At 42.8% G+C, this 554528-nt stretch overlaps 9 protein-coding genes across 27 annotated transcripts; 5 read left to right on the plus strand and 4 right to left on the minus strand.

Annotated features, from left to right (window-relative positions):
• Positions 1 to 10500: 10500 nt before the first annotated feature.
• On the plus strand, positions 10501 to 146426 carry cdc27 (cell division cycle 27). Of its 5 annotated transcripts, none has more exons than XR_009508936.1 (20): positions 10502 to 10671; positions 34856 to 34931; positions 38220 to 38367; positions 40329 to 40454; positions 41607 to 41704; positions 41788 to 41945; positions 48977 to 49194; positions 54316 to 54427; positions 54572 to 54687; positions 66642 to 66738; positions 73661 to 73865; positions 82908 to 83080; positions 86365 to 86517; positions 92049 to 92257; positions 94150 to 94267; positions 99731 to 99859; positions 99954 to 100028; positions 106592 to 106772; positions 109101 to 109269; positions 144997 to 146425. XR_009508936.1 is itself a non-coding variant. In XM_059955806.1 (19 exons), the coding sequence occupies exons 1-19, from the start codon at positions 10642 to 10644 to the stop codon at positions 145005 to 145007; spliced, it is 2433 nt and encodes an 810-aa protein (XP_059811789.1). In that variant the 5' UTR covers positions 10501 to 10641; the 3' UTR covers positions 145008 to 146426. The 5 variants fall into 5 exon arrangements, 3 of the variants coding, with proteins under 3 accessions (XP_059811789.1, XP_059811788.1, XP_059811787.1); XR_009508935.1 differs by lacking the exon at positions 144997 to 146425 and adding an exon at positions 135398 to 137409; XM_059955806.1 differs by lacking the exon at positions 109101 to 109269 and having other exon boundaries at positions 10501 to 10671; positions 144997 to 146426.
• Positions 123914 to 128611, minus strand: ndufa3 (NADH:ubiquinone oxidoreductase subunit A3). The gene is made up of 4 exons (XM_059955809.1): positions 128535 to 128611; positions 128228 to 128302; positions 127889 to 127966; positions 123914 to 124075 (listed from the first exon to the last, which is right to left on the minus strand). Exons 1-4 carry the CDS (start codon positions 128548 to 128550, stop codon positions 123984 to 123986), a joined length of 261 nt encoding a protein of 86 aa, XP_059811792.1. The 5' UTR covers positions 128551 to 128611; the 3' UTR covers positions 123914 to 123983.
• rnf113a (ring finger protein 113A) lies at positions 143416 to 164776 on the minus strand. Of its 2 annotated transcripts, none has more exons than XM_059955808.1 (10): positions 164619 to 164776; positions 163109 to 163188; positions 156283 to 156375; positions 154991 to 155098; positions 153388 to 153497; positions 148590 to 148696; positions 147809 to 147898; positions 146690 to 146783; positions 146458 to 146564; positions 143416 to 143575 (listed from the first exon to the last, which is right to left on the minus strand). In XM_059955808.1, exons 1-10 carry the CDS (start codon positions 164713 to 164715, stop codon positions 143490 to 143492), a joined length of 972 nt encoding a protein of 323 aa, XP_059811791.1. In that variant the 5' UTR covers positions 164716 to 164776; the 3' UTR covers positions 143416 to 143489. The 2 variants fall into 2 exon arrangements, with proteins under 2 accessions (XP_059811791.1, XP_059811790.1); XM_059955807.1 differs by having other exon boundaries at positions 146446 to 146564.
• Positions 164777 to 169817: 5041 nt separating this feature from the next.
• Positions 169818 to 273844, minus strand: LOC132384594 (1-phosphatidylinositol 4,5-bisphosphate phosphodiesterase delta-3-like). 3 transcript variants are annotated; one of them, XM_059955817.1, is made up of 15 exons: positions 273655 to 273839; positions 256450 to 256605; positions 253235 to 253463; positions 252814 to 252943; positions 240933 to 241158; positions 223692 to 223893; positions 217274 to 217418; positions 208575 to 208727; positions 204702 to 204827; positions 191959 to 192115; positions 190797 to 190913; positions 188375 to 188553; positions 184904 to 185039; positions 173653 to 173802; positions 169818 to 170422 (listed from the first exon to the last, which is right to left on the minus strand). In XM_059955817.1, exons 1-15 carry the CDS (start codon positions 273737 to 273739, stop codon positions 170334 to 170336), a joined length of 2280 nt encoding a protein of 759 aa, XP_059811800.1. In that variant the 5' UTR covers positions 273740 to 273839; the 3' UTR covers positions 169818 to 170333. The 3 variants fall into 3 exon arrangements, with proteins under 3 accessions (XP_059811800.1, XP_059811798.1, XP_059811799.1); XM_059955815.1 differs by lacking the exons at positions 169818 to 170422; positions 173653 to 173802 and adding an exon at positions 183182 to 183678 and having other exon boundaries at positions 273655 to 273844; XM_059955816.1 differs by lacking the exons at positions 169818 to 170422; positions 173653 to 173802 and adding an exon at positions 183182 to 183678 and having other exon boundaries at positions 273659 to 273797.
• Positions 272557 to 348341, plus strand: LOC132384595 (soluble guanylate cyclase 88E-like). 4 transcript variants are annotated; one of them, XR_009508938.1, is made up of 20 exons: positions 272557 to 273451; positions 278050 to 278213; positions 279727 to 280139; positions 282609 to 282749; positions 285324 to 285463; positions 286969 to 287103; positions 291486 to 291609; positions 292536 to 292655; positions 293354 to 293438; positions 294483 to 294569; positions 303583 to 303700; positions 304136 to 304265; positions 304616 to 304762; positions 308797 to 308943; positions 332602 to 332758; positions 337173 to 337282; positions 339305 to 339394; positions 340019 to 340162; positions 342041 to 342224; positions 347944 to 348079. XR_009508938.1 is itself a non-coding variant. In XM_059955819.1 (20 exons), exons 3-20 carry the CDS (start codon positions 280017 to 280019, stop codon positions 348103 to 348105), a joined length of 2295 nt encoding a protein of 764 aa, XP_059811802.1. In that variant the 5' UTR covers positions 272557 to 273459; positions 278050 to 278213; positions 279727 to 280016; the 3' UTR covers positions 348106 to 348341. The 4 variants fall into 4 exon arrangements, 3 of the variants coding, with proteins under 3 accessions (XP_059811802.1, XP_059811801.1, XP_059811803.1); XM_059955819.1 differs by having other exon boundaries at positions 272557 to 273459; positions 342090 to 342224; positions 347944 to 348341; XM_059955818.1 differs by having other exon boundaries at positions 342090 to 342224; positions 347944 to 348341.
• A 1217-nt stretch (positions 348342 to 349558) lies between these two features.
• Positions 349559 to 379972, minus strand: ssbp1 (single-stranded DNA binding protein 1). Of its 5 annotated transcripts, XM_059955826.1 has the most exons (8): positions 379767 to 379869; positions 379001 to 379046; positions 376750 to 376810; positions 370922 to 371062; positions 369642 to 369729; positions 367440 to 367528; positions 352218 to 352298; positions 349559 to 349882 (listed from the first exon to the last, which is right to left on the minus strand). In XM_059955826.1, exons 2-8 carry the CDS (start codon positions 379022 to 379024, stop codon positions 349875 to 349877), a joined length of 492 nt encoding a protein of 163 aa, XP_059811809.1. In that variant the 5' UTR covers positions 379025 to 379046; positions 379767 to 379869; the 3' UTR covers positions 349559 to 349874. The 5 variants fall into 5 exon arrangements, with proteins under 5 accessions (XP_059811809.1, XP_059811810.1, XP_059811812.1 ...); XM_059955827.1 differs by having other exon boundaries at positions 349559 to 352298; positions 379848 to 379972; XM_059955829.1 differs by lacking the exon at positions 379767 to 379869 and adding an exon at positions 379735 to 379762 and having other exon boundaries at positions 349559 to 352298.
• A 4004-nt stretch (positions 379973 to 383976) lies between these two features.
• On the plus strand, positions 383977 to 410688 carry prim1 (DNA primase subunit 1). 2 transcript variants are annotated; one of them, XM_059955821.1, is made up of 13 exons: positions 383977 to 384155; positions 387896 to 388053; positions 388814 to 388920; positions 389828 to 389901; positions 391643 to 391779; positions 391872 to 391930; positions 401229 to 401338; positions 403216 to 403292; positions 404765 to 404888; positions 405851 to 405920; positions 407793 to 407890; positions 408722 to 408820; positions 410362 to 410688. In XM_059955821.1, exons 1-13 carry the CDS (start codon positions 384041 to 384043, stop codon positions 410397 to 410399), a joined length of 1266 nt encoding a protein of 421 aa, XP_059811804.1. In that variant the 5' UTR covers positions 383977 to 384040; the 3' UTR covers positions 410400 to 410688. The 2 variants fall into 2 exon arrangements, with proteins under 2 accessions (XP_059811804.1, XP_059811805.1); XM_059955822.1 differs by having other exon boundaries at positions 383979 to 384155; positions 410358 to 410666.
• Positions 410689 to 424054: 13366 nt separating this feature from the next.
• naca (nascent polypeptide associated complex subunit alpha) lies at positions 424055 to 443282 on the plus strand. Of its 3 annotated transcripts, XM_059955811.1 has the most exons (10): positions 424055 to 424196; positions 425922 to 425993; positions 431940 to 432038; positions 434327 to 436321; positions 437434 to 437519; positions 439854 to 439931; positions 440212 to 440358; positions 440651 to 440779; positions 442861 to 442983; positions 443165 to 443282. In XM_059955811.1, exons 2-10 carry the CDS (start codon positions 425924 to 425926, stop codon positions 443177 to 443179), a joined length of 2742 nt encoding a protein of 913 aa, XP_059811794.1. In that variant the 5' UTR covers positions 424055 to 424196; positions 425922 to 425923; the 3' UTR covers positions 443180 to 443282. The 3 variants fall into 3 exon arrangements, with proteins under 3 accessions (XP_059811794.1, XP_059811795.1, XP_059811796.1); XM_059955812.1 differs by lacking the exon at positions 434327 to 436321; XM_059955813.1 differs by lacking the exons at positions 431940 to 432038; positions 434327 to 436321.
• Positions 443283 to 458440: 15158 nt separating this feature from the next.
• On the plus strand, positions 458441 to 475551 carry LOC132384599 (prostaglandin E synthase 3-like). Of its 2 annotated transcripts, XM_059955831.1 has the most exons (8): positions 458442 to 458592; positions 466760 to 466873; positions 471218 to 471287; positions 471617 to 471715; positions 472189 to 472281; positions 473183 to 473242; positions 474709 to 474736; positions 474820 to 475551. In XM_059955831.1, coding segments are annotated over exons 1-8 (486 nt in total). In that variant the 5' UTR covers positions 458442 to 458590; the 3' UTR covers positions 474840 to 475551. The 2 variants fall into 2 exon arrangements, with proteins under 2 accessions (XP_059811815.1, XP_059811814.1); XM_059955832.1 differs by lacking the exon at positions 473183 to 473242 and having other exon boundaries at positions 458441 to 458592.
• The last annotated feature ends 78977 nt before the right edge of the window (positions 475552 to 554528 follow it).

Below are 554528 nucleotides of genomic sequence, written 5' to 3' on the forward strand. Positions count from 1 at the left end.
GAAGACTGTAAGAGAGTGATGAGAGATAGACAGATACTTTATTGATCCCAAAGGAAATAACAATGTCACAGTAGCATTTCAAGTTCACAGGTATACAAGGATAAATAAAAAAATAAGTTACTACAAACAGTCTAACAGGAGGAGGGTCATCACTTCCCCGGCTATAAGTTGACTCATTATAGAGCCTAATGACAGAGGGTAAAGCGCTCTTTGGAGCAGCGCAGTTGTCTTAGTCTATTACTAAAAGTGCTCCTCTGTTCACCCAAGGTGGCATGCAGAGGGTGAGAAACATTGTCCAGAATTGCCAGGATTTTCCGTAGGGTCCTTTGTTCTACCACAGCCTCCAGTTTGGCTCCTATAACAGAACCAGCCTTTCTGATCAGTTTATTGAGCCCACGTTAATACCATTGCCCCAGCACACCACTGCATAGAAGACTGTGTTGGCAACAACAGACTGGTAGAACACATGAAGGAGAGGCCTGCACACTCCAAAGAACTGCAGTCTCAGGAAGTGGAGGTGATCTGGCCCTTCTTGTACAGTCTCTGTGTTGGTGCTCCACTCAAGTCTGTCATCCAGGTGCACCCCCAGGTACTTGTAGATCCTTACCACATCCACGTCCTCACCATCAATAGTAACAGGGAGCAATGCAGAGTAAGAGAGATGCAGTGTAAAATAGGAAGTGAGAAAGAGGAGAGTGAACTATTGAGTGAAGAAGGGAGAGAGGCAGTGTGTGAAATAGAGAGAGGGAGGTTATGTAACAGAACAGGTAGTCTTTTACAGAGTGAAAATGTCAAATATGGGGGTAGCTTTAAGGTGTTACATACTCACAGTTTGATCATGACCATGGGGTGATGTTATGTCACGTGATGGCATGTTCCAAACAGTATTTAAACAAAGCCCGCAGTTTGTGATGCAGTTCTCATTTTTATTTTTGATGCAACGTTGTTGTTTCTGGTCAGAGGTTTGGAGGCTCCACCGGTTTTGTTTGTTGCACGTTTATTTTTCCCTTACAGTCCAGTATTGGAGAGTGAAGGCATTACCGGAGTTATCCGAGTTCAAAGGATTGGATAAAGTTAATGTCGTTCAGCGTCTTGGGAATGATGGACCTTTTGTTTTGAATTCATTCAGGAATTGTGGCATGCACATTTGAGTTAAACCCCTGCAAGGTGGGGAAGGTTTGTGCAGTGACCACCCTGCAGTCATAGGTCAGTTCCTTTTAATTTCCTTGTGATTTCTTCGAACAAGGCATTTCCCAGCTGTGGGATCATCAGATCCTTCATTACTTTGAAGGAATCATTGTTTTGGGGAAGTCTCTCCTTAATGACTGTATAAATCACATGGACTTTTGAATTTACCACTTTAAGTCTGTGCTTGGATGAGAACTCATTAAGAACAGTTTCTAAGTTTGACTGTTTGTTAGGTATTGCCGCCTAACTGTTCACTTCTGGTTAAGTTAGTCGTTTGTTTACTTTTCTAAGTTTTGAGCAGAGGTTAATAAATCTTGGGATTTGTTTATAAATCCTGTCTCAGTTTCATATCCATTGCTGCTCATTTGTAACAAAGGTGACAGGAAAGTTCAAAGGAGATGTACAGTTGTAAGGAAAGTGTAAAATATAACTCCTCCTTAGAATATTGTGAAATGTGTTACACAAAATGGAAGTTTGTAAGACAAAATTGTCTTAGTCTGAGATGTGGGAATGTTTTGAGAAAGTATAAGGGAACCAGTCGACAGCAATGATTTGAAAACTTTGTGTGAGTACCAGTCTACAGCTTTGAGAAACATGGTGAAAAAATATGCTTGTCTGGAAATGGTAGATAATATTTATCTATCCTAATATTTGATAGATAAATCTATCGAATTTGTAAGTGTTATGATAGATTTTTGAAGGGATCTTGAAGGGTATTAAAAGAGGCAATTTCTTTGTGCAAATAGGATTCTTCTCTAAGGCTGGATTGCTGAATCAGAAAAGAACAAGGAATGGATCTTAAAATATTTTCATTTAACTGCACAAGTTTTTTTACATAGAGAGAGGTGGGTGCCTGAAACAGGCTGCCAGGTGTAGTGGTGGACTGATGAATGCACAGAGAATGGAGGGATATGGATCATGGGCAATTTGATGGGATTGGTTTAATTTGGCATCATGATGGGCCAATGGGCTGTTCTTGTGCTGTACTGTTCAATGTTATATGAGCCAGAGAGTGTAAAACACCAGGCTTAGGAGAGAGAAGGAGTGTGAAGTACAGTATATACACAGAGGGAATGTGGAACACAGAGTAAGAGAGGGGGATCAATTGTGAATGTGGGCAACTTTTAACTGCCCTCCAAAGGGACCTTGCTGGACATTCTGTCAGCATAAACCGCTAGAAACTGATAAAGAAATAAAATGGAGCAGATCATCCAGAAATGATAACAGCCAAACCAGTCCTGTTGACTGTATCAAAACTGGGAGAGCAGTCTCAGAGTCTAGACAAGAAAAGCCAGACAAAGACATCCTTATGGAATCATATTGTACCTTTCAGTCTATGCCCCTAGATAAGTCTTGTCTCACCAGCAGTACAAACCTAGTAGAGGCAGTAGTACAATGTTCTACACATGGGAGGGAACTTGTCCTGAGAGTCCTCAACATTGACTCTGGGTCCCATGAAATCTCATGGCATCAAGTTAAACTCGGGTAAAGAAACTTTCTACTGTTTACCATCGCACAGCTGATGAATCAGTGCCACTCCACGTGGAACCCCACTTGGAGGAAGCAGAGAGAGTAGCAAAGGTACAGAATGTCCTCAACAACCATCACCAAGAGAGGCTCAGTCGCACAAATACTTACCGAGCTGGCCAACTGCTGAATGACATTCCTGCCAGTTTGGGTCTACAGCAGGTGGTGGGGGAACCAACAAGAGGGAGAAACCTCTGGTCTCATCCTCATCAATCCACTAGTCAAAAATGTATTGGCTCATGATGGTTTAATTGGCACTGCCCACTGCACAGTCCACAGTCCACCAGGGTTCAATGAAGAGCACAGGAGAGCTTATCTGAGAATGAGGAATCGGCCTGGTAAAGGTATAAAGAAGAACTAACTGCATTGTCAAACACCATAAACAGCATGCAACAGACAGTGCTGAGTGATCCCATGATAATCAACTCAGATCTAAGCTCTGAAGTTCTGCCACATCCAGTTGTGAAGGGTGGTAGACAATGAAACAACTTACTGGAGAAGGCACCACAGACATCCCCATTTTCAGTGATGGAGGAACCCAGCACACCAGTGCAGAAGAGAAAGCTGAAATATTTGCAAAGATCTTCAGGCAGAAGTGCTGAGAGAATGGTCCACCATTCACTTCTTCTAGTGGTCCACAGTATGACAGGTGCCAGTCTTCAGCCAATTTGATTCACCCTGGGTGATATCAAGAAAGGGCAAAAGAAATTGGATACAGCAAAGGCTCTGGGTCTTGACAACATTTCAGCAATAGTACTGAAGATGTACTTCCACAATAGCCATGTCATTTTCTAAATTGTGCGAGGCAATTACACAACAGCTACCTGACCCTGTGGGAAATTGCCCATGTATGTCCTGTTCACAAGCAGGACCAATCCAACCCAGCCAATTACCATAGTCTACAGTAGCAAAGTGATGGAAGGGATAATCAATGGTGCTACGGTCTAAACATGGAGAGAAGAACTGAACTCTAGGGCTGAAGTGAAAGTAAGTTCCCTTGACGTCAGGGCAGATTTTGATCCAGCGTGACATCAGAATCAGGTTTATTATCACTGCCGTATGTCATGAAATTTGTTGTTATGCAGCAGCAGTCCAGTGAAATAGATAAAATCACTAAGTAATAATAATATGTAAAAAATCGTGCAAAAAGAGGGAAAAATAGTGAGGTAGTTTTCATGGGTTCATGGACCATTTAGAAATCTGATGGCAACCACTTATGATTATTAGTTTTGCCTTGTAGGAAATAATGCCTGCAAACACTGCCAGAGCTGACGTGCATCCGATTTTTTTTTCTCTATCTTTACACAGAATTGTCTTTTCACTCTTAAGATAGCCATTGATTCTATTTTGGTTATTATTCTATGATGCACTTATTGAGTATGTCTGCAAGAAAATGAATCTCAGAGTTGTATATGGTAACATATATTTAGTTTAAAAATAAATTTACTTTGAACATCAGCAGGTCACACTTGGACTTCATGTGGAGTTCTGGTTCAGGAGTTTTAAATGCCACAGATCTAGCCTTCAGCAGACTGCAAATCTTCTTTCATCTACAGCTTCTGGTTGGGTATGTCTGATATGTTCTCGAAGGCACACACTCATCCACATAGGTCTTGATAAAGTCAGTGACAGCTGTGGGGTATTCATTCAGATCCAAAAATGAATCCCTGAATATAGTCCAGTCCGCTGATTCAAAGTGCTCCTCTGCCTCCCTTGACCATACCTTTATCAATTTCATCCACACTGGATCAAGGAGCCTGATGCCTTCGAGAACATATCACTCACCTTACCACTGATTGAGACCCCTTTCTTCTCATCCATCATTTCTATTACATGTTACAATACAAATGGGGAGATCAGCACTTCTTTAGTTACTGAACATCAACGGCTCCTCGGTAGAGATTGTTAAGAGCACCAAATTTCTTGGTGTTCACCTGGTGGAGAATCTCACCTGGTCCCTCAACACCAACTCCATAGCAAAGAAAGCCAAACAGCGTCTCTATTTTCTGCGAAGGCTGAGAAAAGTCCATCTCCCACCCCCTATCCTCATCACATTCTACAGGGGTTGTATTGAGAGCATCCTGAGCAGCTGCATCACTGCCTGGTTCGGAAGTTGCACTATCTCGGATCGCAAGACCATGCAGCGGATAGTGAGATCAGCTGAGAAGATCATCGGGGTCTCTCTTCCCGCCATTACGGACATTTACACTACACGCTGCATCCGCAAAGCAAACAGCATTATGACGGACCCCACGCATCCTCATACAAACTCTTCTCCTTCCTGCCGTCTGGGAAAAGGCACCAAAGCATTCGGGCTCTCACAACCAGACTATGTAACAGTTTCTTCCCCCAAGTCATCAGACTCCTCAATACCCAGAGCCTGGACTGACACCAACTTACTGCCCTCTACTGTGCCTATTGTGTTTATTATTTATTGTAATGCCTGCACTGTTTTGTGCACTTTATGCAGTCCTGGGTAGGTCTGTAGTCTAGTGTAGTTTTTTTCTGTGTTGTTTTTCCGTAATTCAGTCTAGTTTTTGTACTGTTTCATGTAGCACCATGGTCCTGAAAAACGTTGTCTCGTTTTTACTGTGTACTGTACCAGCAGTTATGGTCAAAATGACAATAAAAATTGACTTGACTTGACTTGACTAGTACCATCAGCATCTTGGAAACATAAGGAAAAACAATTGCATTCCTAATTTGACTACTAATCTTCACAACACAATTATTGGCTTTGCAGCTATCTATTTGGTAGTCATACTCACCAGTTCTTTTTACATTCCCACACAGCAAGCTAATCTGTCTCCAATGTTGGAGACTTGTACTGTGTCCCTTATGTAATTATTCTCTTCATTTATCCTGAGTCTTGAATAATTACTGTTCCAATCAAGACAGACTCTCTACTGTCAACTCTCTCATCAATATTGTGAAATTCATGTTCCATTAATGTCTTTCCCACCACAATCTGCCAAATTATGTCCAACATACCTCCAAGTTCTGTGCTATTGGCTTTCATTAAGCTCAGCTGAGTCACTTTCCAGATACCTTTGCCTTAATTAATTTACTGTTCAAGATTCCCATTTCTTAGAGTTAAATTGTTGACCTTTCCTATACTGGTTGATCTTAATTTAAGTATATTAAATAATGCTTTAGAAACAAATTGTCAAGCTAGCCAAATTCCCATCCCACTGTTTCAGTAGACTGCTGTCAGCTTGACCGGAGCTCATCTTCACTTCTTGGTCACTGGGGATGGAAGGATTGATGGATTCACTTCATTAAACTTTAACCTTACAGGTGTGTTGGATGTGGTGATGTCATATTTTTCATCTAATAAACAGTAATGACCCGCAATTCATTGTCCACAAGCATATAGAAGCCAATTCAACCATCACTTACAAAAAAATTAACTTGGCAAAAAATTTGAAATGACTGTTGAGAACCTAATTTGATCACTCTTGCAAAGTCAGTGAGGGTAAGAATAGGATAATTTAGCAAATGAATGCGTGGCTAAGGAATTGATGCAGGCGACAGGGTTTCAGATTTCAGGATCATTGGGAAGGTACGACCTGTACAAAAAGGTTACACCTGAACCCAAGGGGGGACCAGTATCCTTGTGAGCAGGTTTGCTGGAGCTGTTTGGGAGGGTTTAGGCTAATTTGGCAGGGGGCGGGAACTGGAGTGATAGAGCTGAGGATGGGATAGTTGGTATATAGGTAGATGCAGAGTTAGTGAGACTGTGAGGAAGGACAGGCAGATGATGGGGCAAAATTGCAATCAGTGGGATGAGCTGAAGTGTAACACAGGGGCAAAACCGAAAAGGGTGATGAATACAGGACTGAAGATGTTATATCTGAATGCACACATTATACTGAATCAGGTAGATGATCGTGTAGTGCAGTTAGAGATTTAGAGGTATGACGTTATGGGTATCACTGAATTGTGGCTGAAAGAAGATTATAGTTGGGAGCTTAACATGCAAGAATACACATTGTATTGAAAGGATAGACAGGTAGGCAGAGTGGGTGGGATGGCTCTGTTGGTACAAAATGAAATCATGTCCTTAGAAAAGATGACGTAGGATCAGAAGATCTAGAGCCCTTGTGGGTAGAGTTAAGAAACTGCAAGGGTAAAAAGATCCTTATGGGAGTTATAGACAGGTCTCCAAACAGTAGCCAGGATGTGGGGTATAAATTACATAAGGAGTTAGAAAAGGGCAATGTTACGATGTCATGGGGAATTTCAATATGCAGATAGACTGGGAAAATCCAGAGAGAAGGAATTTATATAATGCCCACAAGATGACTTTGTAGAGCAGCTTGTGGTTGATCCCACTAGGGAAAAGGAAATCTGGATTGGGTATTGTGTAATAAACCAGATTTGATTTGGGAGTTTCAGGTAAAGGAATCCTATGATCACAGTATGATAGAATTCATCCAGCAGTTTGAAAGGAGGAAGATAAAGTCAGAAGTACTAGTATTACAATGGAGTATAGAGAATTACAGTAGTATGAGAGAGGAGCTGGCCTAAGTTGATTGGAAGGGACATTAACAGGCATGATGGCAGAAAAACAATGCTGGGAGCAATTCAGAAGGCACTGAATAAATACATCCCAAACAAGTTTTCTAAAGGGAAGATGATGGCTGACCAGGGAAGTCAAAGACAGCATAAAAGCAATAGAGAGGGCACAAGATAGAGCAAATGTTAGTGGGAAGTTAGAGGATTAGGAAGGCAACTAAAAAACAATAAGGAGAGAAAATATGAAATGTGAAGCTAGCCAATAATATAAAAGAGGATAACAAAAGTTTTTTTCAGATATATAAAGAGTAAAAGAGAGGTGAGAGTGGATATCAGACCACTGGAAAACGATGCTTTAGAGGAAATAATGGGGGAGAAAGAAATAGCAGATTAACTTAAGTAGTTTGAATCAGTCTTCATTGTGGAAGTCACCGGCAGTATGCCAAAAATTCAAGAGTGTCAGAGGGCAGAAGTGAGTGTAGTTGCTATTACTAAGAGGAAGGTGCTTGGGAAGCTGAAATGTCAGAAGGTGGACAAGTCACCTGGACCAGATGGACTGCTATCCGGGGTTCTGAAAGAGGTAGCTGAAGAGATTGTGAAGGCATTTAGTTATGGTCTTTCAAGAATCACTCAATTTTGGAATGGTTCTGGAGGACTAGAGAAATGCAAATGTCACTCCACTCTTTAGGGAGGGAGGGAGAAGAAAGTAAATTATAGGCCAGTTAGCCAGACCTCAGTGATTCGGAAGATGTTGGAGTCCGTTATTAAGGATGAGCTTTCAGGGTGCTTGGAGACACATGATCAAATAGGCCAAAGTCAGCATGGTTTCCTTAAGGGTAAATTTTGCCTTACAAATCTGTTGAAATTCTTTGAAGAACTAACAAAAGAGAGCCAGTGGAACAACACACACAAAATGCTGGAGGAACTCGGCAGGCCAGGCAGCATCTAGGAAAAGAGTACAGTCGACATTTTGGGCCGAGACCCTTCAGCAGGACTGAAGAAAAAAAGCTGAGTAGATTTAAAAGGTGGGGAGTGGGTAATGGGGGAAGAGAAAGAAACACAAGTTGATAGGTGAAACCTGAATGTGGGGGTGGGGGGGGATGAAGTAAAGAGCTAGTAAGTAAATTGGTGAGAGACATAAGTCCATGGAAGAAAGAAAAGGGGGAGGAGCACCAGAGGGAGGCAATGGGCGGGCAAGGAGTTAAGTTGAGGGAGACAAATGTGGATGTGAAATGGTGAAGGAGAGAGGGTGTGGGGACATTACCGGATGTTTGAAAAATTGATGTTCATGCTATCAGGTTTGAGGCTACCCAAATGGACTATAAGGTGTTGTTCCTCTAACCTAAGTGTGGTCTCATCAAAACAGTGGAGGAGGCCATGGATAGACATACCAGAATGGGAATGGAAAGCAGAATTAAAATGGGTGGCCTCTGGGAGCTCTTTCTGGTGGATGGAGCTAAGGTGCTTGGCAAAGCAGTTTCTCAATCTACGTTGGGTCTCACCAATATACAGGAGGCCACACTAGGAGCACTGGACACAGTATATGACTGCAACAGACTAACAGGTGAAGTGTCACCTCACCTGGAAGGACTGTTTAGGGCCCTGAATGGAAGTGAGGGATGTTGCTTACTTGGATTTTCAGACGGCCTCTGACAAGGTGCAACACACAAGGCTGCTAAACAAGAGCCCATGGTTTTTACAGGAAAGATACTATTATTGATAGGAGATTGGCTAACTGGCACAAAGTGGGGAAAAAGGGTGCCTTTTCTGGTTGGCTGCAGGTGACTAGTGCTGCTCTGTAGGGGTCAATGTTAGGATTGCTTCTTTTTACATTATATGTCAATAATTTGGATGACAGTTGATGGCTTTGTGGCTGGTTCTTGATTAGTCAGGGCATCGAAGGTTACGGGGAGAAGGCAGGATAATGGAGTTGAGTGGTATAATAAGTTAGCCATGCAGAGCAGACTCGATGAGCCAAATGGTCTACATTTCAGTCTGTAACAGTGGTGTGATTCAATTGTCTATGAGAGGAAACAACATCTCTACATGACATAGATGAGCCCTTTTAAGATTCCACACATCTGTCAGGTCTTGCCTTTTCTTTACTGGAGGAAAGAATTTCTGTCTGATGATTTTTTATTGTGTGGCTGGTTTGCCTCTTTTACAGATTTTTCCAGTGTCATTCTCCAATTATTTCGATCTCTTTGAATATTCAAATCAAATTGGAAAGAATGAGTGAGAGATTCTGACTGGGATTGACAAACTAGATTACAAGAGGTGGGTTCCTCAGTTTGGAAAAACTTGAATGAGGAATAAGGCATCAGGATGATGGACCAAGTAATTCAACCTGGGATAAGAAACCTGAAAGAGATCTGTAAGTTCTTGTATTGCTGAGCTTGTCTATTTCAACCCAAAGTCAAGGGCGAAAATGCCAAGATACCAAGAGACACACACAAAATGCTGGAGGAACTCAGCAGGCCAGGCAGCATCTGTGGAAAAGAGTACAGTCGATGTTTTGTGCTTGGATTTCCAACATCTTCAGATTTTCTCGTTTGTGTAAGGCACCAAGGAAACTGAATTTTGGAAGATTCCTGATCTTTTATGGGCATATAATGATCGTGCTTCTCCAACATATATACTAGTATATGAACATTAGGGCCAGTAACATCATGAAAGATCCCACCCACCCTGCTTGTGAACTGTTTGCCCTACTCCCATCAGGGTGGAGGCTCCATAACAACTACACTATAACCATCAAACTCTAAAATAGTTACTTTCCCAAAGCAATAAGACTGATCAACACCTCCACCCACTAATCCACCACCAATACTTTATCATTTCCCGACAGATACCTTATGCCTGTAAGCTATTTTATGTATTTATTGTGGGGTTTTTTGTGCTGCATCAGATCCGAAGTAGCAATTATTGCGTTTTCCTCGACACTTATGTACTGGAAATGACATTGAATAATCTTGAATCGTGGAAGCTTCTTCAGTCGCCCATCGTCTGGTTCCTGTTGCCATCCCCGGGCCTCACTTACCATATAATTATGCCACCATGTCACAAGACCTCTTCCTCCCTCTATGCCTGCACATACGCTCTACTCTTAGAGGTGAGAGCGATCACGACTGCTGCCAAACAGGCTTGAGTACTTTAACTTCTTCCCATCATTTGAACAACCGCAGAGAACAGAGGCAAAGCACATTCCAACTGCAGCGCTCGGCAATTTCCGGCTATACTCGGTAACTTTCGACTACGTTCGGCTATTTCCGGCCACGCTCGGGTTCGGTCGCTGTCGTGTTGCCGGCCGTTGGGCTCCGGCAGCTGTTTAAATTTGAACCGACTCCGGCCTGCGTTGTGTGGGATGACAAAGTGTGTTGCTGGTTCTGTGTTCATTGAAAGTCGTTGATGATGACGGTGTTGCAGGAACCTGTTCAGGTAAAGTTTGTTGGGGCCTTCGCCGTGGTACTGTGACCGGTGGTGGTTGCCCGCCTTGTCGGTTCCTTTTCTCCTCACAGGCCGCGGCTCTTCGCACACTGGTTCCCGGCCCATTTGCCGATACCAGCACTGGCATAGCGGTGAGGTGGCGGCCCAGTACTGCTGTCCGCCTGAGTACCAGAGCAGGACCGCGAAGGCCGCAGATGTGACACCAAGGAGGGGTACAGAATTGTGACTTCTGCTCCCCGGGAGGGGTTAGGAAGGTGGGAATGTGAGCCTCTACGGTATGGTGGGGAATGTCAGATCCCACTTCCCCCGCCCACCTCATTGACCCCAGTATCACAAATCACAGTTTAGGCAAGAAAATGACCCTCGTTCTGCGTTCTGCGTTTTTCTCAATGATGCATTAGGGGAAACGAGGAGCATTCTAAGATGAGTTACGGCAACTGTGCAATGCAGTCTTGCCTTTTTGGAAAAGACCCTACTGCCTTTCATAAATGGGTGATTCACTGTGTTGTGGAAAAGGGTCGTGTATTTGTTCCATAAATGGCTCAAGAAATTAAGTTCTGACCTAATTCTGTTGAAGTATATAAAATTAATAATTTTACCTGACAATCTTTGTGTGGTTTTGAGTAAGTGTAATATTTGTGCCTTTCTTGCCATCAGTTTAGCGTTGTTACTTTGAAAAGTTGTGCATTCAATCTGCACCCAGTCTTGGGCACAATCTGGTCTTTGGGAAGACTGTAAATTGCATGCCTTTTCTTGATGTGCTTGTTTAGTTTAGCACAATATGTGGGTTGAAGGGCCTTTTCCTGTGCTGTACTTTTTTATAATCACTTATTGGACATTGGTGTGGCCACAACTGAAGTTTTGTGTCTTAAGTTCTGGATATCAACTGGAGAAAGGGTGTTAAGTTTTTCAAAAGGGTGTGAAAGGGGTTTATATGGATAGACTTGGAGGGGGGGAAGAAAAGTTTGAAATTGAATATGTTGAGAGGAGGTCTGAAAATGGACAGTAGAAAGAGTAAAATATATTCCCAATGGCAGAGATCAAGAATTTGAGAGGAATGGAGGTAATTGCCACAAGAAGCAAAAGTGGCATGGGGATCTGCTATTTTGAATGGTCGGGGTGTGGAATGTACTTCCAGTCATCCTAACAGATCAAGTTCAAGTTTATCATCATTCAACTGTACATGCGTACTGCCACATGAGACATGGTTCCTCTGGATCAATGTGCATATAATATAATACTGTATCTAATGGGAACACTTGAGAATTTGGGTGATCAAAGAAAATGGATAGAGATATTAGTGAGTGCTGTTAAAAGAGCTGTAGAGAAATATGATCCATCATAGAATTTACCAAAAAATACATGTATTGAAGAGTGTATTGCACTGCAAATGGGATAAGTCATATTAGTATGAAAAACTGTAACATTGAGCCTGAAAATAAATGATCGATGTCCCTAAACTTTGGAGGGGGTAGCTTTAGGCAGGTCCTATGGTTATCACCTTCATAACTTCTAATGGAAAATGTAACTTTACCATTTCAGAAGGAAGAGGAAGCAACAGGAAGCTGCCATCCTGTTAGCCTGGAATATGCTGGAGTCTTTCATTTAAAAAAAAATGAGATTGAGACTCCTTGAAAATAGTCATACATGATGAGCAGAGTCAACATGGATTTTTGTTGAACTAGTTTAGTAAAGCCACTGCCTCTTGGTGCCAGAGACATGGGTTCAATCCTGACAGCAGCTGACAAAAATAATGTGGCATTTGCATGTTTTCTCTGAGAGTGTGTATGTTTTTTCTTGCTTTGGTTTTCTCCCATCTCCTAAATATGTGCAGATTGGTAGGTCATTTGGCTACATTGCCCTTTGTGTTAGTGAATGGTAGATGTGACTGGGGGAAGAATGGCAAAAAGAGGGATTAAGGTTGGAGGTGGGCAGTTGATAGTTGGCATGGAATGCTTTGTTTCTGTGGGGTATCTTTGCAAAACTGAGGATTTTTCTAGTGTAGTAGTTGAGGGAGAGCCAGTAGATGTGCTTTTGCTTTTTGTTTTGAATGCTTTCAATGTAGTCTAACATAAGGGTTGATGAACAAGGTTAGAGAATGTGGAATATTGGGGGGTAACTTACTGTATGGACAAGAATAGGAATAAATAAATCTTTATTGGTTGACTGTTCCCTATGAAACCTCTGTGGTGGCTACACTGAGGACCAACAGGCTTTGGGCAGATCAAAGTGTGCCATTTACAAAGTTTTTGATATGTCCAAATCAGTTTGTTTGTTTGTTTTGGTATGCATCCTTGCAGACAGCCCATGGATCAAGTGTTCTGTTATGCAGCAGTTGGGGATGACAATTACCATTGTGTCTTTTTCCAGACCTTGGCATATTGTCCACAGTGAGGTGGACGATCATCTCACCTGCACCATGTCCAGCTTATGGACAGTGTGCATTGGGAGCAAGACTTGTCTGCACAGGTCAGCTCTTGATTGGGATGGTCCTATTCACTGTCAGTTAAGTGAGTTCTGGTGGTGAGGTTTTGCTGAATGTTTTGGACAATCTGCTTAGCAAACCACCCCATGAGATTCCGTGTGTCCTTCAGGGCCTACAGAATCTGAATGGTGGTCAGAAGTGTTTCTCTGCAGAAACTTTTTTTTATGAAGGATAGTACAGAAATGTCTAATTGAATAGAACATTGTGTGACAGCAAGACTTAGCCCATCCTTTGCAACACAAGTGACAGGTAGAACCTAAGCACGTAAGTGATACATGGTGTTTCTGGAGATGGCTTGATGCAGCAACACAAAAAGGTGGTTATTATAATGAGGTCTATATTGAGTATTAAATTTTCTTCTCGAGACTTGTCTATGATGTCCTGTTGGATAGGCATCATGTTGGATTTCCAGTCTAAAAGATGATGCAGACTACAGTCCAGAAATACATTACTGGTCGCATTTGCATCACATACAGTAACGTCAAGAGCATCTTGCATCTGGTGTATGGAAAGAGAGCAACATCCCTTTTTTCCTCTGTCCATTCCAGACACTTCACGCCAGCTCCTCTGAGCGACATTTCCAGCAGCTTCAAGTAAGTAGTCAGATGACATGGTAAAGAGCCATTTGCTTGAGCACAAGGGTGAAATCTTCCTGTGGTTAATTCTGGCTCCTGTTGCTATCTCAAAATGGTTGCAGGTGCTCATGAATCTGTGACCCAACCATTCGTCTGAGCAGAAAGTGGTGAATTTGTCGATGTGACTTGCACTACTGCCCCACTTATGGCCACATTCTTCCTGATGGATTCAGCAAAATATTCTATAAAACACAAAATGGAAATTAACTGACTGAAGATCTAATAGCAGAATTTCTGTTCCTCATGCTTTAATTTGGACTGCATTTCTGAAGTCTGTGTAGAGTGTTTGTATTTAATTCCTCATTCTCTCTATAAAGCATATTTTTGGATAGTATATCTTGTGACACTGTGGGAAACAATGGGAGGAATTGCTGTTGACCTAGCAAAAATCTTTGTATTTTTCTTGGCCTGTGAGTTGATGGAAGGTGGTTATGCCCTTTTATTTAAAAAATGGCTGCAGTGACAAAACCAGAGATCTCCTAGCTGGTTAGCCAAACATCAATGGTGGTTAAGTTGCTGAAGTGAACACTGTAAGATGGGATCTACCAGAATTCAGCAATTCACCTGAGGGATAGTGGGCATAGCTTTGTCTGTGCTGAATATTTCACAAATTGGACTGATTTCTTTAAAGAGGTGACAAAGAGGATTGATGGGGACTGGGCAGTAGAGATTGTATGGACTTTAGCAAGGCTTCTAACAAAGTTTCACATCGTAGGCTGGTCCAGAAAGTAAGATCACATGGGATCCAGGGTGAGCTGCCCAATTGAATTGGAGATCAAGAATCAGGGGTGGTAATGGATGGTTGTTTTTCAGACGAGACCTGTGACCAGTGGTGTGCCTCGGGGATTGCTGTTGTGTCCTCTGTTTGTCACGTATGTTCTCATCTATATAGTGAATGCAATTGGCATGTTTAGCAAGAGTGAATGACATGAAATTGATAGCACAATGGACAGTAAAGAATTACATAAAATACTGGTGAAACTCAGCAGTCCAGGCAGCATCTATGGAGAAGAGTAAACAGTCAACATTTTGGGCTGAGACCGTTCATCAGGATTTGAAAGGAAGAGAAGGTTAGAGTAAGAAGATGAGGGGAGCAAGAAGTACAAGGTGAGGGGTGAAGTAAAGAGCTGGGAAGTTGATTGGTGAAAGAGATGAAGGGCTGAAGAAAGGGGAAATCTGATCGGAAAGGACAGAAGACCATGCAAGAAAGGAAAGGAGGAGCAACACCAGTGGAAGGTGATGGGCAGGTAAGGAGATAAGGTGAGAGGGGAATAGGGAATAGTGAGGGAAAGGGGTTGGGGGGGGGGGGTGCATTACTGGAAGTTTGAGAAATCAATGTTCATGCCATCAGGTTGGAGGCTACCTAGACAGAAAGTAAGGTATTGTTCTCTGATCTGAGTGTGGCCTCAGTAGTAGAGGAGGCCATGGACTAACATGTTGGAATGGGAAGTGGAATTAAAATGGGTGGCTACTGGGAGATCCCACTTTTTCTGTCGAGCGAAGTGAGAGTGCTCGGCAAAGTGGTTTCCCAGCCTACGTCAGGTCTCACTGATGTATAGGAGGCTGCACCAGACACAGTAGAAGACCCCAGCAGACTCACGGGTGAAGTGTTCTTTCATCTGGAAGGACTGTTTGGGGCCCTGAGTGCTCATGAGGGAGGAGGTGTAAGGGCAGGTGTGGTACTTGTTCTGCTTGCAAAGGTAGGTGTCTAAGGCAGCCTTTCTCAACCTTTTTGCCCTGGAGAAACCCTTGAAATAATTTTCAGGTCTCTGGGAACGCCTGCATTAAAAATTATCATATCTAGAGCTCTTGGTATGTTAGATTGATCAGTAAGTTGTAGATATAATCAAAAATAATTCTCAATGTTCTTTTGAGTAGAGAATGAATTTTAGCCAACCTTTCTTGAAAAAAACAGGTAGTTAAACTGAGCTTGCCTTTCTCAAAATTAATCTTTTGCAATATGATTTTGCCAAAGATTGTTTCCTTTTAAATTCAAGAATCTTGCCATTGAAGTCAAAACATTTTCTCCAGGGTCTTGCAGAGACCTGTTCAATTGGTTCATGTGATTGAAAAATAGCTGTTAAGTAGACTAATTTCTGCAGCCATTCTTCATCTTCAAAGCACTCAGCAAAATCTGGCATACTTTTTTTTAAAAAAAGTACTCCTGTAATTCACCTTTCAGTTCAAACACTCTGTTGAGAACTCTTCCATCGGATTTCTCCTTTCACGTCAAAGCCTGAGAATGAACTCAACCAAATAAATACAGTCCTACTGCGTACTGCCATACTGGGCTGAGAGACCTCTAATGAAAGATTGTTAACAGAGCTGCTCAGTCACTGCCCATCACTGTGAGTGTTTGCATGCACATTGTTCGAAGTTTGAAGAACAATGTTTTTTAAGCCATGATTTTTGAAGGAATCCCAGTTGAGAAGCCCTGATCTAAAGTTATACCAGGATTCAGATCAACTGTGGAAATTGGTCAAGAGTAGCAGATGGAATTAAACTCAGACATGTATTAAGTGATGCATATGAAGAAATTAAATCAGGGAAGGATTCATACAATGAATGACAGGGCTTTTGGGAGTGTTGTAGAACAGAAACCTCAGGGTATAGGTGCAGTCACCACACTTCAGAAATGATGTGATTAAGCTAGAAGATGCACAAGGGCTGGAGTTGCAGGAGAGACTACTGAGTTTTTCAGACCTCGGAGTATTGTGAGCATTTTTGGGCCCCTTATCTAAGAAAGGATGTGCTGACATCAGAGAGGGTTCAGAGGAGGTGCACACGAATGATTCTGGGAATGAAGTATGGGGAGCAATTGATGGCTCTGGACCTTTACTCACAGGAATTTAGTAGAATGGAGGTGGAATCTCATTGAAACCTATCAGATGTTGAAAGGCCTTGATAGAGTGGATGTGGAGAGGATGTTTCCAATGGTGGGGGAGTCGAGGACTTGAGGGTGCAGCCTCAAAGTAGAATGGAGATGAAGAGTTTCTTTACCCAGAAGGTGGTGAATTTATGGAGTTTGCTGCCGTAGGCAGCTGTGGAAGCCAATTCATTGAGTATATTTTAGGCAGAGGTTGATGGGCTCTTGATTAGTCAGGGTGTGAAAGGTTACGGGGAGAATGCAGGAAATTGGATTTCAGAGAGAAATAGATCAGCCATGATGAAATGGCGGAGCAGACTATGGGCCAAATGGCCTAATTCTGCTCCTATGTCTTGTGGCCTTTTGTTTTCCCTGAAGTAGGCAAGGCTGGAGGAGTAACCTTAGAAAGGTTTATAAAATCATGGGAGGTATAGATAAGATGGATGGTCACCATTTTGTCCCCCAGATCTTAAAACCAGCAGGTATGGGTTTAAGGTGGGAGACCTGAGGGACAAGTTTTCCACACAGTCATGGTTAAATGGAACAAGTCACCACAGGATGTGGTAGTGGCAAGTTCAATTACAGTGTTTGAACATTATTTAGAAAGGAATATGGAAAGAAATGGTTGAGAGGGATATGGGCAAATGTAGAACTAGCTCAATGTCGATAATTGATGCCATATGGCCTGCTTCTTGTGCTGTATAACTTTTAACTATGTCTGGTTTAAGATGTGCTGGTGAACCTCAGCAACTACTTGCTGGCAGGAAACAAAACAAAGAATATTAATAACTACTTTATTAATCTCATTTTGTTTTTCTCTGGTAAATGATTAACTGCAATTGATAGCCTGCAACTTTTTTTGTGGAGTTGAGTTTTTGAATTGCCTGTACAACCTGGCATTTTTGTAGTGTGAGCTGAAGTCTCAAAGATGCAGGACAGTTGCGGTGAAGTGTGTATGGTTTGAATCAAGGGGGCTGGGCCTGTGAGTGAGGAACAGCCTGAGGTTTGGCCATAGTTGGAGCAGACATGGAGGTGATTCGATGTGGCAGAGTCAAGATAGCAGGGCCAGAGAGTGAAGAAAAAAAACGAGGTTTGATCGATTTAAGTGCTGGACCGAATTGGGAAGGTTGGATGATGGGGCCAGGCCCAAGAGCATTTCAAAGCAGCAGCGCTCAGGTCCGAGAGCATGGCATGGCCCGAGGTTTGGTTGATTAGAATGCCTGGCCAGATTGAAAGGTCAGGGTGTTGGGACCAGAGGTAAGGTACAGGCCAGTAAAGTTTGCTGCTTCATGAGGTTTACTTGTCTCTGCACTGACCTAAGACTACAGTGACTGATTTTGTGGCTATAGGTACACTTTTGTGAACTTCAGTTGTTAGCTTGCTTTTGATGGTTGCACCATTTGTTCTTTTTCTGTACATTGGGTCATTTTTTTTTATGGTTCTATTGGATTTCTTTGTTTTGTGACTGCCTGTAAGATGAATCTCAAGTTTGTATGAAGTATACATTCAGACCCTGCTTAACACTGAGGATATGTTCCTCTGAGATGGAGCACTGTGTAAATCAGAGCTATGTGGGGTCATTATAATATTATGTAAATAGATATGTGTGCCTAATTTTAAAAAAATCAAACCTGTGATGTATTATCTTTTGTATGCACAGTAATGCGTGAAGTAACAAACATGCAAATTGGCCTAACCCAGGGGTCGGCAACCTGCGGCTCCCCGTGGTTTGTTAGTTTTTGAAATGTAATTCGAAATTTGAAGATTATGGTGATCTTGTACAATCTAAAAATGTTGTGGAGACCCCATTTCCTGGCACATCCGAACCGGCTCACAATTAGCCACCGATCCGGCTAAGGGAGATGGCTTACGGGGGTTTGTGAGTACGTGTCTTTTGGAGCATCCGCGCCCACGGGGACGGGTTGAGGGAGGCTTTAAAGCAAGGCTGTTTAGTTCGAATAAAGTTACCTTTGACTGCAGTGTCTTTATTTTAGCGCTGCGTGTAGCACACCGCTACAACGTGTTTTTTATCGCTATTAATATACATCACTACTGCCAATGCCTGACACCCGCCAGTGTGCGCTTTCTTTTAATTCTTCGATCCAAGGTAGGCTAACTATGGAGTAACCTTCAACCCAACGTCTTTTTTTCGGAGTTCAAAATGTTTTTGTTGCATGCAGAAATGTAATTTCGTTTTCTCTGCAGGAGTTCATCAATTTCATAAATGCAACACACATAGCATAAAGGCAAAAAAAACCGTTGTATGCAGTGTTATTTCATTTTAAATGTCAAACGGGTTTTGTGGCTCCCAGTGTTTTCTTTTCTGTGGGAAATGGGTCCATATTCCTCTTTCAGTGGTAAACGTTGCCGACCCCTGGCTTAACCTGAACATCAGTGGAGCAGCAACACATCATAGCAGCAGTGGAGGGAAGTGGATGGTGGTTACATCTCAGAAGAGAGACCAGGCTCTGAGTCCTCTAACTTTGGCTTCTTTAAGTAGGCATTGAGATTTGACTGCCTCTTCTTAAGTTTCCTCTCATGAAGCAGTTCTTGGTATCAGGAAATCATGTCAAGGTCACCTCTCTTTGCCTTATTGCTTTGCTCCCTATCAGGGTCATTATTGATGAACTGGTCCATGATTTTTGTGATTGTAGTGATGCTAGTGCTGAGGAATTTTGTGCTTGAGGTTTCTTGCTGGTGTTCCCTCTTTTCCATCCGTTCTGTTCTTATGTATTGACCAGTATAAAAATATTTGCAGATCCTTAATAGGACCAGCTGCTGAGTCATGCTTTGGATCATAGAGCTCTCCAGTGAAAGAAGTGTGTGAAAGTGTCCCATTCTGCTCCACAAAGCATTTTGTTCATTCTCTCAGGTCCTCCCTTTTAGAATTGTTATTCCTGGGATTGTTGCTGATTCCATTGCTGAGTCTGTTGAAGCTGTTAGAAGTTATGAGCTTCCACAAACATCCCTGCATGCATTATTGTCCCTTTTCTTAGGGACATTGCTGTCACAGACTCCATCCTTATTAATTTCCAAGGTTATGAATACATCCTTGTCTCCTTTTTCCCTGGTCCTGACTGCTGGTTAGAAAGAAAAGATCCTTTCAAATGGTCTTGACTGCATTCTCTCATTTCTCTAGCCCACAGCCCAACCAAGTCATCACAGTCCCACTTTATGCACCTTCAGGCAGAGTCAGCTATGATGACATCTTAACTTTCCCCTTTATTGTTTGCAGCCTTTAAGGTTGGGCTTAAACAATAGGTGATTGATCGTGGTCGTTTATTCATAATGGAAAAAGGCAAAAGCAGACCAAACAAAAAGTATAGACAGTGTGGTGTGGAGTATCTGAAATATGGATCTATACTAGCACCAAGCAACCAATGTGTATGTTGTGTGAAAGAGCTTTTTCAAACGAGGCAATGGAACCATCCAGGCTCCTTGAACATTTGAAGAGAGTGCACATTGGTAAAGCAAATCCAAGAACCTGTCTTATTTTCAGTCAATTTGTGAAAACTTTCAGAAGTCACCAGTCTAAATAATTAAAGCAATTCGGCTCAGTGACAACCCTGTTCAAAAATGAATAGGTGAAGTGTCTGAGAATGTGGAAGACACATTGTACAACATACTTTGGACAACAGAATTTGCACTGCAGTTGGATGAGTCAACTTTGCCAGGCAACGAATCTTTACTTCTTGGTTACGTTTGCTTCATAAGAGATGAAAGCATGTTTCAAGAATTGTTATTTGCAAAGGAACTAGAAACAGGCACGAAGGGGGAGTCAATATTTCAGGTTGTTGGGTCATCAGGCTTGTGAACCAGAGGAGATTACTTCATTTGGCCCAACACTGAACTCTTCCCACAACCTATGGGCTCACTTTCATGGACTCTTCATCTCATGTTATTAATATTTATTGGTTATTATTATTTTTCTCTTTATTTTAACAGTTTGTCTATTGCACATTGGTTGTGTTTGTTGGGTGTGGTTTTTGTATTTACTGCGAATGGTTGCAAGAAAATGAATCTCGGGGTTTTATATGCTGACACGTATGTACTTTGATAATAAATTTATTAAATTTTTTTCAACCAGAAGGATAGTCTGCTCACCAACATTCTTGCTTGTGCAACAAATGTGACACCATCAATGACGGGACTCCACCATGTGGTGATTACTTTCTTGAAAAAAGTTATACCTATCATATTTACTGTGTTCTGTGTAATTCACAGATAACATCTTGTTGCAAAAAAAACCCTAAATGATTGGCTGCACAAACAATTAAATACTGTTATCATATCAGTAAGTAACTTCAAGTTCCATGCTCTCAATTCTCGACTATTTTGAGTGCTCTGAATTGAGAATGATGAACAGTTTGAATGTTTGCTGTCGCACACAGAAGTCAGATGGCTCTCAAAACCCTGAGATGCTTTTATGTGCTTTTTGAAACGATGATTAAGTTCTTTGAAGACTTGAATGCTTCATTCATTAATCAACTCAAGAATATGCGGCATAACATTGCTTATTTGTCAGAATTGTTCACAAAGTTTAATGAAATCAGTCTTCAACTGCAAGGAATTGATGTGAATCTTCTTAAAACCAAATCAGTCATCTCCACTTTTCTGTTTAAATTAACCCTATTTAAGTTCACTGTTGTCTGTCGTGACCTTTTTCAATTTCCAAGTCACTCTGAGTTGGAAAAGAACACAACTGATGATGACCTTCAGGTAGACTATGCCCACCTGACTGAGCCACATAAAGACATGGGAGAGAGATTTCAGAATTTTCTCTCGATAGCCAATCTGGAATTTGTAATAAATCCATTCCTGAACACTTGCAATGAGGAATTAACAGAGTAGATGGAAGAAGAACCGATCTTGCTCCAAAACAATTGAGCTGAAGCTAAGGTTCAAAAAATCATATCAAGACTTTTGTTTGCAGAATGAAATATCTGAATGCTATCCTGCACTGTGGGGGAAAAACTTCAAGGTGTCTTTTATTGCCTTTCCAACATTGTATTTGGTGAAGCACAGTTTCATTGCAGTCGCCCAACATCTTTCAAAGCAGTGAAACACACTGAGATTATTGAACCTGGGGTTCTGAGACTCTTGAGGTACATTGAGCCTGATGATGAGAAGCTGATATCACTGCACCAAGCCCATCCAACTCACTGAAGGGTGAAAAAGCAATAAACTAGTGAACAGTTGGACTACTAATTTGTCACTGCTTTGAATTTGTAGATCCTATTTTTTTTTTCACTATGCATCATGAATTGAAATACTTGATAGTTTTTATGTAATAACTGCATAAAGGGGGGATGCCTGGCATATGGTCTGTGAGCCAAACGTGATGAACCTTAAAACTTTCTGGCCCAAAGGGGTGTGGATATTAATTCATTGTTAATTTAGAGCAGTGATTCCTAGGTTTCTGGGTGCATAAGGAATCAAGGTATAGAATTTAATGCAGGAAAATGGTGCTGAGATAGAAGTTCTTTTTTGATGTTCTTGGTTAAAGGAAAAGTAGCCTTATGGGTTTTATTTTGTTCTGCTGAAGCATTCTGTTGCATTGGTTTTTTTTGGAATTGGAGTCAAAAAGTCAAAGTTGTTGAGCTTCACTGCAAATATGGGGGTCTAAACCTCCTCCAAATTGTAAAATTCTTCAACTTTGAATATACTGTTAAACTTGGACATTATGGACGTGGACAGATAAACCTTCTGAATCTGTCACTTTATTCTCTTGCTGGATTTTGCCCTCCTGTTAGGATGCTACACCAGTTTGATTTCATTTGGTTCATCGGGTTGTGAATTGGGAGGTGGAGAAAAGAAATATTCTTTTTAGTGGAATGTTTTCAGTGAAAATTTGTTACTTCAGATTTCCTTGTGTGTGTCAGAGAAAATATATTAAAATACTTGCAGTTTTTGCTGCTGGCAAAGCTGGAATTGCAATTGATTTATTATTGGCATGTATTCCAAGATACAGTGGAAAACTTGTATTGCATACTGTTCATACAAATCAGTGCATTGAAGTTGAGCAAGGTTTTAAAAAAAAATGTATAATCAAGTGTAATAGCTGCAGAGACAGTAGTGCAGGTAAACAGTAAGGTGCAAGATCATAATGAGGTAGATTGTGAGGTCAAGCATCTAAGTTTTCATACTATGGAACAATTTAATAGTTTCATAGCAGTTATAGAAGCTGTTTTTGAGCATGGTGGTCTATGATTTCAGGCTTTTGTACCTTCTGCCTAATGGAAGAAGAGGGATAAGAAAGGGGGTGGAGTCTTTGATCATATGCTGGTTGCTTTACTTGTGCACTGAGAAGTAGGCAGATTCCATGGAGGGAAGACTGGTTTCTGACATGTGCTGAGTTGTGTCCACAACTCTACAATTTCTTGTGCTCCCATATAGAGCTGTTGCCATTCTAAACCATGATGCATTTAGGTAGAATGCTTTCTGTGGTGCACCAATAATGATGATAAGGCTTGACCGCAACATACTGAATTTCTTTAGCCTCCTGAGTATGTAGAAGTGACAGTGAGCTTTCCTGGCCATTACCTCTATTTGGTTGGACCAGGACAATCTATTGGTGATGTTGACTCCCAGAAAATTGAACCTTTCTATGTTATCAATCTCGGCATCATTTTATATAGATGGGAGCAGGTGCTGTGCACCCCTTCCTGCAGTCAATGACCTGCTCTTTCCCTGACTTGAGGGAAAGGTTGTTGTCATGACACCATGCTACCAAGCTCTTTATCTCCTTCCTGTACTGTGACTCATTATTTGAGATTCAGTCCACTACAGTGGTGTCACCTGTAAACGTGTAGACTGATTTGGAGCAGAATCTGGCCATGCAGTCATGAGTGTACAGGGTGCGGGTGCATTTTTGTAAAGCAACAGAGTAATTGTGGCAGCTATGTTGCTACCTATCCTTATTGTGGTCTGTTGGTCAGAAAGTCAAGAATCTCGTTGCAGAGCAAGCATTGACTCCCAGTGTCCAGAGTTTAATAAATTTGGTTGGCATTCTAATATTGCAGGTAGAGCTGTAGTCAATAAATAATCATGTGACATGCGTGTCTTTATTGTCCAGGTGAATGTGGGGCCAGGCTGGGGGGGGTGGGGGGGATGGTGTTCACCATTCACCTGTTTCAGCAGTAAGCAAATTGCAGTGGCAGGACTTCAGTTCTAAATATTTTTTTGGAATGGCATCTTTTTGTTGCTTGCCATTTCTTATCTTGCAGTGCTCAGACTGGGTTGTTTTGGGGCAGTGAATCTGAATCCTGGTCAAATAAGTACTTGTGTGGGAGGGAAGGGGATGCAGTTATGGCTATGATTCAGAGTGCAGAGAACTGGGCCAGCAAGATGTAAACCATTATTACTCTTGTCTCACACTGAAGATAATTTGAATGGCATATGTTTGTTGAATTGAAGTCACGGATAAGGACTAAACTTTCCACATAATGACTTCAAGATGGTCCCCTTTAAATGAAAAGTTAATTCCAATTCAACAGGATAACTCCATCTTTTCTTTTTCTTTTTACAATATTTTTATTCAGAAGAGAAAAAAAACAAGATTTACAGAGTGCAACACATAGATACATCTCAGCATGTGTACATTCATATATTGTAATAAAATTGATCAAAATGTTATAGCATGACACATAAAGGTATACCATTCTGTAATCAAAAATTTAAAGATAAGTCATTCATCATAAAATAACTTTTTTTATAAAAAAAAGTCAACCCCCTACCAACTACCAAAGAAAAAAGCTGATGGATGATAATGGATAATCAGAAAAAAAATTTGCTTAAGAAAAGATAAATATACATAAAAGTTTGTGCACTGTTAAACTTTATAAATTGGAAAAGTAATTTAGGAAAGGTCCCCAGATATCATAAAAAGGTTGTTTCGAATTCAAGACTGAGCAGCGGATCTTTACTAAATTTAAATAAGACATAATATCATGTAGCCATTGAAGATGTGTAGGAGGGATAGGTAGACTCCTTCCATTTAAGCAAGATTGCTCTGCTTGCTAAAAGAGAGGTAAAAACTAAAACCTGTAGGTTAGGAGTATTTAAAGTTATATCTTCATTTGCAATAATACCAAACAAGGCAGTGAGGGGATTTGGGTCAAATTGGACCCTAAAAAGTTGTGAGAAGGTATGAAATACTTCCCGCCAAAACTTTTCAATTTTAGGGCAAAACCAAAACATATGAATTAAAGAGGCATCAGCAGAGTTGCATTTATTTACAAAATGGAGAAACATTTGGGTAAAAACTGGACAGCTTCTGTTTAGAAATGTAAGCTCTATGAACCTCTTTAAATTGTAGAAGAGAATGATGAGCACAGAAAGATGATTTATTAACCCGTTTAAGAATTTTATTCCATCTATCATCAGAAATCTGACAATTTAGGTCATCCTTCCAAGCTTTTTTTATTTTATCTAAAAAGTCTTGTCTAGAATCAATCAACAAGTTATAGATGCCAGCAATAGAACCATTAACAAAAGGTTTTAAATTTAAAAGATCGTCCAGTAAATTTTTATCAGGACCTACAGGAAAAGTAGTTAATTGGAAACTCTATCTTAAAGTTTTAATTGCTTATCTTTCAAATTTTCATTTCATTTCACTTTTTGTTGATCTCTTTTATTTAACTGAATTTGATATTAAATCTACTTGCTATGAGTTGCACTTAATTCTTGATAGCTGACAATTGATTTGTGATTAGAAACATAGAAAACTTACAGCACAATACAGGCCCTTCAGCCCACAATGCTGTGCTGAACTTGTACTTTAGAAATTACCTAAGGTTACCCATAGCCCTCTATTTTTCTAAGCTCCATGTACCTATCCAGGAGTCTTTTAAAAGACCCTATTATATCCACCTCCACCACTGTCGCCGGCAGCCCATTCCACGCACCACTCTCTGCATTTATATAAAAAAAACCTTACCCCTGACATCTCCTCTGTAACTACTTCCAAGCACCTTCAAACTGTGTCCTCTCATGTTAGCCATTTCAGCCCTGGGGAAAAAGCCTTTGACTGTCCACATGATCAATGCCTCTCATCACCTCATACACCTCTATCAGGTCACCTCTCATCCTCCGCCGCTCCAAGGAGAAAAGGCTGAGTTCGCTCAGCCTATTCTCATAAGGCATGCTCCCCAATCCAGGCAACATCCTTGTAAATCTCCTCTGCGCCCTTTCTATGGCTTCCACATCCTTCCTGTAGTGAGGTGACCAGAACTGAGTACAGTGCTCCAAGTGGGGTCTGACCAGGGTCCTATGCAGCTGTAATATTACCTCTGATCAGGAAAATGCCTCTTTTGAAGCACAAGGTTCATATTTTTTCCTTTTCAGCTATCCTATCTAAATATGTTTTCCCTTTGTGCCTCCAAAAAGTCTGTCTTGAGCATTTCGAGCAAAAACACAATGCTACTAGATTATCCTCTGCAGTGGGCTAGATTGTCCTTTGTCTCATTTGCTTTCTCCACCTGTTTTGTTGTCTTTGCCAACCTTTGTGGACCCCATGAGACTGTTGGAGCTCTAGACATTGTCATCATCCTACTGAGTGGTCTCTATGGACAACCAGTTCTCAGGGGACTGATCTGGCGACCTTGCCCTGTTCGCCCTAATGGTCATTTCACAACTTGTGGTACCAGCAAAAATGAAAAATTTAAAAGCACTCAGCAGGTTGAATGCTCTCCCTGGGGAGAGAAACAGAATCATTAATTAGAACTGGAAAATTGATATCGCAATTGTGTTTTTAGTGGTGGAGAAAGAAGATGGAGCATGTTTATACATGCTTCTGAGATTATTTCAAAATAAATTTGGAAGCTCCTTTAATCATTAAATAATCTTAAATGCAACTTCCTGAAAAGATCAGAGGTGGTACTCAAATCAATGCTGGGTTTAAAACTGAGGTGTGAAATATGAAGTGTATTTGCCCCACGATTCAGTAAGGCTGAGCTCTGCCTTAGCCTCAGTGCTGAGTTTAGTGTTATTGCAATGTTAAGGGTGATTTTTGTCAGGAATGCACTAATCCACCAAGCTGACCTTACTAACAGGGCTCCTCTCATTGTCCACTGAAAGGAAATAGCCCTTTGAATAGTTTACTGTTTCATTTCTTCACTGATTAAATAAAATTTATACAATTTAATTATGTGTGCATGTATCTAATATAGTTATATACTGTATAATTCTTTTGATAACTTCGCTCTTTATTCTGTGCAGTCCTTCAACATATTCTAGCCACTTCCAGTATTAAGTAGAAACACAAATCTTTTAAAGTTATCAAAATAATTCACATTGAATACTTTTCCTTACTACCCCCTCCAGTCTCTCCTTTTTTTTTGTGCTGAACTTAATAATTATGGTTCATGTACTTATTAAAATTCCCTTTTAATTTCTGTATTTCTCTATAATCAATCTTGCACTGCATTCTGAGGTGGATTGCTTGCATATTGTCCCCTGTGACTTTATTCATGCCCAGGAACATTAAATATTGATTTCCTTCCTTAAATCATAGATTTAGAAGAATGCAGCTTGCATGTTACTCTGTTTGATTTATAATGACTGGCCATGTTAGAATTAAACAGGAAGAGATGTTAGATGCCTTGAAGCAAATAAAGGTTGTTAAATCTGCAGGGCATGATTAAGTATACGTTGCCCAAAGTGAAATCCCAGGCTGCTGTGGGAGCCAGTGGAGATTACTGGGACCCTGATGGATTTTTTGTTGTGCATTATGTAAGGAGCCAAATGAACAAATGTGGTTTCTTTATTCAAAACAAACAGCAGGGGTAAGCTAAGTAATTATAGGCCAGTGAAACTTTAACTGTGTTTGGAAAATTATTGTGAAAATAATTCTCATGACAGATTTATTTAAGCTTAGAAAGACAGAGCTTGATTAGGGGTAGTAAGCATGCCTTTGTCGATGGGATACCCTGTTTCACAAATTTATTTGAGCTTAGAAGTAATAAAATAAGTTGGTAGTTTAGCAGTTGTCATCTAATGAATTTCATTAGATGACATCCATAATAGCATGGATATCAATGTAGAAAATCACATGAAAGTTTGTGGTGTTTTGGATTGGGAGGATGGTATTCTTGCACTCCAGTGTAACATTCATCAACCTGGAAATTGAGCAGAGGAATGGCAGGTGGAATTTAATTCTGACAGATGTGACATGTTGCATTTTTGAGCGTCAAGTGAGGATAAGTCATGCACAGAAAACATTACATTCTTTGGAAGACTGGGCAGAAGAAGAAAACCAACCTACAAATCCACAGCTCCCTGAAAGTAGCAGAAGAGCTACAGAAACTGAAGGGAAAAGGGTATGAGATCCTTGCCTTCATCATGGTGGCATAAACTTTATGAAAGATTGGTTTGGCTGCATCTGAAATGGTGTGTGCAGTTCTGGTCACCACACCGTAGGAAGTCCATAATTCTGCTGGGAAAGGTGTAGAGGGGATTCATTGCAATATTGTATGGATTGATACATTTCAGTTTTAGGAAATATTGGATAGGCTAGGATTCTCCTTGAAACAGGTGTGATCTTGCAGAGATGTACAGGATGGTTAGAGTAAGCTGTAGAATTTTTTTTTAGCAACACATACAACATGCTGGAGGAACTCAGTAGGTCGGGCAGCATCCATGGAAATGAGCAGTCAATGTTTCGGGCTGAGACCCTTCATCAGGAATTTTTTAATCCTTTGGTAGCAGAGTCTAAAACAAGAAAATGGAGACATCTCTTTGTCCCTTCTTAAGGAAAGAGAAAACCTGCATGTTGAATACCAGGTGAAACATAAAGTCTCTGGGCTAATTGCAAATCTGTGTCTTTGCTATTGCTTTGCTCACGCTTGAGTGCTCAGTGGCGGTGCTGATGCTTTCTTTTTGCCAGTGGGGGGGAAGGGAGATTGTTGCTCGCTGCCACTTACACATGGTGGGGGGGGGAGTTGGAGGGAACTTTGGGGTTTTAACATTTAACTGACGTTCATTCTTTGGGGACTCCTGTTTTCGTGGATGGTTGTGAAGAAAAAGAACTTCAGGATGCATATTGTATACATTTATCTGACATTAAATTGTACCTTTTGAAGAAGTCATCGGTGAAGAGGAGGTTCAGAGAGGATGCAAGGGGTGTGGAAAATTATTTGTGCAGTGGTTAGTGATGCACCATCAATAACTCACTCTGAGACGGAAGGTGAGATATCGGCTTTTATTGACTGGAAGAAGGAACCAGGAGTGAGTGACCATCATACTACGTCCTGGAGACTGAGGCCGAGCACCAGGCCTCAGATCGCCTTTATACAGGGGCCTGTGGGAGGAACCACAGGAGCAATCAGCAGGGGGCGTGTCCAGACAGGCTCACGTAGTTCACCACATTCACCCACCCTTTGTTTAAAAGAGTCCCCATGTGGCGAAGTTTCTTACAAGTCAAGTCTATCAGGCGGTCGAATCTGTCGCTGTGATCTACGTAGCACCGGCTGTGATTGCACAGAAGCCGGTGACATTGGTGATTGCACAGGAGACGGAGGTTGTGCTTGTTCCAGCCCACTAGGCGCCAGTGATCCCTCACACATGTGCAAGGCGCCTGGTATATGTGTGTACGAAACGCCCGGTATATAAGTGTCGTGAGGAGTCTGTGTAGGGCCTGGTGAGCACAGTGTCACCTCAGGTGCAGGGTTCATAGTTACCGGAGAGACTTCAGGGTAGTGGTCTGCTGCACCTGCGGGTGCCAGGTCGCAGATGGAGACCGTGTCCTCCCGCCCATCAGGTAAGACCACGTAGGCATACTGGGGGTTCACATGTAGAAGGTGAACCCTCTCGACCAGCGGGGAGTATTTATTACTCCTCACATGTTTCCGGAGCAGCACTGGCCCCGGGGACGTCAGCCAAACTGGTAGGGTGGTCCCAGTGACAGACTTCCTGGGAAAAGAGAATAGGCGTTTGTGAGGGGTGGCATTGGTGGACGTACATAACAGAGAGTGGATAGAGTGGAGTGCCTCAGGGAGGACCTCCTGCCATCGAGAGACCAGCAACCCTTTTGACTTAAGGGCTAAAAGTGTGGCCTTCCACACCGTGGCATTCTCCCGCTCCACCTGTCCATTACCCCGTGGATTATAACTCGTGGTCCGACCAGTAGCAATGCCCCTAGCTAGCAGGTACTAGCGCAGCTCGTCACTCGTAAAGGAGGACCCTCTATCACTGTGGATATAGCAGGGATACCCGAACAGAGTGAAGAGCTGGCGCAGGGCTTTTATGACGGACGTGGCAGTGGTGTCGGGACAGGGAATGGCAAAGGGGAACCGTAAGTACTCGTCGATAACATTGAGAAAATAAACATTGCGGTCAGTGGAGGGAAAGGGGCCCTTAAAGTCAACACTCAGTCGCTCAAAAGGGCGGGTGGCCTTGACAAGTTGCGCCATGTCAGGATGGTAGAAGTGCGGTTTGCACTCAGCGCAAATTTGGCACTCCCTGGTCATCGTCCTGATGTCCTCCAGGGAGTACAGCAGGTTCCGAGCTTTCACAAAATGGTAAAATCGGGTGACCCCTGGATGGCAAAGTTGTGCATGAAGGGCGTACAGCTGGTCAAGCTGTGTGCTAGCACATGTTCCCCGGGATAGGGCATCAGGGGGCTCATTGAGTCTGCCAGGCCGGTACAGGATATCATAGTTGTAGGTGGAGCATTCTATTCTCCACTGCAAAATCTTATCATTTTTGATTTTGCCCCGCTGTTGGTTGCTGAACATGAACGCAACCGAGCACTGGTCGGTCAGCAAGGTGAACCTTTTGCCAGCAAGATAGTGCCTCCAGTGCCTAACAGCCTCCACTATGGCCTGGTCTTCTTTCTCCACCGCGGAGTGCTGAATTTCAGAGCCTTGGAGGGTGCGAGAAAAGAATGCTACTGGCCTGTCTTCCTGATTGAGGGTAGCAGCCAGAGTGAAATCGGAGGTGTCACACTCCACTTGGAAGGGAACGGTCTCGTCCACCGCATGCATCGTAGCTTTGGCAATGTCCTCTTTATTGCAGCTGAAGGCCGCGCAGGCCTCAGCAGAGAGGGGAAACGTGGTAGACTTGACCAGGGGGCGGACCTTGTCTGCGTAATGGGGGACCCATTGGGCGTAATAGGAAAAAAAACCCAGGCACCGTCTGAGGGCTTTGAGAGTGGTGGGAAGAGGGAGTTCTAACAGGGGGCGCATACGGTCGGGATCAGGGCCAATGACCCCGTTTTCCATGACATACCCAAGGATAGCAAGGCGGGTGGTTCCGAACACACACTTGTCCCTGTTATAAGTAAGGTTCAGAGCTGCGGCCACTTGGAGAAATCGTTGGAGGTTGGTGTTGTGATCTGGCCAATCGTGACCACAGATGGTGATGTTATCCAGATAGGGAAATGTGGCCTGCAGCTGGTACTGGTCCACTATCCGGTCCATTTCCCTCTGGAAGACAGAGACACCATTCGTGACACCGAAAGGGACGTGCAGGAAGTGATAGAGCCTGCCGCCTGCCTCGAAGGCGGTGTAGGGGCGATCTTCTGGGCGGATGGGGAGCAGGTGATAATCGGATTTCAGATCTGTTGTCGAGTACACCTTGTACTGAGCTATCTGGTTGACCATATCCGCGATGCGGGGTAAGGGGTACGCGTCAAGCTGCGTGAACCTATTGATGGTTTGACTATAGTCCACCACCATCCTATTTTTCTGCCCAGTCCGAACAACAACCACCTGGGCCCTCCCAAGGGCTTGAGTTTGGCTCAATGATCCCCTCCCTGAGCAGCCGCTGCACCTCTGACTGAATGAAGGCCCTGTCCCCCGAGCTGTACCTCCTGCTTTTAGTTGCCACAGGTTTACAGTCAGGGGTCAGGTTGGCGAACAGCGGTGGGGGAGGGACTTTGAGGGTAGAGAGACTGCAAGTGGTGTCGGTAGCGCAGCTGTCGGCATGGTGCTGGATGGGACGTGTGGGCCCGTGTGTGTGTGTGGTCAGTAGTGATGAAGTCCCACAAAACTGAGGATTCCGGACAGTGAGTGGTGGGAGGGGCCCGTCATATACCATAGTCACACATTCGAGATGGCTCTGGAAGTCCAGCCCCAATAGCACAGGTGCGCACAGTTTAGGCATGACCAGTAGCGCAAAGTTCCGATATTCTGTGCCTTGAACCACCAATGTTGCTACACAACCCGCCCAGATGTCTGCGGAATGCGACCCAGAAGCCAAATTGATCCTCCGACTGACCGGCCGTGTTGCGAGTCCGCAGCGTTGCACTGTGTCCGGGTGAATAAAACTCTCAGTGCTGCCCGTGTCAAACAGGCATCTAGTCCTGTGCCCCTCCACCAGGATGTCCATCATGGACCTTGCAAGCTGGTGTGGGGTGCTTTGGTCGAGGGTTACAGTGGCCAGAGTTGAGCTGTTGGGGTACCCGGTAAGCATCGGAGGGTCGGGGGCGGAGCATGCTGACGCCGACAAAGATGGCCGCCCACATCCGGGCATGCAAGATGGCGGCCCCCACGTCTCACCCGCAGCGCTGCACTCCGCTCGCAGTTTAGACTTACAGACCTCGGCAAAATGGCCCCGCTTTCCGCAGCTGGAGCAGGTCGCTTCTTGCGCTGGGCAGCGTTGTCGGGGGTGCCTTTTGAGTCCGCAGAAAGAACAAAGCACGGGCTTCTGACGGGCCGCAGCTGTGGTCAGGTTCGGGGAGCTCGTGGAATCGCGACTGGCAGCGGCGTTGGCAAATTCGCTCCCGGGAGCCGTCGGTGGCGGGGTTTGAGGTGTCCACAGAATCGGCGGGGAATCACGTGGCTGGACTGCGTCAGCGTTGTGCAGAGCAGCTTCTAGAGCGTTGGCCGTCTCGATCGCCGAGTGTAAGGTCAGATCGGCTTTTTCCAGCAGCCACTGGCGCATGTACACTGTACACGTCACAAAGGCGTCTCGCACTAGCAGCTCTGCATGCTGTTCTGCCGTGAGTGTCTTGCAGTCACAAGTTCGGACGAGTGTCTGTAGTGCTCGGAGAAACTCAGCGCTCGATTCGCCAGGCCGCTGTCACCGGGTAGCTAAACGATGTCTTGCGTAGACGGTGTTCACTGGCCGCAGGTACTGTCTTTTGAGGGCGTCCAGTGCCCCATCGTAGGTCGGCAGGTCCCGGATAATGGAGTAAACTTTTGGGGTGACCCTCGAGAGGAGAATTCTGTGCATAACGGCAGGGTCAATCGCACGAACCTCCTCCAAGTATGATTGGAAGCATGCAAGCCAGAGTTCAAAAGCAAGAGCTGCTTCAGGGTCTTGAGGGTCCAAATCCAACCAGTCCGGACGCAAAACGGTTTCCATGTTTTAAAACTTCCAGTCAATAAAATTGATGCATCATCAATAACTCACTCTGAGACGTAAGGCGAGATATCGGCTTTTATTGACTGGAAGAAGGAACCAGGAGTGAGTGACCATCATACTACGTCCTGGAGACTGAGGCCGAGCACCAGGCCTCAGATCACCTTTATACAGGGAGGGGCCTGTGGGTGGAGCCACAGGAGCAGTCAGCAGGGGGCATGTCCAGACAGGCACACGTAGTTCACCACAGTTAGAATGTGCAGTATGCTGCCTGTTGAGGTACTGGAGCCAGGTACTTGCATTTAAGACTACAGAGCAGTTTTGAGTAAACGTGCAGTTGCAAGAAAAACTTGGTGAACCCTTTGCAATTACCTGATTTTCTGCATTAATCACTCATAAAATGTGGTCTGATCGTCATCTAAATCACTGTAATAGATGAACATAATCTGCCTAAACTAATAACACGCGAACAATTGTACTATTTCTCATCAATACGGAGTACACTATTTAAGTAATCAGTCCAGGTTCAAAAAAAAGTGTATATAGACCTCTGGGATAATGCCTTTTCCAAAAATTATTTGGAATCGGGTGCTGCAATCAATGAGGTGAGATTGGAGCTGTGGGTTGTAGAGGAGCCCTGCCCTAAAAAAGGCGCACACTTTTACCAACAGGTTACTGGCAGAGCCTGCTCTTCAAGAATGATCTATTTTTATGCCTCGATCAGAACAAATTTCAGCAGGACCTTAGAAGAATTGTAGAGGTGTATGAAGCTGGAAAAGACTACAAAAGCATTTCTAAAGACCTGAGTGTTCCATCAGTCCACAGTAAGTCAAATTGTCTGGAAATTGATGAAATTCAGTACTGTAGCTACTCTCCCTAAGAGTGGGCATCCTGCAAAGATCACACCAAGAGCACAATGTGCAATGCTGAAGGAGGTGGAAAAAGAACCCAAGGGTCATGGCAAAAGACCTGCAGAAATCTCTAGAACTTGCTAAAGTCTCTGCTCACGTGTCCTCTATAAGAAAAGCACTGAACAAGAATGGTGTTCATGGAGGGACACCTTAGAGGAAACCACTGCTCTCCAAAAACATTGCTATACATCTCAAGTTTGCAAAAGACCACCTGGATGTTCTACAATGCTCTGGGACAATGTTCTGTGGACAGATGAGACAAAAGTTGAACTTTTTGGTAGAAATGCACATTGCTATGTTTGGAGGAAGAAGGGCACTGCATACCAACACCAAAACCTCATCCCAACTGTGAAGCACGATGGAAGGAGCTTCGTGGTTTGGGGCTGCTTTGCTGCACTAGGGCCTGGACAACTTGCAATTGTCAAGGAAACAATGAATTCAAAATTGTATCAAGACATTTTACAGGAGAATGTCAGGGTAGTGGTCCGTCATCTGAAGCTTAATGGAAGTTAGATGATGCAATAATGATCCGAAACACAAGAATAAATCTCCAACAGAATTTTTTTTAAAAGGGTTCACATACTTTGTCCAGCCTGGACTGTGAATAATTAAACCGTGTGTTCAATAAAGACATGAAAAGTACATTTGGTTGTGTGTTATTAATTTAGGCAGATTGTGTTCATCTATTATTGTGACTTGGATGAAGATCAAACTACATTTTGAGTAATTGCAGAAGGTTCACAAACTTTTTCTTGCAACTGTACTTGTCTGTAGCAGTGGTGTGGTGGGCTAAAGGGATTGGTTCTGTTACATGACTGAGTCTTGAATTGCTTTCCTACTAGCACAGTCAGTTCTTTGTTTCATTTTGGCATTTTATTGAGCTGTAAATCTTGAACATAGTTAAATCTCAGTAATGTTTATCTTTTTGAAAATTTGATACATTTGTTAAAGATTTCTCTTTTTTTTCTTTCTGCAGGCTGCTATTTGGCATGCACTTAACCACTATGCTTATCGGGATGCGGTCTTCCTTGCAGAAAGACTCTATGCTGAAGGTATGTAGGAACAGCCATGATGTGATGGCATGAATGGTACCACCTGAGAGTGAATGAGCAATTGAATGTTAAGCTAACATGATTATGATGTGCTTTCTGCCTGCTGTCTTTCAGAGGAGACTCAGAATTTCAGATAGTTGTTTTGCGAAGAACCAGTGGGAAGTTTGCGGGTGATGGGCAGATGGAGTGGGTGGAGGAGGTTAAAGGAATGCAGGTGGGGGACTGGAGTGGGTGTAGGAGGAAATGGATAAATCAGAGAGGAAACAGATGAGGGAGGAGTTCAACAGAAGTTGGCGAATTCAATGTTCATGTCATTTGTAGAATACCCAGGTGGAATGTGAGAGGTATTGTTCTTGTTTGCTTACCCTCATCTGTGCAGTGGTGGAGGCTGAGAAGAATCAAGTTTGAGAGGTAGAGGGGAAGAGAATTAAAATGGCTAGCAACTGAGAGATTGAGGTGGTCATGGTAGAGGAAGTGCAGGTGTTCAGCAATGCAGTCACTTAGTTTATGCCTGGTCACACCGATGTAGAGATCATATTAGAACCACTGGGAAAAAATAAACTATTTCCAAACAGATGCACCTGGATGGGCCTGTTGGGCCCTGGGTGGTGGTGAGAGAGGAAGTGTAGAGACAGTTAGTATCCTTCCTGATGACAGGGGTATGTGCTTGGGGAGGGGAGATGTGAATGAGTGATCTTTGCAGAAAGGTTTAAGAAGGGAACAACGTAGATGGTGGTGGAATCACATTGTTGCTGGTGGAAGTTGTGAATGGTGTGCTGGGTGCTTGGGCTGGTGTGGTGATGTGTAAGAACCAAAGAAACTATTCCAGTGTTGCCTTGTGGTGTGTACAGAAGTGTTCAAAATAAATGAAATGTGAGGGAGGCATTATTTACTGAGAAGAGGATATCTTGGATGTTATGGACAGGAAAGCCTCACCAAACAAATGTAGCAAAGATGGAGAAATTGAGGAAAAGGAAATGCATCCTTTCAAGAGCAGGTGGGAGAAGGCAAAGTCTGGATTGCTGTGGGGTTGGTGGAGATGGAAAAAGGAAGGGGAAGTGTTAGAGATAGACCGAGTGAACTTGGGGACGGCGTAGAAATTGTTTGTGACACTGATGAAATTATGAACTCCATATAGGTGTAAGAGGCAGCAGCCTAGTGTTAATGTCATGGAGAAATGTTTGGGTAGTGGTGCCTGAATAGATTTAGAAAATAGCTACATTAGGAGCAGTCCAATGAAAAATCAGGTGGGGCAGGAGTGTGATAGTTTGATACCTATAGAATCAAAATACATCACCAAACAAGGTCCTGGCTTTACTCCAGTTGGTCACATTTCTGCTTTGAAAGTGCAGACTATGTTAACTTTTCTCCATGTTTTTGAGAACTCTTGGAGAATGTAAGTAAAAATATGAGCATGTTGCGATTTCATGGTCTCCAGACATTTTAAGTCTCTGGAATACCAGTTGAGTACAGGTTTCCCCCCACTATCTGAAGGTAGAGCGTTCCTATGAATGGTTCATAAGCCGGAATGTCGTAAAGTGAATAAGCAATTACCATTTATTTATATGGGAAAAATTTGTGAGTGTTCCCAGACCCAAAAAATAACCTGCAATATCATGCCAAGTAACACAAAACCTAAAATAACAGTAATGTATAGTAAAAGCAGGAATGATATAATAAATACACAGCCTATATAAAGTAGAAATACTTTTCTGCAATCATTGCAGTACTGTGGCATAGCAAAAATCACACTATGTATAATCTCACTATGTAGTGGAAGCAGTCTCTCCAGTGACCTTTTAAGCTATGAAGCTGCAAAATCATATCAAATAACACAAAAATACACAGCCTATATAAAGTAGAAATAATGTATGTACAGTGTAGTTTCACTTACTGGAAACGGGAAGGCAGCGAGCACGCTGTTGGTGTGTAAGGCTGTCGTCGGAGGTTGGGATGCTCGGCAATTTTTTCCAATAAATTGCAGTTTCGTCACAGTTAAATACTTATACAAATAACCACCTTCTGTAATTATTTTCTTCAGTTCTGCTGGAAACTATTCTGCAGCTTCAGTATCAGCTGAAGCACTCTCTCCAGTAAACTTTAAGCTATGAAGCTGCCCTCGCCTCAGAAACCGATCAAACCACCCATGACTACCTTTAAATTCTACTTTTGCAACACTTTCATCACCATTGTCCAGTGCTTTCTGTTTCAGCTTATTTAAAACTACTGACTGATTTCTCCTAAAGTAAAAGATAACTTAATGGACCACCACGCTTTGTCTACCCATCAATCCACTCAAGCAACAGACTTCCAGTTTTATCCATTATTGGATGCCAACTAAGAGAGACCACTTTGCTATGAGCAGAACCAATGGCAGCTTTCAAGATTCTTTCTCTCTGTGTATAAATAGAGCGAATGGTTCAATGTGCGGACAATGTCCTTTGTTCACCACGATTGAAATGCTCAATTATGTCTAGCTTACTGCTTGTGAGCTCTCGTAGGCTTTTCTGATACCTTAGAACTCATCTTGCTAACAGATGCACAAAATAAATCAACATAAAGCACATGTTTAAGCTATGGTGGCTAGAATGCAGTTCCGGGGGAGGAGCTTGGCTGCTTGGGCCGCGCGCTGCTTTTTTTTGTAACAGTGAAGAACGCCTGTTTGCGAAAGCATGTAACTAATGTAGGTCTTTTGTAACAGTGAGATACTGTAAAGTGAACTTTAGAAAAATGGGGGTCACCTGTAATCCTCTGAGTTAATCTGTTTAGAAATTCTTGATTACATCATAATGAATATTTTAATTGATAATACTGCCAGCTTTATTGTTAGTGATCATTAAATTACAGTGGTTGAAAGAATATTTTCTGAATTGAACTGAGTTGTCCGTTATGTTTCGTTGGTTGCATTTGGTATTGTTATTTTGTTTTCTGCTAAATCTTTAATTTGAAAGGCAATGAATGGTTTTTAAAACCCACCCATTGTTGGGGGAATGTTAGTTCTGAAAAACAGTTTTGAGCCCACCCATAAATTCAAATTGCCATTCATTTAATGAAATGGAACCTTGTCCAGACCATCGGACATACCAGTGATTCTGTTGTTAATCTGTGAACTTCCTCAAGCAATGAAGTGCGATCATGTTTGCTTTGTCCAGGTAGGAATTAAGGGAGGGAAAATGCATAAAGCTCTTCTAGGGTTTTTAAATGGTGTTCACAGCAAGTAAAATATTATTTTGGCTTTCAGAAAATACGTATAGTGTTTATGAAAAATGCTTTCATTTTATTCTGCAGTTTGTTCTGAAGAAGCTCTATTTCTCTTGGCAACCTGTTACTATCGCTCAGGGAAAGCATACAAAGCCTACCGGCTTTTGAAAACTCATAGCTGTACTACTCCTCAGTGCAAGTACCTTCTTGCCAGATGTTGTATGGATATCAGCAAGTAAGTAAATGGAAGTTTGAAGATCATAACCTCAGTTTCTCTTAAAGCAGTGAATGTACAGTCCAATTATTGGTAATCTGTTTCTGTTGAGGTGGAAATGATTACTTAGGTTTTTGCTTGGTTCCCTGTTTCTTTTCTAATTTCTACTATTAGAGAACAAGCATTTCAGGTGACAGGGAGAAAGTTCTGAGGAGATATGTTGGGCAATCTTTTTACAGAGTGGTGGGTGCTTGGAATGTGGCGGGAGTGGAGGCAGATATCAGAGGTGTTGAAGAGGTATAAGAATATGTTGAGAGTGATGTGATATGGACATAGTATATGCAGAAGAGTTGGTTTTAGTTTGTCATTTAATTAGTTTATCGCAGCATCATGGGCTGGAGTGTCTTTTTCTATGCTGTAATATTCTATATCATGTTTCTCAAAAGTGTTGAAATATATTAAAAATTAATTTGTCCTTTTGTCAGTTTGCTTAATGGGGAAACTAGATTTTCAGAATCAGGTTTATCATCGCTGGCATGTGATATGAAATTTGTTAACTTAGCAGCAGCAGTTCAATGTAATACATAATCTAGCAGAGAAAAAAATAAATATAATAAGTAAATCAATTACAGTATGCATTGAATAGATTAAAAACATGCAAAAACAGATACTGTATATTGTTTAAAAAGTGAGGTAGTGTCCAAAGATTCAATATCCATTTAGGAATCAGATGGCAGAGGAGAAGAAGCTGTTCCTGAATCGCTGAGTGTGTGCCTTCAGGCTTCTGTACCTCCTTCCTGATAGTGAGAAAAGTGCATGTCTGGGTGCTGGAAATCCTTAATAATGGATACCGCCTTTCTGAGACACCACTCCCTGAAGATGCCCTGGGTACTTTGTTGGCTAGTACCCAAGATGGAGCTGACCAGATTTACAACCCTCTGCAGCTTCTTTTGGTCCTGTGCAGTAACCCCCCACACAAGTACCAGACAGTGATGCAGCCTGTCAGAATGCTCTCCACTGTACATATATAGAAGTTTTTGAGTGTATTTGTTAACATGCCAAATCTCTTCAAACTCCTAATGAAGTATAGTCGTATAGTGGCTGTCTTGCCTTCTTTATAACTACATTGATATGTTGGGACCAGGTTAGATTCTCAGAGACCTTGACACCCAGGAACTTGAAATTGTTCCCTCTCTCCACTTCTGATCCCTCTATGAGGATTGGTATGTGTTCCTTCATCTTACCCTTCCTGAAGTCCACAATCAGCTCTTTCGTCTTACTGACATTAAGTGCCAGGTTGCTTTTGCTATTTAATTTGGTTCTTTCACTAAACTGTCTTGATTGCTTCATGTGGACCTGGCTTGTGAAGTTGAATTGTCTTGGAGATGGGGGTTTTTTTTGTCCCTGTCAATGTTATAATTAATGATGGTACAATCACCAACGTAATTATGTTTTGTTCTTGAAGGATGACTTCAATGATCTTGGAATGGGGAGCTTGTCTACCTTTAGATGATTCTTGCTCCAATTTTGTTTTGTCCTCAACCTTGTGTCATTCTGTAGTTGAACTGTTACAGGCAGAAGCTGTTCATATCAATTTTGTTTAGTGTGGTAGAGGTGATTGATCTGTTAATTTGGATTCAGTATGTTTTAGTCGTGGAACCAAACATCAAAAAGAAATTCTCCTGAAATAAAGGTGAGTTTATCATTAATGTTTTTACTTTTTAGCCTAAATTACTGAGGGAGATTGAATGTTTTTGTTGTGCTTGAACTGAGGTGTTGGCTTATTTTGTCTATGCCATAAATGAAATCACTTGATCTCATCCAAGTGGGTTGCTGTTTCTTGACTAGTTTCTCAATATATGGTAGGAAGTCAAATAGTCACTACTGATCAGAAATCCATAAAGAAAATATTTTTAAACTGCTTTTTATATCCAAGGACAGCTTTGGTCCCAGAAAATAATTCCTTCTGCTTATTTCTCTAGACCAGCAGAGGGAGAACAGATTTTAGCTGGTGGAATACTGAACAAACAGAAAAGCCATGATGATATTATTACGGAGTTTGGAGATTCAGCTTGTTTTACATTGTCTTTATTAGGACATATATACTGGTAAGTTCATGTGTATTAGATTGTAAATATTTACTGGCTTTGATACTGAAGTCAGGTACTGGTTAAAAATCCAGAGAGTCCTACAGAAGAGGTGCATTAATCTCACGAGTAATATCATGCAAGGTTATGATAGTATAATACAATGTTTGCTGTATTTGCAGTCAAAATTGTAAAATGCTAAGCTGGATGTGTGTTCAAATTTGACCATTTGTAGCTTGGCTGGGGAATTTGCAGCTTGGTGGGGGGGGGAAGGTGCTGATTTTTCTGCTTGAGACATGCATCTGAATAGAATGTAGGAACAGTGCAAGGAAGTGATGCTGAGATTGACCATCAAATAGTGGAGTGGGTCAAGAGGTTGAATGGCCCACTTCAATTTCTTGCATTCTTATGCTCTTGGTAAAGTACCTGATGACAAGACTAAGTAAATGTTATTTAATTAACTAGCCATGTTGTAGTTTTAAACTTTAGTTCATTATTTTAACAAAGTCATGGATCTTGGTAAATACTGAACTCTTAATTCAAATAAGAGGCTAATTTGCAGGTACCACCAACATGTATTTCTCATAATGGGTGTTGACATTTATTCCCCCCCCCCCAATGATTTTGATGGTAGAGGCATCAATAGTTTGTTTCAGATAATTTGCCTTGATGATAGTAGCCTTAATGCATTCAAGCTCAACCTAGAATTTCACTCAGTGAACACAGTATACCTTAGCTCATGAGTGAAGGAGAGGGTATTTTCTACTGATCAATGCTGTATTGTAAACTGCCTATTAAAACATCTAATGAGATGACTTTAAAATGTTCACATGTTAAAAGAGTTGGTATCGAAGAAGCTGATACAAGTTTACCCAAGAAATGGCAGGTGCTGGAATGTGGAGCAAAAAGCAAATTGCTATAGAAACTTAGTCCACTATTGCTGAATTTGTCCAAATTACTTCACTACTTTTAGTCTAGTGTGCAAAAATCGCCCTCTGTTCCTGTGATAAGAATTGTGCAAATCCAACCTGGATGCTGCAGTTAATCACGGTACAAGTGTTGACTGAAATTGTGATAATTTGGAACAAGAAAATCTATGCAAAACAAATGAACTTGGCTATAATATCTTTATGACCTGTTTTTGTGTACTCATAATTGTTTGTTTCCTTGCAGTAAAACAGATCGAATGGCCAAAGGAGCAGACTGTTACCAAAAAAGCCTTAGTCTAAATCCCTTTCTTTGGTCCCCTTTCGAATCGTTATGTGAAATAGGTATGCTGATAATTTTTTTTTAATTAAAGTTTTACTTAAAAAGAAGTTGAAGCTAAATACTGTTTCCATCCCTCCCCTTTTAGGTGAAAAACCAGATCCTGATCAGACATTTAAATTGACATCTCTCCAGAATTTTAGTAGTTATCAGCCAAGTTTATGTATGCCTTTGTCTTTGAATCATGGTGTCCAACATAACAGGCAACCTGACACTGTCCTGATGGAAACACCACAAGACACTATTGTGAGTTCAATTTAATTATTTTTGCCAAATTGCTGCAACTTCATCACCTGTTTTGAAATTTTTGATGTTCCTCTGTATGTATGTTACAGGTGAGTAAATGGCACAATTTAGTGAGGTTTTTTAATCATAGTCTGGTCCTAAAATATCATGCAGTTTAGAAGACCTAACTTTATTTAGCCCAACAGGCTTTTTTTTTTATATAAACTTCATAAATGTAACTGCTTTTATCTGAAGATTTCTTTTTGAAATAAAAAGACATATCAAGAGATCATTAGCTGGTGAAAAAGTAGTGTGTAGTCAAAACAAATGAGAAAATCTGCAGATGCTGGAAATCTAAGTAACACATAAAATGCTGGAGGAACTCAGCAAGCCAGGCAGCATCTATCGAAAAGAGTACGGTTGACGTTTCAGGTTGAGACTTGTTGAAGGGTCTTGGCCTGAAATGTCGACTGTACTCTTTTACCATTAAATGCTGCCTGGCCTGCTGAGTTCCTCCAGAATTTTGTGTGTATTGTAGTCATAACAACTTGGGTTTTTGATCTTTGAAATTGTTAAAAGTCTATCATGCCAGTCCTGAATCCATGACTGAATGCAACTTTCTTGGAGACCACCCTACATACAACAGTTCTGTAGATAGCAACAGCAAAGTCATCTCAAACTTTGAGCTGCAATCCCAGGTAGCACAGTTACGAAGCCAGTAAAGCTGCTCCTTCACAATTTAGTCTTGACTTCCAGCACTTTGTGTGGAGTTGGCATGTACTCCCTGTGACTACATAGGTTTCTTTCAGATACTCATGGATATGTGGATGGTAGGTGAATTGGATAATGTATTAATGCCTGCAGTGTTAGTGGGTAGTAGAATTGATGGGAATTTTGGGAGCAAAGTTTGCAGGGAAAATTAATGGTGTGGTGGAACTGTTCTGTGAACTGGCATAGACTTCATGGACTAAAATTGCCACTTCATGTGTCAGCAGGAAGTATCAAAATTATCCTGATTTTCGAGTTCAAACAACAAGCAGTGAATCTTCTAGAATATTCCTATGTGCTGGGGTGTTGATATTCATCTTGCCTGGGAAGTCATAGATTCCAGAAAGAGTGTTACTCTGTAACAGTGCTCCCAGATCTAATTTAGAACTTGATGATTTCAAGTAAAATTCCAGAGGCTTTGGCACATATCCTTGTCAAATGTTTTATTATGAGAGAATACTGGTGTTGTTTGCAATGATCTCTGAAATGAATTGTCAAATCTTGTGTAACCTTTTGAAGAACATTGTTAAGCCAGGTTTCTTGGTTGAACATTACATTGACATTTGTGGTGATTTACTATATGCAGTTTTGTATATTACATTAGTATTGCATTTGCTAAGTTCTTTTTAATGTTGAGCAATGAAGGAAAATTAGATTAGTATTGAAAACTGGTGCTTGGGTGTCATTTGATTTCAGTGAATGGTGGTATGAGGGCTAAATGGCTTATTCCTGCTATTTGCTATTGTGTACACTTAAATTGTGATCAATATTTCAGATTTGATGGAACACTTGTGTTTTTTGCACTTTTATGCTGACTCTAGTAAACTAAATACTGATACTGTATGCTTTTATAATTGCTTTCTGGGTTTTTTTGCAAAATTGCACATTATAGTTGACTTTTTCTACTCTGCATGTATTGTTTTTTTAATCATTCTTATCAAAATGAATAAATTATGCCTTCTCTACATGAAATTTTGTCTTTACATTCCGCCATGGCCTTCAATGCCTTTTGACTTTTGGGAATGGAGGAAAGCAGTGATTGAGTACATATAAAAGTAGTTACGTGAGTTTGCAAAGTCACTAAAAATAACCACGCACTAGTTTTTAATGATTGGAAGCATGGAGTTGAAGATCAGAAGTTGTGTTAAAGCTGTATCATGCCTTGCTTGGAACCTGGTGTGCAGTAGAAGTCACAATATTCTAAATAGAATGTCAAGACAGTGAGAGATCCCACACAAGATTCACAAAGGGGATTTCAGTTTCTCTTCTCTTCCTCTCTTCTCTCCCCCCCCCCCCCCACCTCAATCTTTTGAGGATTTGGTCATTGTTAACTAAGGGCAGCATTTATTGACCATCCCAAATTCACCATGAAAAGGTGATGGCAATCGGCCTTGAGTGCTGCTGTTTTTCTGGTAAAGGCTCTTCAGCAACATTTTGTGGTAAGAGAGTGAAGACACTGATAAATTTCTAATTCAAGTTTGTGTGTGGCTTGGAGGGGAGCCTGCAAGTGATGGTGTTCCAATGTTCTTAACATTCCCAAATATATCTTGCTGGTAGAGATCATGGCTTTAGGAGTAATGTAGGTAAGTAACAGGAATGTTTTTTTTTTAAAAATGGTACATACTACAGCCACTGTAAGCTGGTGGTAGAAATATATTCTTAGGGTACTGGTTGGAGAATCTTTAGGCTGGTTTATTCTGAATGGTATAAAGCTTAAGAGTTGCTGGAACTGGGCTCATCCAGGCAAATGCGGCAAGTCCATTGTACTTCTGATCAGTGTCTTTTAAAAATCATTTGGCTGAGCTTGGTCTACTTTTGTAGCCATAATATGTATGTAGCTGGTCTGGTTGAAATTTGGGTGATTAGTGACTTCCAGGAAGTAGCTGGTGGGGTATTTGAAATTTAACAGCATGTCTTGGGGAGGTGGTTAGTCTCTCTTATTTTGAAGATGGTTATGTTTGACCACGTGCCACTTGTTACCATTTATCAGTCCATAGCAGTATATTCTCTTGTTTTGCTGCTTGTAGGTATAGGCGTCTTCTTTTGCTGGGGAGGCGTGAAGTAAATCAAATGTTGTTATACAAAGAGCAAACATCTCTGCCTGTGACCTGGGGGTAGAAGTAAGGGAGTTGATGAACCAACAGAAGATCCTTGAGCCAAGGACAGTATGCTGAACAATTCCTGCAGTGAAATCCTGAGACTGATGATTGATCTCTCATAACTACAGGCATATTTCTTTGAGAGGTGTGACTCGAACTGTGGAATTGTTATCTCCCCCTGATACCCATTGAGTAAAATTTTACCTGGACTCCTGGATTCTCAATTGATCAAATGCTGCCTTGCTGTTAGGACCGATCAGTCCCATCACACTGCAAATTACCTACAAAGTACCTGCAAAGGTACTTTGTGGTATGGACATTAAAGTACATAACTGGAAAACATTTTGTGCCTTTACAATGTTTGGTACTACTTCAAAAGATTGGATTTAATTCTTTTTGTCTCAATGAAATGCAATGGAATAGTAAAATATTTTGGTTATTTAAGACTCCTTGAGAAGTTAACTGCTTTGGGTATGGAGGTAAATAGAGGCCAACATGGCAGATTTCAGTTCCTTTCTGGTTGTACTTATTCATTAGTTGTATTTTTCCCCAAATTCCAGGTTGATTCCGCTGCTTCCTTGCTAGGAATTAAACTTGTCTCTGTATCCAGTGCCTTGTAGAAGTATTCAGACCACACAACTATTTTCACATTTTACTGTCTCATATTCTAAATTTAAAATGTATTGAAGTAGGATTTTGAGTTGATCTACAAAACATTATGTCATGTCAAATCAAAAGAAAAGTTCCAAAACTGGTCAACAATTTGCTAAAAATTAAAACCAAACTTGAGGCAGTTTGTAATTACCCACACTAATTTTCATTAGATGCAATGTACTGTATATTACCTAACCAGCTCACTCAATTTGGTGTAGAAAATTGGAAGGTCACCTGTTTTCAATGAATTCCTAAGAATAAATATCCCCTCCTCTCTGTCAGATCTAACAGTATGGAAGATTTTCAACAGACCAAACCAAAATGAAGACAAAAGAGGATTTGAGACAAACCAATGAAATTATAGTAGATAAGCACTACTGTGGGGATGGGTGCAAGGCCATCTCAAAGGCACTGAACATGCCTCTGTGCAATCACTTGTTAACTAAATAAGAGTGGAAAAATATGAAACCACAGCCACAATGCCTAGGTCCCTCTAAACCCCGATCCACAGGCCCCTTGTTTGATAGCACTGGCCCATAGTGTAAAATAGGTTGGGAATCCCTGCTCTGAACTTAATCTCTGGAGAAGAATAGCACTTGTAAGAGAGGCTACTGTGACACCAACAGTCACTCTGAGTGAGATACAGAAGTCAGTGGTTTCAACTGGAGATGAAGCTCATGGCTACACAATCTCTAAGGCCTTGCACAAAAAGGGTATTTATGGAAGAGTGGCAAGGAAGAAGCCCTAGCTAAAAACAAAAGTACATCCTTGCCTGTAAAGACTTTGTAAACATTGCTTAGAAGATGTAAAGATGTGGAAGAAGGTCTTGTGGTTGGATGAGACTAAAGTGAAATTTTTAGCGTCAACACTAAATGGTACATGTGGCATAAACCTAATGCATTACATAGGCCAAGTAACACCATCCCTACTATAATGTATGTTGGGGGGTGGGGTGCATTTGTGTGTCCCGTTAGTCATGGTCGACCATGAGTACTGTGCCTCTAGTAGTCACTGGGGAGTGGCCTCTCCAGGGCAGAGTTGATATGGAGATCCATCTGTTGCCTATGCAGTGGAGCCGCCTTCTCCATCCTGATGCATGGTCCAAAGGGACGACGAGAGTCGATAGAGTTTGGTGCCAGCAGCATCGCAGGAGTTGCCGTGCCGGTGCTGGGTACAGCAGTCAGCCGCCTTCGGGACTCCGACTCCGGATTTTTCCTCGGGGTTTACTCCCAAAGCCTTTCCTGTGAGCGGGTATAGCTGCAAGGCAGTGGAGGTTTGAAATCGGAGTTTTCCCTCTCCTAGGTGAGCTACCATCCATGGTTAATGAGCCCCATCTTCCCGGAGAAACTGGTTTTAAGGTACCTTTGCCCCTTCTGTCAGTGAGAACAGCTCCACTGGGCATAAGAACTATGCCACACATGAAGGCCAGGAGTTGGACTTGGTTGTTAGAGACTGTTTGAGACGCACGCCATGAAGAGCATTTGTTTAGCAGTGGGAGCTCGTCCTCACCACCACCCTTTGGCTATGACTACCTTTGGAGGAGGTAGCATCATGCTATGGGGATGCTTTTCAGTAATAGGGACTGGAAACCTGGTCAGGAATTTTGATGGGAAGATGAGTGCTGCCAAATACAGAGAGATCATGGATTAAAAACCTGCCAGAAAGCTGAAACTAAGGAAGAAGTTCATCTTCCAGCAGGACAATGGCCCAGAGCAACTATGAGGTGGTTTCAAGTGTAGAAAATTAGTGTCCTTGAATAGCCCAGTTCAAGTCCTAATTTTAACTGATCAAACATCTCTGGAAAGATTTCAAGGTTGCTGTCCACCATCACTCCCTAACTTATCTGGCACAGCTTGAGCAATTTTGCAATGAGGAATGAGCAAATATTGCTCCATCATATTGTGCAAAGCTAATAAAGACTTGTCCAAAAAGACTACTGGCTGTAATAGCTGCAAGAAGTGGCTCAACTAAGTACTGAGCAAAGGCGGACAAATAATTTAGAACTGCTAATGTTTCTGTTTTTGAATTTTTCATGCTTTATAATTTTCCTTGTTTTTAGAGCTTTACTGTGAAAAAAGGACTGTGATTTACAAATAAAAATAATCAAGTTAAATTTATCAAAATCCCTAGTTGTGACACTCATTTATGTGAACAAAGGGTTGTGGGCTCAGTACTTTTTCAAGGCACTGCAGTTAGTCCAACCATCTGGATTACTGGTCCAGTTATTTAAGCATTATGCCACTATTGGGTATATATCAGGGAAAGAAAGCATTGGTTCTCCATTCTCTTTTTCTCTTGTTAAAAGATGAGAGGTGATTAACTTAAAAAAAAATATCAAAATTGAAATGTTTTGATAGAATTGATACAGAGAGAATGCCTCCTTATGAGGAATAAGAGGAATGTTTGAGTCCATCAATATGCAATGTTTGTTACTGCAGAATGATTGACGATATTACTGTAGATATTTCAGAGCTGAAGAGGGAACAAAAGGTTGGGTGGAAGGGGAAGACACCAGGCTTGGCTGGAGCAAAGTACAAGCTTGCACAGCTTAAGCCAGAAGCATCTATTAATACAATTTATCCTATGTAATTGTGCAAATCTACCTCTCCATTACTTTTGACTGCATTTTACCATCTGCTTTTAACTACATATTGTGGATGGCATAATATGTTACATGTCCAGTTTATTGTTGCATGAATCTCAGACGGTCTTGTTTTCATTGTTATCTTTCCATTGTGTTTCTTGACAGACTGCTGGACTTGTTTTCTGTGATGTGACAGATGATCAGCACCTGTATATTTGCTCACTCTGCTTGTTGTTCATTTGCTTCAGTTACATTTTTCAAATTATCTCCGGTCTGATGATTTCTAACTATTTGCAATTATTATGGAGTATTGCTTTCATTGAGCTTCCATTCTTTATTTGATTGTTGCACACAGTGTGTTCCGTATTGCAGCACTATATCGAAACATCTCTTTGGCCAACCAGTGTATGTGGGCAATTGTCCTCCATTTAAGCAAATAGTGTGTCTCACTTTGTCTGCTCTATTGAAGTTGCCTACAAATTTGTTCCATAAATGTAACCATGTAGAGTTAAAACAAATCACCAGAAATTTGTGTGATCTGGCAAATTGTCTTTCTAGAACTCAATGTATTTGGCAGATCTCTTGTGCCTTTTGGTATCTTGACACTTCCAATGTGTTTTCATGATTTTACCATTTATCTTTTTAGCTCCTTTCTGCTGCTTTACAATGAAAACTGCTTCAACTGTTGGCAGGCTTCACAGGAACTGAGCACCAATTAACCATCACTTAATATCTTGGTTTGAAATTAAGTTTGGTGGCTTAGTAACATGTGAATAAATGGTGAAGTCAGCAATGAGCTATTGTTGGAGCATTTTATTGGTGTGCTGAAGCATGTAGTTTAGCCCAATCAGTTGAGTAGGTTTACTTGCTAATGGGGGAGAAAGATGCATTTCAAATAAGGCCATCGCAGCAATTGTACTACTTAAAACAAAAACTTTCTTTTGTAGGAGTTAAACAGATTAAATCTTGAATCTTCAGCCAACTCAAAATATTCCTCAATGATGACTGATTCTTCAGCATCATTAATTGACACATCTGTGATTTCTCCTGATGCTCTACCACTTGGTTCTGGAACATCAGTTTTATCCAAACAACAAGTAAACAAGCCAAAGTCTGGAAGGAGCTTGCTTGGTGGTCCTGGAACTCTAAGCCCCTTAACACCAAGGTAAAGGTTCTTTTCAACTGTCTCAAAACCAAACTGTTTTTGTGTGCATGTTTTCTGTCTTATTGCCTTATTCCAGATTTCTGGATCTTATTGAATTCCAGGGATAAATGCAGCTTTTATGACCGCCATTTAGCTTCTTGGTTGAAGAAATCCTTTTGCCTTGCTTGTTTTTGCTGAACATGTGGCTGATTGTGAACCTTCCAGTTTCTTATTTTGCTTGATACTATGTTACTTAGTGGTTAGTAGAGAATAATTCAGCAATAATGGTTGGATTTTGCCTTTCCTGGAAACTTGTACGAAAAAATTAAAATATACTATAGGCTTTGCCAGTCTTTCCTTGGAGACACTTGTGTATTCTGGGTTTGCTCTTTCTCATTTTAAATTTTCCTAAATCCAAAAATAAATTTGAGGAAGATCCCATTAGATTTAAAGATACCAGATTTAGAATGTTGATTCTAAAAAGGGAGACTTAAGCATAACTCCTGTCCAAGGAAAATGTTATAAACTGTTGTTTAAAATATTATGGGATTTTCTGAAAAAGATGAAGGCTGAAACAGAGTTAAGATTTTGCAAAAATTAAGTTGATCAATTTATTGGATTTGTTTTTATGTGCTGTGGATAATGAGCAACCTATGGATATACTAAGACTTCTAGTGGCCACATGTTAGGCTGTGTCGAGGGTCATTGTAGAAAATGAAATCTCAATGTGCAGATGAAAGGTTAACTATTGAAAGTAGGAAAGATTGGGTCTTTGCTGTAGTTTGCAAAATACAATAACTGGTGTGCTGCAAAGGTCCGTGTTGGTGTTCAGCATTGTCCATTTTTATATGAATGATTTGGTTGAAGACACGAGATTTTTGTTGCTAAACTGACTGATGATACAAGGATAGGAAAGCAAATTGTGAAGTTGATGCAAGCACATTACAATGCAATATGGATCAATTAAGTGCGGAGCCAAAGATGGGACAAATGGAGTATAATATGGGAGAATATGAAATCACATTATTGCAAGAAATTTGAAAATGCATATTATCTAATTAGAGATTGCTAAGCCTAGAGGTTCAGAAGGAACTGAGTTTACAAGTGCTTGATTTGTGCAAAGTGAGTATGTGACCACTACAAGTAATTAGGAAGCCTGACAATAATGAGGTTCTATTTCAGTCATAAATGTTATTGCTAAGACCAGTCTGGAGGAACTCAGCATGTCAGATCTGCCTCCAAATCCCACTCTGTCCCCACCTCTGCTGTGGCTGCTTCCGGTCTCATTTATCTCTGTTTGCCTATCCAAATTCTCTATATAACTGGAATAATTGAATCCGAGTAAGATCTTCTCTGTCCTCTCCAGTGTGATCACATCCTTCAGATAGTGTGACAATTGGAACTGCACACTTTACTGTGGGTGTACCTTAACCAATGTTATTACATAAAATCCCTTGTACTCTTTGCCATGGCTGATGAAGGTAAGCACCCTATAAGCTTTAAGCTCTGTGTGCCACTTTTTTTGGTGATGTATGGACGAGTCCCTCTGTTTAACAATACTACCACGGGACCTACTACTTTGCAGGCCCTACACTTGTTTGACCTTCCAAAATCCATCTCTTAACACTTGTCAGGAGTAAATTCCACCTGCCATTGCTCTGCACAACTTTCCAAGTGATCGATACCAGATTCAGATTATTTATCGGACGTACATCAAAATGTGCAGTGAAATGCATTGTTTGCGTTAACAGCCAACTCAACCAAAGGATGTGCAAGTGTTGCCACACATTGTAGGCATGCTGTGTTGGTGCCAAAATGTTTAGCAGAACAAAACCAACAGCAAAACAAACTCCTTTTTTTCCCTTCCCATTCACCCACTCACCTGTGTACACAAACAGTTATCCCCAGGACAGGCTGTTTCCAACCCTCCAGCCTCCACTGGACTTGCAGACACCAGGCCTGCAACTTCCCTGGTGGACTCACAGGCCCAGGGCTTTGGCCATCGGGTGTCAACTTCCAGAAGTTGGATCGAATGACTTTCTTGTCGTCGAAGACTGAACTCCTTTCTCTCCACAGATAGCACAATTTTTCTTATCCATAATTTATTATACTTCCCACATTCACTTGCAAACCACTAACAGATAGTTATCATCTTTGCCAGCACCAATCCTTGATGTATACCGCTAGTCACAGACTTCCAATTAGAAAAGCAATTTTCCATTGTCACTCCTCACCCTCTTAGTAAGCTAGTTCAATGGTTCCTTTTAATATCAGTGAACATGTACAATATACAACCTGAAATTCTTGCTCCTTGCAGACATCCATGAAAACGCAAGTGCCCCAAAGAATGAATAACAGTGAAAATTTTAGAACCCCAAAGCTCCCTTTTCCCCTCCCATGCATAAACAGCAGCAAAACATTGATGAAGTCAAGAATGAAAGAGCTGACAACCGATATACTTTGACACCAAAGTTACAAAGTTCGATGCGAAGAGACGTGGAGGTTGAATCCAGGATGGCAAATTCCATGAGAAACGTGCGTTCTCAGTCATATAGGCGCCAACGTACTTCTCCAGCCCGCATGCCGCTTGCAGCAGATCCCACGCTGCAGTATTTAGCACGACGGGATCTCAACCCTCGCCCTCTTCCCCACTCCCCATTAATTTCAGTAAAATGCATCAGCATTCACCGCCCACCAAGCAAGCAATAGCAAAGCCCCCAAGAGAGACAATGATCTGCAGTACAAAAACCTAATCATTCACATGACAATTCAACATGCCACAAGCTCTCCTTCTCCCAATAAAGGGGCAGAGAGGAGTCACTCAACGAGAGAAGAAACAAAAAACAAAACAACTCGCTGATTACGGTGTTGTAAGTCTGCCGTGTCACTTTTTCTTCCCCCCCCCCCCCCCACTCGAGTTTTCCAACTCGAGATTCAGCAGCAAACTATCCCACCAACAAGAGAGCAATTCATCAAGTACCAAGTCCTTCAGTAGCTGATCTGCTGTTCCTGATATTCAGTGTTTTCCTGCAACACTTTGGTCAGCGACACTGGCTGGAAGTTGATTTGTCCACAGGACTGCAAAGCCTCTGATCCCTGAAGGTATGCTTGTCTTCTCAGCCATGCCTTTGGGATATTGAAAAATAGCTGGTTGGTGAGCCCTGGGAGTGGATCTGATCGGGGGAAGAAACACTTGAAGGTAGAAGTTGAGCTGTTTCTGCAGATGATTTCAAAGCCACTCTGCCTAATGGATATAGTTTGCCTTGATTCTGTGGTTCTAACCTTTGTTGACCAGCCTGTCAGGCAGGAACTTGTCTACTGGGACTTCAGAAAGTCTTGTGATATTTACTGCCCTGAAGTTGAAGATCTAACTTAGTTACATCTTCAGGAAATACAGGAAAAAAAATGGTGAGACAGGATTTCCTGCATGTAAATTATGCGCTTTCCACTAAATTGCCCACCACCAATTTAAGGCTGACTGTCCTGTTATTGCATAGTTTATCCCTGATGACCTTCTTGAATCAAAGAACCACATTTTCTATGGTCCAGTTATCTGGTACCTCACCTGTGACCCATTTGTGCATGTCATAGCTGCCCCAGTAGTAATTGTCCATAAATTGAAAGCACTCCCTCCTGAACTGTTCTTCTTGCCACACCTTTTCCTTGGCTATTGTCATACCTCTATACTCACATTGATACAGATTATAATCTAGAGATTTGAACATTCTGCTACTACATTCCTCAAGTCATGAATCTCATTCCTCTTGCTATCTTGGTTATTAGCAACTGGTATCATAACCTCTTGCTGATCACATTCCTCTTTTAAGAATGTTCTGCAGCTACTCTAAAACATCCCTGATCCTGGCACTGGGGAGGGAACATGCTATCAAAGAGCAACTAACAATATGCAGAATCAGAGTAATACAGCATGGAAACAGACCTGCATCCTCTCTGCTCATCCCAGTTGCCTACATTCGACACATAACCCTTCAAGCACTTCCCCTCCATAAACCTGTCCAAATGCCTCTTGACTGTTGTGATTGTATCCACCTCAACCACTTCCTCTGGCAGCTCGTTCCAGGTACTCGCTACTTCTGTGTTAAGTTACCTCTTGGGTCTCTTTAAACCTCTCCCTCTTATCTGCTATTTGTGCTCTCTAGTTTTGGATTCTCCAGCCCTGGGGAAAAGACTATGACCATCCTTTATTAATACCTCCTCATAATTTTATGAATTTCTATGAAGTTGCACCCCCATTCTCCTGTGCTCCAAGGAATAGATATCTAACATGACCAACTGCTCCCTGTAACCTGGCTCAAGTCCAGGCAGCATCCTCATTAAATTTCTTCTGCACCCCCTGGAGCTTAATAACACCTTTCCAAAAACAGGGTCACCAAAACTACACAGTACTCCAAAAGTGTGGTTTCACCAACAGTTTATATAATTGCAACATAATGTCCCTATTCCTAAAGCTAATACCCTGATTTGATGAAGGCCGGTATGCTTAACTGCTTTCTTGACTACCCTGTCTACTTGTATGGCCACTTTCAGTGATTTGTGCACTCATATCCTAGGTCCCTCTATTCTGCAATGCTCATCAGTGTCCCGCCATTCACTGTATGTCCTACCCTAGTTTTAACTGTTCAAAATGTACTACCTCAAACTTATCTTGTTGAACTCAATTTCCTTTTCCTCACCCCATCTCCTTAACTGATAAAGATCTCTTTGCAGTTAATTAATCTGAGGGAATTTGATAGGAGATCAGACAGAGCCCTTTTGTGCCCCTCCTCCTTCCTTTCTCCTGTGGTCCATCCTCCCCTTTTTTTCAGATTCCTCCTCCTTCAGCCTCTTCTGCTTCTTATTTCATTCTCCTCCCCTCACCTGGTTTCACCTGTCCCTTATGAGCTTGGACAACTGCCCCTTCCCTCAGCCTTATTCTGCCACCTTCTCTCCCCCCCCCCCCCCCCCCAGTTGTGATGAAGGGGCTCGGCCTGAAATGTCAATTCTTTATTCCTGTCCAGAGGTGCTGCTTGGCCTGCTGAGTTCCTCCAACACTTTGTGTTTGTTATGCTTTGACTGTGACAGGCAAAGACAGAGATAGCCTTTGTATGATCTCATAGTCTTTTTTTTAATATATAATTTCAGCTTTGGAGTTTTGCCCTTGGATACCCCAAGCCCAGGTGATGGGTCCTTTTTGCCAAACTATACAAATTCTTCTGTAATTGATTCATCCTCCACAGTGGCTCCCACAAAAAAGGTGAAGTTTTTAAAAAAAAAATTAAATCATTCCTAGATGAAATAAGGAAGCAATTTTAAATGGTTTGTTTTGCTTGCAATGTATGTTACTTGTATTGGTAGATACTACTGAAATTTAATTGTCTATCTCTTTTCATAACTGAAGTCTGTAGCCAGAATAATGCAAGGTGGAACCAAGTCTGTATTTGCACAGAGTGGAAACAGCCGTGATGTAACTCCAATTCCTCTGACTCAGACGCAGACTTCAGGCCCACAGACCAGGTTGGCATGCAGCTATGTATTGACATGTCTTACTTAGTTTTTAATTTCATACTGTAACTATGGATTGTGAAAGCAAAGGAAAAAGCAGCTGTAATAAGCCAAACAGCCTTTCAAGCTGGTTCTACCATTCATTGATGTAGCTGATTTTCTGTCCAGTGGTGCTTCTCTTGCACTGTTTCCATCCCCCACTTTTTTTTTATTAATCTTGATATCCAGAAGTCATATCGATCTGCTTTGAGTGACAGCAGTGATTTGGTTTCCACAGACCTCTGGGTAGAAAATTTCAAGTATTCATCATTATTTGTGTGAAGAATTTTCTGTGCAGCTTTATACAAGATGGTCTACCCCTTGTTACGTATTCAGGCAACAATAAATATATGAGTTCGGCAAGGGTTTCTTATAACAAACAACACGTTTATTAAACACAGAAAACAAACCCCCCAAAAGTAAACAAACACTACCGTAACCGGAAACAGCTGCTGAGTGGCAGCCCAAACAGTTTTTAAAGTGATATTCCAAAAACAGTACTTAAAAGTGGCATTGCCAAAAACAGTTCTTAAAAGTGGTATTGCCAAGAGTTCGATATGCTCACAGTCCATTTAAAAGGAGAGACTTTATAGGACGATTTAGGTTCTCTTTCACGTTACTTGCTTCGATCCCCGACGTCGAACTTCCCACGAAGAATTCACGAAACAGAACAGCTTAAAGGCACTGACTTTTCCTTCTCCACTACCTTCAATCCTTTCTAGTTAAACCTAGGGATTAACACGAAGATAGTCAACGAAATCCTTCCAAATAAGGATCAAACAAAGGTCGCCCCCGTTTCACCATAGAAAGCAATTCTCCTCGATCTTTAACTTCCGAACTTCCAATCTTCACTCTCCACTAATTTCGAACTAACAGGATCGTAAAGAACCTGCTGGCAATGACCTCTTAAACTTTAGGCATTAAATAAAAACTTCATCCTTCAACTAAACTGCGTCATCACTTAAAACACGCAGTGGCATGAAGTCAACCTAGCAAATCCAGCCACGAACTGCCCCTCCTCACAGGGTGGGTTCTACCTTTTATAACCTGTGTAAAAAAATAAATAAATAAATAAATAAATAAATAAATAGAAAGATAATAATAATAATAATAATAATAATAATAAAAAACATCACATGATCTCTACTGGTGGGAAAATGATGTCACCACCATCACAAGACCATCACCTCAAGACCAGTACAGCTTCAACCCCAGTCACATGACAAGGGCACCACTGTCATGTGTCACAAGTACGTAACACCCTATTCTGAGATTGTGAACAGAAGTTTTTAAACTTCCCAGACGGAAAAGATTGTTGAAGCATTTAATGATATCTCCTTCCCTTCCTCTAAATTCTAGAGATTGTAGGCTTGGTCTACTTGATCATCATCTTGGAAAGAAACAAATGTTCAGTCAATTGAGTTTGTTCCGCATCTGAGAGGAGCAGTGGCATTAATCTGTTTCTCCATTTCCTTCTGTCCCTGCAACTTATTCTCACTCTGACATCCATCAAGTGCCCTTTGATTATTTTAGTCATTTACTGCCCATGAGAGAGAATTTGCAATTATCCTCTAACCTACAAACTGGCCTTTATCAGATGCGGGAGGAAGCACAAGCACTAAAAAGACCATAGGGTTGTGGCAAGTGTATGCACACTACATAAGAGAATGCAAAGTCAGGATTAAAACTGGGTTGCTGGTGTTATGAGGGAGTGGCACTGATTGTGGCACCACTCTGTGACTTCTTGTGTAACACAGCCACCATCCTGGAGTAAACCTTTACTTCACTCTCTGTAAGACGTACAGTTGCCAAAAAAAAATTTGTGAATCCTTTGCAATTACCCAGTTTTCTGCATCATTTACTCATAAAATGTGGTTGGATCGTCATCTAAGTCACAATAATAAACAAACACAATCTGCCTAAACTAATTACACACAAACAAGAGAAAAATCTGTAGATGCTGGAAATCTAAGCAAAACACAGAAAATGCTGGAGCGACTCAGCAGTCCAGGCAACATCAGTGGAAAAGAGTAGTGTTGATGTTTCAAACTGAGACACTTCATCAGAACTGGAGAGGGAAAAAAAGAGTAAGAGGAGTTAGAAGGTGAAGGGGAGGAAGAAATACAAGATGATGATAGCTGAAATGGAGGGAGGGATAAAGTGAAAACCTGGGAAGTTGGTGGGTGAAAAGAAATGGAGAAGGGGGAATCTGATGGAAGAGAGCAGAAGGCCATGGAAATAAAAAGGTGGAGGAGCACCAGATGGAGGTGATGGGCAGGGAAGGATATAGGAGAGTGTGGGGAAATTGGAATTGTGAGTTGGGGGGAAGGGGCATTACAGTAAGTTTGGAAAATCATTGTTTATGCCATCCAGTTGGAGGCTGTCCAGACAAAATATAAGGTGTTGCTTCTCCCACCTGAATGTGGCCTCATCACGACAGAGGAGGCCATGGACTGGCATGTCAGAATGGGAGCTAGAATTAAAATGGGCAGCCACTGGGAGATCCTGCTTTGTATGGCTGATGGAGCGTAGGTACTCGGCGAAACGGCCTCCCGATCTCTATAAAGTGATCAAGTCTCACTGATATACAGGAGGCCACACTGGGAGCACCAACAGATCCCATATGATCCCAACAGACTCACCGGTGAAGTGTCACCTCACCTGGAAGGACTGTTTGGGGCCCTGAGCGAGAGTGAGAGAGGAGGAGGTGTGGTGGCAGATGTAGCATTGTACCACTTGCAAGGATGAGTACCAGGACGGAGATCAATGAGGGATGAGTCATGAAGGGAGCAATCCCTGAGAATAGCAGAAATTGGGAGGGGGGAGTGAGTGGGAGGGAAGAGTGCTTGGTGGTGGGATGTCGTTGGAGACGGTGGAAGTTGCAGAGAATTATGTGCTGGACGGGTGGTAGGTGAGAACAAGAAGAACTCTATCTCTGGTGGGGTGGCAGGAGGGTGGGGTGCGGGCAGATGTGTGTGAAATGGAAGAGTTGCAGTTGAGGGCAGCATTGATGGTGGAGGAAGGATGATGACAACTCCTTTGTTCTGGAATGAAACACATCCTAAGAGCAGATGTGGCAGAGATGGAGGAATTGAGAGAAAGGATGGCATTTTTACAAGTAACTAGGTGGGAAGAGGTATAGTCCAGGTAGCTGTGAGAGTTGGTGGGTTTATAACAGACATTAGTAAATGTAGTGTCTATAAAAAAGTATTCACCCACTTCCGCCAGAAGTTTTTGTGTTTTATCACAGTGGATTTAGTTCACTTTTTCGTGTCAAAGTGAAAACAGATCTCTATAAAGTGATCTAAATTACAAATAAAACACAAAATAATTGATTGCACAAGTGTTCACCCCTTCTAGTCAGTCTTTAGTAGATGCACCTTTGGCAGCAATTACAGCTTTGAGTCTGTGAGGATAGGTCTCTATCAGTTTTGCACATCTAGACACTGCAATTTATCCCCATTTTTTACAAAACTGCTCAAGCTCTGTCAGATTGCATGGGGATTGTGAGTGAGCAGCCCTTTTCAAGTTCAGCCACAAATTCTCAATTGGATTGAGGTCTGGATTCTGACATGGCCACTCCAGGACATTAACTTTGTTGTTTTTAAGCCATCCCTGTGTAGCTTTGGCTTTATGCTTGGGGTCATTGTCTTGCCAGAAAACAAATCTTCTCCCAATTCACAGTTCTCTTGCAGATTGCATCAGGTTTCCCTCCAGAATTTCCCTGTATTTTGCTGCATTCACTTTACCCTTTACCTTAACAACCCTTCCAGTACTTACTGCAGTGAAGCATCCCCTCACATATTGCAACCACTACTGTGCTTTATACCAAACATAGCATTCAGTCTATGTTTGGCATAAAAGCTCAATTTTGGGTTCATAAGGCCATAGAACCACCTTCTAGCTGACTTCAGAGTCTCCCACAAGCCTTCTGGCATATTCTAGCTGAGATTTAAAGTGAGTTTTTTTTTCCCCAACAGTGGCTTTCTCTTTGTCACTCTCCCATAAAGCTGTGACTGGTGAAGCACCTGGGTAACAGTTGTTTGCGTAGTCTCTCCCATCTCAGCCACTGAAGCTTGTAACTCCTCCAGAGCTGTCATGGGTTTCCTGGTGGCCTCCCTCACTGATCCCCTTCTTGCATGGTCACTCAGTTTTTGAGGACAACCTGCCTGAGGCATATTCACAGCTGTGACGTATTCTTTCCCTTTCTTGATGATTGACTTAATTGTACTCCAAGTGATATTCAGTGACTTGGAAATTTTCTTGTATTCATCCCTGGTTTGTGTTCTTCAATAACCTTTTTGTAGAGTTGTTTGGAGGGTTCTTTTGGCTTCATGGTGTTTTTGCCAGGGTACTGACTCAATAGTTGGACCTTCCAGATACAGGTGTATTTTTTTTCACTACAATCAATTGAAACACCTTGACTGCACATAGATCTCCAAAAACAGATCTCTGTTTAACTAATTAGGTGACTTCTGAAACCAGTTGGCTGCACCAGTGATGATTTGGTGTGTCATATTAAAGGGGGGGGGGGGTGAATATTGATGTAATCAATTATTTTGTGTTTATAATTAAATTAGATCACTTTGTAGAGATCTGTTTTCACTTTGACATGAGAGTCGTCTTCTGTTGATCAGTGTAAAAAAAAAAGCGCCAAATTAATCCACTGTGATTCAGTGCTGTAAAACAATAAAGCATGAATACTTCCGGGGGGTGGGTGAATACTTTTTATCAGCACTGTAAGCTGTCTCCAGAGTTTGATTAAAAGGGAGGGAGGTGTGGGAAATGGACCAGGGAAATTTGAGGGCAGGGTGGAAGTTGGAAGCAAAGTTGATTTTTATAAGCTTGGCGTGGGTGCAGGATGCAGCGCCAATGCAGTTGTCAATGTAGTGAAGGAAAAGTTGGGGAGTGGCACCAGTGTAGGCTTGGAACATGAACTGTTCTACGTAGCTAACAAAAAGGCATGTGTAGCTGGGACCCATGCGAGGACCCATAGATACACCTTTGAAGGAAGTGGGAGGAGCCAAAGGAGAAATTATAGAGAGTGAGGACAAGTTCTGCCAGACAGAAGAGAGTGGTGGTGGAGGGGAGCTGTTTGGATCTGGTGTCCAGAAAGAAACAACTTTGAGGCCTTCCTGGTGAGGGATGGAGGTGTATAGGGATCCATTGTGAAAATAAGATTCTTGGGACCAAGGAACTTGAAATCATTGAAAAGATCAAGAGTGTGTGAAGTGACACATATGTAGGTAGGGAGGGACTGAACTGGGGGGATAAAAGTGAGTTGAGGTATGCAGATATGAGTTTAGTGGGGCAGGAACAAGCAGAAGCAATGTGTCTGCCTGTCCGGGTCTTCTATTTCACTGAGGACCTTGGGAAAACTGCCAGAAAAAGTGGAATCTTGGTGGCCAACCGTCTTAATTTCATATCTCATTTCCATTCCAACATGTCGGTCCATGGCCGCCTCTACTGTCGCAATGAGACTAGACTCAGGTTGCAACATCTTGTATTTTGTCTGGTTAGCCTCCAACCTGATGGCATGAGCATTGGTTTCTCAAATTTGGATAATGCTGCCACCCCCCCCCCCCACCCCACCATTTCTCATTTCCTTCTCACCTTATCTCCTTACCTGCCCATCACCTCTCTCTGGTGATCAAAAGACATAGGAGCAGCATTGGGCCATTCAGCCCATTGAGTCTGCTCCACTATACCATCATGGCTGATCCCGGATTCCACTTAACCCCATGCACTTGCCTTCTTGCCATATCCTTTGATGCCCTGACCAAGCAGGAAACTTATCAGCTTCTGCCTCAAATATTCCCATTGACTTGGTCTCCACTGCATTCTAAGGGAGGCAGTGTATTCCACAGATTTGCCACTCTGGCTTAAAAAAAATCCTCCTTGCCTCCATTCTAAAAGATCACCCCTCCATTTTGAGGCAGTGCCCTCCAATTGTGAATACCCCCACCATAGGCAACTTCCTCTCCACATTCACCCTCTCTAGTCATTTCAACATTTGGTTGGTTTCACTGAGATCTCTCCCACATTATTCTAAATTCCAGTGAGTACAGCCCCAAAGCTGCCAACACTCCTCATGTTAACCCCTTCATTCCCAGAATCATCTTCATGAAACCTCCTGGATTCTCTCCCAATGACAATACAGCTTTTCTGAGCTATGAGACCCAAAACTGTTGACAATACTCCAAGTGCAGCCTGACTAGTGTCTTAAAGGCTCAGCATTATCTCCTTGCTTTTGTATTCTATTCCTCTTGAAAGATATGCCAACATTGCATTTGCCACCTTTACCACAGGAGTCCTCATGAAAGACTCCCAGAAGTTTAACTTGCAGGTTAAACCTAAGTCTCTCTGCACCTCTAATGTTTAAAATTAATGTTTAGATAATAGTCTGCACTGTTGTTCCTTTTATCAAAATGCATTATCATACATTTCCCAACACTGTATTGTATGTAGCTCCTCCCCTTTTTATGGCCTGCTGTCCTTTCCTATCACATTCCTCGTTTCTCCAGAACTGTATCTCTTTCACCAATCAACTTCTAAGCTCTACTTCATCCCTCGCTCCTCTCCTGGTTTCACCTATAACCATGTGTTTCGTCGTCTTCTAACTCTGACGTCTCATCATTTTTCTCCAGTCCTGCTGAAGGGTATCGGCCTGAAATGTCAATTGTACTCTTGGCCATACATGCTGCCTGGCCTGCAGAACACACAACCAAATGTACTTTTCATGTCTTTAATTAAACAATGTGTTCAATATTCACAGTCCAGACTGGACAAAGTATGTGAACCCCTGTATTTAATAACTGGTAGCACCTCCTTGGCAGCAATAACCTCCACCAAATGTTTCCTGTAACTGCTAATCAAGCATGCACAATGGCAAGGAGGAATTTTAGACCATTCCTCCATATAAAACTGTTCGAGTTCATCATTATTTCTGGGATACCTTGCATGAACAGCTTGCTTGAGGTCATGCCGCTACACCTCAATTGGGTTTGAGGTCTCGACTCTTGACTTGGCCATTCCAAAACACAAGTTTTCTTTTTATATAAAAAAAAACGAAAGAAAGAAATATTCTGTTGGAGGTTTATTCTTGTGTTTCGGATCATTGTTGCATCATCTAACTTCCATTAAGCTTCAGGTGACGGACCACTACCCTGACATTCTCCTGTAAAATGTCTTGATACAATTTTGAATTCATTGTTCTCTTGACAATTGCAAGTTGTCCAGGCCCTAGTGCAGCAAAGCAGCCCCAAACCATGAAGCTCCTTCCATCGTGCTTCACAGTTGGGATGAGGTTTTGGTGTTGGTATGCAGTGCCCTTCTTCCTCCAAACATAGCAATGTGCATTTCTACCAAAAAGTTCAACTTTTGTCTCATCTGTCCACAGAACATTGTCCCAGAGCATTGTAGAACATCCAGGTGGTCTTTTGCAAACTTGAGATGTATAGCAATGTTTTTGGAGAGCAGTGGTTTCCTCTAAGGTGTCCCTCCATGAACACCATTCTTGTTCAGTGCTTTTCTTATAGAGGACACGTGAGCAGAGACTTCAGCAAGTTCTAGAGATTTCTGCAGGTCTTTTGCCGTTACCCTTGGGTTCTTTTTCCACCTCCTTCAGCATTGCACATTGTGCTCTTGGTGTGATCTTTGCAGGATGCCCACTCTTAGGGAGAGTAGCTACAGTACTGAATTTCATCAATTTCCAGACAATTTGACTTACTGTGGACTGATGGAACACTCAGGTCTTTAGAAATGCTTTTGTAGTCTTTTCCAGCTTCATACACCTCTACAATTCTTCTAAGGTCCTGCTGAAATTTGTTCTGATCGAGGCATAAAAACAGATCATTCTTGAAGAGCAGGTTCTGCCAGTAACCTGTTGATAAAAGTGTGCGCCTTTTTTAGGGCAGGGCTCCTCTACAACCCACAGCTCCAATCTCACCTCATTGATTGCAGCACCCGATTCCAAATAATTTTTGGAAAAGGCATTATCCCAGAGGTCTATATACACTTTTTTTTTGAAGCTGGACTGATTACTTAAATAGTGTACTCCGTATTGATGAGAAATAGTACAATTGTTCGTGTGTTATTAGTTTAGGCAGATTATGTTTGTCTATTACTGTGATTTAGATGAAGATCAAACCACATTTTATGAGTGATTAATGCAGAAAATCAGGTAATTGCAAAGGGTTCACAGACCTTTTTCTTGCAACTGTTTCTTCTTTCTTGGTAAGGAGTCATACATGATGGGAAAAGGAACTAGGGCGCCAAGCTTCTGTGATCTCACAGAGCGGTGCAAGGGATTTGAGTGGCATGTACTGTGCATGTATAAAAATAATTTCTTATTGACATAAAGTATATTACAAACATAATGAGTGTAGCTTGCTGTTCCACACTTGGGTTTAACCTGACATTGTTAATGTATTGCAGTCATTTAAAATTTGCACGTTAAACTCTGGTCTTGGCCAATTTGATTGAAGCAGCATTAACAGGAATAAAATAGACAAATTCTAAGCATTCCCTTGGAGCCATCAATTTAATACCACTGCTAAAATTTGTTCATAGGTAAGCATTGTATGGCATGCTCATGCCATCTTTGTAGTAAGTAGTGAATAACAGTCACTTATGCACAGATTTCAAACCTTTGGACTTGTTGGTTGTTGAGGAGAATGAATATTGACCTGTCAAGCACTGAGAGCCTAAGTTAGGTTTTCAATGTTTTGTACCGTCTAGTATTTGTTTCGTATTATCCATGAACGAAGATGCAGTGAAAAATATTTCTTTGCATGTCATTCAGGAATATGCTATACATAAAGTCCATCAATACAAATTTTAAAAAATAAAAATTGGAGAAAGTGTAGTTCAGGTATTCAAGATGCAAAGACCACCATAAGGTAGATTTGTTTGTCAAGTGTTCATCCATTCACTGATATGGGTATGACGAACATTTTTGAGAGTGTGCCCAAATTGGTGGTGACCTTCTATGTACAAAAAAAATTCTCTCACATGCCATTATGATTTTGATCAAAAATTGATCAATGTGTCTTTGTATCTGATATTCTGAACGAACTGAAAAGGGTAAATACTATTTCAAAATATTTCATCGATAAACCTAAATATGTTTTGTACTGGTATAAATAAAAAATAAAGATCAGCTTTATTTGTCACATGTATATGGAAACAGAGTGAAATACATTAAATCAGTGAGGTTTGTGTTGGGTAGCCTGCAAGTGTTGGCAGACCTCCTGCACAAACGTAGCATGCCCAGAGCTCATTAACCCTAACCATAACTGGAGCACCTGGAGAAAACCCACATGGTCACAGGTAGTATGTGCAAACTCCTTACAGACAGCGGCAGAATGCAACCTGGCATTGGAGGTGCTAAGCTACATACAGTAATTAATGTTATTATCACATTGAATATCCAGTGTTCATTCACAAATGGCAGAAGAAAATATTTAGGCAGAGCAAAGCCAATGCCAACTCACCCAACTGTTTCACTCTTCAAATAGTGTGTGTGCACGTATACCACGTGTGCAAGGATTTCAAACGTCACGTGTTTTCACAACCGCCTGGTTGGTACCAAGTCGGTGTGCAATACTTCCTGTGAAAACTTCTCAATGTTGTTGGCTTAAAAAAGGTCATTTGCTACTTCATTTGGCAGTAAATATTATACAGTGACATGCGTAAGTTTGGGCAGCCCTGGTCAAAATTTCTGTTACTATGAATAGTTAAATGAGTAGAAGATGAACTGATCTCCAAAAGTCATTAAGTTAAAGATGAAACATTCTTTTCAACATTTTAAGCAAGATTAGTGTATTAGTTTTGTTTTGTACAATTTTAGAGTGAAAAAAGAAAAGGAGCACCATGCAAAAGTTTTGGCAACCCAAGAGATTTGAGCTCTCATAACTTTTACCAAGGTCTCAGACCTTAATTAGCTTGTTAGGGCTATGGCTTGTTCACAGTCTTCGTTAGGAAAGGCCAGGTGATGCAAATTTCAAAGCTTTTCCATACCCTGACTCCTCAAACCTTGTCCCAACAATCAGCAGCCATGGGTTTCTCTGACCAGCTGCCTAGCACTCTGAAAATTAAAATAAATGATGCCCACAAAGCAGGAGAAGGCTTATAAGAAGATGGCAAAGCATTTTCAGGTAGCTGTTTACTCAGTTTGTAATGTAATTAAGAAATGGCAGTTAACAGGAATGGTGGAGGTCAAGTTGAGGTCTGGAAGACCAAGAAAATTTTCCGAGAGAACTGCTCGTAGGATTGCTAGAAAGGCAAATCCAGTTTGACTGCAAAAGACCTTCAGGAAGACTTAGCAGACTCTGGAGTGTTGATGCACTGCATATGACCTACATGGAAGAGTCATCAAAAGAAAACCTTTCCTGCATCCTCACCACAAAATTTAGCATCAGAAGTTTGCAAAGGAACATCCAAACAAGCCTAATGCGTTTTGGAAACAAGTCCTGTGGACTGATGAAGTTAAAATAGAACTTTTTGGCTGCAATGAGCAAAGATATGCAGAATTTCATGAAAAGAACACCTCTCCAACTGTTAAGCACGGGAGTGGATGGATCATGCTTTGGGCTTGTGTTGCAGCCAGTGGTATGGGGAATATTTCACTGGTAGAGGGAAGAATGAATTCAATTAAATACCAGCAAATATCACACCGCCTGATTGTTTAAAAAAAATGCTGAGGGTGAAAAGAGGATGGCTTCTGCAACTGGATAATAATCCTAAACACACCTCAAAAAGCACAGTGGATGACCTCAAGAGGCGCAAGCTGAAGGATTTGGCAAGGCCCTCACAGTCCCCCGACCTAAACATCATCGAAAATCTGTGGATAGAGCTCAAAAGAGCAGTGCATGCAAGATGGCCCAAGAATCTGACAGAACTGGAAGCCTTTTGCATGGAAGAATGGGTGAAAATCCCCCAAACAGGAATTGAAAGACTCTTAGCTGACTACAGAAAGTGTTTACAATACAAGCTGTAATACTTGCCAAAGTGTGTGTTACTAAGTACTGACCATGCAGGATGCCTAATCTTTTGCTTTGGGCCCTTTTCCTTTTTTTTTTATTTTGAAACTGTAAAAGATGGAAATAAAGAAGTAATCTTGCTTGAAATATTAAAGAAATGTGTCATCTTTAACTTTATGCCTTCTGGAAATCAGGTAATCTTTTACTCGCTTAGCTATTCACAGTAACAGAAATTTTGACCGGGGTGCCCAAACTTTTGTGTGCCACTGTAGTTGTGTATCTTTTTATTATAGGGGGAGTATAAAGAATCAAGGGGGAAGTCCTGCATGCTAACAAAAAATTTTTTAAGTAAAGGTTTTGGCATGCATGCCTTAAGTTTGCCATCTCTGGGTCTGAAGCGCTCCTTGAGTTTGATGGTACATGTTCTTAAGCTTTAGTGTGATACGCAGAAGGGAGAATGACTAGTGTTGGAGGAATCCTCTATTATCAAGTCAAGTCACTTTTATTGTCATTTCGACCATAACTACGAGTACAGTACATAGTAAAAATGAGACAACGTTTTTCAGGACCATGGTGTTACATGACACAGTACAAAAACTAGACTGAACTACATTTTTTAAAAAAAACAACAATAACAACACAGAAAGCTACACTAGACTACAGACCTACACAGGACTACATAAAGTGCAGAAAAACAGTGCAGGCATTACAATAAATAATAAACAGGACAATAGGGCAAGGTGTCAGTCCAGGCTTCGGGTATTGAGGAGTCTGATAGCTTGGGGGAAGAAACTGTTGGCTGTTTATGTTGGCTGTTTGCCTGAGGCAAAGGGAAATACAGATGGAATCAATGGAGGGAGGATGATTGTGTGTTGGGCTTGGCTGTTTAAGCTTGAGGGAGCTTGTGCACTGCTGAACAGTTGTTATTCTCTTGATCTTGTTCAGTGCAGCGCAGGTACTATTTCCAACAAGCACAGCCCCTACAAATGCACCACCCCGCCGAAGTTCCAGGCTCTTTACAAGTGCCAGTTCAACTACAAAGGTAAGAAACTCCTCCAAGAATTAAATTCCAATTAATAGCTGTTTCACTGTCTCATTTGTTCCTGAAGTACTTGTATTTCTTTATGTTAGGATCCAATTGTACATTCAATGGATAGTTAACATCTGATGTAGAAGGATATTAGAAAACCTCTTACCAAATATTAATAGGGAGGAGATGAAGCTAATGCTTCATACTTTTAGGCTGCTTTCTTTCTGTTTGGTTTTCCAGTGGTTCCACTTTAATTCAGATACCCTTTTCCTTTTTGTATATCCACAGAAGCTGCTGGTTGTTTCTTGGTGTAACTTTACATTGTACTTTTTTAATTCCGTTTTCGCTTTCATTAGTTTTTGGGTTCTCTGCTGCTAGTTTCTGATTTAAAAGTTTCCTTGACCTCCATTTTTTTTTTGATTATTGGTTCATCTTTCTCATTGTGCCATTCCAAATTGAGAAGAATTTCTGCTGAGTACAGTTGGCCCTCCTTATCCGTTGGTTAAGGAGTTTGCTGATTGGTTCTGGGACACCCCCCACGGATACCAAAATTTGCGGATGCTCAAGTCCCTTAACATGTATCAGTCCGGTGGTCTTTAGGACCTAGTGGAACCCCAGACTTTATTTAACATGTCTCCATGCGGTGGACATTAGAATCTGGCGACGCAGCTCTGAATCCACAGTGCTTCTGTTCACGAAAATAATTGCGATTGAAAATAAGGTGGAAGTAATAACGCGGTCGGAAAGAGGTGAAACGCCATCGGTCATCGGAAAAGCGTTGGGCTACAGTCGGTCAACGATTGGAACAATTTTAATGGAGAATTTGAAAGGCCCTGCCCTGATGAAAGCTACAATTATTACTAAGCAACGCAGTGGTTAAATTACTGAAATGCGTATGCTTAAGTGTTTTACATGCATATAGAAAGGTAAAATATGTACTATAGACTAAGAAAAATGTTTGACTAACTGATGCTAAATAATACCGGATGTACCTGTTCCAACTTCAAATATGACTTAAAGACGGACTCAGGAATGGAACTTGTTCATAACCCGGGGACTGCCTGTACTTCTAAGTCATTTCTCAATTACTTATAATTCCTAATACAATGTAAATAGTTGTTATACTATATTGTTTAGGGAATAATGACAAGAAAAAATGGTCTGTACATGCTGAAGTAACGAGTGCTAGAGAGAGAACTTACGGGTTTTCCCGATCCGCGGTTGGTTGAATCCACGCATACGGAATCCGCGGTTAAGGAGGGCCGACTGTATAAAGAATCAGCTCCTTAATTATCTTCTCATCTATTGACCTTTCCCTTTATTCTGTTTACCCAGTCCACCAGACTGCTCTTCCTTCTGATTTTTAAAATTGCTTTTATTTAAGTTGAGGGAGCTAGTTTTTGGACTCAACGTGTTTGCCTGCAAACTCTGAAATATTGTGATCATGATTTCCTAGAGGATTCTTAGTTCTCATATTTCTTACGAATTCTAACTTGTTATGCATGACCAAAGTAGTGTCCTCCGGGGTCGGCTCTGTCATGTATTGCGACAAGGATCAATACTTGAGGCTTTGCACAAAAAAAGAAGTTTTCCTTGAATTGAAGAATGCTGGTGGGGTACCTTTCTTGAGGTGTCAAAAATTGAACACTGGCAGAACTGTGTATAACAAGTTGTGTTTAAAGGGAGCAGATGTGGAGAGGACTTAAGATTTCATCTTCTGTCATGGGGTGATTGAAATCAGGAATGGGCTGCCTGAGAGAGCTGTGAGGATACCTACTCTTGCAATATTTTAAGGAATCTTCAGATGGGAACTAAACAACCAGGCTTGGAAAGGGTGGGCAAGGGGAGAGGAGTTGATGTAATGTTGTTTGAGGAAATGAATGCAAGAGTAAGAAGATATTAGCTCAGAATCTGTCTGGCTAGAGCAGAGAAACACCAAGGGCAAAAAGAGTTTGTAGGACATTATCAACATGAGATTCTGCAGATGCTAGAAATCTAGAACATTGCATGCAAATTGCTGGAGGAACTCAGCAAGTCAGACAGCATCTGTGGAAAAGAATAAACAATCAACGTTATGGGCTGAGACCCTTCATCAGACTTTTTTCACACTTAAAATGCCTTCCCGTCAGTTGTACCTGGACTACTTGTATAGTTCTGGATCACCGATCTTGAATGCCACAGAATCAGAATCAGGTGTATTATCACTGGCATGTGACATGAAATTTGTTAACTTCACAGCAGCAGTTTAATGCAATACATAATCAAGCAGAGAGAGAAAAAAATAATAAAACCTAATAAGTAAATCAATTGCGTCTATTGAATAGATTTTTTTTAAACGTGCAAAAACAGAAATACTGCGTTATTTTTTTTTTTAAATAGTGAGGTAATGTCCAAGGGTTCAATGTTCTTTTAGGAATTGGATGGCAAAGCGCAAGAAGCTGTTCCTGAATTGCTGAGTGTGTGCCTTCAGGCTTCTGTACCTTCTACCTGATGGTAACAGTGAGAAAAGGGCATGCCCTGGGTGCTGGAGGTCCTTAATAATGGACACTGCCTTTCTGAGACACTGCTCCCTGAAGATGTCCTGGGTACTTTGTAGGCTTGTACCCAAGATGGAGCTGACTTGATTTACAACCCTCTGCAGCTTCTTTTGGTCCTGTGTAGTAGCCCCTCCATACTAGACAGATGCAGCCTGTCGGAATACTCTCTACGGTACATCGATAAAAGATTTTGAGTGTATTTGTTGACATACCAAATCTCTTCAGACTCCTATGAAGTATAGTTGCTGTCTTGCCTTTATAACTGCATCGTTATGTTGCAACCAGGTAAGATCCTCAGAGATCTTGACACCCAGGAACTTGAAGCTGCTCACTCTCTCCACTTCTGATCCCTTTGAGGATTGATGGATGTTCCTCCATCTTACCCTTCCTGAAGTCCATAATCAACTCTTTCGTCTTACTGATGTTGAGTGCCAAGTTATTGCTGTGGCACCACTCCACTAGTTGGCATATCTCACTCCTGTATGCCCTGTCGTCACCACCTGAGATTCTACCAACAATGGTTGTGTCGTCAGCAAATTTATAGATGGTATTTGAGCTATGCTTAGCCACACAGTCATGAGTATGTAGAGAGTAGAGCAGTGGGCTAAGCACACACCCCTGAGGTGCACCAGCGTTGATCGCCGGAGAGGAGGAGATGTTGTCACCATTCTGCACAGATTGTGATCTTCCGGTTAGGGAGTCGAGGATCCAGTTGCAGAGGGAGGTACAGAGACCCAGGTTCTGCAACTTGGCAGTCAGGATTGTTGGAATGATGGTATTAAATGCTGATCTGGATCTCAACAGACTGTGAACCACCTGGTTCATTGGCTTTTGCTTTGGGTATATTCTTGAAGGTACAAACTCATCCACACGGGTCTTGATTAAGTTGGTGATATCTGTGGTGTATTCATTAAGATTTGAAAATGAATCTCTGAATATTGTCCAGTCCACTGACTCAAAGCAGTTCTGTAAGCAGATCAGGGCAGAGTGGGAGGCCCTTCCATTTGGTGGAAGTATTGAGGACCAGCGATCACGGGTATGAAATGGACCAAGAGTTGAGTGGCATTAAGACCAAAAACTTCTGCACACCATGTGTTTGGCATCTGGAATGTATTGTTTGCGGATGTGATGGAGACTAATCCTAATGACTTTGAAGAAAAAAATTGAATAAATACATTAATGTGCAAAACTCTGAGGCACACATATAGCTAGGGTGCCTAAGACTTTTGTGCAGTACTGTATTTGTCAGCATGAAATTGAGTGAGTTTGTAGATCTGGTGGCAGCAAAGGATGTTGGGAATGGTGAAGGTGGAGTGCAGTGGGAGGAACATGGGACAGGTGGCAAAGGAGAAGTGCCAGGGGTGGGAGGTTGGCACAGATGCAGACACACCCAGCCCTGAGACACCAGGCAAGGTCATTTGATTCTAAACAACTCATTTATCGATCATTGCAGAATGTCTCTCTGGTGCTTCCTGCTCCCTCCTCCTTTTCCCAACCATGATTCCTCTCTCCCTGCCCTCTTCCCACTCTCAGTCCACAATAGAGACCCATATCAGAATCTGGTTTATCATCACTCACATATGTCACTGTGCAAAAATTTCGGGCATCCTAGCTATATATACTCCCAAGATTTTTGCACAGTACTGTATATGGTGAGGAAATATTTGCTGTGCTTATAGACCATGAGTTCGTGGGTGAGCTACACCATAGATAGGTTTTGGTAGAGAGCTATATAGACAAATGAACTGGGTGTTTTCCTTTTTGTGCCATATTTATTTTGACTCTGCTCCAAATACATTGGAGTTCAGCCTCTGAATTTTGCGCATGTGCTGTTATCTGCATTTTGCAGTTTGACAACAGCAATGGGGTAAATCTTGTTCTGGATTAGAGGCGATGTTGTTTCTCCTCTTGTTCTGTAGATGAGCTTCACTCCAGCAGTAAGCTTTTCAGAGGTGATGCACATTAATGTAGCAAGCAAGATTGGAAAAACAAGTATTGGGCATCTGTTAGGAACCTGCACTATTGGGACAAGAAAATTAACGTTGTAATATTATTCGGGGGATTTTGCAAAGACTTACTTCACACAACACATTACAAATTTCCTGACAATCCCCAACGAAGAGGAGTCTCTGTGCGAGGCACCCAGAATTTTCTGAAGTAATTCATGGATTTCCCACCAGAAAACAACAGGAGGGTTATAGGCTGAGTGCGGGTCAGTGGGATTAGGTGAGAGTAAGTGTTCGGCACGGACTAGAAGGGCCGAGATGGCCTGTTTCCGTGCTGTAATTGTTATATGGACTATTTCATGAGAATGAAGATCCAAGATCAAATTACCCACAAGTACAGAATGTTTTTGGATTGGAAACTTTACTTCAGGTAGCTGAAGGCTGAGGTCTAACAGAAAGCCCAAGGCCCAAAGTAAAAGCGGCAGGTATGGAATTTCAGTCTCAGTTGCAATTTCATTTCATTGCAATTTCAGGCAGTGAAGAAAGCTAATGGCATGCTGGCTTTTATAACAACAAGAGGAATTGAGTATAGGAGTAAAGAGGTCCTTCTGCAGCTGTACAGGGCCCTGGTGAGACCACACCTGGAGTATTGTGTGCAGTTTTGGCCTCCAAATTTGAGGAAAGACATTCTTGCTATTGAGGGAGTGCAGCGTAGGTTCACAGGGTTAATTCCCAGAATGTTGGGACTGTCATGTGTTGAAAGATTGGAGTGACTGGGCTTGTATACACTGGAATTTAGAAGGATGAGAGGGAATCTGATTGAAACATATAAAATTATTAAGGGATTGGACACACTGGAGGCAGGAAGCATGTTCCCACTGATAGGTGAGTCCAGAACCAGAGGCCACAGTTTAAGAATAAGGGGTAGGCCATTTAGAACAGAGATGCAGAAAAACTTTTTCACCCAGAGAGTGGTGGATATGTGGAATGCTCTGCCCCAGAAGGCAGTGGAGGCCATGTCTCTGGATGCATTCAAGAGAGAGTTAGATAGAGCTCTTATAGATAGCGGGGTCAAGGGATATGGGGAGAGGGCAGGAACGGGGTACTGATTGTATGATCAGCCATGATCACAGTGAATGGCGGTGCTGGCTAGAAGGGCCGAAGGGCCTACTCCTGCACCTACTGTCTATTGTCTATTTCACATATCTGGAAAGTAATAAATGTTGCAGATCTTTTGGGACTCTAATTTTGGCATATTCAAGCAGGGAGCCAAACAGAGATGTGGTCACTCTTGAGATATCTCTCTGCTATTCACCACAGGCATGGTATTGCCAAGTTCCTGCTATGGTGCTTCTTTTCCACAGGTAAACCATTAACGCTGCAGTTCAGTTCTGATGAAGGATCCTAGAGTTGAAAAAAATCTGTTTTTCTTTCCACAGATGCTGCCTGATCTGTGGAATATCTCTTGCATTTTGATTTACAGTATCTGCAGTTTCTTGTTTTTAAATATTTGGTTGGATCTCTTTTCCAATGACATTCCTTATTCGTACTGTATAAGGCCATTCAACCCATGGTTTATAAAAGCTCTGCAGAGAATTTCCATGAGTCCTATCCCTTGTTTAATATTCTTGTTCTCCTCATGCCCATCAATCCCAACCCACACCAACCAACTCTCCTGCCATTTACACCTGCAAATACACCAACATATCTTTGAGATCTGAACAAAGGTAGAGTACCTGGTTACCAGGAGAATGGACAGTCTCCAACAGACAGCATCTGAGGTCAGGAAAAAAGACTGTGCAGCAGCAGTAATTTTTGTGAAACTTTGTCATCCATACAAATTGTGAAATGTTTCAATCTATCACTCTACACACTAACAAATCATTTTGATATAATCCCCTTTGGTAACTTGCTCCTTCCTGAAATGTCTCTCCCCATTATGATGTAAAATATTCTGTACTGTACTCCAGTTGGATTCACAACAGATTGGACCTAATACTCATTTTGCTCCCACCTTTACTAATTTGTGCCCTGTTGATGTGAAAGTTCAGGTCTCCCATACTTATTGTGTCACCTTTATGTTGCAAATGCTTTTCTTGTTCTCTCAAATAATATAGCTAATCATAGGGGATCCATAATATATTCCCAGTAGTGTTTTCAATCCTTTCTCATTTTGTATTCCACCCTTCTCCAAACCGATTCTGCTTTCTTCCCAAAGTTGAGATCTATTTCTTACTGCTGCCCTCTTTCTATCTTTATCGTGAGATCTGCCTCTCACCACATTACCCCTCCTTACCCAAGACTTTGTATACAGGCTGTCTTTTCCTATTCATTTTCAGCTTTCATCACCTTGCAATTCCAGTTAGAGCAGTGCTATTAGACATCTGTTCATTCATATGTGGGTTTCAAGTACCTACATGCACACTCAGATATGTATTTGTTTTAAAACAGGAGAATAGTAAAAAGCTGAAGATGAAGTTTCCAACTAAAATTCCCAACAGAAAGCCAAAAAACAAAACCAGTAAAGGAGGTATAACACAGCCAAACCTCAACGACAGCTTGGAAATCAGTAAGCTTGACTCGGTGATCCCTGAAGGCAAAATCTCCTCAGTCACACCTCAAATGCAGGCCTTCAATATACAAAAAGCAGCTGCAGGTAAGCTTGCATCTGATACATTACAAATAGATTGGTTCAGTTTATTTTTACAGATTCATTGCATTGCTGGTGATGAATACCTCCTGGTAACACTCACAAAATGCTGCTGGAACGCAGCAGGCCAGGCAGCATCTATAGGAAGAAGTACAATCGACGTTTTGGGTTGAGACCCTTCGTCAGGACTAACTGAAAGAAAAGATAGTAAGAGATTTGAGAGGGGGAAATCCGAAATGATAGGAGAAGACAGGAGGGGGAGGGATAAAGCTTAGAGCTGAAAAGTTGATTGGCAAAAGGGATACACAGCTGAAGAAAGGAAAGGATCATGGGATGGGAGGTCTGGGGAGAAAGGGGGAGGGGAGCACCAGAGGGAGATGGAGAACAGGCAAGGAGTGATTGTGAGAGGGGCAGAGAGAAAAAGGGGGGGGGAGAATAATAAATAAGGGTTGGGGTAAGAAGGGGAAGAGGGGCATTAACAGAAGTTAGAGAAATCATTGTTCATGCCATCAGGTTGGAGGCTACCCAGGCGAAATATCAGGTGTTCCTCCAACCTGAGTGTGGCTTCATCTGGCCAGCTGTGTTGCACCAGCATTTTGGGTGTGTTGCTTGAATTTCCAGTATCTGCAGATTTCCTCGTGTTTGCGTTTTTAAATACCTCCTGGTGTTGGTTGATTTGATTCTGAGAATGTAAGAGAATTGGTACTAGAGAAAGAAATGAGAGAATAGGGTTCATTTAAAAGCTGGCATACAGTGACATGCAAAAGTTTGGGCAGCCCTGGTCAAAATTTCTGTTACTGTGAATAGTTAAGTGAGTAGAAGATGAACTGATCTCCAAAAGTCATTAAGTTAAAGATGAAACATTCTTTTCAACATTTTAAGCAAAATTAGTGTATTAGTTTTGTTTTGTACAATTTTAGAGTGAAAAAAGAAAAGGAGCACCATGCAAAAGTTTTGGCAACCCAAGAGATTTGAACTCTCATAACTTTTACCAAGGTCTCAGACCTTAATTAGCTTGTTAGGGCTATGGCTTGTTCACAGTCTTCGTTAGGAAAGGCCAGGTGATGCAAATTTCAAAGCTTTTCCATACCCTGACTCCTCAAACCTTGTCCCAACAATCAGCAGCCATGGGTTTCTCTGACCAGCTGCCTAGCACTCTGAAAATTAAAATAAATGATGCCCACAAAGCAGGAGAAGGCTTATAAGAAGATGGCAAAGCATTTTCAGGTAGCTGTTTACTCAGTTTGTAATGTAATTAAGAAATGGCAATTAACAGGAATGGTGGAGGTCAAGTTGAGGTCTGGAAGACCAAGAAAATTTTCCGAGAGAACTGCTCGTAGGATTGCTAGAAAGGCAAATCCAGTTTGACTGCAAAAGACCTTCAGGAAGACTTAGCAGACTCTGGAGTGTTGATGCACTGCATATGACCTTCATGGAAGAGTCATCAAAAGAAAACCTTTCCTGCATCCTCACCACAAAATTTAGCATCAGAAGTTTGCAAAGGAACATCCAAACAAGCCTAAAGCGTTTTGGAAACAAGTCCTGTGGACTGATGAAGTTAAAATAGAACTTTTTGGCTGCAATGAGCAAAGATATGCAGAATTTCATGAAAAGAACACCTCTCCAACTGTTAAGCATGGGAGTGGATGGATCATGCTTTGGGCTTGTGTTGCAGCCAGTGGTATGGGGAATATTTCACTGGTAGAGGGAAGAATGAATTCAATTAAATACCAGCAAATATCACACCGCCTGATTGTTTAAAAAAAAAATGCTGAGGGTGAAGAGGATGGCTTCTGCAACTGGATAATAATCCTAAACACACCTCAAAAAGCACAGTGGATGACCTCAAGAGGCGCAAGCTGAAGGATTTGGCAAGGCCCTCACAGTCCCCCGACCTAAACATCATCGAAAATCTGTGGATAGAGCTCAGAAGAGCAGTGCATGCAAGATGGCCCAAGAATCTGACAGAACTAGAAGCCTTTTGCATGGAAGAATGGGTGAAAATCCCCCAAACAGGAATTGAAAGACTCTTGAGGCTGATTTATACTTGTGTGTACGGGCTATGCCGTAGCCCTAGTTTGCACTTCTGTGTTGCTCTCCGCCTTAGCGAGCATGCGTTGCTGTGCACCAAAATACCAGTTGGCGGTGGGATTTCTATGCCACTCTGACTTTCTTCATAGGAGAAATGGACAAGGAAATGCATTTCAAACGTTTTTGCATGTCGGCAGGTAGATTTGATGATTTGGTTCATTTATTTCGCATCGGTGTACAGACATGGCGGAGAAGAAACAACTGGAAGTGTGTAGGAGGAAATGCGACGCTACCAAGCGGTCCAATCACAATTGTTGCGGTCTGCGTCGCCGCGATGTGTGAGAGGGTTTTTTGGGGAGGTGCATGTCACCCTTCGGCGTAGGGTACGCAGTGCCTACAGCGTAGATGCAACACACAAGTATAAATCAGCCTTTAGCCCGCTACAAAAAGCATTTACAAGCTGTGATACTTGCCAAAGGGGGTGTTACTAAGTACTGACTCAGCAGGGTGCCCAAACTTTTGCTTCGGGCCCTTTTCCATTCTTGTTATTTTGAAACTGTAAAAGATGGAAATAAAAAAAGTAATCTTGCTTAAACCATAGAACCGTAGAACACTACAGTACAGTACAGGCCCTTCAGCCCTCCATGTTGTGCTGACCCATATTATCCTTAATAAAAAGAGTCCTAAACCCACACTACCCCATAACCTTCCATTTTTCTTTCATTCATGTGCCTGTCCAAGAGGCTCTTAAGTACCCCTAATGTTTTAGCTTCCACCACCATCCCTGGCAAGTCATTTCAGGCACTCACAACCCTCTGTGTTTTTTTTAAAAAAAAAGCTTACCCCTGATGTCTCCCCTAAACCTCCCTCCCTTAATTTTGTACATGTGCCCTCTAGTATTTGCTATTGGTGTCTTGGGAAACAGGTACTGGCTACCCACCCTACCTATGCCTCTCATAATCTTGTAGACCTCTATCAAGTCCCCTCTCATCCTTCTATGCTCTAAAGAGAAAAGTCCCAGCTCTGCTAACCTTGCCTCATAAGACTTGTTTGCCAATCCAGGCAACATCCTAGTAAATCTCCTCTGCACCCTCTCCATATCTTCCACATCCTTCCTATAATGAGGTGACCAGAACTGAACACAATACTCTAAGTGTGGTCTCACCAGAGATTTGTAGAGTTGCAACATGACCTCTCTACTCTTGAACTCAATCCCCGTGTTAATGAAGCCTAGCATCCCATAGGCCTTCTTAACTACCCTATCAACCTATGCAGTGACCTTGAGGGATGTATGGATTTGAACCCCAAGGTCCCTTTGTTCATCCACACTGACCATTAATCCTGTACTCAGTCTTCTGGTTTGTCCTTCCAAAATGCATCACCTCACACTTATCTGGATTGAACTCCATCTGCCCAACTCTGCAGCCTGTCTTCCTCTTGTAACCTTCAACAAGCTACAGCTCCATCCACAACTCCTCCAATCTTCGTGCCATTAAAATATTAAAGATCTGTATCTTTAATTTTATGCCTTTTGGAAATCAGGTAATCTTTTACTTGCTTAGCTATTCACAGAAACAGAGACTTTGACTAGGGGAGCCCAAACTTTTGCATGCCACTGTACATATTATGGGTCAAATGGCCTCCTATGTGACAGGAATGTAGTGACTCTAGTGTTTTATTTTGCGTAAGTGCAATAGAATGGTTTTCATTTTAAATGTGTGCTACCTTTCACCAAATGAGTATTGAAATCATTTAGTCTGTTAACATGAACACCACTTTTTCTTTGCACAATATTGTCCATATTTATGACTTTTGGCTGAAGGCTTCAAACGAATAGGTTTTTGGATAGTTTTTGGATACTCAGAGGATAGAGACAGAGGACTTGAAGGGTTTTGGCAGTTGGAGGCACAACTGTCAGAGGTGATGCGATTGAGATCAAATTTTATGCTACCATCGAAACCTTGCTGATCTACAGAGGAGTGAAAATCAATGTCAACTGTCCATATCATCTAAAGCAACCAAGACATCAAAATAGATTTGAATTAATCCTCACAAGTGAATATTCTATCTTGTTCTTATCCAAATTTTCAAACACTTTGCATCGCGGGTGATCTGCCAGTAAACTGAGAGTGTCTTGCACTGCATCATGGTCACCTGTGTACCAGGCATATGTGATGGCATAAATATGGCAGATGGGTGCAGCTGTTAGTGCCGCTTCCTCGGAGCTCCAGGAACCTAGGTTCTGTTGGGACTTTGAATGCTTTCTATGCACATTCTCTTCCAGGTGGTACTTGTGTTCCAAGAGCATGCTATAAGATAATTAGCTATTATAACTTATTTATTAAGTGGCTAATAAAAAAAATCAAGAGGATAGTTATTGGCAAAAAGAATTGGAAAGGCTACAAGGAAATAAAGAGAGGTGAATGAGATTAATGGGGCTGTTCTGCTTTGAATAGCCTTGAACTAATGAGCTGTTTAGCTTCTTTCCACATTATGATAACGTTCCTGTCTTGAATAAATGTTGTCTTTTGGCAGTAAGCAAACAGATAGACAAGAGTCAGTGAATGGTCTTTACTTGGATTTTCAGAAGGCTTTTGACAAGGTGCTGTTCATACAGCTTTAAACAAGATCGGACTTCATGGTCTTGCAGGAAAGGTACTAACATGGGTGAAAGTTTGGCTGACTGGCAAGAGGCAAATGGTGGGGCCTTTTCTGGTTGGCTGCCAGTGACTTGTGGTGTGTTGCAAGGGTCAGCATTGGGTCCATTACTTTTCATGTTATATGTTAATGATCTGAATGATGGAATTGATGGCTTTGTGGCCAAGTTTTAGGATGATATAAAGATGGCTAGAGGGGCAGGTAGTGTTGAGGAAGTGAGAAATTTTTAGAAGGACTTTGACAGGTTGGGAGATTGGGTAAAGAAGCAGCAGATGGAATACAGCATATGGAACTGAATAGTCATGTACTGTTTTCTAAATGGGGAAAGAATTCAGAAATTAGAGGTGCAAAAGAGCTTGGGACTGCTAGTGCAGGATTCCCTAAAAGTTAACTTGCAAGTTGAGTTGGTAGTAAGGGAGGCAAATTCATCATTGATCCAATGCTGAGGTTTATAAGGAGTTGTTCAAGCTGCACTTGGACTGTTGAGAGCAGATTTGGGTCTAATATCAAAGGAATGATGTGCTGGCCGTAGAGAGTGTCCAGAGGATGTTTACAAGAATGATCCTGTGGATGAAAGGGTTAATGTACTGTATGAGGAGCATTTGATGGCTCGGTCTGTACCTGCTGGAGTTTAGAATGGTGAAGGGTGATCTATTCGAAATCTACCGAGTACTGTAAGGCCTGGAGAGAGAAGATGTTTTCAGAGGATGAGGGCACAGCCTCAGAATACAAGGATGTCTCTTTAGACCAGAGATGAAGAGAAATTTCGTTATCCAGAATCCATGGAATTCATTGCCGCAGATAGCGGTGGAGCCCAGGTCTTTTGGTATATTTAAAACCGAGGCTATGTGGAAGAGGCAAGAGAATGGGGTTGAGAGGTAAAAATAAATCAGCCAAGATCAAATGGCAGTGCAGACTCTGAGCGAAATGGCCTAAATCTGTCTTATGGGCATAAGTGAATATGAATTGTGTCCCTCGGGCTCAAGGGTACGTGTGTGACTAGTGACTGGGAGTCCCTTGGACAACCCCAGCTTCTTGAAAGATCCTGAAAGTGCTATTGTCCAACAGAACCACAGGAGCTGGGAGAAGAGTGAGAAAGACTTGAGTCTTTTCCTCCAATTCACTTGTGGGTCAGTTTTGATTTTGGCTTAGTTTTTCAACACTTCTCAAGTCATCCAAGAGTGCCAAAACAACTGTTCCTGAGCAAAGGAATCTTATTAGTAGTAGCTTTTTTAAAATTAATTAGGATAGAGTTAATTGTTTATCTTCAATGGCCACTGCTTAAAACAAGCCATTACCCATAAAATATAGATTCTCAAAGTCTTAAAATAATTAATAACCATTCAAATTCTTCATCCAGAGAGCAGTGAATCTTTGGAATTCAATGCCCCAAATAACTGTGGAGGCTCGATCACTGGTATACTCAAGATACAGGTATATAGATTTTTTAGAGATTAAGGAAGTTGAGGGATGTTGTGGTACAACAGAAAAGCGATGCTGAAGGTAAAAGATCAGCCATATTAGTGAGTAATAGAGCAGGCATAGAGGGCTGATACTCTACCTTTTTATTTTGGGTTATGCTGACAAAACACTAGTGGCAATAAAAGATTTTCTTATAAATACAAGCAACACACACAAAATGATGGTGGAGCACAGCAGGCCAGGCAGTATCTATAGGAAGAAGTACAGTTGACATTCCACCAGCATTTTGTGTGTGTTGCTTGAATTTCCAGCATCTTCAGATTTCCTCGTGTTTGCCTAAATACCGTAAATTCCGGACTATAAGCCGCTACTTTTTTCCTGCGCTTTGAACACTGCGGCAACACTGCGGCCTATACTACGGTGTGGCTAATGCATGTTTTTTTTTCATGCCACCAAAAACATTTTGCCTCGTAACAGTAGACCAATAAAATTGATGAGTAGTTCAGAGGTCCAATGAAATTGTACGATAAATCAAGCGCACTTTCACAATTAAATTATTGTAAATCAGTCATTTGTACTCACCCTCATCAACATGGAAAACACTCGAAGAAAAGCATATAATGCAGCTTTTAAGTTAAAGGCGATCAATCTGGCGGTTGAAGAAGGAAATCGAGCTGCTGCACGTAATCTTGGCATAAATGAATCGATGTTGAGACAGTGGAGACGCCAGCGTGAAGAACTGAGTCAATGCAAAAAGACGACAAAAGCTTTCAGAGGTAATCATAGCAGATGGCCCGAATTTAAAAACTTTCTTGAAGACTGAGTTAACACACAGAGAGCAGGCGGCCGCGGTGTTTCCATCGTGCAGATCAGACTGAAGGCTAAAACAATGGCCACCAAAATGAAAATCGAAGATTTTAGAGGTGGGCCATCATGGTGTTTTAGATTTATGAGGCGAAAAGGCCTGTCCGTCAGGGTACGCATGACTCTGTGTCAGCAGCTCCCTCCCGACCACGAGGAAAAGCTTGCTAACTTCCGCACATTCACTCAAACAAAGACAGCGGAGAATTCCATCGGGCCAGATGATATCATAAATATGGATGAAGTACCTTTGACGTTTGACCTGCCTCTCACTCGGACTGTTAATAAAAAAGGTGACTCGTCCATCACACTGAAAACAAGTGGCCATGAGAGAATGCATTTTACTTGTGTTCTGAGCTGCACAGCATCCGGACTAAAGCTTCCACCGATGGTGATTTTTAAGCGGCTGACAATGAAAGTTCAGTGAAAGCTGCCATCAAAAGTACAAACTCAATTCCAGCTGTGATTCCTGGGGGCACCACGAAGTATTTGCAGCCACTGGACATCAGCGTGAACTGGGCATTTAAAGTGGCGCTGCGCGTTGAGTGGGAGGCTTAGATGACGAGCGGCGAGAAATCCTTTACCAAAACAGGACGCATGCGAAGAGCATCTTTAACTCAAGTCTGCCAGTGGATCCTAAATGCGTGGAGCCGTGTCACAACATCCACCATCACCAACGGGTTTCGAAAGGCTGGACTGCTGCGTAATGAAGAGGACCGCGTGCGCTCAAGTGAGAGCGACAACAAAGAGACTGAAGTGAGTGATGAGATCCTGAGGTTGTTCAATTCGGACACTGAAGAAGAGGACTTTGGTTTTAGTGCGCAGGAGGAAGATGAAGAAGGCGATCAATAACTTTTCCTGGTAGGCTGCAGTATATATATATTTTTTTTACCAGTCGTTAGGAGATATTGGAATGTTGTTCATGCACTGTTCAGTAAAAAAGTATACACAACGTAATTTGTGTGTTACCGATATGTATGTATATTTAAAAGTAGCTGTGTTACAGGCACTGTTTAAAAAAAAAGCATTTGCAATATATATTTGTTTATGTTACCATACGGATTTAATTAAAAGTTAAAAAATCCTCGCGTGTAATATCGTTCTGTGTAAATATTTCATATTACAACGTGGGACACCTGTGGCTTAAAATCCGGTGCGGCCTGTACAAGTACGAAATTGATTTTCTTTCTAAAATTAGAGCGTGCGGCTTTTAATCAGGTGCGCTCTGTAGTCCGGAATCTACGGTACATCTGATTCTATTGTCCAGATCCCATTCCATTGGTTTTTTTTCTGTTTAATGTTTTGCCTTGGAAATTCAGCCACATGGATTTTTGTTTATCAGCACCTTTTGTTCTTATCAAAGTTCATTGAAAGCTCATGCAATGATGTTGCACTTCACGTTGCATAAGCTGCACGTTACGAAATAATATTCATTTAGCTTCTCTCCAGTTTTGTTCGCTAAATGATTCATTCAGGACTTGAAGTCAATTTCAATTTTGAAATTGTGTGATGCTGCACAGATCTCTCTGGAAGCTAATTGTCTTTACATTTGAAGCATTTTGTTCTGTTTAGCTAGGTTATTCTGATATTAGGAAACCTGTAATCAGTAGAACACTCAAAATGCTGGAGGATCTCAGCAGCTCAGGCAACAGCTATGGAAAAGATGTTTCAGGCTGAGATGCTTCATTCAAGACCCATCCCAATGAAGAGTCTCGGCCCAAAATGTTGCCTCTTTATTCTTTTCTATAGATGCTGCCTGACCTGAGTTCCTCCAGAACTTTGTGGTGTGATACTCTGGATTTCCAGCATCTGCAGAATCTCTTGTGTTACCAGTAGTGCACGCAGTGTAATACAAAATTATCCTCATGGCTGACCATGGTGGAACTAAATTGGATAATAGAACACTGTTTGGAAATTCTCTGCATCAATATCAAATCCATTCAGGTTTTTGCTGAAGTTTCGCTTTTGTTGTAAGAGTTATGTTCTAATGTTTTTTCTAAACTGCAGTGCCACTGGCAACTTCTAGTCAACCAATAAAACTCATTTATTTTTTTTTCTGAATTCTGACAATGCCAGATGGACTGATGAACCTTCTGCGTGAGATGGGGAAAGGATATTTGGCACTTTGTTCTTACAGCTGTAAGGAAGCAATTGGTATCCTGAGTCAGTTGCCTTCACATCACTACAACACTGGTTGGGTACTGTGTCAAATAGGAAGAGCACATTTTGAGCTGGCTGAATACATGCAGGTAAGTTTCTGGCTGAATTAACTTACTGATGGAAAGTGAATGATGGCTGAGAAAGCATAAAACTGCCTGCCCACAGACCAAAAGGGAGTTTTCCAGTATTAACAGGAAATATCAGATTTGAAAACATTCAAGGAAGAAGGAACTAAAGAAAAATGGTCTCAACAAAAGATTATTTAAGCTCAGCTACTGTGAATAAAGAAACTGGCATCAACCAAGCCATCCAAAAGACTGAACAAGTTCTGATAGATAATACTTTATTGATCCCAAAGGAAATTAATGTCACAGTAGCATTATAAGCGCACAGATAAAAGAAGTAAGAAAGAATAAAAAAGTTACCTTTAAAAATAAGAAATGCAAGATTTCCAAGTTCATGCTGATAAGATGGTAGTACAAGAATTGCTGTAATATTGTACAGTAATGGGTGCACATTCACACAGCCCAGATAAGAAGTGATGGTAGTATTGCATGGGGTGTCTGTAGTAGCAGGGTGTGGTAAACCTGGCTTAAACAGAGGTTAACAGCAGTCTAACAGGAGGGGGGTCATCACTTCCCCGACTAAAGGTCGACTCATGGAGCCTAATGGCCGAGGGAAAGAATGACCTCATATAGCGCACTTTGAAGCAGTGCAGTTGTCTTAGTCTATTACTAAAAATGCTCCTCTGTTCAGCCAAGGTGGCAGGCAGAGGGTGAGAAACATTGATGAAGGGTGTCATCTCAAAATGTTGATTGTATACTGTTTCCAAAGATGGTGCTTGTCCTGCTGAGTTCCTCCAACATTTTGTGTGTTGCATGGCCACATCTGTAGATTTTCTCATGTTTGTGATTGAACAACTTTCTATTTAGTTCTGTAGAACAGTACACAATATTTAATCAAATAGGTACTTTGTTCTAAATTAGATGGGGAAGGGGATTTTACAAGAATCTTAATCTTGATTGCTACTTCTCCACTGTCCCGTCTGCATCCCATTTTTTCGTCTCCACTCGCTTTAAACAGACCTGTATTTTCTATCCTCTTTTATTCCCTTACCCAGAAGTACATTACTGATTGTTTTGTGGTGAACTACTTTTTTAATGGCACCATGCAATGCTGGAGGACTTGTTCTATCAAGCATCAGGTGAACATGAGTTTTTTTGTGTAAACTTTAGAGAGGGGTGGTAGAACTCCTTCAATATCCAGATGAGATGGCCCTTAAGAAGCTACCTGGTCATTTATCAACTCTTGATGTTTGAAAGACCTAAAGATTGGTGTATTCTAACGAGCAAATGACTAACGCAGAAACACTTTGAACTATGTAAAGACTCTTCCCACAATCCCTCATTCTATCAGTTGGAATGCTATACCATAAGATGTTGATTAACTCTTGGCACGGCACAGTGGGCACCAAATTTTCATGTTTTCTCAGTTTCTGCCTTTGCCCAAGCCTGGGCAAAAAGGCTGAACTTCAGATGTAACCTGAGAGCTGATTGTTCAAGACAGCTTCTGAATGAGGCCTGAAGGAGACTTGAACAAATGGGAATCAAGGTGGAAACTCTACACCAAATATCAACAAGAATAATTGTGATAGTTGTCAGTCACCTTTGATACAACTCATCATTGTGGGAGTTCTTTTATGGGTATTCTAAGGCAAGCAGTTTTTTTTTCATTTAACATCATAAAATTAGTGAAGATCTCACCTTAAGTTATGATGCTCCTCCTATGATTGCAGAAAATTAACAATCAAGGTATATACTGATAACTGACAAGTTAAATTAGTGCTGTATGAGAGAACAGTAGAATCTAACTTCTTAATGTTTAATATTTTTTTTCTTTGGATTCCAATCCTAATGACATCCTAGCAGAATTGCTATTGATATAAGAACTCATCAGTACCAGCCATAAAAATTAGTGCAGCAGCAACAGTCGGCCAAAGATCGAGTACTTTGAGGGTCCTGCCTTCTGTCCACCACATTCTCTCTTGTCCTCTCTCTCTCAAGGCTTTTCCACCATGCATATGTTGGAAATGTGATGGAATGCCTTCCATTTGCTTGGATGAATGCAGCTGCAGCCAGACTCGAGAGGTTTGACACCACACAGTGCAAATTGAAACACTTGGTTAGTACACTTGTTCGTGTACTAGATTTGATGGTAGAGGGAGTGATATTTAACAAGGTGTGTTGGATGATATAACTGGTTTGTGCATCATCCACAAAATATACTGCAGTTACTTGCCATGCTAATGTGACAGACTTCATAGATAAGCAACATATTGCTGTTACGGAGGTCTATTGATTAATGGGAACCAAACCATGTGTATGATCCCCTCCAACTAATTTTGCTTTGGCAATGTATTGCTGTTCCTTTAAAAGTCATTAGTCCATTTTATGGAACTGCTTGCTCAGAAAGACTGCAACTCGCCAAAAAAAAAGCAGCTTGTCCCTAACTTTCCAACTATGCTTTAAAAAAAAAATTAACTGAGTTTTAAAAACGCACACAAAAATGGAATGTACCACATTAGCAAAGTGGAATTTAATGCGTTTAATTGTTGATTACATTTCATGCTGAAACTTAAGAGCATCAACAAGTAAAATAGTAATCGACAATTTCCATTGCAAAAGTTTGCATACAATCTTTAAGAGCCTCTGTGTATTCATGGGTATTTGTGTGAAAAGATTTCTTCCTATGTTTGCACTATTCATCTGGAAACTGTCTTCTGAGCTTGGATATGGAGAAACTTTCTGCAAAACTGTCTACAAAGCTGTTGATCACACATGAAGACAATCCTTGGTGTTGGTGCGCAGTTGTAATTTTTATCTCATCTCATTACAATTTAACTGCTGAATATCTAATTGAATTCATTGACTTGAGTAGCAGTGATTTATCCTGTCTTTAAGTAATGTTCTTGGGGTAAATAAATTCCTTTTTTTTTTCTACCAGATAAGCTCAATGTGTTTAAAGTATCTTAGTCAAGCAACTGAAAGTATCCTACAGCTTGAAATTTTAATTTAACAAATGCAAATTGAGGCTTCGACAAAAGTGAGGCATGGCTTAACAAACATTCAACAGTGACGGTGTAATTTCAATGTTGCTGTTACATTTAACAGCCAGTGAACATACCATGTTATTGGTTCGCCAGTAAGAGCTGCTCATTGTCAATCAGATAGCAAATAACAGCTCCTCCTGAGCCAAACTTCCACAGTCCTTATCACGTCTCAAGTCTTGGCCTTCTGACGACCGACCCTCTTTTGATTCAAGCTATTCTTTGCTTACTGGTTCCATTCTATATCAAAAATATTTCTTGTTCTAGGCAGAGAGGATATTTTCAGAAGTGAGGCGTATTGAAAGCTATCGAGTGGAAGGTATGGAGATTTATTCCACCACATTGTGGCACCTGCAGAAGGATGTCTCGCTTTCCCTTCTTTCCAAGGATCTCACAGAAATGGATAAAAATACACCAGAGGTGAGTTATTTTACAATTTCTTCATACCTTTCCTTTTTGAAGTTCTTTTCAGAATTAACATGGGAAAAGTTGATCAATAAAATACAGTAGATCACCAGAGCAGAAGAAATGTCTCAAGCCTGCATATTGTAGAATATGATCATTGTTGATCTCCATCTGAAGTTTACATTCCTGTTTGATCCCAATATCATGATCAATATTTTGATGTCATCCTTGAATACTCTGGTAAAGAATTCCAATACTTCAGGTGCACTCTTATCAAAACCTAATGTCCTGCAGTCATGGTTAGCCTACTAATTATTTGTTTTTTGTGTTTCATCCTAATTGTTTTTGTGTTTTGGGCCAAGACTCTTCATCAGGGCTGGAGAGGAAGGGGAAGAAGCTAGAATAAGAAGGGGGGGGAGAGTACAAGTGATGGGTGAAACCAGGTGAGGGGCAGGGGAGATGAACTAAGAAGCTGGGAGGTGATAAATAGAAGTAAGGGGCCGGTAGCATCCAGTTTGAGGTGGCAAACATGATGGAGAATGATGTGCTGGATACGGAGGTTCATGGGGTGGTAGATTATGGCAAGGGAACCCCTGTCCCTGTTACCATCGTGGGTGCCTGGGGTTAGGGCAGATACACAAGAAGTGGAGGAGATGTAGGTAAGGGCAGCATCAGTGATGGAGGAGAAGCCCCATTTTAGTGTGGGGGGGGGGTAGGAAGAGGACGTTTTAGGTGTTGCAGAATAAAATGTTGCTGAGAATAGATGTGCCAAAGACAGAAAATGAGATAAGGTGCATATTTACATGTGGTGGTGATGGATAGAACTATAGTCAAGTTGACAGCTGGTATCTTTTCCACTAGGTCAAAATGTCTAGTAGCAGAGGCTTTGATTTGAGGTGAGGGGAGAGATCAAAGTGGATATATAGAGCAAGTTTGCAGGCAATGTGGTGGGTGCCAGAAATGATCATATGAAGTATTTGAGAGTCTCTTAGGCACATGAATGTGCAGAGAATTGAAAGATATGAACATTGTGTAGGTAGAAAGGATTTGGTTTTATTAAGCATTTAACTTAATGTAGGTTGACCAACATTGTAGGTTGAAGGGCTTTTTCCTGTACGGTGTGGTTCTGTGTTCTAACTTCTGAAGCCATACTTGTTTGTCCATTTTCTTTTAAGTAACCTTTTAATTGGAGGGGGCTACTGCACAGGACCAAAAGAAGCTGCAGAAGGTCGTAAATTTAGTCGGCTCTATCTTGGGTACTAGGCTACAAAGTACCCTGGACATCTTCAAGGAGATGTGTCTCAGAAAGGACCTCCAGCACCCAGGACATGCCCTTTTCTCACTGTTACTATCAGTTAGGAGGAACAGAAGCCTGAAGGCACACACTCAGCGATTCAGGAACAGCTTCTTCCCCTCTGCCATTCGATTCCTAAATGGACATTGAATCTTTGGACACTACCTCACTTTTTAAAAATGTATTACTTGATTTTGTATGGTTTTTAAAATCTATTCATTATATATACTGTAGTGATTTATTTATTTTCTATATTCTGTATTGCATTGAACTGCTGCTGCTGTTAACAAATTTCATGACACATGCCAGCGATAATAAACCTGATTATGATTCTAATCTAATTCCCCATTTTCTTAGCTTTTCGTAACACTCAATTGGCTTTCAGTTCAAGTCAAACATGTGGCCTTGTGTATCATGTTAAAGAATAGTGGTGGTGCATTTTTAGGGAAAAAGAATAGAAATGGAAACCAAGTGCATCTTTGGACTATAAATGCACTAGACCAGGGATTATTTTAATTTGAGTGACAGTGATTAGAAAAGATATAAATACATTTTAATTAATGAATTACAACTAGTTATAACAAGTTTAGGTTTCCTTTTGTGTATTTCTCTATTCTGATGCTCATTTGAACATGTTAACTGAACAAAAGTAATCAAAATTCATTCTCCTTAAAGAGAAGAATTTGATTTCTATTTTGTGAAAATAAAAAAGAAAATTTGTAAGGGTGTTATTCCTTAGTCATTCAAGTTTTGAACTTGGTGCCTCTGTTTTCCTAAGGATCTATGAATGGGGTTTCCCTTCCTCTACCATTGATGCTGCCTTCACCCCATCTTCCTGATGCCTTAACAAGGATAGTTTCTCTTGTCCTCACTTACTGCCCATGAGCCTCCACACCAGCACATCATTCTGTGCAATTTCTGCCATCTTCAGTGGAACCCTGCCTTCTGATTCATTTCTCCATTTGTCCCTCCCCACTAATCTTCCTCCTGGCACTTACTCCTGCAAGCAGAAAAGCTACACCTGCCCATTCACCTCCATTCAGGGCCCCAAACAGTCCTTCCAGGTGAGGCAACACTTCACCTGCAAATCTATTGGGACCATCTACTGTGTGTGGCAATCCCGATGCGGCCTCCTCTACATTGGTGAGACCCAATGTAGTTTGGGGGAGCACCTTTGTTCCATCTGCAAAAAGTAGGATTTCCTGATGGCTAAAGATTTTATTTCCTATCCCCATTCCCATTCTGACATGTTAATCCATGGCCTCAACTTCTGTCATGATGAGGTCACTCAAGTTGGAGGAGCAACAACAATAATTTTTCCCCCCTCCCACTTCTCCCTTCTTTAATTCCCCACTCTGGCCTCCTGCCTCTTCTCCTCACCTTCCCTCCCTTTCTCCCATGGTCCACTCTCCTCTCCCATCAGATTCCTTCTCCAATCTTTTACCTTTTCCACCCATCACCTCCCAGCTTCTTGCTTTATCGCCCCAGGCTTTTAGCTTGTCCTATTTCTTCTTTTTCTCCCCCCCCCCCACCTTATTCTGGCTTCTTCCCCTTTCCTGTCTAGCCCTGGAAAGGGTCTCAGCCCAAAACATTGTTTATTTCCATGCTGCCTAACTTGCTGAATTCCTCCTGCATTTTGTGTGTGCCTCTCTCTCTCTGTTTTGTTTTGTTTTGCTTTGGCTACTTTAAGAATTTCTACAATTTTGATTGCTCTCTGTCTTGTCTCCTTTCTAGTTCCTTTAACCTCTGTCCATATCCTCCTAATTATATGCTGATATTGTGTCCTTTGTCTCATTGTAAACATATTTCCAGAGGTCATAAATGAAACCTTTCTCCTATACAGTATCTGGATTTGGGGAAATCTGTCCCTCATCACTTCCCATCCTAGCTTTCTAAAGATTTGCATTAAATTAAAGCTGCATACTTTGTTCCAATTTGTAGATCTGTTATTCTGGATGAATAGCAGAGTCTAATTACATTTGGTCCCTTGCATGCTATCCTTGAGTTACTGATGTGTTCTCTGACACTTGCACTGTTTCCTTTCTACCTGATTAAAGTTTATTTGTAACATCTGTGACTTCCCTTTATCCTTTCAGAGCTTCCAAATTTCATTTCATTCTCATTTACTTTCTCTGCTGTTAAAGAATAGTATCAAATCAATAGAAAGATGTGATGTAAGATTGGAAGATGTTGAATCCTTATGGGTTGATTTAAGAAACTGCAAGGGTAATAGCAGTTATATACAGGCCCCCCAACAGTAGCTAGGATGTGGACCACAGATTACAACAGGAAATAGAAAGGGTGTGCCAAAAGGGCAATGTTATGATGGTCATGGGAGATTTCAGCATGCACATCAGTTGGGGAATATCAGGTTGGAAATGGATCCCTAGAGTGAGCTTGTTGAAGGCCTACCAGATAACTTTTTAGAGCAATTTGTCTTTGAGTCTTCTAGGGGATCAGCTATACTGGATTGGGTGTTCTGTAATAAACCTGAGGTGATTAGAGTGCTTAAGGTAATTGTTAAGGATGAGGTGATTGAGTATTTGGTGACACAGGACATGATAGGATAAAGTCAGCATGGTTTCCTTAAGGGGAAAATCTTGCCTGATGAGCCTGTTGGTATTCTTTGAGGAGATTAAAAGTAGGGTAAATAAAGTGGATGTGGTAGATGTATATTTGGACTTTCAGAAGGTCTTTAGCAAGGTGCCACACATGAGGCTGCTTGCCAAGTTAGCCTATGGTATTACAGGAAAGTTACTGGGGTGGTTAGAGCATTGACTGATTGGTAGGAGGCAGTGAGTGGAAATAAAAGGATCTTTCTCTGGTTGGCTGCCGGTGACTAGCGGTGGTCTGCAGGGTCAGTGTTGGGACTGCTTTTTATGCTGTATATAAATGATTTAGATGATGGAATAGATGGCTCTGTGTCCAAGTTTGCAGATAATGTGAAGATTGTTGGAGGGGCAAGTAGAGTTGAGGAAATGGGTAGCCTGCAGAAGAACTTGGACAGGTTAGGAGAATAAGCAAGAGAGTTGCAAATGAAATCCAATGTTGAAAAATGTTGACAGTAGAAATAATGTGCGAATTATTTTCTAAATGGGGAGAAAATACAAAAATCTTAGGTGCAAAGTGACTTGGAAGCCCTTGTGCAGAACACCCAATTGGTTAACTGGCAGGTCACGTCAGTAGTGAGGAAGGCAAATGCAATGTCAGTGTTCATTTCAAGAGGTTTAAAATACAAGAGCAGGGATATGATGTGAACAGTTTTGGGCTCCTCATCTAAGAAAAGATGTGCTGGCATTGGAGAGGGTGCAGAGGAGGTTCACAAGGATGATTCTGGGAATGAACGGGTTATCATATGAGGAACGTTTGATGGCTCGGGGTCTGTACTCGTTGGAATTCAGAAGGATGAGGGGTGATCGAATGTTGAAAGGCCTAGATAGAGTAGGTGTGGAAATGATGTTTCCCATGGTGGGGGAGTCCAGGGCAAGGGGGCACAACCTCAGGATAGAGGCTGTCCATTTCAAACAGATGCAGAGAAATTTCTTTAGCCAGAAGGTGGTGAACTTGTAACTACAGGCAGCTGTAGAGGGCAGGTCGTTGGGTGTATTTAAGGCAGAGTATGATAAGTTCTTGATTGGACATGATACCAAAGGTAATGGGGAGAATGGCGGGAAGTGGGACTGAGGAGGGGAAAAAAGATCAGCCATGATTGAATGGTGGAGTGGAGTCGATGGGCCAAATGGCCTAATTTCTACTCCTATGTCTTGTGGTCCTCTGCTTCCATTAACATTAATTTGCCAATTTTGTTTTTTTTTCTTCTTCTTCCTTCTTAGCCCTGACCTTCCTGTTTCCATTTTTTTTTATTGGGGTGGTGGTGGGGAACTTGTTGGCCTGCTATGATTTAACTAATGCACCCTTTGTACATGGGCAGTGATGAAAACAGCTTAAATGAAGTGCATCGCTGTTGCAATGCCAGCTCTGAAGTTGATACAGGAAATCTACCTGAAGACAATAATCTTGTGTTAGGTTGTATGCAGTAGGTGTCTTGAGTGTATAATATATAATTGTACAAGATAATGAAGTGAAGTTGAATTGAATGTTTTCAGACGTTGAGTAATTTACATTTTAATAGAAGATCCAAATTTTTGTAAACTTTGGTATCTTTGTGATTGTTGGTTTCGTGTCCTTGTATTTTATACCTCTGGAATACTTACTGCCATTACGACTGTGGATTCTTTCCTCCTCTTAACAGGCTTGGTGTGCAGCAGGGAACTGCTTCAGCTTGCAGCGAGAGCATGATATAGCAATCAAGTTCTTCCAGAGAGCCATTCAAGTAGATCCAAACTTTGCTTATGCATACACTTTGCTTGGTCACGAGTTTGTATTAACAGAAGAGTTGGACAAAGCTTTGGCCTGTTTTCGAAATGCAATTCGTGTAAACTCTCAGCACTATAATGCCTGGTAAGCACAGATTATTAATGTCTGTAAGTAACTTCTCATGGAATGTTTCTGTTAAGAGTTTTGGTGGCACTGTGGTGTATTTAGTCTTTGGAGAATGTTCTCTATATACTGGATGAAGCACCAAGTGTTCCTGTCTTGGATAGAACTTCTGTTTCTTATCCTGACTAACTCTGAGGTAACCTCTGTGGCATGTTTCATGGTATTTAAATGAGTATTTGGAAGTTTTGCTTAAGAAGACAGTGAATTAAACAGAAAACTGAATAAATATTTTAGTGTATTGAAACTCTACTAAATGAAAAGTAAGAAATTGTCAAAATTCAGCTTTCAGGTGGGTCTGATTAATTAGATTGGTTGTAAAGTACCACTTTAATCAAAATTTTAACCACCTTTGTACTTGCAGTGAATATATGGTATTTAGTTAATTAAAGCAGCAGCAAATTGTATTATAAACAGGAGAAAGGGGAAAGCAGCTGGTGATGGTGGAGAATATGGGAAGAGTCATTTTAAAAGGAAATTGGAGCAAATAATAACTTAAGTTTGAGGTACAGTAAAAAATGGACCTGGTTCACGAGGTTCAGGTTTCCATGTTGTGTAAGTCTGATTCTATGACTCTAATTTCTTTTATTTCTAATCTGAGGTCAGAGGCAGCAATGTTTGCTGTTTATACAACATTTAACTTTATTTGTGACTGCTCAGCAAGTGATCAGAAGGCCCAGAGACCATACTGGCAATGATAACATTCCTACTACGGAAATACCAGACAATGATCATCTCCAACACAAGTCCGCTACCAGAAATATCCTGGCATTCTGCTGACTCAATCCACTTGGACTAGCCATGCACATACTGTGGTTGTTATCAGAGGTCAGAGGTGGATGACTCGCCTGACACTATTCCACTATCTAAAAAGCACGTCAATGGAATACTTTCCACTTGCATGAATAAGGCCATATTCAACATTACTTGAGAAGCTTGATGCCATCGAAAGCAAAGTATTCTACTAGAATTATTTATCCATTGGCCTAAATATTCATTCCCTACACATCTGGTACTAGGTGCCTGCAGTGTGTGTCATCTGCAAAATGCATTTACAGCTACTCTTGAGAGCATCCACTCCTGGCAGTTCATTCCAGTCACATACCACTTCGTGGTTTGTATACAAAGTGCTTTTCTTTTTAGAGGGTGATGAGTGCCTGCAATGTGCTTCCAGGAGTGCTGTTGGAGGCTTTGATCATGGAGTAGGTTAAAATGTTGATACAATATTGTGGGCTGAAGATGTACTGTTCTATGTTAAAACAGTTTGCCCCACATGTCTTTTAAACTACCCGCCCCCTCCAGGTGAGTATTTGTCTCCTTAGCTTTGGGTTATTTCATCTGCTGAATGGGGAAAAATAATGTAGATTTCTCTTCACACTACAATCCTGCTTTGGTTTAAAGAACTTTGAAGTGCTAATCATGTGGAGAGATTTTTCTTGTACTCACTAGTAAATGATGAAAGCAGCATGTTCCCTTTATAAAGTGCTACTAGACTGATACTGACCTTGGAATATGCAATTACTATAATGACTCAGAGAAAGAGCATAAGAAGGCCCTGTAGTAATAATAATACTAACAGAACTCACAAAGTTGAAGTTTTATTTGGTTGTTGAGGTGCTTGATTGGTGTGTACCATTCACAAGTGAAATTGGAGATGTTTTTTCATTTGTTGTCTATGTCCAGATGTGCATAAGTTTTAGATGGTGCTCGGGTGATGTGTTTCAAATACCGTGTGCCTTGTTTACAATGGTAACAATGGACTCTAATGGAAAGAAATAAACAACAAACCCAAAAGCTGTTGCCCAAATGTGTTTTTAAAAAATGAGATTATTGTACCCTGTTTTTTTTCCCTGCAGGTATGGTTTGGGGATGATCTACTATAAGCAAGAGAAGTTCAATCTAGCAGAAATTCATTTCCGAAAGGCTCTCAATATCAACCCCCAAAGTTCTGTGTTACTATGCCACATTGGTGTGGTAAGTAAACTTAAAACAAAGGGTATTTCTTGTTCCCTTTACAATTGTTCTGCCTCTCTGCTATTTTGAAGCAGATATAATTTCTTACAATATTGATATTTTTCTTTGAATGTTTGCAACTCAGTCCAAGTGACCATTGTTTTAGTCATGTGTATTGTCATTGAGTGTGGTCTGTGCAATGACACCATTAAACATTTCCTCAGTTTCTTGTCCTCTGATTTGCACTTGTCACAGTTGGTGTGTGTAATCATGATTGCAGTGAGATGGATCAAATTATTTGGGGCACAGTTGGTTATTGCAAGGAATTCAGACATAAATGAACTAAGGCTTTATAACTTGGACTGCAAGAGAGGACGTAAGGGTGAGAATGGGCAGACAAGAAACAAACGAAACTGGAATGTAGAGAACTGGTGAAGTGATGGATTTTGATACAGCAAAAGGGACAACATACAGTAAGCCACGTGGTGCACTTCTGAAATGTGCACACTGTATAGTTTGAAAGTGATGGGGATCTGTTAGGGGAGAAATTTTTGTAATAAAATAGTGAGATTTTGAAATAGTTACAAAAACAGTGAGTTTGACTTGAATCTTGGGTTCCACTGATGAAGAATTTCAGCTGTAAGATTAGCTTAGAGAAAAAGATTAAGGGTTGTATCGCATCATGCAGAGCAGTTTGCTTTTATGGATGGCTCTTGATTTGAGGTGGTAAACAAAAGCCATGGGGTGGAGGGAAAAGCTTTCCTGAGGCAGTGATTATGACCTTGAACTCAACATCTCTCTGGGTGGGTATTGGAAAGAGTTGACTTTTGCTTTCAGAAGAAATTAAATGGCATTTAAGAGAATTTTTGGGAAGAGCGCAATGGCTTAACGAGTAGAACAGCTGCCTCAGCTGGGTTGAATCCAAACTTTGGGAGAAGTTTATCTGGAGTTTGCACACTGTCTGTAACCCTATGGATTTCCTTTGGTTCCTCTGGTTTCCTCATTGATCTCCAGATGTGCAGTTGGCCACTGTAAATTGCCATTAGTGTACACGTTAGTGGTAGAATCGGAGGAGAGTGAGAATATGGGGAGAAAAGAAATGGGATCAGTGACTGAAAGCTTGATGGTCTGTACAGTCTGCTGAAGTGGCTTGTTCTATGCTCTGTGCCTCTAGCATTATATTAGGAGTGAACAAAGTGCCCAAGTGGTCTTGGTGTCCACTTCCAGTACAATAATCATTTTAAAAAGTAAAACTCTGCACCAATTCATTTTAATGAGCAGAACCAACAGATGTTCTGTGGCTAAGAGCGAGACTCCAAAATAGTCTGTTGCCTCTAATGTCAGAATCAGGGATGTTTTCGATCAGGTACACAACATAATGAGGAGGAAGAACAACCGGAGGTCTTAGTACATGTTGATACAAATGAAATAGGTAGAAAAGGGGGATGAGGTCCTACAGTGAGAATTTGGGGAATTTGGCAGAAGGTTAAAAAGTAGGACCTCTAGGCCTATACTCTTGGAATTACTCTCTGTACTATTGAGAGTAGAAATAGGAGGATAAGAGAGATGAATGTACAGTTGAAGAGCTGATGCAAGATGGAATACTTTTGGTATTTCGATCATTGGGGTTATTTCTAGGTCAGGTAGGACCTGTAACTTGTTGTCTTGTACACCCTATCCTCATTATTTGCGGGGGATACGTTCCTCATAGTCGACACGTAATGTGAATAATTATTTAAATGGAGAAAATAGGGATGCGTTCCAGAAGGCTTCCTAAATATGTTTTATCTGTAATTTATTCACATTTTCATACCAATACGACACAAAAGCAGTACCACAAGGCAACATTCATATTATATTTAATCAATTTAAAGTAATATTCAATGTAATAAATCATAGAAAGTTAACATACTAGGGTGTACAGTACTCAACAACAGTGGCAGGTGTGTTCACTCCGGGAGATGAGTGGTTGTTGTGGTGTCGGGATCATATCAAGCACAGCAAGGGGTGAAGGAAGACTCACAGAACTTAGAACTGCCAGCAGCCGGAGATGACACCGGTTTGAAGAAAGTGGTGAGGGTTGATGGCAGGGAACAACTGAAATGCTGACTCTGTTCTAAACTTGGGTCCATGTCCATCGCCATTTGTGCCAAGTGTTCCAGCTTCCACCATTCCCTGACCGTTGATAAACTCCCAGGATTTTCAAAATTGTCTGTTGCTTGCAGCATCTGAGAGATGGTTCACTGTATATAAAAAAAAAACGCCTTGAATGTGGATCACACCTTGGTGGAGTGGTTGAATCAGCGATGTTGTATTAGGTGGCAGGAAACGCACTGTTATGTTAGGATGAATGCTGTCCAAATGTTTAGGATGGGCTGGCACATTGTTAAGCAACAAAAGAACTTTAAGGGCAAGATTTTGTTCCCGGCAGTAGTGTCCTAGAGCTGTGTTACCTTCACCTGATGCAGCACTGTTTTATAATTTCCAACTTTTTTTCAAGTATTAAAGTGGTCCTCTGCCGCTCGGCTGATGGCCCAGGACATGACATCGGACGCTTAGGAGGCATAGTTAAATATTTCAAGCACAAAATTGCTGCACCGTAGGTAAAACCAACAAAAGTTTAAGAGCGCAAGATCACACATCCACTCCATGCCAAAACCAATGCGAGACTGGCGGGAGTGAGATTGTGAGGCATGCACACCTGACTTGTATTGGTGGGAAAGCGGTGCTTCTCATCCCAACAGTGAGAATGTGAGGCGTGCGCAAGTGACGTGTTGGCGGGAAGGCAGTGCTCCTCGCATAACTGAGTTTTGGATGCATATAAGGAGATGTTGGTAAAAATAGGTTCCTCGCATAACTGTGAATCTGCATAGTCTGAAGGTGCATGTAATGAGGATAGGGTGTATATCTAAATTAGAAGAGGACCTACATTCTTTCAGTAACATTTGCTCGTGTCATGCAGGAGAACTTTAACTAATTTGGAGGCGGGGGATGTTTGTGGGTGTGGGAAGGATGGGAAACTGATTCGATTGAATGCAGTGAATAAATTATGCAAGACCAGACAGTGGGCAAAGCAGACAGGAGTTGGGGAGCACAGGGAGGTTGATAATATCAGTGCAAGATCCTCTTGGGTATGTTGAATGTGTTTGGGGCAGCACATCAAATTAAAGATATCAATGTGGTCATGGGAATGTGATTACATGAAAGACAGGACTGGAAACTTGATATTCCAAGGTATAAAGTTTCAGAAGTGATAAAGGGAGAGCAGGAGTTGCATCACTGATTTGGGAGAGCATCACTGCAGTGCATTCAGGGGATACCTTTGGAGGGATTGTCCATCAAGGCCAGGTGGGTAGCACTAGGAGTAAGGGAGGGACGATCATTTTGCTGTGGTTATGCTACGAGTCTCCCAAAAGTGAGCAGGAATTAGAAGAATTGATATGTAAGCAAATTGCAGAAGGTTATAAGAGCAAAAAGGATTACAACACCGGGGGTATTTACCTTTGCTCATATTAACTGGATATCCTTAGTGTAAGGGGCTTTTGGAGCAGTATTTTTTTTTAATACATACAAGATTTTTTCAGATGCTTTGTAGCCCTACTAGAGAAGAGATTGTACTTCATCTTAAGAAATGAAATTGGGAAATAATTTGGAAACAGTGATCATAATTCTCAAGTTTCAAAGTGGTTATGGTTGGTGCTTAAGTTAAGGTCCAAAATTTTGGGGATGGGGCTAGGGAAAACTTCCATGCAAGAGAGGAGTGAAGCGGGATTGGGAACAGGTGCCTGCAGGTAGAACAACACCTAACAAGTGGGAATCTTTTAAAAAGAATTGGCAGTAGTTCAGCATCTTTGAAATGGTGAAAGGCGAAGATAACAAGATGAGGGAACCTTGGATGACCAAGATATTAAAAGTTTGATTGAAGATTGGGGGGGGGGGGCAAAAAAAGGAAGCGTATGAATTATAGGAAACTTGCAATTGAGTGAGTCCCTTTAGAAATGTAGAAGACACGTAGGTGAGTATGCAAGAAGGATGTTTTGAGAGCAAAAAAAGTACCATGAAATATCTGTGGCAGATTTGCTATGGAAAATCTCAAGCCTTTCTGCAGGAACATTAGAAGCAAGAGGGTAATAAGAAAGATGAAAGGGCTATTCTAGGGATATGGGAGAATTTCTAAATAATTACTTACCTATGTTCACCAGTGAGAAGGACTAAGAAGATGTGAGTTCAGGGGATGGAAAGACTATGATTGCCCATGTCATACAGCATGGCACATAAGAAGGCAGCATCTCTCTTATTTTCCAAATAGCACACATTCTACATTAGCAAACAAACTTAATTTCTACATTTGTCCTCTGCTGACAGCAATCTCTCCATCAGCCAGCTGACTATATAATTAAGTGTTGGGGGCGGGGGGGGGGGGGGGAGATAAAACCTTGGCAGCATTAACCGGCACTGTAAATGTAACTACAAAAAAAGAGCAGGTCGGGCTTAATCTTGGACTTTGAATTCCAAATTCTCCTCATTCTCTCGAGTCCCAGCTAGAAGGGAATGTTACTGCATCTGATAAGATGGGGCTATGATCTACAGGGAAAATAAATGAAATGTCAAAGAAACCCACACTTTGGGAGAACATTTCTACTCATGAGCACCAGCTTTGAGTGCAAGCAAGAAAGGTGTCACTGTAGATGTAAAACAAAGCAAACACTGCCTGTGACAATGCAAAATTGAAAATGTACATTTAAAATATTTTTTGAAATATGATTTCAGCAAACAAAGCTGTCTAATGGGATACCCACTTGCAATCTATCCATGGGCTAATCTCTGATATTGATCAGTACATCAGACGATGATGGTGGCAGATAGGCTCCTTTACAGCTCATTAGTTATGTGCAGTGTCATATGACATGGATGATCATGGCCTATCCATGATCATGATTGTTCTTGACAAATTTTTCTACAATAGTGTTTTGCCGTTGACTCCTGGGCAGTGCCTTTCCAAGACAGGTGACCCCAGCCGTTATCAATACTGTTCAGAGATTGGCTGCTTGGTGTCAGTGGTCACATAACCAGGACTTGTAATGTGCACCAGCTGCTCATATGACCATCCACCACCTGCTCCCATGGCTTCACATGACCCTGATTGGGTGGCTAAGCAGGTACTACACCTTGCCCAAGGGTGACTGAAAGCTAGTGAGAGAAGGAGTGCCTTACACTTCCTTTGATAGAGACGCATCTTCACCCTGCCACCCTATCCTTTACAGTAGATGAAGTTAATAGCTAGTTTAGTTATGGTCAGAATACGGAAAGCCTCCCTTTTCTTTAATGAAAGGCACTGGACACTTGGTTGGATGTTAATGAGGGTTGAAAAGGGATTATTGATGTACCCTGGTCTTCAATATAAATACATAGAATTCTGAAGCTGATTTGTTCCTGGTGATTGGATTACGAAGCTAACTGATAGTTGTGTGGTTTATTTTCTAGGTCCAGCATGCGTTAAAGAAATCAGAGAGTGCACTTGAAACACTAAATAAAGCCATAAGTATAGATCCCAAAAATCCCCTATGCAAATTCCACCGAGCCTCCATTTTGTTTGCAAATGAGAAGTACAAGGTAAGTGTGCTGGTGGGTTTTGTACAGGGCTCTCTTGGGTACATGTACTTATGATTTCAACATCAAATGATGTCTCTACTCCTGTTCTCATTAGGCAGCTTTGCAGGAGCTTGAAGAACTGAAGCAAATTGTTCCCAAAGAGTCACTTGTATACTTTCTAATAGGAAAGGTAAGAGATTTGATATCTCCCAACATTCAGAAGCACTTTAAACATACTTTTCTTAAATCTGCATGCAGAGTTGCTGATGATTTTTGAGAAACAATTTCTAATCTTTGATGGAATATTTGCTATTATCACTATGTCTCAGATTAACATCTAGCCAGTCATGGAAGAACTTGAATATTACTTCCTGGTGATGAGACAGGGTTTGATGAAAAGTTCAAAAATGAAAGTGCAAAGAAATAATCATGAGGCTACTGTAGTGTTTTTCATTTCATTAAGGTGTCATGGCAACCAAAAAGAAACTAACAGCAATCCTGCATGGTTTCTGATATCGAGCAGAAAAGAACTCTGAAGCAGGTTAAATAATCAATGGCTTTGTTTTCTTCCTTCTACAAACATTTGGACATTAGGCCCTCAGTTGTATTCAACGTGCCCTCATCCTTTCTTCCAGCCTGGTAAAGTCACCCTTCTGGAACAAACCAGAACACTAGTTAAACTCAACATCTGTGCAGGCAAAAGTTAATTTGTTTTGTGCTGTGTGAGATGTATGTATTGTGGGTGCACAGAGGTCCAGATGAATGTTGTTTCATTTGGTTGTGTATATTTACAATCAAGTGACCATGAACATGAAGTTGCTGTTTCAGATCAAGACTGAGAGGAAGGATTGCCAGAGTGGAGTGGTATGGGTGGGCAGGGGGTTCGACAGAGGCTGTTTGTGATGGGTGGAACTGGGTGAGGAGGAATTGCTCCCCAAAACCTTGTGTAGATGCACTTTTTGCTTCAACAGATGCTGTTTGACCCATTAAGATTTTCCAGAGTTCTGTTTTTTTTTGTTCTAGATTCCAGCGTGTGGAGTTTGTTGCCACCTTTCAATCTGAATGTCAGATTGGTCTCTTGTGCAAATATTGGCTTTGACTCAATGGTAGTGTTATGGATGTAGAGTGGCAGATAGGTGACTTTGGGCTTGTATGGGAGGATGAGGAAATAATCAATTAGAGTTACAGGGAAGGAGTCACCCCTGAGTTGCAGGAGGTGAGTAGCTGGGTGATTGTCAGGAAAAATAGAAATGTGAGCAGGCAGTTAGAGCAGAGCAGCCCTGTGACTATTCCTTTCAATAAGTATACCATTTTGGGTACTGTTATGAGGGATGACCTCCCAGAGAAATGCTACAGAGACCAGGTTACTGGCACTGAGCATGGGTCGGTGGTGCAGAAGGGAAAGAGGAAGAAGAGGAAAGCGGTAGTAATAAGGGACTCGATAGGCGAACAGACAGGAGATTCTGTGGACATGAATGGGACACCCAAATAGTATGTTGCCTCCCAGATGTCTCTGATTGCATTCACAGCATTTTGGAGGGGGAGGGAGAGCAACCAGATGTCTTGGTACATATTGGTACCAATGACATAGGAAGGAAAAGCAATGAGGTCTTGAAAAGGGAATTTAGAGGGCTAGGCAGAAAGCTGAGAAGCAGGACCCCCAGGGTGGTAATTTCTGGATTACTGCCTGGTCCATGTGGCAGTGAGGGTAGAAACAGGATGATTTGGTAGGTTGGTTAATGTGTGGCTGAGAAGCTGGTGCAGGGGTCAGGGCTTCAGGTTCTTGGATCATCGTGATCTCTTTTGGGGGAGGTATGTCCTGTTCAAAAGTGATGGGTTGCACCTGAACCCAAGGGGGATCAATATTCTTGCAGGCAGGTTTGTTAGAGCTGCTGTGGAGGGTTTAAACTAATTTGGCAGGGATTGGGAACTGGATTGAAGGGATCAGTCTGAATGTATGCTATCTTTGCTTTTTTTACCATCCGTTCTATCCTGACAGGAAGAGTAGGCAGATTATAGGATGAAATTGTAGCCAGGAGGGTTAGTATCAGTAAATTAAGGATACAGAATCAAAAAAGGTAGGAAATACAGTACTCAAAGTGTTTTATCTCAATACATAGGGTATAAGAAATAAAGTGGATGATCCTGTTGCACTATTACAGATTGTCAGGTACAACGTTGTAGCCATCACTGAATCATGGCTGAAGGATGGTTGTAGTTGGGAGCTGAATGTCCAAGGTTACACATTGTATTGGAGGGATTGGAAGTGGGGAGGAGGGTGGCGTGGCTAGTAAAGAATGCCATCAAATTAGTAGAAAAATGTGATACAGTTTCATAACTCAACCCACAAGGATTCAACATCTTCTGATCCTACAAGGGTTAAAGGACCCTGATGGCAGTTATATACGGGCCTCCCAACGGTAGTTGGGATGTGGACCACAGATTACAACAGGAAATAGAAAAGGTGTGTTAAAAGGGCAATGTTATGATGGTCATGGGAGATTTCAGCATGCACGTTGATTGGGGAAAATCAAGTTGGAAATTGATCCCAAGAGAGTGAGTTTGTTGAATGCCTACGAGATAGCTTTTTAGAGCAGTTTGTCATTGAGCCTGCTAGGGGATCAGCTATACTGGATTGGCTGTTCTGTAATGAACCTGAGGTGACGAGGGTGCTTAAGGTAAAAGAACCCTTAGGAGGCAGTGATCACAATATGATTGGGTTCAACTTGAAATTTGACAAGGAGAAAGTAAAGTCTGATTATAGAAGTATTTCAGTGGAGTAAAGGAAATTGCAGTGGTATGAGAGAGGAGTTGGCCAAAGTAAATTGGAAGGGAAGTCAAAGCTAATGTAAAAGCAAAAAGAGGGCATACAACAAAGCAAAAACTAGTAGGAGACAGAGGACTGGAAAGGCTTTGAAACCTTACAGAGAGCAACTAACAGAATCATTAGGAGGGAAAAGATGAATTATAAAAGGTAGCTAGCAAACTATATCAAAGTGGATAGTAAAAACTTCAAGTATGTTTTTTTTAAAAAAAAAAGATGAGAGTGTATATAGGACCATGAGAAAATGAGGCTGGAGAAATAATAATGGGGGGCAAGGAGATGGCAGATGAACTAAATTGGTATTTTACATCAGTCTTCACTGTGGAAGTGTCTGGCAGTGTGCCAGATTTTGAAGGATGTGAGGGAAGAGAAGTGAGTGCAGTTACTATTACAAGGAAGAAGGTGCTCAAAATGTTGAAAGACCTAGGAATACACAAGTCATTCGGACCAGATGAATTGTATCCTAGGGTTCTGAAAGAGTAGCGGTAGAGATTGTGGAGGCATTAGTAATGATCTTTCAAAAATGATTGGGCTCTTGCAATTTTCCAGTCACTCCGCTCTTAAAGAAAGGAGGAAGGCAGCAGTAATGATGAGGTTATGGAGTACTTGGTGACACAGGACATGATAGGACAAAGTCAACATGGTTTCCTTCAGGGAAAATCCTGCCTGACGAACCTGTTGGAATTCTTTGAGGAGATTACAAGTAGAATAGATAAAGAGGATGCAGTGGATGTTTGGACTTTCAGAAGGCCTTTGATAAGGTGCCACACAAGGCTGCTTACCAAGTTAAGAGCTCATGATATTACAGGAAAGTTACTGGGGTGCTTGGATTGGTAGGAGGCAGCAAGTTGGAATTAAAGGATCCTCCTCTGGTTGGCTGCCAGTGACTAGTGTTCCGCAGGGGTCAGTGTTGGAGCTGCTTTTTATGCTGTATATAAGTGATTTAGATGATGGAACAGATGGTTCTGTTGCCAAGTTTGCAGATGATGTGAAGATTAGTGGAGGAGCAAGTAGTGTTCAGGAAATGGGTAGCCTGCAGAAGAACTTGGACAGGTTAGGAGAATGAGCAAGAGAGTTGCAAGTGAAATATGCTGTTGTAAAGTGCATGGTCATGCACTTTGGTAGTAGAAATAAATGTGCGTGCTATTTTCTAAATGGGGAGAAAATCCAAAAATCTTCGGTGCAGGGACTTGGAAGCCCTTGTGCAAAACACCTAAAGGTCGCGTCAGTAGTGACAAAGGCAAATGTAATGTCAGTGTTCATTTCAAGAGATCCAGAATACAAGAGCAGGGATGTGATGTGAACAGTTTTGGGCTCCTCATCTAAGAAAAGATGTGCTGGCATTGGAGAGGGTTCAGAGGAGGTTCATAAGGATGATTCTGGGAATGAAAGGGTTATCATATGAGGAATGTTTGATGGCTCTGGGTCTGTACTTGTTGGAATTCAGAAGGATGAGGGGTGATCTCATTGAAACCTTTCAAATGTTGAGATGACTAGACAGGAGATGTGGGAAGGTGTTTCCCATGGTGGGGGGAGTCTAGGACGAGAGGACACAGCCTCAGGATAGAGGGGCGTCCATTTAAAACAGATGCAGAGACATTTCTTTAGCCAGAGGGTGGTGAATTTGTGGAATGTTACCACAGGCAGCTGTGGAGGGCAGGTCATTGTGTGTATTTAAGGCAGAGCTTGATAGGTTCTTGATTGGATGCAGCATCAAAAATTACAGGGAGAAGGCTGGGGAGGGGAAAAAAGATCAGCCATGATTGAATGGCAGAAGAGACTCGTTGGGCCAAATGCCCTAATTCTGCTCCTGTGTATTATGGTCTTAATCTAAAAGTCACAAATTGTTTCACATCCCATTGCAGAGGCTTGAACCTTCATTCCAGGGTAATATTCCATGCATTGTAAAATGAGTATTGCATAATCACAAATGTGTCTGCTCAAATGACTACTTTGGATGTTGTGGATCTGATGGAACAGTTGGGGGGCAAGGGGAAAGTGGAGAAATGCCTGGCTGAAAATATATCCTGGATAAACGTCAGTAAAATGGATTGTGTTCACGTCATTTGTTATCATCTAGGGAATCTTGTGCAGAAATGGAGATATTGTTTGATTTTAGCTATACAATGCTTAAGAATTGAGGGAAATTTTTCAGGTAATTTCATGTCAATATTGCTTTTGGCAACATCATTTCTTCATATAATTATGAATTATAGTTCCATCCTGATGGGAATGTATATGGAAGCTTTAGAGAGGACGCAAAGGAGGTTTACCAGATTGCTACTTGGTTTGGGGAGTGTGTGCTGTGAGGAGTGTTTGAATAAACTGGGTCTGTTTTTCTTTCTTCTTGAGTGGGGGAGGCTAAGGGGAGGTTTGATAATGATTTAAAAAATTATGCAAGGCACTTTTATTTAAACAAAAAAATCCCACTTTGTGGATGTGGATGTACCTTCATGTCTCTGCTCCTGTTTATATTTTTTCAGTCCTTGTCTAAAGATGCTGAAATGGAAATTTCCCCTAATTCAGATGCTTAATTTCAGGACTATCCATATTCCTTTCCATGTCTATTTTGAAACTTAACACATTATGATCATTCTTTGCAAGTTGGTTTGCCGATGACATTTCATCCACCTTTCTGGCTTACTGGGATTGTCCATTACCCATGCCTAGTAAGACTGTCTATGTATCGACACAGAAAGCTCTCTGAAATGTACTTAAAATATACCATCCCATCAAATCCTTTCAGGCTATGGTGACTGAGTTTAATGGGGATGTTGAAGTAAGACCATAAGACACAGGAGCAGAATTAGGCCATTCAGCCCATCAAGTCTGCTCTGCCATTCCATGGCTGATCCTGGATCCCACTCAACCCCATACACCTGCCTTCTCACCATCCTGTGCTACAACCCTATTCTCATGCATCTCCATGATTTGCCTTTGTATCTGCTCTTGCTTCCTGCTGACTGTCAAGCAGGTCTGTAGTATAATCACAACAAAGTGATCACTTCAGAATTTCAGGGCATTATCCATATGGCCTTGCTTGAAGAAGCTTCTTAGTATATAAAGTTATAAGGGATATAGAAACTGCAGGGAACTTTTTCCTTATCAGAGGTAAATAAACTTAAGGACATAGATTTTGAGTGAGGGGGTAAGAGATTTGGAGGTGATCTGAGGGGCCCATTTGCCCAGAGAGTGGTGAGAGCAGAGTCACTGAGCACCTGAGATGTGGCCTAAGTGCTAGAAGATACCATTAATTTGGGTGAGTTCCCAGCAGTGCCTAGCATGAATGTGATGGGCTGAATGGCCTGCTTACATGCTGTATGACTGATGTCTGCCTTCATTGTACAGTGATGGTTGCCTTGAACAGTCTTGCAGTGTTCCCTCTTTTATCTTTCCCCACCCCACTGCCTACCTCCTATCATGACAGTAACTTTGACACCCCGCAATATTGATTTGCCAGTCTTAGCTCTGTCACCCATGTCTCAGAGACTGCATAGGTTCTCTGCTTTCTTGCCAGTACTGGGCTATTTAGTGGTTCCTCATGTTGAATGACTTGCTTGCTGGGTTGGAAGAAGTCTAAATAAGCTTAACTCTTTCTCTCCCCTTCCCCCCCCCCCCCAACACATAACTGTGGATAATTGAAATCCATTGTTTTTAAATAAAAAGCTATGTAAAGTATTTGCAGGAATTCTTTTCCTGATGCAGTACCACTGTTAACCCCGCAATGTGACTGATCTCTGCTGTTCTTTATCTTAATTCAGATGGATTTTCTCTTCCATAGCTGTTTTCTCCCCCCCCCCATTGTTATTGTTATTTCTGTTTAACATCACTAAGATGAAAGTGGACCAGTGTATCTTTTTACAAGAGTTTTGAATGATTGTAACATTTTTTTCTGATTTTGAAAGCAGAACTGTTATTTTTCTCCTCAGGTTTATAAGAAATTAGGGCAGACGCACTTGGCTCTGATGAATTTCTCCTGGGCCATGGACCTTGATCCAAAAGGAGCCAACAACCAGATCAAAGAGGCTATTGACAAACGTTACTTACCAGATGATGAGGAGCCTGTAACAAATGATGGGCAACATAGTGAGGGTTATCAGTATGACACAGGTTAGTATTGGTGACTGATTGCAATACTATGAAAGAGGTTTCACTGCAGACATTCTTAGGTTCCAGGCTAGTGATACAGTCTACAAGTCCATAATCATGGGCATATAAAATCTAAACTTTTTTTTTAAAAAGCAGTAAAATTCTGCATTGCAGTATTGATTGTAGTCGCTACTGCAAGATGATTTGCTGTGTCCAGAGGGCCATGTGTCTCATCTTTGGCTGTCTTAGTACAGAGAGTGCAGTAATAGACCGTGCAACTTCTCTCCACAATTACAAGCTTCAATTCTTAAGCTGACTGTACTTGATATTCTACTGTGGCTTAATGTTGGAATTCTTGTCAAACTGCTTTGGGTCTGTACGAGTTCTCTCTTATTCTGGGGAAACTCAGTGCAGTTAAAGGAGAAGTTGTTCAATGTGAGAATGTTAATTCGGGTGAATGTGTGTGGGTGGAGGGGAACTGGGTGAGCCTCTTCCAAGGAAGAAATGAAGGGCTCTCAGACCTGTGTGATATGGGATGTACTTGTAGAAGGATCTTGCATCCATAGTAAAAATAAGCCAGTTGGGATGAGGCAATTTTTTAAAAACTTGAAGTGGCAAACAGTATCCAAAGTGTAATGGATATAAATGGGAAGGGACTAGATCAGGGAAAAATGGAATCTGTGAAGGAAGAAATGAGATACATGGGGTAAGAATGTTCTCCTTTGTTACAGGGGAAGTAGAATTCCAAAGGTAAGAGGATATGCTTCAATTACAAGAAGCATTTGTGAGATCACATCTGGAGTACTGTGTGCATTGATTGGTCTTATTTAAGGATAGTTGCTCATTTGGAGAAGGCCCACCAATACGTGAAGTGGGTGGGTTATCCACAAAGTGGTTTTGGAGAGGATGTTTCATCTTGAAAGAGAATATAAGACATTGTAATTAGTTTGGCACAACATTGTGGGCTGAAGGGTCTGTTTGCATGTTGTGTGTTTGTAATTAAGGGGTCTTCCATTTAACAGATAAAGTGATTTTTTTTTTCTTTTTTTGGATTGAGAATCTTTGCAACAGTTTTCCTTAGGACAAAGGAAGCAGAGGCTTTTGATATTTTTAAGGAACAATTAGATGGATTCTTAAGCAGTGAAAAGTCACTGGGAATGGGTGGGACTGTAGAGTTGAAGTTGCAGTCACATCAGCTATGGTCTAATTAAATGGTGGAAGGTAGGGTACTGTCACCCGAAGCTTGACCTCAAGATAATGTTATGTTTATATACCATGTAACATTGCTCATTCAAGAATTTGAGAGTAGAATGGACCATTTCATGAATGTTCATCTTTGCTTTGTTGCCTTTTCTGATCTGTTTAATGGAAAACGTATTCAACGGCCAGAAAAGTGTCAGTTGGAAAGCCACAAGCTATCGTAAGTCAAGGGTACCATTTAAGTCTGCTTAAGTTCTAGATCCACTGAATTCAAAAGGGAGTAATGGCATTCATTGTTGCTTACATTTCAGAATTGGCTCCCTTGCATATAGTCTTGTGGACTCCTTTCGGTTAAACTACCAATATACCGATGAACTTTAGAAATCTTTGGTGTGAAAATTAGCCAGATTAATGTAAAGTGGGTATATAGGCAAATGACATAAAAAGATGAGTGGGAGAGTTTTGCTGCATTATAGATGAGCTGAACAACTGTCTTTCTGTGATTAGCTTGATGTAACTAGTACAGAGATGTAACCTCATGCTGAGCATGAGTAGGAGCTAAATATTCTATGTTGTAGGATCTTTGGAAAACCAGGAAACTAGGATGGAAATCTGGAATAGCAGCATGAAGCACTTCTTGAAGCATAGGATTAAAGAATGAGCACTGGAATTTTAATAAAGGTGAAAGGAAATGTGAATGACCCAAGATGGCTGCATACCTGCTACCAAATGGGACAGGAGATTTGATGTTTAAGTTGTGGTGAGGGAAACCTGAGGCAATGCTTGATATCCTGACTGGTTAACTTCCAGAAAGACTGACCATGCCAGTAGCTAGCTGCTTCCAGCAACTTGGCCTCATGTTGGTGCAACATCACCTGTTTCCTTTATTGTTTTCCCCAAATCATGGGGATTATTCTTAAAGCAAGGAATTGCCTATTTAAGATAAATAAGCCGAAGATTGTTCTCCATCTTGTTTGAGTGACTTTGGCTCTCCCTGAGAGAGTTCCAGGGTCTTTGCATATTTTTTAAGGCAGATATGGGAATGTGGACATGGACGACTCCTCCCAGCTCTCAATCCATGTTTGTTCATGTTTGCAGAGTTTCTAATTAACATACTGAAAACCAGCACTAATTGTGATGTTTTTACAGCTGGAACTGATGAGTCCCAGGAAAGCAGCATGACTGATGCTGATGACACCCAGTTACATGCGGCGGAAAGTGATGAGAGCTTCAATCTGTAAATGCTAACCCAACCAAAACATGGCTCCAGAGCAAGAGCTGCTACTCCCTGGCCATTCCCTTTCTTCTCTCTCACTAGGTTTGTACTTCTGCTTTGAGCATTTTGTCTGATGCAGTTTGCCAACATTATGAGCATAGGCTGGAGAGACCAGTCATTGGGTTACGAGGAAGCCCATAACCAACAACTTTTAATTTTCAGCCTCAACAATATTTGTGTTGAACAGGGGGCTTTGTTTTTAAATGTAATTGTTAAAAATGATTTGAATGTGAACTTGCATAACTCCCCTCTCCCTCTGCTACTTCTGCTCATACAAAACTTGACCTTCACAAAGATCACAATTATGCTGCTGTTTTCAACATCTTAAAAGGGGGTAAGGGGAGACGGGGTGAAAATCCAGCGGCTGGTGTTACCTCAGTGATTAACCAGCAGAAGGTACAGGTGGTCAAAATGGCAGCCATTTTTGAGCAGCACTTTGTTCGTAATGGCTAATGTACTGCCTTTGGTCATTTAGTTGCTGTGAATGGAGCTTTTCTCTCATCTCACCCATCTCCTGTCTTTATTTCACCATAGAGTGCAGTGCAGCCTTTTCTGCAAAATGCACATGCTGATTGCATACAATGGTGGTACCCTTTTATGGTCTTCCTGACACCAGGAGCCTTTGTGCAACCAGAAGTGTTAACGGATGGAAAATGCAACGTGTGTCTGTACGTGTGGATGTGTACGCGCATGGATGTGTGAAATCTGGTCTATTTTTTTAATTTCATTTTTCATTTAAAACTGTAACTTGCTGTCTTAAGTGGATGTTTTTCTGTTGCTTATCCCTTTTAATTTCAGATATTTGTACAGTCTTAGAAAAAGTCTTTTTGTTAATATATTTGCAACTCAGTTTAATGATGTGACAAAAAATTCCAAAATAAAATACTTTGAAAACCTTTTAGCAGCTGGATGTTGATCGTTGCTATACACTCTTTAATGATTGGAAATCATAGTTATTCCAACAGGTACCAATTAGCCCATCAAGTCTGCCATTATGTTGATAATGTACATGTCAGTGTGAGGAACAAAGACTGCAACCCTGCAAAGATAAATTTCACATCAGTTTAATGCATATTCTTGTGATCAGTACCCATGTTACAAAGGATGCATACATCACATGGATTTTCCCCCCTCCAATTAATTCATTCCTTCTATCTCATAATCACATTACTCTTTTAAGCTTGATTTATGGCCACTATCAATGTCTGCTTGCACATGGGTGTAGTGTGTGGAGTCAATGTGTGTGCTGTTCCTTTATGCGTCCCAGCTGTAAAACATAGAAAATAAATCCTCAGCCTGGTTTTTACACTGCTGTGAAGACACCTTGTGTTTGCTGCCATCTTCAGACTAGCATGCCTTCATTTCATACTTTGCTTTCTGCTTTGGCCAAAGCAACAAGAAGTATGGGTTGCAAGGCCTCTAACATTAGTAGCTGTGCTTTTTGCTACCTTGGTCCAAGCATGAGAATTGCTCCTCCAACTCTTTATCTTTCTCTCCCTCTGCCTATGGATAGTCTTGACACCTGCCCTAAGAGGAGTGCTTCATGCCTTTTTGGGCCTTGGCATTAAATTCCTGTTAATTTGAACCCAAGAAGGCGAGCAGATAGGAATATTGAAACAGAGGGCTGCAGTAGTGCAGGGTTGCAGAGCCATTTCTGATTGGCTGATTGTGAAGTATGTACATCAGCCAATAAAGGGCAGGTAGTGAGAGTGGCCAGTGTTTGAGTGGTCAGCAGAGGCTTTGGCTCATCAAGCTTTGGTGAGAAAAGGCTGACCATATCCCTCCATTCTCTGCATATTCATGTGCCTATCTAAGAGTCCTTTAAACACCTTTATTGACCAGTTGTCTGTCTATGCCTCTCAGATATTAAATTTCTAACAGGTATCCCCTCAGCCTCTGCCGCTCTGGAGAAAACAACCTAAGCCGGTCTTGACTCTCCCCATACATATCATCAAATTCAAGCAACATCTTGGTAAATTTCTTATGAACCCTCCCCAGAGCCTCCACGCCCTTTAACAGGGCAACCAGAATTTAATACAATGATGCAGACGGACCAAAGTTTTATAAAGCTGCAATGTAAAATCCTGGGGGTGGGGGGGGGGGGGTGAGTGCTGACTGCCCATTCAATCATCTGTGAACTTACCAACACACCCATCCACCTTTTCATCCAGGTCATTTGTATAAATCACAGCAGCAGAAGCTCTAGGAACACCACTCATCACAAACTTCGAGCCAGGATAAGACTCAACACCGAAGGATAAGACTCTCTGTCTACTATGGGCAATCCAATTTTGAAACCAAGTGGCCAAATCTCTCTGAATCTGCAGATGAGCCTAAAGCCAAGCGGACTGTCCCAAAAACAAGGGCATGTTTTCCCTTCGAAATGCTCAAATTCTATCCCATAGAATCCTCTCCGATAGCTTCCTTCCCACTGACATGAGACTCACCAGCCAATAATTTCCATGATGAATCCTGTTTCCCTTCTTGGATAAAAGAACAACATTAGCTATCTGCCAATCCTCTAACTGGAGAGGACAAAAAATTTTGGTCAAAGCCCCAGCAATCTCATCTTGGCCACCTATCTCTTTATTTCAAAGTACCCGAGCATATTAACATCCACTACACTGATCTTGGTATCCTCCATATCCTTCTCCTTTGTGATGCTAATGCAAAGTACTCATTTAGGACCCTGCATGCATCCCCTGCTTCCAAACAGATGTTCACTCATTTATCCTTGAGTGGTCCAACCTTCCTATTTATCTTGATATATGTATAGAATACCTTGGGTTTCTCTTTACTCCTGCTTGCCAAAGATTATTAATGGCCCCTCAAGGCTTTTCTAATTCCCTTCTTCAGCTCCTTAAAAGTATTATTTGTTATTTTAGCGATACAGTGCACAATAGGCTCTTTGAGGCACGTTGCCTGCAGCAACCTTTGACAACCCAGTTAGTTGAAACCTAATTATAGGACAATTTACAATGACCAATTACCCAACCCAGTACATCTTTGGACTGCAAGGAAACCGAAGGACTTGGGGAGGATGTATAGAGATTCCTTACAGAACGGCACTGGAATTGAACTCTGGAATGCCACAGGCTGCAATAGTGTCGCACTAACCGCTATGCCACTGATAAGCCCACATTTAGCTTTATTATTATTTTTTAAATAGTTGTGGAAAGAGACAGAATTGGTCCACAGGTTCAAGTTCAAAATTGGAGCAGGAGCTTTCAAAGGTTGATTGGAGTAGGTTGTTTGTGGGCAAAGAGATCTCTGGCAAGTGAAAGGCACTTAAAATTGAGATAGCAAGAACTTATTCCTGTTGGTGTGAAGGGCAATGCTGGCAGGAGTAGGGAACCCTGGTTGAGAGAGATTAGAACACCGTGGGAGGCTAGAGAAGAAATTGCAGGAGCCCTAGCTTGACATGTATGCATCATTAGTGGTGGATGAAGTGCTGGAAGAGTGGACAGTAGCTGATGTTGCCCTTAAGGGCTGCAAAGAAAAACTGGCAAGAAAAGATCAATAAGCCTAATGTCTGTGGTAGTAAGTTGTTAGAGAGGGTTCAAAGTACGTATACGATATACAATCCTGAGATTGTTCTTTCTGCAGGCAGGCACAAAACAAAGAACACCATGGAATCCGTTCAAAGAAAGCATCAAGCACCCAATGCGCAAAAAAGAACAAATTGCGCAAATGGCAAAAAGCAAGCAAATTTCAAACATCTAAATATCAAACAGTCTGAGTATTCAGTTTGGTTTAGTGGTGTGTTGATTGTTGACTGCAGGCCGCAGAGCTAGTCCGCGCCAAGGCGCCCCAATCAAACCGCGCAAACAGCAAAAAAAAGCAACCAGAAACACATGCGACGTGAACCATGGAATTTTCCAAAATGAGTCCAAAGCCACAGACAGAACATCAAACTGCAAAGTCCTCTGAAAAAGAGTCCCACAGCTACAAGCTCTGCCAGTCATTCCTTGCAGCATGGACCCAAGACTCCTGCATCTTCCTCCAGCAGCAGCGAATGAGAGGGAGACCAGTTAAATGCAGGCAGCTGGTATGAACTCTCGCTCACCTTCCACTCTCATCCTCATGGATTTCAATCTTGCTCAATGCTTTAATCGGCAATGAGTAATGGAGCAGATCATGAGTTTGTGTTCCGCCATTAGGCTGCACACTCCGCTGTCAACCTCGTTGAACTTCCCCGGAGATGACAGATCATCCAGCCAGCTCAAGAACACAACATCAAAATGTAAACTACAAGCTCCAATTGCAGGCAGTTCAGTAGAAGAAGCACATTTAAAAGTAGTAGATGTTTCACGAAGTGTGTAGAGGACATCGCCGTTGGTTGCTGGCGCCATCTGAATCTGAAGGATAAGATTTGCATGTATCGGAAAAGGCAAGGCTTGATTAGGGATAATCAGTGTGACTTTGTGCATGGGAGATCGGGTCCAATGAACTTGATTTGAATCTTTTGATGAAGTGGCTAAGAAGGTCGATGAGGACAAGATGGTAGAAGTGATCTATGTGGACATCAGTGAGGCCTGTTGTGACTGTGACTAAGTCACTGGACAAGCTGATGTATATGAAAGTCTTTACTTATCATGAGAAATAGACATTTTCTTGAAGGCCCCCATACTCAGTATATTAAGATTTTTGTACTCTTGAGGACAATATAACAGTAGGAAATTCAATGCAATTTCAGAAGTTATAATAGCATTAGTTGCAATTTTGTTTACTTAAATATTCTGTCTGACATGATTCCATTGAAGTTTGTATTTACAGTGGAAGTACATTATAAATGTTAAAGCACCTCCTGAAGGTTCAAGCATCTTTGTGGGACAGACTAATTCATCCTGATGTTCAGTTACATGGTTCCCTGAAAATGGATAAGGTGGTGTAGAAGACTTTTAGCATAATGAACTTAATCAGTCAGGACATGGAATATAGAAGTTGGAAGGTTATGATGCAGCTGTACAAGATTCAATTCACTTCATTGACCTTCATTTCAAGGTGAATAGAATATAAAAGCAAGGCAATAATGTTGAGGCTTTATAAGACAATTGTTAGGCCACACTTGGAATATTGACAAGTTTTGGGTCTCATATTTCAGAAAGGATGCATTATCATTGGAGAAAGTCTGGAGGAGGTTCACGAGGATGATTCCAGGAACGAAGGGGTTAAGATGTGAGGAGCATTTGGCAGCTTTGGGCCTGTACTCACTGGAATTTAGAAAAATGCAGAAGATCTCATTGAGATCTATTGAATGTTAAAAGGACTAGATAAGGTGGATGTGGAGAGTATGTTTCCTATTGAGGGGGTGTCCAGAAGTAGAGGACACAGGTGGACCTTTAGAACAGAGGTAAGGAGGAATTTATTTTAGCCAGAGAGTAGTGAATCTGTGGAGTGCTCTGCCAAAGACGGCTGTGGAGGCCAAGACCGTGTGTATGTTTAAGGTAGAAGTTGATAGTTTTCTGATTGGTCAGGGCATCAAAAGATATGGAAAGAAGGAAAGTGTATGGGGTTGAGTGGGATCTGGGATTAGCCATGATGGAATGGTGGAGCAGACTCGATGGGCTGAATGGCCTAATTCTGCTCCATGTCTTTTGCTGGTGAGGCTACACTTCGAGCTTTGATCACTGGGCTATAGGAAAGATGTTATTAAATTGAAAGAGTGCAGAAAAATTTTAAAAGGATTTTGCCAGTACTGGAGACACTAGGAGGGGTTGGACAGGCTAGGACTTGTTTTCACTGAAATGCGAGACTGAGAGGTGATCTTATCAAAGTGTATAAAATTATAGGGGCATTAGATCAGGTGAATACACTCAGCCTTTTTTCCCCAAAGTTGGGGAATTGAGAACTATAAGGTATAGGCATACGGTAAAATGGGAAATATTTAATAGGAGCTTGAATGACAACTTCTTTATACAGAGGTTGGTATGTACATGAGATGAGCTGCCAGAGGAAGAGGATGAGGCAGGTACAATATCAACTCTCAAAAGGCAAATTGGACAGGTGCATAGATTGGAAAGGTTTAGAAGGATGTAGGTCAAATGCAGAAAATGCTAGCTTGGATGGACATCTTGGTCTGTATAAACCAGTTGGGCCAAAGTAGCAGTTTCCATGCTGTAGTCAATATGCCTTCAGATGCCTTCAAAGTAAACTCCCAAGTTCTTGTTGATGTACCAAGCAAACAGCAGATGGCAGTGTAAGTCCAATATTTTGATCTTGTGTTCTTCAATATTTATTGAAGTTGTTTCTGTTCTGCGTTACAAAGGTTGAAATCTGAAACGAGGAAAAGTGGGTGCTGTGTAATTGTTATATATGAGCCATGTGCCTTCTCTCCAAAGTTAAATAAGGTCAGAGGAGCAGCACAGAGTAATGTATTCTCTACCTTAGGTAGTTGTGGAGTTGTGATTTCCAAATGTTAAAGGAACTGGAAAAGCAATACTTGGGGGACTGATGCATTGCTGGAGGAGAACCACATTATCTAAAGGGAAATGCTGGGTGACAAAGTACTGTCAGAGAGGCAGCACAAGGAACACCATTGTACCAGAGGAGAGCACTGAGTGATCACTGGTCTAGGGTATGGGCATCTTTACAACACTACTGTTGGATGATGCTGTCCTTCTCGTGACCTCAAACTATAGCTTTCCACTACCATCCTGCCACTTTTTGGAAGAGCAACACTCTTTCCTCTAAAACAGATAGGGGACTTAAATCATTGAGCTTTCTGCTGTCTGTTTTCAATACCTAAACATCCACAGGCAAATCTCCTTGGCCTTCCCCTTATTTTGAGACTGATCCATCAGTCTTAATTCCTTAACCAAAACAATAATCTCCCAACATCTGCTCAAGCCAAGTAAATATCTGGTATCTTTCAATTGGGTCACCTCCCATTTTCTTAACTTTGAGCAAACTTGGACTCTCCAATATCCTAGCAACCAAACTGGTAAATCTCCATTTTGCTTCAATGCAATAAACCTTTTGAGATCCTCCATAATATAGTAAGACAACTAAAATTCTTCCATTCAAATTATAGAACCATAGAACATTACAGCACAGAAACAGGCCTTTTGGCTCTTCTCGGCTGTGCCGAACCATTGTTTTGTTTAGTCCCACTGACCTGCACCTGGGCTATATCCCTCCATACACCTCTCATCCATGTACCTGTCCAAGTTTTTAAATGTTAAAAGTGAGTCCACATTTACCACTTCATCTGGCAGCTCATTCCACACTCCCACTACTCTGTGTGAAGAAGCCCCTCCTAATGTTCCCTTTAAACTTTCCCCCTTAACCCATGTCCTCTGGGTTTTTGTCTCCCCTAGCCTCAGTGGAAAAAGCCTGCTTGCGTTCACTCTATCTATACCCATCATAATTTTATACCCCTCATTCTTCTACGCTCCAGGGAATAGGGTCCTAACCTATTCAACCTTTCTCTGTAACTCAGTTTCTCAAGTCCCGGCAACATCCTTGTAAACCTTCTCTACACTCTTTCAACTTTATTAATATCCTTCCTGCAATTCGGTGACCAAAACTGCACACAATACTCCAAATTCGGCTTCACCAATGCCTTATACAACCTCACCATAGCATTCCAACTCTTACACTACATACTTTAATTTATAAAGGTCAATGTACCAAAAGCTCTCTTTACTACCATATCTACCTGTGACGCCACTTTCAGGGAATTTTGAATCTGTATTCCCAGATTCCTCTTCTACTGCACTCCTCAGTGCCCTACCAAATTCCTTGTATGTTCTACCTTGGTTTGTCCTTCCAAAGCGCAATACCTCACACTTGTCTGTATTTAAACTCCATCTACCATTTTTCAGCCCATTTTTCCAGTTGGTCCAAATCTCTCTGCAAGCTTTGAAAACCTTCTTCACTGTCCACTACACCTCCAATCTTTGTATCAGCAAATTTGCTGATCCAATTTACCACATTATCATCCAGATCATCGATATAGATGACAAATAACAATGGACCCAGCACTGATCCCTGTGGCACACCACTAGTCACAGGCCTCCACTCAGAGAAGCAATCCTCCACTACCACTCTCTGGCTTCTCCCATTAAGCCAATGTCTTATCCAATTTACTACCTCACCACATATACCTAGTGACTGAATCTTCCTAACTAATCTTCCTAACTAACCTCCCATGCGGGACCTTGTCAAGGGCCTTACTGAAGTCCATGTAGGCAACATCCACTGCCTTCCCTTCATCCACCTTCCTGGTAACCTCCCCAAAAAAACTCTAATAAATTTGTTAAACATGACCTACAGTGCACAAAGCTGTGTTGACTCTCCCTAATATGTCCCTGTCTATCTAAATACTTGTAGATCCTATCTCTTAGTACTCCTTCCAATAATTTACCTACTACCTACAGTAAGTCAAACTTACTGGCCTATAGTTTCTTGGATTACTTTTAGCCTTTTTAAAACAACGGAACAATATGAGCTATCCTCCAAACCTCCGGCACCTCACCCGTAGATACTGACATTTTAAATATATATATCTGCCAGGGCCCCTGCAAGGTCTGAGGGAATACCCTGTCAGGTCCTAGGGATTTATCTGCTCTGATTTGCCTCAAGATAGCAAGCACCTCCTCTTCAATCTGTATAGGTTCCATAACCTCACTATTTGTTTGCCTTATTTCCGTTGACTCCATGCCAGTTTCCTTAGTAAATACAGATGCAAAAAACCCATTTAAGATCTCCCCCATTTCTTTTGGTTCCATATATAGCCGACCACTCTGATTTTCAAGAGGACCAATTTTATCCCTTACTATCCTTTTGCTCTTAATATACTTGAAGAAGCTCTTTGGATTATCCTTCACCTTGACTGCCAAAACTACCTCACGTCTTCTTTTAGCCTTCATGATTTCTTTCTTAATTTTTTTTTGCACTTTTTATACTCTTCAAGCACCTTATTTGCTCCCTGTTTCCTAACATCTCTCTTTTCTTTATCAGAGTTCCAATATCCCTAGAGAACCAAGATTTCTTATTCTTATTCACTTTGCTTTTAATCCTGACAGGAACATACAACCTCTGCACTCTTAAAATTTCTCCTCTGAAGGCCTCTCACTTACCAATAACATCCTTGCCAGAGAACAACCTGTCCCAATCCACTCTTTTTAGATCCTTTCTCATTTCTTCAAATTTGGCCTTTTTCCAGTTTAGAACTTCAACCCGAGGACCAGATCTATCTTTATTCATGATCAAGTTGAAACTAATGGTGTTATGATCACTGGAACCAAAGTGTTCCCCTACACATAATTCCGTCACCTGTCCTAACTCGTTTCCTAATAGGAGATCTAATATTGCATCCTCTCTAGTTGGTACCTCTATATATTGATTTAGAAAACTTTCCTGAACACATTTTACAAACTCTAACCTGTCTAGACCTTTAACAGTATGGGAGTCCCAATCAATACATGGAAAATTAAAATCCCCTACTATCACAACTTTGTTTCCTGCAGTTGTCTGCTATCTCTCTGCAGATTTGCTCCTTCAATTCTCACTGACTATTGGGTGGTCTATAATACAACCCCATTAATGTGATCATACCTTTCCTGTTTCTCAGCTGCACCCATATGGCCTCAGTAGACAAGCCCTTTAATCTGTCCTACCTGAGCACTGCTGTAACATTTTCCCTGACTAGCAATTTTCCCCCACCCTTCATCCCTCTGCCTCTGTCACGTCTGCTGTTCTTGCGTGCTGTTTCTCTGTGAGTTCTAAAGGACACCCAAGTCTTTTTGAACATCAACGTTCTCTAGTCACAGTTGAAATGATAGAAACATAGAAAACCTACAGCACAGTACAGGCCCTTTGGCTCACAATGCTGGGCTGAGCATGTACTTACTTTAGAAATTACCTCAGGTTACCCAAAGCCCTCTATTTTCTAAGCTCTGTGTACCTATCAGGAGTCTCTTAAAAGACCCTATTTTATCTGCCTCCACGACCATTGCTGGCAGCCCATTCCATGCACTCACCACTATCTGCATCGATTTTTTTTTTAAAAAAGCTTACCCCGACATCCCCTCTGTACCTACTTCCAACCACCTTAAAACTGTGCCCTCACATGTTAGGCATTTCAGCCTGAGAAAAAGCCTCTGACTATCCACACGATCAATGCCTCTCATCATCTTATACACATCTACCTGGTCACCTCTCATTGTCTATCGCTCCAAGGAAAAAAGGCTGAGTTCACTCAACCTATTCTCATAAGGCATGCTCCCCATTCCAGGCAACATCCTTGTAAATCTCCTCTGCACCCTTTCTATAGTTTCCACATCCTTCCTGTAGTGAGGCAACCAGAACTGAGCACAGTACTCCAAGTGGGGTCTCACCAGGGTCCTATATAGCTGTAACATAACCTCTTGGCTCTTGAATTCAATCCCACGATTGATGAAGCCAAATGCACTGTATGCCTTCTTACCGCACAGTCAACCTGCACAGCAGCTTTGAGTGTCCTGTGGACTTGAACACCAAAATCCCTCTGATCCTCCACACTGCCAAGAGTCTTACCATTAATACTATATTCTGCCATCATATTTGACCTACCAAAATGAACCACTTCACACTTATCTGGGTTGAACTCCATCTGCCACTTCTCAGCCCATTTTGCATCCTATCAATATCCCGCTGTAACCTCTGACAGTTCTCCACGCTATCCATAGCACCTACAACCTTTGTATCATCAGAAAACTGACTAACCCATCCCTCCACTTCCTCATCCAGGTCATTTATAAACATCACAACGAGTAAGTGTCCCAGAACAGATCCCTGAGGCACTCCACTGGTGACTGACCTCCATGCAGAATATGACCCGTCTACAACCACTCTTTGCCTTTTGTGAGCAAGCCAGTTCTGGATCTACAAAGCAATGTCCCCTTGGATCCCATGCCTCCTTATTTTCTCAATAAGCTTTGCATGGGGTACCTTATTAAATACCTTGCTGAAATCCATATACACTACATCCACTGCTCTTCCTTCATCAATGTGTTTAGTCACAACCTCAAAAATTTCAATCAGGCTTGTAAGGCATGACCTGCCCTTGACAAAGCCATGCTGACTATTCTTGTTCGTATTATGCATCTCCAAATGTTCGTAAATTCTGCCTCTCAGGATCTTCTCCATCAACTTACCAACCACTGAAGTAAGGCTCACTGGTTTATAATTTCCTTGGCTATCTCTACTCCCTTTCATGAATAAGGGAACAACATCTGCAGCGCTCCAATCTTCACCATTGATGATGCAAAGATCATTGCCAGAAACTCAGGAATCTCCTTGCTTGCTTTCCACAGTAGCCTGGGGTATATCCTGGCCAGTCACGGTGACCTATCCAACTTGATACTTTTCAAAAGGTCCAGCACAATCATCCTTAATCTATATATGTTCAGGCTTTTCCGTCTGCTATAAATCATCCCTACAATCACCAAGGTCCTATTCTGCAGTGAATACTGAAGCAGAGTATTCATTAAGTACCTCCAATACCTCCTCTGTTCCATGATGCACTTTTTTGGTCCTATTCTCTCGCATCTTATCCTCTTGCTCTTCACATACTTGTAGATTCAGGGGTTTTCCTTAATCCTGCTCACCAAGGCCTTCTCTTGGCCCCTTCTGGCTCTCCTAATTTCATTCTTAAACTCCTTCCTGCTAGCCTCATAATTTTCTAGATCTCTATCATTACCCAGATTTTTGAACCTTTCGTAAGCTTTTCTATTCTTCCTGACTAGATTTACAACAGTATTTGTACACCACGGTTCCTGTACCCTACTGTCCTTTCCCTGTCTCATTGGAACATACTTATGCAGAGCGCCACACAAATATCCCCTGAACATTTCCCACATTTCTGCCATACATTTCCCTGAGAATATCTGTTCCCAATTTATGCTTCCAAGTTCCTGCCCGATAGCTTCATAATTCCCCTTACTCCAGTTAAACACTTTCCTAACTTGTCTTTTCCTATCCCTCTCCAATGCTATGGTAAAGGAGATAGAATTGTGATCACTTTCTCCAAAATGCTCTCCCAAAGAGAGACCTGACACCTGACCAGGTTCATTTCCCATGTCCAGATCAAGTACAGTCTCTCCTCTTGTAGGCTTATCTACATATTGTGTCAGGAAACCTTCCTGAACACACCTAACAAACTCAACCCCATCTAAACCCCTCACTCTTGGAAGATTCCAATCAATATTGAGGAAATCAAAATCTCCGATCATGACAACCCTGTTATTATTGCACCAGAATCTGTCTCCCTATCTGCTCCTCAATGTCCCTGTTACTATTGGGTGGTCATATTTTATTTATTTATTTATTTAGAAGATGCCCAGTAGAGTTATTGACCCCATGCTCAGTGGACAATCCCTCAGGACTTCCTCCTTTTCTGCAGCTGTGACACTATCTCTGATCAGCAGTGCCACGTCCCCACATCTTTTGCTCCCTCCCTGTCCTTTCTGAAACATCTAAAGCTTGACACTCTTAAGTAACCAACCCTGCCCCTAAGCCATCCAAGTCTCTGTAACAACATCATAGCTCCAAGTACTGATCCGTGCTCTAAGTTCATGATACTCCTTGCATTAAAGTAGACACATCTCAAACCATCAGTCTGAGCGTATCCCTTCTCTATCATCTGCCTGTCCTCCCTCTTGCACTGTCTCCTAACTTATTTATTTTTGAGCCAACCGCTTCTTCCTCTGCCTCTTCAGTTTGGTTCTCACCCCCCCCCCCCCGGCATTTCTAGTTTAAACTCTCCCCAATAGCCTTAGCAAACTTCCCCACCAGGATATTGGTCACCCGAGATTCAAGTGCAACCCATCCTTTTTGTACAGGTCATGCCTGCCCCAAAAGTGGTCCCAATGATACAGCAATCTGAATCCCTGCCCCCTGCTCCAATCCGAGCCACACAATTATCCTCTACCTCACTCTGTTCTTATACTCAGTCCCGTGGCACAGGCAGCAATCCCAAGATTACTACCTTTTAGTTCCTGCTTCTCAACTTCCTTCCAAACTCCCTGTAGTCTGTTTTCAGGACCTCCTCCCTTTCCCTACTGATATTGTTGATACCAATATGTACCACAACCTCTGGCTGTTCTCCTTCCCACTTCAGGATGTTGTGGACATGATCAGAAACATCCCAGACCCTGGCACTTGGGAGGCAAACTACCATTCGCATTTCTTTCCTGCATCTGCAGAATTGCCTGTTTGACCCCCTAATTATAGAGTCCACTGTGCCCCAGTGTGACGACATCCCTATAGTTCCCATCTATCACCTCCTCACTCTCCCTGACCAGATGAAGGTTGTCAAGCTGCATCTCCAGTTCCCTAATGCTGTCACTAAGGAGCTGCAGCTCAATGCACCTGGTGCAGATGTGCAAGGCAGGGAGTCTCCTGGACTTCCCACATCTGACATCCAGTACAATAATGTGCATTTATGAAATGATAACTCATTTTTCCACCTCATACACAATCTGCCACATTGTTGCCACTCATTTATCTATATTCCCTGAAGTATGCTGCATCCTCACCATGACTTAATTACTCCCACTAAGTTGCATCATTTCCAGATTTTTTATGTTAATTTAGTTTCCTCAAATAAATCATTGATCTAGATTGTGATGCTCTGGCACTGATCTCTGCTATGTCATAAATCACAGTCTGCCAATCGGAGCAGGACCCAATCATTCCTACTTTTTTTTTCTTGTCTGCTCAACAGCTAAAATGCCCTTGTCAATTACACATAATTCCATGTTCTCAAACTTTCTAATTCTTGTGTAACCTTTTCAAATGCATTCTGAATAATCCAAACTTTGCTTCTTTCTCCTCAGTTGGTCAACTCAGTATTATTTGTCCATTCTTAAATGCATGTTTAATCTGCACAATCCTATAAATTTATCTGTGGTTTGAGATCACATCTTTTATGGAAGATTCTAGCAAATCTAGTTTTCTTCCTTATTGGGGGGGGGGTCACATTCACTACTAGAACATTTGGAAAATATTAAATAGGGTTTCATCATCCCTGGAGTCACCTTTTTTAATTCTTAGTTATTAAACTCTGGGTCAGAACCAATCTGTAAGTGGAAAAGAATCTGTAGATTTTTTGGGTTGAATCTCTGCACCAGGCCCTAATGCAGGGTTTCATCTCAAAACAGCCACAATTCCTTTCCTCCTATTGATGCTATCTGACCCATGAATTCCTCCTTCAGATTGTTTTTCCCTCCATTCAAGCATCTGCAACCTTCATTTCTGGATTATTTCCTCATTAGACACAACCTTGCACAAACAACAAAAACTGTCATATTTTATACAAGTAACTATCCACTGAAAATCTACTTCACAGTCATTAGGTAATGCAAAATGTTTATTTTGTTTATTCATTGAGATGCAGCCTGGAACAGGCCCTTAGAACCACGCCACAACAACCCCTGATTTAATCCCAGCCTAATCATGGGAGAATTTATGACCATTAACCTACCAACTGGTACATCTTTGAACTGTGGGAGGAAACCGGAGCACCTGGAGGAAACCACACTGTCACGTGGAGAACATACAAACTCCTAACAGAACTGAACCTGGGTTATTAGTGTCGTAAAGCTATGCTACCATGGTGCTTGTTATAGGATTACACATTTCTGGCCTCTGATTTCCTGGTACAAACAGAAACTCTGAAAGTGTAAAAAGAAACTCAAAAGCATTTTGAACATGACTTTTATTTTTGCACTTTGTTTCTCAGTCACACACAAACTAATTCCATCCACATCTCAAAGCTTCTTCATCCATTCGAGGGAGGGTCCAATTTTCTCACTGGGGTGGGATGGAATATCGGGCATATTCCCATCATCCCGTACAGGAACTGCATAAAACAAAGAAAGCAGTGACTGAAAGGAGAGAATTAAACATAAACAACAAATTGGCTCAGAGCAATTTTGGAAGATTGAATTCTACTGAGTTATATGTTTCACATCAGTGTCACAGTGAGCATGTGGGGAGTATCAGTGTCACAGTGAAAGCTGTCAGCTAAATTAATGTTAAGAGTCATAGAAAAGTACAGCACAGAAACAGGCCCTTTGGTCCATCTAGTCAATGCCAAACTATTATTTTGCCTACTCCCATCAACATAACCAAACTTCCCTGAAACATTGAAAGCAAACCCGCATCCACCACTTCCACTGGCAGTTCATTTCACATTCTCACCACCCTTAGAGTGAAGAAGTTTTCCCTTGAGTTACCCTTAAACATTTCACCTTTCACCCATAACATCAAGTTCTAGTTTCACCCAACCTTTTTGTACCCCCAGAGATTAGAGATCAGTTACCATTGTTTAGTGAAAAGAAAATTAATTTTGACCAATCTACTGCTGTTCTTTGAAAAGGTAAATTGCAATGGATAAAGGGAATGTACTACACAATCAAACAAACTGTTGATTAAGTCGCTTTTGGAGTATTATATATAACCCTCATTGCTATACCATTTTTTAAGTAATTAAGTTGGAGAAGGTCCACAAAAAGTTCATCAGGATGTTTGTGACTAGAGGTCTTGCGTTATGAGGAGACTGGATAGGCTGGAACTGTAAGGTTTTGGGGGGGGTGGAGGGGAGAGAGATTTATAAAATCATGAAGGGCATAGATAGATAGGGTGGTGGATGGTCAAAGTATTTTCTCAAGGTAGGATTATCTAAAATGAGGGTAAAAATTCAGAAGGGATCTGAGAGAAAACATTTTCACAGAGAGGACTGTGGGTATACAAGCTGCCAGGGTAGCTGTAGAGATGCTTAAAATTACAACGCAACCATAGACAGGTATGTGGATAGAAAGTTTAGACTAGAGGCCAAACACAGGCAAATGCAACTGGCTTGGATAGACATCTTAGTTGGCAGGAAGGGCCCATTTATGTGCAGTATAACACTGACTCTTGGATTTCAGGAGATATTTCATAGAGGCACAAAGTTATTAATGAAAATAAACAATCATGGTGTAAAAGATCAGTAATAGATACAAAATTGACCAGCTAACAGGAAATGGAGTAAGCAGAATGGATTATTTTATATTAGGCACGGTTTGAGTGGTGTGGCATAGTGGGGTCTAGACCTTTCATGATTTATAAATGCATTGGATGAAGAGATCGAAGGTAAAATTTGTGGATGAACAAAGGCAGGTAAGTTGTGAAGTGGACTGTAATGCTGATACAGGGACAGCAACTGGTTTTGTGAATGGACAAAGACTTGGGAAGTGGAGTACAGTATGTCCACGGTGAGCAACTGCAGCTGTCTACCAGCAGAGAGGGATCTGGGACTGTCAGTGATTATGTGCAGACTAGGATGTGGCTGCCCCAAGTAACAAAAAGCTAACACAATGTTATGTTTACTGCTGGGGGAACTGAGCACACAAGCAGGAGGTCAAGTTTCAGCTACACAAGGCAATGGGAGCACTGTGTACAGCCTGTTTCCTGATTAAAGAAAGGGCATCAATGAATTTGAAGTGTTTCAAATGAGGTTTACTTGACCAAAATCTATAACAGATGGGTAAGCCTTAAGAAGGAAGGTGGGGCAGGCTAGGCTGGGTTGAGAAGAGTAGGAGGGGGTTTGATTGAAACACAAGATCCTGGGAAGTGTTGGCAGGATGTGGAGAGGATAGTCTGAGTCATAGAAAAATACAGCACAGAAGCCTATCTTGCCCATGCAAATCATTAAAATTGCCTACTCCCATCAACATGCCACAGCCCCCCATAACCTAAACTTCCCTTAAATGTTGAAATAGAGCTTGCCTGTACCACTTGCACTGAGAGCTCACTCCACACACTACCTTATAAGTGAAGAAGTTTCCCCTCGTATTCCCCTTAAACTTTTCACCGTTAATCTATGACCTCCAGTTGTACTCCCACCCAACCTCAGTGGGAAAAAGCCTGCATTTATCCTACCTATTCACCTCAATTTTGTATACCTCTATCAAACCTCCCCTCAATCTTCTATGTTCCAAGGAATATAGTCTTAACCTATTAAATCTTTCCTTATAACACAGGTCCCCCAGTTTACGACCCTCTCTACCTGTGACACCACTTTCAAAGAGTTATGAACCTGTATTCCCAGATCCCTTTGTTCTACTACACTCCTCAGTCCCCTACCATTCACTGTGTAAGACTAACCCTGGTTGGTCCTACTGATCTGCAACACCTCTCACTTGTCTGCATTAAATTCCAACTGCCATTTTTCAGCCCATTTTTCCAGCTGGTCCAGATCCCAGTACAAGCTTTGATGGCCTTCCTCGCTGTCCACTACACTCCCAATATTGGTGTTAACTGCAAATTTGCTGATTTACCACATCATCCAGATCACTAATATAGAAGACAAACAACAATGGACCCAACACTGCACTAGTCACAGGCCTCCAGTCAGAGAGGCAACCATCTACTACCGCTTTCTGCCTTCTCCCACAAAGCCAATGTCTTAGTCCAATTTACTCCTGAAACTCCTTGACCAACCTTCCTCACCTTGTCAAATGCCCTGCTGAAGCCCGTGTGGACAACATCCACTGCCTTGCCTTCATCAACTTTCCTGGTAACTTCCTCGAAAAACTCTAAAGATTAGTTGGACACTACCTGCCATGCTGACTATCCCTAATCACTTCATGTCTATCCAAATACTCGTATCCGGTCCCTTAGAATACTTTCCACAACTGATTCATTGGCCTATAATTTCCTGGTTTAGCTTTATAGCCTTTCTTGAACAGCAGAACAACATTAGCTATCCTCCAATCCTCTGGTACCTCACCCGTTGCTGAGGATGATTTAAATATCTATGCTAGGGCTCCTACAATTTCTGCAATTACCTCCCAGTGTCTGAGGGAACACCCTATCTGGCCCTGGGGATTTATTCACCCTAATGTGCCTTAAGACAGCAAATGCCACCTCATTTGTAATCTGTATGGGGTCTATTACCTCACTGCTCCTTTGCCTCCCTTCTATAGATTCTGTGTCTGTCTCTTCCAGTAAATACAATTGCAAAAAAAATCTATTTAAGATATTCCCCATATCTTAGATCACCATCCTGATCTTCCAGAAGACCACTTTTGTCCTTTGCAATCTTTTGCTCTCAACATATCTGTGGAATCCCCGATTCACCTTGTCTGCCAGGGCAGCATCACACCTTCTTGTAGCTCTCCTAATTTCTTTAAATGTTCTTGTACATTTCTTGTACTCCATAAGCATCTCATTTGTTCCTACCTGCCTATACCAGCTATGTACCTCCCATTTTTTTTTATATATCTTAACCAAGGCCTCAATATCTCTTGACAATCAAGATTCCCTACACCTGTTAGCTGGAAGAACTAAGAACTATGTTCACTGCTTAACAATAGGGAGCTGCCCAGTTAAAACAGAGATAAGACAAGATAGCTTCTCTCTATGAATCTTTGGAACTTTTCTTGAAAGGAATGCAGAAGTATGTCAATTCTTAAAAAAACAAGGGGTGCAAGTATACTATAGACTGACAGGAATGTGGAATTCACAGTTGCATTTATCATGGTACTAATTGGTGTAGCAGGTTTGAAGAGATAAATGTGTTTAACTGTGTCTAATCCACTTGTCTGTTGTGGGGTGGACAAAAGGGTCACTGTGTGTGGTGTGGGGAAAATATCCCACAAAGAGTACAAATGATTGGGAGCAGTTCTACCTGGGTACTGGAAAGGTACAGCACGATTCAGCAGAGTCTGGTATTTGGCAATGGGGCTCACCAGTGGCGCCAGTAAAGCTGAAACCAGAACACACGGACGTTAGCCACTGATCACCTTCCCCTCCTCACTCGCTGCCCCATCCACCCCCCACCCTCCATCCCCTACCCCCACTCTCTAACCCAACCTTGACCCCTACCCCCAAAACCACTCAACCCCACCCCTCTACCCACTAACCCCCACTCCCCATCCCAACCTCTATCCCCCTACTCCATCCGAACCTCTATCCTCTACCCCTCCATATCCCATCCCAACCTCTACCCCCTATCCACTCCACTCACCAGCCATGCCGATTGCGAACGAGGTGACGATTATCGGCTCCTTTGCCCATGCCTTCTTCAGCAGAGCGGCGATATCTGTATAAAGGAATAGAGGGTCGGGTAAGGGTTAGGAGGAGAGGTCAGAGGATTAGGGAACGGAATCAGACCTCACGACCCCCCCCCCCTCCCTTACCCCTGGCTGAAGACCGACCTGCTGCATTCACGGTATACCGAGGGCCCCCTACCACACCCCCACCTCCACAAGATTCCTCTCTCTCCCTCCCTACCAATCTCGGACTTCACGGTGACCCACAACCCGCTCACTCACTGCGCACCACCGCCATCTTTCTTCCTCGTCACCGCGTAAGACCCACCTTGTTCATGATGTCATGGATGACGAGTCACTCTACGATGTCTCCGGACAGACCCCGCCTCATCCTGTGACTTTTATGCGCCGTCGTGTTAAATGTCGTGATAGGGGACCTGTGCCAGAGACAGTGGTTCCGCGCATGGTACCGAGTGCAGCCGGTCCTTTGTGTGTACAGAATGTTCACATCCCTACATTCACTGCATAGTCAACTTCCCAGCTCAGAGTCCCCTGAACGAATATTATCTGTCGTCACCAGGCACTCAGTTTAAAAAAAAGACTTGCCCCACACACCTTTGAACTTAACTGCTCTCACATGAAGTCATGCCGTCAGGTATTAGACATTTCGACTCCGAGAAAAAGATACCGACTGTCTACTCTATCTGTGCCTCTCATGATATTATACATTTCTATCCCATCTCCCTTCAGCCTCTAGAACTCCAGAGGAGGAAGGAAAAAAATAAGTTTGTCCAATCTTATGCATTTCCTATAAAAAGTATTTATCTCCTAACCCTTTGTTCACATAAATGAGTATTACAACCAGGGATTTTGATCAATTTAACTGAAAATGTTTATTTAAATATCACATGCGCCATTTCCCCCCACAAAAAATGGAAAATTGTAAAGCATGAAAGACTTGCTCAAACTGCCAGCTTAGTTAAGGAGCAGCAGTGAAGAGCAATCTCAAGATCTTCCCAGAAATGTTTGATTGGGTTATGGTCACTCAATGACATCAATTTTCTTCATTTGAACCCACTTCGTGCTTGCTCTGGCGGCATGCTTTGGGTTGTTGTCCTGTGGAAAGACCAACTTCTTCCTTAGTTTAAGCTTTCTGACAGGTTCTTATCCATGATCTCTCTGTATTTGGCAGCATTCATCTTCCCATCAAAAATCCTGACCAGATTTCCAGTCCCTACTGCTGAAAAGCATCCCCATAGCATGATGCTACCTCCACCATACATTATAGTAGGGATGGTGTTACTTGGCCTATGTGATGCATTAGGTTTATGCCACATGTACCATTTAGTGTTGACGCTAAAAATTCCACTTTAGCCTCATCCGACCACAAGACCTTCTTCCACATCTTTACAGTATCTTCTAAGCAATGTTTACAAAGTCTTTACAGGCAAGGATGTACTTTTGTTTTTAGCTAGGGCTTCTTCCTTGCCACTCTTCCATAAATACCCTTTTTGTGCAAGGCCTTAGAGATTGTGTAGCCATGAGCTTCATCTCCAGTTGAAACCACTGACTTCTGTATCTCACTCAGAGTGACTGTTGGTGTCACAGTAGCCTCTCTTACAAGTGCTATTCTTCTCCAGAGATTAAGTTCAGAGCAGGGATTCCCAACCTATTTTACACTATGGGCCAGTGCTATCAAACAAGGGGCCTGTGGATCGGGGTTTAGAGGGACCTAGGCATTGTGGCTGTGGTTTCATATTTTTCCACTCTTATTTAGTTAACAATTGATTGCACAGAGGTATGTTCAGTGCCTTTGAGATGGCCTTGCACCCATCCCCACAGTAGTGCTTATCTACTATAATTTCATTGGTTTGTCTCAAATCCTCTTTTGTCTTCATTTTGGTTTGGTCTGTTGAAAATCTTCCATACTGTTAGATCTGACAGAGAGGAGGGGATATTTATTCTTAGGAATTCATTGAAAACAGGTGACCTTCCAATTTTCTACATCAAATTGAGTGAGCTGGTTAGGTAATATACAGTACATTGCATCTGATGAAAATTAGTGTGGGTAATTACAAACTGCCTCAAGTTTGGTTTTAATTTTTAGCAAATTGTTGACCAGTTTTGGAACTTTTCTTTTGATTTGACATGACGTAATGTTTTGTAGATCAACTCAAAATCCTACTTCAATACATTTTAGAAAATGAGAGTAAAACGTGAAAATAGTTGTAAAATACATTTACAAGGCAGTGCAGACCATAAGATGTAGGAGCAGAAGTAGGTCATTCGGCCCATTGAGTCTGCTCTGCCATTCAATCATTGGCTGATCCAATTCTTCCAGTCATCCCCACTCCCCTGCCTTCTCCCCATACCCTTTGATGCCCTGGCTAATCAAGAACATATCTATCTCTGCCTTAAATGCACCCAATGACTTGGCCTCCACAGCCGCTCGTGGCAACAAATTCACAGATCTGACTAAAAGTAATTTCTCCACATCTCTGTTCTAAAAGGATGTCCTTCAATCCTGAAGTCATGCCCTCTTGTCTTAGAATCCCCTACCATGGGAAATAACTTTGCCATACCTACTCTGTTCAGGCCTTTTAACATTCAGAATGATTCTATGAGATCCCCCCTCATTCTCCTGAACTACAGGGAATACAGCCCAAGAGCTGCCAGACGTTCCTCATATGGTAACCTGTTCATTCCAGGAATCATCCTTGTGAATCTTCTATGAACCCACTACAATGTCAGTATATCCTTTCTAAAATAAGGAGCCCAAAACTGCACACAATACTCCAAGTGTGGTCTCTTGAGTGCCTTATAGACCCTCAACATCACATCCCTGCTCCTATATTCTATACCTCTAGAAACGAATGGCAACGTTGCATTTGCCTTCTTCACCACCGATTCAACCTGATTAACCTTTAGGGTATCTTGTACAAGGACTCCCAAGTCTCTTTGCATGTTTGCATTTTGAATTCTCTCCCCATCTAAATAATAATCTGCCTGTTTATTTCTTCCACCAAAGTGCATGACCCTACACTTTCCAACATTGTATTTCATTTGCCACTTCTTTGCCCATTCCCCTAAACTATCTAAGTCTCTCTGCAGGCTCTCTGTTTCCTCAGCACTACCCGCTCCTCCACCTATCTTTGTATCATCGTCAAATTTAGCCACACATCCATTAATCCCATAGTCCAGATCATTGAAGTACATCGTAAAAAGTAGCGGTCCCAACACTGACCCCTGTGGAATTCCACTGGTAACTGGCATCCAGCTAGAACAGGATCCCTTTATTCCCACTCTCTGTTTTCTGCCGACCAGCCAATGCTCCATCCATGCTAGTAACTTCCCTGTAAATTCCATGGGTTCTTATCTTGCTAAGCAGCCTCATGTGTGACACCTTGTCAAAGGCCTTCTGAAAATCCAAGTACACCACATCTACTGCATCTCCTTTGTCTACCCTAATCCAGGTAACATCCTGGTAAATCTCTTCTGCACCCTCTCCAATCCCTTCACATCCTTTCTATAGCTGCACAACACTCTAATTATGTGGCCTAACCAAAGTTTTATACAACTGCAATATGATTTGCCAACTTTTGTACTCACTAGCCCAACCAATAAAGGCAATATGCTTTTTATCTTCTTTATCACCCTTTCTACTTGTGTTGGCATTTTCAGAGGCCCTAGCCACATTTTTTCTATCTCCATAAGACATTGGAGCAGAGTTAAGTAAGTCAGCCCATTGAGTTTGCTGTGCCATTTCATCATGGTTGATCCATTTCCCTCTCAACCCCATTCTCCTGCCAATTCCCTGTAACCTTTCACTCCCTGACTAATCAAGAACTTGTCTATCTCCACCTTAAGTATACCCATTGACCTGGCCTCCACAGCCGCCTGTGTCAAAGAATTCCATAGAATCACCACTGTCTGGCTAAAGAACTTTTTTCCTCATCTCCATTCCAAATGGACATCCCTGTATTCTCAGGCTGTGGTCTTAGACTCTCCCACCACCATCCTCTCCACATCCACTAGGCCTTTCAACATTCAATAGGTTTCAATGAGATTTCACCGCCCCTGCTTATTTTACTAAATACAAGTGAATAAAGGCCCAGAATTATCAAACACTCCTCATAAAATAAGCCTTTCATTTGCCAGAATCAATATTGTGAACCTCCTCTGAACCCTCTTCAATGTCAACACACCCTTTCTTAGATAAAGGACCCAAAACTGCTCACAATACTCCACAAGGCCTCGCCAGTGCTTTATACATCACAATCATGTCGTCTTGAGCAATATCTATAAAGTTCTATTCTATAAAGCCTCAAGATTATATCCTTTATCTTGTATTCCAGTCCTCTCAAAATGAATGCTAACATTGCATTTGCCTTCCTCGCCACTGACTCACCTACAAGTTAACCTTTAGGGAATCATGCATGAGGACTTGCAAATCCCTTTGCACCTTGGATTTTTGAATTTTCTCCCTGTTTAGATACTAGTCTGTTTTTATTCTTTCTATCAAAGTGCATGACCATATACTTCCCGACACTGTATTCCATTTGCCACTTCTTTGCACATTCTCCTCATCTGTCCAAGCCCTTCTGCAGACTCCCTGCTTCCTCAACACTACCTACCCTTCCATCTATCTTCTTATTGTCTACAAATCTGACCACAAAGCCATCTCTGCCTTCTGCCAATCTGCCACTGCTCTATCCATGCTAGTATCTTTCCTGTAATACCATGGGCTCTTGTTAAGTAGCCTCATGTGTGGCACCTTGTCACAGTCCTTCTGAAAATCCAAGTACACAACATCCACCAATTCTCCTTTGTCTATCCTGCTTGTTATTTTCCTCAAAAAATTCCAACAGATTTGTCAGGCAAGATTTTCCCTTAAGGAAACCATGCTGGCTTTAGCCGCTTTTATCATTTGCCTCCAAGTACCCTGAAACCACATTCTTAACAATCAACTCCAACATCTTCCCAACCACTGAGGTGAAGTTAACTGGCCTATAATTTCCTTTCTTCTGCCTCTTTCCCTTCTTGAAGAGTGGAGTGACATTTGCAATTTTCTAGTCTGCCAGAAGCATTCCAAAATCTAGTGATTATTGAAAGATCATTATTGATGCCTCCACTATCTCTGGGGTGTACACCATCCAGACCAGGTGACTTATCTACCTTCAGTCCTTTCAGTTTCCCAAGAACCTTCTCCTTAGTAATAGCAATTGTACTCACTTCTATCCCCTGACACTCTCAAACCTCTGGCATACTGCTGGTGTCTTCCACAGTGAAGACTGATGCAAAATGCTTATTAAGTTCATCTGCCAGTTCTCCATTACTATCTCTCCAGTGTTATTTTCCAGTGGTCTGATTATATGCCCTCTCTTTTGCTCTTATGTTGGCCTTGACTTCCTTTGTCAACCACAGCTGCAAGATTCTACCTTTAGAATACTTCATCTTTGGAATCTATCTATTCTGCACTTTCTGAATTGCTCCCAGAAACTCCAGCCATTGATGCTCTGCTGTCACCTCTGCTAGTGTCCCCTTCCAACCAATTGTGGTCAACTCCTCCCTCGTGTCTCTAGTTCCCTTTAATGTAATAGTGATAGATCTGAGTTTATCTTCTCCCCCTCAAGCTGTTGGGTGAATTCTATCATATTGTGATCACTGCTTCCTAAGGGTTGATTTACCTTAAGCTCCCTAATCAAATCTGGTTCATTACACAACACCCATTCCAGAATTGTTGTTCCCCTAGTGGGCTCAACCACAAGCTGCTCCAAATCCTGCAGGCATTCTACAAATTCCTTCTCTTGGGCTCCAGCGTCAACCTGATTTTCCCAATCTACCTGTATATTGAAATCCCCATGACTATTGTAACATTGCTCTTTTGACACATATTTTCTATCTCCAGTTGTAATTTGTATCCCACATCATAGCTACTATTCAGAGGTCTGTATATAACTTCCATCAGTGTCTTTTTACCCCTGCTGTTTCTTAACTCTGTCTTTTGATCCTATGTCACCTCTTTCTAGGAATTTGATTTCATTTTTTACAAACAGAGCCATCCCACCCACTCTGCCTACCTGCCTGTCCTTTTAATACAAGGTGTATCCTTGGATGTTAAGCTCCCAACTATGATCTTCTTTCAGCCAAAACACAGTGATGCCCACAATGTCATACCTGCCAATCTCTAACTACACTACAAGATCATGTACCTTATTCAGTATACTGTGTGCATTCAAATATAACATCTTCAGTCACGTATTTATCACCCTTTTTGATTTTGTCCCTCTTTTACACTGCAACTCATTCCCATTGACTGCAATTTTGCTCAGTCATCTGCCTGTCCTTATGACAGTTTCACTACTACTGCCTCTATTTGTAAACCAGCTATCCCATCCTCAGCCCTATCACTCCGGTTCCCCTTCCCCTGCCTAATTAGTTTAAACTCCCCTCAACTGCCCTAGCAAACTGCCCACAATGATACTGGTCTCCCTCGGGTTCAGGTGTAATCTGTCCTTTTTGTACACGTCATACCTTCCTTAGAGATCACAATGATTCTGAAATCTGAAACCTTGCCTCTGCACCAGTTCCTCAGCCACACACTCATCTGCTAAATCATCCTGTTCTTACTTTCACTGTCACAGGGCATAGGCAGCAATCCAGAGATTGCACCCTGGAAGTTCTATTTTTCACTTTTCTACTTAGTTCCCTAAAATCTCTCTTCAAGACCTCCTTGCTTTTCCAACCTATGTCATTGATGCCAGTATGTACCAGGACTTCTGGCTGCCCCCCCCCCCCACCTAATGCTGTGAACCAGATCTGAGATGTCCCTGACCCTGGCACCTGGGGGGGGGGGGCAACATACATACATTTGTGTCCACAGTATCTTGTGTTTACTCCTCTAACTATGGAATCTCTTATCCTTTTCTCGCCCCTTCCCTACTGAGCCACAGTGCCTGACTCAATGCCAGAGACCCAGTCACTGCAAGGTCTCCTTCACCAATGCTTTCATCCCTGTCGTAGGCCTTCATCTTCCACCACGTCAGCCCCTTCCTTGATCACCTAATCCTTCACAATTTATGCCAGCTGCATCAAGATCCTACCACTAAACACGTTACCCATCCTTTTCCTTTAATCAATGTCAGCAAGACCAAGGAGCTGATTATTGTCTTCAGGAGGAGGAAACCAAAGGTCCATGAGCCAGTCTTCATCAGAGGATCAGAGATGGAGAGGATCAGCAACTTTAAATTCCTCGGTGTTATCATTTCAGAGGACCTGTCCTGGGCCCAGCACACAAGTGAAACTATGAAGAAAGCACAGCAGCACCTCTAATTCCTAGGGAATTTGTGAAGATTCAGCATGTCATCTAAAACTTTGACAAACTTCTATAGATATGTGGAAGAGAGTATATTGATTGGCTGCATCACAACCTGGTATGGAAACACCAATACCCTTGAACAGAAAATCTTGCAAAAAGCAATGGTTATGGCTCAGTTATTACGGGTAAAGGCCTCCCCATTATTGAGCACATCTACATGAAGCATTGTCACAGAAAAGCAGCATCTATCATCAGGAACTCCCCACCATCCAGGCCAGGCTCTCTTCTTGCTGCTGCCATCAGGAAAGTGGTACAGGAGCCTGAGGACTCACCACCAGGTTCAGGAACAGTTATTACCCCTCAACCATCAGGCTCTTGAACCAGAGGAAATAACTTCACTCAACTTTACTTGCCTCATCACTGAACTGTTCCCACAATGTGTGGGCACACTTTCAAGGACTCATCTCGTGTTCTCAAAATGTATTGCTTATTTATTTATTATTATTGTTTCTTTCTTTTTGTATTTGCAGTTTATTGTCTTTTGCAGATTGATTGATTGTATGCCTGTTGGTGTGGTCTTTCATTGATTCTATTATGGTTAATTGGATTTGTTGAGCAAGAAAAGAATCGCAGGGTTGTATATGGTGTCATATATGTACTAATAAATTTGCATTGAATCTTGAACTTAAAGTTTCAAAGGGATCTTCATGTTTCCCAAGTCTGCTATTTTGTCCCCACCACTTCTCATCTTCTGACACCTTTCCCTGAAACTGCAGAAGATGCAGTACCTCTTCCCTTCCTGGTGTACTGCTAATGTGTTTAGTGTGGTCTCCTCAGCATCGGAGAAACCAAACATAGAATGGGTAGTTGTGGAGCACATATGCGGGCTGCAGGGGTGTCTCAGAGCCATTTTAATATTCTGTCCCACTCCCACTTTGTCTGTGGTGTCCTACTCTGCTACAAGAGGCACAATGTAAACTTGAGGACTATTGTCTGTCTGGGCTGCAGATTTAGTTATTGAACTGATGGAGCTCACATACTCAAACTTTCTCCAGCTGCATCAGTCCTACCATTACTGCCATAAGTCACTGCTTTTATCTGACTTTTACTTTCCTCATTAGCACAGCCTCGCTTGTCCAGAATGTCCTACAGCCCTGCACTTCACAACCAGGCTGGTTTGCACTGTCATGCTTTGATTGTCCTCAGTGGCCAAGGGAAACTCCGCAATTCAACCCAACAATAACCCTGATGTTGTCTGATCAGAAATGTTTCCTCCATCCCATTCATTCCTTGTCACTTTCCCACTTCTGATTAAGTTCGGTTAGTTCAGTTTTTCACTCTCTCTCTCTCCTTTCCATCTCTCCCAGATGCCGCTTGTCTTACTGTGTGCTTCTGGTATACCCTCTTTTAATTCCATAGTTTGGGCACCTGCATTGTTTTTAAATTTTCTCAGTAATAGCCTCTGGACTCAGCTCTAGGTTCAGGAACACTTAATACCCCTGAAGCACCAGGCTCTTGAACAAAAGGGGATAACTTCACTCAACTTCACTTGCCCCATCACTGGCATGTTCCCACACTCTATGAACTTGCTTTCAAAGGCTAGTCTCATGTTCTCAATATTTATTGCTTATTTATTTCTTGTTGTTATTTCTTTCTTTTTGTATTTGCTCAATTTGTTGTCTTTTGCGTTCTGTTTGAATGCTCAAGTTGGTGTGGTCTTTTGTAATTTTATGATGGTTATTATTCTATTATGAATTTATTGAGTATGTCCACAAGAAAATGAATCTCAGGGTTATATATGGTGGCGTATATGTACTTTGATAATAAATTTACTTTGAACTTTTGTAAACTCTGTTTAAAACAGTGATTATTTTTATAACTAGTATCCCAGCAGAAGGCAAAGGCAAACCACTGCTGTAACCTGCCAAGTACATGATTTCCCAATATGTCAATCTCAATAAAGGATCAAAACAACGATGTTAACAAGTGTCGGGACAGAGCGGTGTAGAGGGAAATCATCCGCCAACTGGAAATTCCAGATGCAACCTAACAACAATGAGTATCCAATACAGACCTTCAGGAAACTCTTGCACCAAATGTGTGATTTATTGACCTGACACCCTTATCTCTGTGACATTCATCCCAAATCCTTGGATCTGTAATCTGATCCTGACCCACATTCCTAACACCAATCTTTAGCCTAGCTGCTGTTGCTTGTAAGGCCCACCCATCCTCATCCGTCAGCCCTTTTATTCTAGATCCCAATTCCATTTCCATCTGTCACTACACTATGTATCCTGAGCACTGACCTTCATTAACAGCCATTCCCAGTTTTTGGACTCTCACATTGCAAGCACAACCCCATCCCAAAGGCACACAGTCAATCCCCAGTCCTCGAGTCCTGGAACCCAAGCTGCAGCCAGCAACTTCTTCCAGCCTTGACCTCAAGCCACAGTCTACCTGTCGGATTTCCAGGTCTTCTGTGACCCAGACTCTAATTCCCAACCTTTTCACTGATCACAATTCTGATCCTGACCTCAGATCTGATCCCTGTACTCTACCCCATCCACAGTTCTCAAGTCACAGCCCCATCCGTGACCTATTCACCCTCCATCCTGCATTTCTAGTACTATCCTCAATGCATCATTATTCTCAGGCTACCTCCATCTCCTTCACCCGCATCAGCTCCAGGCTTCAGAATACTTATCACATTCCTGACTTGTTCCTGGTGAAATGTACTTTGGGTGGTCAGGTGAGTTACCTTCCTTAGGATAACTGGGCATCAAAGGGGTAATCCATGTGCAGTGCCAGGGGATGTTGATAAATTGGTTTATTATTGCACACATACTGAAGTACAGTGGAAAATTTTATTTTACATGCCATCCATACAGATCATTCATCTATCAGTGCACTGAGGTAGTACAAGGTAAAACAGTAACAATGCTGAATGCTGTTACAATTGCAGAGGGAGTGCAGTACACATAGGCAAAAAGGCCTGAGGTCATGATAAGGTAGATTGTAAGGTCAAAAGTCCATGTTATCCAATTAGCATAGAAGCTGTCCTTCAGCCTGGTGGTGTGTGCTTTCAGGCTTTTGCATCTTCTGCCTGATGGGAGAGAGAAGAAAGAATATCTGGCATGGATGGGAGGCTTTGATTTTACTATCAGTTTTACTAAGGCAGTGAGAAATGCAGAGTTAGAAGAATATTTCTCTTCTATTTTCACCCAGGAATTCAGAGTAGGTTGGTATTAACGAGTCAAGGTTAAAATCAAAGACACATGCACATGCATAAGGTGCAACGGAATATGTGCTGTACAGGCACATAGCATCATACACGCAGCATTCACATGAAAACAAATTATACACAATTTTTATAAGAAAGAACATAATTAGAACAAAAAGGTCCATTATGGTGGAAAGTGATCAAAGTAGCCATAATAGGGATTTGGGTTGTGCTGATTGGTTCAAGAACTGAATGGTTGAAAGAGTGTAGCTATTCTTGAAGCTGGTGGTGTGGGACTTCAGGCTTTTGTACCTTCTGCCAGATTCTAGCTGTGAGAAGAGGATTTGAATGTTGAAAGGCATGGACAAGTGGATGTGGCAAAGTTGTTTCCCATGGTGGGGGAGTCTAGTACGAGAGGACATGACTTGAGGATTGCAGGGCGCCCATTCAGAACAGAGATGCGAAAAAAAATTTTTAGCCAGAGGGTGGTGAATCTGTGGAATCTGTTGCCACGAGCGGCAGTGGAGGCCGGGTCATTGGGTGTATTTGAGGCAGAGATTGATAGGTATCTGGGTAGTCAGGGCATCAAAGGTTATGGTGAGAAGGCAGGGGGAATGGGACTAAAGGGGAGATTGGATCACCTCATGATGAAATGGCGGGGCAGACTCAATGGGCCGAATGGCCAACTTATGCTCCTTTGTCTTATGGTCTCCTTGATGAAGGATGTTACCTCGAGACAACACCTCCTGGTGAAGAGGGATGCACCTGCGAAGTATTTGGCTGAGTCCACTACTCCGCGGTTTCTTATGAGCCTGCACTTTCAAGCTGCAATACTAAAGAATGCAGCTAATCTCAATTTGTTAGTGCTCAGTAACAAACCAAGCCTCTTAAGAAAGTAATGACACTGGTGTGTCTTCCTTAGGATTGTGTCTATATGCTGGGCCCAGGACAGGTATTCTGACTCTCTCCACTGTCAGTCCTCCAATATAGCATGTTCACCCTCCCTTCCCATTCCTGAAGTCAACAATCAGCTCTGTAGTTTTGCTGACATTGAGTGTGAGTTTGTTAATGTCAACACTGAATCAGGTGTCTTATCTCCATAAGACATAGGAGTGGAATTTCATCATGTCTGATTCAATTTTTCTTTCAGCCCCAATCTCCTGCCTTCTACCTGTATCCCTTCAAGCCCTGACCAATCAAGAATCTATCAAATCTGCCTTAAATATACATAAAGACTTGGCCTCCAGAGCTACAGGTGGCAAAGAATTCCACAAATTCACCACTCTCTGGCTAAAGAAATTCTTCATCTCCATTCTAAAAGGACGCCCCTCTATTCAGAGGCTCCAATCCTGGAATTATTCTCATGAACCTCCATTGAACCCTCTCCAGTTTCAGCACATCCTTTCTAAGGGGCCCAAACCTGCTCACAATACTCCAAGTGAAGCCTCACCAGTACTTTATAAAGTTTCAACATGACACCCTTGCTTTTATATTCTAGACTTCTTGAAATGAAAGCTAACTTTGCATTTGCCCTCCTTACCATAGACTCAACCTGCACAAGGACTGCATCTGCCATTTCTTTGCCCATTCTCCTAATCTAAGTTCTTCTGTAGCCTCTCTACTTCCTTAAAACTACCTGCCCCTCCACCTATCTTCATAACATCTGCAAACTTTGCAATGAAGCCATTAATTCCATCATACAAATCATTGACATACAATGCAAAAACAAACAGTACCAACACAGACCTTTGTGGAACACCACTAGTCACAGTCAGAAAATACTTCCTTTATTCCCACAATGTGGTTCCATTGTTTAAAAAGGGTTCTAGAAGTAAGCCTAGCAATTATAGACGTGTCAGTTTGATATCAGTGGTGGGTAAATTAATGGAAAGTATTCTTAGAGATAGTATTAATAATTATCTGGATAGACAGGATCTGATTAGGAGTAGCCAGCATGGATTTGTGCGTGGAAGGTCATGTTTGACAAACATTATTGAATCTTTTGAAGAAGTTACGAGGAATGTTGACGAGGGTAAGGCAGTGGATGTAGTCTATATGGACTTCAGCAAAGCCTTTGACAAAGTTCCACATGGAAGGTTAGTTAAGAAGGTTCAGTCGTTAGGTATTAATGCTGGAGTAATAAAATGGATTCAACAGTGGCTAGATGGGAGATGCCAGAGAGTAGTGGTGGATAATCGTTTATCAGGATGGAGGCCGGTGACTAGCGCGGTGCCTCAGGGATCTGTTTTGGGCCCAATGTTGTTTGTAATATACATAAATGATCTGGATGATGGGGTGGTAAATTGCATTAGTAAGTATGCCGATGATACTAAGGTAGGAGGTGTTGTGGATAATGAGGTGGGTTTTCAAAGCTTGCAGGGAGATTTATGCCAGTTAGAAGAATGGGCTGAATGTTGGCAGATGGAGTTTAATGCAGAGAAGTGTGAGGTTCTATATTTTGGCAAGAATAATCCAAATAGAACATACAGGGTAAATGGTAGGGCATTGAGGAATGCAGAGGAACAGAGAGATCTAGGAATAACACTGCATAGTTCCCTGAAGGTGGAGTCTCATGTAGATAGGGTGGTGAAGAAGGCTTTTGGAACACTGGCCTTTATAAATCAAAGCATTGAGTACAGAAGTTGGGATGTAATGTTAACATTATACAAGGCATTGGTAAGGCCAAATTTGGAATATTGTGTGCAGTTCTGGTCACCGAATTATAGGAAAGATATCAATAAATTAGAGAGAGTGCAGAGACGATTTACTAGGATGTTACCTGGGTTTCAGCACTTAAGTTACAGAGAAAGGTTGAACAAGTTAGGTCTCTATTCATTGGAGCGTAGAAGGTTGAGGGGGGATTTGATCGAGGTATTTAAAATTTTGAGAGGGATAGATAGAGTTGACGTGAATAGGCTGTTTCCATTGAGAGTAGGGGAGATTCAAACGAGAGGACATGATTTGAGAGTTAGGGGGCAGAAGTTTAAGGGAAACACGAGGGGGTATTTCTTTACTCAGAGAGTGATAGCTGTGTGGAATGAGCTTCCTGTAGAAGTAGTAGAGGCCAGTTCAGTTGTGTCATTTAAGGTAAAATTGGATAGGTATATGGACAGGAAAGGAGTGGAGGGTTATGGGCTGAGTGCGGGTAGGTGGGACTAGGTGAGATTAAGAGTTCGGCACGGACTAGGAGGGCCGAGATAGCCTGTTTCCGTGCTGTGATTGTAATATGGTTATATTTGATCCCTGTCAATCAGCCACACTTAATCGATGCTAGAATCTTTACTGTAATACCATGGGCACATAGCTTGTTATGCAGCCACATGTGGCACCTTGTCAAAGGTCTTCTGAAAATCTAAGTACATCTCAACTGATTCTCCTTTGTCTATCCTGCTTATTATTTCTTCAAAGACTCCCAACAGATTTGTCAGGCAAGTTTCCCTTGAGGAATCTACACTAACTACGGCCTATTTTATCATGTGTCTCTAAGTACCTTGAGACCTCATCCTTAATAATTGACTCCAACATCTTCCCAACCACTGAGGTCAGACTAACTGGCCTTAGTTTCCTTTCTTCTGCCTCTCTCCCTTCTTGAAGAGTGAAGTGACTTCTGCAATTTTCCAGTCTTCCGGAACCATTCCAGAATCTAGTGATTCTTGAAAGATCATTCCTAATGCCTCCACAATCTCTTCAGCTACCTCTTTTAGAACCCTGGTCCAGGAGGCTGATACACCTTCAGGCCTTTATGTTTCCCAACAACCATCTCTCTAGTAATGGTAACTTCACGACCCAACACCTGGAACTTCCACCATACTGCTAGTGTCTTCCACAGTGAAGATTGACGCAAAATACTTAAGTCAGTTCATCCGTTATTTCGTTGCCCCCATTACTACCTCTCCAGCATTATTTTTCAGCGTCTGTGATATCCACTCTCACCTCTCTTTTACACTTTGTGTATCTGAAGAAGTATCTTGATCCGGTAAGCTAACTCACCTCCACCCAACAAGTGGTGTTTACCAGTGAATTGGTATATGGCATTGGAGCTGTGCTTAGGCACACAGTCATGTGTAAAAAGAGTAGAGCAGGGGACAGCTGTGGGAGTTGGTCAGGTTATACTTGATGTCAGTAGATAACGTGTCTCCTGAGATGGGGACATATCAAGAAAGGAGATGTATCAGAGAAGGACCAAATTAATTTGAGGGCAGGGTGGAAGTCATTTAAAAGGCAATTGTACAGGTACATGGATGGGAAAGGTTTAGGGCACAAGTTCCTAACCTTTTTTATGCCATGGACCCCTTCCATTAACCAACAGGTCTATGGACTCCAGTTTGGGAACCTCTGATTTAGAGGAATATGGGCCAGATATGTGCAAATAGGGCTAGTACAGGTAGGCATCTTGGTTGGCATGGACCAGTTGAGCTGAAGAGCCTGCTTCTGTGCCGGAACGTCATGACTGAGAAGCTGGTCTGAGCCAACAGTCTGGGAGCACCTTTCTTCTAGGACTCCTGTTAACAAGAGGTAATCATCTTGCTCAGCTCTTCACATAGCTCTAAATACACTAAAACGGTTTTAAAAAATACTTAGTGAAGGTTAAGACTAATTGCAGTAATTAAAGAACTAACAACTACAAGGAAACACACAAATTTATTTTGAAAACAAGTTAATTTTGCTAAAACAGAAGTGAGGGTGGGCAAGGATATCACCCTGTCTGCTCCAGTTCCCCCGCTGCATCCAATTGATCTGACTGGTTCTCTGCTTTGTTCTTATTTATCTTTGCCATAAGCTCTGAAATAGAGAATAACAATGCATGAAACACTCCCAAGTCATTATTGCAAGTCTATCACCACAAGAAATGATGGAAGCATCGGATCTGATCCTCCAATCATCAGAATTACAGAGTCAGTTACACAGCACAAAAACAAGCCTTTCGGCACAACTGGTCCCATGCTGACCAAGGTGGCTTCCTGAGCTAGTCCTATTGCCTTTGTTAGACCCACATCCCTCCAGAGCAGGGGTTCCCAATCTTTTTTATGCCGTGGACTCCTACCATTAACCGAGGGGTCCGTGGACCCAAGTTGGGAACCCCTGCTCTAAGCCTTACCTGTCCAAATCTTTTAAACTGTATTGTACCTGCCTCTACAGCTTTGCCTTGCAGCTTGTTCTAGATACCCACCACCCTCAATGTGAAAAACATACCCCCTCTCACTTTAAACCTATGCCTTCTAGTTTTAGACTCTCCTACTCTGTGGAAAAGACTGATCATCCACCTTTTCAATTCCTGCCATGATTATAAAAAACCTCTGTAGGTCACCCCTCAGCCCCCTTTGCTCCATGGAAAACAGTCCCAGGCTACCCAGTCTCTCATAGAGCCGGAGGTCATAAAGCACATAGATAGGCCCTTTGGCCCAACTAGTCTGTGCTGACCAAGATCCCCCAATAAGATAGTTAGCTAGTTCCATTTGCCCATTTCTCCTCATATCTCGTGCTCCGGTCCCGGTAACATCCATGTGAAACTTTTCTGCGCGTTTCCCAAGTTAATGACATCCTTCCAAAAATCAGGGCGACCAGAACTGCACACAGTACTCCAAGTGCAATCTTACCAATGACTTGTACATTTGCAACATGATGTCCATACAACTGACTGATGAAGGCAAAGGTGGCAAATGTCTTCTTCACCACCCTGCCTGCCTCTGACATTGTTTTCAGTAAACTATATACCTGAGCTCCCAAGTCTCTGTTTCACAACACTTGATGAGGCATGACCATTCACTGTACAAGTCCTACCCTGGTTTACTTCCCAAAATGCAGCACCTCACACTTAACTGAATCAAAAGCAATTTGCTGATCCTCAGTCCACTTATAACCAGTGTTATCCTCAACCCAATTATCCCACAATAACTTCTGATAACCTGTTTAGAGACCACCTAAAACTAAAAGTTAAATTTCTTATCTGAGTTAAAGTCCACCTGCCATGCCTTCCCAGTTAATCTAGATCCTATCGTAACTTCACTCTTAACCAGACCACCAGCTGTGACCTCCTCTCTCTCTCTCCTAGCATTTCCCTGCCCCATTTCACCTAAGTTGGATGAGACACCTGAGGCAACTAATTTGGATAAGAGGTCACTGACATCAAATGGTTACTGTTTCTCTCACCATAGATGCTGCCTGACCAGCTGAGTGTTTCCAATATTTTGTTTTTATTTCAGATTTCCAGTGACCCGGAGACCTAGCTCATACCCTGAAGACCTGGAATGAGTCTAGTAGCCCTTCTCTGAACTCCCTCATAGAATACAGAGACCAAAATCGTACACAGTACTCAGGGTGTGGCCTCACTGCACTAAGTGCATCTATATAGCCAACATTGTATTAACCTTCCTAATCGCTTTTGTGCATTGTCTAGATATTGATAGTGATGAGTCTACTAGGATGCCCAAACCTTTCTCATATGGTATACTTTCTAACTCAATAACCACCCTGACTGCATATTTATAATGTTGCAAAAACAAAGGAGCTGGTTGTGGACTGCAGAAGGAATGGAGACAGGTTCGCCCCTATTGACATCAATGGATCTGGAGTTGAGAGGGTAAACAGCTTTAAATTTTTCTGCACCCACATCACCGGGGACCTCACGTGGTCTGTACACACCGGTTGTGTGGTGAAAAAGGCACAACAGCACCTTTTTCACCTCAGACAGTTGAGGAAGTTTGGTATGGGTCCCTAAATCCTTAGAAGCTTCTATAGGGGCACGATTGAGAGCATCCTGACTGGCTGCATCACTGCCTGGTATGAGAGTTGAACTTCCCTTAATCACAGGACCCTGCAGAGAGTGATGCAGACAGCCAGCACATCGGTAGAAGTGAACTTCCCACTATTCAGGGTATTTACAGAGACAGGTGTGTAAAAAGGGCCCAAAGGATCTTTGGTGACCCGAGACACCCCAATCACAAACCGTTCCAGCTGCTACCATTCCGGAAATCGTACCATAGCACAAAAGCCGGGACCAGCAGGCTCCAGGATAGCTTCTTCCACCAGGCCATCAGACTGACTAATTCATGCTGACTCAACTGTATTTCTATGTTATATTGACTATCCTGTTTTACATAATATTTATTGTAAATACTATAAATTGCACATTTAGACGGAGACATAATGTAAAGATTTTTACTCATGTATCTGAAGGATGTAGGTAATAAAGTCAATTCATTTCAATTAATATTTCTAATTCCTATACATAATACTTACATTAAATTTCATCCACATTTATCTGCCCACATCAGAATTTTGTTTAGAGCTAACTATTGATTCTGCTGCCTGTTATCAGTCTGGCCCCCTAATTCTGTATCATCAGCAAACTTTACTAGTTTATTTGTTATGTGCTTATCTAAATCATTAATGTAAATTAAAAACAGCAGCAGCCCCAAAATCGATCCCTATAGAACCCACTTTTAACATCTTCTCGGTGTGAATAGGATCCCTTCACCATAACTCATTTGTTCTTGAGCCAATTCTGCACCCATTTGCACACCTTACCCTGAATCCCTACCTGCTGTAACTTGAGTATTTACCTCTTGTGTGGTACCTTGTCAAAAGCCTTCTGAACATCCAAATAAATGATATCAACTGCTCTACTGTTATCTTAAATTTTAATTACCTACCAAGGCACGTACCTTTGGCTGGATTGAAAACCCCATTGGTCTGCTCATTACACACATAACAGCGTTGAGATTTACGGTAATGCTGCAAGGCACAGCTTTCACAGAAATAGTGCTTACACCTGTGGAAGAAAATGCAACTGGTTAAATATCAGGGAGATGCAAAGTTTTTTTTATGTGATAGTCACCAAATTTCTGGATAAATAAAGTGAAGAACTTGTGGCCTTTATTTGACAAACTGACTCACTTTGTCATCACTGGGTTGGTAAAGGAAGACCGGCAGATAAAACATTTAAAGGGCATGTCTTCATCATCGCTGCTCACTTCATAGTTCTCGTCATCTGCAAGTGAAAGCACACAAATGTGAGAAGCTACCCAATTCTGTTGAAATTCACCCAGAAATGTTGAAATGTGCTATGATTAACTGGGAGTGGGACATTCCCAAACATAGTAGCAGCTACTTAACCAAACAGTCCGTTAAGTGACATTTGATTTTGATCAACTCTTCAATTAACCAAGAGCTATTTCCCTATCGACCTGATATACAGGAGCCTGAAGACACACGCACAATATTTCAGGAACAGCTAACTTCCTCTTTGCCATCTGATTTCTGAATGGACAATGAACCCATGAATACTATCTCACTATTTTTCCCATTTCTCATTTTGCACTACTTATTTAACAAGTAATAAGTGCACATATCTACTGTATAGTTTTATTATATATTGCAATGTCCTGCTGTCACAAAACAACAAATTTCACAACATATGCCAGTGATGTTAAACCTGATTCTGACTGACCATTAGATTAAGACCGCTACAAGAAAAATTGGATAGATATGACAAAAATCAATCAACTCAGAATCAGGTTTATTCTTATGAATATTGACAGATTTGCCTAATCTTGAACCCAAACCCAAGATTGGTTTTATGATTTTTGAAGAGGATAAATCTGTTCTTCTGTTATGCATTTATCTATCACCATGTAGTTCTCCTTCGTTCAGTTCACAGAGGCAAATACTCATGAGTGGATATGATGCTGTGATTACAAAGACATGGTTGTAGAATGGACAGGGTTGGAAAAAGAACATCCAAGGGCTTTCAGTGTTCAAGGACAGGTTAAAAGGGAAAGGAGATGGAATAGTTTTGTTAGTAAAAAGAGGGAACCAATATGATTGTGGGTTCTGAGATTGCCTTATTTAGAACTAAAGCACACAGCTCTTAAGGGCAAGACGTTTAGAGGGGATGCAAGCACTTTCTCATCCAGAGGGTTGGAATCTGGAATACATTGCCTGAGGGGATGTTGGAGTCAGAAATGCTCACAATTAATTATCAGATATAATCGAGCTCACTATTACAACACTCACCATTTACATTGTAACGGCCTTCATCCAGCTCCCGTTCTATCTGCCAGCCATGCTTGTAGTCTGAGCGGTCATGTAGAAACTTACAGCTGTCTGCAAGGAGAAGAAAATCCTATTGAAGGCTGAGAATCAGAGTAAACCCTGCAAATACTGTATACATCTGGAATATTAAGCCCAATTTTCCTCTCTCCTCTGACATTGCTGGATTTGCTAGGCACCTTCCACAGCTTTGACATTTTCCCTCTACCTTCATTAATCTACCAACTAGCTGGCTTAATTGACAGCTTATCACCATGGCAACCCTGTACCCACCCTACCCAGTGACATTTTGTTGTCCTTTTAGCCCATTCCTCAATCTTGTAGTATTTTGATTTTCAGACTAGACTTGTCTTCTGTCCCTTTCTTTTCCATTTTGTTTTCTGCTCTCCTCGATGCTAAGCTAAGTCAGATGTGTCTCCTTCACTCCCAGGTTCTTGTCCAGACATGCAGATGTCAGATTTGGTTCCAGGTGCATCAAACTTATGATTAATCCTTAATCAACTCTCTATATGTGGTAGTACCAGAACTTTTGAAGAATTTAAATCTCCCTGAAAATGAATCTTACTGTACCAAAATAAAGATTGATCACAATCAGCTGAGGCAGCATACAGTAAGGATCAAAGCCTTAGTTCAGGGGTAACGACAAAATGATGGAGGAGTGTGGAGAACTGTGGGAACATCTGCAAATCACTAGCCCCACACATCAATCTCTGACCAAATGGAACACAAGAAAAGATAAACTTGCCTCCAAACCCACAGAAGCCAGTCTCTTTGTAATCCTTACAGATGTCAGGCTGATAATCCCACCGTACTGTTGCTCGGAGATTTTCATGTGCTCGGATTGGCCCTTTCCTGACACACAATAAGCATAATGTTGACACCAATGACAACAGCCCCATTGTCAAAACTCAGACAGCATCAGGAATGGCTTAACTAGGGTCAGTTTGGGTTGCAGGCTCAGCATTAGCCTAGGCCAGGAGGACAGGATTACGGAAGAGCAATCACCAAGCAGAGCAAAGTGGCAGGTGTAGCAATTATTTGGAAGCAGGGTGACTTTGGCGCGGGTGATCCCCAAAACATTCACTGCCAGTGAGGAACTGTCAGAAATGGTAATTGGATTTTTAAACAACTGAAGAATGAACTTGTTGGATTAGAAGCTTAATCAAAATCTAAACACATACTCTTCCAAGGAGAACAAACATAGCTTCTCCAGTCTATTCACACAACTAAATAATCCTAACGCAAATCCTGTCAGTAAATCCCCTCTGCACCCTCTTCAAAGCCTTCACACCTTCCCTAAAGTGTGAGAACCAGACTGGGCACATCACTCCAAGTTTTGGCTAGAGTAGTCTTTTATGAATTACATCATGATCTCCATGGTTTCTTTTTATGAAGTCCAGGATCTTTCTTTTTCTTAAACCTTCTTTTCAACCTGGCCTGGTAGTTTCAATATACAATATAGCCCAGTACCTTTCTATCCCTGTACACTTTTTATAACTATATGCTCCAATTTCTTGTCCTGCTCATGCGTTTTATGAAAATATAATTGTAGTTATCAGCATTACATTTGACTTGCCATCCAGGTGCCCCTGGATATATCAGCATATCTCCCTTAAGTGTCTATCATCTCACCTTTCCTCCTTACAGTTCACTGTACCTCTGAGCTTTGTGCCTTCAGAAATTGTGCCTACACACTCAAGTCCAAATAATTAATACATACAAAGGGAAGCCTTAGAGTACTGATCTTTGGGGATTGTCACTGTACACTAAACTCGAGGCTGAAAAATAACTCTGTTTTTACTACTCTGCTTCCTGTCACTCACTCAATTTTCTATCCAAAACTCTATAGGCCTTTTAATTCCAATGCCTTCAATCATTTCAAAACTGATGATGCAGTTTCCTCATCAAAAACCTCTATGAAGCTACTGGAAGTCCCAAAAGATTCCTGATTTTTGACACCATTATCTAATGACCACAAGTGTCTGTAGATCAAGCTTTGCTGGGTCTAGCTGAAGTGCAGATAAAGGACCAAGGATGTTCCCTCCTGTCTCATGTTTATCACTCAACCAATATTTAAAAAAAGGATCACCTCCAAATTATTGCCTTTGTTAGGACATTTATTGTGCGCAATTAATAGCAATTCTTAGAGTGAAGGTTTTACCAAGATACAGTTGGACACCGATTAGCTGGAAAATTGGGCGCAGCAGCGTCAGATGGAAATTAACCCACACAAATATGAGGTAATGCAATTTGCGAGGTCAAATTTTGGTAAGACACAAGAACATAAACATAAGAAATAGGAGCAGAAGTGGGCCATCTGGTCCATCAAGCCTGCTCCGCTATTCAATAAGATCTGTCCATGGACTGTAAGACCACAAGATATAGGAGGAGGAGGAGAACATTTGGCCCATCAAGTCTGCTCCACCATTCAATCATGGGCTGATCCATTTCTTCCCCATACCCTTTGATGCCCTGGCTAATCAAGAACCTATCTATCTGCCTTAAATGCACCCAATGACTTGACCTCCACAGTCGCTCGTGGCAACAAATTCCACAGATTTACCACCCTCTGACTAAAGTAATTTCTCTGCATCTCTGTTCTAAATGGACGTCCTTCAATCCTGAAGTTGTGCCCTCTTGTCCTGGACTCCCCTACCATGGGAAATAACTGTGCCATATCTAATCTGTTCAGGCCTTTTAACATTTGGAATGTTTCAATGCGATCCCCCCTCATTCTCCTGAACTCCAGGGAATACAGCCCAAGAGCTGCCAGATGTTCCTCATACGGTAACCCTTTCATTCCTGGAATCAGTTTTGTGAATCTTCTGTGAATCCTCTCCAATGTCAGTATATCCTTTTTAAAATAAGGAGCCCAAAACTGCACACAACACTAGAAGTGCGATCTCATGAGTGCCTTATAGACCCTCAACATCACATCCCTGCTCTTATATTCTATACCTCTAGAAAGCCAACTTTGCATTTGCCTTCTTCACCACCGACTCAACCTGGAAGTTAATCTTTAGGGTATCCTGCACATGGACTCCCAAGTCCCTTTGCATCTCTGTATTTTGAATTCTCTCCCCATCTAAATAATAGTCTGCCTGTTTATTTCTTCCATCAAAGTGCATGACCATACACTTTCCAACATTGTATTTCATTTGCCACTTCTTTGCCCATTCCCCTAAACTAACTAAGTCTCTCTGCAGGTTCTCTGTTTCCTCAACACTACCCGCTCCTCCACCTATCTTTGTATCATTGGCAAATTTAGCCACAAATCCATTAATCCTATAGTCCAAATTATTGACATACATTGTAAAAAGCAGCGGTCCCAACACTGACCCCGATGGAACTCCACTGGCAACTGGCAGCCAGCTAGAATACGATCCCTTTATTCCCACTCTCAGTTTCCTGCTGATCAGCCAATGCTCCACCCATGCTAGTAACTTCCCTGTAATTCCATGTACTTGCTCAGCAGCCTCATGTGTGGCACCTTGTCAAATGCCTTCTGAAAATCCAAGTACACCACATGTCCTTTGTCTACCCTGCTTGTAACTTACTCAAAAAACTGCAGTAGATTAGTCAGGCAGGATTCTCCTTTCAGGAAACCATGCTGGATTTGGCCTATCTTGTCATGTGCTTCCAGGTACTCCATCATCTCATCCCTAACAGTTGATTCCAACAACTTCCCAACCACTGATGTAGGGCTAACAGGTCTATAGTTTCCTTTCTGCTGCCACCCACCCTTCTTAATAGCAGAGTAACATTTGCAACTTTCTAGTCATCCGGTACAATGCAAGAGTCTATTGATTCCTGAAAGATCATTGTTAATACCTCTGCAATCTCTCTAGCTACTTCCTTCAGAACTCAAGGGTGCATTCCATCAGGTCCAGGAGATTTATCCACCTTCAGACCATTAAGCTTCCTGAGCACCTTCTCAGTCATAATTTTCACTGTACATACTTCACTTCCCTGATATTCCTGAATGCCCAGTATACTGCAGATGTCTTCCACTGTGAAGACTGATGGAAAATATACATTCAGTTCCTCTGCCATCACTGCATTTCTCATTACAATATCTCCAGCGTCATTTTCTATTGGTCCTATATCTACCCTCGACTCTCTTTTACCCTTTATATATTTAAAAAAGCTTTTAGTATCTTCTTTGATATTAGTTGCCAGTTTCCTGTCATAATTCATCTTTTCCTTCCTAATGACCTTCTTAGTTTCCTTCTGCAACTTTTTAAAAGCTTCCCAATAGCTTTGGCTTCCTTGCTCTCTTTTGCTTTTACTTTGGCTCTGACTTCACTTGTCAGCCACAGTAGTGTCCTTCTTCCATTCGAAAATTTATTTGGAATCTACAGGGCTTGCACTCCCCTCATTTTTCACAGAAACTCCAGCCATTGCTGCTCTGCTGTCCTTCCTGTTAGTGTCCCTTTCCAGTCAAATGTGGCCAGTTCCCCTCACACGACTTTGTAATTTCCTTTATTCCACTGAAATACCGACACATTGGAATTTAGTTTCTCCTTCTAAATTTCAAAATGAACTTGATCATATTGTGATCACTGTTCCCTAAGGGTTCCTTAACCTTAAGCTCTCTTATCACCTCCATATCTCATCTCCATCTACCTGCCTTTCCCCATAACCCTTAATTCCCCTACTATGCAAAAATCTAACCAACCTCGTCTTAAAATACGAGGGGCATTTATAGGATAGATAGCCAGGGTACTTTCCTAGACTAACACTAGAGGACATTGGTTTAATGTGAGAGGGGAGTAATTTAAAGAGGATCTGAAGGTAATTTTTTCACATAGAAGGTGAATATCTAGAATGAGAAGTGGTAGATGCAGATACGATGATGTTTAAAAGGCCATTGAAGAAGTACTTGGATAGGAAAGGTGTGGAAAGATCTGGGCCCAAAGCAGGTATAGAATTATTAAAGACAGCCATCATAGTTTGCATGGACAAGGTGGGCAAAAAGGGTCCATTTCTGTACTGTACAATTTTATAATTCTTCAAAAACTTTGGAATCCCAGGAAGGATTGGAGGACATCAATAAGCTAGACACAAGATTGACAAGGATGCTGCCAGGACTGGAAGGCATGAATTATGAGGAGGAACTGGATAGGCTGGGACTGTTTTCCCTGGAGCAAAGGAGGCCGAGGAGTGACCTTATAGAGGTTTGTAAAATCATGAGGCACATCAAGAGGGCAAATGGTCACAGTCTTCTTCCTAGGAGTCTAAAACTAGAGAGCACAGATTTAAAGTGAAAGGGGGAAGATTTAGAAGGGATCCAAAAAGCAACTTTTTTTTAAAATACACAGAACACGGTGACATGGTGGGTATATGGAACAACGTGCCAGAAGAAGATATAGAGGTGCAAATGATTACAATGTTTAAAATAAATTTGGACAGGTACATAGATAGAAAAGGCCCAGAGGGATATGAGCAAAACACAGACAAATGGGACTAGGACTTGGTCAGCATTGACGGACAGTTTTCATGCTGTATAACTCAATGAATCTAAGAGCTGTTGTTTCACTTACCTTACCATTCCTGAAGATGCATTTGCCATGGGTGTGTCCTTGGGTTTGATATATTTAATGTAGTTGTTTATACCTCGATAGATTTTCTCATCATCTTTCCCTTTCAGTTCCTGTAAATACAAAGCCTCCCTGATCACACTTGATGCAGAAGAAATGGTAATATTGAAAAAAACTGCACCTTTGATTTAAAAACTCAAGATGCAATCTATGCAGAACTTTAGAGCACTTCTTGGACTGGAGAAGTATTCACAGGTGGGTCTCATTACTAAACTGCACAAAGTATCTGATACGATTCAGCTATACACCAGGTCCACAATCCTCACTGGAGAAAGGAGAGCAAACAGGTCCAAGGTTGGGTCAGTATTGTTATCTATTTTTCTGTATTTGCTTATATTTTTCCATCAGTGCAATACTCAGTTCTCCACCTGCTTCCATCCATCTTTTTCATCCATGTTCCCTTTCTTCCTTCACTTCTTAGGTAGTCCCTTGGGTTCTACAGGAATTGCTTGCTCCAGTTTTCTAGGGTGTATGATGACTGACAGGGCCAGTATATGAACTTCACACTGTACTCTATCCTGCTTACAGAACATGCTGCTGATCCTCCCTGTATTTACTACATTAAGCTTTTTCTCTTTGCCCTGACTTTATTCAACCTAATGATCTATATTCTGACAACAGTGCTCAAGGCTTCTCTCTGCTCTAGCTTAATTTCTAAGCTGCAGATCAAGCAGGTAAGAAATCGAGCTTGTCTTAGCAGCAAGCGAACTTTACTTGTTTTATTTTATTGAGATTATCAAGAATGCAGTAAATGATATGTTTAGTCACTGAGCAGATGCAGAAAGAGAGATGAATGACCCATAGGAGGGGTAGTCAGGACAGGCAGGTCACACAGGAGTCCCAAGTGGTCAGTCTCTTCAATAACTAGTATACCCCCTTCTTTCCATGGCACTGAGACTGTGCCAGGTGCTGTGCTTAACGGCAATTTCCCCTGCTAAAATCATGAACCGAGACTGAGGTTTTGGACCTCTCAAGGTTGTATGATTTATACATTCTTTGATAATAAGTGTACTTAAATCTCTTGAATCTTGAATTCCCAGCTGGGTATTGTTGAGCTACCTGACCTCCCAGGGAGAACAGTAGCAGCAGCAACAGCCCAGTGGGTGCTGCTGTACAGAAGGGAGAAAAAAAAGTTGGGAGAGCAATAATAGCAGAGATTCTATCGTAAGGGGACAGATAGATGTTTCTGTGGCTGCAAAAGAGTCTCCAGGTTGGTACGTTTGGGTAGGACAGGACTACTTCCCTCAGCAAAGTGAGCTTGGAACAAAGTAATTGCTAAAAGGACTGGAGGTGAGATGAGGTCATAGATTTTAACTACTCATTGGATGGTAGGGAAGTCTCCTGGTAAGTGTGTGTGTGGATGGATCACATGCGCTTGTGAATATAATTAGGTTCTAGGCTAATCATTGGTTGGGGAATTGCTAAATAATCTGCTCCCTGTATGGCTCTTGAGCATAAGTTGCTTTTTAAATTCTGTTTATCTGATCGTTCCCAAATTATGAAAGAGAGAGGACTAAAGGAGCAGTGTAGTAACAATACAGCTCACCTCTTGGATCTTCTGGCTTCGTTCGAAGATAGCTTGCATATCTTTATCTTTCTCGGTATCCAACTGATAGACAGCAGTTGCACCCATGTCTTCTGGCCCCACAGGTTTCTAGGAAACAACAATTGTGTATTTACTGCAGATAAGACTTCCAAAAAGGTCATATCACAACTAAAGTACAGCATACAGGGTGGCACAGACACTGCATCTTGCTTCCAGAGACCTGGGTTCAGCTCTGATTTTGTGCACATTCTCTAGAGGCAACACACATTCTCCCCTAGACTGTACGAGTTTTTCTGGGTTAATCGGCTGGCCACTGTAAATTGTCTCTAGTGTCTAGGTGAATGGTAGAATACGGGGGACATTAATGAGAATGTGGGGATACCTTACACCGGTAGAACGTCCACTAAGCAAAGGAGAGGATGAGAAGAGACTTGCTAAGACCATAAAATATAGGAACAGAATTAGGCCATTTGCCCCATTAACTCTACCCCACCATTTCATGATGGCTGATCCATTTTTCCTCTCAGCCCCAATCTCCTGCCTTCTCCCTGTATCCCTTCATGCCCTCATTAACCAAGAATCTATTGCCTCTGCTATATATATATATATATATATATATATTATGGCTTCGCCTCTACATCTAGTGCCCCCTGGTCTTAGACACTCCCACCATAGGATACATCCTCTCCACATCCACTCTATCAAGGCCTTTCACCATTTGATAGGTTTCAATTAGGTCACCCCTCATTCTTCTGAATTCCAGTGCATACTGGAAGATGTTTAAGAGGCATAGATAGAGTGGGCAACCTTTTTCACAAGGTGATAATGCTTAAAACAAAAGGGTATACCTTTAAGATGATTGGGAAAATATAAGAGCTGTCACTCTTCATACATGGAGAGTAGTGGGTGGTGGTAGAGGCAGATCCATTAGGGACATTTAAGATTATCTTAGGCACATGGATGAAAAAAAATGGAGAGTTACCTAGGCAAGAAAGAGGGGGCCGGACTGCAACTTCAATGGGCAGTGAGTGTCAACAAATTATTTCCCTGCAGGAAAACAATAATGACTGCACCAATCCAAGCTCCCTTCAACATTTCTCAGGAGTACTCTCCTCTGAACAGTGATCAGAGTTAAGAACCTGTCGAATTTGCTACTCCCAACTCAACAAAATGCAAGCTCATGTTGGTAGCATTCGAAAATTCTGATGACATACTGAAGAACTCTGCAGCTTTGAGTATCTAGCGACCATCCAGATACCAGAGCTGCCAACAATCTGTCATCTTCAACTTACCGCTGATCGCGTGGATTTGTAGGAGACAGTGATTTCCTCTGGTCCATCACTGTCAGTGTCACTATACTGCTCTTTCGGTTTTGTTTTCGCAGTCTGGAAATGAGCAGATAAGCAGAATTTAAAAAGCAGCAACTTGGGTCCAAGAACCATACCAGCTGGAGAATTGCTGACCAATCAAGTCAGTGACCAAGTTTAACACAAACAATATTCTCCACATCTATTGCAGAGACCCATCAAAACATAGCTACTGGATTACCCATGACCCCTCCTGACAGCATAGAAAGACAGAAAACCTACAGCACAATACAGGCCCTTCGGCCCACAAAGTTGTGCCAAACATATCCCTACTTTAGAAATTACTAGGGTTACCCATAGCCCTCTATTTTTCTAAGCTCCATGTACCTATCCAGGAGTCTCTTAAAAGACCCTATCGTATCCACCTCCACCACCGTTGCCAACAGCCCATTCCACACACTCACCACTCTGCATAAAAAACTTACCCGACATCTCCTCCGTACCTACTTCCCAGCACCTTAAACCTGTGCCCTCTTGTGGCAGCCATTTCAGCCCTGGGAAAAAGCCTTTGACTGTCCACACAATCAGTGCCTCTCATCATCTTATACACCTCTATCAGGTCACCTCTCATCCTCCATTGCTCCAAGGAAAAAAGGCCAAGTTCACTCAACCTATTCTCATAAGGCATGCTCCCCAATCCAGGCAACATCCTTGTAAATCTCCTCTGCACCCTTTCTATAGTTTCTACATCCTTCCTATAGTGAGGCAACCAGAACTGAGCACAGTACTCCAAGTGGGGTCTGACCAAGGATCTATATAGCTGCAACATTATCTCCTTGCTCCTAAATTCAATTCCACTATTGATGAAGGCTAATACACCATATGCCTTCTTAACCACAGAGTCAATCTGCACAGCAGCTTTGAGCGTCCTATGGACTCAGACCCCAAGATCCCTCTGATCCTCCACACTGCCAAGAGTTTTACCATTAATACGATATTCTGCCATCATATTTGACCTACCAAAATGAACCACTTCACACTTATCTGGGTTGAACTCCATCTGCCACTTCTCAGCCCAGTTTCGCATCCTATCAATGTCCCGCTGTAACCTCTGACAGCCCTCCACGCTATCCACAACACCCCCAAACTTTGTGTCATCAGCAAACTTACTAAACCATCCCTCCACTTCCTCATCCAGGTCATTTATAAAAATCACAAAGAGAAGGGGCCCCAGAACAGATCCCTGAGGCACACCACTGGTCACTGGCCTCCATGCAGAATATGACCCGCCTACAACCACTCTTTGTCTTCTGTGGGCAAGCCAGTTCTGGATCCACAAAGCAACGTCCCCTTGGATCCCATGCCTCCTTACTTTCTCAGTAAGCCTGGCATGGGGTGGTACCTTATCAAATGCCTTGCTGAAATCCATATACATTACATCAACTACTCTACCTTCATCAATGTGTTAAGTCACAACCTCAAAAATTTCAATCAGGCTTGTAAGGCATGACCTGGCCTTGACAAAGCCATGTTGACTATTCCTAATCATATTATACCTCTCCAAATGTTCATAAATCCTGCCTCTCAGGATCTTCTCCATCAACTTACCAATCACTGAAGTAAGACTCACTGGTCTATAATTTCCTGGGCTATCTCTACTCCCTTTCTTGAATAAGGGAACAACACCTGCAACCCTCCAATCCTCCGGAACCTCTCCCATCCACATTGGTGATGCAAAGATCATCGCCAGAGGCTCAGCAATCTCCTCCCTCGCCTCCCACAGCAGCCTGGGGTACATCTCATCCCGTCCTGGAGACTTATCCAACTTCATGCTTTACAAAAGCTCCAGCACATTCTCTTTCTTAATATCTACATGCTCAAGCATTTCAGTCTGCTGCAAGTCATCACTACAATCAACAAGATCCTTTTCCATAATGAATACTGAAGTAAAGTATTCATTAATTACCTCTGCTATTTCATTCAGTCCCATACACACTTTTCCACTGTCACACTTGATAGGTCCTATTCTCTAACGTCTTATCCTCTTATTCTTCACATACTTGTAGAATGCCTTGGGGTTTTCCTTAATCCTGCCCACCAAGGCCTTCTCATGGCCCCTTCTGGCTCTCCTAATTTCCTTCTAAGCTCCTTCCTGTTAGCCTTATAATCTTCTAGATCTCTAACATTACCTCGTTCTCTGAACCTTTTGTAAACTTTTCTTTTCTTCTTGACTAGATTTATTACAGCCTTTGTACACCACCACTCCTGTACCCTACCATAACTTCCCTGTCTCATTGGAATGTACCTATGCGGAACTCCACACAAATATCCCCTGAACATTTGCCACATTTCTTCCGTACTTTTCCCTAAGAACATCTGTTCCCAATTTAAGCTTCCAATTTCCTGCCTGATAGCCTCATAAATCTCCCACTGAGAGATCTGACACCTGACCAGGTTCATTTCCCAATACCAAATCAAGTACAGTCTCTCCTCTTGTAGATTTATCTACATACTGTGTCAAGAAACCTTCCTGAACACACCTAACAAACTCCACCCCATCTAAACCCCTTGCTCTTGGGAGATGCCAATCGATATCTGGGAAATTAAAGTCTCCCAGCACGGCAACTCAACTCTTATTATTACACCTTTCCAGGATCTGTTTCCCTACCTGCTCCTCGATATCCCTGTTACTATTGAGCGGCCTATAAAAAAACACAGTAGAGTTATTGACCCCTTCCTGCTCCTAACCTCCACCCACAGAGACTCTGTAGATAACCCCTCCACGACGTCCACCTTTTCTGCAGCCATGACACTATCTCTGATCAATAGTGCCACGTCCCCACTTCTTTTACCTCCCTCCCTGTCCTTTCTGAAACATCTAAAGCCTGGCACTTGAAGTAACCATTCCTGTCACTGAGCCATCTAGGTCTCTGTAATGGCCGCCACATAATAGATCCAAGTACTGATCCACGCTCTAAGCTCATCCGCTTTGTTCACAACACTCCTTGCGTCAAAGTAGACACATCTCAAACCGTCGGTATGAGCGTGTCCCTTCTCTATCACCTGCCTATCCTCCCTCATACACTGTCTCCAAGCTTTCTCTATTGATTCCTTCAATCTGAGGTATCACACAAGCTATTCTCCTATTCCTACTACATGAGTGATTGGGGCTATTTGGTTAGTTTGTGAACTATTGAACTCAACACAAAGACAGTAACTGCCAAATGCTTGGTTTTTTTTTGGTACAGCAGAGGAATGAAGTAATGAGCAAAGGAGTGAATCCTTATTGGACTGGTATAGGTATCAAATTCTATTAAGGACATTAGGCCTTGGAAAGAGAGAGAAAGTTATCAGAATGTGCAAAATACATGGAAGGACCACAGCAGTCAGAATCGCTTGCCTAGGACCAAGAGATGTCCAGAATTGTGAGGAGCTTTGCCAATAAAGGGTCTTACAAATGGCGCAACCAGAAACAGGCTATTCTGTCCCTTGCCCTTCTCAGGCAATTTAATGAGATCAAAGCTGATCTTTTACCTTAATATCTCTACCTACCACTAACCCTTGACTCCTTCTGTTAATCTATCTGCTTTGAATATTCTCATCAACCAGGCCTCCAAACCTTCTTCCATGGAGAAATACAAAGATTTACTACCTCCCGGATAAAGAAATTTCTCCAAACATTGTCATAAATGGTTGACCCTAATGTTGAATGCATGGTCCCTGGTTCCAGTCTTCCCAGCAAGAGGATCATCCTCCCTGTAATCTACCCTACTGTAGATGGCAGGACCCTTAAAAGCTGTGATATACAGAGGGATCACAGGCTGAAATAAGGCTATATAAGGAAACAACTAGATATAGATCATTTGGAAAATTTGGTGGAGTGGTTACAGATGGAATTTAATCCAGACAAGTGTAAAGTAACATATTTTGGGATGTCAAATACCAACGGGACAGATACAGAAAATGGTAATGACTTCAGAATTGTTGGTTTATAAAGGAATCCTGGGGTGAAAGTCACAGGTCCTTAAAAATGACAACATAGGTACATAGAGTGGTGAAGAAGGCATGCAAATAATAGAGGCAACATTTGCATGCCTGCCTTCATTAGCTACTTAATTTCTCCTCCTTCCTGACCCCTATGCTTAGCCAGTGATCCTACATCTAAATCTACATCCACCCTATCAAGTGTCTTCAAGAGCTTATACGCCTGTCTGACCTTTTCTCAGAATACAATTTACCTTTTCTTCTGCACAAATCTCGAATAGTTGGCAGGCAGATGGAGCAATTCGGTAAGATGGAAAATAGCATAATATGCCTTTGTAGCAAAGTTTTGTTTCCCTTACCCACAAAAGGATCTAGTGGCACTGGAGGTTCTGATGGAGATTACTAGGATAACTCCTGGGATGAGAATTTATCCTGTCAAATGGTTGGGACCGCATTCCTTGGAGTTTAGAAGAATGAGGGTGATCTTGAATCATCCTCAGAATCCTAAGGGAACACTGACAGTGTTTTTACTGGTGGGAGTCTTGACTGGGGCGGGGGGTGGGGGGGGGAGATACACAATTGTTTCATAAGGGGCTGGTCATTTACAACTCAGGTATGTAGAACTTATTTCTCAGAAGGTGATGAAAATCTGGAATTCTCTACTCCAGAGAGTTGGAGACACTAATTAATTTAAAGTGGAGATAGATAATTTTGTTTTTAAATCAGCCAAATGAGGGCTTTGAGAGTCTGGTACAGAGGAAGAGTTCAATAGAATCACTTTATTGTTAGTATGTGAACCATACCAGAATTGGTGCTAAGCTTAAAACATAGGACAATACCATAACAGACAACACAATAGCAACCAACAATTCACAAGACAATAGTGCCAACAGCCATGAGCAATCAACAATCAACATGAGCAGAACTCAAACATCAATAATCAAACTTAAATAAATGTGAAGACAGGAACAGACTCGATAATTTTCAACAGAACAAGGAGAGCAGGAAAGAACATTTAATAAATGTTGTGCAGGGACAGTTAGAGTATTACACCTGAGTGAGTTTTGTTGAGAAGCTGGATAGCTACAGGAAAGAAGCTTCGGAGATGATGTGTAGTTCTGGTGGTGATAGACTTGAGGTGATGGCAATTTGGTGAATAGGTGACTGCGAGTGTGAGTGGAGTCAGCAGTAATTTTTTTTCAGCTCTTTTCTTCACTCTGGCGATAAACAGGTCTTTTAATGTCGGTAGCTGACAGCCAATGATCTTCTCTGCTGAGTGGACCACTTGCTACAACCTGAACTTGGAGAAGGAGGAAGCAGCAGGAAACTGAACAGTGATAGAGGTGGTCACAACACTCTCACGCCTGGGATATTTCAGCCATGATCAGATTTAATGATGGGGTAGACTAGAGGGGCTGTATGGTCTACCCCTGCTCTTACTTCCTTGCCTTCTTATGCCTGGTCATCATCAGTCCAGTAAACCATCATTGAACTACATCGGTACTCCAGATGTGACATCACCAACTTGCTGAATAAACAATCTCACTACTCATATTCAGTTCCCCTAGCAAAGAATATACTACATTAGCTTTCCCCAATTACTTACTGTACCTGTACAGTAGCCTTTTGTGAATCATGTACTAGGACATATAGATTTCTTGGCATCTCAAAGCTTTGCCATCTCTCACCATTCAGATAATTTTTTTTTTAAATTCTGCCAGAATGCTCAATGTCACATTTCCTTATACAGCAGATTCTGGTTAAATTGGGGCAGTAGTTATTTGGGACAACTGTTAAAGAACAAAAAAAAAATTGAAAAAAATTTTCTTTTGTTTATTTGGGACACTATGCCACTTAATTGGGACAAGAGACTGGTGCCAAACAGTTTGTAACTAGCATCCGTCACATATACTTGTGTGGCCATTGGAGACTACACCATGCTTAGTGAACAGTTTTTAAATAGCATCAGTTGTGTGTGCTTTTGTTAGCCAAGTGGGCCAACAGACACTGATTCAAAAAGCTATGAAGACTTGGAGGATGCAATCATCAAAAGCATTGTATCAAAACAACAAGGTGGGAAATATTAAACTGAGGAAAGTGATGAAGATGAACTTGAGCCAGTGACAACACAGGATTCCAGGAATTTTATCATTGGATTGCAACACTACTTCATGCAGGAAGGCTATGAAGGCAGTTCATTAACTGCATTAGGTGTCTGTGCTTATTGTTTATTTACAGTCAATCAAAAGAACATGGCAGTGCACACTGGATGAACTCCTTTGTCGATTACTATGAGGAACTGATGCAGTTTTATAGTACTGCAGTAGCATTGGCAGTGCTCTAATTTTTTCTGTACTTCATTTAAGTACATAATTTCCTACTCAGTTAAATCATAGTGTGTCCTATTTTATATACCTTTTTTGACTAATTCCATGAAATTTCAGCTAATTGGGCCAAAATGTACTTAGAAACATAGAAAACCTACAGCACAACACAGGGCCTTCAGCCCACAAAGTTGTGCCAAACATATCCCTACCTTAAAGCTACCTAGGCTTTACCCATAGCCCTCTATTTTTCTAAGCTCCATGTCCAGGAGTCTCTTAAAAGACCCTATTGTTTCTGCCTCCACCACCACCATTGCCGCCGGCAGCCCATTCCACGCACTCACCACTCTCTGCACAAAAAACTTAACCCTGACATCTCCTCTGTACCTACTTCCCAGCACCTCTCATGCTCCAATGTGTCCCAATTTCCTAGAATCCACCGTATTTCTATGGCAACTTACTTTCCTATCAATCTGAGCCTTTCAATCAGACTCAGCACTCACCTTTTGAATCATGGGATTTGGCATAGTCTTTCTCTTTTCTCTCCGTACCACAGTGTTTCCATCATCATCTCCACTGCTATCTGTGAAATAGAGGGGCAGTGAAACATTCAGTACAGCACTGCTCATAGCAAGAGGCAAACTCTGTCTTGACAAAAATCCTGAGTTTTACTCAGTACAAGAGGAACTCTTCAGGATCCAGAGCACAGCCTCCAGATTCTAATCAGACCCATCAATATTATGTACTCATTGGAGTCTGGGGTCTCACAGAAACAGGCCTTTGGCTCATCCTGTCCATACTGAACATTAAGTACCTGTTTACACTAATTCTAACATTAGCAATTGGTCTGCAGCCTTCAATTTAAATGCCCACCTAGATAGCACTGGACAGACCATTCAACCCACAGTGCTGTGCTAATCATGATAATTTATACTAAATGTCCTCCTGTGTATCCATTGCCTTCTTATTCATGTGTCCATCTTAAACTATACAAAAATTTGTTTCCACTACTACCCCAGTAAGTTTTTCCAGGCACCTGCCACTCTGTGTACTGCTGTGTACATTCTCCCTTATCTGTAATGTAACCCCTCCACTTTTTAAAACCCAGTCTCTAGCACATATAAAACAATGAAACTTAGGAATGTTGAGCTGCCAGCCCTGTCCCTCACACAACCAGGTCTCTGTATTGCTGTGCTTCCTATCCCCTACCACTCTAAACTGCCCTGAGTAGCACTAACAAAGCTCCCACCAAAGATATTAATTGTTCTCCAGATCAAGTGCAAATCATCTTTTTGGTATATGTCCCACCTGTCCTGCCAGAGAGCTAAAGACCCATAAAACCCATTTCCCATCATCCTAAATCCACACCAGGTATTGAACTAACCTTAAATTTATGAGTTTCTGTCTCTACCACCCCCTTAAGTAGTGTATTTTGGATTCCAACCATCCTCTAGGCAAAAAAAAATCTTCCTTAATCCCTCCCGAACGGTTCTGCCCCTTCTCTTACACCTATAGTTAGAAGCAACAAACTATCAGGTCAACCTCAGCCTCTCATACTTCCAAGGAAAACAAATCCCAGCTTGTCCAATCTCCCTTAATAACTGAAACGCTACATCCCAGGCAACATTGTGGTGAGTCTCCTCTGCACCCCACCAGTACAGTCACATCTTCTCTACTGTTGTGACTAGAACTGTGCTATGTGTTTAAAATTGTTCCACATCCTCCCTGCTCTTACATTCTAAGGACTGGTTTATGAAGGCAACAATCTCAAGTCTCCTCCCGCTGTTGCAAGACCCCTGGAATTGTCAACTAAGACCCCCGTACCCCTGAACCCAGGTTGACCCCCCCCCCCCCCCGGTTCCCCAGAGCCCAGGAGGGTGCCACCCTCTTCTCCCAGTGAACCCGAGACCATCCCCCCGCCACAGGATATCACCGCACAGTTATCACTGAAAGCTGAGGGAGTCGCAGTCTGGGCGTCTGAAGGGGTCAAGGAAAAAGAACATGGACCATTACCTTTCTCACCACCGGACACTCTCCGTTTCCTCCCAGCGAAACGCTTCCCGGACTTTTTAAACACAAACCCACAGACCGGAGCTCCCGATTCCGCCATCTTGTCCTCAGCTCGGCGCGCTGGGTCAGTGCGAGAGCAGCGACGCCCAGCGGCGGAGGGAGGCAGTACCTGCAGGAAACGTGTGGGCGGGGACGGGGGACATAGTGAGATCAGATGGGAGGTGTTGAGTGTGGGAGAGTGCATGGAGGGAGGGAGGGAGAGATGGGTAGGGGATAGGGTTAGAAGGTTGGGTTGAGGGGAGAGTGATGGGCAGTGAGGGGGAGATCCAGACATGGGTTAACAGCCACTGAAAGCTGGTGAAGGATATACACAATTGGAGCTGAAAGCCTCTTGGCCACTGTGGATCAATACAACCATGCACACTCTGATAGCAGTGTCACCTCCTTTTTCCTGTAACCTTTGACAACCTTTCACAATAAGAATCCATTCATCTCTCCTATTCCTTTTTGAAGACAAGAGTTCTAAAGACTACAATTCTCTGAGAGGAAAAAAAACCTCATCCCTATGATGGGAAGCCACTTATTCTGAAACTGTGAACACAGGAAAATAGGAGCATTGCCCCTTGAAGATGACCAGTGAATTCAGTTTGATCACAGCGGATCTATGATGACCTCAACTTCTCTCGTGTCAATTCCACACAACCCTTGATTCTCTAATCTTTCAAATATTTTTCTATCTCCACATTAAGTATATCTAATGATTCTGGCCTTCACCACACTCAGAGTTCCAGAGGTTCATCACCTTCTGAGACAAGTTTCTACACACCTTTATTTTAAATAACTGGAGTTATCCCCTTTACCCATGATCGGCAAGTCCTGGGTGAAGTCTGAAGTTGGAAGCCCAATGTTGGTGAGTCTGAGAATCCAAGGACAAGGAATGGAATCGTGGATGTGGTCTGTCCTGGGTTGGAGACCTGTTTGTGTGTGTGTGTGTGAGGGACAGAGAGGGGTGGGAAAGGGACTTGTGCTGTTGTTGACTAGTTTGGTTGTTGCTGTTTGTGTTGTTCTGCCGAGCATTGTGGACAAACTATGCTGGCGCTGGAATGTGTGGCAACTCTTGCAGGCTGCCCCTAGCAGATCATCAGACTGTGTTGGTTGTTAATGCAAATGATGCATTTCACTGTAAATAAATGAATCTGAATCTGAACCCTCTCCTCCCCCCACCTAGCTCCATCTTCCTCCCGTTCTTTTGTCTGCCTCTATCTATCATCTTGAACAAGTTAGGTCTTTATTCTTTGGAGCATAGAAGGTTGAGGAGGGACTTGATAGAGGTATTTAAAATTATGAGGGGGATAGATAGAGTTGACGTGGACAGGCTTTTTCCATTGAGAGTAGGGGAGATTCAAACAGGAGGACATGAGTTGAGAGTTAGGGGGCAAAAGTTTAGGGGTAACATGAGGGGGAACTTCTTTACTCAGAGAGTGGTAGCTGTGTGGAACGAGCTTCCAGTAGAAGTGGTAGAGGCAGGTTCAGTATTGTCATTTAAAGTAAAATTGGATAGGTATATGGACAGGAAAGGAATGGAGGGTTATGGGCTGAATGCAGGTCGGTGGGACTAGGTGAGAGTAAGCGTTCGGCACGGACTGGAAGGGCCGAGATGGCCTGTTTCTGTGCTGTAATTGTTATATCTACCCATCTCCGTCTCCCAACTCTACCACTCAATTATCTGATTCACCTTTCTCAGTCCACCTCTGGTGCCTGTCTCACCCTCCCCCTTTCCTCTTTATACTTGCTACCTCCTCTTTCCACTCTATGTCCTGATGCAGGGTCTTGACTCAAAATGTTGATAATTCCTCAACCCCGCCCCTCTCTCTCTCAGACACACACATGCTGCTGAACCCACTGAATTCTCACAGCAAATTATATGATTCCAGTCTTTGGTGTCTCTATTTATTCCCAATGTTTTCTGTTAGTTAGCTCATCCTCTACCCCCACTAATACACCCCAGAGACAGGAGCTTTTACCTGGTGCAGAAGCCTTTTATATGGCACCTTCTAGGCATCCAAGAACACCCGATCTGCTGGTTCCCCTTTACCACGCTGATTGTAACGTCCCTCTCATGAACCCACATTGATACTGCTTAGTTTTATTACACCCAGCTGCAGCTTTCCAAATAAACGACTCCATCACTCTCACGTGGACAGAGGTCAGTCTGACTGCCACTTCCTGCTTTCTGCTTCTCTACTTTCCTGAAACGGGTGTTATATTTACGACTGTCCAACCCACAAGGACCTTTCCAGAATCTAACAGTTTTTGTAAGATCACAAAAAATGTATCCACCACCTCTACAACCTCTTCTCCCTAGACCTCAACATGCAGGTGAGCACAGTCCTTAACGCTCTCCGCTTCTTTCTCAACTACCCCACCTCTGCCTGGCAGAACTATTCCTCAGGATCAACTATTTTTTTTCAGCTACTCCCACTTTCTCCAAACTCAAGGTGTAGCCATGGGCACCCATGTGGGATTTCCCAGTGGCCAACCATTTTAATTCCAATCCCAATTGGAATAGACACATTGATCCATGGCCTCCTCTTCTGCCATGATGAGACCGCTCTCAGGGTGGAGGAGCAGCGCCTTGTATTCTGTACCCTCCAACCTGATGGCATTAACCTCAATTTATCCAACTTCCATTCATTTTACCACCTCCCCCTTCCCTCTTCTTTAATTCCCCACTCTGGCCTCTTACTTCTTCTCCTCATCTGCCTATCACCTCCCCCTGGATCCCCTCCTCCTTCCCTTTCTCCTATAGTCCACTCTCCTCTCCTATTGGATTCCTTCTTCTCCAGCCCTTTATCTTTCCTCTCCATTTGGCTTCACCTATCACCTTCTAGCTATCCTCCTTCCCCTCTCCACCCCCCCCCCCCCATCTTTTTATTCTGACATCTTCACCCTTCCTTTCCAGTCCTGAAAAAGGGTCTTGGCCTGAAACGTCGACTGTTTATTCATTTCCATATGTAGATCCTGCCTGGCCTGCGTAGTTCCTCCAGCATTTTGTGTGTTCTGCCAAAACACTTGGCAGCCTTAGCACCATGAGTTCTAACCATTTTCCTCCAATGATTATGGTTGTTTTAAATTCCCCTCTCTCTTCATCTAGTACAAGACCCACTGCTATTATTGGGATGACTTTTACATGAAGAGAGATTCAAAATCACTGTAGTTCCTTTTTTTCTTTATGGGGCCATAATTTCATGTGGCCAGCTTTTTGTTATACAGACATGCAGTGTCAGGGAGAGATGTGTCATTGTTGACGTTTCTTTCAGCAGAGTGCTGAACCACTAGAGGAGCAGTTTCCTGAGTGAGCTCGAGCAGCGCTGAAGGGCAGCCCAGCAGAGGGAGTGCTGCACCCAGGGAGGACTGAAATGGACAGGTTCACAGTTTATATTCAATTTGCCAGATACTTGCCAACATAAAACCTTCTTTTCCACAACTTACTTTCCTGCATCTTTCTCCTCAGCCAATCCAGTAACTGGGCCCTGATTGTGTCAGTGTTGGAGGACAGCCCTTGGCTACTGCTGCATGACTGATGGAGGAGAGCGGCGACCTTAAGGGAATGTTGCGCAAGTTACAGGAACTCGTTAGAGTGATCTGGTGCCCAAGGAGCACGACTCCATTTGAAGTGTATTGCTGAGTGCAAAGGGATTTCTGTGTCAAAGTGGCACTGAGGAAATGATGCAGGCCAGGAACTCCATGTTTAATCTGCAGTCTTGCCTGCTCTTTCTGATGAGTGCAATAGATCCCACAGAGTTCATTGTGCTGGGTAATGTGCAATCAATAACCTACATTATGATAATCAATCTTGTGGCTGCTACATCAGCCAAGCTCCCTGAGACTTGGCTGCCTGTGCCCCAAGTACTTTGTTTCTTGAACAACCGACTAAATGTTGGAGGAACTCAGCAGAAGTGTTATTCCTTTTTACAAGTCGCTTCATATTTCCAGCATCTGAAGTCCTTCTTGTGTCTCTACTTTGTTTCTTGATTACCTCATCTCCTGTGACTGAAAATGTAATCATTTTGAAAAATGGGATTGGAAGCCCAGTTTTGTTGGAGTGGAAGGGTGGTTTCCTTGCACCGAGGGCAGGACTGACTTTTGGTCACTGTCAGCGATTTCAAATTAAAGATGCTGAAATGACGCCAACATTGGCTGTGTGGTTGATAGTGAAGAGTGAAAAGGAAGCTGTTGACGGTAGGGTAGGTGGATATGTTAAAAGCAGAGTTTGATAGGTTCTTGATTAGTAAGGGTGCCAAAGATTACAAGGAGAAGGCAAGAGAATGGGGTTGAGAGTGAAAATAAACCAGCCATGATGGTATGGTGGAGCAGACTTGATGGGCTGAATGGCCTAATTCTGTTCCTATGTCTTATGGTCTTACACAAGTGGCAAAGCAACAAGTGGGTGCAGGAGATGAACAAGGTGATGGTGATTGAACAGTGTAGGAGGAGGAAGCTCATAATTAAGCTCCCTGAGACCAAGTAAAGAGGCTGCTTTGGCATAGACTCTGTTCCTGGTTGAATCACAGAGTACTGACGCAGGAAATGTATAATCACAGTTAGAGCACTCTGTTCAATGTAGCTCACCCAAAAAGAGACAGGTAATAGGGGTCCAGGTGATAGGTGCAAGGTCTGGGTGATGGACAACAGGGTGAAGGGTTATCCCAATCCCACTGTGTCTGTCAGTATGCCAATGTGCATTGAATGATTTTCAAGTGAAGTTTTGTGTGCAGTGGTTCAGTGAGTAATCCTGACCTCAGGTGTCAGTTTCAGAGTTTCTATGTTTTCCATGTGATTATTTGGATTTCCCTTGGGTGCTCCGACTTCCTCCCACATTTCCAAAAATGTGAAAGTTTATGGGTATGTAGCAGAGTGGTGGAAGAATCAGAGGAGGAGTAGTTGGACATGTGAGAGAGAAGTCACTGGGAGTAGGGAAACAAGCTGATGGGGAATGGGATAGACAGGATTTATGTGTTAGTATCAATTTGAGTTGACGGGCCAAATAGATCCTTCTATGTGGTAGGAAGTGAATAAATGTGGTCTTTCAAAATAGTTTCTGGGGAGTTGTGTTCCTCAAAATTAGATGTTAGTCATGCATACTGGGTGGGCAGAATCGGAGGAGTCATGACCTCTGTGGTTTTACAAAACACCAAACAAAACACTTTGTAAAATATGTAGCTTATTTAATATATAAGTACATCTGGAGGAAGCACCCCCATACTTGCTATAACAAGCAGTGTTATACAGCTGGGGTGGGACCTTTGTATGAACCCACAACACAGCAGGAGTTGAAGAGCCCAGACCCCAGCCTGGGGAAGAAGTTTCACTTCTCTCGTTTGTGAATTTTCCTGGATTTAACGAGCGAGTTTTAGATTTAGTTCACTTTTAGGCAGGATCTTCACTGAAGATGAGAGAGATTTGTCTCCCACAGCTGTCTGTGGTCAGACTGGGGCTGTCAACTATGCAGAGGAAGCTGACTGAGCTCCTGGTGAAAGCAGCAGAGCTTTGTGCTACAGTGTTATCTGTGTCATGGTGTGGCATTGTTAAATGTGCAAAGTTAGCCAACATCATAGGCTCCCTGCACCCCAACCTGCTGTCACCAGCACGGAGCAGGGGAACGGGCGGTGCATCAACACCTCCACTTTTGCCTTCTCACTGTCAGCCCGCTCCACATTACACACTCTTAATCCTGATCCGAACAAAGAGAGTGGCGGGTGAGAGGGGCCTGGAGTCCTTGGTCAGCAGGTGGATGTGGCGGTAACCTGTAGAGGAAAACAGAAACACCATCAGGATTCATTGGCACTGTGACCTCTGTTGTTAGTGATATACAGAAATAATTTGGAAAAAAATGAAGATGAGCAAGTCTGCAAATGACACAAACTGGTGGATAGTGACAAAGGTTGTCAACGCATATGGTGGGTTATAGTTTAGCTGGAGATATAGAAGGAATGAATAGAGAAAGCTTGGAGAGTGTATGAGGGAGGATAGGCAGGTGATAGAGAAGGGACACGCTCATACCGACGGTTTGAGATGTCTCTACTTTGACGCAAGGAGTGTTGTGAACAAAGCGGATGAGTTTACAGCGTGGATCAGTACTTGGAGATATGATGTGGTGGCCATTACAGAGACTTGGATGGCTCAAGGACAGGCATGGTTACTTCAAGTGTCGGGTTTTAGATGTTTCAGAAAGGACAGGGAGGGAGGCAAGAGAGGTGGGGGCGTGGCACTGTTGATCAGAGATAGTGTCACTGCTATAGAAAAGGAGGATGCCATGGAGGGATTGTCTATGTGGGTGGAGATTAGGATTGGGAAGGGGTCAATAACTTTACTGGGTGTTTTTTTATAGGCCACCCAATATTAATAGGGATATCAAGGAGCAGATAGGGAAACAGATCCTGGAAAGGTGTAAGAGTTGTTGTGGTGGGAGATTTTAATTTCCCAAATATCGATTGCCATCTCCCAAGAGCAAGGGGTTCAGATGGGGTGGAGTTTGTTAGGTGTGTTCAGGAAGGTTTCTTGACACAATATGTAGATAAGCCTACAGGAGGAGAGACTGTACTTAATTTGGTATTGGGAAATGAACCTGGTCAGGTGTCAGATCTCTCAGTGGGAGAGCATTTTGGAGATAGTGATCATAATTCTATCTCCTTTACAATAGCATTGGAGAGGGATAGGAACAGACAAGTTGGAAAAGCGTTTAATTGGAGTAGGGGACTTATGAGGCTATCAGGCAGGAACTTGGAAGCTTAAATTGGGAACAGATGTTCTCAGGGAAAAGTACAGAAGAAATGTGGCAAATGTTCAGGGGACATTTGTGTGGAGTTCTGCACAGGTACGTTCCAATGAGACAGGGAAGTTATGGTAGGTACAGGAACTGTGGTTTACAAAGGCTGTAATAAATCTAGTCAAGAAGAAAAGAAAAGCTTACAAAAGGTTCAGAGAGCGAGGTAATGTAGAGATCTAGAAGATTATAAGGCTAACAGGAAGGAGCTTAAAAAGGAAATTAGGAGAGCCAGAAGGGGCCATGAGAAGGCCTTGGCGGGCAGGATTAAGGAAAACCCCAAGGCACTCTACAAGTATGTGAAGATCAAGGGGATAAGACTTGAAAGAATAGGACCTATCAAGTGTGACAGTGGGAAAGTATGTATGGAACCAGCGGAAATAGCAGAGGTAATTAATGAATACTTTACTTCAGTATTCACTATGGAAAAGGATCTTGGTGATTGTAGTGATGACTTGCAGCAGACTGAAAAGCTTGAGCATGTAGACATTAAGAAAGAGGATGTGCTGAAGCTTTTGGAAAGCATCAAGTTGGATAAGTCACCGGGACTGGATGAGATGTACCCCAGACTACTGTGGGAGGCGAGGGAGGAGATTGCTGAGCCTCTGGCGATGATTTTTACATCATCAATGGGGACGGGAGAGGTTCCGGAGGATTGGAGGGTTGTGGATGTTGTTCCTTTATTCAAGAAAGAGAGTAGCGATAGCCCAGGAAATTACAGGCCAGTGAGTCTTACTTCAGTGATTGGTAAGTTGATGGAGAAGATCCTGAGAGGCAGAATTTATGAACATTTGGAGAGGTATAGTAATAGTCAGCACGGCTTTGTCAAGGGCAGGTCGTGTCTTACAAGCCTGATTGAATTTTTTGAGGATGTGACTAAACACATTGATGAAGGTAGAGCAGTAGATGTAGTGTATATGGATTTCAGCAAGGCATTTGATAAGGTACCCCATGCAAGGCTTCCTGTGAAAGTAAGGAGGCATGGGATCCAAGGGGACATTGCTTTGTGGATCCAGAACTGGCTTGCCCACAGAAGGCAAAGAGTGGTTGTAGATGAGTCATATTCTGCATGGAGGTCGGTCACTAGTGGAGTGCCTCAGGGATCTGTTCTGGGACCCTTACTCTTCGTGATTTTTATAAATGACCTGGATGAAGAAGTGTAGGGATGGGTTAGTAAGTTTGCTGATGACACAAAGGTTGGGAGGTGTTGTGGATAGTGTGGAGGGCTGACAGAGGTTACAACAGGACATTGATAGGATGCAAAACTGGGCTGAGAAGTGGCAGATGGAGTTCAACCCAGATAAGTGTGAAGTGTTTCATTTTGGTAGGTCAAATATGATGGCAGAATATAGTATTAATGGTAAAACTCTTGGCAGTGTGGAGAATCAGAGGGATCTTGGGGTCTGAGTCCATAGGACGCTCAAAGCAGCTGCGCAGATTGACTCTGTGGTTAAGAAGGTGTATGGTGTATTGACCACCATCAACTGTAGGATTGAGTTTAGGAGCTGAGAGGTAATGTTGCAGCTATATAGGGCCCTGGTCAGATCCCACTTGGAGTACTGTGCTCAGTTCTGGTCGCCTCACTACAGAAAGGATGTGGAAGCCATAGAAAGAGTGCAGAGGAAACTTACAAGGATGTTGCCTGGATTGGGGAGCATCCCTTATGAGAATCGGTTGAGTGAACTTGGCCTTCTCTCCTTGGAGCGAAGGAGGATGAGAGGTGACCTGATAGAGGTGTATAAGATGATGAGAGGCATTGATCGTTTGGAGAGTCAGAGGCTTTTTCCCAGGGCTGAAATGGTTGTCACAAGAGGACACAGGTTTAAGGTGCTTGGGAGTAGGTACAGAGGAGATGTCAGGGGTAAGCTTTTTATTCAGAGAGTGGTGAGTGCGTGGAATGGGCTGCCAGCAACAGCGGTGGAGGCGGATACGATAAGGTCTTTTAAGAGGCTTTTAGATAGGTACATGTAGCTTAGAAAAATAGAGGGCTATGGGTAAGCCTAGTAATTTCTAAGGTGTGGACGCGTTCGGTACAGCATTGTGGGCCAAAGGGCCTGTATTGTGCTGTAGGTTTTTTATGTTTCTATGTTTCTAATTTGAGGTCAAGGGCGAGGGTGGGGTCTGGGATCAAGGGCTAGGGTGGGGATTGGGGTTCGAGGGTGGGGAGAGTGGGTGTGTCAGTGTCTGCAGGAACAGCAGACCACTGTTTACCTTCTTTCATGCTGGTGAACGGGAGGGTGAACTGCCCAATGAAATCGTTGCTGGACGATGAGTCGTAATCCTCAACCAGGAAGCGGATCAACGCCAACTCGGGAACGTTGATTGTAAACCGGAGCGCTTCATTCCACACCGGGTTAAAACCTGCAATGCCACAAAGGACACAGAGGCTGTTTACTGTCTCTTTTTTTTTTAATTTTGTTGAATTTTCAAATAGGTTACAGAAAGAAAAAAAAAATTATCAACCCTTCCCCCCCTCCCCCTTAACACATCCCTATAGAAAAAAAAGAAAGAAAGAATGCCTGGATATCAGAAGTTCCCCACATGGTCCACGGAATTCATAATAGCTTTGATATGTATATTTATTTCTTTCCCCAGATAACCAATAATTTTATCTTCGGAGCACCTATATATTTAATCGTATTTTTTGTAAATAAGGGTGCCAAATTTTTAGAAATATTTCATATTTATATCTTAAATTATAAGTAATTTTTTCAAGTGGAATGCAGCTAAAAATTTCATTCTTCCAATGATCCACACTTAAGTATGAATCCGATTTCCAAGTAACTGCAAAAGCCTTTTTGGCTACTGCCAATGCAATTTTTATGAATTCTTTCTGAAATTTATTTAATTTGGATTTTGATTTTATCACTTCAATATCACCTAGTAAAAATAATATTGGATTATGTGGAAGTTGTATTCCAATAATTTGTTCCAGTAAAACTCTTAAATTTGTCCAAAAAGGTTGAATTTTAAAACAAGACCAAGTAGAGTGTAAAAAAATACCAATTTCTTGATTACATCGAAAACATTGATCAGAGAAATTTGAGTTAAATCTATTTCTTTTTTGTGGTGTAATATATATTTGATGTAAAAAGTTATGTTGTACTAATCTTAGTTGAACATTTATTGTATTTGTCATACTGTCAAGACATAATCTTGACCAACTTGTTTCATCAATTTTAATATTCAAATCAATTTCCCATTTTTGTCTTGACTTATGAATTCCTTGTTTAATTGCCTGATTTTGAATCAAATTATACATACCAGAAATAATGTTTTTAATTTTTCCTTTATGAATTAAAGTTTCTATTTCATTAGGTTTTGGCAATAACATTGTTTGACCCAGTTTATCTCTTAAATAAGCCCTTAATTGGAAATAACAGAAAAGAGAGTTATTTGATATTTTATATTTATTCTTGAATTGGTCAAATGACATTAATATACCTCTTTCAAAACAGTCTCCTATATATCTAATCCCTTTGTGAAACCAGTTATATAAAAGTTGATTATCCATTGTGAAAGGGGTAAGTTTATTTTGAATTAAAGGTCTCTTTGCTAATAAAGATTTCTTTATCTCTTCATCAACATTTATCTTATTCCATAAATCAATCAAATGTTTTAGTATAGGAGATACTTTCTTTTCCTGTATCCATTTAGATTCCCATTTATATATAAAATCTTCTGGTATATTTTCTCCTATTTTGTCTAATTCTATTCTAATCCATGCCGGTTTATCTTCATCAAAAAAAGATGCAATAAATCTAAGTGGATTTGCTTTGTAATAATTCTTAAAATTTGGTAATTGTAACCCTCCTAGGTCAAATTTCCATGTCAATTTTTCCAACGATATTCTTGACATCTTATTTTTCCAGAGGAATTTCCTCACACATTTATTTAACTCTTGAAAAAATTTCTGCGGTAATTGTATTGGTAATGTTTGGAATAAATATTGTAATCTAGGGAATATATTCATTTTTACAGCATTGACTCTACCTATTAATGTTATTGGTAACATCATCCATTTATCAAGATCCTCTTGAATTTTTTTCAATAATGGCAAATAAATTAATTTATATAAATTCTTTATATCGTTATATTCTTTAAGCTTCGTTTTTTAAGCCGGGCGCAGAGTGTAGGGCTTGGGCTCAGAGGGCTTAGGCGGAAGAGGGCACAGTAGGCTTATCTTTTAGTTCTTGTATTTTCAGTTATTTGGGAGGTATGAGTGTGAGGGCAGCTTGTTGTTCTCGGTGTCGGATGTGGGAGATCCTGGAGTCTCCGAGCCTCCCGGACGTCCACATCTGCGCCAGGTGCGCCGAACTGCAGCTTCTGAGGGACCGAGTTAGGGAACTGGAGCTGCAGCTCGATGACCTTCGCCTGGTCAGGGAGAGTGAGGAGGTGATAGAGAGGAGTTACAGGCAGGTGGTCACTCCGGGACCACGGGAGGCAGATAGGTGGGTTACAGTCAGGAAGGGGAAGAGGCAGGTACTAGAGAGTACCCCAGTGGCTGTACCCCTTGACAATAAGTACGCATGTTTGAGTACTGTTGGGGGGGACAGCCTACCTGGTGGGAGTGACAGTGGCCGAGCCTCTGGCACAGAGGACGGCCCTGTAGCTCAGAAGGGTAGGGTTAGACAAAAGAGGTCCATAGTAATAGGGGACTCAATAGTCAAGGGCTCAGACAGGCATTTCTGTGGAGGTGACCAGGAGTCCCGGATGGTAATTTGCCTCCCTGGTGCCAGGGTTCGGGACGTTTCTGATCGCGTCCAAGATATCCTGAAGTGGGAGGGTGAAGAGCCAGAGGTCGTGGTACATGTAGGTACCAATGACATAGGAAGGAAAGGGGAAGAGGTCCTGAAACGAGAGTATAGGGAGTTAGGAAGGCAGTTAAGAAGAAGGACCGCAAAGGTAGTAATCTCGGGATTACTGCCTGTGCCACGCGACAGTGAGAGTAGGAATAGAATTAGGTGGAGGATGAATGCGTGGCTGTGGGATTGGAGCAGGGGGCAGGGATTCAAGTTTCTGGATCATTGGGACCTCTTCTGGGGCAGGAGTGACCTGTTCAAGAAGGACGGGTTACACTTGAATCGTGGGGGGACCAATATCCTAGCGGGGAGGTTTGCTAGGGCTACAGGGCGGACTTTAAACTAGTAAGATGGGGGGGGCGGGAGACTATTTGAGGAGACTATGGGAGAGGAGGTTAGTTCACCAGTGGAGCAAGTAAATAGACAGTGTGTGAGGGAGGAAAGGCAGGTGATGGAGAAGGGATGCGCTCAGCCCGAAGATGTAGGGGAGAAGAAAGAAAAGGATAATAAATTTGAATGCATTGTTAGGGATGGAAAGAGAGGAGGAGATGGAGAGTATCTTAAATGTATCTATTTTAATGCAAGGAGCATTGTAAGAAAGGTGGATGAGCTTAAAGCGTGGATTGATACCTGGAATTATGATGTTGTAGCTATTAGTGAAACATGGTTGCAGGAAGGGTGTGATTGGCAACTAAATATTCCTGGATTTAGTTGCTTCAGGTGTGATAGAGTAGGAGGGGCCAGAGGAGGAGGTGTTGCATTGCTTGTCCGAGAAAATATTATGGCGGTGCTTTGGAAGGATAGATTAGAGAGCTCCTCTAGGGAGGCCATTTGGGTGGAATTGAAGAATGGGAAAGGTGCAGTAACACTGATAGGAGTGTATTATAGGCCACCTAATGGGGCGCGTGAGTTGGAAGAGCAAATGTGTAAGGAGATAGCAGATATTTGTAGTAAACACAAGGTGGTGATTGTGGGAGATTTTAATTTTCCACACGTAGACTGGGAAGCTCATTCTGTAAAAGGGCTGGATGGTTTAGAGTTTGTGAAATGTGTGCAGGATAGTTTTTTGCAACAATACATAGAAGTACCGACTAGAGATGGGGCAGTGTTGGATCTCCTGTTAGGGAATGCAATAGGTCAGCTGACAGATGTATGTGTTGGGGAGCACTTCGGGTCCAGTGATCACAATAGCATTAGCTTCAATATAATTATGGAGAAGGACAGGACTGGACCTAGAGTTGAGATTTTTGATTGGAGAAAGGCTAACTTTGAGGGGATGCGAAGGGATTTAGAGAGAGTGGATTGGGTCAAGTTGTTTTATGGGAAGGATGTAATAGAGAAATTGAGGTCATTTAAGGGTGAAATTATGAGGGTACAGAATTTTTATGTTCCTGTTAGGGTGAAAGTAAAGGTTAAAGGTTTGAGAGCACCATGGTTTTCAAGGGATATTAGAAATTTGGTTCAGAAAAAGAGGGATGTCTACAATAGATATAGGCAGCATGGAGTAAAGGAATTGCTCGAGGAATATAAAGAATGTAAAAGGAATCTTAAGAAAGAGATTAGAAAAGCTAAAAGAAGATACGAGGTTGGTTTGGCAAATAAGGTGAAAGTAAATCCGAAAGGTTTCTACAGTTATATTAAAAGCAAGAGGATAGTGAGGGATAAAATTGGCCCCTTAGAGAATCAGAGTGGTCAGCTATGTGTGGAACCGAAGGAGATGGGAGAGATTTTGAATGATTTCTTCTCTTCGGTATTCACTAAGGAGAAGGATATTGAATTGTCTAAGGTGTGGGAAACAAGTAAGGAAGTTATGGAACCTATGACAATTAAAGAGGTGGAGGTACTGGCGCTTTTAAGAAATTTAAAAGTGGATAAATCTCCGGGTCCTGACAGGATATTCCCCAGGACCTTGAGGGAAGTTTGTGTAGAAATAGCAGGAGCTCTGACGGAGATCTTTAATATGTCATTAGAAACGGGGATTGTGCCGGAGGATTGGCGTATTGCTCATGTGGTTCCATTGTTTAAAAAGGGTTCTAGAAGGAAGCCTAGCAATTATAGACCTGTCAGTTTGACATCAATTAATGGAAAAGTATTCTTAGAGATAGTATTTATAATTATCTGGATAGACGGGATCTGATTAGAAGTAGCCAGCATGGATTTGTGCGTGGAAGGTCATGTTTGACAAACCTTATTGAATTTTTTGAAGAAGTTAGGAGGAATGTTGATGAGGGTAAGGCAGTGGATGTAGTCTATATGGACTTCAGCAAAGCCTTTGACAAAGTTCCACATGGAAGGTTAGTTAAGAAGGTTCAGTCGTTAGGTATTAATGCTGGAGTAATAAAATGGATTCAACAGTGGCTAGATGGGAGATGCCAGAGAGTAGTGGTGGATAATTGTTTATCGGGATGGAGGCTGGTGACTAGCGGGGTGCCTCAGGGATCTGTTTTGGGCCCAATGTTGTTTGTAATATACATAAATGATCTGGATGATGGGGTGGTAAATTGGATTAGTAAGTATGCCGATGATACTAAGGTAGGAGGTGTTGTGGATAATGAGGTGGATTTTCAAAGCTTGCAGGGAGATTTATGCCGGTTAGAAGAATGGGCTGAACGTTGGCAGATGGAGTTTAATGCTGAGAAGTGTGAGGTTCTACATTTTGGCAGGAATAATCCAAATAGAACATACAGAGTAAATGGTAGGGCATTGAGGAATGCAGAGGAACAGAGAGATCTAGGAATAACTGTGCATAGTTCCCTGAAAGTGGAGTCTCATGTAGATAGGGTGGTAAAGAGGGCTTTATAAATCAAAGCATTGAGTACAGAAGTTGGGATGTAATGCTAAAGTTGTACAAGGCATTGGTAAGGCCAAATTTGGAATATTGTGTGCAGTTCTGGTCACCGAATTATAGGAAAGATATCAATAAATTAGAGAGAGTGCAGAGACGATTTACTAGGATGTTACCTGGGTTTCAGCAATTAAGTTACAGAGAAAGGTTGAACAAGTTAGGTCTCTATTCATTGGAGCATAGAAGGATGAGGGGGGATTTGATCGAAGTATTTAAAATTTTGAGAGGGATAGATAGAGTTGACGTGAACAGGCTGTTTCCATTGAGAGTAGGGGAGATTCAAACTAGAGGACATGATTTGAGAGTTGGGGGCAGAAGTTTAAGGGAAACACGAGGGGGTATTTCTTTACTCAAAGAGTGATAGCTGTGTGGAATGAGCTTCCTGTAGAAGTAGTAGAGGCCAGTTCAGTTGTGTCATTTAAGGTAAAATTGTATAGGTATATGGACAGGAAAGGAGTGGAGGGTTATGGGCTGAGTGCGGGTAGGTGGGACTAGGTGAGATTAAGGGTTCGGCACGGACTAGGAGGGCCAAGATGGCCTGTTTCCGTGCTGTGATTGTTATATGGTTATATGTTATATGGTTATATCGTTATCAACTCTTATACCTAAATAGTTTATACCATTTATCGGCCATCTAAATTGAGTTATTAACCGACATTGACTATAATCTCCTTTAGTAAGGGGTAGAATTTCACTTTTATCCCAATTTATTTTGTACCCTGATATTTTCCCATATTCTTCCAATCTAGAAGATAATTTAAGCAACGAATGTAATGGGTTAGTTAGGTAAATCAGAACATCATCAGCAAATAAGTTAATCTTATATTCCTCCTGATTAACTCTGAAACCCATAATATCTGAGTCAGTTCTAATTAATTCAGCTAATGGTTCTATCGCCAACACAAACAAAGCAGGTGATAATGGACAACCTTGTCTAGTTGACCTTGTTAACTGAAATGATGTTGAAATTTGGTCATTTGTCACCACTTTAGCTTTGGGGTTAGTATTTAAGGTTTTAATCCATTTTAGAAAAGATACTCCTAATCCATATTTTTCCAATACCTTAAATAAAAAATCCCATTCCAATCTATCAAATGCTTTTTCTGCATCCAAAGCAACTGCCACACTCATTTCTTCCCTCTCTTGTGCCAAATGAATTATGTAAGCAACCGAGTTACATTATCTGCCGATTGTCTATTTTTTTTATTGAATTTTCAAATAGGTTACAGAAGAAAAAAGAAAATTATCAACCCTTCCCCCCCTTAACCCCTCCCCCCTAACATATCCTGATTGTCTATTTTTAATAAATCCTGTTTGGTCCATGTGTATTAATTTTGGTAAGTATTTAGATAATCTATTAGTTAAAATCTTTGCTATTATTTTATAGTCCATGTTCAACAAAGAAATAGGTCTATATGATGTTGGCTTTAAAAGATCTCTGTCTTTTTTTGGCAATACTATTAAAATAGCTGTGAAAAAGATTCTGGAAGTTTATGCGTTCTTTCCGCTCGGTGTATTAGCTCCATAAAAAGAGGAATTAATAAATCTTTAAACTTTTTGTAAAATTCAGGCCGAAAATCATCTTCTCCTGCAGATTTATTACTCTGAAGTGATCCTAGAGCTTCTTCGACCTCTTTTAATGTAAAAGGCACATCTAATCCCTTTTGTTCTTCCGAATTCAATTTTGGGAGAGTTATTTGTGATAAAAACCTTTCTATCTCAACAATATCATTTTGTGATTCTGATTGATACAATTCAGAATAAAAAAATTTAAAGTTTCATTGATTTCTAAAGGTTTATAAGTAATTTTATTTACACTTGTTCTAATTGCATTTATCGTTTTGGAAGCCTGGTCTGTTTTTAACTACCAAGCAAGAATCTTGTGTGATCTTTCACCTAGTTCATAATATCTCTGTTTAGTTCTCATAATTGCTTTTTCTGTTCGGTATGTCTGAAGTGTATTATATTGTAGCTTCTTATTAACAAGTTGTCTTTGTTTTTCTTCTGTCATATATCTTCGAGATTCTTTTTCTAATTTTGTAATTTCCTTTTCCAATTGATCTATTTCTACCATGTATTCCTTCTTAATTTTAGAAGTATAACTTATTATCTGGCCTCTCAAAAATGCCTTCATCGCTTCCCATAATATAAGTTTATCATCAACTGAATGTGAGTTTGTATCTAAAACAAAACTGAATCGTTTTTTCATAAAATCACAAAAATCTTGACGTTTCAATAATATTGAATTAAATCTCCATCTGTAAATCAATTCCTCCTTATCCATCATTATCATTGTCATTATCAAGGGGGAATGATCTGACAATATTCTTGCTTTATATTCCATATTTTTCACTCTGTCTTGAATATTCACTGATAGTAAGAAAAAATCTATCCTTGAATAAGTTTTTTGTCTATTTGAATAAAATGAATAATCTCTTTCTCTTGGGTTAATTCTTATCCATATATCAATCAAATTTAAATCTTTCATCAATAATAAAGTTAATTTTGCTACTTTTGGTTTTGTAACAACCTTTGTTGACCTGTCTAAAACTGGGTCTAAACAAAAGTTAAAGTCTCCACCTATTAATATTTTATTGTATGCGTCAGCCAAATTCAAAAAAGCCTCTTGTATAAATTTTACATCGTTTTCATTTGGTGCATAAATATTTATAAGAGTCCATAGTTCTGAAAAGATTTGACAATGTATAATTACGTATCTTCCCTCACAATCAATTAATACATTTTGTATTTTAATTGGTAATGTTTTGTTGACCAAAATTGCAACTCCCCTCGCTTTTGAATTAAATGAAGCTGCAATAACATTTCCGACCCAATCTCTCTTTAATTTCTGATGTTCTATCTCTGTTAAATGTGTTTCTTGTATAAAAGCTATATCTATTTTCATTTTCTTAATGTATGTTAAAATTCTTTTTCTTTTTACCGGTCCATTAAGCCCATTAACATTAAAACTTTAAAAATTCAGTAAATTAGTCATTATTTTTAACGGGGTTACTCCAGTCTATAGTAACACATAATATTTCAACTCTCATAGTACCTTGGGGAATTATTTTTAAATTCTCCATGTTGCTATGTGTCTCCCCGCTGATCATCCAGGCAAAGAAAGAAAGGTAAAAGAAAAATAGATTATAAAGAAAAAATGTTGTGAATGAAAAAAAACACAACATTACCCCCCCTGTTGTGCGGGTCATGGCAAACGCCATGATTACACACGTGAATCCCATAGCGATCGATACGAAGTTCCCCCAGCTCCCCCATAACATAAAAAGTATAGATAAGAGAAGAAAAAATAATATCACTACTCTCGATTAATATTTCTCAAATCTTTACCTTTCTCCTCCTGTATCATATAATTAAAAGTATATTTAAATATTCTTCTGTCCTTATTGTCCATCAACTCACTTCAGTGTTCCCATCTTCATCTTTAATCTGTTTCACTTTTAAATCTTTACTGTGTCTAGCGAATATTTGGGAGTTCTTGTGCAAACTCCTCTGCATCCCGATGATCTGTAAAAAATCTTCTTTTTCCGTCATCCAAAAAAATTATCAGTGTTGCCGGGAGTCGCAATATAAATTTATAACCCTTTTCCCATAAAACTTTTTTCGCTGGGTTAAATTCCTTCTTTCTCTTCAAAAGGTCATAACTTCTATCAGGATAGAAAAGAACTGTTTTCCCTTCTATCATCAATGGCCCGTTTCTCTTTCTGGCATGTTGGGCAGCCGCCTTCAGGATCTTTTCTTTATCTTGATATCTTAAGCATTTTATCAAGATTGGTCGTGGGTTTTGATCAGGTTTTGGTTTTGGTCTTAAGGCTTTGTGGACCCTTTCGATTTTAATCAACTGGGTTCCCTCTTTCATTTCCAAATTTTCCAGGATCCATTTTTGAAAAAATTTTATTTGATCCTCTCCCTCTATCCCTTCTTTAAGACCAACAATTTTAATATTACTTTGTCTACTAAAATTTTCAAGCACGTCTATTTTTTCCAACAATCGTTTTCTTTCTGATGTCCAGGCAAGAATATTATCTTCCATTTTATTCACTCTCTCAATAGTGTCTCCCATTATTTCTTCCAGCTTTTTAACTTTCTTGTCCATTTTCTCCTGTTTTTTCACCATTTTATCAAACATAGTCTTCATATTTTTAATATCTTCTTTTATTATTTTTAATGTTTTTAATTCTTTTAATTCATGCATTATTTGCGCCAAAGCTTCTCATATGTCTCCAGAAGATCTTCCACCTCCAACCTCTTCCTGTTGTTCTTCTTTTACCTCCTCATCTTCATCTGTATGTTCCAGAGAATCCGAATCCACCTCGGGTTCATTTTCACTTCCACTTCCAACCGTAGCTGGGATTTGTAGTTCAAATTGCTCATGTTTGCGCATGCCCCTTCCTTTGCGCACACTCGGTTCCTGTTGTTCCTTCTTGGAGACTGTTGATGCTGCCGCCGATTTCTGTTCTGTATCGCCGGAGGTAAGATGCACTTGAGTCCAAGGCTTCTTCATGGTGGCCGGCTCAGCTTGTACTGTCTTCAAAGTAGAAGTTTTCACCTTTGTCTGTTTAGGAGGCATATCTAAGGAAAATCCTGAGTAGTTTAGATGTATTTTTTAGAAAATATTTACTAACTTTTCTTCACTTTAACATTAATTTATTAGTTTTTTTTTACGGGAGAGCTGGATTTCCACATCTCGATCCTAGGTGACGTCCCCCCGACTGTATACTGTCTGACACCAGGAAGCAAGGGTTTGTTGAGAAACAGACTGCAGGAACAGCCTGCACACTGATCCCATCATATTCTCTATCAACACAGGAGGCCAATCAACCCTTCGAGTCTGTGCCAGCTTTTAGGGATAACCTTAGAAGTGTGAGAGAGGACTAAATAAAACATATAACATCCTGAAGGTTGGGTGTGGAGAGATATTTCCTTGTGCGAGAACCTAGAACCAGAGCCACTGTTTAGCAATAAGGCTTTGCCTTGAAAGATGTGGCTTTCTTTTGTATCAAGAAGATCTGGAATCTTTGGAGCTCTCTTCCTCAAACAGCATGATCTCAATGAATGGAGGAACAGGTGTGGCAGCTGATTGGCACATTTTTGTTCTTCATTTATACGTTTGCTTACTGAAGACACACAAAGCTGTTTGCCCATCAAACCCATGCCTGGTGCTGGCACAGCAATTCCACCATCCCCAGCAAAGCTACTGCCCTGTCACTAATCCTGAAGCCCAACAACCCCTTTGATTCTTTTGCCACTTGGTGACACTGATCTGATCAACACCACAACCACCCTTCCCTCATGAGGAGAGATGAAACCGTGGGATGCAGACTCACGCAGACAGCATCTGTGGTTGGGATCAAACCTATGCTCTCTGGAGCTATGAGATACAAGCACTAATAGAACTCCATAGTGGGTTCCCTACTATGCACTATTGCAGTTCTATAGAGAGATATTATACTGCTAAACCACCAGCAGGATCATGTGTCCCGTATGTAATAGGTGGAGACATTTCAGCCACGACAACAAAGTGAGTATCATGACTGGTCCATTGGAACGTTCCAAGTACACTCCGCACATCTCCTAGCAAGTTCCTATTCCCCAAAGAGGATGACGCAATGGATTACCACTGTCCTATTTGTAATATGCAAAATGGCAGATGCGTAGGAACTGCCTGGAGACACCACAACTCTTGTCCCATCTTCAGGATTTACTAATTGCCCTACCATTGAGATTGTCAGACACAGCACCAAGGGTGTAAATTTCCCCACTGGACAGATGTTGTATACACACATCATCCCCCTACCATTATTTTCAACGTGTCTTGTCCTCTTTGTAGCATTATCTTGAGGCACACCATGCACTTCCACACGCACCAGGGGGTCCACAATGGAGTTCTTTTTGTCCTTATTCACTTTAGGGAGTTGCTGAGCTGTAATAACCTGAAAAGGTCATAAAATCAGAGAACAGTTCAAATAGGGAAGAAGGCCATTTGGCACATCATGTCCACACTGGCTCCCTACCAGAGCAGTTCACCGGTCCCTCCTGCCTCCTCTTGTAAATTGTTCCACACCATAGGTTTATCTACAATGGAAACTACCTCCACCACATCTGCCAGCAGTGTGTTCCAGGTTTCAAATACACAGTGCAGATAAAGCATTTTCATCACTCTTACTTCTCTTGCCTGTTCTCTACTTACACCTGTGACCTCTAGTCCTTGAGCCTCTACCAATGGGAACAGCCTCCCACTCTGTCCAGATCCCGTGATTCTGTTCCTAAGTCTTATGATCTTATGGCTATTTTATACACTTCTATAAAATCTTCCCTCAGCCTCGGGTTCTCCAGTCTATCGTTATAACTGGGGTTCTCCATCCCCGTTCTCCTCAATCTTTTCCACACCCTCTCTAATGGTCGCCCATCCTTTCTATGATGTGGTAATCCTGATAAGAACACTATATTTTTTGCACTATCCTATACCTTCATATAACTCCATGTTTGGATCCCTGCATTTCTCCCACACACTGGTGTAGAACGTACTCAGCAGTGTCAGATTCCCTCTATCAGAGTTCTAACCAGACACTTTCACCCCAGTTGTAATCCTCTCTCCAGCACTGTAATTCTCCTTTTAATCAACACTGCTACACTTCCTTCTTGAACACTTTTTATCCAGGAATATTTACTAGTTGTTCCTGCCCCCTTTGAGCTGAGTTCCTGTTATCATGATCAAATCATATACCACTGTCTGGAGAGGCAAGAGAGACTGCAGATGCTGGAAATCTGGAGCAACACACAAAATGCTGGAGGAATGCTGTAATATTCCTCTCTCTGACCTGCAGTTCACCAGCCAAATTTATCACACGCTGCAGATTCACATGCATACATCCCAAACTATGTACAATTTCAATGTCAATAGAATTATCTGCTGGCCTAGTCTGGAGTCAGTGAAAATTGGGTGGTTCCCCTTTTTCTTTGCCTTTAAGAACATAAGAAATGGGAACAGGAGTGGGCCACCTGGCCCATCGAGCCTGCCCTGCCATTCAATAAGATCACGGCTGATCTGGACATGGACTTGTCTCCACCTGGCTGCCTTTTCCCCATAAGCCTTAATTCCCCAACTATGCAAAAATCTATCCAACCTTGTCTTAAATATATTTACTGAGGTAGCCTCCACTGCTTCATTGGGCAGAGAATTCCACAGATTCACCACCCTCTGGGAAAAGCAGTTCCTCCTCATCTCTGTCCTAAATCTACTCTCCAGAATCTTGAGTCTATGCCCCCTAGTTCTATTCTCACCTACCAGTAGAAACAACTTTCCTGCCTCTATCTTATCTATCCCTTTCATAATTTTATATGTTTCTGTAAGATCTCCTCTCATTCTTCTGAATTCCAGTGAGTACAGTCCCAGGCGACTCAATCTCTCCTCATAGTCTAATCCCCTCATCTCTGGAATCAACCTAGTGAACCTCCTCTGCACTGCCTCCAAAGCCAGTATATTCTTCCTCAAGTAAGGAGACCAGAACTGAATGTAGTACTCCAGGTGCGGCCTCACCTGTACCCTGTACAGTTGCAGCGTAACCTCCAATTCAATTCCTCTAGCAATGAAGGCCAACATTCCATTTGCCTTCTTGATAGCCTGTTGCACCTGCAAACCAACCTTTTGTGATTCATGCACAAACACTCCCAAGTCCCTCTGCACAGCAGCACGCTGCAATATTTTACCATGTAAATAATCTGCTCTTCCATTTTTCCATCTAAAGTGGATGACCTTGCATTTACCAATATTGTACTCCATCTGCCAGACTCTTGCCCACTCAGTTAACCTAACTATATTTCTCTGCAGACTCTCCGTATCTTCTGCACAATTTGCTTTTTCACTCAGTTTAGTGTCATCAGCAAACTTAGATACACTACACTTGGTCCTCTCTTCCACATCATTAATGTATATCGTGAACAGTTACAGGCCCAGCACTGACCCCTGTGGCACACCACTCACCACTGATTGCCAACCGGAGTTTCACCCATGTATCCCAACTCTCTGCTGTCCATTGGTTAACCAATCCTCTATCCATGTTAATACATCACTCTCAACTCTATGCATCCTTAGCTTATAGGTAAGTCTTTTCTGCGGCACCTTATCGATCGCCTTCTGGAAATCCAAGTAAATAACATCTATCTGTTCCCCTCTATCCACTGTGCTTCAAAGAACTCGAGTAAGTCTGTCAAACAGGACCTGTCTTTGCTGAATCCATGCTGCATCTGTCTGAAGGCTCCATTTCTTTCCAGATGCCTTGCTATTTCTTCTTTAATGATAGTTTCAAGCATTTTCACAACTACAGATGTTGAACTAACTGGTCTATGATTACCTGCCTTTTCCTTACATCCTTCTTTGAACAGTGGTGTGACATTCACTGTCTTCCAATCTGCTGGGACCTGCCCAGAGTCCAGAGAAGTTTGGGAAATTATCACCAAAGACTCTACTATAACTTTTGCTATTTCTTTCAGTACCCTGGGATGTGTTCCATCAGGACCAGGGGACTTTTCTATCTTCAAGCCCACGAGTTTACTCAGCACTATCTCTTTAGTGATAGCTGTTGTATCGAGGTCCTCACCTCCCATTACATCCACAACATCTCTCTATCTTCTGCTTTAATTTCTGGTGCCTGCACACCACCCCTCCCCACTTCACTCCAGTTATCATTACCTTGTCATTATCCTACACAACTGCCATTCCCTCTGTTTGTCTTCCTAAATTCCAGAATCCCTATCCTGAACTTCCAGCTTGGCTTTCCCCTTGATTCTGTCTTCAGCTTCCCAGTCCATTGTTAAATGAATTTTACCTCTCCCGGGCAGCACTCCCCATGGATATTAGTCAAGTTCCTCTTGGGGTGCAATGGGCCTGGTGAGTTTAAAGGGGGCAGGGAACGAGGCCCTAGTGAGTTGAAGGGGAACAGGAAAAGAGGCTGTGGTGAGTTTGAATGGAGCAAGGAATGGGGCCATTGAACCAGATGCTGAACTATCAGGATTTCAGATTAATCAGAGAATGGATTATCAGCCTTTAAATTCACAAGGCAGGTGGCAGCACATCTGGAATGACAATGGTATTCTGCAAGGTGGAGATCCACGTTAGAGCATCATTTGGAATATTGGTTCAATTCCCAATGTTGCCTGTAAGAATGTCCCCCCCTCATCCAGATTTACTAAGTGAACCACTCTGAATTTTGCTTTGCAGGGTTTGAATTTGGCAGATTTTGCAAAACTAAATCTGAATTAAATTTACATCAATGATCAGCTGTGTCTTATTGAGTCCTACTCCAGGTCTTGGTTTTGCAGGGTCAAAGACATTAGATCTGTTCTTCATGAAGCTGGGCTTCAGGATGTAACCCGACCGACCGTTCTGTCGAAACTTCCCTTTATTCAGATCCATCTCCACTCCGGCTTTCTGGAAGTTCAGGGCCACTGCAGGAAAATAAAAAATTATATCTATTAACCAGATGGGGCAAATATACATCTCATAAAGGATTGCTAATCAGGCCTGTGTTCCCTGAAATACCAAGGGCAAATATTGAAAATTGAACCATTTGAAAGGGAAAATTTACTTGGACACAGCAAAATAAGTCATGGGGGAGGGGTAGTTGGTCAGAGCTTGAGACACAAAGGCTGATGGAAGAGCAGGCTGAAAACCAGTTACCCCTTGTGTCCATGTGGAACTCTCTGTGTGTGGTAGACACTGGCTGTATGTATGTGATGGTCAGCAGAGTGAATAAATGCAGGATGAATGGAACTGGGATCTTGGGATCCTCTACATCTTCCTATCCCCTTAAAGCACTGGGCCATTTTATTCATTCAGCTATGGTGCCAGAGTTTGGAATTAATCCCAATTAGCTCAAGTCTGACTTACACATGTTCTGGTCAGTTGTGACATAGTGGTAGGGTAGTTGTAAATGATGATTGATATTTTAAAGCTGTCTTTCCTTAAAGAATTGTGTTGTGCACCTAACTGTTCACTGAGTTGCAACCTTGTTTGTAGAAAGTTCCAGAGGTGGTCTGTAAAATATTACAAAATGGTTGCAGCATGGAAGATACCCTTCATTCAACTGAGTCTGTACTACATCCATTCTGGTCACAGACCTCCTGCCATGCTGAGACAGTGTAGTCCCGACCTCAGAGACCGGCTGCAGGAAAGTCTTTCCTCGGGTCATTTCTGGTTCTCTTGCCAATCCCCTTCATTTCCCGTCCCCTGGTTCTTGACTCTCCACCATTCGCAACAGGTATCTCTCTATTTGCTGTGTTGGCCCCCTTTATGAATTTAAACACCTTCAACATCTCTTCTCTCCACCTGTTTCAGGGAGCACAATACCTGCTTTTCCATTCCACCCATATACAATGGATTCTGGTTAACTGGTCCATTGGTTGATTGGAACAGCCACTTATTTGGGACAACTCTTAAAGATCAAAAACATTGAGAAAATAGCTGGGGTTCTGTGTGTTTATTTGGGACACTCTGCTGCTTAATTGGGACAGGAGACTGTTGTCAAACAGTTTCTAACTAGCGTCAATTGAGTACACTTACATGGCCATTAGACACTACACTGTGCTTAGAGCAATCAGTTTTTAAATAGTGTCGCTTGTGTGTTTGTGTTCAAAAAGCAGTGATTTTTGTCACTGATAGTTGATGAGAAATAACCTTTAAGACAATTCAGAACTGTTTTGCTCACTGCGGTTTCAAGCATTTCATTTAAATATATAATTTGTTACCGAGTTAAATGGTAGTTTGTCTTCTTTGTACCTTTTTAACTCTTTCTATGAAACTTGGGCTAATTGGAGCAGCCACTTAATTGGGCCAAAATGTACTGGTTCCAGTTAACCAGAATCCACCGTGACTGCTCCCCTCATCCCTGAAGTTATTTTGATAATCCTCTTCCAAATCCTCTCCGAGACCTTTGGATCTTTGTTTAAGACTGGTTCCCAGACTGGACACAATAATCCAGTTGTGGCTAAGCCACTGTTTTAAAAAGGTTGATGATGACCACCTTGTTTCCACACTCTACTCTCTTTATAAAACTTATGATCTTGTATGGTTTTATTATGAATTTCTTAACCTGCCACGTTACTTCTACCAAACTATGTACAAGGAGTTTTGGATCTCACTGTCCTTCTGTCCCATTTACAATCGTGTCTTCCAGTTTTCATTCCTCCCCTCACTCATCCTGCCAAAATGTAACACTGTGTATTCCACAATGTTGGTTCCATCTCGCACTACCCAGCAGTTCACTAGCCTGTCTACATGTACCCCCACAGTTTACCATGCCTTTCAACTCTGTGTCATCAAGAACAAATCAACTGACAAACAAGAGAAAATCTGCAAATGCTGGAAATCCAATCAACACACAAAATGCTGGGGGAACACAGCAGGCCAGGCAGCATCTATGGAATATAGTACAGTCGACGTTTTTGACCGAGACCTTTCGGCAGGATCTTGGTTACACTACTCATGAGTTCAAGTCTGTATATCTGCTGCCTTTCTTTTGAGGTTACACATCCATTGAGTTCAACACTTTGCTAATACAAATACCCATTACTTTCATTTAATTCATATCAGTTATTTGCAAGGTTGCTTATTTTTCAGGTTTTAATTTAGTTTAATTTGAATGAAGTCATAACTTGACCTGAATGTTTGGGCAGAGGTGGGACCAACTTACCTAGTTGGCATCCAGCATTCCACATCTCCTGGGGGTTGTAGTTGGAGGAATCAACCCGGGACCCTGTTGGGTAAATCCTGGACAGCTGCATGGTGTTGTAACGCACGAAGAGCCTCCCTGAAAAACAAGTGAACTAGTCTCAGAATGCATCTGGTGAATGATGGAGTGATCAGTTGTCTGGTGAGGTTCAGCCTGGTATGGAAACACCAGTGCCGTTGAATGGAAAATCCTACAAAAAGTAGTGGACACAACCCAGTCCATCATGGGTAAAGACCTCCTCACCACTGAGCCACAAGGTACAGCAAGGAGCCCGGGTCCTAATAAATTTGGATCTACGATCTGCTGTTGAGACCATTTAAACTCCTGCCCAGACAGACTGGGGCTCTTCTCCCGGCTGCCCCAGCTGATGTGTCTGCAAACTTTGCCACGATTTGTCCTGCTAATAAAATGAACTGAATACCAAGGTTTTGGGCCTACTCTGGGCTGCTCAAGGGATTTGGGTCTAAGGACTGAATTTGGTTTGGAATGCTGCTGTTGTGCTTGCTTCCAATGTTTATATGATTTGTTTCTTTCTCTTAACTTTGGACTTCATTTTTTAAAATTGGGTTCTTTTGGGTTTCTTGCTTTGTGGCTGACAAAGCAGACACATCTTAATGGTGTATAATTTATACATTCTCTGATAACAAAATATACTTTGAATCTTTGAATAGTCTTAGCAATATATCCAACTGGCAGCTCCCTCGGAAATCAATTGTGACCTTATTACTGATGACAGTGTGAATTCAGTGCTGAGAGTTGGTCTATAGCTCCAAGTCCCTTTTCTATTAATCAACACTTTCCTTACTTCAGACAGAAGTGAAGGATCCCACACCACAATTCTGAATACAGTCAGGGAATATGGGCAAATATTTATCTCTCGGCAACGCTAGAACCTTCCTGTCCACAGATCCTGTTTCCGTCAGCATGTCAGATCGATGACTCGACTGGACGTGGCTACACTGGCCCTTGGACCACTCAAAAGAAAGGGCACTAACCCAACAATGGGCCCAGAGCAGCCAGAGTGATCTGGGCCACAAGCTGTCACACATTTGCAGAGGATGATCCCAGGCACATTGACATTGTACCAATACTGGTGTTTCTTTCAATGAAGCAGTGGCCTTACCTGATTCATTGATGAGTTTCTTTGCTTTGTTCTCAGAGAATGACGAGAGCTCACAGACACACATCTTACTCCATGCATGCTGGAAGCCATGGAAATGTACAGCCTTGCAGTAAACCACCAGATCCGAGAGCTCCTCTGACATCTCCCCCACTGCGCCCTACAGACACACAGCAATGAGAGGTGAATTAAACAGACCCAAAATACCCAGTAAGTCCTAGACACTCAAAAAAACTGAAGCATCCAGCCACTATCTCAGAACCAAAAGGCACCAACCACCAGGACAATCCCTCACCCCCAACACCCACCAAACACCCAGTCAATCCCTCACTCCCAACCCACGCCCAACTCCCAGTCAATCCCTCACTTCCAATACACACCAAGCACCCAGTCAATCCCTCTCCTCGAACCCACGCCCAACTACCAGTCAATCCCTCACTCCCAACAACCACCAAATGCCCAGTCAATCCCTCACCCGCAACCCAGGCCCAAGTCCAAGTAAATTCTTCACTCCCAACACCCATCAAACACGCAGATCATCACTCACTCCCAACCCACGCCCAACTCACAGTCAATTCCTCACTCCCAACACCCACCAAACACCAAATCAACCCCTCACTCCCAACACCCACCAAACACCCAGCCAATCCCTCACACCTAACACCCAGCAAACACCCAGTCACTTGCTCACTCCCAACCCATGGCCAACACCCAGTCAATCCCTCACTCCCAAGATGCACCAAACACCCAGTCAATCCCTCACACCAACACACGCCTAACTCACAACACACACCAAACACCCAGATAATCCCTCACACCAAATCCACGCCCAACTCCCAGTCAATCCCTCACTCCCAACACCCAACAAACACCCAGTCAATCCGTAATCGCCAACCCACACCCAACACCCAGTCAATCCCTCCCAACACAAACCAAACACGCAGTCAATCTCTCACCCCCAACCCACGCCCAACTCCCAGTCAATCCCACACTCCCAACAACCACCAAAACCCCAGTCAATCCCTCACTCCCAACACAGACCAAACACACAGTCAATCCCTCACTACCAAACCACGCCCAACTCCCAGTCAAACCCTCACTCCGAAAACCCACCAAACAACCAGTCAATCCTTCACCCCCAACCCACGCCCAACTCTCAGTCAATCTCACACTCCCAACACCCACCAAAAACCCAGTCAAACCCTCACTCCCAACACACACCAAACACACAGTCAATCCCTCACTCCCAACACCCAGCAAACACCCAGTCAATCCCTCACACCCAACACACACTAAACACACAGTCAATCCCGACTCCCAACTCGCAGTAAATTCCTCACTCCCAACACACACCAAACACCCTGTCAATCCCTCACCCCCATACCACGCCCAACTCCCAGTGAATCCCTCACTCCCAACACGCATCAAACACCCAGTCAATCCCTCACTCCCAACACACACCAAACACCTAGTCAATCCCTCACCCCCAACCCACGCCCAAATCCCAACGCCCACCAAACACCCGGTCAATCCCTGACGCCTAACATACACCAATCACTCAGTCAATCACTCACTCCCAACACCCACCAAACAACAGGTCAATTCCTCACTCCCAACACCAACCAAACACCCAGTCAATCCCTCACTCCCAACACACACCAAACACCTAGTCAATCCCTCACCCCCAACCCACGCCCAACTCCCAGTCATTTCCTCAATCCCAACACACACCAAACATGCAGTCAATTACTCACCCCCAACCCACGCCCAAATCCCAACACCCACCAAACACTCAGTCATTCCCTGACTCCCAACACACACCATACACCCAGTCAATCCCTCACTCCCAACCCACGCCCAACTCCTGTCAATCCCTCACTCACAACACCCACCAAACACCCAGTCAATCCGTCACCGCCAACTCACGCCCAACTCCCTGTCAATCCCTCACTCCCAACTCCCAGTCAATCCCTCACCCCCAACCCACGCCGAACTCCCAGTGAATCCCTAACTCCCATCACCCACCAAACACCCAGTCAATCCCTCACCCCCAATCCACGCACAACTCCCAATCAGTCCCTCACCCCCAACACAAACCAAACACCCAGTCAATCCCTCACCCCCAACAGACACCAAACACTCAATCAATCCCTCACTCCCAACACTCACCAAACACTGGGTCAATCCATTAAACCCCAACCCACGACCAACTCCCAGTCAATCTCTCACTCCCAACAACCACCAAACACGCTATCAATCAATCACCCCAAACCCACGCCCAACTCCCAGTCAATCCCTCACTCCCAACACCCACCAAACACACAGTCAATCACTCACACCCAACCCATGCCCAACACCCAGTCAATCCCTCACTCCCAACACACACCAAACAACTTGTCAATCCCTCACTCCCAACCCAGGCCCAACTCTCAGACAATTACTCACTCCCAACTCCCAGTCAATCCCTCACACCCAACCCACGCCGAACTCCCAGTGAATCCCTAACTCCCATCACCCACCAAACACCCAGTCAATCCCTCACCCCCATCACCCACCAAACACCCAGTCAATCCCTCACCCCCAACACACACCAAACACCTAGTCAATCCCTCATCTCCAATCCAAGCCCAACTCCCAATCAGTCCCTCACTCCCAACACACACCAAACATGCAGTCAATTACTCACCCACAACCCACGCCCAAATCCCAACGCCCACCAAACTCCCGGTCAATCCCTGACGCCTAACATACACCAATCACTCAGTCAATCACTCACTCCCAACACCCACCAAACAACAGGTCAATTCCTCACTCCCAACACCAACCAAACACCCAGTCAATCCCTCACTCCCAACACACACCAAACACCCAGTCAATCCCTCATCCCCAATCCACGCCCAACTCCCTATCAGTCCCTCACCCCCAACACCCACCAAACACCCAGTCAATCCCTCACTCCCAACACACACCAAACACCCAGTCAATCCCTCATCCCCAATCCACGCCCAACTCCCTATCAGTCCCTCACCCCCAACACCCACCAAACACCCAGTCAATCCCTCACCCCCAACACCCACCAAACACCCAGTCAATCCCTCACCCCCAACCGACGCCCAACTCCCAGTCAATCCCTCACTCCCAACACACAACAAGCACACAGTCAATCCCTCACTCCCAACACCCAGCAAACACCCAGTCAATCCCTCACACCCAACCCACCCTAAACATACAGTCAATCCCACACTCCCAACACCCAGTCAATTCCTCACTCCCAACACCCACCAAACACACAGTCAATTACTCACCCCTACCCACGTCCAATTCCCAATCAATCCATCACTCCCGACACCCACCAAACAGCCAATCAATCCCTCACTCCCAACCCACGCCCATTTCCTGTCAATCCCTCAGTCACAACACCCACTAAACACCTAGTCAATTCCTCACCCCAAACCCACGCCCAACTCCCAGTCAATTCCTCTCTCCCAACACACACCAAACACCCAGTCAATCCCTCACCCCCAACCCACGCCCCAGTCAATCCCTCACTCCCAACACCCACCAAACACCCAGTGAATCCCTCACCCCCAACCCACGCCCCAGTCAATCCCTCACTCCCAACACCCACCAAACACCCAGTGAATCCCTCACCCCCAACCCACGCCCAACTCCCAGTCAATTCCTCACTCCCAACACCCACCAAACACCCAGTGAATCCCTCACCCCCAACCCACGCCCAACTCCCAGTCAATTCCTCACTCCCAACACCCACCAAACACCCAGTGAATCCCTCACCCCCAACCCACGCCCCAGTCAATCCCTCACTCCCAACACCCACCAAACACCCAGTGAATCCCTCACCCCCAACCCACGCCCAACTCCCAGTCAATTCCTCACTCCCAACACCCACCAAACACCCAGTGAATCCCTCACCCCCAACCCACGCCCAACTCCCAGTCAATTCCTCACTCCCAACACCCACCAAACACCCAGTGAATCCCTCACCCCAACCCACGCCCAACTCCCTGTCAATCCCTCACTCCCAACACCCACCAAACACGCAGTCAATCACTCACCCCCAACCCACGCCCAACTCCTAGTCAATCCCTCACTCCCAACACCCACCAAACACACAGTCAATCACTCACCCCCAACCCACGCCCAACTCCCAGTTAATCCCTCACTCCCAACACCCACCAAAAACCCAGACAATCCCTCACTCCCAACACCCACCAAGCACCCAGTCAATCCCTCACCCCCCATGCCCAAATCCCTGTCAATCCCTCACTCCCAACACCCACTAAACACCTAGTCAATCCCTCACCCCCAACCCACACCCAACTCCCAGTCAGTCCCTCACTCCCAACTCACACCAAACATGCAGTCAATCACTCACCCCCAATCCACTCCCAACTCCCAGTCAGTCCCTCACTCCCAACTCACACCAAACATGCAGTCAATCACTCACCCCAACCCACGCCCAACTCCCAACACCCACCAAACACCCAGTCAATCCCTCACTCCCAACACACACCATACACACAGTCAATGCCTCACTGCCAACCTATGCCCAACTCCTGTCAATCCCTCACTCACAACACCCACCAAACACCCAGTCAATCCGTCACCGCCAACCCACGCCCAACTCCCAGTCAATCCCTCACTCCCAACACACACCAAACACGCATTCAATCACTCAGCCCAACCCACACCCAACTCCTAGTCAATCCCTCACTCCCAACACCCACTAAACACCTAGTCAATCCCTCACCCCCAACCCACGCCCAACTCCCAGTCAATTCCTCACTCCCAACACACACCAAACACGCAGTCAATCCCTCACCCCCAACCCACGCCCAACTCCCAGTCAATCCCGCACTCCCAACACCCACCAAAAACCCAGACAATCCCTCACTCCCAACACCCACCAAACATGCAGTCTATCACTCACCCCCAACCCATGCCCAACCCCCAGTCAATCCCTCACTCCCAGCACACACCAAACACTCAGTCAATCCCTCACCCCCAACCCACGCCCAACACTCAGTCAATCCCTCACTCCCAGCACACACCAAACATCCAGTCGGTCCCTCACCCCCAAGTGACTCCTGGTTCGCAGCAGATTTCAGACACATGACATTAATTAGAACGCATGACTTAACTGATTTGTTTGAACAGTTTACCTTTTCACTCTAAAGGTGGATGTAATGCATTCAGTTGTCCGTCAGCTTTGAGGAATAACTGAACAATTTGCTTAAGTTTCTCAGGGGTCACTCTATTTGCTCACTACTACAGGGGTTGTTCACTGAGTTGAGATGATACAAAGATCTTGGTCAAGGGGTCTGCAATCTCATCTTTGTTTCTCTCAATAACCTGGAGTATATCCCATCAGCGTCTAGAGTCGTATCCATCTTAACAATCTTTGAGACCTAACATTATCTCATTCTTCATCTCTAATTATCCTAGCATATTAGCACATTTTCTGCTGATTTTGCTGTCCTCTTCGTCCTTCTCCTTGGTATATACAAATGCAACGTACTCATTTAGGTTTTTGCCCATGTGCTTCACTTCCAACACATGTTCCCGCCTTTATCCTTCAGCAGTTCTACTCTCTCTCTGGTTATCTTCTTACTCTTCCGATAATTCCCTCCCTCTCCCTTCCCCCATCCCACTTTCACTCTGCCTCCTCTTCCAGCTGCCTGTCACCTCTCTCATGATTTTGTCTTCTTCTACTACCCATAGTGCTTTCCCCTTACATTCCTTCTTCACCTCTCTGGCCTAACCTCTCCCTGCTTCCCCTCCCCCACCCCTTGATTTTTCCTCTGATTTGTCTTTCACCTGGCACATTCCACCCTCCCCCCCCCCCACCTTCTTTATAGGGCCCCTGCCCCCTCCTTCTTCAGTCCTGACGAAGGGTCTCGGCCCAAAACGTTGACTGCTCATTTCCATGGATGCTGCCCGACCTGCTGAGTTCATCCAGCTTGTTGTACGTGTTGATTGGACCACAGCATCTGCAGTGTACTTTGTGTTTATCTTCTTACTCTTGATGCATGTATAGAATTCTTTGGGATTCCCTTTGATCCTACTTGGCACAGATTTTTCATGGCCCCTCCAGGCTTTCCTAATTGCATTCCTAAGTTCTTGTCCAGCTTCTTTATAATCTTAAAGGGCTTGGTCTGACTTTTGCTTCCTAAAGCTTATGTTTTCCTTTCCCTTCTTGACTAAATTCTCCACCTCTCTCAACATCCAATATTCCCTGACCTTGCCATCCTTGTCCGTCATTCTTTCTGGAACTTACCTGTACTATATTCTGTGCAGTTGGTCTTTAAACACCCTCCACAGGTCAGATGTGGACTTGCCCCAAAACAGCTGTTTCCAATTAACTCTCCTTAGTTCCTGCTTAATGCTCTTGTAATTTCCCCTGCCCCAATTTAATACTCTCCTGCAAAGTCCATACTTATCCTTATCTATAGCTCCCTTAAAACTTAAGGAGTCCCTCACTGTTCTCCCACTGAATGGTTAGTCACCTGGAGAGACTCATTTCTTTACATCAGGTCTAGTCCAGTATGGCTCCTCCTCTTGTTGGACTATCTACATACTGATTTGAGAAACCTTCTTGAATGCACCTAACAGCTTCTGCACCACCTGAACCTCTTGCATTGAGGAGGTCCCAGTCAATATTGGGGAAGTTAATAGCACCCACAACAACAACCCTAATTGCAACTTTACCTAGTCGGCATGCATATCTCTTCCTCAATGTGACTATTGGGAGGTGGACTCGGCGTCTGACCCCTCCATTATGTGATATTGCTGTGATATTGTCCCTGATTAGTAGTGCAACTTCCACCTCCACTCCGTCTTTTACCGCCCTCTCTAACCTTTCTAAAACATCGAAACTCTGGGACATTAAGCATCCATTCTTGTCCCCCTCTCAGCCAAGTCTCTGTAGTGGCCACACCATCATACTTACATGCACCTATCCATGCTCTAAGTTACTCACTAATTTTAACCTTACACCTTGGACTGTGGGAGGGCCCCAGAGCACCCAGAGGAAACCTACAAACTCCTTATAGATAGCAACAGGAATTGAACCCCAATCAATGACTGCTGGTGCAGTAAAGTGATTGCACTAACTTCTATGCCACAGTGCCGACCTTAAAGCTTCAATTCCCATCCTGCAAATTGAAACCAGGATGCTTGGGTGAAAACAAAAAATCCTAACTGCTAGACCATACAGGAACATTTCAACCCATCATGTCTATTACCTTGTTCCGACCTGCCCTTAGTGACAAGGTTACTGGCCATGGCATTTACCTTCCTATCAATCCACCCACTTTCTGACCAGGTACTCTGGTTCATCAACCTCTTGCAAAACTAGTTCAAACCCTCCTGAATAGCACCAGCAAACCTCCTGGCCGGGATATTGGTTCCACTCCAGTTAGGGTGCAACCCAGCCCTCTTGTGCAGGTTACCCTGACCCAGAAAAATTCCAGTGACACAAAAACCTTGCCCCTTTACCAGTTCCTTAGCCAAACACTTATCTGTTCTATCTTTCTATTCCTGCCCTAACTAGCTTGTGACACCAGGAGTAATCCAGAGATTATTACCTTTGAGGTCTTGCTTTTCAATGTACTTTCTAACTCCCTACAGTCAGTGTGCAGGACCTCTGCTGGTTATCAGTGCCAATATGCACCACACTCTCTGGCTGCTCACACACCCCCTCCCTTGAGAATGTTCTGCAGCTGCTTTGAAACATCTTCGATCCTGCTATCTGGAAGGCAATACACCATCCCATCATCTCTTTTGCCACCATAGAATCTCTTGACTCCCCACCCCCCCAACTACTGAGTCTCTATCACTATCTGTCTGACTCCATACTTCCTCTCTGAGCGTCAGAGCCAGCCGCGGTGACCACCCACGATCACATTGCTTGGTGCAGCAGGTTAGAGGGGCCAAAGAGCCTGCTCCTGCCCCAATTTTCTATGTTTCTGTTTTCTTGACCAATGTCCTTACATTTAGTACTGCTTTGACTTGCCCTTTAACTTGATTAGTGGGTGCCTCCCTCCCTGCATTGTATTCAATGAACCATTATCAGCAGAAACATTTCCTGTGGGCCCCCCAAAGTGGCCACCGCTCCCTACGCCTTTGTGAAGGGAACTGCTTTAGGAACAAATCTTTTAATCTCTTTTTCATCCTACAGCTATTTCATCACATGCCAATCTGTACGAAACCGACTCATTAAATCTTTCCTATAAATCTCCATTCCATTGTGAGGGACAGATCTCATGAGGACTGTGACAGTCCAGTAACCCCGTTATCTTCAAAAGGAATGTTCAAGTGGGCTGCTAGTTGTACTATTTGTCCTGCCAAATTTGCTAATACACTTACACAAACCAGGTCTGGTTTGATTTATGGGACAGGAATATTTGTTCTGCTCCAGTGTGTTTTGTCAGCTTTGTCAACATCCTGAGGCCAATAAAATATTCTCTGTCTTTGTTTTTGAAATGATCAAAAGTGTGTGGATGCTCTGTGAGTTTCAAAGCGGTTCTAAATTTCACAAACGACCTTAAAGCTCATAGAGCATCCACACACTTTTCAAAAACAGTGTATAATGCTGTCAAAGTAAACAAATTAAGACAGCTTTAAATACAATCTTACACACACTTCAAGAAGATTCCCAAACTTTAAGGGTTTAAAACAAAGGTTTGCTGGAAGTTATCGATCATGCACCAACAAAGGACAGCACAGGAACAGGCCCATTTGCCCATGATATGCAAAGTTAATTAAACTAAATACCTCCTGCCTATAAAACGTCCATATCTGTCCCTTCATGAACTATTTAAACACCCCTATTGTATCTGCCTCCACCATCACCCCTGGCAGTGCATTCCAGGCCCCCACCACTCTCTGTGTAAAAACATTTGACCCTCACCTTAAATGTATGCCCTCCAGGTCTCTGGGCCTGATGCAGAGTTTCAACCCAAAACATCGACAATTCTTTTCTCCTCTGCAGATGCTGTTTGACACACTGAGTTCCTCCAGCAGATTACTTGTTGCTGTGGATTCAGCAACTGCAGTTTCTGGTGTCTCCTCAGACCATTCTATTTACATTCAGGACCCCAGACTCTGAACTGTATCCCAATGAAGAACCCTGTCACATTATGCATGCTCTTTCCTCAGGGGCTTTCCACAACCAGGTTGTTGATTAATCTTTTCTCATTACACAATACCACATCTAGCATGACCTGTTCTCTGGCTGGTCCATAAAATGATCTTGGATAGACTCCAGGAACTTTTTGTCCGTAGTATTGTTACTAATTTTGTTCGCCCAACCTATGTGTAGATGAAAGTCAGAATCAGAATCAGGTTTAATGTCATCGGCATAAGTTGTGAAATTTGCTATCTTTGTGGCAGCAGTACAATGCAATACATAATAAATATAGAAAAAAAATTAAAAGAACTACACTAAGTATATGTATATTAAATTGTTAAATTAAAAATAGTAGTGCAAAAACAGAAATAATAAAAAGTAATGAGGTAGTGTCCAAGGGTTCAATGCCCATTCAGGAATCGGATGGCAAAGAGGAAGAAGCTGTTCCTGAATCACTGAGTGTGTGCCTTCAGGTTTCTGTACCTCCTACCTGTTGGTAACAGTGAGAAAAGGGCATGCCCTGGGTGCTGGAGATCCTTAATGACGGACACTGCCTTTCTGAGACGTCCTTCCTTGAAGATGTCCTGGGTACTTTGTAGGCTAGTATCCAAGAGGGTCCTCAGCAACTAATTTACAACCCTCAGCAACTTCTTTCGGTCCTGTGCAGTAGCCCACCCCCAATCTCAGACAGTGATGCAGCCTGTCAGAATGCTCTCCACGGTACACCTATAGAAGTCACTGGTGATTCAGCTTCCATGTGTCCCAAATGTCCTAGTGCTGGTTAATACCACTAATGTCTGGTGTTATGTAAAATTTCACAAATGTTTTCTGCCCCCTCAGGTAGCTTAGCTCTACCCTGACAGATCCCACACAACCTGAGTTTACCAATCCTTCTTCACTACTGCATCCATCTCTGCACCTCCCTCTTCATGTTTCCTTTTCTCCTTAAATATTGAATATCCCAGATGTTCATGGTTGCAGACTCAGCCAGCTCCATCAGAGGCACGAGCCACCCCCCCATATTGAGGACATCTTTAAAAGGCAATGCCTCAAAAAGGAAGCATCCAATGTTAAGGGCCCCCATCACCCAGGACATGCTTTCTTCTCATTACTACCTTCAAGGAGGAGGTACAGGAGCCTGAAGACATACACTCATGTATTAGGAAAGGCTTCTTTCCCCTGCCATGAATACTACCTCAGTATTTTTCTCTCTTTTTGTCCTATTTACTTAATTTATTATATTTGTTATTCTAATTTACAGTTTTTTTATCTATTGCACTATACAGCTGCTGCAAAACAACAAATTTCATGACATATGCCAATGATACTAAACCTGATTCTGACCCTTGTTCCTCCCGTGGTCAATCCCAATTTCATCACATTTTTCTACATAGATTTGCATGACTGATTTATCCATCCTATCACAAATATTGATCTGTGCTGTGTAACCTTAACATTGGATGCCAGACACCACATGAATCTCCACAAGAGTTGTGTTTATTCACTCTTCCCATGGCTCGTTGGGAGTGACGTTGTCTCTGCAGAGGAAGTGATGATGTTACTAGTTCACTGGTGGGGACGTAGAACAGTACAGCATAGGAACAGGCCCTTTGGCCCAACATATCTGTGCCAACCATCATATTAATCCCATCTGCCTGCACGTGGTTTACGTCCCTCCATTCCCTGCATGGACTCTTAACCTCACAGTCTACCTCAGCGTGGTCTTGCACCTTATTGTCTACCCGCACTGCACATTCTCTGTAGCTGTGTCACTTTATTTTGCATTCAATAAGGCACTGATGACCATCAATGACTTTCTGTAGGCTGCAGAAAATTGTTCCAAAATTCCTCTTAAGTACACTTGTTTCAAATTACTTTCACTGCAACCTGCAGCATGTACCTTTCCTCCAAACAATGGACTTTTAAATCACTGCAATGGCCTTCCTAACTCATGAATGACTGAAGAACCCGGACCAGTCAGGCTTATCACCATCGGTCTTCTGCACTCTGGTTGATCTTTCATTGATCCTGTTGTAGTTACTATTCTATAGATTTGCTGAGTATGCCCGCAGGAAAATGAATCTCAGGGTTGCATTCAGTGACATAAATGTACCTTGAACTTTGTTATTGTTTTATCTTGTACTACCTCAATGCACTGTGGTAATGAATTGATAAATTCTCTGTATGGATGGTATGCAAGATATGTTTACCTCAGTACATGCGACAATAATAAACAAATTTAACAAAATGTCAAAATTGTTAGAATTGCATCTGCTTCCACCACCTCTCCCTGGCAGCACATTCCAGGCACCCACCACTCTCTCTACTTTGTAAATCTCCTTTAAACTTTCACCCTCTCACCTTAGGGACCTGTCAGAAGCCCATGTATACAACATCTATTGTCCTGCACTAATTAATCATCTTTGTCGCCTCCTCAGAAAACACAGTTATGTTTTTAAGACATGTCTTCCCCACACAGAGCCATGATGACTATCCCTAATAAGTCAATGCTTTACCAGGTGTGAAAACTGTAGATCCTATCCCTAAGAATCTTCTCCAATAACATCCCTTCCACTAATATATGCTCACTAGCCTATAGTTGTCTGGATTATCCTGATTACCCTCTTTAAACAAAGGAAACGATGGCTTTTCTCCGGTCCTCTGGGACCTTGCTTGTAATTGAATGTTGCTGCGTGCATCCCTAATTTTCTGCTTAATTCCATCCTCACGTCACCAATACTACCTGCGATCCTCCATGAAACACCCAACTTGGCTCTCTGTCCTGGTCCTTGACTCCACCACCACAGGTTTCACTCTCTTGATTTTCTGGGTTAGTGTCCTCCTTCACTACCACCATCTTACTTTCCTTCCTTATGTGCCTGTCCTTCCTCAATATTGAATACACTTGGATGTCCAGTTCCCATCCTGAGTTACTCTGCAGTCCCATCTCAGTATTAACAATAGCATGAGTCTGGCCCATTTACACATGTTCTTCTGTTCCTGTCTATGTGTGACTCCATACACGTCTACCACTGCTCATGCCCATGGTTGCAGAGGTACTCAGACAACATATAAATCTGATGCCTTCTTTATCCACCAGGCTTGAAGGATCTGTTGACATGAACCTCTTACTTCTCTGAGCTCCACTGCTGTAACCCACACCCTCAGCATCAGGGCAGGAAGAGAGCCTCTGCCACCAAGATGGAAGATGGCAAGGAGCCACAGAACACCACCACCTGCAGGTTCCCCTCCAAGTCCCACATAACTGGAAGTATATCGCAGGTCCTTCATCGATGCTGGGTCTAAACCCTGGAATCCCTGCCCAGCACCACGTTGGGAGCCCCCTTCACCAGATGAACTGTAGTCATTCATTAGGTATGGGCAATAAGTGTTGGCCTAGTCCAGATCCCATAAATACAGGAAATCCAAACAACTGATGGGGAGTAACGTGTCTCATAGGACCATGCCAAACACCATGGCTGCAGCCACCACAGAACAAGTGCTTTGAGTCAGTAATGAGAAGTGACAGGACGAATGAAAGGAACTCAGGTGATTTTATACAATGAGTTATTTCCCTGACCCAAACATTCTTTACCTTTCTATTTTTTTCTTCATTTTTTACTTGCTCATCTTCACAGTCTTCTGCTTCTTCCTCTCGTTCAGCTGTGGTCCCCGACTCATCAAACTTCTTCCCTTTGATTAGGATTTTACCCTTGAGTGCCTGTCAACAGGACAGTCACAAGTTTGAACTCATGACCCCAGTACCCGCTGGAACCCTGTGCTCAGTTGTCAATTTTCAATTAACCCGCCAAACACAATTAAACACAGAACAAAATAGCAGAGGAACACACCCTTTGGTCCATAATGTCTGCACCAAACGCAAAGGAATGAACCTGTATTTCTATAGCACATTTCATACTCTCAGGATGTCCCAAAGTGTGTCAAAGCCAATGAAGTCATCAAGTGGTGGAGCAGACTTGATATGCCAAATAGCCTAATTCTGTTCCTATGGCTTTGGTCTTTGTATTTTTTTTATCAACATGCTGGCACAGTAAATTTGCAGTCAGTTGATGTGCAGTAACCAACCCCCAACCCCTCAGCACCAGCAAGGGAATTACAAACACTTTGTTTTAATGAAGGCACAAGAGAGACGGCAGATATGCTGGAAATCTGGAGCAATGCACAGGATACAGGAGGGACTTAGGGAGTCAGGCAGTATCTGTGGTGGGAAATGAGCAGTCGGCGATTCAGGGCTTTGGTACACCCTCCTCACCACTCGGTGAGAGGAATCAGACTCTCCCCATGAGGCAACACACAAGATGCTGGAGGAACTCAGTGGGTCAGGCAGCATCTACGGAGGGAAATGAACAGTCAAGGTTTTCAGTCGAGACCCTTCACCTGGACTGAAAGATAGAGGGGAAATCGCCATTGTAAAGGCATGAGGGGAGGGGTGGGGTAAGAGCTGGCAGGTGATGGCTGGATCCAGATAAGGTGTGATGATGGACAGATGGGGGGGGGAGTGGAAATGATGTCAGAGGCTGGAAGGTGATAGGTGTGTAACAAAGGGCTGAAGGTACAATTTGATACGGGAGGATGGTGGGGCAGGGAGGTGCTGAGTGAAGCAGCTGGGAGGTGTGTGTGGGTGATGGAGAATGTGGGGGAGGGGATAACAAGGTGATGGGGTCAGTGGGAGAAGGAAAAAAAAGACTGAGGGACAGAAGTGGAGCAGGTACTGGAAAGTTTGAGAATTCAATGTTTATGCCGCTGTGTTGGAGACTGCCCGGATGGAATATGAGGTACTGTTCCTCTCATTTGTGTCTAACCTTGGCCTGGCAGTAGAGATGGATGTGGGAAAGAGAAGTAAAATTAAAATGGCTGGCCACTGGGTAATCCCAGCTGGCACGGCGAACGGAGAGAAGGTGTTCAATGAAGCATCCCCAATCTCACCAATGCAAAGGAGACTACACTAGATGCAATAAATAACACCGGGAGATTCATGTGTGAAGGTCTACCTCGCCAAGAAGGGCTGTTTAGGCACCTGGGTGGTGGTGAGGGAGATGTAGGGGTAGGTATAACACATGGTACAGTCACGGGTAAGTGCCTGTGTACAGAGGTGGAAGAGATTAGCATGCAAGGGAGTTACAGAGAGTGATCTCTGTGGAGAAGGGAAGTGTGTCTGGTTGTGGGGTGCCTTGTAGTTGACGGAAGTGGCAAAGGTTATGTTGGATGCATGGGATAGTAGGTGAGGGCAAAGCGATCTCCATCAGACATACGGAGCAGGATGGTGACAGTGATCAACGGCAGCATCTTGCAGACAGCACAAAACTAGTATATACTCGAGTAGATATACTTCTGAACTGTGATTGCTGCAGTCTGCAGCCTGTATTTTCCATTTTAAAGATGTACTTTTGAACTGACTAAATGATCTGATGATTTTGCGATCTGCTGGGGAACTTGGTGAATTAGACTCGAGAGTGCAGGTACAGCTGGGGGTGTATGTTGTGTTGAGACCTGATGGTGAAAGATGGACCTGTGGTTGGCTCCATTACACCACGCAGGTTGAAGCGTAGAGGAAGATTGTGTTTTTGTTTATTTTTTCCAACTATTTGCGCAACTTGAACAGATGTTCAGCTGACTACTCTGTGAGGTCTATCGCTTCAGCGCTGAACTGACTTTGCAGCTATGGCCTGCAAATTCGGCACTCGCAGAGGTCTGTGTTGGGACCGCTTCTTTTCACAATATACGTCAATAATTTGGATGATGGAATTGATGGCTTTAAGATCAAGTTTGCAGATGATATGAAGATAGGTGGAGGGGCAGGTAGTGTTGAGGAAGTAGAGTCTGCAGAAAGACTTGGACAGATTTGGAGAATGGGCAAAGAAGTGGCAGAGGGAACGCAGTGTTGGGAAGTGTATGATCATGCACTTTGGTTGAAATAAAAGCATAAATTATTATTCTAACTAGGGTGAAAATTCACAAATCAGAGATACAAAGGGACTTGGGAGTCCCTGTGCAGGAATCTCTGAAAGTTGAGTTGGTGGTGAGGAAGGCAATTCTGAAAGCAACAAAGAGATCCAGTATATGAAAGCAAGGCTGTGATGCTGAAGCTTTATAAGGCATTGGTCAGACCACTTGTGGAGTATTGTGAGCAGTTTTGGGCCCCGTATCTAAGAAAGGCTGTTCTGGCTTTGGAGAAGGTCCAGAGGAGGTTCATAAGAATAATTCGGGGAATGAAGGGGTTATCATATGAGGGGCATTTGGTGGTTCTGGACCTGTACTTTCTGGAGCTTAGAAGAATGAGGGGGTGATGTCATTGAAACCTATTGAATATTGAAGTGTGGAGAGGAGGTTTCCAATAGTGAGGGAGTCTATGACCAAAGTCTATCCCTCAGAATAGAAGGATGACCCTTTAGAACAGAGATGAGGAGGATTTTTTTTTAGACAGAGGGTGGTGAATCTGTGGAATTCATTGCCTCAGATGGCTGTGGAGTCCAAGTAATTGGGTTCATTTAAAGTGGAGGTTGATAGGTTCTAGATTAGAAGGGCTTCAAAGGTTACAGGGAGAATGCAGGAGAATAGGGTCTAAGGGGATAGTAAATCAGTCATGAGTAAATAGCAAATCATTCAATGGGACAAATGGCCTTATTCTACTCATAAGTCTTATGTTGGTGAGACCGCAACTGGAATGCTGTGTACAGTTCTGATCAGCTGCTATAGGAAAGATGTGATTAATATAGAGAGAGTGCAGAAAAATTCAGAATACTTTTGCAGTGACTGGGGGCTTGAGTTATAAAGAGAAACTGGACAGGTGGCACTGTTTTCCTTGGAGTGAAGGAGGTTGAGGGGTGGCCCTACTGAGATGAGGGGCATGGACAGGGTGAATGGCTACTGTCTTAATCCAAAGGGAAGGGGAGTCTAAAACATAGAAAGCATAAGTTTAAGGAGAGAGGGGAATTTAAAGGGGAACTGAGGGGATGTTTTTCCACATGGAGGGTGGTGGGTATAGGGAACAAGCTGCCAGAGGAAGCTCTGGCCTGTACTTACCACTTTAATGCACTGTTACACTGATATTCTTCCACTCCAGTATTCTGGTACTCTGACGCAAAGGCACTCTGATATTGTGCTACTCCAATCAGCTGCCTATGGGATACCTCTTCTCTCCGAATTCCAATTCACTGCCACACTAATACCCATACTTTTAATACCCAACACCCTCCAATATCCTCCCTTTCCCTCAACCTGTCATTCCAATAACCTGTCACTTTGAATTCCTGCCACCCTGATTCTTTCCGTTACATCATCACTCCAAGACACTGCCACTGGTAAAATGTACCCGATTGCCCTCCCACTCTGATCCTCTTCCCCTTCAAAAGCCTGCCACCCTGATATATAGCTCCTCCTGAAATATGTTCTTTTGTTACAAAGATGCCAAACTGAGGGAAATGAGAATTCTGGGCCATGCATTTACCTGGGGCGACGGAAGCTCCTTTGGGACTTTCCCATCGATCGTGGCCGTAACCAGCATGTCACCGAGAATTCCCTTCAAGTGCCGGGCCATGACCGTCTGCTGCTCTTTGCCGCAGTGGTTCTCCAGGGAGAGGATGACCGGGTATGGGGAGACCTGCGGAGAGATTAGGACAGACATCAGTCAAGTGGAGGCAATTTGGAAAGTTGCAGAGCTCAGGAACAGGGTACTAAGCCTACAGTGATCAATCAATTTACACTAGTTGGCAACAGCATCTCCTCCACAATCTCCATCAGCACAGATACACCACAAAGCTGTGTACTTAACCCCTTGCTCTATTTGCTTTACACCTGTGACTGTGTGGCTAATCACAGCTCCAATGGCATATTCAAGTTTGCTGATGACACCACTGTCACAGGCTGAATCAAAGGTGGTGATGAATCAGCTTACAGGAGGGAGACTGAAAATCTGGCTGAGTGGTGTCATAACAACAACCTCTTACTCAATGTCAGCAAAACCAGGGAGATGATTATTGACTTCAGGAGGAGGTTTCAGGAACGACTATAGGTGTGTGGTGGAGAGTATATTGACTGGCTGTATTACAGCCTGGTATGGAAACACTAATGCCTTTTGAATGGAAAAATCCTACATAGAGTAGTGGAATCGGCCCAGTCCATCACGGGTAAAACCCTCCCCACCATTGAGCACATCTACACATAGTGTTGTTGCGGGAAAGCAGTATCTATCATCAGGGACCCCCACCACCCAGGTCATGCTCTCTTCCTGTTGCTGCCATCAGGAAGAAGGTACAGGAACCTCAGTTCCCACACCACCAGATTCAGGAACAGTCATTACCCCTCAACCATCAGGCTCTTGAACCAGAGGGTTAACTTCACTCAACTTCACCTGCTCCAATACTGAAATGTTCCCACATCCTATGGACTCACTTTCAAGGATTCTTCATCTCATATTCTCGATATTTATCCCTTATTTATTATTACTATTATCATTTCTTCTTTCTTTTTGTATTTGCACTGTTTTTGTCTTTTGCACATTGCTGCCCGACAATTGGTGTGGTCTTTTATTGATTCTATTGTGTTTCTTGTATTTCCTGTGAATGCCAACAGGAAAATGAACCTCTGGGTTGTACATGGGACATCTACGTACTTTGATAATAAATTTACTTCGAACATTACTCTCCTCACATTCCCATCAATTCTACCCAGACGTTGCCACTCAGCTCCACCAGAGGTAGGAAGCAGAATGTGATGCTGGAACGTAGTTTTTCAGACCTCAGCCTTCTGACTAGTGGTGTTCCCCAGGGATCAGTGCTATTTGTCACCTATATCAATGACTTGGATGAGAATGTACAAGGCGAGGTTGGTAAGCTTGCAGGTGACACTAAAATAGGTGATGTCATTGTCACTGAAGACAGTTTTCAGGTTTTTCAGAGGGATCTTGATCAGCTGGGTAGCTGGGCTATTTCGCCTATCCCTGCTGCCTTGTTTGGCCTATCCCTGTTTCCCCTCATGTTCCCCTTAAACTTTTCACCTTTCACTCTTAACCCACCACTTCCAGTTGTAGTCCCGCCCAACCTAAATAGAAAAAGCCTGCTTGCATTTACCCTATCTATCCCCTCATAACTTTGTATACCTCTATAAAATCTCCTCTCAATTTTCTATATTCCAAGGAATAAAGTCCTAACCTATTCAATCTTTACTTATAACTCAGGTCCTCCAGTTCCAGGAACATCCTATAAATTTTCTCTGTACTCTTTCAACCTTGTTTACATCTCCCTGTAGATAGGTGACCAAAACTGCACACAATACTCCAAATCAGATCTCACCAATGTCTTATACAACTTCAACATAACATCCCATCTCCTGTGCTCAATACTTTGATTTATGAAGACCATTGTGCCAAAAACTTTCTTTACAACCCCATCTACCTGTGACACCAATTTCAGTGAATATTGGACCTGTATTCCCAAATCGACTGCACTCCTCAATGTCCAAATGTGCACTGTGTAAGACCTACCCTGGTTGATCTTTCCAAAATGCAAAACCTCACAATTGGCTGCATTTATTTCCATTTGACATTTTTAAGCCCATTTTCCAGCTGGTCCAGGTCCCACTGCAAGCCATGATAGCCTTTCTTGCCGTCCACTACATCCTTAATCTTGGTGTTATCTGTAAACTTGCTGATCCAGTTGACCACATTATCATCCAGATTATTGATGTAGATAACAAACAACAAAGGACTCAGTACCACTCCCTGCAGCACAACACTAGTCACAGGCCTCTGTGAGGCAACCGTTTACTACCGCTCTCTGGCTTCTCCCACAAAACCAATGTCTAATCCAGTTTACTACCTCATCCAGAATGCTGAGTAACTGAACCTGGTTGGCCAGCCTCCCATGCGGGACCTTGTCAAATGTCCATGTAAACAACATCAACTGCCTTACCTTCATCCACTTTCATTGTAACTTCCTCAAAAAACTCTATAAAATTAGTTAGACACAACCTACCACGCATGAAACCATGCTGACTATCCTTAATCAGTCCCTGTCTATCTAAATGCTTGTATATCCGGTCCCTTAGAATACCTTCCAATAACTTTCCCACCACTGATGTCAGACTCACTGGCCTCTAATTTCCTGGCTTATTTTTAGAGCCTTTCCTAAACAGTGGGACAACATTGGCTAACCTCCAATCCTCCAGTCGCTAAGGATTATTTAAACATCTCAGCTAGGGCCCCTGCAATTTCTGCACTTGTCTCCCACAGGGTCCGAGGAAACACCTTGTCAGGTACTGAGGATTTATCCACCCTAATTTGCCTCAGGACAGCAAAAATTTCCTCCTCTATAATCTGTACAGGGTCCATGACCTCGCTGCTGCATTGCCTCACTTCTATAGACTCTGTGTCCATCTCCCGAGTAAATACAGATGCAAAATATCCATTTAAGATCTCTCCAATCTCTTTCAGCTCTATGCATGGATTACCATTCTGATCTTCAAGAGGATCAATTTTGTCCCTTGCAGTTTTTTTGCTTTTAACGTATCTGTAGAATCCCTTCAGATTCTCCTTCACCTTGTCTGCTAAGGTAACCTCATGTCTTCTTTTAGCCCTCCTGATTTCTTTCTTAAGTGTCCTCTTGCATTTCTTATACTCCATAAGTACCTCATAAGTTCCTACCTGCCTAAACCTGCTATGCACAGGCTTTGTACTCTGAAACTTTTGAAGGCCTCCCCCTTACCAAGTACACCTTTGCCAGAAAACAGCCTGATCCAATCCACACTTGCCAGATCCTTTCTGATACCATCAAAATCGGACATTAACCAATTTGGAATCTCAACTCATGGACCAGACCTATCTTCTTGAATATTTACTTTGAAACTAATGGCATTGTAATCACTAGATGCAAAGTGTTCCCCTACACAAACATTTGTCACCTGCCTGTCTCATTCCCAAACAGGAGATCAAGAATCACACACGCTCTCGCTGGGATTTCTACGTACTGATTAGGGAAACTTTCCTCAACACATTTGACAAACCTATCCCATCTGGTCATTTTACAGTATGGGAGTCCCAGTCAAAATGTGGAAAGTTAAAATCACCTGCTATAATGACCTTAATGTTTCTTGCATCAGTCTGTGACCTCTTTACAACTTTGTTCCTCTAAATCCCTAGGACTGTAGGGTGGTCAGTAATGTAGCCCCATTAACATGGTCATACCTTTCTTATTTCTTAGGTCCACCCATAATGCCTCACTAGACAAGTTCTCCAGTCTGTCCTGACTGAGATCTGCCGTGACTAGAAACACCATCCCCTTCTCCTTTAATCCCTCCCGCTCTGTCATGTATAGAACAACGGAACCCCAGAATATTGACCTGCTGGTCCTGCCCCTCCTGCAACCAAGTCTCGCAGATGGCCACGATATCATAATTCCAGGTGCTGATCCACGCCCTGAGCTCATCTGCCTTTCCTACGATTCCTCCTGCATTGAAACGTACGCAGCTCAGGACAGTAGTCGCACCATGCTCAACCTTTTGATATCTACCTTTGTCCAAGGTCTTAACAACATTTGTCTCCACAGCCTCTCCACTAACTCTGGTTCCCATCACCCTGCAACTCCAGTTTAAACCCCACCATGCAGCATTAAGCACTAGCAAACCTTCCCGCTAGGATATTAGTCCCCCCTCCAGTTCAGGTGCAAACTGTCCCTCTTCTCTACAGGTCCCACCTTTCCTGGAAGAGAGCCCAATGATCCAAAAATTGTAAGCTCTCCCTCCTACACCAACTCCTTAGCCACGTGTTAAACTGCATAACCTTCCTAGTTCTGGCCTCATTCTATCATATTATGATAACTGGCCCCTAAGGGTTTCTTTACCTTAAGCTCTCCAATCAATTCTGGTTCATTGCACAACACCCAGTCCAGAATTGCTGATCTGCTAGAGGGATCAACCACGAGCTGTTCTAAAATCCCATCTCATAGATATTCTACAAATTCCCCCTCTTGGGATCCAGCACCAAACTGATTTCCCCAATCTACCTGGATATTGAAGTTCCCCCTGACTACTGTAACATTGCCCTTTCGACATACATTTTCTATCTCCCAATGCAATTTGTAGACCATATCCTTACTATTGTTTTGAGGGCTGTATATAACTCCAATAAGGGTATTTTTACCCTTGCTGTTCCTTAGCTCTACCTACAATGATTCAACACCTTCCAACCCCATGTCACCTCTTTCCAATGATTTGATTCCATTTTTTACCAACAGTCACTCCTGACTGTCCTTTCGATACAATGTTTATCCTTGAATGTTAAGCTCCCAGTTGTAATCTTCTTTCAGCCACGATTCAGTGATGCCCACAAGAGCATACAGTACATGCCAATCTTTTACTGCTACAAGTTCACCTAACCTATTCCATATACTGTGTGCATTTAAATATGACACCTTCAGTCCTGTATTTAATTTTCAATTTTGTCCCGTTTACATTGCAACTGATCTCATTGACTGCAAATTTGCCCTGTCATCAGCCTCTCTTTGCTAGCAGTCTCCCTACACATTTCCTCTGTTTGTAAACCAACTACCCCATCCTCAGCTCTATCTCTCTGGTTCTCATCCCCCTGCCCAGTCAGTTTAAACCTTCCCAAACAGTTCTAGCAAACCTGCCCGCAAGGGTATTGGTTCCCTTCGGGTTCAGGTGTAACCCGTCCCTTTTGTGCAGGTCGTACCTTCCCCAGAAGAGATCCCAATGATTCATAAATCTGAAACCCTGTCCCCTGCAGCAGTTCCTCAGCCACGCATTCACCTGCCAAATCATCTTATCCTTACCCGCCCTGGTGCATGGCACAGGCAGCAATCCAGAGATTACTACCCTGGAGGTCCAGTTTCTCAACTTTCTACCTAGCTTCCTAAAATCTCTCTTCAGGATCTCCTCATCTTCTCTACCTATGTCACTGGTGCCAATATGTACCAAAACTTCTGGCTGCTCACTCTCCCCCTTTAGAAAGCCATGAACCTGATCTGAGACATCCCTAACCCTTCCACCAGGGAGGTAACATACCATCCAGGTGTCTCTATCATGCCCACAAAATCTCATCTCTGTTCTTCTGACAATGGAATCTCCCATCACCATTGCAGTCCTCTTCATCTCTCTGCTCTTCTAAGCCACAGCACCAGACTCAGTACCAGAGACCCAGTTGCTGTGGCTCCCTCCTGGTAGGCCATCCCCCTCAACGGTATCCAAAGTTGAATACTTATTATTGAGGGAAACAGCCATGGGGGTACTCTGTACTGGTTTCCCATTTTCCTTCTTTTTCCTGACAGTCACTCACCTTCTGCAACCTCAAGGTGGCTATCTCCCTGTAGCTCCTATCTATCACTTCTTCAGTCTTCCATTATCCAGCTGCAGCTCCAGTCCCTTCACACATTTTCTGAGGAGCGGCAGCTCGGTGCACCTGGTGCAGATTTGGTTATCCGGGAGGCTGGAAGTCTTCCTGAATTCCACATATTCCACACAGAACAAATCACAGCCCCTGGAGCCATTCTCAATGCACTAACTGGACACTAACAGAAAAGAAATGAAAAATAAAGAGGAAGAAGAAACTTACCAGATACTTACCTTGCCCACGCCTGATCTCACCAAAGCCTGATGAGCCAAAGCCACTCCATCACTGGCCCACTCACACAATGGCTGCTCCAACAATGGCCACTCTGTTTGCGAATGCCTTATTTTTATTCACCCTTTCTACTGAATTTCGTTCACTGATTGGGCACATCCAATTCTGAAAACTACTACGAAGCACTGCCTTTTTTAAACTTCAGCTGCAGACCTAAATGAAATTGCTGCTCCTTCTTGCGCTCCCACTCACTGATTGGGTGCAGCACAACTCCAAAAACTGCCGCAAAGAGCTGGACTTTTTTAAACTTCAGCCGCGGACATAAATTAAATTGCTGCTCCTTGTCATGTTCCTACTCACTGATTGGGCGCATTCAAACTTGGAACTGCCGCAAAGCAGTGCCTTTTTTAAACTTCAGCTGCAGACCCGAATTTAATTGTTGCTCTTTCTCGTGCTCCTGCTCACTGATTGGGTGCAGTCTAACTCCAAAAACTGCTGCAAAGTGCTGCCATTTTTAAACTTCAGCTGCAAACCTAAATGAAATCACTGCTCCGTCGCCTGCTCCTGCTCCCTGATTGGGTGCAGTCCAACTCAATATGACAATAAACTTAACTTTGACTTTGACATTGTAAGGATGAATCCTGGAGGCAGTGTCTGCAGAGTCTCCAGGCTTTCTCAGTCAAGGATATCAGGGCAAAGATTCCAGAAGGAATCTATTTTTAGACAGATTTCGTTAAGGAATTTTCCTTGGAACAGAGTCTTCTGGAGCAGGTTCACCAGATGAAAACTTTGTTGAGGCAATATCTCTGGTACAAATCATCCCCCAGATCAGGGTCACCAGAAGCAGATCATGTTGTTATCAGTCTCTCTGGTGAGTTTCACTTTACAGGGATCAGGACTTAGAGCAAGAGGGTTTCGAGGAGGTGGGTCTCAGGACTTGCTTATGAGTTTCACTTCACAGGAATTTAAGAGGCAAGTTAGCAGTTGATTGGCTAACTGGCTAATTAACAGTAGCCAATAAAAAGAAGATAGGATCAAGTGGAGTGCCCTTTGTGACAGTGGGCCAATGTAGGAGTGGAGAGCTGAGGCTTTGGCTCAAGAGGCTGAGGAGGTGGAGTAAATAGCCCAGTTGTGGGGAGAGCAGACGTTTGAAAAGGCTCAAGATTGCTCATCAGCCAGGGTTCTTAAAACTTGCCTGGTTTATTCTTCATCTTACCAGGAACATGCTGCTCCTGGACACTTACAATCCCACTCTTAAATTCCTCTCACTTTCTCTTTTGGTTTTTTTTCTCTTCAAAGTGACTCTCCCAATACAGCTCTGCTAGATCTGGCCTAATTCCCTCAAAATTAAGCCTAATCCAGTTTAGGACCCTAATTGGTGGACCTGTCCTAACCTTTTCCATCACTATCTTAAAACTACTAGAATTATAGTCACTAGAGCCAAAGTGCTCCCTGACTGTCAGTTCAGTTACCTGCCCTGTCCCCCAAGAATGTCATCTCTAAGCACTACCCTTATAAAAATGGCATCACACCCTCCTCGCTTACATGTGCCTCTGTCACAGGTGCAGCAGCAGTCTCCCAGAACATTGAGCCATGTTTTTATTGTGGTTACAACATCCCAGCTCTCAGAGCCAATCCACACTCTGAGCTCATCCGCCTTACTTCTTAAACCTTGAGCACTGAAATAGCTACATTTTAACCGAGTATTCCTTGCTGGCTATCCTGATCATTGAATTTGCTTTTGCAGGCTATTGCTTTATCTTGTGACCTGCTCAGAGTCCAACATTACTCCCAATCTAGTTTAGTATGTCCCATGCAGCACTAGCAACTTTCCCTGATAGGATATTGGTCTCTCTCTGGTTCAAGCGCCCTCTTGTACAGGTCACATCTACTCTAGAAGAGATCCCAATGGTCCAAGAACATGAATCCAAGCCCCTATACCAGCTCCTCAGCCACACGTTCCTCTGACCTATCCTTCTATTTCTGACCTCGCTACCACGTGGCACTGGATATACTCTGGAGGTCACTGCCCTTGGAGTTCTGTTTCTGACCTTCTTACCTAACTCCCACTACTCATTTTGTATAACATCAGCCCTTCTTTCTGCATATGTTGTTCATACCAAAATGTACAGCAATTTCTGGCTGTTCACCCTCCCCCTCAGTGACATCCATTACCCTGGCACCCAGGAGGTAACACACCACCAAGGTGTCTCATCTGCAACCACAGAATCTCCTGTCTGTCCCCTCATTATCAGGTCAAACACTGTCTTATTGTCCAACCTTTGGACACTGAGAACCATTGCTATTTTAATGTCAAAGAAAGCAATTCTTATTGTCCAACTCTCATGCAGTCTATCCAATGAGTGTTGGACACAGAGCAGCATCTCTTTTCCCAGATATTGGACATTGAGAAAAGCCTCTCTTGTGTATGGAGCTATCCCTTATTATCCATTGTCACTGGGAGAGGGCTGGAGAGCGATTCCTCTTGCCTGACTGTTGCTGACTGGGAGCAGTCTCTGCCATCCATAGAAAGTGCACAGTAAGGCACTGGGGATACTTTCTGTTCTCCTTACCGTGAAGGCGTAGTCCCGGATCGTTGTGATGACGTCCTTGAAGAGGATTTTTGAGGTGAGGGTGTATCCGTGGTAGATGATTGGCTCTCCGTTTGGCCCCTCCCAGCAGTCCAACTCCACACAGCGACAGCCCCGCAGAAGAGCTCTGGAAAGCAGAGGCCCAGATCGAATGCTGTGAGTGTGGTTCTTAGGAGTGAATACTACCAAAAGCCTGTCCTGGTCCGACCGCAGACACGCGATGGCCAAGAAAGCTCACAACACCTCTACTTCCTCAGAAGGCTCAGGAAATTTGGCATGTCACTGTTGAGCCTCACCAGTTTTTTATTGATGCATCATCGTGTCTGGATAGAAACATCCTAAGTTGGCAAGAAATTGCAGAGTTGTGGACACAGTTCAGGCCATCACAAACCAACCTCCCCTCCATGGTCTCTACCTACAATTGTCACTGCCTCGAAAAACTCTTGGACATACCTCTTGTACCTTAAAAATGAACTGTTAACCTCATCATGACCCTTGCATTTTATTGTATACCTGCACTGCTCTTCCTCTGTAACTGGAACACTCTATTCTGTTATTGCCTTTCCCCTTGTACTAACTTGATGTACTTGGTGTTTTGAAATGGATGGCAAGCAAAACAAAGCTTTTTTTGCTGGATCTTGTTACATGTGACAATAATAAACCAATTACAAATGGTGGCCAGTTCAGGATGCAGATCAATGGACAACAAAGATTTTGCTTCCTGAATACTTTTGGGTGTACCTTGTGGATTTTGGGCTGCTGATCATGAAAATCACCATGAAATTTCCCTGTCACACACTTTTTTTTGCAATTGCCTGTATTTGTTATTTCAATTCATAATTCAAATCAATTAAAATGCTGCCCACAATGTAAGCTGAAAGTTTTCTATCTTGTCCAGGCTTGCCTGGGTATGCTTTGCTTGGGCGGACGCTGCATGGCAGGATAGGTTTTAAAAAGACTGTAAAAGCATCACGCACACATTGTTCCATGCATTGCGCTTACCTGAATATTGGTTTGCGATTATGTTGATGCGCATGCACTACGTGCATAGCATACTGTCTGTACTCTTTATAATAAAGTAATTGTATTTTCAGAGGTATTTGTGACAGCAAAATGTCTGGCCAATGTTGCAACAGCCGCAATCCTTTGATATATTAGTGCTGAGTATACGCTTAAATCTCAAAGATGGAGCATGACTCCTTGATGCACCATCAATAACTCTCGGAGACGTGAGGTGAGATATAGGCTTTTATTTGCTGGAAGAAAGAACAAGCAGCAAATGACCATCACACTACATCCTGGAGACTGAGGCCAGAGCTGTGTCTCCAATCGCCTTTATACCGGGGTCTGTGGGAGGAGCCACAGGAGCAGTCAGCGGGGTGGGGGGGGGGCATGTCCAGACAGGTATATGTAGTTCACCACACTCCTCTTATTAAGTCTGTGAGCTCTACTTTTGGTGTAAAATTGGCAACTAAGACAAAGCCTGGGTTCCTCACATTTGTTGCGTTGTGCATTGCGTCTGGTGTCGACGTTAGAGCTTGGCTCAGGGGTACTCGGAAGTCAATGCTATTCACTGTCCCGGTGATATGGTGAGAGCAGAAGGGTCATGTGACAGACTGCTACTTCCATCTGACCTGTGTGTCTGGTTTCTCTGCTAAAAGCAAGAAATCTATTGAATAACCCAATCTCCCTTCAGCCATGAGACCTGTGCCGCATGACGATAGTCTTCCAGTACTGAAGCCACCAGAGACATGGAGTCTACAGGAGGCAGACAAAGGTGCCATGATGCACAAGCCAGGAATGGAAAACGATAAAGATTTTGTCAAGTGAGCCTCACCTGATAACTCAATCTGAGTTAAATGACCTGGTGAAAGACTTGGGGTTGTCAAAGGCAAAAGCAGAATTACTGGGTTCAAGACCGCAAAGATGGATTCTGCTGTCCCCAGGCACAAAAATTTTCCATGAAGGATTTTGATATTTGAGACAGATGTTTGCCAGAAGAACTGATTAAGTCAGACATTTTTGTTGGTCCACAAATCAAACAGGTCACCAATGGCAAGCAATTCGAAGAACTTCTAGTGGAACTGGAGAAAATCGCATGGAAGGCATTCAAGGATGTTGAATTTCTTTGGGTATCTACAGAACACCAAACTACATGCAGCTGGTTGACAACATGCTTCAAGCATACAAAACCATCAAGTGCAACATGTCACTAAAGATTCATTTTCAGCATTCCTACTTAGACTTCTTCCCTGTATGTCTTGTCACTGTCAGTGATGAACATGGTGAAAGGATTCACCAGGACATTGCGGTCATGGAGAACCGGTATCAGGGCAACTGGAATCCATCAATCCTGGCTGATTATTGTTGGGAGACTTAAACGAGAACCCTCAGACACTGAGTACAAATGAAAATCATCAACAGAACAGTTTAGCTCAGCTGAACTATTGCAAAGCGTCAGCACCGTTATGTAATTAAACACACTATATTCAATAAAAGTTAATTTCTTTATTCTCCAAATTTATATGTGTTACAAGTAGTTCAAAATTATATTTGTGTTCAGTTTTAAGTGGTCTATCATTAAAAAAAATTCTGAGGAAGTAACACTTTTGAAGTGTCCAGCGAATGTGCAGACAGTATGTCTCAGTAAGAAACTGGAAAATGTGGTGAATCATTATCCAAGAGGGATCGTTACTAAACTGGTAACTGGTAATGATGGTAACCTATCTCCATGCTGTATGATTCCATACCAAAATCATTAATGTAGATAACAGAGCAAGGGTGCCAGCACCTATCCTTGTGGTACACTGCTGGTCACAGGCTTCCAGTCATAAAACACCCCTCCACCCCAAACTTCTACCATGGATCTAATCTTTTGTACCAGTTTCCCATGTGGAACATTGTTAAAGGCTTTACTAAAGTCCACTTAGCTTACATCATTCGCATCAAGACGCCACATCGCCTCCTCAGAAAATTAGTTTTAGAGTCACACAATCTAAGAAAAGGCCTCTGATCCTGTCCTTTCCATGCCCTCACAACTTATAAACCTCCACAAGGTCAACCCACAACTTCATATGTTTCCAGTGAGAACAAACCGAGCCTATCCATTATCTCTCAGTAGTAAAGCCCTCTCTATTCCATCAACAGCCCAATGAAGCCAGCTGAGTTCTTCACTCCCCTATCCACCATTTTCAGGGAGCTATGAATTTCAATCAACTTATTTAATCAGGATTCCATCCCCACCCCCAACAAAGCTGTGATGACTATCTTTGAGAAATGCCTGCCTTTCTAAGTGCAGATTAATCTCATCCTTCAGAACTTTTTCCACTAACTTCCCAAGCACTAATGCCAGATTCACAGACCTGTTACCTAGCTTATCCATGTGGTCCTTCTTGAATTATGGTATCAAATTTGTTATCCTCCAGTCATCTGGCACCCTGACCAGCAAAGATTTAAAACTCTGTCATGCTCCCACCTGCTTTCCTGGAATACATCTTAGTCAAAGGCCTTGCTAAAGCCCACGCAGACAATGTCTATCACCTGGTCCTTGTCAATCCTCAGGCACCTCTTCAAAAAACTCAGTCAAATTTGTTTCCCACACACAAGACCATGCTAATTTTCCTAATCAGTCCTCATATTTCCAAATGCCCCTTAATCCTGTCTCTCAGAATCTTTCCCACCACCGATGTTAGGCTCACTGGCCTCTTAATTCCCTGGTTGCCCTCGCAGCCTTTCTTAAATAAATACACAACATTAACCGTTCTTCCACTATGTCAGCTGTGACAAACAGAGAGGAAAAAAGTCTTTGCTGGAGCGCCAGCACTTTCTTCCCTTACTTCCCACAACATCTTGGGATACACTGAGCCAGGACCCAGGGATTTATCCATTTTTAGGCAGTGGCAACACTTTTACTTACATAATGTCTACAGCCCCTCAATGTCTCTCATCAAAAGACCATAAGACATAAGACCTAAGTTAGGCCATTCAACCCATTGATTCTGCTCTGCCATTCCATCATGGCTGATTTATTTTCCCTCTCAACCCCATTCTCCTGCCTTCTCCCCGTCACCTTTGATGCCCTGACTAATCAAGAACCTATCAACCTCCATCTTAAATATACCCAATGAATTGGCCTCCACAGGCATCTGTGGCAATGAATTTCACGATCCACTAGCTTTTGACCTTTTGACTAAATTCCTCCTCACCTCTGTTCTAAAAGGACACCCTTGCAATCTGAGGCTGTGCACGCTGGTCCTATTGGAAACATCTCTCCATGTCCACTCTATCTAGGCCTTTCAATATCTGGTAGGTTTCAATGAGATCCTCACCCCACCTCATTCTTCTAAACAGGGCCAGAGCCTTCAAGCCCTCCACATATGTCAACCCTTTCATTTGCGGGACCATTATTGAAAACCTCCTCTGGACCCCTCCAATGGCAGCACATCTTTTCTTTGACTCACCAAGGCCTTTCCACCATCCAGCAGGCACAAGTAACTTTGATGATACAAAGATAGGTGGAGGAGTGGGTAGTGTTGAGGAAACAGTGAGCCTGCAGAGAGACTTAGATAGTTTAGGGGAATGGGCAAAGAAGTGGCAAATTAAATATAATGTTGGAAAGTGAATGGTCATGCACTTTGGTGGAAGGAATAAACAGGCAGACTATTATTTAGATGAGGAGAAAATTCAAAATGCAGAGATGCAAAGGGACTTGGGAGTCCTTGTGCAGGATACCCTAAAGATTAACCTCCAGGATGAGTCGGTGGTGAAGAAGGTGAATGCAATGTTGGCATTCATTTCTAAAGGTATAGAATATAAGAGCAGGGATGTGATGTTGAGGCTCTATAAGGCACTCGTGAGACCACACTTGGAGTATTGTGTGCAGTTTTGGGCTCCTTATTTTAGAAAGGATATACTGACATTGGAGAGAGTTCAGAGAAGATTCACGAGAATGATTCCAGGAATGAAAGGGTTACTGTATGAGGAACGTCTGGCAGCTCTTGGGCTGTATTCCCTGGAATTCAGGGGAATGAGGGGGGATCTCATAGAAACATTACAAATGTTAAAAGGCCTGAACAGATTAAATATGGCAAAGTTATTTCCCATGGTAGGGGAGTCCAGGACAAGAGGGCATGACTTCAGGATTGAAGGACGTCCATTTAGAACAGAGGTGCAGAGAAATTACTTTAGTCAGAGGGTGGTAAATCTGTGGAATTTGTTTCCATGAGCAGCTGTGGAGGCCAAGTCATTGGGTGTTTTTAAGGCAGAGATAGATAGGTTCTTGATTAGCCAGGGCATCAAAGGGTATGGGGAGAAGGCAGGGGAGTGGGGATGACTGGAAGAATTGGATGAGCCCATGATTGAATGGTGGAGCAGACTCGATGGGTTGAATGGCCTACTTCTGCTCCTATATCTTATGGTCTTACGGAATGCCACTCCTTTAGCATCGAACAGTAGTCTAACTTTCCCAGAACAAAGATGAAGGTAAGCAGAGAGAGTAGATGTTGCTGTGCTTTTGGTCAAAATTCAACAAAGACTAGAATAAGAGGGAGGGAGTTGAATACCAACACAATGAAACATTAATTGGGCCAAATGGCCTACTTCTGCTCTTATACCCTATGATCTTAAGTGAGGAGGGTGATGGGATATCTCCCACTCCTCTGGAGTAGTGGAGCTCCAACAATACTCAAGAAAGTGGCCGGTCCAAGACGTCACACTTTCTTATTGGTGCCAATTTGTCATCTAAACAAAATCCAACTGAAAGTAGGTGGAGCAAACACTGTTTTCAGCATGCCTCGTGGTAATTCCTCCTAAATTGCGTCCACAAACCCATGAATACTACCTTAATATTTTGTTCTAACACCATTTATCGTAACTTAAGAGTAATATTTTATGTGTTGCACTGTACTGTTGCTGCAAAACAACAGATTTCACAACATATCTCAATGATATTAAAGCTGATTCTGATTTGGATTCCAAAGTCCTACCATTTTGTACAAGAGCAGCAGGTGCACTGGATCACTTCCAGTTAAAAAGCATCCCAGTGGTGGAGGAGACACAAGAAATGGTGAGCCTGGAGTGACTCACGAGGCTCTGGTTGAGGAGACTGGTTCTGACAAATCCCATCAATACCTGACCTGATAGCATTATAAGAGCACAGATGGCAAATGCTTCAACAGGGGTTTTGGTGGTGGCCTTGCTGGCAGTGAGCACAAGACCCACTGAACAAAACCCAGCCACAATAGAGCTTACCACCTACACAGTGTTATACAGGAGAGTCACGAATGGTTCTCCATTCCGTGATTTATTTCCTTAATTTTTGTGTAATTGTCCTCTGAGCCCAGGTCGACATAATAAACAATGAGATAGCGCAAACCCATTCATGAAAGTTAATGGTAACAACCTGATGTACGCCTCAGTACTGCTTGGTCCTCCCAGCTGGTCCTCCATCAGGTAGGTGTTATGGGAGGTTGAGATGAAGTAGTGGCTGAGAGGCTGGCTCATGTCCTGGTAGACTCGGTCATGGTCAGGGTTAAAAATGTTCCCCTCAGGAGACAGCAGGTACATCATGAAGCCATCTTGGGTCAACAACTGGTTCTTTTTGGCTGAAAATCAGATAGATAGATAGATAGATAGATAGATAGATAGATAGATAGATAGATACTTTATTCATCCCCAAGGGGAAATTCAACATTTTTCCAGTGTCCCATACACTTATTGTAGCAAAACTAATTACAGACAGTATTTAACTCAGTATAAATATGATATGCATCTAAAATCACCCTCCCAAAAAGCATTAATAAATAGCTTTTAAAAAGTTCTTAAATAGTTTACTAAAGTGCATTGGGTGGTAACTTAAGCTCAATCCTAACCCCGGCACTTTAACACGTCTTGCCCCTGGTGGTTGAATTGTAGAGCCGAATGGCGTTGGGGAGTAATGATCTCTTCATCCTGTCTGAGGAGCATTGCATTGACAGCAACCTGCCGCTGAAGCTGCTTCTCTGTCTCTGGATGGTGCTGTGCAGAGGATGTTCAGGGTTTTCCATGATTGACCGTAGCCTACTCAGCGCCCTCCGCTCTGCCACCGATGTCATACTTTCCAGTTCTGTGCCCACAACAGAGCCCACCTTCCTCACCAGCTTATTAAGACATGAGGAGTCCCTCTTCTTAATGCTGCCTCCCCAGCACGCCACCACAAAGAAGAGGGCGCTCTCCACAACTGACCGATAGAACATCTTCAGCATCTCACTACAAACATTGAATGACGCCAGCCTTCTGAGGAAGTACAGTCGACTCTGTGCTTTCCTGCACAGGGCATCTGTGTTGGCAGTCCAGTCTAGCTTCTCGTCTAACTGCACTCCCAGATACTTGTAGGTCTTAACCTGCTCCACACATTCTCCATTAATGATCACTGGCTCCATATGAGGCCTAGGTCTCCTAAAGTCCACCACCATCTCCTTGGTCTTGGTGATATTGAGACGCAGGTAGTTTGAGTTGCACCATATCACAAAGTCCTGTATCAGTTTCCTATACTCTTCCTCCTGACCATTCCTGACGCACCCCACTATGGCCGTGTCATCAGCGAACTTCTGCACATGGCAGGACTCCGAGTTATATTGGAAGTCTGATGTGTACAGGGTGAACAGGACCGGAGAGAGCACGGTCCCCTGCGGCGCTCCTGTGCTGCTGACCACCATGTCAGACCTACAGTCTCCCAACTGCACATACTGAGGTCTGTCTGTCAAGTAGTCCGTTATCCAAGCCACCATGTGTGAGTCTACTCCCATCTCCGTTAGTTTGTGCCTTAAGATCCTGGGCTGGATGGTGTTAAAGGCACTAGGGAAGTCCAGGAATGTAATCCGCACAGCACCACTGACAGGAACAATCTCAAGATCATTATCATTCAAGGAGTGTCTTTCCACTACTCAAAGTCATTATCATTCAAGTAGTGTCTTTCCACTGTTCTTCCAGTTCCAGATACCTACCTCGGCAAAGGATCGCATTGTCCTGGGCAACAGACAATAAAGTCTTCCACATACCTCAGCAACAAAGAGTGTAGTCCTTGGCAACGGACAGCACAGACCTGTGCTGTCCCAGACAACAGACCATATGGGATAGTGCTGTCCTTGGCAGTGAGCAGACCTGCCAGTTATAAACTGGGCATGCATTATTATCAGACTCAGAATAATAATATGTGCCACTGTACGGTCTGGTGCCTGCGGCACTCAGCTCCTGGGTTCAATCCCCAGCCCTGACCCTTGGGAGTTGGCTTTGCGACGGGAATTAGTTTATTATTGACACATGTACCAAGATGCAATGAAAAGATTACCTTGTATACTGTTCTTACAGAACATGTCATTCCACAGTGCATTGAGGCAGAACAAAGTCAAACAACAGGAATGCAGAATAAAGTGTAACAGCAACAGAGAGAATGCATTGCAGGTAGATAATAAAGTGCAAGATCATAACGAGGGAGACAGTGAAGTCAAGAGTCAAACTTATCGTACCAGGGAACTGTCTAATAGTTGTATAGCAGTGGGATAGAAGCTGTCCTTGAGCCTGGTGGTTGGTGCTTTCAGGCTTTTGTATCTTTTGGCTGATGGGAGCGGGGAGAAGAGGGAATGTCCAGGGTGGGTGGGGTCTTTGATTATGCTGGCTGCTTTACTGAGGCAGGGAGAAGTGTAGACAGAGTCCATGGAGGGGAGGCTGGTTTCTGTGATGTGCTGAGCTATGAACCGTGAACTGTGACTGTCACATCTAGAGACAGACAGCCCTCTGCATTCTGCTTCCCCATGTGGGACATGGCACCTACAGGTTGTCAGGACAATGGTGGGACAAGTTTTCTGAGGCTATGGTCACTGATTGCACCCCGAGTGGCCATTATTTCTACTGTATGGGACAGGTGACTGAGCTTAGACTAATGTCAGGCCACTGGGCAAAGGCCTGGGGGAGGGGGTGGCAGGCAGAGCGAACATGGAGACCCCTACTCTTGATCAAGGTTTGAACTTGTGAATACACAGGTAAGGGAGAGGGCTCTGCACTGGGGGTAGATAGCACAGTGCCAGTCCCCATCCTTTCACCGCCTGAAGGGGCAGGGGCTCTCTAACTCCCGGGATTGGGGAGGTAGAGACCCCATGCGGGGTGAATAGGGACCACCCCCCAGTATCTTCGTGCCTCCTCCCCCCAGGCCCCATCCCCACTTCTGGATCAGACCCCTCAGACATGGCTGACAAAGACCAGACTATCCTGAGTGAAGCCTCTGGGGTTAGCAGCCCATGAAGCAACAGAGACGGTGATGGGATGGTGCCTAGACCCGTGGCTCAGGCTCTGCTCTGGACCAGGTTCCTGAGCTGTGAGTTAGGGCTGCCCTAGTGGAGGAGGGTGGTCTATGGCTGTCTCCATACATCTGACTCTACAGATACAGATGTAATTTTCCAGCTGATTGTGATAGAACAATCCCCTAATCAGCATAGTTAGCACAGTGAGTCTTTTCTGCGCAACCTCATTGCTGACGTATCCTCTTTTATGTAAGGGGACTAAAACTGCACACAGTACTCCAGTGGAAAATGTCAAAGGTCAGGGAGGAGTGGGTGGAGAGTGATGAGTGGACAAGGGAATCACAGAGACAGGATGGGGAGGGGAATGGTCACTGGTGACGGGATCACATTGTAGATTGGAAGTTGCAAGGAATGATGTGCTGGATTTTAGCTGGTGGGGTGGTAGGTGAGGACTAGTAGAACTCTAACCCTGTTGTGTCTGGGATGGGATAGGAATAGGAGAAGTGCAGGAAATAAAGAAGTGGGTCAGGGCTCCATCAATAGCAGGGAGCCTATTTCTGAAAAAAGGAGGACAATTCAGGTGAGGACTCAAAGGAGGTCCATGAAAATGATTCTGGGATTGAAAGGCTTATCACATGAGGAGCGTTTGAAGGCTCTGGTCCTGCACTCATTGGAATTCAGAAGAATGAGGGGGAGATCCCATTAAAACTTATTGAAAGTTGAAAGGCCTTGATAGAGTGGATGTGAAGAGGATGTTTCCTGTGGTCAGGGAGTCTAAGACCAGAGGACACAGCCTCAGAATAGAGGGGCGTTTATTTAGAACAAAGATGAGGAGGAATTTCTTTAGCCAGAAGGTGGTGAATCTGTGGAATTCAATGCCACAGGTGGCTGTGGAGGCCAAGAAATTGGGTATATTTAAGGCAGACGTTAATAGGTTCTTGATTAGTACGGGCATGAATGGTTACAGGCAGAAGGCAGGAGAATGGGGCTGAGAGGGAAATGGATCAGTCATGATGAAATGGCAGAGCAGACTTGATGGGTTAAGTGGCCTAATTCTGCTCCTATACCTTATGGTTTTATACGTTGGTAGCCGGGAATCCCCTGGAAATAGCGTATGTGATACCCCCAGCTCACTACATATCTTCTACCAACAGAAGGTGCGACAAGGCCACCACAGTGCTTCCTGGTCACCAAGAACAACTTCTTAACCTCAGTTGTATTGTGTCTAGTTGCTTTTCATAACATTACTTTAAATAAACTCAAAAAACTCAAGCAAAGTGTATGCCTGAGAACAAAACCAAAAATCAAAGTTAACTTCCAAACTCTGTCCCTTCAGCAAGTCTCAGAAGTTTCCCACACCACTCCCTGTTGCACAGTTTCACATTCACAACACTCCTTACAATATTACTTCCTGGGATAGTCCACACCCTTCACTGTAATGTCCTTTGATCACTCACATCCAACCCTGTCGCGTTCCTGTGTACCCACCCTCCTTACTGGAAATATTTCTCTTGGCTAGTTCAGTTCATGACAGTAACATTACTGTGTATCCCAGACCTACTGCTGTGACCATGCTCAACCCATGGAACATTTGAGTTAATCAAGCATTGGTCATTTAATTCTTCCAAGTTAAAGGAGCAAGTGTTAGTAAAATGACTTGATAGAGGTGTATAAGATGATGAGAGGCATAGCTAGAATGGACAGCCCAGTGCAGCAATAGCTAATATGAGAAGGCATAATTTTAAGGTGATTAGAGGGATGTATAGGGGGGAATATCTGAGGTAGTTTTTTTTAACACAAAGTGTAGTAATTTATTGCAAGGAGCACACTGCCGGGGTGGTGGTAGAGGCAGATACATTAGGGACATTTGAAACACTCTTTGAATAGCACATAGATGAAAGAAAACTGGAGGGCTATGTGGGAGGAAAGGGTTAGTTTGATCTTGGAATAGGTTAAACGATTGGCACCACATCATGAGACGAAGGGCCTGTACTGTTCCATGTTCCTGTTGGGGTCTGTGGAAGGTGGTCCCGAATGGATATATTCCAGGATGCTGAATGAAGCGAAGGAGGAGATTGCTGGGCATCTGATGGAGATTTTGACATCGTTATTTGCTACAGGTGAGGTACCAAAAGACCAGAGGATATTTAATGGTGTTCCCTTATTCAGAAACAACAGTAGGAACAAGCTTGAGGACTGCAGGCCAATCAGTCTTACATCAGTGATGGGGAAGGTTCTGAGGGAGAGGGTTTACATTCATTTGGAAAAGCAGGGTCTGATCAGGAGGAGCTTTCTGCGCCAACTGACTAAGTTCTTTGAGGGGGTTGCTAAGAAAATCGATGAGGATGGTGTGATTTATGTGGTCAGTAAGGTCCAGAAGGTTGAGGCACATGGATCCTATCTCCTGGCTTAGTGAGAGAAAGTAGAGGGTAGTGGTGGATGGGGGGTTTCAGAGTAGAAGTCTGTAACAAGTGGTGGGATGAGTAAATCTGCGGATGACATGAAAGTGGCAGAAAGTGATGAAGGTTGTCTAAGATCCAGCAGTATGTGGATCAGCTGGAGAGTTGGGCAGTGCAGTGGCAGATGGAATTTAATGCAGACAAGTGTGAGTTAAGCACTTTGGGGAGTTATATTCTGGTGGGACGCGTAGAGTAAATGGCAGAGACCTCAGAAGCCAGTATAGAGTGCGTAGCATGCAGGTTGCACGGTTTTTACTGAAGGCACAACAGGTTTGTTGGCCAGACCATCAAACACAGAGCTAAACCTTTATCTCCTTCTGGAAGGGCTTGACTTGACCGAACCAACTATTAGTGTCAGCACAGCTGCAAGCACACTGTGACAAGAAAGTGCAGCCTGCAACCATGAAGGATTGATTGACAGTGCAAGCGGTTCTTCCATCCAAATCAACCCTCATCTTAAATCCTATCAGTAATTATCTTCAAGAGGGAAGTGATGAGGAGAACCACAACAGCCAATGCATTGGCTGACTCCCACTGATTGGTCATTGTTCTTGACAATGTTTCAAATGTCTTTGGTAAACCAATTAAACAGTCATGCTCTTGATGCAGTGTCGAGGTTTTTTTGGTTGTGTGGTTTTACTGAATACCTTCTGGTGCAAGTCGAGAGCTCCCTGAAAGTGGTCACTCTGGTGGAAAGGGTAGTGAGGAGCGCATTTGCAAAGCCTGTGTAAGATTTTGAATGTTGTGTTGCAGTTGTACAGAACATTGGTCAGACCCCATTTGGACTACTTTATACAATTCTGGTTGCCACACCAGAGGAAGGATGTAATAGTAACAGAGATAGCCATCCTCTTTTCATTTGCCCAAGAAACAGCAATATTTGTAGGTCTTATCTTTTGTTAATATTGGTAAATATTTATTAGACATATTTTGAAGGAAATGTTATTTTTTTTCCTTATCGTTAAGATCTCATTACTCTTGTTTGCATGGCATAGTAATGGAATGTGTATTAACTTGGTTAACACTGATTACACAAGTAATCAACAGAATTAGTATATATCAGGTGGATGGCAATTCTGAATTGAATTTAGTACGCATTTTACCTAACTTTCTGCAGTTCCACAAGTAAGATCTCATTAAAAGCCCTGAGGGAAGCTTCCACCTAGGGTGATTTTTGAAAAGATGTTTAAGTCACCGCACAGCTTTGTATATCTGAGTGGAGTGACATTTGCTTTATTGCTGTCTCTGGCTTCCTTTGTTACCCACGGTTGACTTCCCCTCCCTTTAGAATACTTCTTCATCTTTGTGATGTATCTACCCTGCACCTTCCAAATTGCCTCCAGAAGTTCCAGTGATCACTAGTAAGATCTCATTAAAAACCCTGAAGGAAGTTTCCACCTTGGGTGATTTTTGAGAAGGTGTTTATCACACTGCATAGCTTTCTATATCTGCTCTGCGAGGACAGTAGAAATAGCATATTATGGAGTCTTTTTTCCTGGAGCGGGGAGCTAAAGCTATAGGCCACAGGTGTAATGGGACAGAGGAGAAATTTGAAGGAGGTCTAAGGGGTAAGTTTTTCACATAGAAGGTGCTGGGTATCTGGAATAACTTGGCGGGGAGGTGGGAGAGACATACATTTACAACATTTCAAAGGGCTCTGGACAGGTACTTGGATAAGAAAGGCAGAGAGGGATATGGGGCTAATGTGGACAAATGGGATTCACTTAGTCAGACATGGGCAAACTTGATCTTTTCTGTGTTGTACAATCCTATGAATCCATGAAATGCAAATGATAATTGACTTCCAAAGAGCCAGACTAAATTCTCAGCCACATGCTGCAAACAAACTATTTAATCATATCTATTTTGACACATTCACAATATAAACAATTCTTCTATTTACAATAGCCATGGATTTGTATTTTATTTCCTGTTTGCAATGCGTAGTGGATTTTATTAAGACCTGGCTTTCTTTGTTGGAACCCCTTGGTACAACCCCTGGGAAGCAAAGGTTCTGTTGACATCCTGTTTCCTACCATAATGGTAGGGGTCCATGGCTTTGTTGACCTGGATGGGCCACGTAAAGCAGGCGAGGTGCAAATGTCAGACATGGGTTAGTGAAGAGCAGTTTCACACCTGTGGCAACAGTCTGTCATCCTAGAGCAAGGATTCCCAACCTGGGGCCCACAGGCCCCTTGATTAATGGTAGGGGTCCATGGCATAAAAAAGTTTGGGAACCCCTGCCCTATATATATCAGTGCACTGACCATCAGAGATGTATGGAGGGAGGGCTACACTCAGAAATGCCAGGCACTGCATTGAGTTTGGATCTCAGGAGTTATGTCTCCTACCACACTACTCTCTATAACCTTGGCCATCTGTCAATGTTTCATGGGATTGTACTGTGCATAATCAGCTGCCACATTTCCCACATTACAGTAGTGCCAGTTCTTTCAAAGGTCCACTGGCTGCAAAGTGTCCTGACACCAAGAAAACTACGACAGACAAACAATCCTTTCTTTGTCTACACAAGGGGCCTGTTTTCTGTACCTCAAACAGGATCACAGCTTGGTGTCTAATGAATTGAGCAGGTCCCTTGCTCAAGTTGCTGAGTATTGACACGTCAGCATCTCTGAGTGGGCCTCCAATGGGCCAGTGTCTGCCCATGGCACTGGGAATTGCTGGGGGTGGGTGGGTGCTATGAAGCCACCTCCAAAGCCAAGGAAGTCTTTGTCAAAGGTGCTGCATAGGGTATTATTTTAGAGTTTTTCTGACTGGGAGTAAAAAAATAAAGACATGGAAAAGAACTGAAAATTGAATCAAGAAAATGTATTTGCAAGTGCAGAGCAGTTGCACTGAAAACTGAATGTGGGAAAAAGGTGGAAAAGCTGACTTTTGGGGTAGTCAGTGCCAGACTGTTAGATCCTGTGGTGCTGAAAATATAAGGAAATTTCCTTAAACAGCACCTTAAGGAATGATTTCAGTGGAATTGAATTGTTGCAGATATTTTACAAAACTCTCTGAGCAGTAAAACCAATTCAGAAGCAGAACCCTCAAGTACTGTTGTTGATTGAACCAAAGGTGCTGAGGAATTGGCATATAGGAGGGAAATCGAAAATCTGGTTGAATGGCACCACACAACCTTTCACTCAGAGTCAACAAACGCAAAGAGCTGATTATCGACTACAGGAGGAAGAAACTGGAGTTGTGTGAGCCAGTTCTCATTAGGGGATCGGTGGTGGACAGGGTCAGTAACTCTACATTCCTTTGCATTATCATATCAGAGGATTTGTCCTAGAACCTGCACGTAAGTGCCATTACAAAGACGGCCATAAAATCATAAACCACAGGAGCAGAATTAGGACATTTAACCCATTGCTTTTGCTTTGCCATTCCATCATGACTAATTACTTATCCCTCTCAAACTTATTCCCCTGCGTTCTTCACGTAATCTTTGATGCCTTTACTAATCTAGAACCTATTAACCTCCACTTTAAATATACTTAATGACTTGGCCTCCACAGCAGTCTGTGGCAATGAGTTCCACAGATTCACCACCCTCTCACTAAAGAAATTCCTCCTACCCTCGGTTCTAAAGAGGTGTCCTTGTTTTCTGAGGCTGTGCCCTCTGGCCCTAGACTCCCACACTACTGGAAATATCTCCTCAATGTCCACTCCATCCAGATCTTTCAATATTCAATAGGTTTCAATGAGATTCCCCCCTGCCATTCTTCTAAACTCCAGTGAGTACAGGGCCAGAGCCGTCAAATGTTCCTCATACTTTAAACCCTTCATTCTGAGATCATTCTTGTGAATCTCCTCTGAACCCTCTACGTCAGCACACCTTTTCATAGATAAGGGGCCCAAAATTGCTCACAATACTCCAATACTCCAAATACACCAGTGCTTTATAAAGCCTCAGCATTACATCCTTGTTTTTATATTCTAGTTCTCTCAAAATGAATGTTAACATCACATTTACCTTCCTCACCACCTACTCAACCTGCAAGATAACCTACACAAGGATTCCAAAGTCTCTTTGCACCTCTGATTTCTGAATTGGCTCCATTTAGAAAACAACCTACACCTTTGTTTCTTCTATCAAAGTGCAAGGCCATGCACTTCCCTACGCTATATTATACCTTCCACTTCTTTGCCCACTCTCCTCATCTGTCCAAGTCCTTCTGCAGACACCCTGCTTCCTTAACATTGCCTGCCCCTCCAGCTATCTTCATATCATTCACAAACTTGGCCACAGAGCCATCAATTCTGTCATCCAAATTATTGACATATAACGTGAAAAGAAGTGGTCCAAAAACTGACCTCTGTGACAACTAGTCAATGGCAGCCACGCAGTAAAAGCCCCCTTTATTCCCACTCTTTGCCTCCTGCCAGTCAACCAATCTTCTATCCCTGCAACTTCCCTGTAATACCATGGGCTCTTATCTTGCTAAGCAGCTTCATGTGTGGCACCTTGTCAAAGGCCTTCTGAAAATCCAAGTACACAACATCTACTGACTCTCCTTTGTCTACCTTGCCTGTTATTTTCTCAAAGAATTCCAACAGATTTGTCAGGTAAGGTTTCCCCTAAGAAAACCATGTTGACTCCAGCCTATTTTATCATATGCTTCCAAGTATGAAGCTTTATCCTTAGTAATCGACTCCAACACCTTCCCAACCACTGAGGTCAGGCTAACTGGCCTATATTTTCTTCTGCCTCTTTCCCTTCTTGAAGAATGGAGTGACATTTGCAATTTTCCAGTCTTCCGGAACCATTCTAGAATTCAGTGATTCTTGACAGGTCATTACTAATTGCCTCCGCAATCTCTTCAGCCACCTCTTTCAGAACCCTGGGGTGTAGACATCTGGTCCAGGTGACTTACCTAACTTCAAACCACTATTTTATTTCTTTATTTTCCTGTTGCTTCAAAAAGCTAATTTTCAGACATTTGTACCCTGTGTATGCATGCCTTTGTCAATAAACTTGAATTTAAACTTAAACTTGAGATGGCTTGAGTGAATGACACTGGCAGAGTTTGTCAGTTTAGCACTATCAGCAGTATAAGATTTTCCCCTTGTTGAGTGGTTAGGGTCCAGGACAGACGGCCAGAGGGAGGCAGATTCAATTGCAGGTCCCATCAGGTGCAGGAATACCAGAAAGGAAGGAGTTAACAATGTGAATTGATTTGACTTTATTTCTTACATCCTTCACATACATGAGGAGTAAAATTTTTACATCACATCTCTGTCTAAATGTGCAATGTGCAATCATAGTAATTTATAATAAATAGAACAGTCAATGTAAACTGCAAGGATCAAGCCATTCTGCCCCTTGAGTCCATACTGGTTTTTGTAAGAGTTATCCCACACTCACGTTGTTAATTCCTTCCTTTCTATTTATTGACAAAGGCATAAATACACAGGGTACAAATGTCACGAAAGTTAGCTTTTCACAGGAGCAAGAAATGAAGAAATAAAACAGAGCATATTAAAAAAAAACTATAAATAAATAAAGACAAACAACAATGCCCACCTCTTCAATCTCCAGTTTCACCTTTGCCCCTGGGATCTCTCATAATTTTATATACATCAGCCATATTTCCATTTAATTTACTCGACTCGAAGGAGAACAGATCCAGTTTGGATCTGCTACTGAACCACTCCTCATAATTGTATCACCCCATCCCAGGAAGCAGCCTGATGAGTCACCTCTGTATATTCTCCAGCACTATTACATCCTTCCCTTCCCCATAGTGTGGTGACCAGAACCACACTCAATACTCCAGCTGAGGACTGACCAAGGTTTTATACAGTTGGAGCATAACCTCCCTACTTCTGTATTCAGTGCTGTGACTTATAAAGTTCAGCGTGTGCCAGCATCAATATCAGTCTGCAACTCTTTCGATCTGTCAGTCTGTGAGTGTGTCAGTTTCTGCCTGCAATGGTGTGTATCAGTTTTTTTCTGGAGTCTAATTACACTGAGGCCCATCAGGCTGGCTCAAATTAAAATAATCCCTTTGGTCCCAATTCCCCTCTCCTTATTTCTGCCCTACAAGTTATTCCCAATGACTAGTCTACTGACTGCCTTTCAGTTCCTTAACCCTTGCTGAACTGAGGGAATTTACAGGAGCCAACCAGCATGTCTTCGAGATACTGGGAAAAACCTGGCTCCTCTGCATACACCCACATTCTCACAGAAAGAATGTGTAAACTCCATTCCACAATGGAATGGATCTCAGGGTCAGAAACTTAAATAGCCAGCTGGAATTCTCCTCTGGACTGGCAGTAAATAGTTAAAACTATCCTTGTTTTGATCAGGCAGTGAGTACTTCACACTTGAAAATGCAGGGTTCTGGGTGTGTTTGGCAGTCAATGTACAGTGTTCATAGCAGCACAACCTACAGTGACTCACAATGTATCTGATGATATTTAAAGCTCAAAAGTCAAAGTAAAATTTATTATGAAATTACATATGTCACCATATACAACCCTGAGATTCATACTCAGCAAGTCTATAGACTAGTAACTATAACAGGACCAATGAAAGATCAACCAGAGTGCAGAAGACAACAAACTGTGTAAAAGCAAATATAAATAAATAGCAATAAATAATGAGAACATGAGGTAAAGAGTCCTTAAAGTGAGATCATTAGTTGTGGGAACATCTCAGTGATGGGACAAGTGAGTGTAGTTATCCCCTTTTATTCAAGAGCCTGATGGTTGAGGGGTAGTAACTGTTCCTGAACCTGGTGGTGTGAGTCCTGAGGCTCCTGTACCTTGATGGCAGCAGGGAAGAAAAGAGCTTGACCTGGGTGGTGAGGATCTCTGATGAATGTTGCTTTCCTTTGACAGTGTTTCATGTAGATGTGCTCAGTGGTTGGGAGGACTTTAGCTGTGATGTACTGGGCCAAATCCACTACCTTTTGGAAGATTTTTCGTTCAATAGCATTGGTGTATCCATATCAAGCCAGTCAATACACTCTCCACTGCACACCTATAGAAGTTTGCCAAGATTAGTAACATCCCAGAATTTAAAATTGCTAACCCTCTCCACCTCTGATTCTTCGATGAGGACTGGCTCATAGACCTCTGGTTTCCCTCTACAATTAGTTCCTTGATCTTACTGACATTGAGTGAGTGAGAGGTTGCTGTTATGACACCACTCAGCCAGATTTTCACTCTCTTTCCTGTATGCTGATTCATCACCACCTTTGATTTGGCCCACAACAGTGGTGTCATCACCAAACTTCAATATGGTATTGGAACTGGGCCTGGCCACATAGTCATAAGTGTAAAGTGAATAGATCAGGGGGCTAAGGACACAGCCTTGTGGTGTTCCTATGCTGATGGTGATTGTGGAGGAAATGTTGTTGCCAATCCAAACCAACTAGGGTCTGCAGGTGAGGAAATCAAGGATCCAATTGCACACAAACGCAGAAGTTCGTGCAATTGATTAGATTGAAAGAGAGGCACAATACTGATAAAACTTTTTATAGTTAGCCTGAAAGCCAACATAGGTGTACAACAACACCCAGCTCTCTGTTCCGAAATGCTCACTACTTGGCATCTGCCGTTTCTATTTTCCACAAAAGTTTCTACATCATATTCTATAGAGTCACACAGGCCCATTTGATCCATGCTGACCAAGATGACCCATCCAAGTTAGTCCTATTTGCCAATAACCTTCTAAACTTTTCCATCCATGTGCCCATGTTTTTTAAAAATTGTTACTGTACCTGCCTCAATCACCTCCTCTGGCAGCTTGTTCCACATGGATATTATCCTCTGTGTAAAACTGTTGCCCATCAAAGTTCCTATGAAATCTTTCCCCTCTCACCTTAAATCCGAGAAGCAAAATCCGAGAATCCGAGAAGTATTTTCTCTCCATTTAGAAAATAGTCAATCCTTTCATTTCTTCTACCAAAGTGCATGACCTTACACTTCCCAGCACTATATTCCATATCCCACTTCTTTGCCCATTCTCCTAATCTGTCTAGGTCCTTCTGTAGCCTCTCTACTTCCTCAAAACTACCTGCTCCTCCATTTATCTTCATATTGTTTGCAACAAAGCCATCAATTCTATCATCCAAATTATTGACATATAATGTAAAATGAATCAGACCCAACATAGACCCCTGTGGAACACTAGTCACTGGCATCTAGCCAGAAAAGGCTCCCTTTATTCTCACTCTTTGCTTCCTGCAATCAGCCACTGCTTTATCCATGCTGGAATCTTTCCTGTAATACCATAGGCTTGTAGCTTGTTAAGCAGCTTCGTGTGGGGCACCTTGTCAAAGGCCTTCAGAAAATCCAAGTACACAACATCAGCTGATTCTCCTTTGTCTGTCCTGCTTATTTCTTCAAAAAATTCCAATAGATTTGTCATGCCAGATTTTCCCTTGAGGAAACCATGCTGACTACGGCCTATTTTATCACGCGCTTCCAAGTACCCCAAAACTATATCCTTAACAATCAACTCCAACATCTTCCCATATACTGAGGTCAGACTAACTGGCCTATAATTTCCTTTCTTCTGCCTCCATCGCTTTTTGAAAAGTGGAGTGACACTTGCAATTCTCCAGTCTTCTGGATCTGTTCCAGAATCTAGTGATTCTTGAACATCATTGCTAATGCCTCCACAATCTCCTCAGCCACTTCATTATGAATGAATGTTCCCTCTGAGGAGTGCACGTGTTCATGCACACACCTTTTGCTACTAGCGCACAAAGGAATTTAAAATGCGCACGAAAGGTTGTCACCCTTTACCTCGTTGGTATGCTAAGTATGTTTCATGATCATGCACAATCACATTTCCTTTTCCAGTTGCTGCTACAAACAGTGTTGACAATGTGGAGTTTGTGATGATTTGTCTGAAAATTTTAGAACTGGCTTATTTATACTGATTCTATGAGGAAATTATTCAGAGTGCACATGTTTTTGTGACCATACTACTAGTGTCTTCCACAGTGAAGGCTGATACAAAATACTTACTCAGTCTGCCCATATTTTCCTTGTCTCCCATTACTATATCTCCAGCATTGTTTTCCAGCAGTCCAATATCCACTCTCGCCTCTCTTTTACACTTTATGTATCTGAAGAAACTTTTGGTGTCCTCTTTAATATTATTGGCTAGCTTACTTTCATATTCCATCTTTACCTTCTTAATGAATTTTTTAGTTGCCTTCTGTTGGTATTTAAAAGCTTCCCAATCTTCTAACTTCCCAATATTTTTTCTCTATTATATGACCTCTCTTTGACTTTTATGTTGGCTTTAACTTTTCTTGTTAGCCATGGCTGTGTCATCTTTCCTTTAGAAAATTTTTTCCTCTTTGGGATGTATATATCCTGTGCCTTCCGAATTGCTTCCAGAAATTCCAGCCATTGCTGCTCTGCCATCATCCCTGCCAGTGTTCTTTTCCAATCGGTTCTGGCCAACTCCTCTCTCATGCCTCTGTACTTCCCTTGACTCCACTGTAATACTGATACATCTGACTTTATAGCTTCTCCTTCTGAAATTTCAGGGTGAATTTGATCATATTATGATCACTTTCCCCTAAGGGTTCTTTTACCTTAAGCTCTCTAATCAATTCCTGTCCATTGCACAACACCCAATCCAGAATTGCTGATCCCCTAGTGGGCCCAACCACAAGCTACTCTGAAAAGCACCTTGTAAGCATTCTAGAAATTTGCCCTCTTGGAATCCAGTACCAACCATATTTTTCCAATCTACCTGCATATTGAAATCCCTCATGACTATTGTAACATTGTCCTTTTGGCATGGATTTTCTATCTCCCATTGTAATTTGTAGGCCACATACTTACTACCATTTGGGGTTTGTATACAACTCCCATCAAGGTCTTTTTACCCTTTCAGTTCCTTAGCTCTATCCACAATGATTCAGCACCTTCCAACCCCATGTCACCTCTTTCTAATGATTTGACTTCATTTTTTACCAACAGAGCAACACCGTACCCTCTGTCTTCCTGCCTATCCTTACGATACAATGTGTATCCTTGGATATTAAGCTCCCAGCTATAATCCTCTTTCAGCCATGATTCGGTGATGCCCACAACATCATACATGCCAATCTGAAACTGTGCTACAAGTTCATCTACCTTATACCATACACCATGTCTACTGCATCTCCTTTGTCTACCCTGCTTGTAATTTCCTCAAAAGATTGCAGTAGGTTTATCAGGCAAGATTTTCCTTTCAGGAAAACATGCTGGCTTTGACCTAGCTTGTTATGTGCCTCCAGGTACTCCATGATCTCATCCCTAACTAATTAGTATTAGTTACTGCTTCCTAGTTGCAGTGGCGGCATTCATTTAACAGTCTTGTTGGTCTAGCATTTACTGTGCTTTTTAAAAATTCTGCACAGTTCTTTTACAAATCAGTGAACTGCTCATCCCTCTGCACTTGGAGCATAACCACACGCTTGTGTCACTTCAGCACATTATTTAGCATGGTTTCCTTTTCATACATCTACGACGATTCTTCAATTGTATTATTATGTTCTAAGTGTCCTGATATCATACTGTTTACATAGGGTCCAGCATTTTCCAAACTCCCCGTGTCAGACTAATGGGTCAGCAGCTCTCTGCTTTCTCTCACAGAGACACAAGAGAACCTGCAGATGCTGGAAATCCAGAGCAACACACAAAATGCCAGAGGAACTCAGCAGGTCAGGCAGCGTCTACATTGAGGAATAAACAGTCAACATTTCTGGATGAGATCCTTCATTTCCCTACCCTTTTGTTCTGACTTCTGCCCCGATTAAGGGTCTTGACTGCCTGATCTACTGACTTCTTCCAGCATTTTGCAAATGTTTTACCTCTTTCCCATTTCTCAAATACTGGGGTCACATTTGATCCCCAATTTACAGTACGTGAGATGATCTAAGCAAATTAGGAACACTTAATTTCAACTGAGCTTTAAAGGGACAACATCTCCCAGCAAAAACAGTCATACATCTTCCCCTGATCCCTGGAAGGCCCAGGATGATTTACACCAGTTATGCACCTTGGAAAGGTAACCACAAAAGGGCCACTTTGCAGACAGGGAAGTTCCACAATGTGATAACAGCCAGACAGCTTATGCTGATATTAGCATAACTACAGCTTGCATGCTGTTCTTGGAAGCAGCAGCGTGTGATTTTCTGCAGCAGGGGCAGCACAGCGGCACACAGATACTGCTGCCGCCTCACAGTTCAGGCAATCCAGGTTCCACCCTGACTCCTGATGCCGTATGCATTGAGTTTGCACTCTCTCCCTGTGACCATGTAAGTTTCCTTCAAGCAGCCCCTAATTAATCCCACATCCCAAAGATGTGTTTGTTGGTAGGTAACTGGCAACTCTAATGCATAGATGAGTGGGAAATAATGGATTTTAGTGATATAAATGGTGAATGGAAACAGCAGGTTGTTCTGAGGGACTTGTAAGCTGAATGGTTAGAAGGAAGTACACAGAATTTCTACTGAGACTGGGCCACAGTTTAAATCTCATCCAATGCATGGATTTCCAGCAGTACTGCCAAAGGTACAAAAAATAGGCAGGAGTGTACTCAGTGAAGAGGATGTAAAGACTTTTCTCCGGGACGTAGATAAGCTGAGTGTGCGGAGGTGACCATAACAAACGTAATAGCGTGAACTCATCCACTTTGATGGATAAAACAGAATGCAGAGTATTTTTGAAAAATTCTTACAGCAATCATTCAAACTAACAAGTCTTCCCTCTCCAGGGTAATTTTGACACGTTCTTCCTGTCAAATGAATCCAGGAACAGTCTCTCACCCATGACTTCTTCCAGGTTTGGTAAGACAATTCCAGCATAAACACAGATATTGTTCTGAACAACTTGAGAGGTATCACCCAGTGTAGGTCAGATAAAAGAGAATATTGCCCATACCTGTGTCATTCAACTCAAATGTTTGTATAATTGTCGCTGCATTTTCATCAGTGGCAATTTCCTTTTGCTCCTTAAGGAATTTCTTCACCTCCTCAGCAGTCAGGATCTGGTCTTCTCCAGAGTAATGATTAAAGATCTGCTCCAACTCTGGCCGCTGCATGAGGAATTTGCAGAAGTCCTCAATCTCATTTTCTTCCAGTTTGTTTGTTTTGGATCTGTCACATTGCTGAAGAGGAATAAAGTTAAATTAGTTCAATGCAAACTAGAGACTTTACTAGTCACCTGTACACATCCACTCCATGTCTGTCTGTTACTGAGTGTGTGTGTGTGTGTGTGTGTGTGTGTGTGTGTGTGTGTCCATCCCACCTGTCCCTGGTCCTGAAACTTTACATGAGAACCGGTATTTGATCATCAGCCTGTCAGCTCCCACACTGCCACACCAACAGGGTCCAGAGAAGACTCTGTTTTGCTTTGAAAGATTGGCTTTGACAGACTTAGAGTGCAATGGTGCCAACTCTCAGCAAATCCTGTGGTCTCATCCTTTAGAACGGCCATGCTCACAAGCTTTAATTAGAGCTGGGCATTATCATCATCAGACACCAGCCAAACAAAGGAGAGACTGGGATGACAGTTGGTTCAAGGGAACACCTACACTGCCAGAGTTCCACAAGTAAAGCTGGAGACATTACATGGAGGCTGAACGTGGAGCTTCACTCTGATTCAGCAACCTCCAGTAAATGAGTGGAGGTCACAGCTCCTCTCCATCCAACAGGACACCAGAAGCAGGGCAACAGGACACCAGAAGCAAAATAGTGATTGTCCACCTTCTTGATCATCGGCCTGAGGGCTGGGGTGCAGAACTTCCCTCTGTGAGCACCAGGTTCATTGGCCTTGGGAAGCCCAAGGAGAAAGACAGGTGAAGCATTTCCTAGCAAACTTCCATATTTTTACAGCTGTCTAAATATGAAGCCAGCCCTTCTCCTCATCAACACATCACCCTTCCTAAGGCGGCGAAGCGATGAAAAATGTGTAAAAAGCATCCCAACAAGACCTAACCTTCTATATCTTTAGAATGTAAAGCACCTTTAGCACCATTAGGGCACATCATAACCACTTCTCCAATCACAGTCTATCCAGCCTCTTCTTGTAACTCAAGCCTTCCAGTCTCAGCAACATCCTTCCGATTGTTTCTGCACTCTCTTGTACTCAATACCCCACCTGATGAAGGCAAACAAGCCATATGCCACCACCACCATCCTGTCCATCTAAACAGCCATTTTAAGGGTAGTACAGTATGTACTTATACCCCTAGGTCTCTGTTTTACAACACTCCCAGGGCTCTGCCATTCACGGTGCATGTCCTGCCCTGATTTAACTTCCCAAAGTGCATTACTTTGCACTTGACTGAGTTAAGTTCCATCTGCCATTCCTTTATAACAGGACAGGGTATCAGAGCAGGAGGGTGTGAGTTTGGTAAGAATTCAGAAGGTGAGGAGCTGACAAAGTGTCAGGGTAACAGACAAGCAGAGAGGCAGTGGTCAGACTGCCATGAATCAGAGTGGCAGGGTATTGACAAGGCAACTATTGCAGGGACTGTGACCGGTGCCAGGAAACCAGAAAACCAACAGGCAGGTTATCAAAAACACAAGAAAATCTGCAGATGCTGCAAATCCAAGCAACACACACAAAATGCTGGAGGAGCTCAGCAGGTCAGGCAGCACCTATGATAAAGAATAAACAGTCGACATCTCGGCCCGAGATCCTTCATCAGGACTGGAGAAAAAAGATGAGAAGTTAGAACAAGAAGAAGGTGGGGGGCGGTGGGGGGGTGAAGTTAACAGCTGGGAAGCTGATAGGTGAAAGAGATAAAGGGCTGGAGAAGGGGGAATCTGATAGAAGAGGGTAGAAGACCATGAAAGAAAGGGAAGGGGAGGAGCACCAGAGGGAGGTGATGGATAGGTAAGGAGATGAGGTGAGAGAGGGGAATGGTGAAGGAGAGGAAGGGTGTGGGGCATTACCAGATGTTTGAGAAATTGATGTTCATGCCATCAGGTTGGAGGCTACCCATACGGAATATCAGGTGTTGTTTCTCTAACCTGAGTGTGGACTCATCACGACAGTAGAGGACAGTAGAGAACAATGTTGGGCCCTTGAAGAATGAATTGGGTGAAATTGTTATAGGAAACAGAGAAATGGCAGAAGAATTTAATGAGTACTTTAGATCTGTCTTCACTAAGGAAGACACAAGCAATCTCCCAGATGTATGGATGGGCCAAGGACATAGGGTAACAGAGGAAATGAAATAGATTGACATTCGGAAGGAAACGGTGATGTGAAGACTGATGGGACTGAAGGCTGACAAATCCCCAGGTCCAGATGGTCTAAAGGAGGTGGCCCTGGAAATTGTGGATGCATTGGTAATCATTTTCCAATGTTCCTTAGATTCAGGATCAGTTCCTGAGGATTGGAGAATGGCTAATGTTATCCCACTTTTTAAAAAAGGAGGGAGGGAGAAAACAGAGAACTATCGACCTGTCAGCCTGACATCAGTGGTGGGGAAGATGCTAGAGTCCATTATTAAAGATGAAATAGTGGCATATCTAGATAGCAGTAATAGGATTGGGCCGAGCCAGCATGGATTTACCAAGGGTAAATCATACTTGACTAATCTGTTGGAGTTTTTCGAGGATGTAACCAGGAAGTTAGATGGGGGAGATCCAGTGGATATAGTGTACCTCAATTTTCAGAAGGCATTTGATAAGGTCCCACTTAGAAGATTGGTGGGTAAAATCAAAGCTCAGGGCATTGGGGGGAAGGCATTGACATGGATAGAAAACTGGTTGGCAGATAGAAAGCAATGGTAGCAGTGAATCGGTGTTTCTCAGAATGGCAGGTGGTGACTAGTGGGGTGCCACAGGGCTCGGTATAGGGACCACAGCTGTTTACCATTTACGTTAACGATTTGGATGAAGGCATTGAGAATAACATCAGCAAGTTTGCTGATGATACTAAGCTGGGTGGCAGTGTGACATGTGATGAGGATGTTAGGAGAATTCAGGGTGACTTGGATAGGCTGGGTGAGTGGGCAGATACTTGGCAGATGGCTTTTAATGTGAATAAGTGTGAGGTTATCCACTTTGGGAGTAAGAACAGGAAGGCAGATTATTATCTGAATGGTGTAGAGTTGGGTAAGGGAGAAATACAAAGAGATCTAGGAGTCCTTGTTCATCAGTCACTGAAGGTGAATGAGCAAGTGCAGCAGGCAGTGAAGAAGGCTAATGGAATGTTGGCCTTTATTACAAAGGGAATTGAGTACAAGAGCAAGGAAATCCTCTTGCATTTGTACAGAGCCCTGGTGAGACCACACCTGAAGTATTGTGTACAGTTTTGGTCTCCAGGGTTAAGGAAGGACATCCTGGCTGTAGAGGAAGTGCAGCGTAGATTCACGAGGTTAATTCCTGGGATGTCTGGACTGTCTTACGCAGAGAGGTTAGAGAAACTGGGCTTGTACACACTGGAATTAAGGAGATTGAGAGGGGATCTGATTGCAACATATAAGATTATTAAGGGATTGGACAAGATAGAGGCAGGAAATATGTTCCAGATGCTGGGAGAGTCCAGTACCAGAGGGCATGGTTTGAGAATAAGGGGTAGGTCATTTAGGACAGAGTTAAGGAAAAACTTCTTCTCCCAGAGAGTTGTGGGGGTCTGGAATGCACTGCCTCGGAAGGTAGTGGAGGCCAATTCTCTGGATGCTTTCAAGAAGGAGCTAGATAGGTATCTTATGGATAGGGGAATCAAGGGATATGGGGACAAGGCAGGAACCGGGTATTGATAGTAATTGATCAGCCATGTTCTCAAAATGGCGGTGCAGGCTCGAAGGGCCGAATGGTCTACTTCTGCACCTATTGTCTATTGTCTATTGACATGTCAGAATGGGAATGGGAAGTAGAATTGAAGTGGGTGGCTAACGGGAGATCCCGCTTTTTCTGGTTGACGGAGTGTAGGTGCTCGGTGAAGCGGTCTCCCTATCTACATCGGATCTCACTGATATACAGGAAGCCACCTTGGGGGAAATGGATACAGCAGATGACCCCAATAGACTCAGGGTGAAGTGTCGTCTCAGCTGGAAGGACTGTCTGGGGCCCTGAATGGTGGTGAGGGAGGAGGTGTAGGGGCAGGTGTGGCACTTGTTCCACTTGCAAGGTTAAGTACCAGGAGGGGGATCAGTGGGGAGGGATGAATGGACAAGGAAATTGCATAGGGAATGATCCCTGCAGAAAGCAAACAGTGGGTGGGGGTAGGGAAAGATGTGCTTGATGGTGGGATCCTGTTAGAGATGGCGGAATTATGGAGAATTATGTGCTGGATGCGGAGGCTGGTGGGGTGGTAGGTGAGGACAAGAGGAACCCTATCCCAGGTAGCATGGTGGGAGGATGGGGCAAGAGCAGACATGCTGGCCTTTATAAATCAGAGCATTGAGTATAGGAGTTGGGATGTAATGTTAAAATTGTACAAGGCATTGGTAAGGCCAAATTTAGAATATTGTGTACATTTCTGGTCACCGAATTACAGGAAAGATGTCAACAAAATAGAGAGAGTACAGAGGAGATTTACTAGAATGTTACCTGGGTTTCAGCACCTAAGTTACAGAAAAAGGGTGAACAAGTTAGGTCTTTATTCTTTGGAGCGTAGAAGGTTGAGGGGGGACTTGATAGAGGTATTTAAAATTATGAGGGGGATAGATAGAGTTGACGTGGATCGGCTTTTTCCGTTGAGAGTAGGGGAGATTCAAACAAGAAGACATGAGATGAGAGTTAGGGGGCAAAAGTTTAGGGGTAACACAAGGGGGAATTTCTTTACTCAGAGAGTGGTAGCTGTGTGGAATGAGCTTCCAGTAGAAGTGGTAGAGGCAGATTCGATATTGTCATTTAAAGTAAAATTGGATAGGTATATGGACAGGAAAGGAATGGAGGGTTATGGGCTGAGTGCAGGTCGGTGGGACTAGGTGAGAGTAAGCGTTTGGCACAGACTAGAAGGGCCGAGATGGCCTGTTTCCGTGTTGTAATTGTTTTATAGTTATATGCATGAAATGGAAGAGATGTGGTTGAGGGCAGTGTTGATGGTGGAGGAAGGGAAGCCTTGTTCTTTGACAAAGGACATCTCATTTGTTCTCATTAGGTTATCAAAGTGGATTAAGTGGAAGGATATACTAGAGTTTCAAAGAGGCTGTATGTCAGGAAGGTACAGATTGCACCCGCAAGGTCACTCTGCACATTGATACTGCTAATGGTCCACCATTTACCATGTACTTTCCCCTTAAATGTGACCTCTCGAAGTCCAACTTCTCACACTTGTCTGGATTAAAATCTATCTGATCACTAATCTGCTGTATTGCTTGACAACCTTCTTCATTGTCCACAACTCCACAATTTTCATGTTATCTGCAAACTTCTACATGGAGCTCAGAAAAATAGAGGGCTATGGGTAACCCTAGGCAATTTCTAAAGCAAGGGCCTGTATTGTGCTGTAGGTTTTCTGTGTTTCTATGTTTCCTAATCAGCCCTCACACATTTCTGATCCACATTCACTGACCCACATTCACAGCACTGTTCACAGACCTCCAGCCAGAGTAACACCCCTCTACATGACCCTCCATCTTCAATGGCAAAGCCAATTTTGAATCCAACCTATCACTTAATAGAGGATCTATAATTTCCAGGATCATCTCTACTTCCCTTGAACATGAGCTACACACACAAAATGCTGCAGGAACTCAGCATCTGTGGAAATGAATAAACAGTCGACGTTTCAGGCATGAGCAAAATGAGCTACCAACCAGTTCTCCGGGACCACATCTGTGGCTAGCAAAGATACAAAGATCTTGGTTAAGGGCCCAGAAATCTCAGCCCTCACCTCTCTCAATACCTGGATTTTATCCCATCAGGCCTGGGGACTTATCCGCCTTAATGTTTTTATAGAGACCTAACACTGACTTTTTCCTAATCTCAAAATACCCAAGTATCTTAGCATACTCCACCTGATCTTACTATCCTCAATAAATACCAACACAAAGTTCTTGTTTAGGACTTTGCCCGCATCCACTGAGTTCCCTTCTTTATCCTTGTGTGGTCCTGCCTTTTCCCCAGTTATCCTCTTGATCTTGATGTACGTGTAGAAAGCCTTGGGATTCTCTTTAATTCCACTCGCCAAGAACTTTTCAGGACACCTTCTTGTTCTCCTAAATCCCTTCTGAGTTCCCTTCTCGAGAGTGGAGCTGGAAGGTAGAACTGACATCCTAAATAAATACTTCTCACCTGCATCCATGAAGAAATGAATTTGGTGGGTGAAGAATTCAGTGAAGGGGAAGGTAAATGTCTCATGCAGGTCTCCATAAATAAAGAGGAAGTACTTGAACTCTTGGTGGGCTCACAGATGGATAAGTCCTCCAGAGCAGATGTGATGGGATTGTTTGTGCTCTGCCTGATAGTATTTACATCTTTATTATCTACAAGTGAGTTGCCAGGTGACTGGAGGACAGCAAACATGGTCTTGCTTTTCAAGAAAGGCAGCAGGAGAAACCTGGTAGTTATAGTCCAGTGGTAGGTATGACACTGGAAAAATATCTGGGAGGATTAACGATCACTTGGAAAGGCAAGAACAATGGCCTTGTCAAGGGCTGATCCAATTTGACTGAATATTTTGAAGAGGTCACAAAGTACATCAACGAGGACATGGCAGTAGATGTGATTTACATGGACTTTGGTAAAGTCTTTGACTAGGTCCCACTTTGGGAAACTGGTTCTCTGGGTTATGGCCATTGGAATCCAGGGCAAACTGGCAAACTAGATCCAAAACTGGTTTGGCAATAGTAAAAAGAAAGTGATGGTAGTGGGTTGTTGTTGTGATCGGATTCCTGAGACTAATGGTGTCCCATAGGGATCCGTGCTGAGACCTTTGCTCTTTGCAATGTACATGAATGACTTGGGCATGGATGTAAGAGGCACGATCAGCAACTTTGCAGATGACACAATGACTGGTGGAGCTGTTGATAGTGTGGAGGGTGGTCTAACGCTGCAGAGGGATATCAATGTGTTGGTGAAATGGGCTGAGATGGCAGAGAAGATTTCATCCAGGTAAATGTGAGTTGATACATTTTGGGAGCACTAATACAACTATGACATTGACCATGAATGAACATAGAACTTGGAAGAGTACAGCTTAGGATTCCACACATCTCCTTTGAACTTACCCCCTCTCACCTTAAATATATACCTCTAGTATCTTAACCCTGGGAGAAAGATACCAGTTGTCTACTCTATCTATGCCTCTCATAATTTTATGGACTTCTGTCAGTCTCCACTGCTCCAGAAAAAACAGCCGAGGTTTGTCCAGCCTCTCTTTATAGCTCATCCTTGGTAAACCTCTTCTGCACCCTCTCCAATGCCTTCACATCCTTCCTACAATGGAGTGACCAGAAATTAATGCAATACTCCAGAAGCAGCCTAAACAGAGTTTTTTAAGCTGTCACATCACTTCCTGACTTTCATATTCAGTGCCTCAACTAGCGCAAGCATGCATGCCACACAGAAAGTTTATGGTCATGCACTTTGGTAGAAAAAATAATAGGGCTGACTGTTTTCTAAATGGACAGAAAATCCAAAAATCTGAGCCACAAAGGGACTTGTGAGTCTTTGTGCAGGATCCCCTAAAGGTTTATCAGTTGAGTCAGTAGTGAGGAAAGCAAATGCAATGTTAGCATTCATTTCAGGAGATCGGGAATATAAAAGCAAGGATGTAATGCTGAGGCTCTATAAGACACTGGTGAGGCCTCACTTGGAGTACTGAGAGCAGTTTTTGGCCTCTTATCCAAGAAAGGATGTGCTGACGTTGGAGAGGGTTCAGAGGAGGCTCACAAGAATGATTCCGGGAATTAAAGGGTTATTGTATGAGGCATGTTTGATGGCTATGGGTCTGTACTCATTGGAATTCTGAACAATGAGGGGTGACCTCATTGAAACCTATTGAATGGTGAAAGGCCTCAATAGAGTGGATGTGGAGAGGATGTTTCCTGTGATAGTGAAGTCTAAGACCAGAGGACACAGCCTCAGAATAGAAGGGTGTCCTTTTAGAACAGAGATGAGGAGGAATTTATTTAGTCAGAGAGTGGTGAATTTATAGAAATTGTTGCCACAGGGAGTGGTGGAGGCCAAATCATTGGGTATATTGAAGGCAGAGGTTGATGGGTTCTTGATTAGTCAGAGCGTGAAGGGATATGGGGAGAAGGCACAAGACTGGGCTGAGAGGGGAAATGGATCAGTCATGATGAAATGGTGGAACAAACTCGATGGGCCAAATGGCCCAGTTCTGTTCCTATATCCTATGGTCTTATGCTGTCAGAATGGCCTTTTTCCATACCACCCAATTCTGCCTCCACAATATCCAAATCTGCTGAAATTGCAATGTCGGGTTATAGTTTGGATTTTCTGGAGGGTGCAAGGAGGCTTCAGGGAGATGCAGACAGGAACCAGAAGGACATGGCAGATGGAATGACATGTACTTTGGTAGAAAGAAATGAAAAATAGTAAGCAATTAGGAAAGCCTTGGAATCCATTGGTTGTTCTTATTACAAGAGACACTGAGTGCAACAGTAAAACATCTACAGTAGTTTTGTGGAATATTGAATGCAGGTTTGGTCTCCCAATCTATAGAACAAGATTCTAGTAACTGATAGAATGGAATGTAGATTCACCAGATTGATTCCAGGAGTGGAATGCCTGGGGCTTCTTCAAACCTGCAAAATTCTTTAGGGGCTTAACAGAGTAGATGCCAGATTGACGTTTTGGCTGAGTTGTCAAGAGCCATGAGTCACAGTCTCAAAAAAAATGGTGTCAGTCACTTAGCGCAGAGGTGACAAATTTCTTCACCCAGGCATTGTGAATCTTTGGCCATCTCTTCCCAAGGACAGTGATTCCCATTCATAGAGTTGTTTGACAACAACAGAGATCAGGACTCTGGTCAGTAAGGAAATAAAGGGATGTACAGCAGGAATGTAACACTGAGGTTAAAAGATTTACCGTGACTCTATTCCATGTCAGGGCAAGGCCCATGGGGCAGACTGGAAAACTTCCCTAAAAGCAGAGTGACCTTTCTAAAGACCAGTTTGGCTACAATCGACCAGGATTGTATCCAGTTCTGGGTATCGGACTTGAGGAAAGATGGGAATGTTTTGGAGAGGGTTTAGAATAGATTCCAGGAATGTGGGCCCACTGAAGAAGCTGTTGATGTTCTTTCTGGAACAGAGGGGGATTGTCACACATTTGGAAAAGTATGGATTGATTAAGAATAGTCAACATGACCTGTCTAACAAACTGGAATATGTTTTTTGAGGAGGTGCCAAAGATGACTGATTAGTTAGACATGTTCCACCTACCACTCCCCTTCCAACAGCACCTTCCCATGCAACCTTCATTTTTACCTCTTCCCTTTCCATCATTCAGGGGCCCAAATGGTCTCACCCTTCTTCTAGTGTACTGCATTCAGTGTCCACAATGTGGTCACTTTCACAATGGGAAACCAAACACAGACTGGGTGATGATTTTATGAAGTGCTTGTGTTCAGACCTTGGGAGTGACCCTGAGCTTCCTGCTACCTGTTCTATTCCCACCCAGACCTCTGTCTGTGCTGCCTGCACACTTATAATGAGGACTAATGCAATTCTGAGGAACAGCACCTCTTCTTCACTCTGGGCATTTTGTAATCTGGATGAAACAAATTCTCCAATTTCTGATTATATTTTCTGCCCATATCAGACTGGGCAGTTTCTGCTGTACTCCGTCTGCATGTGACACAGGGTGAGTGTTGTCCACTTCTCACTGTCACTGCCTGACAATACATCACACTGCTTTGTTTCCCTCAAACTGCCCCATTAATTCATCCTTTCTGCAACCCTGGCCTCAACCTATCAAAGATACTCTCTTTGGTTTATCCTTCCTCACCTTCTCTGCAACTTAACATTTCTTTCTCAGCTGTTCAGAAATCAAAGAAGGTACAGGAGCCTCAGGACCTACACTACTAGGTTCAGGGGCAGTTATTACCTATAAGCCATCAGGCTCTTGAACCAGAGGGGATAACTTCACTCAACTTCATTCGCCCCATCACTGAACTGTCTCACAACCTATGGACTCACTTTCAAGGACTCTTCCTCTCATGTTCTCGATATTTATTGCTTATTTTTTTTAATTATTATTATTATTTCTTTTTGTATTTGTAGAGTTTGTTGTCTTTTGCACACTGGTTGAACACCCAGGTTGCTGCAGCCTTTCATTTATTCTATTATGATTATTATTTTATTATGGATTTATTGAGTATGCCTGCAAGAAAACAAATCTCAGGGTTGTACATGGTGACATGTGTGTACTTTGATAATAAATGAACTTTGATTGTCTTTCCTCAGGTGATGCCTGGTCCACTGAGTATTTTCAGCATCTCTATTCTAGTTTCATGTACCCAGCTGTTTTTCACATTTCCACTTTTCTATTGTAGGGCTAAAATGAAAGTCTGTGTTGCTGGTCTTTAGTTTAATTTGTCATACAGAACAGTGGGGCTAATAAACTCTACTTCTATGAAATAGAAACACTATTGATTAATCACTAATTCTCCTCCTAATCTCCATCAGCACAGGAGCACCACAAGGATGTGTACTTAGCCCCCTGCTCTACTCGCTTTACACCTGTGACTGTGTGGCTAAACACAGCTCCGACACCACATACAAGTTTGCTGATGACACCATTGTTGTGGGCTGAATCAAAAGTGGTGATGAATCAGCATACTAGAGGGAGATTGAAAACTTGGCTGAGTGGTGTTTTAGCAACAACTTCTCACTCAATGTCAGCAAGACCAAGGAACTGATTGTAGACTTCAGGAGAGGGGAACCTGAGGTCCATGGGCCAGTATTCATCGGAGGATCAGAGGTGGAGAGGGTCAGTAGCTTTAAATTCCTGGGTGTCACTACCTCAGAGGACCTGTCCTGGACCCATCATACAAATTTTTGCAAAGAAAGCGCGACTACACCTCTACTTCCTCAGGAGTCTATGGAGATTTGGCATGTCATCAAAAACCTTGGCAAATTTCTATAGATGTGTGGTGGACAATGTGAGGACTGGCTACATTATGGCCTGGTGTGGGAACACCAACGCCATTCAGCAGAAAATCTTACAAAAGGTAGTGGATTTAGCCCAGTACGTCACCAACAAAGCCCTCCCAACCATTGACCACATCTACATGAAACATTGCTGTAGAAAAACAGCATCTATAATCAAAGATCCTCCCCACCCAGGTCGTGCTCTTTTCTCATTGCTCTCATCAGGTTGAAGGTACAAGAGCCTCAGGACTCACACCACCAGGTTCAGGAACAGTTATTATCCCTCAACCATCAGGCTCTTGAACCAGAGAGGATAACTACACTCATTCTACTTCTGGTGCTCCCACAACTGATGATCTCACTTATCTCATTATCTTACTCTTTATTTCATTATTTCATTTTCATTATTTATTGCTATTTATTTATATTTGCATTTGCTCATTGATCCTGTTTACAGTTATGGTTCCATAGATTTGCTAAGTATGCCCACAGGAAAAAGAATCTCAGGGTTGTATGTGGTGACATTATGTATTCTGATAATACAATTTACTTTGAACTTTGAATGACCAAGTCTCAACCCACCACATCCACTTACTATTGTGGATTAGTAACAGTCTAATTTCAATGTAAGAACCCAATTCTCCTTGTCCACGAGTGTCTCGAAGGCCATGCCAGATTTCATCAAGTCAGCACATGATCCCATGGGCACACTCCCTCTCTCTTCAGACAGGTTCTTACCTTGAAGATCTGGTAAGCATATTCATCATCTGCCTCAATGTTGATCATCTTCAGCAGGCTTTTAATCTCTTCAAAGCTCATTTTGTTATCCTTATCTTCGTCAGCTTTCCGAAGATGTTTATGGATCCAAGTGGGCAGATGTAAGGAAATAACATGGTTTGGAACAGTTGGAAAGTGTAGACTCCTCACACACATGCATACTGCTTACACACAAACATACATGCCAACACACCCAACACAAACCAAACAAAAACCAAACGAGCTTCTAACTGCTGCCTTAGCTCATTCCTCTCGATCTATTCACTATCCCTGTCAGTGCACCCAGGAGATTTGACTAATCCTTGCCTGTGGTTTTAGGGAAAATGGGAACTGTTAACAGCACTTGATCACATCTATCCAGTGAAAATGGTGCAAAGGATATTGGTGAATTCTTTCTCGCTGGCTCATATTTTCTGCTTTCTTTCGGAGTTTCTTCAGCCCCTGAACCCACCGCCTCCCTTCCTCCTCCGTGGCCGCCACCAGGTCCAGGCTGCTCCGGCTGCCCGCAAACACAATGGTGAAGCAACGTTTCTCCGAGTAGCTGCTGCCGTGTTTCTTCATCACCTCCGACTGGTGTCCCTCCTGGACCTCCCGGATATCCATCACCGAGACTGAAAGGTCAGAGGGGAACATGAGTAACCAGGCCAGCACATCTTGTCACGTCACTGTGATGAGACTTTCCCCCACCCCTGTTGGAGCACAAATGCCAGACACCGCCTGTGACAGACCCTACCCATCACTCTCACTAAGCCAGGATGAGGCCACAGATCTGCTAGCAAACAATGGCAGCTTCTTCATACCTGCCCCAGGCTCCCAGTGAGTAATAGCAGGCTGGGCATCTGGTGGAGAATTGTTTGAGGGTGACACACAGTCCTCCAAGAGGACCAGAATCTTGTGGTTTGGAGGCTTGCGTACTTCAATGACCCGGAGAGCCATGTTGGCAGGAGTCAGGGCTTGTTGCTTTGGCTCTTGGTAGGGTCACCCATGCCAAACAGGTCAAAGGGGAGAGGCCAGACTAAGAGTGGTCCACCGGTCCTCCAGGTTCAGGGGTTCAGCTCAGGGCCAACAACCCTGACTGGTAAAACAGTGCTGTTTCTGTAACAATTTTGAAGAATCCTTCTACACCTGCGTGCAACGGCATTCCTGAGTCTCCCTCTGGGACTTGCACGACTGACAGTAGTGAGAACCGAGCTATTGACATGGTGAAGGAAGCCATGAATAACGCCAGAGATGAAGGACTTTCATTGCTGCCCTAAATGCCAGCGGTTTAATGGGCAGTAAGGAATACAGTTTTGCAGCTCAGGAACGAGGTACCCAGTTCAGGAATGGCTGGTAGCTGGCATGTATTTGGATGCTGAGAGGTACTTTAAACACATCAACAGCTCCTGTCATACATTATAAAGCATTGTTCCTGATAGAGTCAGAGTCCTAAAGCATGAAGATAATCTCTTTAGCTGATTGAGTCCATAGCAACCATCAAGCACCCATTTACATCATCACTTCCTCCCTGCATTCTCTCTACTTGGAACACTTTATGTGGTCAATTAGCTGTGCGTCTCATAGTCAGGAAGGCAATGGTTTGACCTTGTGGAAGGGATTGCCATAAAGCATGGTACATTAGTGCTCCATCGTACCTGAAGTCAAAGTTGACCTCAACTTATAGGATAATCCCGGGTTTGGTGGCAGGGGCCCCTATGAAGAAATCAATGCTGGAAATGAAATTTGTATATGACCCGAGTTAAGATCTGCTTATCAAAGGGATTGAACCATCTAGTCCTATGAGCTTGAACTTGTCAATTTAAATAATTCATTACGGGTTATATATAAAAATACGTTAATTGCATACGTTCTCACGTTACCACATGATATGCATGCACCTCGCTGAACATAAACTTGAACTACACCCATATTTTTGGACTCTTGTGAGTTTTTTTTAATTAGTTTAATGTTCTTGAAGTTACAAAGCATGACAGTTAGATTATAGGGTGTGTGTGTGTGTGTGCGTGTGTGTGTGTGTGTGTGTGTGTGTGTGTGTGTGTGTGTGTGTGTGTGTGTGTGTGTGTGTGTGTGTGTGTGTGTAGAAGAGGTTGATGGTTCTCTCTGCATTAGTTTCAATGAACTAACAAATGTGTTTACAACCCCTGCATTTATGGATCTGTTGAAAGTTGTGTGTGTGTGTGTGTGTGTGTGAGAGAGAGAGTGTGCGTGTGTGTGTGTGTGTGTGTGTGTGTGCGTGCGTGTGTGTGCGCATGCGCTCTTCCCAAGGAACAAGGACCAGGATGTAGGTCAGGAAGAGCACTCTGTGCACAATAAATATAAGCTTGTTTAGTGATTTTAGTTAAACCGATTTATGGAGCATACAAAATAGACACACTGTACAAAATAAACACACTATGTGAGAGAGCTTCCAACTGCAAAATTTCTGATTTTTGAATGAAACAAAATTCTGCTTATTCAGCGCAGATGCTTTTGTAATATATAAAAAATGTTTCACAACTTCACAACCTCTAGAAAACCTGTTTGACCAATGATTCATAATTCCAATCATTATTAAAAAAAAGAACACATGCTGCTCAATTGGTGCATTGCAAAATAAAAAGCCCATTGTACTTTTGTAAAACTGATAATCCAGGACATTGGATTTATTTCCTTACTACCCAACAGATATTTAAATCAGCTTTTTTTTAGACATTATACAGTATTATAATCAGAATCAGGTTTATTATTACTGATAAACGTCATGAAATTTGTTATGTTGTGGCAGTAGTAAGCTGCAATAAGAAGATGGTGCCAGGTAAGAATGCGACCAAGGGCAACATCCTCCAGATGGTTCACAAAACTACTTCTTTCACTTCTTCTATGTCTTTTTCTTTCATATGTGGTTCTGCTACTGTTGGAGCCTGGAATCTACATTTTAATGGTGTTTTTTGGGCTGACTGAGCGACCTGGTGCTTTGCTGCCTCCGAGGGGGTTCAGTGAGGTTTTGAGTGAAGCGTGCAGCCTGGAGGCAAAGAAGCACGAGCCTATGATCTACTCCATTTCTCACCCACCTTGCTGGTTAAAAGGAAGGTTGAAATCATCGAGGTGAGAGCGGAAGGTGAGCGGGTGTTCAACGCCATCTGCCAGCCTCACTGCTGCTGGGAGAAGGTGTCTGAGTGTGACAGTCTCTCTCTCTCTCCCTCTCACTTGCTGCTCCCAGAGAAAGATCCCTGTGTTCAAATGGTCTCTCTCACCCTCATGCTCAATGCTGCTGGAGGATGGTGCCAGAGTTCTGGGTCTTGGCCAAGGTTTAATCGACGCGGTTTGTGGGTCGGACTCTGTGGTTCATGTTATGATGTGTTTCTGGTTTGCTGTCACTCATTGTGATCTGCTAGAACTTCTAAAAATCTGTTAAATATTATTTTCCTTTCCACTGGCCAAGGTGGTCGGCTCTGCATTAAACCAAAACCTGAGCTCAGGAAACAGAGAAGACTGAGAGGAAAGCAAAGAGGCAGATTTAAAATGTGGATTGCGGGAGGGTGATTGCAAACCCTCACGCCGTTCCCAGCCAGTGTTTGAGGGTACAGTACCAGCGCAGCCTCCTTAATGAGTACTCACAGGTTGATGGCTTATTCCTGGATTTTGACTCACACCAGATGGACAAACAATCGTCCTGCAGCTTCATCCTGCGATCTTTCTTCCACCGACTTGATTTTATTTTTCGCAACTTGCTGCCTTTCAGCATGATCTTCACATCTTCATCATCAAGCAACCCTGCGAGAGACAGAAGGGCAATGGTCAGAGGCCAGTACACACAGTCCTTCACAGATAGATCCTCGAGGAAAGGAACTCAACTTTCCAAACAATACCATCTCTCTATAATCCTCAAACACGAGGAAATCTGCAGATGCTGGAAATTCAAGCAGCACACACAAAGTGCTGGTGGAACACAGCAGGCCAGGCAGCATCTATAGGGAGAAGCACTGTCGACGTTTCGGGCTGAGACCCTTCGTCAGGACACTGTAATATATGTTTGAAATTCTGTTCAAAGATCAGAATTCACTCATTGTGATCTGCTAGAACTTCTAAAAAAATTGTTAAATATTATTTTCCTTTCCACTGGCCAAGGTGGTCGGCTCTGCATTAAACCAGAACCTGAGCTCAGGAAACAGAGAAGACTGAGAGGAAAGCAGAGATTGCAGGAGGGTGATTGCAAACCTTCACGACGTTCCCAGACGGTGTTTGAGGGTACAGTATCAACACAACCTTCTTAGTGAGTACTCACAGCTTTTGTCCTGACGAAGAGTCTCGGCCCGAAACGTCGACAGTGCTTCTTCTTATAGATGCTGCCTGGCCTGCTGCGTTCCACCAGCATTTTATCTCAATAATCATAATCAAACTGAAACCATTTTACCTGTTTGTTCAATTCGAGGGATTACTGAAGGCTGTACAGGTTAAAAAGGCATATGGGACACTGGCCTTCATTAGCTGGTGCATTGAATATAAGAGTAGGAGGGGATAGGAGAGGTTTAGGAGGATATGGTCCAAACACAGGTGAGTGGGACTAGCTTAATGGGCACCTTAGTCAGTATAGATAGGTTAGTCTGAAAGCTTGTTTACAGGCTGCATTACTCTATAACTCTATAACCACACAAGTTTCATTGCTTAGGCAGCTGTGATTTTGTATGTCAGAAAGGATGAGTGCAAAGATTGGTGTTAATTCATCAGCATTCATATGTTACGCAACACTACTGCTGTATGTGCGCAGAGGTTTGATGTACCTTCTGAATACTTGGTCATTTATCTCCATTGACGTACAGTGCTCGGCATGAGACATCTCTTTCCCCCTTGATCTACTGATCTACATCATTCTGGACTTCTCCCTGAGAACCCCAGGGACATCTTACTGCTCTCTCTGCATGGTCAAGCATACATGGCATGTCAATGTTAAATTGACCCCTTTAGGAGAAGCAGCCCACTCACACGTGATGCTGAATCAAAAGTAGCAATCCCTTGATGTGGGGGGCGGGGGGGAGGAGGGTGTGTGCCGCTTCATTACATTTGGCCAGGTAGAGTGTGTGGCTCTTCAAACACAACACCATTTCCAAAGCAACACACACAAAACGCTGGAGGAATTCAGCAGGTCAGGCGGCAGCTATGGAAATGAATAAACTGTCGATGTTTGAGCTGAGACCCTTCATCAGGACCAGAAAGTAAGGGGGCAGATGCCAGAATAAAAAGGTAGGGAGAGGGGAAGGAGGCTAACTGGAAGGTGATAGGTGAAACCAAGTGGATGGGAAAGTTAAAGGCTGGAGAGGAAGGAATCCGGACCATGGGAGAAAGGGAAGAAGGAGGAGCACCTTGGGTGAGAAGAGGTGAAAGGCCAGAGTGTGGAATAGAAGAAGAGAGGAGGTGGAGGGAATTTTTTTTTTACCAGAAGGAGACATCGATGTTCATGCCATCAGGTTGGAGACAGAATATAAGATATTGCTCCTTCAACCCTGAGGGTGGATTCATCATGGCACGAGACAAGGCCATGGAATGACACATCAGAACAGGGATGGGAATCGGAATTAAAATGTTTGGCCACCAGGAAGTTGCAATTTCAAAATGTTGAAAGCTGATGACTGCATTGGAAGTCTAAACACAGCCACAATGACTTTTCATTTGCATCCAATATTTCAACCAGATGCTTATAAATAGATAATCCACACAGCAGACTCTGGCTGAGAATTTGAACGTACGCCGGTATCCAAAGCCTAATACTGTACAGTTAACAGTGATTGAAGGCCTGAAATAGTAACTCTTGTTTCTCTCTGACCAGTCTGTTGACCGCTTTCAGCATTGTCACTTATTCTAGGTTTGCAGGGTTTTCTATCTACCAGTTCCAGCATTGTTTGCACCTCATTCATCTGTTTATATCTTCTTCTGGCAGAGATTAACACCACTTCTTACAGCTGGCAACACCACCATTTCTGGTCATTCACTCTTTCCTGGCGTCCAGCCCATTGCTGACATTCTCCCTGTTCTTTCCACCTCTCTCCCTTCTCTTAAGTTTAAAAGGTGTTTAATTTTTAACCTCCCACTTTAGATGACAGATCATCGTTCACTATATTTTGTTTTTCATGGATTCTACCTGAGTACTGAATATATTTTTTATTATCATAGGCAAAAACATATAAGGGTGGCCTGGTTTTCCAGCCATTAGGAAGAAGTTCTGAAGCTTTGGTGCTTGGCAGCTGAAGGGTAAAACTGAAGCTCGGTGTGCATGGGACATTTGTTTGCTTTCAGAAAGGATGCAGCACGTCAAAAGCAGGATTTTAAGATCAAAGTGTTGATTGATTGGGAGCCAGGGTAAGTGAGCAGATGGGAGCAATGGGGACCAATGAATGGATACAGTGCAGCTGAATTCTGGAGGGCATCAATTCAATTTGGCCAAAGGCTGATGAACTGGTCTGCAGTGTAAATTCTCAGGAGTGATCAGCTTGCTGCAGGGGGTACCATTGGCCCAAGTTTCTAATTACTTCCTCCCACCACTTTGAATAAGTTCCACGTTTCCTTTCCCTAGTGAAGCTCACAGGTACCGTCAAGAGAGAAGCTGGAGCAACTAGGTGGGTCAAGCAGGGTTTCAATCCAAAACTCTGACAGTTCTATTCCTCCCACCTCTCAGCACCTGGGGATTCAAGTGGTCATCCAGATACAAGCCTCTGCCTCCACCACAACATATCATGTTCCAGATAGCAGCCACCCTCTGGGTGAAGAAATTTTTCCTCAGATCCCCTGAAACCTCTTACTCCTCACTGTGAACCTATGTATCTCCTCCACAGGGAAAGCTTTCTTACAACCTACCCTGTTAATGCCTCTTTTAATCTTGTGTACCTCTGTCATCTCCCTCCTCAGCTTCCACCACTCCAAGGGAAACAATCTCACCATATCCAGTTCCTCATAATTGAAACGTACGTCCAGGTGAATCTCTTCTGCACCCTCTTCAGTGTACTCACATCCTAATGATAGCATGGGCAACTAACACTGCACACAATAGTCCAGCTCTGGGCTGAACAAAGTTTTATGAAGTTGGACCAAAACCACCCAGCTCTTATACTCTGCGCCATGCCTTCCCTTGTCAGCCTGTGCCGTCATTTTCAGAGATCTTTGTATTTGTACATCGAGGTCTCTCTCCTTCCCAATACTCCCTGGAATTTTTTTTACCAGAAGGAGGAATCCATATTCATGCCATCAGGTTGGAGGCTACCCAGATGAAATTTAAGGTGTTGCTCCTCCACCCTGAGGGTGGCTTCACTGTGGCACAAGAGGAGGAGATAGACCAATATTTTGGCCACCGGGTCCTAACTTATTGATGCAGCTATAAAGAAGACTGTCTATATTTCATTAGGAGTTTCAGGAGATTTGGTACGTCACCAAAGATGCTCGCAAATTTCTACAGATATTCCGTCAAGAGCTTTCTAACTGGCTGCATCACTGTCTGGTATGGGGGAGGGAGGTGCTACTGCACAGGATCAAAGTAAACTGCAGAGAGTTGTAAACTTAGTCAGCTCCATCATGGGTACCAGACTCAGTAGTATCCAAGACATCCTCAAGGAGTGATGCCTCAGAAAGGCAGCATCCATTATGAAGGACCTCCAGCATCCAGGACATGCCCTTTTCTCACTGTTACCATCAGGTAGGAGGTACAGAAGCCTGAAGGCACACACTCAGTGATTCAGGAACAGCTTCTTATCCCTCTGCCATCTGAGAGACATTGAACCCAAGAACACTATCTCACTTTTTGTTATTTATGTTTTGTAACATTCATTTAACCATTTCCAGAAAAGTTGGGATATTTTCCAAAATGCAATAAAAACAAAAATCTGTGATATGTTAATTCAAGTGAATCTTTATTTAACTGACAAAAGTACAAAGAAAAGATTTTCAATAGTTTTACTGGCCAACTTAATTGTATTTTGTAAATATACACAATTTTAGAATTTGATGGCTGCAACACACTCAACAAAAGTTGGGACAGTTAAAATAAGATTGAAAAGTGCACAGAATATTCAAATAACACCAGTTTGGAAGACTCCACATTAAGCAGGCTAATTGGTAGCAGGTGAGGTATCATGACTGGGTATAAAAGTAGCGTCCATCAAAGGCTCAGTCTTTGCAAGCAAGGATGCGTCATGGCTCACCCCTCTGTGCCAAAATTTGTGAGATAATTGTTAGTCAGTTCAAAAGGAACATTTCCCAACGCAAGATTGCAGAGAATTTAGGTCTTTCAACATCTACAGTACATAATATTGTGAAAAGATTCAGAGAATTCGGAGGCATCTCAGTGCATAAAGGGCAAGGTTGGAAACCACTGTTGAATGCGCATGATCTTCGAGCCCACAGGCGGCACTGCCTAAGAAACCATCATGTTACTGTGACAATTATAGCCACCTGGGCTCGGGAGTACTTCGGAAAACCATTGTCACTTACCACAGTCCGTCGCTGCATCTCGAAATGCAACTTGAAACTGTATTATGCAAGGAGGAAGCCATACATCAACTCTATGCAGAAACGCCGGTGAGTTCTCTGGGCCTGAGCTCATCTCAGATGGACTGAAAGACTGTGGAACTGTGTGCTGTGGTCAGATGAGTCCACATTTCAGCTAGTTTTCGGAAAAACGGGTGTTGAGTTCTCTGTGCCAAAGATGAAAACGACCATCCTGATTGTTATCAGTGAAAGGTGCAAAAGTCAGTATCTGTGATGGTATGGAGGACCCATGGCATGAGTGAGTTGCATGTATGTGAAGGTACCATTGACTCTGAGGCGTACATTAGGATTTTAGAGAGACATATGTTGCCATGAAGGCGACGTCTCTTCCCGGGACGTCCATGCTTATTTCAGCAGGACAATGCAAGACCACATTCTGCACGGGCTACAACAGCGTGGCTTTGTAGACACAGAGTGCGTGTGCTTGACTGGCCTGCTGCCAGTCCAGATCTATCTCCTATTGAAAATGTATGGTGCATCATGAAGAGGAGAATCAGACAACGGAGACCATGGTCTGTTGAGCAGCTGAAGTCTTATATCAAGCAAGAATGGGCAAAATTTCCAATTGCAAATCTACTACAATTAGTATCCTCAGTTCCAAAATGATTAAAAAGTGTTATTAAAAGGTAAGGTGATGTAACACAATGGTAAACATGCCTCTGTCCCAACTTTTGTTGAGTGTGTTGCAGCCATCAAATTCTAAAATTGTGTATATTTACAAAATACAATTAAGTTGGCCAGTAAAACTATTGAAAATCTTTTCTTTGAACTTTTGTCAGTTAAATAAAGGTTCATGTGAATTAACATATAACAGATTTTTGTTTTTATTGCATTTTGGAAAATATCCCAACTTTTCTGGAAATGGGGTTTGTATTTTATATACTGTAATTCAGTTTTTTTCTCACTATTTTTGTGTATTGCATTGTACAGCTGCCACAAAGTTAATAAATTTCACGACATATGCCAGTGATATTAGACTTGATTCTGATTCTGAACCCGCTTGGTGGCGCACTAATATCAGTGCCGGACTCCAGAGCGAAGGTTCCTGAGTTCGAATCCAAGTCAGGTTGAGCGTCAAGCTAGCAACTCAGCCTCGTAAAAACAAGAATAGCTTGCTACGGAAACACTGTCATAACTGCCGAGTTAAGGGCTATTCTTCTTCTTCTTCTGATTATGAAGTTTTGCTTTTGGCAGGTGGAGCAGAGGTGCTAGACAAAATTAGTTCCCAATTTTTGACAGGTCTGAAGAGAAGGCTGCTTTGGGAGCACCAGACACAATAGACAACCCCAGCAGATTTGCAGGTGAAGTGTTGCGTCACCTGGAAGGTCTGTTTAGGGCCCTGAATGGAGTTGAGGGAGGAGGTCAATGGGCAGGTGTAGCATTTTGGCCACTTGACATGCCAAGTACCAGCAGGGAAATTAGTGGGGAGGGATGAATGGACAAGGGAATCACAAAGGGAGCGATCCCTGCCTGTGGAAATTATAAATTACAATAATATATTAAAAAATTAGTGAAAAAGAGAGCAAAATTGGGAGGTGGTGTTCATAGGTTCATGGACCATTCAAAAATCAATTAGCAGAGGGGAAGGAGCTGTTCCTAAGACATTGAGTATGTGTCTTCAAGCTCCTGTACCTCCTCCCTGATGGTAACAATGAGAAGAGGGCATGGCCTGGGTAATGGGGGTCCTTAATGATGGATGCTGCCTTTTTGAGGCATCACTTTTTGAAAATGTTCTTGATGTTGGAGAGGGTAGTGCCCATAATGGAGCTGACTGAATTTACAACTTTTGGCAGTTTTTTCTGATCCTGTGCAATGGCCCCCTGCATGCCGGATAGTGATGCAACCAGTTGGAATGCTCTTCACTATCTGTAGAAATTTGCTGAAGTCTTTGGTGACGTACTCTCCTCAATTTTTTAATATAGCCACTGTTGTGCCTTCATTGTTACTGCACCATCAATATGTTGGGCCCAGGATAAATCTTCAGAGATGCTGACACCCAGGAACTTGAAGCAAAATTATTAAAATCTTAACAGAAATGAGTGATCCTGTCAAATGTCCATTCATCATGAAATACAAGTGTTCACTGTTATTTTCTGCTTGCTTTCCTTTAACCAATTTTACACTGTCACAGTCGGAGGCTTTTTAACCTTACTGGCTTCAAACGAGCTGACAAATAGCACTGAGAATGTTGTTTGGGGTTGGGGACAGTCTGAAAGCTTTATATACTGTATATAATCATGTTAACCACTCCACTTTCATCAGTCAGCTCCATTACTTTAAAAAGAACTAGTCTTATTTCTTCATACACTATTCTCTTTACCAAATCCATTCTAGCTGCCATTTATTCTTGGAATCTAATAACCCTCTGGAGCAAGCTCAAGGGCCTGAGTGACTTACTCTCTGTTTTATATTCACGTCACGGATACAGAAATGGCCCTGTGAGTAATGTGAGATTATTGTTTATGCAGAGTCAGGAATGTACTCTGGCAACTGGCTAAACTCTTAGAGCTTCTCAAGTTGAGCAACTTAATTGGCAAAGGGATGCTGATCACTTCTCCTGCTGTCACATGAGATGGAAAGAGGGATCATCACAATTTAAAATTATCGCAAGGGGGGAATGCTAACATTAAAGGGGATCTGGGGGTAGGATGGGAGGATGGGGACGTGCAATTCAGCTCCACAGGTACTGGCCTGGGGGCACTCACTGTAGTTCCGTGACATCAAATAGCCCTGCCTCCTGTGCTTTCATCAGGTGAGGACTATGAATCAGAACCTGGAAACAGATCACAGCAGCAGCTGTGACCCTTTGTCTCAAATGTCCAAAGGCTCTCCCCATCACACACCAGGACGTGTCATAGATTCAAAGCAGGTTGACAGCTTAGGCTATTCAGTCCAGCTTAACCATGCTGGACGAAGAAGTCATCCCACTTCCGCCACTGGGTCTGTAACAGGATCAATGTATTGAGAGCTTCTGCCTCCATCACTCAGAAATCCCTCCTGTCAATGCCTCCTAGGTGATTCTTTTTACCCCTTATCCTGCCAATCCATCTCCCAATTATTTCAGTCCCTTTGTTAAAGGAAATCCAGCCTCCTTATTTATTCTATCTGGGCTCCTCAAAGTTTATTTATTGTCAAAGTACGCATACTACATGCAACCTTGAGATTTGTCTCCTAACAGGCAGCCACAAAACAAAGAAACGCAATAGAACCCATTTTTTAAAAATGACCATCAAACACTTAATGTGCAGAAAAAGAAATCATGCAAACAACAAAAGTAAGCAAATAACATTCAGAACTGAATTTCTTGAAAGTGAGTCCACAGCCACGAAGTCAGTTATCACTGCAGCCGATTTGGGAGCCCATTAGTTGCAGGCCACAGCCTCAGTTCAGTGCAGAAACAAATAAGCCTAACTTGGCCTGACGCTTAAACAGATCAAACCTCAGGCCGTTCCTTAGTCTCGGCCCAGGCCCTGGCACTTCAATACACTCTTGGGTCCAGGCCCTTGGGCCTCGATTCAACCTGTACCCGACCTTTCCAATTCAGCCCAGTGCTTAAATTGATCAAACCTTGAGTCTTCCCTCACTCTCAAGCTTGGGCCTGGGCCCTGTCGCCTCAATCCTCATAACCTTATACCTCAATTCAACTCAGCCAGCCCCATCACAGGCAAATTCTTCCCCACCAGAGGACATCTTCAAAAGTCAAAGTCTCAAGAAGGTGACATCCATCATTAAGGACTCTGGCCTTTGGGAACAAGCCCTCTTCTCATTACTACCATTAGGGAGGAGATCCAGGAGCCTGAAGACCCACACTCAGTGCTTTAGAAACAGCTTCTTCCCCTCCACCATCTGATTTCTGAATGGTCTACTTCATTATTCCTCTTTTGCACTATTTATTTTTGTAACTTTTAGTGATTTTTATGTCTTGCACTGTACTGCTGCCACAAAAAACCAAATTTCACAATGTATATCAGTGATAATAAACTTGATTCTGGGCCCACACGCAGCCTCCTCTGTCTTAAAGTGTACACTTCCAATTTATAGTAGTCCTCAATTTGTGAATGAACAAATATAGAAGAGAAGGGCTCAGGAACAAGTCCTTTGGCCACAGTGTCTGCCCCAAACACAATGCCAAATTCCTCTAGCCTGTACATAATCTATATCCCTCTGTTTCCTGCATAGTCATGTGTCTGACTAACAGTCTCTTAAGCACCTCTATTGATCTGCCTCCAACAGCGAGAATGTGGAAGAGGAAAGGTGGTCAAGAGGGAAATTTTGACTGTGCAGAACAATGGATACACTAGGATTACTGAATTTAGGACCTCAGTAGTGGGTGCCAATGGTGGAGCAGTTCCGGGAGCAGAACTGGAAGAATGTTGTCATGGTTACACAGAGACTGTCGCAGCCCCGGGATCCTTCCTTACCATTCTTTCCCACCGCTACAGTACCCTGGTTCAAAAATGACCTCAGATACTGTTTGTGAGGAGTTTGCACGTTCTTCTGTGTGCTTTGATTCCCTCCCACAATACAAAGGTGTGGGGATTGGTAGGTTAATTGGTCACCGTAAATTGCCCCATGTGTAGGTGAAGGGTTGGGTTTGAGGGGAGTGAAAGTGAATGTGGGGGGAACACGGTGGGTTAAAAGTAGGACCAGAGTCGATGGATGTTTGGTCAGTGCAAACTTGTGGGCCAAAAGCACGTCTTCCTGTGCAGTTGGACTCAATGGTGGTCAGTTCAGTTGGACAGAACATTTGGAAGTGAAATGCAATCCAGAGATGTGGGAGGTGTTGTGAGCAGGGAGTTCACCAGGGTCAGGGAATGTATAATGGAGACTAGAGGAACAGGGACACCTTGGAATATACGTCCACACATCTGGAACAGTCAATAACATGCTTAAAAATAGATGGAACACAGAAGGGTACAGCACATGAACAGACCTTCAGCCCACGATATCTGTGCCAAACGTGATGCCAATTTAAACTTACGCCTGCCTGTTCACATGCCTGTAATGCCACTATCATATCTGCTTCTACCACCTCCCTGGCAGTGTGTTCCAGGCACTTGCGTTTTTTAAAAAAAACTTGTCCTATTAATCTCCTTTAAACTTTCCCTCTCTCACCTTGAATGCATGTACCCTAGAACTTGACATTTCTATACTGGGGAAAGAAATTACATCAAACGTAGAAGAGTACAGCACAGGAACAGGCCTTCAGCCCACAATGTCATACTGAACTAATTAGTAATCAAGAGGTCAGCTAAACTAATGTATTCCACGGTGTCTATATCCTTCCATTTCCTCAATTTTTGACAAACAGTGGAGAGTATCTTAACTGGTTGCATCTTGGTCTGGAATGCCCAGGAACAGAAAAGTTAACCGAAAGTGGTGGATACAGCCCAGTCTACCACGGGAAAAGGCCTCTCCATTACTTACATGGAGCGCTGCCACAGGAAACCACTCATTAAGGACCCACACCATCCAGCCCATGCTCTCTCCTTGCTATTACCATCAGAGGAGGTACAGGAGCCTAAGGTCTCACACCTCCAGATTCGGAAGCTATTACACAACAAACATCGGTTTTCTGAAACAGCGTAGGTGATTCACCACAACTCTGAACTGATTCTCCAACCTACCCACTCACTTTCAAGAACACTTTACAACACATGTTCTCAGTATTTTTTAAAAACCATTTTTAGTGATAAAAATTAGCTTTATTTATCACATGTACATCAAAACATACAGTGAATTGCAAGATTTGTATCAATTCAAATCAGCAAGGATTGTGCTGGGCAGCCCGTAAGTGTCGTCGCACTTCCAGTGCCAACATAGCATGCCCACGACTCACTGACCCTAATTGTACGTCTTCGGACTGTGGGAGGAAACTGGAACACCTGGAGGAAACCCACACAGACACAGGGAGAGCATACAGCAGCCGTGGAAGTTGAATCCTGTGTCACAAGGTGGGGACAAGGGTGCTGGGAGAGGACCCACACACAGGACACAAACACGTCTTTCTTAGGTACAATAAAATAGCGTTTATTACTCGCTACGCAGAAAATCAGGAAATCAAGGAGGGCAAAGAGGAACACGAACCTTGGACTAGGGGATTTGGATCACCGCGGACCTGGGACTTGGACAGCGGCAACATGGATCGTTGCAGCCATGACTGGGACCCTGGGGACTGGGACCGGAACCACCACGGCCCTTGGACTTGGAGACTGGGATCCATGGATCGCCACAGCCGGGAACGTGAAACCTGGATCATCGCGGACCCTGGACTAGGAGACTAGGAACTTGATTCACTGCAGCCAGAAACGTGGACACCATGGATCGCCGCAGCCAGAAACGTGGACACCAAAACACAGGACAGGAACATCTAAATCTCTTACTATCTTTCCTTTTGGTTAGTCCTGATGAAGGGTCTCGGCCCGAAACGTCGACAGTGCTTCTCCCTATAGATGCTGCCTGGTCTGCTGTGTTCTACCAGCATTTTGTGTGTGTTGTTGTTTACAGGAACATTGAGCCAGGACTCCTCCTTCAGATCAGGCATCGAGCCGGGATTCTTCTTCAAGGGGTAGACACGGACACTGGGCATGAACGTCGAGCCAGGACTCCGCCTTCCACTCAGGCACCGAGCTGGGACTCTTCTTCAAGGGGTAGACACAGACAATGGGCATGAACATCGAGCCAGGACTCTGCCTTCAGCTCAGGCACCGAGCTGAGACTCTCCTTTGAACTTACCCCTTTTCACCTTAAATACATCCCCTCTGGTATTAGACATTTCAACCCCGGGAAAAAGATACTTCTGTCTACTCTGTCTATGCCTTCTTTCATCTTACAAACCTCTATCAAATCTCCCCTCAGCTTCCTCCACTCCAGAGAAAAAAGCAAATTTATCCACCCTCTCCTTATTGTACATGCCCTCTAATCCAGTCAGCATCCTAGTAAATCTCTTTTGCACCCTCTCCAAAGCTTCCACATCCTTCCTACAGTGGGCAACCAGAACAGACTTGCTGTACTCCAGATGGAGCCTAATCAGAGTTTCAGAAAGCTGCAGCTCTCAACTCATTTCCTCAACTAATAAAGGCATGCATGCCATATGCCTTCACTATCACCCTATCAACCTACATTACCACTTTCAGAGAGCTATGAACTTGGACCCCAAAACCTCTCAGTTTATCAACATCGATAAGGTCCTACAATTAACAGTGCACTGTCTCCTTACGTTTGACTTACCAAAGTGAAACACTTCACCTTTGGCTGGGTTAAACACCATATGCCATTTCTCTGCCCATGTCTGCAACTAATCTATATCCCACTGTATCCTTTGTCAGACTTCTATACTATCCACAACACCACGAATCTTTCTATCATCAGCAATCTTACGAACCTATCCATTAACATCTTCATCCAGGTCATTTGTACACATCACAAACAGCAGAGGTCCCAGAATGCATCCCTGTGGAAAACCAAAGGTCCAGCTAAACTAAGTCCCATCAACCACTACCCTCTCTCTTCTGTGGACAAGCTTATTTTGAATCTAAACGACTAATTCATCATGGATCTCAATCTTCCAGATGAGCCTCCCATGAGGAATTTTGTCTAACACCCTCCTATGTAGATAACCCTCATCAATCACTTTCATCACCTCATGAAAAAACTCAAACAAGTTCATAAGACGTGACCTGTCCTGTGCAATGCCATAATTATTGTCTTTAATTGGGCCATTTTTTTCCAAATGCACATAAATTTATCCCCAAGAATCTTTTCCAATAGCTTCCCACCACTGATGTGAGGCTTACTGCTTTATAATTTCCCTGATTATCCCTATTACCCATCTTGAACAAAGGAAAAACATTGGCTACTCTCCAGTCCTATGGGATGTCGCCTTTAGCTGGTGAGGATGCAGATTTTGGTCAAAGTTCCAGCTATTCCCCCTCTCAACCTTCTCTCAATTGTCTGGGATAAATCCCATCATGCCCTGGGGAATTATCCTACTTGAAAAGATCCAGCAGGACCTCCTTCATGATCTCAAAATGCCCTTGCACACAAGCATGCCCAAAACAAAGCTTACTATCTGCCATGTCCTTTTCCTTGGTGAATACTGATGTAAAGTACACATTTAGTACTCATTTTGCCTAGATCCTCTGACTCGATGCACAAATTCTCTCCTTTATCCTTGATTGGTCCCACTCCATTCCAGGTTATTCTCATATTTTTAGCTTTGGGGTTCTCTTTAATCAAGAAGGGGCAGAATGTAGGAGTAACATTCAAGGGAAATCAGGAGGGCAAAAAGAAGATACGAGATGGTTCTGGCAGGCAAGGTTAAAGAAAGTCTTGATAGGTTCTACAGATATATTAAAAGTAAAGAGGTAGTTAGGAAGAAAAAAGGTGCCCAGAAAGACCAGCATGGCCATCTGTGTGTGAAGCAACAGGAGGTGACTGAGATTTTTAATAAATATTTCTCATAATAGACAATAGACAATAGGTGCAGAAGTAGACCATTCGGCCCCTCGAGTCTGCACCGCCATTCTGAGATCATGGCTGATCATTCACTATCAATACCCAGTCCCTGCCTTGTCCCCATATCCCTTGATTCCCCTATCCATCAGATATCTATCCAGCTCCTTCTTGAAAGCATCCAGAGAATTGCCTCCACCGTCTTCCGAGGCAGTGCATTCCACACCTCCACAACTCTCTGGGAGAAGAGGCTCTTCCTCAACTCTGTTTTAAATAACTGACCTCTTATTCTCAATCCATGCCCTCTGGTACTGGACTCTCCCAACATCTGGAACATATTACCTGCCTCAATCCTATCAAATCCTTTAATTATCTTAAACGTTTCAATCAGATCCCCTCTCAATCTCCTCAATTCCAGCGTGTACAAGCCCAATCTCTCCAATCTCTCTGCGTAAGACAGCCCTGCCATCCCAGGAATCAACCTAGTGAATCTACGCTGCACTTCCTCAATTGCCAGAATGTCCTTCCTTAAACCTGGAGACCAAAATCTTTTACTGATCAAGGAAGCTAAGGAATTGAACCATAAAAGAATTACTGGTATTAGTGGTCCTCAATTAGGACCTTAACCCTTTCCATAATCACCTTGAAACTTAGAAAACTAATTTCAAAATGCTCTTCCACCAACTCACCTAAGGCTTGCCAGGCTACATTCCCTAAGCTCGGGTCTAGGCCCATCTATTTATCAGCTCTAAAGGTCTCCTGGCTGTATTTGAAAAATCAACCCCCCCCCCCCCCACACACACACACAATTAGCTATCCCAGTAACACTGAAAAAATTCCATACACCCTGTTACTTATACCCTCCCGAGTCCTGATGAAGGGTCTCAGCCCAAAATGTTGACTCTTTATTCCCCTCCATTGATGCTGCCCGACCTGCTGAGTTCCACCAACATTTTGTGTGTTACCCTTACTCTGTCTGTATATTGTTCCTCTTTCTGCTGCTGAATATAAGGAGGCCTGTAGTACATTTCCAGCAAAGTTCCCACCTCCTTTTTACTCCTAAGCTTTACTCATATTGCCTCTTTTGAAGGCTTTTATCTGATACCTTCTCTCATTAGCACATTTCCCTCTCCTCTTACTTCCCCTGAGATCTCTGAAGGTTACACGTCCTTCCTTTTTTCACGTCTGTGATTGCACTGGTATCATATTCCCATACACTGATCAACGCTATTAGCTCCTTGGCCTCTCCAGAAACTTAGATTAAAATAGATGCATTTCAAATTGTATTCCTCTCATGTGCCTTTTCGTGCCCATGTCTGTTCTGCCTACCAGACTGACGTGGCTTCCTCACAACTGTACATCTAACCTGTTCCCTGCCAAATTAGTTTCAACCCTCCCCGACAGCACAAGCAAGCCACCCTGCAAGGATATTGGACCTGTTGTGTTTCAGGTGCAAATCATTTAGGTTGAACAGGTCCTGCCTTCCCCAAAAAAGACCCAGTGATCCAGAAATCTAAAACCTTACACCGTCCCACCATGTCTTTATTCACACATTTATTTTTTATTTGATTTGATTTAGAGATCCTGCCAACGAGCCTGCACTACTCAATTACACTCATAAGACCAATCAACCTACTAACTTAATCGCTGGAATGTGAGGGGAAACCGAAGCACTCTGTGGTCACGGGGAGGACAGGCTGAAGTGGGGGTTGAACCTGGGTTGCTAGTGCTCCAAAGTGTTACGCTGACAGCTATGCGACCATGCCACCTACCCTTCACAATGTTCCGCACCCATTCGCTGACATTGTTGACTGTGGTACCAAGGAGACAATGCCTATGGGTGCAGGGGTGCCTGCCTCGACCCTCACTGCCAAGGCCCCACCATCATAACCCTTGGACACTTGCTCCTCCCCCTGCACAGCTCAGACAGTCCTGGGGCTGTGATCTTGCCTCTTGCTAGATGTCTCAGAGCTACATTTACCCTAACAGAGAGATGGTTTGAGAGGGAGATCCCCATACAGGTTTCCCCGACTCCCCGCTTGCCTCCCTTCCTCTTCTCAATGGTCACTCATTCCTTCAGCTGCAGTGTGGTCACCTCAGACACTGAAACTTTGGTAAGATTCCAAAACGAAACCCAGGCACCAGACTGACCAGTGAACTCAACTAGCTGGAAGTTCCAATCCGAACACATGACTTAATGAGCTTATAACCATCAAAGCTCCATTGTTGTCGCACTCCAGTCCTTGCCTCCTACAATCTGAATTGTTAACTTTTTGACAGCGCCCTCCCGTCCACCCACACACCTGCTTCCTCAAGTTCCATGGCAGTATTTCCAAGAGGTCTAAGCCAAAAATCCTCAATTCAGCTGCCACACTTCCCACTTTACAGCAATGACGCCCCTAAAAGTGTTTAATTGGTTGTAAGTTGTTTTGAGACACTGGAAACTACTTAAAGATTTTTTAAAAAATATTTCTACTCTCCGCTATTAGGAACCAACAGGATAACAAGAAAGAGATAAAAGGCAGTGCTCAGTTCTGCCCTATAATGGTGCTTGAAAGATGGGTGGTGGCAGCTGCCTGCTTGGTGACAGCTCTCGTGTCTCATTTTCAAGGATTTTACAATTCACGTTGTTTATTTTTTATTTGCACAATTTGTCTTCTTTTGCACCTTGGTTGTCAGTCTTTCTTTGTGTATAAACGTCATTGTATTTTTCTGTTTTTCTCTGTAAATGCCTGCAAGAAAATGAATCTCATATACATACTTCGATAATAAATTTACTTTGAACTGAGACCCCAAGAAGGAGCAGAATGAAAGTACAGTATAAAACGTGAAGCAAAGAAAATGGCCATTCAGCCCGGTCATACTGTTCTTGCCTTTACATTCCCTTTCTCAGCTCACTGCGTCTGACCCACATCGACAATCACTGACCTGTCCTATTCAAACCATATCAACGATTCACACACCTAGCCTGGTGGAAATGTCACCATCGCCATAAAGCCTGTCACATTGAACATCTGTCAACTCTCCCTCATCATCCCAGAGCCCAGACGCTGGGAAGATGCAGTCTGCGTCTCGTTAAACCTTACACTTTCGCGGTGCAGGTTTTGTAACACAGACATGAGACCCGAAGTTCAGGACAAGGGGGCCGCACTGACCTGCAGCTGGCAGCCTGTTGTGGTCACCTTGTTGGTGAGGTCGGAACCAGAGACCGGAACGGAATCCGCTGAACCCCACAGGGACTTCACCCCACCAGATACAGCCGGCTGTTTCCCCGCCCGCTCACCACTGATCGACACTCGGAAATCTAAACCCACCCGGCCTCCCAAGTCCCAGCCCCTGATCCTTGCCTCCGACACCCTCCTCCGGAGACGGGACGAGGAGCAAAAGCTCCCGAGACCAACCAACCCAAAGGGCGCATCAGAGACTCAATCTCAGTTTCCCGATTGACAGATCTCGAACAGACAACGGGGAGACGGCGGGGCAGATCCCTGACAGACAACGGAGAGACGGCGGAGCAGATCTCTGACGGACAACGGAGAGACGGCGGGGCAGATCTCTGACGGACAACGGAGAGACGGCGGGGCAGATCTCTGACAGACAACGGGGAGACGGCAGGCCAGAACCCTGACAGACGGTGAGAAGGTGACTGTGTGATTCCCATTCCGGGCCGCTGCACCAATGAAGCCCCCGCACTCAGTCCCCACTCCTTATTTAGTCAGAGTTGGAGCGCGGTATGAGAGCAGCGGGTACTTCGCAGCCCCCGTTTCCCACCTCTCTCCTCCACCCCTTTTTCTCTGAAGCTTCCCCCACACACCCAGCTCTTCCCCACCCCCTTACCCACTCTACTGGAGGTGTTCAGGGCGAGTTTCTTGCGGTCCTGCTCCAGGTGTCGGGGTTCCGAGCGTCTGGATCTGGTGCCCATCGTGGTATCTGGGCAGAAGCCCGTGTCCCGTCCCGGCCGCAACCCGAACCTCGTCTACTTCCACACCTAACCCCCTCCCCAGCCCTCCTCCTTCACCCCTTCGCCCTCCTCCCGGCCCGCCTTCAGCGCTGCTCATGTGATTCCGAACGTCCACGCGAGGAAGGATTGGAAGCAGATCAAGGGCTGGGCGGGAAGTGTTTACTAGATCGCTGCACTCCGGGCTGGGCGCGCATTCGATGCCGGGACACCACTGCACAGAATGGACTCCCGCCGGCAGCTCTTGACCTCAAGACCATGTGTTCACTTCTGGTCTCAGACACAATTCATCTTTGAAATCGCCCGCTGCCCTCGGGACTGAGGCTCATACCAGTGACACCCGCTTCTCAGCATTGAAGGCAATGCCTCCTGACCTCAGCACCCTTCCTTGATATTTCCAATAGCAGCCGCCCCCTGTAGCCTGACTGGCCCATCCATCGCGATCAACTCACTGTGTACAACCACTATGCTGACCACCCCTTTTATCATCTCCCCTTCTGCTCCCTGGGTCACTCATTGTTTGATTGTCAGGTGTCCTCAGCACCTCTGCCACTCGCTCCTGAAATCAGCCCTGGTCCTTAGCACCTTTTGATACTCATTCCCTGCGGTCACATCGTCTCAGGACCCTTGTCAGCCCTTTACTAATCATTAGTTCCAGTCCTCAGCAGCCGCGACTGGAGCATTCAGTTCCAGGGTCGCAAGGGAAACTTCTGCATATATGGCGCTTGTGCTGGCGGCAACTTATCTCCTGGCTTCTTGAGAGGTTTCAACAGATTGGAGGGAGGAGATGGTTGTATTGTAGGGTCAGTTCTGTACCCTCACTTGTTGAAGATGTAACAGGTAAAAAAAGGTTCAAAGGTTCATTTTAGTGTCTAAGTATGCAGGTACAATACAACTCTGATATTTGTCTACTCCAGATAGGCACCAAAAAACTGAAGGAAACCAGTATGAAGTACGTTCCAGTAATCACATAAATCTCAGAATATGGGAAACATATTTTTGTCTGCATATGAGCCCTTACTTGTATGTGGGGGAGGCAGAGGTCCAAAGTGCCAGGTATCCAAGTTGCTGATGAAATGAAAATAGGACAGAGGATATTTACTCTCTTCAGCAAGACAGAGAGTGAGAGCTTGACAAGAGGAGATTTATAAAGGAATATTAAGGACATACACTGACAAGAAGAACCTTAAGCACTCTGTTCTCTAACTGGAGAAAGATTGGCACCAGGTGAAATACAGAGGGATCTCGGTGTTTGGTGAATGAATCACCAAAGGATAACTGGCAGATACAGAAAAGCAAATGGCTAACTGAGCTTTATTGTAAGAGAGTTGGAGTTTAAAAGTATGGAAGTTTTGTTACAATATGCAGTGGCCTAGTGGTTCATAGCTGGAGTACTTGACACAGTTTGGCACCTTTAAGAAAAGATCTATGGGGACTGTAGCTCAAAAGACATTCACCACACTACTTCCTGGGGCCAGAGGTCTCTCCTGTCACTAGGGGCTAAAACAAAATTAGATCTTTATTTTTTGGGGTGTGAATAATGAGGGGTGATGAAATTGAAGTGTATGTGAGGGGCATGGCAGGCGGATATTGAGATGTTTCTACCAGTGGCAGAGCCTTGAATGATGGGGCATCTAAAACTGAGGTGTACAGGAAGTTCTCTCAGAGAGGGAGGTGAATCTCTGAAATTCTTGATCCCAAATGTTGTGAAGGTGGGATCCATGAGGGAATACAAAAGGTAAAGCACACCGATTTTCAAAAGATTGAGGAGTTGGGGCAGAGAAACTGGCAGAGAAAAGATGATGAGGGCAGGCTTGAGGTGCCAGGCTATCTACTCTTGCTTGTATTATGTTATAGTCCTGTGTAGACAAGCACTTAAATGACCAAGGGATAGAAAGCTATAGACCATATGTTGGTAAATGGGCTGAAGGACCTGTTGTAGAACTCAGTAGCTCTACATTGGGATTTTCTGAAGATGCCACTAAAAGATTACCGTACAAGATAAAATGCACAGGTTTGGTAATAATAGCATGGACAGAGGAGAGGTTAACTAATAAGGTTCAAAGTTCAATATATCAAAGTATGTATGCAGTATACAACTCTGAGATTCACCTTCTCCAGACAGCCATGAAACAAAGAAAACCATGGAACCTGTTCAAAGAAAAGCATCAAACCACCCCCCCCCCCATTTGCAAGAAAAATCAACCATATGGCAACAAGAATATTGCCCCCACTCCCCCATGGGTGAAAAACAGAAGAGAGCAAGTCATGATAAGTGGCTCAGTTTTATCAGTCAGTCATTAAGTAAGGTGACACAAGGTCAATGCTGGCTCCTCTGCTGTTTCTAATCTGTACTGGTGACAGGAATGAATGACCAAGAGTACTTCAGACAACTTTGCAGATGATGCAAAGATAAGGGAGTTAGCAAGTTGTCGGGTGGACATGATGTATTTATATACATGCTGTTTATGTGAGAGACAAACAAAGGGAGAAGTGTGAGGTTAAACCACACTTAAAGGAAAATTGGAAAAAAATAAGTTAATTATTTAGAGTGAGATGACAAAATATTGCAGTGTAAGGAGAATTGGGGCTCTGAGCACATGTAACATAGAGTGTTACTATGCAAGAAAAGCTATTAATGAGGAAGGCTGCAGGGGATAAGGCATATAAAAGTTGGAAGACTCTGATGTAACTTTACAGGACAATGTTGTGGAGCTCTGCACCCAGTTTATAACTTCCATTAAGAAAGAATTCCCTCCCTCTTCCCTCTTCTATTCCCCATTCTGGTCTCTTACCTCTTCTTACCTGCCTATCAATTCCCCCTGGGTCCCCTCCTCCTTTCCATTCCCCCATGGTCCACTGTCATCACCTATCAGATTCCTTCTTCTTCAGTCCTTGACCTTTCCCACCCACCTGGCTTCACCCATCACCTTCCAGCTGGTCTTTCCTTCCTTCCTCCCACCTTTTTCTTCTGGCATCTTCTTCCTTCCTTTCCAGGCCTGAAGAAAGGTCTCGGCCTGACTGTTTATTCATTTCCATAGATGCTGCCTGATCTGCTAAGTTCCTCCAGCATTTTGTGTATGTTGCTTTGGATAAGGTAGGTAGTCAGTCTGTTCCCCGGGATGGGAATGTCAAGTAGCTGAGGACATAGCTTTCAGGTAAGGCAGGGGAAAGTTTAAAGGAGATATGCAGGGCACATTTTTTACACAGATGCATAGGTCATTTTGCAAATGAGTTCCTTCCTCTGGAATAACAGAAAATGCTGGGAACGCTCCAGTGGGTCAGGCAGTGTCTGCAGAGAAAAAAAAATCAGAATTAAAGGTCATGTAAACTGCAGATACTGGAAATCTAAAGCAGCAGCAGAAGATGATGCAAAAACTCAACAGTTTCAGCTCAAAGACCCTTTGTCAGTACAGGGAAGGAGACAAAAGAAGCTCGTGGGTGAGGAGGTTGGATAGCGATGGGTCATCCTCTACCACTGGGTTACAGATCCACTGACACTCCCTGGACCCTATCTCACTGGATTGTGAAGACAGACAGACATACTTTATTGATCCCGAGGGAAATTGGGAAATTGTAATAAACATACAACCAAGCACACAACTCCAAATTATAAAGAGCCATCAGAAGTTTCTGCCATGAAGTACCACAGTTGATAACGCCTCAGGCAAATGCATCATTCTCCAGAGCTCTCAGGTGGTGGTTCTAAGAAAACTAACAATCAGTGTTGACCCTACAGATGCCCTGACATCTTGAAATCACTTGGTAGTATCTCCACTGATTCCTGGGAGTGGCCCACGTCCACCCAAAGTGGAGAGGGAAAATTGGAGATAGTGCTGAGAACCTCAAGGTTACACAGTGGGACACAGAAGCAGTGCAATACCCTCACAGCCCCACACTGCATCAGGATCTCCTGCTGCATCTGTGACACTGCCGCATTAGCCTCACCGGCCTCCTCAGAACCCACAAACAAAAGTAATATCAGCTCATCCTTACTCTGAGGGGCAGTCTGAGAGGATAAAGAGCCACCTGGACAGGGATGTCTGCTTCGTATCTGAGAGAATTTAACGGAGAGGATTAGAGTGATTCGACCAATTGTCATGGGACAGGGCTCATGAATATTTCTACAGTAGGTATATTATTTACTTTTCAAGAACAGAGTATTTGCTTTTTAATATGTGAATCGTTCTGAGATGCCATTAAGCTTCGTTCCTATAATGACCACACCAGAGGGTTCCTGAATTTTTTTAATGTTGTTTATTTTATTATTACAGATTACTGATGTCATGGAGAAGAGAAACCAGACAACAGCTGCACGTGTAATACCTCACAGTCTGGATACACCCATCAGCACAAGCCCTGTCTCTCACATTCATTTGGTATCTGCCTTCCTGTGGTGGGTGTGTGGCGTGGCACGGTGAACGACATGGAAAATCCGGTGAGCGGACTATGCATGGCATTTTAAAATTTAATTACTTTTACAATCCAGATCCATCATTTATTGCCCCTGCCCAACTGCCCTCTGGAAGGTGATGGCGAACTGTCTTGAGCCGCCACAGTCCCTGATCATCAGCTGTGGTTACCATGGACCAGAAACTCAAGGGCAAGGAATGTCCCATGGTGTAGTTCCAGGTCTGGGTGGTGTATGACCTGAAGTTGCTGGTGCTCCTGTGCACCTGCTGTTGTGGCCGTGGTATTTCTATGGCTGGTCTGGTTGAGTTTCTGGTCCATGGTAACCATTGCTGATTAAGGAGTCAGCACAGGAATGTTAATGGTAGGTCATTAGATTCTCTCTCATTGGAGACAGTCACTGCTTGGCACTTCTGCATTGCAAATGTTAACTTGTCACTTATGCCCAAATGTAGTCTAGGTCTTTCAGTTCTCTGCTTCATTTTAGTTCAACAAGGTATGTCAAGTGCCTGCCTGGAACGTACGGTTATCACTGCAGAACATTAAGATGAATGTCCAGGGATTGGATGCAGTTTCTAGCCTGAACAAGAGCACTGAATTTTCCAGTGTGACCTCCATCCCTGTCCATTCTCAGCTGAGTGTTACAACCATACAAGACACTGGTGAGACCATACCTGGAGAATTGTGTCCAGTGCTGTTCGCCCAGCTATAGGATGGATGTTTTTAGGTTGCAAGGATGCAGTAAAAATTCACTACGTTGTTGCCAGGACTGGAGGGCACCTGTTTCAAAGCGAGACTGGATAGGCTGGGACTGTTTTCCCTGGAGCAAAGGAGGCTGAAGAGTGACCTTATGGAGGGTTATAACATCATGAGGAGTATAAACAAAGTGGATGATCAGTTTTTATTCCCCAAGAGCAGGAGAGTCCAAAACTAGGCAGAATAAGTTTAAAGTGAGAGGGGAAAGATTCAATGGGATCTGAGGGCACACAGAGGGTAGAGGGTGTATGGAATAAGCTGCCAGAGGAAGTGATAGAGCTGGGGACTATTACACTGCTTAAAAGACATTTGGACAGGTGTATGGATAGGAAAGGTCTAGGGGGATATGGGCCAAATGCGGGCAGCTGGGACTAACTCAAGCAGGTAACTTGGTTTAGATGGACTAAGTTGGGCAGAAGGGCCTTTTTCTGTGCTGTATAACTCGATGACTCTATGGTGTGATTCCTGGCCATTTCCCAGAGAAGCTCCTTTGGATCAAAGGAGCCTGGCTTTACCGAGGCAATATAGTTAACCAGATCACTTCATGGAGTCTCGTATCAGTGCTGCAATTGTCAGGCTCTTGTATAGCATGTTGGTCAATGTAAGCAGCAAATGTGGGCTCCAGCTGACAGTTTAAAGGTTTTGAATATGGACCTGTTATGGAAACAGGATTTTCTCAAAGATACAGAACTGCAAAGTGTGATCAAGATAAGGCCAATCTCACAAAGTAGTGAGTTGGTGAGCCCATGATTATCGAGGGTAATCTCTGTTGGGTTGTTTCACAGTGCTGCTGACTCGAGGCCATAGGATTCCACATCCTCCTGGCTGGATACGAAGACCCAGAGCTGGCCTGAGTGAATGAGGTCAAGGGCTTGCTGAAGGATGCAGCCTGATGTTCTCTGACAAAAGAGTGACCATGTGGTGCTGAAGGTTGCCCCGTGAAGCCTGGTCTGTCTATGTCAGCTGGCATTCGATCAGTGAGCAAGTCTGCGGCACTCGGTCTGCAGCACAGTCTTCACTCGGAGAAGGAACGAAGATTTGGCATCACTCGTCAGGACTCCCCTGCTTCACTCTCATGATGTACGGGCTGCTGTGTGAGAGTCTGCACGATTTCATCAAGGAGTCATACGGAGATGATGTGTGGAAGCTGGTACGGGAGCGGGCTGATGTGAGGCTACACTCATTTGTAACTCATGAGGTAAACATTACCTGGTTTTGGTATTTGTTTATGATCCCACTAATGTTTGTACCTGGAGCTTCAAGATCCCTCTGCATCTCACCTTTCTGTAAATATTCAGTTCATAAATCTTAATGGATAGTGAGTTGTTGTCTAACTGGTTCATGACTTCACTTCATTTGTCAACATCACTTTGCAAGTTCCTGTTCCCATTGTCAGCTATCAAACATTAATAAGAATGTACAAGTCAAGGTTCATAGGTTTGCAGATGACAGTGAAGTGGACAGTGAAGATGGCTATCAAGATTTACAGTGAGATATTGATCAACTGGGTAAGTAGGTGAATGGACTTTAATTTAGATAAATGGAAGTCAAATCAGAGTGAACAGCAGGGCCCTGGGGAGTGTTGTAGAACAGAGGGACCAAGGGGTCCTGAAAGTAGAGTTGCAGGTGGACAGGATGGTAAAGTAGGGTTCTGGCGCTCTGGTCTTTGTTAGTCGGGACATTGAGCGTAGGAGTTGGGAGCTCATGGTAAGCTTGTATAGGACACTAGTGAGGCTGCACTTGGAGTATTGTGCTCAGTTTTGGTCGCCCTGAGTAGGACAGGTGTTATTAAACTGAAAAGTGCAGAATCAGAATCAGACTTTAATCGCCAAGTACCTGTGCACATACAAGGAATTTACTTCCGGCAGATGTTGTCTCTCTGCTCATAACAATAATAATGATAAATATAAATGAAAATATAGATTATACATACAGGTAGTGCAATCCAAGTAATAGTTAGCCGACAGTTAACCGGCAGTTAACTGTTCAGCAAAGTGACCGCAGTAGGGAAAAAACTTCTCCAGTGCCTATTAGTCTTAGCCTGGAGGGATCTGAAGCGCCTACCAGACGGAAACAGTTCAAACAGTCTGTGCGCAGGATGGAAGGAGTCCTTTATGATGTTCCCCGCCCTCTTCTTCAGCCTGGAAGAGTACAGGTCCACAATAGAGGGCAGGGAGGCTCCAATGATGCGCTCGGCAGTCCTCACTGTGCGCTGTAGTCTGGTTCTATCCTGCTTGGTGGCGGCTCCAAACCACACAATGATGGAGGTGCACAGGACAGACTCAATGACTGCAGTGTAGAACTGCAGCAGCAATTCCTGAGGCAGATCATATTATCAAGAGCCGCAAGAAGTACATCCGCTGCTGGGCCTTCTTCAGGATGGAGCTGATGTTCTGCTCCCACTTCAGATCCTGAGAGATGGTGGTTCCCAGGAACCTGAAGTTTTCCACGGTGCAGAGGAGATTTACAAGAATGTTGGCCAAACTAAAGGGACTGAGATAGATTAGATAGGTTAGGACTTCATTCCTGGAGTTTACGAGACTGAGGTTATCTTATGGAGATGTATAAAATCATGAGGGACACAGATAGGGTGAGTGCCGAGTCTTTTTCCCCAGGGTTGGGGTATCAAAAACTAGCAGCCATCAGTTTAAGGTGAGGGGACAGATTTAATCGGAACTTAATGAGCAAATGTTTTACACAAAGGGTATAAAAAGCTGCCAGAGGGGGTAGTTGATGCAGGTACAATAACAACTTTTAAAAGACAGGTGGAAAGGTTTAGCAGGTTATGGACCTGACGCTGGGAAGTGGGACTAACTTGAAAGGGACTGTTTCCATGCTGTATGGCTCTGTTTGTCTGGGACATTTATAAACAAAGTGACAAACGTTTACACAAATGGCAGCAGTTACCCACAGTCATCAATGTTCTGTTAATTATTCCAAATTTCTGTGTCAGTGAGCAGGACTGCTTTGGGCTTTTAGGTTTCTCAAGTACCTGTTTTCACTAACTGTTGTCTTAGCTAGAGTCATTAAGCTCTTGTGCTTTTTATTTAATCTTGTCAAGTTTATTTTGACTAACATGGGTTTTCCGTGTACTGTGATTATTTAAAGCAGTCTCGCGATTAGCACTTATTGCCGTGACGCATCCGTCTTCTTACCTAACTGGAACCCAGTCAGTGGGTTATCTCCTGTTCCACATTTTTGTTAACAATCCCTTCTCAGACACTGAGCTGGAACTGGTGGACACTGCTTCAGGCAGTCTGGCTGGTTATCCAGGTTTCATCTCCCTGCTGACAGGAACAGTTGGCCTGACGTTCCTTCTCTGAGGAAGTTTACTATTGCTAGATACCAACTCAATTTATTAATTATCCTTTTTTTCCTATAATTTTCCAATTCCCAGACCACAGGGCACACTGCTTCTCAGCTGGTAACAGGCACCAGTGAACCAGACCACACCCAGAGGTGTGTCAGACATTGTTCACGAGCTGCCAAGCAGTACAGTAATCCTAGACGGTGTAATACTCCCGATGGTACAGTAGCACAGATGGTTCAGTCCTAGATGGTACAGTACATCCAGAGAGTACAGTTTCCCAGACAGTGTAGTCCTCCCAGATGGTTCATGCTCGGCACTTTGGTCCCCGTTGACATGCCTTCCCATTGCTGCCGCCAGGTCTACAGTGAGAGTGTCATCCCAGGCATCGCCATGGCAGCAAGTGGAGTGACTGGCACCCCCTACAGCGAGCTGATGAATTCCTGGGGCGTCTACTTCCTAGGATTTGTGGGGAAGTATGGATATGACCGGATCCTGAAGGTGAGTGGTGGGCCTGGCATCTGTTATGGAGCTTCCAGAGGTTCCCGGTCCCCGGTAACTTCCACACTGGCTGTGGGTGAGGGAGAGTGTTCTGTTCCGGGGAGAGAAAAGGGTATCGTGTTCTAGGGAGGGGGAGGGGTGAATAAGGGGGCAGGGAGAGGAGGGTCATGTACTGTGCTGAGGAGGAAGATGGAGTGGAGAGTGAGGGGTTAGGTAATTGGGAAGTGACAATAAAGGGGGGAAGGGCCAAGGTACTGGTGAGGGAGATGGGGTAGTGTGGGGATGGGGAAAGGGTGGGAGATAGGCCCAATACTGGGTGGGGAGAGGCATAGATGGTATGTTTGAACACATGAATTGTGAACAAGACTAGGCTCCACCACCTCCCCAACAGCTCCTCCACCATTTCACAAGATCATGGCTGATGTAAAGTTGAGATTGTAACCTAATGGAAACGGAGACACCTCTTTTTCCCTTATTAGGGAGAGAGAGAGAGAGAGAGAGCCTGCAGTGTGTTGAATACCAGGTGAACGAGTAGTCTTTGGGGTACAGTACTGCAAGTCTGTGTCTTTGCTGATACTTTGCTGCACGCTTGAGTTCTCGATGTATATTTTTACTCTGGGGCGGGGGGATTGTTGCTTGCTGCTGCTTATGCGTGGGAGGTGTGCAGGGCTTTGGGGTTCTAGCATTTAACTGCTGTTCATTCTTTGGGGTCACTCCTCTGTTTTCCTGGATGGTTGTGAAGAAAAAGCATTTCAGGATGTATAGTGTATACATTTCTCTGACATTAAATTGGACCTTTGAAACTTTTGAAACCTTAACTCCACGTTCTCTCCTGCCCACGGTAACCCTTCACCCACTTGTCCATTAAATGTATATCTTCCATTGCCTTAAATATTCTCTGCTTCCACTACTCCATGAAGAGATTTTCAATGCCTCATGATTCTCTGAGAGCTTAAATAATTAACATCCTCTGCATCTTAAATGGCCAATGTGTTACTTTAGAATCTGGTTCTTGATTCTCCTAGAGTAGGGGTTCATAATGGTAGGGGTGACACGGGACCCTATCATTAACTGAGGGGTTTGTGGACCCCAGGTTGGGAACCCCTGCTCTGGAGGAATGAACACCCTCTCCAAACCCAATCTGTGAAGAACCCACATAATCATATGTCTTTCATTCTTTGAGAACAAGCAGAAATCAGCCCAGCCTGTCCAAGTTGTCCTTGTCAGATTCCATTCTTGCATGTAAACCTGCTCCTAACTCCCTCCAATGCATGGACATTCTTCTTCAAAGAACACCAGTCCTGTACATATACAACAGATGTGGTCTCTCCAGTGCCCTATATCATTGATACAGAACCCCCCAGCTTTAGTCTTCAGTTCCCCAAGGAGTTAACAGTTACGCACTCTGAGCTCTCCCCCTGCCACCCAACCCACTTTTTCCTGCTGTTCTCCTCTGTCCCATGCCTCTCCTGTGTTGACAGCTGCTTGCAAACTACACGGGCTTCCCCCAAGCTTTCAGACTCCTATTGGTTACAGTGCTAGGGGCTCTGTTTCTGTCCTGTCGCTGACTCTATGGGTTCTCTCTCTCACTTTATCACCCACGGTCTGGAAGTGTTTGTATCCTGAAGGACTTTCATGGCAGAAAGGAGGAAGCAGAGATGTGTCAAATGATAGACAGTGTTGCTTCCTGTGGATAAGCGCTGGGATGTCTCTGTGTTTTTTATTGATGACTCAGGCATGGATGTGCCAAGAGAAGTTTCCAAATTGCAGACAAACCAAGCATTGGAAATGCCCAAGATTTCCAGCATCTTAGAGTTAAGGAAACCCTAAACATAAGATGCTGGAAATCTTGGGCAACACAAAAGTGCTGGAGGAACTCAACCATTGGAGCTGTTTTCTCCTGCTACAGTTGACGTTTTAGGCCAAGTTTCTTCATCAATTCTGGAAAGGAAGGGGGAAAATCCAAGAAAAAGTATGTGGGGGGAGGGGAAAGAGGACAAGCTGGTAGGTGTTAGATGAGACAAGGTGAGGGGGAAGGGGGTGGGTGGGGGAGAGCAGATGAAGTAAGAAGCTGGGAGGTGATTGGTGGAAAAGGTAGAGGGCTGAAGATGGCAGAATAAGAATGGGAAGTCGAATTGAAATGGGTGGCCACTGGGAAATCCAGCCTTTTGTGGCGGATGAAAGTGCTTGATGAAGCTGTCCCCCAAACTATGTTGGGTCTTACTAATGTTGAGGAGGCCGCATCAGGAATACCTGGCAGACTCTCAGGTGAAGGACTATTTAGGGCCTGAATGGTGGTGAGGGAGGAGGAGTAGCTTGCAGGGTAAATGCCAGGATGGCAATCCGTGGAGAGGGACAAATGGACAATGGAGTCGCAGAGAAAGCAGAGTTAGGGGAGGGGTGGGAAGGAAAACGATGTGCTTGGTGGTAGGATCCTGTTGTTGATGGTAAAGTTACAGAGAATGATACGTTGGTGGTAAGTGCTAGGACAGAGATCAGTGCTCAGATACAGTCCTCAGATACATACATCCCAGATGTTTATCTCACAATGTGTACTCCTCACCTCCCTCCTAGGTCCTGGGTAGACACGTGCGAGATTTTGTGAATGGCTTGGACAATCTACATGAGTACCTTCGCTTCAGTTATCCTAAGGTGCAGCCTCCAACATTCTTCTGTCAGGAGGAGTCGGCTACGGGAGTTACACTGCACTACAGGTATTAGAAACCATGGTTGTGGGGCAGTGAGGGATATCAGGGAGCGGTGGGCCAGGGACGGAAATCAGGGAACGGTGGGGCATGTAGTGGTGTGGCAGGGAGGGGGAGCAATGCTCAGGGAACTTCAGAGTGCTAAGAATGATGTTTACCCTCTGGGAAAAAAATGTGGATGAAGGGTCAGTGACCGCTGAGGTCAAGGATCTGTTCCAATATGGTCAGAGGGTGCTCCAGTCAAAGGTCAGTGCCTGTAGGGTTAGGTGGTACAGGGGTCAGGGATCAGTACAATAAAGTCAGTGTGCTGGGGTGAAAGGTCAGTTCTGATAGGGTCAGCGAGTGCCCATTGGATGGGAGGATGCTGGGAATGATCCCCATACAGAGGTTAAGTGAAAACATTTTGCTGTAGGGTACAGAGGAGCTGGAGATTGGTGAATGTTGGAGAATTCTGTGAGAGAAGGGGGTAATCCAGGCATGGGGTGGAGAGCATAGCCGGGATACTGAAGGGCTACCTTTGCCCTTTAGCAGAATGCTGTCAGACTCTCAGCAGAAGCAGACCTAGAAGAAACAGGTCAATATACTGTGTGCTTCCTCATTGCTTTTGCTGAACAGCATGGTTCATGTACAAGGGCACCCAGATTCCTCTGGTTACCAATACCTTTCAAACTCACCACATTTAAACAATACTGTCTTTCCATTTCTTTGACCATAACCCCTACTGCCAACCCTCTTTGTATCATCAGCAAACTTGAATATATTGTACTCAATTATCTTGTCCAAACTACTGATGTATGTTGTAAATCAAAGGATTCAAAGGTATATTTAATGTCAGAGAAATGTATACAATATACATCCTGAAATGCTTTTTCTTCACAACCATTTACAAAAACAGGGGTGCCCCAAAGAATGAATGACAGTTAAATGTTAGAACCCCAAAGTCCCCCCAGCTCCCCTCCCTCCCCTGCGTAAACAGCAGCAAACAATGATCCCCCCTCCCCCCACTAGCAAAATATGGCTGGAACCCCACACTGATCCCTGGGACACTGGTCACAGACTTCCTAAACAAATTCATTCCATTACTGTGCACTTTAAATGTTAATACACCTTTCTGAAAGTTCACTAACAGCTTCTCCAGTGAGAGGAAGAGAGATGAGTGGTGGGGAGGCATGGGGATAGTTGGTGGGGAGGCGCAGGACGAATTGGTAAGGAAGCAGGCAGAGTTGGTGGAGATAGGGTTAGGGAAAAAGAGAAGGAGGGAAGTTTGAGTGAAATTTTCAACGTACTTTAGTAAGTGATAAATGGATTGAAAAAATATCTGTGTTAGGAGGGAAGTTGAGTTTAAAGATTTGGAGCAGACCTTTCAGAATGATCTTTGGTTTGAGGACTGAATTTCCCTGATAGGGAACTGATCTTTCAGAGGGTGTAATACCTTTTAGAATGGATAGGGATTGTTAGAGTCATCTTGTGACATAATTTAATGTTGATCCCGGGTGCTTTCTGTTTGTGGACAGGAGTAAACGGAAAGGATACCTTCACTATGCCATGGGTCAGCTGCGACAAATGGGGAAGCAGTTCTATGACACAGATATTCACGTGGAGGTGCTGTCAGAACAGTTGGTGGGTGATTACTCACATGTTACCATGAGGTAAGTGAGACCAGTTCACCTGGAGACGCTGAGTGCATGAGTGCAAATGATAAACACTAATGTAGCTCAGTGTCCAAAAGGCCTGAGTAAAATTCAAAGGCTCAAGGAAACGTGTCTGAGTAATAGTACAGCAGTGAAATAATAGCAGAAAAAGCTGCAATTGATGGATTGGGCTGCATTCTATCCTGTGTTTTTGCCTGTTCTTTCTTGTTGCCATTTGGTGCAATTTGTTAGTGTTTTTTTTGTACAAGTTGGGAGGGTTGGGGTTTGATGTTCATGCCATTCGCACAATTTGTTTTACAATGTCGGGGGGGAGGTTGATATTGCCATTTGCATGATTTTTTTTGTTGTGCAGTGAGGGGATTTGATGTTTTTCCTTTGAATGACTTCCATGGTTTTCTTTGTTTCGTGGCTACCTGGAGAGGATGAATCTCGGAGTTGTATACAGCATACATACTTTGATAATAAATGAACCTTTTAAAGGTTAACTCTGACTCTCTACAGAGTGTTTCCAACATCTGCAATTTTCTGATTTTCGGTTTGGTCAGTATTGACTAAGGAGAAGGGCATACAGAGGTTATTTAGATCAGAGTGTGGTTTTCCAATATGCTAGGGCATATTGAGATCAAGAAGGAGATAGTATAGTGTCTCTCGAAGAGCATTATGATGAATAAATCCCCAGGGCCTAATAGGATCTGTCCCAAATTTTTGAGAGAGACAAGAGAAGAGATTGCTGAGGCTTTAACAAAAATCTTTGTATCCTTAATAGGTCATGGATGACTGGAGAGCGGCTAATGTTGTTCCATTTTTTAAGAAGGGCAATGTGGATAATCCATGATGTTACAAGTCAGGGAGCCTCACATCAGTGATAGAGAAGCTCTTGGAGAGGATTCTTAGGGATATGACTTATTCATAGCAGGAAGAACATGGACGAATTACGGACAGTCATCACAACCTCGAATGGAGCAGGTCAAGGGCAGTCGGTATTACCTACATGGATCTTGGCAAGGCACTTGATAAAATCCACCATGGTAGGCTTATCCAGAAGATTAGGATGCATGGGATCGACATTGACGGGGTAGTTTAAATGCAGAACTAGCTTGCTCACAGAAGACAGAGGGTAGTGTTGGAGGGATGTTATTCTGGCTGGAGGTCTGTGACCAATGGAGTTCTGCAGGGATCATAATTCAGGTAGCATAGTGGTTAGCACAATGCTTTACAGTACTATTGACCCAGGTTCAATTCCTGCCACTGCCTATAAGGAGTTTCTACATTTTCCCACATTTGGAAGGTATACGGGTTGCTAGGTTAATAGGTCATTGTAAATTGTCCCATAATTAGGCTCGGGTTAAAACTGGGGGACTGCTGAGTGGCACAGCTCGAGGGGCTGGAAGGACTTATTCACCGCTTTATCTCAATAAATAATAAATAGGTAAACAATTGACGGTAAGACATTGCAGCAGAAATAGGCCATTCAGTCCATCAAGTTTATTCCACCATTCAATCCCCACTCATTTATTTTCCCTCTCAACACCATTCTGCTGCCTTCTCCCCGTAACTTTAGATGCCCTGACTAATCAAGAACCTTTCAACCTCCACTTTAAATATACCAAATAACTTGGTCTCCACAGCCATCTGTGGCAGTGAATCTCCACAGATTCACCACCCTCTGGCTAAAGAAATTCCTCTGCATCTCTGTTCTAAAGGGATGTCCTTCTATTCTGAAGCTCTGCCCACTGGTCCTAGATTCCCCCACTGTTGAAAATACCCTCCACACATACACTTTATCTAGGTCTTTCAATATTCAGTAGGTTTCAATGGGATCCCCTCATTCTTCTAAACTCAAGCAAGTACAGGCCAGAGGTTCAAACCTCCTCTGGACCCTCTCCAACGTTAGCACATCCTTTCTTAGATATGGAGCCTAAAGCTGCTCACAATACTCCAAGTGTAGTCTACCCAATGCCTTATAAAGGCTCCAAACTACATCAGCATTGGGGCCTCTGTTGTTTATATATAAATGGCTTGGATGAAAATGCAGATGGGTGGGTTAGTAAATTTGCTGATAACACAAAATCTGGTGGAGCTGCAGACAGTGAAGAAGGTCATTAAAAGATACAACATGATACAGTTGTGGTCAGTGAAATGGCAGTCAGAGTTTTAAAAAACACCTCATGTTCAAGTTTATTGTCATCTGACTGTACGTATTTACAACCAAACGAAACAACATTCCTCTGGACTATGAATGGTGTACCCACACAACGTATATCACACACAACACATGAAGCAAAATATTACCACAAACATTAGTAAAATATAAATCAAAATACATGTAGTGCACATCACAGGTAAACAGCTCGCTGTCCTAGTGATGAGACCTCAGTGGTGGAAGGGTATTCATTTGTCCCACAGCTTGAGGGACAAACCTGTTACCCAGTCTGTCAGTCCTAGTCCTGATGCTCTTTTACCTCCTTTCTGACGGTAGTGGGTCAAAGAGATTGAGGGATGGGTGGCAGAGATCCTCAACAATGTTTTTGGCCCTTCGTCTACAGCGCTCCCAGTAAATATCACCAATAGTGGGGGAGGGAGACCCTGATGATCCTGTCGGTGGTTTTTACTATCCTCTGTAGGGTGTCGCGGTCCGATGACTTGCAGCTTCCATACCACACAGTGATGCAGCCAGGCAGGACACTCTCAATGGTAGACCTGTAGAAAGGTGTTAGAATGGGGACAGGGAGTCTTGCACAGCTCAGTCTTTTCTGAAAGTGTAGATGCTGCTGTACCTTCTTGACGAGTGAGGAAATGTTGTGAGTCCAGTTTAGATCATCCGTTATGTGTACACCAAGGAACTTTGTGCTCGTCACTCTCTCCACGCCAGAGCCATTGATGTTCAATGGAGAGTGGTCGGCCTGTGCCTCCCTGAAGTCCACGATCATCTCTTTTGTCTTCTCCATGTTGAGACCCGCGTGGTTGTTCTCACACCATTTGACAAACCTCACCACCTCCTCTCTGTCTGCTGACTCATCATTGTTGTTGATGAGGTCGACCACTGTCGTACCATCAGTGAACTTGATGATGTGGTTTGAGCTGGATCTGGCAGAGCAGTTGTGAGTCAGCAGGGTGAACACAACCCTGGGGGGGCGAGGGGGGCATTAGTATTCAATGTGATGGAGCTTGAGATGTTGCTGCCAACTCAGACTGACTGGGGTCTTCCTGTCAGGAAGTCCAAGATCCAGTTACAGAGAGGGGTGTTGAGTCCCAATGAGGACAGTTTACCTACTAGTCTCTGAGGGATGACCAAGCTGAAGTTGATGAACAACATCCTGGTGTATGAGGCATAGTTTTTCAGGTGGGACAGGATGGTGTGGCGGGCTGAGGCTATGGCATCATTAATGGATCAGTTTGAGAAGTAGGTGAACTGGAGAGGTCCAATGTAGCTAGAAGGTGGGATTTTGTACAATCCAATACCAGTCCTTCAAAGCACTTCATGATTATCGAGGTCAGTGCCAGTGGGTGGTAATCGTTTGGGCCAGTTACCATTGCTCTCTTGGGCACCAGAATGATGGTAGCTGCCTTGAACCCTACAGGGACCGTGGACTGTTGCAAAGAGATGTTACAGATGTGCATTAAGGTCTTTTAGCTGGACTGCACCATCCCCCAGTACCTGACCAGGAATGTTGTAAATATGGGCAAGTATGAGGCGTTGCCCTTTACAACGTCAAATGTAAGAGGAAAGTATAGAGTTAATGGCAGGACACTTAACAGCACTGATGTACAGAGGGATCTTGGGGTCCAAGTCCATAGCTCCCTGAAAGTGGCAACACAAGAAGACTGGGTAGTGAAAAAGATATATGGCATACTTATCCATCAGTTGGAGCAGATACTATAAGTTTTTAAAATTGTTTAAAACTTTGATTAGGACACACTTAGGGCTTTAAGGTGAGAGGGCAAAGTTCAAAGGGGATATGCAGGGCCAGTGTTTTACACAGTGGTAATGGAGGCAGATCTGATAGCGGCATTCAAATGACTCTTATTCAGGTATTTGAATACGCAGGGAATGAAAGGATATGGACCATAAGCCGGTAGAAGGGATCAATTTAATTGGCACTATGCTTGGCACAAATACTTTGGGCCAAAGGGATTATTCCTGTGTTGTGCTTTGTTCCCCCCCACCCCATCTTCCCCTCTCCATTCCCCCCTCTCTGTTCCCCCCACTCCATCCTCTCCCTCTCTCCCCCTTCATTCCATCTGTCCAAGACTCTAGCTCATGTTCCACCGTCTCTAACCTTAATCATTTGGTGGTTTCACACTTGCAGTCCAGAAGTTTCCATTTGTTGTGCTTGGGTTTGTAAAGTCCTTTCACTGATGTTCATTCCATACATCAGGCTGAACTTTGACAACTCTGCCTACCGCTACATTCAGAAGGAGGACACTGACGAGCAGGAGATGCTGCCATTCACCAGTGACTTCTTCTTCGAAGTTTTCCCATTTAACATTGTCTTCAGACAGGCAAGTTGACTTCTCCATTCTGTAGCACAGCCTGTCGTGATGTGTTCTCCCACCATGCCCCACACTGGACAGTTGGCTGAAAGGCCTCTTTCCCTGCTGTATAACTCTCTGACTCTTTCCCTCTCTCTCTCCCTGTCCCCTCCTTCTGCTTCACTCTCTCTTCCCTTCCCTTGCTCCCTTTCTCTACTCCCCCTATACCCCCTCATTCTCACTCGACCTCTTTCTTACCCCATCTCTATTTCCCTCCTCCACTTTCCTCTCTCTGCTTTCCTCTTTCCCAATCCCTCTCACTTCTTTCTCTCTCCCTCCCTTTTCTTCCCATCTTTCTCTCTCCTTTCCTCACTCCCTCTCTCACTACCCATCCCTCTCATCCTCTACTTCTTCTCTCACTACCTTGTTTCTTTCCCTCTCTCTGCTCCTCCTTCTCATTGCCTACACCTCTATCCCCCTCAGTCTTTCTCATCTCTTGCCTCTCTGTCCCTCTCTCCCCTGCTCCTTCCTTCCCTAGCCACTTTCCCTCTCAGCAACCCACCCACCTTTCCACTTACCCCACTCTCCCGCTCCTTCCCCCACCCCACCTCTCACCTTTCCCCATCTCTCTCCCCCACCTTGCCCCACATCCCTCTACTCTCTCCCTCCACTGCCTCTTCCCTCCTTTCTGCCCCCTCTGCCACTCTCCACCTCACCTTCCTCTTTTCCCTCTCCACCTCTCTCTACCCTCCCTCTCCCTCTAACTCACTTTCCCTACCTCTCCCCTTTCTCCTCTTTGCCCCCTATCCCTCTCCTCCCCTCTCTCCCAACCAGCCTCCCCTCACTCCAGCATGTCCCAGGCTGGAGATTTGGGGGTAGTTTGTACACTGGCCCACCCACACCCCGCCTTCCCATTACTGATAGATTTTCACTGTCCCCCTTCCCCCCCTCCCCAGGACATGGTGGTCCACAATGTGGGATCAGGACTGGCCACCGTCTTCCCCGACCTGGATGGCAAACTGATCACCGACACCTTCCTGCTGGCCCGGCCCCTTGTGGAGTTTACATGGAACATGGTAAGGAGGGGCTGCTTCAGGGAAGGGTGCAGATGGGGAGGGGGAATGGTTGGGAGGATGTGTTGAGAGGAGAGTCGGTGGGGGGGGAGGGGAAGTCGGGGGTCGGGGTGGGAGGCAGTGTCTGGCTGAGATAGGGTCAGTGTCTCAGGCAGTGTCACCCTGAGATAGGGTCAAACTGGCTATTCATTGCTGGAAACCCATCCCCCCTTCCATCCCTCCCCCCTTCACCCCTTCCCCCTTTCACCCCTCTCCTGCCTTTTACCCCTCCCTTGCTCACCTCTCCCCACACTCCCCTAACCCCCTCCACTCACCCCTCCCGACATTCTAACACCAGTTTCAACTAAAGCCCTGTAGTTCCTCATGGTTTGTCAGCAAGGATTTTGGTCACTATTGTCAGGCAGATGTTAAGAGCCCGGCTCCTTGAGATTCTGCCCAAAGATCTTGTCAAAGGCTTTCAGAAAACCCTGATTTACCATATGCACCGATTCCTCCTCATTCACCCCACGAGGAGCATCTGCCCCCTCAAAACTCTCCTGGATCAGGCACTTGTGATCACAGTTGTCGGGTTTGAGTTTAGCTGGAAACGCCCTCACGGGATGAGATGTACTGAGGCACGACCCCAACTGGGAGATGGTGGAGAGCAACTCTTGTGAGGACAACAAAGTGTCAATCACTGCCCCTCTCTCTTCCTCTTACAGATCATATCCCATCCCAACAACCTGTTTGAGATCATCTCCAAAGAGCCCGTAAAACGAGAGCGGAATCTCCACAACAGAGTGCAGAGTGAGTGAGAGAGAGGGAACACTGTTCTCAGAGGGAGGGGTGATGGAATTCAAAATGAAGCAGGAAAAATTCACAGAGTTGTAGGGGGTGGAAGGGAGAGGACACTGAATGAGCAGCGAGAAGGTAGGACCATAGGACATTGGAGCAGAATTAGGCTGTTTGGCCCATCATCTGCACTGAGGGGGGAGAGCGAGAGGATATTGAAGGGGAGGGACATGAGTGAGGGATGAGGAGGACAGAAGTGAGTGAAGAGGGAGGAGGGGAGAGGGAGAGGACATTCAGGGAGGAGGTGGGGAAAGATGGGTAAGAAACAAGATTGTAAATGGAGATGAACAAACACTAAAGAGCAGAAAGTTGTAGTTTGACGGACAGCGGGCTCTCTCTTTTTGTTTTATCTCACACTGTATTTGGAAGTTTATTTTGACACCTCTTTCCCACATTCCATCTCTTGTCCTTCTCCCTCTCTCAGGCATTCCCTCCCTCTAGAGTCATAGAGCTGTATAGCACAGAAACAGCCCCTTTGGCCAATCACGTTGTGCTGGACTAATTAGACTGGTAATTAAATATCTCACAACAGCCTGACATAGTCATACATACAAGGCTGCCAAGCCCAGGACCTCTTCCAGTTAGAAGGACAAGATCAGAAACATCACCATCTGCCAGGCCCTGCAATCTGATTTGGAAATACCTCACGATCTTTCTCTCTGAACGGAAGGCAGCAGCTGCCCACCACCTTTGAGTGCAAAGCCCACATCCCTTGAAGGAAGAAGGGAACTACTCTGTGTGTGAAAAATCCACCCTCAGATCCTCTTTAATGCTAGGAGTCCTGCCTCTCATCCGGAGAAACACCCTCTTATCCCTTCCTTTCCCGACACACTCACTCACCCACATTTTCTTTCTTGCTCTCTTCTCTCCCACATTTCACTCCACTGCTCTCAATTTTCCTCATGCTCTCTATTTCACGCTTTGACTCTGTCTTCCTGTCTCATCCTTATCCTCTCACTCAGTCATTCTTAATTCCAATTTGTCTCCTTCTCCCCGCAGATGCTGACTATGAGAATGCAAATCGTGCAGGGGACGTCAGTGTGCTGCTCCTGGCCTTTCAGTCAATAGTTGGTGATGACTATAAAGGTGAAATGACTCACAAATCATCCTCGCATAACTACAGTCAGACACTGCATTTATGACACGAATGGCAAAGTTAAACACAGAGTGAATCTCCCTCCACACCGTCCCATCCCACACTCCCGGGGTCAGACACAGAGTGAAGCTCCCTCCACACCATCCCATCACACATTCCCGGGGTCAGACACAGAGTGAATCTCCCTCCTCACCGTCCCATCACACACTCCCGGGGTCAGACACAGAGTGAAGCTCCCTCCACACCGTCCCATCACACACTCCCGGGGTCAGACACAGAGTGAAACTCCCTCCACACCATCCCATCACACACTCCCAGGGTCAGACACAGAGTGAAGCTCCCTCCACACCATCCCATCACACACTCCTGCGGTCAGACACAGAGTGACCCTCCCTCTACACCGTCCCATCCCAAAGTCCCAGGGTCAGACACAGAGTGAAACACCCTCCACACAGTCCCATCACACACACCCGGGGTCAGACACGGAGTGAAGCTCCCTTCACACCGTCCCATCACACACTCCCGGGGTCAGACACAGAGTGAAACTCCCTCCACACCGTCCCATCACACACTCCCGGGGTCAGACACAGAGTGAAGCTCCCTCCACACCGTCCCATCACACACTCCTGGGGTCAGACACAGAGTGAAATTCCCTCCACACTGACCCATCCCACAGTCCCGGGGTCAGACACAGAGTGAAACTCCCTCCACACCGTCCCATCTCACACTCCCGGGGTCAGAGACAGACTGAATCTCTCTCCACACCGTCCCATCACACACTCCCGGGGTTAGACACAGAGTGAATCTCCATCCACACCGTCCCATCACACATTCCCGGGGTCAGACACAGAGTGAAGCTCCCTCCACACCGTCCCATCACACACTCCCGGGGTCAGACACAGAGTGAAATTCCCTCCACACTGACCCATCCCACAGTCCCGGGGTCAGACACAGAGTGAATCTCCCTCCACACCGTCCCATCACACACTCCCGGGGTCAGACAGAGAGTGAATCTCCCTCCACACCGTCCCATCACACACTCCCAGGGTCAGATATAGACTGAATCTCCCTCCACACCGTCCCATCACACACTCCCGGGGTCAGACACAGAGGGAAACTCCCTCCACACTGTCCCATCACACACTCCCGGGGTCAGACACAGAGTGAGTCTCCCTCCACACCGTCCCATCCCACACTCCTGGGGTCAGACACAGAGGGAAACTCCCTCTACACTGTCCCATCACACACTCCCTCCACACCATCCCATCACACAGTCCCGGGGTCAGACACAGAGTGAAACTCCCTCCACACCGTCCCATCACACACTCCCGGGGTCAGACACAGAGTGAAGCTCCCTCCACACCATCCCATCACACTCTCCCGGGGTCGGACACAGAGTGAATCTCCCTCCACACCGTCCCATCACCCACTCCCGGGGTCAGACAGAGAGTGAATCTCCCTCCACACCGTCCCATCACACACTCCCAGGGTCAGATATAGACTGAATCTCCCTCCACACCGTCCCATCACACACTCCCGGGGTCAGACACAGAGTGAATCTCCCTCCACACCGTCCCATCCCACACTCCTGGGGTCAGACACAGAGCGAAACTCCCTCCACACTGTCCCATCACACACTCCCGGGGTCAGACACAGAGTGAGTCTCCCTCCACACCGTCCCATCCCACACTCCTGGGGTCAGACACAGAGGGAAACTCCCTCTACACTGTCCCATCACACACTCCCTCCACACCATCCCATCACACAGTCCCGGGGTCAGACACAGAGTGAAACTCCCTCCACACCATCCCATCACACTCTCCCGGGGTCGGACACAGAGTGAATCTCCCTCCACACCGTCCCGTCACACACTCCCGGGGTCAGACCCTCCACACCATCCCATCACAGTCTCCCGGGGTCGGACACAGAGTGAATCTCCCTCCACACCGTCCCATCACACACTCCCGGGGTCAGACACAGAGTGAAGCTCCCTCCACACCATCCCATCACACACTCCCGGGGTCAGACACAGAGTGAATCTCCCTCCACACCGTCCCCTCACACACTCCCGGGGTCAGACACAGAGTGAATCTCCCTCCGCACCGTCCCATCACACACTCCCGGGGTCAGACACACAGTGAAACTCCCTCCACACCGTCCCATCACACACTCCCCGGGTCAGTCACAGAGTGAATCTCCCTCCACACCGTCCCATCACACATTCCCGGGGTCAGACACAGAGTGAATCTCCCTCCACACTGTCCCATCACACACTCCCGGGGTCAGACACAGAGTGAATCTCCCTCCACACCGTCCCATCACACACTCCCGGGGTCAGACACAGAGTGAATCTCCCTCCACACCGTCCCATCACACACTCCCGGGGTCAGACACAGTGTGAATCTCCCTCCACACCGTCCCATCACACATTCCCGGGGTCAGACACAGAGTGAATCTCCCTCCACACCGTCCCATCACACACTCCCGGGGTCAGACACAGAGTGAATCTCCCTCCACACCGTCCCATCACACATTCCCGGGGTCAGACACAGAGTGAATCTCCCTCCACACCGTCCCATCACACACTCCTGGGGTCGGACACAGAGTGAATCTCCCTCCACACCGTCCCGTCACACACTCCCGGGGTCAGACCCTCCACACCATCCCATCACAGTCTCCCGGGGTCGGACACAGAGTGAATCTCCCTCCACACCGTCCCATCACACACTCCCGGGGTCAGACACAGAGTGAAGCTCCCTCCACACTGTCCCATCACACACTCCCGGGGTCAGACACAGAGTGAATCTCCCTCCACACCATCCCATCACACACTCCCGGGGTCAGACACAGAGTGAATCTCCCTCCACACCGTCCCCTCACACACTCCCGGGGTCAGACACAGAGTGAATCTCCCTCCGCACCGTCCCATCACACACTCCCGGGGTCAGACACACAGTGAAACTCCCTCCACACCGTCCCATCACACACTCCCCGGGTCAGTCACAGAGTGAATCTCCCTCCACTCCGTCCCATCACCCATTCCCGGGGTCAGACACTGAGTGAATCTCCCTCCACACTGTCCCATCACACACTCCCGGGGTCAGACACAGAGTGAATCTCCCTCCACACCGTCCCATCACACACTCCCGGGGTCAGACACAGAGTGAATCTCCCTCCACACCGTCCCATCACACACTCCCGGGGTCAGACACAGAGTGAATCTCCCTCCACACCGTCCCATCACACATTCCCGGGGTCAGACACAGAGTGAATCTCCCTCCACACCGTCCCATCACACACTCCCGGGGTCAGACACAGAGTGAATCTCCCTCCACACCGTCCCATCACACATTCCCGGGGTCAGACACAGAGTGAATCTCCCTCCACACCGTCCCATCACACACTCCTGGGGTCAGACACAGAGTGAATCTCCCTCCACACCGTCCCATCACACTCTCCCGGGGTCGGACACAGAGTGAATCTCCCTCCACACTGTCCCATCACACACTCCCGGGGTCAGACACAGAGTTGCTCTGTCTGTGTGGAATCCTACAACCCCAAACCCTTCCTACTGCACAGAGTGAGGGTGCCCCAGGAGTTGAGGAGGGGAAGGTGGATTTTCCTCAACCGTTGTTCAGCATTCTGGGTGAGGAGGGGGGCACCGGAAACACTGGGCCTTCCGTCTGAAACTAAAAATCTGGGAGTGCCCAGACCCAGCAGTGCGTGTGGGACGGGAATGGGGAGGAAGGGGAGAGGTGGGTGAGGGTGGAGGAGAGGAGAGGTGAGAAGGGGTGGGTGGAGGAGGGGTAGAGGATGTGCATGTAGGGATGGAGAGAGGGGAGGGCTGTTGCTGATGGGGGAATGGAGGGTGCATGTTTGTGGGGAGGCGGAGTGTCATGGGAAGACAGATGGTGGTTATAGTTGCCCAAGGGAATAGGAAGGGTTGGAAGTTGGTGGGGGTAGGGAGGGAGGAGATGTGGGTGGGGGAGAGGAGAGGGGAAAGGTGTTGTTGTGGGGAGAAGTGGGAAGAGCTCCCCTTCCTACCTCGGGACTGGCTCTGACTGGATGTAAGACTACCCTTTGGGCTGAGGCAGGGACAGATCCAGAGCTGCTGCCCCCGATGGACCCCTATACCCCAGGGGCCCCCCAAAAACGGTCCCTCTGCTTTCAATCCTGGGGGTAGGATGGTGACGACCCCTGTTGTGTGAGGTTGGCAAGTTGTCCCATTGCTGGGATTGTCCGAAGAGGAACAGGGTGAGGGGCCAGGGGCACAGTTTCAGCACGGCTCCAGGAATTTCCTGGAAGTCTCTCTACAGGTTTCACAATTGGCCCTCAGGGAAGGGAGATCTCCAGTAAGCTTGCCTTCCTCTGGAGCTTCTGGGGAAGGAGGCTCCTGAATGGACGTCTGTGGAGTTGCCTGGTGCCCTCCACCTGCTCCAGGGCCAGAGGAACTCACCTTGGATTCCTCAGGGATTTCTGGGCTGTTCTGCGGGGAAACCTGGAAGTGAGAGGAACCTCCCTCATGGGCCAGATCTCTCCCTTTGCCTGGGTTCAGTCCACCTGTCTGGGCTCTGCGCTGGCCCACATGATCCTCCGCAACCAGCGCACACAGGTCGGCCCATCCAGGAGAACATCCGGGACCTGGCACACCTCACCCAGAGGACTGGCTTGATGGTCACCTTCCTTTCCCTTGATCAGGGCAAGGCATCAATCAGACTTGATCTCTGATACCTTTCCGAGACTCTCCACGCTCTGTGCCCCGGGAGTGATAATGCCAGGAGGAGGGTGCCGAATGGATGTCTCGTGTCTGGAAGGCGTATTCCTTCTATCTGTGTGGAGTCGCTCCCGTGTTTTCTCTGGAGAAGGTTGGAGGGTTAATTTCTGTGTGGCGCTATCAGCTGCCAGCACAACGTTCTCGTCATGGTCACAGATCCCACAGACATGCTTTTAAACTGCATGCTCCTGGTGGGTCGACAGTGGGTGGACTCTCTTCCCAGAAACGATGAGATTACTTGTGTGGAGCATCACACAACCCCTCTATCCAGGAGTCTACCCAAGCCTCGCTGAGGACCACTGGCTGGCAAACTGGGAGGAGCTGGAGGTGAGAGCGCACTGCACAGGACCGCTCAGAGCTTCCTACAGGGGCCAAGCGCCAGTCAGAAACCAACTGGTGACCTTTGTGTTGTTTACATGTTCGTGACTTTGGACCCATCCCCTGCCTTGGGAGCTGGAGGCGCGTGGCTGACAGGACAGCGGCGGAGAGAGTTGGATGTCCTGGAGTTCATCCAGTCATACTGAGAGGATATGAGGGCGGGCGGATCCTCACTGTGCTGACCCCAGCTCGGCTGCAATTGCTCTGAAACCCTCCCAGGGAACCGGGGCCACACAGTGTCAGGCGTCTCCTGGAATTGCCCTTCACTGTGTGGGCATTCACTGAATAGGCTACTCCTCACATCGTCACCCTCGTCTGCCGTCCAGACATGAGGCGCCAGTCTGTCCTGCCTTCTGACTAAGATCCCCGGCTTCAGTTTGAAAATTATGCAGGCATTTGAATGGAAATGAATGATGATTTTGTAAATATGTTAATGTTTTTAGCAAGCTGTGACTGGGAGCAGCTGCTGAGCTGTAGGCTGGGGGATGGGGAGGCAGAGTTTGCTGGTGGATAGAGATGGTACAATGGGAAGCAGGGAAATGTCAAGCTTCCTCCTGTCCAGCGGCTGCTGTAAGAACATCGTCTGAAAGGGGAGAAGGAGGGAGGGCACAATGGGGGAAGTGGGAAGGGGAGCGTAATGGCACAGAATCAACCCACACCCATCACCTGGATCTAACTCAAATATCCAGTCTGTGTATCTCCACAGATGCTGTCTGACCTACTGAGTTCCCCCAGCAGCTGGTTGCTCAAATATTAAGTTTGGGGAAGCACAAGCATCCTTCGGTGAGCTGGATGACATCTACCCCCAGCCACGGATCCTCTCCCCTCCCACCCTCACTGTTACTTCTTTGATCTGTTCCAAAGGGTAAGGTGGCCAGCCTGTGTCCGCTCTGTGACCTCCAATGCCCCATCTGAGCTCTCTCGTGTCCTGTCCATGATTTCTAACATCCAGTCTGTGTTCTTTAATCAACACGCACAAAACGCTGGAAGGACTCAGCAGGCCAGGCTGCACCTATGGAAAAGAGTATAGCTGATGTTTTGGGCTGAGACCCTTCAGCAGGACTGAAGAAAAAAATGTGGAAAAGAGTTAAAAGGTGGGGGGGGAGGGGAGGGAGAATCAAGGCACTAGTTGAAACTGGGAGGTGGGGTGAAGTAAAGAGCTGAGAAGTTGATTGGTGAAAGAGATACAGGGCTGGAGAAGGGGGAATCTGATAGGAGAGGACAGAAGACAATGGAAGAAAGAAAAGGGTGGAAGAGCACCAGAGGGAGGCAATGGGCAGGTAAGGAGATAAGGTGAGAGGGGGAAATGGTGAAGGTGGGGCCGTTACTGGAAGTTTGAGAAAACGATGCTCATGCCATCAGGTTGGAGGCTACCCAGATGGAATACAAGGTGTTGTTCCTCCATCCTGAATGCGGCCTCATCGCAACAGTCTCATGAGAGACAGTCTCATTGCCATGGTGGTCCATGGCCTCTACTGCCACGATAGATGCTGCCTGGACTGCTGAGTTCCTCCAGCATCTTGTGTGTTGCTCGGATTTCCAGCATCTGCAGATTTTCTCTTGTTTGTGTTCTTTAATGTTCAGTTCTGTACTGTCCCACCTATGATCTCTAACACCCAGTTCATTCTCTGTGTTCACCCTTCTAATATCTTTTTTTTTAATTTATTTATTAATTTTTAAGAGAATTATATAAAATGAATAGAATATTAGAATAGTGAAAAATTAATATTGACCCTATCCCCTCCCCTTAACCCTCCCCCTTAGATCCCTATCTGAAAAAAAAGAAAAGAAAAAAGAAAGAAAGAAGAAAGATAGAAAGATTGCCTGGATATCGGAGGATCCCCACATGCTCCATGGAGTTCAAAATAACTTTGGTTTTTATTTTCCCCAAATAATATCAGAAAAAATTTATAAAAATTGCATTGGCAGTAGCCAAAATAACTATTGCAGTTACTTGGAAATCAGATTCATATTTAACTATGGATCATTGGAATAATGAAATATATAGCTGCATTCCACGGAAAAAATTACTTATAATTTAAGAAATGAATATGATATATTTTTGAAAATTTGGCACCCCTATCTACAAAAGATAGGATTAAATATATAGGACCCTTCTCATTTCTGAAGTCAGCAATCAGCTCGTTCTTTTATTGATGTTGAGTGAGAGGTTGTTGTTGTGACACCACTCAACCAGGTGTCCAGTCTTACTCTAGTAAACTGACATCACCACCTGTGATTCATCCAACAACAGTGGTGTCATTGACAAATTTTCAAATGTCTTTGGAGCTGTGCTTAGCCGCACAAATGTGTGTACAGAAGGCTTGAGATGCACCTGGTTTGACGGTCAGTGAGAAAGTGATACAGTCTTTACTGTCTGGGGTCTGCCAGTGAGGAAGTCGAGAATCCAGCTGCAGAGGGAGTTACAGAGGCCCAGGTCTTGAAGCTTGATGTGAGCTTGAATGGGATGCTTGTGTTGAACACCAAGCTGCAGTCGATGAGCAGCAGCCTGATGTAAGAGTTCCTGGTGTTCAGATGGGCCGCAGCAGAATGAAGAGCCAGAGAAATAGCATCTGCTGTTTGTGGTGACTGGCAAATTCAAGTGGCTTCAGGTAATCCCTAAGGCAGGAGTTGATCTGTATCAAAACCAGCCTCTCAACGCAGTTCGTTACGGTTGATGTAAACACTACTGGACAGTCGTCATTGAGGCAAATTACCATGCTCTTGCTGGGCACTGAACTTTCATCCAGGGCTTCTGGTTGGGGGTGACTCAGAGTGTATTTGTCCATGCTCTTATGAAGTTGGTGATGACTGTGGCATATTCGTTTAGGTCCACTGACTCAAAACAATCCAGAATTGCTCCTCCACCTCTTTCATCCAGCTCTCTGTCATCACCTCCACTGTGCTCTTCAGCCTCTGTCTGAACATAGGCAGAGGAAGCACAGCTGGGTGAACGTATTTACCAAACTGTGGGTAGCGATAGAGCGGGAGGCGCTCCTGATGGTGGTGGAGCGTGGTGCAGATGATGTGTTGATAGTAGTTGGGTAGAAACTTCTTCAGGCTGGTGCACAACTTCATTCTTGTTGATCACAGCAGTTAGCTCCTCACGTTCCGGCCCGCGGTGAGACTAGACTGCAATAGGTAGAACAGTCCGCACATCATTGCCTGATGTTCCAGGTGAGGGGAGCAGGAATGGGACAGGGCTGCCACTTCCACACTCCGTGGTGAGTTTATCAAAAAGCAGATGCCGCTAGCCATTCCCTTAACTGGCGCTGCATCCAGTCCATACACCAGATGGTAAGTCCCTCAGGCTGGAGCACTGTGTCGGGAGAGTTGTGTGTGAGGCAGAGTCCACAGCAGTCCCTCTTCTCCCTCTGGTAAATCAGCCTTGCGCTCAGCTCTCTTGTCTTGTTCTCCAGTGCTTGCGTATTGGGCAAAATAATTCTGGGGGAAAGATCCCAAGCTTGCAACCCCCCACCTACCCCCCAGCATTATTTTAGCTTGGAACTCCGGGGAGATCTCCAGTCTGTCAGAGACTGTGGTTGCTAGGGAGGCCTTTGACAAAGTGGAGATCTCCCTGGTGTTTCCCAGCACTGGATGAGTTCTGCCAGATCCGTTGGCTCCACCTGAGGGTCTTGGATCACTAATTTATTGAAACAATTTAAAAGCCCATTATTTCCAGCAGCAGCTTCCACTGCGTTTTTCACTTTTAAAAGCTCAGATCTGTAGTACATGCTTGTGTTAGTGTTAGCTGCTAGGAACGGGTCATCTTTCTGGAGCCCTCTTGGACTGCAGCTCTACCAAGGACCTGAGTAAATTCAAATGTCTGATCTTGTTTCTCCCTGTTGCAGATGGACACAGTTCGAGCAGAGCAGACACTGGGGGAGACGGCAGCCGGTGTCTTCGGCTGAAGGGACAGATGAGATACATGCCAGAGTGGGAATCCATCATCTTCCTGGGGACTCCTGTGTAAGGTGTTTTGTGGCTGGTTGGAGAGTGGAATGAAGAAAAAGGCGCAGTTGGGAGAGCTGGGTTTGATCCCGACCCTGGGTGCAATCAGTGTGAAGTTGCTCATGCTCCATGCCCAATTCCCCTGTGCACTCCAATGTCCTCCCACATCCTAATGACATGCGACTAACCAGCTGCTGTAAGTTGGTAGGTTCTTGATTAGTCAGGGATCAAAGGTTACAGGAGAATGGGGTTGAGAGGGATAATAAATCAGCCATGATGGAATGGTGGAACATTCTTCTCCTATATGTTATGGTCTTGTAGGTGGGATTGCACCATGGGGTAGTATAGCCTTGATGGGCTGAATGGCCCTTTTAATATCAGAAGGAAATATGGAAGAAATGCCAGTGGTTTGATGAGAGGCTGACTGTGAGACTCTGGTTACTTTTGTTACAGCATGGAAAGTCTCGGAGCCATGTTTAAGACTGGTCTGTACATCAACGATCTCAGCATGCATGACTCCAGCCGGGACCTGGTCCTCGCTGGGACACAGCAGTCCGAGGAGCTGAAACGAGCTCTGATACAGGCAAGGGGTGTGTGTGAGTGGGAGAGTGTGTGTGCAAGACAGAGTGTGAGAGAGAGAGAGTGTGGGAGATATAGAGAGATAAATTTGACTTTAATTGCTGGTGAAACTACAGTAAGACAGCTCCTGGACTGTTACGCTGTCAATGTGATTTGAGGAAAGGAGAGTATATGTTTCCCATACAGACACCATGGAATTTCGGGGGCTTGCACATGTGCGTGTGTTTGTCTTTGTGTGTGAGGTTTTATGTGACTGGGTGTGTGATTATGTGAAGGAGTGCGCGTGGTTTTGTGTGTGCATTGAGTGTGCGTTTGTTTGTCTCCACTGCTTTGTGAGATATTGTTTCACTTCAGGAGCAGAAAAAGTCTAGCAAGCTGGAGGAGAGCATGAAGATGCTGGATTATGAGATGAAAAAGACAGACGACCTCCTCTACAGAATGATTCCCAAACCTGTGGCCAAGAGTCTGCGCAAAGGAGTGCCCTCAGTCAACACCTGCGAAGTAGGTCTCATTTCTGCACCGCCCTCCACTGGCTCTCATACCTGTCTGTATGAATCAGCACGAACCTACTACTCAGCTGTTTGTCCAGATGCTGCTGAAATGTGAGAGTCTCTGCCTCAGACAGCAGGCAATAGGTTCCAAATCCCATTCAGCCTCTGGGAGAAAAAAATTCTTCCTCAGATCCCCTTCAAAGTTCTTTCTCATCTCCTTAAGCCCTCTGCTCTGGGATCACCTCTGCCACAGGGAAGCTTTCAACTATCTAGGCGATCTATCCCCCTCATGATTTCCCCTTCAGCCTTCACTGCCCAAGGAAAACAGACCCATCCTATGCAATCTCTCTACATGGCTGAAACACATCCTGATGAACAACTTCTGAACCCTCTCCAGTGCAGCCATCTCCTTCCTATAGTGTGGTGACCAGAACTGCCGCCTACCCAATCTTTTCGTAAGTTGTGCCAGGACTCCCGTACGCTTTCATAAATTATATCCATCATTGCTTTGCCCAAGTTACCAGCTGATCATTATCCAGCTATTCCTTGGAATCCACTCCACAACTTTTTGCCCTGTCATATGGAAATATACTAATCACACCTCCTATAGACATATTGTGTATAGCAAATTGCAGGAGTCCCAGCACTGACCCCTGTGGTACAGCATTTGTCCAGAATTGTTCTCCACCACCCTCTCCCCCACTACTAAGTCAATTTTCAATCCATTTTGCCTTGAATCTTGTGGCTCAAACCTTTTCACCTGCCTCCCATTGTTTGATCTTGCCAAATGTTCATAACTGCATGTGAATTTTATCAACTGCACTGTTGCTGTATGTATACATCGCTCCCTCTGCAGAGATTGGAAGGTTTTTGTAAAGTGAAGGGCTGAAGGTCGGCGTGCAGAGGCCACAGTGAGGATGGACTGTTGGAACTGATGAGATTGCAGTCAATGACAGCCTCAGGAATGGCCCGTGAATGCCTACCTGTCACTCACCCAGAGCCTACAGAACACCATGGTCCCCACTGTCACACCATTCCCTCTTCACCCCTCATTTTACAGACCTCCCCCGCACCCTTACACCAGCACATTTCCCCCTACACCCCTCCTCCATAACGCTCCCTCTACATGGACTCCTTGTTTAATGGTATGAGTCCACGGAATAAAAAAGGTAGGGAACCCCTGCTCTGCATCCCTCCCTTCACTCGTACCCGCACACCTTCCCCTACACCCAATGCCCCAAACTCATTCCCCTACACCCTTCTCCAACAACACTTCCCCTACACTGCCTCCCTTCACACCCCTTTCCCCCTACACTCAACATCCCAACATCCTCCCACTAAACCCACCCCTTTCCAAACCTTCACCCAACCATTCACTCTCCTCTCTCCACACCTTTCCCGATACACCTCACCCCACACTCTCACTCTCTATCCCCACAGCACCCACCAGACCTCCCCACACCCATCTCTTCCCTCCCCATTCCCCAACCGGCTCACTCCCCAACCCCTCAGTCCCCTCCCACATTCCCTGAACCCCTAATTCCCTCAATTTCTGACCCCCTCACTCCCTGAACCTCAACCCCCTCCTCACCACACTTCCTGACCTCATGTTGCCACTGGAGGTGGGGCTGTACTGATCTAACCTTGGGTAATATCCCTGGGCGAGTATTGGAAGTGTGAATAGGAACATTCGGGGACGATGATCACAACTCAATAAGCTTCACAGGGTAAAGATAATCCGGACATGAAGCCTGGATCTGTGGAAGGGCACATGAGGGGATCTCTGGACATAAAATTGGAGTGGTGACTTGAGAGTGTTAAGTCTATACTGCCACAACGGAGTAGTAGGATTAAGGAGTTTTACTGAATCATATTATCCACGGTATACACAGCACAACTTACAGTTCCTGAGCAATGAACCATCTCTGCCAAGACCAAAAATGTGCACATTCGGAAGCCCGCGCAAAAAAAAGAGTGCCCCCATGCAAGTGGTCTCCTGATCAATTCACCGCGCAATCAAGCGGCCGCACGCACACTTGCCATATTCTCGCAATCCATCCAATACGGTTCAGAGGGCAAATTTTCTTTAGAGAATCTGGTGTCTTTTGAAAGTTAACTGGTGAGAGTTCAGTGGTAGGGAAGTTATCAGAAAATACCCTGCAGGGCAGATTAAATAACATTTGGATTGTCTAGAGTTGATCCGGAACGGTGTTGTGGGAGATCTTGTCAGGATAATCTGATTGAATTGTTTTGAAAATGTAACAAAACATATTGATGAGCATGGTTGATGTTGTCTATATGGACTTCAGTTAGATGTTTAGCAAGATCCCAATGGAAGGCTAGTCCAAAATGTCAGAGACCATAGGGTCCCAGGCAAATCAGCTTAGTAAACCCAAAATTCGGTTGGTAATGGGTAAGGGTGAAGGGCTGTTCTATAGGTAGAAATGTGTGGAGCACAGTGATCCATCCTGGGACCTCGTTGACGGTCTGGATGTGAATGTAGGAGGTGTGATGAGGAGGTTTACAGATGGCGAGGAGGGTGGTCTACAGTAATGTGATGATATGGATCCACTGGAACTTCATTCCCAGTAGGTGTGAGGTGGTGCATTTTGGGAAGTGCAATGAGGCCAGGATACAGTCCAAAAATGGTGCGGCCCTCAAGAGTGCTGAGGAACAGAGGGACACTGGAACTCAAGGTCATTGATCCTTCAAGGTGTGCAGCACAAGATGGGAAGGTATCTGGATACCTACCTTCATTCATTGAAGTGTACAAGAATGGGCCATCAGATTATAAATTTAAAGGAGACTTGGACAGGGTTTAGAGGATATGGGTGAATGTGGGCAAAAGGTACACCTTGGTCAACGTGGAACCATTGGGCTGTAAGGCCTGGTCCTGCTCCATAACTTTAGTTAGCCTACAGCTGGCGTGTTGTATGATCACACTCTGGGAAGGAGGTGACTGTGCTGGAGAAGGGACAGACTGCAGAGGCTAGTTTTGGGAAGGACCTGGTGTGGGCTCTGAGAGGCAGCCATAGGTTTTCCCCAGAATGGAAATGTCAAACTAGAGGGTACAGGTTTAAGGTAAGGGCTTGAGAGGGATCTGAACGAGAACCTGTTCTCCCAAAGGTGGTGTGAATCAGGAGCCTGAGGGAGCAGAGACTCTTACAATGTTTCAGAAGTATCTGGAGAAGCACTTGAATTATCAAAGCAGAGAACATATGGACCTAGAGCTAGCTAGTGAGATGAGGATGAATGAGCACGATGCAATTGGAATGGGTTTATTATTGTCACGTGTACTGAGATACAGTGAAAAGCTTATCTTGCATACTGTTCATACAGATTAGATCATTACATAGTGCATTGAGGTAAAACAAGGCCAAACAATAACAGAATGCAGAATAAAGTGTAAAGTCACATTGAAAGTGGAGTGCAGGTAAAGTACAAGATCAAAATGAGATAGACTGTGAGGTCAAGAGTCATCGTATCATACAAGAGGTCCATTCAAGAGTCTGGTAACAATGGGATAAAAGTTGTTCTTGACCCTGGTGGTATGTGCTTTCAGGCTTTTGTATCTTCTGCCTGATGGGGAGGGGAGAAGAGGGAATGTCTGGGGTGGTAAGCATAGACGTGGTTTACCAAAGGACCTCCTTTAGACTCTTGAGAGCAACTTTCCTCAGGCTTGTGTTTGACTTCACTGGGACAAATTAACCAACCAACGATGGACAGGTCAGAATGGGAGTAGGCGGCAGGAATAGTCAGCTTGGTCAACACTGTGGGCTGGATTCAGGTCACCCAATCTGCCGTTTTTGTCTGCAATACTGAGGAGGCCGCACTGTGAGCAGTGAACGCAGCCCACTAACACGTGCCTGGTCAAATGCTATGAAACCGCATGTGAGATGTCCCTCTATCTTATGATGTGGTGGAAGAGAGATGCTGAGGGATGGAGAAGGACACAGAGAGGTGACGAGGGTGATGCTGTGTGTGTGCGGGGGGGGGGGGGGGGGGGGAACCTACTGTTTGATGCTGATTAATGTCCTGCTTCAGGTATTCCCGGATGTTACCATCCTGTTCAGCGATGTGGTGGGCTTTACTCGGATCTGCAGCCACATTACCCCCATGCAGGTGGTGTCGATGTTGAACACGATGTACACGCTGTTCGACACCCTGAGTGAGAAGCACAGAGTGTTCAAGGTCAGTGCAATCAAAAGGCCAGTACAGTGTTGTTGGGGAGGGGGGGAACAGTCACAGCACAGACAGACGCACCCTTCTCCCAAACAGAATTGGCTCTGCCTCTGGCAAAGTGTTTCACTCACCTGTTCACACAGATACTGTACCTCAAGGGCTAACGCCTGTAACTGCAGTGCACAGTTCAGACGTGTTTGTTAGTGGTACACCTGAGATTAGGGTATGGCGGTGCAGACTCGAGGGGCCAAATGGTCTATTTCTGCACCTATTGTCTATTGTCTATTGAATACATTGGGCTGTACCTGGCTCCAATCCCAGGTGATTTGGGAGTGACTGGCTCCGATCCCAGATGTTAAGAAGTGACTATGTTAGGTTCCAGTAGAATTTGGGTTGGATCTCTGGAGACAGAGTGTGACGGGGAGTGATTTAAGCAGACAGGATGTGAGTGGCATGGTTAGGAGATAGGGTGTGTTACAGAGGACTCCCAGCAGAAGGGTGGGAGATGGAAGAGCGGAGAGGAGGTGACTTGGAGAGATCTGAATAGACGTGATGATACTGTTTGTTCACTGTGGTTGGGGTTAGATCTTTGATGCCAGATAATAGGGTTGCATACCTGCAGATGAGGGGGCACAGGGGGTGATCTCATTCGATGGGGTGTGACAGGGATCGATTCCAATTGTAGTGATAGACTGAAATGATCCCAGTAGTGTGTGACTAGGTCAAGCTCCACTCGATTGTATGTGACTACATGATGATAGGGTGGGTACAAAAATGATGGCGGTAGGTGCGAGGAACCTGGGATTGATCCCAGGAGTCATAATGATGGTGAAGTGTCCCAGGAGACAATGTGTCATGTAGTTTGTTCCCAGTACATAGCGTGAGACAGTGGAATTGGAATTGGATTATTATTGTCATGTGTACCGAGATTGAATGAAAAGATCATCTTGTGTACAGTTCATACAGATTAGATCATTACGCAGAGCATTGAGGTAGAACACAGTAAAACAATAACAGAATGTAAAATAAAGTGCAACAACTACAGAGAAAATGCACCGCAGTCGTATAACCATTTAACAATTACAGCACGGAAACAGGCCATCTCAGCCCTTCTAGTCCATGCCGAATGCTTACTTTCACCTAGTCCCACTGACCCACATTCAGCCTATAACCCTCCATTCCTATCCTGTCCATATACCTATCCAATTTTACTTTAAATGACAATACCGAACCTGTCTCTACCACTTCTACTAGAAGCTCGTTCCACACAGCTACCACTCTCTGAGTAAAGAAATTCCCCCTCGTGTTACCCCTAAACTTTTGCCCCCTAACTCTCAACTCATGTCCTCCTGTTTGAATCTCCCCTACACTCAATGGAAAAAGCCTATCCACGTCAACTCTATCTATCCCCCTCATAATTTTAAATACCTCTATCAAGTCCCCCCTCAACCTTCTATGCTCCAAAGAATAAAGACCTAACTTGGTCAATCTTTCCCTGGAACTTTGGTACTGAAACCCAGGTAACATTCTAGTAAAAAAAACATGAAATGCTGGCAGAACTCAGCAGGCCAGACAGCATCTATGGGAGGAGATAATAACGACGTTTCGGGCCGAAACCCTTCATCAGGAGTGAAGGAACATGGGATGGGCGAGGGGGGATAAGAAGTGGGGGGGAGGGATAAAGTATAGAGCTAGGAAGTGATAGGCTGGAGAGAAATGGGCTGGGGGAAGGTGGAGAATTGTGGGAAATAAAATAGAAAGAAAGGTAGGGCTGGGGGGAGAGATTATAGTGAGGGGCGGGAAAAGAGAGAGAAAGAGAACCAGACTAAAATAATAGATAGGGATGGGGGTAAGGGTGGGGTATTAACGGAGGTCAGTGAGTTGAATGTTCATGCCGGCAGGTAGGAGGCTACCTAGGCGGGAGATAAGGTATTGCTCCATCGACCTGCGTGTGGCCTCATCTTGACGGTAGAGGAGGCCATGGACAGACATGTCGGAGTGGGAGTGGTCTGTGGAATTGAAGTGTGTGGCCACAGGGAGATCCCGCCACTGCTGGAGGACTGAGCGCCGGTGTTCGGCGAAACGGTCTCCCAGTCTGCGCAGTATGTCCTATTTGGATTATTCCTACCAAAATGTAGCACCTCACACTTATCAGTATTAAACTCCATCTGCCATTGTTCAGCCCACTCTTCTAACTGGCCTAAATCTCTCTGCAAGCTTTGAAAACCTACTTCATTATCCACAATGCCACCTCCCTTAGTATCATCTGCATACTTTCTAATCCAATTTACCACCCCATCATCCAGATCATTAATGTATATGACAACATTGGACCCAGTACAGATCCCTGAGGCACACCACTAGTCATCGGCCTCCAACCTGACAAACAGTTATCCACCACTACTCTCTGGCATCTCCCATCCAGCCACTGTTGAATCCAAAGAGTCAGGTGAGAACAAGATCATAACAAGGTAGATGCTGAGATTAAGAGTCTGTAATGGCTGCAGGTGAGACACATCTGAATCGATAGTGTGACCATGAGACATCTCAGTTTATATGATGAGACTGGCACTGAAGCCATCAGCAGAACGTCAGTAGATTGTTCAGAGTAGATCGAGTGTTAGAGTTCCAGTGTCATACGACACGGTTTGGCTCTCTGAAAATGCCAACCTCGAGGTGCTGGTGCATGACAATCCTGTCGCCCAACATTCAGCCTGTGCCAGCTGATTCCAGTGCTGACCTGAGTGAAGCTTGTGAGAGTGTGTGTCTGACTGTGCCCGTAGGTGGATATAGTTGGTGAGAGTGTGTGTCTGACTGTGCCCGTAGGTGGATATAGTAGGTGAGAGTGTGTGTCTGACTGTGCCCGTAGGTGGATATCGTTGGTGAGAGTGTGTGTCTGACTGCCCATAGGTGGATATCATTGGTGTGAGTGTGTGTCTGTGCCCGTAGGTGGATATCGTTGATGAGAGTGTGTGTCTGACTGTGCCCGTAGGTGGATATCATTGGTGAGAGTGTGTGTCTGACTGTGCCCGTAGGTGGATATCATTGGTAAGAGTGTGTATCTGACTGTGCCCGTAGGTGGATATCATTGGTGAGAGTGTGTGTCTGACTGTGCCCGTAGGTGGATATCGTTGGTAAGAGTGTGTGTCTGACTGTGCCTGTAGGTGGATATCATTGGTAAGAGTGTGTGTCTGACTGTGCCCGTAGGTGGATATCATTGGTAAGAGTGTGTGTCTGACTGTGCCCGTAGGTGGATATCATTGGTAAGAGTGTGTGTCTGACTGTGCCTGTAGGTGGATATCATTGGTGAGAGTGTGTGTCTGACTGTGCCCTTAGGTGGATATCGTTGGTGAGAGTGTGTGTCTGACTGCCCGTAGGTGGATATCGTTGATGAGAGTGTGTGTCTGACTGTGCCCCTAGGTGGATATCATTGGTAAGAGTGTGTGTCTGTGCCCATAGGTGGATATCGTTGGTGAGAGTGTGTGTCTGACTGCCCGTAGGTGGATATCGTTGGTGAGAGTGTGTGTCTGACTGTGCCCGTAGGTGGATATCATTGGTGAGAGTATGTGTCCGACTGTGCCCGTAGGTGGAGACCACTGGTGAGAGTGTGTGTCTGACTGCCCGTAGGTGGATATAGTTGCTGAGAGTGTGTGTCTGACTGTGCCCATAGGTGGATGTCGTTGGTGAGAGTGTGTGTCTGACTGTGCCCATAGGCGGATATCGTTGGTGAGAGTTTGTGTCTGACTGTGCCCGTAGGTGGAGACCACTGGTGAGAGTGTGTGTCTGACTGCCCGTAGGTGGATATCATTGGTGTGAGTGTGTGTCTGACTGTGCCCGTAGGTGGATACCGTCAGTGAGAGTTTGTGTTTGACTGTGCCCGTAGGTGGATACCATCGGTGAGAGCGTGTGTCTGACTGCCCGTAGGTGGATATCATTGGTGACAGTGTGTGTCTGACTGCCCATAGGTGGATATCATTTGTGAGAGTGTGTATCTGTGCCCGTAGGTGGATATCGTGGGTGAGAGTGTTGTGTGTGACTGCCCGTAGCTTGATATCATTGATGAGAGTGTGTGTCTGACTGTGCCCTTAGGTGGAGATCACTGGTGAGAGTGTGTGTCTGACTGTGCCCGTAGGTGGATATCATCGGTGAGAGTGTGTGTCTGACTGTGCCCGTAGGTGGATATCATTGGTGAGAGTGTGTGTCTGACTGTGCACATAGGTGGATATCATTGGTGAGAGTGTGTGTCTGACTGTGCCCGTAGGTGGATATCGTTGGTGAGAGTGTGTGTCTGACTGTGTCCATAGGTGGATATCGTTGGTGAGAGTGTGTGTCTGTACCCGTAGGTAGATATTGTTGGTGAGAGTGTGTGTCTGTGCCCGTAGGTGGATATCGTTGGTGAGAGTGTGTGTCTGTGCCCGTAGGTGGATATTGTTGGTGAGAGTGTGTGTCTGACTGTGCCCGTAGGTGGATATCATTGGTAAGAGTGTGTGTCTGACTGAGCCCGTAGGTGGATATCATCGGTGAGAGTGTGTGTCTGACTGTGCCCGTAGGTGGATACCATCGGTGAGAGTGTGTGTCTGGCTGTGCCTGTAGGTGGATATCATTGGTGAGAGTGTGTGTCTGACTGTGCCCGTAGGTGGATATCATTGGTAAGAGTGTGTGTCTGACTGTGCCTGTAGGTGGATATCATTGGTGAGAGTGTGTGTCCGACTGCCCGTAGGTGGATATCGTTGGTGACAGTGTGGGTCTGACAGCCCATAGGTGGATATCATTGGTGTGAGTGTGTGTCTGTTCCCGTAGGTGGATATCGTTGGTGACAGTGTGTGTCAGCCTGTGTCCGTAGGTGGATATCGTTGGTGAGAGTGTGTGACTGTGCCCGTAGGTGGATATTGTTGGTGAGAGTGTGTGTCTGTGGCTGTAGGTGAATATTGTTGGTGAGAGTGTGTGTCTGACTGCCCATAGGTGGATATCATTGGAGTGAATGTGTGTCTGTGCCCGTAGGTGGATATCGTTGGTGAGAGTGTGTGTCCGACTGCCCGTAGGTGGATATCGTTGGTGACAGTGTGTGTCTGACAGCCCATAGGTGGATATCATTGGTGTGAGTGTGTGTCTCTTCCCGTAGGTGGATATCGTTGGTGACAGTGTGTGTCAGCCTGTGTCCGTAGGTGGATATCGTTGGTGAGAGTGTGTGACTGTGCCCGTAGGTGGATATTGTTGGTGAGAGTGTGTGTCTGTGGCTGTAGGTGAATATTGTTGGTGAGAGTGTGTGTCTGACTGCCCGTAGGTGGATCTCGTTGGTGACAGTGTGTGTCTGACTGTGCCCGTAGGTGGATATTGTTGGTGAGAGTGTGTGTCTGACTGTGCCCATAGGTGGATATAGTTGGTGAGAGTGTGTGTCTGACTGTGCCCGTAGGTGGATATCATTGGTGAGAGTGTGTGTCTGACTGCCCATAGGTGGATATTGTTGGAGAGAGTGTGTCTGTGCCCGTAGGTGGATATCATTGGTGAGAGTGTGTGTCTGACTGCCCGTAGGTGGATATTGTTGGTGAGAGTGTGCGTCTGACTGTGCCCATAGGTGGATATCGTTGGTGAGAGTGTGTGTCTGACTGTGCCCGTAGGTGGATATCATTGGTGAGAGTGTGTGTCTGACTGTGCCCATAGGTGGATATCATTGGTGAGAGTGTGTGTCTGACTGTGTCCATAGGTGGATATCGTTGGTGAGAGTGTGTGTCTGTGCCCGTAGGTGGATATTGTTGGTGAGAGTGTGTGTCTGTGCCCGTAGGTGGATATCGTTGGTGAGAGTGTGTGTCTGTGCCCGTAGGTGGATATTGTTGGTGAGAGTGTGTGTCTGACTGTGCCCGTAGGTGCATATCATTGGTAAGAGTGTGTGTCTGACTGAGCCCGTAGGTGGATATCATCGGTGAGAGTGTGTGTCTGACTGAGCCCGTAGGTGGATATCATCGGTGAGAGTGTGTGTCTGACTGTGCCCGTAGGTGGATACCATCGGTGAGAGTGTGTGTCTGACTGTGCCTGTAGGTGGATATCGTTGGTGAGAGTGTGTGTCTGACTGCCCATAGGTGGATATCATTGGAGTGAATGTGTGTCTGTGCCCGTAGGTGGATATCATTGGTGAGAGTGTGTGTCCGACTGCCCGTAGGTGGATATCGTTGGTGACAGTGTGTGTCTGACAGCCCATAGGTGGATATCATTGGTGTGAGTGTGTGTCTCTTCCCGTAGGTGGATATCGTTGGTGACAGTGTGTGTCAGCCTGTGTCCGTAGGTGGATATCGTTGGTGAGAGTGTGTGACTGTGCCCGTAGGTGGATATTGTTGGTGAGAGTGTGTGTCTGTGGCTGTAGGTGAATATTGTTGGTGAGAGTGTGTGTCTGACTGCCCGTAGGTGGATCTCGTTGGTGACAGTGTGTGTCTGACTGTGCCCGTAGGTGGATATCGTTGGTGAGAGTGTGTGTCTGACTGTGCCCGTAGGTGGAGACCACTGGTGAGAGTGTGTGTCTGACTGTGCTCGTAGGTGGACATTGTTGGTGAGAGTGTGTGTCTGACTGTGCCCGTAGGTGGATACCATCAGTGAGAGTGTGTGTCTGACTGTGACCGTAGGTGGATATAGTTGGTGAGAGTGTGTGTCTGACTGCCCATAGGTGGATATCATTGGTGTGAGTGTGTGTCTGAGCCCGTAGGTGGATATTGTTGGTGAGAGTGTGTGTCTGACTGTGCCCGTAGGTGGATATCATTGGTGAGAGTGTGTGTCTGACTGTGCCCATAGGTGGATATCATCGGTGAGAGTGTGTGTCTGACTGTGCCCGTAGGTGGATATCGTTGGTGAGAGTGTGTGTCTGACTGTGTCCATAGGTGGATATCGTTGGTGAGAGTGTGTGTCTGACTGTGCCCGTAGGTGGATGTCGTTGGTGAGAGTGTGTGTCTGACTGTGCCCATAGGCGGATATCGTTGGTGAGAGTTTGTGTCTGACTGTGCCCGTAGGTGGAGACCACTGGTGAGAGTGTGTGTCTGACTGCCCGTAGGTGGATATCATTGGTGTGAGTGTGTGTCTGACTGTGCCCGTAGGTGGATACCGTCAGTGAGAGTTTGTGTTTGACTGTGCCCGTAGGTGGATACCATCGGTGAGAGCGTGTGTCTGACTGCCCGTAGGTGGATATCATTGGTGACAGTGTGTGTCTGACTGCCCATAGGTGGATATCATTTGTGAGAGTGTGTATCTGTGCCCGTAGGTGGATATCGTGGGTGAGAGTGTTGTGTGTGACTGCCCGTAGCTTGATATCATTGATGAGAGTGTGTGTCTGACTGTGCCCTTAGGTGGAGATCACTGGTGAGAGTGTGTGTCTGACTGTGCCCGTAGGTGGATATCATCGGTGAGAGTGTGTGTCTGACTGTGCCCGTAGGTGGATATCATTGGTGAGAGTGTGTGTCTGACTGTGCACATAGGTGGATATCATTGGTGAGAGTGTGTGTCTGACTGTGCCCGTAGGTGGATATCGTTGGTGAGAGTGTGTGTCTGACTGTGTCCATAGGTGGATATCGTTGGTGAGAGTGTGTGTCTGTACCCGTAGGTAGATATTGTTGGTGAGAGTGTGTGTCTGTGCCCGTAGGTGGATATCGTTGGTGAGAGTGTGTGTCTGTGCCCGTAGGTGGATATTGTTGGTGAGAGTGTGTGTCTGACTGTGCCCGTAGGTGGATATCATTGGTAAGAGTGTGTGTCTGACTGAGCCCGTAGGTGGATATCATCGGTGAGAGTGTGTGTCTGACTGTGCCCGTAGGTGGATACCATCGGTGAGAGTGTGTGTCTGGCTGTGCCTGTAGGTGGATATCATTGGTGAGAGTGTGTGTCTGACTGTGCCCGTAGGTGGATATCATTGGTAAGAGTGTGTGTCTGACTGTGCCTGTAGGTGGATATCATTGGTGAGAGTGTGTGTCCGACTGCCCGTAGGTGGATATCGTTGGTGACAGTGTGGGTCTGACAGCCCATAGGTGGATATCATTGGTGTGAGTGTGTGTCTGTTCCCGTAGGTGGATATCGTTGGTGACAGTGTGTGTCAGCCTGTGTCCGTAGGTGGATATCGTTGGTGAGAGTGTGTGACTGTGCCCGTAGGTGGATATTGTTGGTGAGAGTGTGTGTCTGTGGCTGTAGGTGAATATTGTTGGTGAGAGTGTGTGTCTGACTGCCCATAGGTGGATATCATTGGAGTGAATGTGTGTCTGTGCCCGTAGGTGGATATCGTTGGTGAGAGTGTGTGTCCGACTGCCCGTAGGTGGATATCGTTGGTGACAGTGTGTGTCTGACAGCCCATAGGTGGATATCATTGGTGTGAGTGTGTGTCTCTTCCCGTAGGTGGATATCGTTGGTGACAGTGTGTGTCAGCCTGTGTCCGTAGGTGGATATCGTTGGTGAGAGTGTGTGACTGTGCCCGTAGGTGGATATTGTTGGTGAGAGTGTGTGTCTGTGGCTGTAGGTGAATATTGTTGGTGAGAGTGTGTGTCTGACTGCCCGTAGGTGGATCTCGTTGGTGACAGTGTGTGTCTGACTGTGCCCGTAGGTGGATATTGTTGGTGAGAGTGTGTGTCTGACTGTGCCCATAGGTGGATATAGTTGGTGAGAGTGTGTGTCTGACTGTGCCCGTAGGTGGATATCATTGGTGAGAGTGTGTGTCTGACTGCCCATAGGTGGATATTGTTGGAGAGAGTGTGTCTGTGCCCGTAGGTGGATATCATTGGTGAGAGTGTGTGTCTGACTGCCCGTAGGTGGATATTGTTGGTGAGAGTGTGCGTCTGACTGTGCCCATAGGTGGATATCGTTGGTGAGAGTGTGTGTCTGACTGTGCCCGTAGGTGGATATCATTGGTGAGAGTGTGTGTCTGACTGTGCCCATAGGTGGATATCATTGGTGAGAGTGTGTGTCTGACTGTGTCCATAGGTGGATATCGTTGGTGAGAGTGTGTGTCTGTGCCCGTAGGTGGATATTGTTGGTGAGAGTGTGTGTCTGTGCCCGTAGGTGGATATCGTTGGTGAGAGTGTGTGTCTGTGCCCGTAGGTGGATATTGTTGGTGAGAGTGTGTGTCTGACTGTGCCCGTAGGTGCATATCATTGGTAAGAGTGTGTGTCTGACTGAGCCCGTAGGTGGATATCATCGGTGAGAGTGTGTGTCTGACTGAGCCCGTAGGTGGATATCATCGGTGAGAGTGTGTGTCTGACTGTGCCCGTAGGTGGATACCATCGGTGAGAGTGTGTGTCTGACTGTGCCTGTAGGTGGATATCGTTGGTGAGAGTGTGTGTCTGACTGCCCATAGGTGGATATCATTGGAGTGAATGTGTGTCTGTGCCCGTAGGTGGATATCATTGGTGAGAGTGTGTGTCCGACTGCCCGTAGGTGGATATCGTTGGTGACAGTGTGTGTCTGACAGCCCATAGGTGGATATCATTGGTGTGAGTGTGTGTCTCTTCCCGTAGGTGGATATCGTTGGTGACAGTGTGTGTCAGCCTGTGTCCGTAGGTGGATATCGTTGGTGAGAGTGTGTGACTGTGCCCGTAGGTGGATATTGTTGGTGAGAGTGTGTGTCTGTGGCTGTAGGTGAATATTGTTGGTGAGAGTGTGTGTCTGACTGCCCGTAGGTGGATCTCGTTGGTGACAGTGTGTGTCTGACTGTGCCCGTAGGTGGATATCGTTGGTGAGAGTGTGTGTCTGACTGTGCCCGTAGGTGGAGACCACTGGTGAGAGTGTGTGTCTGACTGTGCTCGTAGGTGGACATTGTTGGTGAGAGTGTGTGTCTGACTGTGCCCGTAGGTGGATACCATCAGTGAGAGTGTGTGTCTGACTGTGACCGTAGGTGGATATAGTTGGTGAGAGTGTGTGTCTGACTGCCCATAGGTGGATATCATTGGTGTGAGTGTGTGTCTGAGCCCGTAGGTGGATATTGTTGGTGAGAGTGTGTGTCTGACTGTGCCCGTAGGTGGATATCATTGGTGAGAGTGTGTGTCTGACTGTGCCCATAGGTGGATATCATCGGTGAGAGTGTGTGTCTGACTGTGCCCGTAGGTGGATATCGTTGGTGAGAGTGTGTGTCTGACTGTGTCCATAGGTGGATATCGTTGGTGAGAGTGTGTGTCTGACTGTGCCCGTAGGTGGATATTGGTGGTGAGAGTGTGTGTCTGACTGTGCCCGTAGGTGGATATTGGTGGTGAGAGTGTGTGTCTGTGCCCGTAGGTGGATATCGTTGGTGAGAGTGTGTGTCTGTGCCCGTAGGTGGATATTGTTGGTGAGAGTGTGTGTCTGACTGTGCCCGTAGGTGGATATCATTGGTAAGAGTGTGTGTCTGACTGCCCGTAGGTGGATATCATCGGTGAGAGTGTGTGTCTGACTGTGCCCGTAGGTGGATACCATCGGTGAGAGTGTGTGTCTGACTGCCCGTAGGTGGATATCGTTGGTGACAGTGTGCGTCTGACAGCCCATAGGTGGATATCATTGGTGTGAGTGTGTGTCTGTTCCCGTAGGTGGATATCGTTGGTGACAGTGTGTGTCAGCCTGTGTCCGTAGGTGGATATTGTTGGAGAGAGTGTGTGACTGTGCCCGTAGGTGGATATTGTTGGTGAGAGTGTGTGTTTGTGGCTGTAGGTGAATATTGTTGGTGAGAGTGTGTGTCTGACTGCCCGTAGGTGGATCTCGTTGGTGACAGTGTGTGTCTGACTGTGCCCGTAGGTGGATATCGTTGGTGAGAGTGTGTGTCTGACTGTGCCCTTAGGTGGATATCGTTGGTGAGAGTGTGTGTCTGACTGCCCGTAGGTGGATATCGTTGGTGAGAGTGTGTGTCTGACTGTGCCCGTAGGTGAATATCGTTGGTGAGAGTGTGTGTCTGACTGCCCGTAGGTGGATCTCGTTGATGAGAGTGTGTGTCTGACTGTGCCCCTAGGTGGATATCATTGGTAAGAGTGTGTGTCTGTGCCCGTAGGTGGATATCGTTGGTGAGAGTGTGTGTCTGACTGCCCGTAGGTGGATATCGTTGGTGAGAGTGTGTGTCTGACTGTGTCCGTAGGTAGATATCGTTGGTGAGAGTGTGTGTCTGACTGTGCCCGTAGGTGGAGACCACTGGTGAGAGTGTGTGTCTGACTGTGCCCGTAGGTGGATATCGTTGGTGAGAGTGTGTGTCTGACTGTGTCCGTAGGTAGATATCGTTGGTGAGAGTGTGTGTCTGTGCCCGTAGGTGGATATTGTTGGTGAGAGTGTGTGTCTGACTGTGCCCGTAGGTGGATATCATTGGTGAGAGTGTGTGTCTGACTGTGCCCATAGGTGGATATCATCGGTGAGAGTGTGTGTCTGACTGTGCCCGTAGGTGGATATCATTGGTGAGAGTATGTGTCCGACTGTGCCCGTAGGTGGAGACCACTGGTGAGAGTGTGTGTCTGACTGCCCGTAGGTGGATATAGTTGGTGAGAGTGTGTGTCTGACTGTGCCCATAGGTGGATATCGTTGGTGAGAGTGTGTGTCTGACTGTGCCCATAGGCGGATATCGTTGGTGAGAGTGTGTGTCTGACTGTGCCCGTAGGTGGAGACCACTGGTGAGAGTGTGTGTCTGACTGTGCCCGTAGGTGGATATCGTTGGTGAGAGTGTGTGTCTGACTGTGTCCGTAGGTAGATATCGTTGGTGAGAGTGTGTGTCTGTGCCCGTAGGTGGATATTGTTGGTGAGAGTGTGTGTCTGACTGTGCCCGTAGGTGGATATCATTGGTGAGAGTGTGTGTCTGACTGTGCCCATAGGTGGATATCATCGGTGAGAGTGTGTGTCTGACTGTGCCCGTAGGTGGATATCATTGGTGAGAGTATGTGTCCGACTGTGCCCGTAGGTGGAGACCACTGGTGAGAGTGTGTGTCTGACTGCCCGTAGGTGGATATAGTTGGTGAGAGTGTGTGTCTGACTGTGCCCATAGGTGGATATCGTTGGTGAGAGTGTGTGTCTGACTGTGCCCATAGGCGGATATCGTTGGTGAGAGTTTGTGTCTGACTGTGCCCGTAGGTGGAGACCACTGGTGAGAGTGTGTGTCTGACTGCCCGTAGGTGGATATAGTTGGTGAGAGTGTGTGTCTGACTGTGCCCGTAGGTGGATACAGAGAGTGAGAGTTTGTGTTTGACTGTGCCCGTAGGTGGATACCATCGGTGAGAGCGTGTGTCTGACTGCCCGTAGGTGGATATCATTGGTGACAGTGTGTGTCTGACTGCCCATAGGTGGATATCATTGGTGAGAGTGTGTATCTGTGCCCGTAGGTGGATATCGTGGGTGAGAGTGTTGTGTGTGACTGCCCGTAGCTTGATATCATTGATGAGAGTGTGTGTCTGACTGTGCCCTTAGGTGGAGATCACTGGTGAGAGTGTGTGTCTGACTGTGCCCGTAGGTGGATATCATCGGTGAGAGTGTGTGTCTGACTGTGCCCGTAGGTGGATATCATTGGTGAGAGTGTGTGTCTGACTGTGCCCGTAGGTGGATATCGTTGGTGAGAGTGTGTGTCTGACTGTGTCCATAGGTGGATATCGTTGGTGAGAGTGTGTGTCTGTACCCGTAGGTGGATATTGTTGGTGAGAGTGTGTGTCTGTGCCCGTAGGTGGATATCGTTGGTGAGAGTGTGTGTCTGTGCCCGTAGGTGGATATTGTTGGTGAGAGTGTGTGTCTGACTGTGCCCGTAGGTGGATATCATTGGTAAGAGTGTGTGTCTGACTGAGCCCGTAGGTGGATATCATCGGTGAGAGTGTGTGTCTGACTGAGCCCGTAGGTGGATACCATCGGTGAGAGTGTGTGTCTGGCTGTGCCTGTAGGTGGATATCATTGGTGAGAGTGTGTGTCTGACTGCCCATAGGTGGATATCATTGGAGTGAATGTGTGTCTGTGCCCGTAGGTGGATATCGTTGGTGAGAGTGTGTGTCCGACTGCCCGTAGGTGGATATCGTTGGTGACAGTGTGTGTCTGACAGCCCATAGGTGGATATCATTGGTGTGAGTGTGTGTCTTTTCCCGTAGGTGGATATCGTTGGTGACAGTGTGTGTCAGCCTGTGTCCGTAGGTGGATATCGTTGGTGAGAGTGTGTGACTGTGCCCGTAGGTGGATATTGTTGGTGAGAGTGTGTGTCTGTGGCTGTAGGTGAATATTGTTGGTGAGAGTGTGTGTCTGACTGCCCGTAGGTGGATCTCGTTGGTGACAGTGTGTGTCTGACTGTGCCCGTAGGTGGATATTGTTGGTGAGAGTGTGTGTCTGACTGTGCCCATAGGTGGATATAGTTGGTGAGAGTGTGTGTCTGACTGTGCCCGTAGGTGGATATCATTGGTGAGAGTGTGTGTCTGACTGTGCCCATAGGTGGATATCATTGGTGAGAGTGTGTGTCTGACTGTGTCCATAGGTGGATATCGTTGGTGAGAGTGTGTGTCTGTGCCCGTAGGTGGATATTGTTGGTGAGAGTGTGTGTCTGTGCCCGTAGGTGGATATCGTTGGTGAGAGTGTGTGTCTGTGCCCGTAGGTGGATATTGTTGGTGAGAGTGTGTGTCTGACTGTGCCCGTAGGTGGATATCATTGGTAAGAGTGTGTGTCTGACTGAGCCCGTAGGTGGATATCATCGGTGAGAGTGTGTATCTGACTGTGCCCGTAGGTGGATACCATCGGTGAGAGTGTGTGTCTGACTGTGCCTGTAGGTGGATATCGTTGGTGAGAGTGTGTGTCTGACTGCCCATTGGTGGATATCATTGGAGTGAATGTGTGTCTGTGCCCGTAGGTGGATATCATTGGTGAGAGTGTGTGTCCGACTGCCCGTAGGTGGATATCGTTGGTGACAGTGTGTGTCTGACAGCCCATAGGTGGATATCATTGGTGTGAGTGTGTGTCTCTTCCCGTAGGTGGATATCGTTGGTGACAGTGTGTGTCAGCCTGTGTCCGTAGGTGGATATCGTTGGTGAGAGTGTGTGACTGTGCCCGTAGGTGGATATTGTTGGTGAGAGTGTGTGTCTGTGGCTGTAGGTGAATATTGTTAGTGAGAGTGTGTGTCTGACTGCCCGTAGGTGGATCTCGTTGGTGACAGTGTGTGTCTGACTGTGCCCGTAGGTGGATATCGTTGGTGAGAGTGTGTGTCTGACTGTGCCCGTAGGTGGAGACCACTGGTGAGAGTGTGTGTCTGACTGTGCTCGTAGGTGGACATTGTTGGTGAGAGTGTGTGTCTGACTGTGCCCGTAGGTGGATACCATCAGTGAGAGTGTGTGTCTGACTGTGACCGTAGGTGGATATAGTTGGTGAGTGTGTGTGTCTGACTGCCCATAGGTGGATATCATTGGTGTGAGTGTGTGTCTGAGCCCGTAGGTGGATATTGTTGGTGAGAGTGTGTGTCTGACTGTGCCCGTAGGTGGATATCATTGGTGAGAGTGTGTGTCTGACTGTGCCCATAGGTGGATATCATCGGTGAGAGTGTGTGTCTGACTGTGCCCGTAGGTGGATATCGTTGGTGAGAGTGTGTGTCTGACTGTGTCCATAGGTGGATACCATCGGTGAGAGTGTGTGTCTGACTGCCCGTAGGTGGATATCGTTGGTGACAGTGTGCGTCTGACAGCCCATAGGTGGATATCATTGGTGTGAGTGTGTGTCTGTTCCCGTAGGTGGATATCGTTGGTGACAGTGTGTGTCAGCCTGTGTCCGTAGGTGGATATTGTTGGTGAGAGTGTGTGACTGTGCCCGTAGGTGGATATCGTTGGTGAGAGTGTGTGTCTGTGCCCGTAGGTGGATATTGGTGGTGAGAGTGTGTGTCTGTGCCCGTAGGTGGATATCGTTGGTGAGAGTGTGTCTGTGCCCGTAGGTGGATATTGTTGGTGAGAGTGTGTGTCTGACTGTGCCCGTAGGTGGATATCATTGGTAAGAGTGTGTGTCTGACTGCCCGTAGGTGGATATCATCGGTGAGAGTGTGTGTCTGACTGTGCCCGTAGGTGGATACCATCGGTGAGAGTGTGTGTCTGACTGCCCGTAGGTGGATATCGTTGGTGACAGTGTGCGTCTGACAGCCCATAGGTGGATATCATTGGTGTGAGTGTGTGTCTGTTCCCGTAGGTGGATATCGTTGGTGACAGTGTGTGTCAGCCTGTGTCCGTAGGTGGATATTGTTGGTGAGAGTGTGTGACTGTGCCCGTAGGTGGATATTGTTGGTGAGAGTGTGTGTTTGTGGCTGTAGGTGAATATTGTTGGTGAGAGTGTGTGTCTGACTGCCCGTAGGTGAATATCGTTGGTGAGAGTGTGTGTCTGACTGCCCGTAGGTGGATCTCTTTGGTGACAGTGTGTGTCTGACTGTGCCCGTAGGTGGATATCGTTGGTGAGAGTGTGTGTCTGACTGTGCCCTTAGGTGGATATCGTTGGTGAGAGTGTGTGTCTGACTGCCCGTAGGTGGATATCGTTGATGAGAGTGTGTGTCTGACTGTGCCCCTAGGTGGATATCATTGGTAAGAGTGTGTGTCTGACTGTGCCCGTAGGTGGATACCATCGATGAGAGTGTGTGTCTGGCTGTGCCTGTAGGTGGATATCATTGGTGAGAGTGTGTGTCTGACTGCCCATAGGTGGATATCATTGGAGTGAATGTGTGTCTGTGCCCGTAGGTGGATATCGTTGGTGAGAGTGTGTGTCCGACTGCCCGTAGGTGGATATCGTTGGTGACAGTGTGTGTCTGACAGCCCATAGGTGGATATCATTGGTGTGAGTGTGTGTCTGTTCCCGTAGGTGGATATCGTTGGTGACAGTGTGTGTCAGCCTGTGTCCGTAGGTGGATATCGTTGGTGAGAGTGTGTGATTGTGCCCGTAGGTGGATATTGTTGGTGAGAGTGTGTGTCTGACTGCCCGTAGGTGGATCTCGTTGGTGACAGTGTGTGTCTGACTGTGCCCGTAGGTGGATATTGTTGGTGAGAGTGTGTGTCTGACTGTGCCCATAGGTGGATATAGTTGGTGAGAGTGTGTGTCTGACTGTGCCCGTAGGTGGATATCATTGGTGAGAGTGTGTGTCTGACTGTGCCCATAGGTGGATATCATTGGTGAGAGTGTGTGTCTGACTGTGTCCATAGGTGGATATCGTTGGTGAGAGTGTGTGTCTGTGCCCGTAGGTGGATATTGTTGGTGAGAGTGTGTGTCTGTGCCCGTAGGTGGATATCGTTGGTGAGAGTGTGTGTCTGTGCCCGTAGGTGGATATTGTTGGTGAGAGTGTGTGTCTGACTGTGCCCGTAGGTGGATATCATTGGTAAGAGTGTGTGTCTGACTGAGCCCGTAGGTGGATATCATCGGTGAGAGTGTGTATCTGACTGAGCCCGTAGGTGGATATCATCGGTGAGAGTGTGTGTCTGACTGTGCCCGTAGGTGGATACCATCGGTGAGAGTGTGTGTCTGACTGTGCCTGTAGGTGGATATCGTTGGTGAGAGTGTGTGTCTGACTGCCCATAGGTGGATATCATTGGAGTGAATGTGTGTCTGTGCCCGTAGGTGGATATCATTGGTGAGAGTGTGTGTCCGACTGCCCGTAGGTGGATATCGTTGGTGACAGTGTGTGTCTGACAGCCCATAGGTGGATATCATTGGTGTGAGTGTGTGTCTCTTCCCGTAGGTGGATATCGTTGGTGACAGTGTGTGTCAGCCTGTGTCCGTAGGTGGATATCGTTGGTGAGAGTGTGTGACTGTGCCCGTAGGTGGATATTGTTGGTGAGAGTGTGTGTCTGTGGCTGTAGGTGAATATTGTTGGTGAGAGTGTGTGTCTGACTGCCCGTAGGTGGATCTCGTTGGTGACAGTGTGTGTCTGACTGTGCCCGTAGGTGGATATCGTTGGTGAGAGTGTGTGTCTGACTGTGCCCGTAGGTGGAGACCACTGGTGAGAGTGTGTGTCTGACTGTGCTCGTAGGTGGACATTGTTGGTGAGAGTGTGTGTCTGACTGTGCCCGTAGGTGGATACCATCAGTGAGAGTGTGTGTCTGACTGTGACCGTAGGTGGATATAGTTGGTGAGAGTGTGTGTCTGACTGCCCATAGGTGGATATCATTGGTGTGAGTGTGTGTCTGAGCCCGTAGGTGGATATTGTTGGTGAGAGTGTGTGTCTGACTGTGCCCGTAGGTGGATATCATTGGTGAGAGTGTGTGTCTGACTGTGCCCATAGGTGGATATCATCGGTGAGAGTGTGTGTCTGACTGTGCCCGTAGGTGGATATCGTTGGTGAGAGTGTGTGTCTGACTGTGTCCATAGGTGGATATCGTTGGTGAGAGTGTGTGTCTGTGCCCGTAGGTGGATATTGGTGGTGAGAGTGTGTGTCTGTGCCCGTAGGTGGATATCGTTGGTGAGAGTGTGTGTCTGTGCCCGTAGGTGGATATTGTTGGTGAGAGTGTGTGTCTGACTGTGCCCGTAGGTGGATATCATTGGTAAGAGTGTGTGTCTGACTGCCCGTAGGTGGATATCATCGGTGAGAGTGTGTGTCTGACTGTGCCCGTAGGTGGATACCATCGGTGAGAGTGTGTGTCTGACTGCCCGTAGGTGGATATCGTTGGTGACAGTGTGCGTCTGACAGCCCATAGGTGGATATCATTGGTGTGAGTGTGTGTCTGTTCCCGTAGGTGGATATCGTTGGTGACAGTGTGTGTCAGCCTGTGTCCGTAGGTGGATATTGTTGGTGAGAGTGTGTGACTGTGCCCGTAGGTGGATATTGTTGGTGAGAGTGTGTGTTTGTGGCTGTAGGTGAATATCGTTGGTGAGAGTGTGTGTCTGACTGCCCGTAGGTGAATATCGTTGGTGAGAGTGTGTGTCTGACTGCCCGTAGGTGGATCTCGTTGGTGACAGTGTGTGTCTGACTGTGCCCGTAGGTGGATATCGTTGGTGAGAGTGTGTGTCTGACTGCCCGTAGGTGGATATCGTTGATGAGAGTGTGTGTCTGACTGTGTCCGTAGGTAGATATCGTTGGTGAGAGTGTGTGTCTGACTGTGCCCGTAGGTGGAGACCACTGGTGAGAGTGTGTGTCTGACTGTGCCCGTAGGTGGATATCGTTGATGAGAGTGTGTGTCTGACTGTGTCTGTAGGTAGATATCGTTGGTGAGAGTGTGTGTCTGTGCCCGTAGGTGGATATTGTTGGTGAGAGTGTGTGTCTGACTGTGCCCGTAGGTGGATATCATTGGTGAGAGTGTGTGTCTGACTGTGCCCATAGGTGGATATCATCGGTGAGAGTGTGTGTCTGACTGTGCCCGTAGGTGGATATCGTTGGTGAGAGTGTGTGTCTGACTGTGTCCATAGGTGGATATCGTTGGTGAGAGTGTGTGTCTGTGCCCGTAGGTGGATATTGGTGGTGAGAGTGTGTGTCTGTGCCCGTAGGTGGATATCGTTGGTGAGAGTGTGTGTCTGTGCCCGTAGGTGGATATTGTTGGTGAGAGTGTGTGTCTGACTGTGTCCATAGGTGGATATCGTTGGTGAGAGTGTGTGTCTGTGCCCGTAGGTGGATATTGGTGGTGAGAGTGTGTGTCTGTGCCCGTAGGTGGATATCGTTGGTGAGAGTGTGTGTCTGTGCCCGTAGGTGGATATTGTTGGTGAGAGTGTGTGTCTGACTGTGCCCGTAGGTGGATATCATTGGTAAGAGTGTGTGTCTGACTGCCCGTAGGTGGATATCATCGGTGAGAGTGTGTGTCTGACTGTGCCCGTAGGTGGATACCATCGGTGAGAGTGTGTGTCTGACTGTGCCCGTAGGTGGATATCGTTGGTGAGAGTGTGTGTCAGCCTGTGTCCGTAGGTGGATATCGTTGGTGAGAGTGTGTGTCAGCCTGTGTCCGTAGGTGGATATCGTTGGTGAGAGTGTGTGACTGTGCCCGTAGGTGGATATTGTTGGTGAGAGTGTGTGTTTGTGGCTGTAGGTGAATATTGTTGGTGAGAGTGTGTGTCTGACTGTGCCCTTAGGTGGATATCGTTGGTGAGAGTGTGTGTCTGACTGTGCCCGTAGGTGAATATCGTTGGTGAGAGTGTGTGTCTGACTGCCCGTAGGTGGATCTCGTTGGTGACAGTGTGTGTCTGACTGTGCCCGTAGGTGGATATCGTTGGTGAGAGTGTGTGTCTGACTGTGCCCTTAGGTGGATATCGTTGGTGAGAGTGTGTGTCTGACTGCCCGTAGGTGGATATCGTTGGTGAGAGTGTGTGTCTGACTGTGCCCGTAGGTGGAGACCACTGGTGAGAGTGTGTGTCTGACTGTGCCCGTAGGTGGATATCGTTGGTGAGAGTGTGTGTCTGACTGTGTCCGTAGGTAGATATCGTTGGTGAGAGTGTGTGTCTGTGCCCGTAGGTGGATATTGTTGGTCAGAGTGTGTGTCTGTGCCCATTGGTGAATATTGTTGGTGAGAGTGTGTCTGTGCCCGTAGGTGGATATCGTTGGTGAGAGTATGTGTCTGACTGTGCCCGTAGGTGGATATCGTTGGTGAGAGTGTGTGTCTGACTGCCCGTAGGTGGATATAGTTGGTGAGAGTGTGTGTCTGACTGTGCCCATAGGTGGATATCATTGGTAAGAGTGTGTATCTGACTGTGCCCGTAGGTGGATACCATCGGTGAGAGTGTGTGTCTGACTGTGCCTGTAGGTGGATATCGTTGGTGAGAGTGTGTGTCTGACTGCCCATAGGTGGATATTGTTGGTGAGAGTGTGTCTGTGCCCGTAGGTGGATATCGTTGGTGAGAGTATGTGTCTGACTGTGCCCGTAGGTGGATATCGTTGGTGAGAGTGTGTGTCTGACTGCCCGTAGGTGGATATAGTTGGTGAGAGTGTGTGTCTGACTGTGCCCATAGGTGGATATCATTGGTAAGTGTGTGTATCTGACTGTGCCCGTAGGTGGATACCATCGGTGAGAGTGTGTGTCTGACTGTGCCTGTAGGTGGATATCGTTGGTGAGAGTGTGTGTCTGTCTGTGCCTGTAGGTGGATATCATTGGTGAGAGTGTGTGTCTGACTGCCCATAGGTGGATATCATTGGAGTGAATGTGTGTCTGTGCCCGTAGGTGGATACCGTTGGTGAGAGTGTGTGTCCGACTGCCCGTAGGTGGATATCGTTGGTGACAGTGTGTGTCTGACAGCCCATAGGTGGATATCATTGGTGTGAGTGTGTGTCTGTTCCCGTAGGGGGATCGTTGGTGACAGTGTGTGTCAGCCTGTGTCCGTAGGTGGATATCGTTGGTGAGAGTGTGTGTCAGCCTGTGTCCGTAGGTGGATATCGTTGGTGAGAGTGTGTGTCTGTGCCCGTAGGTGGATATTGTTGGTGAGAGTGTGTGTCTGACTGTGTCCATAGGTGGATATCGTTGGTGAGAGTGTGTGTCTGTGCCCGTAGGTGGATATTGGTGGTGAGAGTGTGTGTCTGTGCCCGTAGGTGGATATCGTTGGTGAGAGTGTGTGTCTGTGCCCGTAGGTGGATATTGTTGGTGAGAGTGTGTGTCTGACTGTGCCCGTAGGTGGATATCATTGGTAAGAGTGTGTGTCTGACTGCCCGTAGGTGGATATCATCGGTGAGAGTGTGTGTCTGACTGTGCCCGTAGGTGGATACCATCGGTGAGAGTGTGTGTCTGACTGTGCCCGTAGGTGGATATCGTTGGTGAGAGTGTGTGTCAGCCTGTGTCCGTAGGTGGATATCGTTGGTGAGAGTGTGTGTCAGCCTGTGTCCGTAGGTGGATATCGTTGGTGAGAGTGTGTGACTGTGCCCGTAGGTGGATATTGTTGGTGAGAGTGTGTGTTTGTGGCTGTAGGTGAATATTGTTGGTGAGAGTGTGTGTCTGACTGTGCCCTTAGGTGGATATCGTTGGTGAGAGTGTGTGTCTGACTGTGCCCGTAGGTGAATATCGTTGGTGAGAGTGTGTGTCTGACTGCCCGTAGGTGGATCTCGTTGGTGACAGTGTGTGTCTGACTGTGCCCGTAGGTGGATATCGTTGGTGAGAGTGTGTGTCAGCCTGTGTCCGTAGGTGGATATCGTTGGTGAGAGTGTGTGTCAGCCTGTGTCCGTAGGTGGATATCGTTGGTGAGAGTGTGTGACTGTGCCCGTAGGTGGATATTGTTGGTGAGAGTGTGTGTTTGTGGCTGTAGGTGAATATTGTTGGTGAGAGTGTGTGTCTGACTGTGCCCTTAGGTGGATATCGTTGGTGAGAGTGTGTGTCTGACTGTGCCCGTAGGTGAATATCGTTGGTGAGAGTGTGTGTCTGACTGCCCGTAGGTGGATCTCGTTGGTGACAGTGTGTGTCTGACTGTGCCCGTAGGTGGATATCGTTGGTGAGAGTGTGTGTCTGACTGTGCCCTTAGGTGGATATCGTTGGTGAGAGTGTGTGTCTGACTGCCCGTAGGTGGATATCGTTGGTGAGAGTGTGTGTCTGACTGTGTCCGTAGGTAGATATCGTTGGTGAGAGTGTGTGTCTGACTGTGCCCGTAGGTGGAGACCACTGGTGAGAGTGTGTGTCTGACTGTGCCCGTAGGTGGATATCGTTGGTGAGAGTGTGTGTCTGACTGTGTCCGTAGGTAGATATCGTTGGTGAGAGTGTGTGTCTGTGCCCGTAGGTGGATATTGTTGGTCAGAGTGTGTGTCTGTGCCCATAGGTGAATATTGTTGGTGAGAGTGTGTCTGTGCCCGTAGGTGGATATCGTTGGTGAGAGTATGTGTCTGACTGTGCCCGTAGGTGGATATCGTTGGTGAGAGTGTGTGTCTGACTGCCCGTAGGTGGATATAGTTGGTGAGAGTGTGTGTCTGACTGTGCCCATAGGTGGATATCATTGGTAGGAGTGTGTATCTGACTGTGCCCGTAGGTGGATACCATCGGTGAGAGTGTGTGTCTGACTGTGCCTGTAGGTGGATATCGTTGGTGAGAGTGTGTGTCTGACTGCCCATAGGTGGATATTGTTGGTGAGAGTGTGTCTGTGCCCGTAGGTGGATATCGTTGGTGAGAGTATGTGTCTGACTGTGCCCGTAGGTGGATATCGTTGGTGAGAGTGTGTGTCTGACTGCCCGTAGGTGGATATAGTTGGTGAGAGTGTGTGTCTGACTGTGCCCATAGGTGGATATCATTGGTAAGTGTGTGTATCTGACTGTGCCCGTAGGTGGATACCATCGGTGAGAGTGTGTGTCTGACTGTGCCTGTAGGTGGATATCGTTGGTGAGAGTGTGTGTCTGTCTGTGCCTGTAGGTGGATATCATTGGTGAGAGTGTGTGTCTGACTGCCCATAGGTGGATATCATTGGAGTGAATGTGTGTCTGTGCCCGTAGGTGGATACCGTTGGTGAGAGTGTGTGTCCGACTGCCCGTAGGTGGATATCGTTGGTGACAGTGTGTGTCTGACAGCCCATAGGTGGATATCATTGGTGTGAGTGTGTGTCTGTTCCCGTAGGGGGATCGTTGGTGACAGTGTGTGTCAGCCTGTGTCCGTAGGTGGATATCGTTGGTGAGAGTGTGTGTCAGCCTGTGTCCGTAGGTGGATATCGTTGGTGAGAGTGTGTGACTGTGCCCGTAGGTGGATACCGTTGGTGAGAGTGTGTGTCCGACTGCCCGTAGGTGGATATCGTTGGTGACAGTGTGTGTCTGACAGCCCATAGGTGGATATCATTGGTGTGAGTGTGTGTCTGTTCCCGTAGGTGGATCGTTGGTGACAGTGTGTGTCAGCCTGTGTCCGTAGGTGGATATCGTTGGTGAGAGTGTGTGTCAGCCTGTGTCCGTAGGTGGATATCGTTGGTGAGAGTGTGTGACTGTGCCCGTAGGTGGATATTGTTGGTGAGAGTGTGTGTCTGTGGCTGTAGGTGAATATTGTTGGTGAGAGTGTGTGTCTGACTGCCCGTAGGTGGATCTCGTTGGTGACAATGTGTGTCTGACTGTGCCCGTAGGTGGATATTGTTGGTGAGAGTGTGTGTCTGTGGCTGTAGGTGGATATTGTTGGTGAGAGTGTGTGTCTGACTGCCCGTAGGTGGATATCGTTGGTGAGAGTGTGTGTCTGACAGTACCCCTAGGTGGATATCATTGGTAAGAGTGTGTATCTGACTGTGCCCGTAGGTGGATATCGTTGGTGAGAGTGTGTGTCTGACTGTGCCCATAGGTGGATATCATTGGTGAGAGTGTGTGTCTGACTGTGTCCATAGGTGGATATCGTTGGTGAGAGTGTGTATCTGACTGTGCCCGTAGGTGGATATCATTGGTGAGAGTGTGTGTCTGACTGTGTCCATAGGTGGATATCGTTGGTGAGAGTGTGTGTCTGACTGTGTCCGTAGGTAGATATCGTTGGTGAGAGTGTGTGTCTGTGCCCGTAGGTGGATATTGTTGGTCAGAGTGTGTGTCTGTGCCCGTAGGTGAATATTGTTGGTGAGAGTGTGTCTGTGCCCGTAGGTGGATATCGTTGGTGAGAGTATGTGTCTGACTGTGCCCGTAGGTGGATATCGTTGGTGAGAGTGTGTGTCTGACTGCCCGTAGGTGGATATAGTTGGTGAGAGTGTGTGTCTGACTGTGCCCATAGGTGGATATCATTGGTAAGAGTGTGTGTCTGACTGTGCCCGTAGGTGGATACCATCGGTGAGAGTGTGTATCTGACTGTGCCCGTAGGTGGATACCATCGGTGAGAGTGTGTATCTGACTGTGCCCGTAGGTGGATACCATCTGTGAGAGTGTGTGTCTGACTGTGCCCGTAGGTAGAGACCATCGGTGATGCGTACATGGTGGTGGCTGGCGTCCCCGAGAAAACCAAGTTTCATGCCCATAACATCTGTGACATGGCACTGGATATGGTCCGGTCTATTGACCATCTCAAGGACCCGTCCACAGGGAACAACATCCAGATCCGTGTTGGTGAGTATCTTATCTCTGGTGGGCTGGTTGAACAGAAATTGGTGGACCTGGAGTTGCAGGCGGTTCGGGGTACTGTGGTCCTGTGGACAAGCAGGGTGGTCACTTCAGTTGAATGAGGCTGTGTCACTCTGCGGAGGATGACAATGAACAGACCTTTATCTTGAGCCAGCAAGGTCTTCCTGTGATGCAGCTGTTGTGTCTGGCACGTATGAGTGGGTGGGAGCAACGTTAACAGCCATGTTGCACTCATCTTCTCAGTATTATTTTTATTTGTGCAATTTGTCTTTCTGTACACATTGCTTGTTTGTCAGTCTTTGTCTGTTTTCATAAAATTCTGTTGTATTTCTGTTCTATTGTAAATGCCTGTAAGAAAATTAATCTCATGGTAATCTGGTGACACGTATGTCTTTTGATAATAAAATTACTTTGAACTTTGAGAGCATTGAGAATGATCGGGATAGTGTGTTGAGGTGGTGCAGGGAGTGCCTGTGGGATGTTTGGGTCTGGTGTGTAGGTGTTGTCAGTGACCATCATTGCTCTGACTGTCTCCTGACTGACAGTTCTAGTGCAGACATGCTGTACGCGGGTATCTTCCTGGGTAGAGGGACATGAGAGCCTCTGTGGGATATGTTTCTGCTGGTGTCGGGTTGCTGTTTGATCAAAAGGACAGTGAGTACACTTCAACCTTCAGTTCCAGCCCTGTCCTGATGTCCCTGCTGCCGTTGTTGGCAGTGTACCCTCATATCTCCACCCAGCTATACCATCGCGGTGGTTTACCCCAAACTTTGTCCACTGCTCTCAGTAAATCACAGGAAGTATGGCAATTAGCACCAAGGTAACTTGAAGCATCAACCTCTCCTTGACGACAGAAAGCCACAGTGCAGATTGCCAGCATTTTGGCGGTAACGTCATTGACGGCCTGGCTCGTGTCATGTAGCGCTAAGTCTGTGTTAGTAGCCAGTTTCACCAGCAGTGCTGAGGCCATGTCTGCAGATTGCCAGCATTTTGGCGGTAACGTCATTGACGGCCTGGCTCGTGTCATGTAGCGCTAATTCTGTGTTAGTAGCCAGTTTCACCAGCAGTGCTGAGGCCATGTCTGCAGATTGCCAGCATTTTGGCGGTAACGTCATTGACGGCCTGGCTCGTGTCATGTAGCGCTAATTCTGTGTTAGTAGCCAGTTTCACCAGCAGTGCTGAGGCCATGTCTGCAGATTGCCAGCATTTTGGTGGTAACGTCATTGACGGCCTGGCTCGTGTCATGTAGCGCTAAGTCTGTGTTAGTAGCCAGTTTCACCAGCAGTGCTGAGGCCATGTCTGCAGATTGCCAGCATTTTGGCGGTAACGTCATTGACGGCCTGGCTCGTGTCATGTAGCGCTAATTCTGTGTTAGTAGCCAGTTTCACCAGCAGTGCTGAGGCCATGTCAATGCTTCCATGGGCCAGTATGGCAGCTTCCCAGAACAGTCTCCATAGTTGTTCAATGGCAGCTCCACACACTAGGGTGGGCTGGTGGTACAAGTATGGTACTACGTAGGCCAGATTACAGCAATCCCTCTGTGGCTTTGGTTTGGGCCAAAGATCCAGTTTAGAAAGGTAGGCAGTGATAGTCTGTTGGCCACATTCCCAGTAAGTACTGTGAATGGGATTTGGAGTTCAGTGATATAGACATTGCACTTTGTTACCTAAGTCTAGTCCTGTCCATTGATGGATACAGCAATATACTTCACCCCTAGCACCATGTGGCAGCCTTGGAGTGGGTTGGGGGGGGGGGAATGCAATCGTTATAAACAGGTTCAAAGTTCAAAGGAAAATTAATATCAAAGTATGTATACTTTGAAATTCATCTTCTTGCAGGCAACACAAAGCAAAGAAACACAATGGAACACATTTAAAGAAAACCCCCACACAACAAGACAATTAAACACCCAAACCAATGTATGAAAAAAAGAACAAATTGTGCAGACCATAAAAAGTAAACAAATGACATTAACCGAGTCCAGAGTCTTGGAGCCGCTGAGGTGAGCGAAGCCGGACCAGGAGCCCAATGGCTGCAGACTACAGCCACAAAATCAGCTGTGGTTGACACCAACCCTCCAAACAGTAACATTGGCAAGTCATTCCTATGGGCTGTGCAGTTCCAAGCTTCTAAATTTATTAACAAGATCCCAATGGAAGGCTTGACCAGATGTTTGGGCTGCAGGGAGAGTCAACATGCATGCTAAGCCAGTGGTGCCACCGGACCAGGGAACAGGTGGTCAGTTCTTTCATTGGTCAGCTTTCACCAGTATCCATTCTCCTGGCCGGTAGGTCGATATTCCACAGCCAGAGGCATCTTCTGGGTTTGAGTACTTGTTGATGGGAACCTTTAAGAGTTTGTGTTAGTGTTCGACAATACTGCAACATGCCTCCCAAAGCTATCTCATGCGGTGATAGGCCTGTTACACAGTTTGGAGTGCAGTGTATTGTGATGAGGGCCAATGGAAGCACCTCTGGCCACTTTAGCTTGATTTTGTTGTGCAGTTTAGCTAACCACAATTTCAGGGCCCTGTTCTTTCCTCATGCTACCCTGTAAGATTGCCAGTGAGGGCAGCTGAAATGATGCTTACACTATAAAGCTTTTGTTAGTTCCTATATAACTTTACCCATAAAGTGAGAGCTGTTATCGCAACACACACAAAATGCTGGTGGAACGCAGCAGGCCAGGCAGCATCTATAGGAAGAAGTACCGTTGACATTTTGGGCCGAGACCCCTTGCTTCACCTCATCCCCTCCTGTCTTCTCCTATCATTTCGGATTCCCCCTCCCCCTCCTACTGTCAATTCTCTTACTATCTTTTCTTTCAGTTAGTCCTGATGAAGGGTCTCAGCCCAAACCGTCAACAGTGCTTCTTCCTATAGATGCTGCCTGGCCTGCTGTGTTCCACCAGCATTTTGTGTGTGTTGTTTGAATTTCCAGCACCTGCAGATTTCCTCGTGTTTGTGCTGTTATCACAAGATTTTTTCTCAGGGATCCCAAACGTAGGAATGAATTCTCATAATAAAATTTAGTAATAGTGACAGCATCATTTCTCTGAGTTTGTTAAGCTTCTACCCATGGAGATAATAACACAATAACAGGTGCATAACCACAACTCATACATTTAGGTAACTATGTAAAGTCCATTTAGAGAAACAGAAATATCCTCCTGGGGGCAGGGCCCAGCGGCAGAAGATACCAGAAGTGTCTTTTGGGATTCCGTTTCTGGAATATCATACAGTTGCTGCTACTTTTCTTGCTTTGTCAAGAATCTGTCATTTGTCACTATACTCATCATCCTTTATAGTCCATAAAGTCTGTTCAGCCTCTGACACATCACAATGTAATTGTATCACTTCATCAATGAAGTGTCGGCAGCCTGATCACGCTGGATGCTATGTGGCCATAAAGATCTGCTCTTGCTGCTTTAGCAATGGAGTTGGCTCATTTGTTCCCTCCAGTTATTTCATCCTTCCCACTGATATGAGCTGCATAGTTTATAACAGCAATTGCAGTAAGTAATTAAAAAGCAGGAAAAGATTCTGTCTTCAGAACTAAATAATGAAATAAAACAAAATCACTAAAATATCACCTGGACCCTTACGACTCAACCATTCCTTTGATTTTATTTGTGCACACGGAGAACAGCATGGGCCCGTCATCCACATGGTTCTGAAATCTGAAAAGGAAACTGCTATTTTTACACAGAAATCGGCTTATCAGTTTCAGATATTGATCATTGTGAATGGTAAATCCCTTACTCACAAGATCAATCACCATTCACTATTGAAGCGCTGAAGTTGAGCAAAACAGCCGATAATATTTTGAAGTTAGTAAAGACAATAGAGCCTTGGGTATGTTTCACATTTCACATTCACATTCACCGTTATCTCATCTGTCTCTGGCACCCCTTATTGTGTAAAGGGATGCTATGTTTTAGGAAGACCGTTCTCATATCAGAGACCTCATTCATCTGGCTTGAGTACACACTGTCACAGTCACCCCAGGCTATCTTGTCTGTAGTATGCAGAGGTGCCTTCGACGGTTCGCTTGGCTACAACTGCCCCAGGCTATATGTTGTCCAATGGGGTACTGTGGAGGTTACTGTAAGGCAAGTCCAAGACCTAGGACCAGTTCAATCCCTCCCCACCCTTTGATTCCCCATCCCTATCCTCAACCACTGATTTGCACCCATCCCACCAAGCTCCCAGAGTTGTGTTTGCAGCACTCGGTTAGAGTGGGACAGAGATAGATTTGGTCTCAGTGACTACTGCCTTTTCCAGACAGGTGCTGATCAGTTCTCACCAGAATTAAACAGTTAAAGAACAATCAACATTGCTGATCGGTTCTCATCTCCCACACGGGCTCCTCCAATCTGCTTTTCCTCTCTCTGTGAGCAGGTGTTCATTCTGGGATGGTGGTAGCAGGGGTGGTCGGCCACAAGATGCCTCGCTTTGGGCTGTACGGAGACACCGTCCACACAGCATCAGCCATGGAAAGCAATGGCAAGGTAGGCCAGGAGCCAAGACACCTCCTCTGTCCCCTGCACAAACTTCCACCATCCTCTGCACTCTGTCCTAGAACTCAATTCCTTCAGTCACAGAGCAATACAATGTGGCTATAGGCCTTTTGGTCCAACTAGACTATGCTGATCACAGTGCCCACCCTGCCAGTCCCAATTTCCTGTGTTCAGCCCATATCCCTCTGAGCCCCAACCCTCCATTTACCTATCCAAGTGTTCCTTAAATGATATGATTGTACCTGCCTCAACCGCTTCCTCTGGCAGCTCGTTCCATATACACGTCACTCTCAGTTCCCCTCCAGTCCCTTTTAAATCTTTCCTCCTCACTTAAAACCTATGCCCTTTAGTTTTGGACTCTGCTATGCAGGAGAGAGGTCTCTTACCGTCCACCTTATCTACATTTCACATAATTTTAAACTCTTTAAAATCTGAAACATAATTTTAGGTCACCCCTCATGCTCCTACATTTCAGGGAATAATGTAACCTAGCCTGGCTCTCCTCTCGATAATTCATGCCTGCTATTCCTGGCAACATCCTTGTCAATCTTTTCTGTATTCTTTCTAGTTTAACCATGTCTTTCCTATAACAGGATAACCAAAATTTACACAATACTCCAAGTGTGGCCTCACCAACAGCTACAACGGCTAATAATTTTCCAACTCCTACACTCGATGCCCTGTGTGATGAAGGCCAGTGTGCTAAATGGCTCTTTTCCCATCCTCTCTACCTTTGACACTACTTTCAATGAACTATGACCTCCACTCCTAAGTCCCTGTTTTGCCACACTTTCCAAAATGACTCACCTCACACTTGCTTGCATTAAAATCCATTTGCCACTCCTTGGCCCATTTCCCTAAATGATCTGGACCCCCCCCCCCCCCCCCACCCGTAACCTACAATAACCTTCTTCACTATCAACAACATCTCCCAATTCGGAGTCATCCACAAACTTATTGATCAAGTTTTGTGCATTCAAATCATTTCTATAAATAACAAAAGGGTCCCAACACTGACTCCTGTGACACACCACTAATCACCAGCCTCCATTCTGAGAATCTGCCTTTGCTTCCTACCTTGGAGCCAATTGTGAATCCACCTCATTAGCTGACACTGGATTCCGTGGGATCTGTCAATCTTTTCATTCCTGGGATCATTCCTGTAAACTTCTTCTGGATCCCCTCCAAAGCCAGTGCATCCTTTCTGCCTAAAACTACTCACAATACTTCAAGTGTGGTCTAACCAGTGCCTTATAAAACCTCAGCATTACATCCCTGCTTTTATATTTTAGTTCTCTCGAAATGAATGCTAGCATTACATTTGCCTTCCTCACCACAGACTCAACCTGCAAATTAACCTTTAGGGAATCCTACACAAGGACTCCCGAGTCCCCTTGCGTTTCCAAATTCTGAATTTGTTCCCCATTTAGAAATTTGTCTGTGCCTTTACTCCTTGTACCAAAGTGCATGACCATACACTGCCTAAAACTGTATTCCTTCTGCAGCTTCTTTGCCCATTCTCCTAATCTGTCCAAGTCCTTCTGCAAGCTCCCTGCTTCCTCAGCACTACCTGCCCCTATGTTTGGATCGTTCACAAACTTGACCACAAAGCCATCAATTCCGCCATCCAGATCATTAACATATAATGTGTAAAATAGGGGACCCAACACCAACCCCTGCAGAACATCTGTAACTAGCAGCCAACCAGAAAAAGACACCTTTATTCCCACTCTTTGCCACATGCCAGTCAGCCACTGCTTTGACCATGCTAGTATCTTTCCATGCTTTAACGTCTTATGTTGGACCTAGTCAAAATCATTTTGAATATCCACAAACAGCACATCCACTGGTTCTCCCTCACCAACACTAACACTTCATATCTGCACTCTGTGTAACTGCTGTCATGCTGTAGCTGTTGCAGGATTCTGTTTCCATGTCACTGTGTTATCTTTTTTGCTGGAGTTTCAATTGTCAGGTCAGTAACGCGTTCCTGCTCTTCCGTTATTGTTTCAGGAAATGCACATACAGTCGAGTGGTGCCACGTATGAGCACCTTGTCGACAGCCCTTTTATCTTTGAAAGACGTGGGACAATAACAATTAAGGTACAGTGCCGATTATTTCCACCGACTCTGTACAACACTTTGGTTCACTCTGACCTGTTGGTGACCTGGCCTGTGCGTTTGTCACAGTGAATGGTGATGTTACTCATAGAAACACACAGCCCAAAAACTGGCTATTCGGCCCACGCTATCCACACTGACCAGTGGGCATCATCTATATTAATCCCATCTACCCATAACCTCTGTTAAAGGGAAAGTTCCCTGCAGTTTATCCTAATTTTAAATACTTCAACCACATTCCCTCCTAACCTCCTCCACTCCAGGGAGAATTCTTCAGTCTCTCCTCAATACTGAAACATCCTGGTGAATCTCTTCTGCACCCCTCTCCAGTGCTATCTTATCCTTCCCATAGTGTGGTGACCAGAACCACACTGAGTACTCCAGCTGACGTCTAGCCAAGGTTTTATACAGTTGGAGCACTGTTCCTGTATTCAGTGGTGTTCTTGCTTTCCAGTATGTTTGGACTTGCACACCAACATCGCTCTGTTTCTCAGTACCGGTACCCTCTTGCATCTATTTTTAAAAAAAACAACTTGGTTGATTCGATGGAACATTCCTATTTTGCCTCAAAATGGTCTGTAACGTTATTGATTGATTCTTCCTTAGGGGAATGTGGAAATCGAGACCTACTGGCTGAAAGGGAAGAGGGACAAGGATGGCAATGCACAGGCTGCCTGTCCACAGTTTGAGCAACAAACAATTGGCACGGCAGTATCACCCCACCCTTCAGAATCCAGCAACAAAAAGTTGGTAAGACCCTCATACCAGCAGTTACGAAAGGTGTAAATGTACAGACTGAGGATGTTTGTGCAGTGAGCAGGGTGAAACTGATGGAGCTACATGCTTGGATACCTATTTAATGTACCTTGGATACCTGGCTCGTGTGTTTACACACTGAACAGGTTGATGCCATAACCCTGAAACACTGGAGCAAGAAAACAAACTGCTGGAGGAACTCAGCAGGCCAGACAGCAACTGTGGAGGCAAATGGACGGTCGACATTTCAGATCGGGTCCCTGCATCAGGACTGAGGGTGTGGAGGGGAGATAGTGAGAGAGTGGGGTGAGACAGGCTGGAGGGAGATTGGCGGAATAGGTGAGATGTGTGGGACGATAGGCAGACAAGAGCCGGGGCTGGGTGGTCTCAGTGGAGGATTGAGGACCGGAGTTGCAGGGCTGATGTCCCTCTCCCAACCCCAGGCCTGGGGCCAGAGGAAGGTCTGGCCTGGGAACGTGCCCAGTTTCAGGAAGCACTGAAGAGCTGATTGAACGTTCTGAAGTTATCAATCAACTCCATTGGAGCATAAATCCTTCCAAGGATTTTGTAGTGAATTGGCAGGCGTTGTTCTGTTGTTTAAAAAGAGAAATGGGGATAATCCTGGTATCGGAGGGAATCCTTAAGGATAAGATTTCTGAGCATGTGGAAAACCATGGTCTAATTAGGGACTTGCGCAGGACTAGTTGTGTCTTACTAACTTGATTGAGTTTTTTTTGAGAAGGTGACAAAGGTGATTGATGAGGATAGGGCTGTGGACTTTGGCGCTAAGATGTGGCAGTGGAAGGTGAGTGTGGACATTACTGGGGACTAGTGCTGCCTGGTCCATGTGTGAGGAGAATGTCCCAATGCTGTGGTCTCTGCTGTTGAGAGTAACGGAAGCCCCCTCCCCACCCCACCTTTAACTGCACTGCTCTCCTCTGCCGAGGGGTTTCCCCCTGGTAACAAGCTCAAAGCTGGTGACCACCATCCAGCCCACCCCCAGACCAGTTCTCACGGGCAGCCATGTCACACAGCCTCTGTGGCTCATTGCCCACGGGTGATTGAACAGATTCCTTGATCCTGCTGAGTGGGGCTCCCAGCACAGTCGTACATAGGCCATGTGGGTGTTAGTTATGCAGTACCTTCAAAGTCTATAGTTCAAAGTAAATTTATTATCAAGGAACATGTTACCGTATACTCCTTGAGATTAATTTTCTTACAGGCATTTACAGGAAAAATAGAAATAAAATAGAGTTTTATTGACAAATAAAAATAATGCTAAGAACATTCATTGTAAAGAATCCTTGAAAGTGAGTCTGCAGGTTGTAGAATCAATTCAGAGAAGTGGTGATTGAAGTTAAAAGTTCAGAAGTTAAGCTACATATATATCACTGTACGTACACTCCTGCTGAGATTCCATGCCAGTTCAGAAGCCTGATGTTTATAGGGTTGTAACTCTTCCTGAACCTGGTGGTGTGAGTCCTGAGGCTCCTGTACTTCCTGCCCAATGGTAGTAGCAAGAAAAGAGCGTGGTCTGGATGATGTTGGTTGCTGATGATGGATGCTGCTTTCTTGTAAATGTGTTCAGTGGTGGGGAGGGCTTTACCTGTGATGGACTGGGTTGTATCCACCACTTTCTGTAGATGTTTCCATTCCTGGTGTACCTGGTGTACTTGTGTTCACTCTCCAGGACACACAGCATTTAGGGTATCAGTGTATATACAGTGTCAGTAGGTGTTTCCCTTCTCCAGGTGAATCAATTACTAAATTGATGTGTTTTCCCAATGCTCCATGAATGGATTTATTTCTGTTTACGGTGATTGCAAGCGGAATGTGTCCATTCTCATTCACTTCCTGCCTGGCTGTTCGCAGATAATTTATCATCATTATCTGCTCCAGCTTTGTTGTCCTTGCCCTTCAGTTAAATCTCAGCACTGTGAGAGAAGATGAGACAGTGAATTCTCAGAGCCCGCAACAAATGAAGATGGGATCATCGACCACATCGCTGGTGAAGACACCAGAGGATTTCAGCACCGATGAAAATTCTTCAACCAAGGTAAAGAGAAAACACTGGAGGAATGAAAGAATATGGAGACTCTGAACACAAACAAGTATCATAAAGATCCAAGGCTGTACAAAAGCAGGAGGGTTGAAACTCTCTTGCTGATGGCCAGTTCCATGCATACTCAGATATGTAAAAAAACACTTCCAGCTGCTCAGCTTTCTTCCCACATCTGACTGGACATCTGCTCCACAGGGATATGTACTGGGACCTCTGCTGTTTGTGATGTATATTATTAACTTGGATGAAATATAGATGGGTTGTTTTGTAAGTTTGCAGATGACACAAAGACTGGCACAGACTCAGAATAGACAACCCTTTGAAACTGAACTGAGAAGAAATGTCTTTAGCCAGATGATGGTGAATCATTGCTACAGAGGGCTGTAGAGGCCAAGACACTGGATGTACTTAAGGCACTAATTGATAAGTTCTTGATTTATAAGGGAGTTAAGGGTTATGGGGAAAAGACAAGAGAATGAGGTTGAAAAAAATCAGTCATGATTGAATGTCAGAGCAGAATCACTGGGCTGAAAAGCCTAATACTGCTTCTCTATCTTATGGTCTTTTCTTAAGGTGAAGTTGTGAATACTGAAGAAGGCTGTCAAATGACACATAGGGATAGCGATCAGTTACAGATATTGGAGAAGAAAAGGCAGGTAGAATTTAATCTGGGTAAGCTTGAAGTGTTGTACTTTGGGAGATCAAAAGTAAGGAGAAAATATAATGGCAGGACCCTTAACACCATAAGACATAGGAGCAGAATTAGGCCATTCAGCCCACTGAGTCCACTCCATCATTCCATCATGGCTTCTTCATTATCTTCCTCAACTCCATTCTCCTGCCTTCTCCCCATAACTTTTGACTAATCAAAAACCAATCAACCTCCAATATACAAACAAGAGAAAATCTGCAAATGCTGGAAATCCAAGCAACACACACAAAAATGCTGGAGGAAGCTGGAGGAACTCAGCAGGCCAGGCAGCATCTGTAGAAAAAATCACAGTTGATGTTTTGGGGCGAAACCCTTCACCAGGACTCCAGCAAACCCAATGACTTGACCTCAACTGCCACCTGTGGCAATGAATTCCACAGATTCATCACCCTCTGGCTAAAGACATTAATAGGAACATAGAAAATAGGTGCAGGAGTAGGCCATTCGGCCCTTTGAGCCTGCACTACCATTCAGTATGATCATGGCTGATCATCCAACTCAGAACCCTGTACCTGCTTTCTCTCCATACCCCCTCAACCCTTTAGCCACAAGGGCCATATCTAACTTCCTCTTAAATATAGCCAATGAACCGGCCTCAACTGTTTCCTGTGGCAGAGAATTCCACAGATTCACCACTCTCTATGTGAAGAAGTTTTTCCTCATCTCGGTCCTAACAGGCTTCCCCTTTAACCTTAAACTGTGACCCCTCATTCTGGACTTCCCCAACATCGGAAACAATCTTCCTGCATCTAGCCTGTCCAATCCCTTTAGAATTTTATACATTTCAATAAGATCCCCCTCAATCTTCTAAATTCTAGTGATTATAAGCCTAGTCAATCCAGTTTTTCTTCATATGAAAGTCCTGCCATCCCAGGAATCAATCTGATGAACCTTCTCTGTACTCCTTCTATGGCAAGAATGTCTTTCCTCAGATTAGGGGACCAAAACAGCACACAATATTCTAGGTGTGGTCTCACCAAGGCCTTGTACAACTGCAGTAGAACCTCCCTGCTCCTGTACTCAAATCCTTTTGCTATGAATGCCAACATACCATTTGCCTTTTTCACCGCCTGCTGTACCTGCATCCCCACCTTCAATGACTGGTGTACAATGACACTCAGGTCGTTGCATCTCCCCTTTTCCTAATCGGCCACCGTTCAGATAATAATCTGTTTTCCTGTTCTTGCAACCAAAGTGGATAACCTCACATTTATCCACATTAAATTGCATTTGCCATGAATTTGCCCACTCACCTAACCTATCCAAGTCACCCTGCATCCTCTTAGCATCCTCCTCACAGCTAACACTGCTGCCCAGCTTCGTGTCATCCACAAACTTGGAGATGCTGCATTTAATTCCCTCGTCTCAATCATTAATATATGTTGTAAACAACTGGGGTCCCAGCACTGAGCCTTGCGGTACCCCACTAGTCACTGCCTGCCATTCTGAAAAGGTCCTGTTTACTCCCACTCTTTGCTTCCTGTCTGCCAACCAATTCTCTACCCACATCAATACCATACCCCCAATACCATGTGCTTTAAGTTTGCACACTAATCTCCTGTGTGGGACCTTGTCAAAAGCCTTTTGAAAATCCAAATATACCACACCCACTGGTTGTCCCCATCCACTCTACTAGTTACATCTTCAAAAAATTCTATAAGATTCGTCAGACATGAATTTCCTTTCACAAATCCATGCTGACTTTGTCCGATGATTTCAGCTCTTTCCAAATGTGCTGTTATCACATCTTTGATAACTGACTCTAGCATTTTCCCCACCACTGATGTCAGACTAATTGGTCTATAATTCCCCGGTTTCTCTCTCCTTTTTTAAAAAGTGGGGTTACATTAGCCACCCTCCAATCCTCAGGATCTAATCCAGAATCTAAGGAGTTTTGAAAAATTATCACTAATGCATCCACTATTTCTTGGGCTACTTCCTTAAGCACTCTGGGATGAAGACCATCTGGCCCTGGGGATTTATCTGCCTTTAATCCCTTCAATTTACCTGACACCATTTCCCTACTAACATGTATTTCCCTCAGTTCCTCCATCTCACTAGACCCTCGGTCCCTTTCTATTTCCGGAAGATTATTTATGTCCTGCTTAGTGAAGACAGAACCAAAGTAGTTATTCAATTGGTCTGCCATGTCTTTGTTCCCTATGATCAATTAATTCACCTGTTTCTGACTGTAAAGGACCTACATTTGTCGACCAATCTTTTTCTTTTCACGTATCTATAAAAGCTTTTACAGTCAGTTTTTATGTTCCCTGCCAGCTTTCTCTCATAATCTTTTTTCCCTTTCCTAATTAAGCCCTTTGTCATCCTCTGCTGGTCTCTAAATTTCTCCCAGTCCTCAGGCGTGCTGCTTTTTTTTTGCTAATTTATATGTTTCTTCTTTGGACTTGATACTATCCCTAATTTCCCTTGTCAGCCACGGGTGCACTACCTTCCCTGGTTTATTCTTTTGCCAAACTGGAATGAACAATTGTTGTAGTTCATCCATGCGATCTTTAAATGCTTGCCATTGCATATCCACTGTCAACCCTTTAAGTATCATTTGCCAGTCTATCTTAGTTAATTCATGTCTCATACCTTCAAAGTTACCCTTCTTTAAGTTCAGAACCTTTGTTTCTGAATTAACTATGTCACTCTTCATCTTCATGAAGAATTCCACCATATTATGGTCATTCTTATCCAAGGGGCCTCACACAACAAGATTGCTAACTAACCCTTCCTCATTGCTCAATACCCAGTCTAGAATGGCCTGCTCTCTAGTTGGTTCCTTGACATGTTGGTTCAGAAAACCATCCCGCATACGTTCCAAAAAATCCTCTTCCTCAGCACCCTTACCAATTTGGTTCACCCAATCTATACGTAGATTGAAGTCACCCATTATAACTACTGTTCCTTTATTGCACGCATTTCTAATTTCCTGTTTAATGCCATCCCCAACCTCACTACTACTGTTAGGTGGCCTGTACACAACTCCCACCAGCGTTTTCTGCCCCTTAATGTTATGCAGCTCTACCCATATCAATTCCATATCCTCCAGGCTAATGTCCGTCCTTTCTATTGTGTTAATCTCTTCTCTAACCAGCAATGCTATCCCACCTCCTTTTCTTTCCTGTCTATCCCTCCTGAATATTGAATATCCCTGGATGTTGAGCTCCCATCCTTGGTCACCCTTGAGCCATGTCTCTGTGATCCCAACTATATCATGTTCATTAATAACTATCTGCACATTCAATTCATCCACCTTGTTACGAATGCTCCTCACATTGACACACAAAGCCTTCAGGCTTGTTTTTGCAACACTCTTAGCCCTTATACAATTATGTTGAAAAGTGGCCCTTTTTGCTTTTTACCCTGGATTTGCCTGCCTGCCACTTTTACTTTTCACCTTACTACTTTTTGCTTCTACCCTCATTTTACACCCCTCTGTCTCTCTGCACTTGTTCCCATCCCCCTGCCACATTAGTTTAAATCCTCCTGAACAGCAGTAGCAAACGCTCCCCCTAGGACATTGGTTCCAGTCCAGCCCAGGTGCAGACCGTCCTGTTTATACCAGTCCCACCTCCCCCAGAACTGGTTCCAGTGCCCCAGAAATTTGAATCCCTCCCCCTGCACCATTTTTCAAGCCATGTATTCATCTGAAATATCCTCCTATTTCTACTCTGACTAGCACATGGCACTGGTAGTAATCCAGAGATTATTACCTTTGTGGTCCTACTTCTCATTTTCCTTCACATCTTCAAATTCCTTCTCATCTCTGTTCTAAATGGATGCCACTCTATTCTGAGGCTGTGCCCTCTGGTCCCAGGCTCCCCCACTATAGGAGACATCTTCTCCCAATCTGTCTAAGCCCTTCTAGCGACTCCCCACTTCCTCAACACTACTTGACCCTCCACCTATCTTCATATTGTCCTCAAACTTGGCCACAAAGCCATCAATACCTTCATCCAAATCATTGATATACAACATAAAAGAATTGGTCCCAACACTGACTCCTGAGGAACACCACTAGTCACCAGCAGCTAACCAGAAAAGACCCCCCTTTATTCCCACTTTTAGCCTCCTGCCAGTCAGCCAAGTTTCTATCCATTCCTGTATTACCATGAAATTACAGGAGTTGGTGTTAAGCAGCCTCATTAATGTTAACTGCATCAATGTATAGAGTGATCTTGGAGACCAAGTCCATAGCTCCCTGAAGATATCCTCACGAGTAGATAGGGTGGTAAAAAAGGGGCTTACCTTCATTGGTCGTGACACTGAGGATAAGAGTCAGCCAGTCTTGTTGCAATTACCTAAAAATGGCTTGAATGCATTTCTGCAAACACTGCTGAGTGTGGTTCTCTAGTCACCATGCTGCAGGAAAGATGTGAAGGCTTTAGAGATGGTGCGGAATCCAGGATTCTGCCTGGTTTAGAGGGTATGTGCTGTAAGGATAGGCTGGATAAAGTGGGTTGTTTTCTCTGGGAGGTTGAGGGGAGGGGAGTTTGTTTTTAAGATTATGGGAGGCGTTGATAAATTGTCAGGACCATTCTTCTATGATGGAAATGTCAAATACTAAAGGATGGAGCTTTAAGGTGGGGGGGGGGAAGTTTAAAGGAGATGTGTGAGGCAAGTTCTTTACACACAGTGTTGGGTACCTGAAATGCATGACCAGGGCTGGCAGAGGAGGCAAATACGATGGTGGAGTTAAGACAGACACATGAATAAGCAGAGAATTGAAGGGCAAGGACTATGTGCAAGCAGCAGGATTCATTTAATTTAGCATCATGTCCAGCGCAGACACTGTGGGTCAAAAGGCCTGTCCTGATCTATGTTCTACTGCTGGTGCTAATGCTGTGGAGTGATTCACTACCTGTCTATGACAGCAATAACCCTGAGAAATGATATGCCATTAGCTTCCACTGATACTGGTACTGAAGCTGTGCCATACTGCGTCACTGGTGCCTGTACCGGTGCTTATGCTGTGTTTTCTCTGCTGCTCTACAGGGCTATCACAAAGAGTCTTTCCTGGAGAAAGTGTCGGAGGAAACGGCTGAAGCGCATGAACACCCTCTCTTTGCTTCTCCAAGGAGGCCCCAGGCACGCCCTCTGGCCATGTTAAGGGATAGTGCAGGCTCCACCCACACCCAGTTCTGCCAACTGATCTGATTGCTCACCGCACCCTGCTCGAGCCCACCTTTCCAGCCTGGCATTGAACTGTCATGCATTAGGTTTGATAAGCTTGGGACACTCCCTGTGGCAGCTCCTTGACCTCGTTACTGTTAATTCAGAGTTTTGGAATATACCCCATGTGAAATTGTCTTTGCCCTGTGTGATTATGTAGATAATTTTATCTTCAGGCCAGGCTTTGCTTTATTTTGAATAATAAAGTAGTTGAAGTATTATTGCAACTTTGGTGATCTGTTCTTCCAGGATTTTTCAAGCATGCACAAACCTCATTCAAATTGTTGTCATACACACCAGGGTGCAATGAAATTCGTTGTTTGTGCAAAGCTCACAAAGATAACCGTGTACATGGTAAAAAGAAATACAGGGAGAAGCACGAAACAACAAGCACAAAGAAACGATAGTGACAGTAACAGAAGAGGTAGAGTTAAGAGTTCAAAAATATGGCAGCACCACTGGGAAGGAGATAACTGGTTCAGGAGTCTGTTCTTGAGTTTGGTCATCCAGGCTTTCAAACACCTTTATCTTCTCTCAGAGAATAAATGGCCAGAATGGCAGGCATACTTAACAATACTGTTAGCCTTCCTGAAGATCAATGGGATTGAGGGAAGTGATGAACCTGTGAGGGACAGGGCAGTGTTTATCTTTCTCTCTCTGCAGGTTCCATTGGTCCAGAACAGAACGGTTGCCTTACCGGGCCGAGATGCAACCCATCAGGAAACTTTCTATAGTGCATCTGTAGAAGTTTGAAAGGATCTAGTAGACATGTTGAATCTTCTCAGATGCCTAAGAAAGTAAATATACTGATATGCTTTCTTGACCACTGCAGCAGTGTGAAGAGACCAGGTTGAGCTACCGGTGAGATGGATGCCCAGGAACTTGAAGCTCTACAGCAGTACCATTAGTAGGGACAAGATTGTGTTCACCACTGTGCTTTCTTAGATCAACAAACAGCTCTTTCATCTTGCTGATATTAAGGCCCAAGTAGTTGCTCTGACATCAGAACACAAGATTCATGATCTCGTTCCTGAACTCCATCTCATCATTGTTGCTGATCCAGCCATAACAGCAACATCAGCTGCTGTATCTAGCCACACAATCATAGGTGTACAGGGGCACTGAGCACAGTCCTGGACAGCACTGTTTTGAGGTTCAGCATGGATGAGATGATAACACCAATTTTATTTGGCTGAGGTCTGCCAGTCAAGAAATCCTTGCAGTGTATTTGTGAACATCAACCTTTAGACCTGGAATATTTTATCACAATATCATTGTGATATGGATAATCAAAGTCAAGTTTATATGTACAGAAACACAAGTATACGTGTGCAATGAAAAACTTACTTGCAGCAACATCACAAGCACATAGCCCTGTATAAGTAGCATTCAGAAGAAAAACATAAATTATACACAATTTTTACAAGAAATAGCACAATTAGAATAAAAGAAACAAAGTTTATTTTAATGCAAAGTGGTTAAATTGCTTGTAGTGTTGCCAGACTAATTGGTTTTGCCAATTAGTTCAAGAAACGAATGGTTGAAAGGAAGTAGATTTTCTTGAAGCTGGTGGTGTGGGACTTCAGGCTTATGTACCTCCTGCCCAATGCTAGTCCTGAGAAGATGGCATGGCCTGGATGGTGGGGATTCTTGATGTCTCCTTCTTGAGGCAGCACCTCCTGTAGACACTACCTATGATGGAGATGGATATGCGCCAGATGTATTTGGCAGAGTCCACTACTCTCTGCAACTTCTTACACTCCTGTGATTGGAAATGCCATACCAGATCATGGTGCAACTGGTCAGGACACATTCAATAGTACATCTGTAAAAGTTCATTAGAATGTTCGGTGACAAGCCGAATTTACTTAGTAAGTAAATACCTTGGCATACTTTCCTTGTAGTTGTACTAATGAGATCTTTAATTCACTTTTGAGGATCTGGGTGTTGCTGGACATGAGCCACCTTCACCTTGACCAAAGATGACAACATTTTGGTGGCTGGAATCACATATGCCAGTTGGGCAACTTTCCAGTGGCACAGCAGGAAAAGGTGATGAAGTTGTGTAAAGTAGGTAGTTATTGCAAATAGCTAACTGGGCAGAATAATCCACATGAAGACTGTCTTCACTACCAACAATATACTACACTCACAGAAGCCCAGTGCAACAATAAATCTCCAGGATAAACCTGTCCCTGAAACTCCAATCACAGAGGCTTAACAACACAGAATGTTGCTGCTGCTTGGAGCGTGGATTTACACTGAAGCAGAGCCATGCCCAGGAACTGAAAGGGCCACTCACACTCACACCATGACCCCTGGTGGTCATGACAAATCTGTGCAGGGCCATCGAACACATGAACTAGGCTGGTGCCATTCAGTTGAGCATCAATCACTAATAGTCAGATATTAGAGAGCAGAACTTTAGGGTGAGAGGAGATTTTAAAGGAGATATGTGGGCCATCAGGGAGCTGAATTAGAGAGATGTGCAAAGAAATCGCAGGTAGTTTGGTGAATAATATTGACTGGGCCACCCATGGTGCAAAGGGCTCGGACAGAGTGAAATTTGTTAAATATGTGCAAGTAAGTTTCCTTAATCAATATAAAAAGGTCTTTACTGGAAAGGGTGCAACACTGGACCTCCTCTTTGGATTGAGGTAGAGTAAATGATGGAAGTGTCATTCAGGGAGCACTTTGGGTCAACTGACTATATTTTTATGTTTTTAAATAATTATGGAGAAAGGTAATTCAAGTGGAGGTCCTGAGCTGGGGCAGAGCCAATGTTGGAGGCTTTAGACGGGGTATAGGAGAGGTTGACTGGGTGAGATTGTTTACTGATAAAGGAACAACTGGCAAGTGGGAGGCTTTTAAAAGTGTGATATTAAGAGTCCAAGGATAGCATGTTCCTGCTAAGGTAAAGGGCAAGGCTGGCAAGTTTGTGGAACCTGGTTGATGAGAGATATCGAGACTCTGATCAGGAAAAAGAGAGCTTTGGGCAATTGAGAACATGTAAATCCCGCAATGACAATAAGAAGTGTAGGAGTACATTTAAGAGGGAAATCAGGAGGACAAAGAAAGGGTATGAAATGGATCTGGGAGGCAGGGTTAAGGAAAATCCCAAATCCTACATTAGAAGGGTGACTGAGGAAAGGATAGATCAGCATGGCTGCCTGTGGGTAGAACCAAAGCAAGATTTTAAAAGAATGTTTCTCTTCAGTTTTTACCAAGGATAAAATGATGCCAAAGAAAAATCAGAAAGTGAGTGGTAACATCTCAGTCCACCTGAGAATTAGCAGGGAGGAGGTATTGACGGCTTTAAAGCGCACAAAGTGGATAAATCCCCAGGGCCTGACCAAATGCATCCACAGGCATTATGGGAAGCTAGTGAAAAAAAGTTATATAGAGGATCTTGCAGCTAAATTTGTTTCATTTTTCACCACAGGTAAAATTCCAGAAGAGTTAATGTTGCACCATTATTTAAAAAGGGCAACAGAAGGCAACTGAAAAAGCCTTAATGAGGGAAAATATTAAATATGAAAGTAGGCTAGCCAATAATATCAAAGAGAATACCAAGAGGTTTTTTTTTCAGATATACAGTATAAAGAGTTTAAAGAGAGGAGAGAATAGATATTGGACCCCTGGAAAATGGAACTGGAGAGATAGTAATGGGGGGACAATTAAATGGCCGATGAACTGAATAAGTATTTTGCGTCAGTCTTCACTGTGGAAGACACTAGCAGTATGTCAGATGTTCAAGAGTGACAGCAGGCATAAGTGAGTGAAGTTTTTTGAATTGAATTGATTACTTACATCCTTCATATACATGAGGAGTAAAAATCTTTGTTATGTCTCCATCTAAATGTGCAATTATAGTAATTTATAATAAATATTATGAACAACAGGAGAGTCAATATAACATAGAAATACAGTTGCGTCAGATGAATTAATCAGTCTGATGGCCTAGTGGAAGAAGCTGTCCCGGAGCCTGTTGGTCCTGGCTTTTATGCTGCGGTAGTTTCCCGGATGGTAGCAGCTGGAACAGTTTGTGGTTGGGGTGACTCAGGTCCCCAGTGATCCTTTGGGCCTTTTTTACACACCTGTCTCTGTAAATGTCCTGAATAGTGGGAAGTTCACATCTACAGATGGGCTGGGCTGTCCACACCACTCTCTGCAGAGTCCTGCGATTAAAGGAAGTACAGTTACCATAGATAAGTCACCTGGACCAGATGGACTACACCCCAAGATTCTGAAATACGTAGCTGTAGAGATTGTGGAGGCATTAATATATTGATATTTCAATAATCAACAGATTCTTGGCAAGGTTCTGGAGGACTGGAAAATTGCAGATGTCACTCCACACTTCAAAAAGGGAGGGAGGAGGAAGAAAGGAAATTACAGGCCAATTAACCTGACCTCAGTGGTTGGGCAAGATGTTGGAGTTGATTATTAACGATGATATTTTGGGGTTCTTGGAGGAACATGATAAAATAGGCTGAAATCAGCATGGTTTCCTCATAGGAAAATCCTGCCTGACAAATCTGTTGGAATTCTTTGAGGAAGTAATAAGCAGGATAGACAAAGGAGAGTCAGTGGATGTTGTGCACTTGGATTTTCAGAAGGCCTTTGACAAGGTGCCACAGATGAGGCTGCTTAGGAAGTTAAGAGCCCATGGTATTACAGGAAAGATACTAGCATGAATAGAGCATTGGCTGATTGGCAGGAGGCAGGGAGTGGAAATTAAGGGAGCCTTTTCTGATTGGCTGCCATTACTAGTGGTGTTCCACAGGGGTCTGTGTTGAGACCACTTTTTTTTAACGTTATGTGTCAATGATTTGGATGATGGAATTGATGGCTTTTTGGCTGAGTTTGCAGGCAATATGAGGATAAGCGGAGGGGCAGATAGTGTCGATGAAGCAGGGAGGCTGCAAAAGGACTTGGACAGATTAGGAGTGTGGGCAAAGAAGTGGCAAATATAATAGTGTCGGGAAGTGTATGGTTGTGCACTTTGGTAGATCCAAATCTACAGATCTACCAAAATTTCTTCCAAGCTATGGAAAAAATTTGTGTGGAATGGTAGCAGATGGAATTTAATCCAGACGAGTATAGATAATACATTTTGGGAAGTGAAATTCTGATAACGTATGTAAAGAAAGTCATGGTATCACACAGCATGGAAGTAGGCCCCTCAGCCCAACTGGTCCATGCTGACCAAGATGCCATCTAAGCTAGTCCCATTTGCCCAAGTTTGGCCCATATCCCTCCTAAACCTTTCCTATCCATGTACCTGTCCGACTGTCTTTTAAATCTTGTTAATGTACCTGCTTCAACAGCTTCTTCTGACAGCTTGTTCCATATACTAACCACTGTCTGGGTAAAAAGGTTACCCCTCACATTCTTATTCAATCTCTCCCCATTCACTCTAAACCAATACCTCTAGTTCCTGATTGCCCAAAGACAGATAGGTAAAAAGATAGTGCACATTCACCCCATCGATGCCCCTCAAGATTTTATACACCTCTATAAGATCACTCCTCATTCTGCAATAGTCCAGTGGAAGTAGTCCCAACTTGCTGAACCTCTACCTATAATTCAGACCCTCGAGTGCTGGCGACATCCTCGTAAACATCCTCTGCACTCGTTTCAGCTCAATAATGAACACAATATTCCAAATACTATCTCTCCAACAACTTGTACATGGTTCTCTGAAAGTGGCATCACAGGTAGGCAGGGTGGTGAAGATGGCTTTTGGCACACTGGCCTTCATCATTGGCTGCAGAAGATGGGATGTTATGTTACAGTTACACAAGTTGTTGGAGGTAGTATTTGGAATATTGTGTTCAGTTTTGGTCTCTCTCTACCTGTGATGCCACCTTCAGAGAACCATGTACTTGTACTCCTGAGACCTCTCTGTTCTACATTTGAAGTAACCATGCAACGAAGTATTCCCCAGTAATGATTATATTTATCCTGCATAACCCCTTTCTCCTCAGCCTCCCACACTATGGTCACTCTTTCCCCTTGTACCATTTATTCACCTATCCAGGGCAATTGTTTTATGACTATGGACTGATACCAGTCAGACCTGTACTATCAGATTCTCATGTGTGAAATTCTGCTCATTCACCGGTGGGCCATCACCACGCCAAGTGTCAGCATCAGAGCAAATGTTGCCATTTCAGAACTTGGGGTCCCAACTCTTAGCCATCATCTCTCTTACTTTGATGGGGTCTGGATCCTGATCCCTCAGGCTTGCCAAATCCTCCTGATGTGCCTTAATCATTTTACATATTCAGGTGATTTGCTGGGATTCAGCTTTGTTCATTCAATGGAGACATTCTGCTGTGTCAGGTTTAACACTTTCTCAGTGAGGGTGGCCACTCGTTGCTCTGCTGCCCGATACATATGTCTTTATCCATATGAAAGTCCATAAGGTCGTACCCTTACTCTTTGTCTGTTGAGTTAGGTGTTTGGTCGGACAGATCACAGTAGAAAAGTATTGGGGTAAACAGACATGGGAAGGGATCCAGGTTATGGAGGACCAAGTACTCCGTAACATGGTACATGGAGCTTAGAAAAATAGAGGGCTATACGGTAGGGAAAGTCTACGCAGTTTCTAGAGTAGGTTACATGGTCAGTACAACATTGTGGGCTGAAGGGCCTGTAATGTGCTGTAGATTTCTATGTTTCTAAGTAACTAAGCCAAGAGAGTGGAGAAAATTGAAGGGATATCCAAGAGAAACCGGATATATTCCAGTGAAAGTGCAATGCCCCCACCACCAAATGCGGGAAGGCAGGTACTTCAGCTTGGATGGGAATGGACACCAAATGCGATGGGCCTTTTCACTGGTTGGGTAGCTCACGTCAAGACGTTCCTTGGGGTCCCATCATGATGAGATCTTTGCACCATTCAAATAGAAACCAGCCAAAAATCCCTTGTAAGTAGATATCATAGGGACCTCCACAAAGATGTGGTCATCTGCTCCAGACATCCCTCTGCCACAACTTCCAACACGAACCATGACCTTTGACCAGAGACCAGTTTTAGTTCTCCAGTTGGCCCTTTGCTGACACAGCCATGTCTGATAGTACTTGTGTTGTACTGAGATCAAATGGGCAAAGATGAGAGGTAACAATGCAATGTCAGCAGAGGAAGAGGTAACAAAATGTCATGAATGACATTGTCACCATCTTCAACCTAGGCAGAGTCAACAGCACAGATCTGATACTGATAAGCCATGTAATGAAGCACAGCCACAACAGGATCCTTTTGAGAGAATATAGTCAATAACTTGGAGCAAAATGTTATTGCGATTAGCACTAGTTTTGAATTATTTCCCCACATTATTGCAGAGAGCTAGTGAAGGATAATAGGCAGTGTACACGTAGGTCCACATAGAGCAGTGGTCCCCAAACACCGGGCTGTGAGGAAACGATATGATTTGTCGATATGAAACGGTATGAGTCAGCTGCAACTTTCCTCATCCTGGCATGCCCACTGTTGAACTTGAATGCATGCGAGGTCATTACGCAAGGTCATCAGTCGCCTAAATGCAGTGATACCCTCACGCCAGGGATCACCAGTTGTCCTCAGGTAACCAGCTGCCTCATGCGGCCAGCAAGAAGTGCTGTTGCTATAAAGGCCTGGAGAGCGGACAGATGGGCGCCTCCTCTAAACCTGTTTAGTACACCGAATGTTCGTGGGGAACCTGGTGCTAAAATATTCGTAGACGACCTAATATGGGCTCAGAGTTTTGTAAGTAGCAGAGCAGATACTTTGCTGCGATCTACTGAAAGTCATCCCTCGAGCCAAACTTTTGTTGGCTGATAGATCCTACCTAGCTACGGGGGGGGGGGGGGGCATGTGCCCTGTTGCATTCCTCGCTCGCTTGCTCGGTCGCTCTCTCTGGACTGTGACCGCCAAGGCCCCAGTCCTCTCACTGGTGCGTTGCAGTAATTTTATATGTTCATACAAGGAAAATATGCGCTGTGTTTAATATCCAAACATTACTTAAAATGTTATGATGCTATTGTCTTATAAGTGAGTTATAATTGACTTATCGCTATGTTCATGCGAGGAAAATGTGCGCTGTGTGTTTAATATTAAATTTGTTAGATAAACCCTTCTATAAACAAAATTAAGTGTATTAGCTATTTATAAGTGACTTATAGTTGACTTATCACCCATATTCCAGTCGTGATCAACACCCACAGCCCCGTCGGATGGTCCGCAAGAATATTGTCAATATTAAACTGGTCCACAGTGCAAAAAAGGTTGGTGACCCCTGACATAGAGTGATGCTTCTGCAGCAGCTACATGGCTTGGGCAGGGCTTCCTCAGCTATGGGCCTTTTCTTGCCGTATTTCATTATAACCTCCTTAGATTTTCACCTCCCTGGGAAAGTTTTCTGTCCAGTAGGCCAAAGAGTGTATGGTGCCGATGATAATAAACCTGATTCTGATTCTGGTAGGAATCTTTGACATGGGATATTCTTCAGGAATTATGGGGAATAGCATTTATTAAGGTAAACGAGAGCCAATATTCATGAACTATTTCAAAATGTGAACCACATTTCAGTTTTGAGTTCAGAGTGAAATTAAAAGCACAACTGCATGAAAAAGCTGCGATGCCCAAGGAAACCTCACAACTGGCTCACAAGCTGGAGGCAGCTCAATGGTTTGTGAACTAACACCCGTGAGACATTCTCATAAATGTCAGCCAGGCGAAAGACAATGGGGCTCTGGTAATCATCAGTCCAGCCCTTAAACATCTGTAACTCAATGGGACCATTTGTCAGCACTCCAAATAGTAAGGTATGCTTTTATAATGTTGGAAATTGCATTCAATCAACATGTTATCTCTGTTCTTAAGAGTATAAAAACCTGACATTGAGTTCAGAAAGTTTCTCCAAGAGACTAATTCTCCAGAATCTTTGTCCTGCTGAATAAAGACCTCTTACACCTGCAGCTCCAGTCCCTTGTGTGGCTCATTCACAGTTCCTAACAACGCCCAAACATCTGTGCACTGCAGGGTGACAAGAAAGGTCCAAGTGACCCTGTTTCTGGAGTGTAGTTGTGTAGATGGACCAGTTTCCCACCATTTCTGAAGGCACACATCAGCTCGAACTATGTGCACAATGTTCCTGCACAATCATTGGGTGGTAATTTGCTAACTGAACCACAGGAGAATTGGACACTGAGCAATGCCCGAATCCAGAGCACTTTACATGTTTAACACCAGAAATCTTTCTTTTCATTTGGGAAACTGATCCACAGCTGTTGTTTCACAAAGGCCAGAGCTAATATGATCAACCATGATTTATTTTTAATCTTGTGCACTGAATGACAAGTAAATTCTTAAAATCTTCATGATGTGGTGAAAGTAACGGCAGCACAGCCGAGTGGACAAACAGAAACAGAAAATAATAAAAAACAGCTCCTGTTCAGCAGCCACCTCATTGTAGCTAGACCTCTTTGACAGAGTCACTTAGAAATATTAAGTTATCTGTAAAAGGAAAAAAAATGATGAACAGATTAAATTGATGAAAAGTTGCACAATATTTATTGTTTGTTTGCGGATCTCTACACTTGCCACCTTTAATTATCTTGACTATTTAAAGTCCTGTGCAAAAGTCTTAGGCACATATATATGGCCAGGGCGCCTAAGACTTTTGTACAGTACTGTAAATTTGACAACGTGGAACGGAGAGTGAGCTTGCAAATCTGGCAAGAGCACAGGGTGTTGGGAATGGCAAGGTGGAGCGCTGGGGAAGGGGTATGGGACAGGGAGTGCCAGGGTGGGGGTGGCACGGGTGCAGACACATCCAGCCCTGAGACACCAGACAAGGTAATTTAATTCCAAACAATTAGTTTATTGATCATTACAGAATGCCTCTCTGGTGCTTTCCATTCCCTGCCCTCTCCCTTCTCCTTTTCCCAACCATGATTCCCTTCTCCCTGCCCCCTTCCCACTCTCAGTCCACAATAGAGACCCATATCAGAATCAGGTTTATCATCACTCACATACATCATGAAATTTGTTTTTTCTGCAACAGCAGTACAGTGCAATACATAAAATTACTATGGTACTGTGCAAAAGTCTTAGGCACCCTAGCTATATACAGTTGAAGTCAGAAGTTTACATACACCTTAGCCAAATACATTTAAACTCAGTTTTTCACAATTCCTGGCATTTAATCCTGGAAAATATTCCTTGTCTTAGGTCAGTTAGGATCACTACTTTATTTTAAGAATGTGAAATGTCAGAATTAATAGTAGAGAGAATGATTTATTTCAGCTTTTATTTCTTTCATCACATTCCCAGTGGGTTAGAAGTTTACATACACTTTGTTAGTATTTGGTAGCATTGCCTTTAAATTGTTTAACTTGGGTCAAATGTTTTGGGTAGCCTTCCACAAGCTTCTCGCAATAAGTTGCTGGAATCTTTTTCAGTTCTGCCCACAAATTTTCTATCGGATTGAGGTCAGGGCTTTGTGATGGCCACTCCAATACCTTGACTTTGTTGTCCTTAATCAATTTTGCCACAACTTTGGAGGTATGCTTTGGGTCATTGTCCATTTGGAAGACCCATTTGCGACCGAGCTTTAACTTCCTGGCTGATGTGATGTTGCTTCAATATATCCACATAATTTTCCTTCCTCATGATGCCATCTACTTTGTGAAGTGCACCAGTCCCTCCTGCAGCAAAGCACCGCCACAACAGGATGCTGCCACCCCCATGCTTCACGGTTAGGATGGTGTTCTTCAGCTTGTAAGCCTCACCCTTTTTCCTCCAAACATAACAATGGTCATTATGGCCAAACAGTTCAGTTTTTGTTTCATCAGACCAGAGGACATTTCTCCAAAAAGTAAAATCTTTGTCCCCATGTGCACTTGCAAACTGTAGTCTGGGTTTTTTATGGCGGTTTGGAGCAGTGGCTTCTTCCTTGCTGAGCAGCCTTTCAGGTTATGTTGATATAGGACTCGTTTCACTGTGGATATATATACTTGTCTACCTGTTTCCTCCAGCATCTTCACAAGGTCCTTTGTTGTTGTTCTGGGATTGATTTGCACTTTTTGCGCCAAAGTACATTCATCTCTAGGAGACAGAATGCGTCTCCTTCCTGAGTGGTATGACAGCTGTGTGGTTCCATGGTGTTTATACTTGCGTACTATTGTTTGTACAGGTGAAAGTGCTACCTTCAGGTCTCTGAAAATTGCTCCCAAGGATGAACCAGACTTGACATCATTTTCTGACCTCAATCCGATAGAAAATTTGTAGGCAGAACTGAAAAAGCGTGTGCGAGCAAGGAGGCCTACAAACCTGACTCAGTTACACCAGTTCTGTCTGGAGGAATGGAACAAAATTCCAGCATCTTACTGTGAGAAGCTTGTGGAAGGCTACCCAAAACGTTTGACCCAAGTTAAACAATTTAAAGGTGTATGTAAACTTCTGACTTCAATCGAACTGGATGCGAATATACAAGGCAAGGTTAGTAAGTTTGTGGATGATTCTTAAAATAGGTGGAGTTGTACACGGTGTAGAAGTTATGAAAAATTACAGGAGGGATCTTGATCAGCTACGTATGTGGGCTAAGGATTGGCAAGTGGGTTTCAATCCAGATACATGTGAGGTAGAAACAAAGAAGTTACTGCAGATGCTGGAAATCTTGAGCAATGCAAGAGCGCAAGAAGAGTCAACTTTACACAGGTCCTCAATCAAAGAGGAAAAAAAGCAGCACTTTGCGGCAGTTTTCGGAGTTTAATTTGCACTCAGTGATCGGGTGTTCAAGAAGAGGCGACTTCACACAGGTCTGCGATTGAAGATTAAAAAAGCAGCGCTTCAAGGCACTTTTCAGAGTTTAAACTGTGCCCAATCGGTAAACGGAAGTGCGAGAAGAAGGGGCAAATTCACAAGTCCACGACTGAAGATTAAAAAAGCAGCGCTTTGCGGCAGAATTGCGCCCAATCGGTGAAAGGTATTCACTAGCAAGGGCGAATAAAAATAAGGCAGGGAAGTGGAGTGGGCTAGTGTTAGAGTGGGGAGGCTTTGTCTTTGTTCATCAGGCTTGGGTGAGGCAAGTATCTGGTAAATCTTTTTTTATTCTTCATTCCTCGTCTGTTAGGGGACAGTTCGCACAGTGAAAATGGCTCCAGGGGCTGTATTGTGATCTTTGTGTGAGATGTGGGAATTCTGGGAGACCACCAGCCTCCCGGATAACCACATCTGCACTGAGCTGCAGCTCCTCAGAGAATGTGTTAAGGAACTGGACCTACAGCTCAATGACCTTCGGCTCATATGGGAGACTGAGGAAGTGATAGATTGGGATTACAGGTCACCTCTGGGTTGCAGGAGGCAGGTAACTGGGTGACTGTCAGAATAAAGGGAAATGGGCAGCCGGAAAAGAGTATCCCTGTGGTCGTTCCTCTCAATAACAAGTACACCATTTCGAATACCATTGAGGGGGGAAGCTGCAGTGACTGAGTCTCCGGCACTGAGTCTAGCGCTGTGCCTCAGCAGGGAAAAGAGCTGAAGAGGACTATAGTAGTGATAGAGTCGTGTGGGTAGAACTAAGAAACGCAAGGGTAAAAGGACCCTGATGGGAGTTATATACAGACCTCTGAACAATAGCAAAGGCGTGGGCTACAAATTACAACAGGAGATAGAAAATGCACATCAAAAGGGCAAAGTTAAGATAGCCACAGGGGATTTCAATATGGAGGTAGATTGGGATAATCAGGTTGGTGCTGGATCCCAAAAGGAGGGATCTGTAGAGTAGCTACAAGATGGCTTTTTAGAGCAGCTCGTGGTTGAGCCCACTTAGGGCTCAGCTATTCTGAATTGGGTGTTGTGCAATGAACCGGAATTGATTAGAGAGCTTAAGGCAAAGGACCCTTAGGAGGCAGTGATCATAATATGATAGAACTCACCCTGCAATTTGAGAGAGAGAAGTTAAGTCAGAAGTATCAGTATTACAGTGCAGTAAAGGGAATTACAGAGGCATGAGAGAGCAGTTGGTCAAAGTTGATTGGAAGGGGACACTAGCAGGGATGACGGCAGAGCAGCAATGGCTGGATTTTCTGGGAGCAATTTGGAAGGCGCAGGATAGATAGATCCCAAAGAAGGAGTATTCTAAAGGGAGGATAATGTAACAGCGGCTGACAAGGAAAGTCAAAGCCAACATAAAAGCTAAAGAGAGGGCATATAGCAAAGCAAAAGTTAGTGGGAAGTTAGAGGATTGGGAAGCTTTTAAAAGCCAACAGAGGCAATTAAAAAAAGTCATAAAGAAGGAAAAGCTAGACGATGAAGGTAAGCAAGCAAATAATATTAGAGAGGATACCAAGAGCTTCTTCAGATACTGTGCACAAAGAGGTGAGAGCCGATATCAGGCCCCTGAAAAGTGATGCTGGAGAGGTTGTAATGGGGGACAAGGAAATGGTGGACAAAATTAATAAGTATTTTGCATCAGTCTTCACTGTGGGAGACATTAGCAATATGTCAGAAGTTTGAGATTGTCAGAGAGCAGAAGTAAGGGCAGTTGCTATTACTAGGGAAAAGGTGCGCTTGGGAAACTGAAAGGTCTGAAGGTAGATAAGTCACCTGGACCAAGTGGACTACTCCCCAGGGTTCTGAAAGAGGTAGCTGAAGAGATTGTGGAGGCATTAATATATTAACATAGAAACACAGAAAACCTACAGCACAATATAGGCCCTTCAGCCCACAAGGTTGTGCTGAACATGTCCCTACCTTAGAAATTACTAGGCTTACCTATAGCCCTCTATTTTTCCAAGCTCCATGTACATATCCAAAAGTCTCTTAAAAGACCCTATCGTATCCACCTCCACCCTTTGCCAGCAGCCCATTCCATGCACTGACCATTCTCTGAGTAAAAAACTTACCCCTGACATCTCCTCTGTACCTACCCCCCAGCACCTTAAACCCATGCCCTCTTGTGGCAACCATTTCAGCCCTGGGAAAAAGCCTCTGATTATCCACTCAATCAACACCTCTCATCATCTTATACGCCTCTTCAGGTCACCTCTCATCCTCCGTCGCTCCAAGGAGAAAAGGCCAAGTTCACTCAACCTATTCTCATAAGGCATGCTCCCCAATCTAGGCAACATCCTTGTAAATCTCCTCTGCACCCTTTCTATGGCTTCCATATCCTTCCTGTAGTGAGGTGACCAGAACTGAGCACAGTACTCCAAGTGGGGTCTGACCAGGGTCCTATATAGCTGCAACATTACCTCTTGGTTCCTAAATTCAATTCCATGATTGATGGAGGCCAATACACCGTACGCCTTCTTAACCACTGAGTCAACCTGCGCAGCTGCTTTGAGCGTCCTATGGACTCGGACCCCAAGATCCCTCTGATCCTCCACACTGCCAAGCGTCTTACCATTAATACTATATTCTGCCATCATATTTGACCTACCAAAATGAACCACCTCACACTTATCTGGGTTGAACTCCATCTGCCACTTCTCAGCCCAGTTTTGCATCCTATCAATGTCCCACTGTAACCTCTGATAGCCCTCCACACTATCCACAACACCCCCAACCTTTGTGTCATCAGCAAACTTACTAACCCAGCCCTCCACTTCCTCATCCAGTTCATTTATAAAAATCACGAAGAGTAAGGGTCCCAGAACAGATCCCTGAGGCACTCCACTGGTGATTGACCTCCATGCAGAATATGACTCGTCTACAACCACTCTTTGCCTTCTGTGGGCAAGCCAGTTCTGGATCCACAAAGCAACGTCCCCTTGGATCTCATGCCTCCTTACTTTCTCAATAATCGTTGCATGGGGTACCGTATCAAATGCCTTGCTGAAATCCACATCCTCAAAAAATTAAATCAGGCTCGTAAGACACGACAAAACCCTTGACAAAACCATGCTGACTATTCCTAATCATATTATACCTCTCCAAATGTTCATAAATCCTGCCTCTCAGGATCTTCTCCATCAACTTACCAATCACTGAAGTAAGACTCACTGGTCTATAATTTCCTGGGCTATCTCTACTCCCTTTCTTGAATAAGGGAACAACACCTGCAACCCTCCAATCCTCCAGAACCTCTCCCATCCACATTGGTGATGCAAAGATCATCGCCAGAGGCTCAGCAATCTCCTCCCTCGCCTCCCACTTTAGCCTGGGGTACATCTCATCTGGGTCCGGCAACTTATCCAACTTGATGCTTTCTAAAAGCTCCAGCACATCCTCTTTCTTAATATCTACATACCCAAGCTTTTCAATCTGCTACAAGTCGTCACTACTATCACCAAGATCCTGTTCCATAGTGAATACTTAAGTATTCATTAAGTACCCCTGCTATTTCCTCTGGTACCATACACACTTCCCCACTGTCACAATTGATAGGTCCTATTCTTTCACGTCTTATCCTCCTGCTCTTCACATACTTACAGACTGTTTTGAGGTTTTCCTTAATCCTGCCCTCCAAGGCCTTCTCATGGCCCCTTCTAGCTCTGTTAATTTCCTTCTTAAGCTCCTTCCTGTTAGCCTTATAATCTTCTAGATCTCCAACATTACCTACCTCTCTGAACCTTTTGTAAGCTTTTCTTTTCTTCTTGACCAGATTTATTATGGCCTTTGTACATCACAGTTCCTGCACCCTACCATAACTTCCCTGTCTCATTGGAACGTACCTATGCAGAACTTCACACAAATATTCCCTGAACATTTGCCACATTTCTTCCGTACTTTTCCTTAAGAACATCTTTTTCCAATTTAAGCTTCCAATTTCCTGCCTGATAGCCTCATAATTCCCCTTACTCCAATTAAACACTTTTTTTAACTTATCTGTTCCTATCTCTCTCCAATGCTATGGTAAAGGAGATAGAATTATGATCACTATCTCCAAAATGCTCTCCCACTGAGAGATCTGACACCTGACCAGGTTCATTTCCCAATACCAAATCAAATACAGAATCAACAGATTCTGGCATCGTTCTGGAGGACTGGAAAATTGCAGATGTCACTCCACACTTCAAGAAGGGAGGGAGGAAGAAGAAAGGAAATTATAGGCCAGTTAACTTCACCTCAGTTTATGGGAAGATGTTGGGAGTCCATTGTTGAGGACATGGCTTGGATAACTTGGAGGCACATGATAAAATAGGCCGTAGACAACATGATTTCCTACAGGGAAAATCTTGCCTGAGAAATTTGTTGGAGTTCTTTGAAGAAATAACAAATGGGATAGAAAAAGGAAAATCTGTTGATGTTGTGCACTTGGATTTTCAGAAGGCATTTGACAAGCTGCCACACATGAGACTGATAAACAAGTTAATAGAAAGATTCTAGCAAAGACAGAGCAGTGTCTGATTGACAGCAGGCAAAGAGTGGGAATAAAGGGAGCCTTTCCTGACTGGCTGCCAGTGACTAGTGGTGTTCCACAGGGGTCTGTGTTGGGACCAATTCTTTTTAAGTTATATATCAATGATATGGATAATGGAATTGATGGCTTTGTTGCAAAGTCTGCAGACGATATGAAGATAGGTGGAGGAGCAGGTAGTTCCACAAAGGTCCATCTTATATGTCAATGATTTGGATGACAGAATCGATGTCTTTGTGTCCAAGTTACTGGATGATCTGAAAAACAGGGGAGAGGCAGGAGTGCTGAGGAAGCAGAGAGGCTACAGTAGATTAGGAGACAGATTAGGAGAATGGGCAAAGAAATGACAGATGGAATACAGTATCGGGAAGTGTATGGTCATGCACTTTGGTAGAATTAAAAGCGTGGACTATTTTCTAAATGGAGAAAAAGTTCAAAAATCTGAGGCACAAAGGGACTTAGGAGTCCTTGTGCAGGATTCCCTAAAGGCTAATTTGCAGGCTAAGCAGGTGGCGAGGAAGGCAAATGCAATGTTAGCATTCATTTCAAGAGGACTAGAATATAAAAGCAAGGATTTAACGTTGAAACTTTATAAGGCACTGGTCAGACCTCACTTGGAGTATTGTGAGCAGTTCTGGGCCCCTCATCTTAGAAAGGATGTACTGAAACTTGAGAGGGTTTAAAGGAGGTTCACCAAAATTATCCCAGGATTGAATGGCTTGTCATATGAAGAACGTCTGATGGCTCTGGGCAAGTATTCATTGGAATTCAGAAGAATGAGTGCTAACTTCATTGAAACCTATCGAATGGTGAAAGGAGAGGATGTTTCCTATGGTGGGAGAGTCTAAGACCAGAGGGCACAGCCTCAGAATAGAAGGGTGCCCTTTTACAGCGGAGATGAGGAGGAATTTCTGTAGCCAGAGAGTAGTGAATCTGTGGAATTCTTTGATATGGGCAGGTGGGAAGGCCAAGTCTTTATATATATACTTAAGGCAGGGGTTGATAGATTCTTGGTTGGTCAGGGTATGAAGGAATACGTGGAGAATGCAAGAGATTGGGGCTGAGAGGTAAAATGGATCAGCCATGATGAAATGGTGGAGTAGACTCAATGGGCCAAATGGCATAATTCTGCTCCTATGGTCTAAATCAGGCAGCAACTATTGTGTGCATTTCTAGTCACCTACCTACAGGAAAGATATCAGTAAGATTGAAAGAGTACAGAGAAAATTTAGAGAGACATTACCAGAACTTGGGGCCTTGAGTTATAGAGAAAGCTTGAATAGGTTAGGACTTTATTCCCTGAAGCATAGGAGAAAGAGAGGAGATATTAGAGGTATACCAAATTATGAGGGGTATAGAGAGAGTAAACACCTGAGGCTGGGTGAGACTAGAACTAAAGGTCATGGTGAAAGGTGAAATATTCAAGGGGAACCAGAGAGGGAATTCTTCAGTCATAGGATGGTGCGAGTGTGAAATGGACTGCCAGTGGAAGTATCATATACGGGTTCAAGAGAAGTTTGGATAGGTGTATGGATGAGAGGGGTAGGGAGGGTTATAGTCCAGGTGTGAGTGGATGAGACTAGGCAGAAAAATAAGTTGGCATGATCTAGACGAGCCAAAGGGCCTGTGTCTGCTTAATGACTCATGGAAACCCAATTTCCCTCGGGATCAATAAAGTATGTCTGTATGTCTGTCTGTCTCAGTGCGTAGTTCGCTGAAAGCGTGTTGCAGGTAGTCAGGGTGGTGAAGAAGGCACCAGTCAAGGCATCGAGTGTATGGAGTTGGGACATTTTACAATTATACAAGATATAATTGCACCTGGAATATTGTGTACAGGTTTATGTTACTCTGTTACAAGAAGGATGTCATTAAATTGGAAAGAGTGCAAAGAAGATTTACAAGAATGTTGCCAGGGTGAAGCCACAGCTAAGGAAATGGAAGCTAGAGCTAGAGAGCATAGGATTGGAGGGGAAAGATTTAAAAAGGACCTGGGGGCAACTTCTTCATGCCGAGAGTGATGTACCCATGGAACAAGTTGCCAGAAGTGGTTGAGGTAGGTACAATGACAACTTTTAAAAGGCAGTTGGATAGAAACGCAGATAGAAAAGGTTCCGAGGAATACAGGCCAAATAAATGCTGGGAAGGAGTAGTGATGAACAGCTTGACAAGGCTTCATGCAAGTCGAAGGATCTTGGAAAGTCGCATCACAAGCGGTGGTAAAGAAGGCGTACAGGACACTGCCTCAGTTAGCTGAGGCATAGTGGACAAGATGCAGGAGTTGAGGTACAACTTTATAAGAATATGGTTCGAGCACAGCTGGAGCACTGTGTGTCGTTCTATTCCCACACAATAGGAAGGAGGTGACTGGAGTGGCGAGAGTGCTAAGCAAATTCACCAGGAAGTTTCAGTCATGCGGCCAGTTTGTTATTTTCAAAGATTACAATTGATGTGAAACTCTGCTTTAGGAGGAATAGAGATGAAATTTAGCACGGGTGACTTATTTTGAATGCATCAGGTGAGACAGTAGGGAGATTTAACAACCTATTAGGTGAATGTAGATCTAATTTGCCATGACTAACTTCACTGGCAGTAAGGTAGTGAAAGTAGGTTCTGTAACAATTTTAAAGGGAACTGAATAAATATGTGAAAGATGACATTAACAGGAAAAGGCAGACAGACCTCCTTTGTAGTCCAAGTTATGGTTTACTATGGCTACTCCCAAAACATTTTCTTTCATAGTCCCTAATTAGAAGCACTTTCTTTAAACACCTTGTTATGTTTATAAAAAACTTTATTGATGTTCCCTTCTATGTTCTCTCCTTCAGTTCTCCATTCTAACTGTTCAAAGGTGAGGTAATCAGAATTATCCAATAAAACATTGGAAGTTATTCGGCCCATTGTATCTGTGCTTGTTAATAAAGGGTGACCCCACATTAGGCCCAAATACACAGTAAAGCAGGGACTCACCTGCCACAACTGTTGTTGCTTGTCGCCGAACGTTGCTTTTGTCAGTATATTCACCATAGTCGAGCTTCCCTTCCACGTAAATCCTTGCCCTGTGCAGTAAAAGAGAGAAAAATAAATCTAAGCAAAAGTAGTATGATATTCCTAAGTTGCAAATTACTGCAGATAGGGGAAATATGAAATAAAACCAGAAAATACTGGAGAGAGAAACATACAGTTAATACTTCAGGTTAATGGCTTTTCATCCTTTGAGTCACAGAATAGAAATTAACCCTTTGGCCCCTCCTGAGCCTGCACTACCAAGAAGCATCCATTTCTAATATTACAATTCTATTTCATTCTCCTCACCTCTCCTCAGATTCTAATCTATACACGAGGAGCAACTTCCAGCCATCAGCCCATGGACCTGTGGGATCTGGGAGGCACTGAAACACATGGGGTGACAGGGAGACGACAGACAGCCCTCAAAGTCAGTGGCAAACCCAGCTCTGTCGAGCAGCAGCAGATCTGCTAGGATTGTTAATGGGCTCGGAGATGAAGAAATCATCAGGATCTGATGCGATGTGGCCCAGACTGCCGTGGAAAGCAAAGGACGATAAAATTCACCACTGCCTTCAATGTGACAGATTATTGGAGGGCAGCAGGGACAAGCCATAGAGCAATATCCAAGTCGGGTTTAACATTGAGCTAGCAACTCGGCCTCATAAAAACAAGAATAGCTTGCTACGGAAACACCATCATGACAGTGCCCCGATAACTTCACTGCCGAGTTAAGGGGCATTCGTCTTCTTCTGTGTGAAACAGTTCCACTCCAGTCCCTTTTAACTCTTTCCCCTCTCATCCTAAACCTATGCTCCCTATTTTTGGACATACCCACTCTGGGGAAAAGACTCATCCACTCATCAATGCCTCTCATAACTTTAAATAATCCTATCATGTCAAGCCTACTTTTCTCATTGATCAAGTACCCCTGTAACTATGATAACCTTCCTCACTAACAACACCTCCTAATTTTATGTCACCTGCAACTTACTGATCCAGCTTCGTGCATTTCTATCCAAATCATTTATATAAGTAACAAATAATGAAGATCCCAACATCGACCCCTGTGATACCACTAATCATCCGCCTCCATTCTAAGAAGAAACCTTCAACCACCACCCTCTGCTTCCTACCTCAGAGCCAATTTTGAATCCACTCATGAGCTGACCCGAGATTTTAGGGGACCTTACCTTCCAGACCACGTTGCACCTTCCCGAACACTTTACTAAAGTCCAAATGGACAGCATCCACTGCCTAAATGGTGTAATTGTACCCACTTCCTCTGGCAGCATTCCGTACACCCACCACCCTCGAGTGAGAAACCTGCCCCTCAGACCCCTTTAAACCTTTCTCCTCTCACCTTAAATCTATGTCAAGTTTTATACTCCCTCAAACTGGGATTTTTAAAAAACTGTGACTATTCACCTTATGATTTTATAAACCCCTACAAAGTCACTCTCAGCTCCCCTATCCAATCTCTCCTTGTAACTCAAGACCTCCAAGTCCTGGCAACACCCTTGTGAATGTCTTCAAACTTAATCTCATCCTTCCTTTAACTTGTGGCCAGAACTGCACACAATACTTTTGGTAAATCCTGGCACTACGGAAACATTGTACCCTCCTGGAATCTTAAGGCAATAAAAAGGCCAGTCAGTCAGGTTCACTTAAGCTCTGAAGGAGAATTTCATCTCTTTGATTCTGTTTGCCATTGTCTATACACCAGAGACAACCTACAGCAGCCAATTAATGTACCAACACATCTTTGGGACTTAGGGAGGAAGTGGGACACCCAGGATGAACCCACATGGTCACAGGGAGAACGTGTAAACTCCACAGACAGCACCACAGGTCAGGATTGTGGCTGGGAGGCAGCATTGCTAACTCCTGGAATATTGTGGCAGAGGAGGGTCGCTACTGGGTGTGGAGGATGTGGAGTCAGTCAGGAAAACGAGGAGTTGCAGAATTGTGTCTTTGCAAAGTCCCTAAGTTCCCTAATCCATATTAGTTTTGCAAAGCTGGAGGTGACCCTGTACCATTTCTTCACTCTGAATGGAGATTCTTAAGTGTCTATGTTTTGTTCAACAGAATAAGTGAGCGAGTCTGGCTCAAGAGAGAAACAATACAAATTATACTGGATGCAAAACCTTATGCAACTGCACCTACCCTTTCTTCACATACTGATAGGCCAAATCTCTCAAACCAGGCCTGAAGATGGAAATTCGGTGCCAAGTTGTCTTCTGGCTGATGTCTCCTGCAATAATTTAGGAACAACTTTATCAAACCATTGTTAGTGCTGAGATGATTGACTGTTCATGTTAAGGGCCTTAGATTACATTTCCAACAATCATGATTCAGTTGTGAAAGGGTTATCCAGTTAGATCCACTGAAATGATCTGGGGCTGCTCTAGAAAGCAAAAGTTTTGACATGGTGGAAGATCCTAGCATCTCACAACCAACGGATCAAGTGTAATTAAGAGGAGAATGAGGAGACTATTGAGAGGACATGACTTTGTACATGTTTCAGGAGGAAATGATAGCAATACAGTAAAGGTGTATGGAACACCGAATCAACAAGTCTGATGGAAGGCAGATGGAAAGAGCTCACGTAAGAGAGTTTGTAAATTATAAATGCAATCTTCAAGTCTTGGTGGCTGCTGTTTTAACATGCCACCTCCTCTTTGATAACTTGAGGTTAACTCCAGGTTTTACCTCAATTGCGCACTGAAAATACTCCATCAAGAGGAATCTAGTAGCATGAGGCAGGAGATCAGGAGAAATTTCTTCCCTCAGGCTGTGGAGAATCTCTAGAATTCTCTACCCTGCCGGGGCTGTGGAGAAGTTAGATTAAGTTCTTTCAAAATTAAGGTCAATAAATTTCTGGGCATTAATAAAATCAAGGGACACATGAATAATGCTGGAAAGTGGTGGGCAGGTAAAAGATCAGCCACAATAGTGACATGAATATACAGAACACGGACATGGACTTGTGTGGGGGAAGGGATTAGTTTTATTGTGTTTCTATTTACTAGTTTAATTAGTTTGGCACAAGATGATGAGCTGAAGACCCTGTTCCTGTACTATATTGTACTGTTCTATGTTCTGCATTCTAAGAGGACGGGTAGAGGACTTATAAAGTGAGACTTATAGAGAGTGTGGAGCTGGAGGACACTCATTAGAAAACAGACAGAATAGGGTAAGGCCGAGGTCATTAGAACTTGCAAACAGAAAAGAATTGCTTTAAGTCAAAATTCCATTTCATCAACAACCGATGAAAACAAGAGTGATAATTTTAAAGCAGTATGTATAGTATGCACTATGCTAACATTCCCAAATTTTTAACAATGACAAACTGTCAGCTATAGGTGGACACTGGACTTGAAGTAATGAGTGATACTCCTAAGCTGTATCCAGGAGAAAACCTCAGGCAGGCCTTTGGTCATTACCTGTTGCAAATGTATCACTGTCTCCAGATCGCCACATTTCATTGGTAGCCAATGAAAAGATTGTTACAGGATTCTTTCCATCAGCCTGTCGCATTACAGGATCCTGCCCAACACGGCCGAGCAACTGAACCCGATTCAAGGCTGCAGAGAGACAGAATGACTGAAATTGAAGTAGTCTGCAAAGCAATTCTTTTCTTTAAATTAATTTTTTTAATGAGTTTTTACAATACAACAAAAAATACATCAACAAAATGGAGATTTATATAGCGCAAAACAAACAAGTCTAATATATAATTCATAACAATAAGGAAAAAGCACCCAAAATAAACTCATATAAAGTTAGTATCCTCCCCACACTCCCACTACAAAACTCCAGGCCAACCATTTCAATGTGTAAAACGAAAATTAATCAGAGCATTCAACCCGACAGAGCTGTAAATATATATAAAAAAAGAAAATATAATGCCTACTTCCAAAACTATAATGTAATTCACATTAAAAACCATACAACTTACAGAAAAAAATCAAGCTGAAAGTAAGGGATTATAGTACAAAAAAAGGATAAACAATCTAAAGAGGAGTTGTGAAAGTATTCAAGAAAAGGGTCCCCACACCTTATGAAACTTAATGTCCGAATTTAGAAGTGAATAATGAATCTTTTCAAGGTCTAAGCAGGACATAATATCACTAAGCCATTGAGCATGAGTGAGTGGGGAAACATCTCTCCACCTGAGGAGAACTAACTGTCTAGCCAAAAAGAGAGGCAAAAGATAGTGTTCAACATTTAGTCGGACTCAAATGCACGTCTGCTTCACCCAAGGTGCCAAAAAGAGCAATCAGAGGGTTAGGTTCTAAGTGGCAGTTAAGAATATGGGATAAAGATAAAAAGACTTCTCTCCAGAATTTCTCTAGACTAGGACAAGCCCGGTACATATGAATAAAAGAAGCCTCGCCCCCTTTACACTTGTCACAAACGGGACTAATGTCAGGATAAAACCATGATAATTTAGTTTTAGACATGTGAGCCCTATGTACAACCTTAAACTGCAATAGGCAGTGGTGAGCACATAAAGAGCTTGAGTTAACTGACTTAAGAATTGAATCCCAGACCGCATCAGATAAAGAAATATTTAAATCATGCTCCCAGGCAGTTCTAATTTTATCGAAGGGGGCATGCCTCAAGATCACTAACTTATCACAAACAGTAGATATTAAACCTTTACCCAATGAATTATTACAAAGAAACAAGTCCACAATGTTTTTCTCGGGCATTTCAGGAAAGTTTGATATTAAAGGGTTAATGAAATGTCTAATTTGAAGATATCTAAAGAAATGAGTATTAGGTAGCTTAAACTTTGCAGACAGTTGTTGAAAAGTTGCGAAACGATTATCTATGAAAAGATCTTCAAAGCGCCTAATGCCCTTTCTATACCAATCATGAAATGTTGAGTCTTGCATAGAAGGTAGGAAAAGATGATTGTGTAAGATAGGACTAGAGGGAGAGAGACCATGAAGGCCATTATATTTTCTGAACCAAGCCCATATTCTCAGAGTATGTCTAATAAGAGGATTAACAATTAGTCTAGGCAAGTGACAAGGAAGTGTGGGTCCAAGAAGTGCAGAAATGGAGAGATCCTGACTAAAATTCAACTCCATTGCCACCCATTTTGGGCAGTCAGACTGATTGTGAAAAAGCAATTCCATCTGCAACAAGGGCACACAAAGCTCAGCATTACAAGGAACGGGGAGGGAGCTACTAATAAAACATAATGTAATCAAAACAGAAGGACAGACACTGAGTAAAGTAACAGAGGATATTATATGTATTTCAACATTAAAAATGAATGAAACTATTTACATAGCAAAGCACTGTGTCCATGTTAAGATGTGGCTACATAACACTCAGGATTGAGAGGACAGAGCTGGGATTAGGAGAGAAGGAATAGCAGTACTTGTTAGGGATGGGATGAGGACAGTAGAAAGATACCACACAGCTATCAGTGAAGACAAGAACAGAAATAAAAAATGAAAGCATAAACAAACTAACTGACATTGTTCACTGCAGATCTAACAGTTCAAGCTAAATTGGGGAAGAAATATACTGACATAGGAGGAAATGAGTAAAAAGCACAAAATAATAACCTTGGGGATTTCAACTACCAAGGACTGAGCAATGGGGATAAGGGAATGAAGCTTCTATAATGCACCAAAGACTGTCTTCAAAATTGTATATGCTAAAATTTAGGTCAGAATCAGAATCCATTGAGGCCCTCCGTTGGTTGACCATGGATATTGCATCCTAACTGTCCACGTGGGCAGTACAAAATGGAGAGCAAGCTGTTATCCGTGCAGCAGGTAATGAATCTCCACGCTGCTAATGAATCAAAGGAATGGCAGAGACCAATACAGTTTGGCACCAGCAGTGTCACAGGAGCAGTTACTCTGCATTGAACTCAACGTAGGACTGCCTTCAAAACTCCAGCTCTGGATTTCTCTCTTGGGGTTTACTCCCGAAGCCTTCCCCGTGAGTGGGTATAGCCACAAGTAACGAGGTTTGAGATCAGAGTTTTCCTTCTCCTAGATGAGCTGATAAACATGGCTGATGAGCCCCATCTACCTGAAATAACTGGTTTTAAGGCGCTCATAACCCGCCTTTGCCCCTTCACCTGTCAGTAGAAACAGTTCTGCTGGGTTTAGTAGCTAAGCCACATGTGAAGGCCAGGAGCTGGACTTGGTTGTCAAAGGTTATTTGAGGCACACACTATTGACAGCATTTAATAGGTAGTGGGCACCTATGTCCAGTACCCCACCCCGGTTATGACAATCTTAAGGAACCGAACAGGAATCAGTTTTATTATTACTGACATGTATCATGAAATTTGTCGCTTACAGCAGCAGTATAGTGCATGACATAAACAACTACAGGAACGAGCTACCAGCAGAAGTGGAAGAGACGAGTACAATTACAACATTTGAAAGACATTTGGACAGTTAAATGGATAGCAAAGGTTTAGAGATATAGGTCAAATGGGACTAGCTCGGGACAGCTTGTCATTGATGGACTGGGTGGAAGAGTCTGTTTCAGTGCTGTAGAATTCGATAACTCTGCAATGAAACAGGATTTGCTATTGGATCAACTAATGGGGAATGAGTCCAAGCAGGTAAGGAGGTCAATATACATCCAAGGCATTATAAACCTGTTAGCTTAATATTGGTTTTAGGAAAAATAATGGAATCCCTATTAATTGAGAGATCAAAGGAACATCTATAGAAATCTCATGGCATCCAGTTAAACTTGGGTAAGGAAACCATCAGCTGTTTACCATCTAGTGCTCCCTGCCACCCCGTCCCATCAAACCCCCTCAGCTGATGAATCAGTGCCACTCCACGTAGAACCCCACTTGGAGGGATCACCAGGAGTAGCAAAGGTGCAGAATGTCCTCAACAACCATCACCAAGAGTGATGAAGGCCAACATGCCAAACACTTTCTTCACCACCATGTCTACCTGCAGCATCACTTTACTTGTATTTCTAGGTCTCCCTGTTCTACAACACTCCTTGATATCCGACTATTCATCATGAAAGTCCCACTCTGGTTTGACTTCCTGTAATGCCACACCTTGCACCCATCTGAGTTGAAAGTCATTTGCCAAACCGCAGTCCACTTACCTAAGTGATTAAGATCCCCAGCAATTTTTGATAACTTTCTTCACTGTCTATGATACCAGCTATTTTAGTATCATCCACAATTCTTTGGAAAGTGAAATCAAGCTAGGACTTTTACAGTAAACAGTTGCATAGAACACATGGTTCCCTTACAAGTGGAGTCCCAAGTAGACAGGATGGTGAAGAAGGCTTTTAGCACACACGGGCCTTCATCTGTCAGGACACTGAGTAGAGGAGTTGAGATGTTATGTTGCAATTAAACAAGACATTGGTAAGGCTGCACTGGAAGTATTGTGCACCATTTTGGTTACCCTATTTTAGAAAAGATGTCATTAAGCTGGAAAGAATGCAAAGACTTACAAGTATGTTGCCAGGACTCAAGGCCCTGAGTTATTGAGAGGTTGGGTTGGCTAAGATTTTATTCATTGGATCTGAAGGGATAAAGGGTGACTTTGTGAAAGAGTATAAAGTCGTGAAGGCTATAGATTGGATGAATGCACACTATCTTTTTCCCAGGTAAAGAGGAACAAAAACCAGAGAGCACAGGTTTAAGGTTAGAAGCAAAAGATTTTAAAAGGGCCCAGAGGGGCAACTTCTTCACACAGTGTGTATATGAAACAAGCTGCCAGAGAAAGTGGTAAAAGACACTAAAACAGGTACTTAAGAACATAAGAAATAGAAGCAGGAGTCAGTCGTCTCTCCTGTCATGCCTACTCTGCCATTCAATAAGATCAGGGCTGATCTGGCTGTGGACTCATCTCCACATACCTGCCTTTTCCTCATAAGCCTTAATTTCCATGCTATGCAAAAATCTATCCAACCCGGTCTTAAATACCGTATATTTAATGAGGTAGCTTCTACCGCTTCCCTGGGCAGAAAATTTCAGATTCACTACTCGCTGGCAAAAGTAATTTCTTCTCACCTCTGTCCTAAATCTATTCTCGAAAATCTTGAGGCTATGTCCCCTAGTTCTAGTCCCACTTACTTGTAGAAACAACTTACCTGTCTCTATCTTATCTATCTCTTTAATAATTTAATGTTTCTATAAGATCTCCTCTCATTCTTCTGAATTCCAGCGAATACAGTCCCAGGCAACTCAATCTCTCCTCATAGTCTAACCCACTCACCTCTGGAATCAACTAGAGAATCTCCTCTGCACCACCTCTAAAGCCGGTCTATCTTTACTCAAGTAAGGAGACCAGAACTGCAGGCAGTACTCCAGGTGCGGCCTCACCAGCACCCTATACATTTGCGGCATCGCCTCCCTGGTCTTAACTTCAATCCCCCTAGCAATGAAGGCCAACATTTCATTTAATGTCTTGATAACCTGTTGCATCTGCAAACCAACCTTTTGTGATTCATGCACAAGCACTCCCGAGTCCCTCTATACAACATGCTGCAATCTTTTGCCATTTAAATAATAATCTGATCTTCCATTTTTCCTTCCAAAATGGATGACCTCGCATTTACCAACATTGTACTCCATCTGCCAGACCCTTGCCCACTCACTTAATCTACCTATATCCCTCAGCAGACTCTCCGTATACTTTGTACAATGTGCTTTTCCACTCAGTTTTGCAAACTTAGATATGTTACATTCAGGCCCCTCTTCCAAATCATTCATGCATACCGTGAACAGTTGAGGTCCCAGCACCAATCCCTATGGCATTCCACTGACTGCCAACCAGAGAAAAACCCACCCATGTATTCCAACACTCTGCTCTCTACCGATTAATCAATCCTCTATCCATGCTACATTACCCCCAATTCCATGCATCCTTATCCTGTCCTTCCTGAATCCAGGCTGTGTCTGCCTGACAGAACCCCTTCTATCTAGATGTCTCACTAGTACTTCCTTAAGAATAGCTTCAATCATTTTCCTGATCACAAATGTTAAACTAACCAGCCTACAGTTAACCTCCTTTTGCCAACATCTTTTTAAACAGTGGCGAGACATTTGCTGTCTTTCAATGCACCTGGTCCTACCCAGAATTCAGAGGATCTTTTCACGATAGGTTCAGTATATCAAACACGGACAAATGGGACTAGCTTAAATGGATGCCTTATTCAGCATGGGTAAGTTGGGCCAAAGAGCCTGTTTCTATTTTGTATTGCTGTATGACTTTATGAAATTTCAGATTGACAAAGACCTCGCACTCACATCTTTCCAGTACAAGGGCGGAGGCATCAGACACCTGATGTCTCACCAGCTGTCGAACAACCTGCAAGAAAGTGCATACAATCAAAATCATCATCAGACAAACAGACAAGAGTCAGATAGACAGCTGGCTGTCAAGAATGAAACCCACATCATCAATCAGCCAAAGTTTACCCAACCATAACATTGCTTTGTGTGGCACTTTAATTATACTCAGATGGATGGACTCAGAACAGACTGGCTACTCCGTTGGGCATGCAAGAGGCACTATGCAGCAAAAGTGCACAACATCACAATCTCAAACCTCAAGGTTCAATCTACCATTACTCAACCCTGGAGTCTGGGCATCCTAGGAGCAGTGCCAGGCATAATGCACCATGAACTATCAAGTAGCTGAAGCTGTCAAGTGCTGCTTGAAGTAGCTTGGATGATGAATAGTAGCCTTGGATAGTAACCTCACAACAAACTAACCAGATAGGTGAGGAAGAATTAAACAGGAGAAGGCTTAAGGAACATCCCCATCCTCAACGATACCAGAGCCAGCAGGCCAGTGCTACAGAAAAGGCTGAAGCTTTATCAACCATGTTCAGGAAAAGCTGTTGGTTAGGTGATCCATTTCTGGTTCTTCCTGAGATCCCTTCTATCATAGATGTCAGACCAGTCAGGTCCATTTATTCCATAAGCCCATAAGATATAGGAGCAGAATTAGGCCATTTGGCCCATTGAGTCCACTCCAACATTCAATCATGACTGTTTTTTTCAAACATTCTCCCACCTTCTCCCTGTAACCAATCAAGAACTATCAATCTATGCCTTAAATCCCTGCCTTTCACAGTTCTCTGTGGCAATGAATTCCACAGATTCATCACCCTCTGGCTAAAGCAGGGCTTCCCAACCTGGAGTCTATGGGCCGCACGGTTAGTGGTAGGGATCCATGCATAAAAAAGTTTGGGAACCCCTGGGCTAAAGTAACTCCTCCTCATATCCGTTCTAAAGGAACATCCTATTCTGAGGCTCTGCCCTCTGGTCCTAGACTTACCCACTTATTATCTTCTCAAAGCATCATGAGAGATTTGTCAGGCAAGTCCCCCCCCCCCCAATGAAACCATGCTAACTTTCTCCTATTTTATCAAATACTTCCAAGTACCCTGAAATTTCATCCTTAATAACGGCCTCTATGGCTTACCAACCACTGAAGTCAGGTTAACTGGCCTATAATTTCCCGTCCTTTGTCTCCCTCCCTTCTTAAAAAGTGGAGTGACATTTGTGATTCTCCAGTCCTCCAGAGTCTTCCAGTTCTTGCAAGATCTCTACTAATGTCTCTATAATTTCTTAAGCTACTTCTTTCAGGACTCTGGGATCTAGTCCCATCTTGCCCAGGTGATTTACCCACCTTCAGGCCTTTCATTTTCCCAAGCACCTTCTCCTTAGTACAGGCCACTACACTCACCCCTGCCCTGACTCTCTTGAACTTCTGATATGTTACCAGTGTTTTCCACTGTGAAGACTGATGCAAAGTATGTAATTAACTTCTCTACGATTTGCCTATTCCTCATTACTACTTCTCCAACATAATTTTCAAACAGTCTAATGTCCACTCTCATCTCTCTCTTATCCTTTATGTATCTTAAAATACTCTGGAATCTTCTTTTATATTATTAACTAGCTTAATTTAATCATAGCATGTTATAGCATAATTATCCTTTGTTGATTTTTAAAGGCTTTCCACTTACCTTCACCATACTGTATGCCTTCTCTTTTGCTTTTCTGGTGTCTCTGAGCAGCCAATATGTTGTACGTACACACACACTCACACACACACACTCACTCACACACACACACACACACACCCCCTTTGCAAGAAAGGCAGCAAGGAAAGCCTGGTAACTCTAGTCCTGCAAGCCTAGCAGTTTTAGAAATTGGATCACCCACATCTCAGGAATAATTAAGGATAGACAATGAATATTGGTCTCACCAGTGATGCCCAGTCTGTGAAAAATGAATGAAAAAATACTGTGCAGAAGCTCTCTCACTCCCCATCACACAGTTTGACCAGCACAAACCTCCCCGCCGTCTAACAGCTCCAAAAACAAACCATCAAACTCGAAGAGGCCTTGTCATGGTAACAGTGGAACTGGGTGAGAAAGTCTGGATACAAACAGGCAAATGATCCGTGCAGTCTGAAAGAGTTACAAGCCAGCAGCAATTTAGATGAACAGGATCAAAAATATTAAAAATTAAGTAGGAAACTTACCTTGAATACACAGCTATGCAACATCTTTTGGTGCTCTGGTTGTTTCCTGAAAAGAGTTAAGGAGGGCATTTTTAAAAATCATAGCATATGAAGACTACTTGTGACATCAATGATTGCACAGTAGTGAATTGAATTCAATGTTTATTTCTTACATCCTTCACATACATGAGGAGTAAACATCTTGACACTTGGGTCCACACTGCTCAGTGACTCTTTGAGAGTTAAAGTGCACGTAACTGCATGGGCTACAGCAAGTCGCAAGCTTGCAGTCAACAGATGAAGGGAAATTCCAGTGAAGTATTCTGGATGTGGGAAACTGAAGGCGGCCATGGAGCTGTTTGACTCAGCTCTGCCCAAACTACAAGACAAGAGCTGATCGGATTATTGGTTTCATCTCATTTACTGCTTGATCCCCAACACTTCAAGTACACCTCTCAGCCTGAATGATAGTTAACACAGCACCCCTCTCTGGGGTTGGCCACAATTCTCAAAAGAGCAATAGATCAGCATTGGGATTAAATCATTACTACTATTTAGAGAAGTTGGGGCTCTTGGAAATGAAGGAAAGGCAAGGAAATGGCACATGGACATCTGTTACCAAACGATTCACCACAAAACTAGAGGATTTCGGAAAAAAATGAGGTGAACTCCAGTGGAGCCTCAATAGAATGGACACAGAGAGAGAGACACAAACCCTCAGTCTCTCCCCGTGAATCAGACACAGAGACACAAACCCTCAGTCTCTCCCCATGGATCACGCACATACCCGCTGTATCTCCCCGTGGATCAGACAGTGTTCCGGAAACACCGGAACCGGAATATACGTTGTTATCAAACACAGTCTCACCCCAGACCTGCCACTCGTGTTCTGGAAACACCGGAACCGGAATATACGTTTGTTATCGGACGCAGACCCTCAGTCTCTCCCCGTGGATCAGATCTGTTAAGTTGGTCCCGCCGCTCGTGGTCCGAAAAACCGGAACCGGAATTTACGTTTGTTTTCTGTGGGAGGAGAGTGTGTGCATTGTACGCGCACTGTTAGCTGCGATGTTGAGCCAACCTTTTAATCTATTCTCAAGTCAATCTAACCGTTCTTTCCCACTTAGCTCTCAAATTCTCTATCATCCTATACCACCGCTCCTTGATAGGCGTTCCACGCACCACTTGCTTCTGACATACCCTTTTCCCCCACTCGCCCTCAGAAAATGTATCTGGGTATTCACTTGATCTATGCCTCTTATCATCTTGTACGCCTCTCCTTCGCTCCAGAGAAAAGCTCTTGCTCGCTCAATCTGGTAGAGGTGATTTTTAGTTGTGAGGTGACGGGTGAAGCCCTCCCAATCATCGAGCGCGTCTACATGTGTACAAGAGCCTCAAGACTAACACCACCAGGTTCAAGAACAGCTACTGCCCTATATATTTACTATGTATGCCCGCAGAAAAAGAATCTCAACGTTTTATGTGGTGACATGTCTGTACTCTGATTATTAATATTACTTTGAACTTTGATGGGAGGAGGAGAGAAGGGAAAGGGGCAGAGGGAGGAGGGCAGGAGGGCTAGATAAGGGAGCAGAGCAGTGTAACGGGAGGGGAAGAGTGATTTGGGTGAGTGGAATGGGAGCAGGGATGTTTAGGAGAAGCATGGGTTGAGGGAAGGAGGGGAATGGTATTGCTGGGCTTGTGGCGGTCAGGAAGATGCTTACCAATATTCTCCCTGTCTCTGCTCTTCATAACTGTGTGTCACAACCCCCACCCCACCAGATGTCACTCCCAAGAGAGAAAATTGTAGCTCCCTCGGTCCTTCTGTCCCGGTCTGGTGCACCTTTGTTGTGCTCTATCTGGTTTGGTGATCAGACTGCACACAATGTTTCAGCAGTGGCCACAGAAACCTACTGTGAACTTGTTCCGAGACCTCTTGCTCTTATACCTTGTGCTTTGGCTAATGAAGGCTTGAAGGCATTGTGTCTTCTATGCCACCCTGTCTACCTTTGCTGGAACTTCAATAGATTTCAATAGGCACATTTAATGTCAGAGAACTATATGCAATATACATCCTGAAAGGGGTGCCCCAAAGAATGAATGACAGTTAAATGTTAGAAGCCCCCCCACCCAGCTCACTCCTCCCACACATAAGCAGCAGCAAAGCAACAACCCGCCCTCCCCCACCAGCAAAAAAGCATCATCACCCTCCACCAACCACTCAAGCGTGCAGCAAAGCATCAATAGAGACACAGACTTGCAGTACCCTAAAGACTACTCATTCACCCAGTAATTCAACCAGGTTCTCTTTAATAAGGGAGAAAGAGGTGTCCCCATTTCACAGTGAGAGGGGAGACATAAAGCAACTCACTGATTTATGGTGTTAAAAGTCTGTTGCATCACTTTTTCTGAGCTTTGTGCCCAAAGAACTCGGGTCCCTGAGCACGCAGCCAGCTCGCTTCTTTTGATCTTCCGTATATTCCCACAACCCATCAGGCAGCAGCACCAGCCTGAAATCTGCCCGCCTCCAGAGGCACAAGTATCCGGCACCCCGAAGGTGCACTAGTCTTCCAGGCCATGTCCTCGGCATATCGAAAAGCAGTTAGTCGTGAGACCCTGAAAGCAGATCCCATTTCTGCAAAGAACCGTAGTCAGTGTGCAACTCCAGGTCAGGGTCATCAAAAGAACCCTGACAAGGGAAAAAAAAAGAGAAAGCAAGATAGAAATAGAGCTTTTTCCAAAGATGCAAGCAAAGGAGTTGCTGTTAGGCGCCATCATTGTCCCTCAAGGTTTTGTTGTTCCTTTGGACCCGCCATTCTTGCATGAGAACCCCTTATTAGAACCTGTAAATGTAGTGGCACAGTGGTACTGTAGTTGGGAGAGATGGAGACAAGATATAGCAAATGCTGGAATATAGAAAAACAAAATGGTGGAGGATCTCAGCAGATCAGGCAACATCCGCAGAGGAAAACGGACAGTTTACGATTTGGGTTGAAATCCTTCGTCTGGAGTGAGCAATAGAGGGGCGATAGCCAGTGTAAGAAAGGTGTAAGGAAGGGGCAAAGTAAGAGTTGGAGGCAATAGGCTGATGGGGGAGTGAAGATGGAAATAGTGATAGAGGCTGGGGGAGGTGACAAAGGGCTGCAGATGATGGAATGGGCTGGGAGAGGAAGATTGAGCCCTAACAGGTGGGAAGGATCAGTGTAATGGACTGGGCTGAGAGTAGGAGGAATTGGGCAAGAGAGACAAGGGACAGAGGGGGAGAAATTAACATGAAATTGGAGAATTCAATGTTCATAAAGTTGGGTTACAGATTACACAGGAAGAATATAAGGTGCTGTTTCTCTGGTTTGCATTTAGCCTCACCCTGGCGGTGGAAGAGGCTGAGGACAGGCAGGTTAGCGTGGAAATGGGGAGAGGATTCAATGTTGTAAAAGGTGAAAACTTCCAAGAGGGAGAATACTTTTTATAGGCACTGTATCAATGGGTCAGTTGGTGTAAAACAGGGGTTCCCAACCTGGGGTCTATAGACATTGGTCCATGGCATAAAAATGTTGGGAACCCCTGTTGTAGAGGGAGCAGCCCCAGAATAAACTGTGGGACACAGGACCACGAGATCCTCCTGTTCTGATCCTTGCTTTAGCCTTCCTTCAATCCGAGGAAACAGATTGTGTGCAGTCAGTGACTCACACCTCAAAATGTTCCATATTGTGGTGTTATGGGACAGGCAGAGATGAAACCAGTTCCTGCTTTAGAACCAGTTCACAGTTCGGATTTAGAAGGGGAGACATCTTGCCTCACTCTGAGAGAGAGGGGTTTGAGAAGACTCGTGCTTGAGAGGAAAAGTTTGACTGCTTTCTCTGGGAAATGTGGCCACTTCAGAGTTCAGAACAAGGGAAGAGGGTGAGAGGAAGGGCAGAGGTTTGGTGCAGAAGTGTATTCTGGCAGCACATGATGACTCATTGCTCTGTGTATTGCCTGTAATGTCATCCTTTCATTCCCTAGGTCAGTCCTGGTTGAAGAGGATTTAGTGTGGAACTTGTGTGCTGGTTCTTCTTCAGTCAGAGGGGAACAACTAAAGGTCCTGAGCCGAGATCCTGAGGGGAGCTTCTTGTCAGCAACAGTGGTGACCTGTCCCAAACACAGGTCACTGAATCAGACAGGGTGGTATGACACTAAAGCCCAATTTGGCAATGCTGACCCGGGTACTTACCTCAGCTCATCCCAAAGACACAGGTTTAAGGTCATGGGAGAGAGATTGAGCAGGGTATGAGCTATGAAGAAAGGTTGAAAGAATTAAATCTCTTTAGCCTAAGCAGATGTAGAATGAGAGAAGGTATGATAGAAGTGTTTGAAATCACTAAGGGTGTAAGTAAAGTGGATGCCAGCTGCTGCTTCAAATCAACAGGGACACGGGACCACAGGTGGAGACTGGTTAAAAGGAGATTTCAGACCAACATCAGGAAGTGTTTCTTTACACAGAGAGTTGTGGACACATGAAACAAACTACCTAGTTGTGTAGTTGAGAGTAATACCTTAGAGACTTTCAAATCTAAATTCAATAATTATTTCAACATACTATGTGAACAGGAATTTGGCAAGCTTTGCTGGGCCAAATAGTCTGTTCTTGTCAAAAACTTTCTAATGTTCTAATGAATGTTTTAATTACAGTGCAAAACATATAAGGTTGAAATAAATCAGATGCAGGGGTTTGATAGTTTTCATTTAAAAACTTTTAAGTTATGGGAGTGATTTCATTTTAATTCACAGGATTGTCTTTCATTACTTATAATCTATAGGGCTTTTTTGAGTAATTTAGCTTTAGTTTGATAGAGATGTAGAAAGGGTTTTCCCCTCCCCCAACTCTCTCCTCCATACTCCAGTCCAGTTGGTGGCGGTAATGCACCTTTAAGTGGGATTGCAAACAGCCATTAAAAAGTCAGAAAAAGATTAAATAGAGGGTCTAGCCTACAACTCCCGGCAAGCTTAGCAGATTTCTTCCGTGAAGTGGAGAGCGGTTCCGGTTAAGCGCTTTTGGCGCGCTTTATTTTTGCTCCAAAAATGGCGCTAACTGAGAACCGCTATGATGCATTTGGATTAGCAGATTTGCTCCCTGTTTACTACAGGCGCCTCTTCCCGTACCCCCAGTACTTCAGGTGGCTGAGTTATGGAGGTGGTAAGGAAAAATATGAAACGTTTCATTTAAGTTTTGCTATTTCGTGAAAAGATTTCGACACATATTACGGATTGTCCACTTTACATTTAATGATCTCTACGTATTTCTGCGCATAATTATGGGGAGTGGGATTAGTTGGATCGGGTTTATATGGAGCTGATGTAGTTTAACGATTCATGAAGGGTCTACCTAATGGATCAAAGAAGGAGATGGCTTGGGAAACAGTCAACCTGCCGGAAGCGCGCAGCAAGCGGGCATTATCTGTGGGAGGAAAGGAACTGTCAACGTTTCAGGTCAAAACCCAGCGAATTCGATACAAAATTGGCTTGGCGATAGGCGATACAGGGTAGTGGTGGAAGGGTATTTTTCTAACTGGAAATCTGTAACAAGTGGTGTACCAAAGGGATTGAGAATGGAAACTTTATTGTACACAGTTCCGCTTGCTGCACTACATAAAAGAAAGGTTTAAAAACAATGGAGAGATGCAAAAGAGAGTCACCTAGCACGGAGAGCTGTCAGGGTTTATTCTCACTGGGGTGACCTTGTCGAGTTTTATAAACTTATGAGGGGCATTAATAGGATAGATAGAATCTTTATTCCCGGGGCAGTGGAGTCTGGATCTAGAAAGTGCAGGTTTAAAATGAAAGGGAAGGAGCTTAAAGAAGATCTGAAGGTAAGTTTTTCACGCAGGCTGCTAGTTGTTTAAAGTGAGCTGCCAGACGAGGTGGTAGAAACAGAAACAATTGTAATTTTTTTTAAAGGCAAGCATGATAGGTTTCCTCTTGAGAATATCCATGAAACAGAATAAAAATTTAAAGCTCAAAGTAAATTTATTAAAGTACATATGTCACCATATACATTCCAGACATTCATTTTCTTGTGGGCATACTCAATAAATCCATAGAGTAATAACCATGACTGAATCATGGAAGACTGCACCAACTTGGGTGTTCAACCAGTGTGCAAAATACAAAGGAATGAAATAATAGATAAGCAATGAATAATAAGTAATAAATAAGCAATAAATATCAAGACCATGGGATAAAGAGTTCTTAGAAGTGAGTCCATAGGTTGTGGGAACATTTCAATGATAGTAACTGTTCCTGAACCTATGGTGTGAATTCTGAGGCTCCTGTACTATCTTCCTGATGGCAACAGTGAAAAGAGAGCATGGCCTAGGTGGTGTGGATCCCTGATGATGGTATTTGAGCTATGCCTAGCCATACAATCATGGGTATAGAGAGAGTAGAGCAGTGGGCTAGTGCACACCCCTGAGGTGCACTAGTGTTGATTGTCAGTGAGGAGGATATGTTGTCACCAATCTGCACAGACTGTGGTCTTCTGGTTAGGAAGTCAAGGATCCAGTTGCAGAAGGAGGTACAGAGGCCCAGGTTCTGTAACTTCTCGATCAGGATTGTGGGAATGATGGTATTAAATGCTGAGCTATAGTTGATGAACAGCATCCTGATGTGGGTGTTTGTGTTGTCCAGGTGGTCCAAAGCTGTGTGAAGAGCCATTGAGATTGCGTCTGTCTTGGTTTTGCTGGCATTCCCATTCTGATAGTTCAGTCTGTGGCCTCCTCTACTTCTGTGATGAGGCCACACTTGGGTTGGAGGAGCAACACTTTATATTCCATCTGGGTAGCCTCCAACCTGATGGCATGAACATCAATTTCTCAGATCAGTAATTGGGATACAAAATGCATTTTGTGTTCTAAGTACTAACTTGTAATGCTGCAGGACTGGTCTGTGCCATCACTTTCATGGTTCAAAATGTAATCGTTGTCACCTGCTTCTAAGTTGCCCTTTGTAGGCTGGGAGTAGTAAAGTCATCATGAAGAGCTCCTAAGAAACGAGATCTCACGCCCTTCAGCTGTGCTTTGCTATCTGATTTAGATGATGTGCTTCCAGAATGTCAAAATAATGGTCTTTAAAAGTAGCTTCAGTCACAAGACAGACCTGGTAACCAGAAACTCAAGATGCTGAAAACCTTGAGCAGAGGCATGGTGTCACCATGCTTCCAGCACATCCTCAGAATGTGTTGATTATTGATGCAAAACCATGCATTTCACTGTATGTTTCAATGTACATGTGACAAATAAAGCTAATATTTATCTTTTGATGAGAAAAATTCAACTTCAACCAATCAACTAATGAGTTATGTTACTGGTTTCTCATGTGATCCTGAACTTGTTTTTAAGTTGTACCTAAATTGAAAGAGCAACATGTATAACCACCAGTACAGTTTTACAGTTATTTCCTCAGCAGGGTGGGAGAATAAAAGAGGTAATAATTCATTCCAAACCTGGATGTTTGCAGTCAGTCACAAAATTTATACCATTACTCTACACAACACACCATGTGTGTGACATGCTGTCTTCAGCATTTATTGACCATACCTGGTTACCACAGCAACACGCACAAAATGCTGGAGGAACTCAGCAAGTCAGGTAGCATCAATGGAGGGGAGTAAACAGTTTTAGGCCAAAATGAAGTCCTGATGAAGGGTAACGGCCTGAAGTATTGACTCTTTACTCCCCTCCATTGATGCTTCCTGACTTGCTGAGTGTGTTGTGTAGAATAATGGTATAAATTTTGTGACAGGGAGAATGTACAAATTCTTCACAGACAGCAGTGGGAATTGAGCTCTGACCGCTGGCACTGTAAAGCTGATTGCTACACTACCATGCTGCTCATATGCTGTTTTGCTTTTCTCCCGGGGTGTTTTGATGTTCTCTCAGGGACAAAATGTATAAACTATCAGCAGACTAGAGACAGTTCAGGTGGATTTGAGGGGCCTAGATGATGATTAAGAGTAATCATCTGTATCTCACAACAGAGAGTCAGTAACCAAGAGGATTAAGGAAGGAGGATTAGACTATAAAGACCATAAGATATAGGAGCAGAATTAGACGATTTAGCATATTGAGTCTGCTCTGCTATTTCATCATGGCTGATCCTTTTTCCTCTCAGCATCAATCTTCTGCCTTCTCCCCGTATCACTTCATGCCCTGACTAATCAAGAATCTGTCGATCTCTGCCATAAATATACCTGAAGACTTGGCTTCCACAACCACCTGTGGCAATGAATTCCTCAATTAACCACTCTCTGCCTAAAAAGATTCCTCCTCATCTCTGTTCTAAAAGGATGCCCCTCTATTCTGAGGCCGTGTCCTCTCCCACCATAGGAAATATCCTCTCCACATCATTCGATAGGTTTCAATGAGGCCATCCCTCATTGCTTTGTTTTCTAGTGAATACAGGCCCAGAGCCATCAAACACTCTTCATATGACAAGCCATTCCCGGAATCATCCTTGCGAACTTCCTCTGAACCCTCTCCAATGTCAGCACATCCTTTCTTTGATAGGGGCCCAAAACTGTTCACAATATTCCAAGTTGAGAGATGTTGAAAAATGTTTCCACTCACAGGGTGGTGGTAGCAGAAAAGTATCTGGATGAGCACTTAGAGTTGTGGGCTGCAGATTGAAAGTGGGAAATGAATTTTAGACAGGCGTGGTTCTAATGGGCTGAATGTGTCTGCCTCCTGTGCCATAAACCTCCGTCATATAAAATGCGTTATTTAAAAAAAAACAAAAAATGGGTTGAAACCAAGTCTGTGAACTGGTAACCTTTTCTGATACCAACCTGCATTCCAATTGACCTGTTTGATAGTAGATTGCTTAATACTCTTATTTTTATTTACAAGGCTTGATGGTTGTGCTTTCTATTTCTGCTGACAGTCCCCAAGAATTACTTCCAGAATCGAGAATTTTCCTTCACCTTGAAAGATGACATCTACGTACGTTACCAGTCCTTTAGTAGTCAGAATGAATTGGAGAAAGAAATACAGAGAATGGTTCCTTTCAAGATCGACATTGGAGCTGTCTATTCTCACAAGGTTACCCTATGGACATTGTTTTTAATGTTTTCAATCTCATAGACTGGATTGAGAACTCCCTTTATCAATGTTACTTTTTGTGAATACATACATATGGCAATATATACTAAAACAGTAATTGTACATCTTGCATAAGTGATGCCTGTGACATGTTGTGGGGAGGGGAAATCTATCATATAACATAGGAGTGGAATTAAGCCATTTGGCCCATCAAGTCTGTTCTGCCACTCCATCATGGCTGATTTATTTTCCTTTTTAACCTCATTCTTTTATCTACATTTGACACCCTGACTAATCAAGAACCTATCAACCTCTGCTTTAAATATACCCAATAACTTGGTCTCCACAGCCGTCTTCACCACCATCTGGTTAAAGAAATCTCTCCTCATCTCTGCTCTAAAGGGATGCCCTTCTATTCTGAGGCTGTCAGTACTGCCTGAAGGACTGGCCAGTAAAGAGGCTAAACTGAGTTTACAACAAAAAGTGTACTGAGGGGTGTAAAGGAAGGAAAATTGTACAGGGGTATTCACTTTGCTATATGGTTGTATCAATGGCAGTATCAGGATTTTCAACAAATTTCCACAGCAAATCCACCTGTGGAAGGCTCACTTTGAAAAAATACCACCAGAGGGAGCCAAGTGGAATGAATATGTCACCCATGTTTTAAAGGCTTGGGGTGAAGGGGTAAGGAGTGATTTGGTGAGATAGGGTGCAAATTTTCTCTGGCAATATTATAACTGGTTTTTGTTTTCCCTTACAGCCTAGTCAACATAACTCCGTGAAGTCAGGGGCCTTCCAGGCAGAAAGTAAAGAGTTGGTCTTTGATATTGATATGACAGATTATGATGATGTCCGAACCTGTTGTAGGTATAGTTATACTTGAAATCCATTCACACTGGTCCAATGCTTTACTGTGGTAATCCGAGATGCTCTTACAAGAATTGCCTGTGAAGAATGTTTTAATGGAGTGTAAGTTTCAGGTACAACAATCCTGAGGTAACATTGCTAAAAGGAGCCCCAATCCCAATTGAGGAGTGACAGTACATTGGAATTTGGTGGGTGTAATATGATTATTTATTGAGATACAGCATGGAATAGGGCCCTCTGGGCCTTCGAGCTGTCTCACCCAACAGCCCACAATTTAATACTAGCCCAATCATGGAACAATTTATAATGAGCAGTTAATTAACCAACATCTTTGGACTGGGGGAGGAAACCGGAGCTCTTGGAGGAAACCCACACGGTCGCAGGGAGAATGTACAAACTCCTCACAGACAGTGGTGGGAGATGAACCTGGGTCGCTGGTACTGTAAGCCATTGTGCCGCCCTTAATCTGAGTAAGATTAAAGTTTTGAATGTGCATCCTCTTGCTGGATAGTTATGTTTAGCAGGGAATCATGGCAATTAATATTGTTGTAGAGAGGGCTCATATTTCTATTTACTACACTGTTGCAACAGAAATTCAAGAAAGATATAATGAGAATGTACCGGAATTGTTGAACAAATGGGTGGTTATGCAAAATGTATTTAATAAAATGAAACCTAAAGTACAGTTAATTGGAAATTTTATGCCAGATTTGATTTACCACTGGCTCTTGGTTCACTTAATGTTTAGTTTATTGCTTTAAAGTGCTTTGCTGTGGCCTAGAGTTGCTGTTTGTGGGAATAGGTGAGGGTCCTGTTGACTGCTGCAGACAATAACCTCGGTCAGTTTTTACATCAACATAAAGGTTAAAATTACACTAATCCCTTGACACTGTATAATATTCTTCAGCTCTGCAGACATTTGTCGTAATTGTTGGACGCTGATGACTATGGCTATTAAGATTCTGGATAGAGCATTAGAAGGTAAGATTCCCTTTTTTTTATCTTTGGTCACTCTTCTATACTTTTTCCATATGCTTGCTCTTTTTTATATGTGGCAGTTTTTTGTCCTTGAGTGTTATCAGAGAGTTAATGTACACTGATGTGGATTGAGGATTTGCTAACAAGTTAAACAGGTCAGTTGTTGGTTGGGAAGCTGTAAACATTGGGAAACAGCAGAGATTACTGCTGGGACCTCAGCTTTTTGCTATCCTTGTCAATAATTTGGATGAGGGGAGTTATTGTAATATATGTAAATTTATTTATGATAGAAGAATAAGGGGCAATGGGGGATGCAGAGAAGTTTTGGGGGGGATATAGACAGGTAAGTGAATGGGTAGAGAGATGACAGGTGGGATATAATGTGGGGAAAATGTGAGAACATGTGCTTTGGTAGGAAAAATAACAGAAAGACAAAGTATATTTCAATAGTGAGAGATTAAAAGTGTTGGTGTTCAGAGGGACCTGGATGTTTTTGTACACCAATCACTAAAAGTTAATGTACAGGCTTAGTGAGTAATTAGGAAAATACATGGTATGTTGACATTTATGTAAAGAGGATTTGAGTAAAAGAGTGAGTCGCCTTGCTTAATTATATAGAGCCCCAGGGATGTTGCTTCTGGAATATTGTACATTGGCCATTTATCCTTGTTGACTTCACAGGAGGCCATTCAGTCCATTGAATCTATCTTGGCTCTCAGCTTATTCCCATCAGTTCTATTTACTCCCCCCTCCCCCCCCCAATCATTTCCCTTATTTTCTCTCTAATACTCATCAATTCCTCCTCCTCTCAGCTTTCCCCAGAGGACAGGTACAATTACAATGGTTAAAAGGCACTCAGACAGGTATATGGATAAAGTTTTTAGAGGGATATGTGGTAAACACAGGCAAATGGGACTAACCAAGTAGACGTGGAGGAAGGCCAAAGGGCCTGTTCCCAAGCTGTATAACTCTATGGTGCTTGTTCCATCCAATTACCAACATCTTTCAGGCACAAGGGGCTAGAAGGTGACTCCTGCTTGCATTTTTAATGTTCTTGTAAACCAACCTGATCAGAGATTAAACCTTGATAGTTTGGGTCTGTGCAGTAACACGCCAGGCAATGCATTAACATTGTGGAGCTACTGCTTTATTTCTTGTCCTTCTATTGAGGGAGTACAGTAAATTGATCTTGAGTACGAATGAAAATACAAAGTCTATTTAAATTTTCAAAGCACATTATTTCTGCATTAAGATACAGGAAGCAATCAACTTCACAATTGCACTGTGGTCTTATCAGCATTCCCCAAAGATAATACACATACAAACTTCTGGATTTCTCTTATTTGTCGCTGGGAAGGTTTGCACATTTTCTTAACTATGTGGCAGGGGCAGTGGTCTCAACCTGCTTCCTCACTAAACACTAGCAACATAAATACAGACCAACAGGAAACAGCTGAGGCAAGTGCCCTGTTTCTGAAATGTATATTCAACCATTTGCATTGTAAGATGGCTTGGCTACACATTCAGTCATCTTGTGGCACAACTTACAGAAAGTGTAATTTGCTAAACTTCCCCAAAATAAACCTGAGTCTGACACATTTTATAAATAATTATCAAAAATTAATAATATAAGCATTACAATAATAATGCAATAGTATACATCTCTGTTGAAATTGTGCTTCTTAGGGACTTGGGCACACGTTAAAATTTGACTAATTATTGGTTTCCTGTGTTCACTCGACAGAGGATTTTGGGTTTCTGCATCGCCTCTGGGTATATTCTGGTCGAAGAGGGGTGCATTGCTGGGTCTGTGATGAAAGTGCTCGGAAACTTTCCCAGGCAGCGCGGTCAGCTGTCGCAGAGTACCTGAGTGTGGTTAAGGTATGTGATTTGTGAACTCTGGTGCAGAAAGCACAGCGTGTAACCATTCTGCCATTAGTTTGTAATGCTAAGTGTTGCTCTTTATTTTACAGGGTGGGATTGATACCGTTAAGAAAGTACACCTGACAGAACCCATTCATCCTTCTATTAAGTAAGTGCAGTAGAGTAAGGAAGTTATTTACTTTTAGATATGTAGAGAATATCATATGTCCATCTATAGTTTAAGGCAAGAAATGTCAGTTCGTGACTCATTGGTAGCATTTTGCCCCTATTGAGTTGGAGAGTGGAGTTTGCACTGATGAGAGGCATTGATTGTACTGATAGTCAGAGGCTTTTTCCCAGGGCTGAAGTGGCTAACACAAGAGGGCACAGGTTTAAGGTGCTTGGAAGTAGGTACAGAGGAGATGTCAGGGGTAATTTTTTTTTTACCCAGAGTGGTGAGTGAGTGGAATGGGCTGCCGGCGGCGGTGGTGGAGGTGGAAATGATAGGGTCTTTTAAGAGTCTCCTGGATGGGTACGTGGAACTCAGAAAAATAGAGGGCTGATTTCTAAGTAAGTACATGTTCAGCACAGCATCGTGGGCCAAAGTGCCTGTATTGTGCTAAAGGTTTTCTATGTTTCTAATTCCACAGTGCCATCGGGTGGAGATTTCTAGGAGTTGGGCAGTGATGATGTGGAAAGGCAATGAATTTCATTAACTTTGTAGAAGAAGTAGAGGCAGGAGCAGTAATTTGTGTATTTGTGCTTGACCAACCTGGGCAATTTTTCCACGTTGTTCAGCAGTTGACAGTGATTTAGTAGTAACAACTTGGCTAAGGCACAGTACTTTCTGGAATGCAGGTCTTCAGTACTAGCTAAGATGTTGTCTGGCACTATAAATTTTGCTTTATCCAGTACTATCAGCTATTTCTTGACATCACATGGAGTAAATCAAATTGGCTGGAGCTGACTTCTGCGATGGTGGAGATCTTGAGAGGATGCAGACATGGCACTTCTGGCTGAATGTTTACAAATGTTTCTTTCTTTCTTTTTCTTTCTCTTTTTTTTTTCAATCTTTTTATTAAATTTCATATATAAAAAAAAACAGCACATAATAATGAATAGATTACAGATTCAATAAACTTGAGATTACATTAGTAATAGGATAATAATATCCTATTAAAACATCCATCAACAAAAGGTACATAAATCAATCAAGTCTATATAAATATGTATGAAAAAAAAACAAAAATAATCGTCGAAAAAAGAAAAAAAAAAAATTGAAATTATATATGAGAAAAAATATATATTGAAAAAAAATACTAAACTAAAACTAACATGGGCAATAATAGCACTTTATAAATATATAAAGGTGTCAAGAAAAGAACTCCGGAACTCCATACCTGAACAAGTATAAGTAGAGAAAAGGATCTGAAATAGGCCAAATTAATTCATATGAAAGTGTCGAATAAATGGTCCCCAGGTTTCTTCAAATTTAATTGAAGAATCAAAGATAGTGCTTCTGATTTTTTCCAAACTCAAATAAGAAATAGTTTGGGAGAACCACTGAAATGTAGTAGGAGGATTTACTTCTTTCCAGTTTTGTAATATAGACCTTCTGGCAATTAATGTTACAAAGGCAATCATTCGTCTGATTGAAGGGGAAAGCTGATTGCCATCTTCATTTGGTATACCGAAAATTGCAGTAATAAAATGGGGTTGTAAATCGATATTCCATACTGAGGAAATGACATCAAAAATGTCCTTCCAATAGTTATGTAAAGTGGGACATGTCCAAAACATGTGAGTCAATGAAGCCACTTCTAAGTGACATCTGTCACATTGAGGATTAATATGCGAATAAAATCGGGCAAGCTTATCTTTAGACATATAAGCTCTATGTACAATTTTAAATTGTATTAAAGCATGTTTAGCACAAATAGAGGAGGAATTAACCATTTGTAAAATTTTTTCCCATTTATCTGTTGATATATTACATCGAAGTTCTTTTTCCCATTCTTGTCTAATTCTATCCGATATTTCTGGCTGTATCTTCATAATCATGTTATAAATAAAAGCTACTAATCCCTTCTGACAAGGATTAAAAGTAAAAATCAAATCTGAAAAATTCGATGGAGTTGAGTTAGGAAAAGATGGAAGAATTTTATGTAAGAAATTTCTAATTTGTAAGTATCTAAAAAAATTAGATTTAGGTAATTCAAATTTGTTGGATAGTTGATCAAAGGACATCAAAGTACCTTCAAAAAAAAGATCACGAAAACATTTTATACCTTTCCTTTTCCATATACTAAAAGCTTGATCTGTCAATGAAGGTTTAAAAAAAAAATTACATAAAATAGGGCTGTCCAGAGCAAAGTTTTTCAGATTAAAGAATTTGCGAAATTGAAACCAAATTCGTAGTGTATGTTTAACAACAGGGTTAGATATCTGTTTATTGAATTTGGCTAAATCAATAGGAAGAAAAGAACCAAGAACGGAAAATATAGAATATCCCTTAACCTCACTACATTCTAAATTTACCCACTGTGGGCACACAGGTGAATCCAAATCTAGTTTCCAGTACATTAGGTTACGAATATTATTCGCCCAATAATAAAATCTAAAGTTAGGTAAAGCTAGACCACCATCTTTTTTAGACTTTTGTAATTGCCTTTTGCTTAACCTAGGATTTTTATTTTGCCACACAAATGAGGAAATTTTTGAATCAATATTATCAAAAAAAGATTTAGGAATAAAAATTGGTAAAGCTTGGAATAAATATAAAAATTTCGGTAAAATCATCATTTTAATAGCATTAATCCGACCAACTAATGATAAAAATAAGGGAGACCATCTAGTAGTAAGTTGCTGAATTTGATGAAGCATAGGTAAAAAATTCAGTCCAAATAAATCTTTATATTTCTTGGTGATTTTTATACCTAAATAGATAAAGTTATCAGTAACAACTTTAAATGGCATCCTATCACTCAATAAAGTTTGCGCGTTTAAAGGGAATAACTCACTCTTATCTAAGTTTAACTTATAACCAGAAAAGCTACCAAATTGAGCCAACAAGGATAAAATAGCAGGAATAGACCTACTAGGATTAGAAATATATAACAACAAATCATCAGCATAAAGCGATAATTTGTATAACTTCTCATTACGGGTAATACCAAAAATATTAGGAGACTCACGAATAGCAATAGCTAAAGGTTCTAATGCAATATTAAATAATAAAGGACTTAAAGGACAACCTTGTCTCGTACCACAAGATAATTGAAAAAAAGAGGATCTATAATTATTTGTAAGAACAGAAGCAACAGGTTTATAATATATTAATTTAATCCATGATATAAAATTAGGACTAAAATTAAAGTTTCTCAATGCATTAAATAAATATGTCCATTCAACTCTATCAAAGGCTTTTTCAGCATCTAATGAGATAACACATTCTGGGGTTGTAGGTGATGAAGTATAAATTATGTTAATCAATTTTCTAATATTAAAAAAGGAATATCGATTCCTAATAAAACCAGTTTGATCTTCTGAAATAATCTGTGGTAATACCTTTTCTAATCTAATGGCTAAAATTTTTGTAAGAATCTTAGAGTCTACATTTAATAATGATATAGGGCGATAAGATGCACATAAAGTAGGATCTTTATCTTTTTTAAGAATTAAAGAGATAGTAGCTTCATAAAACGATTGAGGTAGTCTCTTCTTAACAAACGCATCATTAAAAATTTCACATAGCCAAGGAGAAAGCAATAAAGAAAAAGTTTTAAAAAATTCTACAATAAAACCATCAGGACCAGGAGCTTTCCCTGAATTCATTGATGAGATAGCCTCTCTTATTTCATCCATAGAAATAGGAGCATCAAGCAAGCTACAATCTTCATCTATCAGTTTAGGAATATTCAAATTATTAAAAAAATTATCCATCGTAAACCGGTCACCGTCAAATTCTGATTGATATAAAGATTTATAAAAATCTTGAAAAGTGTTATTGATTTCTTTATAATCAGTAGTTAAATTACCGTCTTGTTTACGAATTTTAATAATTTGTCGCTTAGTCGAAATAGCCTTTAATTGATTAGCTAACAATTTACCAGTTCGATCACTATGAATATAAAATTGAGCCCTAGTCTTAATTAATTGATTCTCAATTGAAGAAGATAATAATAAACTATGTTCCATTTGAAGCTCAACTCTCTTCTTATAAAGTTCTTTGGTAGGAGTAACGGAATAAATCTTATCAATTTCTTTAATTTTATCCACCAATAAAGCTATATCTGAATATCTTTGTTTTCTTTTACCAGCGGAATATGAAATAATTTGTCCACGAATAAAAGCCTTGAAAGAGTCCCAAAGTATTCCTTTATCAATCTCTTCATTATAGTTTGTTGAAAAAAATAAGTCAATTTGTTGCTTTATGAAGGTAATAAATTCTGGATCTTGAAGTAAAGTAGCATTAAGTCTCCAGGATCTAGTATTGATAGAAGAGTCCGAAATCTTGATAGATAACTTCAAAGGCGCATGATCCGAAATAGCAATAGAATCGTATTTACAATCAATAACATCTGTTAATAAACGATGATCAATAAGAAAGTAATCAATTCTAGAATAACTATGATATACATGTGAAAAAAATGAAAATTCTTTATCTTTAGGGTTCAAAAACCGCCATATTTCAGTAATTCCAGAATCAACCATAAAAGAATTAATAAGTAAAGCTGATCTATTCGGAAGAGTTCGAATAGGTTTAGATCTATCCATCGAAGGATTCAAACAACAATTAAAGTCTCCACCCATAATCAACATATATTCATTCAAATTAGGAAGAGAAGTAAATAAACGTTTAAAAAATTCAGGACAATCAAAGTTTGGAGCATAAATATTAACTAAAACAACTTTCCGATTAAAAAGTGAACCAGTTATCAACAAAAATCTACCCTGTGGATCAGAAATAATTTCATAATGTGTAAACGAAATTGAGGCGTCTATAAAAATAGACACACCCCTAATTTTAGCGGTACAATTTGAGTGAAATTGTTGTCCTTTCCAGAACCTAAAAAAACGTTGATTATCCTCCCTCCTAATATGGGTCTCCTGTGCAAAAATAATATTAGCGTTCAATCTATGGAATACTTTAAATATTTTTTTACGTTTAATCGGATGATTTAAACCATTAGTATTCCACGAGATAAAGTTAATAGATTTATCCATCATACCAATATTAATTGTGTGTATCATAAAAGGTTAAAAAGACACATAACCCACAATTTAGGAAGAAGGAAAATTGATTCAGGAGCAACCGGAGATCCTGACACCTCAACAATATTAACAATTTAAAGTCAGCCCATAAACTAAAAGCAAAAAAATAAAAAGCAAAAGCATGAAAAAAGATCCCTCCCCCCTCCCCCCTCCCCCCACCCTTTGAAAGAAAGCCAAGCGGCAGGCGCATAAACTAATACTAATATTACCCCCATTTCAAGATGGCAGCTCCATAAGAAAATTTTTTAAGAAAAAACTATATAACACCCTAATTAAAATATAGAGTTGCAAAAAAAAAATATATATATATATATATACCTACATATATATATATACACATACACACACATATCAGACAAATCAAAAAAAAAACTAAAATAGTAAAACCAGAAAAATCATTAATAAAAAAAAATGAACATTAAAGTTTAAAAATGTAATACATCTTTAAAAAAGAAATTTCATATTCAGATACAAAGATGACGTTTCACAAGCCAAGACTTATGGGAAGAAGAAACGACATTTTGAGAAAGCCATATTACAAAATATGAATATAAATTCAGCAATCTAATAAGAAAATTTAGTAAAAAAGTTATCAAAATAGAATTTTTTTAAAAAAAAAGATTTAATAGACACTACAACATATATAAAAAAAAACTAAAAAAAAAGAATTCAAAACCTTTGTTCCATTTCTAAATACAGGCAAGCAAATAAACGCTTATAAAAAGTAAAGACTTATGGGAAGAAGAAACGACATTTTGAAAAAATAATTCATTATTACAAAATACAAACGTGTATAAAAAAGGATATTATAAAAATTAAAACAGCATCTATAAGCAATAATAATAGTAGTAAAAAAAAAGACCCAGACCCATAGTTCAAAATAAAAAGTTATAACCCAACTTCCAGGGTTAAAACTTAAAATGAAATGACATCCTCTCTCCAAAAAAAAATCTTCAATGTAACTCATAGTTCAAGTTGCACTAGAGGATCGATATTCTTCAACAAATTTCTTCGCTTCTTCAGGAGTGTTAAAAAAGTGTAGACTGTTGTCGGGCAGCACCATTCTAAGCTTCGCTGGATACATTAAAGCTTGTTTAAATCCAATCGAATGAATCTCTGCCATCACTGGTTTAAAAGCGATCCTGGCTTTCATTACTTCATACGAATAGTCCTCAACTATTCGAAATGAGTAATTTCTGTAGGAGATCATACCTTTTTTACGAGCTAATCGAATTAGAAGCTCTTTCTCACGAGGATAATGAAGGCGAACAATCACCGCTCGTGGTTTATCAGGCACAGACGAAAGCCTCGCAACTCTATGAGCGCGGTCAATAACAGGTTCATTTTTCAAACCTTCACCACCGAAAATTTCCCACAGTAATTTAGAGAAAAATTCAGTTAAATCACCGGACTCAACTTTTTCGGGAATTCCGATGATGCGCAAATTCTGTCTGCGAGAACGATTTTCAAGATCAGTAATTTTAAACTTGTACTGATCTAAAGTTTTAGCAGTCGACTCTATCTTCTTCTCTAACACTTCAATTGTACGTGCTTTTTCACAAATTGATTGTTCAAGAGTCGTGATCTTATTTCCATGCTGTTGAACCTCTAACGCCTGCGACTGAAACTCAGTTTCAAGCGATTTAACAACTCCTTCAAGATCGGATATTTTCGAAGTAATCCTCCTTTCCAAACTTAACAGTTTACTGTCCAATTTACCTTCTAGTCTGCCTTCCAGACCCGCAAATTTAGCATCCAGTTTATTGTCCAATTTACCTTCCATACCCGCAAATTTAACATCCAGTTTAATGTCCAAAAGACCAGAAATTGCGTCAATGGATACAGGATCCTTAGCCGATTTCTTACTTGTAGCCATTTTAAGTTTGACAAGATTAGATCAACTATTATTTTAGGAAAAAAGGGTCAATCAAAGGTAGCAACTCATATGATTAAGTTCGAAAAGACCTAATTAAAGGGTGATTATAGTTAAAAAAATAAAGAGCGCCTAAAAGGCAGATGCTTACGTCGCCATCTTGAAACTCCACCCCGTTTACAAATGTTTCAGGTTGTCTTTAAGGAAGTTCCTGGAACCTGTTTAATTGTTATTTGTTTTGTTTATCTAGAGATACCGTACGGTAACAGGTTTGTGTCCTAATTACACCCGTGTGACCCATTAACCTACTAACCTATACGTCTTTGGACTGTTGGAGGAAACCGGAGCATCCAGAGGAAACCCACATTCTCGTGAGGAGAACGTACAAACTCTTTGAAGACAGTGGCGGAATTGAACCCAGATCATTGGCCATGTAATAGTGTTACACTAATGTGTTGTTCCCACCATCATTCTTGACAAAGTGGTAGGACTGTAGAGTTTTGAAGTGACCAGTTGGTTGTGAGATTGCTTATCTTTGTTTATTGTGCCTGTAGATCTGTGTTTTAGCTTCAGCATTTATTGGTGTACCTGGTGCTGCTCCTTGTATGCCCTTCTGCAGTCACTGATCCAGGGTTAATCACCTGACTTGTTTAGTAACTGGTTGAATGAGGAATTTGTTGGGTCATGAGGTTATAGATTGTGGTGGCGAACATTTCTGTGCCACTGATCGAACGTTATGTCTCATCAATGCAGTTACATGTATTCAAAGTAGATACACTACTTGTGTTGGTTCACTCGCTACCTTCTACAGAACTAACTTGGCAGCAATGTCCTCAAAGTCCCCCATCCAGAAAACATTCTGTGGGGGCGGGGGGGCACTGATTCATCAGCTGAATAAATTGAATTGAAGTGACTTTATTACTTGCATCTTTCATATACATGAGTAAAAATCTTCATGTTATGTCTCCTTTCAATTGTGAAATGTGCTATTTATATTAATTTATAATAAATATTATGTACAACAGGACAGTCAATACAACATAAAAATACAGTTGTATCAGCATGAGTTAATCAGTCTGGTGGCCTGGTGGAAGAAGCTGTCCCGGAGCCTGTTGGTCCTGGCTTTTATGCTGCGGTACCATTTCCCGGATGGTAGCAGCTGGAACAGTTTGTGATTGGGGTGGCTCAGGTCCCCAATGATCCTACAGGCCCTTTTTACACACCTGTCTCCGTAAATGTCCTGAACCATGGGAAGTTCACATCTACAGATGGGCTGGGCTGTCCGCATCATTCTCTGCAGAGTCCTGCGGTTGAGGGAGGTACAGTTCCCATACCAGGCAGTGACGTAGCCAGTCAGGATGCTCTCAGTTGTGCCCCTGTAGAAAGTAGTTGGTGGTAGGAGGAGGTTTCTGACGATCTGAACCTTGATAGAAGTGCATAAGATGATAACAGGCATAAATAGTGTGGACAAACCAGAGAGTTTTTCCTAGGATGGAAATGAGAGGGCATAATTTTAAAGTGATTGGAGGAATATGTGGGGGGGGGGGGGGTCAGATTTTATATATATATATAGACACACACACACACACACACAGTGGTGGATGCATGGAACTGAACTCACTGCCAGGGGTGGTGGTAGAGGCAGATTCATTGGTGAGATTTAAGAGTCTCTTAGTTAGGCACATGGATGATAGAAAAATGGATGACAATCTGGGAGGGAGCAGTTAGATTGATGTTTCAGTAGGTTAAAAGGTCAGCACAACGTGTACCAACTGTGCTGTTCTGTGTCCATGGGATCAGGGCTACTCTATTCTGATTTATGGCACTGTACTGCCCCCTCTCTGGTGGGTCTGTCCTGCAGATGGGACAAAATGTATGTAGCAACAGTGAGAGTTCAATTATTCATGATAGATATTAAAGCAAGTATTTTGTGTTCTGAGGTTTTGGTGCGTTGTCAATCTGACAAACTGAAGTACGTGCATGAATCAAGCTTTTTATATGTGACCAACAGCTCTCCCAAGGCACTACTCAGTGAGTTAAAGGAAATGGCATGTGATGCTATGTAATGAGCATTTTAAGACTTCTGATTTTACAATGATTAGATAAATGAAATGGGGTTTTTGTGACGTGTTGTGTGAGTGTTGGTTCACACTCACATTATGCTTGTATTTTTATGAAAGTTTGCAAATCAGTTATGACTACTTAGCTGTGCACTGAATTTAATGTCTTTTCATGGCTTAGAGGGAAGCAGAAAGGTTTAGTTAATACCTGTTTAAAAATGTGTCCTTATGGGTAACTATTGCTTTTCGTCCACCTGCAGGGAAGCACTCAAAGTGATAGATGGTTATTTTGAAGACTATGCCACGAGTAAACAAGATCTTTTCGGCAGTAAAGAAACTTGGCAAAAGATCCTTGTTTTGGTCCCCGATGATATCCTTTCACTGGAATAAGCAATATTTTGTGAATCCATAGTTAACATTAAATAATCGACACAATTAACAAGTGACCTATGGCTTGGAACATTCTCTGAGTGAATACTTCTGTCCTGTCCCTTGTCCTGTGTCCAGTTGAGACCAGATGGTCCAATTCTTGGTGGATCCATGGTCAAAGATAACACGAAATTTGCTCTAAACAAAAATCATGTTCTCACACTGGTGTGAGAAATTTTTCACTGCAAGAACAGTTTTTACTTTGAACACAAAAAATCTCACTTTTGCTAAATTGGAAAACCTCCTTCAAAAAGAAAATCACAAATAAAATTAAGTCCCTTTACTCTTTAAAAAAAAAATCATCTCTCAATTCTACACCATTTTCTCCCTAGCCAGCAGAATAAAGTATACCAGAAGGGAAAGATGATTTTTGTGATTTTGTAAAGCTGAGCTTTAGCAGAAAAAAATTCCACTTCAAATAAAGGTAGTTTTAATGAATTGTTCGTTCCATCAATTGGTAGATATGCCTAGTTTGATTCTTCGTCTCCAGACTGCTTTTGGCTTGTGTGGGATCATTAATGTTGCACAATGCTCAGTTCCATTTACAACTCAGCAAACAGAACATCCCATGCCTGCGTTCAGCAAAACCTAGACAGCATCCAGTCACCAGCTGTTGAGTGGCATGTAACATTCACACCATAAAGTGCCGGGCATTGGCCATCTCCAACAGGAGAAAACTTTGATGTTTGATGGTATTACCGTTGCGTGCATCTACAAAATGCAGTAATTCCAACAGAACCCCCTATTCTGTGGCCTTCAACACCACTTACATCAGGACTAGAAATTATATCAAAGTTCGAAGTACATTTATTATCAAAGTATGTACAGTATACAATATAAAACCTTGAGATTTGTCTCCATACATACAGCCACAAAAAAAGGAAACCCAATAGAACCCATTAAAAAAGACCATCAAACACCTAATGTGCAAAAAAAATCATGCGAACAATAAAAAGTAAGCAAATAACATACAGAACTAAAGGTCACAAAAGTGAATTCACAGCCTCAAAGCCAGTCAACACTACAGCCAGTCTGGGAGCCCATTCGTTCAGTTCAGTTTGCCTCTCCTTCATTGCTGGGTCTGAATCCTTGAACTCCCTCCTCAGCAGCACTGGGAGCGCCTTCATAAGAACCACCAACCTTCTCGAAGGAATGGCCTTGGCCTGAAAATGAATATTTGACAAACAATTTTGGACCTGAAATGCAGAAGCCAGGAGTACAAGTTAAAATTGCACTGTTAAGAGTAAAATCTAGTTAGTGACGTGAAGGTTGAATTACTCCAGAATTACAGATTGAATCAGAATCATGTTTAATATCACTGGCATATGTCGTGAAGTTTGTTGTTATGTGGCAGCAGTATTGTGTTGAGTGTTCTTTAGTCTTTTGGGAAGGTAGATCTATTGTCAGTCTTAATTCCAGTCCCACACAGAAGGTGTTGATTAATCATCTGGCAATGAGGCTTTACCCTGAGAATAAATTGATTTTTTTTTCAAACTGTACTTGCTGTCAATTGCATCCTTGTCTGGAGTTTAATAATCCATTAAGTACTTGAAAGGCATGTGCATGCATAGTTGTACATTGGGCCACACACAATGTAAATGTGCTGCAAATTCTCTTGTGTGAATAACATAGCTGGGTCAGGCTGTCCCAGCATGCCACACAGCAACTGTATAAGACTAATGTAGCCAAGGAATAGAAAGTTAAGTTCTTTAAGAGTTGGTCTGGTAAAAAGATTTTATTTTTAAGCCTCTACTTATTAAGTTAAAATATGAGATATTTTTATGAAACAGTGGGTGCATCTCCTTAACAAGTGTACACAGATTCGAGAGGGACTGCAAAGAGATTTTATAAAAGCACGGAATTCAGTTGAGCGCTGGAAATTGTTACAAAAGAATGTAAGTGTTCACATAATGACAGCTTAGTAATTACATAGAACAGTACAATTGGGAAAGGTTGGATGGCAGCTTTTGGAACGTCACACAGTTTCTAGCTATGAAATGTTTTTGGCTTTCCCCTCAAGTGCTACCAAGTGGAAATCTGCGGGGTTTTGGCATTATACAAGGGTAGAGGAAGGGGGGTGGGCATGAAGTGCATGGTCATAGATACCCAAAAGTTGCCAGTCAGGTGGATGAGACCACATACACGATGCCCGCCTTTACAGTATGAGACTGCAGATGGGAGTCACTTGGTGAGTATCCTGTTTGGTGTGGGCACGTTGGGCTGAAGGGCCTGAATCCAGGCTATAAACTCCTGAGAGGATGAGGGCTGCGACCAAAGTGCTGTGTACGTCTCTGCTCAGTTTTACAAGAAGGGTGTGATATCATTAGAGAGGAATCCAAAAGGATTTATAAAGACACTGTCAGGCTGAAGAATTGTGGTTACAAGGGGAAACTATTCAGGCTGGGGTTGATTTCTTTGGCAGTAATTACAGGCCTAGACAGGGTAAACATTCCTTTGCAGAAATGTCAGTAATCAAGGGGAATAGATTCAGTTAGTAGAAAGGTCAGAAGGGAGTTGAATCTTCTCTGTACAAGTGATGGACTTTGGGAATTCACTGCTTAAAAGATGCTGGAGTTGGAAGTCCCCACTATATTTAAAAAGGAATTATTTGAAATGCTGTAACTGCAAGGCTGATGTGCTGGGAAGCAGGATCAACCTAAAATAAATTTTTGGTCGGCATGAATATGATAGCTTCCTTCTTTTCAGTAAATTGCTATGATTCCAGTTATTGAAACCTGTGGCCTCCTTGCTCAAACCATGTAATGTGTATGTCAGGTTGTTTGGGAGTGATTATCTTTTAGTGGACCTTGTTTGTGCTTACCCATCTACCTGTTCTTCCAAACGGAATTTACGTTATTTGTATCTTCTCATGTCGATGATCCTGAGTGACCTTGGCAGAGATGAGAAAGCTTATTGCAGCAAAGTGATTGAATGTTGGAGGCTGTCGTCTATATAGCTTAATCCCTAAAAACATATGGTGTACTTGTCTATTGTGGATCATTCAGTTAATTCTGCCTGCTTTATTCAAGTGCTCACAGGTGTTCATGAAAGAAGTGAATAGCGAGGTAATTCTGTAACTTGTATCTGAGTTTCTAATCACAACTTGATTAACATTTCTGGTTGATGCTCTTACATTGGTTTTGTTTTGCCTTCGGTTTGCGCTTAAAAATCCAGGCAGGTTAAGTGTTGTTTGGTTTGTTGTTTAATTTGGATTTTCTCTGTGATTGAAATTAGTAAACATGAATGCACCGGATGGTTCAATTTTAGAATTGGAAGGGCTTGGGGAAGTCTGACATTACTGCCCTACTTGCTGCTTGCTATGATTTTGAAGCTGAACTTGCCATCCATCAATTGTTTTTTTTTACAGTTGAACAAAAGTCCTCAAATGGGAGAGATAAAGCTGCAGTACTGCTATCCTCGCCTGGATGTGAATGTTAGTAAAAGTATCAACCATCTGCTGAAAAGCCCTTTCTCTGTCCATCCCAAAACAGGTAATTAATGTTACCTTGCAACACCTGTTGACAGTGCTTTATACTATCTGGTAAGTAGGTAGTCAGGAGTTATCTTTCATATCTCCACCCACGACAGTTGTCTCTGCAACTGATAGGTGAGCAGGTGCATTATTAACTCTCCCTTCGCATAATAAACTAATTGGTTTCCTGAGTACCTCTTCCTGACCTTCTTGGCTGGGATTGATACTTTGCTCTGGACCCTGTGGCTTTTGAACAAGTTCATGTGAAATGTATTTTCATTTTAAACATAAAGCTTTTACTTGTTGAAGTGTAATGGTGTTAACCATGGATGGATGACGATAATACTTGCTTTTGTCAACCAGTATCCAGGCCTGGTGTTGCCCAGCTGACATCTAAAGTTAAAGTATTTATTGCTGTACCTCAACACTGCAAGCAAACATTTATATTTCTAACCTTTTCACTCTTGAAATCTCTCATATTGTTTCCCTGTAATTTATTCTCTTTTGCGTGCCGTCAACTCCACCTAAACATCACAAAAGATCAACCATCTGCTAAAACCCCTTTTTTCTATCTGTCCACAATGTCTTTGTGTGTCTTCTGTCACCCACACTAGGAGTAATGTACATTAATCAATTAGCCCACCAATCCACACTTCTTGTGGGAGGAATTTGGATCACCCACTAGGAAGTGCAGTAATGGCATGCACACATACATCACCCCTGGTCAGAATCGAACCCAGGTTTGTGAGTCAGCAGCACTACCCGCTGTTCCCCTCAGAGCTGATTTCTTCCATCATTGGCAGTGTTGTACTATCAGTTCACAGGTGGAAGATTTTGTTTTAAGGTAATCCCACATTTAGTTTTGTATAAATGGAGATTTCAGTGTTTCCACATGGATTGTACTGGGTCCCACTGTCAGTGTGTGAAAGATATCAGCCTGCAAGCTTTATGCTCTTCTCATCACTTCTGTTGTGCTTTTAGGTCGCATTTCAGTGCCCATTGATCTGAAGAACGTGGATAAATTTGATCCCCTTAATGTGCCCACAATAAGGTAGGAAGGCTATTGGCTTTGGCTATGATTTTTTTGCATATTCAAAAAGTATTTTCTTTCTCTGGTGTCGGTGCCATCTCTTGGAGCTTCTTTTAGAGCAGGGGATCCCAACCTTTTTTATGCCATGCACCAAGATTTACCATCACTTGGGTAGTCAAGGCCTGATTTGGAACCAACATGGTTTTGTGCATGGGAGGTCATGTCTGACAAATCTTTTGGAACCTTTTGAAGAGGTAACTAAGGGGATAGATGATGCTAGGACATCAGTAAGGCCTTTGACAAGGTCCTGCATGACAAGCTGATCTGGAAGGTTAGGTCACATGGGATTTGGGGGAGCTAATGAGGTGGATCCTGAACTGCTTCACCAATAGGAAGCAGAGGGTGATGGGTGAAGTTCGATTCTCTGACTGGAGCCTGTGACTCATGTGTCCCAGAGGTCGGTGTTGGGACCTACTGTTATTCATCATTTCTGCAAATGATTTGCATATGAATGCAATACCAATGAGCAAGTTTGCTGTTGATACTAAGGCTACGTCCACACTAGACCAGATAATTTTGAATACATCGGTTTCGTGTAAAAGCAATAGGCGTCCATACTATGTATTTTTAAAAATATCTCCGTCCACGTTGAAACAGAGATTTCGGCAGATCTCCTACTGCGGATGCGCAGGACATACCTACCGAAAACAAGCGACATGTTTGGTGTTGAATCTCGCCGTGAACGTGCGTGTTTGTGTAGTTACAGACTAGAAAAACTTAAACAACAGACAGCTGTTGGCTCTCGCGCAGGAGGACTTAAAAGTGGGGGGAGAGAAACAAATACTGGAGCGTATGGAGGCAACCGACAGGGAGTTCACGGACAGATTGACCCGGCTGACGACGAACATTGAAAAACTGACTAACTGTTGCATTAATAAAGCACCTTGTTAAATGTATAAAACATGTTTGCATCAGTGTTATCTTGTATTTCCATACAATGTTACATTAGGCTGTTACACATCTATTGTCAGAGAAGTACTTGCATAAATAGGTAAACCACCTTCATACAAGCAAGGACAGAAAACAGGGCAAAGTGAGTATTCTTATTTATTCAATAAGTTATGGGTCAAAGTATTTGGTGATAACGTTTCTAACCCTTCTGGCTTCAGTCTCGTTGCAGTCTGTTCTGAAATTGTTAGGTTGCGTTCAGGAAAACAATGAAATGGCGCGCTGCTGTCTGACAGTGTTTTCAGAAGTCTCTGGTTACCCCGTCCACACTGATCTGCCCGAGCGGCGTTTTCAAAATTACACACTTTGGAGAGCATTTCTGAAAAGCTCCAGTTTCGGTGGACAAAAACAGCGTTTTAGTGTGGACAGAGAGTAAAAACGAAGAGAAAAAGCTTCAGTTACGGATTTATCCGGTGTAGTGTGGATGTAGCCTAAATGGAGGAGGGGGTCTTGTTGATAGTAAAGTAGATTACAATAATTGCAAAGAGATCTTGATCAGTTAGGGAGATGTGCTGAGGAATGACAAACTGACCTCAACTTGGGTACGTGTGAGGTGATGCATTTTGGATATTCTCGCCAGGGTAGGATTTGTACAGTAAATGGCAGGGCACTGACAAGTGTTGTGGAACAGGAAGACCTAGTGGTACAGGTGGACAGTTTGCTGGTTTGGATGAGGAATGAGGGGAGGATGTGCTAGTTGTGATACCCTTTCCCTATTGGACAATCTTTGACTTTATCAAAACTTGGGAGTAATGGTTTGGATGTTTCTAGGGCATCTACCACATGCTTAACTCTCCAAAAGCATTGAAGCAGTAAGATGTGTTGATGAGGTAACCGCTGTGTAACTTGCAGATGGATAATCCCTGATGCTATGTTCTCTTTCAGTTTGCTTTGCAAGGAACTTGATCAGAAAATTGAGGAAGAGCAAGAGAATGTAAGCATTGAGAATGGTGGGGAACCAGAGGCAAAGCGTCGCACCAGAGGTAAAAATATATGAACACGAGTTTTCCTGTGAGATAAAACAATCTTTCATTAATCTTCCAAAACCAGTTGTTATTTTTTTCATCTCCGTCTTCCTTTCCTGAAGCACTTGAATCCTGCAGAGGGAGATCAGACTCCATGCCCACTGATAGATTTCTTGTACATCATCAAACTGGCCTGCAGTGTCAGTGAAGATCTATTGGAACGAGGTTTTTGTGACCCTCTCATGACTTGCTCATCACATATACCTGAGATACCCTTGGGCTTTTCCTGGTGCTTCTAGCTCAATATCGACCAGCTTACATTAAGATACATCATGGTGGGGTAATTCCTAACCAACATAATATTTTTTGCTTGGTACTTTGCTTTTCAAATGGCTAACAAGCATATAAATAACTGTAATTTTACATTGAGTAGGTGAAACACTTGCAAAAAGTGTGTATTGCATGCTGTATGCACTGAGGCAGCAAAAAGAGGCACACAATGAAGCCTTGGCCCACTTTTGTGGAAAGGATTTGGTCAGGGTTCCTGCTTTTGATCTTCTCCACTGACCCATGCTGCAGACTGCATGGTTGCTCTTTGAGGAAGGGTAAGATAGGGCTGTCAGCTGCCCTCCTTGTGTGTGCTGAAAGGGGTAAAATGAACCAGCTGAGACACTGCAAAGACTACTGCAGCAAGAGTCAACAAGTTGGTCTGGAAAGCAGTTGACAAGATTATGAAATTAATGGATGGTATGATTTTCTTTACAAGTGACACAACCCAAAGAGAAATTGTTTGCAAGAGAATGTAATGCAAAGGGGAAATTGAATTCCTTTTTATTTCTCTGCATTTAGATTATAAGAAGACAAGTCTTCTGGGGCCTATCAAGATTTTTGAGCAATTCATAGAGGAGATGGAGAAGTCACGAAAGGGTTTGCTGCTGAAACAGAGTGGTGGGTATCAGTGCAGGATACAGAATAGTATTACTGCCAAAATACTGGAGAGCAAAGGCTGGGTAGAGTCCTAAGATTCCATGCAAAGATTTGTTGCTTTCACTGAGAATCTTCTATTTAGCTTGTGTTTTTTAATGTTTACATTTTGGGATTTTAGATGGTGCTTTTAGATGAATCTGGAAGCTTTCCATAAGTGTGAAGTTTGAGCACTCTTGATGTGAATTCCTGCATCCTACCATGTTTCAGGAGAATTATTTCTGAAGGAAAGTGTTGGGTAGGAGACTTGGGTCTCATCCTTCTGTTGTGCAAAAACAATGTACCAGGCTCACTTATTTGATCCAGGATAAACATGTGGAATGCTTTAGTCAATTAATTGCTTTTGGAATGAAGCTGCTGTTGCTGTTATATCCTAAAATATAAAATAAAAGGTGGAGGCTGAATCTATTGAGCATGTGGCTGTAAACAGGGCCCTGAGAGATAAATGAAAATGGAGTCTGCCAAAGATCAAAACAATGACACAAAAAAGACTCCAAAAGCACTATAGCCCCTGCTGTCTTGGAGGATTATAATATTATAAATTATATACAGTACAATTGCATAGACCAGCTCAACAATCATTCTGTCCTACAACAATAACATAATCAGTGTGTTTAGCTGATGTTGTCAAAGAAGCAATGTTGACCGATAGCTGATAAAATCCAGATTAACTTTAGAAATCTGCTGGCAATACCTGGGTAGGGTGAGGATTGTTTCTATTAGCCAAAGAAAGGCATCACATTAAAAGTTACCAAGAAAGCAGTGTATCCAAAGATTGAGTTTTAGGAAAAAAGCTGGGATGTTTGGAATTCTTTATTTCTGTAATGTGGAATATTCATTTCTTGAGTATTTTTAAGGCTGAGATTTCAAATCTAAGGGTATGGTGGTAGTGTAATGATGCATCTTAACCCACAAGTCTGTATTTAGATTTAATTTAATTAATTATCCTGGAATTTTTAATAAAGTTATCAGTAGTGATGATCACAAAACTACCAGGCTCATTACATTCTCTTCCCCCCCCCCCCCCCACACACACACACACACCCCTAACTTGACATCTGCATCAGTAGTGTCCTTTTGAAGTGATTTCTGAAATAAACCTGCAAGTTACTCACTCAGTTCAAGGACAACTAGTCATGGGCAATAAGTGGTGTCTTTGCTGACAAAGCAAAATCCTGAAAAATTGGAGAAAAACAAGATTATGGGGCTTTCGACATGCTGCATGAGTATTGAAGTCAGTAAATACTTTAACCCTGATATGAGCTAGCATGTCATTGGAAACAGAGTTCAAAAGATAGAAAATTTAAGGCAACGTGGTGTTTGTGTAACTCCTAATTAATGTTTAGAAGGTTATTGATGGTATTTAATGTCATTAACTTACCAATTAGATGGGGAAATACTTTAGAATATAAGGGAAAAAAATTAGTGGGATGTACTGCTTCAGCTGAATATTCTGATGATTCATTGATTTTTTTTTTTGTTTCCCCCCCCCCCCCCCCAGATAGACAAAGAGATTTTTGATCATAACAAAACGTCATTTTGAAAGTTGATACCACCTTAAATCCTGTCTCAAGACCTGGAGATTAAAACTGCTTGCCTTGCCTTCTGCACCTTTCTTCTGTAACAGTAATAAATGTTGAAGTTTATCAACGTTATTCAAAATACTTTGCATCAATTCTGGGTGGCTTTCAGGTGACATGGCGAATGGAGTAATTCAGATCTACAAATACTATATAGCCATCTGTAATCATGCTGTTATCTAATAAAGTCTATTTGTATATACATAAGTTTCATTTGTTAATTATTCAGTTTGGGCTCCTGCTCACATTGATTGTGGTTTGCCATCACAATCAGACTTGGAGTGGGGGGAAATATTACATAAACAACACACATCTGGTCTTTAGAACTTGCTCCCCCAATAAGATTATGATTGACCTTCTACCTTGGCCATTTTCCTATGTTATCCCTTTTTTTTCCAGTGATTCTCTGTAACCCTTTGGAGTAGAAAATTTCAAAGGTTCACCACCTCTAGGTAAAGAAACTTCTCATTTCAATCCAAAATTACCTTCAGAGTATGTAATTCCCTAGTTCTGTACCCATCCTTTTAGAGCCAGGTAAGAACTTAGTTCTGATGAGAGTTATTGTTCTTCAAGAGTAGAGAATGCAAGTCCAGTTTGTCATTTGTTTCTCTTCTTCCCTTACATTGGAAATCATTAACTCCAAGGAAATATGTATTTCTTCAGTTCCATTATGTTTCCTAAACTACTGAATGATCAGAGTTTGTCTCAATAGCCTGTTTGGTTTTTTTTTTTGCTTCATTTATACAAGTATTCTGGCCTCCATTGCACATTGATCCAAATTATTTTGGTAAAAACTCCATCAAATTTCTACAAATGTACAGTGGAGTATTCTGGCTGGTTGCATCACTGTCTGATATGAAGGCACCAATGCACTGGATTGCTAGAAGCTGCAATGGGTTGTAAATTCAGTCAGCTCCATCACAAGACACTAGCCCCCCACCATCAAATATCTTCAAATGGCGATGCCTCAAGTAGGTGGCATCCATCATTTAGGACCCTCACCATCTAGGATGTACCCTCTAATTCTGCTCTTGGGGAGGAGGTACAGGAGCCTGAAGACACACATTCAATATTTTAGGAAAAGTTTCTTCCTCTCCACCCTCAGATTTCTGAATGGTCCCTTTTTACACTAATTTATTTTTCTATATATTCTTATTGCAATTTATAGTAATATTTTTACCTACTGTACTGCTGCCACAAAACAACAGATTTCACCACATATGTCAATGATAATAAACCTGATTCTATCTCTTTCAAGACTTTAAAATTGACAAAAAAAATTGGCTCTGATATCTTCAGGAATAAACTTTAATATAGTGTTCTTTTTCAAGCTGACCAGTATTTGATTTGTCATTTTTTGGATTTCCAAATTGTATCTCGAACATAGCAGGCCTTTTGTAGCCTGGAGGAGTGTTGATAAGAGATTTAGAATACAGAAAAAGGCCATACTTCATTCTGAAAGGAGCCTCAAATGCAAATTCAAACCAGAGCTAATGATTTTACATCTCTTTACATTTAAATGCTCTCTTTGCTTAGTGATATTTCAATATAAGTTGTGACTGAAATTCAAAGAAAAGGCAGCAAGCCAAAATCCAATTTGCTAACGGTTGATAAGGTGATTAAGAAAGGTGTACAAGATGCTTGGCTTTATTTGCCGAGCCATAATGTCCATTAGCAGAAGTCATGCCAGATCTGTATAAAACACTGGTTATATGACATCTATTAAGTGTATAGCTCTGGGTGCCAAATTATGGAAAGGGTGTAATAGCTGTGGTCCAGATGAAATGAACAGTGATGTGGGCAGAGCTGGAGAATTATGAGAAAAAAATTGGCTGGGTTGGGATTTTTCTTGTACCAGAGGTGGATGAGGAAAGGTTTAACCAATATGCATAATCAGCAAAGAGCTAGTTCTCTCACCAGAGAACAGACTTAAAGTGATAACAATTATTCTTGTTTTACGGTGGTTGGCACTCAGCTTAATGATGCATTACCACCACCTTCTGCTCCGGGGTGTGGATCAGACGATAGACTTGACACACACAAACACACACAGACTTACTTACTTTATCCTGCCTTCTTTGGCCATCCTAGTACCCTATTCCTGCTTATCCATCATATCCTATAATGGTGTTAATAACTAAAGGGTTGAGGAAACTTCATGTACCACACCAGCTGTCTCATCCAAATTAAGGTACTCCTGTCACAACAGTGAAGTGTGGGTAGGGATTGTCCAATCAGTCCTCTGCTAAAGAGGATATGTGTAGACCAATAGGAATGTAGGAAAATGCAGCCAAAGCTTAGAAGCAACAATACCAAAAATGTTTATTAGTAGCATTAGCAAATGGAGAGATACTTAAAAACAATGAAAGGAGAAGCAGTAGAAAAGAGAAACAGATTGCCTAATCAGACTCTCAATTTTCTTTTGTATACTGACCTGTGAAAGAGCTATTGATCTAGTATCTCCAAACACAAAGAGTAGAATTTAAATCTTTAATGAACTGTTTGCCAAGTAGTTGTTGCAAAATTCCTTTGATTTGTTCAGAGGTAACAAAGTTTGTAGCTAGAAAGTAGCATTTACTGTGGAAAAAAGGAATCAAAACCCCTCAGAAACAGTTTTAGCAATAGCTAACCAATATTAAGTCAATGCTTCCGCTCTGCTCCTCAAGGTGTATGTGTGCAGAATGGGCATTTGGCCAAAATAATTCCATGGGCACTTGCCAATTAACTATGAAATGCAGATTTACATGAAAAATCAAAGTTCCATTCAAATTTGACAGAGCACAGCAAACAGCATACAGAGCTGCTCCAACATACAAGTCAAATTCAGACAGTTTAGACAGTTAAGTAAATATCCAATCAGGTGCAGGGACTATCATTCTCTCAATGAGCCAAGATTTTGTATTTTTTAATCTCCAGGGTGGAGATGTAATCAATACTATTACACAGCAGAATTAGATAGGTGCTGAGTCCTCTCTCCCCCCCCCCCCCCCCACACACACACACAATGAACAGGAAGCTATTTGTCACCAATAGTGGCCTACATATCACACACATTACACTACCCAATCCTCCTTTTAAATAATGCAGACAGGAAGTTCTGTCTTGAAATCGAAGCATTCCTATCTACAATAGGCCTTTAATACATGTGATCCCTAACGATGACAATCCAAATTTCCACACATTGTGTTTGTCCATCTGTAGTGCTGACAAAGAATTTACGCAAATTTGACACTGTTTGACCGAGCTGCAGTTTGGAGAGTAATAAATTCAATGTAATAATGACCAAATGTTGCAAATCCATTTCTAAATTAAACAAATTAAAATCAACTCTTCATTACAATCCAACATACCATTTTTTGACTTTATAACAGTCTCTTAGACCCTGACCAGAAAGCCAGTAGACTGCAATGTCCTTTGAGTTCCTATATGGCATACAAAATTAAAAATGTCTTTCTATACAGTGCAAAAATCTATATTAGCTTGTCTTCACCTTGGGGAAAAGTTACCAATTTTCATGTAGCCATATGATGTCACTGATTAGCTGAATTCCTATGTCTTGAAGGTTCTGAGAGGTGTTGATACAACCTCTGAGCTGCTTAGTAATAATGAAAGAAAGGGAAAATAGTGGGCAGAACACTGAAAGGAACACTCAAAATAACAGGGGATTCCTGAGAGAGCCTTGGTTTACCATGTCATCAAGAAGATAGCAGATCTGACATTGCAGCACTACACTAAACTGGATTTCTGTGTTCAAATCAATGAACTGGGACTTCAGCTTCTGACTTTAGACACTGAATCTCACCCAACTCAAAACAGATTACCCCTTCATATCGCTCAAGCTAATAATCACAGTAAATTAGAACAAGGTACTGAGAAAGTAAAATTAAAAAGCTTTGGATTTCCATAGCACCCTTCACATCTATATCTTCATGTTTCATAGCTCTTAATAGCCAATGAAGAACTTTGTTTTTTTTTTAATCATAGGACGTATTTGAACCCAGATCACCCTCTCAGGTGGCATTCCATGGCATTATTTTGAGACTTCTTCCTGGTACCCTGTGTGATATCTATCCTTCATTCAACCTTATGAAACAGACAACAGCATAAATAAGCATAACTCAGAACCTGCAGGAAGATTGAGAAAAAGGGGAGAGAAAGAAAATACAAATGCTTAGTAAAAATTGGAAGTGCAGTAAATACTCCCAGGTCAAGTGGCATCTAGAGAGTGAGAAACAGAGTCAATGTTTCCAATTGAGGATAACCTCTCATATGCTATTCAACCAAAAATTTTAATTGCCCTTCGGTAGCTCATGGCAGTAATAGTCTTCATGTCTAAGGATATACAAGAGAGAATATTACCAAACAATTTGATTAAGTAACAGCAGACATAGTCATTTTATTCTTTTTGCACCATTCAATAAGATCTTCCTAAGAATCACATTCTCAACTTCTCCCTGTTTCTTAATTCCCTCAATGACCAATTGTGAAGGACATTTTGCAAGCAGGACACAAAAAGACTGCACAGGGTAAATGAGCAGGCAAAAATTTGGCAGATGGACTATAATGTGGGCAAATATGAAGTTATCAGAAAGAATTGAACATCAGAATATTGATTGAAGAGTGTCTAATTTTAATATAATGCTGTCTTATAGAGGGATCTCTGTACAGAAAGCTAACATGCAGATACACCAAATAACAATGGACAACACATTTTTTCAAAAGTGTTGCTTCCTCAGAAATTTTTTTGTTTATGATAGACCAGTTGAAGCTGAACACAAATATAATTTCAGACTACTTATATCACGTAAGAATTTGGAGAAACAAGAAATTAACTTTTATTGACTATAACAGTGCTGACACTTTGCAATAGTTTAACTAAGATAAAGATGCTTTGTTGATGATTTTCATCTGTGCTCAGTGTCTGTGGCCTCTCGTTTAAGTGTCCAACCATAATCAGCCAACACTGATACTGTTTCTCCATGACCGCAATGTCCTGGTGAATCCTTTCACCATGATCGTCACTGACAGTGACAAGATTTGCAGGGAAGAAGTCTAAATAGGAATGCAGAAAATGAAACTTCAGTGACATGTTGCTCTTCATGGTTTTGTGTGCTTAAACCAGCTGCGCAGTTTGGTGCTCTGTAGTTGCTAGGGAAACTTTCAACAACATCCTTGAATGCCTTCCATGTGATATTATCTGGTGCCACTAGAAGTTCTTTGAATTGCCTGATATTGATGACCTGTTTGATTTGTGGACCAACAAAGATGCCTTCCTTAATCTTGGCATCAATTATTTTGGTTTGAATTAGGAATTGCAATAGCAAATACAGCAATTTCCAAACAAATGTTGTGATAGGGAAATTTCATGGTGATTTTCATGATCAGCAGCTCAAAATCAATAAGATACACCCAAAAGTACTCAGGAAACAAAATCTTTGTTGTCCAGTGTAATCATAAGTGAAATGGAATTATGGCTTTTGTAATAAGGGGGATTGAGTACAAACGTAGGATGGTTAACAAACAAAAATAAATAACATCTAATTAAAATTTGAAATTGTTATGTCCATAGCCCCCCGCTTTGTGAGAATCACCAGATCACTGTTGGGTTGAGTCAAAAGGGGGCCCAAGACATGAGGGGGAGACGTGCAGGATGTCACATTTCTCCCCCCCCCCCCCCCATAGCAATGTAAAGCTACGGGACATGGCCATTGTCTCTTGGAGACAGATTTGTGGATTGAGATGCTCTGCTACGTGAATGCCCTTGGGCAAAGTGGGCTGGTTGAGGGAGAGATTGCATCCTGATCGACTTTTGAAGACCCTGCGAGTCAGAATAAAAGACGGGCTGTAGGAACAACCCCTCAGACGCACCAGAAGAAACGTTAAGCGACCACATAACAGCAGACGGTCATCGGAAACCAAGCCACGTGCATTCAATTCCGTGGCTGGAATTGGTGGCTGAAACCACGGAAAACGGCTCTTTAGCTAACTACGGGGAAACCCGCTCCCCTGACTCAACGGATTGGCATCATAAAAGACTTGGGCAAGTTTAAACGCCTCCCTCTCTTAAACCCAAAACGCTGCAGCCTGAACGAGCTAATGACTTTTATATTTCCATCGGACAATACATTATCCCCTAGACAACGATAGAGTTACGTTTTATTGGTTATGATCATATCCGCACTTCAGATTTAGTATTGACGACGTATATTATCTGTATGTTTGCATTAATCTTATTTTTGTGCCCCTTTATCAATAAATACTTTTAAAAATAGTACCATCAGACTTCAACAGACCTCTCTATCTTTGCTGGTAAGCGATCCAGTTATGGGATTTCGTAACAGTTGGGGTTTTCGTCTTGAGATTTGACACCAAATTGGAGGGCCAGTGAATCGGGCTTGTAGGTCCAAAACTTGGATCTGGTTACGCGGGTAGCCAGACGGGAAACCAGCAAAGATGGACATGGGTGAATTTATAGAAAACCCGACTCTGGAGGCACTAAAGGCGGCCACCAAATCAGACTTACTAAGTTTGGCGAAGGAGTTAAACCTCGTAGGGGTGAAGTTGTCAATGAAAAAGCGGGAGGTGCGAAGGGCAATAACTCAGTATTATATTGGGAAGAATGTGTTTACAGACAAGGTATTGGAAAATATCCCTGAAGAGGCACCCGCTAGTGGGACGGCTCAGTTAGAGTCGGAGAAATTAAAGTTGGAACATGTAATTAAGTTAAAGCAGCTGGAGGCAGCCAAGAAAGAGAAAGAGAGAGAAAGGGGCCTGACGAGAGGGTTAGCCACCTGTGTAAAATTACAGAGGTGGGTGGAAATTCAGAAGATGGGCTAAGTTTGGGACACGGTGTTGATAAAATAATTCCTATGGAACAGGCGGGCGAGGGTTTATCTCGCCACCTTACTCAAATTCCCCGGAAAAGAGGCAACGGTTAATGAGGACGCCATTTTTAAATAGCAAAGCCGGTTATACGGGATTTTGACAAAGCCTGTGAATAATAAAGACAACCCCCTTGGAAGCCTGCCTGTTCAGTTTGAAAATGACCGAAAGACTAGTATTTACATAAACTTTTGTAGATGCACGTAAGCTAAGAGCACACCTCCTTAGTTTTGTTGCTGAAAAAAAATAATAAAATAGGTGGTTATTAAATTGAAGTCTGATGCTACAAGACGTTAGTACGGTACAAGATGTTAAGATATTATAGAAAGTGACACTGTAGCCGTTAACTGTTTAGATACTGAATTGAATGTATAACTGTATTACTCTGTAGAAAAAAAAACTTTGGTGTTGTGTTGGATTCTAACCCCCTGTAAGACTCTGGTATTATTTCGTTTTTTTCCCCGATGGTAAAAAGAAAGGGGGTGTTACATCCGTAGCCCCCTCCTTTGTGAGAATCGCCAGATCACTGTTGGGTTGAGTCAAAAGAGGGCCCAAGACATGAGGGGGAGACGTGCAGGATGTCACATTTCTCCCCCCCCCCCACCCCATAGCAATGTAAAGCTACGGGACATGGCCATTGTCTCTTGGAGACAGATTTGTGGATTGAGATGCTCTGCTACGTGAATGCCCTTGGGCAAAGTGGGCTGGTTGAGGGAGAGATTGCATCCTGATTGACTTTTGAAGACCCTGCGAGTCAGAATAAAAGAGGGGCTGTAGGAACAACCCCTCAGACGCACCAGAAGAAACGTTAAGCGACCACATAACAGCAGACGGTCATCGGAAACCAAGCCACATGCATTCAATTCCGTGGCTGGAATTGGTGGCTGAAACCACGGAAAACGGCTCTTTAGCTAACTACGGGGAAACCCGCTCCCCTGACTCAACGGATTGGCATCATAAAAGACTTGGGCAAGTTTAAACGCCTCCCTCTCTTAAACCCAAAACACTGCAGCCTGAACGAGCTAATGACTTTTATATTTCCATCAGACAATACATTATCCCCTAGACGACGACAGAGTTACATTTTATTGGTTATGATCATACCTGCGCTTTAGATTTAGTATTGACGACGTATATTATCTGTATGTTTGCATTAATCTTATTTTTGTGTCCCTTTATCATTAAATACTTTTAAAAATAGTACCATCAGACTTCAACGGACCTCTCTATCTTTGCTGGTAAGTGATCCAGTTACGGGATTTCGTAACAAAATGAAAACATAGGATGATGGAGATTAGTCAGCAGGTCAGACAGTTTACGTGGGAAGAGAAACAGGGATAAGATTTCAGGTCAATATTCTCGTTGGAACGGAGAAAAATCAACAATCAAACATACTTAAAGTTGCAGAGATGGGAAAGCCACAATCTTACTGAATGGCAGAGCAGGATCGAGGAGCTAATTGGACTAAGGATGGGGGGGGGATCAAAAGGTGCATGTGTGTATGGTGGAGGGGTAGAGACTGAATGATTTTAAAGTTTAGATAGAGATTAACTTTATTTGTCACATGTACATCGAAACATATAGTGAAATGCGTCGTTTTGCATCAACAACCAACACAGTCCGAATATGCGCTGGGGGCTGCACACAAGTGTCACCATGCTTCTGGAGCCAACATAGCATGCACACAACTTACTAACCCTGACCCGTATGTCTATGGAATGTGGGAGGAAACCAGAGATCCCAGAGGAAACCCACACAGTCACAGCAAGAATGCACAGACTCCTAACAGATATCAGCAGGAATTGAGCCCCAATCACAATCAGTTTAACTCAGTGCTGTGTTCTGAGGGACAAAATGTGCCTGGGTGGATTCTGAGGTGCTGTTCCTCATGCTTCTGCTGGGCTTTGTTAGAGGCAAACACAGAGTCGGGGGGGGGGGGGAATTAAAGTGACAGGTAACTGAAAGCTCAGGATCACCCATGTGGACTGAAGGGAGCAAACCAAAGCAGGTAACTGATCTGCAGGTGGTTTCTCGACCATACAGGAGCCTTTCAAGTTGCACCAGAGTTATTATTTCAGATTTCCACCATTTACAGTATTTAATTTCTCCATTTTTATCTGTGAATTCCAACATTATATTTTTACCTCTTCTCAATTCTCTCCCTCCTCCTAGTAACGCCCCTACCAGGCATTTCATCTGTGATTAACAAGCCTTCAACACCCTGTCAAATCATCTTGCGTCGTTCAATCTCTCTTGGTCTTCCCTATCACAACATCTTTGTTTACTCCACCCCTCCTTTTTTCTGAACAATTTTCTAACTTTTCTCAGTTCTGATGAAAGGTCATCAACCTGAAATGTAACCCTTCTTTCTCTTTCCCCACAAAAGCTGTCTGACCTGCCGAGAATTTCCAGCATTCTGTATTATATTACAAAAGTAGGGTAGTCTTACCATACTAGACATGGTATTGGTGAGAACACACTTGGAACAGCAATATGGTTTTGGTCTCCATATTTCAAATTGTGTTGGAGCAGATGAGAGAAGATTCACTGAGTTGATATTCTGGGACATAGGCATGAGAAACAATTGAGTTTGGCCCTGTAGTTTATTCACAGGAGTTTACGGGTAGCACAGTAATGGTTAATGTGATGTTATTAAAACTTGGGGCACTTCAGAGTTTGGAGATCAAGTCTGGTACTGTTCTGTAAGGAGCCTCTGTACGTGGATTGTGTGGGTGTTTTCTGGGTTCCTCCCACAGTCCAAAGACATTGGAGTTTTTCAAGGATGTAACCAGGATGTTAGACAAGGGAGATCCAGTGGATGTAGTGTACCTCGATTTTCAGAAGGCATTTGATAAGGTCCCACATAGGAGTTTGGTGGGTAAAATCAGAGCTCATGGCATTGGGGGGGGAGACATTGACATGGATAGAAAACTGGTTGGCAGATAGAAAGCAAAGGGTAGCGGTGAATGGGTGTTTCTCGGAATGGCAGGTGGTGACTAGTGGGGTGCCACAGGGCTCGGTATTGGGACCACAGCTGTTTACGATTTACATCAACGATTTAGATGAAGGCATTGAGAATAACATCAGCAAGTTTGCTGATGATACTAAGCTGGGTGGCAGTATGACATGTGATGAGGATGTTAGGAGAATTCAGGGTGACTTGGATAGGTTGAGTGAGTGGGCAGATACTTGGCAGATGACGGTTAATGTGAATAAGTGTGAGGTTATCCACTTTGGGAGTAAGAACAGGAAGGCAGATTATTATCTGAACGGTATAGAGTTAGGTAAGGGAGAAATACAAAGAGATCTAGGAGTCCTTGTTCATCAGTCAGTGAAGGTGAATGAGCAAGTGCAGCAGGCAGTGAAGAAGGCTAACGGAATGTTGGCCTTTATTACAAAGGGAATTGAGTACAAGAGCAAGGAAATCCTCTTGCATTTGTACAGGACCCTGGTGAGACCACACCTGGAGTATTGTGTACAGTTTTGATCTCCAGTGTTAAGGAAGGACATCCTGGCTGTAGAGGAAGTGCAGCGTAGATTCACGAGGTTAATTCCTGGGATGTCCGGACTGTCTTACGTAGAGAGGTTAGAGAGACTGGGCTTGTACACGCTGGAATTAAGGAGATTGAGAGGGGATCTGATTGCAACATATAAGATTATTAAGGGATTGGACAAGATAGAGGCAGGAAATATGTTCCAGATGCTGGGAGAGTCCAGTACCAGAGGGCATGGTTTGAGAATAAGGGGTAGGTCATTTAGGACAGAGTTAAGGAAGAACTTCTTCTCCCAGAGAGTTGTGGGGGGCCTGGAATGCACTGCCTCGGAAGGTAGTGGAGGCCAATTCTCTGGATGCTTTCAAGAAGGAGCTAGATAGGTATCTTATGGATAGGGGAATCAAGGAATATGGGGACAAGGCAGGAACCGGGTATTGATAGCAGATGATCAGCCATGATCTCAGAATGGCAGTGCAGGCTCGAAGGGCCGAATGGTCTACTTCTTCACCTATTGTCTGTTGTCATACTGGGTAGATTAGTAGGTTACTGTAAATTGCCTCATGATAAGGTTAGGGTTAATCAGGTTTTTCAGGGGTTGCTGGGGTGAAATGGATGGATGACTGGATGAATGAATGAGAGATGGTCTTATAGAAACATACAAGATCCTACAAAGGTTTGACAAGGGAGAGGCAGAAGCCCTGAATGAACCAGATTCACAGTCTGCTAAGGGCTAGATCAAGTGCTGAGGGCCAGCATTCTAGACTGGTGATGCAGACCGTACAAGGAATTCAGGTACAACCTTCAGAAGGCATCATGAGAGCAAAAAGGTAACTCTGTGCAGTTAGACACAATCGGATGTGTGACAGCTGTGGCGAGGTTTGCAGGCCATTACTTCCTATAAGGTGAAACCTCACCACCTCCCAACACCCCCTCTGAAGCAGCTCAATACCATTTAGACATGTGTTGGAAGAGAGAATAAAACCACACCTGTGTGAATCCCTGCAACATCTAGTGACTCTGTGATCTCTGTCTTGGCCGACAGAACATCCTTCAAGAGGATGAACCCTCGCAAGGCGCCAGACCCTGATGGTGTACCTGTTGGGGCTCTGAAAACCTGTACTAACCAATTGGTGGGAGTGTTCAAGGACATCTTCAATCTCTCACTGCTGCAGTGGGGTGGTTCCTAACTGCTTTCAAAAGGGTGACAATCATACCAGTGCCCAAGAAGAGCGGGACGAGCTCCCTCAGTGACTTGGATTCTGGCTCCTCAAGTCTCTGAGGTGGTGTTTGTTGAAGCAACATTTCATGCCACTCTCCTTTCAAAATTACGGAATTATCTGTAATACAATTCACCCATTTTTTTGTGAAACATCATTGAATGAAATGTGTCTGATGAATTCATAAATTGATAAGTTGCTGTAAATGTAAATAAATGTCATCATGTGGTAACCATTCCTTCACAAATGCACACAAGTGATTCTGCCGATGCTGGAAATCCAGAGCAACACACACAAAATGCTGGAGGAACTCAGCTGCTCAGACAGCATCTGGTAGGCCCATTATTTCAGCCAATTCCTGCTCCCCCCACTGAACTTGTGTCTGCATACTTCTAATCTGGTTTGACTCCCTTGGTTCCATGACACTACAGTGCTCTCCATCACTTCAGTAACTTTCAGTTCCCTGGCCTGGATCACCTTATTTTCACCATGGATATCCAATCCCAGTACACTTACATTCCCCATCAGAAAGGCCTTAAAGCTCTCTGCTTTTTTCATGATAACAGACTTAATCCGTTCCCCTCCACCCCCACCCTCCTCATTCTGGCAGAACTGGTCCTCACAATCAACAATTTCTCTTTCAGCTCTTCCCACTTTCTCCAAACACAAGGTGTAGCCATGGGCATTCAAATGGGCCTCAGCAATGCCCGTCTTTTCGTCAGCTAAGTGGAACAGTCCATGTTCCAAGCCTTCACTGTAATATTCCCCAACTCTTCCTGCAGTACATTGACAACTGCATTGGTGCTACTTTCTGCACCCTGCAGAGCTCGTCAATTTCATCAACTTTGCCTCCAACTTTCACCCTGCCCTCAAATTCACTTGGTCTATCTCTGACACCTTGTCCGCTTGTCCTTACCTACCATTCTACAAGCCTCCACATCCAGCACATCATTCTCCATAACTTTTACCATCTCCAATGGATCCTATTACTGAGCACATCTTTACCTCCCCTGCATGCTCCCCTCCAATTTATGTAATTTATGTAGCGATTACTCTCTTGTTTATTCATCTCCCCCACTAATCTCCCTCCTGGCACTTATCCCTGCAAGCAGGACAAGTACTACACCTTCCCATTCACTGCCTCTCTCACCACTATCCAGGGCCCCAAGCAGTTCCTCTAGGTGATGTGACACTTCACCTATGAGTCTGTTAGGGTCGTCTATTGTATCAGGTGCTCCCAATGTGGCCTCCTGTACACCAGTGAGACCCGATGGACTGCTTTGGCAAGTACCTTCACTCTGTCCACAATAGACAGGAGCTCCCTGTGACCAAACATTTTGACTTTCTACTCTGAAATGTCTGTCCATGGCCTCCTCTACTGCTCTGATGAGGCCAAAAAGAGGTTCGAGATCAACACCTCATATTGTCTGGGTAGCCTCCAACCTAACTGCATGAACAACCATTTCTCCAAGCTTCCAGTAATTTCTCCCCTTCATCCTTCATTCGTTTTATATTCCCTATTCTACTTCCTTTCTCACCCCTTGTCTGCTCCTCACCTACCCATCACCTCCCTCTGGAACCCGTTCTCTATCCCCCTTCTTCAGCCCTTTACCTTTCCCATCAATAACTCACGCGTCGCGGCGACGTAGTCCGCAGCAACGGTGATTGGTCCGCTTGGTAGCATCGCATTTCCGGTCGCTTCTTTCCGCCATGTTTGTAGGCAGTGCGCACACCGATCCGAAATAGATTAACCAAATCTACCTGCCGACGTGCGAAAGCGTTTGAAATGCGTTTCCTCGTCCATGTCTCTCACGAAGAAACTCAACACAGTGGCATGGAAACCCCACCGCCAACTCGCGTTTTGGCGCACACCAACGCATGCTCGCTACGGCGTAGAGCGACGCAGAAGTGAAAATCGGGGTTACGGCGTAGGCCTACGCACAGCCTTTACTTTTCTGGGGAGGTGCACGTCATACTACGGCGTCGTTGTGACGCACAAGTATAAATCAGCCTTAAAACCAGAATGTTAACTAATCGGTAGTCGCGGAGGGCGGGACTTCAAATCCTGTGGAGGGCCCGGAAGCGGACACGCGACCTTTTTGTAACATCTGTGTGAGAACCCGCCTTCCTCTTTTCCCAGCCATCTTGAATCTGAATAACTGAGGCAGTAAGTGTTCTGTAGGAAATCCACCTCCATCTTCTGAGTTGTTTGCTTTCAGCAGTCTTAAATCTCGCATTAGGTGGGAATGGAGAACTTGGCGATCGCAATGGTTGAAAAATTTATTGGGAGAAGTGGCTAAATCTTGGGGGGCAGATTAAAAGAAATGTGTGGGGCTGAAGGGGAGATGGTGAAGGCGATCTCGTGGTGACCCGGGAGGGGCGGTTTAACGCGTAGCGCGGCTGAAAAGCAAACCGACTGTCAAGCACTTTGGTCTGAATTTTCTGTTTGAGGGCATGCTTTGTGTAATGGGTTATTTACCTTTGAACAGTTCTGCATGTTTGAACGTGTGGAGGTAGGCCGCGAAAAGTTGTCTCGGCCTTTTCTGTCGGTGTATTGGAATGCTATTTTGTAAAGTGTCTAAACTGTTTATTTCCTTTGTACCCATTTTTGTGATCTCCCCCTCCTATTATCCTGTCCTTTCATACTGTTCAGTTTAGACTTGCGTTTTACACTTGCGTGTCTTTCTGACTTCTAGACTATTTTGTCTTTTACAGGCAATGCATCATCTTCAGATTCTACAATTGCATCTTTATTTTTGTTAATTCTAGTCAAACTTTAAGAATGTAAAGCCTTATTGGTCCTGTTTATGTATAATGTGTTCTTCCTAAATAACAAAGTCTTACATGATTTGTAAGCCAACATTACTTCACCCTTGAAGTATAATGTGAACTGATTGAATTATAGTCAAGTTTGTCATGTGATTAAGGCATTGCATTTATCATGACTTTCATGCACTTCTATATTTGCATGTTACTGATGAATTGGCCTTTAAACTGAGTATTCATTTGAGTAAGAAAACTCTTGAGTTTGTATCCAATCCAGTAGCTGCCAAGGTGATTTTCAACAACCATAAGTAGAATAATACTTGGAATTACTGTTCCTCTTTCCTGTACCTTTCCCACTTGCTTAATTTGCATGTGAATTCTGTTTCTGTATGTCCCGAAAAATGTCAGAGCTTGGAACAAAGGCGAACTGTGATGGGGATTTGATATTGTAGAAAAGGTTGACCAAGCCAGGGTGAAGACTTTTATGTTGAATTTTTTTTAATCTGAAAATATTAAATCAGAATGCTAGAAACACTCGGCAGGATAGACAACGTCTGTGAGAAGTTACTTCAAGTAACAGACCTTTTGTTTTGACCTAAGGTCATCAACCTTAAATGTTTCTCTTTTTACTGTTGCTACCTGGTCTGTGTTTCCAGCAGTTTGTTATTTCTGAACTTAATGCTATCTTATTTTATCAGCATCTTTTGACTTGGTATGTACCTTTTGACGTAATTGAAGCAGGTTCAAGAAAGATCCCATTTGATTGACATGGGTGTTTTTTTTATATAACTCATGCTTCAGATTGTGGATGAGATAGCAAATTTGGCCCTGGTGTTGTATTATTCACCCACCAGCCTTAAATTCGGCAAGCTTGAGCTGTAAATTTGCAACAGATTTTGAAGGATATTGCACATGGATCTGCATGTATTTTCCACTTACAAAGTCATTGTCTTAGTGTATTTAACGCGGTGCTTCTATATGAAGCATTCTCTTCTCCCCCCACCCCTCTCGCTTACCAGTGAGTTTATTTCAAAGGCTGCATCTTCAGCACAACCAGGCTTTCTGTGAACGCTCTTGATTAATGGTATATGTGTTATTCCTAACCAATGGATATTTTTCTGTCTAGAAATGCCCGGTGAAGCCACAGAAACCGTTCCTGCCACAGAGCAAGAAATGCAGCAGCCCCAGGCTGAAACAGGTTTGTATTTGTCAATTGCATGATAAGGATCCTTATTTTTGGACATCACCTGTCCCTGCTGTCTTTTGGGTTCATTTGGGTCCTTTTGAGCAGTGATCAAGGTTTGATACATTAATTTCTAAGTCACCCTATGTTTATTCCAGAGCATTTGTGACCTTTGTCAAGCATTTTTAATATCTGGCTCATCCTGGATCTAATTTTGCATTGTTCCCCCCTCTTTGGCATCATTTCCAAAATGTGGCTTAGTTTATTTGGTACCCTGCTTTTAGAATAAGTGAAAATAGTGGACTGCCAATCCATGCTTCCAAGATTGGGCCTTCATCGCTTAAGTGACTTTGTATGGTTAATATTGTGATTTGGCCCAGTTCCTGTGGAAAAAGATCTCGGTTTGTTCTTTGTACTGCAGGGTTATTGTTTGATCTGAAATTGAGTAACTCAGGGAGTCTATTAATTCTTTGGGAGTTGTGACTTTTATATTGATGTTCTGGAGCTGCCTGGCACCCTGTTGTGTCCCTTCCAACTTGCCACATTGATGGTAAGGAGAGCATTTATACATTAAGGTGACTTGCTCGTTAGCCCATTAATCCAAAGAAATGATTCAATGTAGCACACAATATCAGCAATTTCTTACATAGGTATTTTCAGCTGGTTCTAAAGGAACAAATTTATCAAATTTGTTTTTTCATTTACAGGCAAATTCCCTCTAGACAAACTTATTCCTATTATTGATGAAAACTAGCATCCATTACTGGCTGCTGGCTTTTCAGATTCTTTGTTCAGCTCAAAGCTGTTTGGGATTACCAAGCAGCAAACAAAGGGCATTCCATTGCATTGCTTTGCTAACTGCTACAGAGTTCTTTTGTTACACATAGCTGTGGAACCGCAGCACGGCATATTGGGGTACAAAATGGAAGCAGTTGCATTCTGTCCAAGCCTTGAATACTGATGCATGAAACATTTTGTTGGGGTTAAGGAGGTTGAGCAGTGAGTGCAGTCTTTATGCTGTTTTGGAATTCTAGGTTAAAATGTAAGCAATGTGTTTTAATCAGGATTGCTAATAGGATGCTTTATCTTTTTAAGAAACTAGGGCTTAAGGTTACTATTTGTACATGCTGTAAACAAAACTTGTTTGCTAGCCCTATGCTAGAATTAATGAGTCAATAAGGTGAAGGACTGAAAGATTCCACATCGACCACTTGGATTTCATAGTGTTGAAAGTAAGCTGCTGGGCTTCAAGATGCAGTTTATCAAATTGAAATGCCTCTGGGTGTTTTTTCAAATTGATCAATTTTGGAAGCCAGCACAATTTTAATGAGTTGACTTTGTTTTTTGTAACCGGGCAGCTGTGAGCTTTATGCAATGTAATACCTCTCGGATGAGCAAGAATGCAAGTATAGCTTTGCCCCCTATATGTTGTACGGTTGGCCTTTGGGGTTTTCCACACTTGGTATAGCAAAATAATGAGTTTCAGAGCTCTAGATTGTTTAACTGACTTACTGTAATTGGCACGTGATGATCCTGGGTGTTGGGATTCCAGCAGCCTCTTCCTCTTTGCTTAAGGCACAAGGTAGGATGACTTCCACGCCTAAACAGTTTTGGCTTTGTTGACTGCTTTCAGTATGGTACAAATCCTATACAGCTGAAGATCACAAGGGTGCCAACACTTCCCCTGCCCCTACGGGAGAATGTACTGCTTTGAGTGAAATTACTCCGGCTGCTAATACAGCTGTTACTGAGATAGCAAATGGAAGTTTCCCTATTGGAGGCCACCACTGAGAATGCTGTGTCTCAGGAGCCTGCATGTCTGTTAATGCTATAACCTGTAGGTTCTGACTGGGCAGAAAATGTAGTGGCTTGCTAAAATCCTACATTAAAACTACTGTTATGTGATAATTTTTTAATATGATTTTTCTTTTCAGAAGGTACATCAGCAGGAGGGCATGTCTGACTTGTGTCAGTTACATTAGCTTTCAGTACATAAAAGCTATTAAAGTTCGCAATCCATGTTTTTATTACAGAAGTATAACCAACTTAAACTACAATTTCGTAATAAAGAGAAGCACTTGCGTTTAAAAACCATTTTTCTATCAGGATATACTGAGTGCAACTTGCATCCTGACCACAATGAAATTGCAGTCACCTTGTTAAAGATTGGCTAGTATGCGCAAAATAAAGCAAGAGTGCATTAGAAAACCTCTCTTCTCAGGGTTATATGTCCTAAAGCCATATAACATTGCTAACAATTTCAAAATGTTTCCTTGCGCTTGCAGCAGACAGTGTGCACAAAACAAGCTACAACGTTGGAATGCTTGCTTGCTTGAATTTCAGTGTATATTGCCCAGTGTTCAAAAGCACTTTTCCTAAAACTCAGCACCTATACTTAAAAGTTGCATTAGCATTTGCAGCAAAGTTTGCGCAAAGTAAATACGTCACAAGTCAAAATCATCTCATCTCCTGAGAAGTCAATTAAGGCTCTGAGCAATACTTCAGGAAAGAATTCAGATGAAAACATTACAACAGTAACTGCAGCAGCTAGATGGTGTAAAACAATGCAATTGGTTTCATTTTGATACTTAAGTGTTTGCTCTTACAGGTTTCCCCCGCCATCCGAAGGTAGAGCGTTCCTACGAAACGGTTCGTAAGCCAGAATGTCGTAAAGTGAAGAAGCAATTACCATTTATTTATATGGGGAAAATTTGCGAGCATTCGCAGACCCAAAAAATAACCTGCAATATCATGCCAAATAACACATAAAGCCTAAAAAAAAATAATAATGTATAGTAAAAGCAGGAATGATCTGATAAATACACAGCCTATATAAAGTAGGAATACTTCTCTGCGATCATTGCTGTAGCACTGTAGCGTAGCAAAAATCTCACGCAAGCGCTCTCGGCAGAAACAGTCAGCACAGGCGCACTTGGGGCAAAAACACTTGGTGCAAGCGCTCTTGGCAGAAGCACTCTTTCCAGTGACCTTTAAGCTATGAAGCTGCCAAATCATACCAAGTAACATATAAAAATACACAGCCTATATAAAGTAGAAATAATGTACATCCAGTGTAGTTTCACTTACTAGAATCGGGAAGACAGTGAGCACACTGATGATGGTGTGTTAGGCTGAGTCGTTGGAGGTTGGGGTGGTGGGAAGTAGAGGAGGCTGGGGTGTCGCCTCATCTTCGCCTGTTTCCATCAATGCAGGCAGGTCACCGATGTCTACCTGCCTCGATGTCGAGGTTTGTCATCTGATGTGGAAGGCTTGAGAAATGACTACTTAGCCTCGCACATTTTTCTGTCATACAGTGCTTTGTAAGCACTCAAACCATCCTGTAAATATGCCCTAAACCTATGTACCCTTTCAAAATTAAAGTCATACTTTGCTGCAATCATTGCAGCATTGTCAATCGCGGGGAAAATCTCACACAATTGCTTCACGTTCAGTTCCTGGATGACTTCGCTTTCAGGCCTTTCGCTACTGCGTTCGGTTTCAATTGTTATCCTTTCCTCTTCTTCAGCTCTTCATCTGTCAGTTCTTGGTCATGGGATGCCAAAACCTCTTCAACATCATCTTCGTCAACTTCCACAAACCCAGCCTCCTTAGCCAAACTCACTTCTTTCCTTACTTCTTTCACCACGATTGAAATGCTTAATTATGTCTAGTTTTAGGCTAAGTGTAACATCCTTACAAGCTCTTTTAGGCTTTTCCGTTACCTTAGAACTCAACTTGCTAACGGATGCACAAAATAAATGGACATAAAGCACAGATGCTCACAGGCATGTGTTTAAGCAATGCCGGCTAGAATGCAGTTCCAGGAGAGGAACTTGGCTGCTCGGTGCGCACGCTGCCTTTTTGTAACAGTGAAAACACCTTCTGTTAGCGAAAACAGGTAACTAATGTAGGTCTTTCATAACAGCGAGGTGTCGTAAAGCGAACGTTCGAGAAATGGGGGGCACCTGTATTTCTATGGGAACTGGTATAAAATACTGCCTCGGTTTACTCAAGATTTGTGAATATTAATTGCTTATGCATTGAGGAAAACTTAACTATCAGGCTAAATAAGTAGACTGCAGAAAAGTAATTCTGCATTCTGTACTTCCACCTAGTGTTTTTCTCCCCCTTGCGACATGAATGATGCTTCTGCTACAATGCTTTTGGTCTGTTATGTAAAAAAAATGTAAATATACTTAAGTGGTGTGCAGTTAATTTTGGAGGAATTGAAAACTACATTTGGGGTTGATATAATTGCCTGGTTGGTTTGGATGGCTGTACCTCGGGAGAGGGGAAATATTTTCCATGTATTATTCTTAATACTTAGAAGTTCAGTTTGTGGTTGAGGATGATCAATTGTGTGTAGATTGTAAATTCAAGGTTACAACAAGATCTTAGTGCTCAAAAGAATTGAGTTTTAAGCTCTACTCCTACTTACTCCGTCATCTATTTTTACCACTTGCTGAAAGGTCATGAAATGACACTCCTTCAAAATGTGATCAGAAAGACTTCTGATAGCCAAACAATCTGCCATGGGCTGCCCCAGAATGATTGAAAGTAGGTGGGGTTTGATTGCAGTTGTGTTGGTGGTGCATGTCAAGTTGGTGTGCATGATCTACCTGTGGGTGTATCGGATGTATTTCAGGATTGAGTACTCAAATTTTTACTTACAGGGCACTGTGCCAACTTCAGCATACCTTCTTGTCTTTGGATTAGTTGTTGGCAGAGTTTGAAGTAAAATATGGCAAATTAACCCCCAATCTCCATTTGAGTGGTAAACTTGAAATTGTACAGTACTGCAATGGAGAGGGGAAATAGTGGTGAAATGCCTTATTTTGAAATGTTACTAACTCAGGACTAGAAGCAATCTTTAAAGTATTTCCTGTGTTGGGACTAAGTCCAACAATTGCAACATTAATAGAGGGGTAAAAAGAAAAGTTACTGTTTCTATTGGAATGGAACACACATCAGCTAACTGGATGTGATCTTGCACTGCTTATCAAAATTTTATCAATTTTGCGTTTAAAGGGTAACCGTATCTGTTGACGCCCAAAGTTTGTATAATGTGGAACATCCTCATTTCAATTTGGGTGAAAGAAATATGCACATTCTGCTCATTTGATTTATGTAAATTTTCTTGTCAGTACACTGTTACAAAGAACTTTCTTGACTTGTGCATTTCCAGTACTCTTAACATTTGCAGGTTTATCCTGTGGAGTGTATTCTGTCTTTTAAGCCTGAGTTCAGTTGAAAGTAAATGTCTAAGTTTGCTTTAATGCATCTATTTCACTTTGAATAAAACCTATAAGTGGAATGAATATAGGCTATTGAATAATGAAAAAATGTTTATTTTCTGTTGCAAACTAATTTCTCTACATTGAATTGAAAAGGACTCTAGAAGACAATAGATGCTAGAACAGAGTTTGTAACTTAGGGAAGGGTTGCTCAGGCTGGGATTTGTTCCATTTATCTCCCTCAATGTTGAGATGATCAAATTGGTCTAGGGAGTTGAAAGAGTGGTCTTCTTTATGGGGGTTGCTGGGAGAGTCCAACTGTGAGTCTACAATCTGCTTCAGTTTAATGAAAGTTTGTATTTGGTTTTCAGGTACATCTGTGGTCACCAAATCATCACACTTGGATAGAAATGAAAGCTGTTTTCCTCTGAGCAGCCTTGAAAATAACTGGTTTAGGCACAAATAAGTGTAGACTAGAAGTCACTGTTGGCCCATTTGTATTTTCAATGCCCTGTCAAATTTAGATTTAGAGGGTTTTTTTTCGCATTTGAGTAGGTTTATCAAGTATTTATAAAACCAGATAGAAATTACTTACACCTGTTAACTCATGAAGTGTCAGTTAATTCTGAATTGCTGGCTGTATGTATGAGTATATGTAAAGTTCTGGGTTTAAGACTGGATTTGCATTTGTTTTGTCTGTAACTCACATTGTTGCTCAAATTTCTAGCCGGGTCTGGTGCTCCTGCCTCAGAAGCTCCAGGTGTGCCTGTTGCAGTCCAAGCACCTGTATCCCCCGTTTCTCCTGAGAAGCCTGTTCAAACTGCAGGTAGACTGATCATGGATGATCTCTTACTAACAGTGATCTGAAATTTGCAGTGCTGCTAACAACTTTATTGTGCACTTGAATATTCTGTTATGACCATTTATGTGTAGTGGGTGGTGATTTAGGATTACATGGTCTAAAATTCCTAAATCTAGCCTGTTCTGCTTCCACTGTCCCAAAATTAGTTTACCTTTCAGTCACAGATCAGTTGTAAGACTTGAGTCAACTGCTATCCCTAGGTTAATGTAGTGTTGGACCAACAATGTGCTTTTAAAGGGTTTGGTGGAGTGATCAGTTTATTTTGGGAAAGTTGAAAAAAGATTTGTCACATGGCAGAAGAGCCCTCCTTCCCCCCCCCCCCCCGCCCCATCATTAATCCCAATTATCACTACTTGCTCAATCACCTTTTATGCCTTAGTGATTCAAGGATTTATCTAAAATATCTTTTAAATAAGAGTATCTAGCTGCAGTTTGGGGAGTGCATGCCAGGATGCAAATACCCTCTGGGAGATGGGAAAGGGAATTTTTTTTTTGGATTCCCCTATTGCCTTAAATCTACAGTGTCTTCTCTATTTTTAGACTTGTTTCTTACTATCCGCCTGACTACTCATAATTTTGTACATCACTAAAGGTTTCCTCCTCAGGCCCGTCTACTCCCAAGTAGAACCCCAGTCTGTATCACATAACATCCAGCAGTCACTCTAGTGCAATAATTTTCTAAACTACATACACTACTCTAGCTGTAGACTAATATTTTATAAGGTTATGCAATGATGTCAATGCTCCTGCATTTATTTGCTAAGGCATTGAATACAAGTATTCTGTATACCACCATATCTATCTGTGCTTTCACCTGCAGTAGTCCTTTTATTTGCACAGCAAGGTCTTTTTCCATGCAACATACAAAATGCTGGCAGGACTCAGCATTTTTGGGGGTGGGGGGGGGGTTACAGTTGCCATTTTGGGCCAAGGTTCTTTGGCAGAACTGGAGTCTTTTTTTATACTCCTTAGGGTTCTACCATTCCTAGTGCATGTCCTGGTCATCCAAACTTGCACTTGTCAGGATTAAATTCCCTCTTCATTGTTCCACGTAGCTTGCTAGCTGATCATTTATCATTCTGTAACCGAAGACCATCTTTTAACTATCAACAACGACCATTTTGTGTAACCTGCACAACACTAAATAAGCCTCCCACATATGCTAATAGTTAATGAGATAACAAACTTTGGTCAGTCATTAGTAGACATCTTAAGCCAGCCCTGCTGTTCAGTATAATCGTGGTTGACCTACCCCAAGCTTCAACTCTGTCTTTCCCCATCCTTCTAAATTCTCTGGTCTTTAAAATTTGCCTTCCTTTTTAATTCCTTCCACAATCCTTCAGGATGGTGAACTCCATGGATTCATTGTCCTCTGAGAAACAATTTCTATGGATTTCACTTTTAAACAATTGTAAATGTAACAACATCCCCTGATTGGGCTCTTCTTAATAACAGAAACTGCCACTTCAGAATCTTGTATTCAGTAAATTAGCACTTATTCTAACTTTAAAGAAAACAGATCAAAGATGAAATTAAATTACAAAAATAGCAAGAGAATTTGGTTTTGGAATGGGATTGGGGTGGTTTGGGATACTAGATGTAAATACAGAAATACAATTTCAAGTAGATGTGTTGGCTAATAGAAGTGACCCCTGTTCTTGAGTGTCTTAATGGGTAGAGAAACAAAGGGATCTAGGGGTAGATACAAGTAATGGTGCAGCTTCAAAGCTACCCAAGAAACACAGGCAATGAGTTTCATTTATTGAAGGAGAGAATTCCAAAGTAAGCATGTTGAACTTCAGATCTCAGTGTTGTGCAGTTCTGGTAACGTGAGGAAGATGGTGACAAAAGGTTGATAATTGGGTTTGAAGCTGTAGCTGTCAAGTAGGACTAGGAGCTTTAGTCAGTTATTGACCTTGAAAACATTTAATTCTATTTCAGGGAAGACCATAACTCTTATCACTAATAATATTCAGTGAGTTATTTGAGAGAAACTTCTATCAAGTAGTTTGAGAATGAGTAGTAGAATGGCTTAGTTAAACAGCAGTGTGAAAGTACATAAGGGATGTGTAGGATGAGTGAAGATTGCTGTGGAAATCCAAATAACCATAGATCATTTGGGTTGAATCAGTTTTTCTGCACTGCAGAGCTTAATGTAACATTTAATCTTAAATGCACTTGTGATTTGAAGTCCTAGTGACAGTTCTCTTTCTGCTTCATATTGATGGTTTATCTTTGGTTATCTTCAACAGCTGCTATTGAAACCAGTTCTGAGCATGAATCGGTTTCCTCAGCCAGTGAGTACACGCAGGCTGAAAGTGAATCCAGCGGTACCAGTAAGATGGAGCTTTCAGCTGCTACTGACTTGCATGACCCTGATCTTCAGCTTCCATCTCTCCAAACAATCAGCAATACACCTTCATCCCTACTGTCTGCTAATGTGCTACCTCTTGTCCAATCTCCTTCAGAGCTCCCTCTGTCTTCTGTTGTTTCTACTGAGGTGCTACCTTGTCCTGCTGCCAGTCAACAATCCTCATCTCCTGACTTGACTGATATCAGTGGGCTGCCTTCATCTAATACGGTTGCTACTTCCATTGAGCAATTGTCGGCTGATCCAGCTGTTGTTCCCACTGTTGATCAGTCAAGTTCGGGGGGTGACCAATTTGGCAGACAATCTGAGTTATCACCTTCTCACAATGCAGTTTCTTTGACCACTGAAGTAGATTCTGACGTGAGACCGCCCCCAGCTGATGCTGTTGTTGCTAACACTAACCTTGTCCCTGAGCCTGAGCCTGCCCCTGCAGCACCTGCTGGTATAACATCAGCTGAAGTGGTTGATGGCTCCAGCAGTGATCAGTCGCACTTGTCCACTGATTCTCCCATTAACAGTGAGGTTTTGGCTGAATTGGAGGGAAGTCTGCCTGGGTCTGTGAAAAATGAAGAGGTCACCCCTGATGCTCTAGCTTCCTGCAGTGGTACTGCCACTGCTGTGCCCCCAGCTGTCACAGTTGATCAAATGGATTCAGTTGCTGACCAGCCTGTTTCATCCATCCTTGGGCAGCCTTTAGCAATTGCCATTCAAGAAGAACTGTCTTCATCTGCTACCATGGTGTTCCCTGCTGATAATGGTGCTGATAGTCCAGCATTAGTTGACCCTGTTACTCCTGTTGCCACTTTGACCACCAATTCAGTTGCTGCCACTGCCCATCCACCTTCAGTTTCTGACCCTCATGACTCTGTAACTGCCAGCTCCGGACCTTCTCCATGTGACTCTGCTATAGCTACCTCTCCTGTGCTACCTGCAAATGCCCTTCAGCTACTTTCATCTGATGCACAAGTTACAACTGACGTGGCTGCGAAGCTTTCGTCTGATGTAGCTGCTGTACCTACAACCCCTGTGCCTTTGCCTGATGATAGTGTTATCACTCCAGCTAAGTTGTCTTTCCCTGAAGCTGATACTGTTGTTGATGAACCTGTGCCCACTGATGGAATTGGTGATCAAGTGTCTGTGCTCACTGCAGACAAAGCTGTGCAGCTTCCTGTGCTCTCCAGTAAAGTGGCAATGGTCCAGATGCCCTTGCCCTCCAGTCCTCCAGAAATGGCAGCAGCTGAGTCTCCAGTTGCACTTGCGGCAACTGAACCACGTGATATTGTGCCCCTTTCTTTTCCTGAAAAGCCTTCCGACGATTCTGATTTTACTGTGTGTCAAGACGCGCTCTGTGCCAATGAGGCTACTCTCAAGCAGTCACTGACAACAGTCCTACCAGCTCAGCTCCTTCAGTCTTTAGACTTGCCCTCTTCAGAGCCTCAACCCCTGGTTTCTGAGCTAGCTTTATCTACCCAAATTGCTCACACTTCTGACTCGCTTCTGCCTTTTGATCCTCCTGCAAATTCACAGCTTCAGCCGCCTCTGCACGCTGCCACTGAGTTGCCACCCTCTATACCTGTTTCTGATTACTCATCTGTTGAGGGACCTACATCCACTGAACTTTCTTTGTCTTCAGAATCTAGACCTGTCACTGAATTTCCTGCATCTCTCATTCTCCCACCTGCCTCTGTTCAACTCACTACCCCATCCCCTGAATTGTCTTCTTCTGTCCAAATTGATGACGATGACGAGATGCCTCCTTTGATTCCTGCTATCAACAAGACTCCCCCCTGTGAAGCTCCTGCCCCAACTGTTGTTGAGAAGGCAGTTCCCAAGATTGCTCTGACTGGAAAGGAAGCGGTGAAGCAAAATGATGAGGGTATTTAGTTTGGTTGAGGTGTGCATGTACTGGTGTCCTGCTTAGTTGAACTGTGCACTTGAAGTAAAGACTCAATAAATTTCACACTTGGGAAAGGCTAACCTTTAAGTGATGCACTTGTGCTCTTAATGGAATGTTTTCTTGAAATATGTATTACCCTCCAGAATGGGAAAGCTTAAGGTTAGCCTGTCCTACGGCAAGGGGAAACTGTGTGGTTTGAAATCTGTACTGTTGTTATAAACTTATTCACCAGGAAATTCTAATCATAAATCCCAATTTCTAACTCGGTCAAGGGAAAAGATGGGCTGTAATTACATTTTGTTTCCAGTTGTCTTGGAAGGAAATGCATCAGTTGTGACCTGTATTGTAGAATTGCTGTCTCGTTTTGGGACAGGTCAATGATGTACACATTTCAACCATGACCAGAGGGTGTTTAAAGCTTGTGTACTAATGACAGTGTGAAGTCCACCATTTTGTTTTCTTCACTTATATTTCACAAGAAACAAGGATTTAACTTGACTGAACTGGTTTTGAAAGGTTTGTAGTACACTAATTGCATTAACACTTTGCCTCACATGCTAAAACTAAAAAAGGGGCACCCAAACGCCAGTGTATATATTGCAAATTTTATTTGCCTATTTTCTACACCAGGATCAGCATTACAGGTATGAGAATGGAGCCTTGAAATTAGTGCCGTAATCTGGTACCAAGGATATTCACGCTAACCTTGAAATCTTTTACTGCATGGTGTGAAAGCTATACCGGCTTAGCATTGAAGAATCTGGGTGTTTTTCCTCCTTGTAAATAACATTTGAAGGTTTTTTAAAAAAACTGCCACGAAGGTTTTTTTTAAACCATGTTTGTTTTCAGGTTTTGTGCTTATGGCTATATAAAAATAGATAAATCTTAATCCACCTTTTTAAATCCATTGAGCAAGCTTTATTGCACAGGTTTACACTTTCTCAACCTTGGTTGGCATGGCTGCATTATGGTAATGACCTAAAATGGTGTCCCTCACTTTCCCCAGAAATAGCACGTTTTTTGCAAACCGCTAAAAATCCCACAAAGCTGCACTGTGCAGAGCCGTGTATTAAATGTGTGACATTTTATAGGGTCTGGGACAGAATCGGACAGCGATGAATCGGTACCAGAACTGGAAGAACAGGATACAACGCAGTCAGCAACACAGCAAGCTCAGGTGTGTCTGCAAATATGTAAATAATAACCATTATAAAAACTGCTTCAAAAGGCAAACAGATTTCACTGTATAGAGTCCTTCCCACTGTTCTTATCTTTCAGCAGTTTAGGCATTTTGGGGTGCTGTCTACTTGCAACCATCCCCACCTTTACCAGTTTATGTAAAAATTTACCCGCCTTCAGAAAATAGAGTCCGATAACAATTCATGAGCCTGCTTCCTGGGGTGGCAGAGATTGAGTGGACTAGTCTTCTGTTCATTAACCTCATTTAGAGGCAGGGTTGACAGCATTGAAGATCAGATATATCAGCCACTTTTTGTTTAAAGGAACTTGCTCCTGAGACCATATTAAAATTCCTTCCTTTCACCTTAAACTTGTGGTTTCTAGGTTTTATTACCACACTGAGGAGAAAGATAATATACTATCTTTGCCCATCATGATCTTACAGATTTCTGTCAGGTTGTCCCTTAGCCCCCTTTGTTCCAGGGAAACCAAATCCAGCCAATCGAATATTCCCATAACTAAAGTCATTCAATCCAAGCAACATGCTGTGAATCTGCATTCTCTAGTATAATCACATCACTGTAATTTCTTACTGGGTGGTAATTAATTCTCTGCGTTGAGGATATTGGCCATTGATTGCATTCAGGACTAAGATGAGCAGATTTTCAGATGCTGAAGGAATCTGAGTTTAAAGAGTTATGAGCATGGGACTGAACAATGTTTGAGATGGAAGATCAGCCACAGTTATGTTGGAAGGATGGAAATGGCTTTAGGAATCCTATGACGTATTGTCTTAATCTCACTATGCAAATAGGCTTTTCAAATCACCAAGTCTATACTTGCATACATTAACTCAATTTTTATTCTCCACACATTCCCCTCGTCCCCATCCACTCACTCAGGTTCTGCCACTCACACGTTGGAGGCAATTAACCTACTAACTTTGTACCTATTTACTTGTGAAATTTTTTTCTCTTGTAGAATTGGGCTCAGAGTCTAGATTCTTAAAGCATGATTCTATTATGTAGCTTTAGTTGCCTAGTTCTTTTGAAGGCTTTGGTTTGTACTGGGATATGGTTAATTTTTCAACAATCTCCGCTTGGACAAAAAGCAGTTCTTTGTGAATTGCTTGTTTTCACCTAGTTTCATAATAAAAACAGGGAATTGGTGACAATGTGAACACTGGCCACTCCTGTTTCAGTTTCAACCACTGTCATCCATCCAACTTCAGCATTAACTTCATATTTTAATGGATCTCTGTGTATATTATAAGCAAACAGTATTTTGAGATTTCAATAAAAGCTTGCATCTGGATGGAAACATTTGAAGAGGTTCAATAATATGTTTTCTACTGTACTGTGCAAGAGATGTGTATATTGCTATATAAATAAAGGTTGGACATGAGTCAAGTGTGCCAGTTTCCTTTGTGTGAAGTAGCAATGGAAGTTATTTTGCTGCCTCTGCTTTTGAAGGAGGTATGAAATCTGAGGATAAGATTCCATGTGTATTGGCTTGAGACCAAACAACCCCATGATCTGGGCAGTGAATTGTTGCTTAGAAAATGGAGGAATATTTGAGCAAGTTGTGCGCATAATTGCAACACTCACATCTTCGAGTTTCATATCTGTCCCCGGCACCCCTCCCTCAGCAACCAGAATCTGTCTACAAGACTGACTCCCATTTCCCAGCTCTTGCCATTTTTTTTTGTTGGGGTGGAAGCTTCAGCATTGCACTTGAAAACTTACTGCCTTTTAGGCAGTTGTATTGAAACTAACCAGCTCTGCTGTTTCATTTTTGCTACGGGTCATTAACAAGTCCAAATTTAATGTTCTCCAATTAGATTCCTTAGGGTAATGTGCATAATTGGTTAACCAAGTTAAACTTGAATATTAAAACCCACTTTAAATAAGATAGTGGATTTGACAGTCCCTTGGACACAATCTGTGTGCAATTATTTGAGTTTAAACCCATCTTAATTTTGAGATTGGTGTGTGGAGTACTGGAGCATAATTTTAATATGGCAAAATTGGATGTCGTTGGAATATAATACCTTGGAGGGAATTCCATGCTGCATATGATGTTGGAGTGTTGTGGATGTGAATAACAAGGTTATAATCCTGTTGACAATTTGCCATTTTCAGCGTAGGTAGCGCCTAGCTAAGGTAACTCTTGGATTGATAATGCTGGTATCTCTGCAGATCATTTAGAATTGTCACCAATGCAAAGTCACTTAACTATCACTGTATCGAAACTGATGTATAGAGTTTATATTTTTTTTAGGTTTCTGCTTATTGTACCAAGTGACTTAATTATCTTTCTTTTTCTCTTGAAGCTTGCAGCAGCGGCTGAAATTGATGAAGAGCCAGTTAGCAAAGCAAAACAGAGCAGAAGTGAAAAGAAAGCACGAAAAGTAAGTAATTTTTTTTTGGTGCTGAAGTTTGCAGTTTACTTAAGTTGAAGCAGTGTCAGCCTGCATTCTGTTCAAATATAGGTTAGTGGTAAATTTTTCTGATGTTTGGTGTTTAATGTGCGTTAGTGAGGGTTTCAAAGCCTAGCTAAGTATTTGCGGCCTTTGTTGCATTTGAAACAAACTGGATGGCTAAAACGTTACACAGTAATCTCTCCACAGGAGGTTTTATTAAATTGTATATATAAATAGAACTTCCTGAAGGTTATCCTTTTCTTTGCAGGCAATGTCAAAACTAGGTCTTCGCCAGGTTACTGGAGTGACAAGGGTTACAATAAGAAAATCAAAAAACATACTGTTTGTCATCACAAAGCCAGATGTCTACAAGAGCCCAGCATCAGATACCTATATTGTTTTCGGTGAAGCTAAGGTAAATACAAATGTGATCTAAGTTTACCAGTAAATTGCAAGAAAGGTGTTTTCAAATAAACAAAATGTGACTACGCCTTGTTGATGACAAGGTGATCTATCAAAATTACCCTGTGCTGCAGCTGCTTTCCTAGTTTTATTTCCTCATGATCAGTTTTATTTGTACCAGTGCTAGTTCAGAATATATTGTTTGAAATTTGAAATCTTTTTGCAGCAGTGTTTTTTTTTGATATTTGGTGAAAATGGTTGTTTGCAATGGAAGCTTTGAACTTTTATTTTGTGCTTGTACCTAGATTGAGGATTTATCTCAACAAGCTCAGCTAGCTGCTGCCGAGAAATTCAAGGTACAGGGAGAATCTGTTGCCAATATACAAGAAAACACACAGACTCCAACTGTACAGGAGGAGAGCGAAGAAGAGGAGGTATACTTTTGAGTTTGATATCCAAAACACTGCAGTCCTTAAAGTTATGCAGCTTAGAACAGCACTAACTAATTTTTACCAACTTATTGCAATGGTTGGTTTTATTGGTACTCTTGAGCTTTCCAGCAATTTCATCTAGGTGATTGCTATGTGATTGAATAGTTTGCCATGGGAATTGATGCTACTCACATGCCACTGAAATTGATGCGGTTGGCTTTTTCTCGCCCACATTGCTTATGTTGGGTGAGTGGATTGTTAGTCTATAGTAATTGGGTAGTTGTTACCTTAATCTATGCGACTTGAAATCATTAATGAACTCCCAGATGGGTGTCATGCTAGTAAAACTGGCCCAATAGTTGTCTTGGGCTCCAGTAAATGATAAGGAATACAAGTATTTTTCTATTAATTTCAGATTCAGTTTATTGTCATTTAGAAACCATAAATGCAATGCAGTTAAAAAATGAGACAACGTTCCTCCAGAATGATATCACAAAAGCATATGACAAAACAGACTACACCAGAAAATCCACATAACGTTTGGCAATCCCCAATCCAGAGTCCGGAGAGGCTGCTATGTATTAATATCACACTACCGTCTTAGCGCGTTCCCCGGAAAGGAGCTCCAAATCCACCAGACAAACAAGACCAAAAACTAAAGCTACAAGACCTGAACAAAACCGCATAGTTACAACAGTGAAAACAATAACATAATTGATAAAAATAGACTATGGGCACAGTAAAAATAGTCCAAAGATGTTAAAGGACTATAATTTCAAAAGAAATCACCACATAGTTTCCACAAGTCCCCAGGCTCCCGACAGACTCACCATCCCCCGCCAGCGGCAGAAGGAAATACCCCTGCTATGGACTTCCAAGGTGCCGCCCGACTCAGCCTCGCAGACGCAGCAGACAATGAAAGCTTCGTCGAAACCAGTCTTGCAGACGCAGCACACACCAAAAGCAACCTGACCACAGCGGACTCCGAGTCCGTCGAACCTCCGAGCCGACGACCACCCCCTCCGGCACAGCTTCTCCAAGCACCATCCTCTGCCGAGCGTATTAAGACGGCCATCATCAACGTGACCCCGAGGACTGGGGGCCTGCTCTTCCCAGCAGAGTCCCAGACCGCAGCAGCAACAAAGAAGGTCTTCCTGGAGATTTCCAGATGTTCCTCCATGCTTCCACATTCATTTTCAATCGATTATGATTGCGCACAGCACCCCACTTCACAAATAACAGATAATCAGCTCAGGAGTGGCCGCTGCAAGCTGTGTCGTGCCACCATCTTGGAATCATGGTGATTTTGTAGGTGAAAGTTGGTTAAAGTCTGACCCGAGTCTTATCTCATCAGGCCACTGCTTGTGCCGGTTTCTGTGGCGTGAAGAGACAGAGTATGAGACTCCCCCCCCCCCACCGATAGGGTGCCAGTCTATCACGAGGTTAACCCCCAGCATCTTTGCTGGTAGCCATTTTCAGCTGGGTAGACTGGAGCAGCGTGTGGTTGAGTCCTGACGAAGGGTCTTGGCCTGAAATGTCAACAGTGCTTCCTATAGATGCTGCCTGGCCTGCTGCGTTTCACCAGCATTTTGTGTGTGTTGATTGAATTTCCAGCATCTGCAGATTCCTCCGTGTGTGGTTAAGTGTCTTGCTCAAGGACACAACACGCTGCCTCAGCTGGGGCTCGAACTCATGACCTTCAGATCGCTAGTCCAATGCCTTGACCACACACCACAGGTGAAAATGGTTGACTCTAATATTAAACCCGAGTTATACAATTTGAATTAAAACTCCTAAATAGAGCCAGGAATCTTTTAATTTTTGTCATTGCCCATGTTTTTGTTTGAAACAGCCCATTGACACTCAATCAGAAAGATGAATGCACATTGCAGGTTTATTTTCCTGGTCTGGTAATGGAAGTGGTGTGAGTTGAGTCTAGATCAGGTGCTCCCAACCTGGGGTCCATGTACCCCTTGCTTGACCCCTTGAGCTTAAGGCATATAAAAAGTTGGGATCCCTGGTCTAGATGGCAGGATATATGTGTTGGAAGAAAGAGTAAATTCATTTTTTTGCATTTCTTTCAGGTTGATGAAACTGGTGTGGAGGTCAAGGACATAGAATTGGTCATGTCCCAAGCCAATGTGTCTAGGGCTAAGGCTGTCCGTGCATTGAAAAATAACAACAATGATATTGTAAATGCTATTATGGTATGTTCTGTTTTTTATCCCTCTCTTATAGTATGAAATGGGGAGAGGAAGTTGTAAAGCTGATTTCATTTAAACTTTTGTTGCTTTTGTCTGAACTTGCAACACTAGACATAGTTATTAAGTTTGTGGTTGGCTGTTGAATGTTGTCTGATTTTAATAACTTTTTGATTTTTTTTTGCAGGAGTTGACGATGTAAGCTTCAGGAAATAAGTGGGTATCAGCATTTTGGTGCAGCATCAGTACATTTGTACCATTTATATAAATAAACCTGAAATAAAAATGTGGCTTGAAATAGTAAATTTTGTTTAGAGTGATCTCCGAATATATGTTTAGATCCCAGCAAAGGTTCATCTTTAAGCTGGTACCTCATTTGCTTCAATTCTTTGAGAATGAACTTCCCAGGTGTTACAGTCTGATGCTTTGCAAGTCTTTAAAGCACCACTGCGGCATTGTTCCTGTTGCTATTTATGGACTGCACGTATCATTATCAATTGCCTTCCAGTTTTAACAATGAGTTGAAATAAAATGAACACTGGTGTTAAACATGTGTGTTGATTCTCACATCACATTGGGTGTACCCATTAGTCATAGAATTGTTCATTTCAGGCCTTTTTATCCCACTGTCCATGCCAACTGTTTGCCCACATTAGCACTATCCGATGTCTTGCTTGTCTGTTCTAATACCTCAAATGGTATCGAATTTCACCATTTCTGGCAGTGCATTCCCAATATTGCAAATTTTAAAAAAGAAACAACAAACTAACCTTGCCCAAAAATTCCCATTAAAATTTTTACCTATCGACCTGTGTTGCCATTTCAAGGAAGCTTATGGAATTGGACCCTTTGGTGTCTGTTAATAATACCATTCAGTTTGGCTTAAATGTTTGGTCCCTGTCATAAACACCTCTTTTGAGGTCTTGAAGGCATAACTATATACCACATTTGTATCACATTATGAAATAAACTGAAGGTGACTGGAACTTGACAGAACATTTATGAAAACATTTGCTCTTCAATCTCTGGACACAGTGATTTGCAGATCACCAACCAGATGCACTTGGATACTATTGGAATGGATATTGAGCTATGCAATGAATAATGTGTAAATTTTTTATTACATTAAGTAGCTGGAAGTTTTATTTTCTGTGTGGAGGTGGTTTTGATATGCCAGATCTATTAACCTATTTACCTTTAGCTAGTTAGGGAAAACCAGCCAACCAAAGGCAAGTGATCTGAAGTAGCATTGTTGCAGTTTTTACTACTGAACTAGGTTTGTGAAGGGTGGTCTGTTCGAAAAATGCACACTCTCTTAAACAAAATGGATCCATTTCATGGTTGCAGATTAATGAGTTTGATGTTTGATTGTAAATGCAAACGGTTGAAAAAATTCAAGCTAATGAACTTTGGGAAGCCTGCAAATGGAGAGTGCATGACACATTTCTAGTAGCTGCATGGCGCAAAAAAGTTAAATTCTTCCTTCGATCACAAGCTTCAACCAATTTGAGTTCAGTACAGAGCTGAATTCAGGTATCAAAGTTGCTTTATCTTTGACACTTTGAGCAATCTACCAGCAAATGCTTCAGTTTTAAACTGCCATTCATTTTCACTGTGACATCTAGTTATCAAATGACCTAACACTGACTTCAAATCTTGTACATTAAACTGTGATTTCCTTGTGTTGAATGCTGATAAAAGAACATCGGAGCTGGAAATCTGGGGGGAAAATGCAATGGAAACAGTAAGTCTGGCAGCATCTGTGAAAAGAAAGGCTTAATTTTTCAGGTTGAAGAAACTTCATCTAAATGAGGGAAAGTTCTAAGGCTGCAAAGATGGGGGAGGGATGTATAATACATAGAATATCTGGTAGGTTGGGCCAGGATTGTTGTGGGGTTATGTTGTTAATGGGGCAGTTAAGAGTTTGATAGATTTTTCCTCCCAATACAGCAGGTCAAGTTGTGTTGGAGGGGAACAAATGGTGAACATCGCAATCAGGTAAGTTGCAGTTATAAGTCGCCAGCTCTGATGCAGAGAAAGAAAGGAAACGAGAATTTGATAACGAGTCCTGCAAACTGCAAAAAGCCCAAATGGAAGAGCAGGTGTCCTGATTTTGCTTTGGACTTTGTGATGGGGTTGGAAGCCGCAGGTCAGAGAGAAATGGAAAGGATGAAAATTTGAAATGGCAGGCAACAGGAAACTTGGTCACCCTGCAAATGGATCACAGAGCTTCACAAAGTGGTCACCTGGAGTATGTTTGGTTTGTCTTCTGAGGAAAGCACTCCAGCATGGGAGAAGTGCAAGTAAATCAGTTTTGGGAAGAAGAGTCTGGTAGAACCCCCTCCCCCCCCCCCCCCCGACCAAAATGGTCGAACTTTGGATATTGCACCAACAATTGATGCTTAAAAGTGGGGGTTCTATATTGAACTGTATGGAGTTAACTTATTGGTGGTAGTGTATGTGAATGTCCACAAGTTATGGGACTGGATTGTGCTCAATTAGCTGCCCAGGTTTACCTGGGATCTATGTGCTAATATTACTGACCCAATACTTTTGGGTATCTGGCAATTGGATGTCAGATGATGTGCTGAAGCTTCTCCATCATTTTGATACAAGGTGCTTGTGTGGAGCTTGATTTGCAAAAGCTGAAGGGCCTATTTTTATTTTCTAATTTATAGTCTATATAAACTAAATACATTTGGCCAGCTTAAAATTAAAGTGTTAGCCAATTCATCAGAAACAATGCATGTGCTGCAGCCTAACTGCATACATGTGATACTTGCAATAGAACGTTAGTTCAACTTGTAGGCTACTGTGTATCGTGAGTTTGAATGGATTTAAGATGTTTCTTCGTTTGTGGTTTTTATGGGTATTGTGTGATTAATATTCTCATCGATGAGTAGGATGTTGCATTATGCCAAGAGTTGTCCACTGTCCCTCGAGTAAAACGTTTTTTTTTCATACAGGCATGCAAGGTTGAGGATTATTATGACCTTGGTAAAGAGTTGACAATTTAACTTTATTTTGGGAGATCAGAAGGTTGCTGGTAGCACTAGCATTTATTGCCCATCCCTATTTGTTTTTGATTGTGGTGGAGTGCTGACGTGAACCATTGCAGGACTGGTGAAGTTGCTCCCACAGTGCTATTCACTTGGCAGTTCCAGGATTTCAACTTGGAAATGCATTGTTGGCTCTTCAAGTTGGAAAACTGTGTGATTTATGGGGGCACCACCTGCAAGTGCCTCTAAGCCTTTGCTTTTGTTCTTGGCAGAGACAGCAAATTAGATGTTAAGAGTTATCTAGGTGAGTAACTGCACTACATCTTTTTAGACAGTACATTAACTTACTGTACTGTGGATGAGGTACTGTTTTGTACAGGCAGATTTTGCTTTTGAGTGGTCTCAAGCTAGTATTGTTGGAGCTATCCTTGTCCAGCAAATGGAGAACATTCCATGCACCTGACTCACACCTGGTAGGTAGTGAAAAGGCTTTGATGTATTAGGAGGTCTATCACTTCAGGATAGTTGGCGTTTGATTCTGTCATGTATCCAGAGTATTTATGGCTGGTCCAACTGAGTTTCTGTTTGAAGATGACTTTGATGTTGAGGGCCTCATTGTTAAAGGCAGATGATAGTCTTGTTGCAGATTCATTGTCTGGGACTTCGTAGCATGAGTGTTATTGGCCAATTATTAGTCTATGTCTGAATGTTGTCTCAGTCTTGTGAAGCATCTCATAACACTTTGTGTTTGAGCTGTTCATTATCATCTGCATAGTCTGGTTCATTGTGATTCTGTAAGTACAGTATAACTATGTAAGGCTGTAAGTTAACTCATCTCCCATTTTGGATACTACCTTAGAAATAACTGAGGTGAAGGAGAAACCCAAGGACTCGACAGATAAATTATGAGCAAAAGGATAGTCGTCTTGAAGTTCTGAGTCATCATCTATGAATGGAGTCAAAAGAGATGGGGGGAGATCATAAATGGATTTTTTGTCTTTGCATCTATTTTCTCCGGAGAGGACACAGTCCACGGAAGTGAAGCGAAGTGGCAGTGAGGTCATGGACCATGTTCAGATCAGAGGTGTTTGCTTTCTTAAGGTGGATAAATTCCCAGGGCCTCAGACATCAGTAGTGGGTAAGATATTGGAAGATTCAAGATTGTTTAATGTCATTTCCAATACACAAGTATAAAGGAGAACAAAACAGTTGTTACTCTAGATCTGGCACTGCACAACAAAGACATTAATTTAAAAAAATGCAATAGATATAAATACATAAGCTTATGTAAAAATTGCAAATACATAAGAAGCTGTAAAAATTGTAAATACATAAGAAGCTTGTATAAATTGCATGTCCATAAAGTAGCGCTAGGTACAGGAGTGTCTACATAAAATTGACGACAGGAAGTGATATTTTGTGGGTGGAGCCTTGCTGCTTGGGGAAAGTGAGTTAGGTGGTTCAGATGTAGATGCTACATAGTTTCCCCTCTGATTGGAGTGGTTCCTGAGCAGGGTGGATGTGATCCTTCATGATATTGATGGCCTTTTTCCGGTGGTTTTGTGTGTGTATATACGTATGTTGGTGTACACACGCTATGGTACCCAAGACTTTTGCATAGTACGGTATTTGTCAGTGTGGAGCAGAGAGTATAAATATGGTGGGAGCAGAGGATGTTGGGAATGGTGGGGCGGGGTGGAACAGGTGGCAGAGGAGAAATGCCAGGGATAGGACTCGCAGTTTCCACTGATGAACGACTAATATAAAGAGGTGTGTGAACAGTGCAAGTTCTGAAGTCAATGACCATTTCCTTTGTCTTGTTGACCTTGAGGAAGAGATTATTTGCCTGGCACCGGGCCTCAAGCCCTTCCATCTCTCTATTGGCCATCTCATTTTGGTGATGAGCCCCACCACTTGTCATGTCATTGGTGAACTTGACAATATGATTATTTGGGTGCTTGGCCATGCAGTCATATGTGAGCAGAGTGTACAGCAATGGGCTCAGCAACATTATTGGGTGAGCACACATGTTCAGGATGGTGGGAAGGGAGGAATGATTGTGTATCCTGACCATCTGAGGTCTGTTTCTTTGGAAGTCCAACACCCAGTTGTATTGTGTATTTAAACTGAAGGTGTAGGTGTAGGTGAGTCTTGAATGCTGAAGTGAAATCCAGGAACAGCATTCTGACACAAGTATTCTTTTCTGGATGTGTCAGGGCCAGGTGAATGGTAGATGCTATGGCATTTGAAATAGAGTAGTTCTGTTAGCAAGCATATTAAGTCAAGTCACTTTCATTGTCATTTCGACCATAACTGCTGGTACAGTGCATAGTAAAAAAATGTTTTTTCAGGACCATGACACAGTACAAAAACTAGACTGAACTGCAGAAAAAAAACAACACAGAAAAAAAAACTACACTAGGCTACAGACCTACCCAGGACTGCATAAAGTGCACAAAACAGTGCCGGCATTACAATAAATAATAAACAAGACAATAGGGCAGTAAGGTGTTAGTCCAGGCTCTGGGTATTGAGGAGTCTGATAGCTTGGGGGAAGAAACTTACATAGTCTGGTGCTTCGGTGCCTTTTCCCAGACGGCAGGAGGGAGAAGGGTTTGTATGAGGGGTGCATGGAGTCCTTCATAATGCTGTTTGCTTTGCGGATGCAGCATGTAGTGTAAATGTCCATAATGGTGGCAAAAGAGACCCCGATGATCTTCTCAGCTGACCTCACTATCCGCTGCATGGTCTTGCGATCCGAGATGGTGCAACTTCCGAACCAGGCAGTGATGCAGCTGCTCAGGATGCTCTCAATACAACCCCTGTAGAATGTGATGAGGATGGGGGGGTGGGAGATGGACTCATATTAGTGAGTGTCCAGAGTGGGAGGAATGGAGTTTTTTTTAATGTTAGCGAACACCAGCTGATTGAAGCATTTCATGATTAGCATTACTGCCATTGGGTGGTAGTTGTTTAGTTCTGAATGTATAGAGTTCTTTGGTACAGGGCAGTGGCTAATTTGAAGCATATGGAACCAGGAGACTGGATGAGTGAAGTGAAATGAGCTGGTGTGCATACTCTGCCTGGGTTTTTTGCCTCATCAGCCTTGTGGAGTTGATTCTCTGCAGAGTGCTTCCCACGTCTGATGCTGTTACAAACAGTGGCACCTCACCTGGAAAGGGGTTAGTTTTTGTGACTGGCATTGTATTGTATGCATAAAAGTCGTTCACAGTGTTGAGGTGGGAGGTGTCACCAGTACAGCCGATGCTGTTTTTCTCTACATAGTTCGTAATGCCCTTGATTCATTCTAAGGGTCTGGATATACGTATGAGTATTTGGATAGATAGGGACTGATCAGAATGGTAAACATGCTTTTTGTGTGATAGGTTGTCTAAGCAGTCTTTTGAGAGTTTTTTTGAGGAAATTACTAAGAAAGTTGATGAAGGCAAGGCAGAATCAGAATATATATAAAAATTGTGTGTGTATAGTAGTGCAAAAATAGAAATAGTGAGGTAGTGTTAATGGGTTCCAACATCCATTTAGGAATCGAATGGCAGAAGGGAAGAAGCTGTTCCTGAATCATTGAGTGTGTGCCTTTAGGCTTCTGTACCTCCTTCCTGATGGTAACAATGAGAAGAGGGCATGTCCTGGGCGATGGGGGCCCTTAATGATGGATGCCACCTTTCTGAGGCACTACTCCTTGAAAATGTGTTTGATACTATGGAGGCTAGTTCTCTGAGGTACATCTGTAGAAGTTTTCGAGTGTTTTGAGGTGACAAACCAAATCTCCTCAAACTCCTAATGAAATATAGATGCTGCATTGATATGTTGGGACCAGATTAGATCCTTGGAGATGTTGACACACAGGAACTTGAAATTGTTCACTCTCTCCACTTCTGATCTCTCTGAGGATTGGTTCCTGTTCCCTCATCTTGCCCTTTCTGAAGTCCACAATCATCTCTGGTCTTATGGACATTGAATGTAAGGTTGTTGCTGCTGTGACACAACTCATCTAGTTGGTATATCTCGCTCCTATATGTCCTGATTGTCTACCGTAGACCAATTATGGCAAAAGACAAATTCCTGTGGGTCCAGATCCTTACTGAGGCAGGTTCTAGCCAACCTCTCAAAGCATTTAATTACTAGATGTGAGAGCTACTGAACGATAGTTGCTAAGGCAGCTCACACTGCTCTTGGATGTTGTCTACATGGACTTTAGCAAGGCCTTTGACAAGGTCCCGCATGAGAATTTGGTTAAGAAAGTTCAGTTGCTTGGCATTCAAGATGAGGTAGTAAATTGGATAAGACATGGGCTTTGCAGGAGAAGCCAGGGAGCAGTAGTAGCCAGGGGTTGTCTCTGGAGGGCTGTGACTAGTGGTGTGCTGCAGGGATTGGTCCATTGTTTGCCATCTATATCAATGATGTGGTAAACTGAATCAGCATGTTTGTAGATGCCACTAAGAATGAGTTGGAGTGAACAGCAAGGAAGCCTATCAAAGCTTGCAGCAGTATCTGGACCAGCTGGGAAAAATGGGCTGAAAAATGGCAGGCGGAATTTAATGTAGATAAGTGTTAGGTATTGCACTTTAGAAGGACAAACCAGGGCAGAACTTGCACAGTGAATGGTAGGGTACTGAGGAGTGTGGTAGAACAGAGAGCTCTGTGAATACAGGTCAATAATTCATTGAAAGTTGCATTACATATAGATCAGGTTGTAAAGAAAGCTTTTGGCACATTGGCCTTCATATGTCAATGTATTGGGTACAGGAGGTGGGATGTTACGCTGAAGTTGTCTAAGACATTGGTGAGGTCAAATTTGGAATATTGTGTCCTGTTCTAGTCACCTACCTACTTTTTCTACTAATAAGATTGAAAGAGTGCAGAGAAACTTTACCAGGATGTTGCCAGGACCTGAGGACCCATGTTCTAAGGAAAAGTTGAATAGGTTAGGACATTATTCCATAGAGTGTAGGAGAATGAGAGGCGACTTGAGAACAGGCTTTTCCCTCTTGGGTTGGGTGAGAATAGAGGTCATGGGTCCTCTGAAAGGTGAAAAGTTTAATGGGAACATGAGAGGGAACCACACAGGAGGTGGATGTAGGTTCCATTTCAATATTTAAGAGAATATTGTATACATACGTGGATGGGAGGGGTATGGAGGGCGATGGGACTAGGCAAAGTAATCGTTCGGTATAGACTAAATGGGCAAAGGTCCTGTTTCTGTGCTGTAGTATTCTGATTCTTAACTGCGGATGAACTAGAGAATCACTTTCAGATTGACTTTGTATCTGAATGAAGTGCCAAGGTCATTACCAGGTGGTTAGTTAAGTTTTTTTTTAAAAATCAATGAAATTGTTGTGGGCACCTCTGCCTTACTCAGTCACTATATTAAATGTATGATTAGCATGCCTTATTACTGATCTTTGCCAGTTTAATAAGACCATAAGACTGAGGAGCAGAATTATGCCATTCAACCCATTGAGTCTGTTCCGCCATTCAATCATGACTGATTTATTTACACTCCCAACCCCCATTCTTCTGTCTTCCGTATTCTTTGATACCAAGAGCCTATCATTTTTTTTTAAGTGCCTGAATGCTGCTTGTGTCTAGGGCAGCAATGAATGTCCTCTGTCTCTTGAGTATTTAGGGTTTTCTTCATCATGTCCGCTTCCTCTCAGAAGACCCTATCAACCTCCGCTTTAAATATGCCCAATGACTTGGCCTCCATAGCCTCCTGTGGTAATGAATCCACATATTCACTTCCCTCTGGCTAAAGAAATTATTCATCATCATTTCTAAAGGGTCACCCTTGTATTCTGAGGCTGTGCCTTCTTTCTCTAGGCTCTTTCTTCCTCCCCCCCCCCCCCCCACTGTTGGAAACAAACATTATCTAAGCCTTTCAATGTCTAAATTAGATCCACTTCATTCTTCTAAACTCCACCGAGTACAGACCCAGGGCCATCAAACAAATGTGCTCCTCATACGTAATTCCTGAAATCATTCTTGTGAACCTCGTCTGGACCCTAGCACATCCTTTCTTACATAAGGGGCCCAAATTGCTCACCATATTTGAAGTGTGGTCTGATCAATGCCTTATAAAGACTCCACGTTACATCCTTGTTACCCCTCAAATGAATGCTAATGAGTGGCTATTGTAAAATATTGTTTGAATATCAGTCTGAACTTTGAATAGTTGACATCCAATGACCCTGACCAGAAAAGACTCATCTGCCAAGGGCAGTGTTGAGGCATGGAGTCAATACAGTTCATTTGTTATGTGCTGTGGGCAGTATCTTTACAAAATGGGTGACCCCAGCCACTATCAATACTCATCAGAGATTGTTTACCTGCCATCAATGGTTGCGTAAGCAGGACTTGTGATATGCACCAATTTGTCATACAACCATCCTCCATCTGCTCCCATGGCTTCACGTAACCCTGATTTGGAGTCATACAACAGTACAGAAATGAGACCTTTGGCCTTTTCTGTCCACGGCAAAATTTTGCTTAGCTCTGGAACTGAGCTGTAATACTGTGGATTTGCTATTTAAACATGTGCATAAGAATTGTACATATGATTCAGATGATGGGTTCTAGGTGAGGAAGGAAGATGGTTTTTATTTCTGTGAAATGAATTATTGAAAGGAAGATGATTTTGCATTGGGATAAAATGAGAATACAGCTGTATTGTTTTCTGTTATATTCTGCCAATTCCTTTTGCAGTTGATAGAACGGTTCAGAATTTTTGAACCCTCCACATAACTTGGCCTACTCATTTAATTTTTTTTTCTCAAACTCATTTCAAAGTTCAAAGTACACTTACTATTAAAGTATGTATACAACCTTGAGATTCTCCTTGCAGGCAGCCACAAAACACAATAACATAATAGAACCTGTTTTTTTAAAAAAACACATACTGTACAACAAATATGATCAAGACACAATGTGTGGGGGGAGGGGGAACAAATCTTGCAAACAATTTTAAAAAAAACACATAAATAACACAGAACATTAACCGCAGAGTCTCTGAAAGTCCACAGCCACAGACCAAGCCGGTGCTGATTTTCTGTTGTGAACTACTTTTTTCCCTGGTATCCTCTTCAATCTAATTTTCTGTTAATGTTGCAGAATTTTTACGTGGGGGGGCTTGTATTTTCCAAATTATTGGTTTGCTTTTGATACAAATATAAAAAATTGATGCTCTTGCCTCCTCAACGAGACTTTTGCCTAATATGGATGGTAATGGGTTATTTCTATGGAGCTGTTCCAGTCAAGTCTTCGCATATATGACCAACTTTAATGAAATTTGGACCAACAATGGAATGTTGCTTAAAATCAGAATAATTAACTAGAGTATCTAAAACTAGAAACAAAAAAACTGCAACTGAAACTTGCATGATAGTTGCGTTTTGGGGCTTGAAGATTTGACTTTTTAACATTATTAAAATTGGGGAAAAGATGAATTAAACATTCTAGGTGCATATTTGCATCTTGTTTGCCCACCTGCCAATGCTGTGTATTGCTGCCATACGTTTGGGAAATAGTTCATTTTGACTCCTAGCCCAACATTGCTTCAGTTATTAATGGAATGTGTGCGTATCATAACACATAACCAAAGGCTTAAAGTGCAGAGTCACAGCAGACATCCTCTTCTGCAGTACGTAAATAGATTTTGCAGAACTAACCTGTGTTTCATTGTACACGTGAAAGGCTAAGCCTTGACACAAACTATGAGATAGCTCGGATGCAAATCTCTAGACCTTTATTTTAAAACCTGCATGAATATTGTATGCATGATATTATATGCTGGTTATGTACAAGGTGAATGTGTTAATTGGGTTGCAGTGCCACCTTTAAAATCTTTCTGACCTATAGTAGGTACAGAATGTGTGGCACACCATCCTGTGAAAACTATTGATTTTTTTGCACTTGCTGTGACTATTTGTCAAAATGGTACATAGTGGCAATAGAATGCCCAGCAGGTATGGAAAATTCCAATTGCTCTGAGAAAGATTGTCCAAGTATGTCACATTTTGGAGTTTAAATTGAGCTGTTAATCTGTAAATGTCTTGTAGATTCATGTCAGAAAAAAGTAGTGTCAGCCAACCCTTCTAACTTCTGTGTTTGGTGCATTCATTTGAAATTGGAATGCCCATATTGCATCTTCTCTTTAGCCATTTTTGTCAAGTGTCAATAAGTTGAAAGAGCAAATGAAAATAATTTTAAGAACCTGCAGATACTGGAAATCTAAAATAATAAAATAGAAAATACTGGAAGTGTTCAGTAGGTCAGGCATCCAATCTGATATTCTTTGCCCTGATACATTAATTCTGTTCTCTTTCCACAGAAGCTGCCTGATCTGAATTGCCAGTACCTTATGTTTTTGTTCAAGAGCAACATAATTGCTGTACTACATGGCAGTTGATATTATGTATTACCAGAGAAGCTCACAATTTCTATTGAAATTCCTGAGGCTGCATTTCGTGTGTGCGGGGTTGAGGAAACAAGTACAATTGATACATTACAATGTAACAGTGTCATGAAGGCACTTTAAGGGACATTTGAAGACAATGAACTCTATATGCCTTTTTTAAAAAAAAAATAAAGCATTTGACATCCTGCTTCCTGAAGAATCTTGGTCATGCTGAGATCTCACATCCCCCAATTCAAAATAATTCTGGCAGGAGTGTGATTTTTTTTTAAACCTGAAGATACAGTACTGGAAACCTGAAGTAAAGATAAAATACTAGGAAAACTCAACATGTTGAGCAACATCTGTGGAAAAAGAAACAATCAATGGAATGGAGAGAAAACCAGAGAAGATAGAGAAAAGCAATGGCACTCCACCTCCATACGTTGCTTCTCGCCCCCCCCCCCCCACTCTGCTACCATGACCGTATTGTTTCTTCTCCTGTCTGTTTTTGAATGGCAGTACATCTGAAATGTTGATGCCGCCTTTTTCCACAGATGCTTCCTGATCTGTTAAGTGTTTTCAAGCATTTTCTGTTTATATTTCTGGAAGGAATGTTATTTGTTGAATGCTTTCAAACTTTTCCCATTTTGATATATGCTGGCCATATGGGTTTTACTTCCTTTGCCTTTCAAGTCTTCAAAAGGATTCACACCAGATTCCACACAGACTTTATGCAGGAATGAATTTGAGCTGTGAAATTATCAGTGTTGAAACATTGCATTGCAATATAAACTAGTGATTAACCACATGTGGTTCCAGTGACTCCATTTCAGACACAAATTAATTTTGGTATGAAATGTTTTGTATTCATTGCATCTGAATATTCTTAAAATGCATATTTATTTATATCCATCATTATTTAGTGTCAAGCTTTGCAGTATTTTTCACTGTTCGGGATTTGGTGGATTTCAGATACAGCAGAGTTCAATAGAGGAGTTGCTTTTTTTGTCTATCAAGCAATATTTTAACTTTAGAAATTATTGCGGAGACTTGCACAATATGTCCCAAATTTGTCATTGTGATTGGATGCTATTTGAACTTTGCCATGATCTGTCTTTTTGGGGTTGCTCTATCAGCTGGACTTGCTTTCAGCTGATGACCCTGAATGGTTACTATTTGCTTGAGCTTGCACTATGACACCTCTTTGCTACAATATTGCTGAAACGTCCATGATCTTGAATCCAGCATTGTTTCACTGATTCCCATTAATGGCAACAAGCAAGGAGATAAAGTACACAGACTGTAAATTTTCTACTGTCATTTCACAAAGAAAAGTTTTATCTTATTCTATTATTACAGGAACTTGGTTAAATCATGGTGTCAAATATTTACTCGCCAAAATGTCTAAAAGAGCCATATCTCAGTTCTTGATTAACCAAATATCACATTGGGTAATAGTGGGATACCTGTCTTTTCCACAAATGGAAAGAATAGTGAAAATAAAAATGAATATTCCAATGTCTAGTTTTTCCATGAAATTTTTTGAAAGTTTGTGTATTTGCTAATTTGTATTCCAGCTACATATTGATTGAGGAAGGAATGCTTTCATAATAATTAAAATGCAAATAGATAAATCTGGTAATTCTGCCTGCAGGTTAGTGGCTTTGAAAGCAGTTTGCTTAGTGTCCAAGTCATATTTTAGTGGATTTGCATGCTTGTATATTTGATCAACTAGATATAATTAACAGATATTGCTTAAGTCAGCAACCAGAACAGTGCTACATGTGTTTCAAAAATGCATTGTATGATTGATGCAAAATTCAGCATGGGCATACTCATTCTCTACATCCATATTGTGGAAATTGGTCATGTTAGGGTCTTATTGATTTGGCTCTAGATGAATGGCTACAATTCTCCACTCTGTTCTAAATGGCACAGGGGAGGATCTCAAATATAAAACTTTCTGCTGAGAACATGTAAGTAGTGTGCTATCTACTAGATGTGCATAAGGAAGTTGAACAACCTGAAGAGGAAGATCCTCTCTACAGAACAGTAAAGCAGTGAGGGAATTTTGTGGAGAGTAATTGGAGGTATTGGGGACCTCATACCAAAGATCCTGCCTTAAGAGGTGAGATCAGCCAGAATTGTTCTATGTACTTGGATATGGTTGAAAAGTGAACTTCAACATGTTTGAATTCAGGCCTCAAATACAAAAGGGCAGGATGTTTGTGCTATGCTGTTTTTGATTCTTAGGTTGCTATCAAAATTAGGCCCACAAGTGGACACCATGGAAGCCATGATTCAAAAGCAGCAGTTCAATGGTGGCTAAATCTGGCCTGTTTCTGAAAGAACAAATGTATTGCATGCCTAAGGTGCTACCCATCAGTCCAGGGCTTACAGTGAGAAAAACACTACACCAGTTGCACCAACATTTAACCCTGCAAGACTTGAAGGTGGAAAATTATGATCTGCATAATTCATGTTCACTTCATAACACTTAATGTTCTCATAACTATAAAAGGTAGTGAAGCAGTTAGGGCTGCTGTCTTACAGCGCTGGATATGTGGGTTCTGATCTTTGGATGCTGTGTAAGATTATGCATTCACCTTCTGACCATGTGGGTTTCTACCAAGTGCTTGTTTCCTTCCACATTCCAAGGAGGTGTTGCCAGGTTAATTGGTTACTATAAATTACACTTGATTGCAAACAAATCAAAGGGGAGTGATAGACCTATAAAAGAAAATTTGCAAGGAATTGGAGGGGGAATTGGACTAATGAGATGACTTTGAGAGCTGGCATAGGCCTGATCATGTGCCTTGTGTGTCATGAAGTTCCAATATATAACTTTGTCCCAGAGTGTCTTAGTTGCTCTGGGTCTTTGTGGTAAATGCAGGCAAATTGCTTAAAAATGGTTTTCAAGGTACTAAATCCCTTTTCTGCAAAATGTTAAGGAATTGACTATGAACAATTAATAAGATTTGGGACATTTCCTAATGTCTTAAGCATTAAAATATTGATTTGCTGTATAATTAAGGTCATATGCTGAAGTCTGATCCAGAACACAAGTATATAATCCCGAATTAATATACTGGCATACACCTTTATTTGAATTGTGCAGTTTTGTGTAACAGTAATACTTAAGACTGGTTTCCTATCAACACTGAAGTAGCTAGATGTTATCAAGACTCTATAGGAGCAAGAGGATGGAGGCTTTTTTCCCCCTAATATTTTTGATCAGTCAATCTACTGACAGCCCATTTCGGAAAAGTCCTAAATGCTCACACGGCACTATTTCAAAGACGGGAGCCGTCTCCAGTAGCATAGTTTGTACTCGAGTAACGTCAGAAATGGATCTTTAAACATTGCTATTTGTTGAAATTTACCTGTGCATGTTTCTACATTACAACAGTGATCACTATTCCTTGGTCGTGAAATGCTTTCGGTGGACCTGACATTGTGAAAGATGCTATATAAAATGCACATCTTTCTCTCGTAATTTGATAATCTCGTGTTATACAGGCCCATCATTAATTATATAAATGTAAACAGCGTTTTACATGATTAAAAGTTTGCGCTTACATTGCATTGCAAATATAATTTTGCAAACAATTGCCATGATGTTGGAAATTGTCAAAGCAGCCATTTTGAGCACAGCAAGGTTCCACGACCACCAGTCAAAACTAATTACCAATCAACGATGGTCGTTTTACATGAAGGAAATCCTCGCGATCTTCAGAGAGCACTCACTGTACCATCCTTGCTAAGGCATTCAGTTCAATCCATTGGTACTAGAAGAGCCGGTCTGGATCGTAGTTCGGGACTAAAATGGATGCCGATGATCAGTGAGGCAGAGCAGAAGTGCTAAATGAATATTTGGTGTTTAAAACGTGTAGTTGGACGAGGGGAAACAAAATTCTATTACTGATGTTGCTCCTGATTCATTAACTTCTAACCAGTAGGCGCATTTACTAGCGGCGCACAAACTTGATTGACGCTTTGGCGAAGACAGGACGTCCCGCAGTTTGAGCAGAGCCGACCAATGATCTGGGGCGCGGACGTCAGATCAACGTGGTAACCATAGCGAGCTGCGTCACTTTGGGTGAGGGAGAGAGGAGGGGAAAAAAAAGCCAGAGCGCGGTTGTCCTGACGCCACTTGTGTTGTGAGCTCCTTGCACTCTAGAAGAGCTTAACCACGACAAGCATGTGAGTAATGGTTCAACTTCGCCCGCCCGATGACGCTTTATTCTGCCTGTGGAGGGTATTGTATAGGCGGGTGAGCGGTGGTAGCTAGGCGCTTTTTCACCCTGCTAGGCCATTGCTTGTTTCATGCCCCCCCCCAAAAAAACACTAAAGCGGGGGAATAAGCATCTGCTAGGTTGCAACTGGAATTGAAGGTAAAAGATGAGGAACACTTTTTTATCTCTGCAGCATAACATTGTCTGCGCTTCAGCGAATGCTTGTGATTTTTAAATAAGTCCTGTATGTAAAACGAACTGGGAGAATTTTACCCGCGTGTAGTTGTCAGTTACGTTAGGTGAGACAGAGATGGGGAAGGATACTCTAAATGTCTAAATTGTCTTGTAGTTCTGAATGTGTAACCTTCGGCTGTTAAAATGCCTTGTAGTCGGTTAGTGTTCCGATAGTTAAAAGGGTGAGGGGGGGGGCTAAACAGTTTTTGGCTTGCCACACACGTGAGAGCCAAGTGGCACACAACCTTGCGGGACCGAAGCAGGTTCCAGCGCATAAAGAATAGACTTCTTCCACCTGGCCCCCTTCCGGTTTAAAAAAGTCTATGGGAGCATCCCTCTCTTTAATAAACACTATGCAATCATTTGTATTTTCTTTCCTTGTGTATCTCTTGTTCTCGGCAGCAAGATTGGGGCGCTGTGCTGTTCTGAAACGATTTAAGAACCGCGCGCGGCTTCTAGAAATTTCTGTCTGTCGCGCGCGGGCGCGCACTCGCAGCAGGAATTTACTGATTACTTTTGGACAAAAAAAACCCTAGCCTCTCCTCCCTCACTTATCTTTCAACAGCGGCGACTTTTTGATGGAACAATGGCGGCCACCATATAGTTAACGAGGCTTATTCGCCCCTTTTTAGGCTTGGGAAAGGAAGAATTTGACGGGAGTAGCCGCCAGTGAAAACTGTTGCGCAATGTCGAAGAAACCGCCATTATTGCAGCCCTAACTGGATGGGCCCAACCCCCTAGATTCTACTCGGCGCCCTTGCCTTTAAAACGCCTTGTTCGATCATGTAACCATTCGTCTATTTTCTGTTCATTAGGCATCTCTCTTCCGCGATTGTTGAAAGCGGCGGAATTGCTCCCAGAACACCCACTGCTTGAATTGTAGACACGTTTGTTCTATGTGCGTGCGTGTTTTCTGCGTACGTTCGCGCGTGCTTTACCAGGGCCGTTCTCGCACACGCAAAATATCCAGAACCATCGAAGGACCGCAAGTGTTTAATTTCTATTTATAGTTTCCATATATTCTGCATGAAGTCCCGAGCTTGGGATGGCTATTCTGATTAGTTAGATATGGTGCATTGCGTGTGGGTCGATAATGTACAAGGTAACGTGCTTATGACGAGGAATTACGCCCCAGGTGTCATTCATTTTTTTTTGCAGTACAGCTTATCTGCATTTGGTGAATAACGTTTTAAGGTGGGAACGATCTGGTGTTTTTTTGCAAGGATGTGGAGGAATTCATTGGTTGTGAGACATTGAGGTAAAAAGAGAGGCTGTTGGCTTTGTAGGCGTGGGAGAGATCTGGAGTGAAGTGGAGTGGGTATAATGCTCCAACTTTAAATTAGTTGATTTTTAGCTTCGGAGTTTAAATGTTCAGTTTTTCCTTGCAGAAAATGGTTACAGACCAAATGGTGTGACTAACAAGGATGCTGTGAACAAATCCTACCTGAACTGTCAATTTTCAAAGACAGGTGCTTAAACATTTAGCATTAGTCATATGGACATGCATATAGAATGCTCTGATCTTTTAAGTGATGTGACAGCATAGCATTAGACATTTCTTCTTGAGTGCTACTGATTTTCTGTTCCTATACCTTAAAAGCCCTGAACTTGATTTTTTTAATCTATACGTTAGATAGTTTATTGTTTTATCAGTATTTTCGGGGGTGGGGGGGTTCTCTATCTTTTGGCTTCATACTAATTAAATACAAACCACTGAGATATTACATATACCTACATTATCTGTGTTTCTAGATACTTGCATATTCTGAGACATTCACTCATTTATGCTAACTTTAATTGCTGTGCCTCTTGAAGTGGAGTTGTTTGGAATATTACTCCTGAAACTTTGTTATTCATATTAAATAGAAAAAGTTACTGTCAATCCCAAACCCTAAGATATCTTCTTAGTACTCTCTTGTTTCCTGATAAACTTAGTGTATGTTTATCAGCCGTTCATCCAGTGTCTATCCCATTCTTGGATTTTTCCTGAACCTTCATCCCTATTTTTCCAATTGCCTTTACATTGACATTTTATAATGTTAAATAAAAACTTTAGAACTCAAGATATGTCATGTCACTGGGCTTGCTATCTCCACTTTTACATGTCATGTTCTTCAAATTAATTGTTAGATTAGTCAGCTCCATCTTGGGTACTAGCCTCCATAGTATCTAAGACATCTTCAAGGAGCGGTGCCTCAGACAGGCAGTGTCCATTATTAAGCCCCCGCCCTAGTCCTAAATGTCTTAAATGGACATTGAACCCATGAAACACTCTGACTTTTTAAAATATTATTTGTTTTGCACCATTTTTAATTTAAGTATTTAATAAACATTTACTTATTTATTTTTCCCTTCTATATTATCATGCATTTTACTGCTGCTAAGTTAACAAATTTCACGATGCATGCCAGTGATAATAAACTTGATTCTGATAAGTTAAAGACTGGTCATACAATACAGAAATGGGCCTGTTGTCTGTGCTGACCAAGTACCCATCAATGCTAATCCCATTTACCAGCACTTGATCCACGAACATCTATGCAATGGCAATTCAAGAGCCATAATGAACGTTAATAGGAGAGTGCCCCCACCGCCCTGTCAGGCAGTGTGTTCCAGATTCCAGCCAGCATCTTCAGGAGGGGTGGGGATCTCTGCTATGGGGAAAAAATTGGTGTCTATGCTGTACACTATAATATTGCACACCTCTATCTGGTTTTCTTCACACCCCTTCCCCCCCCCCCCCCCCCCACCTTCCAGCCTCATAACTAAAAATAACTCAAAACTCCAACCCAACCAACATGCTGGTGAACAGCAACATCCTCCTGCAACCTTACCAGAGTAATCACATATTTTCTGCAATGTGGTGACCAAAACTGCACATTACGTTCTAGCATGGCCTCACCAATGTTTTATAAGACTGTAGCATAACCAATAATAACCTAAACAATACAGTATAACTACAATATTTGCATAGCATTTACATTGTATTGGGTACTATAAGTAATCCAGAGATGATTTACAGGCAGTCTTTAAGTCAGATTTGTACGTAAGTTGGAACAGGTACATTCGGTATTATTTAGCATCAGTTAGTCAAATGTTTGTCTTAGTATATAGTATATATTTTACCTTTCCTATGCATATAAAACACTTAAGGAATGTATGTATTTCAGTAATTAAACCGCTGCATTGCTTAGTAATAATTGTAGTTTTCATTGGGGCAGGGCCTTTCACATGCTCCATTATTCTCACTTTATCCTTTAAAATTGTTCCGATCGTTGACCAACTGTAGCCTAATGCTTTTCCAATGACCGATGGCGTTTCACCTCTTTCCAATCGCTTTATTATTTCCACTTTATTTTCAATCGTGGTCGTTTTCTGTCAATGAAATAGAAACACTGCGGGCGGCGAGTCCTGAGCTCCACTGGGTACTAAAGTCCACCTGCACTGAGACGGGTTAAATAAGGGACTTGAGCATCCGTGTTTTTTGGTATCCGCGGTGGGGGGGGGGGGGGGGTCCTGGAACCAATCCCCTGCGGATAAAGAGGGCCGACTGTATAAACAATTTATCGCAACATAGTGTTTCTCTGTATAAATTGACTTGTTCATTTTACATTACACCTGAAAAATACAATACTTCCTTGGTTGTTAAACTCTTGGGACAGCCTGTGTGTGACAGTTGCTGCATTAAAGCAAAGTTTTTTTTTGTCAAAGATGCTGTTGTTCCTTATATATTTTGATAGGTCTACTTGGGAATAGCACACCAGATTAAAGCTCTCAACATTTTCTAGCTTCATGCATCTTTGAAGTATTATATGCATTTAGTTTGTTTGCAATAATTTCTATTTCCTAAAGAGTCCAAGGAGGGAAATGAATAGTCATGCAACATGGGAGTAGATCTTTCAGTCATTGTGTTCAAAATATATATATATATATATCCATCCATCCATACATCCATCCCTGGTCGATAGCAAATGTAGTTGGTACATGACATCAACTTAAAATATATTAGCCCTATGTGCAGATTTACGTGGGCCTGATACTGTGGAAGTGGAACCTACTTGCAGCCTCAACATTGTTTCTATAATAATGAGACCCTGTTCTGTGGAAATTTGTATAAATGCACCATAAACTAGCCATTTCATTTGATGATCATATAGCATTTTTCACAATTGGTTTTCACATTAATTGCGTTGAGGGAAAGCACTTACTTTAATGTGATATTTTGGGGTTTTATTTGCAGATATTCTAATTGTAAAGGGTGATTTTAAATATTGAGTATGTTGTGACTGATTGTACCAATGGTTGGGCTTTGCAAAATATAATTTAAAGATCTGGCCTGATTACTAGCTTTACAGTTATGAAGCATTACTCCTTGGGTTTAGTTTTAGCATTCAGTTCCATTATTCTCATACATATAGCAGCAGTTGTCTTCCTGCAAGTAGGAATACATTTGACTTAAACTTTCCTTCATTCTGGGTTTTTGCTCAAACTCATCTGGTATAGGTTGTTTATGCTTTGTTATAAGTGGAGGAATGGGTAGTTTTGAGGTGGCAGGGAGTCTGTAATGGTGCAGATTAGAGTGCAAGGAAGTAGATGGAATACAGCTTAAGGAAGTATGTGCTTATGTACATTGGTAGGAAGAATATAGCTCTGGACTTTCTTTAAACAGGAGAGAAATTGGAGGTGCAAAGGGGCCTTTTAAGGCATCTTTTCAGTTTAACTTGCAGGTTGAGTTGGCAGTAATGAAGGCAAAATGCAATGTTGGAATGAATTTCAAGAGTACTAGAATATACAAGGAAGGATGCGCTGCTGAGGCTTTAAGATGTTACTCCACATTTGGAGTATTTGGGCTGCGTATCTCTGGTCCTTGACCATTTCATTTCCTTATTCTATTCAGTTTTTATCCATGGTTATGATGAAATTGCCTAACTTTAGCGTAATGGTTAGCATGGCACTATTACAGCTCAGCGTGATATAGAGTTCCGAGTTCAATTCTAGCATCCTCTGTAAGGAGCCTCTACTTGTGCATGTGTTTTCCCTGGGTGCTCTGGTTTCCTTCCACAGTCCTAAGAAATAGCATGTAGGTTAATTAGTCATTGTAAATTTGTCCTGTAACTTGTTTGGGTGGCGTGGCTCAAAAGGCCAGAAGGGCCTACTCTTCATTGTATTTCTAAAATAAAGAAAACACATTTACCTTGATTATGTTTTTTAAAGCACGTTTGGTTTAGAAATTGTATTTGATTCCCACCATGCATTGCAAACATTTTGCAAGTCTGCTTAATTGCCCTTGATTTTACTTTTGTAGCCAGCTCATTTCTGTCCCCTGATTCTACATCTTGTTACTTTTGTCAAAAGTCCTCCAAAGTTGCTTTCAAGTATCTTTTTTTACCCAGCGTTGTTAACGAGTAGCCAGATTACATTATATCTTGTTTGAGATTGGATTACATTCTGTAATGTTCATTTTTTAAAATCTTGTATCTTCCCACATCTCTATAGATAAAATGCAGTGAAATAACTGTATATTTCCAATTGCTGATGTTAACTAACAAGTTGCAAGTTATTTTGATCTGGACTGAACCATACCCTTGTTTTCTATCTTTTGTGTGATTTTTTTTCATGATTTGCCCTTTGAAAAACAGAGTTCCATCCTCATTTGCTGGTTTGTCCTCCCTGTATTTTTGTGTACTTTGAGAAAACAAGGCTGTGACTTCATTCACATTGTTTGTTTTTTTAATCAATTGAGATGCATGATCGGGCTTAAACAATACGCTTTACTAAACTGGTGATCTCTAATGAACCAACATTAAAATATTGCTGGCTGTGTACATGACTTTGATATCTTTATTTTTCTTTTTCCACATTTTAGCTTTCTTGTCAATACCCACTCCTCTCAATATTCTAGTTCGATTTTACTTCTACCAGACAGTCTTCTGTATACTTCATCAGAACTTTAAATTGGAGAATTTTAAATTAGTGCATTTTATAGGGCATTAGCATTTTATATCAGGCATTATTGTACCTGAGCCTTCCACATTTTAACATACATCTGAGTAAATGTATCGAAATGATCTGGGAAATAAACTATATTTTTAGGTTTACTGTTTAAGCTGCTTAAATTTTTAAGTGCTGTATATAGACTGATTAAATAGGAACACTTTCCCGAAATAAGTTGCATTTAGCAAAATCTAGTAGAGTAAATGGCTCAATAGTCTCTGCTAAAAAAAAAATGGTCATTTTGAGTTGAGTACAGAATCTAGGTCTTTAATCCAGATATTTACCTGTAATGAAGACTAGACTCGTAATCAGCAGTTCCACAAAATCCTCTGCTCTCGTTGTCCTGAGCGTAATTCTTTCTCCACCACTAACGCTTGTCTCACGTTTTCTGCTGTTGCTTCTGGATTTTTGTGTTCTTTTAATTGTCTTCAATTTCACTCTGATTTTGCTGAATGATTCTTGATGGGTTCTCTTCCACCAGTGCCTGACAGCTGATATCATCCAGGTTGCCATTGTTCATTAACAGGCTTTGACAGCAAGTGTCAACTATGGCCAGTTAATGTCAGTACTGTTGTAAACGCCTCTAATTAGGAATTGAGTATTGGAAATTTGCAGTTTCTGTGGATTTGAGAAATGGTGCTTTGCACACCTATGCTATTTATGATTATAGCCGTGAGGTCTTCCTGCACCTTCCGTCCCACAAATTCAAAGGAAAAAATCTTATCAGCTTGGCTAAGTTAGTTTGCTCTTTTTGTGCTGCATAAGTTAAAAGTTCCACATGGATGTTCTTGGCTTCTGTGACAGTATAAGTACCAGAAAAGAGCAGAATAATTCCTGCATTGAAGTCTTAATTTCTGGAAAGAATTTTCTTTCTTCAAGAAGGTAAGGGATTGAGGTTGAGCTTTAAAACTGTTGGGCACTTCTGTTGAAATGAAGGTGAGGGAGAGGAAAGACGTGACATTTGCCAAGTGAATTCCCTGCTGTGCTCCACATCAAAGATGGATAAGTGCAGCAAGGAAGTATTAGTTTTGTACTTGTAACTATCACAAAATTGTGTTTATTATTGACATATAAAAAACAATGTATAGTTGACCAACAAAAGTCGCAGTCATAGTAGCTAGCTATGGGGGCAGAAATGGGCATCTGTCCCTTTCAGGTCGGGATTGGTATTAAGTGGGTATAGACAGATTATATGGGAACCAAGTAGGTAGAAGATTTTCATTATTAATAGCTTTCCCTGGTGTAATTCAATATCTCAAGTTTTGCTGATGAAATGCCAAAAGCAATAATCTACTTGGCACCCTTGGATTAAGTGTTGCCATTATCTTTTACCTTTTTTTCCTAAATTGCCCTGCTTGTAAGAGTATTTGTGTTATGCTATTTTGAATTTGCTTGTTATAATGTTAGTGCATCAAATTAGGCATGGGGCCTAAATGCTATACGCAAGCAAATTGCTATTCACACAATATGGTTCCTTGCTGGTGCAGTTAATTTCTATAGTGACGACACAGCAAATGTTGTAATTGAATCTCTTGGTTCTGATTAATTTAGCTCAGGGGTTCCCAATCATTTTGAGTGCCCCAACCCAACAGAGTCCAGTGTTAATGTGAAAAATGCCCAATTCAGGCACTTTGTGCTTGGATCACCAAACAATGCATCTTGTATCATTAATAAGATTTTCCCCATTCCCTTCTCCCTTTTCTATTGCTCCTTTGCTCCCCTTTATGCACTCTCCTGAAAAAATTAAGACTCTAACTTTGTTTTAAACCCCTCACTAGCAGAACCCAGAGACTAAACTGACATCATTCTATTAGAATGTAAATACTTTATGCATGCGGCTTTAAAACTTGTAGTGTTTTTGTTTCACACAAACCTTGTGATTGTTTTCGCTCCCATGATGCTTTTAGGCAGCCAGCTACTGCAAAGTGGTATGACCGAAGAGACTACGTCTTTGTTGAATTTTGTGTAGAAGACAGTAAGGATGTTGAAATAAATTTTGAAAAAGAGAAGTTTACATTCAGGTACGTAGTAGATATTCAATCGCATTTATGTTAAATATCTGCCATAAGTTTAGGGGCAGCTGTTTTTGTTTGCATCTTTAAATTCCATTTGAAAAGAATTCAGGGTCTTGTAGTTGCAGTGCCTTTCTCATAGTACTTTTCATAGTCTGAATGTTTTTTTTTAGTTAAGTGCTATTTTTCTTTACTCTTAAATGTATGTTTGCATTCTTGTGAATCTATTCTTGAGATTTTGGTCACAATCTGACAGTGTGACTGCACTTTTTTCCCAGATATTTTACTACTGGAGTTTTGGGTTTTCAAGACTTATTTTCAAGCATTAACTGTTGATTTGTTACCAGAGAGACAGTTCATTGTGGACACCTTGGCACTGCGCAAGAATCTTATGTGGTTGACACTACATTTAATTTCCATATATCTTTGTCTGCCTTCCATCGTTTTTCCTTTTTAAGGTCTTCTCACACCAAATACTGCTGCTTAGCTAAGTTGGCAAACCAGTAATGTTCCTGTACTGTCTGCTAAGTAGTTTTTATTCCTTTTTCCCTCAAATATTTTTCTCCTTTGTGTGGATATGCCCAATGTATGGGTATAACTTGATTGGCAAACCACTGTGGAGGATCTGAATTTGCAGCTTGCTGCTCTGTAAAAGCGCAAAGCATGAGGGACCAAACTTGTAACACCATAATACTGACATTCCTCTGAATATTCTTACAGAAAGGCTGAAATATTGTTGCAGCAAGTATAATGTAGATGCTTGGACTAGAATGTGAAGCTACATGGGGGAAAAATACACACAAGGGGAAAGCGTGTCCACTATTTCACTAAATATCACTGTTTCATTCTTGGATATATTGATTTGGGATTAATTGAGTTTAACACAAGATTGGTAATGTTGGCTGTTGATCCAGAAAAGATCTTTGTGCCTTCCTCGTAGGGAAAGTATTTGTTCACATTTCTCTGCTTCCTCTTAAATTGAAGTTGGAGATTAATGCTGGAACCTGCAAAATGTTGTCATAACTATTATCGTCACAGTAAAATGGCCAGGAACAATCGAGCCTTTCATTATGACCATGAGGTTTGCAAGAGGATCACTTAATTTTCCACTGAGTTGAAAAGCACAATGGTGCTTAACTGACCAAGCAGTTGATAGTTTGCACTGGCTTTTAACTGGAAAGAGCATTCAGACTGTATATTTAAAGACATTAACTGTTCTGTCATAATTTCAAATGAAAAATTCATCTTGCTTGTCAACAATGGCTAAGACATTTCCTTAAAGTTTACTACTTTGGGCACTAGCTTGCTGACCTTATTTTGATAGATCTTTAGGGTTCTTGGTATCTTTGAATCAGATGCAAATTGGAGCTTCAAATCTAGGCCTCTTATTGTGGCTATCAGTAGCAATTACCAAATGATTAAAGCAATATTTAATGTAGGTTGAAAATCATCTGTATCTTTAGACCAAGTGGAGCCAAAGTACATTCTACCAGCCATCAAAATCTAACTTAATTTCAATCTGATCATTTCTTGCGTGTACTTCAGTGTCAGCAAGTTTGATGTATTGAACTTAAGAAGATGGTGAACAGATCAGTAAGTATGTGGACATGTTTAAAGACTTGCCGTATACTTAGAGCTGCATAAGGTTATAAAAGAACGCCTTTGCGCAAAGCTTGCTATTTTATTTTCCCAGTATTTTGTCCTGAATCCAATTGCAATTCTTATTATGGCTAATCCATTATAGCAAAAACTACAAATCAAACCTGGGACTTCAATTTCATTATGCTTCCTTTACAAATTCAGCAGTGATCAGTAGGAATTAAGCAGATAAACTTTGGCTGTCTTACGGTTTACACATTGAATACTCAAGTTCCTTGCTTTTTTCTTGTTTAGTTTTGTCTACCATGTAATCTTATTTTAAAGTATTGAGTACTTTCCTCTTTTTAAGCATATGCCCCCATCAATGCTCCCAAGAGCATTTGTGGAAATGGGTGATTCTTGGAGTGTTAATGCTCTAAAGCTCTGTTTTGTTTGTCAAGGTTTAGTGAATGCTTCAAGTTTTACTTGAACAAAAATTTATAATGCAGTAAAATTGGAATTTAAAAAAAACCCCCTTAATCCCATGTTTTGAGTTTGTACAACACACACAAAATGCTGGTGGAACCTCCTGATGAAGGGTCTCAGCTTGAAGCATTGACAATGCTTCTCCTTATAGATGCTGCCTGGCCTGCTGTGTTCCACCAGCATTTTGTTGTTTGAATTTCCAGCATCTGCAGATTTCCTCGTGTTTGCTTTTTGAGTTTGTAGCCTGTTTAGGTTTTTTAAAAATATGCTTAGGATGTTTACTTCACTTTTCAAGCAGGACCCTATCATCACCAGCTACTCTCTGAGATCATTGTTTGATATTTAATTTGGCTATGAGAACCCTGCAAATGACAGCCAACAGTTCTTGCATGATGTTAAAGAACTTAATGAGGTTCTTGAGAGTCATTTGTTTTTTCCCCCTCACCTTCTGGAGGTCTCAACTTGTGGGAATAGTTTTTAAATAATTAGCAGCCTTTAACCTACATGTGGTAATGGAATTATTTTGGCAGATTTACAGAACTGAAACCTAGATATATTTAATATGGTTGCAAACCATTTCATATTGCCTCTCCCTACACCAAAATGCTATAATCAGCTTCCACCACTTGCTAGGGTGAAGCCAAATGCAAACTAGAAGAATAGGGCCTCTTATTTCATCTGGGTAGTCACAACCCAATAGCATAAACATTCAATTCTGCAGTTTCAGGTAACTGCAGCCCAACCATCCTGATTCTTTCTCCTGATCTACCAAGTCCTTTCACTTGCCCCTTTCTTTCTTATCCCCCACATGGTTCCATCTGTCTGCTATCTACTTGATTTGTCTCTTCCTTACTATTCACATCTGCCCTGCATCCCTTTATCATCTGAGTTCACTCATTACCTTCCTTATCCCATAATCTGCATACCTTTCATCTCTGCCTATAACCTCTCATTATCTCCACCCTCACTCATCAGGCTCCAAGCTGTTAACACTTCAATTGGATCCACCTTTATCACTTTCTAGCCTGTCTCACCCTCTTTTTCTCTCCTTCCCCCATACTGTCTTCTCATTTACTCTTGGTCCTGATGCAGAGTCTTGACCCATTTCTTTGCCTGCAAAGGTGCTGTGACTTGCTGAGACCCTCCATAATGTTTTTTTGCTGAAAATGCCAAGTTTACTAAATACACTATTTATTTCCTCTGTATTTACGCAATTTCCTATTGGAAGTTTACCTCAGTGATAAAAATGCAGTGCTAATTGGTGGTGTTGTACCATGCTGGACATGAAGGTTTTTGAGATTCTGGTCAGAAGGGGGCAACCTGTCGTGCTTTGATTGAAGCAAGTGCCCAGTGAAAAATTGACATCCATTTGTTAACATTAGGTCAGGGAATTTGGATTCATTTGTTACTACTTCTCAAGAAGTTGAACTGACTTGTGATAGATGCAAAAAATATGCATTTTATGCCTTTCCTAGATGCTGTTGAAGATGGAGCAGAAATCTTTGTAATTCAGGTTTTTATTAATGTACAGTATTGCATATGAATGTTTAAATTAGATGAAGATAAAGAGATAGTCATACAGTGAGGCATGATTTGTACATGAAGGCACATCAGGAGTTGGTTGGATGAGAAAAGCACATCATCTTGTCAGGATAATCTGTTGTGATTCCCCAATGTCTAAATGAAAATGCATGCTTTTGTTGATGTTTGATGTTCAAATCAATATTAAAACTTGCAATTAAAGCCATCAGGCTAAAAAGATGAAATAAAAAGCAAGTGATAGAAATATCTGCACAGGATTTGTGGAGGGACATCTTCGGTCAATAACTAGGGTCATCAAATTGAAATGTTATTTTTTTCTCCATTATTTTTGGCATTTTTTGGTGTTAAAGTAGAAAAATGTGCTGTCTGTGCAGCTCTGCAGCACTGGAGGAGGTTGGTAACATAAGTGGACATGGAGCAGAAAAGTTAAGGGAACTATGGAGATTGTACTTCCATGTAAAATGGAGGTTTTGCACACCTTTTCCATTCCTTCAAAGGGTTTATATCTGCAAGCAATATAACATCAAGTTAGGATTTGGAATATTCCTTTCCAGCTGTGCCATTTTTGAACGCTGCTGCACCCGTTGCTTCAAGACCTCATTCTGATATATATCCTAATGGCTCAATTTTTTAAAATCTGCAACCAAGTATGGCATATTATTAATACATTAAGTCATAAGTTTGATATTTTAAAATTTAAGAAAAATTGAAATTCATTTATTTGTATGGCATCTCTTTTCCTTGTAGCTGTCTTGGAGGAGCTGAGAACATAAAGCATTTTAATGAAGTTTATCTTTATAATGCAATTGACCCGAATGTAAGTATTGGACAGTAAATGAGCCAGATAAGTAATAACCTCTTCTACTTTTGGCATGTTTGTTCTAATTCTTAATTGAGGAAGTATGTTAATGATCAATGTCAAACTTTTACAGTGCGGTTTAGTTGTTCACTAAAAATACAATAATGGGTTGCTGTCCCTTTGGTGACAAAGTGTGGTTGAATTTTTTGATAAATCGTATTTAAATTCTATTTTAGGGCCTAAGGAGTATACTTAACATTTCACTAGGAGAATAATAGTTGTTTCAATGATCTAATTGCATGGATCTGTATAATGCTGGTCTGTGTTCTTGTCGTGGTGTTTTGTAGGATTCCAGACACAAGCGGACAGATAGATCTGTCTTGTGCTATTTACGAAAAGGAGAATCTGGTCAGTCATGGCCACGGTTAACCAAAGAAAAACCAAAGGTAACTAGGACTATGCAATGTTGTTCTCTAATAACAACTCACACAAAATGCTGGTGGAACACAGCAGGCCAGGCAGCATCTATAAGAAGCACTGTCGACGTTTCGGGCTGAGACCCTTCATCGACAGTGCTTCTCCTTCTAGATGCTGCCTGGCCTGCTGTGTTCCACAAGCATTTTGTGTGTGTTGTTGTTTGAATTTCCAGCATCTGCAGATTTCCTCGTATTTGTTCTCTAATATCCGGTTTTCATTCTTGGTATCCTCTAAGGAGTTTGTATGTCCTCCCCGTGGAATGTGTGGGTTTTTTCTGGGTGCTGTGGTTTCCTCCCACAGTCAGGGTAATATGGTTGTTGTAAATTGTCCTGTGATTTGAGTGGGGTTTAATCAATGGGTTAACAGAGGTGTGGCTCAAAGGGCTGGAAGGGCTTATTCTGTTCTATATCTCTAAATAAAAATTGACTGATCATTTTTGCAGTTGAACTGGCTCAAAGTGGATTTCAATAACTGGAAAGATTGGGATGATGATCCAGAAGAGGAAGATCTATCCAGCTTTGAGAAGTTTTCACAGGTAGGTGCATTCATATGAGTGATTAGCTAACATATATTACTGCACATGAATATACACATCCTTCAAGAGGTATTTGTGTAGTCGGGTCAAATATGTCACAGTTCTGGAAAATGGATGTCCTTTGATTAAGTACCTGTAGGAAAAGATTTGATATTCTAGGAAGTAAACTCTTGAAGAGTTGGTTTCTTGTTTAAACCTCGTTAGCTTGCACTGAATTCTTGATTCACTTCCTGATGAGTTTGAGTTATTTTGTTCACTTGTTTATTGGCTCAGCATCTCAGAGTGTGCAACTACACATAAGCCTTCAAGAATATCATCATCTGCATGTCATAGTGTAAGCACTATACATACACCATATACAGTGGACAAAACTACATCTGAACTATGGTGTTCCTTGCACAGTGGTGCTGAGAATTTTGTCCAAATAAACATTCTTGGAATGGCAGGAAACTTGTTTGCTGTGTAGGAATACTTTATATAAAAATATTATGTTAAAGCATATTGGGATAATGTTTTTTACTAATGTAGCTTAAGCTTCTCAATGAGTGATAATTTTTCTAATGGGCATGTGATTTTTTTTTAAAAAACCAAATCTCCTTTATATTGAACATTGTGCTTGCCCACTAAATTTGCCTTAACCAAATGCAAGTACCAATAGTGTTAGTAGGATTTGGATTGTCTAGATGGTTACGGTTGTGACAGTCACTGAAGAATGAATCTGGGCTTATTGCCTTCAGCCTGATCTTCTCTTCCCAAGTAATATATAATCAGTGTCTTGGCCAAGGTGAGTGAAGGACATACCCTGGTCTGTATAACTCTCTTGCCCCTATTTAGAATGTCTTTATTAATGTACTGCTTAGAATTAAGTTTTTTTAAAAAAAATTAAAATACATCTTTATAGATGATGAACAATATGGGAGGAGATGATGGAGACATCCCAGACGTTGATGGAATGGATGATGTAAGTATGAAGACAATAGCTTAGAACTCTGTATTTTTTAAATTCATGAAATGGAAATGAGATTATGCAACTACCCAGTAACTATAGCAGTTATAACTAGACTATCAAGGTTCAAGTTCAAGTCCTCTGAAGTTTTGTAGCTTTCTGTTAATCAAGTAGTGTAGATTGCATGCTGTAATATGGCCAATTGTGCCTTTGGTAAGATGAATATCAAAATGACTGCTATATTAACTGTCTTTTATTACAGAGAAGTCATAGTTTATGGTTTAGCCAAAGGCAGGGATTTAAAGAAATTAATTGGAAAAGATTTTGGCAGTTATATTTGGTAGTTTGTTTTGTCTTGGTCAAACCTATTGAAATTGAGTTGGTCTAAGGCTTCGATTTTTGTGTTATCTGTTTGGCTATTGGTAGTTATTTTTCTTGGAAATTTTACTTTCCTTGCACTTTCACAGGTGCAGACAATCCACTGGCGCCAAAGTCATTCTTTAGTGTGTTTTTTTCTTCTCCCTCCCTCTTGGCACACTGTTACTGTGATTTCAGCCATATTTCTTCCTAGATCCATATCCAACTCTTCAAAAGTTCACCTTTTGAGCTATTCACCCGATTTATATCCTTGGCTCCTTTGTTTTTGGATTGGTACAACACACAACAGATGCAATATAAATTAACTCTTAGTAGTTGGGAGATCTTTCATTTGTGATAGTTGTCATAGTTAAGTCTTTGTCCTAGAAAGAATTCTTTGTTAGCCAGAGCAAAAAAACATGCTTAATGTTAATTGAAGATAAGTGCAATTTGTGATTTATTTTATTTTTAATGCTTTCCATAAGGCCAAATAGGGCAAGCACAGCTGTGATGCTCAGCAGAGAGGGATGGTGTAACATGGGTAGGCTTGGAACCAGGTTAATGCACGATGCATAGCCAGGCTGGGGTATAAAGTACATGAATTTGGTGATAATTGGTCATGTGCTATATGGAGAAAAATCAGTACATTTCTTGGATTACAGGAATATTGAGATTCAATGCTACAAATTTTATACTAGAAATTGTATTTAAATGGAATGAAAACACTATTTTTGATGTAGGTCTGTCCACTGTCTAAAAGGGTAATGCATTGTCATTTGTAATATCACAATGAATTCTTATGATGCATGTATTTAAAGTTTGAATTTATAACTCCATCTGTTGGGTTTGCATGTGTTGACTACTGCAAATGTACTAAGAAGTGCTACACTACTTTTGATAACTAGTCTATGTAGTTTAAGCTTTTTTATTCTTTTTCTGTGACTCATGTTTTTGATTTGGAGTATTTCACTCTCAGATGTCCAATTGCTATTATGCAACTGGGAACACATGGGGTGTAAATGGAACGAGTTTGTCCTGAAAGTATTTTGCTTGCTAACTATAATAGTGAATTAAAGTCATTCGCAATATATAGTAAATGCCTTTGTTTATCCTTTGTTCTGTAGGATGGGTCGCAGGATAGTGATGATGAGAGTAAGTAAATTTTTTATTTGTTTTTGAGGTAATTTTGTTTCCACTGTACTTTAATTAACCATCTTTTTTTTTTGTTTTTCCAGAAATGCCAGATCTAGAGTAAACAAATTGAGGGGAAAAGGCTTCAGGGAATTGGAAGCAACGCATTCATTAAAATGTTAATTTTTAACAAAATTATAAGTTGATAGTTGTTCAGGGCAGTGAGGCATATTTCAATCCATTTTCAACCTGTTCAAAAGGCTTTTCTAGGGGTCGATGCATACCAGAGTATTGGACAAAATTGCTTACCAGTACAGGACAATATAAAAATATGCCATTATGCATATTATATGTCAGGACTTGAGTAAAAGTTATTTACAGTGATTTGAATTTGTACTGATCTAGTACTAAACGTTGTAGTTGGTATCTAATACTGAATTCCTTCAGTATCAATTAAGCCACCGTAGCTAATTCTGCAGCAGTTAGGATAGTGAGGTTTTAATAACTTTTCTGAGTGGCTCCATCTCTTAAGAATTCGTTCAAACTATCAATGGTATTGATTGACCCTTAAGCTTCTACATCTGTTAGTATGATGAGTGATAAAGCTGTACATTGTCGCTTGTGGATCTTAAGTGGCTGTACATTTAGATGACCAAAAGTGTATTTGCACTGTCTTGATTATGAATGCAAGTTTTAAGGAAACTGTTAATACACTATCTTTAGGATGTATTTTGTGAAATCTGCTCAGTACAAGCTGAAAACCTCAATTTATGTCAAATGCAATGGAATTTTTTTTAAGCCTACAATATCTTTCTAATAAACTGTTAACACTTAAATATGCTGTTTTTACTTCACCCATTTTGCATGAATAATTGCTTTCTGCACTCATTCGATGTTTTGTATTTAAAATTTTCAGTTATATTCAAAAATTCCTGTATGGATGTACTGTAAAATGCTATTAATACCCTATCCAGTAGTTCTGAAAGCTATAGTGCTTCTGGCATACTTATTAAACTTGCTAGGGCCCCATTTTCTTGCTCCCTTAAATTGGTTCACTGAAGAGCTATGTAACATTTTTTTTAAAGGGTGAGCTAAGTGTTTTGATATTAATGGTAGGGACCAATGGAGCTTACTGGGTGGAGGAAATACAAAGAAGGCCTTAAAGCAGGACATGAGGGGCTGCAAGGATGAAGTGCTTATTAAATGTTAACCATAGAGTTAGTGTTGGCGTGTGGCCTAGTGGATAAGGCATCGGTCTAGTGATCTGAAGGTCACTGGTTGAGCCTCAGCTGAGGCAGCCTGTTGTGTGCTTGAACAAGGCACTTAATAACACATTGCTCTGCAACGTCACCGGTGCCAAGCTGCATGGGTCCTAGTGCCCTTCCCTTGGACAACATCGGTGGCGTGGAGAGGGGAAGGCCTGCAGCTTGGGCAACTGCCAGTCTCCCATACAACCTGCCCAGGCCTGCGCCCTGGAAACTTTCCAAGGTGCAAATCCATGGTCTCACAAGACTAATGGATGCCTATGGAGTTTGAAATTGAGGTTTGAACTGCCCAGCGTAGGTAATCATAAACAATGATATTTGGATGGGGGGGGGGGGGGGGGAGAGAGATTTGTATTTATGGAGAGGAATTTTTTTTTAAAGAGAAAACAGGTTGTCCAGGATGATGCTAATCTTTCCCTTGTACCCTTTGATTTCTGATAATTTGGCATAACCATACAAACAAAACCTGCATTGTGGTTGGAGCTTGTACCTTGAACATTTCATCCCAGTGTCATGGAGTAACTAAGAGATGGTCTGTGGTGGATTTGGAGAATAATGGAAACAAGTCTTGAGGGATTCTAGAACATAGTGCCTTTATAATTACTTTTACCAGTATTGCAATGAATGGAGCATACATGAGGTCAGTTGGTGAGTGCTGAGTTTTTGAAGGACTTAAAAATAATGATCTTGTTGGGAAGGGTGGGTGAAATTTGCTGCAAACCTGTAGTGATGGGTGTCCAATGATGATAGGAAACCTCTGTGGGAGAATTCTTAAAGTGGAAAAGCCATTGTCCCTAACTGACCAGAGTGTGAGGTCACTGGCTACCCCCACCTGTCAAAGCAGTGTACTGTGTTTTGACTACTATCAGAATCAGGTTTATTATCACTGGCATGTGTTGTGAAATTTGTTAACCTAGCAGCAGTAGTTCAATGCAATACATAATATAAAAGAAAATAAACTAAATAAAATGATAAGTAAATTACAGTATATATTGAACAGATTAAAAATTGTGCAAAAAAAACAAATGTTTTTAAAAAAGTGAGGTGGTGTCCAAGGGTTCAATGTCCATTTAGAAATCGGATGGCAGAGGGGAAGAAGCTGTTCCTGAATCGCTGAGTGTGTGTCTTCAGACTTCTGTACCTCCTACCTGATGGTAACAGTGAGAAAAGGGCATGCCCTGCTTGCTGGAGGTCCTTAATAATGGACGCTGCCTTTCTGAGACACCACTCCTTGAAGATGTCCTGGGTACTTTGTAGGCTAGTACCCAAGATGGAGCCAACTAAATTTATGACCCTCTGGGCTTCTTTCAGTCTTGTGCAGTAGCCACCCACTCCAACACCAGAGTGATGCAGCCTATCAGAATGCTCTCCACAGTAGATCCATAGAAGTTTTTGAGTGTATTTGTTGACATGCCAAATCTCTTCAAACTCCTAATAAAGTATAGTTGCTATCTTGCTTTTTTTAAATAACTGCATCGATATGTTGGGACCAGGTAAGATCTTGGGAGATCTTGACACCCAGGAACTTGAAACTGCTCACCCTCTCCACTTCTGTCCACTGTTGCATGCAAACAACTACTTGGAGTGACAGGTGAGAGCTGAGTCCAGTGGGAACCAACGCTGAGCAAGCTGCCCCAGAATGGACGTGACAAGCCCCTTCACCAGAGGTGCTACCCACCCTGGACACTTCATATGCCCCAATGCCAAATTCTGTACAGGAATGCTTATACAGTGTTCTATGGACATCTTTCAATGTACAATGATGTTAATTAGATTTGAACTCAAACTCATAACTGGTGAAGCTGAAATAGAAAAAAAAGGCACTTTTTTTATTTACTGGCTGTTATCAACATAAACTGCAAACTTGCCATTTGATACTTAAGTGTTTTTGAAACTCCATGTTTTCATGTGTGTCTTTGGGGGGGGGGGGTGGAAGGAGAGGAGAAGCTGGAAGCAGACTACCTCTGTACCTGCTACCCTTATTGTTGGCTTTAGAGGTTACAGATTTGAGAGTTGCTGTTGCAGGACCCATGGCATGTCAAGTAACTGCAGTGTATTTCCATTGGTGATGCACACTAGTCCCTGTGCAATGATGGTAGATGAGATGCCAATCAGGTTGTCTGCTTTTTTTCCTGCATTGTCAGTCTGCTTGAATTTGAGCAGATGACTCTTTTGGTATGTATTGCTGTTGATGCTGATGCTTTATTGTCCATTCCTAAATTGAGTAGTTAAGCAACCACGTGGGTGGCTCTGGAGTTGCATAAAGGCCAGCCTGGGTAAAGTTAGCAAATGGCAGAGGCCATTTAACCCTTTGTGACTGCTTACAACCATGCTTTTTCTGCTTTTACGGACAGTAATGCAGCATGGAAATGAGCCACCTATTGCAATCAGTGGCCACTTTTTTTCAGGTACACCTTAATGCAAATATCAAATCAGCCAATCGTGACAGCAGCTCAATGCATAAAAGCATGCAGACATAGTCAAGTGGTTCAGTTGTTATTCAGACCAAACCTCAGAATGGGGAAGAAAGGAGATCCAAGTGACTGAACGTGAAATGGTTGTTGGTGCCAGTTGAGATGGTTTGAGTATCTTGGAAACTGATCTGAGATTCTTTTGCACAATATTCTTGAGTTTACAGAGAATAGTGTGGTCCAATTAGGTTACAATAAAATGTCTTCTTTCAAATCATCTTACAGTAAGGCCTAATATTGTGTTTGCCTTCAGAATTACTTGCACATTATGCACAAATCACTGAAAGTTAAAGGTGTGGAAGGTCCCTCAGAACACCAACACATTTAGCCTACGTAGTCATAGAAAAGTACAGCACAAAAATGGATCTTTTGGCCCATCTAGTCTGTGCTGAGGCATTTAAGCTGTCTATTCTATTTCGACCTGCACTATGACCAAAGCCCTCTGTACCCCTACCCTCTGAGTGAAGATGTTTCCTTTCATGCTCCCCTAGCTCTTCACTTTTCACCCTTAATGCATGACCTTTTATTTGTAATCCCATCCAAACTCTGGGGGGGGGGCGCTTGCATTTACCCTTACCCTATCTATACCCCTCATAATTTATTATACCTTTATCTAATCTTTCTACGTTTTAAGGAATGCGTGTTTTTTAAAAAATTATACTATATCCATGTCTTATCACCAGTCTATTTAACAGGCTATGTGCATTGATTATTTTAAGAACTTGTAGGAGTTTGAGCAAATGAAGATTCTACTTGTATTATTCAAATTCTTTTCAGTACAAAGGAGTAAATATCATTCTATTTCTATTGCTATAAGCTGCAGAACTTCAGCCCGATTGTGCCGTTTCCAAGACCTCCAGTTCGCATAGTAAAACTGTTCTGCATAACATTCAAACGGCCAGGACTAAATCGAATTAGGACCTCTGGATCGAAGGGAGAGGGTTGGGGGTGACACCGCTTATTTGTTAGTAGGAATTGATCAAGTGCGTTTGAATTTTAATCGTAAAGCTATGGGCAGTCTGTAAGTGAAATAAAGCAGGTTTGTTTGTCTGAACTGTCATTTCACGTTTAATTTGTATTCTGTCACCGATCAGATCATCTAGTTATTAGACCTTGTAAGGGGTTGGGGGAAATATAATCAAAGCATGCACTACACGTCACCTGAGCATGGATTCCATGAGCCAATCAGTGGTCCAAAAGCCCAATCACTGAGCCCGTCATCTGCAGCCTCTCGTCCTCTGCTTTGCACAGCAAATCAGCGTCAGGCAAGGTCGTGAGTGTGCAGGCGCTGAATTTTATTGCCTGCTTTGATCTCGAGGCCGATTCACATAAAAACTGATCAAAATTACAATCGGTTTTGGAGGAGAATTGACTGCACTTTTTTAAAAAAAAAGATGTAGGTATTTGAGAAGAATTATAGCAATTTCTTGGAGCAATTAATTTTTGACCTAAAATAATAAACGTAAACATACCTTCTCCAGAGGCGATGCTTGGGTACAGTTCAATGGCGACCAGACTGCTATTCAGCTTCTGCATTGGCGTGCTTCATAAATGATGTGTTGGAACGATATTTAGCTGTGAAAGTCATTGTAGCTGAGCCCCTGCAAATGCAAGTTTTCCAATAGGCTAATGCTCAGAGTAGGGAATGTCATGCCCAGCACTGCTGAGGTGTTAAGGTAAATCTAAGTTCCTAGGTAAATAATTTTTTAATGAATAAACAACTTTAGAAGGTAAGGCACATTTTCTTAAATAAAAAGGCTTGAAAGTTTGATATGCCCATATTTTGGAGATGTGAATCTGAAAGGCTTTAACTTTTAACTTAAGTTTAAATTTTGGAAAATACTTAATCATAGCTCCAGAGTGTTCAGTATAATTTGATTTTGGGTGTTGATTCCCTCTGTTTCCATTCATGCAACCATTTTTACTGTTTTATTAAAAAAGTTAACTGGGTGTGGCACATAGAGACTGGAGTGGAAAGAGGATGGGGATAAGCAAAAATAACACGGTAATTTATACAAAACAAAAACATGCTAAAAGAACTCAGGCAGTGGGTGGCATTTGTTTAAAGAGAAACCAGTTGATGTTTCAAATCAGCAAAATTTCTTTGTCTATTTGTATTCATTTGTGAGGGGAAAAATAATGACCTAGTCAAATTAAACCTTTGATTATGCTGTAAAGCCACTCATCTTCCAGCCCTCTGAGGTCTTTGTACCACTCCAATTCTGTCTTCTTGACCACTCCTGAAGTTAATTACATCACTGTAGTGGCCCATCTACAACCATTGAGGCCCTCCCTGAGCTCTGAAATACCTGGCCTAAGCAGCATTGCATCCACATTTTTCACAATGCCTCAAAATCCACCTTTAATTGCACATTTGGTCATTGGTCTTAAGATCCATTATTAAGTCTTGATGTGAAGCCTTCTCTTGATTACACTCCTATGAAGAACTTCTGAGCTGTAATAACTCAAAATGCAAGTTATTGATGTAGATGAAATAAAAGTGAGGGGAAATTGAAAGCATAGATGTTAATGTCTTCAAGAAGGAGAAATATCTGACAATGTTTTCACTTCACAGCACATTACAGACTCTTCAGCCTACAATGTTGTGCCAACACTTTCTTTTTCAACATTTTATTAGTTTCTACATAGAAGAATACAGAGTACAAGAAAGTGTATATAAAAGGTCAAAAAAGATTTTTTAAAAACTACCAATTACATTATATCTGTTCATAATGACAATCTCATTGCCCTGTATTCATATGTTAATAGTTATATTGGAATATACTAATTAATTACAAAAAAAATCTAACCCCTACCAAGACCAAAGCTGTTCATTAAAGAGAAAAGAAGGTAAAATACATTCTCATATAATAAAAATTAATAATAGCCAACATCTGAGTTTAAAAAACGAATTGAAAGTTTTGAAAATAATTCAGAAAAGGTCCCCACAATGTTTGAAAGTCTTGATGAGATTCAGAAATTGAACAATGAATCTTCTCTAAATCTAAACATGACATAATGTCACATAGCCATTGAGCATGAGTAGGAGCAAAAACATTTTTCCATTTAAACAAAAGCATCCTCCTGGCTATAAGGGAGCTAAAGGCCAAACTATGTAAATCAGATGCCTTCAGCTTAATATCTTGTCCTGCAACAATACTGCATAGGGCTGACAGAGGGTTTGGCTTTAAATTGACTTTAAAAAGTTTGAAAAACTTCCTTTCAATATTTTTCAAGATTCGGACAAGTCCAAAACACATGAATTAATGAAGCTTCTCCATTATTACATCTGTCAGAGTAGAGAGATATATCCAAATAAAAATGAGATAGCTTATCCTTAGTCATATGAACTCTAAATTGTATGAGGGAATGATGAGCTTATCACGATGAAGTATTAACCAGTTTAAAAATTTCATTCCAAGTTACCTTAGATATTGATGTCTATAAATCTTGTTCCCAGGGATTTTTAATTTTGTCTAAAGGAACATTCCTAATCTCCAGTAACATACCATAAATATTAGATATTGAATCATTATGAAAAAGTGTCAAACTAAAAATTACATCTAGTAAGTTCTTATCTGAGTTTATAGGAAATGTGCATAATTGAGATCTTAAAAAGTCTCTGATTTGTATATATCTAAAAAAGTGAGTTTTGGGTAAGCTATATTTAGCCAACAATTGCTCAAATGAAAAAAGGTTTCCTCCAACAAACAGATCACAAAAACATTTAATACCCAACCTGTCCCATTCTTTAAAAACTAAATCAGTCATGGAAGGTTTAAAAAATTAGAGTAAATGGGACTTGAAAGGGAAAATCTCAATAAACCAAAGTGTTTTCTAAATTGTATCCAGATCCTCAGAGTATGTTTAACTATTAAATTATCAGTTGGTTTACTTACAGATAAAGAAAGTGAGGATCCAAGAAGAGAAATAATAGAAAATTTATTGACTTAGCTTCTAAAGAGACCCATACTGGACAGTCTACACAATTAATGTAAGATATTGTATATTAAATGTCCAGTAATAAAACCTAAAATTAGGGAAGGCTAAACCTACAGAATTTGGATTTTTGAAGATGAACTTCATTTAAACAAGGATGTTTATTTTTCCATATATAAGAGGATAAAATAGAATCAACAGAGTCAAAAAAGAATTTAGGAATAAAAACGGGTAAAGCCAGAAAAAGATATATAAATTTAGGTAGAATATTCATTTTAATAGAATTAATTTGTCCAATCAATGATATTGAAAGAGGTGACCAATTTAATGATATCCTTTTTACAGGATTCAATAAAGTAAGAAAGTATTCTTTAAACAGGTATTTGGAATTCTTAGTGACTGTTACAACCAAATAAGTAAATTGATTCCTTACAACTTTAAAAGGGAGATCAGTATTAATTGATACCAAATTACTTATAGGAAATAATTCACTCTTATGTAGGTTCAATTTATATCCTGAAAACTGGCTAAAAAGGGAGAGTAAAGAGAGTAAAGAAAGAGCGTAGAAGAATGAGAGGGGACTTGATAGAGGTCTACAAGATTATGAGAGGCATAGATAGGGTGGATAGTCAGTGCCTGTTTCCCAGGGCACCAATAGCAAACCCCAGATGGCATATGTACAAAATTAAGGGAAGGAAGTTTAGGGGAGACATCAGGGGTAAGTTTTTTACACAAAGGGTTGTGAGTGCCTGGAATGACTTGCCAGGGATGGTGGTGAAGGCTAAAACATTAGGGGTATTTAAGAGCCTCTTGGACAGGCACATGGATGAAAGAAAAATAGAGGGTTATGGGGTAGTGTGGGTTTAGTACTTTTTTAAGGATAATATGGGTCAGCACAACATGGAGGGCTGAAGGGCCTGTACTGTACTGTTGTGTTCTATGGTTCTATGGTTTAAGCAAGGTAACAAGGTCTCAACATTAGAGATAAACAGCAATATATCATCAGCATAAAGTGAAATTTTGTGATTAATACCTCTCCTTAAAATACCACAGATATCATTAGATGCTCAAAAATCAATGGCAAGGGGTTCTAAAGCTGGATCAAAGAGCAAGGGGTTCAATGGACAGCCTTGTCTATTTCTGCAATGAAGTTTAAATGGTTTGGAATTTTGAAAATTAGTAACAACCTGAGCAGAAGGCGATAAATAAAGTAATTTAATCCATTGAATTAAATCTAGTCCAAAATTAAATTTTTCTAAGGTTTTAAATAAATAATTCCATTCAACCTGATTGAAGGCCATCTCAGCATCTAAGGATATCACACATTCCAATATCTCCTGGGAGGGAGAGTAAATAACATTTAATACATGGCATATATTCAAATGGGAATGTCAGTTTTTAATAAACCCAGTCTGATCATCAGAAATAATAGAAGGTAGAATATTTTCAATCCTATGAGCCAGAACTTTAGAAAGGATTTTAGTATCAACATTAAGTAATGAAATTAGCCTCTATGAAGAGCATTCAGTTGGGTCCTTGTTCTTCTTTAGGAGAAGTGAAATAGAGGCTTCGTAGAAAGATTGAGGCAAGCTACCCAATTTGAAAGAATCCAAAAAGACTAAGTGTAACTGCAGTATAATTAATGAAGAAAGAGCCTTATAAAATTCTCCAGAAAATCCATCTGGACCTGGAGCCTTCCCTGAGTGTAATGAAGGTATAGCCTCAGCAATTTCCTCATAAGAAATGGATTGCTCCATCTGTTTACAATTATCTGCAGAAAATGCAGGGATATTTAATTGATCTAGAAAAATATTCATTATGGTATTATCTTCAGGGGAATCAGAACTATAAAGTTTAGAATAGAATTCTCTAAAGGTATCATTTATTTCAGAGTGATCAGTTGTCCTCCCACCATTAATTTTGCAAATTTCTTTAATTTGTCATTTAACTACATAAGTTTTTAATTGGTTGGCCAATACTTTTCCTGATTTATCTCCGTGAATGTAAAATTGAGTTTTATCTTTAAGAAGTTGAGTTTCAGTTGGATATGAAGATCATATTTAGTTTTAACTTCAACACATCTTTTATATAAAACAGTATCTGGAGCTATAGCACATTTTTTATCTAATTGTTTCAATTGATTGGCTAATTCAATTCTTTCTTTATTAGCTTTGTTCTTAACACTCGCAGTATAAGAAATAATTTGTCCTCTAATATAGGCCTTGAAAGTATCCCATACAATAAGATTAAGAGTCTCTTCCTTTTTATTCTCTTCAAAAAACAAAATAATATGCCTCTCCTGAAATTTTAAAAATTCCTTATCAGTTAACAAAGTTGTATTAAAATGCCAAATTCTATTTGTTTGAGGAAGACCAGGGAGATTTAAAGATAGAAATACAGGAGCATGATCTGAAACAGCAATCTCTTTATATTCACAGGAATGAACTGATGAAATCACTTGGCTATCAAAAAAAAATCAATCCTGAAATATGTATGATGAACATGGGAAAAAAACAAGTACTCCCATCTAAAGGTTGTAAGAAACGCCAAACATCATGAATACCACATTTCAACAAAAAAGATTGAATAAACAAAGCTGATTTATTCATTTTTCATTTTTAGAATCTTTTTATTGGTACATAATCTTCTACAGCTATAAAATGATACAAAACTTCAACAGATTAATATGTATACAATTAATAAAGCTGAAGAAAAAAAGCTGATCGTAAAATATAAAAATGGAAAATAAATTTATATATATAGGAAAAAGAAGGAATAAAAAATAGCCCCATATGACTAGGGGGAAAACCCCACAAACTACAAAAAAAAGGGAAAAAACCCATTAGGAATCAACCCCCCAGAGCAATACGTTTGACCATCATCTAAATATTAAAAAAAGAGTCATCAACCGCCATTTCATATTTATATAAAAAAATAAAATTGGAAGGAAACCATATAGCTTAATTCAAATTAAACTAAATTAAATATTTGGCAAAAGAACCCCATCTTCTCTCAAAATTGAATCGAGGATCAAAAGTTCTTATTTTAATTTTTTCTAAACTAAGACATAACATTACTTGAGAAAACCATTCAATTAATTTAGGGGAAGAAATATCTTTACATTTTAATAAAATAGCTCTTCTTGCCAGTAGTGTAACAAATGCAATTACATGTTGATCTGAAAACGAGATATCCTGAATATGATGCGGAACTATTCCAAATAGAACAGTCAATCTATTAGGTTGTAAATTAACTTTCAGAGCTTTAGAAATTATAGAAAATAAAGATTTCCAAAACAATTTTAATGAAGAACATGAACAGAACATATGTGAAAAAGTAGCTACTTCAGTTTTACACCTATCTGTTGTCTTTACTAGGAAATATCTTAGATAGTCTCTCCTTTGTTAAGTAATAACGGTGATCAATTTTAAATTGAATTAAACAATGGTTAGCACATACAGAAGAAGAATTTACGTTTTTCAAAACTCGAATCCAATCTTTATTAACAAAGGTCATATTAAGTTTTCTCACTCAATCTTGTTTAATCTTTAGTGATAGGTTCTCTTTTTGTAACAAAAATCAATTATAAATTCTGCTAGTGGAACCTTTCACTAAGAGATTCAATTTCAAAATGGTATCCAACAAATCAGATTATTGTAAATATGGAAACTTAGGTAAATATTGTTGTAAAAAACATCTAACTTGAAAATATTGCAAAAAATGTGTATGAGTGAGAGAAACTTTATTAATTAACTCTTCAAATGTCATCAATTGACCATCACAAAATAAATCTGTAAAAGAATGGATTCCTTTATTTTTCCATAGAAGAAAAATGGTGTCAGTTGTTGAAGATTTAAATGAAAAGTTTTGATATAAAAAACTAGACAACTTAAATTGTTTAAAATTTAAAAAATATGAAACTGAACCCAAATCTGTAGGGATTGTTCAATAACCAGATGGAGATTTAAATTTGGAATTTTAGAGAGCTGTAAAGGTAATGGAGCTCCTAAAATTGAAGTTAAATGAAATTATTTAACAGCTTTTAATTCCAAATCAACCCATAATGGTTTTTGGCTCTTATCAAGCCAATATAACCAAAAACATAATTGTCTAATATTCACAGCCCAATAATACAGTCTTAACTTAGGAAGTGCAAGTCCATCATCTTTTTTAGATTTTTGTAAATGATACTTATTAATTCTTGGTCTCTTATTGTTCCAAATAAAGGAAGAAATAAGAGAGTCAATTTGATTGAAAATTTTTTTAGTTAAAAAGATAGGTATATTTTGGAAAATATATAAAAATCTAGGTAAAATCATCATTTTCACAGCATGAATGACTATTTCGGTTTACCAATGATGGATAATAACCGTTTATCCCCTTCATCTCAACGAATGATCGCATTTGTTACATTAATGGCTAGAAGATCTATTTTATTGAATTGGAAAGAAATTAATCCTCCAACTGTATTTCAGTGGTTTTCTCAAACTATCTCTTGTTTGAGTTCAGAAAAAATTAGAACTGTGGTTTTTGATCCTTCACTTAAATTTGAAGAAACTTGGAGACCATCTATTCAACATTTTCATATGAGTTGAATTGCCTTTTCCTAAACCTTACTTATATTATCCTTAATTATTTGGATGGAGGTTCGGAGTTATTGGCACTATTGTATATATACTTAATATTATTCAATGGCCCATGTTGGTTAGTGTTTTTTTTTGTTTTTTTTTCTCTCTTTTTTTTTGGGGTCTTTCTTTTTTTTTCTTTTTACTTCTTTGTTCATTAATGTTCTGAGTTTGAGAGGTTATATATTTTTATTATTATATATCTGAATGTCTATTTAAACTAGTAATTATGTACTCTCAAACACTTTGTATTCATGTTTCATTTATGTTTGTTTAAAACTAATAAAAAGGTTTAAAAAGAAAGAATATGACCTATTAAAGAAAAAGTAAGAGGATTTCATCCAGAAAATACAAACATAGTTGTTTCATGGAGTCCATTAAGGGAACTATATTTGCTTTATACAGATCTTTATTTTTTTTTAGTAATTATAATACCTAAATATCTAAATGTATTAACAATTCTAAAAGGAATATCATTATATATACTAACAGGGACATTTAATGGAAACGATTCACTTTTATTCAAGTTAAGTTTATATCCTGAAAATTTACCAAAGTCTTTAAGTGTTTCCAAAAGATTAGGAATTGATTCCTCAAGATTTGAAATAAAAACCAAGAGATCATCTGCATAAAGAGAAATCTTATGTAAGATTCCATTCATAGAGATACCATGAATATTTTTAGCTTCACGTAGTGTTATAGCTAAAGGCTCCAATACAAGATTAAATAATAAAGGACTTAATGGACATCCCTGTCTAAAGCTGATTTATTAAGAGATGCTGGTTTAGAAGATGATCGGTCTAAAATTGGGTCTAGCCAGCAGTTAAAATCTCCTCCCATTACCAAAGATTCAGATCTGGTAAAAGCGGGGAAAAAAAGGCTCGAAGAATCCTGGATCGTCTACCGTTTGTACATTTGGGGCATACACATTCACAAATACTATTAATTTATTATCTAGTTTTCCTGAAACTATAACAAAACATCCATTAGTATCAGACACTACTTTACGTTGGACAAAGGAAAGTGTATTATCTATAAGAATTGAAACTCCTCTCGATTTGGCCTGAAAAAACGAATGAAAACAAAGTCTGTTCCAACTGCTAAAAAAACTTAGATTATCACATTTGTGTATGTGAGTTTCTTGTAAAAAAAATAATAGGGACCTTAAATTTCCTAATATAAGCAAAAATCTTATTACGTTTGACAGGGTGTTTTAACCCTTTTACGTTAAATCTGAGTAGATTAATAGTTAGGTCCATTTTTAGAATAATTTAAAGGAAGGGTTAAAATGTAAGTTAAAACCAATCCATAAACCTTGAGAAATGGTAACCAAGCAACAAGTTGGATAAAAAACAATTGGAAAACAGCTTCTGAGAAAAAAAATCATACCCCCGCCCACCTCCCAAAGAAAGAAAACCGACCAATAGAAAGCCCGCATCTACAACTATGGACAACTCCCCCCAAAAAACCTGGAGATCACTCCAATTAGTTTCAAGGTTGTTTATATTCCAACATAGACTAAGCAATATCCAAACAAGAAATTCAAATCTCGTATATCAAAAATACAGTATTAAAAATACAAAAGGAAATTAGTTATAAAGGTTTACCAAAAGTAAAAGATACAATTATTCGTACAGAAAGACATTAAACATTTAATCTTATATTTTCATGAAAAACAGGCTAAGCAGTTAGCTTTCAAATTTAAAAAATCTTTATGCTTCAGCATTCAAACAAAACCATTCGAAGGGTCCATCTTTAATGAGATACTCAGTCAAACTGGGTAGCCAAGGGATGGGTTAAAACCCTTGTTATAAAAATTCCAACAAAGCTTGTTTAAACTTAGCATGTTCCTGCATAACCTCAAGCAAATAGTCTTCAAGAATCTTAATATTCCACCTTATAATGAATCATGCCCCTTCGACGGGATTTGCGAATTAAAAGTTTCTCATTAAATCTTGTGTCCTCATGTAAGGACAAACTAAGCAGCTAGCTTCTGGATTTTAAAAACCTTTGTGCTTCAGCAGTCGAATGAAACCATTCGAAAGAACCATTTTTAAATGTGATTCTGAGATGAGCTGGGTAGCAAAGGGAAGGCTTGAAACCCTTGTTAAAAAACTCAGACATAATTTCTTTGGACTTAGCACGTTCCTGCATAGCCTCAGGAGAGTAATCTTCGACAATTCTAATCTTGCAACCATGATAGTCAATCATGCCTCTTCGACAAGATTAGCATATTAACATTTCCTTTGTTTTAAATTCATGAAAACAAATTATTACTGATCTTGGTCTATCTCTGTTAGAAGGTCTAAACACGGGAGACCTGTGAACTTGATCAATCATAGGCAAAAATGGCAAAATTTACAGAAATAATTCTTGCAGAAAGTTTTCAAAGAATTCCATAGGACGATTACCTTCGATTAATTCTTCGAGACCCAGAACCCGTAGATTGTTCCTTCTACTTCTATTTTCTATGTTGATAATCTTCTGTCTTAACTTTTTGTTGAACTTTGATTGCTTTTCACAAAGCTTTTGCAGTTCATCCACTTCCGTTTCCAGAGACGACAAATTTGCTTTATTTTTTATACGTTTATCGTGTTCATTAATAGTTTGCTGAATAGAATCCAATTTACCATCTATTTGTTGAATTGTTGAAACTTCTCAGAGGCTTCCCGTGTATGACTTTGCAGCAAATCCATAACAGAATCCAAAGAAGCAGGGGGATCATCCTTTTTAGTACCTCTGCCACCCCCTTATGTAGCCATAATGAAAGCAATAGATACGTCGACAGTGCACGCAAGGCAGAGTCACAGCCTTGGTATGGATGCACACCAGCAACTCACCACTCTCACCCCACAGAATGGCATTGTCGCATAGTAGTTAGTGTAATACTATTATTACACTATAATCCGGGTTCAATTCCCACTGCTATCTGTAAGGAGTTTGCTCATTCTCCCCGTAACCGTGTGGGTTCCAGTTTCCTCCCACATTTGAAAGGCGTACAGATTACAGCCAAGCAAGCTAATTAGTCAGCTGGGGTATAATTGGACAGCATGAGCTCACTGGGCCAGAAGGCCCTGTTACCATGCTGTATCTCTAAATAAAGCTGTTTGCATGCCCTTGCTGGCAGATCTGGGGTCAACAAAGCCCTGTAAAAGGAGCACTCTGGTTTATCTGTCCCACTGCGTATAATGGAGGAGCTGCCATTGCTTAGCAGCTTCATGAGGGACCCCCTTGAGCTGCAGGTCCCACAGGGCATCCTTCTTTTTATTGTACATCTGCTACAGTACCAGATTCTCAACTGCTCATCCCTGAGAAGGTTCCAAAACTCCCTCTCAACACACCCAATCCCAAATGCCCACCCCTTGGTGTACAGAAGAGACAGATGTGACTCTTGCTCATATCCCATCGTAGCCTCAATGACAGGAAGCCCTCCTGTTTCCTTCTCCTGGTAGCCAGGAACTGACAATCAATCCAGCAGCTGTGCTTCTTATGGTTGTTAAAAGTGCCTGTTTATATACACCACCTGTGTGTGCAGTAAATGAGTTCTGCCTATATGTGATAATGCGAGCATAGCATCGACTGCATGAATGCTTTTGAGACAGAGGAAATATAAACATGTGAGATGCAAGCAGTTCATCTCCAATTCTTGTTTTCCATTTTCTTTTCTTTTGTGGAGCACTTCCCTATAACACCATTCCACCCACACCCTTGTCATTCTTCTCTGAGGCAAACATTGGAGAGGAATTTTTTTATTTTCATTTGCCAGTAGCAGAACTGATATTTCTCATCTTGGAGGGTGACCTAATAATCAGCTCCAAATTCTAGAGTTCCATTTCTGGTGACTGAATAAGTCAAATATTGACTTTAAATCACACAGCATTTCAGGAAACACATTCTCTGATTTGTTGCATTTAGTTATAGTGAAAGTAATGCAATGGAGACAATATTCTGTCTTGTGAGATCTCAGAACTGAGACCAACTGAGTCTTTGAACTCAGCACCTCTTCTTCCATAGGTATAAAATGGCAGTAAGTAATACACAGAATGCATGGTTCCTGCAGTGATCAGTGCATGATTAAAGCACTAACCATATAAAGGACAACATTTAGAATGATAAAACTGGTGGAGGGTACGGATGGAGTGACATTATGGGGAAGTGCATCACTGGAAAAAGAAAAATCGAAAACAAAATTGGAGAACAGAAATAGGCAAACTTGGAGTAGATTAAAAGGTTGGCATGAAATTTCCTCGTGGTGGCTGATGGAGTACCGTAACAGCAATCTCCTGTTGCTCCAATTCTAATTATCTTACTATTTCCAACCTGTCTTGAAACTTTCATTTTTAAGTGTGATATTTTTTCATTATGACTACATCAAGGGGTGGCAGACCTTTCTGAGAGACAGCCCATATTGTGTGGGACTGGTTCCTGAGGAGTGTTATGGGTCTAAATTCAATGAGGTCAGCTGGGTCAGGATTATGCAGATATTGACCACCACCCCAGCAAAACTGGAAGACTCCATTACAAACCTTGGTATTACATGGTTTTCTCCTTCACCATCTACTGGCTGCCAGAGCACTCTCCACCACCAGCAGGTTAACACTCCGAATGGAGATGAGTGTGCCTCAGACTCTGAAAAGGACAGGTGTTACGTACCCCGTAAATGGGTGTCTGACCAGCAGAGAAAGAAGAATCTGTTTATTAGTAAACTACACAATACAATATCAAAAATGCAAATATACATATAAAACAAGTTAGCAGTAATAAACCTAAAAGTGCAGGAATAATAATAATCAATAATAAACGAGCTCTATCAACATCTGGGGGGTAAATTAATTGTCATAGGAAAGTATAGAGTTCAGTTCATAAATGCTGAAGTAGTTATGGTTGTTGTACTGAAATCGTTGGAGAGAGAGAGAGAGCGAGTGAGATGTAACAGCAACAGCAGCTGCAGCAGGCAAACCTTTTATGGCTTTCTTAATCCTTCGTGTCGTTGTGGCCATTCAGTTATGACCCCTCTGGTCTTCAGCTAGACCGTTCTCCTGTGGTGGACTCGTCACTCTGGCATGAGTGGACACACACACAAGTCCCCACCGGCCTTGCTGTAACACTGTGAGCTTTACTGACCAATCTCCTGGTTCGGTCTCCGAAGCCCCCACCTTTCTGTGGGTTCCCAACACTCAATCAGTGTCCACTGGCGTGTCTGAAGGGTGTCTCTCCAGACCTGTCTTTTATTCCCACTCACGGGGTCTCAGCTATCCATCAACTCTGAATGACCGTGTCCATCAAATCAGGCCACTCCTGCTATCTCCTGAGGAATGTTTCTGTTTCATACCTCATGGAGGCATTTCTTGTATAGGCTGCTCCGAGAAACCCCATACTCATCTGCTACCCAGACATGGTGTATGATCTATCCTATCATCTGATGGTGAGGGGATCCCCAGTGGAGGTCTGTCTGTATAGGAGTGCCCTTTCTTTACATTGTTGAGCTGGAGTAGAGAGTTTAGTGGCAGCCGGGTACAATTTCTGCCATAGAAGGACCACTGATGTATAGAGTTCAGGTGGGAGAGAACGTATGGAGATGTCATGTGGATCAAATCCTGGATGCTCAGGTGAAAAACTCAACAACACCTTGCCCAGACTCCCCGGACATAGAAGCAAACACTCCTGATGTGACCCACCGGATGTACCTGTGGAGACTCATTCCCCAAAGCAAACGTTCCAGAGCAGACGTTACCCAAAGAGGCAGAGAAGACCTCCCCAGAGACTTGAGTTATAATTATTATTAATATTAAGTTACTAAGTAAACAATTGGTATGTTAAGGGTACACATATTTGTTCAGTCTGGTGCCCCAGAAAAAAACCCAGTTGATACACTATTAAAATAAAAGGGGAGGAGTGTACCATATAGCCTACTGTATATTATGGGACTACTTTATGTTGTAGTAACACGTCGTTGCATGTGCTATTAGGCGTGTATTGATCCATATGTGTGTGTTCAATTCGGTTTCAGTTAGTAAAGAACCCTGTTAACTTAGCTCCCGTCTCCAACGTTTATTTATAGTTTTGTCGTGTAACCTGGCCATATACACATTCACAGGTCCAGACAACCGACTGTTATGGGGTCCTTCTGAGCTCAGTGCTTGCCCTTTCTTCCAAGTTATATCCATACCTGGATCTTTGAAAAGGGACCCACAGTTTTCACTGGCTTGTTGCTGTTGGATTAGAGCCCAACAATTAGAATTGTTATTTTTCTTTTAGTCTAACTTTCTTATGTTTGCTTATATTTTTATATTATCAACTGTATGTGTGGAATTGTTCAGTGAATTTTCAGTAATTGTAGTTTAGCTGATTCTGTGTTTTTCTAGAAATTTCTCTGTAGCCTGTGTCCCGCCACTGAACCTGATTATTTTATTAGTTAGTTCTTATCACTTAGATGTCTTGTTGTCTCTCTAGTCTGAGCTCGTTTTCAGTATAGGATGACCCATGGCTTCTTTGATGATTTGTCTTTCTTTGTTCTTATAACACCAAATAAAATGGCTGTAACTACCAGGTTTTATGTCTCATTCATGATTTTCAAAGATGTTTTGGATCACCATATCCAACACTGGAGACCAGGACAGGTGGGCACGATGTCCTTCTGTTCGCATTCTGTCACCCTCTCAAACTAAGTCAGTACCCTTTTTTCTATTTTGGTAGAACAAAGTCTAGTCTGATTGAGCTGCTATATGCAAACATGAGGAAGAAAGACCATTTTATAAAATATCTCCCATCTTCTCCCTCTGAGAAAACGTTAGCTCCTTTATGCACTTTGATGTCAAAAATATGTTTGATTACTCTCCTTGAAACATCTTGAAAGTCTGCATTAATATACCCACCTTCTAGCATTGCCTTCTGTATCATAATCAGTACCAGCAATCCTGGTTCATTTTCATCTTCCCAAGGAAACTACTTTTCATTCCTACTGTCACCACCTGGCTGCAATGAGCTAACTCAGTACAGAACTGACACGGATGCTTCTCAATTCATCCTCCCTCCCTCACTGCCACATATTCCCCCTCACCTGGTTTCACCTATCACCTGCAAGCTTGTACTCCTTCCTCTCTCCCCACCTTCTTTATAGCTGTTTCGACATGCTGGGTCCATGATAGATCCTCAGAGATATTAACACTCAGAGGAACTTGAAATTGTTCACTCTTTCCACTTCTGATCCTTCTATGAGAACTGGTGTGTGTTCCCTTTCTGAAGTCCACAAACAATTCTTTGGTCTTATTGACGTTGAGTGCAAGGTTGTTGCTGTGACACCACTCGACTAGCTGGTATATCTCACGCCTGTACGATCTCTCATCACCATCTGAAATTCTGCCAACAATAGTTGTATTGTCAGTAAATTTACAGATGGTATTTGAGTTGTACACACAGTAATGGGTGTAGAGAGAGTAGAGCGGTGGGCTAAGCCCACACCCCTGAGGTGCACCAGTGTTGATTGTCAGTGAGGTAGTGATATCATTTCTGATCTGCACAGATTGTGGTCTGATTAGGAAGTTGGGGATCCAGTTGCAGAGGGAGGTACAGAGGCCCAGGTTCTGCAACTTGTTGATCAAGACTGTGGGAATGATGGTGTTAAACACTATGATGCACTATCAATAACTCCAAAAGACTGGAAGTAGAGTAAATACTGAAAGGCTTTTATTAGCAGTAAAACGGAGCACGTCCATGCTGGATGACTGTGGGAGGAGCAGTGACACAATCACCTTTATCCAGGGGTCTGTGGGAGGAGCCACAGAAGCAGTAAGCAGAGGGGCATGTCCAGACAGATATACATGGTTTACCACACTGTAGTCAATGAACAGCATCCTGACACGGGTATTTGTATTGTTCGGGTGATCCAAGGCTGCGTGGAGAGCCATTGAGATTACATCTGCTAATGGACCTATTGTGATGATAGGCAAATCGCAGTGGGTCTAGGTCCTTGCTGAGGCAGGAGTTCAGTCTAGCCAGGACCACCTCCCTCCCAAAGCATTTCATCACTGTAGATGTGAGTGCTACTGGAAGATAGTAAGGCAGCTCACCCTGCTCTTCCTGGGCACTGGTATAATTGTTGCCTTTTTGAAGCAGATGGGAACTTCTGACTGTAGCAATGAGAGCCTTACACTTGTCTGCGCTATCAAAGAATAAGAAACAATAAACTTGGCTCATCCTCACATTGCTGAATGTTGTCCATGTGCTTATTAGAGCACTAGTGAACACATTTGCAATACATTACTGTGTGTACTATTTTAATAAACTCATTGCCCTGCTTGCCAAACTGTCAATCAAATTTGACAGATGGCTTCTCCCCCATTATAGACAAGTCATTACTCCTGCTGTTGACACAAGAGTTTCTCATTCTGCAGCTTCTCTCAGACATGGTTGGCTCAGAAACAGTTAATTTTCAATGCATTCATATAGAACAGTCCATGATTTAGGCCTCATGAGCCTCCATAGCAATGACCTCCTTCTCTAATGTACACATTCACTGCCCCAGTGTTAAGCAAAACACCCTATGCGTCTCACAGCCCAACGATGCTGTTATTGAGCAGTTCCATGTAAGGACATATTGAAGTTTATTGTTCACTCCTATTCTCACATCTGTACTCTTATCAAAGTGTTGGCGCGTGGCCTAGTGGGCAAGGCATCAGACTAGTAACGTGAAGGTCACTGGTTCAAGCCTCAGCTGAGGCAGCGTGTTTGTGTCCTTGAGCAAGGCACTTAACAACACATTGCTCTGCGGTGTCACCAGTGCCAAGCTGCATGGGTCCTAGTGCCCTTCCCTTGGACAACATCGGTGGCGTGGAGAGGGGAAGGCCTGCAGCTTGGGCAACTGCCGGTCTCCCATACAACCCTGCCCAGGCCTGCGCCCTGGAATTTGGCGCAGATCCATGGTCTCTCGAGATCGACGGATGTCACCACCACTCTTATCAAATATTGTGCATACTGGCAATGAGTTTGGTTTTGGGGAATGTGTGTGATAATGGTTAAATCTGAAGAGAAGAAAATTAAAATAAATGAAACCGACAGTGTGAGGCACACACAGTTCAATATTATTACGTGTACTTACTTATTGGCTAAATTATGTGTTTTAAATGGCGATGTTCCAGAGCTGTATGTGGACTGATTTTTGGCCTGCATTACAGGAGGTGATCTCAACCATTGCTATCTGTGTTCTCGGGGTGATAAATCAGTCAGCCTGCGGTGTCCTCCCCTGTTACTCTCTGGTGACACCTGCTGGATTTAGGTTTGCTTTTTCTAGCCACCATTAAACACCCCACTAACCCCAGACCCCCTCCTTTTCACCGCAATACTGGCTGCCCACGGGGTCAAGTAACTTGCATGTGCTTCGATAGAATTTCTACAGAGGTTCTTCCACTGTAACTTTAGCAAATGGCCCAGCTGCCTCCTCCTGCCAAGAGAAATACAGTTTTTGAAATTTCTATATTTAGCATAAATATCTGAGTTATCTGAAATGGGCTATGGCTGCATTTAGTTCATCTTCAAATTTCTGAACTACTGGAGATTTAATTTTGTCTGTGTGCTACTTTTACTTCAGTAGTGAATATAACATTTGCAATAGATTCATGTCTGCACTATTTTAATACAATCATTAACCTAAGCCCCTTGGCCATTTCCTCATATTACCTTAAGTTTCTGGCAGAAGATTGAAATCTTGAAGAAATTTTACCCCTCATGTGAGCAATAGACAGATAAAAGTCAGCTCTTTAAACAATAAATTCAGGGTCAATGGTTACAGGGAGAAGGCAGGAGAATGAAGTTGAGAGGAATAATAAATAAGCCATGATCAAATGGCGGAGTAGACTTGATGGGCCGAATGGACTAATTCTGCTCCCCTGTCTTATGGATTAAAGTGATTTATGCTCTAGCAGTGTTTTAAATGGTTTATATTGGGAGTGCTGTAGAATACGCTGGCACAAAAGGGGCAGGAGGCAGTGGAGGGCATTCTTTCTTCTCAGGCAGTACTCACTATTGAGAATCACTTACTTCCCTTTTGAGTCATCATGGACAAAGAACTCCCATGTGTCAGAGAGGATCCGAAAATTTTTCAAGGCAGCTTTGAGAATGTTCTCCAGATATGATTCACTCAAAGTCGCAACCAGATAATAGGACTGTGGAGTTGCTGCTCAAGGAATTTATTTTGTCTTTGGCTAGGAAACACGTAATCAGCGCACAAAGCGACGTGGATAATAACCTGCTAATTCAAGAGGAGGTAATTCATCTTTGCTTATATTATGTCTTTAATCAAGATCCGATCTGGTCAGTGGAAACCAGATGGACTTATCCCCTTTGTGAAATGATAACTAAAAACAAAAAAAAAAGTTGGAAATAATTAGCGGGTCAGGCAGTGTACATAGAGAGAGAAATAGGGTAAATGTTTGATAGACAGCATTTCATCGGAACTGTGCAATGTGAGAAACAATGCGTGTTTTCAGGTGCAGAGAGGGAGAGAGGGAGGGGTGGAGAGAAGAGAATTCTGTGAAAGGGCAGAGCCCAAGGGTGATTGAATGACTCACATGGTGTTGGTGCTGGCTGACAGAGGCCTTGTTAATCACAGATGATCTGCCTGGAGGAGGAGTAAGTAGAAGGAGAGGAATGAGAATGGAGAAGGAGGAAAAGGTGCTGGAATTCTTTGATAAAAAAAGCTTTGCAGTTGCTGGAAAGCTGAAATAAAAGAGATTGCTCCGAATAGCCAGGAGGTCAAGCAATGTCTATGAAGAGAGAAAAATAGTTAATTAATCACTTTATTTAGTGATACAGTACAGAGTAGGCCCTTCTGGCCCTTTCAGCCATGCAGCCCCAGCAACCCCACAAACTTAATTTAACCCTAACCTAATCAATGGGACAATTTACAATGACCAATGAACTTACCTGGTATACCTTTGGACAGTGGGGGAAAAAACCAGAGCACCTGGAAAAATCCCACGCAGTCCACAGGGAGGACGTACAGAGACCCTTTACAGAATGACACTGGAATTGAACTCTGAACTCCAGAACGCCCCAGCTGTAATAGCGTCATGTTAACCGCTAAAGTACCATGGTGCCCTTAGTGTTACAGTCAGTGACCTTCCATCAGAATTGGTCACCTAGAGGCTTATCTGAAATTGCTCAATTCAGTATTAAGTCCTGAAGGTTGAAAATGTGCCTGGATTGAAGACGTGGTGCTGTTTTTTGAGCTTACACTGGGCATTGTTGGAACACTGTAAAAGACCAAAGACGGAGAGGACAGAATGTGAATGGGATGCAGGATTAAAGTGACAGGCAACTGAAGCTCAATGTCACTCTGTACACTGTAATTACACTGAAATTGTAACCAATGCAAGACTGTCTCAGTGAAAAAAGATGAAGCTTATTCTCTGTTACCATTACAACTACTCAGGGAATTAAGATGAAAAAAAATTGTAGAATACATTATTAATTTTTACTTCTGAAAGTAACACTCAACACCTGAAAGACCAAGGAATTGATTGTGGACTTCAGGAAGGGAAAGTCAGTCCTCATTGAAGGGTCAGTGAAGGGTGAATAGCTTCTAGTTTCTGGCTGTTAACATCTTGATGCAATCATGAAGAAAGCACACCAGCAACTAACTCATTGGGAGCTTGAGGAGATTCAGTACATCACCAAAGTATCTTACAATAATAATAACAACTTATTTATAGAGCACTTTTCAAAAAGACAATGTACGTTTGTAGTTCAAAGTGCTTCACAATGGGATAAAATGCAAACATGAAAATAAAAGGCCAAAAAGATATTAGTTAAAAGCAAGGTTAAATAAATAGATTTTAAGGGTGTTTAAAAATGTTAGCTGAGACTACGTCCCTTATACTTTTAGGTATTGGATTCCACAGTTGAGTTCAAAAATGCTGACCTGACAATTATCTTTTGAGATTGTTTTAATTTAAGAGATCAGTGGAAAAAGACCTGAGAGCTCGAGCAGGATTATAAAATGAAAGCTATGCTGCGATGTACTCTGATCCCAAACCATTGAGAGCCTTAAAAACAAGAGAACATTAAAATCGATTCTAAAGATACAGGATTCCAATGCAGAGTAGATAGTACAGGAGTGGTATGCTTCCTCATCCTGCTTTTAGTTAAACGTCTAGCAGCAGTGTTCTGAATGAGATGAAGTTTGTTTTGGAAGGCCAGTAAAACGTGCATTGCAGTAATCTAGTCTATTCATTATAGAGGCATGAATTAGTTCTTCAGCATCATTAAACAGACGCGACATAAACAGACATACCTTTGCAATGTTTCTTAAGTGTAGAAATGCTGCTGTCACTCTCTTTAAAATTCAATGGTGCACAACGTACGGCGGAGTGCATTCTGACTGGTTGCATCACAGCATGGAGGTTGCAATGCACAGGACTGCAAAAAGCTGCAGAGCGTTGTCAACTCAGCCACTCCCATTACAAGCACAACCCTCCCCACTATTGAGAACATTCTTATGAGGTGGTGCCTCAAGATGTTAGCATCCGCCACTAAGGATCCTCACCATCTGGGACATACCGCCTTCTCATGACTACCATCAGTAATACTACAATCAGTAATGGAGGTACAGGGGCCTGAAAACCCACACTCAACAATTCAGGGACAGCTTCTACCCCTCCACAGTCAGATTTCTGAACAGTCTGTGAATATTACCTCATCTTTTTTTTTTTTGCACAATTTATTTATTTTTATAGTTTATAGTAATCTTATGTGTTTGCCTGTACTCTCATGTCTTATAAGTCAGTAAATATGGTTTTAATTCCAAGAATCGTTATTAAGATAAATCCTACATTCAGCTGCATTCCAACTAAAATGGGTTGACTTTCTGGTGATTTTCCATCTCGCAAGTGACTAAGAATGCCCTGTGATCATCCTAAGCTTCTTCCTCTGTGAAATATCTCTGCAAAAGAGTGTTTGTTGGTCTCGTGGCATAGAGTTTTAAGGTTCACTTCATAGGGAGCATGGGGCTGCCTGTGGAAACTGTTTTCTTACCATGAGCATGGACGTACTGTGGTGAGGAAGCTCAGATTTTAGCACTAAATTATAATAAACGTGACTGTAACATTATCAAAGGACAGCCTGTTGACCTGAATCCAGAAGAAAAGTATCTTAGGAAAGTGCAACTCACACAAAATCTGATCAACACATCAAGAGCTATAGGATGGAATGTGATGACTGTTTCTGTTTCAGAACAGTCTGTGGCCCTGATGTAACTCTGGATATTGGCAGCTTTCCTTAAGATAGCTCTGTTACTGATAGGTCATGTCACAGCTAATCTTGCCAAGCAACAGAGCAGTTGGTAATAATTTAACTACTGCACAGACTTCAGAGAAGTAGTAACTTGTTTTCAGTCTACCATATTCAGCTGTGGATTTTATTTAATGAGAAAGGGTTATCTTAATTGCCAGCTGCTTAAGCAACATTTTATCAATTCCTTGCCTTTATTTTCAAAATCTCCTTCAATTCTATAACCCTGTGGGATCTCTTCACTTTTCCAAATCTGGACTCTAGCCCTGGCTTCCACTGGGAGCTTTGCCTTCAGTCGTCAAGCCCCTGGCCTAAACGCTGGAAGTGCCTTGTCCAAATGTTCTGTCTTGCTACCTCTGTTTCTTCCTTTAAGGCACTTTGCAAACCTTGCCAAGTGTTGGTCACAATGTGGCTCAGCATTCCAAAGAAAGCTGATGCTTCAAGGATCACAGGAAAGCAAAAGTGGGTTTTCCAATGCCGTTTTGAAGGAATGCTGCACTGTTGAAGGTGCTGTCTTTGATGTGCATTGTTAAACTATGTCTTCTCTCACATATGGAAATAAAAGATCCTATGGCACTGTAGTGAACTGCTATGCTACCTACCATTTACCCCCATGCTACTGTGTCACCCTGCTGCCTAGCCTGATATTTATCCTCCATTAATATCATTAAAACATAACATTTTGCTGTTTAGGGGAGTTTAGAGTCTTAGAACATTACAGCATAGAAACAGGCTTTCGGCCCATCTATTCCATGCCAATCTATTAATCTCCCTAGTTCCATCGACCTGCACTCGGACCATAGCCCTCCATACCTCTTCCCTCCATCTACCTATCCAAATTTCTCTTAAATGTTGAACTCAAACCTGCATCCACCACTTCTGCTGTCAGCTTGTTCCACACTCTCACCACCAGATGTACTTTCCCCCCCAAATGTTCCTCTTAAACTTTTCACCTATCACTCTTAACCCATGACCTTTAGTTCACCAAACTTCAGTGGAAAAAGCCTGCTTGCATTTACCCAATCTATCCCCCTCATAATTTTGCATACCTCTATCAAATCTCCCTTCAACCTCCAAGCCAATGGTATTACGGGAAAGTCACTAACATGGTTAGAGCATTGGCTGATTGTTAGGAGGGAGCAAGTGGGAATAAAAGGATCCTTTTCTGGTTGACTCCCAGTGACTAGTGGTGTTCCGCAGGAGTTGGTGTTGGGACCACTTCTTTTTATGCTGTATATCAATGATTTAGATGATAGAATAGGTGGCTTTGTTGCCAAGTTTGCAGATGATATGAAGATTGGTGGAGGGGCAGGTAGTGTTGAGGAAACAGGTAGGATGCAGAAGGATTTAGACAGATTAGGGGAATGGGCAAGAAAGTGGCAAATGAAATTCAATGCTGGACAATGCATGGTCATGCTCTTTGGTAGTAGAAATAAATGTGCAGACTATTTTCTAAAAGGGGAGAAAATCCAAATATCTGAGATGCAAAGGGACTTGGGAGTCCTTGTGCAGAACACCCTAAAAGTTAATTTGCAGGTTGAATCGGTGGTGAGGAAGGCAAATGCCATGTTAGCATTCATTTCAAGTGGTCCAGAATACAAGAGCAGGGATGTGATGCTGAGGCTTCATAAGGCACTAGTGAGACCTCACCTTGAGTATCGTGAACAGTTTTGGGGCCCCCATCTTAGAAAAGATGTTCTGGCATTGGAGAGGGTGCAGAGGAGGTTCACAAGGATGATTCTGGGAATGAAAGGGTTATCATATGAGGAACATTTGATGGCTCTGGGTCTGTACTCGTTGGAATTCAGAAGGATGAGGGGGATCTCATTGAAACCTTTCGAATATTGAAAGGTCTAGACAGAGTGGATGTGGAAACGATGTTTCCCATGATGGGAGAGTCTAAGTCGAGAGGGCAGAGGGTGGTGAATTTGTGGAATTTGTTACCACAGGCAGTTGTGCAGGCCAGGTAATTGGGTGTATTTAAGGCAGAGATTGATAGGTTCTTGATTGGACATGGTATCAAGGGTTATGGGGAGAAGGCCGGGAACTGGGGTTGAAGAGGGGGAAAAAAGGATCAGCCATAATTGAATGGAGGAGCAGACTTGATGGGCCAGATGGCAAAATTTCTACTCCTATATCTCATGGTATTATGGAGACCCGACATAGATTGGGAGACTGCTTTGCTGAGCACCTATGTTCATCAGAAAAAATGGGATCTCCCAGTGGCAACCCATTTCGATTCCACTTCCCATTCCCATTCCGACATGTCAGTCCATGGCTTCCTCTACTGCCACGATGAGGCCACACTCAGGTTAGAGAAGCAACACCTTATATTCCATCCGGGTAGCCTCCAACCTGATGGCATGAACATCGGTCTCTCAAACTTCATTAATTGCCCCCCAGCCCCTTCACCATTTCCCTCTCTCACCTTATCTTCTTACCTGCCCACCAACTCTCTCTGGTGCTCCTCCCCCTTCCCTTTCTTCCATGGTCTTCTGTACTCTCCTATTAGATTCCTCCATCTCCAGCTCTTCATCTCTTTCACCAATCAACTTCCCAGCTCTTTACCCCATCTCCCTCTCCCGGTTTCACCTGTCACCTACCACCTTGTACTTCTTCCTCCCCTTCCACCACCTTCTTACACTGACTTCTCATCTTTTGTTCCAGTCCTGATGAAGGGTCTCGGGCCGAGATGTTGACTGTTTACTCTTTTCCATCAATGCTGCCTGGCCTGCTGAGTTCCTCCAGCATTTTGTGTATTTTATTTTGATTTTTTGCAGATTTTCTCGTCTTTGAATGTATGAGTGTTTTTTTCCCTTCATTTCAGGGAATTTCTCTTAGTTACTGTGAAAATTCATCTTTCCTTCTTTATAAGAATCTACAAATGTCACGAAATGTACTGCAGCCACTGAATTTTTCAATTTCAGGTAGCCCACACCCTCTGTGTTACTTTCTCTCACCATTTGATCTTCCCAAGTTTTCTTTTCAAACCCCCTTCCCCAACTGCCCATTAACCAGTGTATTTCTCCTTCCTCATTATCCTCCAACCCTGTCACTTGCCAGGCCCTGCCTCACCCCTCCCTCTCACCTCTTTATGCCATCTCCCCTCTACCCTCTCAGTCCTGATCAAGGGCCTCAACCGGAAACATTGACTATCCATTTCCTTCCACCGATACTGCTTGACCTGCTGCGTTCTTCCAACAGTTTGTTTTTCCTCTATATTCCAGCATCTGCAGTTTCTTATGTCTCTCTTTTTAAGCAAATGGTCGTCCAACACAGACATTCGGTCAGCATCTTACTGAGAATCAAGGGTGATTTGCTTCCATTCCAGTTATGTGGGTTCTGAGATGACATTTGAGGACAATGTGGAAACCAGATCCTCTTCTGCAGAAAGGTAAAATGGTAGTCTGTGAGGTAGTTCACTCCTTCCATTGTTTCTACATGGTCCTCTGTGTGCTCCCTGTGTATAGATTTGAATTTCTCAAGACCAAACCATGCCTCTCCACTTTGAGTAGACTTGGCCCCATTTTCCAAGTTCCCTTTATTCAGCAGGTTTACTGGAAAAGTTATTACTATACTGTGTAAGATTTTTTTAAAAAGTGAGCTAAATTCTTTACCAGAATGTTACCTGGGTTTCAGCACCTAAGTTACAGGGAAAGGTTGACCAAGTTAGGTCTTTATTCTTTGGAGCGTAGAAGGTTGAGGGGGGACTTGATAGAGGTATTTAAAATAATGAGGGGGATAGATAGAGTTGACGTGGATAGGCTTTTTAGGGGAGATTCAAACGAGAGGACATGATTTGAGAGTTAGGGGGCAAAAGTTTAAGGGAAACACGAGGGGGTATTTCTTTACTCAGAGAGTGATAGCTGTGTGGGATGAGCTTCCAGTAGAAGTGGTAGAGGCAGGTTCAGTATTGTCATTTAAAGTAAAATTGGATAGGTATATGGACAGGAAAGGAATGGAGGGTTATGGGCTGAGTGCAGGCCAGTGGGACTAGGTGAGAGTAAGTGTTTGGCACAGACTAGAAGGGCCGAGATGGCCTGTTTCTGTGCTGTGATTGTTATATGGTTAAATGTGGGTTGGGGCATTAAAAATCCTGAAGGTAAGATTACCAGAGATTAACTGTAAATAAAATAAAATACAGTGAATGTTCATGGTGCTCAGTATGTCATACAGCAAGGGTGAAGCGAAATACTGGGTCAAGATGACCATGTTTCTCTCCCCATTGCAATTTGAGTACTCCTTGTTTTTGTTTCAGTTTGGAACATGTTTACTTGTCATCAGTAGTGAAAAGAATCATTAATTTATTTTGTATTTGGGATCACAGTAGGAATCTGGAATGATACTCTTGTGTGCAACATTAATTTTATTCATTGTCCTTGGCCTCGTTTTCTCTTTCCCAGTGCTGCTCATTCTGTTTGAAGGAGACAAGAGCATTTTGGTAATCTGGTTGTAATTGAACAGTGAAATTATTTACCTGTGGCTGAATTTAAAGTACATATGTTAAAACTCATCAGGTCAATGACTTGAACCATACCCTGTTTCTCTTCCAAACATTGCTGCCTGGGCAACTCCAGCATTGTCTACGTTGATTTTAAATGTTCAGCATGTTGCTTTTATTAAGCACATTAGCTCCATCTCCTGGCTGAATTTGAGAGTATTGGGGAAGTGGGGGGGGGCACAAATTTCCAAGGCAAAAAAAAACATATTCTGCAACTTTAGAGATGGGGGAGGGGGTTGGACTTGAGGAGGGTTGGACACAGCTGCTGTTAAGCACATTAACAGCAGCTTGTAAAGGGCACACATAACCACAATTAAATGCTTCATTGAAATGTGTGTGATCTGCATCTCAGTGAGTGTGTCTGAATTACTGCATGGAATGGAAACTTGTAGATTTCAGTTTACTCCAACCTGGCTGAGATTAGCTAATACTCGCTATGGTATCATTTACTCGTGTATTAACTATGCAGCCCAGTTAACAGAAGTTCTGACATCTTCAGTATCTCCCTGGAACAGTCTACTGTTCCCTTAGGCTTCAAAGCAGCCACCATCATCCCAGTGCCAAAGAGGGTGACGGTAACCTGCCTTAATGACGACTATCCAGTTGCACTGGCCTCAACAATAATGAAGTGCTTTGAGCGACTGGTTATGGATCGGATCAAATCCCATCTTCCTGCCACAATGGACCCTTTCCACTTTGCTCATCATTCAAATTGCCTCTGTTCTCCACTCCATACTGTCCCATGTGGAAAATGGTGCCTCCTACACCAGGTTACTGTTTATCAACTTCAGCTCACTGTTAAATATGATAACTCCTCAGAAGCTGGTGGGTAATCTGTCCTTGCTGGGTCTCAACACCTCTCCCTGTAGCGAGATTTTAGACTTCCTGACAGAAAGGCCACAGCTAGTCTGTGTTGGCAGCAACATCTCTAACTTCATCATGCTGAGCACCAGCATTCCCCATGGCTGTATGTGAAGCCCTTCGCTCTTCATGCTGCTGACACAGCATGAACTTATTTTGCTAGATCCTGTTCAAATTGAATCATCATTCGCTGATGACAAAACATTGGTTGGTCACATCAGCAACAAGACAGTGTACCGAGAGGAGATAAAGTGGCTAGTAGAATGGTGCAAGCACAACAACTTGAGTCTCAGTGTGGACAAAACCAACGAGATATTTGTGAAACTTAGGAAGATGCAAGCTGCACATAAATGGTTTCTCCTTGGAGAGAGTTGGGAGTGTACATAATGGGCGATCTCACCTGATCTATAAAGAGAAAGGGTCTATAAAAGAGAACGTGGAAAAGCTCTTCCAAGAGGGCAAAGCTACAGATGCTTGGAAAGAGGTCAAAACAATGGCTGGTCTCCATAATCAACAGCCACCATCCCAGCTAAGTTGGGAGGAATGTGTAGAGTTTGCAGAAAGACAGAACAACTTTTACTGCAGGTTTGATCAGTACAGCTTCACACTGGAGCTGGAAGAGCTGACCACCATTCTTCTATCAGATACACTAAGCAGCACCAATATAGAGTTTCACCCAAGAGAGGTGGAGAGAACAAACCCCAGTAAAGCACCAGGTCCAGACAGTGGATGGTTAGAAACATAGAAACATAGAAAACCTACAGCACAATACAGGCCCTTTGGCCCACAATGCTGTGCCAACTATGTACTTACTTTAGAAATTACCTAGGGTTGTCCATAACCCTCTATTTTTAAAAGCTCCATGTATCTATCCATGTATCCTATTGTATCCTCCTTCCATAAGCTTTTCTTTTCTTCTTGACTAGATTTTCAACAGCCTTTGTACACCACGGTTCCTGTACCCTGCCATCCTTTCCCTGTCTCATTGGAACATACCTATGCAGAACACCACGCAAATATCCCCTGAACATTTGCCATATTTCTGCCATACATTTCCCTGAGAACATCCATTCCCAATTTATGCTTCCAAGTTCCTGCCTGATACCCTCATATTTCCCCTTACTCCAATTAAACACTAACTTGTCTGTTCCTATCCCTCTCCAATGCATAGGTAAAGGAGATAGAATTGTGATCACCATCTCCAAAAGTTGGTGACACCTTTTGAGAGATCTGACACCTGACCAGGTTCATTTCCCAATACCAGATCAAATACAGCCTCTCCTCTTGTAGGCTTATCCACATATTGTGTCAGGAAACCTTCCTGAACATACCTAACAAACTCCACCCCATCTAAACCCCTTGCTCTAGGGAGATGCCAATCAATATTGGGGAAATTAAAATCCCCCCCACCACTGCAACCCTGTTATTATTACACCTTTCCAGAATCTGTCTCCCTATCTGTTCCTCGATGTCCCTGTTACTACTGGGTGGGCTATAAGAAACACCACTGAAACTCTGCTGTAGACAACTGTCAGAGGTTTTTCTGTCATCTCTTCAACTGCTCTCTATCTGAACCATTTGGAAAACTGCCATCATATGCCCAATTCCCAAGAAGAGCAATCCCACCTGCAATAGTGACCACTGTCCTGTAGCTCTAACGTCACAGGTAATGAAGTCCTTTGAACGGCTCCTCCTACCCCAGCTACAGGTGATGGTAAGTGGGTTCACTGACCCATTCCAGTTTGCACATGGGCTGAAAAGGGGTGTGGATGATGCAGTACTGATGTTACCACGCTATACCTACACACACCTCGAGAGGCCCAGATCGCTTGTTAGGATGTTGTTTGTGGACTTCTCCAGTGCATTTAACACTGTGCAACCCCATCTCATGGGACACAAACTCCAGCAAATGAATGTGAACCCTCACCTCGTACTCCTCATCCTTTCCTTCCTCATAGACAGACATCAAGAGGTGAGATATAATGGTTATATGAGCACCAACAGGCAAATATCAACTGGAGCACCATAGGGCTTGGTTATCTCACCAGTCTTGTTCACACTACACTGACGATTGCAGAAGCTCACACCCAGGTATGCAGTACACCCTCAGATGACACTGTCATCATTGACACTATCAACTCTGGTGACTGGTGCAGTGAGGAAATCACTACATTTGATGGATGATGCACAAACAACTATCTGGACCTGAACCCCAGTAAAGCCAGGGAAATGGGAGTGGACTTTAGAAAACAACAGTACCCCGTCCCAACCCTGGAAATAAGTGGCCAGTCGACAGAGCGTGTTGGAGAATACAAGTAGCTCGGCACGACTATAGATAACAAAATCACCTTTAACACTAATGGTGGGTCGGTACTCCCCAAGTGCCAACAATGACTATTTTCCTCAGGAAGGTGTGGAAACTTCAGGTGCAGCCATCGATTCTCCAGACATTTTATAATGCTTCATTGAATCAATATTAACCTACAACATCACGGCATGGTTCAGGGCAATGAGCACTATCAACCTCAGCCCGCTCAACAGACTTGTCAGAATAAGGAGTAAAATCATTGGCCAGGAACAAGAATCACTCCGCAGCATCCATAACAGACGGACAATAAAGAAGCTCAACAAATAGTAGAGGACATTACACATACACTTCACACACACTACACTCTCATGCCATCTGGACGCCGCTACAGGTCCCCGCCCATCAGCACCAGGAGAGCCTTATCCAGTTTTGTGCCTTCCTCCATTTGCTTCCTCAATACCCAATTTTGAACATATAGTATGCTTAGCACCTTTGACAGTAAAAAGTCAGTTTAATTATTTGCATTTTAAATCACATGTATTAATTCTTAGTATTTGTTATCTATTGTATTTTATATTGTGTTTAATTATATGTAGTGTGGTGTGTATCTTAAGCTCTGTGATGTTGTCCTTACTACTGCACAAAGTTCCCCACAGAAAATAAAGTGAATTGAATCGAATTGAATCCCTGAACACTACTTCTTTAGTCAAGAAAGCACAGCAGCAGGATACTAAGTTTACTTGTCTTCAATTTAGGTGCTTTTTTAAAAAAATTCTCTTTCTCTGTATCATATTGTCATTGTATGCTTAATTTTGAACTGTATTAATGTTCCTCATTGTGATTTGGGGTTTTTTAATCTGTAAAATGTATTAAAAAACTAATTTTAAAAAAAAGCACAGCAGCATCTTCATTTCCTGAGGAGATTGAGGTAAGTGAGGCTTCTCCCTCCCATTCTAACCAATTTGTGCAGGAACACCATTGAGGTTGTCCTGACGAGTTGCCTCATTGCCTGGCATGGGAATTACAAGGCATTGGACTGCAAAACCCTGTATAGCAAAGGCTGCTAAGACGATCATTGGGGTCTCTCTTCTAGCCATCCAAGATATTTTTCAGGAGCACTGCTTATGGAGGGCCCTTAGCATTGTCAGTGATCCCTCCCATCTGTCCATCTCTTTGACCCCCTACCATCAGGCAGGAGGCACCATAGGACAAGGAACTGTTAGGAAGGGAAACAGCTTCTTTCCTCAGGCCGTGAGACAACTGAACTCCCTGTCACCACCCAGGTTTATCACTTATGAAACACCAGTTGCATTATACTGTTTACTTCTTAATTTGTGTCTTAAATGCTAAATGTCAGTCTTCTGGAATATATTTTATTATTTGCTAATTTATTTGTGGCAATACTACTTTATGTGTTGTGTGTGAGTTATGTGTACTGTGTTGAGCACCTTGGTCTGGATGAACATTATTTCATTTTTCATGTATATGGTTGAATGACAATGCACTTGAACTTGAAGAATTGGACAAAGTACTCTCAAAACCAGTAACAGTACAACATACACCTTCAAGAGAGGAAAATTGGATGAAAATGAATTTTTAAAAATCCTGAGGAGTGCATATTTTCAAGTTCAAAGTTCGAAGTAAGATTTATTATCAGATTACATACATGTCACAATGTACAACTATGAGATTCTTTTTCTGCAGGCACACTTGCAAATCCATAGAATAGTAACTGTAAGCAGGATGAATGGACAACAAACTGTGCAAATGCAAATATAAATAAATAGCAATAAATAATGAGAGCATGAAATAACAAGATAAAGAGTCCTTAAAGTGAGACCATCGGTTGTGAGAGCACCAGAAGTAGAATGAGTGTAGTTATCCCCTCTGGTTCAAGAGCCTGATGGTTGAGGGGTAGTAACTGTTCTCAAACCTGGTGGTGTGAGTCCTGAGGCTCCTGTACCTTTTATCATTGACTGGATGGCAGCAGTGAGAAAACAGCATGGCCTGGGTGCTGAGGATCTTGGATGATGGATGCTGCTTTTCTACGGCAACGTTTCATGTAGATGTGCTCAATGGTTGGGAAGGGTTTACCTGTGATGTACTGGGCCGAATCCACTACCTTTGGTAGGATTTTCTGCTCAATGTACTGGGCCGAATCCACTACCTTTGGTAGGATTTTCTGCTCAAAGGCATTGGTGTTCCCACAGCCAGTCAGCACACTTTCTGCAACACATCTATAGAAATTAGCCAAGGTTTTCGACGACATGCTGAACCTCCACAGACTCCTGTGAAGTAGAGGCACTGTCGAGCTTCCTTCCCAATAATACTTATATGATGGGTCAACACGGGTCCTCTGAGATCGTGACACCCAGGAATTTAAAGTTACTGACTGTCTCCACTTCTGATCTTCCGATGATTACTGCTCAAGGACCTCTGGTTTCTCTTTCCTGAAGTCTACAATCAGTTCCTTGGGCTTATTGACATTGAGTGAGAGATAGTTGTTATAACACCACTCAGCCAAGTTTTCAATCTCCCTCCTGTATGCTGATTCATCACCACCTTTGATTCAGCCCACAACACTGGTGTCATCAGCAAACTTGTATATGGTGTTGGAGCTGTACTTAGCCACACAGTCACAGGGATAAGGTGAGTAGAGCAGGGGGCTAAGCACACAACCTTGTGCTCCTTGCTGGTGGAGACTGTGGAGGAGATGGCTTTTACAAATCCGAACTGACTGGGGTCTACAAGTGAGGATCCAATTGCACAAGGAGCTATTGAGGCCCAAATCTTGGAGTTTACTGATTAGTTTTGAGGGTATGATGGTATTGAATGCTGAGCTGGAGTCGATAAAGAGCATCCTGATGCATGCATCTTTGCTGTGCAGATATTCCAGGGTTGTGTGAAGAGCCAATGAGATGGCATCTGCTGTAGATCTGTTGGTTTGGTAGGTGAATTAAAGTGGATCCAAGTCACCACTCAGACAGGAGCTGATATGCTTCAACACCAGCCTTTCAAAACACTTCATCACTGTGGATGTAAGCGCCACTGGGTGATAGTCATTGAGGTATTTTTAAGTGACCCATTCTGAGCAGGTCATCAAAACTACAATAGATTTATCATGACCCAGTCACCTAATGGAAGGAAAGTATTTAAGCAGGAGGTGAGATATAAACAATCCCTTCTCCAATCTGACCTCAGGTTACATTTGGAGGCTGGGGCACATCATCTACTGTTCAACTCTCGAGTCAACTCAAACCATGAAATCATTTGCCACCACCTGGTATGTGGGCAAGCTTGCAAAAGGTGTGGATCTGACGTTTATGCAAGAAATTTGTGAATCAAAAGCAAGGTCAGGTTCCAAGAGGATTTGTGACAGGATGAAATAGATCAGGGGTCACCAACCTTTTTTGCACCGCGGACCGGTTTAACATTGACAATATTCTTGCGGACCGGCTGACTGTGGGGGGGAGCTGTTAATCATGACTGGAATATAGGTGATAAGACAACTATAAGTCACTTATCAGTGGCTAATACACTCAATTTTGTTTCTAAAAGGGTTTATTTAACAAATTTAATATTAAATACACAGCACATATTTTCCTCGCATGAATATAGTGAAAAGTCAATTATAAGTCACTTATAAGTCAATAGCATCATAACATTTTAAGTAACATTTGGATATTAAACACACAGCACATATTTTCCTCGTATGAACATATAAAATCATTGCAACACACCAATATCGCTGAATCAGTGGGAGCCCTTGGCTTGTTTCCCTGCAACAAGACGGTCCCATCGAGGGGTGTTTGGAGACAACGATACTCGAAGGGGGTTGCTTACGTCCAGTCTATTCCGTAATTTAGTTTTTGTTGCATTCATTGCGGAAAACTCCACTTCACAGAGATATGATGTTGGAAATGGAAGCAATGTTTTCAGTGCTTTTGTGGCTATCTCAGGATATTCAGCCTTGACTTTGATCCAGAATGCCGGCAGAGTTGTTATGTCAAACATACTTTTCAGCCCACTATAGATTGCAAGCTCGAGGAGTTGATCTTTTTCCGGCGCTGACATGGATGATTCACCAGGGACATTCACAAATGGGTCATGGACCCATTCCTTTGCACGTCTTGGGTCATTTGCGGTTGGGAGGTAACGCTCGAATTCTGTCGACAGCGAAGATAGGTGATCTCGCACCAGCTGTGAGAAGGATGGTGCAGCCTCAGTCTCTCCCAAAATCCCAGCTTGGACTCAAGGTGCTGAAGCAGTTTTGAGGGCTTTGTTGCCTCATTAGACAGCTTGTCTCTGCAGATCACACAGGCGGCTTGGAGTGTGCGAGTCACTGGTCGCATTAAAGCCATATTTTATGTACAACTCGTCGTATTTTCTGTTGAAGGAAGCTTTCTTTTTTTTTTGCAGTCTCGGCCTCAGCTGTCTCTGCGTTATCATCATCCTTAGGCCTTTTATGTCCCCTACCACCTCTTCCAAAGAAACTCTCAAGCGATATTTGTTTTTTACTCATTGAGTAGTTGTAGGTTAGTGACCAACTGATGACCTCGCGTGCGTAAGGACCTCACGTGCGTTCAAGTTCAACAGTGGGCGTGACAGGGAATGAGGAAAGGTGCAGCTGACTCATATAGTTTCATACCGCCAAATCATATCGCTTCCTCGCAGCCTGGTAGCACATGCTTTGCGGCCCACTGCTTTAAGGAGGCCAGTTCTATCTGCAGTACTCCAGGCATGGCTTCACTAACACCCTTTAAAACCTCCCATTATGTATAAAATTCCCCTAGCATTAAACAATAACTTCTTGCATGCTGGCCTTGGTGATACCAGAGTGGACATACAAGAGACTGCAGATGCTGAAATCGGGAACAACGATCAATCTGTTGAGAATCGGTTAGTGGGTGATGCTGCCTGACCTGGTGTGTTCCTCCAGCCACTAGGGTGTAGGTCTCCCTGCATCTCAGAACTCTGCAGTCCCTCACTATTTACATAATATACTTCTTTCCTGTGACATTTCCCACATTCTTCATCTTTGCCCACTCACTTCCTTTAGAGGTCCTGGCCAAGCCCAAACTGAGTATCGGTGGGTTATTGATGACCAGAACTTTGACATTACAGGTTGCAGGCTGCTTAATATCAGCAGCCCCCCTCTCCTGCAGTTCCTGGAATCTTATCTACATCCCACCCACACATTACCTCATTTTCCACCCAGTGTATAACAAGTCCCACTATGGGTTGTTCCATTCCCCACCCATAGGTTACTTGGATTCCACCCAAAGGTCACCCCATTTCCCCACCCACTGGGTGATGTCGGGTCCCACCCAGCACCTTCTGATAGCTCGGCCAGTTCTGCCACTGTTGTGCCCAAGGATGTACGTACTGTGTATCTGACAGCAACGCTCTGGTGCTTCCCCATGCAGCCACCACCACCGCAGGGACTCCTACAGAAGAGGACAGAAGCACGGTCGTCATTGCAAGCCTTACTGTGTTCACGTTTCCTCACCTTCCATAACCCTCACCCCATCAGCATCCCCCAAACTCAACACGAAGATCCCAACTCTCCAACTGGCAATGAGACTAACAGGGCCAACTTCCAGCCTTCATGAGATACAGTAGATGATTCCCCCACCCTAGACTCTGTACTGCTCTTTGGGATTTCCCCACGCTCTGTCCTCCCATGGGCTCTCCGTTCACTTCTAAAGGGAGCAGACCACATGCTTGTGCCTGCAATGGTTACAGTCTCTTGTATGTTTTCGTTGCCTAAGAGGAGCACCCCAGGACCCTGTGAGTGGGAATGTCAAACTCACGTGCTGGAGATGGGGCAATCAGTGGGCAGCAAATAATGATTATGCAGTGATCAGCAGCCTTACCCCAGCCAATCAGAGTCAGTGCCCAGAGATACTTCTTGTCCGATAAGAAAGCCATGAAGATCAGACTGCAGGTAAAGGCCCTCCACCAGAATCCAGTAGTGATTGGTAGCAAGGAAATACAGAAATGAGATCACTGCCACCTTACAGCCAACCTGCAAACATACAGCTCAGTTACCAGGCAACAAAAGCAATGGTTACCACACTGTCCTAACATCTCAGTAGCCACTGACCCATAACCAGCCACCGGAGCATTTCCTATCGAGTCCCAAAATGGGAGCCCAGAAACCTGCTCTCTCCTCAAACCAGAAGTATTGTTGCGGGAAGTTGATACGGAGTTCGCTGGCTACCTCTCCCTCCCTCCTGGACAGGCAGCTGTGGAAGTAGCTTCCTACAGCAATTCCGGACCTGGGCTCTGCCCATTTCTGGCCGGCTGCCCACCCTCGGCTCGTGTCTCCAGAGAAAAGCTCTGTGACGGGATCTTGCCTTGGCCAGGTCGAGACAGACGTGACCTCCCTGCTGTTGGTCAGAACTGGCTCCCTCGTGTTAACTGGTCCTCAGCAGAGGCCTACTATCAACCCTTGGGTTACGCCTCAGGTACAATGTCTTGGCCATGAGTGCAAAGCACTGACCAGCCTAAAGGCTGTCCTTCTGATACCCAGCACGAGGTGCGTGTGTACTTACAAACTGCTTGTTGCTGGGGAGTAGTGGACCACACCTGTAGGATGTGTGTCCAGCTGCAGCTTCCGTCAGACTGCATGGAGCTGTTGGAGTATGGAGTACTTGGAAAGCGGAGAATGTGGTAGACAGTAGACTTGGTGAGTTGGTCGTGCCATGGGTACAGAAGGAAAGGAGCTCCAAGAAGGGCATTAGGTGCAGGTCTCAAACAGGTACACCATATCAGATACTGAGGGTGGGGGGTGGGTAGCAGGGGTTGATCTCTCTGAGTTACGTACAGAAGGGGTGGAGAGGTCAACTAGTGTGGATTCATTAGTGACAGAAACAGGCAGCCACTCCTATGGCTGAGAGCAAGACTCCAGATTGGTCTGTTGCCTTCCTAGGATCAGGGATGTTGTCTAAGATATGTCTGAAAGAGGACAGAGACCAGCCAGCAGCAGTCGTACATACTGGTATTCGCAACATGGAACCTGCAGAGTGTGCTTCGGGAGTTAGACAGAAGATTAAAGCAGGACCGCTCGAGTAATAGTCCCGGATTACTCGTTGTGCCATGTACTCAAGAGGATAATAATAGGAGGATTGGACAGATGGACGTGTGGCTGAAGAGTTGGCAGAGGACTGAGGGCTTTAGACACTTGAATCATTGGGATCACTTCTGGTGTAGTTAGGGTCTGTACAAGGGGAGGTTGCTCATAAGCTGTAAGGGGTTCAATAAACTGGTGGGTAACACAGCAGCAGGAGGATAGAAAAGTGCAAGGGATATGTCGAGTCCAGTGTGCAGAGCAGACAGAGGCGTGGGAGGATTGGTGGGCTCAACTGTATTTATTTTAATGCAAGCAGCCTCATAGGTAAATGAGATGGGAAAGCACAGTTCAGCATTTGTTATTAAAATCACAGAGAAATGATTGAGGGAAGGAGAGGATTGTTGGCTTCATTTTCCAGGGTGTAGAAGTTTCGGACATGACAGAGAGGGATGCAAAACTGGAGAGGGAGACGCATTACCGATTAGAGAGAGCATCATAGCGGTACTGAGAAAGGATATCCTAGAGAGATTGTCCAGTGAAGAGATATGGGTGAAAGTTAGGATTAATAAAGGAGAAAAACACACAAAATGCTGGAGGAGCTCAGTGGGTCAGACAGCATCTATGGAGTTGACATTCCATAAGATTCTTCTTCAGTCCTGGAAGAATGGCAAGACTGGGGAACAACCCAGCAAGAAAAGGAAGCACGTCGCAGGCATAGGCAACTGGAATCAGGTGACTATCTTGAAGCGTAAGGGGTATGTAGGAGAAAACCAGTGAGTTAGGAGGGCAAAGAAGGGCCATGAAATATCCTTCAGGTAAGAGTAAGGTGCAAGAGGATAGCTGGGGAAAGAATTGATGACCAAAGGGTGGAGCTAGGGGATGTGGGCTAATTCAGCTGCTCCTTACAGCACCCGAGACTGCGTCTCAATCCTGACTTTGGGTGCTGTTTATTCGGAATTTGCACATTCTCCTGTGACTGTATGGGCTTCCTCCCACATCCCAAAGGTTAATTGGGCACAGTATATTCTTCCAAGTGTCTGAGTGAGTGGTAGGAGTAGAGGAGAATGAAAAATGGGATTGATACAGGATTGGTGTAAATGGACTGATGTGGACCAAAGGACCTGCTTTCATGCTCTGTCTCCCTAGGACTTGAATCCAAGGGGGACCAATATCCTGGCAGGGAGGTTTACTATGGCTACTGGGGAGAGTTTAAACTAGAATTGCTGGGGGGAGGGGGTGGAACTGAACTGAAGAGACAGAGAAAGGGGCAGTTGGCTCACAAATAGAGAAATTTTGGAGACAGTGTGAAAGGGAAGATAGGCAGGTGATAGAGAAGGGACACACTCAGACCGAAGGTTTGAGATGTGTCTATTTCAATGCAAGGAGTATCATGAACAAAGCGGATAAGCTTAGAGCGTGGATCAGTACTTGGAGATATGATGTTGTGGCCATTACAGAGACTTGGATGGCTCAGGGGCAGGAATGGCTACTTAAAAGTGCCAGGCTTTAGATGTTTCAGAAAGGACAGGGAGGGAGGCAAAAGAGGTGATCACAGATAGTGTCATGGCTGCAGAAAAGGAGGAAGTCATGGAGGGATTGTCTATTGAGTCTCTGTGGGTGGAAGTTAGGAATAGGAAGGGGTCAATAACTCTACTGCGTGTTTTTCTTGACCACCCAGTAGTAACAGGGACATCGAGGAACAGATAGGGAGACAGATTCTGGAAAGGTGTAATAATAACAGGGTTGTCATTGTGGGAGGTTTTAATTTCCCAAATATTGATTGGCATCTCCCTAGAGCAAAGAGTTTAGATGGCGTGGAGTTTGTTAGGTGTGTTCAGGAAGATTTCCTAACACAATATGTAGATAAGCCTACAAGAGGAGAGGCTGTACTTGATCAGGTATTGGGAAATGAACCTGATCAGGTGTCGGGTCTCTCAGTGGGAGAGCATTTTGAAGATAGTGATCACAGTTCTATCTCCTTTACCATAGCATTGGAGAGGGATAGGAACAGACAAGTCAGGAAAGTGTTTAATTTGAGTAAGGGGAAATATGAGACCAGCAGGCAGGAACCTGTAAGCATAAATTGGGAACAGATGTTCTCAGGTAAATGTATGAAAGAAATGTGGCAAATGTTCTGGGGATATTTGCGTGGTGTTCTGCATAGGTTTGTTCTAATGAGACAGAGAAAGGATGGCAGGGTGCAGGTTTTTGAAAATCCATTTGAGAAGAAAAGAAAAGCTTATGAAAGGGTCAAAAAACTAGGTAATGATAGAGATCTAGAAAATTATAAGGCTAGCAGGAAGGAGCTTAAGAATGAAATTAGGAGAGCCAGAAGGGGACAGGAGAAGGCCTTGGCGGACAGGATTAAGGGAAGCCCCAAAGCATTCTACAAGTATGTGAAGAGCAAGAAGATAAGATGTGAGAGAGTAGGACCAATCAAGTGTGACAGTGGGAAAGTGTGTATGGAACCGGAGATAGCAGAGGTACTTTATGAATATTTTACTTCAGTATTCACTACGGAAAAGGACCTTGCTGATTATAGGGATGATTTAGAGCAGAGTGAAAAGCTTGAGCATATAGACATGAAGAAAGAGGATGTGCTGGAGCTTTTGGAAAGCATCAAGTTGGATAAGTCACCGGGGCTAGATGAGATGTACCCCAGGCTACTGTGGGAAGTGAGGGAGGAGATTGCTCAGCCTCTGGCAATGATCTTTGCATCATCAATGGTGATGGGAGAGGTTCCAGAGAATTGGAGGGTTGCAGATGTTGTTCACTTATTCAAGAAGGAGTAGAGATTGCTCAGGAAATTACAGACCAGTTAGTCTATAATTGGTAAGTTGATGGAGAAGATCCTGAGAGGCAGGATTTATGAAGTTTTGAGAGGCATAATATGATTAGGAATAGTCAACATGGCTTTGTCAAGGGCAGGTCATGTCTTATGAGCCAGATTGAATTTTTTGAGGATGTGACTAAACACATTGATGAAGGTAGTGCAGTAGATGTAGTGTATATGGATTTCAGCAAGGCATTTGATAAGGTACCCCATGCGAGGCTTATTGAGAAAGTAAGGAGACATGGGATCCAAGGGGACATTGCTTTGAGGATCCAGAACTGGCTTGCCCACAGAAGGCAAAGAGTGGTTGTAGATGGGTCATATTCTGCATGGAGGTCAGTGAACAGTGTTATTCCTCAGGGATCTGTTCTGGGAACCCTTACTCTTCGTGATTTTTATAAATGACCTGAATGAGGAAGTGGAGGGATGGGTTAGTAAATTTGCTGATGACACAAAGGTTGGAGGTGTTATGGATAGTGTGGAGGGCTGTCAGAGGTTACAGCGGGACATTGATGGAATGCAAAACTGGGCTGAGAAGTGGCAGATGGAGTTCAACCCAGATAAGTGTGAATTGGTTCATTTTGGTAGGTCAAATATGATGTTAGAGTATAGTATTAATGGCAGTGTGGAGGATCAGAGGGATCTTGAGGTCCGAGTCCACAGGACACTCAAAGCAGCTACGCAGGTTGACTGTGTGGTTAAGAAAGCATACGGTGCATTGGTCTTCATCAAACATGGGATTGAGTTCAAAGCTGAGAGGTAATGTTGCAGCTATATAGGACCCTGGTCAGATCCCACTTGGAGTACTGTGCTCAGTTCTGGTCGCCTCACTACAGGAAGGATGTGGAAACCATAGAAAGGGTGCAGAGGAGGTTTATAAGGATGTTGCCTGGATTGGGGAGCATGCCTTATGAGAATAGGTTGAATGAACTTGGCCTTTTTTCCTTGGAGCGACAGAGGACGAGAGGTGACCTGATAGAGGTGTACGAGATAATGAGAGGTATTGATCGTGTGGACAGTCAGAGGCGTTTTCCCAGGGCTGAAATGGCTAGCATGAGAGGGCAGTTTTAAGGTACTTGGAAGGAGGCACAGAGGAGATGTTGGGGGGGGGATAAGTTTTTTACACAGTGAGTGGTGAGTGTGTGGAATGGGCTACTGGTGACAGTGGTGGAGGTGGATACGATAGGGTCTTTTAAGAGACTCCTGGATAGGTACATGGAGCTCAGAAAAATAGAGGGCTATGGGTAACCCTAGGTAATCTCTCAGGTAAGTACATGTTCAGCACAGCATTGTGGGCTGAAGAGCCTGTATTGTGCTGTAGGTTTTCTATTTTTCTATAAGCAGAGCCTGTGAGGGCATTGGCATGAGTACAGCAAGCATGGTGTGAGTGACATCGTGTGCGATCAGAGCAAGTGTGAGTGTATTGTGAGCAGGTTCAGTCCGAGCATGGGTGTGGTGTGAGCACAAGGAAAATTAGCACTGAGTGTGCTGTCAGGAACAGCACCATCTGAGGATGGCTGGTGTATACGAGGTGTGAGACCACTGTGGGTATTGAATACAGTGCCAGTGCACCCAGTGTGAGCAATGTCTCCGTCAGAGTGCAAGCAGGAGTGGTTACCTTTGTGGTTAAAGTCATGGATGTAGTGGGGGCAGGAGACAGAGACACTGTGGTTGGCCTGGGCAGAGGGCCAACACACAATGCCATCCCACTCAGGCTGGCAGACAGCACCTGCAGAGACACCAAGGAGAGAGCAATCAGAGATGTGCACAATCCAGCAAAAGGCAACCACAGGACAGAGCGGATTGAGTGAGAGGTACCGAGGAGCTTCACCTCCTCTGTACCTCCGTGCTCACTGATATGAGTCAGTGTGGCTGGGAGTCAGAAACAGGAAGGGAGCAATCACTCTGTTGGGGAGTATTCTTTCGTTCCCACCGCCCTTCCCCAGCTACAACATAGGCATAGAGGAGTGGATGAGTAGACAGATATTTAGCAAGTTACAAAAATACCAGGGTTGTCGTCACGGGCATCTTCAAATTCCCTAATATTGCTTGGCACTTCCTTAGTGCAGAAGTATCAGTTAGGTGAGTCTCGGAAGGGTTCCTGACACAGTATGTGGATAAGTTTGCTGGAGGAGAGGCTACACTGGATCTAGCCTTAGGTCAAGTGAAGTGTGGTCAAGTGTGGTCAAGTGAAGACCTCTCGGTGAGATGATGACCACAACTCCCTGACATTTAGCATACTCAAGGAGCAATTTTGTGAACAATTTTCAGCCCCATGTCTAAGGGAAGATGTGCTGGGTCTGGAGTGGATTACCTGAGAGAATTTGTAGAATGTCTAAGAACAGCTTGTTGTTGAGTCCACTAGGGGATCGGCTGTGCTGGATTGGGTGTTGTGCAATGATCCGTAGGTGATAAGAGAGCTTAAGGTTAAGGAACCCTTAGGAAACAGTGATCACAATTGAAATTTGAGAAGGAAAAACTAAATTCCAATGTGTCGGAATTTCAGTGGAATAAAGGAAATTACAATGGCATGAGAGGGGAACTGGCCAAGGTTGACTGGAAAGGGACATTAGCTGGAAGGACAGCAGAGCAGCAATGGCTGGAGTTTCTGTGAAAAATGAGGGAGGTGCAAGGCAGATATGATCCAAATTACACCAGGAGGAATGCCTACGACCTGATCTTTTGTTAGGGTACTGCATGGGAATTAACATAAATAATTGGCTTATTCTATTAATATTGAAATAGATGGGTTAAATTAAGAGTTCTAGCAGGTAGGCCTCTACCTCACAACTCCACTCGCTCATGTTTCATCCTGATCTTGGGTGCTGTGTATGTAGAGTTTGCATGTCCTCCCTGTAATCCTGTGCGTTTTCCCTGAGGCCTCTAGTTTCCACCTGCATTCTGAAGATGTGCTAGTAGGTAAGTTAGTTACCGTAAATTTACCCCTGGTGTAGATGGGTGGCAAAAGAATCAAGGTGGAGTTGATGGATGCGTGTGAAAGAGAATAGGTTACAGGGACATAAGTGGGAAACGGGACTGAGGAGATGGCTCTAACATGGCACAGACTCTCTCTGGTATCCCTCTGTATTATAAGTAAACCTGAAACGAGAAGAGGCAGGCACAACTTAGATGACTAAAGTGAAAGTATAAGGGTGCTGCAGTGGGGGCTTAGAGCCCCACAGGTTAACAGTCTCCTCTGTAGAGGTATTACTGCAAATAAGGGGAATGAAGAATCAAATATTTGTGGCAAAGGTTGTAACCCAAAATGGTGGTCAATACCAGAAGAAGTTGAACCATTTATTAGCATTTAATTCCCTGGAGCACAGGAGAATGAGGGGAGATTTGATAGAGGTATACAAAATCCTGAGGGGTATAAATAGGGTAAATGCAAGCAGGGTCTTTCCACTGAAGTTGAGTGAGATTAGAACTAGTGTTCCAATCATAAACAAGAGAAAATCTACGGAAGCTGGAAATACAAGTAGCACACACAAAATGCTGGAGGAACTCAGCAGACCAGGCAGTGTCGATGGAAAAGAATAGAGTGACTGTAGATGCTGCCTGGCCTGCTGAGTTCCTCCAGCATTTTGAGTGTGTTACGAGAACTAGTGGTCATAGCTTTAGCATGAAAAGTTAAATCTTTAAGGGGAACCTAAGGGGGAACTTTTCCCAATCGCTGGTGATGCGGATGTGAATCTAGAACTAAGGGCATAGTTTCAGAATAGGTGGTCACCCTTTCCAGTTGGAGATGAGGAGGAATTTCTTTTCTCAGGTGAATCTTTGAAATTCTATAGAGATAGATATATTCAAGATAGAGGGTGACAAATCGTTGATCAATTGGAAAATCAAGGGTTATAAGGAGCAGGCAGGGAAGGACTGAAGATCAGATCAGCTGTGCCTGGTTGAATGGCAGACACCCGCACGTACTTCTTATGTTCGTAACATATACAACAATCCAGTTCTGAATATTATAGCTTGTTCTCTTTCACTTGATGGTAGAAGTTTAAGGGTAATTGCTTATTTGTCTTTGCTGTTTTTGTTTTGTGTTTTCATAGGTGTGCCACCCAGAAAGAGAAATCAGGCTGCTTTGTGTCAGTCATGACAACAACCTCTTGGTGTAGGCCACCTCAAGCACCCAGAAACACACATACAGAGAGCAATGAGAAAGTCAGGAGGAAGCATGCAGTGATAGGGAGTTCCAGTGGTCAGGAGGAGCTGGAATGAAACATGAAGAGTTAAACATATTAACTGGAGACTTAGGAGAAACCTGTACTGACATTATGAATCTGAGAAACCATGTTACCAGCACTTAAAGTAAAGATCCCTGAAGTACTGCCAAAGGTGGAGATGGATAGTGTGCCTTGAAAGCCTCTGCCTTAAATATACATAAAGATTTGGCCTCCACAGTTGCCTGTGGTAAAGAATTCCACAGATTCACCACTCTGTAGCTAAAGAAATTCCTCTTCATCTCCATCCTAAAAGGAAACCCCTCTATTCTGAGACTGTGTCCTCTGGTCTTAGATTCTTCCACAATAGGAGGCATCTTCTCCACATCCACTCTATGAAGGCCTTTAACCATTCAATAGGTTACAATGAGGTCACTCCTCATTCTTCTGAATTCGAGTGAAACACAAGTCACAAAACACTCTTCATATGACAAACCATTCAATCCTGGAATCATTTTCGTGAATCTCCTTTGAGCCCTCTCCAACTTCAACACATCCTTTCTAAGATAAAGGGTCCAAACCTTCAAGTGAGGCTTCACCAGTGCTTTATAAAGTCCCAACATTACATCCTTGCTTTTATATTCTAGTCCTCTTGAAATGAATGCTAACATTGCATTTGTCTCCCTCATCACAGATTCAAACTGCAAATTAACCTTTAAGGAATCCTGCACAAGGACCCCAAAGTCAATTTTTTGAATTTTCTCTTAATTTAGAAAACAGTCAAGCCTTTCATTTCTTCTACCAAAATGCATGACTGTACACTTCCCAACACTGTATTCCATCTTCCATTTCTTTGCCCATTCTGCTAATCTGTCTAAGTCCTTCTGTAGCCTCTCTACTTCCTCAAAGCTACATCTTCATATTGTCTGCAGACTTTGCAACAAAGACATCAATTCCATCATCCAAATCATTGACATGTAATGTAAAAAGAATCAGTCCCAACACAGACCCCTGTGGAACACCACTAGTCACTGGCAGTCAACCAGAAAAGGCTCCCTTTATTTGCAGTCTTTGCCTTTTGCCAATCAGCCATTACTTTATCCATGCTAGAATCTTTCCTGCAATACCATGGGCTCATAGATTGTTAAGCAGCCTCATGTGTGGCATCTTGTCAAAGGCCTTCTGAAAATCCAAGTACACAACATCAACCAATTCTCCTTTGTCTATCCTGTTTGTTAATTCTTCAAATAATTCCTATAGATTAGTCAGGCAAGATTTTCCCTTGAGGAAGCCATACAGCCTACTTCATCATGTATCCTCCAAATACCCTGAGACCTCATGCTTAATAATCAGCTCCAGCATCTTCCCAACTACTGAGGTCAGACTAAATACCCCACAGTTTCCTTTCTTCTGCATCTTGCCCTTCTTGAGGAGTGGAGTGACATTTACAATTTTCCAGTCATCCAGAACCATGCCAGAATCTAGTGATTCTTGAAAGATCATTACTAATGCCTCCACAATCTTTTCAGCCACATTTTGCAGAACACTGGGGTGTACACCATCTGGTCCAGGTGACTTATCCACCTTCAGACCTTTCAATTTCCCAAGAATCTTATCTCTAGTTCTGGTAGCTTCATACATTTCATGACCCCTGACATCTGGAACTTCCACCATACTGCTAGTGTCTTCCAGAATAATGACTGACACAAAATACTTATTCAGTCCATCCGCCATTTCCTTGTTCCCCATTACTACCTCTCCAACATTGTCTTCCAGCAGTTCGATATCCACTCTCATCTCTCTTTTACACTTTATGTATCTGAAGAAACTTTTAGTACTCTCTTTAGTATTATTGGCTAGCTTACTTTCATATTCCATCTTTACCTTCTTAATAACTTTTTTAGTTGCCTTCTGTTGGTTTTTAAAAGCTTCCCAATCCTCTTAACTTTCCACTAACTTTTCCACTAACATAGAACAAGACAGCACAGAACAGACACTTCGGCCCAATCCAAGATCAATGTAATTCTTCTCTCCCGCATAGGCCTCCATTTTTCTTTCATCTATGTGCTTATCAACGAGTTTTTAAATGTCTCTAACGTATCTGCTTCTACCACCACCTGTGGCAGTGCATTCAACCACTCTGTGTAAAAGCATCTACCTCCGACATCCTTTCCTTCAATCACCTTAAAATTTTGCTCCCCTCGTACTCACCATTTCTGCCCTAAGAAAAAGGTGCTGGCTCCTTCTATCTATGCCTCTTATCATCTTTAAATTCCTCAGTGTTACCATTTCTGAGGACCTGTTCTGGGCCCAGCACGTTAAGTGCAATTACGAAGAAAGTACCGCAGCGGCTCTGCTTCCTGTAGAGTTTGCAAAGATTCAGCATGATATCTAAAACTTCGACAAACTTCTATAGATGTGTGGTGGAGAGTATATTGACTGGCTGCATCACAGCCTGGTGTGGAAACACCAATGACCCTGAACAGAAAATCTTGCAAAAAGTAGTGGACGTGGCTCAGTCCATCACTGGTAAAGCCCTCCCCACCACTGAGCACATCTACACGGAGTGCTATCGCAGGAAAGCTGCATCCATCATCAGAGATCCTCACCACCCAGGCCATGCTCTCTTCTCACTGCTGCCATTAGGAAGAAGGTGCAGGTGCCTCAGGCCCCACAGCACCAGATTCAGGAACAGTTATTACCCCTCAACCGTCAGGCTCCTGAACTAGAGGGGATAGCTTCACTCAACCTCACTTGCCTTATCACTGAACTGTACCCATAACCTATGGGCTCACTTCCAAGGACTCTTTATCTCATGTTCTTGATATTTATTGCTTATTTATTTATTCTTATTGTTTCTTTTTTCCTTTGTTTTTGTACTTGCACAGTTTGTTGTCTTTTGCACACTGGCTGTCCACCCTGTTGGTGTGGCTCTTCATTAATTCTATTATGCTTATTGGATTTATTGAGTATGCTCACAAATGAATGAATCTCAGGGTTGTACATGGTGACATATCTGTACTTCAATAATAAATTTACTTTGAACTATGAACTTTTTTTGAACCTCTATCAAGTCTCCTCTCGTTCTTCTTTGCTCCAAAAAGAAAAGTCTTAGCTCGCTCAACCTATCCTCTGAAGGCATGCACTGTAATCCAGGAGGCATCCTGGTAAAATATGTTGCACTGTAGCTAACTGGGGCCAAGTGGCAATTACCTATGGGCAGTTGAACCTTCTGGCTGGGTAGTTGTAACTGTTGCTGTAGACACCTTGTGTACCAGAGTGAAGAGGGCTGTCTGATCTGGCCTAACAACTGGGTGTAGAACTTACTGAGTTCATCAACGGGTTTCGATAGTCTGATTAATACTGAAGGCCTCTTAAGCAGAATCCACGGCCAGGAAATATAAGAATAATGGTAAATATTCTGATAAAAACTTTTTTAAAAATGAGCTTAGTTTTTAGTTTTAAACTGTGGTGAGTTGTCAGCCAACAGTAAGTATGTCATCGGGCATTAATTAGGTGCTGTCTGACAAGGGTTTGATGGAGCTGTGTAAAACGATTTTTGTGGATGAAAGGTATTTAAAGGGTGCAACAGTGGAAGAATGCAGTTTTCATTCAGTAAGCCCAACTGAGTAAGCTGGTATCAGAGAGCATTGTGGTAAGAATGGGAATTGGATGAGTGGCAGTGGAGAGTTGGAACTAAGGAACATGGCATTTGATTATTAAATTTTTTAACATTTAACAAAGGAAGTACTAAGCTTAAAAGAATATTAATAAATAAGAGGAAAGGGTAAAATGACCTAGTAATTGAATAACCTTATAAAAATCGACTCATTAGATAAAGAAATACACTAATTAAACTAAACTAAGCAATGAAAACTACCTAAAATAAATCAAAATAAACCTGTTTGATAATTACTCAAAATGGTGAATTATTTAGAATGGATGATGCTAAAACAACTGTTTTAAACTTTGCTATGTGTATTCCCTCGACTATGCCTGGAATCTCTGAGGGGAAAACAGAAGAAATTTTGAATATATGAAGTTTACTCATCTGTTTGTGCGCATGGAAAAAGTTTTTTTTTAAAACATCTATCAGTCATCTCACAATAACAAGTTATGCTCTGAACCAGAATACAAATTACGAAAAGTATACCAAAAATCAAGCTCTGTGCTGGGTTCTTTCACAATTGTAACACAACATATTTTGTTACAAAGAGGCCAAATAACTTATTTCAGTAATTATAAATGTGAAATTCGAAACTACACTGAGAATCAAACAATACCGTTATTGCAATAGTAAACCATTGTTTTAAATGGTCATCAGAAACTCTACACCAAACTTATTTAAGGTTAAACGTTTTTATACAGTTAATTTTTTTGGTCTTTATTTATATCCCTTTTAAATCAAAATCCTTTACAGTTAAATTAGTATCATCTGTGCAATTTTTATTAAAATGTTGTTTGAAGTGCAATTGAAATAGATGTTTCATTATGAAGTAGAAGAATTGGTTACTGGGGGGCAGTATATCAAGTTTGTTGTTGCTTATTTATTTGAAACTAGTTAAGACAGCTATTCAACTGATAAAACAATACACAGTTTCCACAGGCAATAAAAAGAGTGAAATTTAGCAATGTTAAATGAAAAATATTTAATCAGAATCAGGTTTATTATCACCGACATGTATCATGAAATTTGTTAACTTAGCAGCAACAGTTCAATGCAATACATAATATAGAAGAAAAAAAATAATAAATAATAATAATAAGTTACAGTATTCATATATTGAATAGATTTAGAATCGTGCTAAAAACAGAAATAATATATATTACAAAAGTGAGGTAGTGTCCAAAGCTTCAATGTCCATTTAGGAATCAGAGGGGAAGAAGCTGTTCCTAAATCGCTGAGTGTGTGCCTTCAGGCTTCTGTACCTCCTCCCTGATGGTAACAGTGAGAAAAGGGCATGCCCTGGGTACTAGAGGTCCTTGATAATGGACGCTGCCTTTCTGAGTCACCACTCCTTAAAGATATCCTGGGTATTTTGTAGGCTAGTACCCAAGATGGAGCTGACTAGATTTGTGACTCTCTGCAGCTTCTTTTGGTCCTGTGCAGTAGCCCCTTCCCCCCCATACAAGACAGTGATGCAGCCTGTCAGAATGCTCTCCACGGTACATCTATAGAAGTTTTTGAGTGTATTTGTTGACATGCCAAATCTCTTCAAACTCCTAATGAAGTATAGTCGCTGTCTTGCCTTCTTTATAACTGCATCGATATGTTGGGACCAGGTTAGATCCTCAGAGATCTTGACACCCAGGAACTTGAAACTGCTCACTCTCTCCACTTCTGATCCCTCTATGAGGATTGGTATGTGTTCCTTCGTCTTACCCTTCCTGAAGTCTACAATCAGCTCTTTCATCTTACTGATGTTGAGTGCCAGGTTGTTGCTGTGACACCATTTCACTAGTTGGCATATCTCACTCCTGTACGCCCTCTCGTCACCACCTGAGATTCTACCAACAATGGTTGTATCATTAGCAAATTTGTAGATGGTATTTGAGCTATGCCTAGCCACACAGTCATGTGTGTACAGAGAGTAGAGCAGTGGGCTAAGCACACACCCCTGAGGTACACCAGTGCTGATCGTCAGTGAGGAGGAGATGTTATCACCAATCTGCACAGATTGTGGTCTCCCAGTTAGAAAGTTGAGGATCCAGATGCAGAGAGAAGTACAGAGGCCCAGGTTCAGCAACTTCTCAATCAGGATTGTGGGAATGATGGTATTAAATGCTGAGCTATAGTTGATGAACAGCATCCTGATGTGGGTGTTTTTTGTTGTCCAGGTGGTCTAAGGCCGTGTGGAGAGCCATTGAGATTGCATCTGCCATTGACCTACTGTGGTAATAGGCAAATTGCAATGGGTCCAGGTTCTTGCCGAGGCAGGAGTTCAGTCTAGTCATGACCAACCTCTCAAAGCATTTCATCACTGTCGATGTGAGTGCTACTGGGCAATAGTCATTAAGGCAGCACACATTATTATTAGGCACTGGTATAATTGTTGTCTGTTTGAAACAAGTGAGAGCTTCCACCTGTAGTAGTGAGAGGTTGAAAATGTCCTTGAATACTCCCGCAGGTTGGTTGACACAGGTTTTCAGAGCCTTACCAGGTACTCCATCGGGACCTTCTGCCTTGTGAGGGTTCACTCTCTTTAAAGACAGTCTAACATCAGCCTCTGAGACGGAGATCACAGGGTCATCAGGTGCAGCAGGGATCTTCACAGCTGTAGTTGTGTCCTTCCTTTCAAAGCGGGCATAGAAGGCGTTCAGTTCATCTGGTAATGAAGCATCGCTGCCATTCATGCTATTGGGTTTCACTTTGTAGGAAATAACGTCTTGCAGACCCTGCCAGAGTTGCCATGCATCCAATGTTGCCTCCAACCTTGTTTGAAATTTTCTCTTCACCCTTGAAATAGCCCTCCGCAAATCATACCTGGTTTTCTGGTACAGGCCTGGCCCACCAGACTTGAATGCCACAGATCTAGCCTTTAGCAGATGACATTTAGATTTGAGAGCTAAGATAGACAAGCTAATGAAAAATCTAGAAGGGGGGATGCAATATATAAAAGTTTGGAAACTTCTATTCTAAAATATTGGCAGTGCAAGCACTGGGTCTTCCTGTCAGATTGCCAGCAGGTTGTAAGAGTGGGCTCCCTCACCTCCACCCCTCTGACTCTCAATACAGGAGTCCCTCAGGGCTGCGTATGGAGTCCCCTCCTTTTACTCCGTGTAGCCATGACTGTATCACCACCCACAGCTCCAATCTGCTAATTAAATTTGCCGATGACACTACACTGATTGGCCTAGTCTCAAACAGGGAAGAGATCATTTCTCTGACACAGTTGTGTCAAGAAAACAACCTGTCCCTCAATGTTGCAAAAACAAAGGAGCTGGTTGTGGATTACAGGAGGAATGAAGACAGGCTAACCCCTATTGACATCAATGGATCTGGGGTTGAGAGGGTGAACAGCTTTAAGTTCCTTGGCATCCATATCAGTGAGGACCTCACGTGGTCTGTACATACCAGCTGTGTGGTAAAAAAAGCACAACAGCACCTCTTTCACCTCAGACGGTTGAGGAAGTTTGGTATGCGCCCTCAAATCCTAAGAACTTTCCAGAGGGGCACAATTGAGAACATCCTGACTGGCTGCATCACTGCCTGGTATGGGAACTGTACCTCCTTTAATCGCAGGACTCTGCAGAGAGTGGTGCGGACAGCCCAGCACATCTGTAGTTATGAACTTCCCATGATTCAGGCCATTTACAAAGACAGGTGTGTAAAAAGGGCCTGTAGGATCATTGGGGACCCGAGTCGCCCCAATCACAAACTGTTCCAGCTGCTACCATCTGGGAAACTATACAGCAGTATAAAAGCCAGGACCAACAGGCTCCAGGACAGCTTCTTCCACCAGATCATCAGACTGATTAACTCATGCTGACTTGAGTGTATTTCTATGTTACATTGACTGTTCTATTTATTATAAGTTACTATAAATTACTGTCATTGCAAATTTAGATGGAGACAGAACGTAAAGATATTTTACTTCTCATGTATGTGAAGGTTGTAAGAAATAAAGTTAATTCAATTCAATTCAATTCAGGTCTGGCAGCATCTATGGAAAAGAGTAAACATTCAACGTTTTGGGTGGAGATCCTTTAGCAGGACACTTTTACGGGTAGTAATAAAGGTTTCCTTTAGTTTCTTGTGAAATCAGCCTTTACACTGACTGTCTCTCGCCGTTCTGTAACATTCTGCCAAATGGTGGACGAGAGTAAGACAACGAACTTTTGGTCTTTCACTCAAATTTTCCCTGGCATCCCTCTCGCAAAATAGAACCAACAGTCACTGTGCTGCTCAAAGGAAAGCATTTATTTTCACACTGAAATTACACCCGAAAAGCACATGGGGTAGTGTAATTTTCATTTTAGTAATAAACGGCCATTTTTTCTGCCTCAAAATTAAACTTAAATAAAATGTAAATTTAAAAGTAAACAAACTTAAACGTTACCTATGATCCCTTTAAACTAACCTACTCCCCTTTTCCCAGTTCCCTCTAATCATCTGCTTTTGAATTTCTCCGTGCTTTCCGATTCATCCACGTCCTTTGATGCACCATCAATAACTCTCTCTGAGACATGAAGGCGAGATATCAGCTTTTATCGACTGGAAGAAAGAACAAGCAGTAGTTGACCACCATACTACATCCTGGAGACTGAGGGCCGGGCTCAGGCCTCAATCGCCTTTATACCGGGGTCTGTGGGAGGAGCCACAGGAGCAGTCAGCAGGGGGCGTGTCCAGACAGGTATACGTAGTTCACCACACCCTTCCACCCGCACCTTTTAAAAGCTGTGGTTTCTTACCTTTGCTGCCTTTAAACCCACCCACTCATTTTTCTGCTCCCTTTCAACTGAACCACTGCCTTTCCTAGGTTTTCCTTAAACTCACCCACTCCCTTTAAACTCGCCAGTCTGGTGTATTTCCTAGGCACCTTTGAAATGGGAAGAAATCCCATGATAATATTTTTTAAACATCCACACTGAACACAATCAAGAGCTCTTGAGGTAACTGGAAGATGCTAGGAACGGATTTAAAAGTGGAGAGAGATTTATGGAAGAAAGAGGATACCAAAAGTTGTTTCAGATAGATAAAGAATAAATGAGAGGCAAGAGTGGATATTGGACAGCTGGAAAATGATGGGGGACAAGGAAATGGTGGATGAACTGAATAAGTATTTTGCATCAGTCTTCACTGTGGGAGACATTAGCAATATGTCAGATGTTCGAGATTGTCAGGGAGCAAAAGTAAGTGCAGTTGCTATTACTAGGGAGAAAGTGCTTGGGAAACTGAAAGGTCTGAAGGTGGATAAGTCACCTGAACCAGATGGACTAAACCACATGGTTCTGAAAGAGGTGGCTGAAGAGGTTGTGGAGACACTATTGGTGATCTTTCAAGAATCACTAGATTCTGGAATAGTTCTAGAGGACTGGAAAATTATAGATGTCCCTCCACACTTTAGGAAGAGAGGGAGGCAAAATACAGGAAATTATGGGCCTGTTTGTCTGACCTCAGTGGTTGGGAAGATGTTGGAGTCTATATTAAGGATAGCCGACCGGACTTCGAGGCAAATGGTCCCAAGTTCGAATCCAGCTTGCTCCTTGCACACTTTCCATCTGTGCTAAGTTGAGCATCAAGCTAGCAACTTGTCCTTGTAAAAAACAGACAAAAGAAATAACATATTAAGGATGAGGTTTGGTGTACTTGGAGGCACATAATGAAATAGGCTGAAGTCAGCATGATTTCTTTAAGGGGAAATCTTGCCTGACAAACTTGTTGGAATTCTTTGAGGAAATAACAGGCAGTTATACAAGGGAGGTCAGTGGACAGACAAAGCAATGCCAGTGGATGTTCTTTACTTGGATTTTCAGAAGACCTTTGACAAGGTGCTGCACATGAGGCTGCATAACAAGATAAGAGTCCATGGTATGACAGGAAAGATGCTAGCAAGAACAAAAGATTGGCTGACTGGCAGAAGTCAAACAGTGGGAATAAAAGGGGGCCTTTTCTGATGGGCTGCCAGTGACTATAGTGGTGTTCCGGGGGTGTGGGGTTGGTTTTGAGACAGCTTCTTTCACGTTACGTGTCAATAATCTGGATGACAGAATCAATAGATTTGTGGCCAAGTTTGCAAACGATACACAGATAGGTGGAGGGGCAGGTAATGTTGAGGAAGCAGAGGGGCTGCAGAATGACTTGGACAGATTAGGAGAATAGGCAAAGAAGTGGCAGATGGAATACAGTGTAGGGAAGTGTTTGGTCGTGCACTTTGGTAGAAGGAATAAAGTTATTTTCTAAATGGAAAGAAAATTCAGAAGTTGGAAATGCAAAAGGGCCTGGGAGCCCTAGTGGCTCTGTAGGTTAACTTGTAGATTGAGTGAGTAGTAAGGAAAGCAAATGCAATGTTAGTATTCATTTTGAGAAGACTAGAATATAAAAACATGGATGTAACGCTGAGGCTTTATACGGTATTGGTCAGATCGCACTTGGAGTATTGTGAGCAGTCTTGGGTCCCTTATTTAAGAAAGGATGTACTGGCAATGGGTGGTGTCCACAGGAGATTCACAAGAATGATCCCAGGAATGAAAGGGTTAACCTACTGTATGACCCTCTGTTCCTGTACTCACTGGAATTTAGAAGAATGAGGGGGGAATCACATTAAAACCTATTGAATATTGAAAGGCCAAGGTAGAGTGGGGATGGAGAGGATGCTACCAATAGTGGGGGAGTTTAGAACCAAAGAGTTTAGCCTCAGAATAGAAGGACGTCCCTTTAAAACAGAGATAAAGAGGCATTTCTTTAGCCAGAAGTTGGGGAATCTGTGGAATTCATTACCACATTCAGATGTGGAGGCCAGGTCATTGTTTATACTTAAAGTGGAAGTTGATAGGTTCTTGATTAGTCAGGGTGTCAAAGGTTTCAGGGAGAAGGCAGCAGAATGGGGTTGAGAGGGATAATAAATCAGCCATGATTGAATAGCAGGGCAGACTTGATGGGCTGAATAGCCTAATTTTGCTCCTCTATCTTGAGGTCTTTTGGTATAATCTTGTAGGGCTGGAGGAGATTGTACATAAAAGACAGAGGGAATTTAAAAATAAGGATGAGGATTTTATTATGGAGATGTTGTTTAACCAAGAACCAGTTTAGGGCAGCAAACACAGGTGTGATGGGTGAACAGGACTCATTGCATGTTGGAACATGTCCACAGAGTTTTGTTTGAACTCACAACTGTATAGCCATGCACTGGATAGTTAAGTCCAGATGTAACAAAATCCATATTTATGGTTTAAGCAGCAAGTGAGCTGTTACCTCACAGTGTCAGAAACCAGGGTTCACTTCTGACCTTGGGTCTGTTTGGAGTTTTTTCAGTTGGGCGAATAGACAGGAAGAAGGTTATGTGGGCGAGAATGAGATTCCTGGATGGTATGTTACCTCGTGGGACATCTCCTGGGTCCAGGACATCTCAGATCGAGTCCTCAGCATTCTTAAGTGGGAGGGTGAACAGCCAGAGGTCATGGTCCATGTAAGTATCAATGACGTGGGTAGGACAAGTGAGGATGTTCTGCGTAGGGAATTCAGGGAGTTAGGTGCTCAGTTAAAGGGCAGGACCTCCAGGGTTGTGATCTCAGAGATGCTACCCTTGCCACGTGCTAGCGAGGCCAGAAATAGGTAAGTTATGCAGTTTAACACGTGGCTAAGGAGTTGGTGTAGGAGGGAGAGCTTACAATTTTTGGATCATTGGGCTCTCTTCCAGGGAAGGTGGGACCTGTAGAGAAGGGACGATTTGCATCTGAACTGGAGGGGGGACTAATTTCCTAGCGGGAATGTTTGTTAATGCTTAATGCTACATGGTGGGGTTTAAACTAGAGTTGCAGTTGGATGGAACCAGAGCGCCAGAACAGACTAGTGAGGTTTTATGGGTGGAACTTGAGAAATAAGAAAGGTATGACCATGTTAATGGGGTTATATTACTGACCACCCTACAGTCTGAGGGATTTAGATGAACGAATTTGTAGAGATCACAGACAGTTGCAAGAACCATAAGATTGTTATAGTAGGTGATTTTAATTTTCCACATATTGACTGGGACTCCCATGCTGTAAAAGGACTAGATGGGATAGAGTTTATCAAATGTGTTCATTTGAAAGTTTCTTTCATTAGTACATAGAAGTCCCAACAAGAGAGTGTGCAATACTGGATCTTCTATTAGAGAATGAGACAGGACAGGTAACAGAAGTTTGTGTGTAGGGAAACACTTTGCAAAAGATAAATATACCAAGTGTAGGGATCCTTGTTTTTCAAGAGATATTAAGGCCCTGATTAAGAGAGAAAAGGAGGTACATTGCAGGTATAGGCATGTAGGAACAATTGAGGTGCTTATGGAGTATAAGAAATGCAAGAAAACACTAGAGAAAGAAATCAGGAGGGCTAAAAAGAAGGCATGAAGTTGTTCTAGCGGACAAGGTGAAGGAGAATCCCAAGGGCTTCTACAGATATGTTAAGAAAAAAAGGATTGGAAGGGTCAAAATTGGTCCTCTGGAAGATCAGAACTATAATCCATGTGTGGAGCCAAAAAAGATGGGGAAGATCTTAAATGAATTCTTTGCATCTGTATTTACTCAGGAAATGGGCGCAGAGTCTATAGAAGTGAGGCAAAGCAACATCGACTTCATGGAGCCTGTACCGATACAAAGGAGGAGGTGTTTGTTGTCCTAAAGCAAGTCAGGGTGGATAAATCCCCAGGGCCTGACAAGGTGTTCCCTTAGACTCTACGGGAGCCAAGTGCAGAAACTGCCGGGGCCATAGCAGAGATATTTAAATCATTCTTATCGACAGGTGAGGTACCAGAGGATTGAAGGATAGCCAGTGTTGTTCTGCTGTTTAAAAAAGGATCTAAACAGAAACCAGGAAATTATAGGCCGATGAGTCTGACTTCAGTTGTGGGAAAGTTATTGGAAAGTGTTCTAAGGGACTGGATTTGGATAGACAGGGTCTGATTAAGGATAGTCAGCACAGCTTTGTGTGTGGTAGGTCATGTCTAACTAATCTTATAGAGTTTTTTGAGGAAGTTACAATGAAAGTGGATGAAGGTAAGGCAGTTGATGTTGTTTACATGGACATTTGACAAGGTCCCGCATGGGAGGCTGGCCAACCAGGTTCAGTTACTCAGCATTCTGGATGAGGTAGTAAACTGGATTAGACATTGGTTTTGTGGGAGAAGCCAGAGAGCGGTAGTAAACGGTTGCCTCACAGAGGCCTGTGACTAGTGTTGTGCTGCAGGGAGTAGTACTGGGTCCTTTGTTGTTTGTTATCTACATCAATAATCTGGATGATAATGTGGTCAACTGGATCAGCAAGTTTACAGATAACACCAAGTGTGAGTGTTGAGGTCAGTGAGTAAGGCTGTCATGGTTTGCAGAGGGACCTGCATCAGCTGGAAAAATGGGCTGAAAAATGGCAGATGGAACAATGCAGACAAGTGCGAGGTTTTGCACTTCAGTAGGATCAACCAGGGTAGGTTTTACACAGTGAATGGCAGATCACTGAAGAGTGCGGTAGAACAAAGGCATCTGGGAATACAGGTCCATAATTTCTTGAAAGTGGCATCACAGGTAGAGGCTCGTAAAGAAAGCTTTTGGCATATTGACCTTCATAAATCAATGTATCAACGTATTGAGAACAGGAGATGGGATGTTATGTTGAAGTTGTATAAGACATTGATGGGGCCTAATTTGGAGTATTGTGTGCAGTTTTGGTCACCTACCTTCAGGAAAGATAAGGTTGAAAGATTAGAGAAAATTTATAAGGATGTTGCCAGATCTGGAGGACCTGAGTTGTAAGGAAATATTGAATAGGTTGGGACTTTATTCTTTAAAACATAGAAGACTGAGAGGAGATTTGATAGAGGTATGCAAAATCATGAGGGATATAGATTGGGTAAATGCAATCAGGCTTTTTTCACTAAGGTTGAGTTGGACAACAACCAGAGGTCATGAGTTAAGGGTGAAAGGTGAAAAGTTTAAGGGAACTATGAGGGGAAACATCTTCACACAGAGGGTCATGAGAGTGTGGAATGAGCTTCCAGCACAGGTGGTGCATGTGAGCTTGATTTCAACGTTTAAGAGAAGTTTAGATAGGTACATGGAGGGGTATGGTGAGCTATGGTCCCGGTGCAGGTCCATAAGACCATAAGAACATAAGGCATAGGAGCAGAATTAGGGCATTTGGCCCATAGAATCTGCTCCTCCATTCAATCATGGCTGATCCTTTTTTCCCGCCTCAGTTCCACTCCCCAGCCTTCTCCCCGTAACCTTTGATGCCGTGTCCAATCAAAAACCTATCAAGCTTTGTTGTAAATACACCCAATGACCTGCCCTCCCCAGCTGAATGTGGAAACAAGTTCCACAAGTTCACCACCCTTCAGCTAAAGAAATTTCTCCACACCTCTGTTTTGAAATGGTTCCCCCCATCCTGAGGCTGTGCTCTCTTGTCCTGGACTCTCCCACCATGGGAAACATTCTTTCCACATCTACTCTATCTAGGCCTTTCAACATTCGAAAAGTTTCTATGAGATCCCCCTCATCCTTCTGAGTTCCAACGAGTACAGATCCAGAGCCATCAAACGTTCCTCATATGATAACCCTTTCATTCCTGGAATCATCCTTGTGAACCTCCTCTGGACCCTCTCCAATGCCAGCACATCTTTTCTAAGATGAGGAGCCCAAAACTGTTCACAATACTCAAGGTGAGGCCTCACCAGTGCCTTATAAAGCCTCAGCATCACATCCCCGCTCTTGTATTCTAGACCTCTTGAAATGAATGCTAACATGGCATTTGCCTTCCTCACCACTGACTCAACCTGCAACTTAACCTTTCGGCACAAGGACTCCCAAGTTCCACTGCATCTCAGACTTTGGATTTTCTCTCCCCATTTAGAAAATAGTCCACACATTTATTTCTACTACCAAGTGCATGACCATGCATTTTCCAACATTGTATTTCATTTGCCAATTTCTTACCCATTCTCCTAAGCTGTCTAAATCCTTCTGCATCCTACCTGCCCCTCCACCAATCTTCATATCATCTGCAAACTTGGCAACAACGCCATCTAAATCATTGATATACAGCAGAAAAAGAAATGGTCCCAACACCGACTGCTGCAGAACACCACTAGTCGCTGGCAGCCACTTAGAAAAGGATCTTTTTATTTCCACTCACATCCTCCCAGTGATCAGCTGAAGCTCTAACCATGCCAGTAACTTTCCTGTAATACCATGGGCTCTTAACTTGGTAAGCAGGACTCATGTGTGGCATCTTGTCAAAGGCCTTCTGAAAGTCCAAATATACAACATCCACTACATCCCCTTTATCTATCCTACTTGTAATCTCCTCAAAGAACTCCAACAGGTTCATCAGGCAGGATTTTCCCTTAAAGAAACCATGTTAACTTTGTCCTATCTTGTCCTGTGTCACCAAGTACTCCATAACCTCATCCTTAACAATGGACTCCAACACCTTGTAAATAATGAGAGCAGGCTAACTGGTCTATAATTTCCTTTCTGTTACCTTCCTCTTTGTTTAAAGAGTGGAGTGACATTTGCAATTTTCCAGTCCTCTAGGCACCATGCCAGAGTCCAATCACTTTTGAAAGATCATTACTAATGCCACCACAATCTCTACCACTATCTCTTTCAGAACCCTAGGGTGCAGTTCATCTAATCTGGGTGATTTATGTACCTTAGGTCTTTCAGCTTTTTGAGCACCTTCTCTCTTGTAATAGTAACTGCACCCACTTCTGTTCCATCACACCCTTCAAAATCTGGCACACTGCCAGACACTTCAACAGTGGAGACTGATGTAAAATACTCGTTTAGTTCATCAGCCATCTCCTTGTCCCCCATTATTACTTCTCCGGCCTCATTTTCTAGCAGTCCAATATCCACTCTCATCTCCCTCATGTTTTATATACTTGAAAAAGCTTTTACTATCCACTTTGATATTGTTTACTAGCTTGCTTTCATATTTCATCTTTTCCCTCTTAATGATTCTTTTAGTTGTTCTTTGTAGGTTTTCAAAAGCTTCCCAATCCGCTATCTTCCCACTAATTTTTGCTTTGTTGTATGCTCTCTCTTTAGCTTTTACATTAGCTTTGACTTCCCTTGTCAGCCACAGTTGTACTATTTTGCCATTTGAGTATTTTTTTTGTTTTTGGAATACACATGTCCTGCACCTTCCTCATTTTCCCCAGTAATTCACACCATTGCTGCTCTGCTGTCATCCCTGCTAGCAGCTCCTTCCAATTTACTTTGGCCGACTCCTCTCTCATACCTCTGTAATTTCCCTTACTCCACTGAAACACTGCTATGTCAGACCTTATTTTCTCCCTGTCAAATTTCAAGTTGAATTCAATCATATTGTGATCACTGATTCCTAAGGGTTCTTTTACCTTAAGCTCCCTAATCACCTCCGGTTCATTTCATATCAGTCAATCCAGTAAAGTTGATCCCCTTGTTGGCTCAACAGCAAACTGTTCTAAAAAGTCATCTTGTAGGCATACAACAAACTCACCTTCTTGAGATCCATTACCAACCTTATTTTCCCAATCAATCTGTGTGTTGAATCTCTTATGACTATCATAACATTGCTCTTTTGACACACCTTTTCTATTTCCTGTTGTAATCTGTGGTCCACCTCCCAGCCACTGTTGGGAGGCCTGTATATAACTGTCATCAGGGTCCTTTTACTCTTGCACTTTCTTGACTCAACCCACAAATATTTAACACCTTCCAATCCTATGTCACATCTTTCTACTGATTTTATACCATTCTTTACCAGCGGAGCCGTGCCACCTCCTCTGCCTATGATACAATGTGTAACCTTGGACATTCAGCTCCCAACTACAACCATGATTCAGTGATGGCCAAACGTCATACTTGACAATCTGTAATAGTGCAACAAGATCATCCACCTTATTTCTTATACTCCATGCATTGAGATATAACACTTTGAGTACTGTATTTGCTACCCTTTTTGATTCTGCATCCCTAATGCACTGATACTCACCCTGCTGTCTGCAATTTTGGCCCATCCTGACAGTCTGACTGCATGCAATCTTTGCTTTTTTACCCTCTGTCCTACTCTGAGTCCCTTCACTCTGGTTTCCATCACCTGCCAAATTAGTTTAAACTCTCCCCAACTCTCTCTAACAAACTTGCCCGTGAGAATATTGGTCCCCCTCGGGTTCAGGTGCAACCCATCACTTTTGATCAGGTCAAACCTCCCCCAGAAGAGATCCCAATGATCCAAGAACCTGAAGCCCTGCCCCCTGCACCAGCTTCTCAGCCATGCATTTATCTGCCAAGACTTCCTGTTTCTACCCTCACTAGCATGTGACACAGGCAGCAATCCAAAATTTACTACCCTGGAGGTCCTGCTTCTCAGCTTTCTACCCAGCTCTCTAAATTCTCTTTTCAGGAACTCATTGCTTTTCCTTCATATGGCATTCTTACCAATACATACCAAGACATCTGGCTGCTCTCCCTCCCCCTCCAAAATGCCATGGACATGATCCAAGACATCCTGACCCTGGCACCTGGGAGGAAACGTGTCGTTTATATGGATTTCAGCAAGGCATTTGATAAGGTCCCCCATGCAAGGCTTATTGAGAAAGTAAGGAGACATGGGATGCAAGGGTATCTTGTTTTGTGGATCCAGAATTGGGTTGCCCACAGAAGGCAAAGAGTGGTTATAGATGGGTCATATTCTGCATGGAGGTCAGTGACCAGTGGTGTGCCTCAGGGATTTGTTCCGGGACTCCTACTCTTCGTGATTTTTATAAATGACCTGGATGAGGAAGTGGAGGGATGGGTTTGTAAATTTGCTGATGACACAAAGGTTGGGGTGTTGTGGATAGTGTGGAGGGCTGTCAGAGAATACAACGGGACATTGATAGGATGCAAAACTGGGCTGAGAAGTGGCAAATGGAGTTCAACCCAGATAAGTGTGAGGTGATTCATTTTGGTAGGTCAAATATGATGGCAGAATATAGTATTAATGGTAAGACTCTTGGCAGTGTGGAGGATCAGAGGGATTTTGGGGTTGCAGTCCATAGGACACTCAAAGCAGCTGCGCAGGTTGACTCTGTCGTTAAGAAAACATATGGTGCATTGGCCTTCATCAATTGTTTCATTAAGTTTAAGAGCTGAGAACTAATGTTGTAGCTATATAGGACCCTGATCAGACCCCACTTGGAGTACTGTGCTCAGTTCTGGTCACCTCACTATAGGAAGGACGTAGAAACCACAGAAAGGGTGCAGAGGAGATTTACAAGGATGTTGCCTGGATTGGGGAGCATGCCTTATGAGAATAGGTTGAGTGAACTTGGCCTTTTCTCCTTGGAACAATGGAGTATGAGAGGTGAACTGATAGAGGTGTACGAGATAATGAGAGGTATTGATCGTGTGGATAGTCAGAGGCTTTTCCCCAGGGCTGAAATGTATAACATGAGAGGGCAGTTTTAAGGTGCTTTCTAGTAGGTACAGAGGAGATGTCAGGGGTAAGTTTTTTATGCAGAGAGTGGTGAGTGCGTGGAATGGGCTGCCAGTGACGGTGGTGGAGGTGGATACGATAGGGTCTTTTGAGAGACTCCTGGATTGGTACATGGAGCTTAGAAAAATAGAGGGCTATGGGTAACCCTAGGTAATCTCTCAGGTAAGGACATGTTCAGCACAGCATTGTGGGCCAAAGGGCCTGTATTGTGCTGTAGGTTTTCTATGTTTCTATGTTTTTACCATCTGGGTGTCCCATTCATGTCCACAGAATCTCCTGTCCCTTCCTCTGACTATTGAGTCCCCTGTCACTCCCACTCCCCTCTTCTTCTTCTTTCCCTTCAACACATTGGACCCATGCCCAGTGCTAGTAACCTGGTCATGGCATTCCCCTGGGAGCTCATCCCCCACAACAATACCCAAAACTGTATACTTATTACTGAGGTGAATGGCCACAGGGGTACTCCACTGAAGATGGGGAGAGGCTTTAAGGATTTAATGATTAAAGGGAAGTTGAAGATAGGGGGTAGGTGGTAAAGGCAATTTACAAGGATGGAGGAGTCCAAATGTTATTATTGTGCAAGTTTCATCATTCCAAAATGCAGACACCAGTTTTTTAAAATTATTCTGGAGTTTGGTGGCGTAGAGGCATCAGCGCTGGACTTCGGGGCGTGAGGTCCTGACTTTGAATCCAGCCAGCTCCCTTGCACGCTCTCCATCTGTGCCTGGGTTGAGCGCCGTACTTGGCTTCGTTAAAAAAAACCTGGAGAGGGATGGGCTCCGCCAGGTTTCTGATGCCCAAGACACGCCGTACGATGAGCAATCACCAAAATGATCGGTGCAAAAAGCTTGTCATGATGTCACCCCGACAACTCTACCAGGTGTTAAGGGTGCGCACACACACACACACACACACACACAGAGTATAAAAATGAATTGTTTTAAAATTCCTCAGATTCTGCTAGACTATTGTGTTTGGTTCATAGAGTCATTCAGCACAGAAACAGGCCCATTGGGCCCATGCTGACCATCAATTACTAATCCTATTTGATCCATAGCCTTCTATGCATTGGTGATTCAAGTCCTCATCTTGATACTTCTTAATTGTTATGGGAGTCTCTATCTTTATCACCCACTCAGGGACCGTCATTAATCCAGTCTTGAATCGCTATACTACTGCCCTACCTGCTCCAATACATTGAGTGAAACAAAAAATGGTCAACAGCAGATGCTATTTCATTGGCCCTTCACTCAGCTCTGGAACATCTGGATAGCGAAGGTGCAACAACAGGATGTTCTTCATTGACTACAGCTCAGCATTCAACACTATCACTCTCAAAGCTCATCACCAAACTCCAAGTCCTGGGGCCTCAATACATCCCTGTGCAACTAAATCCTCAATCTCCTCACTTGCAGACCCCAGTCAGAACGGATTAGCAACAACATCTCCACAATCTCCATCAGCACAAGTATACCACAGGGCTGTGTGCTTATCCCCCTACTCTACTCGCTTTATACTTACAACTGTGAGGGTAAGTACAGCTCCAATGCCATATTTAAGTTTGCTGACGACTTCTCTACTGTTGGCTGAATCAAAGGTGGTGAGGAATCGGCATATAGGAGGGAGATTGAAAATCTGGCTGAGTGGTGCCACAACAACAACCTTTCACTCAACTTCAGCAAGACCGAAGAGCTGATTATTGACTACAGGAGGAGAACTAGAGGACTACGAGCCAGTCCTCATGAGGGGATCAGAGGTGGAGAGGGTCAGTAACTTGGTATTATCATTTCAGAAGATCTGTCCTGGGACTAGAAGCTTTACTTTCACAGAAGTCTGCACAGTTTCAGTGTGTCACCTAAAACTTTGACAAACTTCTATGGATGCACCGTGGAGAGTATCTTAACTGGTTGCATCCTGGTCTGGAATGCCCAGGAACAGAAAAGTTAACCGAAAGTGGTGGATACAGCCCAGTCTACCACGGGAAAAGGCCTCTCCATTACTTACATGGAGCGCTGCCACAGGAAACCACTCATTAAGGACCCACACCATCCAGCCCATGCTCTCTCCTTGCTATTACCATCAGAGGTACAGGAGCCTAAGGTCTCACACCTCCAGATTCAGGAAATTATTACACAACAAACATCGGTTTTCTGAAACAGCGTAGGTGATTCACTCACCACAACTCTGAACTGATTCTCCAACCTACCCACTCACTTTCAAGAACACTTTACAATTCATGTTCTTAGTATTTTTTTGAAACAATATTGTCAGTATTATTATTTTTTGTTTGCACAATTTGTCTTCGTTTGCACATTGATTGTTTGTCAATCTTTGGTTTATGTATATTCATACATTCTATGAATCTCAAAGTAACATATACGTTCTTTGATAATAATTTTACTTTGACTTTGAAATTGAGTTGGCACAGTGTATTTAGCCATAAATCAGATGAACTCAATGCCTTCTATGCCCACTTTGAAAGGGAGAATATAACTGCAGCTGTGAAGATCCCTGCTGCACCCAGTAACCCTGTGATCTTTGTCTTGGAGACCGATGTTAGCCTGTCTTTAAGGAGAGTGAACCCTTGCAAAGCAGAAGGTCCCGATGGAGTACCTGGTAAGGCCCTGAAAACCTGTACCGACCAACTAGCGGGAGTATTCAAGGACAGTTTTAACCTCTCACTTTTATGGGCGGAAGTTCCCACTTGCTTCAAAAAGGCAACAATTATACCAGTGCCGAAGAATAATGTGGGCTGCCTTAATGACTATCACCCGGTAGCACTCACATCGACAGTGATGATATGTTTTGAGAGGTTGATCATGGTTAGAATGAACTCCTATCAAAGCAAGGACCTGATTGATAAGCTACAGAACCTGGGCCTCTGTACCTCCCTCTGCAATTAGGTCCTCGACTTCCTAACCAGAAGACCACAATCTGTGCGGATTGATGATAATATTTCCTCCTCACTGATGATCAACACTGGTGCACCTCAGGGGTGTGTGCTTAACCCATTGCTCTACTCTCTATATATACATGACTGTGTGGCTAGGCATAGCTCAAATACCATCTGTAAATTTGCTGACAATACAACCATTGTGGGTAGAATCTCAGGTGGTGACGAGAGGCGTACAGGAGTGAGATATGCCAACTAGTGGAGTGGTGTCACAGCAACAAACTGGCACTCCATGTCAGTAAGATGAAAGAGCTGATGGTGGACTTCAGGAAGGTAAAATAAGGGAACACATACCAATCCTGATAGAGGAATCAGAAGTGGAGAGAATGAGAAATTTCAAGTTCCTGGGTGTCAAGATCTCTGAGGATCTAACCGGGTCCCAACATATCAATGCAGCTATAAAGAAGGCAAAACAATGGCTATATTTCATTAGGAGTTTGAAGAGATTTGGTTTGTCAACTAAAACACTTGAAAACTTCTATAGATATACAGTAGAGAGCACTCTGATAGGCTGCATCACTGTCTGGTGTGGGGGTTGAGGGGTAGGGTGCTACTGCACAGGACCGAAAGAAACTACAGAAGGTTGTCAAATTAGTCGGCTCCATCTTGGATACTAGCCTCCGTAGTATCCAAGACATCTTCAAGAAGCAGTGCCTCAGAAAGGGGACTTCCATTATTAAGGACTCCAATCATCCAGGACATGCCCTCTTCTCATTGCTACCATCAGGGAGGAGGTACAGAAGCCTGAAGACACACACTCAGCGATTCAGGAACAGCTTCTTCCCCTCTGCTGTCTGATTCCTAAATGGACATTGAACTCATGAATACTACATCACTTTTTAAATAATATTATTTGTTTTCGCATGATTTTAATCTATTCAATATATATATGTATGTTCTTTAATTAATTAATTTCTATATAATCATGCAATGCATTGAACTGCTGCTGCTAAATTAACAAATTTCACGACACATGTTGGTGATAATAAACCTGATTCTGATTCTGAACCATGTGGTCTAAGTAGCTGTCAATGAGAAGCAGGGGAAAATTATGGAGCTTCAACGGGTGCAATGGATTAGGAACTACTAAGGTTCTGATCCATACAAGCAGAGCCATTGAATCACACTCCAGCAGGCGGGCGACTGAAATGACATAAATTTGGAATTGAAAGCTGATCTTGACCAAAACTAATTTCTAAAACCAGGGAGGGGAACCTGCCAGAAGTTGTGAATTTTTTTTAATGTTCATTTTTCTGGGACCCCATAGTCACCAACATTTATTGCCCCAGGATGCTATGCAACTTGGAGTGGAACCTGTAGGGGATGATATTCTCTTGCGCACCTGCTGCCTTCTTGATGTTGAAGGTGGCAAGTTTGGTAGGTGCTATAACAATAGTCTTCCGTAGCAATAACTTCAGAATATTTTATAGATGATGCACACGACAGTCACTCTGATTGACTCTTAACTGTCTCCTTAGTTGAGGAACAATTAGAGATGGCCAATAGAGTAAATGTTGGCATTCATGTGAATGAATAAATAATAATAAGATCCCAAGTTATTGTGTATCTTCTGCTGGTTGGTTACAGCGTTGATGAAACGGACTCTTCCGGGAGAAAGTAATACTGTTCAGGTCTCAGAGGCACTTATTTGGATGGGCCAGTGGGTTCTGGCTTGATCCTCAGGTTCCTCTGGGTTAGGAGTCAGTAGCTACAGCAGCACACTAGAATAGGGAAAGAGCCAACTCAGCTGACATTCTGACTGCTTGTTGCCTTGACTTCCGCAGGAAGGTAAGGATACTCACAGAGCAGCTCCACACCACTGTGGACAGGCCACCAAATGCCTTGCTTCCTGTGCTATCATCCAGAAAGATTCCTGCAATACTTTCTGCTCATGTCTCTGGAGCCAAACCCCTCTGCCCACCTTTTCCAATTCATTCACACCAGTGTCCCCAGTTGGAAAAATTAGTGGTTGTTCTTAGTATCTGAATGTTGAACAGTAACTGTTGAAAAAAACGTGATGAAAGCCCTTCTATGTAATTGGGCTTCTAGCTTACCCCCAGAAAGTATGCAATTACAATATAGGAGTAGGTTCCACTTCTTGCTGACAGTTTATTCGGCATGTACCTTTTGCCTATTGCAAATGCTTCGAAAGATTATCGACTTGTTCACTCTACTGATGTCTCTTGACTTACTGTGAAGCCACAATCTTCCCCCAGTTCTGAGGAAGAGCCCCTGAACCGAAACGTCAACTCTTCTTCTTTTTCTTCTCCTCCTCGTGTTGTTTTATGGCGGTTGGCAAAACAGCTTTAAGGTGCATTACCGCCACCTACTGGACTGGAGTGTGGATCGTTTGATAAACAGGAGGAATGAAAAGAATTGCATTCCCTAAGTTCTATATAATAAACCAGAGTCTTTCAGATACTCCATGATATAGGTCTATATTTCTCTTGAACTCCCACTTAAAATGTCTTCTATACCCACTGCAGTTTTGTTTTGTTTATCTTAAGCGCTCCTATCATCCTAATATTTATATTAAACGCTTTCATACTTCTTACATTTTATCGATACATGTTCAACTGTTTCTGGTTGATTACAGTATTCACACAACCCAGTTGGATGTTGCCCTATTTTATATAATGTGTAATTAAGACTTGTGTGACCAATTCTTAAACGACTGATGATCACTTCTATCTTTTTATGCCCACCTGATTTTCTTTGGTATCTGACTTGCCTTTGTATTTTTGTACAGTTGTCTCCCTGTTTCACTCTCATCCCAGTGCTTCTGCCATGTTTCCTCAATACGTGTTTTTATAATGCTTCCGCTTTGCTCAGAGGGGTCTGGACCTCTGCTATAGACGATGTGAGTGATTGTTGAGCTATAATGTCCACTTTGTCATTACCCTCCACATCACAATGAGCAGGAACCTAAAGGAAACTTACTTCTACCGCATTCTCGGTCAGTGTATATAGCTTGCATAGAATCTCCAATAAAATATCCTGTCTACTTTCTGATTTTCTATTATTTATTTTCTATTTTCTACTTTCGGCTGTTTTCTCTTCCACTGATACTTCTTGGCTAGCTGAGTTCTTCGAACGTTTCTGTTATTCCAAAATCTGGCGCCTGCAGTTTCGATTGTTTTCCAAACAAATCAAACGTACATGTTCTCAGTTCGACGTTGGGACCATTCAGTTGGCCCCATTTGTTTTTCAAAGCTGCTGTGAGCGACACCTGAGGTGAGTCCATCGAAATTTGAATCGTCAGGATCAAAGGGTCAGTCCAGGCAGGCGGGGTGACAGGAGACTGGCTGGAAATGTGATTATGGAGGATTGAACGGGAAGGTCTAAAATTTGGGATTTAAAAAAAAGTAAAGGATGTGCTAGGGTAGATTTTAGTGCTATGCGAGGACTTTCTGAAACAAGTCAAAATTTTAGATTTGGCAATGTTATGGTGATTAATGTTCATTGCTCTGAAACTAACGTTCTTAACCTCTGGCGCATTTTTAATTATAGAAAGTGGTTCCCGGGGCCATAAAATCGAGTCAGACGTGGAAAGTGTGGGATTTGTCGGGATATCTTGTGGGATGCCAATCTGAGGTGGGTCGTGCGTGTGGGGAGGAGGGAAGGGGGAAATATGGGGTGTAAAATCGCCGGAAAAGCTTGGCCATCCTTTCCTTTTCCTTAATGCCTACGTGTTGATTTGTTTTGTATACTTCTGCAAGGGAGGCATGTAAGAGAATTACTGAACACAGCCATGTGAGGGAGCTGAAATAACTGCTACATCTGTAACCGGAGAGATTGCAAACAATATATAGTCCGTGAGCCAGGACCCCAAATCTGGGCCGCCGGTACCATCCGGGGGGAATAATTCTTACAGTGATTTTTGGCAAGGTATACACCCCTAGTGATAGAAAATATGTGATAGCATTGCAGCGGTGGTAACTTTCCGTGTGTTATCGCTCGATTTATAACCCATGCCAAAACACACTTTTCAAAACTATACATAGCACAGAATGAAGCATTCTACTTCAAACTGATGGTTCTCTCTTATTAGTGACGCTTTGTCTTTGAAAATTGGTGGAAATATAGCTCAGACTATATGTTTTTCAGAAAAGTTGTTAAAATTAGCATCTCTACAAATGTCATCTATTACTGCCAGTAACAACACAGTGACTATACACTACATAAGATGTACTTCTGTTTTACATTTATATTTGTATATCACCATTTATATCACCTTTGCAGCAGGAGCTTTTTTCACCAGCAATGTTAGTGTGATTTTTTTCTGGGTCAGGTACTGTGGTGGTGGGATAGTCCTGCACAATAGAGGTGAGAGAAGAGTAGGGTAGATTTAGATCTGGAGTAGCTGAATCACTTTGCTTCAGAATGGAGAGCCAGAAGCACAAAACATCTATTAAGAAGCAGTGTATCATACACTGGAAAACATCAAAAGAAGATGATTTCCATTTAGTTAGTCCTCAAGACTATGGATCCTGGCAAACAGTACTTGAAGCAGCCAAAGTGAGAAACTATGCCTCTGTTTTAGACGTTGCTAAATAACTTTGAGGAAAACGAGTCCCAAGAATCTACTATCACCGAAGATGCCGAATCCTCTTCACCATGAAGAGAGACTTAGAGATTCTGAAAAGGAAAGCCAAGGAAAGCATTACTGATGAAGCTGGTACATCAAAAAGGCCAAGTAGGAGATCTTCATCAGAAGACTTCATCTTCGTCTTCATCTGCATTTTTTTGTAATAAGGTGAAATTTCTGAAGGGCTCCAAGTCACATTTACCCCAGCTCCATTACCCCAGCTTTTGGTGGCTGGGGTAATATTTTCTGCTGTACTGATGTTAATATGGAATATATACACAAAATGATTACTTATTTGAATTCCTGAATAAATTCTCTACAAATCCATGTGATTATATGTGTCCTAAGGTTTTTAATTGACTTTTCCAAAATAAAGAACAGACAAATATTTTTCTAAAAATTAAATGATTCACTCTACTGAAATTGGGCACTGTACTGCGAGTGCCACCAGTGACATAGTTTTCAATGAAGAATTTTATAACAACATTTGATTATAAGTGCTTGAGCTCAGCTATCATTGTGACAAATTTCAATGTTGAGGGATCACTGATGACAAAATACCACTAGGTTGAATATATATGTTGTACTTTACATTGGCCACTTTTCAGAAATGCTTATGTTAGGGTAGCGTTATAAAATGCATGATAGCACACATAAAGCTACCACTGGTGCAATGCTATCACATATTTTCTAACTCTAGAGATGTAAACCTTGCCAAAAATCACTATGAGCATTATTCCCCTCAGATGGTACCGACCAACCCTACTGGCTCACGGACTAACAAGGATTTACAGTCCACCGCCTATCATTGAATAACTTCCGATCACGGAGAGAGAGCGAGAGGGTTCAGATCAGGGGAGTAATCATTGTCCTTGGATGCTAGAAGGAGTTTGCGGTATAAAAAGATAGCAACTAAAATGCCGAATCCCTGGGTAATCCTGGTTAATCCACATCCCCCCACAGCGCAGGCTGTGTAATTCCTCCAAACCAGAGGCACCAGTAATGTCATTAGAATCCGTAAACAAAAAAAAATGCCCGACTCGATCCAAGCATAAACTCATTTTAACTCGCCTAAAGGGGATATTGACGAAGGTTCCATATATATTTCTCAATGCTATCTTCCCGGAATATTTGCAGTGTTTATGATTTCAGACCGATCCTCTCTTCAGCCCGCAGTTTCCCAATGCTTAGTTAAGACAATTTACCTACCACGCTGCTTCAATTATTTCTGTTGGTAAGTACACCCTCACTATGAAACTGAGCCAAAAAGACTCGGGAAGTCACAAATACTATTTGTGATCTCTACCGCCTTCGATCAGGCGACAGAAACAGTGAGGCGAACAGCGGACGCATTAACCGGAGCTCTCATTCCGCTTCAATCTGAAGCGACCTCTGTTGGGCAGTATGCAGTCGGACGCCGGCTGAGCACAAGTTCCTGGTTGTGCTGGGATACCCCGTTAATGGAGGATGATATTTGGCCCATGAAGGGTAGTCACTCGAACCGAGCACAGGGAAGTTGTCAGTTGTGTGTGGAACTGGAAGCCAGCAGGAATTAAAAGCAGCAGCGGGAAAAAATGTAGAATGGTAGAAAAGAATCCACCACCCACTCTGCCAAATTGTTTTGTTTACACGTGGGAGTCTAAAATATAGTAAGTGCATGGGAGGGGGAGCGGGGGAGGATGCAAAAGTCTGACGATTAGACGATCTTTGCTCAAATACTCCAGATGTCTCCACATCAGCTGTCACTGGAGTGCGGTGAGACTGAATTCGCATACAGTAAGTTCAGCACAGACCACACACCGATACTGACCAGGAGTACCTAGTTTAATCACTGCGACTGTCACTTAACACACTTTCTCTACAATTCTGTTATACGTTCCCGGGTTCAGATATTCTCCCAATGGTTCCTTATTGCATTTTTAAAAATATCCTCTCTCTGAAAATCTCGTCCTTTAAGGAAAATAAAAGCTGAAAGAAACGGAACTACCTGTTTCTCTGTGAAAGTCTGCAAAGGTCCCATATAGGGAAGGGCTACGTTTTCAAGACTATTTGTATTTTTTTAAAAATGTCAGTCCCTTTCACAAATCCTGAGAATTAATTAAAATGAAGAGGCCATTTTTGTGGCACTTACAACAGAAAACACATGTAAATGATGATTGATAATTGATGAAAATTATTAATTTCTTCCAAAATCCATTTAACCATAGGAACTGATCTAAAATCAAATTATATTTGCATAAAACATTTGACCACAATACAGGTTCCATGTTAATGAACATAACAGAACTGTAATCAATTAAAATACAAATATGAATCTGACAATGTTAACAAGTTTTTCTAATTCATATTTAATATAATTTTCAAATATAGTTTATGTACATGTTGATTGTGATTTTTCTCTATACATATTTTTAAAAATATTAATATGTATATTTATATTAATGGATGGACTACAAAGTTAAAAGGAAAAATGGAGGCATTTAATTGCATAATTATGAAGGTTGTCGCGATGTGGAGCAGCGGAGGTTGCTGTACAATGGCTGCATGTTAATGAGTAGATGGTAATCTTTCTTTACAAAGTCAAATTTATGCAGATGATGCTGTAGGTCAGAGCTGACTGACGTCATTAGTCTCAGCCACCTGCCTGAAGAGGGGGTGAAACAGACTCTCTGCGAAATCCACCAAAACTTTGCCATTTCGGGCTGGTCGTAGAGCTCAGCGCCCGGCTGGGCATGAGCTGGATGGCCAGGTAAGTAATATAACCTGGCTCCTTCCTCCGATCAGGCTGTAAAACCTCCTCATGTAGGGCCCGCAGCAGTTTGGGGATCAGCGTGCGTGCGTGTGATTGCTGTGCAGTTTTTTATCTTTTTTTTCTTGTGCTTGTATCACTTCCTCCTGCGGCCGGCTCCTGGGCATCTCACTGGGTCTTAGAGTCCGCGTAATCAAATACACACAGAAAGAGCCCACAGGGTCCTAGGAACCGACATGTTCGCACGGCGTATCGACACAGTCGTTAATTCTTCCATAGTTACATTCGATACTTTGGTACGCGAATAAATACAGACACATATATACATAATTTGCTAGAGCTGTTGCGGAGAGCTTGAACTAATTTGGCAGGGGGATGGGAACCGGAGTAGTAAGGCGGAGGATTGGGCAGTTAGTAGACAAGTAGATGCAGCGTGTAGTGAGACTGTGAGCAAGGTCAGGCAGATAATAGGGCAAAACTGCAGTCAGAGAGATGAGATAAATGAAGTGTCTTTAAACTAAATGGTAGGTTTGACAGTACAATGGTTTGGAAAAGTGAGGATAAAGTAAAAGAGGAGGAGAGTGCAAGAGAGGTTACAAAGTCTCCAGAATAAAAGAAAAGACAAAAAGTTCAGAAAGGGATAGGAATTTAACTTCCGGTAACATGGGGGCAAAGTTGAAAAGGGTGATGAATGCTCGACTGAAGGTGTTATATTTGAATGCACGCCGTGTACGGAATAGGGTAGATGGTCTTGTTGCGCATTTAGAGATCGGCAGGTATGACGTGCGGGCATCGCCGAGTCGTGGCTGAAAGATCATAGTTGGGAGCTTAACATCCAACGATATACATTGTATAGGTTAAAGTGGCTCTGCTGGTTTAAAAAAATTGTAATGCTTAGAAAGAGGATTGAAAGATGTAGCGTACTTTCGGGAAGGGTAAAAAGACCCAGATGGGAATTAAATACAGGCCTCTGAACAGTAGCCAGGATGTGGAATGCAAGTTACATTGGGAGATAGAAAGGCATGTAAGAAGGGCAGTGTTACAATAGTCATGGGAGATTTCAATATGCACGTGGATTGGGAAAATCATGTTGGTGCTGTGGATCCCAAGAGAAGGAATTTGTCGAATGCCTCCAAGATGTCTTTTTAGAGCAGTTTGTGATTGCGCCCACTTGGGAATGGCAATTCCGGATTTGGTGTTGTGTAATGAACCAGATTTGATTAGCAAGCTGAAGGTAAAGGAACCCTTAGAAAGCAATGATTAGAATATGATAGAATTCACCCTACACTTGGAGAGGGAGACGATAAAGCCAGAGGTATCAGTATTACAGTGGAGTAAAGGGAATTACAGAGGCATGAGAGAAGAGCTGGCCTAAGTTGGTTGGAATGGGACACTAGCAGGGATGATGGCAGAGCAGCAATGGCTGGATTTTCTGGGAGCAATTTGGAAGGCACAGGATAGATAGATCCCAAAGAAGGAGTATTCTAAAGGGAGGATAATGTAACAGTGGCTGACAGGGAAAGTCAAAGCCAACATAAAAGCAAAAGAGAGGGCATATAGTAAAGCAAAAGTTAGTGGGAAGTTAGAGGATTGGGAAGCTGTTAAAAGCCAACAGAGGCAATTAAAAAAAGTCATAAAGAGGGAAAAGCTAGACAATGAAGGTAAGCAAGCAAATAATATTAGAGAGGATACCAAGAGCTTCTTCAGATACTGTGCACAAAGAAGTGAGAGTTGATATCAGACCCCTGAAAAGTGATGCTGGAGAGGTTGTAATGGGGGACAAGGAAATACTGGACAAAATGAATAAGTATTTTGCATCAGTCTTCACTGTGGGAGACATTAGCAATATGTCAGAAGTTCGAGATTGTCAGAGAGCAGAAGTAAGTGCAGTTGCTATTACTAGGGAAAAGGTGCTTGGGAAACTGAAAGGTCTGAAGGTAGATGAGTCACCTGGACCAAATGGACTACTCCCCAGGGTTCTGAAAGAGGTAGCTGAAGAGATTGTGGAGGCATTAATATATTAACATAGAAACACAGAAAACCTACAGCACAATACAGGCCCTTCAGCCCACAAGGTTGTGCTGAACATGTCCCTACCTTAGAAATTACTAGGCTTACCTATAGCCCTCTATTTTTCTAAGCTCCATGTACATATCCAAAAGTCTCTTAAAAGACCGTATTGTATCCACCTCCACCCTTTGCCAGCAGCCCGTTCCATGCACTGACCATTCTCTGAAGGTGCAGAATAGATACATTCCAAAGATGGAAAAGTATTCTGAAGGGAGGATGAGGCAACTGTGGCTGATAAGGGAAATCAAAGACAGAAAAGCAAAGGAGAGGACAAATAGCAAAAATTAATGAGAAGTTAGAATATTGGGAAGCTTTTAAAAACCACCAGAAAACAACTAAAAAGCCCCAAGGAGAGAAAAGATGAAATTTGAAGGTAGGCTAGCCAATAATACCAAAAGTTGTTTCTGATATATAAAGAGTAAAAGAGAGGTGTAAGTGAATATTGGCCCACTGGAAAATGACACTAGAGAGGCAGTAATGGAGGGTAAAGAAATGGCAGACAAACTGAATAAGTATTTTGCATCAGTCTTCGCTGTGGAAGGCACCAGTACAATACCAGAGATTCAAGAGCGCCAGGGGGCAGAAGTGAATGTAGATGCTTGGGAAGCTGAAAGGTCTGAAGGCAGACAAGTCACCCGGAGCATTTGGACTCCACCCCGGGGTTCTGAAAGAGATAGCAGAAGAGATTGTGGAGGCATTAGTAATGACCTTTCAAGAATCACAAGGTTCTGGAATGGTTGGGGTGCTGGAAAATTGTAAATATCACTCCACTCTTTAAGAAGAGAGGAAATTAAAGGACAAGAAACTATAGGCCAGTTAGCCTGACCTCAGTGGTTGTTAAGATGTTGGAGTCCGTTATTAAGGATGAAGTTTCGGGGTACTTTGCGGCACATGATAAAATAGGCCAAAGTCAGCATGGTTTCCTTAAGGGGAACGTTGCCTAATAAATCTGTTGGAATTCTTTGAGGAAATAACAAGCAAGATGTACAAAGGAAAATCGGTGGATGTTGTGTATTTGGATTTTCAGAAGGCCTTTGACAAGGTGCTGCACAGGAGGCTGCTAAACAATATAAGGGCCCATGGTATGACAGGATAGATACTATCATGGATAAAAGATTAGCTGTCTGGCAAAAAGCAAAGAGTGGGCATAAAGGGAACTTCTTCTGATTCGCTGCCAGTGACTAGTGTTCCACAAGAGTCAGTTTTGGAACTGTTTTTCACATTATATGTCAATGATTTGGGTGATGCAATTGATGGCTTTATGGCCAAGTTTGCAGACGATAGGAAGATAGGTGGAAAGCAAGTAGTGTTGAGGAAGCAGTGAGGCTACAGAATGATTACGAAAATGGGCAAGGAAGTAGCAGATGGATTACGGTGGAGGGAAGTGTATTGGCATGTGTATGGTAGAATGACAGAAAATTCAGAAATCAGAGGTGCAGAGAGACTTGGGGAATCCTCGTGCAGGATTCCCTGAAGGTTAGCTTGAAAATTGAATTGGTGGTAAGGAAGACAAATGCAATGTGAGTGTTGATTTTGGGAGGACTAGAACATAACAGCAAGGATGCAATGCTGAGGCTTATAAGGCATTGGTCAGACCACACTTGGTCTATTTTGAACAGCTTTGGGGTCCTTATCTAAGAAACAAGTGCTTGCATTGGAGAGGTTCCACAGGAGATTCGTGAAAATTATTCTAGGAATGAAATGGTTAACATTTGAGAAGCGTTTGATTGGGTTCTCATTTAAATCTATTGAATATTAAAATATCTAGATAGAGAGGGCACGGGGAGAGTGTTTCCTGTAGTGGGAGAGTCTAGGACCAGAGGGCACAGGCTCAGAATATAAGGATGTCAGTTTAGAACAGAGATGAAAAGGAATTTCTTTAACTAGAGAGAGATGAATCTATGGAATTCATTGCCACAGACGGCTGTGGAGGCCAGGTCATTGGGTGTATTTAAAGCAGAGGTCGATGGGTTC

The sequence above is a fragment of the Hypanus sabinus genome, chromosome X1 (genome assembly GCF_030144855.1).
Source record: "Hypanus sabinus isolate sHypSab1 chromosome X1, sHypSab1.hap1, whole genome shotgun sequence".
NCBI lineage: Eukaryota > Metazoa > Chordata > Chondrichthyes > Myliobatiformes > Dasyatidae > Hypanus > Hypanus sabinus.

Coding starts and splice junctions, on each gene's coding strand:
- cdc27 (XM_059955804.1), top strand. CDS start 10,642: ATGATGACGGTGTTGCAGGAACCTGTTCAG. Junction 49,195..54,315: donor CTAAGCCCCTTAACACCAAG/GTAAAGGTTCTT, acceptor ATATAATTTCAG/CTTTGGAGTTTTGCCCTTGG. Junction 86,518..92,048: donor TGGATAAAAATACACCAGAG/GTGAGTTATTTT, acceptor TCCTCTTAACAG/GCTTGGTGTGCAGCAGGGAA.
- ndufa3 (XM_059955809.1), bottom strand. Junction 127,967..128,227: donor GTTCGCAATCGGCATGGCTG/GTGAGTGGAGTG, acceptor TTCTGGTTTCAG/CTTTACTGGCGCCACTGGTG. Junction 124,076..127,888: donor TGTACCTTTCCAGTACCCAG/GTAGAACTGCTC, acceptor TGTTTTATGCAG/TTCCTGTACGGGATGATGGG.
- rnf113a (XM_059955807.1), bottom strand. CDS start 164,715: ATGGCGGAATCGGGAGCTCCGGTCTGTGGGTTTGTGTTTAAAAAGTCC. Junction 155,099..156,282: donor ACAAATCCACGCGATCAGCG/GTAAGTTGAAGA, acceptor GTTGTTTCCTAG/AAACCTGTGGGGCCAGAAGA. Junction 146,784..147,808: donor AGGCCGTTACAATGTAAATG/GTGAGTGTTGTA, acceptor TTTCACTTGCAG/ATGACGAGAACTATGAAGTG.
- LOC132384594 (XM_059955815.1), bottom strand. CDS start 273,739: ATGGGCACCAGATCCAGACGCTCGGAACCCCGACACCTGGAGCAGGAC. Junction 252,944..253,234: donor CAGCGAGAAAGAATTCACCA/ATATCCTTTGCA, acceptor ACATCTGCCCAC/TTGGATCCATAAACATCTTC. Junction 192,116..204,701: donor ATGAAGAAAAAAATAGAAAG/GTAAAGAATGTT, acceptor GTGTGTCTGTAG/GGCGCAGTGGGGGAGATGTC.
- LOC132384595 (XM_059955819.1), top strand. CDS start 280,017: ATGATGTACGGGCTGCTGTGTGAGAGTCTGCACGATTTCATCAAGGAG. Junction 291,610..292,535: donor TTAACATTGTCTTCAGACAG/GCAAGTTGACTT, acceptor CCCCCTCCCCAG/GACATGGTGGTCCACAATGT. Junction 337,283..339,304: donor CCATGGAAAGCAATGGCAAG/GTAGGCCAGGAG, acceptor TTATTGTTTCAG/GAAATGCACATACAGTCGAG.
- ssbp1 (XM_059955827.1), bottom strand. CDS start 379,024: ATGTTGCATAGCTGTGTATTCAAG. Junction 376,811..379,000: donor TGCATAGCTGTGTATTCAAG/GTAAGTTTCCTA, acceptor ACTTTCTTGCAG/GTTGTTCGACAGCTGGTGAG. Junction 369,730..370,921: donor CAGTGATACATTTGCAACAG/GTAATGACCAAA, acceptor AAATTATTGCAG/GAGACATCAGCCAGAAGACA.
- prim1 (XM_059955821.1), top strand. CDS start 384,041: ATGGCGCTAACTGAGAACCGCTATGATGCATTTGGATTAGCAGATTTG. Junction 388,054..388,813: donor GAGCTGTCTATTCTCACAAG/GTTACCCTATGG, acceptor TTTCCCTTACAG/CCTAGTCAACATAACTCCGT. Junction 404,889..405,850: donor CTCTGTCCATCCCAAAACAG/GTAATTAATGTT, acceptor TTGTGCTTTTAG/GTCGCATTTCAGTGCCCATT.
- naca (XM_059955811.1), top strand. CDS start 425,924: ATGCCCGGTGAAGCCACAGAAACCGTTCCTGCCACAGAGCAAGAAATG. Junction 425,994..431,939: donor GCAGCCCCAGGCTGAAACAG/GTTTGTATTTGT, acceptor TCAAATTTCTAG/CCGGGTCTGGTGCTCCTGCC. Junction 440,780..442,860: donor AGGAGAGCGAAGAAGAGGAG/GTATACTTTTGA, acceptor CATTTCTTTCAG/GTTGATGAAACTGGTGTGGA.
- LOC132384599 (XM_059955831.1), top strand. Junction 466,874..471,217: donor AAAGAGAAGTTTACATTCAG/GTACGTAGTAGA, acceptor TTTTCCTTGTAG/CTGTCTTGGAGGAGCTGAGA. Junction 473,243..474,708: donor ACGTTGATGGAATGGATGAT/GTAAGTATGAAG, acceptor TTTGTTCTGTAG/GATGGGTCGCAGGATAGTGA.